The 520,305-nt window shown below is 40.0% G+C and overlaps 6 protein-coding genes, 1 long non-coding RNA gene, 1 other non-coding gene and 1 pseudogene across 35 annotated transcripts; 3 read left to right on the forward strand and 6 right to left on the reverse strand.

The window, feature by feature from the left end:
* Positions 1–6,209: 6,209 nt before the first annotated feature.
* Positions 6,210–19,121, reverse strand: MLANA (melan-A). Of its 5 annotated transcripts, XM_010807841.4 has the most exons (6): positions 18,808–18,868; positions 18,528–18,649; positions 17,461–17,562; positions 14,070–14,166; positions 7,868–7,981; positions 6,210–6,543 (listed from the first exon to the last, which is right to left on the reverse strand). In XM_010807841.4, the coding sequence occupies exons 3-6, from the start codon at positions 17,535–17,537 to the stop codon at positions 6,475–6,477; spliced, it is 357 nt and encodes a 118-aa protein (XP_010806143.1). In that variant the 5' UTR covers positions 17,538–17,562; positions 18,528–18,649; positions 18,808–18,868; the 3' UTR covers positions 6,210–6,474. The 5 variants fall into 5 exon arrangements, with proteins under 5 accessions (XP_010806143.1, XP_010806144.1, XP_010806142.1 ...); XM_010807842.3 differs by lacking the exon at positions 18,528–18,649 and having other exon boundaries at positions 14,070–14,112; positions 18,808–18,915; XM_010807840.3 differs by lacking the exon at positions 18,528–18,649 and having other exon boundaries at positions 18,808–18,914.
* Positions 19,122–45,009: 25,888 nt separating this feature from the next.
* Positions 45,010–45,850, reverse strand: LOC782565 (ubiquitin-like FUBI-ribosomal protein eS30 fusion protein; annotated as a pseudogene).
* Positions 45,851–90,245: 44,395 nt separating this feature from the next.
* On the forward strand, positions 90,246–148,529 carry ERMP1 (endoplasmic reticulum metallopeptidase 1). Of its 3 annotated transcripts, XM_024996124.2 has the most exons (15): positions 90,246–90,639; positions 91,966–92,267; positions 95,976–96,103; positions 96,733–96,838; positions 116,625–116,771; positions 117,447–117,539; positions 119,912–120,124; positions 122,605–122,825; positions 125,614–125,788; positions 126,160–126,350; positions 130,301–130,453; positions 132,518–132,720; positions 133,302–133,417; positions 145,036–145,199; positions 145,325–148,529. In XM_024996124.2, exons 1-15 carry the CDS (start codon positions 90,290–90,292, stop codon positions 145,487–145,489), a joined length of 2,727 nt encoding a protein of 908 aa, XP_024851892.1. In that variant the 5' UTR covers positions 90,246–90,289; the 3' UTR covers positions 145,490–148,529. The 3 variants fall into 3 exon arrangements, with proteins under 3 accessions (XP_024851892.1, XP_024851893.1, XP_024851894.1); XM_024996125.2 differs by lacking the exon at positions 119,912–120,124; XM_024996126.2 differs by lacking the exons at positions 125,614–125,788; positions 126,160–126,350.
* Positions 148,530–150,578: 2,049 nt separating this feature from the next.
* On the reverse strand, positions 150,579–294,739 carry RIC1 (RIC1 homolog, RAB6A GEF complex partner 1). 9 transcript variants are annotated; one of them, XM_005209978.5, is made up of 26 exons: positions 294,377–294,739; positions 253,418–253,525; positions 231,679–231,758; positions 216,555–216,662; positions 208,416–208,558; positions 207,981–208,114; positions 201,412–201,503; positions 194,543–194,631; positions 188,112–188,256; positions 187,386–187,434; positions 184,261–184,413; positions 182,292–182,495; positions 177,709–177,747; positions 177,292–177,402; positions 175,979–176,068; positions 175,020–175,180; positions 173,369–173,504; positions 168,167–168,283; positions 166,951–167,679; positions 160,290–160,448; positions 160,062–160,201; positions 158,210–158,496; positions 157,016–157,207; positions 154,326–154,503; positions 153,984–154,172; positions 150,579–153,160 (listed from the first exon to the last, which is right to left on the reverse strand). In XM_005209978.5, the coding sequence occupies exons 1-26, from the start codon at positions 294,518–294,520 to the stop codon at positions 152,872–152,874; spliced, it is 4,266 nt and encodes a 1,421-aa protein (XP_005210035.1). In that variant the 5' UTR covers positions 294,521–294,739; the 3' UTR covers positions 150,579–152,871. The 9 variants fall into 9 exon arrangements, with proteins under 9 accessions (XP_005210035.1, XP_015327960.1, XP_002689647.3 ...); XM_015472474.3 differs by having other exon boundaries at positions 201,412–201,500; positions 207,981–208,117; XM_002689601.6 differs by having other exon boundaries at positions 207,981–208,117.
* A 16,611-nt stretch (positions 294,740–311,350) lies between these two features.
* PDCD1LG2 (programmed cell death 1 ligand 2) lies at positions 311,351–414,338 on the reverse strand. Of its 5 annotated transcripts, none has more exons than XM_059889187.1 (7): positions 412,957–414,306; positions 400,660–400,725; positions 392,127–392,432; positions 378,066–378,332; positions 369,441–369,578; positions 366,169–366,218; positions 311,351–320,079 (listed from the first exon to the last, which is right to left on the reverse strand). In XM_059889187.1, exons 1-7 carry the CDS (start codon positions 412,979–412,981, stop codon positions 320,068–320,070), a joined length of 864 nt encoding a protein of 287 aa, XP_059745170.1. In that variant the 5' UTR covers positions 412,982–414,306; the 3' UTR covers positions 311,351–320,067. The 5 variants fall into 5 exon arrangements, with proteins under 5 accessions (XP_059745170.1, XP_059745169.1, XP_059745168.1 ...); NM_001292036.1 differs by lacking the exon at positions 311,351–320,079 and adding an exon at positions 352,355–352,501 and having other exon boundaries at positions 413,998–414,143; XM_059889186.1 differs by lacking the exon at positions 311,351–320,079 and having other exon boundaries at positions 351,185–366,218; positions 413,998–414,338.
* LOC104969334 (uncharacterized) lies at positions 320,459–424,162 on the forward strand. Of its 6 annotated transcripts, none has more exons than XR_009495739.1 (4): positions 320,464–320,910; positions 323,645–349,192; positions 350,847–361,745; positions 368,968–369,456. It is a non-coding gene; the product is annotated as an uncharacterized lncRNA (long non-coding RNA). The 6 variants fall into 6 exon arrangements; XR_009495734.1 differs by having other exon boundaries at positions 323,645–347,379; positions 348,841–361,745; XR_009495736.1 differs by having other exon boundaries at positions 323,645–342,223; positions 347,218–361,745.
* LOC112447901 (U6 spliceosomal RNA) lies at positions 333,680–333,782 on the reverse strand. The gene has a single exon (XR_003036172.1). It is a non-coding gene; the product is annotated as a U6 spliceosomal RNA (small nuclear RNA).
* Positions 424,163–446,124: 21,962 nt separating the features above from the next.
* CD274 (CD274 molecule) lies at positions 446,125–466,579 on the reverse strand. Of its 4 annotated transcripts, XR_009495474.1 has the most exons (8): positions 466,530–466,579; positions 462,162–462,227; positions 460,720–461,061; positions 454,776–455,060; positions 452,480–452,587; positions 451,002–451,061; positions 449,178–449,608; positions 446,125–446,793 (listed from the first exon to the last, which is right to left on the reverse strand). XR_009495474.1 is itself a non-coding variant. In NM_001163412.1 (7 exons), exons 2-7 carry the CDS (start codon positions 462,211–462,213, stop codon positions 449,586–449,588), a joined length of 870 nt encoding a protein of 289 aa, NP_001156884.1. In that variant the 5' UTR covers positions 462,214–462,227; positions 466,530–466,575; the 3' UTR covers positions 449,182–449,585. The 4 variants fall into 4 exon arrangements, 3 of the variants coding, with proteins under 3 accessions (NP_001156884.1, XP_059745143.1, XP_059745144.1); NM_001163412.1 differs by lacking the exon at positions 446,125–446,793 and having other exon boundaries at positions 449,182–449,608; positions 466,530–466,575; XM_059889160.1 differs by lacking the exons at positions 446,125–446,793; positions 449,178–449,608 and having other exon boundaries at positions 449,615–451,061.
* A 17,397-nt stretch (positions 466,580–483,976) lies between these two features.
* Positions 483,977–519,996, forward strand: PLGRKT (plasminogen receptor with a C-terminal lysine). Of its 2 annotated transcripts, none has more exon segments than NM_001034426.2 (6): positions 483,977–484,087; positions 489,125–489,252; positions 491,190–491,276; positions 514,397–514,527; positions 515,103–515,212; positions 519,594–519,990. In NM_001034426.2, coding segments are annotated over 4 exon segments (444 nt in total). In that variant the 5' UTR covers positions 483,977–484,087; positions 489,125–489,252; positions 491,190–491,195; the 3' UTR covers positions 519,716–519,990.
* Positions 519,997–520,305: the final 309 nt, after the last annotated feature.

Raw genomic sequence — 520,305 nt, forward strand, 5'->3', positions numbered from 1 at the left:
TTTCTTGGGCTCCAAAATCACTGCAGATGATGACTGCAGCCATGAAATTAAAAGACACTTGCTCCTTGGAAGAAAAGCTATGACCAACCTAGACAGCATATTAAAAGGCAGAGATGTTACTTTGCCAACAAAAGTCCATATAGTCAAAGCTGTGATTTTTCTAGTAGTCGTGTGGATGTGAGAGTTGGACTCAAAAGAAAGCTGAGTGCCGAAGAATTCATGCTTTTTTTTTTTTTTTTTTTAGAATTTTATTTTATTTTTAAACTTTACATAATTGTATTAATTTTGCCAAATATCAAAATGAATCCGCCACAGGTATACATGTGTTCCCCATCCTGAACCCTCCTCCCCCCTCCCTCCCCACACCATCCCTCTGGGTTGTCCCAGTGCGCTAGCCCCAAGCATCCAGTATCGTGCATTGAACCTGGACTGGCAACTCGTTTCTTACATGATATTTTACATGTTTCAATGTCGTTCTCCCAAATCTTCCCACCCTCTCCCTCTCCCACAGAGTCCATAAGACTATTCTGTACATCAGTGTCTCTTTTGCTGTCTCGTACACCGGGTTATTGTTACCATCTTTCTAAATTCCATATATATGAGTTAGTATACTGTATTGATGTTTTTCCTTCTGGTTTACTTCACTCTGTATAAAGTGTGGTGTTGAAGAAGACTTGAGAGTCCTTTGGACTGCAAGAAGATCAAGCCAGTCAGTCCTAAAGGAAATCAGTCCTAAATATTCATTGAAAGGACTGATGCTGAAGCTGAAACTCCAATACTTTGGCCACCTGATGCAAAGAACTGACTCATTGGAAAAGACCCTGCTGCTTGGAAAGATTGAAGGCAGGAGAAGGAGATGGCAGAGGAGGAGATGGTTGGATGGCATCATGGACTCTACAGACATAAGTTTGAGCAAGCTCCAGGAGTTGGTGATAGACAGGGAAGCCTGGCATGCTGCAGTCCATGGGGTCGCAAAGAGTCAGACACGGCTGAGGGACAGCTGAGACACAGGAAGACCAATTGACTACTAGGTGAGTTGACCAGATGATGTGAGGACCTGATACCTCCCAGTAATGGTATCAAAAGAGAGGTGAGGTTAAAAAGACATGGGAACTGTTCAGGGTGAGAGCTTAACCCTCCATCTTCCTTGGGGACCTGATGATTCAGAATCTCCTGATACTCTTCTACCTCTGTCCAGGGATACATGTGGAACAGTGTGGGAAACTTAGGAAAAGCTGGATTTAAACTGCTCCAGCCAATTTTTTGTTTTGATTATTTTATCTTCTTAGCTCAGTAACTGCCAGACAACTTTCTTTCTTTTTTTTTTTTTTTAACTTTTTATTTTGTATTGAGTTATAACCGATTAACAATGTCGTAATAGTTTCAGGTGAACAGCAAAGCCATACAGAGCCGTATGTATCCATTCTCCCCCAACACCCTCCCATCCAGGCCCCACATAACAGTGAGCAGAGTTCCATTATATGTGGAATCTAAAATGATACAAATGAACTTACAAAATAGGAAGAGACTCACAGACTTAGAGAACGAACTTATGGTTGCTGGTGGGAGGGTTGGAGAGGGAAGGATAGTTGGGGAGTTTTGGATGGACTTGTACCTTCAGCTGCTAAACAACTTTTTTGAGCTTTTTTTCTCATGGAAGACAATCCAGCTTTGATAAAAGGAAGTGCTTTCCAGCTCATTCTCAAGGCCATACTTTCTAGGGATCATCCTTCTGATGTATATGACTAATATTTTTGTGCACTTTGGGACATTTCTCAATTTATATGCAGTAAATTCTCTCCTTGATTATTTTCTGCAAATTTGTGTCACACGTTCTTAATTCTTAACATAGTTCAGACACTATTTGAAGTTTTAGCTAAAGTTTTTGGACCTCACTTTCAAACTGTTTTCAGACTGCAAAGACTTTGTCTACTTTGGAGAGCATTCATTTGAACTGTAAGTGATTTGTTCATTTAATTTTCTTCACTTTTTAAATAGTCATCGGTTTTTCTCCTTCAAACCTTTTTAAGGATACATTTGTCAGGGTCAGTGGATTCCTTCAAACTGACTTCTGATTGACAGTCCAGAGAGTTCTCAAGTTTCTGCCTTGCTCTTTATCTAATTTCAAGTTGCCATCAACCATGTAATCTCTAGAGAAATCAGGCAAACTTATTGTCTTTGGTGCAGTTTCAGAGATTTTAATGGGCCCTCTTTACCATGGAAAGCCTCTTTCCTTTGTGTTTTCAAGTTGCCAAGCATTTTTTCCTGTTCTTTTATTTTCCACTCTTTTCCCCCATCTTGGGATAGCAGTTTTAGGCTTTCTTTAAAATAAGTATTTTCAAACCATCCATGATTTCCTTTTGAAGTTGTTCTGTATCCTTCTGAAATGCTTTTAATATGTTCTGGGACAGTCACTTGAGATTAAGGGATTTTGATGCAACTTTTAAGTGACCTGGGTCTCCTGCATTGCAGGCAGATTCTTTACCACCTCAGCTACCAGGGAAGCCCTTAAGTGTCCTTAAAATCAAGCCATGGAATGAGAGTTTAGGGGGCTCACTTTTGTTCTTTTGGGAGAAGATCTACAATGTTCTCAAATGACAAGTGGACCTGTCCAGATATTTATAAGTACTACCAAACTCAGTGTTTGTAACTTCAGAGAACTGGTCTCTACTGGAGGTGACTTGAGCACTTCATTGGTTTGTGTAATCAGTCTGGTCTTCTCACTGACTAACTTGAGCTAAAAATCTTTTGGCTAGCTTTTTTTCATCTTTACAGTATCATCTCCTCAGGAAACCCATGGAGACTTGCACCTTATCTCAAAAATGAGAACAGCTTCTGAGGGCTGGTGCAGGGTGAGTGGATGAGGGAAGACCAGAACTGTCTAACTTTGCTCTGCTTACTGCACAAATAGTGATATTATCTGTCCAGTGCATTTGGATAAGTGGAAAACACTGATTGCAGCCAGAGGAGATCACCCATGAGCTCTGACTACTCTAATCTTAACCCAATTCTGCAGGAAGCCTCTGAGATCAAAGCAGCTCCATGCCATTGTGTATTCTCTGCCCATGAGCTGGACAGGCATAATGGTAGGGCACACTGCAGTAGAGGACTCATGCCCACAGCCCAGGGTGAGGCTCATTCTCTTGAATTATAATTGCGTTCAACAGGGTGGAAGCCTAATCCTGGCTGCAGAGGTCACAGAGACCTCTCTCCCCTGGAGGCTTCTGGTTTGTGTTTGGTCAGTTCACATGGGCAGGGACAGAGCCCTGAAGGTCCTCAAAAAGGTATTAAGTAACAGCCTTGGGTTTCAGTATCAAATTTGGCAATGTGTTAACAGTTCATGGATTTTCTTTGGGGCCAATTTACCCCCATTTAATCAAAGCATTCCTAGATGGGGGAACCTTTCCTCCAGTAGTGACTCAGTGACCCAGGCTCCTCCCATGTGACTCTGCTATCTTCAACTCATGGCTCCCAGAGTTGTCAGCTGATCTCCAGTCCAGAGATTCATTTTCAAAAGTGTAGCTGCCTCTGTGAAGGAAGCAGTTTCTTCTTTTGTCTGGCATTTTCTATTCCTTTAAATGGAATTTCACTCTTCTAGCTTCTTTCTGGCAAACTCAGTGAAGCCTTGTCCATCGCCTGGAACACTACCTTGAAAAATGCTGTAAACAGAGCCTTTGTCCATGAGGAAAAGAGAGAACTCTCAGCAAATGATGGTCTGGGGATCTTGAAGGCGTCCAGGGCTCAAGCCATAGGTTCTTTATTATTATTATTATTCTTTGCCAAGTTGTGCAGGGTGTAGGTAATAGTAGTGGCCAATGAGTGGCAATGAAGTCTCTGCAGAAGATAGAACATCTGTGGGAAGGTGAGGGCAAGGGTGACTTTGGCCCAGAGTAGGGAGTGAGCAGCCAAAGAAGTTTGAGGAGGTCATGTGCACAGTGGGTAGGGGGATGGGGTTGGTGATCACTGAGCTAAGGTTTTCAGAGCCCAGTTGTGATAAAGAGGACATTTGAATAATAGGTTCCATAGGAGTTCTATGTCAGGGGTAGGCAGACCGTTAGAAGCTTGGGCACAGGGTTTGGACACCTGAGCAGGATAAGGAGGGTTCCAGTTAGGGAGCTTGTTGGTGGTAGTCCACAGCAAGATGTCAGGATCTGAGCATCTCCTGAGGGGGCGTGGAATGGCATGGCAGACTGATGGTAAAATGCTTACATACTAAGGTGATTAATGCAGTAAGTTGGTAATTTGAGATTAACAGAAGTCATTTTCCAACTAGCAGGAAAAATGGATTTGAAAACATGAAAAGAGTTTAGAATGAAAAAGGTTACAACTAAACCTTTGTAGTTGATTTAGAATTGGAGTTATCAGTATGAACCCATGATTTTATATATATATATATATATATATATATATATAATATATGTAGTGTTGTAAATGTGCTCACTTTTTAATTGTTTGTTGTTGTTGTAAGAGTTCTTTATATAAACTACGTACAAGTCCCTTATCAGTTGTATCATTTGTAGATATTTTCTCCCAGTGCTGTGTGTCTTCTCTTTCTTGATTGTTTTCATCATTTGAAGCACGATGCTTTTCATTTTGATGAGTTCCATTTACCAACATCACTTGTGGCTTTCTGTCATATCTAAGAAACCATTACCAAATCTAACTTTGCAAAAATTTATTCTTCTTTTTCTCCTAAGAAAAATAAGAAGTCTTAACTAAAAAGTAGTCTCAACTCCTATACTTAGCTCTATGAATTTTTTTTAGCTAATATTTATAATGATATGAGATAGGGCTCCAACTTTATTTTTTTGTCAAAAAAATTTTTTTGACATTCCTACTGGGACTTTATTAATAGCAGGAAGATTGTTTATAGCAGGGGTGGAAGTAAGTCTCAGACCCCTACCCCTACCCTCAGTGACACACAATGATAAATAAGCAGTTGTGGTTGGGCACAGGGATACAAGTTCTTCTGTAGAAGTGGAGGACTGAGGCTCAAGACAGATGAGGATAGGAGCTAGCCAAATCCTAGTTAAGTTTTCTTTCTCAGAATATATTTGTTTGAAAAGGGGAGAGAGGGTTTAAGTAGTTAGACTGGACAGAATCGGGAAAGATGGGATGTCTTTTAGCACTTTGAGGAATGATGTGTTTTTTTCAATGTGTGTACTAAATATCTTTACTCAGTGTCCCCCCACCCCATGCAAGCTTGTCTTCAGTGAAAATGATGCAGTTTTGCCACACTGGCATTTCCACTGACACAAGAGGATGGTAGGTGGTTTACTGACTCAGCATTAGATACATAGTCACAGAATGAGAAAGTCATCTCTTTCTCTTACAAGCCTTCTAATTATGTCAGAAGATTTTCTCTGATTCTTGCTAATCTTCCTATTTAATAATGAGGGCAGGTCTCAAGTTGATGGCCTGCTGTGATCATCAGTATCTTTCTAGGTTCCAATGAAAGTAATTTGCTTTCATTATCTTCTTTTTTATCTTTATTCCCTACTTAGAAAAAGTGATACTGGTTTTCCATTTAGAGTGGTGATATAAGTTAAGCCAAAAAACTTTAAATGAGGTTGATCAGAAGAAAAACATTAGACAGATAATAATATGTAGATGTCACATAAATTGCAATGTTGCTATACAAATAAAGACACCATTCCAGAATTTCTGATCCTTTATGATTTCTTCTGTATGTTCTTTTGAGAGGAATTTGGGAGCCCAAAGGAGGTAAATTGCCTTTGGGACATTGAAACCAAGGTGTCAGCCAAACTAGAGTAGCTTTTATTTGTTTAAGTCCTTACACCACCTTTTGATTTAACAGGAAATCCTTGTCATTAATTATCATAGCATTGAGCATTGAAGTGAAATGTAATTAGAACTGCATGAACTGTATTACTGAAAATACAGTATCTCTGCAGTGTGTTGTTATTGCACCATGGAACTGTAGAACACAAAGAGACATGACTGATTCCTGATCAGATGGATCTGACTGTAATTTGTTCGGTCATTCAGCTCTTGATCTTAAACCTGTAAAGGTATCATTTTGAGTACTCCATAACACAGACTAACCTGCACCTGTTCTGTTAGAGTTCATGTTGGTCAAGAGGCTGCTTCTTCAAAAATCAGAATAGTGGTTAGTTTTTAGCCACATTTTAACTTAAAAAGAAATCCATTGGTCCCAGAACAGCACTTGAATGCTCTCCCTCAGAAAATAACATTGTAGATTTATTATTACTGGCACAGATAGTATCAATCCATTACAATGTTTATTGACAAAGTTTTTCCCATTTTAATGTTTCTTATCATTTCCTCAATCAGTTGCCCTACAAAGAATTTGACACTTAGCTTATTATTATTAGTAGAGCTCATATACATTGTTTCTACAGCATTCTGAAGCATAACATTGCATATCCACATCAATTTTAAGCAAAAGCATGAGGGAAATCATTTCAGCACCTCTCAAGGCCTCGCTGGCTCTCATGGAGAATAAGGTGGTGGTGACTGTTCTGCAGACAGTTTCTCATAAGCGGGTGGAGCATTGGGAATCTGTGAGGATGAGAAAGGAGAGCATGGGCTTAACAACAACACACATGGTTCTCGAAGAGGGATTAAGTCAAAATAGTTAGCATCATGTTTATACTTTCGCTCTGGATTGAAACTTGTTCGCTTAACTGTCCATATCTAATTTCCACCCAGTGAGGTAATTAATGTTAAATTACGCAAGTGTGTATGTTGAAGCATTTGGGCAGTGGTGGGGGGAGGAAAAAGGCTAAGTGGCTTCCCCAAAATCTCCTTGGATTATCTTTATCAGTAGAAGCCCCAAGCCCTAACTTACAAATTTTTCAGTCCTGTTACAGACACTGATCACACAATATCTTTACCACAAGCATAAATCCTGATAGCTGTGTCTAAAGGCTGTTGCTTCTATCAACAGAGCACAAATGTATCAGGCCCTCATTTAATTCCAACAACCTTAGGAATATTTCCATTGCTTTTATGTTACAGGTCAGGCAACTGGGGCACAAGGAGGTTAAATCACTTGATGAATGTCTTACAACTGGCCAGTCATGGAGCTAAGAGTCAAATATAGGAATTTGGCTCTGGAGCCAGTGCTCTCAAAAGCTATAATTACTGCATCTATACCAGGACTGTCCAGTAGAAATAGAGTGTACCACATATGTGGTTTTAAAATTCCTAGTAGCTGCATGTTTAAAAATTAAGAGAAACAAGTAAAATTAATTTCACTAATATATTTTATTTAACCCCACTTTCATGTTGAAGTGAGATATTATCACTTCAACCTGTAGTCAGTATAAAACTCATTAGTGGATTTTTATGTTATTTTCTTTGTACTAAGTTGTTGAAATCTAGTACGTATTCCAGGATGTCTTAATTCAAAGTACTGCGTTTCAGGTTTTCAATAACCGCATGTGACTAGTGGCTACAGTGCAACTGTTGGACAGTGCAACTCTAAACAATTAATAATAGGTACTTTTTCCCTCTGTTAGTTATGTCTATGTTCAGGACCAAAGCAATTATACTAAAAAGCATGAGACAAAAGGACATTGTATCCAGAACCAAGTTCTTCCTTTGGGCCTTACATGTAGATGTTTCTTTATTGACCCAGGAAACTCTGGATATGAGAGGACACAATTTAAGAAAACCTCTGTGAATTCCCTTGTTCTTAATCTTACTATTTACTTTTTATTATGGTAAAATATACCATATAAAATTTAACATTTTAACCATTTTTTAGTCAGTAGCATTAAATATATTCACATTGCCCTTGTTTTTTAAATGGCAATATTTTATTCATTAGAGTTAAAAGTAGGCATATACAGAAACACCAGGATGCAAGATCTCAACCTACCACAGGTTCACAATTGTTCTCTTGAAAAGGCAATTTGCTGTCCTGTTGACCAAGCCCCTCATGTGAACATCTTCCTGTTAGGGTACTTTGAGTACCAGCATGAATGTTTTTGTCCTGAAATGTGAATTCATGAAGGTCAATGGGTGAGAAAAAAATAATTGAGTCCATTAAAGAAAAAGAGAAGGAAGCTGACGTTTTAAGAATGAGTTTTAATCTTGGCCCTGCCACTTATCTTCAGTGTATCCTCAGGTAGGCACTTAATCGCTCTGAATTCCAGTGTTTTAATCAGTAATATGAAGATAATGTCACCTACCTCTCAGAACTAGGCTTCCCCAGTGGCTCAGTGGTAAAGAACCCACCTGCCAATGCAGGAGATGTGGAGTCGAGAAGATCCCTTGGAGGAGGAAATGACAACCCACTCCAGTATTCTTCCCTGGAAAAATCCCATGGACAGAGGAGCCTGGCAGGCTACAGTCTATGGGGTCACAAAGAATAGGACATGACTGAGCACAACAAAACACCTAATACAGTGCCTGACATCTATTAGTTAGTCAATGAATATTTTTGAAAGGAAGGAGAAGAAGAGTGAAATATAAAACTGGATCTCAGAGAATGATTACAAGAGCAGTAGATCAGAGCTAGGGAGGCAGGAGGTGGTTTCACAGTGAGGAGAAACATAGGAACAGCTTGATAGCAGGGACACTATTTCTGCCTTCCCCATAATGACACGGAGAAGGCAATGGCAACCCACTCCAGTACTCTTGCCTGGAGAGTCCCATGGACAGAGGAGCCTCGTAGGCTGCAGTCCATGGGGTCGTGGGGAGTCAGACACAACTGAGCAACTTCACTTTCACTTTTCACTTTCATGCATTGGAGAAGGCAATGGCAACCCACTCCAGTACTCTACCCTGGAGAATCCCAGGGATGGCAGAGCCTCTCCACAGTAGTCATTCTCAAACTTTAGAATGCAGCAGTGTCACTTGGGGGACTTGTTAAACACAGATTGCTGGGCTCACACCCAGAATTTCTGACATAGTAGGTATAGGGTAAAGCCCTATAAATTTGCATTTCTGGCAAGTTCCCAAGTAATACTGATACTGCTGGTCCCGGGCTCTCTAGGCAATGCACTTCCTTATTGCCTGTGCCTGGCATGATCCTGCTACGATATGACCCTTAGAGGAAGGAGGAGGTCAGGTGGGGGCCATAGAAAAGGAGGGAGTATGTGTCCCTTCTAAAGGGACAAACCACTGCATAGCTGCCAAGTTTTGCCAGATCTTTTTATTTTTTTCAAAAAATAAACAAGAAATTAAGATTTTTATATAAAATGTTACTTTCAAATGTTTGCACCTAATTCCGTTTTTTTAAGTTACAGACCCAAACATTATCTGTGAACCAAATCCACCAGTAGGACATGAGCAGCTCTCTGGGGTCCTGGCTGAGGGGAACTGGAACAGGAAGGCCATGCCTGTTCAGTGCCTCCTCCACAGTCTTGTCTGTAGACTGTGGTTGATTATTGGCGTTACTGGGTTGAAAGAGAATGGCATCCATATGGGTCTCCCAGGAAGGAGAAGTGTTTGGATCATCAGTTGGATGAGACCAGACATGGTTGGGGCTGGTACCTATAGAGTCTGCCGGCTGTAAAGAAGTTTTCCTAAACTCTACTCTGAAATCATTATTGACACTACCTTTTGGAAGTATATAAGCACAGAGACCCCAATCTTGACGAGAGGATCCAAGGAGGTTCTGCTCCCCTCCACAGCTACCAGTGATATACCTCCAGTAAGGTGCTTAATGGGCTTCCTGCGTAGCTCAGCTGGTAAAGAATCCGCCTGCTATGCAGGAGACCCTGGATCGATCCCTGGGTTGGAAAGTTCCCATGGGGAAGGGATAGGCTACCCACTCCAGTATTCTTGGGCTTCCCTGGTGGCTCAGAGAGTAAAGAATCTGCCTGCAATGCAGGAGACCTGGGTTCCGTTCCAGGTTGGGAAGATCCCCTGGAGGAGGGCATGGCAACCCATCCCAGTATTCTTGCCTGGAGAATCCCCATGGACAGAGGAGCCTGGCGGGCTACAGTCTTTGAGGCTGCAAAGACTCAGACATGATTGAGCAACTAAACACAGCATAGCACAGCACAAGGTGTGTTAATGTTAATGCATTCTCCCTTTACCTCGATTATTGGTTTTATTCCTTATTTTTTTAATTCTCACCTACCATAGGTTAGGAGCTTGATTCACTTCCCCAGTTCACTGCCAATTCTGTGTATTTGCATCAAACTTCAGTGTGTGTGTTCAAACAGGGTCCTGGGTCCCACCACCAGAGATGGTCCCAGACTCTACATTTTAGCAAGAACCCTAGGTTATTTGAGTGCAGGGGCCCCTGAGTGTACACTGAGAAACATGACACTGAAAGATGTGAGTGGAAACTGAGCTGTCAGGAGAGCTTTTGAATTTTTCCCCAAGAATAAGAAGTGTTATGTCCTAAACTTAGAAGTGAAAGAATAAAATTCATATATATGAAAGCCAACTTCCAATGCCTTATAAATCATTTTTCTGCAGAAACGCATTTCTGCAAAAAGCAGTCTTTCCTTTCAAAAGATGTTTTTCAGGTCTAAGAGGAATTGTTGGGCAAGGAAGAAATTTTAGGAGGCCTTACTTCCAACCAACCTTTCTACCATTCTGTGGTCAATGAAAGTGTAAAAATAAACATATTTCAAAGCTTAATAAAGGTTGCTTAAAAGTGGTACCTGAAGCTTGCATTAATCGTCATTTATCTTCTTCTGTTATATAATGAAAACAGAATCACCAAAGAGAGACAGGGAGGTAATTATGTAATTAAATACAGTACTTAATGCACTACTTTACATAATTTTACCTACATTTCTTAGACTGCTGGTCCCCAACCTGGCTTTTCAGGAGATACGAAAGCTCAAAACAAGATTTTAATATTAATTTTAAAAATAAATGACTCCATTTTAAAACATTAGAAGGAATCAGAGAATTTAAACACAGTTTTTAAATCTCATAAAAATTCCAGAAACTCTGCAAGAGGACTGGAGGATGGCAGGTTGAACAGCCAGGCAAATGTTCAGTGTCGGAGGCCATGGCTCAGACTATCATTCTTCCATTGAACGCATTTAAGATAAGAGAGTGTTGAAGCAGAATAAGGGGGGAAAGGTTGCTTTTTTGTCTGGGTAGCATCAAGCTAGAAATTATGGACAGTCTTCCTTGCAGTCTAAGGGGCTCTCAAGAGTCTTCTCCAGCACCACAGTTCAAAACCATCAATTCTTCGGTGCTCAGCTTTCTTCACAGTCCAACTCTCACATCCATACATGACCACTGGAAAAACCATAGCCTTGACTAGATGGACCTTTGTTGGCAAAGTAATGTCTCTGCTTTTTAACATGCTGTCTAGGTTGGTCATAACTTTCCTTCCAAGGAGTAAGTGTCTTTTGATTTCATGGCTGCAGTCACCATCTGCAGTGATTTTGGAGCCCCCCAAAATAAAGTCTGACACTGTTTCCACTGTTTCCCCATCTATTTGCCATGAAGTGATGGGACCAGATGCCATGATCTTAGTTTTCTGAATGTTGAGCTTTAAGCCAACTTTTTCACTCTCCAGTCCATCCTAAAGGAGATCAGTCCTGGGTGTTCATTGGAAGGACTGATGGTGAGGCTGAAACTCCAATACTTTGGCCGCCTCATGAGAAGAATTGACTCACTGTAAAGACCCCGATGCTGGGAGGGATTGGGAGCAGGGGGAGACGGGGACGACAGAGTATGAGATGGCTGGATGGCATCACCGACTTGATGGACATGAGTTTGAGTGAACTCCGGGAGTTGGTGATGGACAGGGAGGCCTGGCCTGCTGTGATTCATGGGGTTGCAAAGAGTCAGACGTGACTAAGCAACTGAACTGAAGGAATGGACACGACTAAGCAACTGAACTGAAGGAATGGATACCAACATACTGAGTTTGTAGAGCTTTTATTCCTTGAATGACTAATCATTTTTTTTTAATATGTAAACATAGAATTAATTTTTTTAATTATAGAAGAAAGCATATATTACATAAAAAGTGATATGCATCATGTATGTCATCTGTGTCCAGGTGTATAATAGAGCAAATGAGGCTCAGAGAAATGAAAATCTAAGGCCACCAGTAAGTCAACAGCAGAGTGAGACCAAATCCTTATGCCATACAATTGGCTGACTGCCATGTGCCAGGCATTGTGCTAGGCTCTGGAAGTAAAAGGGGAATAAAAATACTCTCTGCATCAGCTCCAAATGGGATGAAGAGAAGGTGTGGAAGAAGCAAAAAGTAACAAATTACAAGGCAATGTCATAACCCTGTTCTAGAGGTACACATGAAGTGTATCAGTTCAGTTCAGTCGCTCAGTCGTGTCCGACTCTTTGCGACCCCATGAATTGCAGCACGCCAGGCCTCCCTGTCCATCACCAACTCCCAGAGTTCACTCAGACTCACATCCATCAAGTCAGTGATGCCATCCAGCCATCTCATCCTCTGTTGTCCCCTTCTCCTCCTGCCGCCAATCCCTCCCAGCATCAGGGTCTTTTCCAATGAGTCAACTCTTCACGGAGGTGGCCAAAGTACTGGAGTTTCAGCTTTAGCATCATTCTCTCCAAAGAAATCCCAGGGCTGATCTCCTTCAGAGTGGACTGGTTGGATCTCTTTGCAGTCCAAGGGACTCTCAAGAGTCTTCTCCAACACCACAGTTCAAAAGCATCAATTCTTCGGCACTCAGCTTTCTTCACGGTCCAACTCTCACATCCATACATGACTACTGGAAAAACCATAGCCTTGACTAGACGGACCTTTGTTGGTAAAGTAATGTCTCTGCTTTTGAATATGCTATCTAGGTTGGTCATAACTTTCCTTCCAAGGAGTAAGCGTATAGCAGAGAGCAAAGAGTTCTTTCCCTAACCTCTCAACCCAAGGCTTTGCTATGGTTGGAGTCTTATTCAGACTCAAGAACTTCTCCTTCCCATTAATGCCACCACACTGGAGGGCTGCTGCTTGGTGACTGTGTCTCCCCACGTTCACCCTTTCATGATTTATATCTGGGACACTATGGCAAGATGGCCATTAGGAAAAGGGTCATATGGGACTTCCCAAGCTTTCCAGCAAGGAGAAGAATTTGAAGCTACCATTTTCACTTTCTCCTTCTCCTTCTCAGGAACTGCCAGGCTCTAGACTTCCACCCAGACCAGCCCTCCTCTCCATCACAGAACCACTTTCTCTGAATGAAGTGTTGCTAAATGAGGAAGGGGACTTTCCAACATCTTTTGTAAAGATAAAATTTTTCCCATTATGTATCAACCTCAGAAGCTTTCAGATCTGTAATAAAGAGAGAGGAGAAAGAAAAATTGCAACTCTCCTTCTATCCTGTTGCTCACTGTGGAGAATGCCTTTGGATGCTTAAGTTCCAAACTGCCACCTGTCTTTGAAGCAAGGTTTCTGAAACCTGTAGTCTTCACAGGTTAGTGACTTTGTTGATGTTGCTTGTTTCTGAAGGATCCTGCTACCCCAAGACTGGACATTGTCATTTGTTAACTTCCTGCTTATATGGGTAAAGGAGCAAAAATCCTAATAAAACCACATCGAGCATCAGAGGAGGGAGGAGCCTGTTAAAAACCTGGTGGTGCTTTGTGCTGCTGAGGGGTGGACAGTTTCCTCACTGCACTGATGGCTACATGGGTCCTGGCTATGCTGGACTGCTTGCTAATAGAGTTAGAAGAACTTGGAATTCCCAGGAAACCTGGAAAGAAAGGGGTGAAGAGGTAGGATAAGAAGAATGGGCCACTAAGGGGAGTAACAGAGCCAGTGGGAATCCCCAGAAGGATTGGTAAGACCTGGAGTGTCTCGTGTATTTCTGTTCAACTGTGCAAGAGGACCACGAAGCCTTCCTCCTTGCCCCACAAACCATCAGCTACATAGGCAGGCCCTCGAGTTTGCTGTGAGTGGAATCAGAAAGATGGACCAAGTTCCTGGTTGGGATTCATGCCTGAGCAGAGGCAAAGGAAGAGTTATAAGACATGAAGTGTAGAGAAAGATGCATCAGAACCATGAATCAGTGCTGGAGGTGATCGTGAGACTGTCACTACACTCCCCAGAATTTCAGAGAAAGAAGGAGAAGAGAGGTCCTGGAACTGGAGAGACTCAGCAGTGGGAACACTTTACTGACCTTCAAGCTTCGGTATCCACTTCGTCGTCTGCAGTACCAGCAGCTGAGAAGTAGTAGAATTCCCAGAATCACTATCAGGATGCCAATCCCTGCAGCCCTGGCCCGAGAGACAGACAAGTCCACCTTGGTATGGAAACCTTGCTCCAGATTATGATGAAACCTGCGTCAGTCTTCTCTCTTCACAGGGGCTTTGTGATCAGAGCAGTATCTCCCAGTCCCCAAGGAGTATTCCACCCCACCCTACACCAGGCACCCGTGGGCGTCCAGCATGCATATACAGAGACAGAACCATCTCTAGGAGCCTCTCAGGTGTGTGTCCACGCAGCAGTGCTAAGTGCCATGGGCCCTGGCACCCAGGCTCCAAGTGCAACAGGTGCAGTGGCAGCTGACCCTTCTGTGGACTGAGTTATCTTTCCATTAGGGCTAGTTTAAAACATTTTCCCCAACTGTCAGTCCACAAAAAAGAAACAGAAATTAACTTTGACTTAATGTCTGCTGTAAGCTGGGTACCATGATAACCATTCTGTATTCATTAGATTATTTAATTCTCACAACAACCCTGCCAAGCACTATGGCGAGCACCCTGCTATTGGCTCTGTCACAACAATCCTCAGGGGTAGGTATGACATTCATTTCACATCTGACATCCCCAAGACTTCAGGCTGGTAATATGCCCAAGGTTGCACAACCAGAGAGAGACAGAACCAGCATTCATAGCGACTGGCCTGAGGTACCCAGCCAGTGCCCTTTTGACCGCATCACCCCTTCCTGAAATGGAGCTGTTACAAGGGCATTCAGTGGGTTCTCGTGACTGAAGGCAGATGATTCCATTCCCAGCATGCCTGTGCTCTCATTCTACCTCCTAGGTCTGTGGTCACCCCCTCGGGCATCTCGACACACACAGAGCTCTGTTTGAACTCCTCACACCACAGTCACATTGCGCTCACACACAGGAAGTGAGAGCCAAAAATGCTGGGATGTGCCAGACACACCATAAGAACCCATTGCCCAGCAGGGCAGGGCTCCTCAGATGTCACCCAAATACCTCCTGCAAGGGAGTTGCCTGAGATGCGTGTTAAAGTACAGATCCGGGGCCCCTGACCTCAAGACCTACTGAGTCAGCCTCTTGGGCAGCAGTGCCCAGGAAGCTGCATTTTCACGAGCTCCATAGGTGGCTTGTGCCACCTCAACTGAGAACTTCTCAACTGTGGTTTCACAGAGGTAGAGTCTGTTGAGTCATCATGTAAATCCTGAAAAGTATACTACCTAATACCACGTGCAGTTGCACCCCTCAAGAGTATTTTTTTGCTGTTGGGACTTTTTTCCAGAAGATCTCACCACCACATCCCATTTGACCATGCGGGGATATTAGGGAATCCCACTAGGGTCTTCTGAAGAAATACTCCAGCCTGAATTCCTCTTCAGTGCCTTTGACAGGTTCTCCATCTCTCTTGCCCCTGCTAGTTCACTCCAGTAAAGTAATTCAACAGTTCTCTCCCAAGACAGCAGGTTTGCAGGAGGTTCTGAGCAGATCACTTAAGAGACCGTCCAAACGATGCGGGGAGCGAGCTCCGCCCCTGGCAAAGGTCGTGAGGAAGGAGGCTCGGCATACGCAAAGGCGGGATCAAGCCTCAGGAGTCTCCCTGGAAATTCTCGAGCATCTACCCCTAAAACCAGAGTCTGCCTACTTTCTGCTTTGTGCTTTCACCTACACCTCTGACTTTACGGGGGGCTGTCCCCCACTACCTCTCTCTGAAAAAAGAGTTAGCTTACAGCTCCAGTTAATAATTCCTGGGTGTGACAGTGTTTCAACCTACAAACTCCTTTGGAAGTCCTCTAGCCTGCCTGAATAGGTTTTTCCGGCCACATGTGATTGCTTAGAGCCTCCCAACTGTGAGAGGCATGAGATGTTCTAAACTGTCTAAATACAGATTCCGTTTAGCAGTTAAAAGATTGATTAGAAATTGTATTGGTGAAGGGATTTTCACTTGTCAGGCCAATGTTTGCTGCTAAGTTTCCATATCCCTTACCTGCTGTGTCCCTGGCAGTGTATTGATTAATATAATTGGTGTAAGTAGTAGCTTTAATGTTTGTAACCTGGGGCCCTTGAGTTAATTCTTTTTCTTGTTATAGCCCACCACACCTTTGCTCTGTAGGAATGCAACTTTATCTAATGCTTTTTGGAGGCTGGCGCCTGACTTTAGAATAATCACCTTTAGAGAAAAATAAGTTTCTTAAAATGTTAACAGGCCTCCGGGCCAGAAGATGATGCAAATCACCTAAACTTTTGCATATGGTAAGTTCGCAGGAAGAAAGCGTGGCTTACTGCATGACTCTACCCCTTCCCCCATTATCCTCTATGCATAACTTAAGGTATAAAAACTACTTTGGAAAATAAAGTGCGGGCCTTGTTCACCGAAACTTGGTCTCACCATGTCGTTCTTTCTCTTACCTTCTGGCTGAATTATTCAGCCTCTTTTCTCCACTGAATTTCCTCACTGAGCTATCCTTATTCTATTACTCCTTATATCCTTAATTAAAGTTTAAATAAGCAGTTGTTTCCTGATCCTCGCCAACGCCGTCCCCGCTTCGAATTCCCTGGATCCACCGGGGCTGGACCCCGGCAATTCCTCATTTGTCCTATTGGAGTCTCCACTCAGAGAGGGGCCCCTCCACCACCACCACCCCTTGCTCACTCTCATCCTTGCAGAGTATGTCCTGTGGCTTAGGTCCCCATCACAGCACTTATACCTGATGAAATTACTCCCATGCCTAACTGTCCCAGTAGGTTGTAAGATTTTTTTCAAAGGAGAGAATAGCATCTTGAGCTGGTGTATATTGCTTAGCACTTAGAAATGTTTAATCATGCAAATACTTATTTTAAAATAATTCATAATACAAAACACCTTTCTTTAGGGTAAAGCATTGATGCAAAGGTTATGACCACCCTCTTCACCTTGGACTCAGTCAACAGGTGGAGGGATGCACCTGCCCTTCAACCTCACTGTCCTTTGGCAACTTGCCTCTGTTCTATCTGCAAACCACCTCTGGGAGCCCAAGTGGAGTAGATAGGCAAGGCTTGAGGACAGAGGCATCATGCTCTCGGACAGAGGTTTTTCAGCCCGGGAACCCACAGCGAAGGCCTCATAGCCAAGAATGCAAACAAAAATGGCAAGATCTGGGTTTTTGCCTTCCCTCCCTCTTTGCCTCTTTGGTCTCAGAGAAACCTGAGACCTTTTGTAGGACCTCAGGGTCTCCTTCCCTCTTTGCCAGGTTTATTTCTGGAGAAATAAACACTAGAGAGATTTACGGACAGACGTGCTGGTGGAAGCCAGAGGCTGTGTCAGCAAACAGCAAACTGTAACCCCGCTGGGTCTGGATTTGAACTTACTCTTCAGCCGTGACATAAGAGTGGCTGTGCCCTTTCCTGGGGGAACCATAGAAGAAGTGAGCCTCTTCTCTTGGCATCTTGTAGGGTCAGGCCACGGGACACCTAGCAGCAGGGGCACAGAGGTGTCATTTCATGCATCCAGAGTGTTCTTACCATCTCAAAAACACCCACAAAGACATTCTCGCTAGGTGACCAAAATTGACATCCAAACCCTCTGTTTTCTGTCTCTGCAAGGACTCGTACTTGTTTCTTTCCCAGATATCAAGTGGGAATTGCTCAGGTTTTTAACCCCTTTCTACCAACTGAAATTTAAGTTCAAAGAAGAAACTATAAACAAAAGGAAAAAACTTTCAAACTGAGTTGTGATTTGAGAGTTAATATGACTCTATACCATAAACTTGTAGAGAAACAAACAAGCATTTTAATTCATTGCTTACTTTCCCTGGCTCAAGACAGATTAATAAGAGGAGTTATTTCTCTCCAGAGGTATTATTTTATATCAATCCTTGGACAAATAAAAGGCTCTGATGATATAATGGGCATGTGCCTTAGCACAGCATCCTTCAAGCCCATTTTCCAACAAAGGAAACTGTCCCCCAAATATGAAATTTTAAACTATGATACAAACAAATAAAAAGCTCGTGAACTTCAGTGGTCATTATTAGAGTGTGCTTATTAAAAACCAACAATGATTTCTCTTCTCTCCTTGCTATTGTGTGTTTTTCATCCCTTTTACTGTTCTCGTGAATTGCATAGGTCTGATCCCCATGGAGTTATATTAATGAGCCCGTTTAAAACAGCTGAAGAGAAGTGGGAAAGGGGAGTGTAGAGTTCACCCCATGAACTCTTTCCTTGGGGAATTTCATGTGCCATTTGCACTTCCCAGTTGTAAAGAAGAAGTCACACTTGACCTTACTGATCATCTCAGGTGAATAATGTGGGGATGAACTCTGTTCAAAATGACAGACACACAACGAATTCTGCATTCAGTTGTTTTCTGTAAATCTATACCTCCAGTTTCAAGCCTTGGCAAACAGTGGCAGGACAGCAAATGTACTTCATCCTACCTGAGCCAAGAAAAGTGGTTCTTCAGAAGACTAGACACAGCTGTTCACGAGCCAGTTACAGCCTACGAATAACTGCTTTTCCTGGTTCTCTGCTTTGCTTCCGGGCAGTCTAGAGGTAGGACCTAGGAGGAGACTTTGTGAACCCTCAAAAGTCGGAGAATTGTGAATATTGAGGAGAATTCTGCCGACATCCAGGTATCAGGGAGGCTGGAGGAGTCCACTGGAATCTCCCAAACCCTGTTCTGTTCTGAAAGAGTGGGTGAAAAGGCATTGCTCTTACCTGCCTGCCTGGGACCAACTCCGTCTGCTGGCTGCCGTTTGTGTGAAGATTGCTTCTCTGGCTCTTAACCTTTTTAATTTTCTTTCCCCCCTGGTCTCGAGTCCCATGTTAATCACGAGTTTGGATTTCTGATGGGGTCATTTGTGATTGCTTAATTAGCGTGAAAGAAACCAACTTCATTCCTCTCCTCAAAAAGTCATGGCTCACTGTGACCAGGTTTCATCTTAGGGGAGTCATTAGTTTTAATGCTGATCCCTCATCTGTAGGATTGCCAGATAAAATATAGGCTTTCCAGTTACATTTGAATTTCAGACAAGCAATGAATAGATTTTAGTATAACTGTGTCCCATGACATTTTTAGTGCAAAAAATTATTTGCCATTTAATTGAAATTCAGTCGTAACGGGGCACCCTCTACCCACCCTCATCTTCACCTCAAAGTGTGGGTGAGCCTTTGGTCTCAGGCATGAGGGTCATCTAGGAGCATGACCTCCTGATCAAGAAGAGGAATTGGAGGATCCCTGAAACTTCCTGAGCTAAGCTCCCAGGTTTTTTGTGACACCCTCAGAGATGACTGTCCCCTGGGAAGAATGGGTTTCTTGCATTGGCAAGGAGCAGAGAAAACTTCCTCTTTGAAGGTGGATATGACCTACCTAGAATTTAATTGAAACCAGGGCTAATTCAACCTACATAGCCTGCTCTGAGAGTCAAATGTGTACAGCCGAGAACTATTTCAGTGGGACAGAATTATCATTGCTCACAAGCTGTCTGTAACCATTGTAAACAAGCAAAAACTAAACAAAACACCCACCAGAATTAAGGAATGTGAAAGTTCTCATCAGCCAAGGACTTAGATTAAATGACCACTAAGGTTCCCCTTTACGGCTTCCCTGGTAGTTCAGACGGTAAAGAATTTGCCTGCAATGCAGGGGACCTGGGTTCCATCTCTGGGTTGGGAAGATCTCTTGGAGAATGGAATGGCAACCCACTCTAGTATTCTTGCCTGGAGAATTTCCATGGACAGAAGAGCCTGATGGGCTGCAGTCCATGGGGTTGCAAAGAGTTGGACATGACTGATCGACTAACATGACTACAACACGAGGTCCCCTTCCCCAGCTTGCAGATCTTATGGTTCTTTCCAGTTCCCATTGGACTGTCTTGTGTGAGGGCATTATCAGCACTGGATAATCATCAGTGGAAATGGCATGGGAGAAATGAAACAGCATGAGTGAGGTTGGTCTTCATTAGGTGAGATCCTTGTTCTCTCCTTTCTGAAAAGGAGAGAATATGCAAACAGATCTGAGTGACAAGAAGGAGTCAGCCATTCACAGATGGATGGAGAGTGTTTCATAGAGAAGAATCAGTGCAAAGGCCCCACAGCAGAGAAAGAATCAGACTTGGTCTGGACTCCCAGAACTGAGGCTGATTTAGGAGATTTCATAAGAAAATCAGGAAGGATACAAGCCTTTGGTGTCAAGGGATTTGAGGAGAGCAACTTTAACCTGAGGCTCAGGTTTATGCCCAATAACTCCCAGGAAGGCCTAGTGGTGGGTGCTAGTCTAGAAAGAAGGATACAGTTCTTTTATTTACTTTATTTTTAAAAAATTTTAATGTATACTTTATTTTTTAGAACAGCTTTAGATTTATAGAAGAATATGAAGATAATACATAGATATCCCATACCCAGTTCCCCTATTATTAATATCTTAAATTAGTTACAATAATGAACCAGTAACTAAAGCCATATCTCACTCAGATACCCTTAGTTTTTTACCTATGCCATTTTTCTGTTCTAGAATCCTACAAGACATGTTAACTAAAGGATGCAGTTCTGAGCCTAGAGACTGAAATGTGCTAAGTTGGACTCAACTAACGTGGCCCCCTGGATGATGAGCAGCCAGACCAGAAAGGAGGAAGGTACTAACCTGTATCTCTGGGCAAAGGGAAGCTCCTGGGTCTTGCTCAAGTCCCTCAGTGATGTGAGCTAATCCAGGGGCCCTGAGTGTGCCCGGGCACCGTTCCAGGGTGGAAAATGCAAGGCAGCTGGCATTGTCCGCTCCCCCAGAAGAGGCTCTGGGACCAGGCCCAGCTCACTGTGGATACTGTGACCTGTCTTGGCACTTCCCTTCCAGCTACTCTGCTTTTTGGAGCTCAGCAAGGGAGCCCTGATCAGATCTTACAGGGGCATATCTTTAGGTTTTTGAGTGGTTTTGCAGCCTCTGGAGTACCCAGTCCTGTTAGAGTGAAGCACCCAGGAAGAGCTAGGGTGGCTTCTTTAAATAAGTCACCAGGGACCCTCAGCCTCAAAATCCTACACATCCCGTTTCCTGAAAGTGCCCCCAGCAGTTCCCTTTGCCTCAGGCTCCTAGTCACTGTCCTTGGACTGGCCTAGGCCCCAGGATCTGCCCCAGAGCCAGTCCAGCCCAGCCCAGGCTCCACCTGCCCTCACCCTACCCCCACCCCCACTAGTGATTTCTCTTCTTCCCTGGTGTAACATCTACCCACCACCACCACCATCACAACCAACAGGCTCACAGTTGGGGCTCTAAAGTCCAAACTGCCTGCACTTCCTCTCTTCGGTCTGTGTGACCTTGGATAAATCATAAATCTCTTAGAACGTCATTGCATGCATCTAAAAAAAGAGAGTTATTAATAGTATCTACTCCCTAGATTGGTTGTAAAAGTTAAAGGAGATAGGCTTACCACCTGGTTGGCACAGACTGAGTTTAACGACTGTGTAAGCTGTTACTACAAGGTTGCCATACCCACCACCCCTTTGGCCCAGTTCAGACCTGCCTTGAGTGTGGGCCTGACACTGCACTTCCTGTGCCCCAGACTCAGGATTAGAGTTTAGCACCTGGCCGGCCACTGACCTGTTCTCTGCTGCCACCTGGTGGGCCTTGGTCCCCTTGCACAGCAGGCCCCCACATGATGAAGCAGCTGGGAGACCGATTGCAGAGATGCTTCTTTGATCTTTTCAAAACCCTCTCATTCACAGTGCTCAGGAACCAGAGTCCTCTTCACTTTTCCTTCTTGGGGATTAGAACTTTCTTCAGTGCCCCACAAGACTGTGAGCTCTTGCTCTCTTACCACAGAAATGCTAGAATATTATGAAAGGCATTGTTGTAAATGGGAGTTGTTTGTGCTGCCCTTTTGTAGGAGAAGCTAAACAAACAGAACTTGCTTATCAGAAAGTGGAGAAGACAGGTAGACATCTCTGCGGTTATTGAAGCAGGCCACAGACAGTACTCTCTCCCTACCCCCGGTGGAGTCCTGGGACCCAGTCAGAATGGCCTTGAATCCCAGCTCCCATTATTACCTGTGTGACCTTCGGCAAGTTTCTTAAGCTCTCTGAGCTTCAGCAACCCCATCTACAAGATGGGAATTAATAATTATTACAGAATTGCTGTGAGATTTAAATGAGATAAAATACATAAAATCATCCAGTGCAATGCCTGGCAAATTATTAAAACTTGAGAAAGGCTGATGCCTCCAGGAATCTCCTGTGGATGTGCAAATAGCCTTAAGAGGGTGGGATAGCAGCATAAGCCTGTGAACTAATAATGCTCAGCTGTGGTCTGATAATTGCTCAGTGCTAATCAGTGAACAAGTTATACTGCCTGTGGTATAAAGGGCCATTGGTCGGAAGGGTGGAAGTGGCGGTGATGAGGTCCAGATGGGAGCAGAACGAAGGTGTATCTACACGGGGGCGCCTAACAGGACACCCACCCCCTCCCCACCCCGGCCCTTCTCCCTCGGGCACTCTAGAGCAAGAGTCAGCTTCTGCGGGTCTCAGGCTGGACTTTCACGAGGCTCCGTCAGTTCCTCAATCCAACAGGTAAGTTGTTCTGGGGAGAACTAGCGTCAGTCTGGAGGCTTGCACAGAAGCTGGTTGTGTGTGAGAACAAAGGCCCAGTTCCTGAGTCTGTTCAGGTGCAGAGAAAAGAGCATTAATAGATCAGAAATGGGATTTAATAATCCCATGGCCACTTGTGACCAGTCAGTATCAAGAGGGATGGGCTTGCAGGACTGATTGGAATGATCTTTGGGGTGGAATGCTATGTTTACCACCATGTCAGATAATATTGGAGCCACCCCAGATTCCTGCCCAGGAAATAGCAGGGGTATGGGTTATTCTTGGGGACAGGAGGCACATGAGAAGTTTGTTAAAGGAAGGTGAGTTTCCTCTGAGTCTGGAAAGGTGAGCAGGGGGTCGCCAGATGTGAGATGGGGAGGGCGTTCTCAGTGCAGAGGATAAGTAAACGTTTTGCAAGTCACGACTTGGGAGCCAGGTTGGGAAGGTGACATCCACATGGAGGGAGGGCACACAGGTGTGGGACGGCCTGGCGGGTTTGGGGGACTGCTCGAAGTTCTGTACGGTTGGAGTTCAAAGTACAGAAAAGGAATGTAGTCCTGAGGTTCTGAAGCTCAAAGCGTGTGAACGCCATGCCAAAGCTTTTGACCCTCGTTTGCTGGTTACATTGAGTCATAGAAAGGTTGTAAGCAGGGGAAAAAACACTGAGGCTGACCAGGCTCAGGGTCAGTCTGTTTTCCAGTGTCATGGTATTTAATCTACCTCCTAGGTGACTGCGAGGATTACATGTGCTGTCGTTGTGTGTAGAAACATTTTGTGAACCGTAAATCATATTGACGTGAAACCTAGAAGCAGCAGTCTGCCCTTAAATGTTGGGGCAATGTATTGGTGACATGGAGAGATGAATAGGAGAAAGCCTGGGTTTTGGTTTTGGATTCTGGTTCTGAGTCAAATGCTGGCTCCGGCATGGACTGACTGTGGTCCTCAGGTATGCAAGGTTCTTGGCACTAGTCTGCTCATCTACAGAATACGAACAGAGTGTCTGTCTCTCTGAGGGGGCTGTCAGGCTCGTGTGCCTGGTGTGCAGTGAACTCTTGCATTAGTCAGGGTTCTTTGCTTGCTGGCAACACAAACTTGACTCTGGCTACTTAAGGATATAAGAAAATTAATGGAAGGTTATAGAAGTGACCCACATAATTTAAAAAAACAAACAAACAACAAAAAAAAACTAAGCATACCAGATCTTAAGAAGGAATACAGCTGAGTTCTACCTGGACACAGGTGGTAGGAATTAATTAATAGATGACCCTTCAGGTTATTTTTATGAGGAAGAAATCAGCTCTGACTAGTTCCTCCTTGTTTAAATATGAGATTTAAATTGATTGGAGGATCTTGCTTGGGGTCTCAAATCAAAAAGCAAGAGAGTTCCAGAAAAACATCTATTTCTGCTTTATTGACTATGCCAAAACCTTTGACTGTGTGGATCACAATAAACTGTGGAAAATTCTTCAAGAGATGGGAATACAAGACCGCCTGATCTGCCTCTTGAGAAATTTGTATGCAGGTCAGGAAGCAACACTTAGAACTGGACATGGAACAACAGACTGGTTCCAAATAGGAAAAGGAGTTCATCAAGGCTGTATATTGTCACCCTGTTTATTTAACTTCTATGCAGAGTACATCATGAGAAACGCTGGACTGGAAGAAACACAAGCTGGAATCAAGATTGCCGGGAGAAATATCAATAACCTCAGATATGCAAATGACACCACCCTTATGGCAGAAAGTGAAGAGGAACTCAAAAGCCTCTTGATGAAGGTGAAAATGGAGAGTGAAAAAGTTGACTTAAAGCTCAACATTCAGAAAACGAAGATCATGGCATCCAGTCCCATCACTTCATGGCAAATAGATGGGGAAACAGTGGAAACAGTGGCAGACTTTATTTTTCTGGGCTCCAAAATCACTACAGATGGTGACTGCAGCCATGAAATTAAAAGACGCTTACTCCTTGGAAGGAAAGTTATGACCAACCTAGATAGCATATTGAAAAGCAGAGACATTACTTTGCCAACAAAGGTTCATCTAGTCAAGGCTATGGTTTTTCCTGTGGTCATGTATGGATGTGAGAGTTGGACTGTGAAGAAGGCTGAGTGCCGAAGAATTGATGCTTTTGAACTGTGGTGTTGGAGAAGACTCTTGAGAGTCCCTTGGACTGCAAGGAGATCCAACCAGGACATTCTGAAGGAGATCAGCCCTGGGATTTCTTTGGAAGGAATGATGCTAAAGCTGAAACTCCAGTACTTTGGCCACCTCATGCAAAGAGTTGACTCATTGGAAAAGACTCTGATGCTGGGAGGGACTGGGGGCAAGAGGAGAAGGGGACGATAGAGGATGAGATCGCTGGATGGCATCACTGACTCGATGGACATGAGTCTGAGTGAACTCCGGGAGTTGGTGATGGACAGGGAGGCCTAGCGTGCTGCAATTCATGGGGTCGCAAAGAGTTGGACACGACTGAGCGACTGATCCGATCTGATATGATCAAATCCTTGTTCAGGCATGGACTAATGGTAGGGGCAGGGATGCTTAATACCCCATCAAGGCTGATAAATTAGAGAAGGAGAAATTTTCAGAGGTCATCTGGTTTTTTGTTACCAATATAAGAAGGAAGGGATGCAGGAAAGACAGAGAGAGACCTTGACAACATTTGGCAAATGATGGCTGTCACAAGGCTCCCCAAGTGAGGATTTATCTCTGAGAAGTCTCCCTAGATTTTCTGTTTCCTAATTGGCACTGTGAGAGGAAATCCTGTGAGCAGAGACTGTGGAAGGCTGCCAGATGTTCCCTGTTTGTACTCCCTTCCTACTGCTTACTCTGTGGTGTTGACACGTCTGTTCATCTGATGTGTCCATGGATTCCTGAGCCCCCTGAGGGTAGGAATCATGTATCTCCATATCTCTAGTGCCTGCTACAGAGCCTGGCCCATGATGGAACCTCAGTGAACTGAACTCTTGCCCCATCTCATCCCCAGTGAAGTTTTTAGGAGGTACGGTCGTCAGAGGAAAATGGGATAATATTTCAACATTAAGGACAACACAGCTGTCTGCTTCAGCATATTTTTATCTTTTAAATTTTGAAAGAAATCCTCCTTTCCCTGCACAATTACCATCTCCTAGAGCCTGGTATCTCTCTCGGCAGGTATTGCCCTGAAGAGTTGGTGGAGGTTTAGTGATGGGAAAGGGTCTTAATCACTGTTCACAGCTCTTCAGCAGTGCCTGCCACATACAGAGGAGTGCTCAGAGGAGAAAAGGGCTCTAGAATGTAGCCTTGAGGGTCCCTGGGTGCTGGCACATTGAGGAAGGATAGCCATGATCTCCAAGCCTCCCTCTTCCCTTTTAGTATCAAAGAGCTAAAAGGGTTAAGAAAGTTTTTGCAAATAATAAACATTTGAAGTATTAGCTGCCACCTTCCTCTGTCTCTGGAAGCACTTTTTCCAGATTTCCTTCCATGGCCACAAAATCTACAATCCCACGAGAAATTCTGGCTTCTAAGGGCTGACATTTTGATGTTCCCATAGTTTTTTGTTTTAAGATATATTTATTATTCATGACTGTTCTGATTCTTCATTGCTGTGCATAGGCTTTCTCTAGTTGCAGCAAATGGGGGCTGCTCTTCACTGCAGTGTGTGGGCTTCTCATTGGTGTCTTCTCTTGTTGCAGAGCATGGGCACTGGGCTCAAAGGCTCAGTAGTTGTGGTTCCCCGGCTCGAGCACAGGCTCAATGTTTGTGGTGCACAGGCTTAGCTGTCTCAAGGCATGTGGGATCAGAACCCACGTCTCCTGCATTGCTAAGTGGATTCTTAACCACTGGACCCACCAGGGAAGCCCCATAGTTTTTATATTTTGAGAGAGTGACCATTTATAATGAACTTTTGGCTGTGTTTCAGTAAGTGAAGGTCATTTGGCTCACCCATAAGACGTGCTCCGTTCTGCCTTCCTGCTGGTCTCCCAGAATGCCTGGAAATAACTCCAGACCTTAGACAGATAAAAACACGAACTGTCTCTGTGTAAAAGGAGTATTTTCTGTGTGTGAAGCAGAAAAGAATAAACTCAATGGGGAGTTAAGCAATTTCATTTCATCCATCGGGGTTGAGATCCTGGGACTTCAAGAACAATGTTGGGATAATAGGGAAGAGGTGGAACTTGAAATTGCTGAAGGTCAGAGTTGTGCTTTATACCTTCTTTCTAACAGTTTCTGTGGAGATGATGGGTGGATATGCTGTCTATCTCAGATTTTTTAATTGTTAAAGAATTCAATGCTGATTTTCTTTTACAAAGAAGTTTCTACATAGCATTTTAATTTTAATTGTTATGTTAAAAATAATCTGGTTAACTTGAGTTATCATCTGAAGGGGAGGTCCCAGCTCTGGGCTTTTTTTTTTTTTAGCATACTCATGGATTGGATAAATCCATCATTTCTAACATTCTGCTGGTATTCAAGCCAAAACCTCAATAGACCGACCTTGTGACTCAAATCATCCAGTTGCCTTATCTCTGCATCACCTTCCTATGTGTTATACCTAAGCTTATTTGTCTGGACCAGCGCAGGGTCCATTTGTCAGTTAGTTTAGGGGAGCTTCAGGGGCCCAAGTTAGGCACTCTTTTAAAGAGGCAGTGCTTGCTAAGTTGGTTCCGTCATGTCTGACTCTCTGCGAATCTATGGACTGCAGCCCACCAGGCTCCTCTGTTCATGGGATTCTCCAGGCAAGAATACTGGAGTGGGTTGCCATGCCCTCCTCCAGGGGATCTTCCCAGCCCAGGAATCAAACTATCATCTTCTGCATTGGCAGGCGTGTTCTTTACCACTAGCGCCACCTGAGAATCCCCAAAAGAGGCAGTAGTGGCCCCCCAAGACCAATGTGGGACCAGTGTCAGGTGCTGCTGGCTTTCAAGATTAGGGTTGAATTTGACCAAGAGAATACAGATTTCATATTGCCAATTAGTGTGCATGCAGGTTTAGGCAGCTCTTTGGGGACCAAAAGAAGATAGCTCATCCAGGGTTTTAAGGAGACTGCCTGAGAGCATTAGGCTGTGGTGGGATCAGGGGCTTGCACCCCAGAAACTGGGTTTCTTGCTGTTTCTTTGTATTTTTCTAGAGGTATTTAGTAAAATTTTTGTAATATTTCAGCCAGTATCAGCTCTACCAGGAGAAACCAAAGAATTTTAATGAAGTATCAGAATAGCCCTTGCAATCAGTAGGATAACAACACATAGTAAAGTCAGAGGACCCCAGGGGGAAGGAAAAGTCCCAGAGGAGAGGCTGGCACTCAGGGCCCAAGCAGCTCTCTCTGCCCAGAGTTTCCTTCCAAGTCTAAATTCATGAGTTCAGGTTTTTCCAGTGTATCTTATTGGCCTGAAAGATTGGAAAACACTGGTCTAAACAAACTTAAACAGATTGATTTTGTTTAACTATAACTCTCTGGACATCCTTAGTTTTCTTATGCACATTATGAGTCTTCAGGGAAAGCCATTGTCCAGTGGAGTTTCTCAAGGCATCTTGTCACAAAGTTGGATCTCCATGGTGCTCCAAGAACACCTTTGGGCTGTGTCACCACGAAGGGTCATTATCAGTCCAACTTCTCATGTGATTGGCCTTTCCCTTCAGGTAGTTAACAAAGAGCCTAAATGAGTCCCTTTCCATGAAGAGTTCAGCCCATACATGTATATTAAATGTATTTTTACTGTGTGTCAGAAACTGAGTGAAGTGATTAATGTAGGTTGTCTCATTTTCTCCTTGAAGCCCCACAGCACGGCTATCAGGTGGGTGTTATTATTACTTCCACTTAACAGAGGAGACTGAGGCCTGTGGAGGTTGGGTAACTAGAGGTCACTAGATAGTAATTGGCAGAGTGGAGATGGCCGAACTCCCATACTTAAATATGGGGCTTCCCTCAGAGGAAAACTGCCCAGTAATTAAACAGAGTCCACCATAGGAAACGTTAAGACTGATTACCCTTCCCCAGAGTCATTTATTTAGAACATGTGTCCAGGAACTGTCTATGTGGATTATTCTTTGACTTTCTCAAGGGCAGAGACTTTTGCATTATCAGTTGCTGGCACAAAGCAAGGGCTCACAGATATTTCTTTCTTTCTTTTTTTAATTGATGTGTAGTTGGTACACCACAGCTATTTCTTGGGTGAGTGAATGAAATAATGAAGAGATGACTTTACAACAGATTTTGATCTGTTATTTCCTAATTGAAAATTGCCCAAATTCTTTCATCTAATCAATAAATATTTGTTGAGCACCTATGCTAGGCCAAGGACTCATTAGTCACCAGAAAATTTGAGTTACTTTTTCCCTTGCTGAATCTGATATGTCATACAAGAGCTATGTGAGGAGTATGCCCTTCTCAAACTATACGTGGACAAGTGAGATAGACACCCCTTTCTTTTCTTTTTTTAATTGGAGGATAATTGCTTTATAGCATTCTGTTGGCCTGCTGCCATATATCAACATGAATCAGCCATAGGTATACATATGCACCCTCCCTCCTGAAACCCCCTCTCATCTCCCACTCCATCCTACCCTCTAGGTTGTCACAGAGCACTGGGTTGAGCTCCCTGAGACATCCCTTTCTTGTATGAATTCCTCAATATGATAAGTCACATTGGTTGCTTGAGGAGATGGATTCTGTGCTAGTGGTGAAGAGTTGGAAAGATAATGCCTCAAAAGAAAGAATTGCATGGACCATTAACATTCACAGGCTGGGAAACACAGAAGGTATTTAATAAATGCTTATTAGAGAAATGCATGCAGACATTCAGGATTGAGTCCTGTTCTGGGCCTCAAAGCCAGAGAGGGAATGATCACCTTTAAGTAGCTTGTCAAGGTCACTGCCTGCTAGATAACCTTCGCTGGGGCCCATGGTGTGGCCATTTTGTGCTCTTTAGAGGGCATTGATCGAAATGTGAAAAGTTAACATGAGAATCTACCCATGCCAAGAAATCCTACTTGGGCCTTTCCCATGAGGGATGAATGAATTGTTGTCATTCAGTTGCTAAGTCATGTCCGAGTCTATGACCCCATGGACTGCAGCATGCCAGGCTTCCCTGTCCTTTACTAAATCCCAGAGTTTGTTCAAACTCCATCCAGTGAATTAATTATGCCATCCAACATCTCATGCCTGGTCGCCCCCTTCTCCTCCTCCATTCAATTTTTCTCAGCATCAGGGTCTTTTCCAATGAGTTGGCTCTTCACATCAGGTGGCCAAAGTATTGGAGCTTCAGCTTCAGCATTATTTCTTCCAATGAATATTCAGGGTTGATTTCCTTTAAGATTGGCAGGTTTGATCTTCTTACTGTCCAAGGGACTCTCAAGAGTCTTCTGCAGCACCACAGTTTGAAAGCATCAATTCTTCAGCACTCAGCCTTTTTTAATGGTCCAACTCTCACATCCAACATGACTACTGGAAAAACCATAGTTTTGACTAGATAGACTTTTGTCGGCAAAATGATGTCTCTGCTTTTTAATGTTGTCTAGATTTGTCATAGTTTTTCTTTCAAGGAGCAAGCATCTTTTAATTGCTGCAGTCACTTTAATCATAGCTGCAGTCACTGTTCTGCAGTAATTTTGGAGCCCAAGAAAATAAAATCTGTCACTGCTTCCACTTTTTCCCATTCTATTTGCCATGAAGTGATGGGACTGGATGCCATGATCTTAGTTTTTTGAATGTTGGGTTTTAAGCCAGCTTCCTCACTCTCCTCCTTAACCTTCATCAAGAATTCCTCTTCCTTTTCTGCCATTAGGGTGGTATCATCTGCACATCTGAGGTTGTTGATACTTCTTGATTCCAGCTTGTGATTCATCCAGGCTGACATTTCACATGATGTAATGTGAAATGTATTAACTGCATACATATAAATGTATTAACTGCATATAAGTTAAATAAGTAGGGTGACAATATACAGCCTTGAGATACTCCTTTCCCAATTTTGAACCAGTCTGTTGTTCCATGCCTGGTTCTAACTTTTGCTTCTTAACCTGCATACAGATTTCTCAGGATATAGGGTTCAAGTTCCATGTTTGCTGTTTATTAGCCATATGACCTTGGATTAGTTATCTGACCTTTCTTAGTCTCAATTTGTTCAACCATAAAGTGGGAACAGTATTTTTTTTTAAGATTATTCTTATTTAAGTTCTGCCAGATTGCAAAGAGAAACCCATAGGGGACCTCAGATGAGGTGGAGAAGTGTGTTGTTAGAAAGGACAGGGTGTCTCCAAGGCTGAGCTGGCAGCTACTTCATGGAGGCTAGGGAAGGCCCCATTTTCATTAAGGAGGTGGCTGTAGCTTCAGTGACTTGTCAGCCAAAGGCCCCCACTGCTCCTTCTGGTACTTCTTGTTATCTCCCTATCATGCTTGCAGTCCTTACCTGAAGGATCTGTCACCTGTCTTCTCTGTGTCTCCTTCTTCACATGGCCTTGTGCCCTCTCTGTGTGTCCAGTCATGTCAGGTTAAAGGCTCACCCTGCTCTGATAGGGCCCCGTCTTAACTAATACATCTGCAACAGCTTCATTTTCAAGTGAGGTCACATTCTGAGATACGAGGAGTCAGGACTTCACTGTATCTTTTCAGGGGACACATTCACTCATAATAGAATTTCACAGACTGCCCGGAATCTACCCAGCAAGTTTGTGGTGAGATGATAACATATAGTTTTCTACCATTATGTCACATAAAATAAAAGTGTTTCCCCAAATTCAGTGATTCTCAAACTCTGTGTCAGCAACAGCCCCTGGGGACAGGTTAGAAAAGTATATTCTCAATGCCCCCTCCAGACATGCTGAATCAGAAACTTGGGTTCCCACCCCAGAAATGTGTGTTCTAACAGGTCCTGCAGGTGATTCTAACACAAGCCAAAGTTTGAGAAAAGTTTTTTTTTTTAACATTCATTTCTCTGGCATGGGCAGAAGTATAGGCTGATAGAGAGAAGGTTGAGCCCACTCACAGCTTCCCAGGAAAGCTTTCTGAACAGCCCCAGGCCCAGTCCTGCCAGTCCTTAGAGGCCTGTTGCTATCCCTCCCTGGCCATGGGCTAGCTCATCCCACCATGGTCTCACATGTTGACACCCTCACATGTTGGGCCACATCTGATCTGTTACAATTATACCTTTGTGGGAATGTTCTCCACCTCATAGTCTGGGGGTAGTAGCTCTAAGGTTAGGGGCACCCCCACCCTCCCACCTGGCATAAGCATGCTCCTCTCTCTCACTGCCCTCTGCAGAGAGTTGGCTGGTCTGAATGATCTGAAGGTAATGAGTGGTCTCTTTTGAGACACAGAGAGATGAGATGACCCACCAGGTCACACAAAGGTGTGTGACAGAACCAGACCCAACACTAGCACTGCCAGTACCAACTCAAAAGTTGTTTCCATTAACGTGGCAAATTCCATCCCTGACATTGGGTTTGCTGGTCCTTGACATCACTCAGGCAAATGCTTAAACCATCATACAGGTTCTGAACTAAGCAATCCTGTCACCTTTGGCAGAAGATGACCAAACAGAGGGAGACTGTGTTTTGGCACCAGAGTCCCTGGCAGGAAGGACCCAAGCTGTCTCTATCACTGTAGACATGTTCAGCTCTGAAGGGAGGCAGGTGAGTCTCTGAAAGATCAACCCAACAGGCCTTTCCCATTGTTTCCCATACCCCGCACCTCTGCCACATAGGTGCCACCGTGCCCTCCTGCTCCATTTCGGTTCTCCTGAGCAGAGACTTTGAGGTTCAAATCTCCAGCCTTGGGATTTCTCTGTTTTGGCTGCTGCTGCTGCTAAGTCATTTCATGTCCGACTCTGTGCGACCCCATAGACGGCAGCCCACCAGACTCCTCTGTCCCTGGGATTCTCAAGGCAAGAACACTGGAGTGGGTTACCATTTCCTTCTCCATTGCATGAAAGTGAAAAGTGAAAGTGAAGTCGCTCAGTCATGTCCAACCATCAGCAACCCCATGGACTGCAGCCTTCCAGGCTCCTCCATCCATGGGATTTTCCAGGCAGGAGTACTGGAGTGGGGTGCCATTGCCTTGTCTGCTGTTTTGGCTAATGAGGCACAAAAAAAGACGGGACAGCCATGAATCATAAACTTCTCCTCCCTCCCCTTCTCTAGGCTGCATCAAGCTAGAGGTGCAGGCAAGACCAAATGGTGGCAAGTTCAGGCAGAGAGCTGGGTCTGCAGTTGCTGCTGGTCCATTGCTCTGAGGCTGAGTCATCCTGCCGTGTCTGAAACCTTCACCATCCCCAGCTCTCACCGGGACTCTGGTGGTCCCTGGTTCATAGCCTCAGTAATGTTGCTGCTTCCTGTGGTCAGAGGTCTCCTTCACATGGCTTCTGATGCTCTTTTCTCTCCTCTGGTCTTGAGTGAGACTGCCACCTGGAAAGCCAAAGGTCCAGCTTCTGGCTGGACAGGATGTCATCTTGTGGGCAGGTTTGGGCCTTCCTCTTTCCTCTCTCCCTACCCAGGAGAGGGCAGGCTCCCAGCCCAGGCAGAAGCAAAAATCCTCATCCATCCCTGGGCCAAGTCTCTATACACCAGCTTCCCTGCTTCCTGGGAGCTCCCTCCTTCCCTTTCCCTCAGAGTTCTGAGTCATCCTTCCTTCCAGGCAAGATATACTGTTAAAAGCACACATTATGTGTGTGTGTGAATGTGCATGAGCATGTTTTATTTCAGGAATGTGAAATAATTTTACCTTTATTCCTTTTCTAACATTCTTCTTTTCCTAGACCTGAATTTGTTTTTTTTTTTTTTTAATAAATTAAAAAAATTATTTGTTTACTTTTGGTCGCTGCCTGCAGGCTTTGTCTAGTTGTAGGGAGTGGGGGCTACTCTTTGTTGTGATGCACAGGCTCCAGGCGTGCAGGCTTCAATGGTTGCAGCACACGGACTCAGTTACTCTGAGGTATGTGGAATCTTCCTGGATCGGAATCAAATCCACATCCCTTCATTGGCAGGCGGATTCTTATCTACCACCAGAGAAATCCTAGACGAATTTCTTCCCTGGACGATTCCTTCTCTCTAAAGAACTTCTGTTAACCTTTCTTTAAGGCAGCTCTCCTAGCAACAGATTCAATCTTTGTTTGCCTTAGACAAAGTTTTTACTTCTCCTTCACCTTTGAAGAATAATTTCACAGGATACAGAACTCTAAGTTGGTGTTTTTTCCTCTTAACACTCTGAATATTTCACACCACTCTTGCTTGCATGATTTCTGAGGATATAATTCTTGACTGCTCTATAGGTAAGGTGTTTTTTTCCCTCTGACTTTTTTGGGAGATTTTTTCCTTCATCTTTTCTTTTCTGTAGTTTGAATATGATATGCTTAGGTGTAGTTTTTTTTGACATTTATCTTGCTTGGTATTCTCTGTACTTCCTGTATCTGTGGTTTGGTGTCTTGACATTAATTTGAGGAAATTCTCTGTCATTAGTTCTTCAAATATTTATTTCCTCCTCTTTCTTCTCCTTCCGGTGATACTTTTAAAAATAAAAGATCTTTTTCCTTTAAACTTTTGCACTGATGAGGTTCCTACATGTCCAACCTGGAAAAGATTGTGGGGCTTATAAGTACGGTTTCAGCCTCATCTGCCCATACACATAGTGTAACCACTGGACCTTCGCCTGTATGAACACATTTTGGACAGCAGATGGAATATGGTTAAGCTGCTCTTCTAATCCAACTCCTGATCTCACAGGAAACCAGCCCCCTCCCCACATTTCATCGCCCTCCCTGGCTTTACGTCTTTACACTTCTTCCTCTTAGATTTGTGTCCAGTCTGCTGGCCTGTTTCTTCCCCATGTCAGTTCAGAAGCAAACTCAAGCTCTCTTTCTGTGGTTTGCACCAAAAAATCCACTGAAACCACCCTAGCTAATGGTGGAGATGCATAACTGAGATGTTTAGCACTGTACTGAGGCCTGAAGCATGTTAAAAAATAAGATGGACTGATGTGGATAGAAGAATGCACAGATGAGTAGATGTGATAAGATGTTAGTTGGAAAATCTAGGTATATGGCTGGTTGCTTTCAATTTTTTTTTTTTTTTTTTTAGCTTTTCTATATATTTGAAATTTTCCACAATAAAATTTGGAGGGACAGATTCATTACACCCATGATTCTGTGATTTTTTTGTAACTTGAATGAAGAAGGAAGGGGTTGAAAGAAATGACCTGTGTGTGCGTGCTGAGTTGCTTTGGTGGTATCCAAATTTTTACAACCCTAGGACCATAGCCCACCAGACTCCTCAGTCCATGGGATTCTCCAGGCAAGAATACTGGAGTGGGTTGCCATTCGCTTCTCCAGGGAATCTTCTGGACCCAAGGATCGAACTCAAGTCTCCTACCTCTCCTGCCTTGCAGGTGGATTCTTTACTGATGAGCCACCAACAGGCATTCAGCCCTCTGCAACTTGCTCATTTTGTCCCCTCACTCTCTTCAAAACTAACAGAATTCTGCCCTTCTTCCAGGCAGAGAAGTCCCATCCACCCCTTAAAGCCCTCTGGAACCCCACTCTCAAGCTATGTAGAGTCACTGAAGAAGCAATGCTTTGCCTGAAAGGCATCTACAAACATCTCTGTTTCCTGTGAAGAATTCTCAAGCCCACAAGAGGCCACCTCAGCCCAAAGTTAGAGGCCTCAGGGCCTCTCAGATCAGATCATTTGCTCAGTTGTTTCTGACTCTTTGCAACCCCATGAATCACAGCACGCCAGGCCTCCCTGTCCATCACCAACTCCCGGAGTTCACTCAGACTCACGTCCATCGAGTCAGTGATGCCATCCAGCCATCTCATCCTCTGTCGTGCCCTTCTCCTCCTGTCCACAATCCCTCCCAGCATCAGAGTATTTTCCAATGAGTCAACTCTTTGCATGAGGTGACGAAAGTACTGGAGTTTCAGCTTTAGCATCATTCCTTCCAAAGAAATCCCAGGGCTGATCTCCTTCAGAATGGACTGGTTGGCTCTCCTTGCAGTCCAAGGGACTCTCAAGAGTCTTCTCCAACACCACAGTTCAAAAGCATCAATTCTTCAGCACTCAGCCTTCTTCACAGTCCAACTCTCATATCCATACATGACCACAGGAAAAACCATAGCCTTGACTAGATGAACCTTTGTTGGCAAAGTAATGTCTCTGCTTTTGAATATGCTATCTAGGTTGGTCATAACTTTCCTTCCAAGGAGTAAGCGTCTTTTGATTTCATGGCTGCGGTCACCATCTGTAGTGATTTTGGAGCCCAGAAAAATAAAGTCTGCCACTGTTTCCACTGTTTCCCCATCTATTTCCCATGAAGTGATGAGACTGGATGCCATGGTCTTCGTTTTCTGAATGTTGAGCTTTAAGCCAACTTTTTCACTTTCCACTTTCACTTTCATCAAGAGGCTTTTGAGTTCCTCTTCACTTTCTGCCATAAGGGTGGTGTCATCTGCATATCTGAGGTTATTGATATTTCTCCCGGCAATCTTGATTCCAGCTTGTGTTTCTTCCAGTCCAGCGTTTCTCGTGATGTACTCTGCATATAAGTTAAATAAGCAGGGTGACATATAGCCTTGATGAACTCCTTTTCCTATTTGGAACCAGTCTGTTGTTTCATGTCCAGTTCTAAGTGTTGCTTCCTGACCTGCATACAAATTTCTCAAGAGGCAGATCAGGCGGTCTTGTATTCCCATCTCTTGAAGAATTTTCCACAGTTTATTGTGATCCACACAGTCAGAGGCTTTGGCATAGTCAATAAAGCAGAAATAGATGCTTTTCTGGAACTCTCTTGCTTTTTCCATGATCCAGCAGATGTTGCCAATTTGATCTCTGGTTCCTCTGCCTTTTCTAAAACCAGCTTGAACATCAGGAAGTTCATGGTTCACATATTGCTGAAGCCTGGCTTGGAGAATTTTGAGCGTTACTTTACTAGCGTGTGAGATGAGTGCAATTGTGCAGTAGTTTGAGCATTCTTTGGCATTGCCTTTCTTTGGGGTTGGATTGAAAACTGACCTTTTCCAGTCCTGTGGCCACTGCTGAGTTTTCCAAATTTGCTGGCATATTGAGTGCAGCACTTTCACAGCATCATCTTTCAGGATTTAGAATAGCCCAACTGGAATTCCATCACCTCCACTAGCTTTGTTCGTAGTGATGCTTTCTAAGGCCCACTTGACTTCACATTCCAAGATGTCTGGCTCTAGGTCAGTGATCACACCATCATGATTATCTGGGTCGTGAAGATCTTTTTTGTACAGTTCTTCTGTGTATTCTTTCCATCTCTTCTTAATATTTTCTGCTTCTGTTAGGTCCATACTATTTCTGTCCTTTATCGAGCCCATCTTTGCATGAAATGTTCCTTTGATATCTCTGATTTTCTTGAAGAGATCCCTAGTCTTTCCCATTCTGTTGTTTTCTATATCTTTGCATTGATCGCTGAAGAAGGCTTTCTTATCTCTTCTTGCTATTCTTTGGAACTCTGCATTCAGATGTTTATATCTTTCCTTTTCTCCTTTGCTTTTGGCTTCTCTTCTTTTCACAGCTATTTGTAAGGCCTCCCCAGACAGCCATTTTGCTTTTTTGCATTTCTTTTCCATGGGGATGGTCTTGATCCCTGTCTCCTGTACAATGTGATGAACCTCATTCCACAGTTCATCAGGCACTCTGTCTATCAGATCTAGTCCCTTAAATCTGTTTCTCACTTCCACTGTATAATCATAAGGGATTTGATTTAGGTCATACCTGAATGGTCTAGTGGTTTTCCCTACTTTCCTCAATTTCAGTCTGAATTTGGCAATAAGGAGTTCATGGTCTGAGCCACAGTCAGCTCCTGGTCTTGTTTTTGCTGACAGGGCCTCTGACTTCTCCTAAATCTTACTCTTCTTCTCTGGATCATATCAGCCTGGAATTTACAGTTTTGTCACTTTCATGTAACTGTCAGGCTTTGGAGGAAGTCTAAGACACCATAGAGCTGTAACTCCAACAATCTCTTTATTTCAGTGGAATCTATATTACCTTCCTGTGGCTGTTGTAACAAATTACCACAGACTCAGTGGCTTAAAACAACAGAAACTTATTCTCTCACAGGTCTGGAGGCCTAAAGTTCAGGGTCCATTTCACCGAGTCAAAGTCAAGGTGTTGGCCAGGTCACGCTCCCCCTTGGAAGCCCCAGAGGAGAATGTTTGCCTTATTGCTTCCAGCCTCAGGTGACTGCTGGCTTTCCGTGACTTGTGGCTTCATCACTCTCATGTCAGCTTCTTTGGTCACACTGCCTTCTGTCTTCCATCTGTAGTCAAATCTCCCTTTGCTCTCCTCTTGTAAGGATATTTGTGATTGTATTAATGTTTAGGGCTTTCCTCATTAATCCAGGATAATCTGCTCATCTCAAATTCCTTAATCTAATAATATCTACAAATACCCTTTTTTCCATAGAAGGTAGCATTCACAGGTTCCAGGGATTAGAAACAGGATTTCTTTGGCAGAGGTGGGGCGGTCACAAGACTATATACTTTTTTTTTTTTTTCATTCTATTTAATTGACTGCTACGGGTCTTAGTTGCAGCATGTAGGATCTAATTCCCTGACCAGGCCCCCTGCTTTGGGAGGGAGGAATCTTAGCCTCTGGACCACCAGGAAAGTCCCGTGACTATATACATTTAAACCCACTATCTTCTGACCTATAAGGCCAGTATTATTATCCCAACTTTAAAGATGAGAAAACTGAGATTCAGGAGGTCGTTATCAAAGATCACAGTTAGCAAAGAAGTAGAGCATTGCATTGAACTCAGTTTTGTGACCTTGAATTTAGCAGCCTTACCTGCTACAGGATGAATCTGAGCCAAAAGCCACTAACAAAGAATAATCATTAACAAATACCATAGTCGGAGCTGTGTTTATTTATTTATTTATTTTATCTTAATTTTATTTTAAACTTTACATAATTGTATTAGTTTTGCCAAATATCAAAATGAATCCATCACAGGTATACATGTGCTCTCCATCCTGAACCCTCCTCCCTCCTCCCTCCCCATACCATCCCTCTGGGTCGTCGCAGTGCACTAGCCCCAAGCATCCAGTATAGTGCATTGAACCTGGACTGGCATCTCGTTTCATACATGATATTTTACATGTTTCAGTGCCATTCTTCCAAATCTTCCCACCCTCTCCCTTTCCCACAGAGTCCATAAGACTGTTCCATACATCAGCGTCTCTTTTGCTGTCTCGTACACAGGGTTATTGTTATCATCTTTCTAAATTCCATATATATGCGTTAGTATACTGTATTGGTGTTTTTCCTTCTGGCTTACTTCACTCTGTATAATAGGCTCCAGTTTCATCCACCTCATTAGAACTGATTCAAATGAATTCTTTTTAATGGCTGAGTAATACTCCATTGTGTATATGTCTGTGGAGCTGTGTTTACACTTGTAACCACTGGTTAACCACTGGTCTGTAGTGAGATCTCCTTCAAGCTTAACTTCTCCTCACTAAGAGGTGGAGTCCTGAAACTGCAAAATACTTGCACACAGGTCTTTCCTGGCTGTATTGTGCTTGACTTACTGATCATTCTCTATGTGTATTAAAATATTTGGACATAAGAAAGACAAAACTTAAATTCTTACTTAAATGCATGTTTACCTTTCACTCAAACCCTGGTTTGGGGATGAGGAGGTGGAGTCCTAACCACTAGACTGCCAGGAATTTCCCCACATCTTATTTTTGATCAATTATTCTGCATGTATAACCACAGACAAGCCACTTTTAGCCCCTCCCTCCATCTGTAAGTATGGGTAGATTAGGTGGAGAAGCTTGGAATAGATGGTCTCCGAAGGTCCTTCCAACTCTATCATGCTTTGATCCAATTGTGAAACTACAAACAGGGCCAGGTATGTCAGATAATATCAATGTTTGTGTATTGGTGTGTGCTCTTCATGTCCTATGACCCGTTGCCCAACACATCATGTTTGTTTAGAGAAGCCCTGGCAGGCAAGCGTTCATCCATGTTTGTCCAGTCTTGAAAAAATGGACCCCAATGCTTGAAAAAAACAGAAAGGCTACACCCAAACTCTAATGCCTGTGATCAAGACAAAACCTTCAGCATGAGAAAAAAGCACAGCAAAACAAAAGTTTCCCAAGAAATACTTCTGATTTTTAAAAAAAAAATTTAAATTTTATTATTTAGTTTTGGCTGTGTTGGGTCTTCATTACTGCATGGGCTTTGCTCTAGTTGTGGTGAGTGGGGCTGCTCTCTAGTTGGTGGCTTCTCTTGTTGCGGTGCACGGGCTTCATTAATTGTGGCTCCTTGGTACCAGAGACCAGGCTCAGTAGTTGTGTGCACAGGCTTATTTGCTCTGTGGCATATGGGTTCTTCCTGGATCAGGGATCAAACCCACATTGGTTGCACTGGCAGACAGATTCTTTACTACTGAGACACCAGGGAAGCCCTCTGAATTCTATATCATTTGAAAATAGTCCCCAAGCAATTTCTTATCTAAAAAAAAAAAAAAAAAAACTATAGCAAAATTATGTAAAAACTTTGCCTAGAAGGAACCAGTACAATGTTTTATCCAGTGGCATTATATGATGGTGATTATTATACTTGATTGATTGGGTCTCTGGAAAACTCTATCCTATGCAGAACATTGGGTGCTCATTGTAGTTGATTGAGGTGGTGCTGTGTCCAGGATTGGCAAGAACCCCCTGTGGTTGGACTCTTGGGCTGCTTCCAGGCAGGGTGTGAACTGGTGTGATTTCCAGGACAGTAATTTCATAATATGTCTCAAAATCCCTAAAAATGTGCTTCCCTTTTTGTTGTTCATAAAGAAATGGACAGATATTTGGCCAGGACTGCTCGCCCCCACATCCTCAGTCTTCTGCTGCTACAGGTGCAGAAGGAAGGTGTGCTCTGGGAACACTCCACACAAGCCTTGGCCTTTGTACTGGTTTTTGGTCCCAGATCACTGCACGGACTCTCCAGGCCTACTAAGCTGGGCTGGAGCTTATGGGAGCCACAGTGCTCATTTTGTACGTTTGCGCTAACACTTATCCCTATACTGACCACCTCCACCTTTGTCCCCAAGGCCCATCTCCTAATTTTGGTCCTAAAGGATTCACCACCTAAGAGCAGGAAGAAACAAGGAAAGACAAGCCCAAAAGAAAGGATATTCCTTCCTAAATTCTTGAGAAAAACTAAAGATAGCCCACTCCTAGACTTTTCCAGGGCCTGTGACAGTGACAGGTCCCAGTAATAGGCAGTCCCACGTCCATTATGTTATCTCAACTTGAAAAAAGACCCCAAAGGCCTCTCCCTTCACTTTCTTCATGGAGTAGCATCCTTATTTCTGAGAAGCCCATATGTGGGAGTTTTCATGTTCTTACAGAGCCTGTCCTCCTGGCTTGGCTGGTTGGTCAGGTAGTAAGGTACCTGATGGAGAAGTGCTGATATACTTGACTCCCTGGGCCCTGTTTCCTCTAAGGCTCAGCAGTGTCTCTGCCCTTCCCATGGTTGGGTTACATGCCCTTCTTTTGATTACCTGAGATATACTCCAGTGTTCTTCTAATTGACTCCCTTTTTGCTTAAAGTAATCTTAAATGCATTTCTAATACAGCAGCCTGGGGCCTAAAGAACAGAGGCCCCTAAAGTAGAGCCTATACGGAGCAGCCCTACATGGGCACCAGAGGGTTACACCTGTCATCACCCAGAGCCTTACCTCTTAGCACCATGTCCTGATAGGATTTTTCTGGATCTGTGTCAGCCATCCCCCTCCTGCTCTTCCTTTCCAAGGGGCCTTGCAGGGGAAGCTTTGCATTCTCCCTGATAGTAGGAGAGTGTAGAACCTTAGCAAGTCCATGTTCTAGGATTTTAACCTCAGGATATAATTGAAAATACACACACATATTTAACTATGAAAGCTTAGGGTTGCATTGTTCATAACTGGGGTAAAAAAAAAAAATTGGAAATAGTCTAAATGTCTAATAATGGTTAAAAGAATTATGGTCCATCCTTGTACTAGAATACTTTGCAGGTATTAAAAATGTTATCTTGAAGAACATACTTAATGACATGGAAAAGTGCTAATAATATGTGAAAATCAAGATATAAAATTTAATATACTTTATAATCTCAATCATATCAAATACTACTATGGATTCATAGTCAAAGGCCAAGAAGAACCACACAAATGCCATTAACTACTTTTTTCTAGTAATGTATACATTCTTTGCTGTCTTTTCATGTGTAGGCTTAAATATTTTTATTTTGTTCATGATATATCTTAGGTGTATCTATGTTGATAATGCATTTCTTTCTTTAAAAAATTATTTATTTTTGGCTGTGCTGGGTCTTCGTTGCCACTCTCAGGCTTTCTCTGGTTGCAATGGTGGCTTCTTGTTGTGGGGCATATGGGCTCTGGGCACACGGGCTTCGGTAGCTGTGCCATATGGACCCCATGCTCCACGGCATGTGGGCGCTTCCTGGAGCAGGGATTAAACCCACGTCCCCTGCATTGGTGGGCAGACTCTTAGCCACTAGACCACCAGGGAAGTCCTGGTAACGCATTTCTGTAGTGTGAGTCAGGGTGTTATGTTTAAACGCTTTTTATAACATTTAGCATAGCTTTGAGTTAATAAAAAAATAACTTTCAGAATGGTTAGGATGATGACAGCTTCAAAGCTGTACTACAAATATAATTTTCTTTAAAAAAATATAAAGAACCAAAAAAGGAAACACACAAAAATAACTTTATATCTTCATTATGTTTTCTCTCTTTTCTGAATTGTCTATGGTGAACATGTTTTACTTTTTAAATATAGTGTTAGGTTGGTGAAAAAGTAATTGTGGTTTCAAGCTGTGAATTTTAAATCATTATAACTAAGCTCAAACACATCTTTAATCAAAATAGGGCCCACTACAATCAACACATTTTTGCCAACAAGAAATAATCTCGTTTATTCCTATAGCATAAAAATCCATGCTTCAGAATTTAGTGAACTTCTGGAAAGAATTTTCTGCCTCCTGCTAATTGTGGAAACATTTTCCTGCAAAAAGTTGTCAAGATGCTTGAAGAACTGGCAGTCAGTTGGTGAGAAGTCAAGAGACTATGGCAGATGAGGCAAAACTTTGTAGCCCAGTTCGTTCAACTTTTCAAGTGTTGGTTGTGTACTGAGTGGTTAGGTGTCATGGTGAAGAATTGGGCCTATTCTATTGGCCAATGCCAGCTGCAGGCGTTGCAGTTTTCAGGGTATCTCGTCAATTTGCTAAGCATACTTCTCAGATGTGATGGCTTCGCTGGGATTCAGAAAACTGTAGTGGATCAGACGGGCTGCAGACCACCAAACAGTGACCATGACCTTTTTCTGATGCAAGTTTGGCTTTGGGAAGTGCTTTGGAACTTCTTCTTTGTCCAACCACTGAGCCAGTCATCACTAGTTATCCTATATAATCCACTTTTTGTCACACGTCATAGTCTGATTGAGATATGGTTTGTTGTTGTTGCATTGAATAAGAGAAGATGACACTTCAAAATGACAATTTTTAAAAATTTGAAATCAGCTCATGAGGCACTCACTTACTGAGCTTCCTCACCTTTCTAACTTGCTTCAAATGCCAAACAGCCGTAGAATGATTGATGTTGAGTTCTTTGGCAACTTCTCAAGTGGTTTTAAGAGGATCAGCTTCAATGATCCTCTCAGTTGGTTGTTGTTACTTTCTGATGGCCAGCCACTGTTCATCTTCAAGGCTCTTGTCTCCTTTGCAAAAGTTCTTGAACCACCACTGCACTGTATGTTCATTAGCAGTTCCTGGGCCAAATGCGTTGTTGATCTTGCAAGTTGTCTATGCTGTTTTATGACCCATTTTGAACTCAAATAAGAAAATCACTCTAATTTGCTTTTTGTCTAACATCATTTCTGTAGTCTAAAATAAATATAATAAAATACATAGCAAGTAATAAGGCAAAGCAAAAGACATAAAGTGAAAAACACACATTAAAATGATGTATAAAATAACCATATTTAAGAATGTATTCCAATATCAAACAGCAAAGTTCAACAATGTAAAACCACAATTACTTTTGCACTAACCTAATATTATACTTTAGTATATTATATTTCATTAAATTAGAATATCTTTTCCTATAGAAAAATTTTATTTTTCTCTCTGGTGTTTGCTGTAAGCCTTTAGCAGACAGATATGTAGCCACCAGGAACTAGCCATAGAATTCTCCCCAAAGCACCTGTTCTCAGGTCACTTGTGTCCCTGAAATGCTGCACCTGGCTGGCTCAGGGGGCTGCCACTCCACCCCCAAAGCAGGATTATTTCTTTAGTAGCTGGTGGTTTTTAATACCAAACTAGTAACCAGTCTTTCCCATGATCTTTCTGCAATCCCAAAACTATCGCAGGTAATTTGGTAATTCAACAGATCCTGTTAGCTGCCTTTTTCCAGCTCTTGTTCAGTCAAGGTAGGGAGCCTACAGACTCTTGGGTTCCACAGTTGCTAAGTCACTTCAGTCGTGTCCGACTCTGTGTGACCCCGTAGACGGCAGCCCACCAGGCTCCCCGGTCCCTGGGATTCTCCAAGCAAGAACACTGGAGTGGGTTGCCATTTCCTTCTCCAATGCATGAAAGTGAGAAGTGAAAGTGAAGTCGCTCAGTCGTGTCTGACTCTTAGCGACCCCATGGACTGCAGCCTACCAGGCTCCTCCATCCATGGGATTTTCCAGGCAAGAGTACTGGAGTGGGTGCCATTGCCTTCTCCATGGGTTCCACAGAGGGGACAGCAATTAAGGAGCCCAAGTCCGAGATTCAGGACAGACTTTTGCTTGTAGTTACAAACGTGCGGTTATAACAAGAAACACAAAGGTTAAGGATCAAAGTTTCCTGGCCTCCCTGTGCTGACTCTGTGGGCTTAGACAAGCCTCTATTCGAAGCTCTTGGCCACCTGTCCACAGGCACAGACGATGATGCAGGGGAAACACAATCTCAGACACCTTTCCTGACCTAGACTGTCTGTTCTATTCATTCCATACAGTGTGACTAATAAGAGTGAACCCTTGTCATGTACCAGACACAGTTCTAAATGTTTTATATATGTTAACTCAGTTCATCTTTAAGGCAACCCTGCATGGTGGATTCTGTCATCATCATTACAGCACCATCATCATCTATTTTTTGTAGATGGGAAGGCTGAGGCACAGGAAGGCCAAATGCACGAACCTGGGGCTTCTAGGGACAGGGATTCCAACCCCACTGAACTGGTCAGAGAATCTGGGCCATTAACTCTCTTCTCTTTTGCCTCTCTTTGACCTGAGTTCTGTCATCCTCTCTTCTGCCTTCCTTCTAAACCTGGCCAGAGGTGGTCAGTCAAACACCGTGACTCACCAGCAAAACAGCAAAGAGAATGAATCACCCCTTCCCGCCCTTTAGCTGCCTCAGGGACCCCTGCCCCACCATTCTCCTTCTTCTTCAATTATGCAAAGAGGGCAGCCGCCAGGACAAGTCAATGGGCCCCCTCTTCTGAAGTGAAAAAGCACTATAATTCTTTACTGGTTTGGGGAAAAAGAAGAAATACAACATCCATCACTTAATGAACACACTCTGCACATACACACATGTTTAAGTTAACTCATTGGTTTTCAACACCCCCTACCTTTTTTTTTTATCATGCTAAGTGGTTTTATTAGAGAAAGCCGAGATTATAGCAGACTCAAGAGTTGGCACTGGGGCCCTTCTTGCCAAAGGTGGGTGCAACATTGGCAAAGCCCTGATTGTACTATGTAACGCCTCTTGGCCCGGCCAGCGTTCTTTTTCTCTTTTGGCCACCTTGGAAGTCTGACCTCTTACTTTACCAGCACAGGCCAGGGAACCATGGACTTTACCTCCAAGCATGTGGCCAGCTACTTCTAGAGTACTCAGAGCTTCTAGACAGGAATCCCTGTCCCTGTCCCTCATTGGCCTAGGGGAGCCTCATCCTCTAGGGATGTGCCTGTCAGGAGCAGGACTTTATCTTCTGGAGCAACACTCTCCAACAAGGCTAAATGAGCCTTGATCTGGGCGAGCGACTCTTGGCCAGTCACCTGGAGAGTGTGTAGCTCCTGGGTGTGGACAAAGAGCTGCATGTTGCTGACTAGATCACAGACACTGCTGCCACTGTCTTGAAGATGGAGTCGAGAAAACATAACCTGTGTTACTAAACTGGGGTAAAATTACTTTACAATCCATATACATATATCCCCTACCTCTTTAGCCACCCTACTCCCCACCATCCCACCCCTCTAGGTCATCACAGACCACCAAGCTGAGCTCCCTGTGTTATATAGCTGCTTCCTGCTAGCTAACTGTTTTACACATGGTGAGTGAAGTGAAGTGAAGGTCACTTAGTCCTATACGACTCTTTGCGACCCCATGGACTATACAGTCCATGGAATTCTGCAGGCCAGAATACTAGAGTGGGTAGCCTTTCCCTTCTCCAGGGGATCTTCCCAACCCAGGGATCAAACCCAGGTCTCCCGCATTGCAGGTGGATTCTTTACCAGCTGAGCCACCAGGGAAGCCCAAGAAGGCTGGAGTGGGTAGCCTATCCCTTCTCCAGCGTATCTTCCTGACCCAGGAATCGAACCGGGGTCTCCTGCATTCCAGGCAGATTCTTTACCAACTGAGCTATCAGGGAAGCCCCCAAAATGATGTAGATTTATGTTAATACACAAAAAAAGTGCCTATACTATATTGTTAAGTGAAATAAGTATGTTATAGAATAATCCCATTTTTGTTAAAAAGCAGCATATATATATGTATTTATATATCTAGAAAGATATAACATGCTAAATTTTGATGATGAATAAGTGTGGCTTCTGTGATAAGAATTTTATATTTTAAATTAGTTTTTGAAGCCTCCAAGAATCTCTGCTTGGCTTCCAAAGGCATGCATGCCCTTGACCTTCCCTTGGTCCTTACAGAACCTGTTAAACAGTAAGATTTATCAGAATGCAGTTACACCCAGCCAGGGAGGGAAACCATGCCAGCCTTCCCTCTCCCAACTCAGCCCAACCTCATTTTTATCACCACTGATAGAGCAGGCTTTGCCCATGGTTCTTAAAACTACATTAGGCTTGGTGCAAGGAGTGGAAATGAGAAATTGGCTTTTCAATGGCTTGGTCCTAAAACAGGTAGCGATGATGGAAAGATATTCCTTGGAATTTTCCAGGTCCCAGGTTGTGGCCCAGTGTACTTTTAAGTCATTGGATGACAGCTTTTATAGAAACTCCTGCTATGAAATACTGCCTTTAAACTCTCCCCTCAGCTGCCCAGTCTCAGAAATGGTACATTTCTAACATTGTGTATTTAATGGGACATTTAAACTGACACTAGTCTAAGAAAACAGCATGGTCTTGGTCCTCTCCCCACAGAGAATGGATGTTTCATTCCCATAATTATGGGATACTACTGGTATTTCCATTGCCCCAGGAACTGGGTTTTCAAACTCATAGCAGAAACTGTCTCAAAAGAGTTTTTCTCCGAAGGTGTGCCACCAGAAACAGACATTTCCATCTCCTCCTCTTGTTTCAGTCTTTCCCTCTGATACTTTTCCTCCCTTAATTCTACCACCTTTAAGAGAGACACTCAGATTCTGGCTTTTCTGTTACATTTCACTGGATTGCCATACACTGTCTTGGTTGGAGTCCCTTGGACAAATCCCTTCCCAGGGCCCAAGACCCACCCCATGACCCCAACAAGTATGTACCCCTTTATAATGAGAATTTGCTTTGATGGTCAGCTGGTGCCCTGAAAGACCGAAAGCTGTAGGCCTTCAGGGTCAAGCTGGGTAATAACCGTTGGTATAAAACAGGAGTTTTGGTTTAGCCATCAGTGAATGCTGTGTGTGTGTGTGTGTGTGTGCACGCGCGTGTGTATATATCTACTTCCCAGGTGGCCCTAGTGGTAAAGAACCCACCTGCCAATGAAGGAGACATAAGAGATGTGGGTTCAGTCCCTGGGTCAGGACGATCCTCTGGAGGAGGGCATGGCAACCCACTCCAGAATTCTTGCCTGGAGAATCCCATGGACAGAGGAGCCTGGTGGGCTACAGTCCATAAGGCTGCAAAGAGTTGGACATGACTGAAATAAACTAGCACAGCATATTTATGTATATAAATGGTTCATCATAGGATATTGAATATACTTCTCTGTGCTATACAGTAGGACCTTGTTTATCCATTCTATATACAAAAGCTTACATCTGCTAACCCTGGCTTCCCACTCTATCCTTCCACCCCCTCCCTCTTGACAGTCTCTTCTCTGTGTTTGTGACTGTGTCTGTTTTGCATTATATTTTAGCTTCCACATATAAGTGATACCCTGTGACATTTGTCTTTCTGACTTCACTTAGTATGACAATCTCTAGTTGCATCCATATTGATGCGTATCTCATTATTTCATTCTTTTTTTAAAAAAATTTATTTTATTTAACTTTACAATATTGTATTGGTTTTGCCATATATCAAAATGAATCTGCCACAGGTATACCTGTGTTCCCCATCCTGAACCCTCCTCCCTCCTCCCTCCCCATACCATCCCTCTGGGTCGTCCCAGTGCACCAGCCCCAAGCATCCAGTATCGTGCATTGAACCTGAACTGGCGACTCGTTTCATATATGATATTATACATATTTCAATGCCATTCTCCCAAATCATCCCACCCTCTCCCTCTCCCACAGAGTCCAAAAGACTGTTCTATACATCAGTGTCTCTTTTGCTGTCTCATATACAGGGTTATTGTTACTATCTTTCTAAATTCCATATATATGCATTAGTATAGTGTATTGGTGTTTTTCTTTCTGGCTTACTTCACTCTGTATAATAGGCTCCGGTTTCATCCACCTGATTAGAACTGATTCAAATGTATTCTTTTTAATGACTGAGTAATACTCCATTGTGTATATGTACCAGTCCACTGTGGGAAAAGGAAATGGCAACCCACTCCAGTGTTCTTGCCTGGAGAATCCCAGGGAGAGAGGAGCCTGGTGGACTGCCATCTGCGGGGTCGCACAGAGTCGGACACGACTGAAGTGACCTAGCAGCAGCAGCGGCAGCAGTCCCTTGTATACACACCACATCTTCTTTATCCATTCCTCTGTTGATGGACATTTAGGTTGCTTCCATGTCTTGGCTATGTGACTAGTGCTGCTGTTAACATAGGGGGTGACTGTCTCTTTTTGAGTTATAGTTTTGTCTGGATATATGCCTAAGAATAGGATTGCTGGATAATGTGATAATTCTATTAACTAATTTTGTTAGTTTTCTGAGGAACCTCCATACTGTTTTCAACAGTGGCTGCGCCACCTTTAGAGCCCCACCAACAGTGTAGGAGGGTTCCCTTTTCTCTACATCCTCTCCAGCATTTGTTATTTGTAGTCTTTTTAATGATGGCCATTCTGACTGGTGTGAGCGATACCTCACTGTAGTTTTGATTTGCATTTCTCTGATTAGTGATGTGGAGCATCTTTTCATGTGCCTCTTGGCTATCTGTTTTTGTTTTTTTTTTAAGGACTTTTTTTTAAAGATGGTTGACTTGTGTTTAGATAGGCAGTCCCTGAACCTCTGGCCACTTTTAATAACAGGAAAAACTACACTCAATTGGCCTCATGAAAAGAGAGGGGCCAGGAGCCATCTCCCCAAGTGGCCTAGGGAAAGGGAATGACTGGTGTCCCACCCCGACACTGCTGTTGCCCCTACTGAGATGCTTGAACTCTCATCTTTTCTTCAGTGTCAACTCTTGTGAGCCCTGTCTGCACTGGGGAGAGAACGTCCCCTTGGCTCTCTCCACTTGCTCAGTACCTCCCTCCACCTTTTATTGCCAGATCTCCAGAGGTCCTACCTTGTGGGTCTGAGTTTCCAGTTAAGTGTCCACTCCTTACAGGCAAATGCACCTGCTTTTAGTGCCATCTCTGAAACAAGACAAATGGGTCCTTTTTTATTGCCATCTCTGGAACTAGACAAATGGTCCTTAATCAAGAATGACACACAAGGCTCCTGCGTCCTCCTTCCTAAGTGCTTCAAAAAGAAGTAAAACCAAGTTATCAAAACTCAGTCATGTACCCTGAGTATAATGTGTTTCCTTAAATCTTCCCTTTTCACTCAAATCCAACACAGCCTCAGGCCAATAATAAAGTCTTGGGCTAATACATTGAGTAAGTAACTGTGTTTTTTTTTTCTCCCTCCCTGGTAGTTCATATTTTTACACACACACACACACACACACACACACTCCACACCTACGCCCCAGGCCATTGTGTCTTCATTGTCTTAGAAAATGCACACATGTCCAGATAGCACAACTTCTTACCAATCCCTTCACTTTCCCATAAATTAGAAAAGATCCCCTGACCTAAAGTGGGGTCAAAATGATGGAAGGGAAGTGATGAAGTTGGTGGGTTTCGGATGGCTCGGGGCTGTGCTTCCCTGGCAAAACCTCTGAGTGAGAAACCACTGCAGAGGTGTCTCTGGCAGGCAAGGACCTTTGATGACTTCCCAAGGGCATGAGAAAGCAGAATGACTCCTTTGCCTTCAACTGGCTGACTGGGAGCAGAAATATCACCCAACTGAAGGTGCCAGAAAGTCAGGAACTCAAATATCTCAGCAAGGGTTGGCAAAGACAAGCCGCGGGGCCCTGACACAGCTCCTGTTAAATGAGCTTTCTTTCCAGTATTCCTGGGAACTGGGCACTTGACACAGAAATTGAGTTGAGATGCAGAAAAATAAGCAATGTCATGTCTTGCTTCCTGGGTCTGGGCTGCTACAGCGTGCACCACACTATGGAGTGTTCTTCCAGGAAAGCAGGTTGTCCCTGTGTCACAGGCAGGGAGCTGAAGAAAGCATGAGGATGGAGAACAAGATGTGGGTTGTCCAAGTTTCTCAAGAGCATGATTTTGGGGTGTCCTCTTCCTGTTGTTCTGGCCAAGCAGGACACGTGCTTTGGAGTCAGCGTCTCAGGGAGCATATTTCTCTCTTGCCCTCAACCTAACACCTTGGCTAGACTTAGAGCCCCACTTTCTCTCCCTCCCTCAGGCAGAGACTGTTTTTCTGTACATAATAATAGTGGGGGTCTGAACACTGGAAGACACCTTGCCTCTGGGGCCTTGCTTGTGGCTGTTTGCTCCTTGGTATTTGTAACCATATTTGCATGCATCCACAACCACATGGGCACACAGATGGCAGTCACCAGTGACATCGTCTTAAATGTCCGAAGCGTCCGTACAAGAGCATTTTGAAAGAAAAGCTGTAGGAGTTGTCCCGGCAACCTTTCATGGCCACTAGAGGGGGGACACGCGACATATCACCAGTTAAAATCAGCAAATGGTCCTCAGCTTCACTCACTCACTCATTTCCTGTTAGTACCCAGGACTGGTCAGACACTGGGGACATGGAAATGAGTAGAATGCTCTTGTGCTCACTGGCAGTAAACTTCATGCCTAAAATACTGATAATCGTATTTATCACATATAAAACTGCTGTCTTAATAAACTTAATGTAAGCTTGTTTTGTGCTAAGAAAGTTATATCAGATTTCCTTTAATCCTGGTACTGACATCTGTGTACAAAGGAGTTTTGTTTTTCCAAGGTATGTCTAAGGCCAACTGTGACAAATAATATATTTGTTTTTTTCCCCCTGGTTCCTGGCACATAGCTCTTTAAAAATGCTTGGAATCTCCACAGCAATAAAAGTCTTCTGTATACTAATGAGATGACTGGCCCCTAAATAACTTCAGGATGGGGATTGGTCTCCCAATGATTATTAGAACTTTCACCCCACCCCCAACCACCAGCAAGGGGAGAGGGGTTGGAGATTGAGTTAACCACCAGTGGGCAACAATTTTTTTTTTAATTGGGATGTAATTGCCTTACAATGTTGTTGGTTTCTACTGTACAATGAAGTGAATCAGCTATAAATATACCTATATCCACTCCCACTTAAACCTCCCTCCTCCCTCCATCCCACCCCTGTGGGTCATCATGGAGCACCGAGCTAAGCTCCTTACACTAAACAGCAGGTTCCCACTAGCTATCTGTTTTACACATGGCAGTACACATGTATCAATCCCAATTTTCCAAATCATCCCACCTTTCCTTTCCCCCACTTGGTGTTCATATGTTTGTTAAAGAAGCTATGTATGTCAAGGAATTTAGCACTTTTCTACCTATGGGAAGATGCAAGAGTCTGGGCTTACTGACATCATTCCTTTGATATGCAATCAGCTATCTGAGACCAGTATCTTGTGTTATATCCTGAGTTTCCTCAGGGCTCCCTACAGAGTGTGGCTGCAGTCTGATGGCTACTACATGGCAGGTATTCTTTGCTTCCTGAGTTCCCTCAAGGCTCACCAGCTCACCATCCATGGTGGCTGCAATCGCTGATGACTGTCACATCCTTTGTTTACTGTTATAACAGGAAATATTCCATTTCTCACTTCACTCTGTATGACAGATTCTAGGTCCATCCACGTCTCTACAGATGACCCAATATTGTTCCTTTTTTACGGCTGAGTGATATTCCACTGTATATATGTACCACATCTTCTTTATCCATTCCTCTGTTGATGGACATTTAGGTTGCTTCCATGTCCTAGCATTTACAGGACACTATGTCCTGTAAATAGTGTTGCAGTGAACACTGAAGTGCATATGTCTTTTTGAATTATGGTTTTCTCAGGGTGTATGTCCAGTAGTCGGACTGCAGGGTCATTGTTGTTGTTCAGTCACTCAGCCCTGTCCGATTCTTTGTGACCCCATGGACTGTAGGACGTGGACTTCCCTGTCCTTCACTACCTCCCAGAGTTTGCTCACACTCAAGCCCACTGAATTGGCGATGCCATCCAACCATCTTGTCCTGTCATCCTCTTCTTTTCCTGCCTTCAGTCTTTCCCAGCCTCAGTGTCTTTTCCAATGAGTTGGCTCTTTGCATCAGGTACCAATATGTTGGAGCTTCAGCATCAGTTCTTCCACTGGATATTCAGGGTTGATTTCTTTTAGGATTGACTGGTTTAATCTCCTTGCTGTTCAAGGGACTCTCAAGAGTCTTCTTTAGCACCACAGTTTGAAGACATCAATTCTTAAGTGCTCAGCCCTCTTTATGGTCCAACTCTCACATCTATATATGACTACTGGAAAAACCATAGCTTTGGCTATAAGGATCTTTGTCAGCAAAGTGATTTCTCTGCTTTTTAATACACTGTCTAGGTTTGTCATAGCTTTTCTTCTAAGGAGCAAGCGTCTTTTAATTCCATGGCTGCAGTCACCATCTGCAGTGATTTGGGAGCCCAAGAAAATCAAGTCTGTCACTGTTTCCATTGTTTCCCCATCTATTTGCCATGAAGTGATAGGACCAAATGCCATGATCTTCGTTTTTTGAATGCTGAGTTTTAAGCCAGCTTTTTCACTCTCCTCTTTCAATTTCATCAAGAGGCTCTTTAGTTCCTCTTTGCTTTCTGTCATTAAATGGTGTCATGTTCACATCTGAGGCTATTGATATTTCTCCTGGAAATCTTGATTCCAACTTGAACTTCATCCAGCCCAGCAAATCACATGATGTACTCTGCATGTTAAATAAGTAGGGTGACAATATACAGTCTTGATGTACTCCTTTCCCAATTTTGAACCAGTTTATTATTCCATGTCTGGTTCTAAGTATTGCTTCTTTACCTACATACAGGTTTCTCAGGAGGCAGGTACTATGGTCAGGTATTCCCATCTCTTTAAGAATTTTTTCACAGTTTGTTGTGATCACACAGTCAAAGGCATTATCATAGTCAATGAAGCAGAAGTAGATGTTTTTCCAGAACTCTCTTGCTTTTTCTATGATCCAGCAGATGTTGGCAATTTGATCTCTGGTTCCTCTGCCTTTTCTAAATCCAGCTTGTGTATCTGGAAATTCTCGGTTCATGTACTGTTGAAGCCTAGCTTCAAAGATTCTGAGCATTACCTTGGTAGCATGTGAGATGAATGCAATTGTGCAATAGTTTGAACATTCTTTGGCATTGTCCTTCTTTGGGATTGGAATAAAAAATTACCTTTTCCAGTCCTGTGGCCACTGCTGAGTTTTCCAAATTTGTTGGCATATTGAGTGCAGCACTTCAGCAGTGTCATCTTTCAGGATTTGAAATAGCTCTGCTGGAATTCCATCACCTCCACTGGCTTTATTTGTAGTAATGCTTCTTAAGACCCACTTGATTTCACACTCCAGGATGTCTGGTACTAGGTAAGTGATCACACCATCATGGTTATCTGGGTCATTAAGACCTTTCTGTACAGTTCTGTATATTCTTGCTATCTTTTCTTATTATCTTCTGCTTCTGTTAGGCCCATACCATTTCTGTCCTTTATTGTGCCCATCTTTGCATGAAATGTTCCCTTGGTATCTCTAATTTTCTTGAAGAGATTTCTAGTCTTTCTCATTCTATTGTTTTCCTCTATTTCTTTGCACTATTCACTTAAGAAGGCTTTCTTATTTCCCCTTGCTATTCTTTGGAACTCTGCAGTCAGATGGGTATATCTTTCCTTTTCTCCTTTGCCTTTGACTTCTCTTCTCTCAGCCTTTTATAAGGCTTCCTCAGACAACCATTTTGCCTTGTTGCATTTCTTTTTCTTGGGGATGGTTTTGGTCACTGCCTCCTGTACAATAAGTAACCTCCATTCTGTTTTCCATACTGGCTGTATTAATTTACATCCCCACCTCATGGGCAATAATTTAATCCAACTTGACTATATAATGAAACCTCCATAAAACTGCTTAATGATGGGGTTTGGGGAGATTCTGGGTTGGTAAACACACTGAAGTGCTGGGAGGGGATGCTCCTAGAGAGAGCAGGAAGCTTCAACCCTTTCCCTATAGCTTGCTTTACGCATCTCTTCCATTTGGCGGCTATTGAGTTGTATCTTTTATTTTAAAAAATCAGTGAATTTAAATAAAGTGTTTTCCTGACTTGTGTAAGCCACTCTAGTGAGTTGCCAAACCTGAAGTGGGGGTCATGAGAATCTCAATTTAGAGCCAGTCAGTCAGAAGTTCAGGTTGCAATCTGGGATCTGTGACCAGTATCTAAAGTGGGGATGGTGTTGTGGGACTGAGCCCTTAACCTGTGGGGTCTCCCCTAACTCTGGGCAGTTAGTGTCAGAGTTGAATGGAATTGTTGGACACCCAGCTGGTGTCCAGAGAATTGCAGAACCGACCACTGTTGGGAAAAACACCACACATTTGGTTAGAAGTCAAGCTGGTTTTAGAAAAGGCAGAGGAATCAGAGATCAAATTGGCAACATCTGCTGGATTATCGAAAAAGCAAGAGAGTTCCAGAAAAACATCTATTTCTGCTTTATTGACTATGCCGAAGCTTTTGACTGTGTGGATCACAATAAATTGTGGAAACTTCTGAAAGAGATGGGAATATCAGACCACCTGACCTGCCTCTTGAGAAATCTGTATGCAGGTCAGGAAGCAACAGTTAGAACTGGACATGGAACAACAGACTGGTTCCAAATAGGAAAAGGAGTACGTCAAGGCTGTATATTGTCACCCTGTTTATTTAACTTCTATGCAGAGTACATCATGAGAAACGCTGGACTGGAAGAAACACAAGCTGGAATCAAGATTGCCAGGAGGAAATATCAGTAACCTCAGATATGCAGATGACACCACCCTTATGGCAGAAAGTGAAGAGGAACTCAAAAGCCTCTTGATGAAGGTAAAAGTGGAGAGTGAAAAAGTTGGCTTAAAGCTCAACATTCAGAAAACGAAGATCATGGCATCCGGTCCCATCACTTCATGGCAAATAGATGGGGAAACAGTGGAAACTGTCAGACTTTATTTTTCTGGGCTCCAAAATCACTGCAGATGGTGACTGCAGCCATGAAATTAAAAGACGCTTACTCCTTGGAAGGAAAGTTATGACCAACCTAGATAGCATATTGAAAAGCAGAGACGTTACTTTGCCAACAAAGGTCCGTCTAGTCAAGGCTATGGTTTTTCCTGTGGTCATGTATGGATGTGAGAGTTGGACTGTGAAGAAGGCTGGGTGCTGAAGAATTGATGCTTTTGAAGTGTGGTGTTGGAGAAGACTCTTGAGAGTCCCTTGGACTGCAAGGAGATCCAACCAGTCCATTCTGAAGGAGATCAGCCCTGGGATTTCTTTGGAAGGAATGATGCTAAAGCTGAAACTCCAGTACTTTGGCCACCTCATGTGAAGAGTTGACTCATTGGAAAAGACTCTGATGCTGGGAGGGATTGGGGGCAGGAGGAGAAGGGGACGACAGAGGATGAGATGGCTGGATGGCATCACTGACTCGATGCATGTGAGTCTGAGTGAACTTCGGGAGTTGGTGGTGGACAGGGAGGCCTGGCGTTCTGCGATTCATGGGGTCGCAAAGAGTTGAACACAACTGAGCGACTGAACTGACCTGAACTGATGGGAAGTAAAAACAGCTCAGGAAATATTGATATTTCAATGTAGCTGAATCAGAATGTTTATTTATGATCAACTTGATGGCTATAAATGTAGCTAAGCAGCCTGTGCCTGATAACCAGTAGTCTACTCAATAAATTGTAGTACCTCTCTGTACTGAGCATTAACTTTGTGCTAGGCTAAGGGAATTAACAAAATTCTTCATTAAAGTAAGAAATAAGATAAGGCTTAGAAATAGTTATGTTAGGTTGGGTTAGCAAAAACGAAGCCCATGTGCCTCCATTTACCTTATTCCCTCTCCGACAGCAGACATTACTAATCAATTAACATATCTTCCCCTTGGAGCCTGAACATAGCCTCAGAAGCCTTCTGTCAGAGATTTAGCCCATTTGCCATTCTAATTCCTCAGTTCAGTTCAGTTTGGTTCACTCAGTCATGTCCGACTCTTTGTGACCCCATGAACCGCAGCACACCAGGCCTCCCTGTCCATCACCAACTCCCCGAGTCCACCCAAATCCATGTCCATCGAGTCGGTGATGCCATCCAACTATCTCATCCTCTGTCATCCCCTTCTCTTCCTACCCTCAGTCTTTCCCAACATCGGGTCTTTTCAAATGAGTCAGCTCTTTGCATCAGGTGGCCAAAGTATTGGAGTTTCGGCTTCAACATCAGTCCTTCCAATGAACACCCAGGACTGATCTCCTTTAGAATGGACTGGTTGGATCTCCTTGCAGTCCAAGGGACTCTCAAGAGTCTTCTCCAACACCACAGTTCAAAAGCATCAATTCTTCGGCGCTCAGCCTTCTTCACAGTCCAACTCTCACATCCATACACGACCACTGGAAAAACGATAGCCTTGACTAGACGGACCTTTGTTGGCAAAGTAATGTCTCTACTTTTTAATAAGCTGTCTAGGTTGGTCATAACTTTCCTTCCAAGGAGTAAGCATCTTTTATTTTTATTTATTTTTTTTTATTCTTCCAATTTTATTTTATTTTTAAACTTTACATAATTGTATTAGTTTTGCCAAATATCAAAATGAATCCACCACAGGTATACATGTGTTCCCCATCCCGAACCCTCCTCCCTCCTCCCTCCCCATACCATCCCTCTGGGCCGTCCCAGTGCACCAGCCCCAAGCATCCAGCATCGTGCATCGAACCTGGACTGGCAACTCGTTTCCTACATGATATTTTACATGTTTCATTGCCATTCTCCCAAATCTTCCCACCCTCTCCCTCTCCCACAGAGTCCATAAGACTGTTCTATACATCAGTGTCTCTTTTGCTGTCTCGTACACCGGGTTATTGTTACCATCTTTCTAAATTCCATATATATGCGTTAGTATACTGTATTTATGTTTTTCCTTCTGGCTTACTTCACTCTGTATAATAGGCTCCAGTTTCATCCACCTCATTAGAACTGATTCAAATGTATTCTTTTTAATGGCTGAGTAATACTCCATTGTGTATACACTAATAATGAGAAAACAGAAAGAGAAATTAAGGAAACAATTCCATTCACCATTGCAACGGAAAGAATAAAATACTTAGGAATATATCTACCTAAAGAAACTAAAGACCTATATATAGAAAACTATAAAACACTGGTGAAAGAAATCAAAGAGGACACTAATAGATGGAGAAATATACCATGTTCATGGATTGGAAGAATCAATATAGTGAAAATGAGTATACTACCCAAAGCAATTTATAGATTCAACGCAATCCCTATCAAGCTACCAACAGTATTCTTCACAGAGCTAGAACAAATAATTTCACAATTTGTATGGAAATACAAAAAACCTCGAATAGCCAAAGCGACCTTGAGAAAGAAGAATGGAACTGGAGGAATCAACCTACCTGACTTCAGGCTCTACTACAAAGCCACAGTTATCAAGACAGTATGGTACTGGCACAAAGACAGAAATATTGATCAATGGAATAAAATAGAAAGCCCAGAGAATAATCCACGCACATATGGACACCTTATCTTCGACAAAGGAGGCAAGAATATACAATGGATTAAAGACAATCTCTTTAACAAGTGGTGCTGGGAAATCTGGTCAACCACTTGTAAAAGAATGAAACTGGACCACTTTCTAACACCATACACAAAAATAAGCATCTTTTAATTTCATGGCTGCAGTCACCATCTGCAGTGATTTTGGAGCCCAGAAAAATAATGTCAGCCACTGTTTCCCCATCTATTTGCCATGAAGTGATGGGACCAGATGCCATGATCTTCGTTTTCTGAATGTTGAGCTTTAAGCCAACTTTTTCACTCTCCTCTTTCACTTTCATCAAGAGGCTCTTTAGTTCTTCTTCACTTTCTGCCATGAGGGTTGTGCCATCTTCATATCTGAGGTTATTGATATTTCTCCCAGCAATCTTGATTTCAGCCTGTGCTTCCTCCAGCCCAGCGTTTCTCATGATGTACTCTGCATAGAAGTTAAATAAACAGGGTGACAATATACAGCCTTGATGTACTCCTTTTCCTATTTGGAACCAGTCTGTTGTTCCATGTCCAGTTCTAACTGTTGCTTCCTGACCTGCATATAGGTTTCTCAAGAGGCAGGTCAGGTGGTCTGATATTCCCATCTCTTTCAGAATTTTCCACAGTTTATTGTGATCCACATAGTCAAAGGCTTTGGCATAGTCAATAAAGCAGAAAAAGATTCTCCTTCCCAGGCTAGAAGAAAGAGACTAAGAGTCCAGAGAGTCTTCCTTTTTTTATCTCAGTGTAGGGATGCATGACTTTGAGGTAAATCATTAAATTCCTCTGAGCATCTATTAATATTTACTCATCTGTAAAATGGAGACCATAACTTCCCTTATAGACCACTGAAGGTTTAAATGGTGTGAGGGGTGGGAAAGTGCTTGAAAGGTTAAAAGAGCAAGGTACTCCCAAGAGGGTAGCAAGAGCACCCAGAATTCACTGAAACAAAAATAGCATCTTTGCCAGGTGATAAAGCTCCATTAAGGCCTATTTAGAACAGAAAAAGATACTGTTTCAAAAGGATTTCCTTCTTATTAATATAGAAGGAAAGGAGAAGAGGAAGCAAAATAGAAATGGAATAAAGAAAGAGGACATGAATTGGAGACAGAGGCTTAGCTTCCGGTCTCAGTTCTGCCTCTGACAGAGCACAGAGTTGGAAAATGTTACTCAGCTTCCTTGGGCCCCTCATTCCTCACTCAGTGAATGGAGGAATCAGTGTCTCCCTCTCACGGATACTGGAATCCTGAAATGAGTCCATTCCTGTGTGAGGGCCTGGCCCTGAGCCAGGCACACAGGACCGGCTTGGTGAACCCCACTACCTGATGAGTAGAAAGAACCACAGCTTGGAGCCAGCTCAGTGCCACAAGCATAGAGAATGTTAGGTTTTACTTGTTACCATTCATCCATCAATTCATCTTCTCTCCCTCCCTTCCTTCCTCCCTACTTCTACAAGTGCACCCACTTGAAGCTGAGCAAGGAGAATCCGTGCAACGTTATTGAACAATTCATGGGGGTAAAGAAGACCCTTTTGCATGATGTGATTTGAACATTTCCCCAGCATCCCAATTGCCCTGCAGTTTTACCCCTGTTAAGTTTTTGAGGCTCTCTTTAAGGAACTTTGCTTACAACTCTGACGTTTGAACTCCAGAGGGGGCAGTGGCCCGCCCTGGGCAATTCCAGGCAGCTGCAGGCTCGGAGAATGAGTGTCATCAGTGCTGCCCTGTGGATGCTGTATGTGGCGGGCACAGGGGACAGGTCCCTGCCTTTAGGAAATTATTACAGTGAGCCAGGAGCTCTAGAATAACTTGTCTGGTGCTTCAGCCTCCTGAGTCCGCCTCATGCTTTCAGGGCCAGTGCAGTGTGACCTTGCCTTCCTGTGAGCTCTGACAGCATTTTAACTCTTGCTCTCATCGGCACTTCTCAGCATTTGGACGCACAACGTAATCACATTTGTGTACAGACATGGCTTCACTTCTCGCCTTTCTTACTTCCTCTGCTCTAGGTTCCTGGCAGTGACTCAGAGTCCGTCAAGCCACTCATTCTTGCCTTTAAAAAGCTCTCCCTGACTATTCCACAGTCATTCTTTCTGCCCTAATTAGATCTGGGGCCCCTCATTGTTCCCTTGACAGTAGAGGCTTCTCTGCTCCACTTAGGATTCCAGAGCAGGGTGCTTCACTCACTGTATTTCCCCTTTCCTGCTCTGTAAGTTCTATCAGGGCAGGGATGTTTCTTGGGTCCTGCTATATCCTGCGCACCTAAAACAGGGTCTGGAATGTAGGAGATGTTTAAATAGCTCAATGGGAACTCTTATCTTTTATTTAGTTATTTATAGTATTGTGTTAGTTCCATACGGGAAACTATCTTCTAACCTTTTCAATCTTCTCCTACACAGATTAGAGTGTATAGCCTAGTGCTCTGTGCTCAAAAACTCCATGATGAATGAATGAGTGAGAGAATGAATGAATGAATGGCTTATAAAATAGCCATATCCCTTAGGGTTTCAGCCAAGGCTATAAATAATAAGGGATGATGCACTAATATTCTCTAGGTCCTTCCCAGAACTGCTCACCACTTTTTCCTCATCCTTCTCAGTATCCTTGAAAATTGACCTTTATAAGACTGTATCAAGGGTCCTTGTGCCCTCTGGTTGGGTTCGGTCAATGGGAGGCACCAATGGATTAGAGGAAGGAGAAGAGTGAAGTGTACGTAAAGTTGATTCTCCTTATTTGTAGATTCTACAGCTGCAGATTTGCCTACTTGCTAAAGTTTATTTATAATCCCCAAATCAATGCTTGTGGTGCCTTTGTGGTCATTTGTAGACACGCTCAGAATGGTTTAAAAAAAAAAAAAAAAAAGGTTTGTTGCCCAATGTGCTCATTCCCAGATGAGGTCAGACAAGGCAACTGCTCTGCCTTTTTGTTTCAGCTCTCATACTGTGAATAAGCATCCATTTCACAGTCTGTTAACACCATGTTTTCTCACGTCTGTGCTTTTTTGCTGGTGATTTCACTGTTTTAAATGGCCCCCAAGCATACTGCTGAAGTGCTGTGTAGTGTTCCTTATGGGAAAAAATATGTATGTGTGTTACATAAGCTGCGTTCAGGTGCTCATGGCTGTGAGTTCAAGGTTAATGAATCAACAATTTATATGCCAGGTAACTCAGTGCTAAAGAATTTGCCTGTCAATGTGGGAGACCTGGGTTTGATCCCTGGGTCGGGGAAGATCCCCTGGAGAAGGAAATGGCAACCCACTCCAGTATTCTTGCCTGGAGAATTCCATGGACAGAGGAGCCTGACGGGCTACAGTCATGGGGTTGCAAAAAGTCAGACAGGACCTAGCAACTAAACAACAACGATTCGAAACAAACATTAAACAAGGATATGTATTGATTGGGTGATGAAAATGTTGTGGCAGGACCCTAGCTCTGGATCTCGCCTGGGAACGAAGTTTCAGTGCTCACTAATTCAGTATTAGCAGCTACTTCGTAGAGCATAACTGCCTGGAATAATGAGAATCAACTACTTATTCTCCGGTCAGTTTCCTGCCTGCTGTGTTGACATGAGGTTGATTCCACCCCTTGTCAAAAGCCACGGCTCCCATCCGGGCACCTTCTTTGGAGCTACACTGATTGTTGTAGACTTGTGGTAGCAGCTGCCTCTCCTTGCCCCTTGAGGTGCCTGGGGTGGAGACATGTCCCCACTGCAGCTAGCCCTAGAGTGCTTCACTGTCCCTTGCTGAATTCCCTGCATCCTGCCCACACCTTTGTAAACAGTCCCTTATTAAACTCCCTTCATATCCCATCTAAGTGTACCATCCTGACCAATACTCAGTTGATGGAAAATCCCAGCTATTTTCTTTTTAGCACCTAGACATCCACAGGGGCGTGGCCCCCTCTCCTACCCCCAGTCTGGAGTGGATCTTCACCCACAACAGCCCCTGTTTCCCCACGTCACCCTGACTGGAAGGTCCTACCTCTCGGGCAGTGCTACCGAGTGGAGTCCCCTGACCAGCATCCCTTGGGAGCTTGCTAGAAATGCAAATTGCTGGCCCTCCTAGATCTATTGGGGAGAGCCCTGGAATCTGATTTTAATAAGACCTCCAGATGATTCTTATGCACACTCAAGTTTGAGACCCATTTCCTGGAGAACTGGGAGTGGGGAGTGCTGCTTCTAGGACCCCTGCCAGAGCTTCTGACTCCCACCTACCTGGCTTTCCGAGGCTTCCCAACCCTTGTTTCTCAAGGTTGAAGCACAGTTAGGAAGACACACAAGCTGGGATGCAGAATCCTTTGAACCCCATGTGGTGGCTGTTTCTTAGCTGGCAGAGCATGATTCCTTACAGGACAAATACAACAATCCTGGGGGCTCAGCCCTGAAACCTCAGGTATCTCTGAGCCACAGCCACAGAGCAAGAGGGAAGACAAGTGGTGTGGCTCCAGATAAGCTATGCCAAGAATGCCATTTTGGCATATTAATTATTTTGAGCTGAAGCAACTGAGAAACAGCGAATGCAAGAGCTCTCTGCCCTACCCTCTTTACAAAGCAGAGCGTAATTTCCCTCTTGAAGGTTGCAATAATTTTTACCACTTCTTGTATAGGATGGGGAGAATGATACTTATCATTGTAGGTGGAAGGCTGTCTGCATAAATAGACCTTACTAAAGTAGCCCTACCTTCTACCTCCTGGTAGTCTCCTCCACGAGTTTCCTAGTCACTTTCCCATAGTTTACTGCCCCTGGAATAGGGGCAAACCCTCTTTCCTTTTTCTAGTTACTTGTCCACTATTATCATTTTGTTAATATATAAGTCTAGCTACTTTTTTGAGTTTTCACTTGTTTTCTGTGAAGCATTTTCTGTGCATATAAAATTTGTATGCCTTTTCTTCTGGCAGGTTTTTTGTTGTTGTTGTTATTGTTTTGGGGGGTGCTTTTGTTTGGCTTTTATATTTTGGCTGGCATGTGGAATAGTTCCCTGATGAGGGATCAAACCCAGGCCTCTGCAGTTAAAGCACCAAATCCGAACCACTAGGCCACCAGGGAACTCCCTCTCCTGTCAGTTTAATTTGCAGGTCCCAGTGACTAAACATGAGAACAGAGGAAAAAGTTTCCCCTCCTGCCTGCTTCAGTGGCAAGAACTGGCAGGTGGCATGGCCCTTTGGTATTGAAAGAGGAAAAGATTTTCATCCCACTTATAAATCACTTCTCTGTGGTGAATGGAATCTCTTCTGTCACTGTTATTTTCTATAATCTCCCTTATTTCAAAATGCAGATTTGAGGCAGCTTAGTAATATATATATTAATAAGGCTAAAAAATAGACATAATTGGGGTTTGCAAATTGTTCACTTAAAACGTCCTTAAAATGGTTGGCTGCTTTGCTGGAATGCTAGTAACCAAAGGTTCCAGTGTTCGAGCGTATGAAAGCCTCTGCTAGTCACCTGTGCTGAAAATGGCATCTAAAGTGAAGACTTTAGAAAAACGTAGTGACTTTGAGATTATCCTTCAGGTTCTGCACGCTCTCTGTTGTTCTTGGCTATTAAAAAAGAAAGCATATTTGTTACTGAAATGTAGTTAACATCTTACCACTGAATTATGTATGTCACTTAGATAAATATAATTGCTGTAAATGTCTATATGGTCTCGGATTCAGTTTTTATTTAGAAATGGGAGCTTTTTTGTTTATAGGATCATCAACAACTAAAAAATGTTTCTAAGGCAATGAGTTTCTTTAAACAATAACAAAAATGCCTTGTTGACTCACCATGTAATCAAAATCTCCCTAATTTGTTGTCTGACTACTTCAGGCCACTTGTAAAGAAAAATTCCTTTGCAAATCATTTTAGATGTAGTGTTATAACTTTTTCTCAATTTTTTGTTTTATTTTTTAAATTTATTTTTTAATTGGAGGACAGTTGCTTTACAATGTTGTGTTAGTTTCTGCTGTACAACAACACAAATCAGCCATAATAATACATCTATCATCTCCCTCTTGAGCTGCCCTCCCCTGCCCCCACCTCACTCTTCTGCTGCTAAGTCACTTCACTCGTGTCCGACTCTGTGCGACGCCATACACGGCAGCCCACCAGGCTCTGCCGTCCCTGGGATTCTCCAGGCAAGAACACTGGAGTGGGTTGCCATTTCCTTCTCCAATGCATGAAAGTGAAAAGTGAAAGTGAAGTCGCTCAGTCGTGTCCAACTCCTAGTGATCCCATGGACTGCAGATCACCAGGCTCCTCCATCCATAGGATTTTCCAGGCAAGAGTACTGGAGTGGGTTGCCATTGCCTTCTCCGCCTCACTCTTCTAGATCATCACAAAGCGCATGGCTGGGCTCCCTGTGTTATGTGGCAACTTCTCACCAGCTATCTATTTTACACATGGTAGTGCCTTTATGTGGAGAAGGCAATGGCACCCGACTCCAGTACTCCTGCCTGGAAAATCCCATGGACGGAGGAGCCTGTTAGGCTGCAGTCCATGGGGTTGCTAAGAGTTGGACACGACTGAAGCGACTTAGCAGCAGCAGTGTCTTTACGTCTATGTTATTTTTCCTTTTGTCCCACTCTCTCCTTCCCCCACTGTGTCCACAAATCCACTCTCTATATATGTGTCTCCATTCTTTCCCTGCAAATAGGTTCAAAAATACCATTTTTTTAAGATTCTATATATATGCATTAATATACAATATTTTTCTGATTTACTTCACTCTGTATAGCAGGCTCTATATTGATCCACCTCATAGAACTGACTCGAATTTGCTCTTTTTTCTATGGCTGAATAGTATCCCACTGTGTGTATGTACCACATCTTCTTTATCATTTGTCAGTGGATGTCTAGGTTGCTTCCCTGTCATAGCTATCAATTTTTCATTTTAAAATAAATTTTCTATGTGTGTATGAATATGTGGAAAGGAAAGACAGTCATTCTTTTCCTTTTTTATATATACTTTTTATTTTTTAATAATTTTTAAAAGTATTTATTTGGGCATTGGGTCTTAGTTGCAGCAAGCAGGATCTTTGTTGCATCATGCAGGATCTTTCCTTGTGGTGCACGGACTCTAGTTGTGGTACGTGGGCTCCAGAACACTCGGGCTCAGTAGCTGTGGTGCATAGGCTTAGCTGCTCTGCATGTGGGACCTCAGTTCCCAGACCAGGGAGTGAACCCCATGTCCTCTGCATTGCAAGGCAGATTCTTAACCACTGGACCAGCAAGGAAATCCACTTCATGTTCTTTTTAAAATGACTCATAGTCACAATGCCTAGTTTCCCAACTGCCAGGCCTTGATATTGTAATTCCTGCCGCCAATGATGCAACAAGTGCACTGATTTTAAATAGAAGGAAAGTGTGAAAGGGTTTGACCACAAAAGTTTTAAAAATCCTTGTTAAGTGGCTCTGAGCAGATTAACTCTCACTGTTGGAGAGCATCACACTGTGCAAGGGTCTCACAGGAGCCTCTCTCCCCACCCACTTCTTTTCTCAGTATTATTTGCATGCTCTTTTATTTTTATATGACCTAAGACATAGAAAAACTATATTGATAATAGCTCTTTAAATAGTGATTTATTCACTTACAGCCTGTCAGAATAAATTAAGAGAACACTTGTCCAAGGGAAAAAACAGTAAATGCAGAAACAAGGGATGAAAAAAACTAAAGGGAAACAAGAAGTGGCTCAGGGCTAAGAAAATACACAGTGCATGCCATAGGTGCTGTATTATTGCTAAAGGTGAGCCTCAGATTTGGCTCTGAGTTTCAGAGGAGAATAAAGGAAAAACAAACCAATTATAAGATTCACTATGTCCACAAAATGGAAACAAACACTCCAGGAGCTTTGCTTGATACCGGCAAAGAAGGAACACTGGGGGAATCTTTGGGAAACATCATTAGGGAAAGACCTAAGGGTTTGAGCAGTTCCTTCTCACTGATTTGGGAATGAGGTGGGCCTCCCTGGTGGCTCAAATGGTAAAGAATCCGCCTGCATGTGGGAGATCTGGGTTCCATCCCTGGGTCAGGAAGATCCCCTAGAGAAGGGAATAGCAACCTACTGTAGTATTCTTGCCTGGAGAATCCCATGGACAGAGGAGCATGGCAGGCTACAGTATAGTGGGAATTCCTAATAATGTCCTTTCACAGCCTTGAGAAATTCCACAGAAATAGCAACTGGCAAAACAGCATATATTAAGAAAATGTATTAATAATTATCTTTCATGTTTTTCTTAAGAATAATCTCCTTGCTACAACCCCCAAGGCCAGACCCAGAAGGGAGTATGACTGGGATCATGAAAGCATGGTCCTTGGAACACCAGGGTCGGCGTCAGGCATGAACGCTGCCTATGCACTTGCTGCTTGTTCCCGCTGCTGCTGCTGCTAAGTCGCTTCAATCGTGTCTGACTCTGTGCGACCCCATAGACGGCAGCCCACCAGGCTTCCCCGTCCCTGGGATTCTCCAGGCAAGAACACTGGAGTGGGTTGCCATTTCCTTCTCCAGTGCATGAAAGTGAAAAGTGAAAGTGAAGTCGCTCAGTCGAGTCCGACTCTTAGCACCCCCATGGACTGCAGCCCACCAGGTTCCTCCATCCATGGGATTTCCCAGGCAAGAGTACTAGAGTGGGGTGCCATTGCCTTCTCCTGAGACTAGCCCAAAAGGAAATGGCCTGGGATAAAAACAAGATCTGGACTATGTCAGTGTAGTGTCTTGGGAAAGCTAAGATCAAAAAGAGTCTTGTAGTCTGCAATTAGGAATAAAAGCTGGACTCAGAGCAGACTCTGCACCTCAGTCCAATAGAGGCTGCAGGTCCCCTGACCCATTGCAACAAGTTTCGTGTTTTGTCTTCATTCTCATTGTTCACTCCCAGACCATTAGGGCAACACTACAGTCCGTGGGGTTGCAAAGAGTCAGACACAACTAGCAACTAGCACTTCTACACTTATTTCTGATCCAAAGCCCTGGTCTTCTCAGGGGACCCAACCTTGTTCCTCATTCCTTCTCTATTCTCTCTAAACCCCATACTTCCTCTCAGGAGCCTGCAAGCTAGAACACAGCCAGAAGGATAGGGTTGACTTACTTGGGGAGTTACCTTGACTTCGGGGTGTAGTCTTTGTTTTCACTGCTCCCAGAGTTGTGGATTTTGAACTCTGCACATTAGAATCCTTCTGGCAACTTTCCAAAGTTGTGTAATTGCCTGGGCACCACTCAGATGAACTGGATATAGGCCTCTAGGATTGAGCCCAGAATTCATATATATTTTAAATGTTCCAGCTAATTCTTATGTATAGCCAGTTGAGTAAAAACACAGACAACTGGATATACTTGGAAGTCTACAAACCTGAGTGTGTATCAGTCCCCTGAGGAGCTTGTTAAACATTAAAATTGCTCAGTCACAGTATGCCTCCTAATCCTCCCAGCCTCTGACTCTGAAGGCTGAGGAATTCTACATTTTTAACAAGAACCCTAGGTAATTATGAGGCAGTCTATTCACAGATTCACACCAGTTTAAAGGAGGAACACCCTGGGGTCTAGTCTGCTCTGACAACAGCAGGCTGTGTGACCTTGGGCCTATTAATAAGTACTCTAGTTTTGGTCCTCATTGGTAAAATGGTTATAGAAATAATCTACTATACCTACATCTATTAATACCTAGCTCCATCAATCAGGGACTGGGGCGTTTTAATTTTTGTATCCACCCCCCCAAGCCCCCCCTGCCCCCCGCCAAACCTACATCAATTCCTGGCACACAGTAGGCACTCAACTAAATTGAAGATGTGCTCCTATGTAGGAAAGCAGATTTTAGAAGGACTAAGTATGTCTGTGGCCACCAGGTATGCATTTTTATTGGGTGGGTAGGTATGTGCACTGGGAGGCTGATATATATACAGAAGACTAGATTGAAATTATGGAAATCTAGGTCTCTAGGTTCATTCATTTAAGCCTGTGTGTGTGAACTTAGGGATGGGTGGAAAGGTGCCCTTTGGCCTGGTTTCACCTATCTTATGTCAAAATTTAGGTGGATTTAAATGTAATCCTACAGCCGATGCTGACATAGGCACTCCTGCAAGAACTGAACTTGCAAAAGACATGTTATAGTTCAATGATTTTGTAACATCTGTGGCTCTGAAATAAACCTGTTAAAAAGCTGCTGCTGCTGCTGCTAAGTCGCTTCAGTCGTGTCCGACTCTGTGCGAGCCCATAGATGGCAGCCCACCAGGCTCCCCCGTCCCTAGGATTCTGCAGGCAAGAACACTGGAGTGGGTTGCCATTTCCTTCTCCGATGCATGAAAGTGAAAAGTGAAAGTGAAGTCGCTCAGTCGTGTCCGACTCTTTGAGACCCCATGGACTGCAGATCACCAGGCTCCTCCGTCCATGGAGTTTTCCAGCAGCATGGGTTTTATTGGACAAGTATAATAGGACAGTTTACTGAAGTATGAAAATTTCTTATTGATTTAAGACAGTGTCTACAAATACCATCCTCTGAACAGTGACCAAACTGTGAATGTTTTTATGTGAAATGCCCAATTAGTGTACAAAAATTACACTATGTGCCAAGTCAGGGGAGTAGGCAGAGCAAGAGACTGGAACCAGGAGCCAGATCTGGGCTCTGGTCCTGCCTGAGGACTCACTGTGTACCTTGGGCAAGTTGGCTGTCCTCCCTGGGATTAAGTTCCTCTTCTGTAAAATGAAGTTTTGGATGATTATCTTGAGGGTCCCTTCTGTCCCCCACAGGATATGGCTATCTGCTTGCAAGACTGAAGCACTGAAAGTCTTCTCCATTCATTCTTTCTGCTCAGAATCACCCCATGTGATCAGAGTACACCAAGTGGGTCCCTCCTTTCCTTTCGGCCATTGACCTGCATTCAAACGGACACCTTTATAAACCAGTCCACACTATTCACTCTTAGAAAGGTGATACTCAAGAAGTCTACCAATAATTTCCAATGTAAATAAACTTGATAGTCTTTATTTCTTTAATACTCCATATTAAACCAGAATTCTAGCTACACACAACCACTTTCAAACAACAGAAGTCTTGTTTGGGGGTGGAGGTGAGGAGAGGCTCTTTCATTCTGTGGTTAATAGTTCAGGCTCTGAGTATTGAAAAATAATTACAGTTCCCTAAATCTGGGTGTAAAACCAGAAATGTCTAACAGCAACATACATATGACTCATTGATAAAACCAGACTTTTCTTTCCGCTCTTCTTCCTATTGGTATAGGCAGACCTTGATTATTGTGCTCCACTTTATTGCACTTCAGAGAGTGCACTTTTTACAGATTGACGGTTTGTGGCAATCCTGTGTCAAAGCAACTGTTTTGACACGATTTTTTCAAAACATTTGTTCACTTCGTGTCTCTCTGTCACATTTTGGTAATTCTTGCAATATTTCAAACTTTTTCATTCTTATTTGTTATGATCTGTGATCAGTGATGTTACTGTTGGAAAAAGAATACCACTCACTGAAGGCTCAGATTGTTTTTAGCAATAAAGTATTTTTAAACATATATGTAATACATGTACATTTTTATATCTAATGCTGTTATTGTTCAGTCGCTAAGTTGTGTCTGATTCTTTGCGACCCCATCAACTTTAGCATGCCAGGCCTCCCTATCCTTCATTAACTCCCTGAGTTTGCTCAAACTCATGTCCATTGAGTCAGTGATGCCACCCAACCATCTCATCCTCTCTCACCCCTTTCTCTTCCTGTCCTCAATCTTTCCCAGCAAAAGGATCTTTTCCAATGAGTCGGCTCTTTGCATCAGGTGGCAAAAGCATTAGAGCTTCAGCATCAGTCTTTCCAGTGATTATTCAGGGTTGATTTCATTTAGGATTGACTGGTTTGATCTCCTTGCTGTCCAAGGACTCTCAAGAGTCTTCTCAACACCACAGTTGGAAAGCATCAATTCTTTGACACTCAGCCTTCTTTATGGTCCAACTCTCACATCCATATATGACTACTGGAAAAACCATAGCTTTGACTACAAGGGCCTTTTGTTGGCAAAGCGATGTCTCTGCTTTTTAATACACTATCTAGGTTTGTCATAGCTTTTCTTCTAAGGAGCAAACATCTTTTAATTTCATGACTACAGTCACTGTCTGCAGTGATTTGGGAGCCCAAGAAAATGAAATCTGACACTGTTTCCACTTTTTCCCCCTCCTATTTTCATGAAGTGATAGGACTAAATGCCATGATCTTAATTTTTTGAATGTTGAGTTTTAAGCCAGCTTTTCACTCTCCTCTTTCTCAAGAGGCTCTTTAGTTCCTCTTCACTTTCTCCTTTAAAGTGGTATCATGTGCATATCTGAGGTTATTTATATTTCTCCTGGCAATCTTGAGTCCAGCTTGTGAGTCATCCAGCCCAGCATTTTGTATGATGCACTCTGCATATAAGTTAAATAGGCAGGGTGACATACTTCTTTCCCGATTTTGAACCAGTCCATTGTTTCATGTCTAGTTCTTACTGTTGCTTCTTGTCCTGCATACAGATTTCTCAGGAGGCAGGTAATGTGGTCTGGTATTCCCATCTCCTTAAGAATATTCTGAAGTTTGTTGTGATCCAGTCAAATGCTTTAGCATAGTCAATAAAGCAGATGTTATTTTTTTTTAATTCCCTTGCTTTTTCTATGATCCAGTGTATATGTATATGTAATGTTACTGTCATCCATTAAGTGCACAGTAATGAAAATGTAAATCTAACTTCTTTATGCATTGGTAAATGAAAAATTCATGTGACTCACTTTATTGCAATATAAATTTTATTGTGGTTTGGAACCAAATCTGCAGTATTTCCACGAAACACCTGTATGTGTGTTAGATTCCTATTGCTGCTATAAGAAATTACTGCAAATGCAGTGGCTTGCTACTGCTAAGTCACTTCAGTCGTGTCCAACTCTGTGCGACCCCATAGATGGCTCCCCTGTCCCTGGGATTCTCCAGGCAAGAACACTGGAGTGGGTTGCCATTTCCTTCTCCAATGCATAAAAGTGAAAGTCAAGGTGCTCAGTCCTGTCCGACCCTCAGTGACCCCATGGACTGCAGCCTTCCAGGCTCCTCCATCCATGGGATTTCCCAGGCAAGAGTACTGAAGTGGGGTGCCATTGCCTTCTCCGATGCAGTGGCTTAAAAGAACCAAATATATTACCTTACAGTTCTGGAGGTCACCTGTAGCTGATTCATGTTCATGTATGGCAAAAACCACCACAATATTGTAAAGTAATTAGCCTCCAATTAAATTAAATAATTTCTTTTTTAAAAAAGAAAAAATAAAGACCAAAATGGCTCAGCTGGGCTGTTCTCCTTCTGGAGGCCATAGGGGAGAATCCATATCCTATCTTTTCTAGCTCCAAGAGGCTGTCTGCATTCCTTGGCTTGTAGCTCTGTGTCACTCCAACCTGTCCTTCTGTCATCACTTCTTTAATTCTCCCACCTCTCACTTTCCCTTATAAGAATCCTCATGTTTACATTAGCCCCATCCAAATAATCCTGGATAATCTCCCATCTTAAAATCCTTATTTTAAGCAATCTGCAAACTCCTTTTTGCCAAGTAAGGTAATATATTCGCAGGTTCTAACATTAGGGTGTGGACATTGTTGGGGGCTATTATTTTGCGTAACATGCACATTTACTTTCAAATCCCACCTTGGCCACTATGTGACCTTTGGTAAATTATATCCTTTCTTTGGGCTTCAGTTTCCTCATCAATTAAAGTGGGTTAATAATCAATCACTGTATGGTTTTTTGTCTTGTTTTAATTGGTTGGTTTTTGAGGATTAAATAAGAAAATGTTTAAGCCCATGGCATACTGTCTACCTGCTATGTGTTATACTTAAGAGGAGAAAATTTGGGGCTTTAGTTTAAAAACCAATCTGGAGCCTGTCTGCAGTCATCTACACCTTAGCATCATGTGTAATCAGTGATGATATTCAGGATGATGACTCAGGTGCTGCAAAATCCTAATCTTCCAAAGCTTTAATTGTTTGAGATATTCTCCTTATTAAGGTGGTAAATTGGAGAGTAGCGTCTCAGAAAAAATTTTAATTATAAGACTTGGGGAAGGGACCTCCCTTTAATGGTGAGTTAAACAGAAAATTCTATTTGCCAGAGTCTCTTCCCTTCTCCCCTTGGTATTTGTGGTCCTTGAGGCCTGCCTGGGTGGGTGCCTGTGCATTGGTGCTGAGGTTATGTAGCAGGAAAGGTACTGAATCTGGTGGGAGGGGCCCTGTCACACTGGAAGGAAAATGAGCCCTGTTTTCAGGAGAAGCATCTGTAACACACCTTTGTGGGCTACTCATTTAGAGTTTCCTAATGAAAGGGCATCTAGTTCCACATCAAACAGGAAAATCAACTATTCTGCCCAAGAGTGTAGGTGAAATGTGAGACAGCCCCAAATAGAAAAGAGAAGTCTCCATCAACACAAACACTTCCTTCATCTTTTCAGAGAGGACTAATCATCCAATAAAACAGATGAAGTGATTAATATTGAACCAGAAGGATAGCAAAGGCCTGGACATGGACCAGTGAACATCACAAAGGCTTAGAAGGATGATGAAACAGATACAAGTTCCTCTTTTCCAGTCTCATGGGAATAAGTGTCCAGTGCTCTGAGAAAGGTAGTTAGAGTTAGTGTTAATCATATGTGGGTGAAAATTTGCAGTGGTATCAGCATAATTATAGGTTACATTTGCAAAGTACTTTGGTATCTATAAAGAGTTTCCTTATGTTTATTTCATGTAATCCTTAGGGTAACCCTGGAAACTGGCCAAAGCAGATTTTACTATCTCTGCTTTTACAGATGCAGAAACAGAGGCACCAAGAGATGAAATGATTTCCTTAAGATCAGACAGCAGAGTAGTGGCAGAGCCAGAATGTCAACCTATATTGATCTCCACTGGCTGTCTTGTTCTCCTCTTGGCTGCCTCACTGGAAGGCTGTCCGTCTGTTCACTTCATAGTGGAGTGGTAGCAGACTTCTTTTCGTTCTCTCTTGCCTCTGCCCCTCACTGCACCTCACCTTTATGCTAGTCCCTAGTTCCCAAAATACTCTTATCATTTTGCTTCTAAAAGGGTAGCAAAGTAGCAACACTGGCATTGTCAGGAAGCCTGTTAGAAACGCAGAATCTCCCCCACCCTAGACCTCCAGACTCCGATCGTAGGTGTTTCCTACAATCAAGTTCAAGAAGCCCTACCCTACCACATCTGTGTACCTGGTAATCCAAAATGATTCCTTCTCTTCCCTTTTTTTTCCTGTCCCTAACACCACGAGGATTGTAACAATGGAATTTCACTGATTTCCTCTTTCCTTCTGGAACTTCCGCCTGTACCAGTTGATGGCTTTATGGTCTCAAAAGAACTTCATAGGCTCGTTCATTCCCCACATTTTGTTCTGTTAAGCCCTTCCACCTTGGAGTCCTGGCTCACTCTAGCAAGAAGTTCATTCAAGGAAGTTTTATCACAGAATGCTCAAAGGGCTCTCAGTAAGATGTACTCCCTAAGAGGTGAGAGTGGACTCCATTATTTGCTTGAAGAGAGATCAAGATAAGGCCTGGGCCCCACAAACCTCTCTTGGGTAATCAAAGAGAACTAATTCTAGTTTTTTCTTTCCTCTTCCTTAGCAGAAACAACAAAGATTCTTGGCAGTAAAGGAAAGGGTGAGGTATTGGTGGCAGGAGGTGGGGAGGGTATGTGTGATTAACCTGCAAGCCGGAAGAGATAATCAGTCAATTAGGGGTTGGTTTTGCCAGACAGAACAGAGAGAAGATAAATAACTTGAACAAATTAGTCTCTTTCACACTTTCTCCTCCCCACTCCTCCAAAGTTTAAGAAACTTCTTTTTTTTTAATTTAAGAGCACAAACAATTGTCAGATCCTCTCAGGGTCACAGGTCAGGGGCATTACAGGTTTAAAAATAAACAATTTTTTTTTTAAGCCAATACAGAAAGGGCACTGAAGTTCATCTGATGAAACAGAAACAAGCGAAATACCAAGATATAGGTTTTAGGCTCAGCAAGTAGAGTTATAAAAGATTCAAAGGGGCCAGATGCTGTTCCTAGGGAGGGTCCTGGCCAGTGGAAGGGGGCGTTTCCCTCTGTTCATGTCAGCAGGAAACCCAGCTAAGCCACCAGTGTGCCCAGGGCACTACTTGCACTCTGGAGAAAACCAGCCATAATTTATGGATAGACCAGTTGGAAAAATGTGATATTTGTTGAATTTTATCTCTATAGTCAGGATGGTGTCTCTGGAAGGAAGAACTGGGGTTGACATAATCAGAATGCATGAGTGTCAACTGGAAGTCTATTTATGGTTTCCTGAAAGGCCGATAAAGCTGAAAAACCCACCCAGTATACACACAATCAGAAGGACGGATGCAGGTAGCTCGCCTAGGTTTCTGCAAGAGGAGCAAGGGCCGTTCAGTCTGACCCAAGTGGCTTTTTGTTAGGTCTCAGCAAGACGGACTGCAGAGGTTTCTCTTTAGTTCTTACAAAAGTTGAATTTAATCTCTCCTGTTGGGTCCACTTATGTCTGAACCTGGACAAAAAGAGCTTGAAGGTGCAGGAAGGAAGGTGCTGGGATGTAGGATGGCAGTGTTTTCTAGAACAGGGATCTAATTTTAAGAAGAAAGTGTTTTTCTGTACATCAGAACCAATTTGTAGGTTTGACTGAGTCTCAACTCCTGGAAATTCCCTCCTACTTTACAGAGGATTCCACTTCAAATTAAGAGTCAGGGACTTTCCTGGCCGTCCAGTGATTAAGACTCTGCCTTCCAACCTAGGGAGTGTGGGTTCAATCCCTGGCCAAGGAACTAAGATCCCACAGCCATGTGGCATGGCCAAAAGATTAAAAAAGAAAAAAAAAAAAGTGTTGCTACTGATATTGACCACTCTGTGGAGGAATGCTCTGTTTCCCACAGCTGTGGGCTTTATCCTAGGCCACTCACTCTCTGCTCTTCCCTCCCTTCCTTCCCATGGGACACTCAGAGAGTAAATACAGTGGCATAGCCCCAGCTTGATCCAAATCTAAGAGGGTGGAACAGGGCTGTAACTGCGGATCAGTTTCATGCTCCCGTGTGTTCAAAGCACACACTGCTTGGGTGTGGTGAGGAGTAGAATGAGGAAGCACTAGACAGGACTCACCTGTCACCTGCAAAGAAAAGAAAGAGGTCCGGCTACACTGGCTACATCTGATCTACTCTAGCGCTGAAAACTTTACCCTCAATTGAGAGCTAAGAATTCAGTGTATAATCTGATTCTCACTCAGGGAAATACTTATCTCTGGCAAGTGTGTCCTTGAAGGCTTAAAGATAAGGGTTTGAAGGTTCTAAACTGGCAGCTGGCAGGCAGGATCGTTTACAGACCTGTTTTGTTTTGGTGTGCACAATGATCTTCTCTTTTTAAAATTAGTTCTTGACATTAGCAGAGCAGAAGCTTTCACATAAATATCTGAATTTCTGCCATTTCTTGAAAGATTAGAAGACCTGGTTATGCTGGGCTTCCCAATTCCACAGAGCAGTAGTCACAGATTTAGGTGGGGCTTGGGGGTCACAGTTCACCCCAGTTCTTACCACTCCCTGCAACCGTAATCTGAACTGTTTTAGCCTTACCTTATCTGCCCATATCAGAAAATAGTTTATAAATGTTCTGTTGCCCCAAATTAGTCAAAACCACCCTATGAGCACAACAGCACAAGACCTTGTGGGTTTTTATCTCTGAATCTCTCAACTTGGCCTCCTGATCTTACAGGAGTCCCTTAAAAATTAGCTTTACCTCTGACCAGGGTATTTGGGTAACTCTTTATGTTAAGTGAAATTAGAACCATGGAGGAATCTTGGAGGAAATGGTTTTAAAAATGAGGCTATGAATTAAGGTCCTTTCTTTGCTTTCTTTGAAGAATGACCATCTCTGCCACAGATCTGTCTGATTATCTTAGAAATAAATTAATAATCCTTGAGTGAGAAATCCTAGTTTGGGTTGCTTGAAAATAAGAGGTTATCTTATTTTATTATTATCATCACAATTTATAACAATAGCATTGGTGTAGAAAATCATTGTACTGTAACTTTGAACTTGGACAGGCATCTGTTTCTGGAGCTAAGAATTCTTTTTAAATTCCACTTACTATCTGGTCAGCTGTGTATAATTTATAGTGAATATAACTTTATTATTACTGAAGTAAAATTCATATTGTATAAAATTAACCATTTTTAAAGTGTACAATTTAATGGCATGTAGTACATTCACATGGAGAAGGCAATGGCACCCCACTCCAGTACTCTTGCCTGGAAAATCCCATGGATGGAGGAGCCTGGTAGGCTGCAGTCCATGGGGTCGCAAAGAGTTGGACACAACTGAGCGACTTCAATTTCACTTTTCACTTTCATGCATCAGAGAAGGAAATGGCACCCCACTCCAGTGTTCTTGCCTGGAGAATCCCAGGGACGGGGGAGCCTGGTGAGCTGCCGTCTATGGTGTCGCACAGAGTCGGACACGACTGAAGTGACTTAGCAGCAGCAGCAGCAACAGTACATTCACAATATTGTACAAGCTGCCACCTCTGTCTGGTTCCAACACATTTTCATCACCCGCAAAGGAAACTTTGTACCCATAAAGCAGTTGATTCCATCCCCCTCTCCCTATCCCTGGAAAGGATCAATCTGCATTCTCTCTGTGTTAGTTTACCTATTCTAGATATTGTATGTGAACAGAATCAGACAATAGGCAACCTTCTGTGTCTGGCTGCTTTCGTGTAGCATAATGCTTTCTTGGTCCATCCGCATTGTAGCATGTATCAGCACTTCATTTCTTTTTATGACTGAATAATATTAATAATAATTTAATGACTGAATACTCTTTATTATTAAAAAAAGAGTACTTATTCTTGGTATTTCTGGTTTTTTTGCTCATTGACTGCTTCGTACCATAGAAGACCAAGACTTGAGATAAGAAAGGGAAATAGTTTTTCCACAAAACCTCTCACCAAGAAGGTGGGGATAAAGAAAAATGTACAATACTTGCAAGGATATGAAAGCCTTGTATTTCAAGGTTAGGCAAGTTTCCCTCAGGCTAAGATTGTAAATTGCCTTTCACAACTTTGTTGTCGTTGTTCAGTGGCTTAAGTTGTGTCTGACTCTGCAACCCCATTGGTTCAGACACCAGTTAGCCCCTTTTAAGGACCTCATCTCTGAGGTTTATGCCAAACTTCCCTGTCCTTCACTATCTCCCGGAGTTTGCTCAAACTGAGTTTGTCCACTGAGTTGATGATGCCATCCAGCCATCTCATCCTGTATCGTCCCTTTTCCCTCCTGCCCTCAATGTTTTCCAGCATCAGGGTCTTTTCCAATGAGTTGGCTCTTCGCATAAGGTGGCCAAATTACTGGAGCTTCAACTTCAGTAGCAGTCCTTCCAATGAATAGTCAGGGTTGATTTCCTTTAGGACTCACTGGTTTGATCTCCTTGCTATCCAAGTGACTCTCAAGAATCTTCTCCAAAACCACAGTTTGAAAGCATCAGTTTTTACTTGGGTGCTCAGCTCAGTCTTCTTTATGGACCAACTCTCATATCCATACATGACTACTGGAAAAAACATAGCTTGGACTATAGAGACCTTTGTCGGCAAAGTGACGTCTCTGCTTTTTAATACACTAAGTTTGCCATAACTTTTCTTCCAAAGAGCAAGCATCTTTTAATTTCATGGCTGCAGTCACTGTCCGCAGTGATCTTAACAACTTTAAGTTTCTGTAAAGGGTCTGTCGAGTTCTCTCATTTCCTTTCACTCACATATAGCCACCAGCAAAAGAGTGACCTGTAGGTTTTGGAAACCAGGTCAGAGACCCAGAGATGTTATCTCTTCATCTTGTGAATGTCCTACAGAATAGGTTCAAACCACAGAAAAGGAGCAACAGCTTTCACACCTTGAGCTCTTGCCAGGTCTCCCATTCAAGGCCCTCAAAATAGCCCTATTAACCTTACTTCTCAGTTGGAGAAACTGAGGCACTGCAAGGGTAAATAATCCACTGGAGGTCACACAGCAAGCTGGTAGTAAAGAGCACAGATGGAAGCAGTTTGAGTGCAGAACCCATGCTCTTAGCCAGAACACCTTCTGGGTCTGACATTCCTAACTGCTAACAAGATGTGCCAAGGTGCTACACAGTCCTTCTGGCCACTGGGGGTGCAGGAGGGCATGGCAGGTTGGGAGACGGTGGCAGCAGCGATGCTGATCCAATCTTCCTTTAGGTGAGAGGAGGGGCATCTGGCCCAGGCTCTGCTCAGTCAGCCTGTGTGCCATCTTGGGCTTGTGGACCAGAGATGGAAGGCCCTTGACTGCACCGTGGTTTACCATTTCAGTGTATGCAGGAATCACAGTTCCAGGGCCCTACCTGCAGGGAGTCAGATGCAATAGGTGGGTAGGACACAGGAAGATGTTTTTTAAGCAGGTGCCCAAGTAATTCTCATACCACATGGTCCTCAGACTACACTGTGGGAGAGATTTGTTATTCTCATCCCAGATCCGTTGTTATCCCTTTTCTCCTTCAGGTGTCTGGGAGAAGCACAGTTGCAGAGGTCCCAGTGGAGGTCACATGAAATGGGCCTGGGTCAGAGCCTGCAAGAGAGGTTCTGGGGGCTGCAGGTGGTCTCTGGGCATGCATTCTTAGATGTGCTGAACACTGGCAACATACATGAACATTAATTTTGTTACACGTCTAAAACAGCTGAACTTTGGCCCAGAGTCAGCTTCTTCCACCCCCTAAACTGCTGAGTCACCCACCTCTGTTCTGGCTCTCCTGCCCCTACAGCCCAGGGAGGAAGGCAAACAAAGCCCTGGGCATGTGGCCCTCAAATAAATTCCTAGAGACTTCCAGCTCTCTGGGTTCTCTTCCTCTAATACAAGGAATGCACTATGGATGAGGGAAGAGAAAATGCAAAATCCAAAGCCATTTAAAAGTCTAAGCATGAATTCTTCTCTATTCATGAAAATTCTCCCCTAATTTTTTTTTAATTGGTTCAGCTATTCATTAATTGTTGAATCTTTACCCTAAAACCTTTTAGTCTACAAATGTACTTGTGCTTAGGCTGGAGATGAGGTTTTGACATTGCATTCCCCTGTTGGATCACATCCATGCTGGAATCAATTTAAAAACTGCCTTCCTAAGGATTAAAATGCAGCAGATTTTAAAGTGTCTTCCTAGGCACAGGGTTGAGGAGCCTGAGGCTCTGAAAGGGAACACTGAGATCATGGTAGGAAAGGTGGAAGAGAGAGAAATGAATGAAGAAGAAAAAAATCACCCACAGAAAACCACTGTCATTGTATCCATGTATTTCCTTCCATGTTTTTAGTATTCTTAAGTATATCCTTTATTCAATTTTGGCTATTTTTTTCCTTTCTGTTAGTATTTACAACATGAGCATTTCTCCCACATTATCGGATAGACTTTGGCAATGTTGTATTTAATACTACATGATGTCCCACACTCTGGATATACTATAATTTATTTGACTGGATTTTTATATGCTGAAGTCATTTCCACATATTTGACTTTAATCGGTGAGCAATCCTTTTGCATTTAAGAAAATTATTTATTATTTGTTTTTGGCTGTGCTGGGTCTTCATTGCTGCGCAGGCTTTTCTCATGTGGTTCATTGCGGTGGCTTCTTTTGCTGTGGAACACAGGATCTAGGACGTGCAGCTTCGTTAGTTGTGGCACCTGGGCTTAGAATTTGTGACGCCAGGCTCTAGAGCACAGGCTCAATATTTGTGGTGCACAGGCTTAGTAGCTCTGTGGCATGTGGGACGTTCCCGGATCAGGGATCAAACCTTTGTTTCCTGCATTGGCAGGTGGATTCTTTACCAGTGAGTCACCAGGGAACCTGCATATTTCTTTTCCTTTTTTTTTTTTAAGTTTATCACATCAACACGTTCCTTCATATGAAAATACTACATCGAAAATTGTGAATTCTTTTAAAGCTCCTGGTACATCTTACCAAATTGCTTTGCAAAAAGGCATTTTGATAGTTATTCCACCTACATCATGTAAGTGCTTATCAATCAAATTTTTGTCAGCATGCATATTGTAATTAAAAATAGAATGCAAGAAGCTTTTTCCATGTGATAAGTTTAAAATGGTCTACATTTTCACATGTGTTCCTTTGATACAAAGGGTGACTGGTTTACATATTTTTCTAATGAGGCATTGATATTTTTCTTGCTGACTTTATATATATTAAGTTAAATATAGCTATTAATTTATAATAAATTACATATAATATATAACAAAATTAGATATATACATTGAATCTCTCAAGACAGAGGGGATGAGAGACAGTGTATAAGATATTAGTCTCTTGTTTTAAAAACTTGTTTAAAATAATGTTTCAGGTTTGTCATTAGACTTTTCATTGTTTTGGTCATTGTTTTTGATACGCAGAAATTTTGAATTTTATTTGCTCAACATGTGACTTTTTTTCACTTTATGATTTCCTCTAAATCTTTTTTGATTAGAGCCCTTGGCCATTTTAAATCTTAATTATAATTTTTAAATTATGATTACCTTATTTTCTATCAGTTAAAAAGTTGTTCATATTCTGATTTCTACTTGATTTTGGGGGAGTGTAATGTGGCACAAGTTTCCAGTTTTATATTTTCCTCCAAAAGAGCCAGTTTTCTTACCCTGTTGGTTTCCAGAAGGTCTTTTTTAAAAAATTATTTTTTATTGAAGCATAGTTGAATTACAATGTTGTTAATTTCTGCTGTACAGCCAAGTGACTCAGTTATACGTAATACACATTTTTTCATATTATCTTCCATTATGGCTTATCACAGAATATCGAATATACTAATAGTTCCCTGTGCTATACAGTAGGACCTTCTTGTTTATCCATTCTCTATACATATCAGTTTGCATGTGCTAATCCCCAGCTCCCACTCTTACACTCTCCTATTTCCCTCCCCATTGGCAATCACCAGTCTATTCTCTATATCCCTTATTCTGTTTCTGTCTCATGCTGCTGCTGCTAAGTTGCTTCGGTCATGTCCAACTCTGTGCGACCCCAGAGATGGCAGCCCACCAGGCTCCCCTGTCCCTGGGATTCTCCAGGCAAGAACACTGGAGTGGGTTGCCATTTCCTTCTCCAATGCATGAAAGTGAAAAGTGAAAGGGAAGTTGCTCAGTCGTGTGTGACTGTTAGTGACCCCATGGACTGCAGCCTACCAGGCTCCTCCGTCCATGGGATTTTCCAGGCAAGAGTTTTACTGGAGTGGGGTGCCATTGCCTTCTCCTTCTGTCTCATAGATAGGTTCATTTGTATCACATTTTAGATTCCATATATAAGTGAAGTCTTTTTCTTTCTGAATTATTCACTTAGTATGACAATCTCTAGTTGCATTCATGTTGCTGTAAATGGCATTATTTTGTTCTTTTTTATGACTGAGTAGTATTCCATTGTATGCATATACCACAGCTTCTTCATCCATTCCTCTTGTTGATGAATGTTCAGGTTGTTTCCATGGCTTGGCTATTGTGAATTGTGCTGTTATGAACATAGCAGTGCATATCTCTTTTTGAGTCATAGTTTTGGGGGCTTCCCTGGTGGATCAGAGGTTAAAGCATCCGCCTGCAATGCAGGAGACCTGGGTTCGATTCCTGGGTCAGGAAGATTCCCTGGAGAAGGAAATGGCAACCCACTCCAGTATTCTTGCCTGGAGAATCCCATGGATAGAGGAGCATGGTGGACTATAGTCCATGGGGTCGCAAAGAGTTGGACATGACTGAGCGACTTCACTTTCACTTTCACTTTCTTTGTCTAGATATATGCCCAGGAGTGGGATTGCTGGATCATATGATAATTCTATTTTTAGTTTTCTGGGGAGCCTCCATACTGTTTTCCACAATGGCTACACCAACTTAGATTCCCATCAGTAGTGTAGGAGGGTTCCCTTTTCTCCTTGCCAGCATTTATTATTTGTAGACTTTTTAAGATGGCCATTCTGATTGGTGTGAGGTGATACCTTATTGTAGTTTTGATTTGCATTTCTCTCATAATTAGTGATGTGGAGCATATTTTCACATGTCTATTGGCCATCTGTATTTCTTCTTTGGAGAAATGTCTCCTTAGGTCTTCTGCCCATTCAAAAGGCCTTTTTAGTCAGATATAAGTTCTTTCAAAATTAGAGCATCTCCTTTCTAATTGGCCATGGAAAAGGGTAATTGGACATGGTGGCTTCAGCTATAACGCAACTGGACTGGTTTTCTACCTCCTGTGTGGCCACCAGTGACAGGACACTAAGGAACAGGAGGGACCAGCCTGGAGTTTGAAGGGGAGGTAAGAGTGGTGTACTATCACCCTCGTCCTAGGCTCCAGGGACAGCTCAGCTCATGGGGGTAGAAAAACTCTAAACAAAAGGGGGATTTGCAGATCTGGCTTCTGTGCCCTTGAGAAAGCTCTTTTCTACCACCACTGTTAGCTCCCAGGCTGCCTGGCTTAATGCAGGTTCTTCTTGTAGCTGATACATTGTCACCAGCTCTCAAATATTCCCTTGCAGTGTGGCATAATTGGGAAGACCAATTGTCCATTAGCACCCTGAGGCCCTCACTTAAGCCTGATGGGACCTGAACCCGCCCTCTGACCCCCAAATAAACAAACCAGAAAACAAACTAATGGTGTCTCCTGAACCTGGGCATAAGCCCTATTCCTGCACATTTAAACATAGTTGACCCATCCTCACACCACCTCAAGTGAGTACATCTAATCCTGTTGCTGTAGCAATAGGACCTGTCTACAGTATTGATCAAAGATCTCTTTTGCCTTTGGAGTCACTGTTCTTGATTTCTCAGTCTTTGATCCTCTGTTAGCCTCTGACATCTGCTCTGTCTTTTGCAAATGGTTTGGATTCTCTTTCCACCTCTTGGCTTGGCACCTCCCTTGATGTTAAAGTCAGTCCTAGAGAACTTCCACCATATCCCCCCACTAGCCCCTCTTCCAAGGAAGAAGGCGCACAGGTCGTGAGATGACCTCTGTGGAAGACAGAGACTGGCAATTCACCTGAAACCTGACAACTGGCATGCCATGCCCTTCCACTCACCTTGGCCAGGTTAATAGGAAATAATGGAGAGATGGCAAACAGGGACTTGGGACTCTCAGTGCCCATGAAGTTGGTTTAACTTATTTGGTCATAAAGGGACACATTAAAAAAAATAACATGTCTGTCAGGCCAGATGAATTGAGTCAGCCTCACTGATCAGTTCTGTTTGACTGACAACCAGGCTTTTTTTCTACTATGGCACATTGCCTCCCATGGAATATTGTCAGAAATGCTTTGCAAACATTATGTGTTCAGAAAAAGAAGGCTCAAATGACTTAAGTTGTAACCTAGCTCCTGAGAGGTAGAACTTATCCCTAGGTTTTCTGACATCCACCCAGCTCAGCAAGTCACAGTGTAAAGTTTAAAAGACCATGAGATGTTTGAGCCCTACCCCTAGGAACTAGAGACATTCACATCTTGTCATTCTGTGTTGGTAGAGGCACTTCTGAGGTTTTACCTTCTAAAGATAAGGGAAGTGCTGACTCTTTAGAAGGAGACAAGACAGCAAGAGAGCTGGTTCTTACAAAGGACAATATATATTCATTTCCTCATTCAGTAATATGTATTGAGCAATGACCATGGGCTGGGCACAGGACTAAGCACTGGGTACACAGTAACAAAGAAATAAGATAGCCATTGTCTTTGGTCTCATGGGTCTTAAAGACTAAAAAGGATTTTATGTATCTAAAATTATGCTTCTGCCATAAAACTGTTATGATTTCATTTATTCACACAACCAAGAAATATTTATTGACAACATAGTACATATCATGTTTTGTGTTAAGAGAAGGAAATAAAATGGTGAGCAAAGCCAGATATGATTCCTGCCTTAATGGAGCTTACAGTCTAATGAGGAAGATACTAAATAATTACATGCATACAGTTGCTCAGTTGTGTCCAACTCTTTGCGACCCCATGAACCGCAGCACACCAGGCCTCCCTGTCCATCACCAACTCCCGGAGTTTACCCAAACTCATGTTCATTGAGTCAGTGATGCCATCCAACCATCTCATCCTCTTTATCCCCTTCTCCTCCTGCCCTCAACCTTTCCCAGCATCAGGGTCTTTTCAAATGAGTCAGCTCTTCGCATCAGGTGGCCAAAGTATTGGAGTTTCAGCTTCAACATCAGTCCTTCCAATAAACACCCAGGACTGATTTCCTTTAGGATGGACTGGTTGGATCTGCTTGCAGTCCAAGGGACTCTCAAGAGTCTTCTCCAACACCACAGTTCAAAAGCATCAATTCTTCAGTGTTCAGCTTTCTTTGTAGTCCAACTCTCACATCCATTAATGACCACTGGAAAAAATATAGCCTTGACTAGACGGACCTTTGTTGACAAAGTAATGTCTCTGCTTTTTAATAATGCTTTCTAGGTTGGTCACAACTTTGCTTCCAAGGAGTAAGCGTCTTTTAATTTCATGGCTGCGGTCACCATCTGCAGTGATTTTGGAGCCCAGAAAAATAAAGTCAGCCACTGTTTCCACTGTTTTCCCATCTATTTGCCATGAAGTGATGGGACCGGATGCCATGATCTTCATTTTCTGAATGTTGAGCTTTAAGCCAACTTTTTCACTCTCCACTTTCACCTCCATCAAGAGGATATTTAGTTCTTCTTCACTTTTTGCCATAAGGGTGGTGTCATCTGCATATCTGAGGTTATTGATATTTCCCCTGGCAATCTTGATTTCAGCTCGTGCTTCCTCCAGCCCAGGGTTTCTTATGATGTACTCTGGATAGAAATTAAATAAGCAGGGTGATAATATACAACCTTGATGTATTTCTTTTCCTATTTGGAACCAGCCTGTTGTTCCATGTCCAGTTCTAACTGTTGCTTCCTGACCTGCATATAGGTTTCTCAAGAGGCAGGTCAGGTGGTCTGATATTCTCATTTCTTTCAGAATTTTCCACAGTGTATTGTGATCCACACAGTCAAAGGCTTTGGCATAGTCAATAAAGCAGAAGTAGATGTGTTTCTGGAACTCTCTTGCTTTTTCCATGATCCAGCAGATGTTGCCAATTTGATCTCTGGTTCCTCTGCCTTTTCTAAAACCAGCTTGAACATCTGAAAGTTCATGTATTGCTAAAACCTGGCTTGGAGAATTTTGAGCATTACTTTACTAGCATGTGAGATGAGTGCAATTGTGCGGTAGTTTGAGCATTCTTTGGCATTGCCTTTCTTTGGGATTGGAATGAAAACTGACCTTTTCCAGTCCTGTGGCCACTGCTGAGTTTTCCAAATTTGTTGGCATGTTGAGTGCAGCACTTTCACAGCATCATCATTTAGGATTTGAGAGAGCTCAACTGGAATTCCATCACCTCCACTACCTTTGTTTGTAGTGATGCTTCCTAAGGCCCACTTGACTTCACATTCCAGGATGTCTGGCTCTAGGTCAGTGATCACACCATTGTGATTATCTGGGTCATGAAGATCTTTTTTGTACAGTTCTTCTGTGTATTCTTGCCATCTCTTCTCAATATCTTCTGCTTCTGTTAGGTCCATACCATTTCTGTCCTTTATCGAGCCCATCTTTGCATGAAATGTTCCCTTGGTATCTCTGATTTCCTTGAAGAGATCTCTAGTCTTTCCCATTCTATTGTTTTCCTCTATTTCTTTGCATTGATTGCTGAGGAAGGCTTTCTTATCTCTCCTTGCTATTCTTTGGAACTCTGTTTTCAGATGCTTATATCTTTCCTTTTCTCTCTTTGCTTTTCGTTTCTCTTCTTTTCACAGCTATTTGTAAGGCCTCCTCAGAGATCCCTTTTGCCTTTTTGCATTTCTTTTCCATGGGAATGGTCTTCATCCCTGTCTCCTGTACAATGTCACAACCTCCATGGGTAGTTATCATGCACTCTATCAGATCTAGTCCCTTAAATCTGTTTCTCACTTCCACTGTATAATCATAAGGGATTTGATTTAGGTCATACATGAATGGTCTAGTGGTTTTCCTCATTTTCTTAAATTTAAGTCTGAATTTGGCAATAAGGAGCTCATGATCTGAGCCGTGAGATCTTACAATTAGGGGAAACTGGATTCATTAGATTAGGAGGTTCTTGCTTGAGGAAGTTCCACTTAAGCTAAGACTTGAAGGATAAACAGGAGTTAAAACTAGGCAATGAGGGGAGGGAAGAACATTCTAGACAACTCAGCATGTGAGAAGATCCTCTTGTGGAAGGAAAGATGGTGAGCAGGAAGGACTTTGAAAAGCCAGTGTGGCTGGAGAATTGGGAATAAGGAGTGCCCTGGTCTCAAGTGGGCCTAAGTGGTAGGCAGGAGCAGACCAGTCGGGTAGTGCACCTTCCCAGTCAGTCTCTAGGTTAACAGGGTACCACAGCAACTCCATGTTGGAGATGCGGAGCTTTGAAGCAGACAGGCTCCTTGCAGCAGCATGCAGGAAGAAGACTAGATGCTCACTAGGATATACTCTAAAACCAAGGCTCATCCCCCCACAGGGCAACATGGAGGGAGGAATACCTTTTCTAAACCTTCCTTTCCAGAGTGCTATAAGCAATAGGCTGTTTTGGGAGCCGACTAAATTAGATCTAAGTCCTTCATCTGTTACCTGTAAGTTCCTCAGCTATTAAGTGGGAATAAAAATACCTTCTTTTCAGGATTCTTGTGAGAACCAAATGAGATAGTGTATTAAAGCACTTAACACGGTGCTTGGCTCATGGCAGGTATTCGAGAAATAATAGCTATTATTTTTCTTAGTCTGTTAAATGGAGTCAGTGTCTACCTCACATGGTTATGATGATCTGTGATTAGATCACAGTACGTGGAAGCACGAGGCTAGGGCTCCTCTGTGCAGTCCTATTTCTAGTCTGAAGGGCTAGGAGCCTACTATTTTTCAGAGCCTGTTCTAATGCTCCCTGCACAAGCTGGGCCATTGCCTTCATGATGCATAAATGATGACCCTCGTGCGGTCTTTTAAAAGCAGTCTCTCTTCTCACGTTTCCAAGTTTATGGAGATCAGTGGACAAATAACTCCAGAAAGAATGAAGAAACAGAGCCAAAGCAAAAAGAATACCCAGCTGTGGATGTGACTGGTGATAGAAGCAAGGTCCGATGCTGTAAAGAGCAATATTGCATAGGAACCTGGAATGTCAGGTCCATGAATCAAGGCAAATTGGAAGTGGTCAAACAAGAGATGGCAAGAGTGAAAGTCGACATTCTAGGAGTCAGCGAACTGAAATGGACTGGAATGGCTGAATTTAACTCAGATGACCATTATATCTATTACTGCAGGCAGGAATCCCTCAGAAGAAATGGAGTGGCCATCATGGTCAACAAAGAGTCCGAAATGCAATACTTGGATGCAATCTCAAAAATGACAGAATGATCTCTGTTCGTTTCCAAGGCAAACCATTCAATATCACAGTAATCCAAGTCTATGCCCCAACCAGTAACACTGAAGAAGCTGAAGTTGAACGGTTCTATGAAGACCTACAAGACCTTTTAGAACTAACACCCAAAAAAGATGTCCTTTTCATTATAGAGGACTGGAATGCAAAAGTAGGAAGTCAAGAAACACCTGGAGTAGCAGGCAAATTTGGTCTTGGAATACGGAATGAAGCAGGGCAAAGACTAATAGAGTTTTGCCAAGAAAATGCACTGGTCATAACAAACACCCTCTTCGAACAACACAAGAGAAGACTCTACACATGGACATCACCAGATGGTCAACACCGAAATCAGATTGATTATATTCTTTGCAGCCAAAGATGGAGAAGCTCTATACAGTCAGCAAAAACAAGACCAGGAGCTGACTGTGGCTCAGACCATGAACTCCTTATTGCCAAATTCAGACTTAAATTGAAGAAAGTAGGGAAAACCACTAGACCATTCAGGTATGACCTAAATCAAATCCCTTATGATTATACAGTGGAAGTGAGAAATAGATTTAAGGGCCTAGATCTGATAGATAGAGTGCCTGATGAACTATGGAATGAGGTTCATGACATTGTATAGGAGACAGGGATCAAGACCATCCCCATGGAAAAGAAATGCAAAAAAGCAAAATGGCTGTCTGGGGAGGCCTTACAAATAGCTGTGAAAAGAAGAGAAGCCAAAAGCAAAGGAGAAAAGGAAAGATATAAGCATCTGAATGCAGAGTTCCAAAGAATAGCAAGAAGAGATAAGAAAGCCTTCTTCAGCGATCAATGCAAAGAAATAGAGGAAAACAACAGAATGGGAAAGACTAGGGATCTCTTCAAGAAAATCAGAGATATCAAAGGAACATTTCATGCAAAGATGGGCTCGATAAAGGACAGAAATGGTATGGACCTAACAGAAGCAGAAGATATTAGGAAGAGATGGCAAGAATACACAGAAGAACTGTACAAAAAAGATCTTCACGACCCAGATAATCACGATGGTGTGATCACTGACCTAGAGCCAGACATCCTGGAATGTGAAGTCAAGTGGGCCTTAGAAAGCATCACTATGAACAAAGCTAGTGGAGGTGATGGAATTCTAGTTGAGCTATTCCAAATCCTGAAAGATGATGCTGTGAAAGTGCTGCACTCAATATGCCAGCACATTTGGAAAACTCAGCAGTGGCCACAGGACTGGAAAAGGTCAGTTTTCATTCCAATCCCAAAGAAAGGCAATGCCAAAGAATGCTCAAACTACCGCACAATTGCACTCATCTCACACGCTAGTAAAGTAATGCTCAAAATTCTCCAAGCCAGGTTTCAGCAATACGTGAACCGTGAACTTCCTGATGTTCAAGCTGGTTTTAGAAAAGGCAGAGGAACCAGAGATCAAATTGGCAACATCTGCTGGATCATGGAAAAAGCAAGAGAGTTCCAGAAACACATCTACTTCTGCTTTATTGACTATGCCAAAGCCTTTGACTGTGTGGATCACAATACACTGTGGAAAATTCTGAAAGAGATGGGAATACCAGACCACCTGATCTGCCTCTTGAGAAATTTGTATGCAGGTCAGGAAGCAACAGTTAGAACTGGACATGGAACAACAGGCTGGTTCCAAATAGGAAAAGGAGTTCGTCAAGGCTGTATATTGTCACCCTGCTTATTTAACTTCTATGCAGAGTACATCATGAGAAACGCTGGACTGGAGGAAGCACAAGCTGGAGTCAAGATTGCCGGGAGAAATATCAATAACCTCAGATATGCAGATGACAGCACTCTTATGGCAGAAAGTAAAGAGGAACTCAAAAGCCTCTTGATGGAGGTGAAAGTGGAGAGTGAAAAAGTTGGCTTAAAGCTCAACATTCAGAAAACGAAGATCATGGCATCTGGGCCCATCACTTCATGGGAAATAGATGGGGAAACAGTGGAAACAGTGTCAGACTTTATTTTTCTGGGCTCCAAAATCACTACAGATGGTGACTGCAGCCGTGAAATTAAAGGACGCTTACTCCTTGGAAGGAAAGCTATGACTAACCTAGATAGCATATTGAAAAGCAGAGACATTACTTTGCCAACAAAGGTTCGTCTAGTCAAGGCTGTGGTTTTTCCTGTGGTCATGTATGGAGGTTTGAGTTGGACTGTGAAGAAGGCTGGGTGCTGAAGAATTGATGCTTTTGAAGTGTGGTGTTGGAGAAGACTCTTGAGAGTCCCTTGGACTGCAAGGAGAGCCAACCAGTCCATTCTAAAGGAGATCAGCCTGGGATTTCTTTGGAAGGAATGCTAAAGCTGAAACTCCAGTACTTTGGCCACCTCATGCGAAGAGTTGACTCATTGGAAAAGACTCTACTGCTGGGAGGGATTGGGGGCAAGAGGAGAAGGGGACGATAGAGGATGAGATGGCTGGATGGCATCACTGACTCGATGGACGTGAGTCTGAGAGAACTCCGGGAGTTGGTGATGGACAGGGAGGCCTAGCGTGCTGCGATTCATGGGGTCGCAAAGAGTCGGACACGACTGAGCGACTGATCTGATCTGATCTTCCATTTATTTTCTGCGTCCCAATGCCAGGCAGGGAACTCCTGCATAAGAAGGGACACCCATCACACTCAGTTGGCTCTGGGCGCTGCCGCTGAGCCTCAGGCAATCTGCCCAAAGAACCTGAGGCGCGGCGCCGCGGGACCGGCCAATCAGAAGAAGTTTGGCCCTCTGCAGTTTCCGTCCGCTCACTAGGAGGCGCTGCGGCCGCCGCGGCGGCTCCCAGAGCTGTAGCGGGCCGGGGCGGTTGGACTGGCTGCTGATTCTCATGGCCATGGAGTGGGCTTCGGAGTCTGGCGCCGTGAGGCGGCACCGCATCGGAGGGGAGCGCCGGGACGGCCCGGCGGCCGCACAGCAACCGGAGAGGGAGGCCCTGGCGCCGGAGCCCCTGGCGGACGCGTGCGGCGGCGGCGCAAGGACGCGGAAGCGGAGCGGGGAGGGGAGCGGTGGCGGCGCGAGACGGGGCACGGGGACCGGACTGTCTGAGGCGCGCGCCGCGCTGGGGCTAGCGCTCTACCTGCTCGCGCTGCGGGCGCTTGTGCAGCTCTCGCTGCGGCAGCTCGTGCTCCGAGGGGCAGCTGTTGGCCACCAGGGAGAGTTCGACGCGCACCAAGCCAGGTACTGCCCCTCCCACCAGGCCGGTGCTTTCCTTTTCGGCCCGGGGCACCTCACCTGGGTGTACCCGCCCCGCGGGACCGCCCGGGCTCGCCGGCCCTGTCCGGCTGCACGTGGGGTGGAGTGAGGGTGGCCTCGCGTGTCCCCCTTCTAGAGGTACAATTTAAGGGACGCGGGGCTCGCATTGTCCCCTCTTTAAGCTCGTGTTGCTGGTGGTCAGGGCAATACGTCGGCTTTTCCAGCCACTTTTTGGTTGTTAGTCGTCCCCTATCTCTCAGAGCAACTTACACTTTTTACTCGCCCTCCTGCTATACAAACGAAAAGCTGTGAAATTTGTGAACCCAGTTAGGTTTTCGGGGAGGGTTCGGAAGGGAATAATGCAGTGATCTAAGTTTTTGAGGGTACAGGTCTCAAATCTGAGCACTCTGGAGGCTTTCTCTGGAACACGGCACATTCACAATTTTACAGGTTTAGAAGTTCTGAGATTCCTGGAGCTTGTTCTTGGCGTGTCAGGTTTTTTTGTTTGTTTTAATTAAAACTTTGCTCATTGGTTTAAGTGTGCCAGAAAACGTGAGTTAAGTCAGAGGTTTTGTAAAAACCTAAGTGTAAAAACCAAAGCTCATAAAATCATATGCTTGCAGAGTTTTCAACAACTACTGTGTTTCAAAAAAAACTTTTAAGTACAAAGCACTGGAATCTTATTTTTTTTTAAAGGCTTCCTGAAACACACCTCCGCCCCCTTTTTTTTACTGATTTGGAATGCAGTGAAAAGACAAAAAAAAATTTTGTTTGTTTTAGGGGTAGAGTTGGTTTAGCCTGAATTGAAGTTACTAGGCCCTATGTGCACACTGGGAGGGCTGAGTCCATTCTTCAAAATAAAAAGTTCTTTGCTTATTTAACCTCTTGTCTAAATTGTCTTTGCTCTTTGGTTTCTGCTGCTTAGAATCAGTAACCCAGAGTCAATAACCCTCCAGAGTATGACAAAATAAAGTTGTATGCTGTCCTATCTAGCCATCAGCAGTTACGCATTTTGAGTAAACTCCCTGGTCCTTGTATCGTTTCTTTGTGGGTGCTGGGAGAAGTTGGGAGTGGTGTGGGTGGAGAAAACTGAAGGGATGAATTCATGAAAGGCAAAAAAAATGATGGAACTCAGCAAGTGATTTTCACATGTTACCTGAAATATTAAAGGCAGCCTTTTTGTGTGAGAAGAACTTGTTTTATGTCAAAGAACTTGTCTTTTGGGGAGGGAGAGTGTGGAGGGAAAGTTGCTCAAAGTGTTAGTTTTCAGCCAGCATGCCTTGTCATCATGCTTCTTTTCGTTGCTTCCAGGGATTATCTTGAACATATAACATCCATTGGCCCCAGGACTACAGGAAGTCCAGAAAATGAAATTCTGACAGTACATTACCTTTTGGAACAGATTAAACTGATTGAAGCTCAAAGCAACAGCCTTCACAAGATTTCAGTAGATGTACAACGGCCCACAGGCTCCTTTAGCATTGACTTCTTGGGAGGGTTTACAAGCTACTATGACAACATTACCAATGTTGTGGTAAAGCTGGAACCCAGAGATGGAGCCCAGCATGCTGTCCTGGCTAACTGTCATTTTGACTCAGTGGCGAACTCACCAGGTATGTGCCTGTTTTTTTGTCATTTTGAGGTCCTCATAGCCTCCAAAGTTTAACTCCAAACTGCTTGAGTAATTGTGGGACACCATTTTTTGAGACAAACCCTTTTTTCATTGTGGTGGAAGACAGGATAATTAGAATAGTATAATTTTGTTTATGATTCTACCTTTTAGTATTCTCTCAAGTGCTTTATTTACTTAATTTTCAAACAGTGCCAGCCGCCCAGCTACAGGGCATCGAGTGTTTCTACCAGACTGAAATAGCCTTATCATTGTTACCAGTGTGTGTTCTTGAGTCCTGGAGTTAGGTTCTGCCCCTTCAAGTGTTTACTCAGCTAGGTGTTGTGCTAGGCTCTGGGAATGTGGGATAAAGGAACAGTCTTGGCCTTTATGGGACGTGTAATTGGAGACTCATTCTCCTAGCAGTTTCTTTCAACCTGTTACGTGAGAATTTTGATCCATCGGGGATGCCATACTCTTAGAGCACGTTAATTATTAATCCATAAATCTTGCCCTGAAAATAGTTTACCAAAATAGAGTACTTGATGTTTAGGACACGGCCTGAAACAATAAATATTTGTTGAATGAATATCTCCTAAATTCAACTTCAGTTTTTTAAAGCAAGATTCCTCAGAGAAAGGTTTTCAGTAGCTAGGGAATGTACATAGGGAAGAATAGAAAATAGCATTTTACAGTGAGATGGCATCTGGTTCAGTCCCCTCATTTGACATAGGAATACACTTAGCTGACTACCACTGATCTGAGACAGGGCCTGGACCTGGGTTTCCTGGCTAGTCGGTTCTTTTAGCTGTATTTGAAAGAAAGGAGAGTATTAGGATGTAGTTAATGTTCCATTTGGCAAACTACTTAACCTCTTCTTTCCTCAGTTTCTGATCAGAAAAATAGAGAGATAATAGTACTTTCTTAATGGCATTGCTTAGAGGATTAAGTGAGGATTAAATATGAGTGAAACAGTAGACTAGCAACTGGCATGAAAAATCCTTTTTTTTGTTATTAGTATTTATTTAATATTAAGTTCTTCCAGAATGCTTAAACTTAAACCAGGCCCAATGTAGACATGCAGAGTTATACAAAGTCTAAAATAAAATTTATCTGCTTGATAAAATTTTTTATACTAGGATATCTTTAGTGGGAAATCTTGCCAATTGCATTTAGAATGTAACATGCTTTTTCAAAAATCAGCATGCACTCATGTTTTTTTTACAAAGTCAAAAATACCTTTTGTGTTGGGGAAATTAGTTGTCTTTTATGTCCAGTTCAAACCGGTAATAAGCATCACCTTTTGCCTACTGTTTTGATGCTTAAAATCTAGGAAGGAACAAATTAACACCATGGTTATTTAAGAGCATTATGTAAGAAAGTTGTGTCTACAAGTGTCAGAAACAGTGCTAAATGTTAGAAATCATATATGGAGTCTGGGCATAAGGATGGGATTATTTGGTTACTGGAACCCATTTTTAACTAAAATTTTATAAGGATACCCATGCCAACAATCTCAGGGAAATTTCTGTCATTAATAAATTGTTAAAGATGGTTTTAAAGACATTTATAAAATAGACTATCACCTAAATTTTTTTAGTGGATGAACAAATTGAAGCATGAGTATTTTTTAAGAGTGCTTCTCAGCAAGAGATCTGAAACTTAGGAACTGATATCAGTTAGGAGTAGTGTTACCCACAGAAAGGCCTTAAATACCTTCTTGGGTTTGCACGGTTCCAGGCTATTATTCTGGAGGTGGCTTCAGTTTCAATGATAATTCTAAATGGAAAGGGATGTTGGTTAAGGATACAGCCCTTTTGACACTGTCCTCTAACTTTCCTTCTCTTTCTTAAAGATGTCTGACCCTTCTCTAGGTTTGTTCTCAGACACCAGAGCTATTAAAATAGATGATAAAAGTACAGTTTAACTTTTAATCCACCCTACAGAGATATATATCTTTCAACTTCCATTTGTCTTCTTTTGAATAAAGAAAAATTTTACTGCTTTTTATTTTAAAGTAACTCAGAGTCTCAAAGTTAAAGACCATTTATTTCATTTGGTTCTTGAAAGATGGCACTTTTTATTGATAGCTACCTGTATTTCCTGCTCGATAGTATTGAGGTAATTATTACTTTGTTTCACTTTGATTAAATTACAGTCCAGTAATCACTACTAAGACAAGTATAGCTAACAGGTAGTTTCTTCTCAAGCAGGAATGAGGTCTTGAATTTAATAGCACCAGAACAAACACTTTAGCTGGCTGCAGAGCAGTCCATAAATGTGTAGAGAAAAGAAGGGAAAACCGACACTGAACGCCTATCACGCATACTAGACACTCTGCGTTACTTTGTCATCCTCACAGCACATCTGTGAGTAGGTGTCGTCAATTTGCCCTTCAGTCCAGGAAGGAGAAAAGGGGCAGAGCTAGAATTGACATCCATGTCTTTCTTACTCCAAAACCTACACTAATCTCTGTAGCACCCTGCCTCCCAGCATGTAAACCCAGAAATGCTGTTGCCTGGGTTATTACTGTGCCTATTTACTTTGATTATTCTTTAAACTTTTCATTATGGAAAATTTCAAGTGTATACACAATGAATAGTTTAATGAACCTGAGTGTACCTATCACCCAGCTTCAACAGTTCAATCTTGTTTTTTCTGTACTCCCCCACCCCCTCCCCTTGACTATTTTGAAGCAGATCTCAGGTATATCAGTTCCTCTGTAGATATTTTGGGCTGTATCATTGAAAGATAAGAACTCTTTTTTTGACATGCTTATAATACCATGAATTACCTCACTAAAGAACTCAGTAGTAATTCCTTGATACCAGCAAATTGGAATAGGAAATGGCAACCGACTCCCATATTCTTGCCTGGAAAATCCCATGGATAGAGGAGCCTGGCAGGCTTACAGTCCATGGGGTCACACAGAGTCAGACATGACTGAGCATGCTAACGACATCAGCTAATATCCAGTTAGTTCCTTTAATTACCTCTTACGGTACTTTTAAAAGTGTCTAAGTACAAAAGTCACCTTTATAGTCATGTTTAATACCTAAAGTTTCTGAATCAAGAGGTTAAGTGATTTGATAAGGTCCTCTGTTTTATCAGTTCTTAGACCTGGGATATTATTAATACTTTGGTCATTAACCCCCTTTCCTGTTTCTTATTAGGTGTCTTCTTTATATTTTTCCATCACACGATCCCCTTGGAGAAACTTTTAATATAATGCTACACTATCCAAACTGACCCCTCTAAATGTGGAATGATCTGCAGCTTTTATGATTTTTGGCAGAAAAACTAGCAGGAAAGGAGTGGGTGGCAGTTGGAGATGACATAGGAAACCAGAAGTGAAGATACTACAGAGGATATGAATAAGGATAAATTAAATTGCTTTTGGTGATGAGAATGCCAGTGTTCAGTATTGCTTTAGGTCCCCTCTAGTTGATTAGTTAACAAATACTAACTGAGCAACCGCTGTGGGACCAGGCGCAGTTGGAGTTACTGAGAGTAAGTCAGTGAGCAAACCAAAGATCCCTGTCCTCCTGGAGGTCACTGCTGGCAGGTGCAGTTATTACCTGATGATGCCAGAGCGGTGCTACTGCAGATGTTCTGATGCTGCCTTGGTAGGAAAACTCCTTTTCTTGCCATGATGGTTTGTGCTATAAAGGTTTTAAAATCTGAGAAGCAAATCTGTTTTTCTGATTTAAAGGTGCCAGCGATGACGCAGTTAGCTGTTCAGTGATGCTGGAAGTCCTTCGTGTCTTGTCGACATCTTCAGAAGCCTTACATCATGCGGTGATATTTCTCTTTAATGGTGCTGAGGAGAACGTCTTGCAAGTGAGCTTTTACTATTTTAAAGACTAGGCTTGAGTAATAGTGACAATGAGAATAATAATAATAGCTAACCCATGGGTTTTGATGGAGTAGTATAAAATGACATGTGAAAGAAATACTGTACTAGGCAGTACTTTAAAAAAAATCGATAGCCACTTATGTATTCATGCTTAATTTTGAAAACTCAGGACAGATCATCTTGTCAGTGTTTAATTCATTAAAGGGCTCTCTGATGGCGTAATTGTTTGCCTCAGGTTTTCTAGAGTTTCAGAGATGCTTTGAGGCAGGCATATGTCATGAGTGCCCAACCATAGGAATAGTGCCTTCTTTTGTTTTGTGCTTTCTTTTGCACAGGCTCACACTTAACTAAAGATGCTATTTGGCTTCACTCGTGGGAATGAGGCCGCCTTCTGTGACGAGTGACTTTCCACTGAGCAAACTGCACACGGCCGTTAGTCAGAGGGACAGAAACAGAGGAAGTCTTTCGATCCTGCCTTTGAAAAAAATGATTGTGCTTTTTTTTTCCTTTTTCTTTGCCTCATCAGCGTAGACGTTCCATCTTTTAAAAAAGCAACATAAAGACTTCAGTGATATTAGATTGTTTACCCAGTATTTGTTTTCTTCTCATTCAGGCCAGTCATGGTTTTATTACCCAGCACCCCTGGGCCAGCCTAGTCCGTGCATTTATTAACTTGGAGGCAGCAGGTGTAGGAGGGAAAGAACTTGTATTCCAAACAGGTACGTGAGGCTATGCATTGTATATTGTAATGCAATTTGTGTTTTTATAGAAGTGGAGAATTTCTGAATGTAAATAATCTAATGAAATGAACCTTCTTTTTAAAGCATGAGATAGTTTTAGCTTGTCTTTTTAAAGTTTTTAACAAAATAATATTTAATGTTGTAAAAATCCGGTAAATCATACTAGAGTTCAGAGCTCAGATTTGTTTAGTTAGGAGATACTGAAATCTGCTGTTGGTAGTTTCATGCTATTATTTTTCTGCTCTGTTAGAAGTGTGTGTAATGCATTTTAGTGAGAGATGTTGCATTTGTTAGAAACTTAATAATGAACACTGTCTTTAGGCATGAGGTGGGCTAAGGGAAGTGAGTAAGGTGATATGGGAACTTTCTAAATATTTTTAGCACTTTTCACAGACATGGTATTGTTTAAGTTATAAAAATATGCTAAGTGTGTCTTCATAACCTAAACAATACACATTTTAATATTCTCCATCCAACTTTAGATTTTTTCCACTCAAATGTATATTTTAACTTCAGTTAAACCTTTGAGAATCTCAAAGTTACGTGGTCAGAAGCAAGGTTCTCCCTTCTTTTCAACTCATAGCTTTCTGCTTACTCTTCATCTGAATAGTGAGAAGAAGCTGCTATGTAATGTCTGTGGGGGTAAGTGGATGACTCACTATTATTCATTTCCCTCTAATTCTTGGATATTGGTCAGGATAGGAGAAACACTTGATATAATAACTACCAGATCAAAAAGCAGCAGGAGAACATTCTGTAAGCAGAGAGGACACTGTGTCTTTCTTTTCTCTGAAAATATCTGGACCACACATGGGCAGGAGTGTGTCTTTTTATAGTTTCTCTCCTGGAAGTATACTATAAGTACCTTCACATCCATGCTTTGTTTGTTTATTTTTGGCTGTGGTGGGCCTTCATGGATGCATGCAGGCGAGCAGGGGCCACTCTTCACTGCTGTGCGCGGGCTTCTCATTGTTTTGGCTTCTCATTGCAGAGCACGGGCCCTAGGTGAACGGGCTTCAGTAGTTGCAGCGTGCGGGCTCCGTAGTTGTAGCTCGTGGGCTTAGTTGCTCCACGGCATGTGAAGTCTTCCAACACCAAGGATCAAACCTGTGTCCCTTGTATTGGCAGGTGGATTCTTATCTACTATTCCAACAGGGAAGTGCCACACGCATTCTTTTTAATTTTTTATCACAGGACCCTGCCCCTGAACTTCTGTAACCCAGAGAAGAACCAGTTTTAAGGTTTAGTCTGTGCCTTTCCTGAATTTTTTCTGTGCATATGTATTAATTCATGCATACATATTCTGTGTGTATATATTAATATATCTTTCATACATATAATCCAGAGAAGTTAAAACACATTTACCTAACTCCTGGGTATATATCCAAAAAAAAAAAACCCCCAAACCCCGTTAATTCAAGCATACATGCAGTGTGATGTTTCTAGCAGCATTATTTACAATTGCCAAGATATGGAGGCAACTTGTGTCATCAACAGATGAATAGATAAGTGTGTGTGTGTGTGTGTGTGTGTGTGTGTGTATGTACAGTGAAATACTATTCGGCCATACAAAAGAATGAAATTTTGCCATTTTCAGCAATGTGGATGGACTTGGAGGATATTGTGCAAAGTGAAATAAGACAAAGACAGATACTGTGTGATATCACTTATATGTGAAATCTAAAAAATACAACAAACTAGTGAATATAACAAAGCAGGAGCAGACTCACAGAGCAAAACTAGCAGTTACCAGTGGTGGGGGGCACTCTACAGAGGTGAGGGAGGAAGAGGTACAAACTGTTGAGGGTAGGACAGGCTCAGGGATGCATTGAACAACATGGGGAATATTGCCCATACTTTGCAGTAACTTAGATGCAGTACCCTTTAAAAATTGTGTTCAAAAATTTTAAAAAAAGAGACACATTAACCTAGGGTTAGTGAGAGCAAGACACAAGTCATTTCATTTATTTCTTTACATTTATTGAGTACTCACTTTACTGGTTTAATTTATAGTCCATGCTCTTTCTACTAAATGCAGACAGTTAAGCTCAAGAATCCTACAGTTTACATTTTAGATATATTGGCATTATTATGTTAATAACAGTCACCACTGGATGGTGGGCATTGCTGATGGAGCTGTGGTGTGAGTGACTAGAGGGGAGGATGGGGCAGACTGTGAAAAGCCAATTTGAATTCTCCATTGCTTCATAAACTTAAAACCAGAGTTGCCATTGCAGCTTTACTTATACTCTTTATAGTTTTCTGTATTGTTTACATTTTTGCATTTCATATGGGCTTCCCTGATAGCCCAGCTGGTAAACAATCCGCTTGCTATGCAGGAAACCCTAGTTCGATTCCTGGGTCAGGAAGTTCTCCTGGAGAAGGGATAGGCTACCCACTCCAGTATTCTTGACTGGGAAATCCCATGGAGGGAGAGGCCTGGTAGGCTACAGTCCATGGGGTCACAAAGAGTTGGACACGACTGAGTGACTTCACTCACTCACTCACCCATTCCAGTATTCTTGGGCTTCCCTGGTGATTCAGATAGTAAAGAATTCACCTGCAATGTGAGAGACCTGGGTTCGTTCCCTGGGTTGGGAAGATCCCCTGGAGAAGGGCATGGCAACCCACTCCAGTATTCTTGCCTGGAGAATCCCCACGGACAGAGGAGCCTAGTGGGATATAGCCCATGGGATCGGGAAGAGTTGGATACAACTGAGTGACTAAGCACAGCACATGATTAGTAATAAAACAAAAAACAGACTTGTTACTAGTTAGCAATATATATGGCTTAGTGAGTAAAGAATCTACCTATAGTGCAGGAGACAGAGGAGTCGTGGGTTCAGTCCCTGGGTCGGGAAGATTCCCTGGAATAGGAAATGGTACCCAGTCCAGTATTCTTGCCTGAAAATCCAGTGGACAGAGGAGCAATATATATACAGCTTAAGTGTTTTACTTACTCTAGAATAAAATTGCCATATTTCAAAATTAATTTTCTTTGTGAAGGGGCATTCTACAAAAGATTTGTAAAGAATGTTTTTCCCTTTTCTTTGAGTCTTTGTATGCTGTTTTCCCTCTAGATTTTGGTAGTTTATCCTTGTGGCTAAATGCTCTACCCCAAAGCTTTCTGGGCATTTTCGGATGGTCTAATACCTTTCTCAGTATATCTCTCACTTCCCAATGTTCTTGCTACAAAACACTAGCTTTCTCATGGGCATTGCTTTCAGAAAGCTAGTTAGTGTTGCTTCCGTGTCTGAAGAGGCAGGAGGAGGCCTCCTGGGTCTGGAGTCCTGGGGATCACTGCCAGACCAGTCCGTCCTCGGCTTCTGCGGCAGGCGCTTTTATCCTGAACGGTAGTGTTTGTCCTGCCTGGGAATGTTTCAGTTAAAACAGTTTGTACTCTGTAGTGTCCTGTTGTCGCTTCAGAGAGACATTCATTTGGGGAGGTTTTAGTGACTAGAATAATCACTACTACTTAATTTTTTTAAAAAGGGCCAGAATGCATGAAAGAATGGCATAATTTATCAGACTGATGATATATATCATGAGTCAAGGCTTAATTTAATAGATTTGAAGGTGTTACAAAATTCATTGTTTAAAATTTTAAAGTGATTAAACCAGTAATATATGTTCCTTGTAAAGAAATTATACGCTACCAACCTTGAGTAGAAGGAAGCCCATAAACAACGGGGTCAATGAAATCTTTTTTTTTCCCTCTTATGAAAAATATCCATGACCCTGTAATGTTAACAACCCAGAGCAAACTATTGCTATAGTTTAGTCCCTATCCTTCTGGGATTTTTTTTTAATTCATCTCTATATAAATATATAAAATATATACTATATGTAATCTTGAATTTGACTTGAACAAGTCTTTATTGAATTTGTTACAATATGGCTTCTGTTTTATGTTTGATATTTTTTGTCTGTGAGGTATGTGGGATCTTAGCACCCTGACCAGGGATCAAACCCAGACCCTCTGCATTGGAAGGTGAAGTCTTCACCACTGGACCATCAGGGAAGTCCCCAGTAGTTTTTAGGTATATTCACAGAGTTGTACAGTCATCACTACAATCAATTTCAGAATCTTTTCATCTCCCACCCTTTGGGGTGATAACCCCAAAGAGAAACCCCATACTCATGAGTGGTCTGGCTTCTTTCACTTCTTACAGTATTCTTTGATGCTCATGCATGTTGTAGTGTGTATCAGTACTTCATCCTCTTTTAAAAATTATTATTACTGTTATTTTTTGGCCACACCACATGGCTTGCAGGGATCTTAGTTCACCAACCAGGGATTGAACCTGCACATTTGGCAATGAAGACGTGGAGTCCTGACCTCTGGACCACAAGGGCATTCTTCATTCTTTTTTATGGCTAGATTATATTCCATGTAGGAATATCCTGCATTTCATTGATCCAGTCATCAGTTGATGGACATTTGGGTTGTTTCCACTTTTATGCCATTATGAATAATGCTGCTGTGAGCATTTGTGTGTAGTTCTCTGTGTGGACATGTATTTTTATTTCTTTTGAGTGGATTCCTAAGAATGGAATTACAGGGTTATATGACAAGTTTATGTTCTAACTTTTTGAGAAACTGTTAAACTAAGTTTTATTTTAGAAGAAATGTAAATTCAAATAACAGTAAGAACTTTTTAATAATTAGTTTTGCAAAAGGTAAGTAGAATGATAATGCCCAATTCTGATGAATAGAGAGTAACAGGCATTTTTATACACTATTGCTAGAAGTATAGATTGGTGCAGTTTTGGGGCAGTTTGGCCATATATATCACTTTAAAAAATGTACAGATCCTTCTTCTAGCAGGTCGCCTTGTAGGAATTTATTCTGTGGAAATAGTTGTACACAGATGCATAGATCTAAGTCCTGCATAGTCTTTTTGATTTTTTTTCTTTTTTTATAAGAATGAAAAATTGAAAACACCTTTCAGGTCCATGCATAAGAGACTGTTTATATTAATGGTGAGTTTATTGACATTGAGATCTGCCTTCCCTTATTATCACACATGTGGATAACTTTTGCTTTAAGAAAGATGGGGCTCATTCTTTAAGAAGAAATTAATGCACAAGAAACTGGGAGCATCGTGGGATTTAGATGATGGTAGGAGAAAGACTATAAGGTGAAAATATTTCTCTATGAGATAATTAAGATAAGAGCTTTCTGGGGGAGGCAGGGTAGGTGGTGATAAAGAGCACAGGCTCTATAGTCTGCTGATCCAAGTTCAAATCTCAGTGCTGTACCATTGTAACCTTGGACAAGTCACTCAACCACTCCATACTTCAGTTCCTTATCTGTAAAATTGGGCTAGTATTGGTGTGTACTTTTAGGATGAATAACTACTTGCTAAAAACCTCAAGTCTGTAATTTCTTGTGGAAGAGCTCCCTTTGCCTTTTTTATATCACAGAAACTATCTTAGCATGGAGCTCATCTGTCTTCCCCATCCCAGTCTCTCCAGTTTTCCCTTTTACACCATCACTGGACCTGTCTGTGGCCTGTAGGCCTCCATGGACAATCAATGAGAGCCTAGGGTAGAGCTGGAGCACTGCTGTACAGCCATGGCATCTGTAAAGGGTCAAAGGCCAGGTAGCAGCTACTCAAAACCTTTTCCTATTGATGGATCTTATGGTTTTCTCAAGTATTTTTTATTGTACAGTGCATAAATTGAACTTTTATCTTTAGGTGTCTATTTCATCATTGATTGGTTGATTGGCTGTATTGGGTCTTAGTTGTGGCAGACAGGATCTTCTGTTACTGTGTGCGGGCTTAGATGCTCCGTGGCATGTGGGATCTTAGTTCCCTGACCAGGGATTGAACCTGAGTCCCCGGAATTGGAAGGTGGATTCTTAACCACTGGACCATTAGGAAAGCCCCTATGTCATGTTTTATTATAAGCTAAGAAAAGTGCACAGCTCTGAATGCTCAGCTTAATGAATTTTTATAGACTGAGTAAGTAATGTAACTAGAACCCAGATCAAGATTGAGAGTATTTTGGTTGCTTCCAGAAGCCTCTGCTGTGGTCCCTTCTCAGTCATTCCTTCCCCAGGATCACCATATTTTAACTTGTTTCTTGGTAGATTTAATCTTGCTTGTGTTTGAACTTTAAATTGACTCATACATAGTGTTTCTTTTGTGTGTGGCTTTTTTTTCTCAGTATTATGTTTGTAAGATTCATCTGTGTTACGTTTAGTTCATTCTTTTTCATTGCCAGATAATACTCCATTCACAAGGATATCCATTGTAGTAGTGATGTTAGATTGTTTCTAGGCTTTGGCTCTTATGAGTGGTCTTATGAACATTCTTAATGAGTGTCTTTCATATACATGTTTGTGTATGCACATTTCTTAGTGAAACTAGAGTCATAAAGTGTGTGTAGTCTCAGCTTTGGTAGATAGTTTTGGTAAATAAATGCCATGCTGAGATGCAAAAATCCTAAAAAAAAAAAATTAGTAAACTGAATCCAGCCATGTATCAATATGTGTATTTATATGTATATGTGTACATACAAAAAAGGTAATGTTTCCAACCAGGTTGAGCTTATTTCAGGAATATAAGATTTTTTCAACTTTCAGGTATACAATATAGTGACCCAGTATTTGCATGTGTTGCAAAATGATCATCAATAAGTCTAGTTAACATCCATTACCATACAGATGCAGATGTTTTTTCCTTACGTTGAGAAGGTTTAAGATGTTTTCTTATCAACTTTGTTAAAATTAAAAAAAATTAACTGGAAGATAATTGCTTGACAGTGTTGTGTTAATTTCTGCTATACAACAACATGAATCAACTGTAAGTGTACATGTACCCCCTCCACGTTGAGCCTGCTTCCCATATTCCGTCCCACCCCTCTCGGTCGTTGTGGGCCGCTGAGCTGAACTCCCGTGTTACACAGCAGCCTCCCGCTAGCTGTTTCACGTATGGCAGTGTATATGTGTTAGTGCTGCTCTCCCTTTATCCTACTCTTTCCTTCCCCTGCTGTGTCCACAAGTCTCTTAGCAGCTTTCAAGTATGCAATACAGTATTATTAAATTTAGTCCCCGTGCTGTACACACATTATGTCCCCGTAACTTACTTATTTTATGACTGGAAGTTTGTGCCTTTTGGCCACCTTCACCTATTTCCCCCACCCCCCTCCCCCCATATTTGACAACCACAGTCTGTCCTCTGTTATCTATGAAGTCCTTTTCTCAGGGGAGGGGTCAGGATTCCATGTGAGATCAAATGGTGTTTATCTTTCTCTTTCTGACTTAACTTCATTTAGGATGGGCTGAATGATATTCCAGTGTGTGTGTGGAAGAAAAAAATTTGCAACTGTATGATAATGAGTGCGTGTGTGTGTATACACATACACACACACTTTCCTTATCCATGCATCTGTTGATGGATGCAGGTTGTTTCCATGTCTTGGCTATTGTAAATAATGCTCCAGTGCATATGGGGGTGCAGATATCTTTTTGAGTTTGTTTTTGTTTTTTTTTTGGATAAACGCCCAGAAGTAGAATCATATAGTTTTTAATTTTTTGAGAAACTTCTATACTGTTTTCCCTAGTGGAAGCACCAATTTACTTTCCCACCAACAATGCACAGGATTCCCATTTCTCCACATCCTTACAAACACTTGTTTCTTATCTTTGTGATAACAGCTGTGCTGACAGGTATGAAGTGATATGTCACTGTGATTTTGATCTGTGTATACCTGATGATTAGAGATGTTGAGCACCATTGAAGTACATCTTAGGCATCTGTTTACCATCGTTAGACAAGTGTCTATTCAAGTCCTGTGCCCATTTTTTAATCAGATTGTTTGGGATTTTTTATTTTGCTCTTAATTTGTATGAATTCTTTATATTTTAGATATTAACCCTTTATCATATATATGGTTTACAAACATTTTCTCTCATTCAGTACACTGCCTTTTCATTTTGTTGATGATTTTCTTTGCTGCGCTGAGGCTTTTTAGTTTGATGTAGCCCTGCTTGTTTATTTTTTGCTTTTGTGGAATCCAAAACAACATCACCAAGACCAATGTCAAGGAGCTCACTACCTATGTTTTCTCCTTAGAATTGTATGATTTCAGTTTTATGTATTCAATCTTTAACCCATTTTGAGTTAACTTTGTGTATAGTATAATACAGTTGTTCATTTCCATTATTCTGTGTGTGGCAGTCCAGTTTTCCCAATACCATTTGTTTCAAACACTGTTCCTTACCCACTGTATATTCTTGGCTCCTTGTTGTAAATTAATTGACCATATATGTATGGAGTTACTTCTGAATTCTCTGTTCTGTTTCACTGATCTGTGTTTCTGTTTTTATGCCAATATCATACTGTTTTCATGACAAGAGCTTTGTCATACAGTTTGCAATCAAGAAGTGTGATGTCTCCAGCTTTATTCTTCTTGCTTAAAGTTGCTTTGGCTATTTGGGGTTTTTTATGGTTCCATACAAATTTTAGGATTGTTCTATTTCTGTGAGAAATGCCATTGGCATTTTGATAGGGATTGCATTGAATCTATGGAGAAGGCAATGGCACCCCACTCCAGTACTCTTGCCTGGAAAATCCCATGGATGGAGGAGCCTGGAAGGCTGCAGTCCATGGAGTCGCTGAGGGTCGGACACGACTGAGCAACTTCACTTTCACTTTCCACTTTCAAGCATTGGAGAAGGAAATGGCAACCCACTCCAGTGTTCTTGCCTGGAGAATCCCAGGGATGGGGGATTCCCTGCCTGGTGGGCTGCCGTCTATGGGGTCGCACAGAGTCGGACATGACTAAAGTGATTTAGCAGCAGCAGCAGCAGCATTGAATCTATAGATTACCTAGTCTAGCATGGATATTTACCAATATTAATACTTCTAATCTGTGTTGTTCAGTTGCAAAGTTGTGTCTGACTCTTTGGGACCCCATGGACTGCAGCACACCAGTCTTCCCTGTCCCTCCTTATCTCCCAGAATTTGCCTAAGTTCATGTCCAGTGAATCAGTGATGGCATCCAACCCATCTCATCTTCTGTTGCCATCTTCTCTTTCTGCTTTCAGTCTTTCCCAGTATCAGGGACTTTTCCAGTGAGTTGGCTGTTTGCATCAGGTGGCCAAAGTATTGGAGCTTCAGCTTTAGCATCAGTCCTTCCAAAGAGTATTCAGGGTTGATTTCCTTTAAGAGTGACTGGTTTGATCTCCTTGCTTTCCAAGGAACTCTCAAGAGTCTTCTCCAGTACCACAGTTCGAAAGCATCTATTTTTCTGTGCTCTGCCTTCTTTATTGTTCGGTTCTCACAGTTGTACTTGACTACTGGAAAGACTGTAGCCTTGCCTATAAGGACCCTGGTTGGTGAAGTGATGTCTTTGCTTTTTAACATATTGTATACGTTTGTCATAGCTTTCCGGCCAAGAAGCAATTTTCTTATAATTTCATTGCTGCAGTCACCATCTGCAGTGATTTTAGATTCCAAGGAGAGGAAATATGTCGCTGCTTCCACCTTTTCCCCTTTATTTGCCATGAAGTGATGGGACCAGATGCCATGATCTTAGTTTTTTTTAATAGAGTTTTAAGTCAGCTTTTTCACTCTCCTCGTTCACCCTCGTTAAGAGACTCTTTTGTTCCTCTTTGCTTTGTGCCATTAAAGTGGTATCATCTACATATCTGAGGTTGTTGATATTTCTCCTGCCAGTCTTGATTCCAGCTTGTAACTCATCCAGCCTGGCATTTTGCATGATGTGCTCTGCATATAACTTAAATAGGGTGACAGTAAACAGCCTTGACATACTCTTTCTCAACCCTGAACCAGTCCATTGTTCGGTATAAGGTTCTAACTTTGATTCTTTTTTTTTTTTGGGCCTCGATCAGAAGGACTTGGGCCCCTAACTTTGATTCTTGACCTGCATACAGGTTTCTCAGGAAACAGGTAAGATGGTCTGGTATTCCTATCTCTTTAAGAATTTTCCAGTTTGTTATGATCCACATGGTCAAAGGTTTTAGTGTAGTCAATAAAGCAGAAGTAGATGGTTTTATTGGAGAAGGCAATGGCACCCCACTCTAGTACTTTAGCCTAGAAAATCCCATGGATGGAGGAGCCTGGTAGGCTGCAGTCCATGGGGTCGCTAGAGTCGGACATGACTGAGCGACATCACTTTCACTTTTCACTTTCATGCATTGGAGAAGGAAATGGCAACCCACTCCAGTGTTCTTGCCTAGAGAATCCCAGGGACGGGGAAGCCTGGTGGGCTGCCGTCTATGGGGTCGCACAGAGTCGGACACGACTGAAGCGACTTAGCAGCAGCAGCAGCAGATGGTTTTAAGGAATTCCCTTGCTTTCTCTATGATCCATCAAATATTGGCAATTTGATCTCTGGTTCCTCTGCCTTTTCTAAACCCAGCTTGAACATCTGGAAGTTCTTGGTTCATGTAATGCTGAAGCCTAGCTTGGAGGATTTTGAGCATAACCTTACTAGCATGGGAGATGAGTGCAGTTGTCCAGTGGTTTGAACATTCTTTAGTGTTGCTTTTCTTGGGAATTGGGATGAGGATCGACCTTTTCTACTCCTGTGGCCACTGCTGTGTTTTCCAGATTTGTTGACATATTGAGTGCAGCACTTTAATAGCATCATCTTTTAGGATTTTAAATATCTCTGCTGGAATTTCGTCTCCTCCAACCTTTATTGACACCAGTGCCTCCTATGTCCCACTTGACTTCACACTCCAGAATGTCTGGCTCTGAATGACAGACTACACCAATGAGGTTATCTGGGTCATTAAGATCTTTTTTGTACAGTTCTGTGTATTCTTTCTGGATATTTTCAATCTCTTCTGCTTCTATTAGGTCTTTACAGTTTCTATCCTTTATTGTGTCCATCTTTGGAAGAAATGTTACTTTGATATTTCCAATTTTCTTGATGAGGTCTCTAGTCTTGCCCTTACTGTTGTTTTCCTCTATTTCTTTGTATTCATTGAAGAAGGCCTTCTTGTCTCTCTTTGCTGTTCTCTGGAACTCTGCATTTAGTTAATTTATGAGCACACAATTTATTCCATTTATTTGTGTTATTTTCAGTTTCTCTCATCAGTGTCTTAAAGTTTTCAGCGTATGTGTCATTCACCTCCTTGGTTAATTTGTTCCTTGGTATTTTATTCTTTTTAATACAATTGGAAATGGGATTGTTCTCTAAATTTCTTTTTCTGATAGCTCACTGGTGTATAGAAATACATCTGGTTTTGTGGAATGATTATATATCCTGAATTTTTACTAATGGTATATGAAGATGGCTTAATATTTAAAAGTCACTCTGTGTAGTTCATCACATTACCACCTCAGCTGAAAATCTCAGTGTAATCATCTCAGTATATAAAGAACAGGGTTTATGTTCCTTCAATAACAGTACATTTATCATATTCAGAAAGTATGATATTAATATAAAACTGTCAGTGAATAAACTGCATATTCAGATTTCTCTTGTTTTGATAACATTTTAGCTGTTTTTAATCTGAGTTCCAATTCAGGATCAAACAGCAGAGATATTTTGATGTATAATAATCATTACATAACATACAAGTAAAAAATATGTGTGAACATAATTATTATAAAGTCAATATACATCTAACTTCAATATGTGAAAGAGGATAGACTCTGGCCACATGCTCCCAGAAGTTTTCCACCTGCCTTTTCTCAAATACTAGGTTGGTGCAGAAGTAACTGTGGCTTCGGACCCTGAATTTTAAATCAGTATAATTAGGCTAAAACACATCTTTATTAATAAAACAGGAACCATCACAGTCAATACATTTTTGCCAACAGGAAATAAAAATAGGAACCATCACAGTACGTTTTTGCCAGTAGGAAATAAGTTTATTCCTATAGCATAAAAATCTGCTCTTTCGAATTCAACAAACTCTTGGAAAGCATTTTCTGTGTCCTCCTGGTTGTGGAAGCATTTTCCCTGCAAAAAGTTGTCGAGATGCTTGAAGAAGTGGTAGTCGGTTGGTAAGAGGTCAGGTGAATATGGCAAATGAGACAAAAGTTCGTAACCCAATTTGTTCAACTTTTGAAGTGTTGGTTGTGCAATGAGTGGACAAGTGATGTGGTGGAGAAGAATTGGGCCTGTTCTGTTGAACAGTGCCAGCTGCAGACATTGCAGTTTTTGGTGTATCTCATCAATTTGCTGAGCATACTTCTCCGAGGTAATGGTTTTGCTAGGATTCAGAAAACTGTAGTAGATCAGAGAGGCAGCAGACCACCAAACAGTGACCATGACCTATTTTTGATGCAACTTTGGCTTTGGGATGTGCTTCAGAGCTTCATTTTGGTCCAGTCACTGAGCTGGTTGTCTCTGGTAGTATAAAATCCACTTTTTGTTGCATGTCACAATCTGATTGAGAAATTGTTCATTGTTGTTGTATAGAATAAGAGAAGACAACATTTCAAAATGATGTTTTTGATTTGTAGTCAACTCAGTTCAGTTCAGAGAAGGCAGTGGCACCCCACTCCAGTACTCTTGCCTGGAAAATCCATGGATGGAGGAGCCTGGTAGGCTGTAGTCCATGGGGTCGCTAGGAGTTGGACACCACTGAGCGACTTCATTTTGACTTTTCACTTTCATGCATTGGAGAAGGAAATGGCAACCCACTCCAGGATTCTTGCCTGGAGAATCCCAGGGACGGGGGAGCCTGGTGGGCTGCCGTCTATGGGGACGCACAGAGTCGGACATGACTGAAGCGACTTAGGAGCAGCAGTAGCAGCAGTTCAGTTCAGTCTCTCAGTCATGTCCGACTCTTTGTGACCCCATGGACTGTAGCATGCCAGGCCTCCCTGTCCAGAACCAACTTCCAGAGTTTACTCAGACTCATGTCCAATGAGTCCGTGATGCCATCCAACCATCTCATCCTCTTTCATCCCCTTCTTTTCCTGCCTTCAATCTTTCCCAACATCAGAGTCTTTTCCAATGAGTCGGGTATTCGCATTAGGTAGCCAAAGTATTGGAGTGTCAGCTTACCATCAGTCCTTCCAATGAATATTCAGGATTGATTTCCTTTAGGATGGACTGGTTGGATCTCCTTGGAGTCCAAGGGACTCTTCAAGAGTCTTCTCCAACACCACAGTTCAAAAGCATCAATTCTTCGGTGCTCAGCTTTCTTTATAGTCCAACTCTCACATCCATACATGACTACTGGAAAAACCATAGCTTTGACTAGATGGACCTTTGTTGGTAAAGTAATGTCTCTGCTTTTTAATATGTCGTCTAGGTTGGTCATAACTTTTCTTCCAAGGAGCAAGCGTCTTTTAATTTCATGGCTGCAGTCACCATCTGCAGTGATTTTGGAGCCCCCCAAAGTAAACTTTCTCACTGTTTCCATCGTTTTCCCATCTATTTGCCATGAAGTGATGGGACCAGATGCATGATCTTAGTTTTCTGAATGTTGAGCTTTAAGCCAACACTTTAAGCTTTTTCACTCTCCTCTTTCACTTTCATCAAGAGGCTTTTTATTTCTTCTTCACTTTCTGCCATAAGGGTGGTGTCATCTGCATATCCGAGGTTATTGATATTTCTCCTGGCAATCCTGATTCTAGATTGTGCTTCATCCAGCCCAGCGTTTCTCATGATATACTCTGGATAGAAATTAAATAAGCAGGGTGACAATATACAACCTTGACATACTCCTTTCCCTGTTTGGAACCAGTCTGTTGTTCCATGTCCAGTTCTAACTGTTGCTTCCTGATCTGCATACAGATTTATCAGAAGGCAGGTCAGGTGGTCTTGTATTCCCATCTCTTTAAGAATTTTCCAGTTTGTGGTGATCCACGCGGTCAAAGGCTTTGGCATAGTCAATAAAGCAGAAATAGATGCGGTCAACTCATGAGGCACCCAATTACTGACATTTTCCACCTTTCCAATTTGCTTCAAATGCCAAATGACTGTAGAATGGTTGACATTGAGTTCTCGGGCAACTTCTTGTATAGTTATAAGAGGATCAGTTTCAATGATCTTCTCAGATGGTTGTTGTCAACTTCTGATGGCCAGCCACTGTGCTTCTTACTTTCAAGGCTCTCATCTCCTTTGCAAAACTTCTTGACTACCACTGTACTGTACGCTCATTGGCAGTTCCTGAGCCAGATGCGTTGTTGATGTTGTGAGTTGTCTCTGCTGCTTTATGACCCATTTGAAGTCGAATAAGAAAACTGCTCAAATTTGCTTTTTTGTCTAACATCATTTCCATAGTCTAAAATACATATAAAATAAATAGCAAATAATAATTTATTAGCAGTTGACTGGCTACAGTCCAGTCCAGTTCAGTCGCTCAGTCATGTCCGACTCTTTGCGACCTCATGGACTGCAGCATGCCAGGCTTCCCTGTCTGTTACCAACTCCCAGAACTTGCTCAAACTCATGTCCATCGAGTCAGTGATGCCATCTAATCATCTCATCCTCTGTCTTCCTCTTCTCCTCCTGCCTTCAATCTTTCCCAACATTAGAGTCTTTTTCAGTGAGTCAGCTTTTTGCATCAGGTGGCCAAAGTATTGGAGCTTCAGCTTCAGCATCAATCCTTCTAGTGAATATTCTGGGTTGATTTCCTTTAGGATTGATTGGTTTGATCTCCATGCTGTCCAAGGGACTCTGAAGAGTCTTCTCTAGCTCCACAGTTGAATGTATCAATTCTTCCGTGCTCAGCCTTCTTTATGGTCCAACTTTCACATCATATATGACTACTGGGGAAAGCATAGCTTTGACTTTATGGACCTTTGTTGGCAAAGTGATGTCCCTTTTTAATACACTGTCTGGGTTTGCCATGGCTCTTCTTCCAAGGAGCAAGCGTCTTTTTAATTTCCTGGCTGCAGTCACTGTCCACACTGATTTTGGGTCCCAAGAAAATAAAATCTGCCACTGTTTTCACTTTGTCCCCCATCTATTTGCCATGAAGTGATAGGACCAGATGCCATGATCTTTGTTGTTTGAATGTTTAGTTTGAAGCCAGCTTTTTCACTCTCCTTTTTCATCCTCATTAAGAGGCTCTTTAGTTTCTTTTTGTTTTCTGCCATTAGAGTGGTATCTTCTGCATATCTGAGGTTGTTAATATTTCTCCCAGAAGTTTTGATTCCAGCTTGTGATTCATCCAGCCCACCATTTCTCATATTCTCTGCATACAAGTTAAATAAACAGGGCGACAGTATATAGCTTTGACATACTCTGTTCTCAAGTTTGAACCAGTCCATTGTTCCATGTCCAGTTCTGACTGTTGCTTCTTGTCCTTCATACAGGTTTCACAGGTGACAGGTAACGTGTTCTGGTATTCCCATCTCTTGAATTTTTCCAGTTTATTGTGATCCACACAGTCAAAGGCTTTGGCGTAGTGAATGAAGTAGAAGTAGATATCTTTTAGTATTCCCTTGCTTTTTCTATGATCCGCTGGATGTTGCAATTTGATCTCTGGCTCCTCAACCTTTTCTAAATCCAGCTTGTATATCTAGAAGTTCTCAGTTCATGTACTGTTGAAACCCAGCTTGAAGGGTTTGAGCATTACTTTGCTAGCATATGAAATGAGTGCAATTGTGTGGTAGTTTGAACATTCTTTGGCATTGCTCTTCTTGGAATTGGAATGAAAACTGACCTTTGCCAGTCCTGTGGCCACTGCTGAGTTTTCCAAATTTGCTAACTTGGTGAGTGCAGCACGTTAACAGCATCATCTTTTAGGATTTTAATTAGCTCAGTTGGAATTCACCACCTCCAGTAGCTTTATTTGTAGTAATGCTTTCTAAGGCCCACTTGACTTCATACTCCAGGATGTTTGGCTCTATGTGAGTAACCACACCACTGTGTTTATCTGTGTCATTAAGACTTTTTTCGTGTAGTTCTTCTGTTTATTCTTGCCACATCTCTGCTTCTGTTAGGTCCTTGCCATTTCTGTCCTTTATCATGCCCATCTTTGCATGAAATGTTCCCTTGGCATCTCCAGTTTTCTTTACGGGATCTGTAGTCTTCCCCGTTCTGTTGTTTTCCTCTATTTCTTTGCACTGTTCACTTAAGAAGGTTTTTTCATTTCTCCTTGCTATTCTCTGGAATTCTGCATTCAGTTGGGTATATCTTTCCTTTTCTTCTTTGCCTTTCACTTCTCTTCTTCTCTCAGCTCCTTGTAAGACTTCTCCCTTGTGTGTGTGTGTTTATTTCAGTGTTTTTCATGTGTTTTATTTTATGGATTTTATATTATGTTATAACCATTTTAATGCATGACTTGATCCAGTTCAGGCCAATGGCAGCCCCTTCAGCTGGTGCCTGTCCTTTTGACACGTCTCTGACGTGTTTGAGCACTTCCTTTCTGGCACAAGATGTTCCCACTTTTGAGTATTTTCCTAGCCTCAGATTTGGAATTGGGCATATCTCTAGGGAGAACTGGTTCTTTTGGTGGATAATGGTATTCAAAAGCAAAGAGCCTGATGCTGAGTATGTTTTTGTTTATGTTTATCTTGTTTCGGCTTTCTAGGGCCTTTTGAATTCATAGCTTGGTGGTGTTTCCTGTAAGTTTTCAGAAGTTATTGGCCTTAACTTCTTTTACACATTGCTTCTGTTCCCATCCTCCCCTTCCTCTGGGATTCCAGTTACTCATGTTAGACCTTTATATCCTATCCCATATGTCTTATAAGCATTTTTGAGTTTTCTATCCCTGTTTCCTTTTGTGCTTTAATTCTCTGGATCTATCATTTTTCTTCTGCTGTTTTTACCTTTCTTTTTTTTTTTCCTGTTATCTCCAACTTTTATTTATTTTTTTTTAATATAAATTTATTTATTTTACTTGGAGGCCAATTACTTTACAATATTGTATTGGTTTTGCCATACATCAACATGAATCCACCACAGGTGTACACGTGTTCCCCATCCTGAACCCCCCTCCCTCCCTCCTCCCCGTACCATCCCTCTGGGTCATCCCAGTGCACCAGCCCTGAGCATCTTGTATCCTGCATCGAACCTGGACTGGCAATTCATTTCACATATGATATTATACATGTTTCAATGCCATTCTCCCAAATCATCCCACCCTCTCCCTCTCCCACAGAGTCCAAAAGACTGTCCTATACATCTGTGTCTCTTTGCTGTCTCACATACAGGGTTATCGTTACCATCTTTCTAAATTCCATATATATGCGTTAGTATACTGTATTGGTGTTTTTCTTTCTGGCTTACTTCACTCTGTATAATAGGCTCCAGTTTCATCCACCTCATTAGAACTGATTCAAATGTATTCTTTTTAATGGCTGAGTAATACTCCATTGTGTATATGTACCACAGCTTTCTTATCCATTCACCTGCTGATGGACATCTAGGTTGCTTCCATGTCCTGGCTTTTATAAACAGTGCTGCGATGAACATTGGGGTACACGTGTCTCTTTCAATTCTGGTTTCCTTGGTGTGTATGCCCAGTAGTGGGATTGCTGGGTCATAAGGCAGTTCTATTTCCAGTTTTTTTAAGGAATCTCCACACTGTTCTCCATAGTGGCTGTACTAGTTTGCATTCCCACCAACAGTGTAAGAGAGTTCCCTTTTCTCCACATCCTCTCCAGCATTTATTGCTTGTAGACTTTTGGATCACAGCCATTCTGACTGGCGTGAAATGGTACCTCATTGTGGTTTTGATTTGCATTTCTCTGATAATGAGTGATGTTGAGCATCTTTTCATGTGTTTGTTAGCCAGCTGTATGTCTTCTTTGGAGAAATGTCTGTTTAGTTCTTTGGCCCATTTTTTGATTGGGTCATTGGAACAAAATAGAAAGCCTAGAGATAAATCCACGCACCTATGGACACCTTATCTTTGACAAAGGAGGCAAGAATATACAATGGAGAAAAGACAATCTCTTTAACAAGTGGTGCTGGGAAAACTGGTCAACCACTTGTAAAAGAATGAAACTAGAACACTTTCTAACTCCATATACAAAAATAAACTCAAAATGGATTAAAAATCTAAACATAAGACCAGAAACTATAAAACTCCTAGAGGAGAACATAGGCAAAGCACTCTCCGACATACATCACAGCAGGATCCTCTATGACCCACCTCCCAGAATATTGGAAATAAAAGCAAAAATAAACAAATGGGACCTAATTAAACTTAAAAGCTTCTGCACAACAAAGGAAACTATAAGCAAGGTGAAAAGACAGCCTTCAGAATGGGAGAAAATAATAGCAAATGAAGCAACTGCCAAAGAACTAATCTCAAAAATATACAAGCAACTCCTGCAGCTCAATTCCAGAAAAATAAACAGCCCAATCAAAAAATGTTTTTACCTTTGTATTAAGCTGTGTATATATTAAAATTCTTAACAGCAGTTATTATTTTCAGTCCGAGGGTTTCTCTTTGACACATTCTCTGTTAATGGTTTGTGCTTGTTTAGTGATACCCTTGCTGTTATCTGTGTTTTTGAATAATTAATATTTATTTTAAAATTCATGCCTGGTAACTCCAGTATCTGGGTCACCTAGGTATCTGATTCTGTAGCGTTTCTTCACCCCTTCTGTCCTCCACCATTTATGTTTTTTTTTTTTCCTGTAGGAAAGCAAATGATTATCTGGTTATAAAGTTATGAAAATGTTAATATTCTTGGATTCTCTGAAATGGAGTTACTTGATCTGTCAACATCAGATAACTTTTTGCTAAATTTAGTTATAATATACAACCCCTGAATCTCAGTGGATTACAACAGCAAAGGTTTATTTGTTGCTCATGTTACATTCTGGTCCCATGGTTATTGTGTTCCATGTGTCTTATTCATCCTGGGATCCAGGCTGAAGAAGCCCCCATCAGGGACATAGCGATCTCAGGGCCAAAGTTAATGGGAGAGGTGGACCATGTGATGGCTCTTCAGGGTCTGTGTCTCTCCCATTCACAGTCAGTTGGCTGAAGCAGTTCATGTATGTGCTGCTTCCACAGGAGGCATTGTAAGTTATGTGAGAGGGAACAGTGAATAATTGGGACAGTAATGTAATTTATCTTGTTATCTGAAAGAAAAAACTCCTTTATTTGAAAACTGTATATGATGGAGATGTTAATGTGGAATTGTTAATAATGATACAAGTTATGTGTAATAATAAGGAACTTTATGATATGTTCAGTAATTACACAGTTATTAAAATGATCATTTAAAAATTATTTGGCTGCTTTGGGTCTCCGTTGTGGCAGGCAGCATCTTTTCACTGCAACGTGCAGGCTCTCTAGTTGTCGTGTGCAAGCTCAGTTGCCCTGCAGCATGTGGGAGCTCAGTTCCTTGACCAGGAATTGAACCTGCATCTCCTGCATTGAAAGGTGGATTCTTAACCACTGGACCATGATCACTGTAATATCTAAAATAATCATTGTAATAACTAGCAACATAGGAATGTGTTTAGTACAACGTTAAGTGAAAGAGAAATGTAAAGATTATACATACCCTATCAGTACATCTGTGTACACACATACATTTATAAGTCATATATAAGTCGAAGACTTAAAAATGATAATAGTTATCTTTGGATGATGGGCTTGTGAGTAGTTTTTCATTTTTAAACTTAAACTTTTTATAGAGCTGTTATATTATTATTAAAAGCAATTTTGTTGTCCACAAGGTTATTTTTCATTTAAAAGAATCATATGCATTTATCAAAGAAATGTTGGAAAATATAGAAGAGGATTAAAAAAACAAAACTCTTGACCTATCTCCCCAAATCACCATAGTAACTACTTTATGTATGTTAAAAAGTTCCAGATTAACCTCATTGTTGTCATATTTTATTTTAGGTCCTGAAAATCCTTGGTTGGTCCAAGCTTATGTCTCAGCAGCTAAACACCCATTTGCTTCGGTGGTGGCTCAGGAGGTTTTCCAGAGTGGAATCATTCCTTCAGATACTGACTTCCGGATCTACAGGGATTTTGGGAACATTCCAGGTATTGTCAATTGTTATGGACTTTTCTGTGACAATGATTAATTAAAAACAAGTCTTACTTTTTGGAAGTTTGTGGGTAAGCAGCATTTTCTGAGAGCAGATTTTTATGTGAGAACTGTATATACTGACTCACTCAAAAAGAGTTCCTGATAGTCTCCTTTTCTTTTAAACTCCAATTTACTTTAAATGCTTCCTTTTTCTAGAACATGTCATCTTGGCCCACAATGTGACAGAAGAACAGGGGAGAACTGTTAGCACTTCATTCGCAAAAGATGGTGATAGATCCTTCAGGGGTCTTTTTCATCGTTACCTTGCTTCGCCAACTGCCCTGGGGACTTGTACAGCTTATTTAAAGTTAAAATTTGGCTCTGGCCAAATTCTACATCTGGCAAGATGTAGATGGTAAAGTTTTGATGACCTCCCATGCCAGTATTCCTACTCCTTGCTGTGTGACTTGTAATGCCCCAGTCATTACATATTGAATTATGTACCATAGCTATAGGTTCTGTGAGAATTTCATCATTCCTTCATGAATGTGACAAAGCAGTCATGCTACTGCTTTGCTGTCTTTTAGGAATTTAATACATTAAATACATTAAACAAAGAGGCCTTAAATTGAGGTTGATCTTTAAAGTAAAATGACTTTTATTTTGTTTTTTTTTTCTGTATGTCTTAGGAATAGACTTAGCTTTTATTGAGAATGGATACATTTATCACACCAAGTATGACACAGCGGACAGAATTCTAACAGATTCCATTCAGAGAGCAGGTTGGTACTCTGATTTAGACTTTTGATATTAAGATGGAATATTATGGATGACCTGTGAGCCTATAGATACTCTGTGTCCTGTGCATTAAGGAGGCAGTGTATGGTGTGAATGAAGTGGGGCTTTGGAGTTAGATGAGGCTTTGAATTTTAGCCTTGAACTCTAGTTTAGCAGTTAGGAACCTAAGACTATTCATTATGAGGAATTTGAAAGGGAGTTGACTTAGGGTTATGGAAACATTGCTGAGTATTGAGAGTGTAGCCAAAATGGAAGCTGTACATTGGAGGTGGCACAAACACATATTTGGGCAACTTGCCCAGGTATGGAAAAGTTGCATTGATCCAAGGTTGGGTGGTGAGGACAGGTGAGCCAGTTATATAGGACAGGTGTCAGGACGGGAGTTAAAATGCTTTCCGGTGACATCAGTAGTAGTCAGGGGAGGTGAGTCTGAGGCTGAGCCTTCCAAAGAGTTGGGATTTGGCACAGTGGGAAAGAGCCTGTTTGAGTAAGAGCTCTGCATGAGTAGGGCTTGTTTGTGCTGAGGACTGTTAGACTACAGTGTGAATGGAGGTTGCATTTTTCAGACATAGAGGGAAATGAGGCAGAGGTGTATGGAGGTAGAGAAAGCTGTAGATGGCTTTAAAAGTCAGCAAGCGGATGCTATAGGAATAAGAGATCATTAAAGGCCTGCATATGTGAATGAATGATGGTTTAAAATGCTGTCAGTCTGGTGATGCAGTATGGAGTGTATGGGAGACAAGGGGAGAGAGCCAAGAGTCAGGGCTGTTCCAACAGTAATTTTAGTGTGGAATACGAAGACCTAGACTGTAGTGCTGGCAAAAGATAGACATGAAAGCAAGGGTGGAAAACTAGGTACATTTTGAATGAAAACTCAGCAAGACTTGATAGGTTACATAGCAGGGATGAATCAGATGGATGGCAGCAAAGAAGACCTCAGAGGGTAAAGCCTGGCTGGCTGGGGAGAGATGACACCACTGACCATAATTGGACATGGGAAGGTGGCTCTCGCCCAGAGCAGTAGTGAGAAGGGGGAGGAGGCTGTGAACTCTGTCAGATACGAGACAGAGGGTGTCTGTGAACTGACCAGATGAAAATGTAGATATGCCATTAGAGACTGTGGCAGAACTGGGTATCTGGGTTTGGAAATTAAAGGCACAGTCAAAACCACAGAAGTCTGGAGAATGGAAATGGTGTTTGGAAGGGTGAAACAAACCTGAGCTTAGGGGAAGATGCATTTGAAGGCGGCAGGAGAGCTGATGAAAGAAATCCCACAGTGAGACAGTGTGGTGTCTTCAGTGAAAAGAAGAGGAAGTCCAGGACGGAATGAGCATCAGGAAGATATGCCAGCCATTCAAAGCTTCTTACAATTCTTCATTATAGTTCAAACTCAGTCATTGATTGATGTAACAGATACTTATGACGGCCTCTGAGGTGCCAGCTTCTGCCTGACAATGACTCAGCCCGCTCTCCAGCTTCATTGCAAAATACTCTCGCTCCTCATTCTGGACATTTTTCCCCTCCTCAGGGCCTTTATCTACACGGGTCTCTAAACAAAATCTCTCCCCTGTCGTAGCTCCTATCCATCCTTTAGCTAGTTGATTTCTCCAACTCCACTAGTCTCCCTGATATGTTCTTAGGGCACTTTCTCCATACTATTTCTTTTTTTAATTGAGATATTATTGACGTTCCTTATTATTATTTTTTAAAATATTTATTCAGCTGTATCAGGTCTTAGTTGCGGCACACAGGGATCTTTCATTGGGGCATGCAGGCTTCTCCAGTTGTGGGCACAGGCTCCAGAGCATGGGCTCAGTAGAGTAGGCATGAGGACTGAGTTGCCCCATGGCATGTGTGACCTTAGTTCCCTGAACAGGGGTTGAACCTGCATGTCCTGCGTTGCAGGGTGGATTATTAACCGCTGGACCAGCAGGGAAGTCCTTATTAATTCTTAATACATGTGTAATAACTTGTTTGGTGTCAGAGAGCTTCTTGAGGTTCTTGGTTCCCCACTGAATTTCTATGTCAGAGCAGTGTCCGCTACATTAAGTATATATTAAATGAATAGAGACTGAGAAATAGCTGTTGGGTTTGTCACCAGCGAGGGTACAGTTGATCAGGGAGTAGCTATAATAACTAGAAGAGAAAGGATGAAGACCAGGTCACGGAGCTTCAAAGCAGAGAAGAAACAGTGTAGAGGGCATGGACCTTATAAGAGAGATTTATCAAGAAAAACTGGGGCGAACAGTAGGACGGTAGAAAGCTGTTTCTGTTCATAGTCTTTCTAGGTACTCCTTGACTCCAGCAGTGGATGGTTTATTCAACGTTGTTACCTTTCATTTCTTTTTACTAATAGGTGACAACATTTTAGCAGTTCTTAAATATCTAGCTACATCTGATATGTTGGCTTCTTCTTCTAAGTATCAACATGGAAACATGGTCTTCTTTGATGTGCTTGGCCTGTTTGTCATTGCCTACCCGTCTCGTGTTGGCTCAATAATTAACTATATGGTGGTAATGGCTGTTGTTTTATACCTGGGAAGGAAATTACTGCATCCCAAATATAAGAGTAAGTATTTTCCTCTAAAACTACAATACTGGATGGGTATAGAGTTTACCTAAAGTTGTTTGGCACTTTTCTTGTATCTTTCCAAGAAGTTACAAATCTTAAGAAAAATAACATTTGATTTACACTATTGTAAGAAATACAATAAAGGACAGAAATGGTATGGACCTAACAAGAGGTGGCAAGAATACACAGAAGAATTATACAAAAAAGATCTTAATGACCTAGATAACCATGATGGTGTGATCACTCACCTAGAGCCAGATATCCTGGAACTGAAGTCAAGTCGGCTTTAGGAAGCATCACTATGAACAAAGCTAGTGTAAGTGATGGAATTCCAGTTGAGCTATTTCAAATCCTAAAAGATGATGCTGCGAAAGTGCTGCACTCAGTATGCCAGGAAATTTGGAAAACTCAGCAATGGCCACAGGACTGGAAAAGGTCAGTTTTCATTCCGATCCCAAAGAAAGGCAATGCCAAAGAATGCTCAAACTGCCACACAATTGTACTCATCTCACACGCTAGCAAAGTAATGCTCAGAATTCTCCAAGTGAGGCTTCAACAGTATATGAACCAAGAACTTCCAGGTGTTCAGGCTGGATTTAGAAAAGGTAGAGGAACCAGAGATCAAATTGCCAATAAGTATCCGTTGGATAGAAAAAGCAAGAGAGTTCCAGAAAAACATCTGCTTCTGCTTTATTGACTTTGTGTGGATCACAACAAATTGTGGAAAAACTCAAGAGATGGGAATACCTCTGCCAACCATACCTGCCTCCTAAGAAATCTGTATGCACATCAAGAAGCAACAGTTAGAACTGGACATGGACCAACAGACTGGTTCCAAATTGGGAAAGGAGTATATCAAGGCTGTATATTGTCACCCTGCTTATTTAACTTATATGAAGAGTATATCATGTGAAATACTGGGCTGGATGAAGCACAAGCTGGAATCAAGACTGCCGGGAGAAATATCAATAACCTCATATATGCAGAGGACACCACCCTTATGGCAGAAAGCGAAGAGGAACTAAAGAGCCTCTTAATGAAAGTGAAAGAGGAGAGTGAAAAAGCTGGCTTAAAACTCAACATTCAAAAAAGATCATGGCATCTGGTCCCATCACTCATGGCAAATAAATGGGGAAATGATGGATCAGTGACAGACTTTATTTTCTTGGGCTCCAAAATCACTCAGATGGTGACTGCAGCCATGAAATTAAAAGACGCTTTTTCCTTGGAAGAAAAGCTATGACAAAGCTAGACATCGTATTAAAAAGAAGAGACATTCCCTTGCTGACAAAGGCCCATCTATTCAAAGCTGTGATTTTTCCAGTAGTCACGTATGAATGTGAGAGTTGGACCATAAAGAAAGCTGAGCAGTGAAGAACTGATGCTTTTGCACTGTGGTATTGGAGAAGATTCTTCTGTTGAGTCCCTTGGACTGTAAGGAGATCAAACTAGAGAATCCTAAAGGAAATGAGTCCTGAATATTCATTGGAAGGACTGACGCTGAAGCTGGAACTTCAATACTTTGACCACCTGATGTGAAGAACTGACTCAGTGGAAAAGGCCTTGATGCTGGGAAAGATTGAAGGCAGGAGAAGGGAACGACATCCAACAGACAGTTGGATGGCATCCCTGACTCAATGGACATGAGTTTGAGCAAGCTCTGGGAGTTGGTGATGGACAGGGAAGTCTGGCATGCTGCAGTTTGCAAAGAGTTGGATACAACTGAGCAACTGAATTGAAGAAATTTCTAAATGAGTATCAGGGTGATATGCTCATTATACTTTTAGTCTTGGTGAAGCATGCAATTTTTATGTACTTACGCACTTCATGGAAGTACTTCAAAAGCTTGTAGAAAATGGTTTGTAAAGATTGACTTTTAGTGAAGAGTCCCTTAAAAAGCGTTGTCCACATTGCAGACCAGTAGCACCCTGTTCTGGAGTATGAATGAACTGTTTCTGGTTAAATTGGTCTGCTTCTGCTTGAACTGTTTTACAGTCTTAAGTTAGTGTGTGCTGTTAGCAGGTCAGATATTTAGCAGCGATTTAAATATTCCTTAATCACTGGTTATTTTCTCATGCTGCTTCTCTTCCTGTGTTAAGTTTCTTTTGGTAAGACTTTATATGTAACTCTGCCTTCCATTTTTGCTGTTATTTCAATACACAAAGCATTCCAGAGGTGGTAAAAATCAAGATGACTCCCTTTCCTAGTCAGGAATATAGCTGAACTTTTCCTGAAGACTTACCTCTTTGGGTCCTTTGTACCCACAGACTCTCAGCAAATGTTCATACTTGAATTTTATTCACTGATACTTTCCTTGTTTGTTGTAATGTTTAACAAACCTTACCCCTAGGAAATTTTAATATTTTCAATTATAGTGGTAAATTTTGTTTTAATGTTTGCTCCTTTAATTCTACTAACTGGTGGTGAAATTGATTTGATAAAGACAGTGATCACTGCTCTTGTTTTCTCTCCGTCAGCTGCTACCTACACAAAGGACTTCTTCTGTGGACTTGGCATCACTCTGATAAGCTGGTTTACCAGCTTGGTTACAGTTCTCATTATAGCAGTGTTCATCTCACTTATTGGACAGTCCCTCTCATGGTATAACCACTTCTATGTCTCCGTTTGTCTGTATGGAACTGCAGCTGTAGCCAAAATAATATTCATACATACCCTTGCAAAAAGATTTTATTATGTGGTAAGTGTTGGGCTTTTTTATTAATTTCTTTCTGCCACCTTCAAGGATTGAAGTCAAACTCAGGTGGGGTTCCTTATGTTTGGCCTTTTGTGACACCAAAAATTGTTTGGCATGGTTATGGAAAATCGACTCCCAGAACCATGTTGACTTTCTGGAAAACTTCTTATTCTGAGGGTTGCAGACTTATTCAGTGAGTTTACACGGCTGGCAAACAGTGTTTGGGGTGTTGGTGACAGCAAGGCGTGTTAGCATAGCCTTCTGCCTCTGCTGACAGTGGCAGTTTTTATGACCATGCTCTTTAATCTGCCAGCCTTCCCTGGGACCACCGGTTATTTTTATTTGAATAGCCCTGTTCTCTGGTGGACTGTCAGCTCCTTGAGGGCAGGGATGATTCTGTTCACTGTCCCCTGTGCTTAGGCAGTCTCTGGCACAGAACTGACACACTGTTTTCTGCCTGGATGAGCACTGTATCTAAAGCTGCACTGAACTTGTTCAGTCTCCTTTACTCTTTTTTTTTAAAGCTGTGTGTTGTTGATACAGATTCTGTCAGCATGCTAGGTGGTCTGGGGGTTAGTGACACATTGCTGAGGAGAGAAAGGGAGGGGAGATAGAGTTCCAAAATAATACATGCTGTCTTAGAGAAATAGCCGTAGTCATGGTTTCAACTGTATACATTTGTTTGGTAAAAACAAAGTTAATATTAGGTTTATGAGAGAGCAGGACTAAAAATTGAATAATTAGTGAGAGAGCAAGCCACAAACATTCTGATTTTCTAAGATAATAAAAGGGAAAATCTTTCTTTCTTCCCTCATTTTCAGTATGGCATGTGCACACCTGTTTATTTCAGTTTGTCCTGCTGGGGATTAGACTGGGGACACGGAAGACTGTAAACAGCATACTTTCACTAGCATGTCTTCAGTACCTGAAGCTTGGTCTCAGTTCAGTTCATGTTGGGATATGGTGTAAGGAGCCCTTCTGTGTGGCAGGCCCTACTGAAGAAAGATTCATTGAGGTTAGCCATCTGTTTATGGTTGAGCCAATACTTATATCTTCATGACTAGAGTTTCCAAAAGAACTACATGATGCGGCTCAATTTCAAGTGTTTATTCTTGCTGCAGTGGGATGTAACCAGAGTGTGGCTGACACTCTGGTTGATATGGCATTGGGGTACAGTAGAGGGTAAGACAGGAATGCTTAGTAAAATTCTAATTTCAGTTGTCCAATTATGAAACTTTGGGCTGAAGGCACAGTAGAAAGAGTAATATTTTCATTTTTGTCTCATATTGTCTTTGAGTACCCAGTGGGTTCCCATCTTCAGGCCTAGTCTTTTCTTTGAGAAGGTCACAGTCTCCCTGGGGGATGCAATGATGGGGAAACCACAGTGACTCCAATGCACTGGGATAAAGTGAAATAGTGATAGCTTCGCAGTGCTGTAGGATTGTAGGGCCAGGAGAGATTAACTTTGTTTGTGGAAGTCAGGAAGACTTCATGAAGGTGGTGACATTTGAACTGCGTTTTTTGTGGCCTGAGTAGAAATGTACCAGGGAACTGGTTGATGGGCAAAGGTCAGAATGTACAAGATGTATTTGGGTCACAGGCAATAAGAAGTTCAGTGTGGTGAAGATAAGGTTGATAGTTAGAGCATAACCCTAAAAATCACTGGGGCCACAGTTTAAACTTTCTAGGCAGGATATTGAATGAGAAGATTTGTAATTCAGCAGGAACACTCTGGTAACAGTATACATTACCAATGGACTGGAAGGGGGAAAGGGTGATAGAGGTGGGGAGAGGGGAGCTAGATTTGAGGGATGTTTGAACTTGGTATAAAGTGGGAACAGTGTAAAACATCTTATTATAGTCTTCATTGTTGATATCTTTGTTTTTAAATATCTGAGTGGAATCTGGCTTCAAATTGAATCCTGAGAACTATTTTATTCTTTTCAGAGACCATGACTCTTGATTAATAGTGTTGAACATCTAACATTTTACCAACAATAGCCTATCTTTCATTGTCCAAGGAAGTTTGTCAAGTGACCTTTAGTTTGTTTTGAAACATGTGTGACTGAAACTCTTTTGCATTTTTGAAGTAGGGGCCCTTTTAACAAACATGCCCTGGACTGTACAGAAATGAGAAGGCAGAGGAGAGAAAAGCTTAAACATACCTATTTCTGTTTTGATGTTTCTGCACTGAAATTATAACTTTCATGTTTACAGTAATAGAATAACTGGTACAGAAGTTAAAATGTATAAAGTTCAAAAGGCAACTTTCTTCTGTAGAACTCAAGGTGCTGTACAGGAATCCTCAGACTTTCAGACTTCAAAGCTCAAAAAGTGTTGATCAAACCCCCCATGGCCCTGTGCTCTAAAGGTCCTGCAGTTCTTGAGGCATGCTGTTGGAGGCACTGCAACAGCTTATACTGTTCTTCATATGGGTTGTTTCTCTGGTTTGCTTGACATTCTTTGAAAATTTCATGAATAAGAGCTTATAGTAGTGAATGTTTTAAGGGAAGTCCTTTCTTCTACTTTAGAACATTTCCAAAGGTCTCTCAGCCCAGTGGAGGGAAAGCTTATATATAAGTAACGATGTTTTTACCCTAACTTGTTAAATTCTCCTTTCTTGTGCAGCAATTTGAACTTATTGCTTCCTGAGAGGAGGTAGCTTTGTCAGTGTTTACTTCATAGTTTAAAGGATAGACCCTGCTCAAGACAAAATGTAGCTTTTCTGAGCAGTGGAAATTATACTGCAGTAGAAGATCTTGATGAGTTGTCTGTATTTTTTTTCTTTCAGAATGCCAGTGGCCAGTATCTGGGAGAAGTATTTTTTGATGTCTCGTTGTTTGTACACTGTGGGTTCCTTACAGCTCTCACTTACCGAGGGCTCTGCTCTGCATTTATTAGTGCTGTCTGGGTGGCATTCCCGTTGCTCACAAAGCTTTGCGTGCAAAAGGACTTGAAGCAGCATGGTAGGGTCTTTTTGGTTGCAATACAAACGGGAAATGCCTTAAAATACATTAAGGCTTCCAGAAACTTGTCTCCTTATTTGATTTTATTGGGTAGGCTTTCAAAATTGTTGCTGTTTTAAGATCACACAGATGTTTATCTTATACCCATCATTCTTACATAAATGAACACATGGTAATATATTACATTTTTTGTTTTCTTATTTGTATTTTACCCTCTCAAAGTGTTTTATCTCTGTTTATAACATGTACCAAAAGGCCAAGTCACTGCTAACCTAATTTTTGTTAGGTGTAAAGATACACTGTTGCTATAAAAAGCTATTATCTCACTGGAGAATTTCAGAGATGTATGTTTTCTTTCTCTTTTTCTCTAGGTGCTGGAGGAAAATATATTGCCTTTTACCTTTTGGGGATGTTTATTCCATATCTGTATGCACTGTACCTCATCTGGGCCGTATTTGAGATGTTTACCCCTATCCTTGGCAGGAGTGGTTCAGAAATTCCACCTGACGTTGTGCTGGCCTCTATTTTGGCTGGTTGTACCATAATTCTCTCATCCTATTTTGTAAGGAAAAAGTTTTTTTTTTTTTTTTTTTAATTTCCTTCTTCATTTTATATATAAATATGTGATGAGTTTAACCATGCTAGATCTTACAAAATAGTATTGAAGAGCTTCCCTGGTTTCTCAGACTGTAAAGAATCCGCCTGAAATGCAAGAGATCTGAGTTCAACCCCTGAGCCGGGAAGATCCCCTGGAGAAGGAAATGGCAACCCACTCCAGTATTCTTGCCTGGAAGATTCCATGGACAAGAGCCTGGCGGTCTACAGTCCATGGGGTCGCAGACTCGGACACGACTGAGTGGCCAACACTTTTTCTACTCTTAAGCCAAAGAAATGGTGCATATTGTAGGTTTGGTGTGGTCAGAAAACGTAGAAGCGGGGGTTTGTTAGTTTTGCTTTCTCATGCTCCCAAATCCTCTGATGATACTTTTCAGATAGCTTTCAAACCACCTGAATGTGAATGTGTGGAATGAATACCAAGTGAGAACTGGTAGAGATTGCTTGGTGGTGAATTTTTAGACTGTGTTTTGAACTTACTGACTAGAGGCAAGTGTTAATAAATACGTGGTAGTTTCACCGTTGCTGGTAGAGCCAGTGAAGGGAGACTCATTCTGATGGGGACTTTTCCACTGTCATTCACCCGCCTCATTGCTGGCACCGCCAAGGTCACTAGTTGAGTCTGTGTCCTTGAGTGACACACTTAAAGCACCCAAGCATGCTCATTTACCAAGTAATAAGAACGTGTCACAGCTCTTGTCATTTTGCTGTCTGTGTTCTGCCCGCAGAGAGAGAGTCCTGCCTTGCCATGCCTGCTTCTCTTCCCTGGGACTCTACAGGGGAGAGGGGGAAGAAATGGTGCAGAGTGGATAACATCCACCCTGCTGGAGCAAGCTCCAGGCAGAGCTCTGCCCTTCGTGTGGTGTCAGCACTCCCCAGTTCTGTGGTTCTTTTCATTGCAGTTCCTAAGAGTAAGACATAGTCATTGAATACCTGGAGTTATACTCTGAGACTTGAGGCTAGGGGACAAAACAGAAAAAATAGTTATGACTCTTACAATTCTTTCCTCCATGGAAATGACAATGAGCTTTTGACACCGATACAGTAAAAGGCATCTCATGTGAAGAGTCAGATCTAGGAACCAGAGATAAGAATACCACATGCATGGTCAGCACTATCCATGGAAGTCCCTTCAATAGACAGGTTGTCCTTGTTTAGTCACTAAGTCATGTCTGACTCTTTTGTGACCCCATGGCCTGTAGCTGGCCAGGTACCTCTACCCATGGGATTTTCCAGGGAAGAATACTGGAATGGGTTGCCATTTCCTTCTCTCAAATCACCAATAAATAGTGTATGTGACTGTGTCTATAGCCCTGTAGAGTAATTCTTATACACAGAACTGGTTTTTTTTTTTTTACCATTAATACTATGGTTAAGTCTTTACTGGTATTTGCAGGGATGGATGGAAAATTCTAAAGTGCTCTTTGTTCAAGGTTTACTTCTCTTGGTTTCAATGTTAAGCCTTTAAATCCTCTGTGTTTCTTGATAGGTTGGCTGTTGTGAGAATTAAAGGAGTTTGTAGTGTCATCATATGTAGATTAGGTTTAATCTAGAGTAAGAGAAGTTATGAACTGGATCCTCTACCCCCCAAATGTATTTAAATCATCTTCCGTGAGTGAAGGCTCTTGATGGCTCATAAAAGATAATCAAAGTGTGGGGCATTTCAGATCAGTTCCATATGAACTGGGGACAAAATGAACCCTGAAAACTGGGAGTGACCCCAAAGCATGGAAATCTTTGAAACCATAAACAACTAGATTAAAGTTATTATCTTCTAAATTATATTTTATTAGGAAAGCTTTTGGAGGTGCCTCTTGGAATATTTTAAGCTCTAATTTGATTGTCATTATAATGTGAGATAACTGCTGCTCCTTGATGCCGTGGGTTACCATTCTCTTCACTCTTATTTGTGTGTACCTATGGTATAGATAGTGGCTTTTTAATAGAGTGAGCCTTTTCCCCTTGGGTAGTGAAGAACTGAACCATAATGCATACTTCTGAAAGCTTTTCTCTAAGTCTATGGGGATTTATTAACTATATTTGCTAGAAAGCAATTAAATTGCTGTCAAATGACTGGTTAACAGGCTTCTGGGAGTTATTCCATGCTGGGGCCGTCATGGTTATATTGATTACATGAGACTCCTGGTAGGAGGGGGATCAGGAGGAAACTGTCAGAGAGAAACAGAAAAAGCCAGTACACAGTGGACATCCCATAGTCCCTTCTCATGCTTCTCTTCATTTTCATTCACACCCATTTCGGAACCATATCAGATATAATATTTAAGACAAAAGATAGTGACAGTTAAGACAGTGGGATCCAGACACATTGTTACTTAGGCCATTCTCTTCTTCCTTCTCTCCCTCTGTGATCACCTTTTCATTTATCACCATTAACCAAACCTCTTCCAGAAGGTGGACAGAAGAGGCAGAAGATGAGCCTCATAACCTGGAGAAGAGAGAATGTGGATGTGGGAACTATAGCCGAACCGGAAGCTGTAGGACAGCTCTAGGTGGAGAATGACAGGAACCACAGGGAGGTTTTATCTGGACCCACATGACTTTGTACCGAAACCTAACCAGCCTTCCACTGGAGGTGAAACTCATTTTGTGGCAGGGTATTCGGTACTGTGCTAAGGAGCCACATTTTAAGTATTGTGATTCCTAGGAGGAAGAGGGACAGAGAGGGTAACAAACTGTGTTCTGCTAACTCACTACCCTAAATCCTTGGGTACTTTTTCTCCTTTCTGGCTCCAGTGTGAAAACATAAGGCCAGTACTCCTTTGCTGGAGATTACTCTGGATGGCGCATGTTACACTGTAGATATAAAATCTATTAGTTTCATATAGTTGAGTACTTGGTATGAATAATTTTTCATTTTCATCTCAAAAAAATATTTTCACCTTTATGTTCTTCACTTTTCTTTTTATTGACCCTGGGAGGGTATCCAATGAGGGGAGCTGGGATTAGGTCATTGTTTTTTGGAGTGGCTCCTTCAGAACCCCTAAGGGATCTGTGAACATATTCTATGAGTTGTGTGTCCCCCAAAACTTTAATTCAGTGATTTATTGCAATTAAGAAACTAATATATTTAGGACTTTCAGGATGCCCATCTTGAGACTGAGCTACTTGTTTTTCCTGCCCAAGTTCAGATTTGTTGTTTTGTGTTGGCTTTGGTTAACTCGGCAATGCAAAGAGCAGAATGACTTTTATTTTCCTAGTTTGTTTCAGTTTTCAGAGTTTTGTTTTTTTTCCAATTGAACTAAAAGTTGATTTATGGTATTGTGTAAGTTTCAAGTGCAGAACTACTTTTATAGCAGTCCTCCCTTACATGCAGCTTCACGGGCAGTCTTGAAGGCGTATCTGAATGCTCATTTGGGTGAATCCGGCAGCAGCAGCAGCACCTGGGCATGTTATGAAAGCATTACAAGTAGAACTTTAGTTTTGTTTTGAAATAGGCCTGCTTACTTGCATAAAGGGTTACTTCTTTAATAAAAACATGTCATGATGTCTAGTACAGTTAAATAGTTGTCTGCTGTACAGTTTTGGCTACAGAGTATTGATAGAATCAGAAATAAAGTAAGGCCATGGTTTGACTGACAGATGTACATGCTCTCATGTCTTGACTGAGCAGAGACCCTGTCTCAGTTTCCCTGATCTCCCTTACTGTCTGGCTGCCTTTCAAGAAGCCATCATCAATGCAGATAGGGGCATCTCTCATTTATTTAGACGCTTGACTTGTGATGGAAATCCCTTATAATTAGTGCCTTTTGTACTGGAAGCTGGAGTTATGTTAGCACATGCTGATACATGTCCTTCATTATCTGCTACAAGGCCTGTTAGAAAGGCACTAAAACCACTTTCCTGCCAATGGTAATTTTTCTGTTTTTGTGTTTTTAGATTAACTTCATCTACCTTGCCAAAAGCACAAAAAGAACAATGCTAAGTTTAACTTTGGTATGTACAGTTACATTCCTCCTTGTTTGCAGTGGAACTTTTTTCCCGTACAGCTCCAGCTCTGCCAGTCCAAAGCCAAAGAGAGTGTTTCTTCAGGTAAGAGTGATTTTGTGTGAGCTATTTGAGATTCTAGACAGGAAAGGCTTATGGTGTTTTGAGCTTCACTGGTCAACAGTAAAGCTCAAAACACATAACTGACTTTTCTACTGTTGACCTGTTAATTGTACCTTGACTATTTTGTGTAAGGCAGTGAGGAAAAGATTGACCATCAAGAGGCATTCTGATCAGCTAGAAACCCTTCTCCCAAGGGACTGAATGGAAACCTCTATTTTTACTACTGTTCAAATTACAAAAATGTACTTAGAAAAACGAGAGCATGTATGTGTCATGGAGTAATGAACTGTTAGAAGTATAGATTGTAAAGCTGTCTGCAGACTGAGTAAAAACTTGAACTCCTATCAACTGGCAAAAGCAAACAGATTCTTTAAAATGCTAGTAAGATTGATCTTAGGTAATATTCAAGGTAATATGGGATAGTGAAAGTATAACAACTTAGATATTAATAGAATGAGATTGACAACTTTCTTAGATTCAGGTTTTTCTGCAAACTTTTTAGAGCTTTTAAAAAAGAGGAAAAAGAACTTAAGTCATCTTACTTTCATTCTTTGTTAGAGGGCATGGAGTGGCCAAACAGAAAAGCCAAGAGTCATAACCTAGATTACTATTCAAAGACTTGAGTAAGTTAATAATAATACGTTTGAACTTAAATATCAGAGAGATTTTGAGGAAGAGTCAACTATTCCTTGTTTACAGACCTGTAGGACACAGTGATCCATTTTATGTGATTGATGTTACATCATTAGTCATTAGGAGAAGCTAGACTTTTATTATTTTTAAAAAACTCCTGTCTTGATTTGTTTTGGGGTTCTCTTCTTCCCCAGTTTCAGAACTTGGCAGATTTTTCCTATAAAGGGCCAGGTAATAAATATTTTAGGCTCTGCCAGCCACGCGGTCTCTGTTTTTACAGAGTGAAAGCTGCCGTGGACAATACCAGCAGATGCATGTGGCCGTGTTCCAGTAAAGCTTTCTTTATAAAAATAGTAGCAGGCCATTTGGCCTGTGGGCTTTGGTTTACCCCTGCCCTTTGTACTGTTTCTTTTCGAATTTGATATTCTTCAGGCTGGTTTCTGCTGTCAATAGAGCTATTCAGGATGGAGCAAGGTGCCTTTTCATTCTGTTAGGCACAAGCCTGTCATCTAGTGGTGAGCTGTGATTTCTGTTTTTCTTTGCACATGAGTTAGCTTCATGTAACAGACTGAAAGGGAAAGGGGTGTGTGTGTGTGTGTGTATTTCTTTTAGAATGTATTTAAGACCTTTAGGAGTTTTAGTGTTCATGTGTTTTAAATCTGAAATAGTTGGTTTTCAAAAAAATTTGTATGAAATACAAATATAGCAGTATATTTGTAAGAAATAGTAAAACAATCATCTTGAATTAAAGGGTCATTAAATGCACCTGAGAAAACCCTTGTGTTCCCTTCTTAACCCCAGCTCTCTTGCTCCTCTCCCTCTTACCACCCTCCAAAGTACTATCTTAAAGGTTGCAGTTAACCATCACTGTACCACATATGTATGAATCTCTAAACAACAACATATAAGTTTTGCCTGTTTTTGAGCTTCTTATAGATAAAGCCAAACCATAAATGCTCTTTGGTGACTTTGCTTCTTATTGCCCAACAGCCTATCAGTGTTCCAGGTTGAATTGTGTCACTGTAGTTCATTATTTTTCATTGCTGGACTTCTGTTCTAGGATGACACCCTAATTTATTTGTCCATTCTACTGTTAATGGACATTTGGGTTGTGTCCAGTTTTTGCTAATACAGACAGTGCAGAACCAACACTCTTGTACCCCGTTTAAGCTTCTCTAAGGCCCACACTCAGGAGTGGAGTTGCGGGCGTGAAGGGTATGTGCACACTAACTTTACGGGGCAATGCTAAGCAGTCTCCTGAAGTGTTGGTGCCACTGGTGCGTGAGGGTTCCTGTTGCTCGGTAGCCTCTGCATTTTTCGGTATTGTCACCTAGTCATTTTTGTTCATGTGGGGCAGGGATGTGGGTGAAGGAGTTCAAACAGTAGTTTCCTCATTAGGCTTGTTCTTCTCAGCATACAACTAGAACATTTCACGATCTGGATGGAAACGTAGCTAAACGGGACTCTGGAGTATGGATCAATGGATTTGATTATACCGGCATGTCTCACATAACACCTCACATTCCCGAGATCAACGATACCGTCCGAGCTGACTGTGAGGAGAACGCCCCGCTCTGCGGTTTCCCTTGGTACCTCCCTGTGCACTTCCTCATCAGGTTGGCTCACTACTTCTCTGCTTTAAGTTAGGGGTTAGTGTGTTCTCAGTTCCTGTCACTATGTCGGTACTCTGTTATTTAAACTGGTTAACATAGAAGTTGAGTGTTGTTTATATTATTTTCTTTTATATCTCTACAAAAGCTCTAATATCACTACAGATAAAGCACTCAGGAGTTTTTTGGGTTTTTTTTTTTCCTTCAAAATTTGCTTTTTCAAATTTAGTACGTCTTTCCTCTAGAAACCTGAACAAAGGGTAGCCCTCTTAACTGGTCTAACAGGTAGCAAGCAGCTAAGCATCAGTTTCTAATTGTTTTATTTCTGGGAAGTTTAATGGTTTGGCACTGAAGGAATGGAGGAGAAGAAATAGTATGGGTAATGGAACTCAGATTACCTGGGATCCTTGTTCTTAACTTCAGGAAGGTTTTACTACATAATAACCTGAGCTTCAGAGAAACTGACATTGTTTATCATCATTTCCATCAGAGTTTATGTGTTTGTTATATTCTGAGTGTGTCCATGAGTTATAGCTAGAAGTTAGTCAATAAAGCAGCTTAAATATTGAAGTTACCTTTCCAAATAGGAAAAACTGGTATCTTCCTGCCCCAGAAGTTTCTCCAAGAGAACCTGCTCATTTCAGACTTGTATCCAAAGAACAGACACCCTGGGATTCCATAAAGCTGACCTTTGAAGCAACAGGTAAGTCAGATAGTTTTTTTTCTTCTATCACTTCTTAAAAGTTTCAATACGCATGTATATTTTTTCCTCAAATTTATAATAGTGACCAGCAACTTAGGAAGAACTTAAGCGTTTTTAAAAGCAATTGAAGCTGGTTATGATTTTTAAAATAAAATATAATACTTTATTTTTTAGAGCAGTTTAGAAAGTTTACAGAAAAATTTGAGCAGAAAGTACAAAGATTTCCCATGTTTGCCCCCCACCCTCCAGCTTACCTTATTATTCTCCTTTTGCATTAAGTATGGAACATATCTTATCATTGATGAGCCAACCTTGATACATTATTAATAACAAAAGTCCTTATTCTTTGTGTTGCTCAGTTCTGTGGGTTGTGACAAATGCGAATTGTCATGTATTCATTATTAAATATGATATAGCAGATTCACTGCCCTCAAGTCCCCTCGGTGATCCTCTCTGCTCACTCCCTCTGGCAACCACTGACCTTTTACCATATCCACTGTTTTGCCTTTTCCAGATTATCATATAGCTTGGAATTTTACTTGGTACCTTTTCTAGATTGGCTTCTTTTATTTAGTAATTTGCATTTAAGGTGCTTTTATGTCTTTTAATGGCTTGATAGCTTATTTCTTTTTATTGCTGTGAATGTACCACAGTTTATCTGCTGATCTGTTGAAGAATATCTTGGTTGTTTACAGTTTTTGGCAATTCTGAATAAAGCTGCTATAAACACTTATGTGCAGATTTTTGTATAGAATAAGTTTTCAACTCATTTGGATAAATATCTAGGAGTGCAATTGCTGGACTGTACAATAAGCCTATATTTACCTTTGTAAGAAGCTGCCGAAGCGTTTTCAAAGTATGAATTCCTACCAGCAAGCAATGTGAGTTCCTGTTGCTCTGCATTCTCACCAGCATTGGTGCTGTTAATGTTTTGGATTTTAGCCATTCTTATAGATGTGTAGTGGAGAAGGCAATGGCACCCCACTCCAGTACTCTTGCCTGGAAAATCCCATGGACAGAGGAGCCTGGTAGGGTGCAGTCCATGGGGTCGCTAAGAGTTGGACACGACTGAGCGACTTCACTTTCACTTTCCACTTTCATGCACTGGAGAAGGAAATGGCAACCCACTCCAGTGTTCTTGCCTGGAGAATCCCAGGGACGGGGGAGCCTGGTGGGCTGCCATCTATCAGGTCGCAGAGAGTTGGACACGACTGATGCGACTTAGCAGTAGAAGCATAGATGTGTAGTGGTATCTCGTTACTACCACCACATTAGGGAATGTAATGACATACGTTGTTAGCATCTTTTCATACTTATTTGCCATGTGTATAACTTCTTTGGTGAGGTGTCTATTCTGATCTTTTGTCCATTTATTAATTTATTGTTGAGATTTAAGAGTTCTTTATATATGGGTATAAGTCCTTTATCATGTATTTTGCAAATATTTTCTCCCACTTTGTATTTTCATATCTCAACAGGGTTTTTCATAGAGCATAAGTGTTTTAAATTATTGAAGTCCAACTTTTTTTTTACTGGAATGCACTTTTGGTGTTGTACCTAAAAATCATTGCCAAACCCAAGGCCTCTAAATTTTCTCTGATGTTACCTTCCAGAAGTTTTAAAATTCTGCTCTTTACACTTATGTCTGTGATACGTTTGGAACTAATTTTTGTGAAAGGTATATGGTCTGTGTCTAGATTGATTTTTTTGCATTTGTTCCAGTACCTTTTGTTGAAAACTATCCTGTCTCCACTGAGTTGCCTTTGTCAAAGATCAGTTGACTATATTTGTGTGGGACTATTTTGGGCTCTATTTTGTTCTACTCATCTGTTTCTCTATTCTTTTTCCATTAACTACACTGTCTTGATTTCTGTAGCTTTATAGTATTTCTTGAAGTTGGGTAATGTCAGTGTCTCGACTTTACTTTTCTTCAGTATACTGCTTATTGCCTGTCTTTTGTCTTTCCATATATCAATTTGGCAATACCCACAAAATAGCTTTTTGTGATTTTGATTGGAATGGCATTGAACCTATGGATCAAGTTTGGGAAAATGACATCATTATTGACTCTTCCGATCCATGACATGGAACCTCTCCATTTATTTGTATCTTATTTTTGCAGTTTCACACTTTTGCTCATATAGATTTTGTACATATCTTGTGAGATTTATACCTCAGTATGTAATTTTTGAGGTGCTAATGTAAATAGTATTGCTATTTACATTATATATAGGTATATAGGAAAGCAACTGACTTCTGTATATTAACCTTGTATCCTGTAACCTATAATTGTTAGTTCCAGGATTTCTTTGGTTGATTCTTTTGGATTTTCTACATAGATGATAATGTCATTTACAAATGCAGTTTTCTTTCTTTCTTCCCAGTCTTTATACTTTTTATTTCCTTATCTCGTGGCATCAGCTAGGACTTCCTAGTTTGATTTTGAAACTGAGTGGTAAGAGGTCATCCTTGCCTTGTTCCTGACCTTAATGAGAAAGCTTTCTTACCAGCTGAGTATGATATTAGCTGAGTAGGATATTTTCTGTGGATGTTCTTTATCAGGTTGAGGAAGTTCCTATCTGTTTTTAGTTTGCTGCTAGTTTCTATTGTAAATGAATGTTGGATTTTATCAAATATTTTTCTGTCTTTTGATACAACCTTGTGGTTTTTCTTTTAGCCTGTTTATGTGATGGATTACATCACTTGATTTTTAAATGTTGAACCAATCTTGTATACCTGGAATAAATTCCACTTGGTTGTAGTGTATAATTCTTATACATTGTTGGATTTGATTTTCTAATATTATGTTGAGGATTTTTACATCTGTTTATGAAGTAATACTGATCTTTAAGTTTTCCTGTAATGTCTTTGTGTGGTTTTGGTATGAGGGTGATGCTGGCCTCAAAATTAGAAATTATTCCTTCTGCTCCTATCTTCTGGAAGAAATGGTAGAGAATTTGTATAATTTCTTCCTTAAATATTTGGTAGATTTCACTAGTGAACTCATCTGGGCCTGGTTCTTTCTGTTTTGGAAGGTTGTTAATCATTCAGTTTCGTTTAAGCAAAGACTTTCCGATCCTCTGTTTTTTCTTGTGTGTGTATTGGCAGATTGTGTCTTTGAAGGAATTGGTCTATTTCATTTGGGTTATCAAATTTATTCTTTCATTATTCTTTTACTGTCCATGGGCTCATCCTGTAGTGTTGTCACCTATTTGATTTCTGAGATTAGTAATCTAGTAATTAGTAATCTATGTCTTCTCTTTTTTTCTTAGCCTAGCTAGAGCTTTATTGGTTTTACTGATCTTTTCAAAGAACCGGTCTTGACTTCCTATTACAATTTTATTTTTTATTTATTTTATTTATTTCTGCTGTTTTTAATTACTTATTTTTTCTACAGTTTAGAAAAAGAAGAGTAAATTAAATCCAGTTTATTAAAATGGAAGCTTTAAGAGTATTGATTTTAGGTCATCTTTTCTAATGTATGCTTTCAATACTGTATTTTTCCCACTAAGCACTATTCATAAATTAAAATTCTGGTTCACTTTACTTTGTTAACATTTGTTTTTCAGTATTGATTTCTAGCATAATTTCACTGGGGTCTAAGAGCATACTTTATACTTCTATTCTAAATGTATTGCAGTGTGTTTTATGGTGCAGGAGATGGTCTCTCGGTCAATGTTTCATGTGAGCTTGAAGGTGTATTCTGGTGTTGAAGTACTATGAATGTTTTTGATGGTAGTGTTTTTCAGCTAGCTCCCAGAGTCTGCTTAAATTCATGTTCATTGAATTGGTGATGCTCTCTAACCATCTCATCCTTTGCCCCCTTCTCTTTTGCCTTCAGTCTTTCCCCGCATCAGGGTTTCTTCCTATGAGTCGGCTCTTCACAACAGGTGGCCAAAGTATTGGAGCTTCAGCATCAGTCCTTCCAATGAATAGTCAGGGTTGATTTCCTTACTGTCCAATGGACTCTCAAGAGTCTTCTCCAGCACAATTCAAAAGAAGCAATTCTTTAGCACTCAGCCTTCTTTATGGTCCAATTTTCACATCCATACATGCTACTAGAAAAACCTCAGCTTTGACTATATGAACTTCTGTCAGCGAAGTGATGTCTTTGTTTTTCAATACACTGTCTAGGTTTGTCTTAGCTTTCCTTCCAATGAGCAAGCATCATTTAGTTTCATAGCTGCAGTCACCGTCCACAGTGATTTTGGAGCCCAAGAGAAGAAAATCTGTCACTGCTTCAATCTTTTCCCTTTCTCTTTGCCATGAAGTGATAGAACTAGATGTCATGATCTTAGTTTTTTGAATGTTGAGTTTCAAGCCAGCTTTTTCACTCATCTTTTACCTTCCTCAAGAGGCTCTTTCGTTCCTCTTTACTTTCTGCCATTAAACTATTAACTATGTACCTTAGGTTGTTAATGTAACTCCCAGCAACCTTGACTCTACCTTGTGATTCACCTACCCTGGAATTTCACATGATATACTCTGCATCTAAGTTAAATAACCAGGATGACAATATACAGCCATGTTGTACTCCTTTCACAATTTTGAACCAGTCAGTTGTTCCATGTCCGGTTCTAACTGTTGGTTCTAAGGTGGTCTGGTACTCCCATCTCTTTAAGAATATTCCAGTTTGTTTCCACAGTTTGTTGTGATCCACACAGTCAAAGGCCTTAGTGTAGTCAATGAAGCAGAAACTTTTCTGGAAATCCCTTGCTTTCTCCACGATCCAATGAATGTTGGCAATTTGATCTCTGGTTCCTCTGCCTTTTCTAAACCCAGCTTGTACATCTGGAAATTCCCAGTTCAAGTACTGCTGAAGCTTAGCTCGAAGGATTCTGAGCATAACCTAGCTACCATGAGAAATGTACACAACTGTGTGATAGTTTAAGCATTCTTTGGCATTTTTTTCTTTAGGATTGGAATGAAAACTGACCTTTTCCAGTCCTGTGGCTGCTGCTGAAAGTGAAAGTGTCACTCAGTTATGTCCAACTCTTTGCAACCCCACGGACTGTAGTCTGCCAGGCTCCTCTGTCCATGGAATTCTCCAGGCAAGAATACTGGAGTGGGTAGCCATTCCCTTCTCCAGGGCATCTTCCTGACCCGGGAATTGAACCCAGGTTTCCTTCATTGCAGGCAGATTCTTTACCGGCCGAGCCACCAGGGAGTTTTCCAAATTTGCTGACATATTGAGTGCAGCATTTTAACAGCATCATTTTTTAGGGTTTTAAATAGCCCAGCTGCAGTTCCATCATTTGCAGTAACTTTGTAGTAATGCTTCCTAAGGCCCACTGACTTTATACTCTAGGATGTCTGGCTCTGTCTGGCTCTAGGTGAGTGACCACACCATTGTGGTTATCTGGGTCATTAAGACCTTTTTTGTACAGTTCATCTGTGTATTCTTGCCCTGTCTTCTTAATCTCTTCTGCATCTGTTAGGTCCTTACCATTTCTGTCCTTTATTGTGCCTATATTTGTCTGAAGTGTTCCCATGATATCTCTAATTTTCTTGAAGAGAGCTCTGATCTTTCCCATTCTATTGTTTTCCTCTATTTCTTTGCATTGTTCATTTTAGAAGGCCTTCTTATCTCTCCTTGCTGTTCTCTGGAACTCTACATTCAGTTGGATGAATCTTTTCCTTTCTGCCTTGCCTTTCATTTCTCTTCTTTCCTCAGCTATTTGTAAAGCATTCTCAGACAACCACTTTGCCTTCTTGCATTTTTCTTGGGGATGGTTTTGGTCACTGCCCCCTGTACAGTGTTACTAATTTCCACTCATAGTTCTTCAGGCACACTCTCTACCAGATCTAACCCCACTGATCTATTCGTCACTTCCACTGTATCATCATAAGTGATTTGATTTAGGTCATACCTGAATGACCTAGTGGTTTTCCCTACTTTCTTTAACCCTAAATTTTGCATTAATGATATATTAGCATTTTAATTATACTTGTTAAACATTATTTTCAGTGGTTTCAAGCTTTCAATAAGTTAACTTTCAAGTTACACTATACTGCTTCATGGGTGGTACAGACATTTTATAACATAGTATCTCCAGTTTTTCCCTCCCTGGAATTCTGTCAAGTTGACCTCTGAAGCAGTGAATAAGTCAGCTACTTTTCTCTCTCTTTCACGTCTTAAGCTTTTTAATGTTACATGTGGGTTTTTTTTCCCCTCCTCAGACTTATTTTTGATCAGCAACTTGAGTGCTTACAGTGTTTCTAAAAGTAACTGAAGCTAATAATTTTTAAGGAGCCTTAGTAAAAAACTTTCATTGTCAGAATTTGTTGTCGGGTAGATCGTAAGGGCATTTGACCTGGCGTTAGTAGATAGTTTGACTTTGTTTACCTTTCTTGGTATATTTATCATGTTTAGAACCAGTAGTCAGGTCCTGGAGTTTTTCAAATGGTGGTCTGAAGTCTTCTAATATTATTTTGCAAAAGTATATTTGATCATGTCACTTCCCTACTTAAAAGAGCTATTCTATGATTTCTTGCCGAATGCACCCCAATTTTTTGGGAGAGAGCATGTTTGGTCTTTGGTAATCTGGCGTATGTACCTGTTTCAGCTTTTTCAGCACTTCCCTTATGCACTCCTTAGCTGCATCCAAGTGCTCATTTCCATCATCACATACTGCCTCTTGGTGAGAGTGATGTTTTCCTGCTTCTCTCTCTCTCTGGCACTGTTCCTTCTCTTGGTAAGATGTCAGTATTATTGAGACCTCTCTTTCATTGTCTCTAACAGACTGAGCAACTGCCATCTATTCTGTGCCTTTTGTACGTATCTCGATTGTAGCACTGACCTCCTTGTGTCATGGTTATTTAGTTCATGTCTGATTTTCCACTAGCATTCAAGGGAGGCAGATAGGGATGTGTTTTTATTTTTCTTTCTAGTCTCTATGCCCAGTAAATATTACTACCGCCTAATGAGCACTCAATTGTGTTGAGTTACATATGGCAATTTTTTTTTTAAGATGGTATCCAGATACAAGGAGGGGAAAAAAAAAACATGTTAGCTATTTCTAGTGAAGGTATTTTTTGGATAGGATTGACGTTTAATTTAAATCAGTAAATTCTGAGTAAAGCAGGTTATTCTCCATAACCATGGTGGGCTTTGTTCAATCAGCCGACAGCCTTTAAAAAAAAAAAAAAAAAAAAAGACTTGCCTCCTTCAAGGAGGGGGAGTTTTGCCAGCAAGTCCTGGGGATTCTAATTCTTCTCTGAGTCTCCAGCCTGCCTGCGCCTCCTGCAGAGTTTGGATTTGCCAGCCTGTACAATCACATGAGCCAGTTCTGTAAAGTAATTCACTTTTTCTGCATATCCTGTTTGTCTAGAAAACCCTAATACAGGAAGTTCACTTTTAACAGTTTCTGCTACTGTTCACTCTGTACGTTAACTATGAAGTTTAAAAAAGACTGACAGAAAGTTGTCTAGGACTTTGAGTGAAAAGTATCTTCAAACATAACTTTCCCTCTTATTTTTATTCATTCATATATAAATATAAAATATAATATATAATGAATATTTCTGTATATAAGGCCTAATTTACATACATTGACATGTCCAGATCTTACACAGTTCCATTAGTTTTGATAAAATCATACATAACCTATCAAAACACAAATATTTCCATCACCCCATAAAGTTCCCTTACACTCTAGTCCTCTGAGCCTGAGTAGCACCTTTCTGTTTTCTGCATTAAGAGATTTGATTAGCCTGTTCTTGAATTTCATATGTACACATGGAATCATCCAGTATGTAATATTCATTGTCTGGTCAGTTAAGCATAATGTATTTCAGATTGAGCTGTGGTGTTGTTAAGTTATCAATATTTTCTTCCTTTTCACTGCTGACTAGTAGTCAGTGTATCAGTCAGTAGTCAGACTGTCTCGTGGCTTATCACTCTCCTACTGATAGATACCTGGGCTCTTTCCAGTTTGGGGCTAAGGTGGATAAAGCTGTTATAACATTCTTAGGAAAAGCTTTTTGGGAATATGTTTTCCACCTCTTATAGTGGAATTGTTTAGTTCATAGGATAGACTTATGTTTAACTTTCTAAAAATTTTGTTTCCATTTTTCTCTCCTACCAGTATCCAAGAATTCCAGTTGCTTTACATTCTTCCTGAATTTGCTGGTTTTTCTTTTGTTTTTTCATTTTATCATTCCTTATAGGTGTTGAGTGGTAGTATCTCTTGCATTCCTCTTGTAATTAAGATGTGGAACACTTTTCGATGTGGAACACATTGGCCATTCATATGCTTTGTTTCCTCATGTCTTTTTCCCTTTTAAAAACTGGGCTTATTGTCTTAGAGGAGTTTATATATTCTAGACAAACTCTTTTATTAGATACAGTGTTACCAGATTTTCTTGCCCATCCATTTTCTTAATGATGTCTTCTGATGAGACTTCTGGATTAATGCTTTATGTGTCTTCCAAAAAAGCTTGTCTACCCAGACATTATGAAGATAGACTTTGTTTTCTTCTAGAAACTTTATAGCTTTAAATTTTTATGTTTAGGCTTAGGATCCACCTTGAATTAATTTTTGTGTATGGCTTGAGGTAGAGGTCAAGGTCCTTTTCCCTTATAGATATTCAGTTCCAGCACCATCTGTTGAAGACTCTGCTTAACTGAGTCAGTCACTTTGGTGCTCTTGTCAAATTTTTGACTCTATATCCCTCAGCTTTGCCCACTTCCTTCTGAACTTTCTCTTCTGCACATAGTCTGTTTGGGTTTTGTATTTTTTGGTGACCAGTGGCCATCATATCAATTGTGAAAAGTAACTGCATTTATTGTGTGAAGGCATAGTTCATTCCGTTTTAACACAGAAGGGACTTGACAATCTAGTGGATAAGGGAAGCTGGAGGACACAAGATGGCAGTAGTGAAATAGTAGGATTTGCTTGTTAAGCAGTGGAGAGCAGCACCTGTAAGAGGTAAGGGCCCTAGCTGACACCTCTTATAGTGAATACTTCCCTTTTCTGGGCTTTAACATTTTAATTAGGAATAAATTCATTTTGTACCAACTGGTTTTCTTGTTCATGCCAATAAATTGGTTTTTATTTAAATGCTAGCCTGTAAAAAGGAAGCACAGAAAAATTTAAATCTCTCTCCTTCCTGCACAGTTTGGAGAATTCCAATAAAAATCAGGTCCCTGACAGGCAGATTGCACATCTATTGACCTGTTTTTTGTGATTACAGAGGTTAAGAAATCATTAAAAAGAAAATTGGTGGTATGTGCGTGGGTCTGTTTGTGCACCAGTTACCACATTTTTTTAATTATAGAAGCTTAATCATTTAATCATTAGGAGAGTGAAGATCCTTTTCACTGTTTTCCTTGCCATTCTTTACATGCTTATTAATTTTAGTATTTAGAACTTTAGTATTCTCTAATATAAAATTATTGTAGTTAGGGTCATTATAAATTTATAAATTAAGAACTGACACTGTAATGTTGAATCACCCTATCCATCTTGCTATCTTACTGAATCTTTAATATTTTTTAGTTTATCATTGATACTAATGTTCTCCAGGTATACCAAGAACCGCTAAAATGTAAAGGGCTAGATAGTAAATATTGTAGACTTTGCTGTATGTCTCTGTTATAGATTCTTTCCTTTTTTGCTAGCCACTCTTTAAAAGCGAAAAAACCATTCTTAGCCCAAGAGCCATACTAACACAGACCTCAGGTATAGTTTGTCAACTACTGTATATCATGTGTAAATACAGTTTTCTTTACCAACTCTTATGCCTCTGGTCTGTCTAAACAGTATATCCTGTACTTCTAATATAGAACAGTTGTGTAAATAAGCATCCTTGCCTTATTCTTGACATTAGAACCAAGTCACAAGTGTTTGTTGTGTTTGACTTGGTTCTTGACACAAGAATCAAGTCACCCCAGTCACAAGTCTCTAGTGTTTTCCTGTTATGTAAGATATTGACTTTAGGACTAAAAGAGTGTATATTTTTTATCATGTTAAATAAGCATTCAGAACTTACCATTCCTTCAATGTTTTTATAAGGAATAGGTTTTAATTTTGTGAAAATCTTTTTTAGCATCTATAAAAATAATCATCGGATTTTTCTCCTGTGGTGTATTAGGTTGTCGTGTATTTTCTTAATGTGATGCATGATGCCGGTCTGTGGTATTTTTGGTACTGTTTTCAACAATTTAGGTATACATTATAAATGTAAACACACCGTGACTGTTACAGATCATAGAAACAGTTGGTAAGTTTTCCTTACTTTTCATGTCTTGCAGCAGTTTATGGGGCATTAGAACTGTTCTGTTGAAAAGTTGGCTGGAATTCCTCTGAGACCCCTTGGGCCAGGTGCTTTTTTTTCTGAGGGTGGTTTCTTTTTCTAGAGAGATTGGCCTGTTTTAGCTTTATTATCTCTGTGTTCAATTTTGATAACCTGTATTTTCCTAGCAACGTACCTATTTCATTCAGGTTTTCAAACTTATGGAGATAATAGTGGTTATGCAGTGATTTTTTAAATTTCTTCTGTTTATTTTTCTTATTTATCTTTTTTGTTGTGTCATTTTTAATTCTATTATTGGTAGTTTTTTAAAAATTTATTGATTTTAATTGGAGGCTAATTACAGTATTGTAGTGGTTTTGTCATACATTGACATGAATCAGCCGTTTGAATCGGTTCTTATTTATCTTTGTGTGTACTAGTGTTTGCTCTGCTCTTTTCCAGTCAGGTTACTGAGTGATTGTCTTGTTAAGTTTAAAAAAACAAAACAGATTTTTGATTATTAGGTCGGTTTGTTCTATTGTCTATTTCATTGATTTCATCTGTAATATTTCCTTATCTTTTAAAGACTCTGTCCACTTGCCTGAAATAACCTTTGTTCTTTATTTTTACCCTTTCTGAATATCTTGGGATACACTATGTGGTTAGGTCTAGTTTTTTAAGCTACATTTTTCTTTTAGTAGCTGGGTTGTGTCTATTCACATTTATTTTTATGAGCAATACTTGCAGTCGCAACTGTCTCATAGTATTTATAATTACTTGAGTTTTACTTGCTGTATTTGTGTTCCTTTTTCTATGATGTATAAGCTGATAAGAATACCACAAAAACTGGCATACAAATAGCAAAAAGTTAAATAGGCGATGAAAACAAAAATATAAATCTTAAGTGCCAGAAACTTTTGAAAAGAGCAAAGCCAACACAACAGTTTTATCTGCTTTCCCCTTTCCCTCTGCGTGTTACAGGCAGCATTTGCACATTAGTCTTCCACCTTTACAGTAATATTTGTCCTAATACAATATATGTGGATACACTAAAATCCTCAGTGCTCTTTTGCTGTAGTTTTTGCAGTTATTCTGTAGATTTCTGAAGAAGGGCTTCTGAGTGGTAGGTAGGTTCTTATATGTTTAAATGCCTGGGCCAAGATGTAAACACAAGTTTTCTTATTATGAACTCTGTGCTTTTTCTGCACCTCACTGCTTACCTTTGTTGATTCATGATGAACATCCAGACTGAAAGCCCTCCACTAGGTTTGCACTGAGTGTCTTTATTGTGGTGAAGCATGAACTTCGTAGTCTGGTTTGGGTTGTTTTTCTTGTTGCTTTTTTAGAAGGTTGTTTTAACTGTTCTTCCTTTTATCCTACAGGACCAAGCCATATGTCATTCTATGTTCGAACCCACAAAGGGGCTACGCTTTCTCAGTGGTCTCTCGGCAACGGCACCCCAGTCACAAGTAAAGGAGGGGACTACTTTGTCTTTTATTCCCATGGACTCCAGGCCTCCACATGGCACTTCTGGATAGAAGTACAGGTGGGAAGCTCCTAGCATCGCTGGTATCCCTGATCAGGTTCCCAGGTCGTATTTGGCAAGACCCTTGAAATCAGTCAGTATTCTGCCTCCTTAGAGCTAGAGAACTAATTAACTTTCTCCTGCAGGTCTTGGAAGAACAGCCTGAAGGAATGGTCACTGTGGCCATTGCTGCCCACTATTTTTCTGGGGAAGACAAGAGATCCTCCCAGCTGGATGCTCTGAGAGAAAAGTTCCCAGATTGGACATTTCCCTCTGCCTGGGTGTGCACCTACAATCTCTTTGTATTTTAATCTTGTGGATGAGCTCTAAGTACATGTCCAGTGGGATACTCCATGTGGCACAGTTTCTCCTTATGTTGCATGGACGGTTGTATGTAAGTCAGTGAATTTTAACGAGCATATGTTCAAAGAGCTTTGTGGGCTAACACTCTTCAGGGCTGAGCATGATCTATAATGGTTATACTGTGGAGTAGAGTACATGGCCCTTTTGACACTTGAAAATACCAGTTTTCTGGCACTTAAGCACACGTGGGTACTACACACACATGTCATTTTATATGACCTTAAGAACAAAAGCCAGCAAACCACTTTTAACAGTTGAACGCTTAGGATCATGAACGATGCAGAAGGTACTGTAAATCCCTTGTTAATGAGACAAATGACATTTCCAGTTAAAGCCCAAGACCATTGTTTTTTGTGTTAGTAGATGGTAGGTAAAGTATCACAGGAGTTAATGATTGGTCACAAGAAATTGAGATGAAGACTGGCTTCTGAGGCCCCAGCCTGTGCTGGGAGCGGTGCTTCTCTGGGCAGTCTTTAGAGTGTGCTTGGAGGCTCTAAGGCCTTAGTACTCTGATGTGGAAACCTGTATTGAAGTGGCGGCTCCTGTCCTTCAGACATGTTCCATCATTGGGATGCTTTTCTGAGGTGGTTTTCAATACCTGTTTCCTTCTGGAATTTCCAGGCTCTTTTGGTTTAGAATACTGTTTGTGGAAGTACAGGACATTCCCTTCTCAGAGTCCTGAGTTGCCATGGTGGCTGTTCTTGGGGTGGGAGGAGAGTGGGAGTAGCTGGGCATTTTATATTGATTCTTAAAGAAATGAACAGAATATTGTTATCCAAGGTTAATCCTTCAGGGCATAATATTATTGATGCACTGGGTCCTTGTTTTCTAGCCAGCTGAACAGGTTAGTTTCTCAGTAACTTACTGTGGCTGGCAGAGCTGGCTTTCCTGAGACTCGAGGCTGTGGCTTGCTCTGGAGTGTCCTTCTAGCTGTTGGTGTTTAGGTCCTGCACAACATTAGCTCTAGGACTTAGAGGTGCTTTTCATGTTGAGGAAGACGGCTGTTGGCTCCAGCAGTGGAAGAGTTTGGTGAGAGCAATGCTCAATTCTGCTAGCTTTCTTTTTTCCCCATTAAAAATGTAAAAAGTTAGACAGTTTTTGTCTTTACCAAGTCTAGGCTAAAAAAACCCCCTTTTTTTTAAGCCATAGTGAAACAAACAAAACAGTGGCACTCGAATCTGCCTGAACAGAGAGCATAGTAGTGTGTGTCTTTGAAATTACTTCTTAAAGCTGCTTGTCCGATATATACAGTGTGCATTCTGAATCATGCTCCTCCTAGTTCCTTAAAAACCGAGCCTACACAGACAGCAGGGTTACAGCCAGAGCTGAACGGTAGGTACCATGCTGTCATATGCACGGACACTGGAACCAGTGCTTCTCCTGGACTTCGTAAGAGCCACAGAGTTGACCCTTGAACAACACAGGGATTAGGAGTGCTGACCTCTGCACCGTTGAAAATGTGCATCGTCACACCCCTGTATACAAGGTTTTGCATCTATCTGTGGATTCAACTATGGATCATGTAGTACTGTGATATCTGTTTAATGAAAAATCCCTGTATAATTGGACCTGTAACAGTTCAAACCATGTTGTCAAGGGTCAGCTGTATCACTAGTCTTAGATGATTCAAGTGACACACAGAGTTTGCACTGTTGATAGCTTTTATAGACTCACAATTGTGGAGAAAAATAGTATCTAAATGAATTTCAAAATACAGGCATATTTTCTGTTTCTGTGGTTAATCTGAAATAGATTACTGGAAATTATTTATAGGGAAAAGAAAAGCAAACTTCCAAATGTGGAGGAAGGGCATTACCTGAGTTCCCTGTGATTCCCATCTGCCTACCCCCTCCTTGGGAAGCATGTTATTAACTCCTTTTTGATAATAATCATGGTTTTCTTTTTGCCTTTTTTTTCCTGTGTGGACTATTTGCTCTTGTTTTGGTTTTCTTTGGCATTATAAAGCTCTAATGATGTAGAAGGTCAGTAACAAGATGCACATTAGACTCAGGGCATGCTTAGTATTCTGGGGCACTGCTTTAATGCCAAAAATGGTTAAATAATTGCACACAATACTTATGGCTCTTAATATGCACACCGTCAGATCAGCAGTCTGAAGAACTTGTTAGTTTTTGCACAGTACTGCACATTTGGGAGAAGTGTGAAGGATTGTGATTTTGAAGAAATTCTTAAAAATTTACCTAAGCATGACGGTTGCATGCAGTATTTGTTTCATACTTTAGCAGATGTACATAGGCCTGATCAGATTTCTAAACCGTCACCACCACTTAAGAAGCCAGTCTGCGGACTCAGGAAGCTGTAGGAAGAATGAATATGTCTGTCTGTTTCTTTTCACTGGTTTGCTAGGGATGAATTGTTGCCTTACAGTAATAAAAATACTAGTCAGTATCATTAACAGAGAAACAGACCATCATTGTTTATATTTTCCTGTAACCTCATCTGAAGAGTTATTTTAAATCCATAAAGCCTTTTAGAGCTTAAAAAAAAAAAAAAAAAACTCCGCTGTTAGAAAGACCTAGTTGGCTCTTGTGGGTATAATTGCTATTTTAAAGGGTCATGTGAGCAAAGAACTCAGCATGGCTTTAACTGGAATCTGTTTTACTGTGGAATGAAATTGTGCATTTGAATTTCACAGAAATTAAATGTTGAGCCTACAGCCTATTTAGCAGTTTTATCATTACTGTTGGCAAAGAAAATCACTGAAGAGCTAATAAAGGATGTTCTTTCATTGGGGGATGGGGTGGGGGGAGAAAATACTATCTTTCAGCCACAGAGTGACCTGCTGCTCACAAGGAAGGCACACCACCAGGCCCCAAAATAGAGAGCCCACTTGTGAGCTCCATGCAAGTTACCTCCCTTTCCAAGTGAGTTCCCTCAGAACAGTTCAGTACAAGGTGAAGCAGCCAAATAACTTATGTTCTTAATAATACCTTGTCTTTTAGGGCCAATAAAGCCAAAATGCATCTATGCCTCCTTATGTCTGTTTTTATTCGAAAAAACATCTTGGGCATTTTTGAAGTACATCAGTACTTTTCTTTTGATACTACCACTTCCTTACTTGATTAGTGAAAATACAAGTGTATTGATAATGTCTTTTCTTCAAGTTTGGCCTATATCATGACCAAACTGAGATTTAGCCCAGGAATGGAATGTGGGGTTTAACACCTAAAAGTCAACATAATAGACCGTATTATTAGAATAAAGGACAACAATATAATCATCTCAACAGAAGTGAAATTTTTTTGACAAAGTTAACACCTCTTTATGATGAAAAATGTAATAGAAGGGAACTTCCTTAACCTGATAAAGGCCATCTATGAAAACTCAATAGTTGACATCTTAATGTATAATGAAAAACTCAGTACTTTCCCCCTAACATCAGAAAGATGAGGGTTATCTACTTACTGCCACTTGAATATTGTATTGGAGGCTCTAGCCCAGGCTCTGATTATAGATGACATCATTTTCTATATAGGAAATGCCCAGGAATCCACACAAAAAAAACCGATTATATAGTTAGTAAGTGAATTGAACAGTGTTGTAGGATGCAATTTCAACATAGAAAAATCAATTATTTCTATATACTAACAATAATCCAAAAATAAAATAGTTCTATTTGCAATAGCATCAAGAATAAAGTACTAATAAGCTTATTAAAAGTACCTATAAAACCCTCCTGAAAGAAACTGAAGCTATGAATAATTGGAAAGACACTCCATGTTCATGGGCTGGAAGGCCTATTATCAAGATGGCAAGATTTTCCAAAAATTGATCTGAATATAATCCTTATCAAACTTCTAGCTGCCTCATATCTGTGTGTGGGTGGGTGCACACAAAAACTGACAGGGTGACTCTAAAATTCAAATGGAAATGCAAGGGGCACAGAAGAGCCAAAACGGTCCTGAAAAAACTCAACGTCTCTCACGTTCAAAACTTCCTCCTCCTAAGTAGCAACAGTACTCAAAACAATGTAGTACTGGCATCAAGGAAAGACCCAGAAACCAATGTAATACAACCGACAGTTCCAGAAAGGAACCCATTCATTTGTAGTCAATTGATTCTCAACAATTCAATAGGAAAAAAATCTTTTCAGTAAATGGTGAGCTTTTCAGTAAATTATAACAACTGAGTAGTCACATACAAAAGAACAAAGTTAGACCTCTTCATACCATATACAAAAATTAACTCAAAATGTATCAAAGACCTAAATGTAGGTGCTAAAATATAAAACAAAAAAACAAGCATAAATCTTCATAACCTAGGATTCGGAAATGGTTTCTTGGATATAACACCCAGAAGCTCAAGGAACCAAAGAAAAAGTTGGGGACTTCACCAAAACGAAAAACTTTATGTCTCAAAAGACAGTATCATGAAAGTGAAAAGCCCTCAGAATGAAAAAATATTTGCAAAACTGTCTAGACTATATAAAGAACTCTTGCAAATCAACAATAAATGAGCCATCTGTGAAGTGGGCAAAGAATGTGAATACTGTTTTCTCCAAAGAGATATGAACAGCTAATAATCATATATGAAAAGATGTCAGTCACCAGGGAAATGTGAACCTAAACCATAAGGTACGACTTCACACGTAACTCAGACGGCTGTAACCAAAAATACAGAAACAAATGTCGACAGCAGAAACTTGAACCCTCATCCACTACTAGTGGAATGCTTTTTTCTTTTAAAGTGGTACAGGCACTTTGTAATACAGTTAAGCATTCCCCGCCACCCCCCAGCCCCCAAAGTAACCAGTTCTCATAACCCAACGTTTCCACTCCTAAAGAGAACTGAAAACTTAGGTCCACACAGAAACCTGCGTATCAGTGTCCGAGTTGAATTCCTCCCAAATGTCCCTCAACTGATGAGTGAAGAAATACATCCATAAAATGGTATACCCATATACATTTTAAATATAAATTTCTAGTTATAAGGAAAATTCTAAAAGGTGGAATTATATAATGAAATGACTTTTAATACATACACTTTTTGCTGTTAACTTGATGAATAAACAAAAAGTTCATGTAATGGTTTTATTGCCCTTTACCAAGTTAAAAAAAAAAATACACATTACAGAAGTAGCAGCAACTTTTAATTACAAGCAAAGGTTGACTCTACCCCCAAATAACTTCTTGTTTTGGTATCAGCAAATAATTTAAACTTCAAATAGTTATATTGAATATTTAAATTCATTGGTTAAATATGGCTTAAACAGTCAAATACGTGATCCAAACAAGGCAAAATTAAAATATGATTTAAAAAATTAAAGTATATAACAAACTACCAAAGAAAAGTTTTTCTGTAAAGCTGCCAATCTTTTTGCCTTGGGGCCACCTATATCTGTTGGTTGCAAAACAAGTATTTTATACAAGAAAGGTTTCCGTCATGGCATTAACCATAGGAATATGGTTAACTTAAGGGTGCCCTGCTTTTAAGAGTGCAAGATGAACCCAGCAGCACATGAGGATATCTGTAAACATGGCTGTTTACAATGGTGAATCGTTTTTATTGACTAAATACACCAAACACAAAAGTAATGCTACTTCTTCTCATAATGGACTAGGACAGGAGAATTGCTTCAGTTTCTTGCTGGGCTGCATGGACTTACATGGGAAACATTTTCTTTCTTAAGATTCAGGGAAAGGTGGTTTAAAACAAAGGCTTAAATAAACATAGCACCAGAAGGGCCAGGTACCAGTAATCACATATTCCACCTATTCAGGAATTTTAGTATGTGAAAGTATTGCACTTGTAATGTGAAAAGTAAGTGATAGTAAATTATCAAAATCAGTAATTTAAAACCATTGATGACTCTTGAACAAAGCATTTTTCAAATTTGAGTTTCCCTTCAAAGGAAACCTGGCTAAGACAACTAAATCTAGCCATTAATTTTAAAAAGCAAGGATAGAGGACCAAGTTTTAGTTCTAAACTGTAATTGCACTATGAGAGGAGAGGCTGTTTTACATAGTGGTATGAATTTGGTCCACATCAAATACGTTGTTACTATAAAAATAAGTTTGTTTTTGTAAAAAATAACATTGCATTCCTTTGTTCAAATTGCACAGTACAAACAAGCTATCTAAATTAATACTGTTATAAGGTAATTGATATACATACAGTGGATATGTGTTTAGTCTGAAGCAACTGAGTCTGCAATTGTGTTTTCATAATGTATGAAAACTAAAATTTAAGTCGTATCTAGAAATACATAAAATATTTAAGAAGTTATGATGAAGAATGCATTCTTTACATACTAATTTTTAGTAGCCGTGATAATACAGGATTCAGCAGTCTATTTACAGAGTTCATTTTTATTCAATTTACAAAAGCAATAAATAAGAAACTACATTAATTTGCACAAAACCTGTTTCATTTCATGATCAGTGTGACCATCTCTGTTACCTTATGACCAAGCCAATAAATGTGTCTTCCTTTATGAAGAGTGCTTATATCTGGAAAGAAGAGCAAGCCCTGTCTTTGTTCTAAGAGTGAGTATCTATAGCCATGCAGAATCCAGCATAAAACCTTACAAATTATAGTACAAGCCCTAAAAATAGGAACAGTGCCTTTGAGTATATGTACACAAAATTATTCACAAAAAGATACGATTCTTTGATACAAAATAGTTTAGTGGTATCTAATAGCATAATTGATAAGAACTCCTCAGGCCTCTGCCTACACTCACCTAGTAGGAACCAAGCTAGACAAAAAGCAGGCACGCTGACACAGGTAAATAGCTTCCATCAATTGAGGACCGGGATTAAGAGGCTAGAAGAGGAGCATCTTACAGGTGCCTGTTCTACCGGGGCAGGCATCTATTCAGAGGCCCAACTAGGGAGTCCAGTGCTCTTGATCCAGGGGGCATACTGGTAGCTCAAGTACTTGATGAGCTACAGCAAGCACCTTAGCATTTATTTTTAAAAAGCAGTCCAGAACACACGCTGAACCAGAAAACATAGGAAGCTTTAAGTAGTGAAAAAGTAAGCTCATCTGGGGCAAAACAATCCCTGTGGTTTAAGAGCTACCAATCTTTAAGAAAACCAAAATGTTCGCATGTACATCTGTACAATATTCTGTACAACTTTCCACTGCAGCTTAAAAAAAAACTTTTATGAAAGATGATCTTTTTTTTGATATCACATTTTTATGGACTCAAGATTTCGTAGAGGAAAAAGTTAAAATTTAATAATACCTTACCAGAGTCTCTGAGCTGTGTTCTCTCCCTGGTTAAATTTTCCAACTAGGTCACAGTGTCCTCAGTTGCACGCTGATGCTAATTAATACTGCCCGTGGTGATGGTACTCACTGTTGTTAGGACACAGAACAGTCGTAAGTCCCATCTTGAAAAGGTTCCTCCTCCTCTGCTCGCGTTGTGTCCTCTTCTTTCCGGCTGACCAAACTGCTACCTCCAACCTCGCCCTGGGGGATGCTTCCATGGCCCAAAGAGCTCCTGTTCTCCTCTGCCCGGGGGCTAGTCTGTTCAGGAGTCTTACCCACAGTCATCGGCTGGAAGGCTTCAGGCTGGACCTGCTCTTCTGTTATCTCACTAAGCTTCTGCAGGTGTGGCTTAATGATGTTTAAAAATGGCTTATATCCAGGACTATGCAGAAAAAAAAAGGCAATTGGCTCTTATCAGCAACATTCAAAAGGCTCCAGAGCATGTTATGGATAGATTCTTACTAAGCACTGATACAGCAGGGTCAGTGATAAAGATTATGGGGTACAGGAGGAGGCACAGAGGTAGGAGGAAGGGAAGGCTTTTAGATGCCTTTCTAAAAGGCCCCCATGGAGGGGGCTACACGTAACCTAAGTGTAAACACAGACAGCAAAGATGGATATTCTTTATCCAGTATTGCAATTAAAAAGCATATTCTATAATCGTAAACACCATTAATAGGATTTTCAGACTTGAAAAACAGGACCTTGAGAGAACATTTAACCTAAATGAATTTGCCAATTAAGACTAGACCCAAGTGAGGGAAATCCCAAAGCCACAAGTAACTGGTGACAAAGGGGGTAGATGACAGGCTCTTCCACTTTCACTCACTATTCTTATTTTGGGCTTGTCAGTAACTGCTATGGAATGTTCAACTCACACAGACCTTAAATTTTTACTTGTTTTTACGTTATCATCTTCAATTCCACAGAACTAGAAACATCAAGTTCCACCCTGGTTCTAAGGTCATCTGTACTGTATTAGTCCTCAGTGACACACATCCACTGACAACAATGAATATGACTCATTTAAAATAACTGGGTCTAAAATGGTAACTAAAGAAAATACTCTTAAAAATGAATATACAAAAGGAGTTTTTATTTCAAGCAACCTATAAATCTCCAAATAAATGAACCAGAAATAAGCCTTAATGTGAAAGAGGAGGAGTCACCAGATGACAGTCAAGGTAACGAGCCTAATAACTTACCAATCTGTGGAGGCCCATCGGTCCACAGCATGCAGCCCTGTCTTTATGTTCTGTAACATCTCTCCATCTACCTCTGAAGACTGTATAATAACCAAAATCTGGTTGATTATTGAGGATTCTCTAAGAATCAGGCCTATAACAATGCACCAGTCCAGACATCCTGCCTCCATGAAGATGTGCAGCAAATACCTATATACAGAAGCAGAAACACAGTGACTGATGCTAGGAAGGATCTACGGATGAAGAGAAGGGCAGTTGTTATTGGGAAAGCAGCCTATATACGCAATTTGCCCAAACACCCTGAGGAGGCATCCTCTGCTTCCAAAATGTTGAGAAACTCACCGAAGCTGGACCTGGGATTTGTGAGGCCCTTTACTCGCCAACTCCATGGAGATATGCTCCAGCTCTGACTGGGTTAGACTGAGTGTGGAGAAATTTTCATCCACCATTGTCCAGTCTCCATCCACCATGGAGCTACTTTCAGTCAAGTCCGTGGCTGAACCAATACTGCATTCATCACCTGATGAAGAATTGTCAAAAGTCACAAACCAGCTTAATGTATGTTTTCCTTCAACTAAAAATATTAGCTGTCTCTCAGATGTTGCTTCCTCTTTAGGATTTTGAGACCAAAACATTAAATTCACTACTAAAATTCCCATGTTACATTAAATAGTAGAAGATGTTAAAAAAAAAAAATCATCAGAGAGGTAACCAGGCATTATGTGCCATGGAAAAGAAAAATACACTACTACCTATTAAGCAGTCTTGCCCACCTCTGGAAACAACAAACCTAGCTACAATTTGTTCAAGTCTTTTTTGGGGGGAGTGAGGTGCCACACAGCTTATGGGATTTTAGTTTAGGTTCTAGGTCCTTGAGGCAGTGAGAATACAGAGTCCTAACCACTGGACCACCAGAGGATTCCCAATCAAGTCTTTAGATTCAGTCACCAATCTACAAGAAATACAGAAACTGTTTAAACCATGAAGATGCAATCAACTAAAATCCAGTCATGAGAAAATCCACAGAAGCAAGTCTCTTCAATGAATAAACTGCAAGAAGAAAAAAAGAGATGGGGAAGGGGAACAAGCACTAAAAGTGGAGTTTAAGAAACATAATCACTGTGTATGTATCTTACTTGGATCTTGATTCAAAGTATTCTTGGGCTTCCCTCGTGGCTCAGCTGGTAAAGAATCCACCTGCAACGCGGGAGACCTGGGGTCGATCCCTGGGGTGGAAAGATCCTCTGGAGAAGGGAATGGCTACCCACTCCAGTATTCTGGCCTGGAGAATTCCATGGACTGTATAGTCCATGGGATTGCAAAGAGTCAGACACGACTGAGTGACTCTCACTTTGTTTTAAACTGCAAAAATATTATGACATTGTAAAACAGCTGGAATTTGAATACTTACTGGATATTTGATCGTATTAAGGAATTACTGTTAAATTTTTAGAGAGATGTGACATTATTTTCAAAAAAAGTTATTTTAGAAATATATACTGAAACATTCACAAATACAACATATCATATCTTAGATTTAGTTCAATTATACAGGAAGGAGAAATTTATTCATGAGTTGGTAATAACTGAAGTGGGGGTTGGAGGGAAGGTGCCCATTATAGTATTATTTCTCCTTTTAACATATGTTTGAAATGATCTCTTTAAAAGGTTTTCTGAAGAAAAGCAATGATGCCACCTCAGGTCCATTAGGATGCTACTATTAACAAAATCATCAAAGAAGTGTTGGCGAGGATGTGGCAAAACTGGAATCCCTGCCAGTGTTGATAAGAAGTAAAGTGGGGCTGCTGGTATGACGAAAAATTTGAAAATAGAAATACCACATGAGCTGACAGTCCCCAGAAGAGTTGAAAACGGTCTCAAAGAGACTTCCCATATTCACAGTAGTCCCCCGTTCTTTGCAGCGTAATTCACAATAACCAAAAGGTGGAAGCAATGCAAGTGGCCACTGATGAATGGACAGACAAAATGTGCTTTGAACACACAACAGAATATTGCCAAACCGCAAAAAGGAAGGAGATTCCCATGCATGCTACAACAAGGATGAACTTTGAGAACATTATCTAAGTGAAATAAGCCAGACACAAAAAGGCAATTACACAGGGACAGAAAATAGAATGTAGTTGCCCAGAGTTGGGGGAGGGAGAGATGGAGAGTTTTCTTTAATGGGTATAAACTTTTGCTTTTGCAACGTAAAAGAGTTTTGCAGGTTGGTTGCCCAAGAATGTAAATGAACTGTACACTTAAAAATCCTTAAAGCAGTAGATTTGACATGTACTCTGCTACAATAACAGCAGCCATGGCTTCTATGCCTCCCTGCACAGAAGCAGCTCAGGCAGCAGTGAGCACACACTGAGAGTCAAGCATCAGGCGGATCTGCCATTGAAGCCGCAGAATCAGACCAACTGCTGCTTCAGCTCTTACATAAACCTAGACAACATAAACCACTTTAGAGCTGCTTCAGTTTGTAATTCACCCATTACTATAACTGCAGAAGATGCACATTTTTTTGGTAAAGGGTCAGACAGTAATCTTAGGTTTGAAGGCTGAGATGCAAAATTAAGGGTATCATGCAGGAATTTACAAGATAAAAAAATTTTTCCCATAATTTTTTACAGCTGAAATAAAAAACAAGATAACTGGTAACAATTTTTTACAATACAGGTCCACCTATGAGAAGAATGGAATTCTTTACACATGGATAAAGTTTTGCTTACTTGAGGTTCAAAGTTCGTGTTTCTGTATCATCAAAATTGATTACAAAGGTTCATTTACTAGTGTTTAGCTGTAGTGAGGTTTTACCTGTTTCATTTATGTAAAATAAACATGGCAAAGTATAACCAAAGTTATTTTGGCCTTGTGCTAGTAACTCTTCACCTGTCCAGCAGATACTAATGCTAATTCTCAAGGACACATCTCGAAATGAGTGAAGCTCTCTCTGAAATGCTACATACGGCATATAAACTTTCCTCCAAAGAAACTAATGAGGAGCTAGGATTTAAAATGATATCTACCTTTATTAGATAAAGGTGACAGGAAGGCATCTTGCATCTGTGGCCCGTGAGATGAGGCTGTGTCTATTTCTTGATGAGCAGGACCAATGTTGCCGAGCCAGCTCTGACTTCGTTGGACATTAGAGACGCCAGCATCTATTTCGAGGTTTAAAAATGGGTCAGTGGACTGTGACTTTAACAGCTGCTCTCCCACTGCAAGTTGGAAACACACACAAAAAAAAGGGAATTAAAGGTGCATATACTGCCATTTCCAATTCAGTTCTTTCAGCTTCTCTTCCCCCACCAACCCCAAATACGAAAAATTCAAAGCCAATTAATGTCCCTACACCACATCACCCAACCATGAACCAGGGAGGTTGGACTGGAACAGAATGCACTGACTAGACAATGCCACCCAGCAGTCATCTTCTATCATCATTTAACTCTAGACAAAACCTTATTCATCCTTAAATGATTTTCCTTGGTTTTAAGACAACATGAAACTTCCAAATGCCATAATAAAAAGGGTTTTGTTTGAATTTTCATAAGTAATGATGATTACAACCTGAACTAAAAAACCTAAAAATTTTTTTTACCAAAATACAGTTCACTTTGCCCTCTCCTAATTTAGAAGATGGCCCAAGCTCTCAAAGACATATTTTTACCATTTCTCTGGAATGAATCCTGTCAGGTAAGTCACAATTTAGCTTATTTTGAGATCTGTGACTAACCAATGCCAAAGTGAAAGTGCAAGTCGCTCAGTTGTGTCCAACTCTTTGTAACCCCATGTACTATACAGTTCATGGAATTCTCCAGGCCACAATACTGGAGTGGGTAGCCATTCCCTTCTCCAGGAGCTTTTCCTGACCCACGAATTGAACCAGGGTCTCCTGCATTGCAGGAAACTTCCTACAAAAAAAAAAAAAAAAAGTGTGGTAGCTTCTATACTCAGTCAATGCTCAACTTGCTGATAATCTGAGAAAACAGTTGGTTGGATTTATAAATTAAACTTCAAAGTCATAAGACCAAGAGACACATGATCTACTTCTATTTACATCCTTAGTCAAATGGTGGATGTTCCAACTGATCTACAAAAAGTCAGCTTTTATCTAAGCTTGGAATGAAAAGACTTCCTTGAATATCAACTAACAGAAAAACGTCTAAACATTTGGAGCAAATACAATTTTTGTATAAGTAACACAAAGCCTATATCACCTGTTCGGTATTTTCCATTTTTGAAAGGAGAACTGACAGAAGAAGCTGGGATGATGGGAAGTGGCCAAAGGAAATCTTTGTGGAGCCTCTTCAGGGCCAACACGAAGTTGTCTACTCGGGCAGCACGGGCACGCTCCTTGCACAGCCAACTAATGAGTTCAAAGCCCAACTGGGCTGCAAAGCAGCCGAGATCCTTTAGCCGAACTTCTTCCAAGAGACGCCGAGCGTGTCTCCAGAGCATCATATCAATATACATGTTCTCAGCACAGTCACTGTCTTTGCTCCATCTGTAAGTGGGAACACAAGTAAGCTACGGAACAAGTTTCACATACTTCTTATGAAGTAGCACTGAAAATGCTGACAAGGAGGTAGGAGATTTGAGGAAAGAGGAAGATCAAGTATCAGAGCCTCTCCCTGCGATAGCACACCTGTTGAACAATAGGTGGAACACAGTAAGTAGCCTCTTACACATGTGTGTAAAATAAAAGTACAGAATAGAAAACAAAAAGGAGACTGACAAAGCCAAATGAGGAAGAGGATAGTGACTGGATGAAGTAAAGAAAGGAAGCAAATAAACGCTGTATTTGAAAAGACCAATGAAAAGAGGAAAGGAGGTCAGATCAAGGAGACTGAAGGGAAGCAAAGTGAAATGTAGTCTCTTAATGTGAGTTATACAGACACATAAGAAAAAAACAGGTTTAAAAAAATGAATGACTAAATATCGTCTGTTCCCCCTTATTCCTATGAACTGGTGTGTCACAACTGGTTTGATACTGGGGTGATGGGGTGCCTTCAGAGAGGGCAGTATTGGAGCAGGACTACCTGCATTCTGAACTTGGCTCTGCCACACAGTTTTGTGAATATAAAGCAAGTTTATTTTTCTGGGCCTTTGTTTTTCACCTGTATAATGTGGATAATAACAGTATATTTACCCATATGGAGCTGTTACTGAAAGACCTATACATGGAAATGTTTGAATTGTGCCTGGCAAGCAGTGCGCACTTAGTATACATTAAACACCACTTACATTCAGGGTATAGCTGAGTAGCTACTGTTTGCCTGGCAATTGTTTTATAGTCTTTCACGGTTGCATTTAACTTGTTTATGGTGTGTGTGTGTGTCTGGGTGTGTGTGTGTCTGAGTGTGTGTTTGTATTAATGGCTCTGATAAGAAAAAGCTGTAAAACATCACAGTAAAAATGTTCAGGAAGCTCTCATTCTGTGTCAGGCGCTGTAGTAAGAGTACACACAGAATATAAAAGAAAGGATTCTCTCGAAAGAAACCAAGAGCCAAGACCACATAACAACAGAGGAAGGAAAGCAAGGACCTCACAAAACAGGAAAATCTATTTTACAATGTTCAGCATGAGTTCAGAGTTTACTGCATATTAACCCATCTACATATAATGCAGCTTTCAGACTCCAGGATACACTTTTTGGCACGAACTGTTTAATGACTTCTCCACTCAAAAGGGTCACAAGAGAGTCCAGTACATGACAAATGTCAAAAGGTACACTGGGAAAGAATGGGAAAACTGTTGACTGTAAGAAGGCTTTTGAATTATTTGCAGATCTATCTTCCTTTTTATTCCGGTCCTCTATTATCAGAGGTAATTTAATGTTAGTCACATTTAGAATGGGCACATTGAGACCTATTCTAGTACAAAGGGCAAAAACACTACAAAGAATAAAGTGAATTTAGAAGAAAGAAAAAAGGGAAGCCTTTTGGGAATGTAAAAAGGAATTGCAATCAGATCAAATAGTTTTTTCCTAAGATCCAATTTTACAAAGACTCTGAAATGCAATGTGTTATAGAATTCCCTAAAAGCAGGAACAGTTCTTCATTCTTTTACCTTTTTCCAGAAGGACCGGATGGCATACTTAGTGTTTTCTGTAAGCTGAATTTACTAGCAGGAACACTGTCAGCTGACTGGGATAAACTGATGCTTCGATTCCTGAAGAACTCAAATCCACCACCACTTGAACTGGGTTCCTGTGATTACACACAAGATGCAGTATGGTCAAAGAAAGATGCCACATGGGTGTGTGGCCTAGCAAAGCCGTGCAGTTCTTCAACTAACCTGAGTTGTAGGTGTGGATGGGGGCGTCTCAGATTCTCCAGAGCCAATGGCTTTCAGAAATCGAATCATGTGTCGACATAGGTCCCACTTGCCTTGTTCCAGGGCTGTGTTGAAAAGAAGGGTGGCATGTTGCCTACTTACTGCTGGGACTTCCATGTTCTAGAAAAACAACCAAGAATTCCTTTTATACTACAAATGATTTGAGAAGACATGAGTAATTCTTTATCTCCACGCTTCCCTAAACCCAAAGAAGTAATGCAGATATAGCACTGTAGGGAATAATTTACTAGTAAAATCAAAAGAAGCATTAAAAAGTACCATACAAGAAGAAGTGAGGCAAATACTCCCCTGGTGTAATACAATTTATGATTTCTTGCACTCCCATTACTGCCATATATCTTCAACTTTACATACACGCTTTCATTTCTCCTAGTGACTCTCAAAAGAGGTATATCATTCTCATTTTACACATGAGAAAACTGAGTTAAACAACTTGTTGAAATTATGCATTTAGAACTTTTTAAAAATTATAATTGCATGGTAATGCAGAGTGTAATGCCCATGTACAAATATAAGCACAGGATAAAAAGTTAAATAGTATCTCAATATTAATATGAAAATTAGTTTGATTCTGAAGTCTTCCTGAATATGTCTCAGAAACCCCCAGAATTCTGTAGACCACACATTGAGAATCCCCTGCCCTCAAGAGTGTCAGAAATCCAAAATGAAAGAAATCAGGTTCCCAAAAACAGGACTGTTAGATAAGAGAAAAATAAAAATATATGTTCTAAACAAAGAAATAAACAACTTGTTGAAGATCAGCAGAAAAGCAAGAGTATAAATTTGTCTTTCTGACTCCAAAAAAGCTCTGGTCTATGTCCTGTGGCAGAGCTTTCTGAGGATGTGATTTAATCAAAAACTTTGCTTTGGGCAACAGTATGTACTACTGCTGCACAATGGGCGCCCACAGTGACCTTTCACAGATTTAATCTTGCTGCTTGCCCTGGCCTTCATGGAGAGGCGCCTAACAGGCAAGTTCAACTATAATCATCATCTGTCAGTCACAACTTAGGAATCCTGATAAAAGTTTCTAATTCCATTGCTTGGGAGATCACTGAAATCTAAGCAGTGACCTAAATTAAACAAACAAACAAAAGACTGCATTTATTGTGTTTCTGTTTTTATGATTCTGAGGCCTTTTAAGAATAGCCAGAATCTTAGGGCCACCCACCTTCTGCCACAGTATCTCCTCTGATATCTCAGTCAACTGCCATGAAGCATATAAACTGACAGGAAAACTGCTTCAGGCAGAATCTCAAACCAGGTTTATGGTTAGCTTCTTTAAACAATAAAAACAATGGTAATTTGGAAGAACTTTTACCTCTCAGCAATTCCATGGCACCAGGAGAGAGATTACTGTGGAGGGCTCAGATAAACCCACTAATATTCAGAAAATTATTTATTAGTATGTTTATTATATAATAATATTATTATATAATATTATATAATTAATTATATTATTAAATATATATTAATTTTTATTATTTATTTTATATATTAATTTTATTATATTATTAAATATTAATATTATTTTATTTTATTATTTTATTAATATTAATATTAATATTATTTATTTTATATATTAATTAATTAATTTTATATATTAATTTTATATATTAATTTTATATATTAATTTTATATATTAATTTTATATATTAATTAATTAATATAATTAAATATTAAATATTAAATATATTATTTTATTTTATTATTTTATTAATATTAATATTATTTATTTTATATATTAATTAATTAATTTTATATATTAATTTTATATATTAATTAATTAATAAATATAATTAAATATAATTAAATATATTAATTTTATATATTATATTATATTATATATATTATATTATATTATATATTATATTATAATTAATTTTATATATTAATTAATTAATAAATATAATTAAATATATTAAATATATTAAATATATTATATATATATAATTATATATAATATATATATATTATATAATTAATTATATTATTATTATATAATAAACATACTGCAACCGGCGCGGTAAGCGTGGCTGAGAGGAGCCACACCACGTCCGAAGTCAGGGGCAGAAGCCGGGAGGACCCCACGCCTGAAGGGTGGCGGCCAAGAGGAGTTACCCCACGACCGAGATCAGGGACAGCAGCTGAGAGTACCAGACTGCGACGGCGCAGGAACGGCGGAGAGGAGATACCCCGCGTCCAGGTCAGGGGTGGCGATGAGAGGAGTTACCCACCCCCTGTCGGAGGTCAGGGGCGGCGGCCGGGAGGAGCCACCCCACGCCCCTACGCCCGAGGCCAGGGGCAGTGGCCGGGAGGAGCAACCCACGCCTGAGGCCAGGGGCGGTGGCCGGGAGGACCAACCCCAGGTCCAAGGAGCCCTGGCTGCACGGGCGCAGGAGGGCCTAGAGGAGCTAGTCCACGTTGAAGGTCAGGAAGGGTGACGGTGAAGAGATACCCTGCATCCAAGGTAAGGAGCAATGGCTGCGCTTTGCTGGAGCAGCCGTGAAGAGATACCCCACGCCCAAGGTAAGAGAAACCCAAGTAAGACGGTAGGTGTTGCAAGAGGGGGCATCAGAGGGCAAACACACTGAAACCATACTCACAGAAAACTAGTCAATCTAATCACACTAGGACCACAGCCTTGTCTACCTCAATGAAACTAAGCCGTGCCCGTGGGGCAACCCAAGATGGGCAGGTCATGGTGGAGAGATCTGACAGAATGTGGTCTACTGGAGAAGGGAATGGCAAACCACTTCAGTATTCTTGCCTTGAGAACCCCATGAACAGTATGAAAAGGCAAAATGATAGGATACTGAAAGAGAAACTCCCCAGGTCAGTAGGTACCCAATATGCTACTGGAGATCAGTGGAGAAATAACTCCAGAAAGAATGAAGGGACGGAGCCAAAGCAAAAAGAATATCCAGCTGTGGATGTGACTGGTGATAGAAGCAAGGTCCGATGCTGTAAAGAGCAATATTGCATAGGAACCTGGAATGTCAGGTCCATGAATCAAGGCAAATTGGAAGTGGTCAAACAAGAGATGGCAAGAATGAATGTCAACATTCTAGGAATCAGTGAACTGAAATGGACTGAAATGGGTGAATTTAACTCAGATGACCATTATACCTACTACTGCGGGCAGGAATCCCTCAAAAGAAATGGAGTAGCCATCATAGTCAACAAAAGAGTCCGAAATGCAGTACTTGGATGCAATCTCAACGACGACAGAATGATCTCTGTTCGTTTCCAAGGCAAACCATTCAATATCTCAGTAATCCAAGTCTATGCCCCAACCAGTAATGCTGAAGAAGCTGAACGGTTCTATGAAGACCTACAGGACCTTTTAGAACTAACACTCAAAAAAGATGTCCTTTTCATTATAGGGGACTGGAATGCAAAAGTAGGAAGTCAAGAAATACCTGGAGTAACAGGCAAATTTGGCCTTGGAATACGGAATGAAAGCAGGGCAAAGACTAATAGAGTTTTGCCAAGAAAATGCACTGGTCATAACAAACACCCTCTTCCAACAACGCAAGAGAAGACTCTACACACGGACATCACCAGAAGGTCAACACCGAAATCAGACTGATTATATTCTTTGCAGCCAAAGATGGAGAAGCTCTATACAGTCAGCAAAAACAAGACCAGGAGCTGACTGTGGCTCAGACCATGAACTCTTTATTGCCAAATTCAGACAGAAATTGAGGAAAGTAGGGAAAACCACTACACCATTCAGGTATAAACTAAATCAAATCCCTTATGATTATACAGTGGAAGTGAGAAATAGATTTAAGGGCCTAGATCTGATAGATAGAGTGCCTGATGAACTATGGAATGAGGTTCGTGACAGTGTACAGGAGACAGTGATCAAGACCATTCCCATGGAAAAGAAATGCAAAAAAGCAAAATGGCTCTCGGGAGGCCTTACAAATAGCTGTGAAAAGAAGAGAAGCCAAAAGCAAAGGAGAAAAGGAAAGATATAAGCATCTGAATGCAGAGTTACAAAGAATAGCATGAAGAGATAAGAAAGCCTCAGCGACCAATGCAAAGAAATAGAGGAAAACAACAGAATGGGAAAGACTAGAGATCTCTTCAAGAAAATCAGAGATACCAAAGGAACATTTCATGCAAAGATGGGCTCGATAAAGGACAGAAATGGTACGGACCTAACAGAAGCAGAAGATATTAAGAAAAGATGGCAAGAATACACAGAAGAACTGTACAAAAAAGATCTTCACGACCCAGATAATCACGATGGTGTGATCACTGACCTAGAGCCAGACATCTTGGAATGTGAAGTCAAGTGGGCCTTAGAAAGCATCACTACAAACAAAGCTAGTAGAGGTGACGGAATTCCAGTTGAGCTATTCCAAATCCTGAAAGACGATGCTGTCAAAGTGCTGCACTCAATATGCCAGCACATTTGGAAAACTCAGCAGTGGCCACAGGACTGGAAAAGGTCCGTTTTCATTCCAATCCCAAACAAAGGCAATGCCAAAGAATGCTCAAACTACTGCACAATTGCACTCATCTCACACGCTAGTAAAGTAATGCTCAAAATTCTCCAAGCCAGGCTTCAGCAATATGTGAACCGTGAACTTCCTGATGTTCAAGCTGGTTTTAGAAAAGGCAGAGGAACCAGAGATCAAATTGCCAACATCCGCTGGATCATGGAAAAAGCAAGAGAGTTCCAGAAACACATCTATTTCTGCTTTATTGACTATGCCAAAGCCTTTGACTGTGTGGATCACAATAAACTGTGGGAAATTCTGAAAGAGATGGGAATACCAGACCACCTGATCTGCCTCTTGAGAAATCTGTATGCAGGTCAGGAAGCAACAGTTAGAACTGGACATGGAACAACAGACTGGTTCCAAATAGGAAAAGGAGTACGTCAAGGCTGTATATTGTCACCCTGTTTATTTAACTTATATGCAGAGTACATCATGAGAAATGCTGGACTGGAAAAACACAAGCTGGAATCAAGATTGCCGGGAGAAATATCAATAACCTCAGATATGCAGATGACACCACCCTTATGGCAGAAAGTGAAGAGGAACTCAAAAGCCTCTTGATGGAGGTGAAAGTGGAGAGTGAAAAAGTTGGCTTAAAGCTCAACATTCAGAAAACGAAGATCATGGCATCCGGTCCCATCCCTTCATGGGAAATAGATGAGGAACAGTGGAAACAGTGTCAGACTATTTTTCTGGGCTCCAAAATCACTCAGATGGTGACTGCAGCCATGAAATTAAAAGACGCTTACTCTTTGGAAGGAAAGTTATGACCAACCTAGATAGCATATTGAAAAACAGAGACATTACTTTGCCAACAAAGGTTCGTCTAGTCAAGGCTATGGTTTTTCCTGTGGTCATGTATAGATGTGAGAGTTGGACTGTGAAGAAGGCTGAGCACCAAAGAATTGATGCTTTTGAACTGTGGTGTTGGAGAAGACTCCTGAGAGTCCCTTGGACTGCAAGGACATCCAACCAGTCCATTCTGAAGGAGATCAGCCCTGGGATTTCTTTGGAAGGGATGATGCTAAAGCTGAAACTCCAGTACTCTGGCCACCTCACACGAAGAGTTGACTCATTGGAAAAGACTCTGATGCTGGGAGGGATTGGGGGCAAGAGGAAAAGGGGACGACAGAGGATGAGATGGCTGGATGGCATCAGTGACTCGATGGACATGAGTCTGAGTGAACTCCGGGAATTGGTGATGGACAGGGAGGCCTGGCGTGCTGCAATTCATGGGGTTGCAAAGAGTCAGACACGACTGAGCGACTGATCTGATCTGATCTTATTATATAATATTTTGATAATCTTATGTAATATGGGCATATTATTGTATGTATTATAATACATTATATGTACATACATACACGGGCTTCCCTGGTGGCTCAGACAGTAAAGAATCCACCTGCAATGCGGGAGACCTGGGTTCGATCCCTGAGTTGGGAAGATCCCCTGGAGGAGGGCGTGGCAACCCACACCAGTATTTCTGCCTGGAGAATTCCCACGGACGGAGGAGCTTGGGCTATAGTCCATGGGGTCACAAAGAGTCCGACACGACTGAGCGACTAGGCACAATGTATATACATATATGTATACATACAAGACATTCCTTTAATATTATTCAAAATAATACTATAAACTCATTAATTTGTTTTAGGCCTATTTATGGGCAAACAGGATAAAAAAAAAAAAAAAACCAACCCTGCAATGCTACTTTCTAACAGTAATTTTCTGCCATCATATAGTAGATTGAGTTCTTCAAAAGTAAAGATAAAAACTGAACAGAAAACTTGACTCTAATAGTTCTTTTTTTTCTTTTTAGTATTTACTTATTTGGCTGCACCGAGTCTCAGTGGCAGCATGTGGACTCTTTAGCTGCAGCATGCAGGATCTAGATCCCTGAGACCAGGGATTGAACCCACGCCCCCTGCATTGGGAGCATGGAGTCTTAACCACTGGACCACCAGGGAAGTCCCTGTACTAGTTCTTTAAGCACGATTACAGTGCCAACCAAGGACATTTGCTTTCTTTTTCCTCTAGGTTTATGCTCACTAATTCTTATACATTTACAAGAAGAGAATTGTTACCTGTAAGATAATAAGGTAAGACGCAGCAGTATCTAAATCCTGAGCCATCAAACATTCCTCAAACAAGTCCTTGGGGTTTCCAACAGCTGCAAAAAGGTAGTTCCACAGGGCATACTCAGTCTTCCTGGCACAGTGAACAACTGTCTGCAGGAAGAGGGGGAACTCGGTGATAAATTTTGCCACTGTGGGAAGCAGAGGGTCGGGAATGGGCTCCCGTGAGGTAGCTTCTTCTTCCAGCACTTCATGGAGCATGAGCTCCAGCACGTGAGGAAAGTAAGGCAGCGTGGCACAGGACTGGGCTAAGAGCAGAGCTTGCTCCCCGAGGTTCCTCACCAGCAGCTGACGCAAAATATGATGGAGGTAGATCTGAGAGGTTCTCTCCACGACACAGAAAGGGAAGAGCACCTCCAGCTGTTCCCTAGCACTGTTCCGAGAATACAGAGAATCGTAGAGCAGAGTGTCGTTGACAGCACCAAGGACTAACGCATCTTCAAACAGAACAGCCAGGGGGTAGATATTTATGTGGAAAGGCAGCATGATCCGCTGGGACAAGAAGGAATGGGGCTTGCGGTGATCCCTGGGGAAAAGAGGGAGCCAGACTTTCATCCCGGCACCTCCACAGCTCAGCCAGAGGGCCTCCAACAGGTGACGCTTCTGTTTATTTGCGCGGCACGTGGTCCAGACATTTTCAACAGACTGGGCTAGTACAACAGGAGGACAGAATGGCAACTGGAGAAGAAGAGACTGAAATCAGTTCTTTTCCCATTAAATTTGTAGGTGAAGTTTTCCTAGGTACTAGTTCCTTAAGTCTTTCAAAATGATAGTATAAATTTTGAGGAAAATTAGAGGAATCTGTTTATAATTAATAATAAAAAGTTAATAATACTGCCCTGCCTTTCAAAGTAAGTGTACTTAAATCTAAAAACAAAACAAACCCCCTCCCCCAAGGAACTTCACCAATTTATCCTGTTTTTCCATTAGAATTATTCCAAGCAATAACACCTAAGCAGTAATGTCTGGCATACAGAACATTTTATTATCATTTTAGGATCTTATCCTCCACTTTTCACAGTCTTGCACCCAAAGGCTTACAACTAATTTTATATACTTTCTCAGTTTCCAAATCATAAGCTAATACTCTGCTATTAAATTCTTTTATCCCCTCATCCTTCTCCCAGACATTCTTTACATTTTAAGTGACTTGCATTTAACTCACAAGTTTCCTTTGGTTAGGGTTGCTGTCCTTCTCTCGGATCTGAGGGCCGGACCTGTCCCTCTGCATCATGATGAGCTGTCCTGCCAGATTTAGCATAATGCTTTCTGCATCACGAGCCTGAAAGGAAAATAAATTGGATTCATATGAATTAACAAGTATATTTTCAGCATTTCCCCTGCCAAGGCATAATGCTTACAGGTTAAACAAACAATACTGAGTGTGTATTATGGTCAGTCATTCTGTTAGACTCTGTTGGAGTCAAGGAGCTGTCTGGCTCCAGTAGTACATGCTTAACACAACACAATTAATAATTAATTAATGAAAAAGTGAATTCAAATTGATGGTAGAGTTGAATTACCCTGAAAAAACTAAGAGACTTCCAGAAGTTCATAAAAGTGAGACACTGCTTCAGTGACCTGGTGGTCATAGCTAGAGAAGGCTTAAGGATGAAGTGGGACTTGAAGGACGAGGATGACATACATGGGTGGGAGAAAAACATTTGGTACTTTACTTGGAGAATGAAATAGAAATGACACAAGAAGATAAAATAGTTCTACTGGGAAAGTGAGAACAATCTGGCTAGATTAGGGATATTACAAGAAAAAATACTGACGGTAACAGACCTTCAAAGAGGGCCTGGAAAGTCAAGTAAAAATATATCAGGAAATAAGCCACTACTTATGGTCCTTGAATAAAAGAGTTATTAAAAATTCATGTTGATGTATGGCAAAACCAATACAATATTGTAAAGTAATTAGCCTCCAATTAAAATAAATAAATTTATATTAAAAATTAAAAAAAAAAATTCTGAGTTATTCAGGATGGATGACTGAGGGGAGGACGACATCATGTGTGGTGACTTCAGGAATGAAGTAAATAGTCTGCGTTTTATTAAGGAAAATTTCAATCAAACCCCAAAGTAGAAAACCTAGGATTCCCATCTTTAAGTTTGAGGAACACTGCTTAAAGCAGTGTTAAAGTATATTTTCAGCTATCAAGTCATTTTCACTTGTAAAGAGGAAGAACATTTTGATTAAAACAAACCAAAAGCTTACTTATATTCTAGACATGAAGGATAAAAAAACAAAGCTGAGTCAAAGATGATCTCAGGGTGCTGAATCTAGGTGAGGTGTTAGAGATGTTGTGGTCTTCATGGACAGAAGTTAGAAGGAGATAATAACTTAGGAAAGGGAATCTGAAGAGTTTCCTTTTACTGCCCATTAAATTAGAAAGAATCTTAAGACTTCCAGATAAAAATGTTGTGAGAGATGACTAAACTGGAGATGAATACCAGAATCATTGAACTATAATGGTAAGGCTGGTAAACTGAAGGTAACAGATGAATTTTCTGAAGCAAAGTATGTGGCAACAACAGAGCAAGGGACCACTGGCTAAGCTTTTGAAGGCAAGAAGAGAAACATAGCATGATGCTGCTAACCAAAGAAGGAAAGAGTTTTAGGAAGGAAAGGATGATAAATAAGATGACATGGATTGTGTCCTAGCTTTGACTCCTGCTGGCTGGATGAATTTAAGCTCCAATATCATTTAGGGTTCGGTCAGGAAAACCACCATCACCCTATGTATTCTCCTTGCAAAAAATAATCAGATACATGAATGCTCATTTGTACTGCTCTAAGACACAAGAGATAGTATGTAAAAAAATGGCAAAGGGTGCTGAATACTCATAGACTTTGTCACTCATTTTTGCTTTATATCATCCGGGTAGGTGATAAGCATGTTAATTTAAAATGCAGGAATTTGAAAAATTATCCCACAAAAATCTGTAAGCAACTGTCAGAAAGCTCAAGAATTTTACTTGGAAAGGAGTCTTCTGTTCCCAATTTAGCACATAAACTAAAAATTTGAACATCTGTCCATAATAATGAGAAACAGCAAATAACTTGGAGTTAGGAGAAGGAAAAATGGAATTGAAAAGCTGTGTGAGAATTATAAGAACTAGAGAGGAGAGGAAACCGAATATGCAATCCCAAGAATCAAACAGTATGACTGGAGACTGGCATAGGGACAAATGGGCTTCCCTGGTAGCCCAGATGGTAAGAATCTGCCTGCAATGCAGGAGACCCAGGTTTGATCCCTGGGTTGGGAAGATTACCTAGAGAAAGGAATAGCAATCCACTCCAGCATTCTTGCCTGGAGAATTCCATGGGCAGAGAAGCCTGATGAGCTATAGTCTGCGGGGTCATGAAGAGTCAGACATGACTGAGTGAATAACACACACACCCCCACAGTGACAAACTCCTCAAACACTTCCAAAGACCTGAAGAACATTCACTGCAGTTTACTAAAATATGTTAATGTTCATAATGACCACTTTTACATTTTCAGATAGTACACTCACCACTGTATTTTATATTATTTCATTAAAAAAAAAAAAAGGGCTTCCCTGGTGACTCAGTGGTAAAGACTTTGCCTGCCAATGCAAGAGACATGGGTTCGATCTCTGGTCTGGGAAGATCCCACATGCCCCAGAGCAACCGAGCCTGTGCTCTAGAACCTTGGAGCTGCACCTACTGAAGCCCACACACCCTAGAGCCAGTGCTCTGCAGCAAGAGAAGCCATCGCACTGAGAAGCCTGTGCACCGCAATTAGAGTAGTCCCCGCCTGCCGCAACTAGAGAGAAGTCTGCTCAGCAATGAACAACCAGCACAGCAAAAAATAAACACACAAAATTCTCTATTTTTCCCTTCAGCTCTATCCACGCAGTCAACATTTTTTACTGATAATATCACAGTACGTAAGAACAGGTGACCATTACAGCCCTCTCAAGCAACTCTGATGAACTTTTCAGAAACTGAATATACACAAAAGCTGGGACCACATGTATCCTCAAGGTCCTAAATCTGAAGGAACCCAACAAACCATCTCTTACCCTAAAAATCCCTGGTAGGTAATTCTCACTGGAACATCAGAAACAAGGAGCTCACCAGTCTCCTGAGGGAGGCCACCTTACTGTTGAACAGTTCTCATTGCTGGATTTTTTGTTGTTAAACCAAGACTTCCTTTGCTTTTTAAACCTTGGCCTTCTCTCTGTGCAAGATGTAATCTATTTCCTCTTACCTTTCAACTTCTTATTCTGCTCTTTACAAAGTTAAGTATCTCCTCTTTGTAAAGGGGCCTCTTAATTAAAATGGGGCACCCAGTGTTATTCATCTTCTGACTGCCTACTCTATCTAGAATATTCAAGAAGCTTTTTTCTTTAATATGACTTCAAACATGATGAAAAGTACATAAAATGTACACCCCCCATCTTATTCTTATTATTCACATTGACAATTACCAAGGTTTGTTTCACCTATCCCTTTTCTCTTTTTATTAATACTTATTTTGCCAAAGTATTTTAAAGGAAGATATCATGCCATTTTACTCCTATACATTTAAATAGGCATCTTGCAAATATAGGGACATTTGATTATATAATTACAACACCAACATCACATCTAAATTAAATTAAAATTTAGAACTATTTCTCAGTGTCATCTCTCAGTCAATATCGCTAACTGTTTTAACAGTCTTTTTGTAGCCTATTTGAATCAAGATACAAATGACCTTATGAATTGCATTTTGTTGTTATAGCTCTAAAGTCTTATTTAAAAGACTCTTTTCTTTTTTCCTCCACATTAATGACCTGCAGTTTTCCTACAGAATGTTATTAAACTAAACCTCTATCCCTGTATTTCTGATGAACAGAAAATGACTCGAGAAGCTTGGTTCAGTTCAGGCTCAATGCTTTTGGCAGTAATTCTTCATGTGATCCTCAGGCTGAATCACCCCAGGAAGCATGCATGGTCCTCCTACTTTTAGTGATGCTAAGATTGACTAGTAAGGCTTAGGCATGACAACTCGATACCTTCATTGTGAAGTTCCCATCAACCTTTCATTGGTTTCAACTGGTGTCACTGAATCCACTCATTTTTTCAAAGGCTGAAAAACTGATTCTTAATTCTCAAATTCCTTCCATATCTTTTAGCTAGAGTTCTTCTGTAAAACATTCCTTTTTTATTAACTAGGACTATCTGGTTACATGAAATACGAGTTTGCAGAGAAAATGGAACCTGTATTTTAAAGGCACTCAGTGGAAGTGCCTTAATCAGTTAAGTTCAGTCCAGTCGCTCAGTCGTGTCCGACTCTTCGCGACTCCATGAATCACAGCATGCCAGGCCTCCCTGTCCATCACCAACTCCCGGAGTTCACTCAGACTCACGTCCATCGAGTCAGTGATGCCATAGGAAGTTTTAAAAGACTATACAGACAGGGATGACAAGTAAATCCACACAGAACTTTTCTTTGAAGATGGGTTCCACATTGACATGAAGTTTGGAAACATAAGTTATGCAACCTGGATCCTGGTGGCAACGCTACCTACACAGTTACTTTAACCAGAAGCTATGGGAGTATCCCTTCTCTTTGCTCATAATTAACTAATCATGGAGTCCTCTATATGTCATATTCCTTCTACTTCTTTCTATCTTCTTTTCACTACCCAAGTTTGGGCCACAGACACCATTCACCTAGATCACTGCAATGGACTCTTAGCTGCTCTCCCTTCATCTAGTTTTGTCCAACTCTGGTTCATTTTCTTCCTTTGTAATGTTTTCTCTAGTATTACAAAGCTTAGATCTAATAATATCTAGCTTAAAACACTTTAGACTTTAAGACAAAGTCCTTAGTATCAATAAGACTGTCATACTCTGTTCCAGTCACTGTGAAATTTCTTCTAATTCCCTGAATGTGTCGTGTTCTCTCTTATCTACAGGCCTTTGAACTGTTCCCTCTGACTGAAATTTCTTTTTACTTAGATAACCACCACTTATTCTTCAGGTTTCAATTTAAATGATAGAGAAACCATCTGTGATTGCTTAGACTACTCTAAGGCTTTTGTTACACAGTATAACTTTTATACACAGTATAATGTTTTAACACTGTATCACTTTTTGGTATACACAGTAACCTGTATTACTTTTTGGTATACACATTACATTTATATTAATTATCTATGTAATTCTTTCTTTCCAGTATTAGCAAAAACCATGTTTGTTTAGTTGGCACTGTAACCCAGCATCTTCACACAAGGCAAATTCTATATATTTAGTATGTATTTTCTGAACAAGCAAATAGTTCCTAATACCAAATTAAAACACAAAGACCCGAAAACTCTAAAGAGCTCTGATAACAGAATGGTACCTGCTGTGGCATTTTCAAGGTGATTCCATTCTCTGTACTCACTGATGTCAGAGTGACAGATACCACTAGGAAAGGGTGAGGAATGTAGCGTGACATGGACACTTCCTGAAGAACCTGAATACCAGCAGCATTTGGACTGTAAGAGAGAAAGAAACCATACATCTCAACAATTCTAATGAGTTTTTTTTTCCCCCATTTCCACTACAAATAGTTTGAGAGTTTATGTTTATAGGGGCCCCAGAAGGCAATGGCACCCCACTCCAGTACTCCTGCCTGGAAAATCCCATGGATGGAGGAGCCTGGTGGGCTGCAGTCCATGGGGTCGCTAAGAGTCAGACACGACTGAGTGACTTCACTTTCACTTCTTACTTTCATGCATTGGAGAAGGAAATGGCAACCCACTCCAGTGTTCTTGCCTGGAGAATCCCAGGGATGGGGGAGCCTGGTGGGCTATCGTCTATGGGGTTGCACAGAGTCGGACACAACTGAAGCGACTTAGCAGCAGCAAATACTTTCTACCTACCATTTCCACCTCTCCAAGTATCCTTTAAACAGCAGAATGACAAGGCTGTGGCACCCAAGAACACAAATGGAGATGAAGGGAGGGAAAGAAGGGAGTAATATATAAAAAGTAAAAAAGAAATTGGGAAGAAGCTTATAGGAATAGCTTAGTCAGCTGAGAAATAGTTGGCTGACGAAGGAAATGGGTTCTATATAACTGCTACTGCTAAGTCACTTCAGTTGTGTCCAACTCTGTGAAACCCATAGAAGGCAGCCCACCAGGCTCCCCCATCCCTGGGATTCTCCAGGCAAGAACACTGGAGTGGGTTGCCATTTCCTTCTCCAATGCATGAAAGTGAAAAGTGAAAGTGAAGTCGCTCAGTAGTGTCCGACCCTCACCGACCCCATGGATGGCAGCCCTCCAGGCTCCTCCATCCATGGGATTTTCCAGGCAAGAGTACTGGAGTGGGTTGCCATTGCCTTCTCCAGGGTTCTAAGGTGATCTGTTAATTTTTATCTTTATAAAAGATATCCTCAATTACTAAGCTACTTCAGCAAACACGCACTTCATAGCTTTTTTATAAAAAGAAACAAAAGCCATCTGAGAACAAAATAAAACTCAAGAAGTGTGGTCTAAATGCTGCAAGTCAGCCAGACACCAAGAAGAATATAGGCAAGAAAACAGCAAGACAACTGTCTGTTTTTCCTTTTCTAGACTACAGCCAGCTAGGCCAGTGAAAATGTGCAAGAGTCTGCTAAGGTCATGCTTCCTAAACCCCTAAAGCTATAGAAATACTATAAATTTCCCCAAGTTTCTAGAACACTAGGAAAATTAGTAACAACTTGTTATCAAGATGTGTAAAAAAAAATTAATATTTAAAATTTTACCCCATCCCAAACCAGCTTGTTTTTTCAAATGAATCCAGTAAGATTAGCTGAAAAAAAATTGGTAAAGCTTTATAGTTTATTTCCTTTGGTAGCTAAAAAATAACTATCATACAAAGATCACTAATTAAAATTCCTTGCTTTACAAAACTCTTAAAACAAAGGAAATCAAATATAAAATTAAAATAACTGTTTTGAGAAATAAAACTACAGAGGAAGCATGATAAATAAGAGCAAAAAATGACTGTATATTTTATACACTTACCCATCAGATTTTCTTTCAATACTATAAAGGCATATTGAACAGTCTGCTCTAAAAACTATTACCATGTCCCGGAAGACACTAAGCAGTAATGTTTCTGCTTGTGTTTTGGTGACATGAGCAAAAGCATTGTCCAGATTTGAGGTTCGCAAATACACTCTGAGCTGTAGAAAATAGAAATAAAGACAACTGTAAAAAGAAGATACCTACCATGGATGACTAAATACTTTAGACATACCATTTTTTCATCTACTTTTTTTTAAATAAGAGGAGCTAAAGACTAATTTGAGCATTAATAATAAGTGGATGTTTCTATTTTGACAAAGTAGGCACATTCTACAAATAACTAAAAGATGAGTGATCAAAACTGTGATGTACTATTATGAGATACTCCTTTTAGACCTGCATATTTAGACATGACATCAGGAAATGTAGTTTCTCAAAAAATAAATATATCAATCAACCAATCAATATATCTCTAAGGACAGACATTCTTATAAACTTTTCAACTTTTAACTATTTTTTATTAGTTACAAATTTTATAACAGAGAATGGCTAAAATCATTAGAAAAAGCAATCACAGAAGTCCTGATTATTCCTTTAATTTTTTTTAAAACAGTAACTTGAAAATCCCATTAGCTAAAAACGTGGAATTTTTGATTAAAAGGAAAATGTCTCATTCATTTTCAGTAGGTTATTTTTATACAGATCAAACAATGCTGTGAAAGTGAAAATTGTTAGTCACTCAGTTGTGTCTAACTCTTTGTGACCCCACGGACTGTAGCCTGCCTCTGTCCATGCGATTTCCAGGTAAGAGTATTGGAGTGGGTTGTCAATTTCTTCTCCAGGGGATCTTTGGCAGGCAGATTATTTACTGTCTGAGCCATCTGCAAAGTCCTTAAATAATGCTTAATATCTTTAAAATATAAAAATTTATTACTTCTGAGAGAACAAAAACATACCTCTTCTTGACGATCACTTATGTTATAACATGCAAGGACAATAAAATCATTCCACCAGGCTAAGCCACCTGTCACAATCATATTCTGCTCCTTAAAAAAAATAAAAAACATTTACATTTATTCCTGACAGTAATACATTTGTAAAATATTCCTAATCAGACAATGAAAGCTCTAATTATTTCTGCTCTACTCTCTATTCCTCCCGCCCCACAACATTAAGTGTTACTTGAGGGCCTTTATTAATAATGATTCAGATCCTATTTTTGAAAAAAAAAATGTGTATTTCTGTAAGGCAGAAAATACATCATTGAAAGTAACTGGGAACCATGTAGCATCATTATTCCACATTCAGTACATCTTGGTTTACATTCTGGCTTTATCATTTATCAGCTGCCTGACTCTGAATCCTATATAAAATGGTAATAGTAGTGCCCTCACTGGGTTGTTATTAAGATCAGTGAGATACATGAAAAGTGCCTGGTACATAGTAGGCACCTGCTGCTGCTGCTAAGTCACTTCAGTCGTGTCCAACTCTGTGTGACCGCATAGACGGCAGCCCACCAGGCTCTCCTGTCCCTGGGATTCTCCAGGCAAGAACACTGGAGTGGGTTGCCATTTCCTTCTCCGATGCATGGAAGTGAGAAGGTAAAGTGAAGTCGCTCAGTCATGTCTGACTCTTAGCAACCCCATGGACTGCATGCAGCCCACCAGGCTCCTCTGTCCGTGGGATTTTCCAGGCAGGAGTACTTGAGTGGGGTGCCATTGCCTTCTCCAGTAGGCACCTCGTAAATGTCAACTTCCTTTTCTTTTCCTCCTATTTGATTCTTGCAAAACCCAAACGCATGTTTGTACGCTACCCAGATGTTTATATTGTACACAGACAAGCAGGGAATGACCTCAAATTTTGTGGAGATTTATTCCAATCATATCTGATGAACTCTACCTGAAATGGAAGAGTAAATTCTCAATTACAGGATTAGCATCTGATTAACAAGAATTAAAAATTAACTATCTCAACAGACATGAACTTGGGCAACTCCAGGTGATGGTAAGGGACAGGGAGGCCTGGCATGCTGCAGTCCAAGGGGTTGCAAAGACTTGGACACAATTTAGTGACTGAACAACTATCTCAATACAAAATCCATTATCAAATACCAAGTACCTTATCAGAACTGACCCTTGGACATAATTTAGTCATTTTGTAATGTTTTGATTTTACTTTTTAGTAAGTAAACAGTGGTTTACTCTATACTTAATTCATATTGTAGTTCTCCCACACTTTGACAAATAGGTTTTTAATCTCAAAGACTAACCTGGGTAATGTTTCCAAAAAGCTTCCATTTTTTGGTGAGTAAAGAGTAATGTGCAAAACCAAACTTGCCAACAACAGCAATATTCTGGCCAAGCTTATCAATAGCTGAAAACTGAATTAAAAAAAATTAAGATCTCTTCCTTGAATTTTTTATTTAGACATAAAGAACTAAGGATTATGTCAGGATGGCAGACTATTAATAAACATTTGCGAAGTGAATTAAATGTAAAATGCTAAATTCAAAAATCATATTTAAATTATATTTAACAAAATTATAGATTTACACTAACAATGTACAAGGAATCAAGTATTGAAACTTTTATCAATGCACCCACTGAAAGGCTCAATCCCCAGAATACCTCTTGCAGCACATGCCATTCAATGAAAGTTAACACCAACCAAGTAACAAATAACTCACCCGTATAGGCCAATTGCTCTCTAGATAGGTGCTGGAAATCTAGGAAATAATATATCAGTTTGTAAGACTTTTGAAATGTTTACTATATTTAAATGTAAAGCATTAGCATCATAATATGAGATTAATTTTCCTGTAATGTTTAAAGTGCTCCCAAATAATTGAGTATTACTAGCAGCCAATATTGCATATCGCCTGTCTTATCCATTTCATTATGTATTTCTAGACATCAGGCTTTCCTCTTTTTTCTCTATACTGTTTTTGTTTGTTTGTTTTAAATATTAAACACTCAATCAATAACAGAATGACAAAAGATATTTAGAGAAGCATCTACAATGGTAGCCAAGAACTGTGTAGATGAACAGTCTGGTTTTGCTGATATGAACCATCCCTAAAATCTTATCTAATAAAATCAGAGCCTCAGCAAGAGTTTGTTTTTTTTTTTTTAAATAGTACTTTCTTATTTTTATATTTTTCTGATTAAAAAAGCAATGCATGCTTATAAATTTTAAACAATATAAAAGTACACAAAGTACAAACTGAAATTCTTCTCTTACATCACTGCTCAGGGGAAACAACTGATTAGTTTTTATTCTGTCTCTAAACAGCCATGTACACATAAAAGTGTGCATAAGTCACGGCTATTTATTCACCTGCAAGACTTTTAATATATTACAGATATGAACTCTTCATCTGCAACATCAGCAATAGATGTATCTTTCCATGCTGTCTGTCTCATTTTTGTACATGGTATCATTTTATTACTCTAATGAGAATTTTAAACTTAAAAAATCCTCTGTGAGATATCAATGCAAATTAAGCCAAGTCTAGCTTTATTGAGACTGTGACCTCTCTCTCAGTCTGCTGATTAAATAGTTTCATGAGCACATGGTGAATGAAGGGTGAAAATTAACAGAACAACAGAACAAAGGAAAAATCTTCTGTTCCTGGAATAACTACTGAACCTTCAATTCATTTATTTTCCTTTTACTCAAAGAAAAATTATTACATATTTAAAAAAGGAGAGCCAAATGAAAAAGCCAAGTAAATGCAATCAAATCCAATAAGCTTCTTTGTGTAATGTGAAGATGAAACCAAAGTCAAGCAAAAAAAAAAAACCTCCAGAAAACCTGCTGAAAACATCTGTATTAATCTTGATAAAATTTATTCATAAAACTATTTTTGTTAGACTTCACTTATTATCCAGTTAGTCAACCTAAAATCTAAATAAATTAATAGCTTTTAGTACATTAGGAAGTTCTTAACCCCAGAACTGCCTATGTGTGGATGCCTACCTTAGAGAATTAAGTGACAGATATACTTGAAGAATGCTTAACTTGTATCTTAACAGATATGCTGTACCATTCAGGCCAACTAGTAAAATTCATTATGATGGGTGAAATTAGTGCAGAATAATGGTAATCTGAGGTAACGATCAGGTGGCAAAGTAAAATCTGAAAGTAGTTTTGTAGGGGGATATAAGTGAAATTCTTTTTTTGAATGAAGAAAATAAAAATAGTCACTTGAAGAAGGATGTTCCTGGAGTATAACTGAGCTAGCACCCAAGACACTGAAAAAAACAAGCAACCAAAAAACCAAAAATGCCCCTACTTCCCCCAAACCTTGGTATTTCTTAGTATTTATGAAATGTGTGAGTGTGTAAAGTGGGAAGTGAAATCTCACAGCCAAAATGGATTCCAACACGAAGAGTTTCCAATCATAGGAACCACGGTTAAATCTTATCATTTGATCACATTCTGATGAATATCTCTAAGAGAAAACAATTTATTCTTCTATCCTCCAAAAGTGTATGAGATGCCACAAATGGTAAATGGTTTGCTTTCAAAACTTACATTGAAGCTTTATTTATACAGTTTTATGTCTTAAAGATGCTATGAAATAAGAACAAAAACTTTTATTTTCCCTAGGAGATCTACATATTACCTGAACTTTGAGTTCCACCCCTAATACTGAGAACAGAAAATGGCAAAACTAAGAAAAGAGGTGGCTAATGGATGATGAAGAAACTCAGGTCAGGACTGCATACTCAGTGCATAAAAAGTCATGTCACACTACTGGGAAACCCAGTGCTAAGCTACAGAATCTCTACTCTTAACATCTTAGGATTTTTCCATCTCTTGTAGAACCTACATCTACCTTTTTCCCTTTAAAGTCATTCTGCTAAAACCCTGTCTCCTCCTCAGATTTACTTCTGTCTGTATCTGGTGAGATTGTGAAAACCATCATCCTAGGAGATCTGATCTGTGCCAAATACCCGGAACATTTGATTCACATTGTAGGAATGAGAGCAAATCATTTATAAATTAAATAGCCTTTACAATCCTCTTTGTTGACTTAACAAAGTGCCTGATACATGACCCTGCTTCTGACAAGTATGCATCTGTGTTATTTTTGTTAAAGGAGAAAACATAATTAACATAGAATCTTCTGACCAGGAAACTAATGAGTATAAGGTAGAAAGCTTAAACAAACAAACAAAAAACCTAGTAGTCTAGATGGGGAACAGACAGAGCAAGCAGGATTAGTTGAGCTCATCTGATGAACTCTAAGCTGTACAAGAAGCATACAAAGTACTAATCACACAAACAAAGCCACTTTGATGGAGGATGCAGGCACTCTCCTGGACAAGAGTATGTGCTGAAGGCGGAATTAAACAGGCACCCATGTTTCTTCAGGGAATACTTACTAAAGGCTAAAATGTCTGGAAGGTAAAGTATTAACATTATATAGACACTGTAAAACCACACTACCAAACACACACCACCAAAACACTGCATTGACTCTTGTGGCTGGATTACCAGCAAACAAAGCTTAGGGCAACTCAAAGTAAAAACAATGCCAAGTAGGCACATGCTAGGTTTTATTAATAGATCTAAGTCAGCAGTATATCATATGCTTCAACATTTAGTACCTAGGTTTTAAGATAGGTTCTATTATTCCCTTAATTTGTATCATGGTAAGGATCAAGTCTGCCACTATTCTGCTGTGTGACCTTGGGCAAGTCACCTAACTTCCCTGAGCTTCAATTTCCTCATGTATAAAATCTAGTTGGACTACATGATTGCTAAGGTCCTTCCAGCTCTAAAAATTCTATGAGTCCATTATAACTTAATTTGGGGGGAATACAACAACTCTAGCATTATTTTTATTAGCTTTAAGGAAATGGAAACCATTAGGTAAAGCTAGAGTTAAGTTTATCTTTCTGAGTACTTTAGATATCTAAAGAACAGAATGACAGAAGAATATTGCTAGTACCTATTTGTCTGAAGTTGTAAAAGCAGTGTTATATGCTTCTAACACAGGATACTTCATAGATGGCTATGAATCACAGAATCACTGAATTTTTGAGCTGGAAGGAAATTCCATTTTTGTTATTGCCTGATGGATTTTTGAGTTCCAGACCTACCTTCTTCGATCCTCTGCTCTACTTGGCTCTCTGGCAACACAGACCTGGCTAGGCAGAACTGGCATTCATGCTAGGTCAGTGTAGAATGAATAGTTCAAAGTATGGGGGAATGAAAATAGCAGAGAAATGGCTATAGGAGAGAAGGGAGCAGTGGAAAATTTTAGTCAAGGAAGTAGCTGATGCAGTTTTATTTAATAACTGTTACTAATTATAAAATGGTATGCACATTGTTTGATTTTATGAATTTATGAATGTAAGTTAAATACATTTTCTTTTAGTGTATACCACATGTCAATGTAGGAGATATTCTTCCTTTAATTTTTCACACAGAGACCATTCTTCTATCTCTCATTATCTTCACTCAAAGTCAACTGAAAATAACATGGGCGGTGAAGTAAGCTAGGTAAAAGTATAGAATGTAGAAGACAAAGAATTGTGAAAATAGACAATGACTAAAAGAAACTAACTCAAGAGTAGACTCTGATGTATCTAAGACATTTTGGTGACAAAACTGGGAAGAAAACACTTAGGACTCAAATATGTATGAAAGTTTCTTTCAAGAAACTTCAGTTTACTAACTTGTCCAAATTAATTTTGTTTTCAAAACTCAGAAGTAATTTCTATATTAAATGTCAATTTATCAGAATTACTAAAAGAAACCACTAATTTGAAAGTTACATCAGAATGAGTAAATAATCTGGAGCAAGACCAAGTAATAATAAAATTATTAACAATAATGTTCTAGACTAATCACAAGTCTTCAACTTGGGTCCAAAGTCAGGCAATTAACCTCAATGTGTACCCATTAGGACTACAAGATCATCTGGACAGGGGACTAATTGACAGTGTCACTTTTCATGAAATTACCACACTTCTGCCTCTGCAAATCTAGAGCTAAATTTATACCAAAAGAAGGCTGACAGTCCTGCACAGTAAAAGGGCAAAGCATAAACTTCTAGTTTTTCAAACTATTCACTTACTAATGGACTGGGGGAAAGAAAGGAGAAGACAAGAGGACAAGAGCACAGAAAAGCAGAAGAGAGACGTGACAGTCAAAAAAGGTTAGAAAGTTCCTCAGCAAATGAATTACTTAAAAATCTGTTTTAGGTGCTATCTTAGCAAGGACTAAGTCACTAGTCAACAGCATCTTAAGACTTACCTGTACTACATGCCAATGCCGATGACCAAGTAAAGTGCTTAAACTCTGAGACTCTAAACCACCACCTGCAAATGGGCTCTTTTCCCGACGGGTTCTGTGATCAGAGTGAGCTGAAGAACTCCTGGGATTCTGGCTCTGTGAGGCCTCTCCACAGTTCAAGTACAATCGATCCTCCCCCTGAAGCAACACTTGCTCTTGGTTACTCTAGATGAGGGAAAAGGAAGCAGAGGGAAGGAAAGCAAATAAAAACAAGTAAGGTGGGGGAAAGTAAGTAAAATGTCAATTTAGTTTTATTGCTGGGAATATACCATACATTTCAGCATTGATTTTCCTCACAGAGGACAAGACTACATAAAAAGTGCTCACCCTGTTACATTTAAGACTAACAGGCAACATTTTAAGGATTTCTTCCCAGTGTAAAATAATCTTTATTAAAGTTTGTTTTATCATATAGATTCCAAAACATGCCCATGCCCAGGGTTACAACTGCTATAGAAGTATCTTTCATAACTACTTCAAAATGGCAATGCTATGAGAGATTTTCCATCTGAAAACTGAATAAAACTACTCAATGTCTACAGTTTACAAAGTAGTTTTATATAAAGTATCTCATGAACGATGATAAGAAAAGATGTCTGGTCACTTTGTGTACATGCTCACCGATGTGCCCACATGGCAAGGAGTGGATTAGACACAGGGATAACTGGATTCTGGAGGATCTTTTAAATCATGGGGAGGAGGAAGAGTAGCCTACAGCCTGGTTCAAACAATTCAATAACTGCTTGGTGAATGCTTGGTTAGTACCAAGGGATGTGCCAGGCTCTGAAGACATTTAGACAAAAAGTTTCTACTTCTGTGAAAGGCCTGTGTTTTCAAATGTAGGCAGATTATTCACTCACTATTTTTTGTAAATTAGATAGATCAGCATCCCGACCCCTCATGTTCCCATTGTAGTCCAAATATCATCTTGACATAAAACTTGGGGTGCTTTTATATTATTATTTTGGATGAGGGACCAGAGGAAGAAATCCTCTACCCTTGTTTTTCTTATTATTCAACTACAGTAATAAGGTCTGAGATCCACAGTACTTTCATTCTTTCTGAGTGTGTTGTAAATTTTAATTAGAAACTGGTTGCACCATATATTTAAAAACCCATTGATGGCAGACACTAAGATATGCATTTCTATCATGTAACACATACTATTCTTATGCATAAATAGCGTATTAATATCTTATTTCAGACTGATAAACATGAATTTATGTTATAATTTGGGGCAGTGTTTCCCAAAGCAGGATTCTAAGGCTTATTTTCTTGCAGGTCTTCCTTAAAAATTCATAGGTAAGTAAGCTTGGGAAATATTGCTTTTTATACACCAACTCCTGGACTTTTACGATGCACATTAGTGTATTAAAGACTAGATTACTATGCTAAAGAAATTTCTACAGCTTTAACTCCTTTATTTCACACAAGACAACAGAACATTTTCTTATTCTATGTAATTACTATTTATATTTCTCACAAATTGTGCCTGGTGGAACACACTTTGGGAAATGTTATTAACACTAAATTTTATTCAAGTAAATCTGTAAACACTGTTTTTTCTCAAGTTGCTTATGATCCTACTTAAAAAAAAAAAAAAGCATGGGACTTCCGTGGTGGTCCAGTGGTTACAACTCAGTGCATCTACTGCAGAGGGCGCAGGTCTGACCCCTGGTCAGGGAACTAAGATCCTGCGGCCTACCCCCTCCAAAAGCTAATCCTGCTCAGAAATAAAATTTGGGGGTATTATTTAATATAAATTAAAAAGAAACCTAATAATCATAGAAAATATACAAAAGAAGATCATATGCCAATTTTAGGAGTACATGCAATATTATCTGTGTCATAAGGACATATCTGTGTCTGATATTCTACATCAAAGCCATTAAAAACAAAACCAAACAGAGTTTTAATTAAATAAACTTACCATACAAGGGTTTACAGTGAGTGCACTCTTGATAAACTGAAACAGTAGAATACCAGGCTGTTTAACTATACTCTTGGAGTCAGACTCATTTTCAGTATTTTGAGAACCAAATCCACTGATTACCCAGAGGTGATAGCCTTCAGCACCCCAGCTCTTAGGGAAAGAGGTCGGGGAGAAAAAGAAGAGGGGGGAAATCAAAGCAATAGAAAATTTGTTATTTTTTCCTGGCTTTAAATATTTAAATTCTTAAATAACCAACAATAAGCATTATTAATTACTTCTGAAGGCTGGAGATACCATGACAAACACCACAGACAAGAATCATATACCTCCATCTACTACATCTTAGATCGCCAGTAGAAACCATCATTGCTCTCCACCTAGAATAGTGAAAACACTACATACTAATCCTAGCTAGAAATCCTAAGAAATGCCTACTGCTATCTGCAACTTCTCTATGAATTTAACTGCCTCTCAAATACAAAGAACTTCCTCAGAAAGACAAGATCCACATTACATAGCTGAAGCTTGACAAACAAGCACCAAAACAGATACAATCTTGTACAGAACAAAGAACAATGGACTGGCGACTATGAGACTAGGGTTTCCACTGCAGCTTGGCTACCATTTTGTTGTACTACCTTGGCCAAACTATTTGGTTTCACAGGGTTTAAGTTTCTTCCTTTATAAAATGAGAGCGCTCAAAGAAATTAACCAGGCCCAGTCAATTTTAATATTCTATAATTAGATTTCATGATTATTAAAATCACTTAAAAAAAAAATCATGGGAAGAGTATTAATTCCTAACCTGCAAGGCCAAGAAAATACTAATGAGGGGAGGAGAGGTCCATGAATTGTTGCAAAATTTCAGAAGTTCTGCTTTCCCATGAGAAGTTTCAGTTGCACAAGTTAACTAAAATGCTAAGATTCTTAGTTTGTGATTAAAATATCAGCTTAGTGAGGCTGGTAACACCAGTTGTTGCACACCATTCAGAAGCACTGATTGGCAGTCACAGAAACGGTGTTTGAAAATTACAAGTATGAAGGTGTATAGAGCCATCAAATGGGATCCTTGGTGATGAAAGGTTGGGAAGCCCATGGTTTCAAGGCAACCATGGTGGTTTAAATTCTTTGAGAAACCCATGATCAGAAAATGCCTTCCTCTGTGGAGCAAGAGAGAAAGGTAGTGATAAGCCTAAGCCTCACAGCCACTAATTTCACAAAGATGGTATGGAGAGGGCTATAGTAAGAAAATGTTTTTATGTAAGGACAAGGGTAGTTATACCTCACTGCTTTCTACAGAAGCTGTTGAAAACTGATGGTAAAAATACTATTACAACAAGGACTACAATTCTTTTAAGTCTACGGAAAAGTTTAAAATATGCTCAAATAATGTACATGTCCTCCAGGAAAAAGACCCAATGAACACTTCACATTAAAAGAAAGGAGGCTATGGGAAGTGGGTGCTGAGTCACATAAGAAATGCAGGTTGTTTTGGAAAAACAAACGCCTGATCTGAACAGTCACTGTGTTCACAGAGACGACAGGGCTTATTGGACACATCAAAACAAAATAAAAATCAAACACTGAAAATTAGATAGCCTGTTAAAAACAGACTGTTAAAGATAACGCTTTTATTAAAGCAAGAACTGTTTAAGAAGAGTCTCATGAGACTAGAAGAGCTTTTTTTTTTTCTTTTCTGAGCATGCAGGCATAGCTTATTACCAGTGTTGTGATAGTTTCAGGTGGACATCAAAGGACTCAGGCACACGTATACATGCATCCATTCTCTCTCAAATTCCCCTTCCATCTAGACTGCCATATAACATTGAGCAGAGTGCTGTACAGTAGGACTTAGGACTTTGTTGGTTATCCATATCAAATATAACAGTGTGTACATGTTGATCTCCAACTCCCTAGCTATCCCTTCTCTCCATCCTTCCCTCCTGGCAACCATAAGTTTCTTCTCAAAGTCTGTAAGTCTGTTTTTATTTTGTAAATAAGTTCATTTGTATCATTTCTTTTTAGATTTCTCATATAAGGGATGGCGTATGATATTTCTCCAAGAAGGTCCAAGTTTTCTTTTGGGGTTTAAGTGAAGACTCATACACATGATGAGGTGCCTGGGGCATAAACTGATTTTGGAGTGGAAGAAGTCGGTGTGGGACTTCCTTTTGAGAACAAGTGCAACTATTCCAGAGTTCTCAGAGCCTTATCAGCATCAGCAGCATCATTACTCCGTTTACCTTGCAACTTCTCATACTCAGATAATAGCATGTCCTCCTGTGCTGTGTGGTTAGTTGTGTCTGACTTTTTGTGACTCTATGAACTGTAGCCAGCCAGGCTCTTCTGTCTATGGAATTCTCCAGGCGAGAATACTGGAGTGGGTTGCCATGCCTTCCTCTAAGGGATCTTCCTGACCTATGGATAGAACCCAGGTCTCCCACTTTGTAGGCGGATTCTTTACCATCTGAGCCACCAGGGAAGCCCGGATAACAGCATAGGTAATAATAATAGCTAATAATACATAATAATGGGAGGGCGATTATCTCAGGCTCCTTAGGCCACTAGCTGAGGGAAAACAAACCCAGGCGCAGGTCTGGTTCATCCGCTCAGGGCATCACACAGGACACCCTTGGGATCTGGCAACCCTGAGGTTTGACACTAAGGATATGTAGGTGGGACTGGCAAAAAGCAGGGAGGTTCAAGATAAAATAATCTGGGCGTTAACCAGTTAAAGTTTCTGCTTTAGTGTAGACGTTAATATCTACACTTAAATTTAACTTAGGACTCCTTCATCACCAAACCTTTGAATAAATAAGGAAAGGGACCAAGAAAATATGCAATGTAAGACTGGCCCCTGAGTGACCAAAAAAAAAAAATTATGCAAAAAGCTACCCTAGTGGGAACCTTGAAAAGATTCAGGTGACTTTTGTTGCTCACACCCTCTTGCAGATTCTCAACAGAGCACTGCTCCAATTCTGCATAAATAAAATACCCCCCTAGACTTTCTTCTCATTTTGGAGAAGAGCTTTTTTAATTTTATTAGGTCAGTATGAGGGAAAAACAGGAAGAAAAAAAACAAGTTTTTCACATTGTATCAATATTTTATAGAAAGAACTTACCATAGAGTTGATTTTAAGGGGATCTTTTTTGGTACCATCTGACCTATAGCTGAAACAGAACAGAAAATTAAAAAGAATCTTCTAATTGCATACAACATTTAGCTTTAATTTTTTTTAAAATGATTTTTTTCCTTTGAAAGAGAAATACCCAATACTGTGTGAAATATGAGACTCCTGGTCAATGTACCTAGGTATGTCACTGAGATACAGTCTTTCAGGTACTAAATAATTTCTTGACAGGGTCATGCAGTTTGGGCAGGTGTGTTCATTACGTCAGAACTAAAGTTCAGCGTAGTATATGAAACGGGCAGAGATATTAACCCACTTCTGTCAACCCACAGAGAACCTATACTAACTCAATGAGATAATGTAATTTTTCACTTCCTACTAGCTACTTATATATATAGTTTACAGCTCTTATTAGATAATAAGCTACTTGAACAGATTCATGTGTGATTTAGCCTTGAATCAAACATTTATCACATATACAACAGGGGTTCGATAAACAAATGCATTTTTATTGAATGAACAATCAACTGAAAGAGGATGGATGTACGAGGAATTGATACATTCTGAATAAATTAATTCTGAACCTTATAAACTGTTTTGGGGTAAGTGTCAAATAAGGCAAACTGTGAGCTGTATGACAAAGTGCATGCATGTGTGTGTGTGTATTGTCTCAGAGAAAATGGAGTTATTTTGTCCAAAATTTCTTTAATGACTCACGCAAAATCTCCTCCAAGTGTACAAATCAGCTGGGCTCCAAATACACTCCATAAAGAAAGGCCTCCATATTCCCAGGTCACTATTACAACACTATTGTCAGGAGACCACCTGACCAACTTAACAGCTCCTGTTTTGTTCCAAATGTCTGTTAAGAAACCACAGAAGAGTTAAGGATAAATGACTGCTTCATACTTAGTACTTTTTACAGCCTCTATCTTCAACTTGAAACAAGCAAAAAGGCATGTCTGCTTCAGTGAGATGAATTCAGTTCATTTAGGGCTATTTAAAATTAGTATGATCATCAGCCTGGGCCTGATTTAAGCAGAACAAACTCTGTACCCAAGTGATTCGTAAGAACCCAGAACCATTTCTTGCTGCTATTAGCTTAAATAACTATTGATACAACTGTGTGGTCTTAAAAACTCTTTGGCTTTGGGAAAATCAGTTTCTCTAAGATGGGAATAATATTTCCCTTGAATAATTCAATACAATATCAAAGTACTCTACAAAGTATGAGGTGTTTCAAAATATAAAATATTTTGCCATGATCTCCATGTTTTTTCAGTAATATCAAAGGGAGTCAAATTAAAGCAAATTGAAGTTTAACCTTATGTTAGGATTAAGTAGGTAAACTCCAGCTTTGGCACTATAGATGCTTACATCTTCTTTTAACTAATAATATGTCTTCTAACCCTATATATAATTACTAAAGCGGAAAATTTCATTGCATAGTAAAATCCAAGTTTCTTTACTGCAGAGTTAAATGAAACATACCAGCATTTCCCATCAGGAATTCAACAAGATCTGTATGACCTTCTTTACAATTACAGTTCTTTACATCTGCAGCATTAATAAATTTTTGTTGTAAATATATCTGCTGCAAAGGGGTGGTATACAGATATTAGCCTACAAAAGACAGGCTTGGTTAACAGAGTAAAACTTTTTCCCTCTGCCTATGTTTGAATCCTCACATTACCATTTCCCACCATAATTCAGGTATATGAGTAACTGGTATTTATGTATATAAAAATGGGAACATGTCTAAGCAACATCATATCTTATTAGTATACTTTATACACTTAGGAGAGAAATTTAAATCCAAACCAAGAAAAAAATACAAACTCAAATCAAGGCTTATAAAACGAAAGCAATTCCATGTGCAAGGAAAAAAAAAAAGGTTTAGATGTGTATTTACTATCACAAAAAGCTGCTAGTGTTTTAGCTTATAAACAGTATTCCTATTATCCCAAGTAAACATATATATCTGTATATATATATCTACATACACACATATGTACGTATTTTCCAAGCATTGTACACATGTTAAAAAAATCTAGGTACATAGATGTACAATAAAATAGTAATGATGGTTAACCTAATTTTCAAGTGGCAGGAATACAAAAAATTTATCTAGCTGGTAACCTACCGTAAACTTAAGATTGTGATAATTTGCATAATGAGAAAAATGTAAAAAATAATCCCCAAACTTGCTGTTACAGTTGAATTTGCAAGACAGAAAGGATGATCTCCAGGAGCCAGAAGAAAAAAACCAAAAGTGAGACTGGTTAGTGCTTGAATTAAGGCAGCCTAGGTGTGAAGAGTCAGAGAAGGCAATGGCACCCCACTCCAGTACTCTTGCCTGGAAAATCCCACGGATGGAGGAGCCTGGTAGGCTGCAGTCCATGGGGTCGCTAAGCGTCAGGTACGACTGAGCGACTTCACTTTCAATATTGACTTTCACTTTTCACTTTTCTGCATTGGAGAAGGAAATGGCAACCCACTCCAGTGTTCTTGCCTGGAGAATCCCAGGGATGGGGGAGCCTGGTGGGCTGCCGTCTATGGGGTTGCACAGAGTCGGACACAACTGAAGGGACTTAGCAGCAGCAGGTGTGAAGAGTGGGAAGTGATGAGGCAAAAATAGTTGGAAATATAGGGACAGAAGGTTGGAATGGGACCTAGGTGTGACTAGGGAGTTGGGGGTCCTTATACAAAGACAAAAAAGGGGTTTCAGGGCAACATGAGTCTGAGAATCAGAATGGAAGCTGATGATCATGTAAGGATTCCTGATGTGCTGCCACCTGTAAAAATCAGCCAGTGAAGCCAGAAGAAACATAGACGCTTATGTCTGTTCAAGAGGCAGGACAACACAAGTCTCCCAACATTTTAAGCAGCTGTATAGCCAAAAGTTACATAATCCAAAAGGGCAGCCCTCTCCCATAACAAAGACCACAAGAGCAGGAATTAGCAGATAACTAAAGGGAGAAATGGCATTCCAAGAACCTGAGAAAAGGAAACAACCTGAAAAATTCAGTACAGTGTTGTCAAACGATCAACAGAAGGGATCAACAGAACTTCCTGAAATGATGTAAATATTCTATATTTGCTTGGTCTAACAGACAGCCACTAAGCTGCATCAGGCTATTTAACATTTAGGTGTAAAGAGGCAACTGAGATTTCATAGTAATCCAAATCTATGCCCCCAAATCACTAATCCCAAAGAAGGTGAAGCTGAATGGTTCTATGATGACCTACAAGAGCTTTTAGAACTAACACCAAAAAAATAAAAGATGTCCTTTTCATCATAGGAGACTGGAGTGCAAAAGTAGGAAGTCAAGAGATAACCTGGAGTAACAGGCAAGTTTGACCTTGGAGTACAGAATGAAGCAGGGCAAAGGCTAACAGAGTTTTGTCAAGAGAACACGCTGGTCACAGCACACACCTTCTTCCAACAACACAAGAGATAACTCTACACATGGACATCACCAGAAGGCCAATACCAAAAACAGACTGATTATATTCTTCGCAGCCAAAGATGGAGAAGCTAAGCAAAAACAAGATGGGGAGCTGACTGTAGCTCAGATCATGAACTCCTTATTGAAGAAAGTAATAAAAACCACTAAGTCATTCAGGTTTAAATGAATCCCTAAATCAAATCCCTTACGATTATACAGTGGCAGTGACAAATAGATTCAAGGGATTAGATCTGACAGACGGAGTGCCTGAAGAACTATGGATGGAGGTTCAAACATTGTACAGGAGGCAGTGATCAAGACCATCCCCAAGAAAAAGAAATGCAAAAAGGCAAAATGGCTCTCTGAGGAGGTCTTACAGATAGCTGTGAAAAGAAGAGAAGCAAAAGGCAAAGGAGAAAAGGACAGATATAACCATCTGAATGCAGAGTTCAAAAAAATAGCAATGAGAGATAAGAAAGCCTTCCTCAGTGATCAATGCAAAGAAAGAGGAAAACAATAGAATGGGAAAGACTAGAGATTTCTTCAAGAAAATTAGAGATACCACAGGAACATTTCATGCAATGATGGGCACAATAAAGGACAGAAATGGTATTGACCTAACAGAAGCAGAAGATACTAAGAAGAGGTGGCAACAATACACAAAAGATCTTCATGACCCAGATAATCAAGATGATGTGATCACTCACCTAGAACCAGACATCCTGGAATGTGAAGTCAAGTAGGCCTTAGGAAGCATCACTATGAACAAAGCTAGTGAAGGTGATGGAATTCCAATTGAGCTAGTTCAAATCCTAAACAGTGATGCTTTTAAAGTGCTGCACTCAACATGCCAGCATATCTGGAAAACTCAGCTGTGGCCACAGGACAGGAAAAGGTCAGTGTTCATTCCAATCCCAAGAAAGGCAATGCCAAACTACTGTATAATTGCACTCATCTCACAGGCTAGCAAAGTAATGCTCAAAATTCGCCCAGTGAGGCTTCAATAGTATGTGAACCAAGAACATCCAGATGTTCAAGCTGGATTTCAAAAAGGCAGAGGAACCAAAAATCAAACTGCCAATATCCATTGATCACAGAAATACAAGAAAGTTCCAGAAAAACATATACTTCTGCTTTACTGACTAAAGCCTTTGTCTGTATGGATCACAACAAACTGTGGAAAATTCTTAGAGATGGGAATACCAGACCACCTTACCTGCCTCCTGAGAAATCTGTATGCAGGTCAAGAAGCAACTGTTAGAACCAGCCATGGAACAATGGACTGGTTCCAAATTGAGAAAGAAGTACATATAGGCTGCATATTGCCACCCTACTTATTTAACTTATATGAAGAAAATCATGCGAGATGCTGGGCTGGATGAGGCACAAGCTGAAATCAACACTGCTGGGAGAAACAGAATAACCTCAGATATGCAGATGACACCATCCTCATGGCAGAAAATGAAGAGGAACTAAAGAGCTTCTTGATGAAAGTGAAAGAGGAGAGTGAAAAAGCTGGCTTAAAACTCAACATTCAAAAAATGAAGATCATGGTATCCAGTCACATCACTTCATGGCAAATAGATGGGAAACTGGAAATAGTGACAGACTTCATTGTCTTGGGCTCCAAAATCTTTGCAGATGGTGACTGCAGCCATGAAATTAAAGGACGATTGCTCCTTGGAAGAAAAGCTATGACCAACCTAGACAGCATATTAAAAAGCAGAAACACTACTTCGATGACAAAGGTCTGTCTAGTCAAAGCTATGGTTATTCCAGTGATCATGTATGGATGTGAGAGTTGGACCATAAAGAAACGTGAGCGCTGAAGAATTGATGTTTTTCTTGAGAGTCCCTTGGACTGCAAGGAGACCAAACCAGTCAATCCTAAAGGAAATCAGTCCTGAATATCATTGGAAGGACTGATGCTGAAGCTCCAATATTTGGGCCACCTGATGTGAAGAAATGATTTATTGGTAAAGACCCTGATGTTGGGAAAGAGTGAAGGCAGGAGGAGAAGGGGAAGATGGAAGATGAGATGGCTGGATGGCACTGCCAACTCAATGGATATGAACTTGAGCAATCTCCGGAAAGTTGTGATGGACTGGGAAGCCTGGCGTGCTGCAGTCCACGGGGTCGCAAAGAGTCAGACGCGACTGAGCGACTAAACTGACTGAGTGACTAAACTGACTGAGGCAACTAAGAAACATTTTGATTTTCTTTTAGTTTCATTTAAATGACCATATGTGGTTATCGCACTGGACATCACATCAACAGTATGGATAAAAAAGAAACAGATAAAAGGGTTAGAAAACACAATCAAAATACACAACACCCTGTTCTTGCCAGCTGCAGCAAAAATTCTTTAGGAAATAAGAAAAAAAAAGCAACCTTTAAAAGCTATGCAATAAGAGTGATAAAAACTTAAGGAACTAATTTCTATTTCTGGCAATATAGCAAATTTGATAGCTGGAATGACTCTCCACACTGCAACAAGTAAAATGTTAAACAGAATACTTAAATATTTCAAAATATTAAAAAACACTGGGAGGTAAGTGAGTGTACAAACTGCTGTTGCCCTGAATTTTTCTGCCAAAACCTAGAGACCTGACTTTCACCTATGATGACTCTCAACATACGAGGAACAGAAGATAAAACTCAGAGCTTGGTCAAGACGGGGAATAGAAGATACCCATGTAATGCTGAGAATACAATGTCATATTCAAGGGAGAGTGAGAAATAAACTCTACCACATAGAAGGTGAAAAAAACAGCAAGAAGTACTTTCCTGTTTTTGCCCATGGTGTTGAATGGAAAATAAAGAAGCTCCCCTGAGAATCTGCAACCACAAGCCAGTCCTCAGGCTCATCTAAAATCTGTATAACTTGTAGGATTCAAAAATGAAAAAAATCTCAAACAGAGAATATAATGCAAAGGCTTCAAGACTAATGTAGTTTTCCCAGATGACTGGAAGAAACAAACAGATATCCTCTCAGCAAAAACTCATTTCAATCTAGTTTCTGCTTTCCTGATCAGAAAACATACATATGCTTTCTTTCCTCCTTTGTTCTTGACTCAAGAAGTAACAGTTGGGCCTTAGAAATTAACCTGTGATCATGAAAGAAAAGGCCAAATGAATGCCAGTAGAAGCTTACCTTTGGATTTCTTGCCATTATAGAGAATAAATACTATTTGTTTAAGGGATAGTAAGTTGGGTTTTCTGTTAGTTTCAGTCAAACATTTCCAATAATAACAGATTTTATACTTACTCCAGTGGACAGAATTCACCTAAGAGTCACAAAGGGAGTTCCAAGAGAGACTTTTTGTTTTGTTCACTACTGTGTACCAGCATTTAGAACAATGTCTGGCCTATAGTAGGTACTCAATAATTACTTGTTGAATGACTAAATGGAAATGAAGGCATAAAATAACAGAGGCAATGAAATTAGGAAAGAGTCTAAAGCAAAGCCCAGACAAGCAACATAGAGGCTACAACTAAGTGAGGATAAAGAAAACTGAATGGAAGATAAAAAAGGTCTCCCAGGAGACTCTAGTAGAAATCCTTGAGTCAGAGAGAATTGTTGTTACATGTTTTAATAATACTTGGCCTTTGGCATCCATCATCTAATTCAAATCAAAACTCACTACACATATTATCTGTAATTAAGAAAGGGGAAAAAAAAAAAAGAAGAGGACTCACCAGGATACTGTTTTGCTGTTAATTCTAGTTTATGAGACAGCTGCATGGCTCCAGTGGTGTTATCTATTGTATAAACCTGTACAGAACCACTGTGAAAATCAAAAAGACTTTCAGTGTAAAAAGACAAATACAAATATAAAAAACATGACTATGGAAATATGTTCTGCTGATAGGAGTATAAACTAGAACACAACCATTTTGTAAATAATTTACAGTCATCTCATAATCTGAAACAAATGCATATTCTACAGTCTAGTGATCTCACCTATAGATATATCCTAGAAATATCCTTGTCTTTGTGACATATACAATGTTCATTATAAGACTTTAAGTGCAAACAAATGCCAACCATTCACATGTCCAGCAACGACAAAGGGAAGAGAAACTGTGGTATATTCATATAATAGTATACCATACAGAACTGAAAATGAATTTTTGTCCTATACCTTAAAATGGACAGCATCTCTCTCTACCCACCCATCTATCTATATATCTATATAAATAGTATAATTTTATTTCTATACTGTGAAAAACATCCAAAACATAGTAGTGAAATACATTTGTGGTAAAAATACACAAAGAACTAGTGCACACAAGTTCCAGATTAGTAACTGCCCTGGTAGAAAGAAGAATGTTTCACAGAAGAGGAGGAAGCAGGGGCTTCATCAGTTCAATACTGGTAATATGCTACTTTTCATTTTATATTATTTTTTGTATGTATACATTATCAGATCAGATCAGTCGCTCAGTCGTGTCTGACTCTTTGCGACCCCATGAATCGCAGCACGCCAGGCCTCCCTGTCCGTGACCAATTCCCAGAGTTCACTCATACTCATGTCCATTGAGTCAGTGATGCCATCCAGCCATCTCATCCTCTGTCGTCCCCTTCTCCTCCTGCCCCCAATCCCTCCCAGCATCAGAGTCTTTTCCAGGGAGTCAACTCTTCGCATGAGGTGGCCAAAGTACTGGAGTTTCAGCTTCAGCATCATTCCTTCCAAGAAATCCCAGGACTGATCTCCTTTAGGATGGACTGGTTGGATCTCCTTGCAGTCCAAGGGACTCTCAAGAGTCTTCTCCAACACCACACTTCAAAAGCATCAATTCTTCGGCGCTCAGCCTTCTTCACAGTCCAACTCTCACATCCATACATGACCACAGGAAAAACCATCTCCTTGACTAGACGAACCTTTGTTGGCAAAGTAATGTCTCTGCTTTTCAATATGCTATCTAGGTTGGTCATAACTTTCCTTCCAAGGAGTAAGCGTCTTTTAATTTCATGGCTGCAGTCACCATCTGCAGTGATTTTGGAGCCCAGAAAAATACAGTCTGACACTGTTTCCCCATCTACTTCCCATGAAGTGATGGGATCGGATGCCATGATCTTCATTTTCTGAATGTTGAGCTTTAAGCCAACTTTTTCACTCTCCACTTTCACCTCCATCAAGAGGCTTTTGAGTTCCTCTTCACTTTCTGCCATAAGGGTGGTGTCATCTGCATATCTGAGGTTATTGATATTTCTCCCGGCAATCTTGATTCCAGCTTGTGTTTTTCCAGTCCAGCATTTCTCATGATGTACTCTGCATATAAGTTAAACAAGCAGGGTGACAATATACAGCCTTGACGAACTCCTTTTCCTATTTGGAACCAGTCTGTTGTTCCATGTCCAGTTCTAACTGTTGCTTCCTGACCTAAATACAAATTTCTCAAGAGGCAGATCAGGTGGTCTGGTATTCCCATCTCTTTCAGAATTTCCCACAGTTTATTGTGATCCACACAATCAAAGGCTTTGGCATAGTCAATAAAGCAGAAACAGAATGTTTTTCTGGAACTCTCTTGCTTTTTCCATGATCCAGTGGATGTTGGCAATTTGATCTCTGGTTCCTCTGCCTTTTCTAAAACCAGCTTGAACATCAGGAAGTTCACGGTTTACATATTGCTGAAGCCTGGCTTGGAGAATTTTGAGCATTACTTTACTAGCGTGTGAGATGAGTGCAATTGTGCAGTAGTTTGAGCATTCTTTGGCATTGCCTTTCTTTGGGACTGGAATGAAAACGGACCTTTTCCAGTCCTGTGGCCACTGCTGAGTTTTCCAAATTTGCTGGCATATTGAGTGCAGCACTTTCACAGCTTCATCTTTCAGGATTTGGAATAGCTCAACTGGAATTCCATCACCTCCACTAGCTTTGTTCGTAGTGATGCTTTCTAAGGCCCACTTGACTTCACATTCCAGGATATCTGGCTCTAGGTTAGTGATCACACCATTGTGATTATCTGGGTCATGAAGATCTTTTTTGTACAGTTCTTCTGGGTATTCTTGCCATCTCTTTTTATTATCTTCTGCTTCTGTTAGGTCCATACCATTTCTGTCCTTTATCGAGCCTATCTTTATACATACTCGTATATCTATGATATGTGTTATGATTCTGTTAAAAAACTTTTTTAGAAGGGTCAAACTGTTACAAAGGGCCAGAAACCAAGAGAGTTTTTCTATTACATCTAAGCTACATTTCAAAATTGAACTACAATAATCATAAAAAACACCATTTCTCCTTACATGGCTATTCTCAGGTCAAAATTTAACATCAATGTTGTTTTTAAAATGATTTAAACCCAAGGCTGCTTCTGCACATACCAGGATGACACCAAGCATATGACTGCCAGAATGTTCTGACCCTAATGTGTAATCCTTCAAGGTAGGAGAAGTCAGACGGTCTCCTCACAGCAGCTCTGATCGGTTTCCAGCCAGGCCTAACTCTTAAGGATCAGAATGGGACTAAATAAAACACCTGCAATAACAGGCTGCTTAAAGCTATCCCATAGCTCCCTGATACTCTGTTTTTAAATTCCTTTTTTTCTGTTTCATTTTGTATCCTTTCTCTTGCTATGTTCTTCAAGTATATTAATCTTTTCTTCTGTAATATTTGATTTGGGTCTTTTATCTTCCACATTTCAATTTAATACTCAAAAGAAGTTCTCTCTTTGTGCCACTCTCTCCTCTCTGGTGTCTGGTCTGTGATCCCCTGCTGCTTTGGTCTCCCAGACTTTCATTTGCACACACTCAGTCCAGGGAATCTGCCAGGCTCTGTCTCCCCATCCACGTGCTGGAAACTCTCTCAAAGAAATTAAAACTGGGACAGTTGAAGAGCTGTTTTTTTTTAAATTTTTTTATTTAGATTCTCATCTCTCAGGGACCACTGTCCTTTGTTGCCTGATGTCCTATGTCTTGAATTTGAAATAGCTGTTTCATCTCTTTGTCCATTTTCTTGACTATTTCAGGTGGGAGAGAAAATCTGATCTGTTATTTCAACCTGTCAGAAGACAAATGCCTGGAACATCTATCCGGACTACCTGCCCAATTAGCTACCTTGCAGAGACACAGCACTAAGTGGCTAGCAGGTATTGTTTTTGCTTTGCATCTAAAATTGTCAAGTGCTAACTCTGGGTTGCTGAGCTCTAATAAGTCAGTGAGGAATCCAGATATCTCTAATATAAGAAGTAGGTGTTAATAATTACAAAAGATTGACAATTTAAGTATTTATAGTGCCTATATTCTTTATTTTTCTTTCCATTTCTCATAAGCCCAAAATTATTTTTTTTATTAAAAAACTACCTACTAATCTCAAAACAAAAAAACTTTTATAATAAAGATATACGTAGCTATTATCACTACAAGTAATCAAATTTAGTTCATCAATATTGAGACAGCTTGATGCTATTGCTACATGATGTCACAGGAAGTACAAAACATCACCTATGACAAAAGTGTCTAACTAGAATCTAATCAAACCTTAAATACAAGGGTAAGAATAAGGTTTTAAACTGGTATCCTAAAAGAAAGTGACTTTCTACAGAACTCTAAGGACACCAGCTACAGACAGATTAATTGTTCAAAGTAAGTACTAAGAGATCAGGGCTAGAAGCCACTAGTAGGATATGTCACGTAGCTATAATCACAAAAATTTCATCCCAACCCACAATCATGCCGTAAGAAGGGCTGATTCTGCCCCAACTCATGAAAACCGAGGTGACTAAAAGACTGAAGGCCAAGATTCCATTTTCATCCTGGAAGAAGGGTTGAAATCCTCGATTCTAATCTGGCCTTGCTATACCCCTGGGTGCTAGCCCTGAATGCAGATGATGTAGAAGTGCACACCCACCACTGTTCCTATCTGTGAGCTTCCTACTAATTTGACTGTAATGGTTCAGTAAGAACCACCTTCAAGGTTCAAACAGGTGTTACAGAAAGTAATTAAATGCCATTATGAGAAAACATAACAAGACACTTTAGAATGTAGGATATTCTATAAACAACTGACCTAGACTCTTAAAAAAAAGTTAATATCATAAAAATAACAAAGGCATTATAGGTTGGCACAAAAGTAACTGCAATTTTGCACTGCTGAACTTTGCTGTTTGACACTGGAATATGTTCTTAAATAAATGTGGTTATGTTATACATCATTTTAATGGGCATTTCTCGCTTTTTTTTTTTTTGCTAATGACTTATTACTTGCTGTTTATATTTATTTTACACTAGGGAAATGATGTTAGACAAAAAGCAAATTTGAGGGATTTTCTTATTTAAGTTCAAAATGGGTTACAAAGCAGCAGAGATAACTAGTAACATCAACAACGCATTTGGCCCGGAAACTGCTAATGAACATACGGGGCAGTGGTGGTTCAATTAGTTTTGCAAACAAGATGAGAGCCCTGAAGAGGAGAAGTGCAGTGGCCAGCCATCAGAATTTGACAACAACCGAGAGGATCATCAAAGCTGATCCTCCTGTAACTAGAAGTTGCCAAAGAATTCAACATTGACTGTTCTACAGTCATTCGGCATTTGAAGCACTTTCTGGAAAGATGAAAAAGTTCGATAAGTGGGTGCCTCATAAGCTGACCACAAATCAAAAGAAGCATCATCTTCTCTTATTCTATGCAACAATGAACTATTTCTAGATCAGACTGTGACATGCGACAAAAAGTGGATTTTACATAGCAACTGGCAATGATCAGCTCAGTGGCTGAACTGAGAAGAAGCTCCAAAGCACTTCCCAAAGCCAAGCTTGTACCAAAAAAAAATAGTCATGGTCAGTGTTTGGTGGTCTGATCCACTACAGCTTTCCAAATCCCAGCGAAACTACTACACCTGAGAAATATGCGCAGCAAATCAATGAGCTGCACTGATGCACTGAAAACTGCAATGCCTGCAGCCAGCACTGGTCAACAGAATGTGCCCAGTTCTTCCACATGTCACACAATCAATGCTTCAAAAGATGAATGAATGGGGCTATAAAGTTTTGCCTCATCCACCATATTCATCTGACCTCTCCCCAGCCAACTACTACTTCTTCAAGCAGCTCAACTTTTTTGCAGGGAAAATGCTTTCACAACCAGCAGGACACAGAAAATGCTTTCCAAGTGTTTATTAAATTCTGAAGCACAGATTTTTACACCACAGAAATAAACTTATTTCTCTCTGGCAAAAATGTGTTGATTGTAATGGTTCCTATTTTTATTAATACAGATGTGTGTGAGCCTAGTTATAATGATTTAAAATTCATCATCTGAAACCACGATTACTTTTGTACTAAGAATTTTTATAGGCAAAAGGTAACTAAAGAGAAATGATAACCAAATATAATTCATGAATTTTGAATGATTCTGACTAAAAAAAGAGAGATATAAAGGAAATTTGGTGGCAATTAGGTTAGTCTGAATATGAATGAGTTTTAGATCTTATTGAGGATTTATCATTAATTTACCCATGCATTTGATTAAAGATTGTGTGTCTATGTAAGAGAAAATGAATTAGGAAGGGACTGGGAGACATGATTAGGAAGTAGGAGTGATAAAATTTATATTGGCTAGCAATGTTCTATTTCTTGACCAAGTTGTGAAAAGATGGATCCTTGTACTATAATTATTTGTAAAACTGTGACTATCTTGATTACACACTTCCCCATTTGTTTTTATTTTATAATATGAAAATTACAAAGGGTATTATAAGTTATATGTCAATAAATTTGACAGTGTATATGAAAGAAACCAATTCCTAGAAAAATATAACTTGCCAAAATGACTGAGGAAGAGATAGAAAAATCTGAATCTTCTGTAAGGCTATTTTAAAAATGAACTGGCATTCAATTTTACTTTGAAAACCTTCATTATTTGAATCAAGTCAAGAAAATGATTTTACAAATGAGCTTTAAATGTGCTTGTTAACTAAGGCACACTCACTAACTCAAAGGCAAGTCAACACTGATGTCTTAAAAAGAAAGGATTAGGGGCTTCCCTGGTGGCTCAGAGGTAAAGAATCCACCTGCAGCAGACATAGGTTTGATCTCTGGTCCAGGAGGCTTCTACACGCTGTGGAGCAACCAAGCCCATGTGCCGTAACTCTAGATCTCAGGAGCCAAGCCCATGTGCCACAACTACTGAAACTTGTGCCCCCTAGAGCCTGTGTTCCACAACAAGAGAAGCCATCTGCAATGAGAAGTCCAGTGGCCCCCACTCACCACAACTAGAGAAAATCCTGCACAGCAACTGAAGACCCAGCACAGCCAAAAATAAACAAAACCTCCTCCTGATGTTATTTAAAACAATAAAGAACCTAAATTTTAACTGATTTAACCTTGTGACTCAATTTCCTACCACTGAAAAAAAGCTCACAAATTAAAACACCTAATCTCCAAAACCCTTTATATTTGCTTGCTTCAATTAAAATACTTTTACATTTTATATTAAGGTTGATTCATAAATTATAAAAGGCACAACAAAATTCCTAAGTGTGTTAATAAGAACATCTTATGTTTTTAAAAAAAATTATTTTTGGCAATAAGTCTTAAAATACAGGCATCTACATTTATTACCTCGCACAACCAAATGCCATCAGTCGATACTTGTTATTTACTGCTACACAAGTTCCATCAACAACATCTTGTGGCCAAACTCCATGAAGCTGCTAAAATTAAGAAAAATAGTTAAGATTTAAAATGTGTTCTCCAAATATACTTCAATTAACATAATTCCCCTTCAGTAAACATAATTTCATAAGGTTTTATATGGTTCTTTATATGGTTTCATCTGGATAGGAAAACATCCCATCAGGACTACCATCTGGATTTTTTCCCTTAAAATCTCAATTTCATTAACTGGTTTAATAAATATTTCCAGATGAGCTCAGTCCAGTGCTAATTCATTTATAAAACACTAAAAGATGGATATCTGATCTCTAAATTCAAATTAATTGAAGACAATTTTCCTATTAAAATGTAAACCTCTTGATGGTAGAAACTGCATCTAACTTACTCACTATTCTTCTTCTTCCCACTTAGCACATAGTGTTTAACTTTCCCAATCAATGGGAATTAGTCAATTTTATTTGGTCTATCTCGTCTCTTGAGAAACCTGTATGGGGGTCAAGAAGTAACAGAACCCTGTATGGAATAATTGAATGGCTCAGGATAGAGAAAGGAGTATGACAAAGCTGTTTATTGTCACCCTGTTTATTTAACTTATACACAGAGCACATCATGCAAAATGCCAGGCTGGATGAATTACAAGCTGGAATCAAGACTGTCGGGAGAAATATCAACAATCTGAGATATGTGGATGACACCACTCTAATGGCAGAAAGCAAAGAGGAACTAAACAGCCTCTTGATGAAGGTGAAGGAGTAGAGTGAAAAAGCCAGCTTAAAACTCAATATTAAAAAAAACTTAAGATCATGGCATCCAGTATCATCACTTCACAGCAAACAGAAGGCGAAAAGGTGGAAGCAGCGACAGATTCCTCTTCTTAGGCTCTAAAATCACTGCAGATGGTGATTGCCGCTATGAAATTAGAAGACGATTGCTTCTTGGTAGGAAAGCCATGACAAACCTAGTCAGTATGTTAAAAAGCAAAGACATCACTTTGCCAACAAAGGTCCCTTATAGTCAAGGCTATGGTCTTTCCAGTAGTCATGTACCAATGTGAGAGCTGGACAATAAAGAAGGCAGAGTGCTGAAGAATTGATGCTTTGAATTGTGGTGCTGGAGAAGACTCTGAGGAGTCCCTTGGAAAGCAAGGAGATCAAACTGGTCAATCTTAAAGGAAATCAACCCTGAATACTCTTTGGAAGGACTGGTGCTGAAACTGAAACTCCAATACTATGGCTACTTGATGCAAACAGCTGACTCAACTGGAAAAGACCCTGATGCTGGCAAAGACTGAAGGCAGAAGGAGAAGAGGGTGACAGAGGATGAGATGGTTGGATGGCATCACTGATTCAATGGACATGATCTTTGGCAAACTCCAGGAGATGGTGAGGGACAAGGAAGCCTGGTGTGCTGTAGTCCTTAGGGTCTTGAAGAGTCGGACATGACTCGGGGCTGAACAACAACGACATTCTTTAGAAGTGATTAATGATTTGTCAATTGCTTACTATTCTCTTTTACTCTTTTGCTTTATAGTATAATAGCATGGTATATGGCAGCCTAACATTACATCTCAGATCTACCACTCACTTGTAAAAATGACTTTGTGACATTTTCAAGCTTCAGTTTTCTTTTCTGTAATTACCTCTTAGAGTGTTTTGAAGTTTAAATGGGAGTAGATATATTCAATACATGTAACCCACTTAATATAATGCCTGGAATTCAACAAGTTAAATAAGCTTCGATGAATAAATGATATTATTATTAAGCTTTATATACTACTTAATTTTGAATACAGACACAGATTCAACTCTACTGTCTGTTTTTATTTGTCAGATCAAGGGCATCTTAGATCATATATTCTAAGGTAAAGGTCACCATGACTGCTAGTTTAGTAAGCACAAAAATTAGCACACTACAATACAGCACTTTATTTTTGGATTCTCACAACAGTAAACATTAGATGATCCGATATAATTAAGCTGTTCAAAACATAATACTATAGATTTTTTAAAATTCCTAAATAAACTATATAATCTACTATCTAAATATGAAATGTTTGCTTCTTTGTAGGAGTTTTATTTATTTTACTTTAATAATAAAACTATACTTCAGATAATGGAAAATGGCAAAAGAGAGCAATGAGCATTATTTCTTTGGACTACTGTCTAGACTGGAATTCATTCATTCATCCCTACCATAAAAGTCTTCCAGGCACCCACTATTCACCAGATGCTGCTCTAGATACTGAGGATACTGCAGATATTCAAACATACTAAAATCCTCAGCTGTATCCCTGCCTTACATTTGTTAAGAGACTGACAAGTTTAAAAAATTGTACAGTATTACACAGAAAGTTGGTAAATGCTACAAAAAAAATAATAAAACAATTATGGAGAAGAGAGTGTATGGGGAAAGGATGTAATATTAAACTATTTTCCCTATGATGAAGGTGCCTCTCAAGGAAAGTACTGAAAGAGATAGAGCAACAGAAAGGCCCTGTCACAGCAGCATTTCTGGCATGTTCAAAGATAAAAGAAACTTGTGTGGCTGGAGTGGAGTGGAATAAGGGAAGAAGTAGTAAAGGAGGTAACGGATGAAATAGCAGGCCAGATTTATAGGGCTTTGAAAGCCACCATGATGAGACCTTTGACTTTTTCTCCATTTCATATATAGGGGGTCATCTGGAGAGTCTTTAATTTTTTTAACCCTTTCTATTATAAATTATGATACATTAAAGAAAAATACCAAAACCAAAAATGTACATCATAATAATATCACAAAGGAAACACTTGTGAAATTACCACTCAGCTAGGAATTACTAGTACCGAAAGTCTCCCAATAGTGTCACTCCTGATCAATATACCCTCACCCCAACCACAAAATTAACCAATATCCAGATTTACATGGTAATCACTTTCTTCTTTTCCTTTAAACTATTAACACTTAAACATGCACATACAAACTCTAATTCAGAGCTGCCTAGGTTTTAAGACTTCCTTCTGCTTTATGTAAAATAGAATCACAGCACATACTTTTTTGTGTCTGGCTGTTTCCACTGAATATTTTTGTGAGATTCATCCATATTGTTGCATACAGTCTTGTTTGCGCATTGCTCATTTTAGCTCACTGGGCCTCTGGCCTCCCCTAGCCTCTGAATTCTTTACTGTTCTGTTAGCTCTCCAAAGCCTTTAAGCACATTAAAAAAATTATTTCTTCTCCAGCTTTTCTAGTTGACCCCAGTAGGTTTTGTCCTGAAACTCTAGTCCTACTAAAGGGTTCTGAGCAGAGGAGTGGCATAGTCTGACATATTTTAATAGATGTGTCTACCGTAGTTTTACAGTGTATACTGTAAGTTATACATAGTGTATATGTGTGTGTGTGTGTATATATATGATGTGTATATAGATGTGTATACTGTATAGTGGCTGTAAATTTGTACAGCCATTATAGAATGCCAAACAGGAGTTTTTATAAGGCACTTAAATAATTTCTAATACAAATACACCATTAGAGTATTTCCCAATTACCAATAATACATATGTAATGTTTTCATGTAACTTATATTTTCTACTTATAACTTCCTTAATAATGTCCATCTACTTTTCATTATTTAAATCCTTAAATTACTAGAAAATTTTCTTTAACCAAATACTAATAAAAGCTGATATTCAGAAATGAGTCAATTACCTTCCAGCTCTAACATGTTTATTTTCAGGAAATAAATTTAAATCCCAAACATACGTCAACAAAATGAAAAGGCAGTCTACTGAATGGGAGAAAATATTTGCAGATCACGTATGTGACAAAAGGTTATATTCAAAATATATAAAGAACTCATGTGTTTAATAACAAAAAAATTGATTAAAAAAGGGGGCAGATGATCTGAACAGACATTTTTCTAAAGAACACATCAGATCAGATCAGTCGCTCAGTTGTGTCCAACTCTTTGCGACCCCATGAATCGCAGCATGCCAGGCCTCCCTGTCCATCACCAACTCCCGGAGTTCACTCAGACTCACGTCCATCGAGTCAGTGAAGCCATCCAGCCATCTCATCCTCTGTCGTCCCCTTCTCCTCCTGTCCACAATCCCTCCCAGCATCAGAGTCTTTTCCAATGAGTCAACTCTTCGCATGAGGTGGCCAAAGTATTGGAGTTTCAGCTTTAGCATCATTCCTTCCAAAGAAATCCCAGGGCTGATCTCCTTCAGAATGGACTGGTTGGATCTCCTTGCAGTCCAAGGGACTCTCAAGAGTCTTCTCCAACACCACAGTTCAAAAGCATCAATTCTTCGGCGCTCAGCTTTCTTCACAGTCCAACTCTCACATCCACACATGACTACTGGAAAAACCATAGCCTTGACTAGATGGACCTTTGCTGGCAAAGTAATGTCTCTGCTTTTCAATATGCTATCTAGGTTAGTCATAACTTTCCTTCCAAGGAGTAAGTGTCTTTTACTTTCATGGCTGTAATCACCATTTGCAGTGATTTTGGAGCCCAAAAAAATAAAGTCTGACACTGTTTCCACTGTTTCTCCATCTATTTCCCATGAAGTGGTGGGACCGTAAGGATACCCAAAAAGTACCTGAAAAGATGCTCAACACCACTAATATAAGAGAAACGCACATCAAAATCACAATGAGATGTTACCTAACACCTGTCAGAATGGCTGTTATCAAAAAGACAAGAAATAATTAAGTGCTGGGACAATGGGAGAAAAAGGAACCCTTATGCATTCCTGATGGCAATGTAAATTTGTACAGCTACTATACATCCATGTTCAATGCAACATTGTTTATAAAAGCCAAAATATGGAAACACTTAAGTGTTCACTGATGGATGAATGGATAGAGAAAATTTGGTATATGTACATACACACACACAAAACGGAATACAGTTGAATCAAACAACATGAGGGTTAGGGGTACCTATCCCCCACAGTAGAAAATACACACACAACTTTACAGCTGGCCCTCCATATCCATGGGTCTGTATCTGTAGATTCAAGCAATTGCAGATTATAGAGTACCACAGTGTGTATTTATTGAAAAAAATCCAGGTGTCAGTGGACCTGTGCAGTTCAAATCTATGTTGTTCAAGGGTCAACTGTGTTTAGCCATAAGGAAGAATGAAATCTTGCCTTTTGCAATATGCTGAGTGAAATAAATTAGGCGAGAAAGCTGATACCATATAGAAAAATACACTTTAAAAACTTAAAATTCTTTCCAGTTAGAGAGAGTAGGCTGAACATGAATATTTAGTTTCTCTGACTCTTAAAACCCCAAATGTGTAAGTTGGCAAGGACAGAATGGGAGAGGAGGTAGTATCAGAAAATTTTGTAAGCTGGGAAGCAAGCGTATGAGTAGAGTCCTTCACTAGCAGTAAGGAACACTTTGAAAAACAGTCAAATTTGCATTATAGGTTACACAAAGGGCTTGGGGAATTAAAATATCTCTTAAAAGCTGAACTAAAAGCAGCAGGACTGGTTCAAAGACTGTTTATTCAATGCCTGGGTCTGCTTAGGTTACCTCCCACTCTGAGCAGCTAAGGAATATTCTACCTCCACTCCAAGAGAAAACTGAAAATTTTCTTTAGAGAAAAACAAGACAAAAATCTCAGTGGTCTCTAAACAACACTGAAAATAGGGATACGTGGGAGTTTAATTCCTGAATTTGGAATCTCTAGTCTAACTCTTTCATAACTCAAAATCCCAAAATACTGGGCCAGCCAGGTACATCGTCTTTGGAGAAGACTGGATAAGGCGTGGGGAGGAAAAAAATAACCCAGTTAGCTCACGTTATGAAGAGCACAGTCAACCAAACCCACCAAATCCCACACAGCCTTCGGGGAATCTAAATTTTTATTTTGGGTCTTTGTCACAACCAAATTCATACACTAACTAATCAAATATTTACCATTAACTCTGAAAGGATCTAAGAGTAAAGGAATATAGGGAATCCTTAGGATGATGATGATGGACAGCCCCCACATGCAGCTGTGTTAAAGGTATGCATAGCAAGCAATCCATCCAGAAGAATCCAAGAGAAATTTCTTCAAGATGACGAAACAAATACTAATACAATCAAAATCACATTATCTATATTGGAATGATGGGAAGAATTTACAGATGTTGTGGGACCAGGGAAGAGGGAAGTAAACAGTCATTTTCCACAACGGCAAGTCAATAACCACAGCCTAAAAACTAAAAACTACAGGAAATACTCAGAGTAGTGGAGATAAACAGCAAAATAACCAATAAAGGAGTAAAAAGTAGTTGCCTCTGAGAATGAACACTGGGCATGAAGAGAGGAAAGGAACGATCACTTTTCATTAACATGTCAAAAGACTTCCTTGTTTATGTATAGTTAAGACTTCTTTGTTTATGTTAGTTGTATGTATAGCTTTGATAAAAAAAAAATTAACCACTCCTAAAATCTTAAATAAGGAAAACTGGAGGGGGATTTAATGAAGATTAAAATTAATAAATGCAAAACTGAAAAACACTGAAAGTAAATCCTACCTCTGCAGTAAATCTACTTGACACTGGTGTAATAAATCCAACTTTACCATCATTAAACACAACAGCAAATCCATCAAGTGTGGCACAGTATTCCATGTCTCTAATGTGCACATCTGCAAAACCCAGGAATGAACCTGCTGATGAAAAAATAAGTATTTGAAATATGAATATAAATATAGTAAATTAATTCTCTTACACTTTTGCTTGCAAACCATGTAAGAACAGTTAAAAGGTCGAAATTTGAAGACCTAACAGCACTGAACAAACTACTCCTTCCTACACACACACGCACACTCACTCAACTCACTCTCCTTTTCTTCCCTTGCATAATTAATTTCAAAGTAGAAAAATCAATGTTCATCCATAGAAAATATCTGTCTATATTATATAAAATATTAAACACCTGGTTCTATCTCATGTAAAAAGTATTACTACCTCTAGATGACTGCAGGTCTACTGAAAAGGGTACTGTACAAAGATTAATAGCTTTCCTCCCATTTGTCATTCCTTCCCAGTGAATAAGATGAAGAAGTCCATCAGAAGTAGCAACCAGGAGATCTTCCAGCACAGACTGCAAACTGTAGGGAAGCAATAAGCAATTTATCAGTTATCTTTTAAGAAAAGCATACTGGGAAAGCAATGAATATAACTGCTCTGGAGAATATTCAAGCAAAGACCATGAAACCACTTATAAAACTGCCATTTATCAACAATTTCACTATACAGTAGTTTATCCATGTATAATTCAATCTAGATCAGAAATTCTGGGGGGGGAAAAAAAGACCATAGTTGCTATTATTACAAACCTGACAGACTGAGTTTAAAAACCAGACACACTGAAATGACAGATTAGAAGATGGAAGGATAAGTGAAGCTGAGAAGAAAGGAAAGAGGCAGAGAAACCATAAAAATGAACTAATGATAGAATGACAGTCTAGAGCTAGGGATCGTAGTGGTTCCCATTCTCTACCCCTGTCCAAGAGAACTTTCACCAGTGATGGAGATATTCCGTAATCCGTACTACTGAACACAGTAGCCATTAGCCATGTGTGGTGACCGCACATTTGAAATACCGAATGAGTGTAACAAAAACACTAAATTTTAAGTTTTATTTTATCTACAATTAACATTTAAGTCACTTCATTTGACTAGTGGCTACTGTCATGGAAAACACAGTTCCAGACCACAGTATTTCTAAGGTATCACAGAATCTCCTGTTAAACGGTCTGGGCTCTGTGACAGGCGCTATGCTTGTCGAAGATTCAAAGGTGAAGAAATATAGTTTCTCCCTCCAGAAGACCTCTCAGGTAACTAAGTACTGAGAATAAATTATGTAGTATGAGCTCAGCATTTATTAATACTTGCAAAGAGCTTTAACAATTACAGTTTCCATGGCAATAAACACCTAATTTGCTTACTCCTATAATGCTAAGCCTGGAGGGCAGTGTTATTTACATCTGGTACCAAATGTTTATGGGAGGAAGGTCAAGAGTGAGGAATAATCCAAAAATGAAGCTACAAAGATACTGGCAGAAAGAAAGAAAGAGAACCAATGGAAACTTGGCATCAAGAAAGCCAAGGGAATCGTGAAAGTCAAAATGTCAGTCGCTCAATTGTGTTTGACTCTTTGCGACCCCATGAACTATATAGCCTGCCAGGGTCCTCTGTCCATAGGATTTCCCAGGCAAGAATACTGGAGTGGGTTGCCATTTCCTTCTCCAGGGAATATTCCTGACCCAGGGATCGGACCCAGGCCTCCTGCATTGCAAGCGGACTCTTTACCATCTGAGCTACCAGGGAAGGTCTCAAGAGTATCAAATGCTATAAAAAAAATTGAGTATAAGAAAGAATGAAAAATGTATGTCTAACATACACTCTATTATATACTATTAAATTAGCTTTCACACTTAAGAGGTTAAAAGTTTACTTCAGAAATATTTTAATTCATAATGGTGAAAAGAATGTTTTTCAGTGTTTTCTTTAACCTTCATTTCTTTGGAGTCCAATGACTTATTCTACTATGTATTTCAGATAATTAACAATTTACCGTATTTTCTTCCCAACTATAAAAATATTTTAAAAGATTATCCCCTTATTGAGCTCCATCTCTGGAACTTCAGAGCATTTGTAATCAATTACAACTTCCAGTTTAAAGAAAATTCATCTTTTATTTTATTTTTATTTTTTTATTTTTTTTAAATTTTATTTTATTTTTAAACTTTACAATATTGTATTGGTTTTGCCAAATATCGAAATGAATCCACCACAGGTATACATGAAAGTTCATCTTTTAAAATATTATATATTCTTTTATTTCAAATTTATATTTTTATGTGTAGCATGTGGTGGCTAGAATATAAAAACTTTATGTTTTAGACCTGCTACTGCAAGATCAAACCAGTCAATCTTAAAGGAAATGAACCCTGAATATTCATTGGAAAGGCTGATGCTGAAGCTCCAATACTTCAAGCACATGAAGTGAAGAGCTGACTCACTGGAAAAGACCCTGATGCTGGGAAAGACTGATGGCAAAAGGAGAAGCAGGTGGCAAAGAATGAGATGGTTAGCGTCACTGACTCTATGGACATGAATTTGAGCAAACTTTGGGAAATGTGACAAACAAGGAAGCCTGCTGGGCTACAGCTCACGGGATCACAAAGAGTCAGACATGACTTAGTGACTGAACAATAACAACTGCATGTCAAAAGAAGTAATTTAGTGGAGCAGTCACTGGACTTCCCTGGTAGCTCAGTGGTAAAGAATCTGCCTGCAATGCAGGTCGGGAAGATAAGCTGGAGACGGGATAGGCTACCCACTCCAGTATTCTTGGGCTTCCCTGGTGGCTCAGCTGGTAAAAAATCCATCTGCAGTGTGAGATACCTGGGTTTGACCCCTGGTTGGGAAGATCCCCTGGAGAAGGCTACCCACTCCAGTATTCTGGCCTGGAGAATTCCATGGACTGTATAGTCCATGGGGTCGCAAACAGTTGGACACAACTGAGCAACTTTCACTTTCAGTCACTGGTTTACCAGTGATCTTCATTCAGTAGGAGTCAGCCTAGGTTTATTTCAAATTGCATTCTTTCTCTTCCTTTCTCATATGTCCCTAGAAAAATCACTGCATATGATGGTTAGGAACAAGATCAAGGTTAACCTCCAGTAATTTAACTGCCTGAGAGACAAAACTCAACACTCCTTTGACAAAGTTAACAGAATTCAGAATCTCTACCATCGTTCACCATGCTGTGACAAAAAATGACCAGGCATCTGAATAAACAAGAAAACAGGATCCAGAGTTATGAGAAAAATCCATCAATGTAAACTGACTCATAAAAAATCCTGATGCTGGAATTAACAATGACTTTACAATAACTGAGACAAATATGATAAACAATCTATATAAAAAGATAGACCCTTCTTGTTTAATTGAAAGTAAACAAACTTTCAGTTAAAGGCTGACTTCAGATGTTAAAGTACTGAATATTTCCATAGTTTAGTAAACAGGTCTTGTTCCAAGTCACCCAAGTGTTTTCCCTCACCACTGATTCCTGTTCTCACAAAGACCTAAAGGATTGATTCTGGGCATCTGGGGGATGTCAAGATCCTATACAAATAATCAGTATCCTTGGGAAGATCCCTTGGAGAAGGGACTGTTTACCCACTCTAGTATTTGGCCCTGGAGAATTTCAAGGACTATATAGTCCATGGGGTCGCAAAGAGTTGGACACGACTGAGCGACTTTTACTTTCACTTTTCTTTCATGTATGTCTTTGTATGTCACACTGATTTTTAAAAATCACCCTGGGTATAAGTAAACACAGAATACATATAAATATACTCTAAGTTATGCCTTTAGAGAGAGGCTCTCCAATCACTAACTTCTATGGGCTTTACTAACAGCTATGTGATATCCCAGGGGTGTCTGTTATTGCTGTTGTTATTCAATTAAGGATCTTAGAAGCAGAATAATAGGATTTTAGAAGGAGAATAACAGGATTTTGGAATCTAATTAGTCAAATATTCTTAATAGGAAATATATAATTAATAATTACCAATTCTCAAATATATAAATATGTTTGTTACCTAATTAATATTAAATACTATATATACTACATGGGGCTTTCTATGTGCCTGGGAAAAAGGAAGATAGAGAATAAACTGTAAAATTTATTAGCATTTATTATTAGTTAGAAACACAGTAAGAGTTTTAATTAAAAATCATATTAGTACTTTTTTTTTTTAATTAAAAAAATTTTTTTGTACTGGGATATAGCCAGCTAACAATGTTGTGACAGTTTTAGATGAACAGAGAAGAGCCTCAGCCATACATACACATGTACCCATTCTCCTGCCAGCCCCACTCCCATCCAGGCTGCCACATAACACTGAGCAGAGTTCCATGTGCTATACAGTAGGTCCTTGCTGGTTATCCATTGTAAGTATCGCAGCGTAGTACTTTTTATTTTCTAAACATACTCTATCCTTAATCAATAACAAGAAAAAGATGTTTAACATTTAATCCTATTCCTTCTTCAATAAAAAATTAAAGATGGCAGTACTCTTGCCATCTTATGCCTATAAGCAGCGGTCTGTCCCTGTCTTTATTTGACTTATTTTCAGCAGTTTTCAGAGAGAAAACAGAAGGCTAAAAGCCCAATTTTCATACCTCCTCACTCAATTGAAAATTATATAGGAATTCTCCAACTAAATTTCCAGGAGGTCCATGTTACAGGTGCTAATAGTAACACTCATCTGAAATACAATCATTTTACTGACGTTTTGAGAGAAACCTTAGAGATTTCCAATCATCTAAATAAGTAGGTTAAAAACGAGCACAAGTTACACTTGTACAAGATAGCAGGAATTCTTTTTTTTAAAGGTTTTTTTCCTATCCTATTTCCATGAACTGTATATTTTTCCCCCCACCAGGTGGAGGCAGAAAGCCATGCTTGTACAGTCCCACATAGCTCGGTTCCTAGACATTCAAAATTCCTCACACAAGTTACATTCTTAAACAGAATCTCTATGCTGAAATAAAATCCGAGATTGAGAGTAACCTTAACGCAATCTTTTGTAGCCCTCATCACATTTGAAAGTGAATAGAAACACCAAAAAGGCATTCTTTTTCTCTGAGAATTGGAGTGAAAAAGGATAGATTAAACAAGGCAAGACAACAGTCAGCCACTTGCACACAATACTATTTAGTATGTTCCACTATCTGTACTGTATTCTAATAAGAGAAACAATAAAAGAAGCCGTTCATTACAACTGTGAATCGGAAGGATTTAAAAAACATAGGTACTGCACTCATATACAATAGCTTAATATATTCACATATTGCATTCATATAAATACTTCTTCCAAAACCTGTCCCCCTGCGCCACTCAGTTCTCATGCCCAGTTTCTTAGGTATTCTTCCAGAACAACACCTAATCTACCACCACCAGCGCTCGTTAAAAACAGGAACAGTAATGCTAGCATTATTACATACAGCATATTTTTCTTTTTTTTTTTAATCCAACAACATATTTGGGAGTTTTTTCAACAAAGAGTGCCCTCAACGTTTGTACAAAAGCAGAAGTATCTTTTTAAGTAATAACACTATGTTATACCATTTGAAACGAAGAAAACAGAGTAGCACTCATAGTCAACAAAAGTCAGAAATGCAGTTCTTGGGTGCAATCTCAAAAACGACAAAATGATCTCTATTCGTTTCCAAGGCAAACCATTTAATATTACAGTAATCCAAGTCTATGCCCCAAGCAGTAATGCTGAAGAAGGTGAAGTTCAATGGTTCTATCAAGACCTATAAGACATCTAGAACTAACACCCAAAAAGATGTTCTTTTCATTATAGAGGACTGGAATGCAAAAGTAGGAAATCAAGAGACACCTGGAATAACAGGCAAATTTGGCCTTGAAGTACAGAATGAAGCAGGGTAAAACCTAACACAGTTTTGCCAAGAGAATGCACTGGTCACAGCAAACACTCTCTTCAACAACACAAGAGACAACTCTACACATGGACATCACCAGATGCTCAAAACTGAAATCAGACTGATTATATTCTTTGCAGTCAAAGATGGAGAAGCTCTATACAGTCAGCAAAAACAAGACCAGGAGCTGACTGTGGCTCAGATCATGAATTCCTTATTTCCAATTCAGACTTAAATTGAAGAAAGTAACACCACCACTAGACCATTCAGGTATGACCTAAATCAAATCCCTTATGATTATCAGTGGGAGTGACAAACAGATTCAAGGGATTAGATCTGATAGAGTGCCTGAAAAGCTATGGACAAAGGTTTGTGACATTATATAGGAGGCAGTGATCAAAACCATCCCCATGAAAAAGAAATGCAAAAAGGCAAAATGGTTGTCTGAGGATGCCGTACAAATAGCTGAAAAAAGAACAGAAGTGAAAGGCAAAGGAGAAATGAAAAGATTTGAATTCAAATTCCACCCATTTGAATGCAGAGTTCCAAAGAACAGCAAGGAGAGATAAGAAAGCCTTCCTCAGCAATCAATGCAAAGAAATAGAGGAAAACAATAGAATGGGAAAGACTAGAGATCTCTTCAAGAAAATTAGAGATATCAAGGGAACATTTCATGCAACGATGGGCTCAATAAAGGACAGAAATGGTATGGAACTAACAGTAGCAGAAGATATCAAGAAGAGGTGGCTAGAATACACACAAGACCTATACAAAGAAGATCTTCATGAGCCAGATAATCATGATGGTGTGGTCACTCACCTAGAGCCAGACATCCTGGAATGTGAAGTCAAGTGGGCCTTAGAAAGCATCACTACGAACAAAGCTAGTGGAGGTGATGGAATTCCAGTTGAGCTATTTCAAGTGCTAAAAGATGATGCTGTGAAAGTCCTGTACTCAATATGCCAGCAAATTTGGAAAACTCAGCAGTGGCCACAGGACTGGAAAAGGTCAGTTTTCATTCCAATCCCAAAGAAAGGCAATGCCAAAGAATGCTCAAACTACTGCACAAGTGCACTGATCTCACACGTTAGCAAAGTAACACTCAAAATTCTCCAAGCCAGGCTTCAACAGTACGTGAACGGTGAACTTCCAGATGTTCAAGCTGGATTCAGAAAAGGCAGAGGAACCAGAGATCAAATTGTCAACATCCGTTGGATCACTGAGAAAGCCAGAGAGTTCCAGAAAAACATCTGCTTTATTGACTACGCTAAAGCCTTTGCCTGTGTTGATCACAGCAAACTGTGGAAAATTCTTAAAGAGATGGGAATACCAGACCACCTTACCTGCACCCTGAGAAATCTGTATGCAGGTCAAGAAGCAACAGTTAGAACTGGACATGGAACAACAGACTGGTTCCAAATTGGGAAACGAGTACATCAAGGCTGTATATTGTCACTCTGCTTATTTAACTTATATGCAGAGTACATCATGTGAAATGCCAGGCTGGGTGAAGCACAAGCTGGAATCAAGATTGCTGGAGAAGTATCAATAACCTCAGATACACAGATGACACCAACCTTATGGCAGAAAGCGAAGAAGAGCTAAAGAGCCTGTTGATGAAACTGAAAGAGTGAAAAAGTTGGCTTAAAACTCAACATTCAGAAAACTAAGATCATGGCATCACTTCATGGCAAATAGATGGGGAAACAATGGAAACAGTGACAGACTTAATGTTGGGGGGGCTCCAAATTCACTGCAGATGGTAACTATAGCCATGAAATTAAAAGACACTTGCTCCCTGAATAAAAGCTATGACAAACTTAGTCAGCATATTAACAAGCAGAGACACTACTTTGCCAACAAAGGTCCATCTAATCAAGGCTATAGTTTTTCCAGTAGTCATGTATGATGTGAGAGTTGTACTATAAGGAAAGCTGAGTGCTGAAGAATTGATGCTTTTGAACTGTGGTGTTGGAGAAGACTCTTGAGAACCCCTTGGACTGCAAGGAGATCAAACCAGTCAATCCTAAATGAAATCAGTCCTGAATACTCATTGGAAGGACTGATGCTGAAGCTGAAGCTCCAATACCTTGGCTATCTGATGTGAAGAACCAGAAAAGACCCTGGTTCAACCCTTTTCTAACCATGGTCCTTGGAAAAGACCCTGATGCTGGCAAAGATTGAAGGCAGGAGGAGAAGGGGACGACAGAGGATGAGATGGTTGGATGGCATCATTGACTCCATGGATGTGAGTTTGAGCAAGCTCCAGGAGTTGATGGGACAGGGAAGCCTGGCATGCTGCAGTCCATGGGATCACAAAGAATCAGACACGACTCAGCAACTGAACTGAACTATATCATTTGAACAATTCTAGATCTTATAAAAAAATAAAAATTTCTAAATAGAATTATAATTGATGTATCCAAACTGTGGGCTTTATTACTATAATTTAAATATAATAATGTACTATTTTGTAAGGTTTTACGTTTTTTATAAGACTAATCAAGAATTTCTAGGACTAAAAAGAAATGATCCTCGATGACAAGAAGTAAAATCAACTTTCTTATTGCTCATGTGATTAACAAACCCCACCCTGTATACTGTCATCACGAAATGCTAAGTTTAACCAAAGTACTGTACCTCATGATGGGTGCTTGCAAATCCAGTATTTTCTTCATCTCTAAATTTAATGCTGGAGCACACTGTTCCTCCTTAAAATGGGGTGTCCCTTTCATTTGTGGGCTTCCTCTAAAAAAAAGAATACACAGGATTAAAGAGAAAGATATTTAATTCAATCATATGTACAAATTAAGTGTTCATCCTTTAGGTTCTCAAGTAAAAAACATATTTAAATTCCATTTTAGCAGACAATATCAATTAGAAATTAATGTGTTTGACCAATGTAACCTGTGTTGGGGGCGGGGGAGGGTTGGTAGTAGAGGGAGAAAAGCAAAGAATCTAAAACACACACACACACACGACAGTCAAGATAAAAGTGAATTCTCAAAGGAACCAAGAGAGAGCTTATTTACAATGACTGGTTGCCTTTTTCTGAGTTGGACAACTATGGAACTTATATACCATTCTATCGTATAGTGCATATCCGAAGTGATCCAAATCGTCACCTCGTCTTACCTTAGTCCACACCTCACTCTTGCTTTCTATCCTTTAGGTGTATATCAGACAGAAGGTCAGATTCAGGGATACAATTAGGAGATGTTTTAAGTAAGTGGTAATAAATGGCAGAATGGCTAAATTTGAAAACTCCTTGGCACTAAATGGCTGCACTAGAGCAGCTAGGTCAATGCCAACATAATTGAGCTGTCACACACACACCCTCAAAAGGACTATAAAGATGTTTTAGGATCTTTATAACCATATGGCATTTGGACCATTCTTTCTCAATGCCTGTGCTAGGATTTAATAGCTATCTGTCTATTCTCTTACTATCAGTTATGATTAACTTAAGGCAACAATTAGTCTGCCTCCATCATCTTTCCATCTTGTTAGCTATAATCCTATAAACCAATTTGTCAATATTACTAAAATTATGTGCAAAGAGTCTAACAAGTTAAACAGCTTTTAAGAGTCCTAGCTTTGAGTAAGAAAATTATTCAGATACTTTTTTAGTTTTAGGTTATTTCCCATACTGAAGCCTGATGGGGCTTTATCATCATCCAGCTACTGCCATGTGCTGGAATATCTGATTCTTTCTACATGTCTGAATGGCTAAACGGGCTAATGTTTAACCAAACATGTTCATATTCAATTAGTATGTCTGAGTGATATGATAGCCCTTAGAAGGCCACTATGAGTTATTATCAATAATTTATAGGAGTCACATCTGACCAATCACACAAAACACTGTGATGAATTTCCTGAGACATTCTCCATGTACATCTAGTTTTAAAGTTATTTTTCAAAGTAATACATACATATACTGATAAAAAGTCAAACAATGCTAGAAGGCTTACAACCAAGAAAACTACAGAAGTAGTCTTTTTTCAGTGACAAAGCAGCCAGCTTGAATTCTTTGAGCTGTTATCTTTTTTTATCTACTTGCATATTTTTAAACCATGTGTTTACACTGCTTTAGCATCATTAATTTTAGACATTATTGACTTTCTATTCTCAGTTACCATTTTCTCCCCATCCTCCCAATATAATTACACCAAATGTTTTCATTATGATGATTATATAAATATGTTTCACTTCTGGGTCAAGTAGTGTTCAGTAATTACATTTCTTTCCTTATATAACTTGATAATTTTCTTGAAGTTAACTTTACCACATGCCTCCATTTGCTTGATTTCCTTTAAACTTATACCTAATTGTCTCATATTCCTTAACAGCTCTGACAAAACAACTCTCAATAAAATCTTCTATTTGGGCAAACCTGTTATAGAACTTATCATTTCCATTCCCCCTGCCCCTGCTTCTGGAGTCACCCTTCTTTATGCCCAATGGCCTACTGCCTAAGTCTAGTGCATAGCTATTGAATATGATATTTACTTCGTCATCATCCTTATGATTTCTTTGCTTCCTTCCTATGTTGAATCCTTTATTTTATAGATCCCGTATCTTCCTTGGTTCACATATTCTTGGGGCTTCCTGGAAAGGTGCATGAGAAGTAAACTTAGAACTCTCAAGTCTGAAATGTCTCTATTTTATTATGACACTTGAATGAATGCTTGTCCCTCCAAAAAAGACTATGATAAAGTTGTCTGAAAAGGCATTTCTTCTGCTACTGTTCTACATCCTAGGAGGGTCCCACAAATGTTTCTTCCAATGCTTTTACTGAATTTTAAATTTCTGCTATCATACTTCTCAATTCCAGGAACTTTCTCACCGATTTCCCCTTTTTTCTTATAGAATCATTTTTTTAAAATTAGGCACTATCTGTTTAAGGTTGTTTATTATTATCTCCCCAAAGTGTTTTTTTTCCCTGCACTATTTCCTTTCCATCATTTGCATTTTTAAAAAAGGTTTATTTATTTATTTGGCTGCACTAGGTCTTCACTGCAATGTGCAGGCTTTCTCTAGCTGTGGCACAAGGGTTCTAGAGGGTGCAGGCTCAGCAGCTGCAGTGAGCCGGCTCTCTAGTCGCAGCACACGGACTTAGCTGCCTCATGGCTCGTGGGATCTTCTTGAGCCAGGGATCGAATCCGCATTCCCTGCACTGGAAAGTAGATTCTCAACCTCTGGACCACCAGGGAAGTCTCATCTATTTCCTGTGAGTTTCCTTTTTTCTGTGTGTGTGTCTATTTTACATTGGAAACTCTCTTAAGATGGCTAACAATCCTTAGCTAACAATATTTCTTCATGTTTAACAGGTTAGTAAGAAAAAACAAATTATAAGCTCTGTGTTAAGTTGGGTTGTCAACTGGTGGCCCTCAGTATACTGGCCAGAAGTCTTCCAATATGATAGCCTGTTGGGTCATTCATCTGGAGTGATTTAATTTCTCCAGGAAGAATCCCTCAATCCTATCTGGGATATTTAAGTACAGAAGCCAGATGTCTGGAGCAGAGCAAGGGAAGAAAGCTTGACATGCTATCATTCAGCACAACTTTCACTTAATCACCATCTTTAGTTTAGCATCTCATCCTTGCCCTATTCTATGCCTGGAATCCCTCTGGTTTAAACAGACAGTGTATTTCCTGCCTCCTGTGAGGTAAGAACATAGAAATTCCATTCCCTGTTCAGATTTTTCAAACAATCCCCATTTATGGCCCTCTATATTCTGTGATATTAGTACCTGAGCCATTCTAGAGTTCTGATCAAACAAGTTGTTGTTCATCAATATCAAATATGCAACCACAGGCTCTCAGGTTTGATATTCTTCTTGAGTCATTTATTCTTATCCAAATTTTTGGTTATTGGTTAGATATTTCCAGCTGTCATTAAAGGTGAAAACAGAATTTCAACTTTTCGTTCTAATTGCTGATTTTCAAGAAAAAAGCAGAGGTCTTCCCTGGTGGTCCAATGGATGGGAATCCGCCTGCTAATGCAGGGTACACAGGTTTGATCCCTGGTCTGGGACGATTCTACATACTGAGGAGCAACTGAGCAGGAGCACCACAACTACTGAGTTCATGTGCTACAACTACTGAAGCCTGGGCGCCTAGAGCCTGTGCACCACAGCAGAGAGGAGCCACTGCTTGCCACGACTAGAGAAAGCCAGCACATAGCAACAAAGATCCAGCGCAACCAAAAAAAGTGGAAACCTCATCACCCATCTTTAAACTGCAAACTATTTTCCTTTATATAAATACTATCATTCAGTAAAGCTAAAGTATTAACCATTTTATAGCAAATTCAAGTAAATTCTGACTTCTCAGTGACTTTCACTGCAAAACTAAGAAATATATTTCACAGTATAGTTTCCATTGCTTCCTCTAAACGTACTAAAATGCAGTCAACTGTTAAAATCACAATAACAAAAAAAATTAACTTTCTGATCAAAAATACTCTTACTTATAATTCAACAATAATTTGAGTACTGCATCAGATTTTTGAAAGGGCAGGTTTCTCTGGTGGCTCAGATGGTAAAGAATCTGCCTGCAATGTGGGAGACCTGGGTTCGATCCCTGGGTTGGGATGATCCCCTGGAGAAGGGAATGGCTACCCACTCCAGTATTCTTGCCTGGAGAATTCCATGGACAGAGGAGTCTGGAGGGCATAAATGATCAGACATAACTGAGCAACTTTCAATCATCCATGGAAGATGAGGTGGGAAGGGTAAATTAAAGTCTAACTATGAAGAGCACTGAATGCCAGAAGGAAAAAAAAAGCAGTAAATTGAGCATTCACTAAATATGAGTACACAATAAATTCTGCAGACATTATCTCAATCGACTGACTACCATCCTTTGAATCAGGCATTATCATCTCTATTTTTCCAGAAAAGAAACTGAAGCTTCAGTTTATTATTAAGAATTCTGTTTACAGTCACACAACTAGTAAGCGCAAGAGTTGACATGTGAGCCAGTGGTTTCAATTCCAGGTGGTAAGAAACTGAAAACTAGTAGAATTAAAGAGGTTAATAATAACCTTTGTGTACACAAAGAAATATTACAATGAATGCCAAAGAAGGGATTAGGGATAGAGTGGGGAGGAACAGTCTGTAGATCACTTAGGAGACTATTAGCAAGAGTACGCAAAGTCATCTGCTGGCAGACAACTTTATCATAACCTTTTCTGAAAGGAGATAATAAAAGCATACTGAGAATTATAACTCTCACTCAGTAACAGAGGCTTCTTAGAGACAGACACAACCACACTGTATGCATACCTGGTTGTCATTTAAGCTACTGAAAAATAATGTATTTCTCATTCTTGGGCACATAAAATTGTGCTTTCCTGACCACTTAAGATGATGCTGTTAAAGTGCTGCACTCAAGATGCCAGCAAACTTGGAAAACTCAGCAGTGGCCACAGGACTGGAAAAGGTCAGTTTTCATTCCAATCCCAAGGAAAGGCAATGCCAAAGAATGCTCAAACTACAACACAATTGTACTCATCTCACACGCTAGTAAAGTAATGCTCAAAATTCTCCAAGCCAGGCTTCAGCAATATGTGAACTGTGAACTTACTGATGTTCAAGCTGCTTTTAGAAAAGGCAGAGGAACCAAAGATCAAACTGCCAACATCCGCTGGATCATGGAAAAAGCAAGAGAGTTCCAGAAAAACATCTATTTCTGCTTTATTGACTATGCCAAAGCCTTTGACTGTGTGGATCACAATAAATTGTGGGAAATTCTGAAAGAGATGGGAATACCAGACCACCTGATCTACCTCTTGAGAAATTTGTATGCAGGTCAGGAAGCAACAGTTAGAACTAGACATGGAACAACAGACTGGTTCCAAATAGGAAAAGGAGTACGTCAAGGCTGCATATTGTCACCCTGCTTATTTAATTTATATGCAGAGTACATCATGAGAAACGCTGGACTGGAAGAAATATGAGCTGGAATCAAGACTGCCAGGAGAAATATCAATAACCTCAGATATGCAGATGACACCACCCTTATGGCAAAAAGTGAAGAGGAACTCAAAAGCCTCTTGATGAAAGTGAAAGAGGAGAGTGAAAAAGTTGGCTTAAAGCTCAACATTCAGAAAACGAAGATCATGGCATCCGGGCCCATCACTTCATGGCAAATAGATGGGGAAACAGTGGAAACAGTGTCAGACTTTATTTTTCTGGGCTCCAAAATCACTACAGATGGTGACTGCAGCCATGAAATTAAAAGATGCTTACTCCTTGGAAGGAGTAAGTAAGGAAGGAAGAAGGAAAGTTATGACCAATCTAGATAGCATATTCAAAAGCAGAGACATTACTTTGCCAACAAAGTTCCGTCTAGTCAAGGCTATGGTTTTTCCTGTGGTCATGTATGGATGTGAGAGTTGGACTATGAAGAAGGCTGAGCGCCGAAGAATTAATGCTTTTGAACTGTGGTGTTGGAGAAGACTCTTGAGAGTCCCTTAGACTGCAAGGAGATCCAACCAGTCCATTCTGAAGGAGATCAGCCCTGGGATTTCTTTGGAGGGAATGATGCTAAAGCTGAAACTCCAGTACTTTGGCCACCTCATGCAAAGAGTTGACTCATTGGAAAAGACTCTGATGCTGGGAGGGATTGGGGGCAGGAGGAGAAGGGGACGACAGAGGATGAGATGGCCGGATGGCCTCACTGACTCGATGAACGTGAGTCTGGGTGAACTCCGGGAGATGGTGATGGACAGGGAGGCCTGATGTGCTGTGATTCATGGGGTCGCAAAGAGTCAGACACAACTGAGCGACTGAACTGACTGACTGACCACTTAAAATGAGGTACGGCCATGTGACTTGTTTTGGCCTACAAAACACAAGGGGAAGTGATTTGTGTTACTTCTGGGCAGAGTATTTAAGAGCCAACACTTAGCACATGATGCTCTGCTTTAATCCTCTATCTCAGGGACTTAGCTGTCATAAGCTTAGCTTATGACATATAATACAGCTGTCCCTTGGTGTCTGGAGAGGACTGATTTCAGGACCCACCATGCATATCAAAATCTACTGATACTTAAGTCCCACAGTTAGTCCTCTTTATCTGTGGTTCTGCATTCACAGATTCCACTAACCATGTGTCATGTTGTACTATATCTTTATTGAAAACAATCCACTCATAAGTGAACCTGTACAGTTCAAACCCATGTTGTTCAAGGGTCATCTATATACTATGTCAAATAACTGTAAGAGTTATTAGACTGTGGTCCAGTAAAACCCAACAGTAGCTTGTGATTATCATTCATAGGTGATTTTATTCAGTATGCAGTCTGAAGAGCAGAAAGAAAGAATGAAGAAAAATGAATGTAGCTTAAGAGACCATGGGGCGCCACCATGCATACCATCACACATATAATGGGAGTACCAAAGGAAAGGCAAGAGAAAGGACACAGGAAGAATAACTGAGGAAATAATGGATAAAAATGTTCCAGATATGATGAAGACATGAAATCTACTATCCAAGGAACATAGCAAACTCCCAAGAAGGATAAATTTAAAAAGATTCACACCAAGATACATAATCTGTAAACTACTGAAAGACAGAATCTTGAAAGCAACAAGGGAAGTGACTTGTCATATGCAAGGGATCCTCAGGACTTCCCTAGTGGTCCAGCGGTAAAGAATCCATTGTGCAGTGCAGGGGATGTGAGCTCAACTGCTGGCTGGGGAACTAAGATCCCACATGCTGCAGAGGAACTAAGCCTGCATGCTCATTCATGAACACCTTATTGACAAATTCAGACTTAACTTGAAGAAAGTAGGGAAAACCACTAGGCCATTCAGGTATAACCTAAACCAAATCCCTTATGATTGATTATACAGTAGAAGTGGCAAATAGATTCAAGGCATTAGATCTGATAGATGGAGTGCCTGAAGAACTATGGATGGAGATTCATATCAAAAAAGATATGACACATGGAAAACAAATAGCAAAATAGCAGAATTCCTTTATCATCAATTACCTTATCTGTAAACAGATTAAACTCTCCAATTAAAAGACACATTGACTGAATATAAAAATAAATAAATAAAAAATAAAAATAAAATAAAAAATAAAAAAATATATGATCCCACCTCTAAGTTTTCTATAAGAAACTCATTTTAGAGCAAAAGAAATAAGTTGAATATGAAAGGATGAAAAAATATTTCATGCAAATAGCAAATAAGACAAAGCTAGGTGGTTGTAGTAATATCTGACAAAATACTTCAAACAAAAAATTGTTACAAGAGATAAAGGACATTGCATATTGATGAAAGAGTCAATCCAGCAAGAAGATATAACTATTATAAACAGATAAAACTTTTAATAACAAGAGTCTGAAAACTTATGAAGCAAATACTGAAGCAACGGAAGGGAGAAATAATTCAAAAGTAACAAATGGACATTTCAATACCCCACTTTCAATAATGCACAGTACAATTAGACAGAAGATTAGTAAGGAAATAGAAAATCTGAACATTATAAACCACTCAGAGCTAAGACACATACCAGACTACCAGGTAACAGCAGAATATACATTCTTTCACAAACATACATGAATAGAACACATTAGGTCACCAAAATGCCTCAATACATTTAAAAAGACTGAAATCAATATCTGATCACCATGGAATGAAACTACATAGCAATAACAGAAGGGAAATTATGAAATATCCAAAAATGTAGAAATTAAGTCTCAGAGACCGCCAACAGGTTAAAGACCAAAAGGAAAATTAAAAATCCTTTGAGACTAATGAAAACAACGTCATAGAGGGCAGTAAATGCAGTCATCAGAGGAAAATATACAGCCAAGATGTTTACACTTAGAAGAAAAATCTCAAATCTATAACCTAACTTCACATCTCCTAAAAGGAACAACAGAAGGAGCAAACTTAAAAGAGTTGGATGTGACTTACCGACTGAACAACAACAAAACTAGCAGAAGGAAGGATATAATGAAGACTGGAATGGATATGAACAACAACAACAAAAGAACCCCAGAGAACTGGAAAATAATAGAGAAAATCAAATAAAGCACAGGTAGTTCTCTGAAAACATCAATAAAACTGAAAAACCTAAGGAAAAAAGATTCAACTTACTAAAATTAGAAATGAAAGAAGGGGCATTACTACTGACCACAGAGAAATAAATGGATTATAAGAGAATTCATATATTTCAGTTCAGTTACTCAGTCGTGTCCGACTCTTCGCGACCCCATGAATCGCAGCACGCCAGGCCTCCCTGTCATCACCATCTCCCAGTGAACTTGAATTTTCTTCTTTTCCGAACACACACACTGTCAAATGTCCAGTGGAAGTAGATTATGTTTAATAATTCAAAAGGCAACCCAGACAGTAACAACTGCAACTTACTAAAGACCTACTAACTCACTATTCTTATCTTACAGATGCATAAAAGCATAGAAAATAACCGAACAAGCAGCTTTTCCAAGTCAATGCCTGCAAAAAGTAGGACACAGATTGAAACCCAGGTGTCTCCAATTTCAAATTCTATTCTCTTCTCCAGATCTCTAAACTGCTATGTATTTATTAGAAGTAATAATACTAAGTCCAATATCATAAGAATGAAAAATGAAATTAAGCCATTTTTAGAGTTTTGTTTTACTGATGTATTTTTCATGAATTAAAAGCAAAGTTTCACTATACAATTAAGTAAGGGCTTCCCCGGTGGCACAGTGGTAAAAATTCCACCTGCCAATATCAGAGACAAGCGTCTGGCAGATTCCCTAGAGAAAGAAATGGCAACCCATTCCAGTATTCTTGCTTGAGAAATTCCATGGACACAGAAGCCTGGCGGGCTACAGACCCATGGGGTTGCAAAGAGTCAGACAAGCTGAGCACATGCGCGTGCACACACACACACGTGCACACACACAATTAAACTCAACAGGCATTTATTTCAACAAAGTCTACTTGTGCAAGAAATCTCAAATACTTTAAATGCCAGCTAAAGAAAACAACGAGGTGGCTCAGGTGGTAAACAATGCGGGAGACCCAGGTTCAACCAGTTGGGAAGATCTTCTGGAGAAGGAAATGGCAACCCACTCCAGTACTCTTGCCTGGAAAATCCCATGGACAGAGAAGCATGGTAGGCTACAGTCAATGGGATCACAAAGAATTGGACATGACTAAGCGACTTCACTTTACTTCACTTCAAAGAAAACAACATGGCAGATGACCTGATAAATCTTGTGGTAGAGGGGCAAGGAGGGGTATGGAGGGCACAGTAACACAGGGACATGGGACAGGAATTTCAAAAGTACAGTGTTTTCCTAGCAACGTAACTTACCCAAGGCCTATCTTTCCTTCTAAGTATAGCTCAAATGTCCCTATCTACAAAACTTTCCCTGACAATTCAAGCATCTTTGCCTGAAATGCTATTAATATTACCACTTTCAGGGATGTTCACTGGGCATTTCTCATTTTTATACTGCTGTTAAATACTTACTTCTTCCTTAGCATCTTATACCTTTCATCATCAGGACAGCTAATGTCTTACAAATGATACCATAGCACACAATAAGTGTTTGATGATGATAATGAAAATGAATCTAACTTCAGATTTTTACATCTTTTCTTTTTCCCCAGTTTACTGAGGTGTAACTGACATAGAACCCTGTATGAGTTTAAGGTGCACAACAAAATGATTTACATATATATTTTAAAATATATATGTATTATATATATATAATATATATACATATATATGTGTAAATATATATACTTATTTCTTCCTTAGCATCTTATACCTTTCATCATCAGGACAGCTAATGTCTTACAAATGATACCATAGCACACAATAAGTGTTTGAAGATGATAATGAAAATGAAAATGTATATATACATATACATACATATACATATATACATGTATATATATTTACATATATATTTTAAAATAATTACATTTTTTTTCCCTTGTGATGAGAACTTTTAAGATCTATTCTCTTACAACTCAGATTATCAAGTTTTAAAATGTCTGGAATGTGTTAGACTTGATCCAGCAAGTTCTGGCAGTCCTAAGTGAATTCTGGACTAAAAGGCTTTGATTCTCCAACCAGAGTTCTGGTAAGGCTCAGGATGTTTTCTTTCCTCAAACTCCATACCTCATATAGCATCATTCTGAGTCAATCTAATTGTTTGCCAGAATGTCAATAATGAAAACATTTTGGGATGAAATAAAATGATGATATCTTAAATGTGCTAAAACATACCCAATGAAAAAAGACCAGAAACTGTTCAAGTTGACGGACAGGGACATAGATGGTTCGTCACTTTATTACTAGAATAACAGAAAACTGGTGCCAAATTAGCCCTCCAGATACAACTGAAAACAAAAAAAAAATGGATAAAATGTAAGAAACAGTTTTCAGACACTGCATAACAGGCAGCACAGGACTGTACTCCTGAGTGAAGGGAGGCAAACAAAGCTTCCTGGTAGAAGTCACTTTTGAGATTACCATGTAAGTTAGGAGAACACAAGCATAATACAGCAGTCTTGTTAAGTTGAGCAGAAGAAGATTAAAGTTTAGGGAAGCAGAAGCAGCTATTTGTGGAACAGAGTACAAGAGAGGCAGGAGATACAGAAAAAGAGCTCTGGAAACCAATATAGGTTCCCCTTAAATGTTGCTAAATACTAAGCTACGACTGTATATAGGGAAACTCCACAAGGTCAGCCAAAGAAAAACTTCCAGAGTTTCAAACTGTATAGCTCATAGAGGGCTTGGGGAAATCCTAGCTCTGACCAGATCAAAGAGACCTGTTTAAAGACCCAGGACGTTAGAATAGAGCTCAGAAGTGCTAATATAGCCTAAAGGTTGAATCCACCCTAAAAATACATAAATAAGCTCCAAAAGGATCAAGAAAATCTCCAACTTAACTGCTCTCCAAGACAAACCTCAACATTCTTTAAAGCAAAAGAATAAAAATCAGACACTCAATACGTAATACAATGTCCATTCTCCAATCTTAAATCACTAGACATGTGATATGCCCCAGCAATTCAACTCCTAGGTATTTATTTACTGAAATATAAAGCTAATTGGAGAGTAAAACGAGACTGGAATCTGAAAAAGCAGACTAGGTTCACAATTTCACTTATTACTGTTTATATGTCTCTATTTGTGCATTTAATGTAATTTTTTAAAGATAACACTCCCTTTATAGTTGTCACAAAATATTGGATAAATTTCCTGTGCTGTTCAACATATTCTTGTAGTCTATCTTACACTCAATGGTTTCTATCTGCTACTCTCTCATGCCTATACTGCCCCTCTCCTCACAGGTAACCAGTCGTTTGTTCTCTGTATCTGTGAGTCTATTTCTTTTTTGTTATGTTCATTAGTTTGTTATATTTTTAAGATTCCACATAGAAGTGATATACAGTATCTGTCTTTCTTTTTCTTTCTCTGTCTGGTTTATTTCACTTAGCACAATGCCCTCTAAGCCCATGCCCTCTAAATCCGTGATCTCTGCATGGAGATCAAACCAGTGAATCCTAAAGGAAATGAATCCTGAATATTCACTGGAAGGACTGAAGCTGAAGCTCCAATTCTTTGGCTACCTGATATGAAGAGCCAATTCATTAGAAAAGACCCTGATGCCGGGAAAGACTGAAGGCAGAAGGAGAAGGGGACAACAGAGGATGAGATGGCTGGATAGCATCACCAACTCAATGGACATGAGTTTTGGCAAACTCTGGGAAGCCTGGCATGCTGCAGTCCATAGGGTCAGAGAGTCAAACATGACTGAGAGACTGAACAACAACCTGTTCTAAGATAGAGCATGGCTCCCCTGGTAGTTCCGTGGTAAAGAATCTGCCTGCAATGCATGAGACATAGTTCGATCCCTGGGTCAGGAAGTTCCCTGGAGAAGGAGATAGCAACCCACTCCTGTATTCTTGCCTGGGAAATCCCATGGACAGAGGAATCTGGGAGGTTGTAGTCCACAGGGTCATAAAAGAGTGAGACATGACTTAGTGACTAAACAACAACAAAGATGGAGTATATGAGAAAAGATAGGCAGTCTGAGAGCTAAGATGCTGTCACATAATTTGACGATGCTGAGATACTCTAGAAAAACTCATATGATAAACTCCTAAGATTCAGAAAAGAGAAGCAAGAGACAATAGTATTTCTAATTGAGAAGATGACTGACTACTGGCCTCAACTATACTGCCTCTAATCTTTAAGGCTACTATAAACCACTCCAGATCTTTCATTCATTTTTTTTTTTTTTTATTAAATTCCTGACTCACCAAATAAATCCAAGAGTAACAGAAGACTAGATGGAAAGAGGGTTGAGGCAGTGTAGTACTGGTGATTAAATACACAGATTCTGAAGTTACAACATTTAGGTCTGATCCTGAGTGTGTCATTTACTAGTGTGTGACTCTCGATGGGTTACTTGGCCTCTCTGCTGCAAGTAACTGTCCATAACTACCTCATCAGGTTGCGACAGGGATTAAATGAGTTTGAAAAGTGCTTAAAACAGTGTCTTGAACTGCATAAGTGTTTACAATGGCACAGATGATAATAATACACTCATTAAAACTAAATTTTTTCATTTAAAAATTTTATACAATTTTTAAAGGTTACTTTCCATTTATAGTTATTACAAAATATTGGCTGTATTCCCTATGTTGTGCAATACCTCCCTGAGCTTATCTTACATCCTATAAAAACTAAGTATTTTTTTTAAACTCTCCTCAAGTCAAATTTTAAAAACCTAAGCCATACAATCCTGCAAAGAACTGAAGAAGAAAATATTTTTATTCCCATTTTATAAACAGGTTCTACTAGGAAAACTAAGAAACTTACTAGACTAAAAAATCCAACTAGAAAGTAGTCTAGCACACAAATATTGGATTGGCCAAAAAGTTTGTTTGGGCTTTACGTCACATATTTTGGCCAGCCTAATATATAATAGACTGACTAATTTGCTCTGCAAAACTGTTCCTATATAAGAGATTTTATTTCATTTTCTAAAGCAGTTACTAGAAGTTAGACTCTAAAAAAAGTATACTATCAACTCAAAAGCAAAAAATGTACAACATACAGTATTCTTGCCTGCGAAATCCCATGGACAGAGGAGCCTGCCAGGCTACAGTCTATGGGATCACAAAGAGTCAGACACGACTGAGCAACCAACACAGGAAAAGCGTACAAATAATAGCAGTTGTCCATATTACTTTTTCCATCTATTAGGTGCTTATCTAAACATTTAATATGCATGATCTCATTTAATCCTTAAAATAATTACAACTGCTATTTCATTCTACAGATGAGGAAACTGAGGTTTTAGAGGGATTAACTTGATAGAAGTCATACAGCTGAAAAACAGCAGAACTGACATTTAATTCCAAGTCTATCTGATATCAAAGGCTATATCCCCTTTCATTACTATTCATGCTGCTCTAAGGCAATACATACTTTATTGAGGCTCACATACTAAAATATCTTCAATACAATGAAGATCATCCAAGTCAAAAAATAATAATAATAATGCTCTTTACTTCTCTAGCTTAACATATGCAGTTAAACAGCAAAATTCATGCATTGTTGGGATACTACTTAGTATTACAAGGTAAGAAACTTTTAAAAACCTCTGGAAAACAAAAAATGAATCTCAAAATACTATTTCAAAACACTGGAAATATATGTAAATCATGTTGGTAAAATGAAGTAAACTGTATCTTTCACTGTTTCCAGAGATGTCATTTACCTCCCCTGCCCATCTAGAAGAGAATAATAATCATCATCATCACCTATAAGGTGACCCTGTTTATTGCTTTTTATTTACAGGACTGTGTCTAAATTGAGAATTAAAATGGATTACATCTCCTCTTATAAGATTGCTCTTACCTATTTATTTTTGAAATCTTTGTGTTTTTTAGCAATTTATATGACTCCTTCATATAAAAAATAGTAAGCCTTGGTCCTATCGACTGCATAACTTTCCCCCAGTGCTACTTTTAATGTTTGTCAGTTTTACCACTGTTAATTTTCAGAAATTTAAACTTACATATAATGAAATCTATTTTCTCTTTCACTTCTTATATAACCAATAATATCTGTCTTCCACCGTCTAGAAATATGATAAATAATTCATTTATATTTTCATCCAGTTTTAATGGCTTGTTTTTTTAAAAAGGTATCACACATGAAAATTATGTTATTTTATTTCTAAAGTTCTTTTGATAAAATGTTCTTATTTCAAAAGGCAAACAACAACAAAAACAATATAAAACATACTGAACAACATAGATTAAAGATCAAAAGTTCAAGTTCCCTCAATTCTTTCGGGGCACGTACTTAGTTTATGCATATACTAAAACATACAGAACAAAGTACCTATAGCTTACTGACATTTTACCTCTTCTCTTCATAATCTGTTAGCTCATACATCCCCAATAGAGACTAAAGAATGCTAAAACTAGAGTATATTAACAGTAATTCTGAATGTCCAATAAGGGAGATAGTATTGGGTTGGCCAAAAAGTTCATTTGGGTTTTCCCATAAAACATTATGGAATATATTAATCCAACATTTCCAGACTTACTATAGAATTTTTTTATTCAAGTGACAGCAGTTTGAAGACCTAGTAATTTCTGAAACAGTGTTTTTGGAAATGCTGGCCCAGCACTTCAGACAACCCTAAAGTGCAACATTTTGTGAATACAAAGTACACAAATATTTAAAAAATAAAAGATAATGAACTTACTTGGGATACACTGGTTCATAAAGGTACTTGTCCCCTCTTGTAGATGTTATGTGAAAAAACAAGATGTAGCCATTTGCCGTCTGAAAGATAAATTTTAATTACCATGAATTAAAGGGTAAAGCTATGATTGTAACCTTAATTTTAATTTTATTTAAAGTATTTATTTCAAAGTATTTCTTTCTTTGAAAATATTTTAAGAATACTCTTTTGAAGACCTACAGCTAAATTATGCAAGAAAATGAATCACTTTGTTTCAGTATAATCTATCTTGTTCATAAAGTAACTCATGAAAGAAATTCATAGGTTTCAAAATATTCCATAGGTAATTGAAATTAATAATTTATAATATGCTGTAGACATTAGTATTCTAAAATAACTATTATTCAGGTAATAGATGGTTATTTTGCAAAATATACAGACTGTTCTGAACTCTGGAATAATATGGTAAAATTTTTCTGAGTTTTTAAAGCAATGACATCACCAAATTGTAATAGTATGATGAAATTCAACATACTTTATACATTTCAAAATCAATAAATTAGCCTGATTTACTACAAAATATACTCTTGAGAAAGAAGAAAAACAGAGAACCTTCAATTTCAAAAGTTTGAACATCAACTAATTTTTCTAAGTTAACAAAATGCTTCAAACTGTATTAAGTAGGTCAGAAAGAAAAATACAGTATCACTTATATATGGAACCTAAAATATGACACAAATGAAACTTATTTACAGGACAGAAACAGACTAACAGACACAGAAAACAGACATGGTTTCCAGGGTTGGGGATGGACAGACTGGGAGTTTAGGATGAGGCAGATACAAATTGTTATATAAGGAATGGACAAATAACAAGGTCCTATTGCACAGGGATCTACATTCAATATTCAATGTCTTGTGATAAACTATAATGGAAAAGAATATTAAAAAGACCATGTGTGTGTATATGTATGTATAACTGAATCACTATGCTGCAGAGCAATTAACACAGCATTGCAAATCAACTACACTTCAATTAAAAAATTATAAATTGTACTAAAACAAAGTGTCATGTGATCATGGCAGATATCTACTTGTGAAGCTCAACCAACCATTTTACATTTATATAAATATATTAAAAAAAACTATAGCTTTTTCTAAACAAGTACTTTCAGACATAACAGAATCAAATGGCAATGTTTTACTCAAACTACTTTATATTCATAGTGAATTCCTGGCATTTTAGTGGCAGGACAGCTTTACCAAAAATAGAAATAAAAAAAATAAATAAAAATTTTTTAAAATTATTCAAGGTTTCAAATTTCTTTCCAGTACAGGTTTTCTGTTTTTCATATAAAGGAATGCAAGAGGAAACACTAAATTTCTTCAGCAAAGCCAGGTGATCTGTTTTTAAGCTAAAAACTTTAATATTTCATAATGTTTTCCAAAACTCTAGTTCAACATATTGGGATACCAAATAAAAAAGGCTAAAATCCTCCAGATAAGATAGTCATTCTAATTCCTCATGTGCAATTTTATATTATTCTAATGTGAAAACTATGTGATCAAAAAGAAAATGGATGCAAATAAAAACCATACTGAAAGTTTCACAGACATCACGACCCCTATATAGATTTACTGACTGTTTAAAACGTGTAAACTCTACTACTACATGGGCTAGAAAAATAACATACATACTTTGTCTGGAATATCAGTCACTCAAAGTCAAAAGTTTAACATTTCAGAATATCAAATGCTAATAATATACTGAGAGTTTTAACAACCACTTAGAAGACTATAATGCCAGGGAAACTATAGCATCACTTTGCCCCAGCATTTAGAAACCTTACATAGACAGTATACTAGATGAAGTTACAAATATGGCTTGATTTACTATTTTGGTATTCTGTATCAATCATCTCTACAAGGTAAAATTGGTTTTGCATGTATATTAAATGTTATACATTTCCAGATATTAATGATATTCATCAGTGATAATTTCATAACCATGCCTGCCTTTGAACAACAAAAGTTTTGGTGGTAAACAATCGTTCTTAAAAAAGAGCATCTTTGTGTATCTATACCAAAACTGTTATTATTATGTAGTGAGACCGTAGTTAGGACGGTCCTTCTCTTCCTATCCCCAAATACTGCAAATTTAAGTATATAACTCAATAAGTATATTGCTCAATCAACAATTTCAAAACCTTCTTCTAGTATATATAATAAACGTAAGTACACACTCTAAGACCAGCTTTTCCAAAAAGTTAATGAAAAGACAAAATAAAGAACTTCAAAGTTCTCTTTCCTGTTATCATTCCTAATCTTAAAATATTTTTTTCTTTCTCCAAGGCATATTACTGGATTATATGGCTTTAACTACAGAGGTCCAGGAAGCAACAGTTAGAACTGGACATGGAACAACAGACTGGTTCCACATTGGGAAAGGAATACGTCAAGGCTGTATATTGTCACCCTGCTTATTTAACTTATATGTAGAGTACATCATGAGAAACGCTGGGCTGGATGAAGCACAAGCTGGAATCAAGACTGCTGGGAGAAATATCAATAACCCCAGATACACAGATGACACAACTTTTTCTAATTTTTTAAAATCAATTTTTAAATTTTAATTGGAGGCTAATTTCTTTATAATATTGTAGTGGTTTTTGCCATACATTGACATGAAATCAGCCACGGTGTACATGTGTTCCCCATTCTGAACCCCGCTCCCACGTTCCTCCCCATCCCTCTGGGTCATTCCAGTGCACCAGCCCTGAGCACCCTGTCTCATGCATCGAACCTGGACTGGCAATCTATTTCACATATGATAATATACATGTTTCAATGCTATTCTCTCAAATCATCCCACCCTCGCCTCCTCCCACAGAGTCCAAAAATCTGTTCTTTACATCTGTGTCTCTTTTGCTGTCTCGCATATAGGGTCATCGTTACCATCTTTCTAAACTCCATATATATGCATCAATATACTGTATTGGTATTTTTCTTTCTGACTTACTTCATTCTGTATAATAGGCTCCAGTTTCATCCACCTCATTAGAATGATTCAAATGTATTCTTTTTAATGGCTGAGTAATATTCCATTGTGTATATGCACCACAGCTTTCTTATCCATTCATCTGCTGATGACATCTAGGTTGCTTCCATGTTCTGGCTATTGTAAACAGTGCTGTGATGAACATTGGGGTACACGTGTTTCTTTCTATTCTGGTGTCCTTGGTGTGTATGCCCAGCAGTGGGATTGCTGGGTCGTACAGCAGTTCTATTTCCAGTTTTTAAAGGAATCTCCGCACTGTTATCCATAATGGCTGTACTAATTTGCATTCCCACAAACAGTGAGAGGGTTCCCTTTTCTCCCCACCTCTCCGGCATTTATTGTTTGGACACTTTGATAGCAGCCATTCTGACCGGTGTGAGATGGTACCTCATTGTGGTTTTGATTTGCATTTCTCTGATAATGAGTGATGTTGAGCATCTTTTCATGCGTTTGTTAGCCATCTTTATGTCTTCTTTGGAGAATGTCTGTAGAGTTCTTTGGCCCATTTTTTGATTGGGTCATTTATTTTTCTGGAATTGAGCTGCAGGAGCTGCTTGCATATTTTTGAGATTCTTTGTCAGTTGCTTCATTTGCTATTAATTTCTCCCATTCTGAAAGCTGTCTTTTCACCCTGCTTATGGTTTCCTTTGTTGTGAAAAAGCTTTTAAGTTTAATTAAATTTAACTTAAATTTAGTTTAAGTTTAATTAGTTAGATTATTTTTGCTTTTATTTCCATTACTCTGGGAGGTGGGTCATAGAGGATCCTGCTGTGATTTACGTCAGAGAGTGTCTTGCCTATGTTTTCCTCTAGGAGTTTTGTAGTTTCTGGTTTCACATTTAGATCTTTAATCCATTTCAAGTTCATTTCTGTGTATGGTGTTAGAAAGTGTTCTAGTTTCATTCTTTTACAAGTGGCTGACCAGTTTTCCCAGCACCACTTGTTAAAGAGATTGTCTTTTCTCCATTGTATATTCTTGCCTCCTTTGTCACAGATAAGGTCTCCATAGATATGTGGATTTATCTCTGGGCTTTCTATTTTGTTCCACTGATCTATATTTCTGTCTTTGTGCCAGTACCATACTGTCTTGATGACTGTAGCTTTGTAGTATAGTCTGAAGTCAGGCAGGTTGATTCCTCCAGTTCCATTCTTCTTTCTCAAGATTGCTTTGCCTATTCGAGGTTTTGGTATTTCCATACAAACTGTGAAATTATTTGTTCTAGGTCCCTGAAAAATACCACTGATGGCTTGAATGGGTTTGCATTGAATCTACAGATTGCTTTGGGTATTATACTCATTTTCACTATATTGATTCTTCCAAACCAGGAACACAGTATATTTCTCATCTATTTGTGTCATCTTTGATTTCTTTCATCAGTGTTTTATAGTTTTCTATATAAAGGTCTTTTGTTTCTTTACGTAGATTTATTCCTAAGTATTTTATTCTTTTTGTTGCAATGGTGAGTGGAATTGTTTTCTTAATTTCTCTTTCTGTTTTCTCATTGTTAGTGTATAGGAATGCAAGGGATTTCTGTGTGTTAATTTTATATCCTACAACTTTACTGTATTCATTGATAGCTCTAGTAATTTTCTGGTGGCATCTTTAGGGTTTTCTAAGTAGAGGATCATGTCATCTGCAAACAGTGAGAGTTTTACTTCTTCTTTTCCATTCTGGGTTCCTTTTATTTATTTTTCTTCTCTGATTACTGTGGCTAAAACTTCCAAAACTATGTTGAATAGTAGTGGTGAGAGTGGGCACCCTTGTCTTGTTCCTGACTTTAGGGGAAATGCTTTCAATTTTTCACCATTGAGGATAATGTTTGCTGTGGGTTTGTCATATATGGCTTTTATTATGTTGAGGTATGTTCCTTCTATGCCTGCTTTCTGGAGGGTTTTTATCATAAATGGATGTTGCATTTTGTCAAAGGCTTTCTCTGTATCTATTGAGATAATCATATGGTTTTTATCTTTCAATTTGTTAATGTGATGTATCACATTGATTTGCAACTACTGAAGAATCCTTGCATCCCTGGGATAAAGCCCACTTGGTCATGATGTATGATTTCTTCAATCTGTGGTTGGATTCTGTTTGCTAGGATTTTGTTAAGGATTTTTGCATCTATGTTCATCAGTGATATTGGCCTGTAGTTTTTTTTGTGGCATCTTTGTCTAGTTTTGATATTAGGGTGACGGCAGCCTCACAGAATGAGTTTGGAAGTTTACCTTCCTCTGCAACTTTCTGGAAGTGTTTGAGTAGGATAGGTGTTAGCTCTTCTCTAAATTTTTGGTAGAATTCAGCTGTGACACTGTCTGGTCCTGGGCTTTTGTTTGTTGGAAGATTTTTGATCTCAGTTTCAATTTCCATGCTTGTGATGGGTCTGTTAAGATTTTCTATTTCTTCCTGGTTTAGTTTTGGAAAGTTATAGTTTTCTAAGAATTTGTCCATTTCTTCCAAGTCCATTTTATCAGCATATAGTTGCTGATTAGTAGTCTCTTATGATCCTTTGTATTTCTGTGTTGTCTGTTGTGATCTCTCCATTTTCATTTCTAATTTTGTTGATTTGATTCTTCTCCCCTTTTTTCTTGATAAGTCTGGCTAATGGCTTGTCTGTTTAGCTTTGTTGATTTTTGCTATAGTCTTCTTTGTTTCTTTTTCATTTATTTCCGCCCTAATTTTTATGACTTCTTTCCTTCTACTAACCTGGAGTTCTTCATTTCTTCTTTTTCTAGTAGCTTTAGATGTAGAGTAAGGTTATTGATTTTTCCCTTGTTTCTTGAGGTAAGCTTGTATTCCTATGAACCCTCCCCTTAGCACTGCTTTTACTGAATCCCATAGGTTTTTGGTTATTGTGTTTTTATTTTCATTTGTTTCTACGGATATTTTGATTTCTTTTTGGATTTCTTCTGTGATTTGTTGGTTATTCAGAAGCGGATGACACCACTCTTATGGCAGAAAGTGAAGAAGAACTGAGTCTCTTGATGAAAGTGAAAGAGGAGAGTGAAAAAGGTGGCTTAAAGCTCAACATTCAAAACACTAAGATCATGGTATCTGGTCCCATCACTTCATGGAAAATAGATGAGGAAACAATGGAAACAGTGACAGACTTTATTTTGGGGGGCTCCAAAATCACTGCAAATGGTGACTACAGCCATGAAATTAAAAGATGCTTGCTCCTTGGAAGAAAAGTTATCATCAACCTGGACAATATATTAAAAAGCAGAGACATTACTTTGCCAACAAAGGTCCATCTAGTCAAAGATATGGTTTTTCCAGTAGTTATGAATGGATGTGAGTTGACCATAAAGAAAGCTGAGCTCCAAAGAACTGATGCCTTTGAACTGTGGTGTTGGAGAAGACTCTTGAGAGTCCTTTGGACTGCAAAGAGATTCAACCAGTCCATCTTAAAGGAAACTGGTCCTGAATATTCACTGGAAGGACTGATGCTGAAGCTGAAACTACAATATTTTGGCCACCTGATACGAATAACTGACTCACTTCAAAAGACCCTGATGCTGGGAAAGACTGAAGACAGGAGGTGAAGGGGACAACAGAGGATGAGATGGTAGGATGGCATCACTGACTCATGAGTTTGAGTAAACTCTAGTAGTTGGTGATGGACAGGGAGGCCTGGCGTGCTGCATTCCATGGGGTCACAAAGAGTTGCATACGACTGAGCTACTGAACTGGACTATACAGAGGTCCAATGACCTGCAGGCAATTTATATGACGTTCTTTATGTTCATGTCTTTTGTATATCCATGCATTAGGGCCATAAGATCATAAGGATAAAGGGTATTAAGGCAATGAAAGAAGGAAATCATTACTTAAATGGAGGATAGAAAAAACACATGTCTCACTTAATGCCACTTAGAAGAAAGAACTACAAACAATAACATAAAAGATACCAACAAGGCAATAAACAGTCAGAGGCATAAATATTAGGCTTCATTTTTTAAAATTGCAAATCTAGTAATAGACATTTAAAAAATCACGCAAATTACCTCACTTAATTCCACATTTTAAAAAGAAGAGACTGAATTCTCTGGTGGTGGTAGGTGATATGGTTATCATTGTTATTAACTGCCTGTTTTTATTCTGCTGTGTTTGGGCATTTGGGACGTTTCACTAGGCACTTCAAATTAAATGTGTTTTAAAATTATTTTATGATTGATGAATGATATATATACCAGAAATAGTAACTTTCTGTAAAGAGGAAGAATTTAAATCTAACTGTGAACAAGTACAACACTGTAAAGCAATTATCCTGTGGCTGAGGTTAAAGCGTCTGCCTCCAATGTGGGAGACTCAGGTTCAATCACTGGGTTGGGAAGATCCCCTGGAGAAGGAAATGGCAACCCACTCCAGTACTCTTGTCTGGAGAATCCCATGGACAGAGGAGCCTGGTAGGCTACACTCCACGGGGTAGCAAAGAGTCAGACACGACTTTACTTTCACTTTCAACTGTGTAATTAGACAAATCAACAGTTACATATAACTAATGCTTAACCTGTAGGCAGCTTCTTTACCAATACTTTCTTCTACCAACCAAATGCTTTTACTGCACATGAATTCACCAGATACTTTAGAATTTCAAGTCACAGGGCATTTCTTCCTTTGCATATACCATTTTTACCATAAGGGACAGAATGGATTTATGCATCTGGCTCCAATGACTTGAATCATGGAATCATAAGGATTTCTATAATAATTTAAGAGATATGGATTTGATGATTTAGATCTTTTATCCCAACACATGGTCATATTAGGTTTCAAATATGGCTGACAGAAGAACATTTTAAAATTCTTTACACTGATTCATAAATGGTGTTTTCTGTTTTTAGCTATATTTCTTTATTATACATGTGAAGTATATAAAATTACTCTAAATCATTCCTCTAAAAAAGTGATTTAACATTTTGAATACTTTCAGACTTTGCACATACATATGTATATATTTAAATGAAAAATAACAAAAAGTTGTAAATAGCACATTCTCTCAAACACAGGTGATGAATATCTTTTGATACAAATAGTCGTCACATTATTATTCCTAGTTCTATAACACTGTTTTATACCAGAGCACTTGAAGACTTCTGGTTCTAACCAAGATGAATTAAGTTGAAGATAGTTTATGCTCCCATCTGAAATAAACAACCCAGAACCAAGCAAAATATATGAAACAATGGTTTCAAAACACTGATATCAGCAGTGAAGGCCAGTGATCCCTGAGAGATGGGAAACTGAGCTGAGTTCTACTGTTTCAGCTTACTCTGTTGAGAGTTCTCAGGTCACAGCACTGATAAGGGAAATGGAGACAAAGCCTAGGAGACTCCCGGTGTTGAGAAGATGATGCTGAAAGTTCAGGAAGAACAGGCATTTACAATTTGTATGACAGAGTACTACCAGAGACAAGAGAGTTCTATGGAGAAAGAATCAAAGAGCACCAATAAGCATATGCATGTGAAGACACTACCAATGTAGAAGAAAACCAAAAGGATTAGAAAAGCGAACAGTGCGTGGTGTTCAAACAGTCCTGAAAACAGTCCCTGTCCCATCAGCAAGACTGAGAAAACTCATAATGCACACAGCTTTGATTAGTTGCTCATAACAGTGTTTTCAGGTATGGCTGTGGTAAACCTTAGAAAGGTGTTGTCTTAGTAGTAGGGAATAATTAGCTCTAGATTGAGTATTATTCCAACACTTGCAATACAAACCCACAAAACAAAATATGAACACACCAAACTGCCTCCAAGTAACATAAGCACTTCCCAGGATAAAGCTAAAGATTTATAGGACCACAAAAAAATCCAGCAAACAACAAAGTAAAACCATAATGTCTGGCATCCAATGAAAGATTACTACATATGTAGACAGGCAGAAGAACACAAGACACACAGTAAGAAGAAAACTCAACCAATCAAAAATGATCCAGAATTCAATCTGATGTTAGAATTAGCGAAAAAGGACACTGAGAACAGTTATAACTGTGTTCAATATGTTCAAAGGCTAGGGAACATAGAAAACCCAAACCAAACTCTAGGGATAAAAAAACTAAACTATCTGAGATAAAAATACACTAAAAGGAATTAATGGCAGATTAGACATTAAAAAGTTTACTGGTCATAAAAGCATAGCAATAAAGATTACCCTTAATGAAACACATGCAAAAAGACTAAAACTCATAAAGTATCAGTAAATTACAGCCCAACATACACATAGACAGAGTTCCCAAAGGAGAGGGGTAAGAGGGGGAAAAAAAAAGCTGCATTAAATTTAATACAAATTTCATTTGTTTCGCTTAAACTTCTTTAAAAGATAACTGACTTTTAAAATAAGAATATTAAAAATAAAATGTATATAATATATGTTTCTTGACCCCAACAGAATTAAACTAGAAACTGATGACAGAAGCTTTCTGGAGAACTCTCAAATATATATATGCTTCTAAGTAATTCACAAAAGAAGAAATCAAGACAGAAATTTAGAAAAACACAGGAATTAGTGGGGTATTATTACAGCAGTGCTTAAGGGAAACTTTATAGCTTCAAATGCCTGTATTAGAAAAAAAGAGTAAGGCCAAATCAGCGACCCTGGGTTCTACTTTAAACTAGAAACAGATGAGCAAATGAAACCAAAAGTAAACAAGTTTTTAAAATAAAGAAAATAATAGAGATCAGCATGGAAATCAGTGAAACAGAAAAGAAAATCAATGAAACTAAAATCTGGGTTTTGTTTTGTTTTTAAAAAAGATCATTAAGATCTTCTATACGTCTAGTCATAGTGTCCAGGAAAAAAAGAAACAGGATAACCACTATCAGAAATGAGAGAGGTGACATCACTACATAGTTTACACATATTTAAAAATAACAAGTGAGTACTGTGAATACCTTTATGACAGTAAATTTACAACTTGGATGAAACGGATAGATTCCGTGAAAGACATAAACTGTCAAACTTGCTTGTATCTACTAAAGAAATTAAATCCTTTCCACGAAACAAAACTCTAGGCCCAGATGCTATCATTGGTGAATTCTACCAAATATTTAGAAAAGAGACAATATCGATTCAACACAAAGTCATCTAAAAAACCAAAAAGGATGGAAAATTTTGATCTCATTTTATGAGGCCAGCATTACCTTCACACCAAAAAATGATAAAGACATTTTGAGGAAAAGAAACTACAAACCAATATCCTTTATTAACACCTATGTAAAATTTCTAAACAAAGTTTTAGCAAATTAAATCTAACAATGTATTGTCCGAATAACAGATCATGTTTATTCAGGAATACAAGGTTGGTTTAACATTCAAAAATCAATAAATGTAATTTACAATATTAACAAACTAAAAAAGGAAAATTTTATGATCATCTCAATAAATACAAAAAAGGCATCAAACAAAATCCAATATAACACTTCTAATTAAAAACTATCAGCAAATTAACGAGAGGGTTAACTTTTACCACGTAATAAAGAGAATTTTAAAAATACCTATGATTCTTAATACCAAAAGATAAATACTTTCCTATTCAAAATTGTACTGGACAGTCTTACCGATAAAATCAATAAAGAAAAAGGAATAAAAAGTATCCAGATTGATATCATAGTCTTTTGAGAAAATATGATGAGATCTACAAAAAAAGTAGTAGAATAAGTGAGTTTAGCATGGTTGTAAGATACAAGATCAACAGAAAAATCAACTGCATTTCTATATATTAGATATGAACAATTAGAAAATTAAGTTTTCAAAAAAATAAAAAAATATAAAATACTTTGAGATAAATCTGGCCAAAGATGTGAAATACTTGTACACTAATAATAAAACACTGATGAAGTTAAAAATATCTAAATAAGAGATATAACTTGTTTATAGGTCAGAAGATTCAATACTGCAAAGATGACAACTCTCCTCAAATGGATCCACAGATCCAACACAATTCCAATCAAAAGTCCAGCAGTCATATTCATAGAAACCAACTAGGTCATTCTATAATTCATATGGAAACAAAAGCTCGTAAAACAGTGAAAGCAACTTTGAAAAGAAAGTTGAAAAAGTAACACTATATGATTTCAAAAATAATTACAGAGCTAGAGTAATCAAAGTAATACTGTATTAACATAAAGACAGACAAACACTTCATGGAACTGAAGAGAATGCAGACCAAACCCCCCCCCACACAAAGACAACTGATTTATGACAAAGATGCAAAAGAAATGCAGTGTAGAAAGGATAACCTTTTCAACAGACTGTGTTGAACAACTGAGAATCAACAGGCAAACAATTAACTTGGAACCATACCCTGCACCATATACAAAAGTTAATTCAACATACAGCACAGACCTAAATATAAAACCTAAATCAGTAAGATTTCTAAAAGAAAGCACAGGAAGAAGATATGACACATTAAAAAAAAAAAAGAAGAATGAACTGGACTTCATCAAAATTAAGTACTTCATTGGAAAACCACTGTTAACAGAATGAAAAGACAAGTAACATACTAGGAGAAATTCTTTGTAAAGCATATGTGTAATAAAGGACTTTTATCCAAAATATACTAAGAAGTCTAAAAAGTCAAAAAGAAAGCAAATAATAAATAAATAAAATGGGTAAATGGCAAATAAACAAATGAAAAGATGTTCAACATCATTAGTCATTATAGAAATGTAAATTATAACTATAATCAGATACCACCACCCATCAGAATAACTAAATTTAAAAAGGCATACCATAAACTGGCAAAGAGGAATGAAAACTCCTGTACATTGCTGGCAAGGATGTACACTGATACAATTACTCTGTAAAAAGTCTAGCATTTCCTTAAAAAGTTAAACATAAGGTACCTACCTTTTGATCTAGCTGTTCCATTCATAGTTATTTACCCAAGAAAAAAGGAGATATATATCCACATCAAGATTTGTACTTGAACGTCCATAATGCTTTACTTGAAATAGACCAAAACTGTAAACAACTCAAATGCCCATCAACAGATAAATGGATAAGCCAATTGTGTTATATCCATAAGATGGAACGCTACTCAGCATGAACTACTGATTCATGACAACATGCTTGAATCTCAAAATAACTGTACTCAAATTATGTCAGTAAAGTAAATTAGAAAAAAAGCATACATTGGATGATTCCATCTATTTAAAACTCTACTCATCTACTGACAGAAAGCAAATCAATTGGTTTTAGAGGAAGGTACATCATGGCAGGAGGGAAGAATTACAAAAGGGTAGAAGGAAACCTCTGCAGCTGCTCATCTGTTCACTAACTTGATTGTAGTTACAGTTTCAAAATTAATCTAATTGTACATTTCAAGTATGTGCAGTTTATTGTATATCAACTGTACTTCAATAAAGCTATTTAGAAAAATGGAATGGAAATGATGGCTGGACTTGGAAACTTTTGCTCTCTTGAAAAGCTTCTACCATCACAGTGAAAAACAAACAAACAAACAAACCTTATCTAGCCTACTGGAAAATAAGAAGTTACAAAGAAAACCAAAGTGGACAGCAACAGTCAACTACCAGACATGTAACTAAAAGACCATCCAGCATCAACAGAGCTGTCAGATGTCTGCAGTCACATCAGTACTACAGGTACTGAGATCAGGAGAACCGCTTGACCAAACCCATAGCAAATCACAGGAGAGCAAACAAATGGTTGTTCTGAGCCACCATTTTGAAGTTAGATATTAAATGTGAAACATAACAACTCTAACAAAAACAGTGTAACTTAAGGACATATAAAATTTAAGGGAATATAAATAGTACAATTAAAGGACACCAAGTTATAGAAATAAGAGCAAAATTCAAAGACATTCAGGAGAAGAGCAATCATTTCCAAAACAGTGTTTGGTCAAACCAAGATGAAAAAGAGAGAGAGATGAATGAGTACTACGTAGAACACTATATTCCTCTACAACTTGTCGTAGTCCACTCTCTTTGCTTTCGGCTGTTACTTGGCGACTCAATACATTACCATGTTAGCAAGAGGGGGGAAAAAACCCGACAACGAAACAACAGGAATTCTAAGTTAAACTGATGTTTTTCCCTTATTCAAAAAAAAAGTTATATTCTAATACATGTTACAGTAACTCTCATGTTGTGGCAGAACAATGTACACTTCCACCTAGCTAAGTGTGAAAGAGAATATCAAGGGTAGCAAGGAGAAACAGAGTTGGAATGGCATGTTGAGGCCAGATCACAAGATGCCCTGAATATTAGACTAAGAAGTTTAGAACACATTTTGAATACAAGAAGAAGCCACCAAAAGGTTTAAAAGTAAGAATAAGGGCTGTGATTTAGAAACAGCTATGTACAATTTAGGCACATTTCAAGTAGACAAAAAAAAAAAATAGCTAAAAGTTTTGAGTTCTAGCCATTCTACAAAATATACTAAAGGCCTGTGCTAAGGTAATGACAATGAGAATAAAGAGGATGCCAATAAATTAGAGTCAGGATTTAGCAAAATACTGGTGATTGGAAGAGAATGCAGAATCAAGAGACTCCAGGTTTTTTCCTATTATAAGCAAAGCCTCAATAAAAATATTTATGCATATGCCTAATACATTGGTGCTACTTGCCACATAGAGTGCTAGGAATGAGACAGCACTTAAAATTCATTTTAATGTTCCTTGTGCACATATATCAGAGAAAGTGATGGCACCCCACTCCAGTACTCTTGCCTGGAAATCCTACGGATGGAGGAGCCTGGTAGGCTGCAGTCCACAGGGTCGAGAAGAGCCAGACACAACTGAGCGACTTCACTTTCCCTTTTCACTTTCATGCATTGGAGAAGGAAATGGCAACCCACCCCAATGTTCTTGCCTGGAGAATCCCAGGGACGGCGGAGCCTGGTGGGCTACCATCTATGGGGTTCACACAGAGTCGGACATGACTGAAGTGACTAAGCAGCAGTGCACATATATATATATATATTAATTGTCTGAAACTGAGGAAAACTGTAGGGATATTTATGGCCTAGTATCATATCTACTAAAATGATATTCTACTTTTGATATTCAGAGAAAACACTCCCAAACACTATGGGCCAATTCTTCAAATGGTAAAGGATTTTCTTTCTCACACTGAAAATATCAAAGCACAATTTGATAAGGAGGTAACTGTGGCTCTGTGGATGATACAGTAATAGAATTTTCATGCCAGAGCACACAATGACTATTCTTGGCAATTGGGGGGAAGGCCGTAAAAATTGCTTTGGTTTTGACTTAAAAGTGCAGACAGAGAATGATGCTGTATTGCTCTACAGGTCATACAACTGTATATGCTTCTCACACAGTCTATTGATGTTTTTGTAAAAGCAAATTGCAAAATATCTCCTAGATTAAGCTTTATTCCATAATAACTAGTAGGATTAAACAACCATGCTAACAGTGAAAGGCAGTAAAGCAAAATTATTAAGACTTTCAAATTCTAGAACCAGGCTTCATGGGTTAGAATTTCATTATCAGTAGTCTGATCTGAGGTACACAGTATCTATGTAATCTGGGGCTGTTGCTAAATCGCTTAAGTCGTGTCCGACTCTGTGCGATCCCATGGATGGCAGCCCACCAGGATCCCCCATCCCTGGGATTCTCCAAGTAAGAATACTGGAGTGGGTTGCCATTTCCTTCTCCAATGCAGGAAAGTGAAAAGTGAAAGTGAAGTCGCTCAGCCGTATCCGACTCTCAGCGACCCCATGGACTGCAGCCTACTAGGCTCCTCCGTCCATGGGATTTTCCAGGCATGAGTACTGGAGTGGGGTGCCATTGCCTTCTCCGGTATGTAATCTGGGGCGGGTGCTTTAACCTATCTACCACAGTCAACTCAACTCTATGATGGAAGTAACAAAATTACCTATCATCAGAGGGTTGTTATGAAAAATAATTTTAATACACATAGGCACTTAAATAGTGCCTAGCACACAGCAGACACCAAAAAAGTTAACCATCATAATAACTCAATTTTTAAGTAGTTAATTCACAATCAATGGATTCATGTATGAGTCTAAGAAAATGTAAAATACATTTGAGACAAAGAACCATCAAAACTACAAAACTCTAGAATCCAATTAAACTTCTAATTATCTAGAAAGTTCACTTATCTAATACACATGGCATGGTAATATACAATTTTTAAGATTATTTTTATGTGTCCCATGATAGATTTTCTTTTAGTACAAATGACTGCAAAGAAGAATGATTGCTTTGTACTGTGTGTGATCAGTCGTGTTCAACTCCTTGTGACCCCATGCAGTCCAGGCCAGGCTACACTGTCCATGGAATTTTCAAGGCAAGAATAATTCCTACTTCAAGTGATTGCCTCACTAAACAGATAATACAAAAATACCAGTGACCTTACTAAACTATTATCAAAAAACTAATAGTTCTCCATCTGTATTATTCTACATTATTGTACTGCTGCTGCTGCTAAGTCGCTTCAGTCGTATCCGACTCTGTGCAACCCCATAGACAGCAGCCCACCAGGCTCCCCTGTCCCTGGGATTCTCCAGGCAAGAACACTGGAGTGGGTTGCCATTTCCTTCTCCAATGCATGAAAGTGAAAAGTGAAAGTGAAGTCGCTCAGTCGTATCCGACTCCTAGCGACCCCATGGACTGCAGCCTACCAGGCCCCTCCATCCATGGGATTTTCCAGGCAAGAGTACTGGAGTGGGTTGCCATTGCCTTCTCCGAAATTATTGTACATTATAATATAAAAAATGAAGATAAAATATAACCTCTCTTGCAGGCAGAGGCAAATGAAAGTTGAACAATGGGATAAAATGGTTTACTTTAAGTTAGCTTCTGCTAAGTCGGAAAGACTGAAACCACATTCCTAACTTTCTTCTTTTCTCAGTTGCTGTTGTTCTTATTCTTTAAATGGTGTCTGACTCTCTTGCCCCCTGATGGACTATAGCCTGCCAGGCTCCTCTGTCCATGCAATTTCCTAGGCAAGAATACTGGAGTGGGTAGCCATTTCCTTCTCCAGAGGATCTTCCCAACCCAGGGACCAAAACCTGCATTTCCTGCATCTCCTGCATTGCAGGCAGACACTTTACCTGCTGAGCCATGTGGGAATACAACACAGTTACCAAAAAGCATGCTGTGACTGCTCCCAGAAGTAAATCCTGACAGGGCTTGCTCCTTGGAAGGAAAGCTATGACAAATCTAGACAGGATAACAAAAGGTAGAAACATTACATTGGTGACAAAGGTCTGTATAGTCAAAGCTATGGTTTTTCCAGTAGTCATGTACAAATGGGAGAGTTGGACCATAAAGAAAGCTGAGTGCCAAAGAATTAATGCTTTCAAACTGGGGTGCTGAAGAAGACTCTTGAGAGTCCCTTGAACAGAAGGGAGATGAAACCAGTCAATCCTAAAGGAAATCAACCCTGAATATTCACTGGGAAGGACAGATGCTGAAGCTAAAGCTCCAATACTCTGGCCACCTGATTTGAAGAGCTTACTGACTGGAAAAGACCCTGATGCTGGAAAAGACTGAGTACAAGAGAAGAGGGTAATAGAGACTGAGATGGTTAGATGGCATCATCGACTCAATGGACACGAGTCTGAGCAAACTCTGGGAGATAGTGTGGCATGCTGCAGTCCATGGGGTTGCAGAGTCAGACTCGACTTAGCAACTGAACAACAACAAAGACAGGAAAGCAACCTAAGTGTCCATCGACAGATGAATGAATAAAAGATGTTGTACATACAGAGGACTTATTACTCAGCAGTAGAAAGAATGAAATAATGCCCATTTGCAGCAACATGGATGGACTCAGAGATTATCATAAGGAAAGTAAGTCAGATACACAAAGACAAATATTATATGATACCACTTACATATGGAATCTAAAATATGATGCAAATGAACTTTTTCACAAAACAGAAACAGACTCACAGACATAGAAAACAAATTTATGGTTACTAAAGGGGGAAGGAGGGGTAGGAAGGATAAATCAGGAATTTGGGATTAGCAGATACAGACAACTAAATATGTAATAAATAACCAAGGTCCTACTATACAGCACAGGGAACTATATTTAATATCCTGTAACAAACCACAAAGGAAAAGGATGTAAATATATATATATAACTGAATCACTTTGCTGTACAACAGAAACTAACACAACACTGTAAATTAACTATATTTCAATTAAAACTAAAGTTAGTATTCCCTATGATCAAAAGGCAATGCCAAAGAATGCTCAAACTACTGCACAATTGCACTCATCTCACACGCTAGTAATGCTCAAAATTCTCCAAGCCAGGCTTCAGCAATATGTGAACCGTGAACTTCCTGATGTTCAAGCTGGTTTTAGAAAAGGCAGAGGAACCAGAGATCAAATTGCCAACATCCACTGGATCATGGAAAAAGCAAGAGAGTTCCAGAAAAACATCTATTTCTGCTTTATTGACTATGCCAAAGCTTTTGTCTGCATGGATCACAATAAACTGGAAAATTCTGAAAGAGATGGGAATAGCAGACCACCTGATCTACCTCTTGAGAAATCTGTATGCAGGTCAGGAAGCAACAGTCAGAACTGGACATGGAACAACAGACTGGTTCCAAATAGGAAAAGGAGTTCGTCAAGGCTGTATATTGTCACCCTGTTTATTTAACTTATATGCAGAGTACATCATGAGAAACACTGGACTGGAAGAAACACAAGCTGGAATCAAGATTGACGGGAGAAATATCAATAACCTCAGATATGCAGATGACACCACCCTTATGGCAAAAAGTGAAGAGGAACTCAAAAGCCTCTTGATGAAAGTGAAGTGGAGAGTGAAAAAGTTGGCTTAAAGCTCAACATTCAGAAAACAAAGATCACGGCATCCGGTCCCATCACTTCATGGAAATAGATGGGGAAACAGTGGAAACAGTGTCAGACTTTATTTTTCTGGGCTCCAAAATCACTGCAGATGGTGACTGCAGCCATGAAATTAAAAGGCGCTTACTCTTTGGAAGGAAAGTTATGACCAACCTAGATAGCATATTGAAAAGCAGAGACATTACTTTGTCAACAGAGGTTCGTCTAGTCAAGGCTACGGTTTTTCCTGTGGTCATGTATGGATGTGAGAGTTGGACTGTGAAGAAGGCTGAGTGCCGAAGAATTGATGCTTTTGAACTGTGGTGTTGGAGAAGACTCTTGAGAGTCCCTTGGACTGCAAGGAGATCCAACCAGTCCATTCTGAAGGAGATCAGCCCTGGAATTTCTTTGGAAAGAATGATGCTAAAGCTGAAACTCCAGTACTTTGGCCACCTCATGTGAAGAGTTGACTCATTGGAAAAGACTCTGATGCTGGGAGGATTGGGGGCAAGAGGAGAAGGGGACGACAGAGGATGAGATGGCTGGATGGCATCACCGACTCGATGGACATGAGTCTGAGTGAACTCCGGGAGTTGGTGATGGACAGGGAGGCCTGGTGTGCTGCGATTCATGGGGTTGCAAAGAGTCGGACATGACTGAGCGACTGATCTGACCTGATCTGATGATCAAAATTGATTCCTCAAAGTTTCCTCAATGCTAATCTGTAATTTTACAAATTTCATGTGAAAATGTCTTTTCAAACCCATACTGCCAAATACTGATATCAATCCATGAGCATGATTTTAATTGAATACATTCATTACTTGATAGGCAATTATAAAGTCTACTAGATTTCTTTTATGTTTGCATGTTAACATGTCATTACATTGTAATCACTTCCAACTGAAGGTCAGGTGGAAGCACTCCTCATTTGTACAATTAATGGGTTCTGAAATATGGAAATTTCTTCCACAACGGCATCAAAGTTCAAAAAAAATATTATCAGAACCATGGTTTTGAGTTCAGAAAAAATATCCATTGCTAAACTGTCTTAGACATCTCACTTCTTGTTAACTTTTGACAGCAATGGAAGTATAAAAAGCAGCCTGACATTACTTGTAATTCAAACAATCAGTTCAGTCGCTCAGTTGTGTAGGACTCTTTGCGACCCCATGAATCACAGCACGCCAGGCCTCCCTGTCCATCACCAACTCCCAGAGTTTACCCAAACTCATGTCCATCGAGTCGGTGATGCCATCCAGCAATTTCGTCCTCTCTCATCCCCTTCTCCTCCTGCCCCCAATCCCTCCCAGCATCAGGGTCTTTTCCAATGAGTCAACTCTTCGCATGAGGTGGCCAAAGTATTGGAGTTTCAGCTTCAGCATCAGTCCTTCCAATGAACACCCTGGACTGATCTCCTTTGGGATGGACTGGTTGGATCTCCTTGCAGTCCAAGGGACTCTCAAGAGTCTTCTCCAACACCACAGTTCAAAAGCATCAATTCTTCGGCACTCAGCCTTCTTCACAGTCCAACTCTCACATCCATACATGACCACAGGAAAAGCCATAGCCTTGACTAGATGGACCTTTGTTGGCAAAGTAATGTCTCTGCTTTTGAATATACTATCTAGGTTGGTCATAACTTTCCTTCCAAGGAGTAAGCGTCTTTGAATTTCATGGCTGCAGTCACCATCTGCAGTGATTTTGGAGCCCAAGAAAATAAAGTCTTTCACTATTTCCACTGTTTCTCCATCAATTTGCCATGAAGTGATGGGACCAGATGCTATGATCTTCGTTTTCTGAATGTTGAGCTTTAAGCCAACTTTTTCACTCTCCACTTCACTTTCATCAAGAGGCTTTTGAGTTCCTCTTCACTTTCTGCCATAAGGGTGGCGTCATCTGCATTAGTTGTCATCAAAATGGCTTAACCACATATAAATTTCTGACTGCTAAGTCATTGAAAGGCTTTGGGCTTGGGTAAGTCAGAATATTCAGCTTCTATGTCTAACAAAAACTTAAAATATAACCATCTGTTTTACAATGTTTACACAAGGATTAGTTTTGTAAATTTGCCAACTAAGCCTTTTTCTGCTCCATGTTTTTACCACCATCAATTAAAACACGTTAGCAGATTCTACTTCAGGTTATACCGAATTAGTGCTTTCTCAACCTTTTTGAAAAATTTTTACCTATTGTTTCACACATGCTATTCATGGGGAATAATTCATAATCATTTCACACTCTGCCTTAACTATTCAAATAACAACTGAGAAGAATTAACATCTGTCAGTTCATCATAAGAACCAAGGAAATGTACTTTGATTGCACTTTCATTTTAATTGTTTATGTTTGTGAAAAAAGTTCTGATGTGATAAGAGTCCATTTTAAATTTTCTAACTTTTCCTGACTACTAATTTCAGTGAGTTGAGAATACTATGATGAGTACTTAGCTGGGTAATGTCAACTTACATTGTATTCTTTTCACATCACTATAGTCATTCTAAAATAAACAATATGTTGCCATCTGATTCAATAGTAAAATAATGCACACTCCCATGTGCTTTAAAAGCATGACATTCAAAATTTATTTTTCACTTCTTTCATTCCGACACGATTTCATTCCTACACGATTTCATTCCTTATGCACTAGTAATAAAAATAATATGAAATGTCACAGTATAGCAATATGCATGGTACTTGAAACACAAAATTTATAAATGTTTCATTATAATTTATAGTACACTGAGCAGAAGAGTGAAGAGATGAAGCACCATATATGGTCACTGTTGGGAGTATTCAACTCAGATGCTGTCACTTGAAAGCAGCCATAAACAACATGTAAATAAATAGGTATTTTCAAGGAAATGTTATTTATGGATAGTAAAATTTAAATTTTAAATAATTTTCAACTGTCAAAAATATTTTTCCTCTTTGATTGTTTTCAATCATTTAAATATGCAAAACTATTCTTATAGTCCACATACCAACAGGAAGCAGAGTAGATATGATACATAGTTGGTAATCTGCTAAACCTTTCTATAGGAAGTGAGTAACTACTCAATATTTTTTATTTTATGGAGGCATTTTTGGATGATTAACCCAGTCAGTATTAAACAGCATGAACTGGAAAAGGATTGAAAGCAGAGAGATAAATTAGTGCAGTAGTTGAAAGGACAGTAAATGGAATCTAAGTACCTCATTTTAAAGCCCTTCTCTCTAATATATACTATCTGTGTAACTGGATAAAACTTAATTTCTCAAACCCTCAATACACTAATCTACTAGAAACGGCAATTGTATTTACTTTGAAGTGTTCATTTAAAGATTAAAAGAGATGATGCACATAATCTAATTATAACAACACTTTCATAGAAGGTGCTCAATAAATGTTAACAATGCTACTTCACAAATTAGGTGATGATGACAATGAAAAAATAGAATTTTAAAAGGTAAGATCAACCAGATCTAAGCACATTAATGGACCAGAGAAGAGATACAGAAATGAATTCAAATGGATATGAGAATGTTGTATGACATAAACACAAAATTTATCATTTTTGTGAAACATCCTTGGGAATAAAGGGAAGGATTCATAGTATAAATTTGAGAATACCATGTGAATATAGACGAAAGCTTAAAAAATCTGGATTAGACTTTAAGGAAAATGAGAGGAATAAAAAGAAAACAAAGTAGGCACCATTTAGGGATGGGAAGAAGTAGAAGAATCAAGAAAGAAGATATAGTAGGAGGAGTAACCTAAATAGAACAACTGCTATCACAGACAGTAAATACTAAAGGGTGTGAAAGAGTAAAAATATCTCACTGAAGAAAATCCAATTTAGATGCAATGTAATGATTTCATAAGAAAAAAAAAATCTACTTACTGACACAGCTATCATGGTACTATCTGGCCTCCATTCAGCTTGCTTGTAGGACCCAAACTGAGAAGATGATTTTGCAGGTTCCTTGTAGGTTACAATTAATACACTGGGCTGGAAGAAAAAAGCTGTACTTTATTCATGTGTCATAATAAGTAAATCTAAGATAACATCATGAAGTACTGACAGTATTTTAATAATTTAAGAAGTATAATAAAAGATAACATAACCTTTTCTAACTCAACATTAAAAAATGAAGATCATGGCATGCAGTCCCATCACTTCATGGCAAACAGAAGGGGAAAAAGCGGAAGCACTGACAGATTTTATTTTCCTGGGCTCCAAAACCACTGCAGATGGGGTCAGCCACAAAATTAAAAGATGCTTCCTCCTTGGAAGGAAAAAGCTATGACAAAACTAGATAGTGTATTAAAAAGCAGAGACATCACTGTGCCAACAAAGGTCCATATAGTCAGAGCTATGTTTTTTCCAGTAGTCATGTACGGATGGGAGAGTTGGACCATAAAGAAGGCTGAGGGCTGAAGAATTGATGCTTTTGAACTGTGGTGCTGGAAAAGACCCTTGAGAGTCACTTGCACTGCAAGTTAATCCTAAAGGAAACCAGTCAATCCTAAAGGAAATCAACCCTTAACATACATTAGAAGGACTGATGCTGAAGCTTCAAAACTTTGGCCACCTGAGTCGACTCACTGGAAAAGACCCTCATGGTGGGAAAGATTGAGGGCAGGGGAAGAAGAGGGTGGCAGAGGATGAGATGGCTGGATGGCATCACCAACTCAATGGACAAGAATCTGAGCAAACTCTGGGAAATAGTAAAGGACAGGGAAGCCTGGAGTGCTGCAGTCCATGGGGCTGCAAAGGGTTAAGACACAACTTAGCAACTGAACAACAACAATATTAATTCCTAAGTTTAAACAGTCAAGCAAATCAGATAAAAAGAACCATCAATAAAAACAATCTAAATAAGCCTATATCTATTAAAGAAATTAACCTGATAATTAATAAGGTTCAAAGACAGAAAGGATCAGCCCAGATGGGTTCACTGGTAGATTCTATAAAACACTTAAGAAAAAAATTATACAAAATTTCTACAATCTCTTTCAGAAGATAAAAGCAGAGAATACTAACTCCTTCCTTGAGGCCAGCATCACCCAATACTAAAACCAGAAAGACAAAAATAAGAAAATGACAAACCAGTATCTGTCATGCACACAGATGCAAAAATTCTGAACACAATAGTAGCAAATCAAATCCAACAACGTAAAAGAGAATTATATACCATAATCAAGTGGGATTTACTACAGGGCTTCAAGATTGGTACATGTGAAAACTAATATAATCAACCATCATATCAACAGGTTAAAGGAATCAACAGATGTAGAAAAAGAATTTGACAAAATTCAACACCATTCAGGACAAAAATTCTCAGCAAACTAGGAACAGAGGGGAACTTCTTCAACCTGACAAAGAAGATCTATAAAAGCCTATAGCTAACAGCATACTGACTGGAAAAAAACAGTTTTACTGATTAGATCAGGTAGGTACCCCCTTCCTTTTCAAACTCATACTGAGCTAATGCAATAACATAAGAAAAGGAAATAAAAGATACACAGATTAAGAAGAAAAATTCAACTTGTTCTTAGATGATATGGCCAAGCATACAGAAAATCAGAAAGAATGAACAAAAAACTTGTGAAAATAAGAAGTGATTACAGCAGGGTTGCAGGATAAAGTGTTAATAAATAAAAATCAATTGATTTTCTATATACTAGTGACAGATAAGTAGAAGTTTCAACATAAAATACTTAGGTACAAATTCAAAGTATGTGTAAGACCTATATGAGGAAATCTACAAAGTTTCAATGAACAAACGAAAAATCTTCATTTCTTCCCAACTTGATCTACAGATTCAACACAATCCCAATCAAAATCACAGCAAGTTATTTTATAGATACTGACCAACTGGTTCTAAAGTTTACACGGAGAGGCAAAAGATCCAGAACACTCAATTCAATATTAAAAGAAACAAACTAAACTGAAAGACTGACACCAAACTTCAAGACTTACTACAAAGACAAAGAAATGAAGACCATGTGGTATTGGCAAAAGAGTAGAAAACAGATCAATGCAACAGAATAGAGAGCCCAGAAACAGACACACACAAATACAGTCAACTAACCTCTGACAAAGGAGCAAAGGCAACAGAATGGAGAAGAGAAGGTCTTCTCAACAAATGATGCTGGAACAACTGGACATCCAATTTCTGGCACTAAAAAAAAGCTCCACAAGGTCATCTGGTACTTTGTCTGCCTTTGCTCTAGAATCAGCAACTTTTTCAGAAATTCCTGACTCTTTTAATTAGAAACAATATTTAGAAAACAAGACCTGAAAACAAGATGCTTACTGCTAGTGGGATGTCATTACCTTTAGGTTTCCTCAGAAAATACAGTAGGAAATATATGAACCTATACTAACCCACATATACACACATATCTATAAATATTTATTTTAATATACTCAAATGTTTATAAACAGAAACATATGTGATGATAATCAAGCACAATGTGCTTCATTCTAGACTTCACCCTTACTTGGAACTTTCTTCTGACAGTGAGTGCTTGGCTATCATTTCATACAATTAATTTAGTTCTCTGTTCTACATATGTGTATAGTATTTTGGAACTGCTAAATATATTCTCATAAAAAACAATTTTACCAAATAGAATACAGTTGTTATGGATAACTTCTTTTAATTTAGCTTGAGAATAACCAGTTACAACACCATTTTCCAAAGCTACCTAAGTTATCCCCTCAGAAGCTTTTTTCAATCTCTAAAAGTGAAATACAGAAGTTTCTAAGACACTGACAAAACTCTGAACACATTAAAACGGCTAGTCATTAGTGTTTGTACTTCAAATATCAATTAAAAGTTAAAAGCAAATACCTTGGTGGGAAATGACATTAGCAAAATGTCAGAATAAGTACTTCTGGGTTCTCTCAACCCCTAACAATTCAGGACAAATCCCCTTTTGTGAGGAATACAGAAACCAATTGAAAAGCACCTGAATGCTGGATGAACAAGTGAGAAGACTCATTAAAAACTGGTAGAGAAATTCAGGACACCTTCTCACCAGAATTCCTACCACTAACACAGTGCCGTACAATCAGGATGAAACCCTCCAGCCCACAGCTAATCCCTACAAAGGAAAAGGAGTGGTCTGTGTGTCCAATGCGCCAACCTTTCCACGGGGGCTCCTCAGAGGAAAGGCTTCTATCTTGTCGGTCTTGCATAAGATACTGTCAGAACTGGCATAATCAAGCTACCTGGGGGAGGACAGAGACCGTGGCTTGGAATAGTAGTCACCATCGCTATTCTCTACAGCTCAGTACAAGATTAGCAGAGAAGAAAATTCTAGCTCTCAGCTTCCCCCTGGACAAAGAAAGAATTGGTCCACATGTCCAAAACCCCAACTTTATGGGGTCTACTCAAACTAATGGGTTCTGTCTTATCTGTCTCAGCGTGCTGACAGGACCTGGAAATGTCTAGCTGTCTGGGGGCTAGCGAACACAGAAACAAGAGGTTTGGGTAGGCAGTTGCCATAGCTGCTCCCCCTGGCTAAGTACAGTCAGTCAGTTCAGTTGCTCAGTCGTGCCCAACTCTTTGCAACTCCATGGGCTGTAGCACGCAGGCTTCCCTATCCATCAACTCCCAGAGCTTGCTCAAACTCACGTTCATTGAGTTGGTGATGCCATCCAACCATCTCATCCTCTGTTATCCCCTTCTCCTCCTGCCTTCAATCTTTCCCAGCATCAGGGTCTTTTCCAATGAGTCAGTTCTTCATATCAGGTGGCCAGAGTATTGGAGCTTCAGCTTCAGTCCTCCAGTTGACTGGTTTGATCTCCTTGCTGTCCAAGGGACTCTCAGGAGTCTTCTCCAACATCACAGTTCAAAAGCATCAATTCTTCAGTGCTCAGCTTTCTTTATGGTCCAACTCTCACAACATGACTACAGGAAAAACCAAAGCTTTGACTAGATGGACCTTTGTTGGTAAAGCAATGTTTCTGCTTTTTAATATGCTGTCTAGGTTTGTCATAGTTTTTCTTCCAAGGAGCAAGCATCTCTTAATTTCATGGCTGCAGTCACCATCTGCAGTGATTCTGGAGCCCAGAAAAATAAAGTCTGTCACTGTTTCCATTGTTTCCCCATCTATTTGCCATGAAGTGATGGGACCCAATGCTATGATCTTCATTTTCTGAATGTTGGGTTTTAAGTCAGCTTTTTCACTCTACTCTTTCACTAAGCATACAGTAAGTGGATAACCACTGCCCCGCCACAACCATAGTTTCTCCCTGTGGAGCTACAGAATTAGTTCACAACTTCAATGCCTTAACTTTTCTGGGGGCTGCCCAGAGTGCAGGGTAGGGGTGGGGTCGGGGTGGGGGTCTCTCTTGCATTCCACTGAGCAGTGATGATACTGACATAATTTATCCACAAAGGAGTTTATGAGAATAGAGACCAAGGTTTGGGCTAGCGTTGCTCCTCCTCCAGCTCAGCACAGAGCAACTGGATTAAAAAGCCCAGCTCTTAGCTTCTCCCTAGGGAGGGAAACAGTTAGATGAAGCATCAAATGATCCAACTTTTTTAGAGGAGGCCTGAAAAATGGCTTCAGTATTACTAGTTTTGATGCTCTGAGGGGATCCAGCATAACCCAGATACTGCTGCTGCTGCTGCTGCTGCTGCTGCTGCTAAGTCACTTCAGTCGTGTCCGACTCTGTGCGACCCCATAGACGGCAGCCCACCAGGCTCCCCTATCCCTGGGATTCTCCAGGCAAGAACACTGGAGTGGGTTGCCATTTCCTTCTCCAATGCATGAAAGTGAAAAGTGAAAGTGAAGTCGCGCAGTAGTGTCCAACTCTTTGAGACCCCATGGACTGCAGCCCACCAGGCTCCTCCGTCCATGGGATTTTCCAGGCAAGAGTAGTGGAGTGGGTGCCACTGCCTTCTCCAAACCCAGATACTAGGGGGCTGCAAAGAACAAAGTAAGCCATGTGGGACTAGCATAAAGTTTTGAGATGCCATCGGAATCTCTGGCTGAGCTGACTGGTAGGGATCTTCTACTATATGAGGCCAATCCATTAAGACTGGAGAGTTGCTTGCTTTGTCTAATGCACAGATACCAACAAAGAGAGTCAAGGAAGATGAAGAAACAGGCAACTATGTTCCAAAGGACACAGGATAAATCTCTAGAAAGAGACCATAGTGAACTAGAGATTTATCATTTACTGGACAGATTCAAAATAACCATCACACATGTATTCACTTAAGTGAGGAAAACAATGCATGAACAAAGTGAGAATTCCAACATAAAATACTAATTATTAAATATATACACACCCACATATGTGTATATACACCCACACACACATATATGCCTGCCAAGCAAAAATCATAGAGCTAAAATATATAATAACTGAAATAAAATTTCACTAGAGGGGTTCAACAGGAAACTATCAAGCAGAAAGGTCTAAGAAAAGTGATCAGGAATCACTTAGTTACAAAAGCAATGGGAATTCTCTGGCAGTCCAGTAGTTAAGACTGCACTTCCAATGCAAGGGGCATAGGTTTGATCCCTGGTTGGGGAACTAATATCCCACATGCTGTGTGGCACAACCATGAAAATTAAAAACAAAAACACAAAAGCATAAGAAAAAAAAGTTAAAAAAAAAAATCTAAGGAACTTGCCAGACACCAACAAGCAGACCAATTTATGTACAGAAGAAAAAATGACCAGAAACTTTATTCAAAGAAATAATGGCTGAAAGCTTCCCAAATCTGAGGAAGGAAATGGATTCCCAGATCCAAGAAGTCCAAAATACCCCAAAGAAAAGGAACTCAAAGAAATCTCCAATGAGACAAATTAAGATTAAACTGTCAAAAGTCAAACCAAAGATGGAATTTTGAAAGCACAAGAAAAAGGCAACTTCTCATGTACAAGGGAATCACGTGACTTTCTCAGCAAAAACTTTGCAGGTCAGAAGGAGGATATATTCAAAGTGCTAAAAGATAAAAGCTGTCAACCAAGAATACTATAATGGCAAGCTGTCTTTCAAAAAGGAAGGAAAACTAAAATATTTCCCAAATAAACAAAAGTTCAGGGAGTTCATCACCACTAGACCTACTCACCAACTCTTCAGGTTGAAATGAAGACTCACTAAACAGCAACATAACAGCATAAGAAAGTATAAAATTGGCTGGCACAGGTACAGTAAGTACATATGAACATTCAAGTTGCAAACTTCCATCAATATGAGGCAAACTGTAGCTTGCCCTCTGTCTCTCATCTCCCACCTTCTCTCCCTCCTCCCATCAGTAACTCTTCTTGCCTGTTCATGCAACGCCAGCCTCTGTATGCCAGCTGTTGTACTGTACTGCTATACTTTTCAAGGTACTGTACTGTAAGATTAAAAATACTTTATTTTTTGTTTTTTACATATCCCTTGTGTGAAAAGTACTATAAACATATAATGAAGTCAGGCAGAAAGAGAAAAACAAATATCATCTATTAACACATATCTATGGACTCTAGAAAAAGAGTACCGATGAACCTATTTGCAGGGCAGAAGTAGAGAATGCAGGAAGGAGAGGGTGGGATAAATTGACAGAGCAGCACTGACTGACACACACCACCATGTGTAGAATGTATAGCTAGTGGGAAGCTCTGTATAACACAGTGAGCCCAGCTCACTGCTCTGTGATGACCTAAAGGGGTGGAATGGAATATATGTATACTTATAGTTGATTCACATTGTTGTTCAGCAAAAACTAACATAGCATTGTAAAATAATTATCCTTCAATTAATTTTTTTAATTAAAAAAAAAAACCTATTATAGTACAGTATCACACAGCCGATTGTGTTAGCTGGGTACCTAGGCTAACTTTGGTGGACTTAGGACAAACTGGACTTATGAACTTGCTTTCAGAACACAACTCATTTGTATGTAGGGGACTTAGGCTACCCACTCCAATATTCTTGCTTGAAGAATTTCATGGACAGAAGAGCCTAGCAGACTACAGTTCATGGGATCATAAAGAATCAGACATGACTAAGTGACTAACACTTCAGTAAGTTCCGTTCAGTCGCTCAGTCATGTCGGACTCTTTGCAACCCCATGAATCTCAGCATGCCAGGCCTCCTGGTCCATCACCAACTTCTGGAGTTCACCCAAACTCATGGGCATCGAGTCAGTGATGCCACCCAGCCATCTCATCCTCTGTCGTCCCCTTCTCCTCTTGCCCCCAATCCCTCCCGGCATCAGGGTCTTTTCCAATGAGTCAACTCTTCGCATGAGGTGGCCAAAGTACTGGAGTTTCAGCCTCAGCATCAGTCCTTCCAATGAACACCCAGGACTGGTCTCCTTTAGGATGGACTGGTTGGATCTCCTTGCAGTCCAAGGGACTCTCAAGAGTCTTCTCCAACACCACAGTTTTCACTACTATAAATATACAAATACAGAATACTGTAATGGTGATAGGTAAATTTCTTTTAATCCTACTATAAAAGTTAAAAGACAAAAATATTAAAATAACTATACCTAAACCAGATCACCTGACCTGCCTCTTGAGAAACCTCTATGCAGTCAGGAAACAACAGTTAGAACAGGACATGGAACAACACACGGGTTCCAAATAGAAAAAGGAGTACGTCAAGGCTGTATATTGTCATCCTGCTTATTTAACTTCTATGCAGAGTACATCAAGAGAAACACTGGGCTGGAAGAAGCACAAGCTGGAATCAAGATTGCTGGGAGAAATATCAATAACCTCAGATATGTAGATGACACCACCCTTATGGCAGAAAGTGAAGAAGAACTAAAGAGTCTCTTGATGAAAGTGAAAGTGGAGAGTGAAAAAGTTGGCTTAAAGCTCAACATTCAGAAAACAAAGGTCATGGCATCCGGTCCCATCACTTCATGGCAAACAGATGGGGAAACAGTGCAAACGGTGGCTGACTTTATTTTTTGGGGCTCCAAAATCACTACAGATGGTGATTGCAGCCATGAAATTAAAAGACGCTTACTCCTTGAAAGGAAAGTTATGACCAACCTAGACAGCATATTAAAAAGCAGAAACATTACTTTGTCAACAAAAGTCTGTCTAGTCAAGACTATGGTTTTTCCAGTAGTCATGTATGAATGTAAGAGTTGGACTATAATGAAAGCTGAGTGCCGAAGAATTGATGCTTTTGAACTGTGGTGTTGGAGAAGACTCTTGAGAGTCCCTTGGACTGCAAAGAGATCCAACCAGTCCATCCTAAAGGAGATCAGTCCTGAGTGTTCATTGGAAGGACTGATGTTGAAGCTGAAACTCCACTACTTTGGCCACCTGATGTGAAGAGCTGACTCATTTGAAAAGACCCTGATGCTGGGAAAGATTGAGGGCAGGAGGGGAAGGGTAGGACAGAGGATGAGATGGTTGGATGGCATCACCGACTCAATGGACATGAGTTTGGGTAAACTCCGGGAGTTGGTGATAGACAGGGAGGCCTGGCGTGCTGCGGTTCATGGGGGTCACAAAGAGTCAGATACTACTGAGCAACTGAACTGAACTGGAAAGATATATTAATACATATACATTAATTAATATAATTAATTCACCTATTATAGACCTATATGTAAGACCTGATCCATCAAAGTTCAGGATACAGGAGGAAAATCTTCTGTGGTCTTGGATTAGGAAAAGATTTCTTAGATAAGATATAAAAATCATGACTCACAAAATAAATATTATTAAAACTGACAAAGTGATCCTTATAAAAATTAAAAAACACTTTAAAACACTTTAGAAAACACTACTAAAAAGAATAAAGACATGCTACAAACAAATTAAAAAAAAAACAACAAGGAAATCATATCTGCATCAGTGACTTGTATCCAAAACAAATGAAAAATTCTTAAGAGTAAAAACAAAATTCAATTTTTTAAATAGTCAAAAATTTAAATAAAATTAGTGTTGTATTTTAACATATATATACAAAAATATACTGATATAAGTTACTGAATAAATGAAAGCAAAAGGACAGCTTTCTTACATTAGAGTTCCAATTAATAAATGTAAAAGGAAACAGGGATGCAAAGAATTAGATAAACACCACATAACAGCATAATAGCTGCAGCCAAGATCCAACAATGGACACTAAAATCAGCAAGCAAAAGTTGCAGGAAAAACAGGATATGCACAATATCTTCTCCAAGTTACAATAACTTTACAGTAGAGAAAACTGGCAGACAAGAAGTGATCAAGGTAAAGGTCAACAATACAAAGACATATGAACATCATGAACTCTGATATAATACTGAGAAGGACATTTTTATGATATTTCTGCCAAAAATACATAAGCACATTCCATTCATGAAGGAAAAAAAACAGAATAAACAAGCTGACTGATGCTATAAATAAACTGAACAATATTCTTCCAGAGGATCATAAAAGACAAGGAAAACTGAACAACTGTACTGAATGGAAGACTAAGGGGAAATAACAACTACATGCAATGTGAAATACAAGTCTAGAACAGAAACAAATCATCTGTAAAAAAAAAAAATTGGGGAAAATTTCAATGAGATTTATACTTACTGTACACATGTTAATTTCCCCTTTACAATGATGCTAAGTGAAAGACACACAACAACCAAAAAACAAGTACATATGTATGATTTCATTTATACAAAATTTTAGAAAATGCAAACTAATCTACAGTGAGAGAAGTAAGCAGATGAATCATTGTCAAGAGATGAAAAGCAGTGGGAAGCAACTATAAAGAGACAGGAGGAAACATATAGTGATAAAAGATGTGTTCATTATCAGGATTACAGTGGTAGTTATATGGGTATATATGTGTCAAAAAATCAAATTTAAACTACAAATATGTACAATTTATACATATGTCAATTATACACTAAAAAAAGTTGTTTGAAAGTTAAAAACAAGTTGGTCTTTTGAAGAACTAAAGGGAAAAAATACTTAGGCCTACTCAGAATGGATTGCAAAAGCCTAAAGAGAAACATGAACTATGGCAAAAGGTAAGAGGGACAGAAAGAAGACAAAAACAACAAAAATTGATTGTAATTTGTTTCGCAACTAAAATGAATACATGTAAGATACAAGTTAGCATAAATTCTACATTTTTGATGATTTATGGATCTTTGACCTATCTGAAAAATTATTTAATATTGATTACCAAGAAGGCATTAACCAATTCAATAAGAGGGCTTTGAAAACAAAAATGTTTCTATTGTTATAATCAGCAATGACAATAATTTGCCTATTGGATTAATAAAGGTAAAAGAGTCAATCAGAGTGACATTTAATCACTAAATTAAAATCATAGCTATGTTTTAGTATTTGCTAATTTTTAATTTCTATTTCAATGTTTAAATATTTCATAAATTTTTCGATTCTCAAAATGAATAATTCTGTAATTTGGAAGTCAGAAAGCACACTAAACCTGATGTTTTTTTTTTTTTACTCTTTTTGGATCCACACTGAAACAAAAGAATAATGTACAATAACATGGGCTTATGAAACTACCAAGTTTTTATGTAAAGCAGACAAGCAGCAGTCTTCAGTCTCACCTCTCTTCTTCTCTTCATTTTGCATAAATGTAAGTAATAAATGTTTTAAATGTTAATAAGTACCACTCTGACTCTGTAGATAGCAGAAATCAACACGTTTAAAGGCCCCCTCAATTAACTGTTGACTCTACTAAAAAAAAAATTCTTTTTCTGGTACTGGAGGTTAGGACATCAACTTATTTTTTGGTGGGAGACATGATTCAATCTATCATAGTCTCCCTTTGTAATGCTCCATAATAACTGAAAAGTAGAATACTAAGAGTAAATTAAAACATCCTATGACTGTATGTCTTATTGTATTACCCATACTAACACTTTCCCATCAAGCTTTCAGCAAGACGAGAAATGCACTGTCCAATATAATACATACTAGTAACACATGACTACTGAGCACTTGAAATGTGGCCAGTTTAAGGAATTTATTTTATTTAATTCTTAATAAACTAAGAATTTTAATAACGTGACCAGCAGTTTCCATGCTGTATATACCTAAGTAGGTTCTGTAGAAACTAGTGATTATTTAAAGGACTAGAGATCCATTCAGCTGCAAAAATCCTGTGTTGAAGTTGAACATGTGTTTTTACCATAGAGCTTTAGCAAATCTTTATTGGGCTGATGTACACTATCAATCTTCAATAGATACAGTATGTATATTTCCTAAGTCTATTTGATTAAACAACTCATCTTTCACAGTATAAAGAGCTCCTTATACCAGCCTTCAGGAAATTCTACTTTTCAAATAGTTATAAATGTATATTATGTCTGATAAACTAAATATTATCAACTTTTAAAGTCTATTTTTTTACTTTTTATAGTGTCTAATTTACCAGGTTTCTGTATATTCAGAGTTGTGCAATCATCCATATAATTCCAGAGTATTTTCAATCACTTCAATAAGACACTCTGTATCTACTAGTAGTCATTCTTCAATCCCTCCCTACCCCCCAGCTCCTAGCAACCAATAATCTACTTTCTGACCTATGGATGTGACTATTCTGGAGATTTCATATAAACAGAATCATATGATTTGTGGCCTTTCATATCTGGTCTCTTTCATTTAGCATAATCTTTTAAAGTTCCTCCATGTTGTAGCATGTATCAATACATTATTATTATATGACTGAATAATATTCCCTTGTATCTATATACCATATTGTGTTTATTCATTCATCTATTGATGGATATGTGGTCTGTTTCCACCTTTTAGCTACTGTGAAAAGCACTACTATCAATGTTCATCCACAAATTCCTGATTGCACACCTGTTACCAATCATTTTGGCTATATACATACGAATGGAATTGCTAGTCATATGATAACTGTGTTAACTTTTTGAGGAACTGTCAAACTGTTTTCCACAGTGACTGCACTATTTCACATTCACACCAGCAGCCCATGAGAGTTCTAATTTTTCCACCTCCTTGCCAACACTTGCTATCTTTTTAATAGTATCCATTCTAGTGAGTATGGTAGTATCTTGTAGTTTATTTACCATTTCCCTAATGAATACATCATTTTGAGCCTCTTTTCATGTGCTTATTGGCTATATTACATCATTTTGATGAAACATCTATCCAAACCCATTGTCTATTTTTTTAACTGCGAACTCCAACTTTCAAGAAGTAATATTCCAGTATCTGTCTTAAATTGATTTTTGGGGTCCTATATGAAAACTCACCATAAATGGTGATTAGATTACTTAATCAGCTCAAAAAGGTCTACTCAGCCCACATATACTAACCAGGAACATAGTATAGTGGTTTAGAATATAGGCTCTGAAGTCTGAACACAAGGTTCAAATATCTGCTCTGCCATTTAATAGCTTTGTGAGCTTAAACAAACTATTTGTCCTATGCTTCAGTTTCTCTATCTTTACAATAAATCCAACAATAGAACCTACCTCATTGGTAGGTTCTGCAGAAATTGAATAAATAATACGCCACTTGGCAGAATGTTTAGTACTCAATAAGCACTGTGTGTATGTTAGTTGCTCAGTTGTGGCCAACTCTTTGCGACCCCATGGACTGCAGCCCACCAGGTTATCTGTTGCTGTTTCATTATTTTAACATCTCAAGATTACATTATTAAACATACTACAGAACAAAACTCCCAACTGCTTCCTTGAAATAGTTTATTTGAAACGCCTACTTAAGACACCAATAACAGCCTAGCTTAATCAAAAAAGACACCTGGAGGAGGGCATGGCAACTCACTCCAGTATTCTTGCCTGGAGAATCCTGGAGACAGAGGAACCCAGTAGGTTACAGTCCATAAGGGTCACAGAATCAGACATGACTAAAGCGACCTCACACGCCCTCGTGCAGTCAACAAAGACAAGATCAGTCCAACTTTCTGGCAATACAGGGCTTGGACCACCAGATACCTGAAAGGGGAAAAGAACCAGACTGACTAGAAGTGGGCACATGAACTTTCTGGAATGATGAAAATATTCTGAATCCTGACTGGAATAATCATTATATCAGTATATACACCTATCAAAATCCACTTAAGATCAACACTTCACTGCGCATCAAAAGAAGTCCAAAAGTAAGTAAATAGGCCACCATTTAAGTATATTTAATGCTATTTACAAAAACAGAGAAAATTACGAATGTGTTTTAGATGATTTTCAAAAAAAAGGTTTTTCTGGTTAACTACTGACATTCCATTAGGGTAGACACAGGGCACTTTTATCAGTAACATGCTGCTTCTTCTACTGATATCATGTCACTGCTGCTGCTGCTAAGTCACTTTAGTCGTGTCCGACTCCGCGTGACCCCATAGACAGCAGCCCACCAGGCTCCCGCGTCCCTGGGATTCTCCAGGCAAGAACACTGGAGTGGGTTGCCATTTCCTTCTCCAATGCATGAAAGTGAAAAGTGAAAGTGAAGTCGCTCAGTAGTGTCCGACCCTCAGCGACCCCATGGACTGCAGCCCACCAGGCTCCTCCATCCATGGGAGTCTCCAGGCAATAGTACTGGAGTGGGGTGCCATTGCCTTCTCCGATCATGTCACTAGTGATGAGTAATGAACTTCACGCTTCGAACATTCCTCAAATTTCAAAGTGCAACTTTCCTTAAGGGCAGTACTGTGACTGATGACCCAATCTCAACATCAATGCTCCTGGCATCCAACTGAGATGCTCACATTCCTGTACAGGAAGAAGATAGCCAATAATCTGACTATTTTCTTTCTTTTCTATACACAGTGAGTAACATTTCAGAAATCCCTGATTCCCACTTTCAAGTTCTTAAAATCAGGGTGTTTCTCTCCTACCTTGTTACTGTTCTTTATCCTGTGCGATATTATTTCAATTCACAAGTATTCTTGAATAGAAACATTTAAAAAATTAATTTGGATTGTCAATCATTAACCAATAAAGTTATATGCAGATTTACAACTACAGAGAAGGTCAGGGCCCCTAACCCCTATTATTCAAGGGTCAACTTAACTATATTTGCAAAGTGATTGATGGCATACACAAATTAAGAACACTTTATGCATGAAAAACTGCTGCATCTCAGGTAAGAACAGTGGCAATAAATGATGTTTTTGCCAGGACTATTCCTATCCCCTCAAGGAAGCTTGGTAGGTAGTAGTGCCACCAAGGTGGGGCTGCCAGTGAAAAACCAGCAGTTTTGTTGCTAAAGGTAGGCTGCCCTGATATGCAGCAGAGTGCAATATACCCTTTAGCATTGTTGATAAAAGTGGCAAGTTCTTAGAAAATAAACAGAAAAGGCTGACAGTGCTGCTAAGCTAGAGTTTGCAGACTTGCTTTGGGCAAGTAGCACATCCCACAACCAGCCAGAAATTTAACAGGAAAATCCTGGAAACCAGGGAGTCAAAGAGGGAACTGATAAGATTGCCACAGATCCTTGGCTCAATGGGAGGCAGAACTTAGCAAGAGGAAAAACTCTTAAGCAACCAAGCTCCCCACTCATCCCTGTCTGTCAGCAAGGCTGTGTACAGGCACAGATAAAAAGAGTACCAATCGGCTAATAAGCTCCCCATACAACACAGACTCACTAAGAGGCTGTTTGCAAAGAAGTTTCCAAAGGGCCAGACAGGAAGTACAAGCTGAGCCAGACATAAAATCGTCCTAAACTTTGCCTACATTCCCTAACTCATATATCAACCAATAATCAACTCAGCTTTACTGGCTCAAGATGTTTGAACATCTAAACACTCACTATGCAGACATGGAGGCAGCTCCTAGAAAGCCATGGTAAAAATGAAACTAAGAAAAATAACCAGGAATGTTAGTCAGTTGCTGCAGTTGCAGGGAACATAAATTTTGCAGATTAAATCCATCCAATTAACTTAATAAAACACAATACTAACACAAAAAATCGGCCACAATGACTCTCGGGAAAAAAAAAGAGAGAGACTTTAGAATTATTATAATAAATTAACCAAAATGGCCAATTATCAACAAAAAATCAGAAGATATACAATCAGTGAGTCAGACAAAAGGAAAAAGAAACTACTGTGAGTGGACCCAGAACACCAGGCAAATAAACCAGTCATGATAATATATTAAAGGAATAAAGCAAAGTATGTTTAAATAATAAAAAGAAAATATGATAATACCCAAACAAGTTGGGAATCTCAAAAGAGTAAAATTAATAAAACAGAACCCACTCTAGAAATTTCAGGTTAAAAGTACATTAACTGAAATGAAAACTTCATTATATAGACTCAGCAGCAGATTTGAGATGGCAGAACAATCAAAAAACATGAAAACAGTTCAATAAAACTAAGCAATCTAAAAAATAAAAAATAAACACTGAACTGAAGAAAGCCTCTGAGATCTGTAAGACATCAAGTGCACCAATATATGTATAGTGGGAAGTTCCATGAGATGACACAAGGGATAAAAAATAAATAATGACTGTTAATGTCCCAAGTCTGGTGATAAACAGTAAACCCCAGATTTGGAATGATTGACAGAACCCCAGTGGGATAAACACTTGTATATATACATCATAAACTACTTACAGTCAACAAGATGATGTTAAAAGAGCATGTGTATAACAGGTAACCACACACAAAAGAACAAAAATACAATTAATGGCTGAGTTCTTGTCAGAAGTAATGGGAGACCAGATGGCATTTAAAGTACATATTTAAATGCTGAAAACAGAAAAACTGTCAGCTATGAATACTATATCCAGCAAAATTAGCCTTTGAAGCTGGAGGCAAAGGAAAGTCATCCCAGATAAAAAAAAAAAGATAAAAATTGTTCTTAGCAAGCCTGCCACCTTATAAGAAATACTAAAAGAAATCCCTCAGAAAAAAAAAATGTCATCAAATAGTATGCAAAAAATAGTTAGCCTAATATGTCTAAGACTGCTGTACCTGGGGGAGGGGAAAAAAAAAAGCTAACACACAATGTTGGTCCTGAGTTGGCATATGGGAACCTGGATTTTGGGAGGGTTCCCACCATTCCTTAACTGATCAGAGTGGCTGACTGTGCCTGCTATTTACACAAACCTGTTTTCTTTCAGAGAATATGAAATTTGGTGTGCACTGGGCAAAAAGCTCCTAATAAAAACCTTGGGAACTAGGTCTATAATGAACTTCCTTGGTGTTTAACACTGCACAAATAGTATCACAAAATGACACTGGAGAAAATAAGCACAACCTACATAACTACACTGAAAGAGGACTAATGGAAGCTTACAGCTAGTTCCTCCAGATTTTGCTCACTAAATCTTCTCCCTTTGGCAAATTTGCTTTGTATACTTTTGTTGTAATAAATGACAGTTATGAGTATGACTTTATGCTATGTACTGTGAGTCTTCAAAACAAATCACTGAACTGGGAGTGGGGATGATCTGGGAGACTACTGACAAAGATGGTAACTCAAATCAAAAGAAGAAACATAGACAATAGGAAATGGTAAATCAGATCAGATCAGATCAGTCGCTCAGTCATGTCCGACACTTTGCGACCCCGTGAATCGCAGCACGCCAGGCCTCCCTGTCCATCACCAACTCCCGGAGTTCACTCAGACTCATGTCCATCGAGTCATGGTGCCATCCAGCCATCTCATCCTCTGTCGTCCCCTTCTCCTCCTGTCCACAATCCCTCCCAGCATCAGAGTCTTTTCCAATGAGTCAACTCTTCCCATGAGGTGGCCAAAGTACTGGAGTTTCAGCTTTAGCATCATTCCTTCCAAAGAAATCCCAGGACTGATCTCCTTCAGAATGGACTGGTTGGATCTCCTTGCAGTCCAAGGGACTCTCAAGAGTCTTCTCCCAACACCACAGTTCAAAACCATCAATTCTTCGACGCTCAGCCTTCTTCACAGTCCAACTCTCACATCCATACATGACCACAGGAAAAACCATAGCCTTGACTAGATGGACCTTTGTTGGCAAAGTAATGTCTCTGCTTTTGAATATGCTATCTAGGTTGGTCATAACTTTCCTTCCAAGGAGTAAGCGTCTTTGAATTTCATGGCTGCAGTCACCATCTGCAGTGATTTTGGAGCCCAGAAAAATACAGTCTGACACTGTTTCCACTGTTTCCCCATCTATTTTCCATGAAGTGATGGGCCCGGATGCCATGATCTTCGTTTTCTGAATGTTGAGCTTTAAGCCAACTTTTTCACTCTCCTCTTTCCCTTTCATCAAGAGGCTTTTGAGTTCCTCTTCACTTTCTGCCATAAGGGTGGTGTCATCTGCATATCTGAGGTTATTGATATCTCTCCCGGCAATCTTGATTCCAGCTTGTGCTTCTTCCAGCGCAGCATTTCTCATGATGTACTCTGCATATAAGTTAAATAAGCAGAGTGACAGTATACAGCCTTGACGTACTCCTTTTCCTATTTGGAACCAGTCTTTTGTTCCATGTCCAGTTCTAACTGTTGCTTCCTAACCTAAATACAAATTTCTCAAGAGGCAGATCAGGTGGTCTGGTATTCCCATCTCTTTCAGAATTTCCCACAGTTTATTGTGATCCACACAGTCAAAGGCTTTGGCATAGTCAATAAAGCAGAAATAGATGCTTTTCTGGAACTCTCTTGCTTTTTCCATGATCCAGCGGATGTTGGCAATTTGATCTCTGGTTCCTCTGCCTTTACTAAAACCAGCTTGAACATCAGGAAGTTCACGGTTCACATATTGCTGAAGCCTGGCTTGGAGAATTTTGAGCATTACTTTACTAGCGTGTGAGATGAGTGCAATTGTGCGGTAGTTTGAGCATTCTCTGGCATTGCCTTTCTTTGGGATTGGAATGAAAACTGACCTCTTCCAGTCCTGTGGCCACTGTGGAGTTTTCCAAATTTGCTGGCATATTGAGTACAACACTTTCACAGAATCATCTTTCAGGATTTGGAATAGCTCAACTGGAATTCTATCACCTCCACTAGCTTTGTTCGTAGTGATGCTTTCTAAGACCCACTTGACTTCACATTCCAGGATGTCTGGCTCTAGGTCAGTGATCACACCATCGTGATTATCTGGGTAATGAAGATATTTTTTGTACAGTTCTTCTGTATATTCTTGCCATCTCTTCTTAATATCTTCTGCTTCTGTTAGGTCCATACCATTTCTGTCCTTTATTGAGCCCATCTTTGCATGAAATGTTCCTTTGGTATCTCTGAGTTTCTTGAAGAGATCTCTAGTCTTTCCCATTCTGTTGTTTTCCTCTATTTCTTTGCATTGATCACTGAAGAAGGCTTTCTTATCTCTTCTTGCTATTCTTTCGAACTCTGCATTCAGATGTTTATATCTTTCCTTTTCTCCTTTGCTCTTCTCTTCTCTTCTTTTCACAGCTATTTGTAAGGCCTCCCCAGACAGCCATTTTGCTTTTTTGCATTTCTTTTCCATGGGGATGGTCTTGATCCCTGTCTCCTGTACAATGTCACGAACCAAGTGCAAAAGACCAAATAAATGTATTTTTATCATTCCTCCTTCTAATTTCTCTAAAATATATCACTCTATAAAATAATAATTTTTAAAATAAAGTATACTGTACTACTATGGGGTTCATAACATACAGACATTACATCAGTTCAGTTCACTTCAGTCACTCCGTCGTATCCGACTCTTTACGACCCCATGGACTGCACCATGACAGGCCTCCCTGTCCATCACCAACTCCCGAAGTTTACCCAAACTCATGTCCACTGAGTGAGTGATGCCATTCAACCATCTCATCCTCTGTCATCCCCTTCTCCTCCCACCTTCAATCTTTCCCAGCATCAGGGTCTTTTCAAATGAGTCAGTTCTTCACAACAGGTGGCCAAAGTATTGGAGCTTCAGATACATCATCAGTCCTTCCAATGAACCCTCAGGACTGATCTCCTTTAGGATGAGGATCTTGCAGTCCAAGGGACTCTCAAGAGTCTTCTCCAGCACCACAGTTCAAAATCATCAATTCTTCAGCGCTCAGCTTTCTTTATAGTCCAACTCTCACATCTATACATAACTACTGGAAAAACCATACCCTTGACTAGACGGACCTTTGTGGACAAAGTAATGTCTCTGCTTTTTAATATGCTATTTAGGTTGGTCATAACTTTCCTTCCAAGGAGTAAGCGTCTTTTAATTTCATGGTTGCAATCACCATCTGCAGTGATTCTGGAGCCCAAGAAAAGAAAGTCTATCACTATTTCCATTGTTTCCCCATTTATTTGCCTTGAAGTGATGGGATCGGATGCCATGATCTTCGTTTTCTGAATGTTGAGTTTTAAGCCAACTTTTCACTCTCCACTTTCACTTTCATCAAGAGGCTCTTTAGTTCTTCTTTGCTTTCTGCCATAAGGGTAGTGTCATCTGCATATCTGAGGTTATTGATATTTCTCCCAGCAATCTTGATTCCAGCTTGTAATTCATCCAGCCCTGTGTTTCTCATGACGTACTCAGCATATAAGTTAAATAAGCAGGGTAACAATATACAGCCTTGATGTACTCTTTTTCCTATTTAGAACCAGTCTGTTGTTCTATGTCCAGTTCTAACTGTTGCTTCCTGACCTGCATACAGATTTCTCAAGAGGCAGGTCAGGTGGTGTGGTATTCCCATCTCTTTCTTACATGACAATAACACCTCAAAAAAACCCACCTGAGAACATAACAACCAGACAAAAAATCAGTAAGAGGTAACTTGAATAACACTATAGTCTAATTACTGAGAAGGCAATGGCAACCCACTCCAGTACTCTTGCCTGGAAAATCCCATGGACAGAGGAGCCTGGTAGGCTGAAGTCCATGGGGTCACCAAGAGTCAGACAAGGCTGAGTGACTTCACTTTCATTTTTCACTTTCATGCATTGGAGAAGGAAATGGCAATCCACTCCAGTGTTCTTGCCTGGAGAATCCCAGGGACGAGGGAGCCTGATGGGCTGCCATCTATGGGGACGCACAGAGTTGGACACGACTAAAGTGACTTAGCAGCAGCATAGACTAATTAATTTCACTTAAAACATTTCACAGATAACTCCATACAACAGAAAAATACACATTTTTGCCAAGTGCACATATAATATCCTCTAAGATAGACTGTAAGTTAGGCACAAAACAAGTCGTCAGTTCAGTTGCTCAGTCATGTTGGACTCTTTGTGACCCCATAGACTGCAGCATGCCAGGCTTCCCTGTCTGCCACCAACTCCCGTAGCCTACTCAAACTCATGTCTATCGAGTCGGTGATGCCATCCAATCATCTGTCATCCCCTTCTCCTCCTGCCTTCAATCTTTCCCAGCATCAGGGTCTTTTCCAATGAGCTGGTTCTTTGCATCAGGTGGACAAAGCACTGCAGTTTCAGCTTCAGCATCAATCTTTCCAATGAACATTTAGGACTAATTTCCCTTAGGATGGACTGGATCTCCTTGCTGTCCAAGGGATCCTCAAGAGTCTTGTCAAACACCACAGTTCAGAAGCATCAATTCTTCGGTGCTTAGCTTTCTTTATAGTCCAACTCTCATATCCATACAAGGCTACTGGAAAAACCATAGCTTTGACTAGACGGACCTTTGTCAGTAAAGTAATGTCTCTGCTTTTTAATATGCTGTCTAGGTTGGTCATAGCTTTTCTTCCAAGGAGCAAGTGTCTTTTAGTTTCATGGCTGCAGTCACCATCTGCAATGATTCTGGAGCCCCCCAAAATAAAGACTCTCACTGTTTCCTTTGTTTCCCCATCTATTTGCCATGAAGTGACAGGATCGGATGCCATGACCTTAGTTTTCTGAATGCTGAGTTTGAAGCGAACTTTTTCACTCTCCTCTTTCACTTTCATCAAGAGGCTCTTTAGTTCTTCTTCACTTTCTCCCATAACGGTGGTGTCATCTGCATATCTGAGGTTATTGATATTTCTCCCAGCAATCTTGATTCCAGCTTGTGCTTCAACCAGTCCAGCACTTCTCATGATGTACTCTGCATATAAGTTAAATAAGCAGGGTAAAAAACTGAAAGCTTTTCTCTAAGATCAGGAAGGGTGCTTTCACTAATTCCATTCAAAACATTACCGGAAATCCTGCCCAGAGAAATCAGTAAGAAAATAAAAAGCACCCAACTGGAAGAGAAGAAGAATTATCTCTCTTCTCTGAAAATATGATCTTCTATGTAGAATACCCTATAGATTTCACACAAAACTGTTAGAAGTGATTAACAATTTAGCACAACTGCAAGGTGCAGTATTAGCACACAAAAATCTGTTAAATTTCTATGTAATAAGGAATGTGTACAAATAAAATTTTTAAAATCACATTTATAGTAGTATTGAAAACAATAAAATATTCAGAATTAAGCTTACACAAGGAAGTGAAAGGCTTGTATGCTAAAAACTACAAAATATTGCTGAAATGAAGATGCATGTAAATGGCAAGACACCTTATGTTCACAGGTTAAAAAACAATGTTAAGATGTCAATAATACCAAAGCAATTTACAGATTCAAAGTAAGCCCTATCAAAATTACACCAGTTTTTTGCAGAATCTCAAGGGACTTCAGTAGCTAAAACAAGCATAAAACAGAAGAAGGTTGGAGGTCTCACACTTTCTGATTTCAAAACTTAATACAAAGCTATGGTAATCAAAATAGTACCACACTGGCATAAAGACTGACATACACAACAATGAAATACAACAGAGAGCCCAAGATTAATAGTAATACATCACATACGTGGCTAAAGGATTTTCAACAAGTGCCAAAACCATTCAATGGGGGGAAAAAGTAGTGTTTTACAAATTGTACCAGGAAAACTGAATATCCACAAGGAAAAAAATAAAATTTGATCCTTATCTTACACCATATACAAAAATCAACTCAAAATGGATCACAAATCTAAACATAAGCTAAAACTATTAAAGTCTTAAAAGAAAAACACAGGACAAAAACTTCATGACTTTGGATTTGGCAATCATTTCTTGCACATGACACCAAAAGCACAGGCAACAAAAGAAAAAATAGTTAAGCTGGAATTCATCAATATTAAAAGCTTTTGGACATCAAAGGACACTATCAACAGAGTACAATGGCAACCCATATAATGGAAGAAAATGTTTGCAAATCATATATATAAGGAATTGATATTCAGAATACAGTTGACCCTTGCAATGCAGGAACTGACCCTCTGTCAAAAACCTCAGTATAACTTACCAGTGGGCCTTTCATCACTGCAGTTCCACATCTGAGAACTCAACCAACCATTGATAATGTAGTACTATAGTATTTTACTAATGAAAAACATTCACATGTTTGGGTCAGGCCAGACCCACGCTGTTCAAGGGCTAACTGTGAATACAGAATGCCAAGAACTCAACAACAAAAAGAAAGTCACATGATTTTAAAATGGGCTAAGAATTTGAAGAGACGTTTCTCCAAAGATGATACAGAAGCAACCAATAAACACATTACAAGGTATTCAATCCAGGTGGCTCACTGGTAAACAATCCACCTTCCAATGAAGGAACTGCAAGAGACTCAGGTTTGATTCCTTGGTCTGGAAGATCCCATGGAGGAGGAAATGGCAACCCTCTCCAATAATCTTGCCAGGATAATCCTATGGACAAAGGAGCCTGGCAGGCTACGCTCCATAGGGCCACAGAGTCAGATATAAACGAGCATACACAATGACAAGTGATGTCATGTGTGTGCATGTGAGCTCAGTCACGTCCAACTCTTTATGACCCTGTGGACTATAGCCCTCCAGGCTCCTCTGTCCGTGGGATTTTCCAGGCAACAATACTGAGTGGGATGCCATTTCCTACTTTAGAGGATCTTCCCGACCAAGGGATTGAACCCACATCTCCACCATCTCCTGCACTGCAGGCCAATTCTTTACCACTGCGTCACCATGGAAGCCTGGGAGATACAAATCAAAACCACAATGAGATACCACTTTGCACTCATTAGGATAGCTATAATTAAAAAAAAAAAAACAAACAAAAAACAGGAAAAAGAAAGTTTTGGCAAAGATGTGGGAAAATATAAACCCCTGTGTATTGCTGGTGGGAATGTAAAATGGTGCAGCCACTGTGAAAAAACAGTATGACAAAACAAAACAAAACCCCAGCAATTTCTCAAAAAATCAGACAGAGAATTACCATATGATCCAGCAATTCCACTTTGGATACATACAAGTGAATTAAAAACAGGGACTGAAACAGATATTTGTGCACTAATGTTCACAGCAGTACTATTCACAAAAAGTGAAAGCAACCCCCAAAATAATGCAATTCAAATGTTCATCAACATATGAATGGATAAACTATAATATACACCTACAGTAAAATATTATTCAGCCTTAAAAAGGTAACATATTCTGGTACATGCTATATAACATGGAAGAACCTTGAATACATTCTAAGTGAATTAAGTCTATCACTAACAAACATTGTGTTTCTACAACAGGCAAATTCATAGGGAAACTAAAATGGTGGTTGCCAGGGACTGGGAAGAGGGGGAAATGGGGAATTACTGTTTATCAGAAATGGAGTTTCAATATGAAAAAGTTCTAGAAATGGATCAAAGTAATGGTTGCACAAATATGAATATACTTAGGGCCACAGAATTATATATTTAAAAATTATTAAAATGGTAAATTTTATATTATGCATATTTTACCATTTTAAAAGCATTAAAGTAAAAAGTGGGATGAAACATTTTCTATACTTTACCGGAGTTAATTCAGAATCAACCTGAAATAATATTGTAATAGATTCATTTTTAATTGCTAGAGCAACCATCAGTAAAATAACTCAAAAAGTATGTTTATGAAATCAAAGCGATTAAAGGCATAACAGATAAACAGAAAACATCTGAAGTACAGAAAAGAAATAGCAAATTATCTAATGTAAACCCAACCACATCAATAATCATACGTGAAATAGACTAAACACTCCAATCAAAAGGCAGGAGCTGCAGCAGACTCAGGTTTGATCCCTTGGTCAGGAAGATCTCCCAGAGGAGGAAACGTCAATTTCCTCTCAATTTTATTATAAACTTGAAAATGTTCAAAAGAAAAAAATTATGGAATACAACTAATACAGTGCTTAGAAGAAAACTTAAGAGCTTAAAATGCCTACATTAAAAAAAGGGTAAAAAAAATGCCTACATTAAAAAAAACGTCTCAATAACCTAAGTTTTCAACCTAGCAAAAGGAAAGCAAGCTAAATCCAAAGCAAGCTGGAGAAAATAATTTAAAAAAAAATCAATGCAGAAATCAATAAAATAGAAAACAGAAACTTAATAGACTAAGGTCAGTAAAAACAAAAGTTGTTTCTCTGTAAAGATCTAAAAAATGGATAAAATTTCAGCTAGACTGAAGAGGGAAGTCCCTTGTGATTCCGTATCAATTTTAGAATGGATTTTCATATTTCTACAAAAAGCACTGGTGGGATTGCACTGAATCTGTAGGCTGCTTTTGGCAGTACAGTCCTGGCATTTCAACAACATTGTCTCCCAATCCATAAAAATGGGATGTCTTTCCATTTATTTGCATCTTCTTTCTTTCAGCAATTTTTGTAGTTCTTAGCATACGTCTTTAGCCTCTTTAATTTTCATTCTAAGTATTTCTTTATTAATATCAATTTTTTAAATTGAAATATAGTTAATTTACAAGCTGTGTATTAGCTTCAGGTATGTAGAAAAGTGACTCAGTTATATCAAGTGTACACATACACACACTCTTTTTCACAGTCTTTTCCATTATAGGTTATTACAAGACATTGAATATAGTTTCCTGTGCTAAAGAGTAGGTTCTTGTTGCTTATCTATTTTATACACAGCAGTGTGTATATGTTAATCCTGAACTCCTAATCCATTTCCCCTCACACTCTGTATTTTATTCTTTTTGATGCTACTGTGGAATGGAACTATTTCCTTAATTTCATTTTTGGATGTTCACTGTTTCTGTATAAAAATGCAACTGAATTTTGCATCTTGATTTTATGTCCTGTAATTTTGCTGAATTCATTTATTAGTTCTCACTACCAAAAAAAAAAATCCTACTGAAGTAAATAAATTTTGGCAAGGCTGCAGAACAATATACAAAAATCAATTTCATATCTATGTCATAATGATCTGAAAATGAAACTGATAATTACATTCACAACACCATCATAGAAGATAAACACAACTTAGAAATAAGCTTAAAAAAAGTAACAGACCTGTACACTGCAAACTAAAAAAATACTGCCAACAGAAACTTTTCAAAATATAAATAAATGAAGAGACACTCATGTTTGTAAGTGTCTGATTTAGTGTCATTTCCTGAAAAATCCCAGCAAGGTTTTTCTTTCTTTCTTTTGTAGAAACTGACAAAGACTCTAAAATCTATATAGAATTGCAAAAGACTTAGAATAGGCAAAATAATTTTGAAAACAAGAAGTAGGACTTTCACCAACGTGCTATAAAAGCTCCAGTGTGATGATGCTTGTACAATGATAGACATACTGATCAACAGAACAGAAAATACAGAAATAAACCCTTACATTTATGGTCAATAGATTTCCGACAAATATTCCAATGCAATTCAATAGTGAAAAGAGTTTTTCTAACAAATAACGCTAAAGCAATTGGATCTATATGTAAAAACAGAAACTGATCTTAGATCTTTACCTGAAACCACTCATGATAATCAACTCAAAACATCTGACAGACCTATGTATAAGAGTTCAGATGATAACACTTATAAAAGAAAATGCAGAACATGTTTGTGATCTTGTACTGGCAAAAGGTTTCTTAGATAGGACACAAAAAGCATGACTCATAAAAGAAATGATAATCCAGACTTCACCAAAACCAAACTTTTTCTCTTCAGAGGGCCCTATTAAGAAACTGAGAAGACAAATACAGACTGTGATAAAATATATGCAAGGCATATCTAATGAAGAATTTGCATCTAGAATATATAAAGAACTCTTACAACTGAATGAGACAAATGATCCAATTTAAAAAAAGGAACGGGCAAAGCATGTGGATGGACATTTCATCAAATGAGGCACACAAATAGCTAATAAGCACATGAAAAGATGCTAAACATTTTTAGTTATCAGGAAGATACAAACTAAAGTCACAATGAGCTATCACTACAAAGCCACTAAATAGCTGTAACAAAAAGACTGACAATAATAAATATTAACAAGAATGTGGAGAAACACAAACCTTGATATACTGCTGTTGGGAACATAAAATTTTATAGCTACATTGGAACATCTTGGCATTTTCCTAAAAAGCTAAACACAAACTTAACAAATGACCTAGCAGGTCCACTCTTAGGTATCTCCCCAAAAGAAATGATAATATATAACTGGGAAAAAAAAAAAGTATACAGAGATGTTTATAGTAGCATTATTCACAATGGTTCCAAATTAGAAACAATCCAAATATCCATCAATTGATGAATGGACTACTGGAAATGGACTACAATGGAATACAATTATTCCATTGTATACCCATACAATGGAATAATATTCAGCAATAAAAAGGTATACCACAAAAGCGTTATACTAAATGAAAGTCAGACACAAGACCAAATATTATATGGTTATGTTTACATGAAATTTACAGGAAAGCGAAATCCAAAGAGACAAAAGGCAGTCAATAATTTTCTGGGGCTGGAGGGGGAGCAGAAACTGAATGCAAATGAGCACAGTACTTTTGAGGTTGCTATCAATGCTCTTAAAGCTAGATAGTAATGATGATTGCACAACTCTACTAATTTACTAAAAATCATGGCACACTTATGGGATGTATTTTATACACCTCAATAAAACTGAAAATTAAGCTACAGTAAATTCTACAGTATAGCTACAATAATATCCAAAATTTTATTTGCAAATTTAGGTATGATTTATGACGGAAATAAGACAAATTACTTAAGGAGACAGGTTTAAGCAAAGCTTAAAAGAAATGTGAGATACCTTGACTTCAACCAATTGATGCTTGCTAGTCAATTAAAAAAAAAAAAACTGTCTCACCCTGTGGCAAGTCTGAATTCTAGAACACTTTAAAAAGATTAAATTATAAATTCATCACTTGCCCCTTGGAAGGAAAGCTACGACAAACCTAAACAGCATATTAAAAAGCAGAGACATCATTTTGCTGATAATGACTATGGCTTTTCCAGTAGTCATGTACGGATCGGAGAGTCGGACCATAAAGAAGGCTGAGTGCCAAAGAATTGATGGTTTTGAACTCCAGTACTGGAGAAGACTTTTGAGAGTCCCTTGATCAGCAAGGAGATCAAACCAGTCAATCCTAAAGGAAATCAGTCCTGAATATTCATTGGAAAGACTGATGCTGAAGCTCCAACACTTTGGCCACCTGATGCGAAGGGCTGATTCACTGGAAAAGACACTGATGCTGGGAAAGATTGAGAGCAGGAGGAGAAGGGGATGACAGAGGATGAGATGGTTTTGACAGCATCACTGACTCAATGGACATGAGTTTGAGCAAACTCTGGGAGACAGTGCAGGACAAGGAAGCCTGGCATGCTACAGTCCACTTAGCAACTGAACAAAAAAATTTATTCTAATTTGATAAACTGCATAATAAATACTTTATCTAGCAGTAAATGGAATGCTATGAATGCAATATTTTCTATACCACCATTTTAGGAGACATATAAACACTGTATTAAATATTTAATCATATGTGAGAAAATAAACTTTTTCAATTACTCAATCCTTTCGACTTTGGTAAGGAGGAAACCTGTATGAGGGGATAGTGTACTTCTAACCATCTCTCATGTAATCTGCAAACTGCCCTTCTCAAGGCAAGGGTAAGAGCCTTTGGCAAGAAACTAGTTTTTCATAACATTCATTTTGCTCCTCACAAGTAACCCTCTATTCACACAAGTGATGCTAACTTTCCATGAATAATGACGATATAAATTATTTTGAAAGAGAACTTTAAGTCTAAAAGTTAGGCTGTACAGGTTACTCTGAGGAAAGGACAAACATCATGAGTTGTTAAGAACCTAAATTCAGCAAACTTTGCTTCCCATGATGTAAATCACACAGTCCATAGTAAACTCAGAATCAACATTCACAAGTAAAATGGGTTGCTTCAATAATTCACAAGCACTGAAGATGAGCAAAATGTCTTTACTTAGATGTTTTTTTTCTGCTTCATTTGTGTGACCTTCTTTTTCCATTGTTGTTTAGTTGCTAAGTTGTCTCCGACTCTTCTGCAATCCCACATACTGTAACCACCAGGCTCCTCTGTCCATGGGATTGCCATTTCCTCCTGCAGGGGATCTTTCTGATCCAGGGATTGAACCTGTGTCTCCTGCATTAGCAGGAGGATTCTTTACCACTGAGCCACCAGGAAAGACGCTATATACCAAATACCCATCCTAAAAGCCTGATTTTTCCTGGACTTCAAATGCCATTATTCGTACTATTTTGCTGTTGCTGCTACTTCTTTACCATGTATATGCTATCCAAACAGCAGCCAGCCACTACTAAAACTTAAGTTGTATCACATCACACTAAAACCCTTCAAATGGCCCCCCATCTTGCTTGTTAAAAGCCAAGTCCTCACAATGGCCTATAACGCCCTGCATCATCAGTGCATGTCCCTATGCCTCACCCCCAACCTTGTCTCTGACATATTTCTTAATATCCTCTTTACTCATTTTACTCCAGCCACACTGACTTTCCACTCTTCTACTATACTGGTGTCACAGCATTCAGTTCCTTCCTCAGAACCTTTGGACTTGGCATCACCCTTACCTGAAAAAAATCCAATCCAAGATGGCGGAGTAAGAACGTGCGCTCATCTTCTGCGAGAACTCCAAAATTACAACTCACTGCTGAACAACCATTGACAGGATAATGCTGGATCCCACCAAAAAAAGATACCCCATGTCCAAGGGCAAAGGCAAAGACCCAGCAAGACGGTAGGACGGGCGAAACTGCATTTAGAATCAAAACCCATACCTACCAGAGACGCTCAGAGGACTCAAACAAAACCTTGTGCGCACCAGAAGATGCCACAGAGACTGAGCCAGATCTGCCTTTGAGTGTCTGAGTGGCTCCTGTGGAAGTATGAGTCAGCAGTGGCCTTCCGCAAGTGCAGGGGCTCTGGGTGCAGCAGACCTGGGTATGGCATAAGCCCTCTTAGAGAAGGACACCATTAACCCCACGGTACAGCCGCCAGAACTTACACAGGACTGGAGAAAAAGACTCGTGGAGGGCACAAACAAAACCTTGTGTGCGCTAGGAGAAAGGAGCATGACGCCACAAGAGATAGACCCAGATGTGCCCGTGAGTGTCCTGGAGTCTCTGGCAGAGGTGTCGGTTGACGGTGGCCTGCTGCAGGGTCGGGGCACTGAGTGCCGCAGTGTGTCGCCATTATCTTCATTTCTTCCACCATAGTTTGGCCTCAGGTCAAACATCAGGGAGGGAACACAGTCCCAAAACAGAAAATTGGAGTAAGGATTTACAGAGCATGACCCTGCACATCAGAACAAGACCCAGTTTCCCCCAGTCAGTCTCTAACATCAGGAAGCTTCCATAAGCCCCTTATCCATCAGAGGGCAGACAGAAGGAAAACCACAATCACAGAAAACTAATCAAACTGATCACATAGCCTTGTCTAACTCAATGAAACTATGAGCCATGCCGTGGAGGGGCACCCAAGACAGACAGGTCATGGTGGAAAGTTCTGAAAAAACATGGTCCAATGGCGAAGGGAATGGTAAACCACTTCAGTATTCTTGCCTTGAGAACCCCATGAACAGTATGAAAAGGCAAAAAGATAGGACACTGAAAGAGGAACTCCCCAAGTCAGCAGGTGCCCAATATGCTACTGGAGAACACTGGAGAAATAACTCCAGAAACAATGAAAAGACAAAGCCAAAGCAAAAACAACACACAGTTACGGATGTGACTGGTGATGGAAGTAAAGTCCAATGCTCTAAAGGACAATATTGCACAGGAACCTAGAATGTTAGGTCCAATCAAGGTAAATTGGAAGTGGTCAAACAGAAGATGGCAGTAGCGAATATCGACATTTTAGGAATCAGTGAACTAAAATGGGACTGGAATGGGTGAATTTAACTCAGATGACCATTAAATCTACTACTGTGGACAAAAATCCCTTAGAAGAAATGCAGTAGCCCTTGTTGTCAACAATAGGGTCTGAAATGCATTTCTTGGGTGAAACCTCAAAAACGACAGAATGATCTCTGTTCGTTTCCAAGGTAAACCATTCAGTATCACAGTAAGCCAAGTCTATGCCCCAACCAGTAATGCTGAAGAAGCTGAACGGTTCTATAAAGTGAAACTGAAAGTCACTCAGTCGTGTCTGACTCTTTGCGACCCCATCAACCATTCATGGAATTCTCCAGACCAGAATACTGGAGTGGGTAGCCTTTCCCTTCTCCAAGGGATCTTTCCAACCCAGGGAGCAAACCCAGGTTCCCCGCATTGCAGGCGGATTCTTTACCAGCTGAGCCACAAGAGAGGCCCAAGAACACTGGAGTGGGTAGCCTAGCCCTTCTCCAGGGGATCTTTTGGACAGGAATCAAACCAGGGTCTCCCACATTGCAGGCAGATTCTTTACCAACTGAGCTATCAGGGAACGGTTCTATGAAAACCTACAAGACCTTCTAGAACTAACACTCCCCAAAAAATGTCCTTTTCATTATAGGGCACTGGAATGCAAAAGTAGGGAGTCAAGAGATTACCTGAAGTAACAGGCAAATTTAGCCCTGGAGAACAAAATGAAGCAGGGCAAAGGCTAAGAGAGTTTTGCCAAGAGAACGCACTGGTCATAGCAAACACCCTCTTCCAACAACACAAGAGAAGACTCTACACATGGACATCACCAGATGGTCAATACTGAAATCAGACTGATTATATTCTTTGCAGCCAAAGATAGAGAAGTTCTATACAGTCAGCAAAACAAGATGGGGAGCTGACTGGCTCAGATCATGAACTTCTTATTGCCAAATTTAGACTTAAATTAAAGGAAGTAGGGAAAACCACTAGACCATTCAGGTATGACCTAAATTAAACCCCTTATAATTATACAGTGGAAGTGACAAATAGGTTCAAGGGATTAGATCTGATATTCAGAGTCCCTGAAGAACTATGGCCGGAGGTTCATGACATTGTACAGGAGGCAGGGATCAAGACCATCCCCAAGAAAAAGAAATGCAAAAAGGCAAAATGGTTGTCTGAGGAGGCCTTACAATAGCTTTGAAAACAAGAGAAGCAAAAGGCAAAGGAGAAAAGGAAAGATATACCCAGTTCCAAAGAATAACAAGGAGAGAAAAGAAAGCCCTCCTCAGTGATCAATGCAAAGAAATAGAGGAAAACAATAGAATGGGAAGGACTAGAGATCTCTTCGAGATCTTTCTCTTTGAGAAAATCAGAGATACCAAGGGAACATTTCATGCAAAGATGGGCACAATAAAGGACAGAAATGGTATGACCCTAACAGAAGCACGAGATATTAACAGGTGGCAACAACACACATAAGAACTCTACAGAAAAGATCTTCATGACCCAGATAACCATGATGGTGTGATCACCCACCTGGAGCCAGACATCCTGGAATGCGAAGTCAAGTGGGCCTGAGAAAGCATCACTGCGAACAAAGCTAGTGGAGGTGATGGAATTCCAGTTGAGCTATTTCAAATCCTGAAAGATGATGCTGTGAAAGTGCTGCACTCAATATGCCAGCAAATTTGGAACTCGACAGTGGCCATAGGACTGGAAAAGGTCACTTTTCATTCAAATCTCAAAGAAAGAAAATGTCAAAGCATGTTCAAACTACCGCACAATTGCACTCATCTCACAGGCTACCAAAGTAATGCTCAAAATTCTCCAAGCCAGGCTTCAACAGTACATGAACTATGGACTTCCAGATGTTCAAGCCGGATTTAGAAAAGGCAGAGGAACCAGAGATTAAATTGCCAACAGCCGCTGGATCATCGAAAAAGCAGAGTTCCAGAAAAACATCTACATCTGCTTTATTGACTATGCCACAGTCATTGACTGTATGAATCACAACAAACTGTGGAAAATTCTTCAAGAGATGGGAATACCAGACCACCTTACCTGCCTCCTGAGAAATCTGTATGCAGATCAAGAAGCAAAAGTTAGAACTGAACATGGGACAACAGTTCAGTTTAGTCGCTCAGTTGTGTCCAACTCTCTGCGACCCCATGGACTACAGCACAACAGGCTTCCCTGACCATCACCAACTCCCAGAGCTTACACAAACTCATGTCCATCGAGTCAGTGATGCCATCCAACCATCTCATCCTCTTGTCATCCCCTTCTCCTCCTGCCTTCATTCTTTCCCAGCCATCAGGGTCTTATCAAGTGAGTCAGATCTTCACATCAGGTTGCCAAAGTATTGCAGTTTCAGCTTCAGCATCAGTCCATCCAATGAATATCAGGACTGATTTCCTTCAGGATGGACTGATTTGATTTCCATACTGTCAAAGGGATTCTCAAGAGTCTTCTCCAACACCACAGTTCAAAAGCATCAATTCTTTGGCGCTTAACTTTCTTTATAGTCCAACTCTCACATCCATACAAGACTACTAGAAAAACCATAGCTTTGACTAGATGGACCTTTGTTGGCAAAGTAATGTTTCTGCTTTTTAATGTTGTCTAAGTTGGTCATAGCTTTTCTTCCAATGAGCAAGCATCTTTTAATTTCATGGCTGCAGTCACCATCTGCAGTGATTTTGGAAACCAAAAAAAAATAAAGTCTTTCACTGTTTTCATTGTTTCCCCATCTATTTGTCATGAAGTGATGGGACCAGATGCCATGATCTGTTTTCTGAATGTTGAGTTTTAAGCCAACTTTTTCACTGTTTTTGGACTGTGTTGGTGGAGAAGGCTCTTGAGAGTCCCTCAGACTGCAAGTAGATCAAACCAGTCAATCCTCAAGGAAATCAGTTGTGAAGATTCATCGAAAGTACTGATGCTGAAGCTGAAGCTCCAATACTTCGGGCACCTGATGCCAAGAGCTGACTCACTGGAAAAGACCCTGATGGCTGGGAAAGATTGAAGGCAGGAGGAGAAAGGGACGACAGAGGATGAGATGGTTGGACGGCATCACCGACTAGATGGACATGAGTTTGAGCAGCCTCCTGAAGTTGGTGAAGGACAGGGAAGCCAATGTATTGCAGTCCATGGGGCTGCAAAGTGTTGGACACGACTGAGCAACAGAACTGAAGTTACCTGAAATGTTCTTCTCTCAGATACCTACGTGGCTTGGTCACTTAGTTCTTTAAGGTCTCTGCTGAAATGCAACCTCCCTAAGGAGGCTTTCTCCAACCATCTTTAGCTAAAATAACAATGCCACACGAACATTCCCTGACAGCCTTACTCTGCTCTTCTCCATGGCACTCATTATATTGACATATGGATATGTTTGCTGCCTGTCTCCCCTCACCAAAGCAGAAGCTTCATGCAGGCAGGAACTGTTTCTGTGTACTGCTGACATCCTGGCACCAATGTCTGGCAGAGTAAGTATTTAAATTTTATTTTACTGTGTTTGCATCAAAACTTTTCAAACTTTGCTTGTAGTGCCTGTATAGTGGGAAGTTAAACAGGGACTCAAGGCTTCTAGAAATGTATATTCTCCAGCTTTCATGGATTGGCACTAGAGACTCCCAACAAGTAGTTCCACTTTAGGTCTACGTTCCATTTCACTAGGATCTGAAGTAAGAGGAGGGGAATCCAGTCACTAAAATCTCTTCCACTACACTGACCATCAGCACTGAACTCCTTCCTCTCCATCTCACCTCAAGGTCCTCTTTTCTCACAGGAAAGTCAGGGGTCCCTGTAATACTGTGCCATAACTTGCACAAAAGGTTTTGGGGTTGTAGTCAACCCAGGCTTACTACATTTCAGTCTTAGAACCAGCCCACACCAAATCTCTTCAGAGTGCAGGTGATAACCAGAAAAGAAAGCCTTCTCAATCACAGACTTGAATCTTATAGAAGCTTTTATTTCAGTGATTAAAAGATGCAGTAAATGGAAACTATACTGATTGACATTAAGCATGCACCTCTACTGATGCTGCTGTTAGTTTCTGACTGGCCCTAATCTTAATTTTTTTCATTTGGGAACATCGTTATTTTGGACCCTGATATACAGGGTAAGTTAATTTCTTCCTTGTGGCAATTTAGTATGAAAATTATGTTCACTGGCTAGATACCTTTAACTAAAGGCTGCTAGACTCTCAGGCAACTTGTACTACTTTGAGACCATACTTTAGATAAATAAGTGAATCACAGACTAAAGGAGGGAGATAATCTAGAAAGCTGAAATGTAGTGTATGAATATTCCATACATTTTTTCCAGCACTGAGAGTCAAACACTAGATAAGGAGGCCTATAGTGAAGAACCAAATTACTCTTCCCCCACCGTTGCCCTTTCTGAGACACGCAAAGATGTATACTGATCTCAAAAATCTGAAATAAATCCACACAAATAACAGATTACCTATCCCTGGTGGCTCAGTCAGTAAAGAATCCGCCTGGAATGTGGAAGACCTGGGTTCGATCCCTGGGTTGGAAAGATCCCCAGGAGAAGCCAATGGCAACCCACTCCAGTATTCTCGCCTGGAGAATCCCCATGGACACAGAAGCCTGGTGGGCTGCAGTCCATGGGGTTGCAAAGAGTCAGACATGACTGAAAAACTAAAAGCACACACACGTGGTCCCACTACCAAATTATAGATCACATCAATATAAATATACATTGGGAACAAGGAGTTCAACTGGCTATATATAATACTGCACAGTAATTTAAGTTCCGGCAAGCTGCAGATTACCCAATAATTAAAGAAAGACCCTTTATAAGGTAGCACTTCCACTACCACCCCTGCCCAGCTTTAATGAGATACAATTCGCATAAACACTGTTTAAGATGTACAACATGTTGATTTGATGCCCTTATACATTGCAAAAAGATTACCACCAGTCTTAGCTAACACATGCATCATGTTACACAATTACCATTTCTTTTTTTGTAGAGAAAAAACTGAAAATCTACTCTCATCTAAGCAACTTTCAAGCATATAATACAGTATTATCAACTATAATCACCATGCTGTACATGAACTTATTCAGTTTACAGCTTGAAGTTTACGCTCTCCTATCAACATCTCCCCTTTTCCACCACTCCCTAGCCCCTCATATCCACCATTCTAGTATGTTTCTATCCATTTCGCTTTTTCAGATCGCATATATGTAAGTGATATATACATAATTTCTCTTTGACTTATTTCACTTAGCATAATGCCTTCTAGGTCCTTCCATATATGCTGCAAATAGTTTAAGATGTCCTTTCTCACGGCTAAACAATATTCCATTATGCATATAAACTACATCTTCTTTATCCATTCATCCATTGACAGATACTTAGGTTACTTCCACATCTTGGCTATTATGAATAACGTACTATTTTTCTAATATAATTTGGGCTGGGTATAATAAAAAAGCATTTAATTAACCTTAACTTTTATAACCCTAACACAATTTTTTCTGATTTTAAGTTGTAATTTAATATCATCACATTTTTAAAGTTACATGTCAACATTTAAAAATCTTCAAATTATTAAAACTTGAAAAAAGTATGTGTTATGCATAGGACAGATATCTTAAATTATTTTTAAAATGCTTACTAAACATCTTTGTGCAAAACATAAATACAAAATAAGATTACTTATAAATTAACATAATATTGTAAATCAATTATACTTCAATTTAAAATAAATTAAGATCACTTGTGCTCTCCAGAAACTTACAATCCAGTTGGAAAAATAAACCAAGTGTGAAAAACTACACTACAAACAGTACTGTTCATAAAAAACAATGAACTCAATGAATAACAGTGTTCATCAAAAACAATTATAGTAAATAAAGAATGACTCAGAGCACGATTTCAACAGAAGCTAAGGTTTGGGTAATATTCTGATAGGCAGAGACAGGGCAAGAGAGCATTCCAAGAGAGGAAAGTCTCTGATACTAAACCAAGGAGTTTTTGAACTTCATCCTTTAACCAACAGTGAACCCTAAATGACTTCCAAGCAGTGGGTTTATAAGGAAGGCTCTTTGGAGGCATTAACAAAATAGGGTTGAAAGCGTGAGAAATGAGAGAGCTGGAAAAAATACAGGTACAAATTGTTGGGTTAACCAAAAAGTTTGTTTGAGTTTTTCCATGACATCTTAACCACACACCTGATTGAATATCTGTCTCATTGTTTTCCATTATTAGTACACAGCAAAAAGAGGATAAGTTTTCACTCAGGGTGCTCAAAGACAATTTATTATATTTCATAAGTCCAGTAATTCTACCTATTTCACCTTTTTATTAGCAGTGATAACTCACAAAATTTTCATTTATATTAACATACTAGCATCTTTGAACATAATGTTTTTCTCTCACATACAATATGTCCCCTTAATCCTTTTCATACGCTGCCTATTGATACTATCTTTTTCACAGAAAGTGTTCATATATTTAAAATAATCAATGACCTGAAAATTAAGATAAGATTAATTTAGAATTACAGCATTCTAAAGTATCATTCTGTGGTTCACAGAGACTTTTATAGTCACAGTTAAGTAGTATATTAAAGGAATAATTCTAGGCTCTCTGATACAGTACAAAACACAATTTATCTCCTACAACCCCCATGTCAATCATAAATCATAATGTGCTTTAAACAGCAGCTTCATCTTCAAAGCTGAAATCAGTCCTTTTACAATACCCTTGGCAGAAATACATCAACTGCTCCATCAAGTAACTCGCATCTCTAGCACCTCAATCTAACAGACATACCAAAACTTTTTGGAGTCCCCTTTTTTGGTTCCAAAATATATGAATGATCTCTGTTGTAAATTCAAGTAGTTTAAAACTCCTAAGTAGAATCACTAAGTAGAGAAAGCAAATTTACACCAACACGTTACAATGAAAATGAGTCACACCCTCACACTAAAAATGAAATCAAAAGCAAAATGACAGAAACTCTTAGTTATCAACACATCTAAAAAGCACTCTACTACACTTCTCAAATTTGAAGTCAGGAAAGAATTTTGAAGAGATATGACTGTAACACTCGGATCCCAAACAGCTACATACGGTATACATCAGTCACTATAAGAGGTACATAAAAGCTCACTAGAAGACCCATAAAATACACACGTTATTCTTAGAGATTTTATTTTACTGTTTTCATAGCCTCATGTCTAATCAACACTTTCCAGGCAGCTATTCTTTTAGACATTAAAATAAATAAATAAATAAACAGCCAGACTATTAAATGCACGTTCCTCCCACAAGGCTAGTTTTCTCTTTTTAAAAATGCATTCCTCCTAAGTGAATTTAACTTACTAAAAGAGCCCTAACAAAATTTTAAGAAAGCAAATTGTATTATATCCTCACATCTTTTTGAGCATGTTTTTCCATGTCTCTAAATGCCCTCAAGCTGCTTTTAAGACCTCAAATTCCATAAAACCCTTCTTCAGATCTTCAAAATTCTCTTTATTCTGTAAAATTACTTGCATATACAATGTCTCCAAAATCAAAGCTTTCATGTTCTCATGCAAACATTTTAAACCCATTCACTCTAAATTACATAGGAACGACTGATAGCTACTCAATTTAGCTAGAGGTATTTTCACTTTAAAAGAAGTTTGTTAACTTACATAGGTTTAACTTACATAGTTTAAGTTTAGAAATTTAAAAAATCAAAACAAACACTGGAGTCTGGCACCTGTTTCCCCATTCACCCAGTTATAAACTTTAAAATCATCTCATCCGATACTTGATTTCTAAAGTGACGGTGATGTCAAGAGTTCAAAGCTAACCATAAGTCAACTTACAGTACCATGGAGCCTCCTCGAACGTATTCCTGAATTTCCTTTCACATACTTCTGAACCCATACACTCTGTACAACCTAAATTTTTGCACAATCTTAATGATAGTGGCCCCGGCAATCTATGAGCACCATTGGAATTTGAAGGAAAGGGGTATGACCAGTTTTACGTTGACCAGGACTTGCCGTAGATTTGTTTAGTATCTAAGTCCAAAAGCAAAACAAAACACACACAAAAAACCCTGATATTCTCAATATTCACAATATCCCTAAGACAGTCAAGGAACATTTTTGTTTCTTTTACAGATAAATAAAGTAGTCTACAGGCTTCTGGTCTATTCTTCCTTCATATTAAGTTTATGCTGTGTACTGCACTTAGTCACTGTCATGTCTGACAGTGACCCCATGGACTGCAGCCCACCAGGCTTTTCTGTCCATGGGGATTCTCCAGGCAAGAATATTAAGAATGGGTTGCCATGCCCTCCTCCAGGGGATTTTCCCAACCTAGGGATCACACCCACATCTCCTGCATTGCAGGTGGATTCTTTACCGACTGAGCCACCTGGGAAGCCCAAGAATACTAATGTGGGTAGCCTTTCCCTTCCCCAGGTGATCTTCCCAACCCAGGAATCGAACCGGGGTCTCCAGCATTGCCAGACGATTCTCTACCAACTGAGCTATGAGGGAAGCCTATATTAAGTTTCAGTTTAGTTCAGCCACTCAGTCGAGTCAGACTCTTAGCGACCCCATGAATTACAGCACGCCAGGCCTCCCTGTCCATCACCAACTCCCGGAGTTCACTGAGACTCACATCCATCGAGTCAGTGATGCCATCCAGCCATCTCATCCTCTGTCATCCCCTTCTCCTCCTACTCCCAATCCTTCCCAGCATCAGAGTCTTTTCCAATGAGTCAACTCTTCACATGAGGTGGCCAAAGTACTGGAGTTTCAGCTTTAGCATCATTCCCTCCAAAGAACACCCAGGACTGATCTCCTTCAGAATGGACTGGTTGGATCTCCTTGCAGTCCAAGGGACTCTCAAGAGTCTTCTCCAACACCACAGTTCAAAACCATCAACTCTTCGGTGCTCAGCTTTCTTCACAGTCCAACTCTCATATCCATACATGACCAAGGGAAAAACCACAGCCTTGACTAGACAGACCTTTGTTAGCAAAGTAATGTCTCTGTTTTTGAATATGCTATCTAAGTTGGTCATAACTTTCCTTCCAAGGAGTAAGCGTCTTTTAATTTCACGGCTGCAATCACCTAAAATTAAGTTGTGTTAGTCGCTCAGTCCTGTCTGACTCTCTCTGACTCAATGAACTACAGTCTGCCAGGCTCTACTGTCCATGAAATCCTCCAGGCAAGAATAGTGGAGTGGGTAGCCATTCCCTCCTCCAGGGGATCTTCCTGACCCAGGGATCGAATCCGAGTCTCCTGCATCGCAGGCAGATTCTTCACCGTCTAAGCCACCAGGCGTTGGGTGATAAAATTAAGTTAGGCCTGTCCTTTATGGAGTTAAGGAAAGTTGTATTTCAGGCTTTACAGTTTGTTACATTAGAGTGAAATTATGAACTAAAATTAAGAAGGCAATTTAAAATTCACCTAATTTTTTTATATGCCTTAAAAATAATATATACAAACAAAAAAAGAAATTACTCAAGTGGTATACATGATGTAAATGAATTAGTATCTCATTTAAGAACCAGATGATATGCAATACATAAAAACATGCAATCAAGCACCAGACAGAAGTGTCACATTGCTGTTTTGTGACAACAAAACAACACAAAGCCCTGTTTTGTTCTGAGACGTATTTAAAAATTAACCAAAACTTAATGGCAAACACTATAATTTAAAACCTAATTATTACAGTCATATAAAAGATACCAGAAATACCTAAATCTCATCATTACTTTTACCAGGGCTGTGTGTGAGGATAGTCAAAGCATAGACAGACATTCAAATAGTCACACAGATTTGACAGTTTTAACTAATTTGATTAAACCCAGTATTTCACATGTATCTAACAAAGCTAAGATCGAAACCTATTTCCACCTGGTAAAAATCAGCTTTCAAGGCATAACAACTTCACTCTGACATACACTAGCACCGCCTTCTCTTGGGAAGGTGGGGGAAAATTTTTATACTCTATTCTGTTGCTTATAAACAGACCTGTAGCAGCGTTCAAGGAAAATAAGGAAACCCACCAGCTATTTTTTAAGTTATTCTTTCAACCACTCACTAATTAGATACAAGAAATAAAAAAGCACGATTCACAGAAAGCAAAAACAGAACACTGGTTCAAGCGCTTCCCAAATCTTATTACTTCCAGGTGCGAATACCAAGAGGCGAGCGGAGAGATTGAGTCCCACTTCCGCTCCTACTAACCCCTCTATAACTCTCTACAGAAGAGTCCAAGAGCTGCAGAGAAAATAACTGACCTAAAAGTGGAGAGATGTTAGGGTAAGGCGAGGAATTGGGTTATCAGACCTTCAGTATTAAAAAAAAAAAAAAAAAACCTCTGGCTGTAGTTGTAGAAATGTTATCACCGCATGTCAAGTCTGGCACTGACTGGGTAAAGCCCAACAGGCTTTCCCCAACTTCAAAACAATGGTCTTTAAAGCAAGGTAGGACTAGGAACACAACAGCGGCCAGATTCCTAGTTGTGGAAAGTTTAACCAAATTTGTTCCTCGGCGAAAGGGGGAAGAGAGAGGAAGGAAAATCTGGGCTCGGCCGAAGGAGCGCGTGGGGTCCGCACTGTGCGCGGCCGCCGGCCCAACGCAGGGAGGTGCAGGGATTTGGGGCAGCAGCGACGGCATCCCCCCCGGAGCCCTGGCCAGAGGACGTGTCCAGATCCGGGGGTTCGCGCAACCAAGGAGGTGGAACAAGGAGGGCGAAGACGAGTGGGTCTGGTGCGAAGGGGCAGGGGTCCCAGACTCTGGGTGGAAGGTGGGGGCGGGATGGTGCCGGGAAGCCGGGAGGAAGAGGCGAGAGGCTCTACTTACCCGACTGTACCAGATGCTGAGGCGAGCTGGGGCCAGTACGGCGAAGAAAGTCCTCTGGGGGTCGGACTGAACGTGGAAAGGCGCCTCGGCCGGGCTCCCCAAAGGGCAGAGCAGCCTCTTGGGCCAGCCGCTCAGGAAATACATGGTCCGCGCGGAGCCTCAGACGCCGCGGCGCCAGGCGGCCCCCGGCCCCGTCCGTCACACTCAGCGGCCCAGGGTCGGACGCCCGTCTCCCACACCGCCACCGGCCGAGTCGGCGGCGGCGCCGGTGGCAGCTCCGGGCATCTGCCCTCTGGCCGGGCCGGGCAAGGCCGACACAACGCTAAGCGACGAAGGCACCCCAGCGCAGACGGGGCCCAGTGTGGGGGTAGGAGGGGGAGGGAGAGTCTGGATGGAGAGGGGGCGGGAGGAGCTGGAAGTCCCGCCCCGGCCCTGGCCTCGCCCCTTCCTCGGGCCGCACTGGCGTCACCACGCAGCGCCGCGTGTGTCTTGCCTGTGAGGGCTGCAGCGCGCGTGCGTACTGGAGATAATTTTCACTCCCCTATGCTGTCTGAAACTCCGCCTTGGGCTTCAGCTCAACACGCATGCGCCTAGCCCTGCTCTGGCTCCTCTGCGCCTCACAGTTGCTAAGTAGGCTGTATAGTCAAGGCTAGCAGGCAGGACTAATGCCTGAGACTCGGCGACAAGTGGGCCGAGCCGGCAAGACGCAGCAACTCGGAGACTAGTAGCTGGGACCGCCCCTTGCCTGGCCAAATTTAACTTTCCTTCCCTGATTGGTGAAGTCTCTGGTGGGGGTGGGTCCGGAGCTGCATCGCCTGGGTCGCGGGGCACGTGCAGGGGAGGGCGACTCACGTGACGTTTGGTGCTCCAATTCCTGTCCTGGCCTGTGGGCCGCGGTCTCTGTGCAGGGTTGTGGGGTCCCTTGTCCAGTGAACCCTTGTTGTATGCCAAGGTCTGCAGTGAAAGCTGGTGGTGAAGTCCCTGCCCTCATGGAGTTTACACGCTAGAGGGGGCCTTTATTTCAATTCATAAATAAACCACTTGCCGTGAAAGTGCCTTAATCCTGTTCTCTATCCTTCAGGAATTCTAAATGTAGTGTATATTTTTTAATTCGGTTTGCAAACTTGTGTGCATTTACCAGCCATAATGTTAGACAAGGCAAGGCTTTCTCTTTTGCACTCTCAGTAGAGTATGTGATTTAATTTTGGAACTGGAACCGACTGTAGCGATTCTGTAGTTCAATGTTTAACTTTTTGAACCCCAGCGATCACCTTAACAATAAGAGTTTATTTAAGCGTTGACCCTGGGATTACCTCTGAAAAGAAGGATGCAGGAGTGGCGAGGGAATGTTGAGTAGGGGAAAGGGGTTCTGGATTAAAAGACTTTTCTCTCATTATCTGTGTCTTTGTACAGTCTGAAATTTTCCCTGTGTTTCAATTAAAAGTTTTTTTTTTAAGAGCCCAAGTTTTTGTTTTGTTTTTTTTAAGTTAACTCACATGAATAAATAAACAGCAAGAAAGGAAACTAACTTAATCCATATCAGATGTAGTATTGTAGCTGGTACTCATAGCAAAATATGTAACTTTCCATAATTTTCCTAAACATTCACTGCATTCCCCAGAAGGTGATCAAAGAATCCAGGATTCCTCAAAGCAAAGTTTAAACTGCCTCACCACTCACCAGCCTCTTGTGGCCAGACTGTGTCTCCTTCCTGGTGTTTTTTTCCCGACAAACAGCATAGCAGTCTGGAACATATTAAATAGTAAGGATAGTAAACTGAAAATATTTGTCAAAGGAAGATTTGGATGAAACCCTGATCCAACTAAACTGCACCATTAGACAAATAAAGAGGCCCAGCGCAGTTTCTTGACTTGCTAATATAAAATTGTAGAAAAATAACACAGTTGCATCATACAGTCATCTAACATTCTCAGATTCAGTTATGCATTTGGCAGAAAGAGAGAGGAAATTAAAGTTAAGTTACAGGGCACCAGTTCCACTTGAAAATTTCCTGAGGGTGTATTTCTCCCAGCTCTCCTTCAGAGGGTCTTTGTTCTCACGTGCCTCCAAAATGTCAGCATTTAACTGCACTCACACACAGTTTAAAGAATTTGTAAGTACTTTTCATTGCACTCAGTTTTAACTTTCCTAGCTGATTTATAATCTAATTTCCCTAACACACTCCTTTGTAGCATTTAAGGTTTGAAAATATTTTCAAATGCATGACTTGATTTGTTCCGTAGCCAATCTTCAAGGTAGGTAATATTGGTGTGATGTTAACAGGACCAGAGTGGTGGACATGCCTAAAGTCACCAGTTCTGAAAAGAACTGGTCTTCCTTCTACAGATCTATTGATTTCTAGATTGAACTGACCTGTGGTAGTTGCTCCAGGCAGTGAGATCCTGTAGGCCTTTCTCCCTGTCCAGGGAGAAGTAAAATATCTGACTCTCTCCACAACCCCTTACTTAAGAGTCCCCCCCTCCATTGTGATAGAAACCCTATGAATGGGATTTTCAAACTTTCAGATATCATAGTCTAACATTAATCTGTAAAATACACTAGCAATTCCTATGCTCTGGATATACCTTCTCTTCCTTTCTGCACATCACCGTCACTTTCAAGTCAAACTTATTGAACTCTATTCTGAGCTAAGACTAAAGTGTAAGGGAAATCTAATAGGTACAAGGTTTCATGTATCAAACTAATGGACTCTTTTTAATTACAAGCAATAGTGTTGGGGCACAGGAACAGAGGTACATTTATAAATTGTTGCTGGAAGAATAGTTCGTGAAATTTTTCTAAAGAGTAGCTGGTGTGCTGTGTGCTTAGTCGCTCAGCTGTGTCCTACTCTGCAACCCCATGGACTGTAGCCTGCCAGGCTTCTCTGTCCATTAAGATTCTCCAGTCAAGAACACTGGAGTGGGTTGTCATACCTTTCTCCAGAGGATCTTCCCAAACCAGGGATAGAGCCCAGGTCTCCCACATAGCAGGCAGATTCTTTACGGTCTGAGCCACCAGGGAAGCTCAAAGAGTAGCTGGTATTACATTTTTAAAAAGAGAGAGAGAGAGCTTAAAGATATGTTACCTTTGGAACCAACAATTTCTTTTCCTTTAGTGATTTTTTTAAGAAATAAACACTAGTATGCACAGAGTTTAGCTTTAAGAATGTACCCCACGAAGATAGCTAAGAGGAAATAATCTAAATGTCCTTCAAAAGACATTAGTTATAGTCCTTCCTTACAATTAAATATTTTGCAAAAATAAAAGTTCTGGGGAAGAAAATTTAATCACATAGAAGTATATTCAGTATATATTATGAAGTAATAAAAGTGAAGAGGAACTAAAAAGCTTCTTGATGAAGGTGAAAGAGGAGAGTGAAAAAGTTGGCTTAAAACTCAACATTCAGAAAACGAAGATCATGGCATCTGGTCCCATCACTTCATGGGAAATAGATGGGGAAACAGTGGAAACAGTGTCAGACTTTATTTTTTTGGGCTCCAAAATCACTACAGGTGGTGACTTGCAGCCGTGAAATTAAAAGATGCTTACTCCTTGGAAGGAAAGTTATGACCAACCTAGATAGCATATTCAAAAGCAGAGACATTACTTTGCCAACAAAGGTCCATCTAGTCAAGGCTATGGTTTTTCCAGTCGTCATGTACAGCTATGAGAGTTGGACTGTGAAGAAAGCTGAGTGCTGAAGAATTGATGCTTTTAAACTGTGGTGTTGGAGAAGACTCTTGAGAGTCCCTTGGACTGCAAGGAGATCCAACCAGTCCATTCTAAAGGAGATCAGTCCTGGCTGTTCTTTGGAAGGAATGATGCTAAAGGTGAAACTCCAGTACTTTGGCCACCTCATGTGAAGAGTTGACTCATTGGAAAAGACTATAATGCTGGGAGGGATTGGGGGCAAGAGGAGAAGGGGACAACAGAGGATGAGATGGCATCACTGACTCGATGGACGTGAGTCTCAGTGAACTCCGGGAGTTGGTGATGGACAGGGAGGCCTGGTGTGCTGCGATTCATGGGGTCGCAAAGAGTCGGACATGACTGAGCGACAGAACTGAACTGAATGAAAGCACAAAAAAGGCGGTATGTAAAATATCCCATGTTCATGAAAAAAAAATGTATAAAAATGCCTAGGAGAAAATGGAAGAAAATTCACTAAAATATTGGTGTTTTAAAGGACAGAAATGAAAAAATAAATAAATAAAGGACAGAAATGGTATGGACCTAACAGAAGCAGAAGATATTAAGAAGAGATGGCAAGAATACACAGAAGAACTGTACAAAAAAGATCTTCATGACCCAAATAATCACGATGGTGTGATCACTGACCTAGAGCCAGACATCCTGGAATGTGAAGTCAAGTAGGCCTTAGAAAGCATCACTAAGAACAAAGCTAGTGGAAGTGATGGAATTCTAGTTGAGCTATTCCAAATCCTGAAAGACAATGCTGTGAAAGTGCTGCACTCAATATGCCAGCAAATTTGGAAAACTCAGCAGTGGCCACAGGACTGGAAAAGGTCAGTGTTCATTCCAATCCCAAAGAAAGGCAATGCCAGAGAATGATCAAACTACTACACAAGTGCACTCATCTCACACGCTAGTAAAGTAATGCTCAAAATTCTCCAAGCCAGGCTTCAGCAATATGTGAACCGTGAACTTCCTGATGTTCAAGCTGGTTTTAGAAAAGGCAGAGGAACCAGAGATCAAATTGCCAACATCTTCTGGATCATGGAAAAAGCAAGAGAGTTCCAGAAAAACATCTATTTCTGCTTTATTGACTATGCCAAAGCCTCTGACTGTGTGGATCACAATAAACTGTGGGAAATTCTGAAAGAGATGGGAATACCAGACCACCTGACCTGCCTCTTGAGAAATCTGTATGCAGGTCAGGAAGCAACAGTTAGAACTGGACATGGAACAACAGACTGGTTCCAAATAGGAAAAGGAGTACGTCAAGGCTGTATATTGTCACCCTGCTTATTTAACTTATATGCAGAGTACATCATGAGAAACACTGGACTGGAAGAAACACAAGCTGGAATCAAGATTGCTGGGAGAAATATCAATAACCTCAGATATGCAGATAACACCACTCTTATGGCAGAAAGTGAAGAGGAACTAAAAAGCTTCTTGATGAAAGTGAAAGAGGAGAGTGAAAAAGTTGGCTTAAAGCTCAACATTCAGAAAACTAAGATCATGGCATCTGGTCCCATCACTTCATGGCAAATAGATGGGGAAACAGTGGAAACAGTGTCAGACTTTATTTTTTCGGGCTCCAAAATCACTACAGGTCGTGACTGCAGCCATGAAATTAAAAGATGCTTACTCCTTGGAAGGAAAGTTATGACCAACCTAGATAGCATATTCAAAAGCAGAGACATTACTTTGCCAACAAAGGTCTGTCTAGTCAAGGCTATGGTTTTTCCAGTGGTCATGTATGGATGTGAGAGTTGGACTGTGAAGAAGGCTGAGCGCTGAAGAATTGATGGTTTTGAACTGTGGTGTTGGAGAAGACTCTTGAGAGTCCCTTGGACTGCAAGGAGATCCAACCAGTCCATTCTGAAGATCAGCCCTGGGATTTCTTTGGAAGAAATGATGCTCCAGTACTTTGGCCACTTCACGCGAAGAGTTGACTCATTGGAAAAGATTCTGATGCTGGGAGGGATTGTGGACAGGAGGAGAAGGGGAAGACAGAGGATGAGATGGCTGGATGGCATCACTGACTCGATGGATGTGAGTCTGAGTGAACTCTAGGAGTTGGTGATGGACAGGGAGGCCTGGCGTGCTGCGATTCATGGGGTTGCAAAGAGTCAGACACGACTGAGCGACTGATCTGATCTGATCTGATCTGATGGGTGCTTTTTTGTGTTCTTTGGGAGGGTTTTTTGTGTTTTCCAAATTGTCTATAATGAATACATGTTACTTTTGTAATGAAAAAAAATTCCATAGGACAAAGTTACTAATGATTGATAATGCCCCACTTTTCTGCTTTAAATGAGGCCTACAGTGCAGGCAAATCAAAGAGAGGAATGTAGTAATGTGGAGCTTCAGGCACTGTCGCAAGACTGGAGAGAGAAGGATTAGGAGGAAAAGCACTCTGAGTCATCAAACTAAAAGTAAGCTCTCTGCCCTTCACACATTCACAGACTTCTTTCTTTCTTTCCTTATTTTGGAGGCTAATTACTTTACAATATTGTATTGGTTTTGTCATACATTGACATGAATCCGCCACGGGTGTACATGTGTTCCCCATCCTGAACCCCCTCCCACCTCCCTTCCCATCCCATCTCTCTGGGTCATCCCAGTTCACCAGCCCCAAGCACCCTGTATCATGCATGGAACCCTGGACTGCAATCCGTTTCAATGCCATTCTCCCAAACCATCCCACTCTCGCCCTCTCCCACAGAGTCCAAAAGACTTCTTATGACGGTACAAACTGACTGGATTCTGATTCTGCACACACCACTCCCAACTTGGGGGGACCTCTATAAGAGCCTATCACAATATTCACTGAATATGATACTGCTTTAGTTTTGGATTGTTTAATATGCTTTAAACGTTCAACTTTATGATATTTTTGTATTGCTTTTTTGTATTTTTTGTATGATGCTTTTGTATTTATATTTGCTAATGTATTTGCTTCTGGGATGGATTCTTGATTAGCATTTATGCCCTCCTGAAGATTGATAATATCTCAGCTGAAATAATACGATGTCTGGGTTGTGCTTCAAGATAATCTAGGGGTGAGTGGAGAAGGTGGAAGTAGGTATGAAACAAAGTTGGCCATGAGTTGATTATATTCGAAGCTAAGTGATGGCTACTAGGGAACTCAACATGTTATTCACTCAACTTTTCCATATGGTTGAAAATTTTATTTAAAAAGTACAAACATTTAAATTTTTTTAAATTTCAGTAAATGAAAATGTGATTAACCAGTCTACCTTGTCCAAAGTCCTCTTCATGGTAAATAGTGCTAAATTTTACTAAGAATCATTTAATTAACCATAAAGCCAGAATGGCTTATTATTAATAACCCTTAATGGATGAAAATGAGACTCTCCAAGCTAGGCTTCAACAATGCATGAACCGAGAATTTCCAGATGTTCAAGCTGGATTTGAAATTGCAGAGGAACCAGAGGTCAAATTGCCATCATCTGTTGGATCATAGAAAAAGCAAGAGATTCCAGAAAAATATCTACTTCTGCATCATTGACAGTGTAGATCACAACAAACTGTGGAAAACTCTTAAAAAGATGGGAATACCAGACCACCTTACCTGCCTCCTGAGAAACCTGTATGCAGGTCAAGAAGCAACAGTTAGAACCAGACATGGAACAACAGACTAGTTCCAAATTGGGAAGGGAGTACATCAAGGCTGTATATTGTCATGCTGCTTACTTAACTTATGTGCAGAGTACATCATGCAAAATGCCGGGCTGGATGAACCACAAGGTGGAATCAAGATTGCCAGGAGAAATATCAATAACCTCAGATATGCAGGTGACACCACTCTTATGGCAGAAAGTGAAGAGGAACTAAAGAGCCTCTTGATGAAAGTGAAAGAGGAGAGTGAAAAAGCTGGCTTAAACTCAACGTTCAAAAAACTAAGATCATGGCATCCAGACCAATCACTTCATGGCAAATAAATTCAGAAACAATGGAAACAGTGACAGACTTTATTTTCTTGGGCTCCAAAATCACTGCAGATGGTGACTGCAGCCATGAAATTAAAAGACACTTGCTCCTTGGAAGAAAAGCTATGACAAATCTAGACAGCATATTAAAAAGCAGAAACATTACTTTGCCAACAAAGATCCATCTAGTCAAAGTTATGGTTTTTCCAGTAGTCATGTATGGGTGTAAGTTGGACCAGAAAGAAGACTGAGTGCCAAAGAACTGATGCTTTTGAACTGTGGTATTGGAAAAGACTCTTGAGTGTACCTTGGACTGCAAGGAGATCCAACCAGTCAATCCTAAAGGAAATCAGTCCTGAACATTCATTGGAAGGACTGATGCTGAAGCTGAAACTCCAATACTTTGGCCACTTGATGTGAAGAATTGACTCATTGGAAAAGACCCTGATGCTGGGAAAGATCGAAGGCAGGAGGATAAGGGGACGAAAGAGGATGAGATGGTTGGATGGCATCACCGACTCGATGGACATGAGTTTGGGTAAGCTCTGGGAGTTCTAAGCTCTGGGAGTTCGTGATGCCAGGGAAGCCTGGAGTGCTGCAGTCTATGGGGTCACAAAGAGTCAGACATGACTGAGCAACTGCACTGAACTATTTTTAGTATATTCACCCTGTCTGAAACAGATCACCAGAACTTTCCATTTTGTAAAACTGAAACTATATATCTTGTCAACAATAGCTTCTTTTTCCCCCTGCCTCCCAGTGCCTAATAACCACCATTCTACTTTCTGTTTCTGTGAGTTTGACTAGTTTAGTTTCCACCTCATATAAGTGGAATCATACAATAATTGTCTTTTTTGCAACTGGCTTGTTTCACTTAGTATAATGTCCTTAAGATTCATCCGTGTTGTATGTAGCATGTGATAGTATGTCATTCTTTTTTAAGGCAAATAGCCCATTGTATAAATATATTACACATTCTGTTTACCCATTCATCCATATGTGGATGCTTGGGTTGTTTCTACACTTTGGCTACTGTGAATAAAGCTGCTGGGAACTTTGGTGCACAAACATCTGTTCAAGTCCCGGCTTTCAATTCCTTTAGAAATACACCCAGAAAGGGGATGACTGGATCATATGGTAGTGCCATTTTTAATTTTTTGAGGAACATCCAATACTGTTTTTCATAGAGGTTGAACCATTTTTCAACCCAGGCAACAGTGCACAGGGTTTTAATTTCTCCACATCCTCACCAACACTTGTTATTTTCTGCTTCTTTAATAGTAGCTGTCTTCATGGATGTGAGATAATATCCATTTTGGGTTTTGATTTTAATTTCTCTGATGATTAGTGATATTGAACAGCTTTTTACATAGTTGTTGGCCAAGTGTATATCATCTTTGAACAAATGTTATTATTACCTTTGATATAATGTCACATCAGCAGATCTGTAGAGAAAGACAAAGCCCAAGAGCAAATCTTTGAGCTTAAGTTTTGGAGAATGTAATTTTAGATTCTGTATCAGGTATCAGGTTTGAATGGGGTTAATTCTTACACTCAAAGAATTACACGAATCTTACAAGTATGAGATCTTAATCAGAATGGGCCTGAAATATTACCTAGTCCAATCTCCAGCCTCGACAAAAATATAAGTAGATTTCATAGAGTAAGTTTACATATATTTAAAACACAAAATTAATTTATAAAACCACTAAAGACTTAATATAAAAGGAACATATCTATGAAACCACATTTAATACGTTTGATTATAAGTACTAAAGGATATGAAAAAGTGGCTACACATTAAAAAATAAAACTAAAGGGAAAGCCATCAAAATATTTGCAGTACTCATCTCTAGAAAATATAATTATGCATAGTTTTCTTTTCTTTTTCATTCCTGGCATTTTCTTTTTTTTTTTTTTTCCTTTTATAAGCAGAAAAATAGTAATATTTTTCTCTTTTAATCAGAAAAAATAGCTATTTTGTATGTTAATTTGTTATTGAAGAGATCAATTTTCCCAAATTGTGGTCCACTTATCACCTGCATCAGAACTGTCTGGAGATACACTTAAAATGCAGATATCTATAAGCTATTGTATATAAAATAAGCCACAAGGATATATTGTATAGCATAAGGAATATAGCCAGTATTTTATGATAACCACAAATGGAGTATAACCTTTAAAATAGTGAATCACTGTATTATACACCTATAACATGTAATATTGTATATAATTATACTTCAATTTAAAAAAGAAAAGAGAATCTGCCACACACAAAACAATATAAAATAAAATGCAGCTTCCATGACCGAATCCCAGGCTTCCTGAGTCAGAATCCCTTCATGGTGTGGCCCAAGAATTAACATTTTAAACAAATACCTACAAGATTCTCATGCATATTAATAAGAGCTAATAAAGAGTTGATTAGGAGTTAAAAGCTAAAGTGCCTTCTGTCTGTACTCTGTATGTAGGCTAGAATCTCTATACAGTTCTCCTATCAGCATACAAACAAGTCAAAATCCTGCTACACTGGATTCTGAGGAAGTGTGGGCATGAATTCTGTTCCAGAAAATCTGAATTTTCTTAATTTCCTGGTGAAAGAGCTATCCAAAGGGTGTAACAACTCCACTGTAGAGACCAGAGGATACCAAGGGGTTGAAGTAACTTTAGGTCATTCAATAGCGGTCCTCATGAGTGAGTGGAGCCCACGCTTATGGACTACTTGGCCTTGTTCATCACCTTTGTGTTGCCTTGTTAGCCCTCTAAACTACCTTTAACTATTCCTTGTCTGTGGAGTGGAGATGCTAATACCTATCTTGTCAGATTCGTTTTTTTTAATGATGCCGGAGACTGAAAGGTCAGAGCAATCTATGCCCTTAGAAGCATATTTTGAATTAGACACAAAGAACTTCCTAATGATGAGTGCTATTACACAAATGATAATAATAATAATAACAAGTATTCAGCTCTCATCATGTGCTAGGTACTGCTCTAAGCACTTTATAACACTTAATGTTTATCATCCTAACAACCATATGCTGCTGCTGCTGCTGCTAAGTCACTTCAGTCGTGTCCGACTCTGTGCAACCCCATAGACGGCAGCCCACCAGGCCCTGCCGTCCCTGGGATTCTCCAGGCAAGAACACTGGAGTGGGTTGCCATTTCCTCCTCCGATACATGAAAGTGAAAAGTGAAAGTGAAGTCACTCAGTCGTGTCCGACTCTTATCGACCCCATGGACTGCAGCCTACCAGGCTCCTCCATCCGTGGGATTTTCCAGGCAAGAGTACTGGAGTGGGGTGCCATTGCCTTCTCCAAACAACCATATGAGGTAGCTATTATTATCCTTACTTTACAGGTGAAGAAACTAAGGCTCAGAGAGGCTCAAGGTTCAGAGTAAAGAAGGAAGTGGTGGAGTCAAAACTTGAACCCAGAACACTAACACTTAACAACTTGAATACAGTCTCTCTCTACAAACTTATTTTCTCACTAATAAAATATACATATTTTGTATCAGGCAGACTTAACTATTTTTTTCAATTCCTAAAAATATTTTTTATGAATCCTTCATGCAGAAAAATTGCTTTGCTAAGAAAATGAATGAAATTGGCATTTTCATATTCACCTAGCAAATAACATCCTTTATATCTTAAACAAAAATGAAATGATAATCTATCCAAAAGGTCATGTGAAAATATTAATAAGCTGTGGAAGGAAGAGAGGGAAGAAGGAATTACATCACTTAAGTAGGATGTTGAATCTATAAAGTGAATCAAGAAATTAGCCTTTTAGCAGTTGGATAGTATTTCAACAACATTAATGCATCACATCATTTAATACATGATTCACCAAGGAAGACTCTCCCCTACTCAGTGGGCATTTTTAGAAAGTGAGCAAATGCAGGCTGTTTCCTGTGAAAGGCCCTTGGGGTTTGATTGTGTGCTGCACTGTCTGTTGCTTCCCATCAGAGAGCAATTTCTGCAGGACCCTGAGGAAGGGAGCATTACAATTTCTCCCCTCAACCTACACTTTCCCAATCCCAAGCAAGATTACAGTTCTCAGAGGTTTTCCCCTCTGTAATAAAGACAAGAAAACTGACAAAGGTGGCAAGAGCTCCCTCCAGGTTTTTACCTTAACCAGGTAGAAGGAAACATCTTCTATCAGCCAGGTGTATTGGAAGAAGCTGGCCACTGCCTGTATATATTTGTTATTAAGCCCATGTCCTTCCATGATCAAGGAAATAAAAAACAGTTTACCTGTTGTGCGTTTGTGCTAAGTCGCTTCAGTTGTGTTCAACTCTGTGACCCCACGGACTGTAGCCCCCAGGCTCCTCTTTCTCCAGGCAAGAATACTGGAGTGGGTTGCCGTTCCCTTCTCCAGGGGATCCTCCCAACCCAGGGATCAAACCCAGGTCTCCTGCATTGCAGGCAGATTCTTTTACTGTCTGAGCCACCAGGGAAGCTTCTCTTACTTCCAACTAAAACGCTAGGCAAAAGTACACTTAAAAACAGTGGAGCAAAAGAGACCTCTGACAAACATTCCACCAAGTGAGCCATAAAAGAGCCATCCAGTGTGTCAATATTCAATAATCCTTTGAAACCTTTCTCTCATGTCTCACAAAGACACTGTCGCCTTCAAGAGTAGGGAACCACCTATGAGGCTACTTTCTACAGAAGCAACCCCGTGCTCCTTCCAGAAATGCAGCAGCTCCTCCACCTGTCTTCTCCTTCTTCACAGACCCTCCTTTCCTTTACTCTTTGTCTTTGTTTTGGTTCTCCTAGAAGCCAACAAGAATACACATGCCAATAGTTCACTTCGGTGCTGTTATCAGGAAATGCCAGCAGGGAAATATGCAAGAATGGGAAGACAACCAATGAGGAGAGTGTTTTCAAGCACGTGAGCACTATGGGTAATGGGTGCTTAGTCCCTCTGGGGAATTCTGGGAACCGGTATAGATCCCATACTTCTGAATTACTGCATCTGAGAAGCAAGGGCACTGGAGATTTATAAACCAGCTCCTACCAATCAGTAGTTAAGGGCTGCTCCTGGGAGGCATTAAATCTCCCCACACCCAACCTCCATACTCACAGCTGGACCTCTAAGCACTAGAGAAAGTCACTGATCGGTGGTGCAGTTGCTGGCAGTTGGTACAGCCTCAAGGAGACATGGGCAGGGCACCAACAAGCATCTGCTACCCTGGTGCCTGAGATTCCAATCTACTACATGGAGACCCATTAATAAATGTCAGGGCTCGCAGAATAGGGAAGAAGATCAAGAGCTCTGGAGACAGGCTGATTGGTTTCAAACTCTGGGTTCTTAAACTTCCCTAAGCATCAAATACCACAAAGGATTGTTGTGGGGATTAAATAAGGTAATTCACATTAAAAAAACAACAACAACAAACACCCAGTATTGCGACTGACACATAGTATATATTCCCCCAAATGCTAGTTATTAATGTTATTCTTAACACTGGATCCCCTTAAACCTGACCAGACCTTAAAATGTTCTGCTTGGCCAGTTTTCCCTGCAGGAACCCAGAAGTTCTAGTCTTGCTACTGGCACAGCATTTACACTGACGTCAGCAAGTAGAACAGTGAGCCAACTGGTCTTGAAGATCAGGCCAGAGGGAGCCCTGAATTCTCATCAGAGGGGGAAAGGGTTATCTGAAGCTGAGTGGGGCTTAGTAGATCCCACAAAATAGATACAGATCTCCCAAGGAAGGCATAGGTTTCAGGACAGAACATGGTCCGACTCATCCCCTCCATATTATTTTTCTGCCCAGCCACTCAGTCTTTAATTTTTTTTTATGTTTATAAGAAAAAGTGGAGGAAAGAACTAGCACTTATCCTTCTCCATAACAAGTTTCAACACAAAAACATAACTGTGTTTTCAATAAGCAAGTATTTTTGGAATTCCTGAGTTCAAATAAAATTACATGGTTCACATGCTGAAGGCATTTTTTTTTTTCCCCCAAGCTGGTTTTCCTCCCCAGTCAGTGAAGACCAGATTTTGGAAAAACTCAAACTTTCATTAAAGTTCAGCCATGCAGGATATAAAAGCTGGGTGGGTCCTGCTTAGATTTTTCTTTGTTGCTAAATTTCTCTACCTGACAGCAAGAACAGATTTTGGAAAGCAATGCACAGGGCATGGAGAGAGCTATGAGGCCACATAAGGCAAAAACAAAAGGAAACTTTGAGAAGAAAATGTATCATATTTTCCAAAAAGCAAAACCACCAGTTTTTCAATTCTTAAGATAGTGTCTGGAAAATATAGTAAATTTGTTTCAGTAACAATGCTATGTTCTAAATTGCTCATTGATAATGAAGATTGTGATTGAATTTCAATTTTTTGAAAATGTTTAGCCACTAATATTTATAGGCCCTTGATTTAAAAAATGTTGCCTTCTTTAATTAAACACATATCCTCCAAAATCAATATTCCAAAGAGAATATCCACATGGAAAGGAACAGCTGGATCTTATATCCCCCTGCGTCTACCACCCATGCTCCGCAGCAAGAGAAGCCACTGCAGTGAAAAGCCCATGTATTGCAACTGGAGAGTAGGCCCCCTCTCAGCGACTAGAGAGAGCCAGCACATAGCAATGAAGACCCAGTGCAGCCAAAAATAAATTAATAAATAAACAAAACAGTAGTATTGGTCTAGTCCAGAGCAATAGATTGGTTTGATTCCAAAAGCACGTCCTAATAAACTTCCTTACCTTAATCTCTGTCTTGAATCTAGTTCTCATGGCAGGTACTCAGAGCCCAGGTACAAATATCTAGATACCTTAACTCCTCAAGTATAGACCCAAAGGAGTAAAGAAAGAAAGTCAAAGCAGCCAGTTATTGCTTGTATGTAGAACTGTCTTATGCTCAGTCGACCGGTGGTTTTAGTGACTGACGGCTCCCTTGCAGGAGGAACTTTGTCTCTGTCTCTCTTTTGATGTTTCTGAATAATAACCATACTAGAATATAACTCAGTAAGTACCATATTTACAAAAAATTATCTTACAGTGAAATAAATTAACAAAAAAGAATAAAGAAAGAGATTTAGAAATGAAAGAAATACTAACATATCTCACTTTGTACAAAAAAATACATCTCTGAAAAACTGGACTATGAATCATATTTTGGTGAGTTAAATTATATTTTAAAGTCAGTAGCAGAACTCACCATGTGAAGACTTTTATGACAAACAGTTCTACAGAGAAAAGAATTGCAAATTAAAATCACTAACTTCCAATTAGTTACTTTACAGAATCAGATTTTCACTCACTGAAATGATTTAAACTAAAGTGTTTGTTATTTAAAATCTAAAGCCACAGCAAAACATCTAATATAAAATTGCTTCACTTCTGATTAATTACCTCTGGCCCAACACTTTTAGATACAGAGGGGAAAAAAGTCACTTCAAGTTACATATTGTGATATTGTTCTTAAGAATATTAGCCAAATTCTTTTCCAGTACTGGAACTTTATTGTATTATTTTTGCTCAAAATAAATGAATTGGCAAAGACTTAGTCTCTCTCTTAAATAATTTTAATTCTATTGTTATGTTTTGGTAATGGATTTAAACTTCATCCCAATGTCTCTGAGAACAGAGAAATGAAGGTTGGGAACTGACTTCCTCTTCTGCCAAAGAGTGTTTCCCCCACTAGATTAGTAGTTGCAGAGTAACCATGGATAATTTGGTACCAAACTTGGACAGAGGTTTGAGAATTTGTCTTTAGCTGAAAGCCAGCAGTTCCCATTTAAATAAAATGTACATTTGGATGCACTGCTCAAATTTAGATAAGATTATGTTATTCGGGAGGAAATCAGTCCTAAGATGACATCTGTTTACAGTGGAATGAGGAACTTCCTTGGCGGCTAATCATGTAAGAAGATCTGTTATTACAAAGCTACCTAAGCCTGCTTATACGGTATCATGAGAGGCAACAGGCACAAGTACCTGTGTCAGGAATGTCCTTTGGAGAGGAGGAATAGCAGATACTCAGATCCAAAATATTGCAATGAGCTCTCTTGAGAAGAAATGCAGAAAGATGCAGAAAGACACTGCTTAAAATAGGGTTCTATAGGTCACAGGTCACTTCACTTCTCTGGGCCTCTCAGGGTTATGTGAAAAGACAAAGAGACATTTTGTGCTCAGTAAAGAAGGCAGCAGTGAAGGAGTGGCCCTATTTCCTTATATGGAGGAAGTCCCTGCAGGCCCATAGCTCCCCAATTCCTTCATATTGTCAGCTTCAGCTTCTCCAACTCTTGGGCCAGGTGTGTGTTTAACTCCACAATGAATGTCACCAGGGGTTTGGGAGGAGTGAAAGACTAGTGCGGATTCCAGTCTACCCTTGTGGGTTCCGGTATGTCCTTGCTCCCCCCACTTCACATCCTGTCTTCCCGTCCTGTGGACTTTAGCTCTAGTATCAGATACAGGAACAACAGCTTCACATAGACAGTGCTGCCAGCTTCTGGAATTGCGTACAGTTAAATCCCCTATAGTAAATCCCTTATTGCATTAATTTCTCACAGCGGTTCTGCTTCTTCGAACAAACCCTGACTGATACATTTGGGCTGAATTTTATTTGTTTGTTTTTTACTATTATAGAAATGCTACCATGAACATTCATGTTTGTGCTTTCTGGTATACTTGTGCTAAAATCCCTCTAAAATAGATACCTAAAGAGTACATATTTCTGGATTGTAGGGTATTCAAATATTCAACTTTTAAGATAATAAAAATTTTAAATTCTTGAGTAGTTGTGCCAGTTTATACTCACAGAAGCATTGTTTAAGAGTTCCTCTTGGACTCACAGACTTGGAGAAAAAACCTGTGGTTGCCAGTAGGAGGTATGCGGGGAAGGGATATTTAGGGAGTTTGGGGTAGACATATACACTCTGCTATATTTAAAATGAATAAACAACAAGGACCTACTGTATAGCACATGGAACTTGGCTCATTGTTATGTGGCAGTCTAGATGGGACAGGAGTCTGGGGGAGAATAGATACATGTATATGTATGGCTGAGTCCCTTCTCTGTTCATCTGAAACTATCACAACATAAATCAGCTATACCCCAATACAAAATAAAAAGTTTTAAGAAAAAGAGTTTCTCTTGATCCAAGTCTTTGCAATTTCTTAGTATTAATATACTTCTTAATTTTAACCCACCTATAGAGTATATATGGTTTCTTATTGTAATCTTAATTATAACATTTGTATGATTATTAATGAAGGTGGAGAATCTTTGTATATTTCTATTCTCCACATTTTCTCTTTTGTAAAATGACTATTTATGTCTTTTACACATTTTTCTATGACATTGCTTGATGTTTAATTATTGATATTCAGAAAGAGTTCTTCGTATATTCTGGAAACAAATCCTTAATGTAATATGCAGTGGTGCACTGGAACTGGCTTGCCTGGTCTCATAAGAGTAATTTTGTGCATCTCTTCCAAACTGTGTGTAAGACATCATTTTGGTAGTTTGAAATAAGCTATGGTGGGATTATTTCCTCCATGGTAAAATCAAACCCTACAAATCATGACAAGCACATCACTAGTTATATATTTTGCAAATATCTATTCTTGGTTTGTGGTTTGTCTACAAATTCTTTTGTGGGGTCTTTTGAAGAACATAAATCTTTTAATTTTAGTAGAGTCAAATTTGTTGATGTTTTCAGTTGTCAGTTTTGGATAAGATTGTGTGTGTGTTTTAAGAAATTCTTCTCTATCCCAAACACATAAAGATACTATTCTTTATTTTCCTCTTAGATGTTTAAAAATCAGCTTTTCCATCCAAGTCTTTAATACAACTAGAATTCATTTCCTATATACCCATGGGGTAGGAATCTGCTTTTTCCCCCTGTATTTCCCTAGCACCACTTATTGACTAATTCTTCCTTTCCATAGTATGTTCCATACCACTTCTCTTTTTATTTATTTATTTTTGGTTGTGCTGGGTCTTTGGTGCTGTGCACAGGCTTTCTCTAGTTGTGGTGTGTGAGCTTCTCATTATGGTAGCTTCTCTTGTTGCAGAGCACTGGCTCTAGGCATGTGGGCGTCAGTAGTTGCAGCATTCAAGATCAGTAGTTGAGACTCGCAAGCTCTAGAGCGCAGGCTCAGTGGTTGTGGTATGCGGACTTCGCTGCTCCACAGCTTATGGAATCTTCCTGGACCAGAGACTGAACCTGTGTCCCCTGCAGTGGCAGGCTGATTCCTATCCATTGCACCACCAGGTAAGTCCACCACTCCTCTTTTATATTATGTCCATAAATACATAAATCTGCCTCTGGAATCTCTACTATTCCATGAATCCACTTGTCTACTGCAGCATCAGTACCACACTGTCTTCATTCTTATGACTTTATAATTAAATTCTTAAAATCTAATACAACAAGTCTTCCTACCTTATTCTCCAAAAGAGTGTTTGTTATATATCAACTTTTGTTTTATCTGTACAAATTTTAGAATCAGCTTATCAGTTTTAGTCGGGGTTGGGGGACGGGAATCCCATGGGATTTGGAATTAGATTACATTGAATCTATAGATCAAATTGGGGAGAACTGGCAACTTCACAAAAGAGTCTTCCTATTGAACATCTTCCACCATGTATTTCTGTGATAGGTCTTTCTTGATGTTCATCAAATAGAGTTTTGGAATTTATTGCATATAGGCCTTATGAAAGAGGTAGCTTATGTTTTTTTAATTGTTATGGTAAACTGCATTTTTTTTTCAAAATTGTATTTTCTAACTCTTTTTTGCCAGTGCTTAGAAGTATATTTGATTTTGTGTATTGGTCTTCTATTCAGCCATGTTACTGAGCTCTGCATTCATTACTAATCATTTGCCTGAAGATTCACTGGAATGTAGACAACTATATTTTTATGAAAAAAGACCACTCCAATACTTTCACCAGCTACCGCTTCTCCTATCTTTGTGCTCTGTTATTTCTTGTCTTACCACACTAGTTAAGAAATACATTATAATACCAAATAGAGGTAAATAGACTTTCCTTGCTCCTGAACTTTTTAGGGTTTGCTTCTCATTTTTCTATCATTAGGGATATTGCTTGTTGCATATTTAGGATGAGCATATGTTTTTTCCTGTTTAATGTTAATGTGGTGAATTATATTTATTTTCTAGTATTTAACTTCAGTTGCATTTCTGGATAAACCCAAAATTGCTCTAGATATTTTATCTTTTTAAAATAAACTCTTAAAATTAGCATTTGGGGTGATATACTGGACAAAGGGATGATTCACTTTCCAGGTGGGATGGAGCGGGTGGTACACGATTTCATCACACTACTCAAAAGGGTGCATAATTTAAAACTTAACAATTGTTTGCTTCTGGATTTTTCCATTAATGTTTTCAGACTGTGGTTGCCTGCAGGTAATTGATAGCATGGGAAGTGAAACCATGGGTAAGAGGGGACTACTGTATCAGATTTTTTGATTGTTGCCAATTTGATAAGTAAAAAGAATACTGTATAAATATATTCATTTTCTACTAAGGAAAAAAATAATAGAAGTTATTTTAAAAATCTTCAAGGATTCAAAGGAGGGAGAGATAGCTGTTTGGAAATGAGGGGCAGGGGAAATCTCGGAGGAGGTAGCCCTTAAGCAGTGTCAGGGATAATAGGTAAAACTGTGGCAGTAGATGCAGGCAGGGGTGGCGAAACATTCAAGGCATGAACAGTGCAGAGTGGGTGACATGAGCAAAACATGGAGAGTGGAAAATTGTCTTACATGTAACCTAGTCTGCCTAAAGTGAAAGGAGCACATTCTGGTTAGTGAGGGAAACACACCTCATAGACAGCAATGAATCCTTAAAGCCGGGACTCCCAGCCTGGTGGCCCATTACACCCACTGTGGATTTTGGAAACAAACAAAAAATCAATGCCTGAGTCTTAGACCTCAAACCAGTTAAATTAGAATTTCCAGTAAGATCTTTCTAAACTCCCTAAGAAATACATTTTTTTTTTTTTTTGTAGCCAGGGTTAAGAATTCCTGCACTAAGGACATTGAACAGAGAAGCGACAAGCTCAGACGTGGGCTTATGGAAGGTTTACTATCTTAGATCGCATGCTGTTTACCTCTAATTTTATTTATCAGTTTGAAATATGAGGGAGGGGAATCTTAACTATTTAGTTTAAAATTGAATTAAAATTCAAGCTTCACTATCTCTTTAAGAGAAATAACAACAAATGTTCTGTGTCTCAAAATAATTACTTTCTACTTTCAGGGGATAATATCATTCACCAAGTGGGTATAACTCACAGTGAAGACTACTTACACACCAGTGACTGGGGGCAGCCAGCGTGTCTGCCCCAGAACCGTCCTAGGGAGACTGTGCTCAGAATGCAGTGAAGCACTGCTCTGACACTAGGTGGAGCCCTGGATTGTCATTAGGTGAAAAACTCACGCATCAAATAAATAGAAGGTGGAGGTGGGGGGAGAGACATTGCAACCATCTACTCTAATCCCTAATCTTATGTTTTATTTTTAATTTATTTTTTAATGTGTGCAAAATTTATTACTTTTCAAACAAGTTATATATTCACTTGGTTCTAAACATACGAGGTCAAAGGCTATACATGCCCTTTCTGTGGTGGATAGGCTCTGCCCTCCAGACCCACTGCCACCTGCCTCCACCCCTGAGAGGCTCTTCTGTGAGGGTGCACTTACAGCATTCTCTTCCCTTGGGTTGCTGGTAGGGTTTGCACTGGCAAGAGATAGGAGGACAGGAGAAGAATGGAGTCAGGGTCTTTATTTAAACCCCAGCACTTTCTCTGCTGGGCTGTGGGTTCGAAGTCTGTGGCTTCTGTGCCCTGGCTTCTTCTATACCTACAGCTCTCTCTCTCTCTCTGGATTCAGGTAAGCATTATCCCCCCTGTCCCTTAGGGCCCAGGCATGGTAATGACTTTTCTTCTGTAGCTAGTCCAAGGGTAGACACACCACCATCCTTTGTTGGGTGCTTATCCCTGTCCACACGTTTGTAACTCATTCTTTCATTAAACTCCCTTTTGAGTGTACTTCTGCTGGTATCCTGATAGGTACAAGCTTCCTCTTCACATCTCTGTCCCCCAGCCACCCAGTTCTCCTGAAGCAATCAATCCTACAGGTTTCCTGTATGTATGGGCTTCCCTGTGGCGCAGCTGGTAAACAATCCACCTGCAATGTGGGAGACCTGGTTTGATCCCTGGGTTGGGAAGATCCCCTGGAGAAGGGAACAGCTACCCACTCCAATAGGTACTTAATCTCTTTCAGTTTCATTCTCCTCACAGGAGAAATGACCTATGTAAAAGATTATTCCTTATAGCAGCATATAGGGATGCTGGAAACAACCTAAATGTCTATTGAGAGGGGACTGGCTTTAAAAAAAAAAAAGGATCGTATATCATTAATGGAATATAATGCAGCCATAACAAAGAGTAAGGTAGAAGTCTATAAGCTTAAATTGTATATTTAAATTGTAGCATACTCCAGGAGTACACGACCTCTGGATCTAATGCCTGATGATCTGAGGTACATAATACATGTAATGCACTTGAATCATCCCCAAACCATCCCATCCACCCATTGGTCATGGAAAAATTGTCTTCCACGAAACCAGTCCCTGGTGCCAAAAAGGTTGGGGACTGCTGGCATACTGTATTGTTCTACAACAATATATTCTAGAAATCACTCTATAACAGCTTATAGACCTCTACCTTACTCTTTTTAATGGCTGCATTATATTCTATTTATAGGTATACAATCCTTTTTTTTTTTTTTTAAGCCTGTCCCCTCTCAATAGATATTTAGGTTGTTTCCAGCATCCCTATATGTTGCTATAAGGAATAACCTTTTACATAGGTCATTTCTCCTGTGAGGAAAACGAAACTGAAAGAGATTAAGTACATTGCCTAACGTTAATTCTCAGCAGAGTCCATGTACATTGCCTAAGGTTAATTCTCAGCAGAGTCCATGTCATCGTGGTCATCCGCTTGAAAGATGAAACTGCAGTGAGCTGCACAACGGGATCTGAATCTTACTAGGGTCCCTCCCCTGAAAAATTTACTGTACATTTCCACTCTTCTTAAACTTCCACCATTATACTTTCATTCCCAGTATACTGGTTACAGGAATGGATTCCAGAGCCCCAACACCAGGGTAGTTTCCTGCTTTATTATTAGTAGGCCATGGGACCTTGGACAAGTCACTTAGCCTCTTGGTGCCTCAGTTTTCTCTGAAATGATTCTTGCCTCTTGGTGTTGCAGAGAGCAGCAGGTGCTTGGTGCAGTGCCTGGGGTACACGAAGAGGTACATGAGCACTGCCTCTTACTGGTGGTGTTACTATCATTTCTTTGGTTTGAGGCTGTGCTCCCATTTGAGCATTCCAGTACAACCCGAGGAACTAACTCATTGTGTTTCATCAACAGTTTGTCTTCTAAACTGAGATCATCGAGATGATCAGATCACTTCTTAAAAACAGATCTAGATGAAGAAAAACAGGCAAAAAATTAGGGAACTTGGGGCCTTGAAATGGGTCCTAAAAGAGAGGGACTTTCTAAAGACAACTCTTCCCACCTCACAATTTGATTTTGGTTTTCCTGTTCACATGTATTTAAAACAGTGAGACCCACAGATATATCTGCCTGCTGGACATGCTCCCCAGATAACTTACAGTTTCCAAACTAGACTCACTGTTCACAAGCCCTTCACCAACCTCCATTCTTTACCAGCAAAACCAACCTAGTTGTTCTCCCACAGTCCCAGAGCACATTTAGGTAAGTCCATTTAAAAAACCCTCAGGATAAGGGCTTCTCTGGTGGTCCATTGGTTAAAAATCTGCCTTTCAATGCAAGGGACATGGGTTCGATCCCTGGTTGGAGACTAAGATCCCATATTTTAATGTGCTACAATGAAGCCCCAGTGCAGCAAAATAAGTAAATAAAATCTCTGAATCACCCATGACTGCTGTATTTCACATATTTCATGGTAAATTTGTTATCAAACCCTGTACATTATTTCTTCCTAATAGTTTTCCACTTCATTCCCACTGTTTTCTCTTTATGTCCTCTAAGACTACCTTAAATCAGACACTTGTTATTTCAGTATTGCTGTTATTTCAATACCACTGTAATAGCTTCCTCCCTTTCTCCTTCCTCCCTTTCTTACCTCTGAAAATATGTATTGAGTGACTATTATTTATCAGGCCCTGAGCTGGCAGAGGGGAGGCAAAAGTGAACAGACAGAAGGATCCTAAATCTCACTCTAACTTTAACCTGATCCTAATCCTCAATTTCATTCTCTCTTCATAATCTGAAGACAGTCAGACATTAAACAGATAAATAATTGGTTCAGGATAACAGGGATCTTGCTTTCTACTCCAGAAGGTCAGGGCTTCCTAGTCTGAGGGTTGCATTATAACCCTTACTTTGGAAAATGTCTGGGATAGTAAGAACTGCAGTTGTGCAAGAGGAGGGGAAAGGAAGTGACCAGACCCTAAGGAGAAGGGAGAAGGCATGAGACTGGCATGGATAGGCTACTGGGAGGAGCAGATGTGCAGGAGGTTCTATCAGAGCTGGGGATCTGATTGCAATTGTGCACAGTACTCCAAAGGGATTGAGACCTCTGGTGGGGGAAGCCTGAATGCATGCCTGTGGGAGCCTGGCCTGAGCCCTTCAGTCTCAAGGGCAGTGGCAGAAATCCCTTGTGGCAGACCTGTGATCAAAAGAGAGGACCGTTGTGGGAGTATCTCTGCAAACTGCCGAGGGCAAAAGAGCCCAACAGAGGCTACAGGACCAGCCAGCAACAGAGAGTAAGAAGCATAGTAGTTATGTGACCAAAGACCAAGACACTTCTCCATTTCATGCCAATACATAGGCCCTAGGGTCTAAAATGACCCATTTGGGGATTGGAGGTAATAACTGTAGTTTCCTCCGTGTAAGGCAATAAAATGCTGACTTCATGTCATGAGCCTTATGCCATAAGCCATTTCTAGAAGGCCAAACAGGCTAATTAATTTGTTCTTTCTTCAAAAGAAAATAATCCAAAAAAGGAATATATATATTTTTTTAAATCACAAATTAGTTGTGTTATCATGAGCAGGCCAGGAGTCCCCTGTGGGTCTCAGTTTCCCTATCTTTAAAATGTGGGGGATGATGCTAAAAGAGTTCCAGCTCTACCATCCCAAGGTTTTTTATGATGTCTCCTCCAAAGAACAGAATTGTTAATACAATAACTTGAGAGTTTCTTTCTTGGCTTTAACCATGTGGGTTGCCCTCCCAGCTGAGAAAATGAAAGCTGATGAGGTTTATTTACGTCATCAACAGAATTTTTATAATTCCTGCTCGTTCCCCTTATACTCTTCCTGTAGGTGAAGTCTGCAGTTAGCAGTAAAGCTGAGGTGAGAAGTTGCTGTCTTCTTTGAGGGCACATGACCCTTCTTTACTTGAGGCAGTAAAGCTGAGGTGAGAAGTTGCTGTCTTCTTTGAGGGCACATGACCTTTCTTTACTTGAGGCAGATCATGTGAAATATACCCAGGAGACCTTCTCACCTGTAGCTGTTGGCAGCAGAGAAGGGGAAAGAAACCAGTCAGTTTAAGAGGTTTTTCACGCTAAATGAACAAGAAAACTCACTTTTCTCTCCCCGGTGACAGAGTTAGTTTCTATTAAAGCCCTTCAGGGGCTTCCCAGGTGGTGCTAGTGCTAAAGAATCCAGCTGCCAGCGCAGGAGACATAAGAGACGAAGGTTTAATCCCTGGGTCAGGAAGGTCGCCTGGAAGAGGGCACAGCAACTCACTCCAGGATTCTTGCCTGGAAAATTCCATGGACAGAGGAGTCTGGCGGACTACAGTCCATGGGGCCGCAAAGAGTCAGACACGACTGAGCAGGCGTGCACACACACAAACCCCTTCAGACAGGCTTCCCCAGGCAAATAGCCAGCTTCTCCCATGGACCTTGGGAAAAGGGGTTGTTAAGAGAATGCAGCTTTACTGAACTTGGCATTCAATTACTCAAGTGGGTTTAATGTTGGAGGAGCGTGGCTAAAAGGAGTCAATGTAATTTTCAACTGGTAGTGGGGTAGATTGCTAGATGAGACTTAGAGACACAGACTCCGAGACAGATGGCCAGTTCCTATCACCGGCTTGGCCACTTAACAGCTCTGTAACTTTGGGCAAATTGCTTTCTGTTCCTCATATATAAAATGGGAACAATAACAGTATCTGATTCATAGGATGATTGTGAGGATTTTATTATGAAGCTTAAGTGTGAGTTAGTTATAGTTGTAAAGCACAAAGAATAGGTCCTGACACACTGTAAGAACTTTGTGCTTGCTACTGTTGTTTTTTACATGCCAAGCAACACAGTTTGCCCAAAACATCTTTGGTGCTTAAATCAGAGTTTGAAGTTTACAGCTTCAAAACTCAGCTTAAAAGCAATTCTGTATCACTGAGTAAGAAATTTAACAGCCTACTGTTTCCAAAGGTGTGGTTTCCAAAGGTGTTAGATCACCTCAGAGTTCCTCTGAGAAGTGGGTGAAAAACAACCCTCGCCCCCCCCCCCCGCCCCCGCCAAAGAGCTATATAAGTAAAAATGTTATGGACACTCAGAAGAACTGTCTTATAGGTGACAGTCTAAGTAATAAAATCTGCAGAGTCAATCTTTTTCAAAAGGATACACCTGAACTGCTTGATAAATAACATTCTGAGATTTCTCTAACTTTCCTGAAAGGAGTGTTTTGGTGTGTGCCAGCCTGGAGAATCCCAGCGACGGAGGGGCCTGGTGGGCTGCAGTCTATGGGGTCACACAGAGTCGGACACGACTGAAGTGACTTAGCAGCAGCAGCAGCAGCCAGTATCTAGGCGAAGGCAATGGGACCCCACTCCAGTACTCTTGCCTGGAGAATCCCATGGGCAGAGGAGCCTGGTGGGCTGTAGTCCATGGGGTCGCGAAGAGTCGGACACGACTGAAGCGACTTAGCAGCAGCAGCAGTAGCAGCCAGTATCTAGAAAGGTGCTTTCAGCTTTTCTTCAAGATGTAGAAACAGCAAACAAGGATGTCAAAACCTTTCCTGTTTGGTTAAAAAGAAAGCTATGTGACAGATCAGGAAATCTGCACAGTCATCCACTGAAAGAAGTGATCAACAGTCACATATTTTCTTAATATTTGCATTTGACATTTAAGATTTCCCGAATATTTTTTACTTGCACAATTTCACTGAACCTCAGAGTGTAAGAGCATAGCGTACATTTGGTTTACCCACTGAGTGTGAGAACAGTTTTCAGGTGCTGATTTTCTCTATGGCTTGAAAAGTTACAGTAAGACATTGATAAAGTTGTGCTGGGCTTCTGTGGTGACTCCGTAAAGAATTCACCTAGTTGGTGACAACAGGTGGATTACCATAACCTCTCTCTCTCTCTTTTTTTTTTTTTTTTGGACTTCTTTAAATTTTAATTTTTTTTCCTAAAATGATAATGAGTTTTTTAAATAACTGAAAGCCTTTTTAAAATGAGTATTTGCTGTTTGGCCGATTTTCTTAAAAAAAAAAAAAAGTTAATTAGTTTGCCTTCCTTTTAGAAATGACCCAGGGAATAAATACATGAAGTTAGCACTTTTTATGCCTTAAAAAGAGGAAACTTTGCAATTGCCCAATTCTCAATTTCAGCAGAGTCTATGGGTCCTGGGCAGTAATCAGCGGTATGTCTCATGATAGTGATGTGTCAGAAAGACCTCATTTCTACTATTTTTGCTAGTGACTCTTTATCACACTGATCACAAGTGCTGGTGCTAGATAACTAGACCAGAAAACCCCTTAGATGAAAAGATAAGGCCCCAGATGCTGTCAAACACCTCCCAATTTGTTTGTTGGAGATCTCGGGTCAAATCTTGGTGAGAGGTAAATGTAAGTTTGATGATCTTATTCTATTTTCCTTTGTGTGTGTGTGTGTTTAATTTAGGTTTTGTTTTGAATAACATTTTATCCTGAAGTCACATGGTAGCATACAGTATTTAAGATTCTCGGTTCCCCTTACTACCAGTTGGGGGAACCAGTTGTATCTTCAGAAACTGGCCTTAATGAGAATAAGACGATGTAAGAAAGCAAAGCCCAGGTTGGGTTTTTGCAAGGTATCAGGATGTTTCTCAGAGGAATCTCTTTCTCAGTGCTGAGGTGAAATTGCGATTTCGGCTGAGGATGACTAGCACTTCAGCACTCCCTTACTTTATGGTCATTGACAGCTGTGAACTCCACGCATATCTGGCACCTACTTCATTTCAGAGTATCACACAGTCTCAGGAAGATAAAAAGTGTCCAAGCCTTGGTCCCAACTTCCAGAAGCTTCCAGTCTTACTGGAGAGACATTCTGTGGAAACACCCAAGGAGCTCATGCAAAGCAGATTGAATGGACCCCATTTAAAAGATCCGTATGAAGATGCTTCTTTATCCGGGTTGTGCCTCTCTCAATAAAGCCCAGGGCTCCTAGCAGTCATGGGAATCTCATTTTCACAATCTAATGCATTCTCTGTTTTGTTTCTGACTTCAGCCTCTCTATATAAATGCATGGTTTTTTGTCATCACTTCTTCTTGTTCTCAGGACCTTCTTGCTGATTTTAGGAGCCTCTAAATCTTATGACCAAATAATATCCTCAGAATCTTCCTCATATTTCCCTAGATCTGAAAAGACATGACCATTTAGCACTGATTCTGGGCGGCCTATTTCTTTACTGGTTCTGATGAGTCTTCTAAAGGTGCTGACTGTAGCCTTTATATCTTTTCACCAATACTTATTACCATCCTTTTTAGCAAAGTGGAGTTTTGAAGTCCTTGCCTTTTTATCAGCAATTAGCAAATTCCAGACCTCTTGCTTACAATTCAGTTAATTTTAGAACTGAGTGAAATTATTGTCTGTGCTTTGCTTTTGTGCTTCATTTCTTTTTCTTATCATTTATCCATTCAACAAACATTTCATTGAACACTGAACTGTGACAGGCACTATACTAGTAAATAAAAACATAAAGGTGAAAGAGACTTGATTCCTTCCTCAAGGACACCACATCTGGTAGAAAAGACAGAAAATCAGCCCATATGGTAACTTTGTGTGAAACAGAAAAAGTCATCTCTGCCTCCTAGCAGAGGCAGCTCTGCACTAGGCCTCCACTGATGCAGCAAGCAGAGAACAGGATGGACTTCAGCCCCTCTTGCTTTCTTGACCAGGGATCCTTGTCCTTGGGCACAAGCTGAGCAATCCTATGCAATAGCCCTGGACATGGAAACAGCACGTTATAGTACAGTGTGATGAGCACAGAGAAGAGAGGGCCTGACCCTCTGGTAGGATGGGAATCTGGGGGAGGTTTCATAGAAGAGATTAAGCATGAGCTGAGACACAAAGAAGCTCATTCAGTGAAGGGGCTGAGGAGCAGAGGGAAGATGTACAAAGCTAGGAGCACAGCATGTTTGAGGCTTTATGAGTCACTGATGATGGCAGAGTGCCAAGTGGGGGGTGAGAGTGGAAGAGATTTGACAAGAATTGAAGCTGGAAGACACTATAGCAATGGTCTAGGTCCTTGCTACTCAAAGTTCTAGACTCCTCCATAGGGCAGCTTTGGCATTACCAGGCAAATGGTAGAAGTGCAGAATCTTGGGCCTCATCAAGACCTATTGAATCTGAACCTACATTCTAACAAGCAGAAGTTAGCACAGTTAAAACTGTCTCCCTCTGGAGAAAAGGATTAAAGCTGAAAGAATAGAGCTTTTCCTTGTAACTGGATTTTCATTGTTAGCTGTTCTGTGTGATCTCGCTTTTTAAACCAATGTACATGAAACATCTGGGGAAAAAATTAAGAGAGTAATTAGGAAATAAGAAAAGCAAAGTGGCATGGCTATTCTTAAGGATGAAGAGCAAAAAAGAAAAAGGGTAACTGCTGTGCTTCCCTGGTGGCCCAATGGATAAGAATCTGCCTTGCAATACAAGGGACACACGTTCAGTCACTGGTCTGGGAAGATTTCACATCCCTCACGGCAGCTAAGTCTGCGAGCCGCAGCTACTGAGCCCACAGGATCCAACTGCTGAAGCCTGCGAGCCTAGAGCCAGTGCTCCCCAACAAGAAAATCCACTGCAATGAGAAGCCCTCGCACTGCAAGTAGAGAGTAGCCCCTCCTCGCCGCAACTAGAGAAAGTGCGCATGCCGCGATGAAGACCCAGCACAGCCAAACAATAAAATAAGTAAATAAAAATCTTAAAAAAAAAAAAAAAAAAAAAAGAGCCCAGGAAGGAAGGCAAATGAAAGTTATCTGTGAAGCTCTGCTTCATCCTGTTCTCTTCTGCTTCTTTTTGCCCATTTATTCATTCAACTATTTACTGTATATATTGAGCACCAACTATTTGTCAGGCACGGATATCTGCATTTTCCTAGTAACTGCAGGGATTTCTACACACTTTCAGATCTCACAAGAGAGCCAAGAGATCCCTTCCCCAAGGGATCTAAAAGCCACTCTCTTCCCTGTGCTAGACCTTCTTCCTCGCTAGCCCTGGGAGGGTCATCAGGACAGTAGGAACAGTTGAAGCTGGGAGGCTCTGGTGGTTTCTGTTCTTTGCTCAATCCTCTGTATGTGGTTTCCCTGATTCTTTTTCTCCAAGGGGAATCCTAAATGGGGGAAAAAAATCCAGGTTCAAGTATGGCTTCAAGGTCTGTGGAAGATCATGATTGGACCTGACTGAGTGAGGGGCCAGTTCTGGTTTTGGTAAGCCACTAAGGTAAGAGCTGGGGTATATTTCTATGAGCCACTGACTAATTTCCCCTCAAAAGGAGACTAGACTGAAACATTTGAGGTACACTTCAGGGACCTTTAGGGTAGGGGAAGCAAAAGAGAAATAATGCTTTTCCCCCAAACGCTGTCTGGGAATTCATCACAGAAACCACTTAAGGCAAGAGTGTGATCATTCTGTGATAGAAAACCATGTTACCACAAAACACGGATGACAAAAGAAAGGTGAAGTGGATGGCATGGTGGTGTCTGGTGTGGCTTTTTAAACAGATTTCACAATATGACTAAAAAAAGACCAGTTCAAATGCTTGCCATGAGTAAGTCGCTCAGCTTATGCGTGCTCTCTGTGTGTGGGTTCAGGATCAGGAGACAGGGAAAACAGGGAAGAAATACGCAAACATCAAGATTCTACCCTCGTGCTGCCTTTGGCAACTTTAATCTTTGAGATGATAAAAATAACAGTCTTGCTCAGATTTATGTGGGAAAAAAATATAATTGAGACCTCCTAATGTCTCTCATTTCCTTCGGGAAGTCTATAGGTACTAAAGACTTCTTTTAAGCAGCCCCAGAGATTGCTTGAGTTTAAAAAAAAGAGAGACAAAAAGAAGAAAGAAAGAATTTGCTGTAATTTGATATGTGGAGACCATGTTGAGGTTTAAATGGCTGGATTTTTCTTAGAATAACCCACGCTAAGAGTGTTGTAATTGAAAGTGTCATTGCTGTCAAAGTGTGGTTCATGCATCTGTGCCAACCCACCAACTGTTACTGGTCTACAAAGCCCCGTGTGGTTGGTGCTTTATAAGAGGACTACAAATGATCAAGCTGTGGACCACAGATGTGTCTTTATATGTCAACATGATTTTGCATGAATGAGGGATTTTTTTTTTAAGCTTTAACTTTTGGGGCTGTATATATAAAACAACCTGTGTTTTAAAAAACAGATTTACCATCCCTCTGGGTCATCCCAGGGAGGAGGGAGGAGGTTTCAGGATGGGGAACACATGTATACCTGCGGTGGATCCATTTTGATATTTGGCAAAACTAATACAATTATGTAAAGTTTAAAAATAAAATAAAATAAAAAAAAAAAAAAACAGATTTACATTAACCTTTGAGGTAACTGTTTGACTCCCCAGGACAGACCAATACGGCTCCTTTACTCCTATCACCCAAGAAAGATTAGTTGACTTTGTCATGATCTACCTGAAACTGCATTTTACTTCTCTTTCCTCTGTGGCAGTTTTCTAGGTGGAGAGGAAATGTCTGAACCTGTGCCCCCTGTGTCTTGGGTTTTAGTTACAATTGGAGGTCAGAGTCTACTGATGGGTAATTACTTATGTTTGCTTGGAAGCAGAAACATATCTCCCAATATGTTTTCCTTTTTAATTATGTTTCTTTCCCAACATACACTTTCCTCTGTGGTTTGGTGTAAAGAACTTTGTTGTTACATAAACCTGTATTTGGACCCCAGGACTGCTACCTTCTTGCTGGTTGTCGTACTTTGGACATAGGACTCTCAGCTTCCATTTCTTATCAGAGAAAGGCGATAACCTTACCTATTTTGCCAAATTGTTGTAAGGGCTTGTGCATGTGTTTGTGCTCAGTAATGTCTGACTCTTTGTGACCTCTTGGAATTTAGCCTGCTACGTTCCTCTGTCTATGGAATTCTCCAGGCAAGAATACTGGGGTGGGTTGCCATGCCCTCCTCCAGGGGATCTTCCTGACCCAGATATTGAACCTGCGTCTCCTGCATTGCAGGCAGATTCTTTATGGCTGAGCCACCGGGGAAAACCCTGTAAAGGATTAAATGATATAATTTATGTGGAACAGCCCACACAGTGTTTAGCATGGCAGATTTCCCTACATGTTAATTTCTTCTTTGCTTTTATTTATGATCAATTCAAAGAAATAGAGGAAAACAACAGAATGGGAAAGACTAGAGATCTCTTCAAGAAAATTGGAGATACCAAGGGAACATTTCATGCAAAGATGGGCTCAATAAAGGACAGAAATGGTATGGACCTAACAGAAGCAGAAGATATTAAGAAGAGGTGGTAAGAATACACAGAAGAACTATACAAAAAAGAGCTTCACGACCCAGATAATCACGACGGTGTGACCACTCACCTAGAGCCAGACATCCTAGAACGTGAAGTCAAGTGGGCCTTAGAAAGCATCACTACAAACAAAGCTAGTGGAGGTGATGGAATTCCAGTTGAGCTATTTCAAATCCTGAAAGATGATTCTGTGAAAGTGCTTCACTCAATATGCCAGCAAATTTGGAAAACTCAGCAGTGGCCACAGGACTGGAAAAGGTCAGTGTTCATTCCAATCCCAAAGAAAGGCAATGCCAGAGAATGATCAAACTACTACACAATTGCACTCATCTCACAGGCTAGTAAAGTAACACTCAACATTCTCCATGCCAGGCTTCAGCAGTACGTGAACCATGAACTTCCAGATGTTCAAGCTGGTTTTAGAAAAGGCAGAGGAACCAGAGATCAAATTGCCAACATCTGCTGGATCATGGAAAGAGCAAGAGAGTTCCAGAAAAACATCTATTTCTGCTTTATTGACTATGCCAAAGCCTCTGACTGTGTAGACCACAATAAACTGTGGAAAATTCTGAAAGATATGGGAATACCAGACCACCTGATCTGCCTCTTGAGAAACCTATATGCAGGTCAGGAAGCAACAGTTAGAACTGGACATGGAACAATAGACTGGTTCCAAATAAGAAAAGGAGTACGTCAAGGCTGTATATTGTCACTCTGCTTATTTAACTTATATGCAAAGTACATCATGAGAAACGCTGGGCTGGAAGAAGCACAAGCTGGAATCCAGATTGCCGGGAGAAATGTCAATAACCTCAGATATGCAGATGACACCACTCTTATGGCAGAAAGTGAAGAGGAACTAAAAAGCTTCTTGATGAAAGTGAAAGAGGAGAGTGAAAAAGTTGGCTTAAAACTCAACATTCAGAAAACAAAGATCATGGCATCTGGTCCCATTACTTCATGGCAAATAGATGGGGAAACAATGGAAACAGTGTCAGACTTTATTTTTTGGGGCTCCAAAATCACTGCAGATGGTGATTGCAGCCATGAAAATAAAAGACACTTACTCTTTGGAAGTAAAGCTATGACCAACCTAGATAGCATATTGAAAAGCAGAGATATTACTTTGCCAACAAAGGTCCGTCTAGTCAAGGCTATGGTTTTTCCAGTGGTCATGTATGGATGTAAGAGTTGGACTGTGAAGAAAGCTGAGTGCTGAAGAATGGATGCTTTTGAACTGTGGTGTTGGAGAAGACTCTTGAGAGTCCCTTGGACTGCAAGGAGATCCAACCAGTCCATCCTAAAGGAGTTCAGTCCTGGGTGTTCATTGGAAAGACTGATGCTGAAGCTGAAACTCCAATACTTTGGCCACCTCATGCAAAGAGTTGACTTATTGGAAAAGACTCTGATGCTGGGAGAGATTAGGGGCAGGAGGAGAAGGGGATGACAGAGGATGAGATGGCTGGATGGCATCAGTGACTCGATGGACATGAGTCTGGGTGAACTCCGGGAATTGGTGATGGACAGGGAGGCCTGGCATGCTGCAATTCATGGGGTCGCAGAGTCCTACACGACTGAGCAACTGAACTGAACTGAGGAAACAGGGCCCAAGAGGGAGCTTGGGAGAAGCATGGATGATAGGTAAGAAAGGAGAAGAGGAATAAAAGGAAATAACCTTGGATTGGCAAGCTCTAGTCCACATGCCCTGGGATTTCTTTGGAGGGAATGATGCTGAAGCTAAAACTCCAGTACTTTGGCCACCTCATGCGAAGAGTTGACTCATTGGAAAAGACTCTGATGCTGGGAGGGATTGGGGGCAGGAGGAGAAGGGGACGACAGAGGATGAGATGGCTGGATGGCATCACTGGCTCGATGGACGTGAGTCTGAGTGAACTCCGGGAGTTGGTGATGGACAGGGAGGCCTGGTGTGCTGCGATTCATGGGGTCGCAAAGAGTCGGACACGACTGAGCGACTGGACTGAACTGAGTCCACATGCTCAGCACATCTGTACCCCAGCATGTAAAATAACTTGCATGTTTCATGTTATTTGAGTTTGTGGAGAGTGAGCTGCTCTGACTTGATACTCTTGGAAACTGTGCCCAGTGGCTTGCTATCATGGGAGTGTGTCTCCAGGCACTTTGTGAGGATTATTCAAACTGCCCACAAGGACAAATGTATAACTGAGGAGTCCTGCCTTCAAAGAATACCAATTCTAGTTAATGCCCAAATAACTCTGAGAGTCACCTCTCACCTGACTGCAGAAGTCAATATCTGACTTCTCCCCCAAACTTCTGGGAATTCCTAGGGAGTGCTTATTTCAGTCAACTACTTGGAACCTCAAGGGTAGCCCTTCTCAACGGGGAACAGACTGCAACATTTAGCCTAACTTTACTTAAGGAGAAAGAAAAAATGATGCATAAAAGTAAAAATATCTGGATCCTCCAAAATATCTCCTGAGTGCTTGCTAAGTTGCTTCAGTCGTGTCTGACTCTTTGTGACCCCATGGACTGTAGGTCACCAGGCTGCTCTGTCCATGGGATTCTCCAGGCAAGAATACTGGAGTGGGTTACCATGCTTTCTTCCAAGGGATCTTTCTGACCCAGGGATTCGAACCCATGTCTCCTGCGGCTCCTTCATTCCAGGCAGATTCTTTACTTCTGAGCCACTGGGGAGGCCCAAACCATTTCCTATTCTCCTCTCCAAGGAAGGGTTTCTCTCCCTCTGTCCCTATCCTGCTGCCATGGTGAAGGGATCAAGTTTCCTATAGACCAGAGTCCATTAACCAAGCTTCTCCTTCCAGACCCCAAGGAAACACAGGTTCAAGACTGTAATTCTACTCACTGCAAAGACAACCTTTTTGCATAATCAGTGCTTTTTATGTTCACTACCTTGTGTAATATATGTAGCAAGTACTCAAATATTTGCTGAGTGAATAAAGCAGGGGTCTCCAACCCCCAGCCCTGTTAGGAACCTGGCTGCACAGCAGGAGGCGAGCAAATGAAGCTTCCTCTGCCACTCCCCACCGTTTGCATTATAGCCTAAACCATTCTGTCCCGCCCCCACCTTTGCCCCCCAGGTCTGGAAAAACTGTCTTCCATGAAGCCAGTCCCTGGTGTCAAAAAGGTTGGGACTGCGGGAATAAAGGAATGAATGGTCTCAAACTTTCTGTTCCAGATTAGGATCTTGGCTTTACCTTTATGTGATTAAAAAAAATTATTAATCTTTTTACCCTGAAATAATCCACCTTAAATGTAAATTTAATATCTTTCTTCTAGAAAAACTAAAAAAAAAAAAAAAAAACCCAGAAAACTAAAAACACAAGTAGCTTCTCCTCATCTCTGCACCTCAACTTCTTATTTCTAGCAATTAAGATTTCATGAAATATTTGCTCCCAGCCTAAGCTGTCATACCTCATAATAGAGGGCATTTATTGTTAAGAGAATATTTTCTGCAAATCCCAGGATTTTCATTTCTGCTTGAAGTCTGGCTGAGCAGACTTTGTTATCCCCAAATCCGGCTTTTAAGACAAATTACTTATACTAGTAGCTAAGGGTTCCTTAAGTTCTGGCTCTATGGTTATATACTAACTGTGATAGGAAATTCAGTGTATTATCTTTAATTCCTTCAAAATACAGCCAGATAAGATTCACTGTTTTACATATAAAGAAACTAAGGCTAAGAGAGCATCAGCTGCCTCTGGTGATGTAGCTGGTTAGTGGCAGAGTTGCCTTCAACCCAGGCCTACACCTTCTCTTCGCCTTAAGGCTGGTTGTAAAGGAACAGACAGACTCAACTAGGCAACTTTATGAAATTACTCCCCGTTTCCTGCTTCTCCACAGTATTCTGCCCGGAGCTTATTGGGCTTCCAGGTAGTGCTAGTGTAAAGAACCTGCCTGACAATGCAGGAGACGTAAGAGATGTGGGTTCGATCCCTGGGTTGGGAAGATCCCCTGGAGGAGGGCACGGCAGAATACCCACTCCAGTATTCTTGCCTGGAGAATCCCATGGACAGAGAAGCCTGGAGGACTATGGTCCATAGTGTTCAAAAGAGTCAGATATGACTGAAGTGACCTAGCACGAACAAGGAGCTTTTTAAAGTCTTAAAAGACTTTGTGGCCTAAATGAAATTATTTCTAAAGATGGAAGGATGGAGCAATGGGTGGGTATACATATAGGGGAAAGGGTAGGGACTTCCCAGAATCCCTCAGAACACATGCAAACACAGCCACCTACTTTTCCTATGGTGACTGATCCTGTCTGGAGGCAAGTCTTTCAAACGATACTCCTAAGACTTCTAGTTACTGCCGTAAGGTCAAGCCCAGAATTTCACATCAGTCCTTCTCTGCTCCTGACAACATCTACCAGTCAAAAGGAAGATATTTGTTACCCTCTACAAGTTTCTCATCCTGTGTCATCAGCCCCACTATATTCTTAGATACAAAGAGTGTTGAAAGCAGGATGTTTGAGTTTAAAAACAGTTTAGGAAAAAAAAAAATAATACTAAAAAAGAAATATGGCAAGGTGACATAGTTATCAAGGAACCAAGCCAATTAAGCTTGAAAAGCTGACTCATTTGATGATTCCTTGACTAGAAGATTTTAAGAACTTATTTCAGTTGGTAGTGGTAAAAGTTCATTTGAGGATAAGATCTTGAGAGTCAAGCTGAAATGAAAGATTCCTGTCTCTGATATTACTGTGAAACACAAGTAAGGCTGAACTTTAGAATGAGATACTTCATAGAAGGAGAGAGCAAGAAGGGAATTTAAGAACTGTTTCATTCTAACTTGACTCCCACAAGAGAAGTAAAGTAGCTAGTTTGAGAAATCATAGGGTTTTAGGGCAAGAAGGAGACCTTATAAATTTACCTCCTAAAAGAAGAGTACCTTCTAGAGCATCATGAAAAATGGCATTTCCAGGCTATGAGACTATTTCCAAGAACTGGGAGGTTAACTTTTGATGAGTATTTCAAGTTGTAAGCAAGTCCTTTTCAGTTCTGGGTGAAACTCTACTTAAATGTAACTTGTACCCATTGAACTTGACTTTCATGTCTTCCCTTAATAAACCTTCTTCAGGAGAAATACACCCAACTTTTAAGGTATTACTAGGTTATGGTGGTTTCTAGCCCCATCACCATCTTCGGTGCTTCCTCCAGATTTATTCCCACATATCAGTGTTCCAGTTAATAGATAGAGCCCAGAATAGACCAAATATTCTAGATGCAGTCTGGTCTAGATATAGTAGGAAGACGGCAAGACTATCTGCTCCCAGCTTTGAACAATATCCTGCTATTGGTGGTTCTGAAGTTCTCCTTAGTTTTTGGCAACTGGATTTCAATTCAGCTTGCATTTGTAGCTGTGGCACAGTTATAATTTACAAGTATGGTATCAGTCATATTTTTTCATATTAAGCCCCCAGAAAGAAGTCAATTTCTTACCAGTTACTTTGTCAGCCTGACTTCTTCTCCAATCATATTAATTTATTCACATGCATGTAAATGTAACACTTTATTATACGCTATGCTATGCTACAAATAAAGATATTCTGTGTCCTTGGCACCTCTCTGAATTACCAAACTGGTAATGTTACTAAAAGTAGAAATGGAGTAAATTAGGCAAGTTATTTAACTTCTCTGAACCAAGTTTCCTTATCTCTGATTTAGGAGTAGTTGCCCTACTCCCTTAGCTGTTAGGAAGGCTGCTTCCCAGGTGGCTTAGTGGTAAAGAACCCACCTGCCAATGCAGGAGACACATGTTTGATCCCTGGGTTGGGAAGATCCCCTGGAGGAGGAAATGGCAACCCACTGCAGTCCTCTTGCCTGGGAAATCCCATGGGCTATAGCCCATGGGGTCACAAAAGAGTCAGACATGACTTAGCAGCTCAACCAGAATATAGACATTTAAAAATGCTTGTCAGGGAGTCCAGTGGTGGTCCAGTGGCTAAGAATCTGCCTGCTAAAGCAGGGGACATGGATTTGATCCCTGGTCTGGGATGATTCCACATGCTGCAGGGCAACTAAGCCTGAATGCCACAACTGCTGAATCAGAGTTCTAGAGCCCACCGTCCGCAACTGCTGAAGCCTGCGCACCCTGGAGCCAGTCCTCTGCAACAAGGGAAGACATGGTGATGAGAAGCCTGAGCACCGCAACTAAAGAAAGCCCATACACAGCAACAAACACCCAGTGTAGCCAAAAATAAATACATTTTTAAAATCCTTTGCAAATTTTAACTTGTCACAGGAATCTAACTTAGAATGATGATGATTGTCACTAATGTTGATAGAATTAGTTTATTTGCTCCCTTCTTACTCCTGTCTGTAATGCCTGGTGATTTTTTTAAATATCAGCCTTGCCCCCATTACTCCCCACTCATCATGGAAAATCCTCCAGGGCCAGTGAATTTCTCATCTTCCCCCAGGTCTCTAGTGTTTCTCCCTCCCATAGAAGCTCCCATCCACTCTGAATTTCTTTGCTTTATGGTCTGTTCCACACATCAGACAATTTTATGTGGCCTTGTTTTTATACAACTTTTCCTATATATGATGTATTCCTCCCACTTCCTATAAATTCCCCAGGGTGAAGCATATCTAATATAGACTTTGTATCTCACACAATGCTGATTGAGGTTCAGACTTTCAAGACAGAACTGGATAGATCCTGGGAACTAAACCTTTCCTCCCAGCAGCTCAGAAAGGGAGGACATGCCGTCCGGGTAGTCTGATGAATTTCCCACCTTGCTGATGAACATTCAGAAAAGTAGGGCCTCTATCAGCCTGAGCTTGAACTTTCATTTTGACTTGGGGGGTTATAGCTGGAGTTGTCAGTCTGGCATTTTTCCTAACACTTTCAAATGTCACATTTTAGCATCTAGTAGTCACTGTTCTTTCCTCCTCTTCATTTTTAGAACACTCAGAAGAGTTTTTGTGTTTTGGAAAGACCCCTCTCGCTCCCCAGCCCCGAGTTTTCTGCCTTTAGGAGGGTGGTTCTTGAGGATGACTCCCCAGAGCACCACTCGGAAAGAACGCGAGACGCTCGTGCTGTCACATGCGTGTCAAGTGCTGAGCTGCAGCCCAGCCGAGCGGTGCGTGCAGCGGCCACTGCGGCGTTCAGCTAAGCAGGCAGGACGCTGGCAACCCCAGAACCTTCTCAAACTTTCACTTAGCAAATTTTCCTTTTAGTTTCTGTTTAGAGTCTCTTCAAAACACAAGTAAAAGTTTGCATCAGAAAGGGAAAAAACACGAGTTGTGCATACAAGAATTTTGCCAAACATATCATTATACTTGGTATGTGTGCCACGTTTTGATTTTCAATAAATACAGAACTTCTAAAATTTCAAAAATACTTTTAAACACTTTCAAATTTAATAATTTAGAATGTTAAATTTAAAGATAATTTTTCAGATTTAAATTGTTAAATGTGTTTTTCAAAACCTTTCAAATACAGGAAGAATATAACGAAAATAAAATTGGCCCTTGTACTTATCACATAAACAGAGAAAGTTACTGTTATCACCATACCACACAAATTGTACAGTTAAAAAAGCAAAGGAAAGGAGAGGAAGGGAGTAAAAAAAAGGAAGGAATATCAGCTTTTAGATTTTCTTCTCAAACCTGTTTTAAAAAATAGGACTCTATGGAAAGTAACCTCAAGAATTTTGAAAGAAATGACAGATATACTGTATTCTTAATAACACTTATATCACCAGGAGTACCATTGCTGTTTCTGAACATCACAGTGTTTCAATGATCAATAAGTTTTATGGAGCTCTGGTTTCTGTATTACAGAGCTCTGGTTTCTGTATCACAGAGGACAGATGTATATGTGTGTGCATGTGTGCGTGTGTGTGTGTATGTGTTTGTGTGTGATGCTTCATGAAATTGTGTGTCATCCCTGTGCAGGGGCCATACTATCTTTCTCAGTATCTTTCCAATTTTAGCATATATGTTGCTGAAGCATTTAAAGTATTTTTCAAAAGTCTTATGTGAAGTGTGAAAGTCACTCAGTCATGTCTGACTCTTTGTGACCCCATGAACTGTAGCCTGCCAGGTTCCTCTGTCCATGGAGTCCAGTGAACTCTACCCATGGAGTGGGTAGCTGTTCCCTTCTCCAGGGGATCTTCCCAACTCAGGGATCGATCCCAGGTCTTAGCCATCACAGGCAGATTCTTTACCATCTGAGCCACCAGGGAAGCCCAAGAATACTGGAATGGGTAACCTATGCCTTCTCCAGGCGATCTTCCCAACCTAGGAATCAAACCTGTGGCTCCTGCATTGCAGGCAGCTTCTTTACCAGTTGAGCTACCAGGGAAGCAATATACGTTATCAAAAAACCTTGTAAAATAGAGAAAAGGAGAAAATTACACTGAACTCTACCACTTTAACAAAACTCTATTAATACTTTAGTATACTTCTTTCCAGACTTTTGTCTGATTCTCACTGTTAACATTTTATTTGCTAGTTTTTTTGTACTCAACATTGTAATAGAAGGGAAACAATTACTATGAGACTATTTATACCATTGCACCTGGGTGTTCATTGGAAGGACTGATGTTGAAGTTGAAACTCCAATACTTTGGCCACCTGGTGTGAAGAGCTGACTCTTTTGAAAAGACCCTGATGGTGGGAAAGATTGAGGGCAGGAGGAGAAGGGGACGACAGAGGATAAGATGGTTGGATGGCATCACCGCCTCAATGGACATAAGTTTGGGTTGGCTCCGTGAGTTGGTGATGGACAGGGAGGCCTGATGTGCTGCAGTTCATGGGGTCGCAAAGAGTCGGACACGGCTGAAGTGCCTGAACTGAACTGAACACCATTGTTCCAGTCCGATTTTCTCTTTTTCTACATATATGTATATTACATTTACCTTTGTTTACTACCTTAGGTGTCTAGGGCTTTTATAGCATTTTAGTTAAGGAGAAATGGCTTTGATATCAGTTAGCTTTGGGTCTCGGAGAAGGCAATGGCACCCCACTCCAGTACTCTTGCCTGGAAAATCCCATGGACGGAGGAACCTGGTAGGCTGCAGTCCATGGGGTCGCTAAGAGTCGGACATGACTGAGCGACTTCACTTTCACTTTTCACTTTCCTGCATTGGAGAAGGAAATGGCAACCCACTCCAGTGTTCTTGCCTGGAGAATCCCAGGGACCGTAGAGCCTGGTGGGCTGCCGTCTATGGGGTCACACAGAGTCGCACACGACTGAAGCGACTTAGCAGCAGCAGTAGCAGGTCTGACTACTAGCTGTGTGAACTCAGGAAAGTTATTAAGCAGCCTTGTTACAATTGTCTTACTGTCACTGAGGATAGCACTCTACCTACTTACCAGGTTCTGCCAGCACAAAAAGCGATAAAGTATATAAATTGAGTAACAGAATGACAGGCTCATGGTAAGCGTTCAATGCCGGGGTCCAGCCCGGGTGGATCCAGGGAATTCGAAGTGGGGACGGCGTCGGCAAGGATCAGGAAACAACTGCTTAATTAAACTTTAATTAAGGATATAAAGAGTAATAGAATAAGGATAGCTCAGTGAGGAAATTCAGTGGAGAAAAGAGGCTGAATAATTCAGCCAGAAGGTAAGAGAAAGAACGACATGGGGAGACCAAGTTTCGGTGAACAAGGCCCGCACTTTATTTTCCAAAGTAGTTTTTATACCTTAAGTTATGCATAGAGGATAATGGGGGAAGGGGTAGAGTCTTGCAGTAAGCCAGGCTTTCTTCCTGCAAACTTATCATATGCAAAAGTTTAGGTGATTTGCATCATCTTCTGGCCCGGAGGCCTTTTTCTCTAAAGGTGATTATTCTAAAGTCAGGTGCCAGCCTCCAAAAAGCATTAGATAAAGTTGCATTCCTACAGAGCAAAGGTGTGGTGGGCTATAACAAGAAAAAGAATTAACTCAAGGGTCCCAGGTTACAAACATTAAAGCTACTATTTACACCAATTACATTAATCAATACACTGCCAGGGACACAGCAGGTAAGGGATATGGAGACTTAGCAGCAAACATTGGCCCAACAAGTGAAAATCCCTTCACCAATACAATTTCTAATCAATCTTTTAACTGCTCAAAGGAATCTGTATTTAGACAGTTTAGAACATCTCATGCCTTTCACAGTTTGGAGGCTCTGAGCAATCACATGTGGCCAGAAAAACCTATTCAGGCAGGCTAGAGGACTTCCAAGGGAGTTTGTAGGTTGAAACACTGTCACACCCAGGAATTATTAACTGGAGCTGTAAGCTAACTCTTTTTTCAGAGAGGTAGTGGGGGACAGCCCCCCGTAAAGTCAGAGGTGTAGGTAAAAGCACAAAGCAGAAAGTAGGCAGATTCTGGTTTTGGGGGTAGATTGCTCAAGAATTTCCAGGGAGACTCCTGAGGCTTGATCCCGCCTTTGCTTATGCCAAGCCTCCTTCCTCATGACCTTTGCCAGGGGCGGAGCTCGCTCCCCGCAGTTCAATATATAGAAACTATTTCTCTACTTAAAATTATATCATAGTTATTTCATATTTCTACATAATCTTTATAACTAGATAGTGATCTGTAATGCAAATATATATCACTATGACTAAATTGCTTCTGTTTTGTTTGACATTATTTCCAGTTTGGGGCCATCTAGATAACACTGTCGGAGAAGGCAATGGCACCCCACTCCAGTACTCTTGCCTGGAAAATCCCATGGACAGAGGAGCCTGGTGCGCTGCAGTCCATGGGGTCGCTAAGAGTCGGACACGACTGAGCGACTTCACTTTCACTTTTCTCTTTCATGCATTGGAGAAGGAAATGGCAACCCACTCCAGTATTCTTACTTGGAGAATCCCAGGGATGGGGGAGCCTGGTGGGCTGCCGTCTCAGGGGTTGCACAGAGTTGGACACGACTGAAGCGACTTAGCGCAGCAGCAGCAAATAACACTGTATGGGCGTTCCTGGTGCTTCAGTGGTAATGAATTTACCAGCCAATGCAGGAGACCCGGGTTTGATACCTGGGTTGGGAAGATCCCCTGGAGGAGGAAATGCCAACCCACTGCAATATTCTTGCCAGGAAAGTCTCATGGACAGAGAAGCCTGGCAGGCTATAGTCCATGGAATCGCAGAGGAGGTGGACACGACTTAGCGACTAAACAACAACAGGTAACACTGTAATGTGTGTTTTAATATAATAATGTATTCCACTTCAGTCTATGGATTTCCTTTTTTAAAAAACCCTTGGAATGGTATTTTTGGATAAAAGTATGAACCTCGACATGATTCTTGCTATTTATTCAATAATTTTTTCTAGTTCATTTTTTAAAAACTTGAGTAATCAAAGTATAGAGTTTTGTACATTTTTTTTTCTTTCAGTGTTATGGCAAAGCTTTTAAAAAATCATATATATATATATATTTACATTTGTAATGAACATCTCCATGTTTATTGCTTTTTCTGTGTTTTTTTTTTTATTATTTCCTCAGATTTAAATATGTAGAATTCCTCAAGCAAATGATAGAAAAACTTTAAGAGCCCTGATCTATAGACAAATCACCTTCCTCCAAATTTGTACTGATTTATATGACCACTAACAACTTAAGACTGTGTGTGTGTCTGTGTTAAGTCACTTCAGTCATGTGCGACTCTTTGTCTATAGACTATACTTATAGACTATATCCTGCCAGACTCAACTTCTATCAATTTAACAACATATTCTGGAGCTGCTGCTGCTAAATCGCTTCAGTCGTGTCTGACTCTGTGCAGACTCTGCGACCTCATAGATGGCAGCCCACTAGGCTCCTCTGTCCCTGGGATTCTCCAGGCAAGAATACTGGAGTGGGTTGCCATTTCCTTCTCCAATGCATGAAAGTGAAAAGTGAAAATGAAGTCGCTCAGTCGTGTCTGACTCTTAGCGACCCTATGGACTGCAGCCTACCAGGCTCCTCTGTCCATGGGATTTTCCAAGCAAGAGTACTGGAGTGGGTTGCCATTGCCTTCACCGTATTTTGAGCATTATGTGTTAAAATTTAAAAAGGTTTTTGCCAATGTAATGATTTAAAAGGCCTACTTAAGTTTTGTTTTGCTTTGAATGTTAAATGACTTATAAAGCCTTTCATTTTTTTGAATTTTAAAGCAAGGGGAACTGAGACACTGGGATGTTGCCTGACTTGACTAGCAGCCTGATTATATTCCTCTTTGATCCATACAACACAAAATTTCAGGCATTGGTTGCTTCCTCTGTACTTCTTGCAGCTGTTCTGTTTTAAAATGGAATTTTGTTTTTATAGAACAAATAGAACTGAGCAGAAACCATGCTGCTCTCTTTGAGTTTGCCTCTCCTAAGTGGAGCCTGCTTTTGAGAATACACAGTTATAGACAACATGTGTTGTAGGAGGCAGATGATGACCACCCTAAGTGTCCTAACAGGAAAGTTGACATCACCAAGGTCTTGCCTTAAAGGTCCAGAAAATTGATTCTGTCAGTACACTCAGAATTAAACTAAAAAATTGGACCATGCTAACCAAATTCCTAGGACTTTAGTATAGTAAGAAATATCATCAATGTGCATATCAGAAATTGGTTCACAATATTCTATTCCCATAGAAAAATCTGTATGAAAAGTCAAATTGTAATCAGTTTGTTCAGGAGCTATAGAATTAGGATGGGGTGGGAAGAGAGGATGGTGGTTGGAATAATGTTAATAATGGCTGGTCATCAAGCTATATGAATCCAATGCATCCATCACCACTGGAGGGACAGACCACACAGGTGGTAGGAATGCATGTGCTGGAGGGACAGGGACCCCTTGCCACCGGATTGCTCAAGATTCATTATTACAATTTTCCTCATTGGTCTCTTTTCCCTAGACTCTCTGCTTTTGTCCTCAATTCAATTCCACAGTATTTTGTTAAGATCTATGAGCCAATATTGGTTTGAGATCTCAGGTTAGTTCAGTTGCTCAGTCATGTCTAACTCTTTGAAACCTCATGGACTCCAGCATGCCAGGCTTCCCTATCCATCACCAACTCCCAGAGTTTACTCAACCTCATGTCCATTGAGTCAGGGATGCCATCCAGCTCTCTCATCCTCTGTCGTCCCCTTCTCCTCCCGCCTTCAATCCTTCCCAGCACCAGGGTCTTTTCCAATGAGTCAGTTCTTCGCCTTAGGTGGCCAAAGTATTGGAGTTTCAGCTTCAGCATCAGTCCTTCCAATGAATATTCAGGACTGATTTCCTTTAGGATGGACTGGCTGGATCTCCTTGTAGTCCAAGGACTCTCAAAATTCTTCTCCAACACCACAGTTCAAAAACATTAATTCTTCAGCACTCAGCTTTTTTATAATCCAACTCTCACATCCATACATGACTACTGGAAAAACCATAGCTTTGACTTGATGGACCTTTGTTGGCAAAGTAATGTCTCTGCTTTTTAATATGCTGTCTAGGTTGGTCATAGCTTTTCTTCCAAGGAGTAAGCGTCTTTTAATTTCATGACTGCAGTCACCACCTGTAGTGATTTTGGAGCCCAGAAAAATAAAGTTTGACACTGTTTCCACTGTTTCCCCATCTATTTCCATGAAGTGGTGGGACCGGATGCCATGACCTTCGTTTTCTGAATGTTGAGCTTTAAGCCAACTTTTTCACTCTCCTCTTTCACTTTCATCAAGAGGCTTTTGAGTTCCTCTTCACTTTCTGTCATAAGGGTGGTGTCATCTGCATGTCTGAGGTTATTGATATTTCTCCTGGCAATCTTGATTCCAGCTTGTGTTTCTTCCAGTACAGCGTTTCTCATGATGTACTCTGCATATAAGTTAAATAAACAGGATGACAATATACAGCCTTGACGAACTCCTTTTCCTATTTGGAACCAGTCTGTTGTTCCATGTCCAGTTCTAACTGTTGCTTCCTGACCTGCATACAAATTTCTCAAGAGGCAGAAAACACTCAAGGAATAGGCAAAACACTCTCTGACATAAATCACAGCAGGATCCTTTATGACCTACCTCCCAGAGTAATGGAAATACAAGCAAAAATAAACTAATTGACCTAATTAAACTTAAAAGCTTTTTCACAACGAGGGAAACTATAAGCAAGGTGAAAAGACAGTCTTCAGAATGGGAAAAACAATAGGAAATAAGCAACTGACAAAGGATTAATCTCAAAAATATACAAGCAGCTCATGCAGCTCAATACCAAAAAAATAAACGATCCAATCAAAAAATGGGCCAAAGAACTATACAGACATTTCTCCAAAGAAGACATACAGATGACTAACAAACACATGAAAATATGCTCAACATCATGCATTATCAGAGAAATGCAAATCAAAACCACAGTGAGGTACCATCTCACGCCAGTCAGAATGGCTGCTATCAAAAAGTCTCCAAACAATAAATTCTGGAGAGGGTGTGGAGAAAAGGGAACGCTCTTACACTGTTGGTGGGAATGCAGACTAGTACAGCCATTATGGAGAACAGTATGGAGATCCCTTAAAAAACTGGAAATAGAACTGCCATATGACTTAGCAATCCCACTGCTGGGCATACACACCAAGGAAACCAGAATGGAAAGAGACACGTGTAGGCCAGTGTTCATCACAGCACTGTTTACAATAGCTAGGACATGGAAACAACCTAGATGTCCATTAGCAGATGAATGGATAAGAAAGCTGTGGTACATAGACACAATGAAATACTACTCAGCTTTTAAAAAGAACACATTTGAACCAGTTCTAATGAGGTGGTTGAAACTGAAGCCTATTATACAGAGTGAAGTAAGTCAGAAAAAAAAAAACACACCAATACAGTATATTATGGCATATATATGCAATTTAGAAAGATGGTAACAATGACCCTATATGCAAGACAGTAAAAGAGACACAGATATAAATAACAGACTTTTGGACTCAGTGGGAGAAGGCGAGGGTGGGATGATTTGAGAGAATACATTGAAACATGTATATTACCATATGTGAAATAGATCACCAGTCCAACTTTGATGCATGAAATAGGGTATTCAAAGCCTGTGCACTGGGATGACGCTGAGGGATGGGATGGGGAAGGAGTTGGTAAGGGGGTTCAGGATGGGGGACACATGTACACCCATGGCTGATTCATGTCAATGTATGGCAAAAACCACTACAATAGTGTAAAGTAATTACCCTCCAATTAAAATAAATAAATAAATTTTAAAAAATAGAAAAGGCAGAGGAACCAGAGATCAAATTGCCAACATCCATTGGATCATCGACAAAGCAAGAGAGTTCCAGAAAAACATCTACTTCTGCTTTATTGACTATGCCAAAGTCTTTGACTGTGTGGATCACAAAAAACTGTGAAAAATTCTTAAAGAGATGGGAATACCAGATCACCTGACCTGCCTCCTGAGAAATCAGTATGCAGGTCAGGAAGCAACAGTTAGAACTGGACATGGAACAACAGACTGATTCCAAATCGGGAAAGGAGTACATCAATGGTGTATATTGTCACCCTGCTTATTTAACTCATATGCAGAGTACATTATGAGAAACGCTGGGATGGATGAAGCAACAGCTGGAATCAAAATTGCTGGAAGAAATATCAATAACCTCATATTCAGATGACACCACACTTATGGGAGAAAGTGAAGAAGAATTAAAGAGCCTCTTGATGAAAGTGAAAGAGGAGAGTGAAAAAGTTGACTTAAAACTCAGCATTCAGAAAACTAAAATCATGGCATCTGGTCCCATTACTTCATGGCAAATAGATGAGGAATCAATGGAAACAGTGACAGACTTTATTTTTGAGGGCTCCAAAGTCACTGCAGATGGTCACTTCAGCCATGAAATTAAAAGATGCTTGCTCCTTGGAAGAAAAGTTATGACCAACCTAGACAGCATATTAGAAAGCAGAGACATTACTTTGCCAAAAAAGGTCCATCTCATCAAAGCTATGGTTTTTCCAATATTCATGTATGGATGTGAGACTTGGACTATAAAGAAAGCTGAGAGCCAAAGAACTGATGCTTTTGAACTGTTGTGTTGGATAAGACTCTTGAGAGTCGCTTGGACTGCAAGGAGATCCAACCAGTCCATCCTAAAGGAAATCAGTCCTGAATATTCATTGGAAGGATTGATGCTGAAGCTGGAGCTCCAATACTTTGGCCACCTGAGGTGAGGAACTGACTCATTTGAAAAGACTCTGATGCTGGGAAGGATTGAAGAAGGGAGGAGAAGTGGAAGACAGAGGATGAGATGGTTGGATGGCATCACCGACTCAATGGACATGAGTTTGAGTAAACTCTGGGAGTTGGTGATGGACAGGGAAGTCTGGTGTGCTGCAGTCCATGGGGTCGCAAAGAGTCGAACATGACTGAGTGATTGAAGTGAAATGAACTGAACTTCATTCTTTCCTCAGTTATTTCTCCACTGTTCTCCAGTAGCATATCGGGCACCTCCAGACCTGGTGAGTTTATCTTTCAGTGTTCTATCCTCTTCTCTTTTCATACTGTTCATGGGATTCTCAAGGCAAGAATACTGAAGTGGTATTGCATTTGGGTTTGGGTTCTAGGACTTTGTAAATGAATAAACATCCAGCTCCTATTCGTGGGTATGATGCAGGCTTTTGGAGAAAACCAAACACATATGTAATTACAAAGTACCATGTGGTATAAGCTTGACTGTATTACATGCCCTAGGACCAAGGGCGACCTGCAGAATCTTGAGGTCTTGTTCTGCTATGTGATGTGAGCTTTTATTGTGGACTTTACTTGGCTTACATGTAAAGTGGAGATAAGAATAGCCTCTGTTTCATTGAACTGTAAAGGCTAAATAATGTGATACATGTAAAGCCATTAGAACTATGTCTGGCACATGGTATGAAAGTTAGCTACAATGATAAACAATTAACCTCATGATGGCTACTGACACTATAACATTGGTTATCTATTGTTTCAAGCTCAACAAAAGGAATAATGTATAGTCCAAATCCAGCACTTTAACACATCTAAATGCCATAGAGGTAAGAAATACATCATCAGAAAAGGCAGGATGATCAACTTTCAAAAATGTGATATTTTAGAAGTATTTTTCCTCAGGGTCTTATGTGAGAGCAATACTTTTCTTAGAATAGGCTTCTGACATCTTGTGCTATATATTCTAGGAGAAGCCCACAGAAACATCTGGGCTCTTCCGACATCTCAGCACAAATGACATCACTAGGATTCTTATCCATCTATCCCAATATCTGGCAGATATCAGGGTTACATTCATCTTTGTCTTCTCAGCCTAGTGGTGAGTGACAAAGACCGTAATTTAGCCATCTTAAATCACCAGAGCCTTGTGGATAGTAAGAGCTCATCAACTGTTGACTGATTAAATAACTGGCTTTGATGGTAAACATTGGTTTTCCTCTCCAGCATCCATTTATAATTTGGGGTCCTACCATATTCTACATTTTAAGTTCACATGTACTAAGTGGAAAAAAAGGGTAATGCCAAAGAATGTTCAAACTACATTATAATTGTGCTCATTTCACATGCCAACAAGGTTATACTCAAGATCCTTCAAGCTAGGCTTTAGCAGTATGTGGACCAAGAATTTCCAGATGTACAAGCAAGGTTTTGAAGAGACAGAGGAACCAGAGATCAAATTGCCAACATTCATTGGATCATGGGGAAAGCAAGGGAGTTCTAGAAAAATATCTACTTCTGCTTCACTGATTACACCAAAACCCTTGACTGTGTGGATCACAACAAACTGTAAAAAGTTCTTAAAGAAATGGGAGTACCAAATCACTTTACTTGTCTCCTGAGAAACTTGTATGTGAGTCAATTGGCAAGAGTTAGGATTGGAGGTGGAACAACTGACTGGTTCAAAACTGGGAAAGGAGTATGTCAAGGCTGAATATTGTCACCTTATTTATTTAACTTATATACAGAGTACATAATGCAAAATGCTGGGCTGAATGAATCACAAGCTGGAATCAAGATTGTTGGGAGAAATATTAACAAACTCAAATACGCAGATGATACCACTCTAATGGCAGAAAGTAAAGAGGAACTAAATATCCTTTTCATGAAAGTGAAAGAGGAGACTGAAGAAGCTGGCTTTACACGCAACATTAAAAAAACTAAGATCATGGCATCCAGTCCTATCACTTCATGCCAGATAGATGGGGAAAACGTGGAAGCAGTGACAGATATTATTTTCTTGGGCTCCCAAATCACTGTGGATGGTGAGTGAAGCCATGAAATGAAAAGATGCTTACTCCTTGGAAGGAAAGCTATGACAAACCCAGATAGCATATTAAAAAGCAGGGACATCATTTTGCTGGCAAATGTCTATATAGTCAAAGCTTTGGTTTTTCCAGTAGTCATGTATAGATGTGAGGGTTGGACCATAAAGAAGGCTGAACTTCAAAAAATTGATACTTTCGAATTATGGTGCTGGAAAAGACTCTTGAGAGTCCCTTGGACTGCAAAGAGATCAAACCAGTCAATCCTAAAGGAAGTTAATCCTGAATATTCATTGAAAGGACTGATGCTGAAGCTCCAATACTTTGGCCACTTGATTCAAAGAGCTGACTCATTGAAAAAGACCCTGATGCTGGGAAAGATCAAAGGCCAAAGGAGAATGGGGTGGCAGAAGATGAGACAGTTAGATAGCATCACTGACTCAATGGACATGAATCTGAGCAAACTCTGGGAGATTGTGGAGAACAGAGGAGTCTGGTGTGCTGCAACAGTCCATGGGATCACAAAGAGTCAGACATGACATAGTGACTCAACAAAAACGACAGCTGAGTGGAGCTCCAAACTTAAGACATAACTCACATATTCTTTTTCTTCTAGTGATAGGTTTAGGAGAGGGCACATGACATAAACTTGTCTAGAGTTAATATATGAATTGCTGCAAATGCTGGCAAAATGGCTTTTTGTGTGTGTGTAGATTTGAACATGGAAGGTTTAATAACTACTGCAACCACCTTGTGATCACAAAGGGAGATGATTTTCAAATGTAGAGTCAACAAAAAGGCAACAGAATGAAGAGATAGTGGAGAGAACTTCGACAGAGATACAGAAAATACTGTTAGACACCTCTGCCCAACTGTACCTTTGGTGGCACCTTTGACTCTTCGGTTAACATAAGCTGACACGTTCTGCTTTTTAATTTAAGCCAGTTTACATCAGATATTCTTTTGCTTGCAACCAAGTGATATAACTTATTCTGCAAAGTGCATGTTAAAATAAGTTAATTTTGTTCTATACTCATGGCCAAAGCCGTTCCTAGTTGTTATTTTTTTTACTCAGTTAATCAAGAAATGGTTTTTCCAGTAGTCATGTATAGATGTGAGAGTTGGACTATAAAGAAAGCTGAGAGCTGAAGAATTGATGCTTTTGAACTGTGGTATTGGAGAAGACTCTTGAGAGTCCCTTGGACTGCAAGGAAATCTAACCAGTCCATCCTAAAGGAAATCAGTCCTGAATATTCACTGGAAGGACTGATGTTGAAGCTGAAACTCCAGTACTTTGGCCACCTGATGCAAAGAGCTGACTCATTGGAAAAGACCCTGATGCTGGGAAAGATTGAAGGCAGGAGGAGAAGGGGACAATAGAGGATAAGATGGTTGGATGGCATCACTGACTCAATGGACATGAGTCTGAGTGAACTCTGGGAGTTGGTGATGGACAGGGAGGCCTGGTGTGCTGCAGTCCATGGGGTTGCAAAGAGTCAGACACGACTGAGCCACTGAATTGAACTGACTGAATCAAGAAATACCTAATAGGCTCTTGTTATGTGGTGAGATGTCACAAAGTTTAAGCAAGTTCCTTGTCCTACAGTTCAATTGGAATTCATCATCTCTGTATTTTTCCTCTCACAAGGAATACATCTCCTTTACTCAGATAAGTTTTGATCCAGCAACGAGATCCTTTGAACTGTTCTTGGTTCTAAGCCTACCTTACTCTACTCTGACCTGCTGGTGGTAGGGCTCTGATTCAGCAAACCTCCTTTACCAGCCTTCTTTGCCTGCTGACTTCCTGTTTAATAAATGGGAAGCCTTAGGGACTGGAATGTGGGAAGGGGAGAATTTCTTCCTATTTCTAGTTCCTGAATGTGTCGTAGCAGTAGACGGCAGAAAGGGAACTGTTCTTTGCAGTTCTAATATCTGGATTTCCTTGGTATCACTTTTTACTCTTTCTGCCTTCTAATATTTTTATAACCAATTCCTTATATTAAATACACTGTTTTTCTGACTGAACCCTGGATGATACAGTATTTGATACTAGGAGTGGTTTCAGGAAACAGACTTTCAAATCAGGAATCTGGATTCATTTGCTTTGCACTCAGAGCTAAGCTCTTCACCAATGGATGATGGCAAGTGGTAATTTATGGAATGTGATGACATCATGATTTATTGATGACAGATGACATCATCATCTGTTCTTCTCAGGTTTAATGCCACTGGTCAGCTGGCTTTTGGAGATCAAGTAACTGCTGTATGTGATCATTATGGTAGAGAAGATGACTATAAGGAAAGTAAGATGAGATGGCTACTTCTGATGGTGATATAGTGCTTGCAGGAAAAAAATTACAAGCTCATATCTTACATAACTCAAATCATCTTCAGGGCATCAGAGGGCTCCTAAGGCTGCTCCTCAGAGTATCTCTTATTCCCTCTACATATAGGAGACATACCTAAAACATTCAGACCCAAACTAAGCATCCACAGACTGGCCAAATCTCAAATGTCAAAGTTTAGGCAGTAATTTGGAAGGCATAGGACTCTGAGGAATGGAAACATTTGAGTGGACTTGGATGAAGCTGAGAATCTTGAATCTCTCAAGTATCCTTGAGCTTCCTTTGAATAAGCCTCTATTTCCTATTTGATGATACTAGCCTTCCTTTGCTTGAAAACCTGTAATGACTCTATATGGAGCAGTTGCCTTGCATGGAGATCCCTATTCATTTTAAACTCTTTTGCTCCCAACTTTCATGGCCTTAAATCTTTTATTTGGAGTCAGATCCCAGCCTACTTAGGGAGAGAAGGGCACAGTCTTGTTCAGGAGGAAGAGGGTTATACTCCAGAAGAATGACAAGATTTGGTTAAGTTTATATTAGAAGAAACATATCTAATATAATAGAGGGTGGATTCTAAGTTATCAGACCAAGGTGAACAGAACATAACATTGGGTTGGGGCTTAATTTAGGTAGCCCTGATATAATACACATTCCATAGATTTTTGGACTTAATGCTATGGTAAACTGTTACAATAATAGGCCCCAGAGAATCATGCCACTCTGTATATTGTGCCCTTATGTAACCCCTTCCACAAAGGGTTTTGGCATAGCTGTCTGACTTGCTTTGGCCAATGAAACTGGAACAAATGTGATGCAAACAGAAACCTGTAAAGCCCTTGCATGTTGGGGTTTGCCTTCTTGTTTCCTGTTCTGGACCAGCTTCCATGTTGATGAAGCCTGACTAACCTGCTGGAGACACATGGCCCACTAGCAATCAGCAGCAACTCCAAGACATGTAAGATCAGCTGAGACCAGCATCTTTCAGCCTATCTGTCAAACTGCCAGACTGACTGCAAACACATGAATGAGCCCAGCTGACATGTAAGGAAGAAATGCCCCAGTTGAGCCCAACCCCAATTGCTAACCTACAAAATCATAAAAACATATGATAAATATAAGCCACTAAGTTTTGTTATACAGCAAAAGCTAGGTAAAACAAATGTAGTTTGAGCAGCTGGGAGTGGCTCAGTTTGCTTGTCTCAGAAACCTATGTTCAACAATACATTCAATGATATTGACTTGATAGAATTTCTCTGGAATAATGTATAGAAAGGAGTTAATGGCTTAGGGAGATAGGAATAATGGAGTAATTTATCATGTAACCTATGTGTCTTTCCTCACTTTGAAAGGGTCCAAGGGATGTTTCCCTCATTAAAGCATTGAGAAATGCATTAGTTAGGGAGCCCCAGCAATCTTGAATACCTCCAGGGAGCTGTTTTCTGTAGGCCAAAGTTGATGCTGGATAATGCTGCCACTGAGATGGGCTTCCTGATTTCAGTGGAGATGACTGGATCCCAGAGTGGGGGTGGGGGACGGGGGGCAGCGGTGGGTGGCTGGCCTACCAAAACACTACTTGACCCATATGACAGAAATTTGACTTATCACAGTTAAGAGTCAGCTTCTTGCCCCGTTCCTAGACCCGACCAGTTCACAGATCTGAAGCTCCTGGTTGAGGAGGAAAATTGGACCCTTAAGAAAGGACTGTGCAACAATGCTGCAAATACTTAGTGGAGGTCTTCCTCCAAGCTATCCCTAAAGGGACATAGTCATTTACTAAGGTGTCTGTGCATTGGGAGAAATGAAAATATCCAAACTTTTCAGGGATTCCAAAATACTGCTCTGAAATCACACTAATCCTGCTGCTGCTGCTAAGTCACTTCAGTCGTGTCCGACTCTGTGTGACCCTATAGACGGCAGCCCAGGCTGTGTGTGACCCTATAGAAGCCCAGGCTCCCTCGTCCCTGGGATTCTCCAGGCAAGAACACTGGAGTGGGTTGCCATTTCCTTCTCCAGTGCATGAAAGTGAAAAGCGAAAGTGAAGTCGCTCAGTCGTGTCCGACCCTCAGCGACCCCATGGACTGCAGCCTACCAGGCTCCTCCGTCCATGGGATTTTCCAGACAAGAGTACTGGAGTGGGGTGCCACTAATCCTTAGGAACCCCAAATAACACTGTGATCTAATGGTCAAAATAGGGGCTTAGAGTGATCAGGTGATAAACAAAGTTTGGGTCCAATTCCAGCTTATCATGGATCTGTGACCCATGCATCCATTAAAAATGAGAATTAGGAAGCCTAGTCAGCAACATATTTGTGGATTTACTCATGTGTGCTCAGTCGCTTCAGTCATGTCTGACTCTCTGAGACCCTATGGGGTATAGCCTGCCAGGTTCCTCTGCTCATGGGATTCTCCAGGCAAAAATACTCGAGAGGGTAGCCATGCCCCCCTCAGGGTAATCTTCTCGACCCAGGGACTGAATATCTCTTATGTCTCCTGCATTTGCAGGCAGGTTCTTTACCACTAGCACCACCTGGGAAGCTCATCTGTGAACTTATGTACAACGACTAACTTGAAAAAAGGACAGAAAATGACATGTTAACAACTATACCAAGATGCTGTACGAGTCTGGACAAAGCAACTGCTAACAGCAAAAATGAAAATACTTGTGTTTGGATGATGGCGTCATAGGTGATTTTTGCTTGTTTGGCTTTCTCAAGTCCTCAAACTCTCCCAAATGCTGTTTTTGCTTTCTTTGTAAAAGGGACTTTTTTTTTTTTTAATACTTGGAACTCATTTAGCTCTTCTTCTTTGAGGATTACCATTGCACAACTTTCTGGCCAATCATATTAAGGTCATGGTAAGTAAGAACATTAAGTGTAGCCACTCTGTCCAGTGCTGTAATGAGTCTCAGAGCCAGTCATGCATGAGGCATCGCTCACATACAAGATACTGCAGGAATGACAAAATCTCACTCTTTTCCCACCCTCTAGGAGCATATAGCTAAGGGGACGATATAAAATGTGCTCAAATCCTCATGATTCAAAACTGAAAATAGATAACTGTTTCAGAGAGGGACAAAGAAAACACTGCTCCACCCAAAGTAAAGAGAGCTCATATTCAGTAGTGGGGGGGAAAAAAAAACAGAAAATATTCACTGGCAGAACTGGCATCTAAAGAAAGCATAGGGTTTTGTGAAGGCAAATTGAGGCCCCAGAAAAGAGGTGTTCTGGGTGCAGGGGACAGCACAAGGCATACTGGAGGACTGAAGAGCCCCTTGACTTAGCTGGGGAATGCGGCATGTATAGGAGAGCCTGGGGACAAAACCCCTTGGCTGGAAATCCTTGGAAGCTCACTTCTCCCCTAGGGTTAGGATTTAGGAGAAATATCCTGCAGACAGACTAGCTTAATAGTGTCCAGACATTGCCCATTTAGCGAACAGTAGTGGCTGGTACATAGGGGGATTACCAGTGGTACTTGTCATTTAACAGGTACTTACCATGTGCTGTACATGCTAAGTGCCTGATAAAGGAAGATGCTAACTGTCTTTTTTATATTACAGCTGGGCCTTCATATTGAGTTTCCACATCCAACTAAGGATTGAAAATATTAGAAAAGAATTGCAGAAAATTCCAAAAAGCAAAACCTAAATATGCTCTTCAACTATTACATAGCATTTATATTGTAGTTACAACTATTTTACTTAAACACTTACACTGATTGGGTCTTATAAGTAATCTGCAGATGATATAAAGTATATGGGAGAACATGAATAGATTACACAAAAATATGGCACCATTTTGTATAAGGGACTTGAGCATCCACAGATTTGGTATCCGAGGGGGTCCTGGAGCCAGTTCCCTGAGATACCAAGGGAGGATTGTATTCATCTTTTAGATAAGGAAACTGATGCTTAGAGATCAGATGATATGTACAAAGTTGTGTAATTCATATACAGTTGAGGTGGGGTTGGAATCTCTGACATCAGAGCCTGTCTTCTACTTCCTGTAGTGCCTCTTTGGAAACAGTAAGAGTGAAATTAATTCTAGACCAGGAAAAAGGACTACAGGGTGTATGTAACCAGTAAAGGACACATGGTGGGGTGTAATGAATATGGTTTCATTGTTCTAGTTCTCTCCTTTCCAAGCTAACCAGGCAGCCTTAACCAAATTTCTTAACCTCTCTGTGCCTCAGTTTCCTTATCTTTAAAATGGAGACATGAATAGTGCCTTTCTTAGAGGGTTTTGAGAGAATTCATTTTAATAATATGTATAAAATGCTAGACAACATCAGGTGGGAAGTACTTGGTAAATGTTAATCATTATGGTTGTTAGGCTGTACTGTAGAACATTTCTCACACTAGGACACAATGCTTAGTGCTCTTCTTCCCCAAAGAACCCTGAATTTTGGGATACTGGAGCTAGGGAGCCCTGTCCCAATTTGGTGTTTAAGAAAATAACCCTGATCTAGGACTAAAGATGGTGGTATTTTGACAGAAGCCATTATTCCACCAGGTTCCTACAGAGTTAAATATTACCACCCAAGGATGCAGCATGCCAATCACGTATCAGTGGAGATGTGCAGCCCACATGGACAGACCTGCTTCCTCGGGGAGAAGGTCCTGTCTGCCTGCTCTGACCTCTGCACGATTAGGAGGTGCTTCCTTCCCCAGCAGGGGCCCCAGACCAACACATGGGACCTGGGAGACAGCTGTGGGACCCTGCCCTTCTAAAGAGGCATTTGAGTGTGCTGCAAAGGCTTTTAAACCTATGGGAGCCAATTGGCCTTATGGAACATTAAACTTACTGATCTGGATGGTCCCTGAGGAAACCACTTAGCCAAAAGCAGAACATCTGGAACATTTTGAAGAACTGAGTTTTATTCTTCAATGGCATTCTTTGATTTTCAACAGAAGAAACTGAGATATTACATAATTGTCTATTATCCACTTTCACCCCCCTTCATTCTCATCAACCTAAAATTATTCTTTGTGCATCAGTTAAAAGAGTTTGCTTGAAGCACATTCATCATCTGTTATACTTGATAATGTTTACATTTGGATAGTTTATAGGTCAGCTAATGCCTTGAATGTACTAGCACAAAGACCAAATTGAACATGATCAGCCTGATGGACCACATCCAGTTACCCTCCTCCTTGACACATGATAATGGAGTCCCACGGGTTTTCTAGTACTGACCATCAGAGGTCATGGCTAGTGACCATCACTCTATCACAGACCTGGAAACTGAGCTACTGAAAGGTTAAGTTTAAAGTCAAAGAGAAGACTAGGAAAGGACCCTTAGTTTGGTGCTTTGACCATTATAGCTACTCATCTGAAATTTTTGCAGAAATAGCATATTAGTATGACAAAACTTAAAATGTGTATGATTGGCTTCTGAGGTTAAGAAGACAGGATTTTTTGAAGGGAAGATGTAGTTTGCTTTTGCTTTTAAAATACCATTCAACACAGTTCCATTACAAGTTAAAATCAATGCTTTGTGATTTAGATCTCAGAAAAATACTCAATGGCTTTTCTCCACAATCTGTAGTTGACCACTCTGTGTACTTCAATGCTTAAACATTTCATTAAAACAACACAGATGTTTTCTAGCTTCCTGTAAACCATAAAACATGTCAATTATGGCTTGATTTTGTATAAAGTCCTGTCTGTGAACTCACAGTCTCAATAGGCTTGTTCAGTATCCAGAGGAAACTACACATAAAAATAACTCCACTGGCAATCTTCTGTCCATTTCTGTAACTGGAAACTTCTACTTGTCTCTGCTTCTGGAAACCACTTTGGAAACTTAAGGAGAAATAATTCCCTCTGTTTCCAGTCTGGAAGAAAAAAGAGCCAGAGGACCCTCAGGGGGGTCCAGGATCCACTGTGGTTGTTTTCTAAAGTGCAGTAGTGTGTGCGTGGAGCCACGGGCTGTGGGGGAGAGAGCCCAGGTCAGTGGAGGGGCAGTCGCCTGACTTTCCGTTACACGGTGGTGGGTGCTGCCTAGTCGTGCTGCAGTCTCCAGAATAAAGTGCTGATTTATACAAAGACAATTGAAAAGTACAAACAACAAGCTCTGCAGGCCAGGGGATTCTTGTTCAGAGTCTAGAAGTTTCTTGAGGATGTCCTATCAGGTCACCCCAGCTCCTGAGACCACAGGTTCAAATCTGGAGAGAAAAGTTCACAAACAGAAAAATCACTTTTCTGACTGGAAAATACACAAACTCTCAAAGTCTGATTGGAGTGAGAAAATTGGAGTTAAAAACAACAAAAAAAAAAGCTCAAAGGCAGCAGGGCTTAAAGCTTTCTTTTCACCCCCTCGACAATTTGCCCTAGTCCAAATCTTTAGTTTCTCTCCCCAGGCTGATGGCAAGAAGCTCTCTCCTCTGTTCTCTGAGCTGCAGGCAGCTGAGAAATACTGGAGCAAAGTTCAAGGGGCTTACCTATTCAGACCTTTCATTGTGTCAGATATTTCTGTTTATTCCTGGAGATGCATTTTCCTCCACCCTGCTCAGCTTGTGCACGTCCTAGGACTGCATCACTAGCCTCTCTTTCCTCTGGTTTCCATTCCATTTTTCCCCTCAAGTATCAGAGAGAGAGGAGATTGCATGGGATAGGAGAGTAAGGTTGGGAGATCTCTTCCTCAGTCACCTACTGGACAGGCTGCAGGTCCGTTTTATCCCTCTCTTAAAGCCTACAGCTCTGTGGTCTGCCCTTTCCTCCTGCAGTTCTCACCAGGCTTCTGAAACTGCTCCCTTCCCTTTCCCCTTCAGTCTGAGGATACTGGGCCCCCTGAGACTAGCAAGAGCAGGGACCAGTGTCCATCTGTATCCTCTATCATATCCTTTTATAATGAATTGATAAAACATGTAAACTATTTTCCTGAGCCCTGTGAACAGCTCTAGCAAATTAGTTGAACCCAAGGACCTCAGATTTATAGCTGATTGGTCAGAAGTACAGGTGACAGCCTGAACATGTGACTGGCATCTGAAGTGGAGGGGGAACACTCTTGGGAACTGAGCCCTTAACCTGTGGAATCTCACACTATCACCAGTTAGTGTCAGAACTGAGTTACATTGTAGGACACTCACCTTGTGATGCAGAGAATGGCTTGATGTGGGGAAAACTTCCACACATCTGGTGTCAGATATGCTTGAGTTTGATAGTAGTATGAGAGTAAAAGAGGAATATAGGAGGACAACTCAAAATTTTTCCTACTCAGAATATATATGTGTATATATATAAAGGGTTATAAGAGAAAAGAAGAAAAAAAATTAGAATCATTGGCATAGGAAAAAGAAAAGGAGACATGTCCATGTTGCTATAATAGAATGCCAAAGCTGTGGTTGGTTCTCTGATGGAAGTTCTTAGAGGAAAGACAAGAGAATCAAGTAAACAAAGCAAAACAAAATGAAGATATTGGACCAACTACTATATAGGTATATATAGAAAGCTGGCCTCATATTTTAATATAAGGTATATAGAAATATAGAGAGGTATACAGAAGTATACAGAAAGAGGTATACAGAGGTATTTAGAAAGCTGGCCTCTTATATTTTAATCTTAACCTAAACTATGGCAATGAGAGCAGTTTTTTGAGTGCCTCATCTCTAATACTTCATTGTAAGACTCTTAGATGACTAATGTGCTTAAGTTATTTTCAAAATTCTCCCATGGCCTACCTGACACAGAGTCTTGCAAATAAAAACACAATACATGTTTGAGAGTGAATGGATAAATAAATAGTGTTATACTGGGGATCACAAGATCTTTCAATTTTTTTGTCATTATTTCATCAATTGTCACTTAACATGCCTTAAACTCAATCTCATGATCTCTAAAGTAGAGAAGTCAGGCTGCTTTATTAGGTCTGGAAGCTCTAATAAAGTATGACTTGGATGACTAGAATAACTTTTTTTTTAAGGAAGCATAACACATATCTGGCCATAGCAAACACCCTCTTCCAACAACACAAGAGAAGACTCTACACATGGACATCACCAGATGGTCAAAACTGAAATCAGATTGATTATATTCTTTGCAGCCAAAGATGGAGACGCTATATACAGTCATCAGAAGAACAAGACTGGGAGCTGACTGTGGCTCAAATCATGAACTCGTTATTGCCAAATTCAGACTTAAATTGAAAAAAGTAGGGAAAACCACTAGACTTTTATGTATGCCATATATCAAACCCCTTATGATTATACAGTGGAAGTGACAGATATATTCAAGGGATTAGATCTGATAGAGTGCCTGAATAACTTTGGATGGAGGTTCATGACATGGTACAGGAGGCAGTTATCAAGACCATCTCCAAGAAAAAGAAATGCAAAAAGACAAAATGACTGTCTGATGAGGCCTTACAAATAGCTGTGAAAAGAAGAGAAGCTAAAGGCAAAGGAGAAAAGGAAAGATATACCCATTTGAATAGAGTTCCAAAGAATAGCAAGGAGAGATAAGCAAGCCTTCCTTAGTGATCAATGCAAAGAAATAGAGGAAAACAACAGAATGGAAAAGACTAGAGATCTTTTCAAGAAAATTAGAGATATCAAGGGAACGTTTCATGCAAAGATGGGCTCAATAAAGGACAGAAATGGTATGGACCTAACAGAAGCACACACTACTAAGAGGAGGTGCAAGAATACACAGAATGACCCAGATAATCACAATGGTGTGATCACTCACCTAGAGCCAGGCATCCTTGAATGTGAAGTCAAGTGGGCCTTAGGAAGCATCACTAAGAACAAAGCTAGTGGAGGTGATGGAATTCCAGTTGAGCAACTTCAAATCCTAAAAGATGATGTTGTGAAAGTGCTGCACTCAATATGCCAGCAAATTTGGAAAACTCAGCAGTGGCCATGGGACTGGAAAAGGTCAATTTTCATTCCAGTCCCAAAGAAAGGCAATGCAAAAAAATGCTCAGACTAATGTACAATTGCACTCATTTCACACACTACCACAGAGAAGGCAATGGCACCCCACTCCAGTACTCTTGCCTGGAAAATCCCATGGATGGAGGAGCCTGGTAGGCTGCAGTCCATGGGGTCGATAAGAGTCAGACACGACTGAGCGACTTCGCTTTCACTTTTCACTTTCATGCATTGGAGAAGGAAATGGCAACCCACTCCAGTGTTCTTGCTTGGAGAATCCCAGGGATGGGGGAGCCTGGTGGGCTGCCTTCTATGGGGTCACACAGAGTTGGACACGAATGAAGTGACTTAGCAGCAGCAGCAGCACACACTACCAAAGTAATGCTCAAAACTCTCCAAGCCAGGCTTCAACAGTACGTGAACCGTGAACTTGCAGATGTTCAAGCTGGATTTACAAAAGGCAGAGGAACCAAAGATCAAATTGCCAAGATGTGTTGGATCATCGAAAAAGGGAGAGAGTTCCAGAAAAACATATACTTCTGCTTTATCAACTATGCCAAAGCCTAATCACAACAAACTGTAGAAAATTCTTCAAGAGATGGGAATACCAGACCACCTTACCTGCCTCCTGAGAAATTTGCATGCAGGTCAAGAAATAACAGTTAGAACTGGACATGGAACAATAGAGTGGTTCCAAATCAGAAAGGAGTACATCAACGGTGTATAATGTTACCCTGCTTATTTAACTTATATGCAGAGTACATTATGAGAAATGCTGGACTGGATGAAGCACAAGCTGGAATCAAGACTGCCAGGAGAAGTATCAATAACCTCAGATTTGGAGATGACACCACACTTATGGCAGAAAGCAAAGAAGAACTAAAGTGCCTCTTGATGAAAGTGAAAGAGTGAAAAAATTGGCTTAAAACTCAACATTCAGAAAACTAAGATCATGGCATCTGATCCCATCACTTCATGGCAAATAGATGAAGAATCAATGGAAACAGTGAGACTCTTTATTTTCTTGGGCTCCAACATTGCTGCAGATGGTGACTGCAATCATGAAATTAAAATACGCTTGCTCCTTGGAAGAGAAGTTATGACCAACCTAGACAGTATATTAAAAAGCAGAGACATTACTTTGCCAACAAAGGTCCATCTAGTCAAAGCTTTGGTTTTTCCAGTAATCATGTATGGAAGTGAGAGTTGAACCAAAAAGAAAGCTGATAGCCGAAGAATTGATGTTTTTGAACTGTGCTGTTGGAGAAGACTCTTGAGAGTCCCTTTGACAGCAAGGAGGTCCAACCAGTCCATCCTAAAGGAAATCAGTCCTAAATATTCATTGGACGGTCTGATGCTGAAGCTGAAGCTCCAATACTTTGGCCACCTGAGGCGAAGAACTGACTCATTGGAAAAGACCCTGATGCTGGGAAAGATGGAAGGCAGGAGGAGAAGGGGAAAACAGAGGATGAGATGGTTGGATGGCATCACTGACTCAATGGACATGATTTTAAGGAAGCTCCAGGAATTGGCGATGGACAGGGAGGCCTGGTGTGCTGCAGTCCATGGGATCGCAGAAGTCGGACGCAACTGAGTGACTGAACTGAACTGAACTGAATTGATACATATCTATGGTATCAGAATTCAGTTCTAGTCGACCAGCCATATCCGATTCTTTGCAAACCCATTGACTGTAGCACGCCAGGCTTCCCTGTGGGTCAACAACTCCCAGAGTTTCCTCAAACTCATGCCCATTGAGTCAGTGATGCCATCCAACCATCTCATTCTGTTTTCCCCTTCTCCTCCTGCCTTCCATCTTTCCCAGCATCAGGGTCTTTTCAAATGAGTCAGTTCTTTGCCTCAGGTGACCAAAGTATTGGAGCTTCAGCTTCAGCATCAGTCCATCCGATGAATATTCAGGACTGATTTTCTTTAGGATGGACTGGTTTGATCTCCTTGCTGTCAAAGGGACTCTCAAGAGTCTTCTCCAACACCACAGTTCAAAAGCATTAATTCTTTGGCACTCAGCTTTCTTTATGGTCCAACTCTGACATTCACACATGACTACTGGAAAAACCATAGCTTTGACTAGATGGACCTTTGTTGGAAAAGTAATGTCTCTGCTTTTTAATACGATGTCTAGGAATCAGAATCCACTCCTAAATTTATACTGGTTGAAAGCTTGTTTGCCTGCATAACAACAAGAAGCCAGGGGCCTGAATAGCCCCACAAGTGAGTCAAGTTAGCTGCAAGGAGAACTTCCACAAATGGAAAGGGTAGTGTACCACAGAAAAGGATTCAGGAATTCTGGACTAGGAGTTCCATCATAAAGTTATAACATAACCTTGTGCAAGTTACCTTGTCTGTTACATCCCTGCAGTATGTGTCCACTCGTTCTCAGTTGCCTGAGCTAGGAATCTGTGAGAGGCAGCTAAGACACTGATACATGTCCTTGAAAGGGAGTAAAAGCGTTTCCCTCCCAAAAGTTGAAGAGGATCCTAGGAAGAACCCTACATAATGCATTTGACTACTGAGATATAGAGAGATGAGTGCGGGATGGTTAACAGGGCTTAAAAAACTCCTTTCTTCATCTAACAGGCACCCCTGGGTACTTAAAACAGTGACACATTGGGGAATTTAAAAATGTACTAAAGTACAAACAGAATTCAGGAAACATGAAGAAAATAATATGAGGTTCCATCACACAATGACAATTATGGACATTTTTTATGATTATGAGCAGTTTAATGTTTTTTATTGGCATTTTAATGTCTTCATTTTGGGGGGAGAAAGCAGGTATGGTGGGTATATTAAATACTTTCTTTAAATAGAGAACTAATTATATGATGAATATATTCTTATGCTTTATCCTTTTTTCTTTTTTATATAGAAAGCATTTTTCCTCAGAAACAGAATGTTAAATGGTAACATACGGTCTATTGTTTCCCTGTTGTATCAGTCAGGATAGCCTAGATTATGCTGCAGTAACAAACAACTCTTAAATCTCAATATAATAAATAAAGGTTTATTCTTGCTCATGCTCCATGCCCACCGACAGTCAGCCAGGCGCCCTGTTATTTGTTGTTACTCAGAAGCCCAGGCTGTTGTAGAAATCACTACCTTGAATGTTGCAGATGAAAACAGAAAATACAGCAAAGCACAGGCTAGCTATTATATATTCTACCCCAAAGTAACAGACATCACTTATGCTTACATTTAGTTGATCACAGCAAGTCATATGACCACACTTATGACCTAATTAATCACAGAGAAGTGCAATCCTATTGTGTACACAAGAGCAAGAGATCTAGAATTGTGTGAAATAACACTAATGACTACCACATTCATCATGGAGAAGGATGGGAAAGAGCCATCTCCTTGGCTACATTTAGTTTTATATGAGTTTTTAATTTTATAATATTAAGGTTAAGGCCTTGAAGGCCCGTCTTGGGTGATTGAGAAGTCTGGATTTTCACAATAACAGGAACAGGCACTACCTTTCCCAGAGCTCCCTAGAAAGTTAGGGGTAGAAACATGGAGTGGAAAACCCAGCCCAGAGCAGCTGTTAATTGAATTACTGAGCCCTTCTGGGCACTCTCACAGTAATCAGGCCTCACTTCAGTCACTGGTCAGTGAGGCAAAACCAGCAAGCTCTTCCTTTCTTAGGTGGGAAGCAAGAGTAGTTATTTGAATAAGAGTCTTGCCAGAAGTATGTGTGACACATATCTCAATGTTCACAGTAGCACTATTTACAACAGCCAAACATGGAAACAACCTAAGTGTCCATTAATAGATGAATGGATTAAGAAGATATAGTGTATGTGAGTGTGTGTATACACACACACAATGGAATATTAGCCATAAAAAGAATGAAATATTGCCATTTGCAGCAACATGGAGGGACCCAGAGAATATTATACTTAACAAAGTAAGTCAAAGAAAGACAAATATCTTATTTGTCTTATTCCACTTACATGTGGAATCCAAAAAAAAAAAAATACAAATGAACTTATTTACAAGACAGACTTACAGACATAGAAAACAAACATGATTACCAAAGGGGCAGGAACGAGGTTTAAGTTAAGAGTATGGGATGAAGAAATACTACCATATATAAAATAAACAACAAGGATTTACTGCACAGCACAGGGAACTATATTCAGTGTCTTATAATAACCTGTAATGGAGAAATATCAATAACCTCAGATATGCAGATGACACCACCCTTATGGCAGAAAGTGAAGAGGAACTAAAAAGTCTCTTGATGAAAGTGAAAGAGGAGAGTGAAAAAGTTGGCTTAAAGCTCAACATTCAGAAAACGAAGATCATGGCATCTGGTCCCATCACTTCATGGCAAATAGATGGGGAAACAGTGGAAACAGTGTCAGACTTTTATTTTTTGGGGCTCCAAAATCACTGCAGATGGTGATTGCAGCCATGGAATTAAAAGACGCTTACTCCTTGGAAGGAAAGTTATGACCAACCTAGATAGCATATTCAAAAGCAGAGATATTACTTTGCCAACAAAGGTCTGTCTAGTCGAGGCTATGGTTTTTCCTGTGGTCAAGTATGGATGTGAGAGTTGGACTGTGAAGAAAGCTGAGCGCCGAAGAATTGATGCTTTTGAACTGTGGTGTTGGAGAAGACTCTTGAGAGTCCCTTGGACGGCAAGGAGATCCAACCAATCCATTCTGAAGGAGATCAGCCCTGGGATTTCTTTGGAAGGAATGATGCTAAAGCTGAAACTCCAGTACTTTGGCCACCTCATGCGAAGAATTGACTCATTGGAAAAGACTCTGATGCTGGGAGGGATTGGGGGCAGGAGGAGAAGGGGATGACAGAGGATGAGATGGCTGGATGATCACCAACTCGATGGACATGAGTTTGGGTAAACTCCGGGAGTTGGTGATGGACAGGGAGGCCTGGCGTGCTGCAATTCATGGGGTTGCAAAGAGTCAGACATGACTGAGCAACTGAACTGAACTGATAATGGAAAAGAATCTAAAAAACTATATATGTATTATTGAATCATTTTGTTGTACAACTGAAACTAGCACAATACTGTAAATCAACTATACTTCAATAAGAATTAAAATTAAAGAAATGAAATGAAATATGTCCAAAGAACATGGTCAGAGCAAGTCCCAAGACTTCATCTTCTGAAATGATAATGAGTAAGAATATGAAGGCCCAGGATTGCTCCTGGAAAGCCGAGAACCTAACACTGTCCCCCAGTGGTGGTTTTTGGGGGTGAGGCAGAGCTAGGGTAGCAGAGACTGTGTCGGAGAGTGAGAGGCTAGCTTGGCCTAAGAACTTCCGGTGGGCTCTGGCCTCAGACTTCATGAAGCTGACATAGGAGTGGGGGTGACATTGTATCACTTAGCTCAGGAAGAAGTATTTGGTTGACCAAGAAGTTCGTTCAGGTTTTTCCATATCTTACAAAAAACCCTGAAGGAACTTTTTGACCAACCCATTACATTTAGTGTGGAAGGAAGTGTAAAGCCTGGGAGTACCTCTAGGTCAGAAGACAGCAAACTTTTTCTGTAAAGGGCCAGATTATAAAAAATTTAGATCTGTATGGGCTATATGGTCTCTGTTGCAATTACTCAACTCTACCATAAGAAGCAGAGGAACGGATGGGAAATTAGGGGGGAGGGACAATATGAAAACGGAAAGCATGATTAAGTTTTAATAAAAATTTTGTTTACAAAAACAGGTGGGGATTTGACCCCCTGACCATGGTTTGCCTACTCTTATTTTTTTATCAATACACACCAGTGGGTAGGAGAGTGTTAACTGTGGTTGATTCTCATTAATAGGTGCCTACTAAAGTATGACAAATGTTCTAGAAATCATTATAAGTTGTTCTTTTTTGAATTGGCAAACTCACCTAAAATTAAACAAGATTTTTTAGTAGCAAGCTTAATTTGGTCAAAATCAGTCACTTTCTTTTAAACTGATCATAGAATAAGCTAAAAGAAGTGTAGAAAAACAGCTAATAAAGCAGACAAAACCAAATACCCAATAGTTTTATTAACAGTAATATCTCACTTCATTTCATTGACTAAGTAGATATAAAACATGTACACTTAGAAGAAGCCAGGAAATAATGCTGTGACCATGCACTTAAGAGAGGTATAGACTGTGTGTACAATGCAGAGGGAAAAACAAAGAGGGCCGAGCTGCAGAGAGTCTTACAGACTAAGAGAGGGAGGACAGTTTAATGTACAGGCATGGGCTCTGTACTGGCATACTTCGGTCTATTTTCTGGCCCATGCATTCACTAGTCATATGACCTTGCACAAGTATCTCCTCATCTCTGAGACTGGAGATGGTGGGAGGAAGTATATAGGGCTACTGTGAAAATTAAATGTACCTCTAGAGTGTTTAGAACAGTGGTCTGGCATTAAAACAATAATAATGCTAACTTATTATTCTATACTAAGGCAGATCCTACAAGAAGTTTGAGTTTGAGTCAGCAAGAAGGAATGAAGAGGGCATTCCAGGCGGGAGACACAACATGAACAAAGGCGCAAAGGTAGGAATGAGCATGACTTGGGGACAGGAAAGGGAGAAGGATGGCCTGAAAAGCCATGCAAAAGAGCTCAAATCTAGTCAAGAGACAGAAGACTGGCCTGATGATGAAAACAGTGTAGGGGTGTGCTGCTCCACTCAAGGGGACTTCCCAAAGCTATCTATACATAGTATACATATCTATCTATAGTTCTCACTGGGTGTTGGCAATGAAACAAGATATTAGTTAAGTCAAGTCCAGCTCTTATAATTTGTCCATTTTACTGAGAAGTAAAAGTTATTTTTTCAAAAAACTTGTTTGATTTTATCAAGTAATTTCTTGGCTACAAGTTTTTTGTTTTTTTTTTTTACCCCCTCTAGATCTACTCAGATATTCATTACTTCAAAATATACAAAGTGGTAGATTCTGAAGTCACAGATGCCCTTTTGTTATTGAATGGTTGACAGGCAGGGAGTTGAGGGAAAAACATCTTGCTGAAATAAACAAAAACCCCTAAATAGTCTACATGCAAATCTGGAGTGCCAGCTGCATGGATGAGCGGGTATTAGACAAAGCCCTGGTCATTTGGAAAACTCGAGTGACCAGAAAATACATGGCCACATACTTGTATTTTCAAAGGCTCTAGGAAGTCTGGCAAACTGACTTACTCCAGGCAAGAATGTCCCCCTCATTTCTTGATGCCTGTGATGGTTTATTTTATGTTAATTTGGCTAGACTGCTGTGCCCAGCTATTTGGTGAAATGTTAGTCTAGATGTTGCTCTGAAGGTATGTTGTATAACAGATGTAATTAACATTTATTTCCATCAGCTGACTTTAAATAAAGTAGATTACCTTCCATAATATGGGTGGGCTTCATTCAATCAGTTGAAGACCTTAACAGCAATCAGAGAAGGAGGAATTCTGCCTCAAGATTGTAATATAAAAAATTCTACCCGAGTTCCCAACCTGCCAGCCCTACAGATTTCATACTTTTCAGGCTAAGAATCTGCCTGTAATGCAGGAATCATGGGTTTGATCTTTGGGTTGGGCAAATTCCCTGGAGAAAGAAATGGCAACTCACTCCAGTATTCTTGCCTGGGAAATCCCATGGACAGAGGAGCCTGGCAGGCTACTTACTGTCCACGGGATCACAGAAGAGTTGGATGTGACTTAGTGACTAAACAACAAGTAGTTCTGTGGTTCTGTTCTTCCGGAGAAGCATGAAGTGCCCCCCTCATCCCCAGAAACACATTTCAAGTTTTCTTGGCTGTCCAAACACTTGGCCCCAGAGCTATTCTCTTTCCATCCCTCAAATCAGTATTTCCATGTCCTGTTCCCTCTTCTTCCCAGGGGATATTATTCCAAATGTTAAATCAGTTCTCAATAAAGAGTTAATAACTGATGAGCAACTTTTTAGGGAAGAACTTAAAAAAAAAGCATCTACTGAAAATCTAACACATTTGTATCTGCTTTGACAAAACCATAATACATTATACTAAATAAAAATAATTTTTCCTTTAGTACTTTGCTAATGATCATCAACCAAGTTCTATATTTTATGCAGCTCTAAACATGATTAGAAAGACTTCAATCAATCTGAAAATAACTTTGAATGCAATCAAAACAAGTACTAATAGACCATAAAATAATGTCATGTACGTATGTACATGATAAAGATGAACAGAAATACAGATAAACACAGTTTTTTTTTAAAAATGAAAAACATCCCCTCCACATTTGTCATTAAATGGCCAAGGCCCTCAACTCTTCCCACCCTGCACCCAAGGCAGACATTATTCATCCTTCTATCACCACAATTTGCATCTTGAAACGGTCTCCCAAACTATCCTCATCTCTGCTCCAGGCATTCCCCGCACCTGACATGAGGCTTGTTTGCCCTCCTGGACTTGATTTAACTTTCTCAATTTACAGATGACAAAACTGAAGCACAGAGAAGAGGCAGATCTTACCTAAGATTATGTAGCTAGATCACAGAAAAATTTAAATCTAAATTGTCTTGAATTTTAATTGTGACCTCTTTAAATAGATATTTCAGGTATAAAATAAAGAGAATAATGTAATGAACATCCATATATCCACTACTCATTCAGGAGGTTAAATTTGATGTTTACCATTTCCATGCTATTTTTGTACTTCTTTTGTACTTTGTACATATGACTGTTTCCCATATACAGTACTTAAGGTTGTTTGCATGTTTCTGAACTTTCTGTCATTGGTAATATGCTATCTATGCCTTTCTGCATCTATCTTTCCTCTCAAAATTATATTGTTCAGATTTATTCATCTCAAAAATACATCTGGTTTTGGTGCTTTCATTTTAATTATTGTCTAGTTTTCTTATTCATCTTTTCTCTTTTTGATTCATATTTGATTATTTCTAATTTGTCGCTGTTATAGGTAATAGTACCAGGCACATTCCTATCTGTATCTTCTATATATATATAGAACTAAGATACCAGTTCTATATATAGAACTGGTCCTGACCTCTTACTACTCTCAGGTAAGTGTCAAGGAGGAGTGAGGGAGGAAGAGGAGAAGCATCACTTTCACCTCCCTGACTCTTCCTTCCTCCAGGTTAAAAGGTAGAGAGTGTGAGTAAATAATTGTGGAGGGGCAGTGGTTTGGGCAGGGGATGGAGAAAATGAATCCCATTTATTTAATTTTCCTTTTGATCAAGATAGTTACTTTATTTTGAATTTCAGACAACCATTAAAAGAGAGTGTGAGATTTCTCTGTTTATAAAGGAGCTCTACTGGTTAAAAATGACTGTGACACCCTCACTGTATAACTGCAATATTCAGACCATGTGGCAGGTCACAGGAGAGACATTTAGGTTGGCAGCAAGCTGTTGAGTAATCAGTTCCTCAAATAGGTGTTTCTGCCTTCATTACTCAGATTCTAAACTCTTCCCTTACAATATTATGTTTCTAGGAAAAGATTTGAAAACTGATCGACAGGCTCAATTAACCTACAGGCATGTTTTGTTTAGTTTGTTTGCTATTTGAAATACTTTCAGCTAGCATTTAATAATTAAGATATTTTATATATAAATCCGGATTTCTTCTCTGGCAATGTAAGGCTAGTGCTAAACTGACAGGGAAAATGCTCTCCAATTTGTCAAAATCCCTCCCCTCCCCCACTCCCTATTTGGTTAGGGACAGTTTTTACTCATTTCATCACTGGCCCAATAGGCATCTGAGTTTATTACTTCTGTGCTCAAGTTTTGCACTATTTCTTCCTTATGCTGAGCAGCTGAAGGAATCACTTATTCAAACATTTTGACCTCATGAAATTCAGCAAATATTGGGCCTCTTTCATGGGAACTCACCTGGAGGCCAAGGAGATCAATTTATAGGAATACAGGATTTTTGTTTCCCAAGAAACAAATGTTTGTATCAGAACTTGCAGTGTTGATCTGAAAGTTGTCTCATGATTCAGAAAAGCTCAGGCAATGGGATATCAAGCACAGCCAGCTTAGGCTGCATTTCTTCTCTGGCACTGGGTCCAGGAATGAGTCTATAGCAAAAGGATATATTTTCAAGAATCTCTTTCAGGGAAGTGGTGGAGACAGGGAGGGTGCAGGAGCCTCTTTTCATTTCATTCTTTTAAGTCATATTTTGTGCTTATGAACTGCCATGTGTGATAGATAAGCCAAATGCAGACCCTGGTATTTGAAGGTTTTCTAGGGTTATTTTCATAATCAGTGTCCCTGGAATCTGGGGAATATATTCAAAAGAATTCAAAAATAAACACTTCTTAATATTCTGAGCAGCTGATAATACATAGTTATTTAGAAATGTCTACGAATTGCCTATCATTATTGTGGTAAACTCATAATGTCATGTGTGATACCATATGATCCCTAGATTTCAGGCAAAGGAAGCTTTCCCAAGAGAGCCAGAAATACCCATTTTACTATGTGACCTAGAGCCGTGGATCTCCAACAGATCACTTCCCCAGTGTCTATGCTTTCCATCCTATGAAGCTAAATGGTTTCAATCTCATGAAGAGACTTCTACATCTCCAGAAATACCCTTAACCCACAACCCACAGTGACTTAATGACTACTGCAAAAATCCCAGCTGCTGACTGTGTCACAGTAAACTATCTTCCTTTTGCTGTTAAATTTAACCATGTTTCTAATTTGAGCCCAGATGTCCCGTGCATTATCTTCTAGGAGTGCTTAGGAATATAAACAGACTAAAGGCTATATAGTTGTTCTCTGGCTATTCAACTGACACCATCTTTATTTTCCGAGAAAGGTATGGAACAATGCAGGATTGCAAGAGAAACTAAATGCCACTTAGCAGGAAGATTCTGCCCAGGCTATTTGCCCTTGGTGCCACAAAGCAGAGGTTTTATTTCTTAATTTAATCTGGGAGAGAAGAGAAGGTGAAAAAGAAAAGAAAAATCATGATTACTCACAGCTCTGTCCACTTCTCTCCTTACCATGGTGGCAGATCTTTTTGTTGAATCTGAAAAAGAAAAATTCCAGGGGTGGGTTAAGATTAACAAGGAAACTGTTCTGTTTATAGGTGAAATAATGGCAGAACAAAAAGTAAATCCAAATAAATCCACATAGAGAAGCATAAATTTCCACCGTGGTTTGAGACCTCAGGCTGGATACAAACTAAAACCATACTCTTAGGAGAAAATTGTGAAGAAAGAAGGCCTCGGCTTACTTCCCATTCCCTTGTCTGCCCAGGCCCCCAGGTCCTCAGAGGCTGAGGGACTGCTAATTTGGGTATTTAGCCCAGGAAATACCTCTGAAATTCTCTCTCCCTGTTCTACTTTAGTCTTGAATACCACTTCTGTCCTGTCTTCCCTACACAGAGCAGAAGGTCTAATCAATAAATCTGTACTAAGGTGTAATTGACTGATACTGGTTCAAAGTAACTTTGGGAGCAGAAACACAAGTTCACAAGACTGGTTGCTGCTCATCATTGTTTCCCTGGCTTTATCTCTTTATCAAGCCCTGATTTCACACATTCCCTCTTATTCTGATTTTCTTACAAGGTTCAATACCCATGTGCTGCAGTTGCTTGGGTTCCTGAACTCAGCCCATCCCTAATCTGCTTTTGTTCTGCATGTCAGCTTCTTAATAACTCCTTTGTATCCATCTTGACCTTGGCCCAGATTTAGAGGGCTTCTATCCAGCATTATAATCTCCTCCAAGAGCATTTGTATTTGAAAGGGGTCAATGGCTAAGCTATAGGAATTGCCCTTGAATGTTGGAGATTCAGTGAAGGACTCTTAACTCCTGGGGTCAGTGCTGTCATTCTCTGTGATTCTCATGCAAACATTAGTCAATATATTTGGGCTTTGGTTTAAATCTCTGCAAAGCTCTGGCTCGGTCTTTTAGGGCAAAATGTGGTGCACAGGCTAGTACTGGTGGGCGAGTTGATTATTAACAGTCCACAATGAGATAGGTATAGAAATAAAGTGCAAACACTAGAAATTTTTATAGTAATTCTTCTAATATGTTAGGTTTTTTATGATCATATTTATTGAAATATCATATTATGTTTATTAAATCCAATAGAAATTAGAAATACTTCTCTATCCCATACAGTAGCTACTAGCCCCATGTGACTGTTGAACACTTACAATATGTGAGCACTTAAAATATGACCCAGAACTTGAATTTTTGTTTAATTTAAATAACCACATATGACCATGTAGTATAGAGCAGGTTAGCATACATATCTGCATATCAGAGGTTCAAAGTCTAAAATTTTATTGAACAATTTTGTTGTATATGCCAGGTAATGTTTTAGACACTGGACATATACTGATGAAAATGAGAAACCATAGTCCTTGAATTCATGTGTACTTGTATACTCCCTTCTAAGAGAGCAGATCCCAAAGCACAAGAGTTACAGAGGGCTATTACGTAGCAATGGTGATTTCACTTTAGTTTATTAAAAAATAAATCACTTGAAAATGTATTCACTTAACTCTTATTAGTAACAAATCTCTCCCACTCTAGTTGGTGCCTGAGACTCACACCCAACTTGGTGCTACTTACATTTGAAATTGGGATGAGGGATGAGGGGAAGACTTCTTTTCTCCATTCTATCTTTAAGAAATGTGGCTCTACTTCATTTTCTCAGAGAGTAAGGATAAAAAATCTGCTGCTCATTTATGAGGTGCCTAATGGGTTCTCAGGCCCCAAGCCTGGAACCTTGGTTATAAAATGCTTCTGAGGGGTATACATGAGGGAAGTACTAGAGGAATGCAGGACTTTGCTGGTGGTTCAGTGGTTAAGAATCTGCCTGCCAGTGCAAGGGACAGGTTTCTGATCCCTGGCCCGGGAAGATCCCACATGCTGCATAGCAACTAAGCCCGCATGCCACAACTATTGAAACCCACACGCTCTAGAGCCTGTGCTCCACAGCAAATGCCACCACAATGAGAAGCCCATGCACTGCAACTAGAGTAGCCCCTGCTTGTCACAACCAGAGAAAGCCCATGCAGCAACGACAACCCAGTGCAGCCAAAAAAAGAAAAAGAATACAGAAAATAAGGTCCTGATGAGGTGCATCTGTCATGACTCTCTGAAGTCACAGATTTTCAGAAGTGATTCTGTTTAGTCCATGATTTTTTGGGCAAGACCCTAAAATTCCTCTACTTCCATTCTTTCTCCCTATCCCATTTTTTCTCCTTTCCTCCCTCCCTTATTCCCTTCCTCCTTCCTCCCCAAACCCCCTCTTTCTTTTGACAACAGTTCGTGGATCTTGGATTCTACAGTAGAGGGTTTGTGGTTACTACCCAAGCTAATGCACACGTAGGTCAACGGACAAATAGATGATGACAATATTTCATGGCAGATGAGAATATAGAAGTTAGATTGTAAATGTAGGATAACAATCACTGAAAAGCCCCCCAGTCCTCAAATAGTGACCACTTCAAATTCTTAGTGAATTATTCCTAGCTGCTATTTCCTTTTCTATAGGCTGTGTATAGATCTTGGGAGGAGGCTCACTGGGTGCTGTGTAGGAAAGGACCTGTTTAGGAAAGCACCAGATGGGCTTGCAGGTATTCTGGCCTGGGTTCAAACACCACAGGCATGCTCTGCCTCACTGTCACAGAGGAATGGGAATAGGCTGGTGAGCCTGTGATGGGCTGAGGAGGGAGCTGCTGGAAGATCTCAGGGTACCACCAGTCAGGTGCTTTCCCTACACCAGATGGCCTCACACTTCTTTCCTTTCCTTACCCAACCAGAAGATTCAGATTCCTGTGGGGAAGAGGACAGCTCAGCCCAGCTCAGACCCAGAATGGGCAAAGGAGGAATGAGAACTAAAGGAGTCCTCATGAAGGATCCTGCCATCCTCCCACCAGTGAACTCTGACTGCACAACCATCCGCATTGCCCAAATAACACTGATCTCATGAGGCTGATGACACTTCTTGGCTCAGAGAACAAAGCAAACCATTTCAGCTACAGGAATGAAGCACTCATTCAAAAATATTCAGTTTTTTAATTTTTACTTTTATCAATATTTTTATTCAAAAAAAAATTGTATCTTACTGAAGACCACAGGCATTTTCTCCTGGGAAATAATCATCAGGACAAGCCCCAAGAAACTCATGAGCCCTGAGTGGACACAGTATGAAGCTACAAGTCAGTGGGGCCAAACAGGGCCTCACACTGCAGACACCCAGTCTACTTGGTCACCATGAATAAAACTCACTTACCTTCTCCAGAATACAACTTCTGGCAGAGTCGTTTTCTTAGGGCTACCACTGTGGCTATGAATATGGGAGCAACGATGAGGGAGAGAATGAAAACATGAAGCAGTGAAGATGAAGGGATCTTGGGGTCTTCCAGAGGACCTGGCAGAAAGAAAAAGCACCAGAATCCCACTGTATGGTAACTCAGAGGCAAACCAACAGTGCAGCCAAGTGAGTTATAACCAACACGGCCAACTTGCATTGAGCGTTTACTCCATGCCAGGTGTTTTTCTATGAATGCTGTGTCTATATGAATGACGTCTGTATCAGCTTCTTTACTCTTCATGACCACTTTATGAGGCAGGCTGTACTATAACTCTCATTTTATTGATGAAGAAAGTGAGGCACAGAGACCTAGCACACCTTCCTAAAATTACACATTAAGTGACATAGCTGAGATATAGTCCAGGCTGCCCGATTCCACATTCCATGTTTTTCACCAGTCTTATATACCTACTGTATTATGTTCTCTTTCTTTCTCTTCTTTCTTCCTCTCTCCCTTCCTTCCTTCTCCTTCCTTTCCTTCTTTTTCTTCCTTCCTTCCTTGCTGTTTCTCCTTCATCATCTCTCTTTTTACAGTAGGATAGTCCCTCAGCCCGAATATGTCTCCCCTTCCACTATCAAGCATTCATGATGCTTAGAATATATCTGATCAGTTATTCAACCTCTAGGATTAAGAGGATCCTTTTGAAAAAACAGAATATCGTATCTTAATGTGAATCATTACAGCTAGCCATTTTCCTTTTCTCAGGGAATCAAGGTCTGGCACTGAGGAAGAGATGAGTTTAGTAGAGAGGTGGATGAGAAGAGTAAGTTTGGAGGCTGGGGAAAGCCTTTTAAAGGAATGCTCTGGTTGGAATGAGGGCTCCAGACTGACCAAGGACAGGCCTGGATGGGGGTTCACTACAGGGAGATGGAAGCATACTCAAGTAAACTGTGCCCTTTCCAACAGGCTGAATTTTGCCTTATGGAGTAACTCATAAAGAATAAACATAACAGGGAATTCCCTGGCTGTTCAGTGGTTGGGTGTCTGCACTCTCACTGCTGACGGCCTGGGCACGGCCAAAAAAAGAATAAGTGTCATAGCCTGGTCCTGGAAAAGTCTGCCAAAACTGCTCTTGAGGAAGGGCTCAGTCCTGCCCTGTCTTCCCCTTCTCCCATCATAGTGCTATCTGAGAACCACAGACAGTTTTAGCTAAGAAGAGACTAGGTGTCATTTAATTTGAGGCACTCATCTTAGAGTTGAGGAAGTAAGGCTCCAAGATCTAAGGTCATCACTGCTAATGGGCTGGTGGCTCAGTGGTAAAGAATCCATTTGCCAAGTAGGAGACGCCGGTTTGATTCCTGGATTGGGAAGATCCCCTGGAGAAGGAAACGGCAACCCATTCCAATATTCTTGCTTGGGAAATCCCTTGGACAGAGGAGCCTGGTGGGTTGAAGTCCACGGGGTCACAAAGGGACGGACAAGACTTAGTGACTGAGCACACATGCACACATCAGTGCTAAGTAAGTGGCCAAACCAGGACTGCAAACACAGATCTGTCTGATCCAAAGCTCAGGCCCCACAGGTATTTGTCTCTAAGTTTAAGATTGTAGTGAACATAAAGATAAAAAGCATTAAGAAGTTTGCTTCATCTAAACGTTGGGTAATCCATATTTAAAATTTTTAATTGAGGTATAATTGTCATATAACATACTAGTTTCAGGCATATACCATAACGATTTAATATTTGTATACACTGTGAGTTATCACCACAATATATCTAGCTAACAGCCCTTATCACGCATAACCCAGAGTAACTAATGTTTTCTTAGAAGTGCTTACTAGGGCTTCCCAGGTGGTGCAGTGGTAAAGAATCTGCAGGTTCAATCCCTGGATTGGGAATATCCCCTGGAATAGGAAATGGCAACCCATTTCAGTATTCTTGCCTGGAAAACTCTGTGGATGGAGGAGCCTGATGGGTTATAGTCCATGGGGTTGCAAAGAGTTGGACACAATTGAGCGACTGAGCACACACACACAGGAAGTGCTTATTAAGTATTTGCTGCATATAGCACCATAAGTCAAGGAGTTCTTACTGTCCCCATAGCAGGAGATGTCCTTACCTCAGTGCCTTTATGCAAACCCTTGTCCTGTAAGGTTCCCTCATAGTTCCTTCCAAACACAAATTCTACTTATTCTTAAAGATTTTCTAATGCTGAACATGCAATAAGACCTCAGTCTGCTTAGAATATAAGTACATGAAATTACAAAGATTTTTGCAAAGTCATCTCTGAATCCCCTAGAGGCAAGCACCAGCTACAAGAAAGGTGTCAATAAGGATTTGCTGGACTGAATTGACTATCTGTCCATCTAGTCTACCTTGCCCAATCTTTCTTATCATTAGTTAAATCTTGTGACAGACTGCTAAATCCATTCTCTGTTTCTTCTCTAGTATTAGCTAGGTGTTAGCTGGACACATGGTTTTGCTGAGACTACATGTCTAAGCCTTCCCTGCAGTTAGGTATGGCCAGCCATGTGAACTAAGTTCAGGACTAGAGAATGGGTTTTTTTTGTGTCTTGGCCTTCAAACACTGGGTATATTTTTTTTCTTTCTGTGGGCTGAAACATGAATGTAGCAGTGACCTAGTTTTGACAGTTCAACAGGGTAACATCCTGGAGAGTGCCAGAGCAATGGAAAGAATCTAGATTACTGAATTACTATATAGAATACAGCAACTTACCTGCTCTGACCCACCTTCTATCTCTGAATGTGACATCAGAGAGAAGTATACTCCTGCTTTAAGCTACTATATTTCGAGTCCTCTTAGCCTAAATCCTAATGCATATTATTCTAGACTGTTTTATAACAATTGCATGCTACTTAACAATGAGATGTCCTGATGTGATGGGAAAAATATTGGATCTGTTCTTATCTACAGTCTCATGCACTTATAAGGAAACCAGGCTTCTTGCTGGACAAACCATGGTTTTTTTTTTTTTTTCCTGTATCTATCCTTTTTAACTGCTAAGGACTTTACATATTTCATTTAATCCTCATGATAACTCTATTAGGTATCTACTATTATTTTTCCCTATTCTACAGATGAGAGGCTGAGTTCTAGGGTGGCTCAGTCATATGTTCATGTTCTCAAAGCTAGGAGGTAGCAGAGAGAGGATTTGAAATTCTAGTCCACCTGACCTCAGAGCCCGTGCTCCTGAGCACTGCCAGAGAGTCACCTCCAAGTCTCCTGGGAGAGCTTCTCTGCCAGCCCTACAAGGGTCTTGTTATAGTTATTTCCTGTGCTCCCATCTCATTATATTTCCTAATGAAAACGCATCACTGGCTGAGTGGAAGGAACCCTGTTTCAAAAGGAAAATGGTGTCACTGCTCCTTAATTTCTGATTGAAAATTAGGATGTTCAGTCATCTATTCTGGAGCTACTGGAGCACCTCCCACCCCAGACTCTCACTGCTCTATGTGTTTTATTCATTGACTTTTAAAGAAGTATGTGTGGGTCACAGAAGTCAGCAGTGAGAAGCCAATTAATGAGAAAGGGCACAGTCATAAGACAACTTAAAAATGTCTTTGAGAAATAGAAGCAAGGAATCCATGGGAGGATGTGTGACTTTGGTCATTTTGTTACCGGTATTTGTATCACAAACTAGGCAACCATTTGTACCATACAGACTGGCAGCTGGGATGATAGGACTGGGGTAGTCCAAGAGTAAGTCTCCAAGTCATTAATCTCACATTTACTGAGCACTTACCATGGGCAGAGCACTCACCATGGGCAGAGCACTCAGGTTTTGCTTTAGTTTGGATATAAAGAAGACTCATGTGAACAATTAAAATGCATTGAAAATAAAAGAGCAATGAAAGAGAAAAGACAAGCACAGTAGCAGGCAAACAAAGAAATAGGTCTTAGGAAGTGAGATGAGGGAAAGATACCTTGTACTCTGGAGTTACCTGAACTACCCTGAGAGCTGGTGAAGACAATGAAGAATGATATTTTGTGTGGAAGAAACTGCCTGAGGAAAGAAGTCATGGTGACCAGAGAGGTGCAAGTAGGTTCAGAGAGTACAGGGTGAGGAAAGGATACTACTTGGAGCGGAGGATCCATGACTGGGGGCAGGATGAATATAGAGCTGAGAGCGACTCTCAACTCAGAGAATCTAACTGCACAAAGATTCCTCCATCTCCCTGCTGGCTGCATTCATGAGCGATATCCTAGGAGCTCCCAAGCTCTGATGCAGACCCCACAGGTACCTCCACAATTATTGACTCTACTATTAGGTCTCTCCCATGGAGAGAAGGGCCAGCTTACTTCATTCTTAACTTCTCACTGCTTTAAGGCTTCTAGACAAATGGTCAGTCTGCCTGTCCACCTCTCTACTATGAAGAGAAAAATACTGATGTAATCAGTGATGACAAGGGTAGGTTGTAGTTATTTCCAAATTCTTCTTATCCAGGCCCTTGTTTCCCAGTGAAGATCCTTATGTAAGTGTCACTCTAGAAAACCACATTTCATCCAATATTGGCCAACATTCAACCAGACAGAAAATTCTACATAACAAAGGAAAGTTGACTAAACAATTCTTGGAAAAAACTAATTCCCCTGGGATTATTAATATTTGAGTCTGTGGAGCTCTGGTACAAATTAGTTATAGCTCAGTTTCTATAAGGTGACAAGTCTGGTGGTCTTAGTTGTGATAAAAGGAGATGTAGAGAATGTTGAAAGGTCAACTTGCCTAATTCATTATTTTCACTTAAAGTTGGTCCTCAAAATGGTACACTTATAATGTCTTCATTTCTGTCCATATCCTTAGCATGAATCCTCTCTTTGCCTTCTCACTTCATCATAATAACTTAGAAAGAAGCTGGGCTAACTTTAGTGTTGGAATTGTGTAGTGAAGTGTGGGGAGATGGGGAAATGGGGATTTGGAATGACAATGGAGCTGGCTGCCTCTAAAACTATATCAGGGAGGATTTTATTTTCTAGAAAAAAAATGCTAGGAAATTAATGATGAGATAGGCACTGAGTCATTTCAAAGTTCTCTGACTGGCCTGTGGATCAGTGCCAGTCCATGACAAAATTTAATTTGAGATAGAGCAGGTATCTCTGGTGCCCCAACTCATATTCTGTCTGTCCCATGTGATTTCAGCCATGGCTCAATGTGGCTGAATGATGGATGGTTCTGTGCAGGTTCTAACTCACTTCTCCCTGACAGCCATGCCTCAACAGTGTGCTGCTTTTGTGCCAGGGCTTCCCCAGTGCTGAGGGTTGTTTCCTCTCATCACTTTTTCCAGTGACCTACTTGTAGAGTCTTTGCTTCTCCTATCCACAAATTTAGGTTGCCCTGGATTAAAATTCCAGTTCCCTAGTGGCCAATACTTCTACCAAGGATGCTGTGTACCAAGGGACATGTTCTACCGCATGTAAAGTTATAGCTACTGCCTAGTCAACTTGAGCTCTATCCACCGTCAGACCAGCGGGCAAAGCAAAGAATAATAATACTGGTAGAGGAACTGATCTTGATTCCCACGTTGTTGCTGTTCAGTCTCAGTTGTATTTGACTCTTTGTAATCCCGTGGACTGCAGCACGTCAGGCTTTCCTGTCCTTCTCCCAGAGCTTACTCAAACTCATGTCCATTAAGTCAGTGATGCCATCCAACCATCTCATCCTGTCATCCCCTTCTCCTCCTGCCTTCAATCTTTCCCAGCATCAGGGCCTTTTCTAATGAGTCAGTTCTTCACATCACGTGGCCAAAGTATTGGAGCTTCAGCATCAGGCCTTCCAATGAATATTCAGGATTGATTTCCTTTAGGATTGACTGGTTTGATCTCCTTGCAGTCCAAGGGACTCTCAAGATCTTTTCCAACACCACAGTTCAAAAGCATCAGTTCTTTAGTGCTCAGCCTTCTTTATAGTCCAACTCCCACATCCATACATAACTGCTGAAAAAACCATAGCTTTGACTCTACGGAACTTTGTTGGCAAAGTAATGGTTCCCATGAAGAATTCCAATGCTGCTACACAATGGAGGCAGGGAAGACTGTCTGGAACTCAGGGATCCACTGATTCTCTGAGTCTTGTAACTTCCATACCCAGTGATAACAATGAAAAGGCAATTGCAACAACTGCAGTCTGCTGAGGATGAGGGGACTAAGGGCTCAGGTTTCCCAGTGTTGAAAGTCTGAGTCACCCCCATACCCCTCCTTCCCTCCACCCTCCAGGCAAACAAACTATTCCATCTGAAATGCTGAGTGAGGGAAAGCTAGAATGTATGCTGATGAGAGAGATGACAAATATCAACTATGGCTTGGGATCAGTTGCAGCAGTAGAAACTGTAACTTGTTTCATGAACTCTGGTATATGTATCTTGTGCAGCGATAGTAGCTACTTCCCTGCCCAAAGGCTCGGAGACAGTAGTTAGAATACAGGGCATGAAGGGACAGACTTGAGCAGTGCAAGGGATTGACTACTGTCATCCTGCCTCACTTTCTCTCAGCCTCTCTTCTGAGTTTAGCCACATATTGGGTAGAATTCTGGGTGGGCCTAAACTCACTTCATGGTCAGTGACTCCCTCAGGTGGACACTTGCTTTCTGCCCTGAAATGACTTTGATGCCATAGATGCTGGGAGAGCTCTCTCAGCCCACATGCATGCATAGCTCACAGCAGAAGGAAATTATACTCCTGGGGACAACTGCTCACCACTGGGGGTGAAAGCAAAAGATTAGTCCTTCAGTCTGAAGCTCTTTGAGTTAACATTTTAGGAGATGATCTATACACTTCTCACGAGGTTCTTGAGTATTTCAGCTTCTACTGTTCATGCCAACTATTGGAATAATGCACCCTTCTATTTTCTCTTCCTTCTTTCCTGTCTTAATTTTTGAACATCTCACTTCTGCCCCTTTGGGTCAATACCTAAATGCCTGCATGCCACACAAGTCCTCATCATAAGCCCTTTTATCTAACTAAGATAGAGAGTAAATAGTGGAATATAATGATAATATATCAAATCTTCTGTAAAGTCAAATTTAATCACTACTAAGGACTGTCTTTGTTCTGAAATTATATCCCTTATTGGTAAGATAGCAGAATAATGGCTCCTCTTAAAGATGTCCATGTTCTGAAACCTATGAATGCATCATCCTACATAACAAAGGATTGTGCAGATGTGGTTATATTAAGGACCTTGAAATGGGAAAACTATCCTGAATTATCAGGTTGAGGTATGTATTGGAGGGGCATCTAATGTAATCACAAGGGTCCTTAAGAGGTAGAAGACAGAGGCAAGAGAGTTAAAGAAAGAGATGTGATGACAGAAGCAGAAATCTAATGCTGGTTTTGGAGGTGGAAAGAAAGGCCATGAGCCAAGGGATGGAGGTAGCCTCCCAAAAGTGGAGAAATCCAGAAAATGAATTCTCTCTTAGAGCCTCTACAATCCCAGGACAACTTGATTTGAGCCCAGTAAAGCTCTTTTCAGAATTTTGACCTCCAGAAGTGTGAGCTAATAAATTTGTGTTGTCTAAAGCCCACAGTGGGGACTTCCCTGGTGTTCCAATGCTAAAAAATCCACCTTGCAATGCAGGGATATGGGTTTGATTCCTGGTCAGGGAACTAAGATTCTACATATCCTGGGGCAACTAAGCCTGTGCGCCACAACTAGAGAGTCCATGCATTGCAAGGAAAGATCTGCATGCCACAACTAAGGCCTGACATGGCTAAATAAATAAATAAAATTCTTAAAAAAAATAAAGCCCATGATGGTTGTGGAACAATAGGAGACTTATGCCTCTGCAAAAAAATGACTTGTCTTATAAAATGATTATGATACTAAATGTTAGCTGATACTAAATGACCTAATACTAAATGTTAGCTGCTCTTATTTGTCAAATGAATGTTCTTAGCAGATAAAAAATTAGCAGACTATGAGAACTGTTATAAATTTTACTGATGCATGAAGTTCTAAAGTATAGGATTCAGCATAGCCAGAGAAGTCTATAAGCGATTTTTTTAAAGAGGTCAGTTTTCCTGGAAAACTCTAAAACCACTTGGCTGGCAGAAAAGCCAGCAAAGTAATATTTATACTGCTGACACATGGCATTATGCCTGAATCAAAGTGATCAGTCTTTATGCTGGGTATTTTCAGTTTCTTCTTTGGGTCCATTCATTGCACTCTAACACTCTATTCTAAGCTCTGAGAGGCTGACCTTATGAACATATCAGAGGACTTCCTTGTTCTCTGACCTCACCTGCGTTCTGGCAGTGGGAGACTCCAGCAGGAGACTGGAGGGTGGGAGAACAAGGTTGGGGCATCTGTTCATCACCTTCTATTCTTGGGAGTGGCCGCAGCTGGCAGTACCCCTGTACTGGAGGCCCCAGGTCCCTCTTCCAGGTTCCAGCAGCCTCTCCTGGAGGCAAGGGCGGTACAGCTCCACGACTTTTGAAGTCCCAGGTGCCCTATCCTACTTTTAGTAGTTTCTCTAAACCTTAATCATTCCCTTTATTACAGTCTTCTCAGGTTATTCATTCTGACTGTGTCATCCATTTCTTGCCTGAACCCTGATTGGTAGAGCTAGGAAGTGTGGGCAGCTCTTACCTTGGACAATGGTGGCTGAAGTGAGTTCCTTCACATTGGCATTCCAGAACACACAGCTGAAATTCCTGCCAGGGTGTGGCTTTAGGCGCAGAACACTGGTAACCTGGTAGAGGCCTTCAGAGGTCTTGGTGTGGCTGGTGTTGGTAGGAATACTGATGTTTGGCCAAGACACTTCTGCCAGGGGATAGCCTTCAGCTTGGCAGGTGAGCTCTACCTCATCTGTCCCTGGGACCTTGAGGTGGCGAGTGTTTATTTTCTTATAGGAAGCTGGGACAAAAAAAAAAAAAATGAAGAAATAAGTCTCTCGTTTCTGACTCCTATAGATCCCTGTACTTAATGTCATATGAAATAAATTATCATTATCAATATTAAATAAAAATGGTTTTAACTTTTAAAACATTTCCTGTGTCCCAGATATCATGCTCTTTTACATCACTGAATAATTTAATTTTTACAACAAAAGAGCATCATCAATATTCCCAATTTTTGTTGAAGGTAACTGAGGCTAGAGAGGTTTATTTCACTCTAAGATACAGAGTTATTAACTGGTGGAGCCAATTATGCACAATCGAGGCTTGATTTCAAATCTCAGTGGTGCTTTATCCTATCACAATCTGTGGCTGTAAATTATCTCACAGTCAGAGATTGGAGGAAAAAAAGACGATGGATAAACAAAATCATTAGATAACCCCTACATCCCACTTTATTTAGTATTTTCTAACATCTTCAGGAGGAAACTTTATTTCCACTTCCCCCTTTCTTCTTTCTTCTTCAAGATTCGGAGGAGAGAAAAATGAAGACCTAGACACCTGTGGGAGGTCAGATTCATTGCCATCTTGGCCCCCGTTGGTTTCATCTGGATTTGGGTTTTTTGTGTTGTTTGTTTGCTTTTGCTTGCAGTTTCCTTTCTTATCTCTGGACCTTTTAATGGAAAGATTTATGTTTACTCCTGCTGAAGGTGGGGGTTGATGAGTTTTGAGCAAAGACCTAGAGCAGCTCTGACAACACTTTGAAGATGAAATGAGTTAATACATGTAAAGTGTTCAGAAAGGGCAAATATGGTAAAATAATGCTCAAAATTCTCCAAGCCAGGCCTCAGCAATATGTGAACTGTGACCTTCCAGATGTTCAAGCTGGTTTTAGAAGAGGAAGAGGAACCAGAGATCAAATTGCCAACACCTGCTGGATCATCAAAAAAGCAAGAGAGTTCCAGAAAAACATCTATTTCTGCTTTATTGACTATGCCAAAGCCTTTGACAGTGTGGATCACAATAAACTGTGGAAAATTCTGAAAGAGATGGGAATACCAGACCACCTGATCTGCCTCTTGAGAAATTTGTATGCAGGTCAGGAAGCAACAGTTAGAACTGGACATGGAACAACAGACTGGTTCCAAATCCTGAAAGAAGTACGCCAAGGCTGTATATTGTCACCCTGCTTATTTAACTTATATGCAGAGTACATCATGAGAAATGCTGGGCTGGAAGAAGCACAAGCTGGAATCAAGGTTGCTGGGAGAAATATCAATCACCTCATATATGCAGATGACACCACCCTTATGGCAGAAAGTGAAGAGGAACTCAAAAGCCTCTTGATGAAAGTGAAGGAGGAGAGTGAAAAAGTAGGCTGAAAGCTCAACATTCAGAAAATGAAGATCATGGCATCCAGTCCCATCACTTCATGGGAAATAGATGGGGAAACAGTGGAAACAGTGTCAGACTTTATTTTTGGGGGCTCCAAAATCACTGCAGATGGTGATTGCGGCCATGAAATTAAAAGACGCTTACTCTTTGGAAGTAAAGTTATGACCAACCTAGATAGCATATTGAAAAGCAGAGACATTACTTTGCCAACAAAGGTCCGTCTAGTGAAGGCTATGGTTTTTCCAGTGGTCATGTATGGATGTGAGAGTTGGACTGTGAAGAAAGCTGAGCACTGAAGAATTGATGCTTTTGAACTGTGGTGTGAAGAAGACTCTTGAGAGTCCCTTGGACTGCAAAGAGATCCAACCAGTCCATCCTAAAGGAGATCAGTCCTGGGTGTTCATTGGAAGAACTGATGCTGAAGCTGAAACTCCAATACTTTGGCTACCTCATGGGAAGAGTTGACTCATTGGAAAAGACCCTGATGCTGGGAGGGATTGAGGGCAGGAGGAGAAGGGGACGACAGAGGATGAGATGGCTGGATGACATCACCAACCTGATTGACATGAGTTTGGGTAAACTCTGGGAGTTGGTGATGGACAGGGAGGCCTGGCGTGCTGTAGTTCATGGGGTTGCAAAGAGTCGGACATGACTGAGCAACTGAACTGAACTGAACAGCAGGTACATGATAAGTGCTATTATTTTTTAAAGACCTAGATTATGTCTATAAATATTCAAGAATACAGTATATTTATTAGTTATTTCTCCTCTCTAACACCCCACACATGCACACACATGCACATATGCACACACACGTGCATGCACACACATACACACACACCATTCTGTGCAGTGGATGCTGAATGAATTAACCAGACATTCTTCCCTGTCCTCTGGAAAACTGAGATCTAAAATAGATACAAGTGACACTGAGAGCACCAGGAAGACACAAGGACAAATTGTCCAACTGTTTCAGACTATAGCTAAAAATAAATGTTAGCCACATATGCAAGCACAAGGGAATGCAAAAAGTAACCTCTTGATTTTTGGTGAAAGGAAGAGAGGGTGGGCACTAGCTTTCAATGGCTAGCCTTTAAGAAATAGAATTTTGATACCATCTTTGAAGTAAAGACATATATACGGCCCACATATGAATAAACATTTTTTTCTTAAATTTTTGGGAGGAGTATAAATGAGTACAAATGGTGAAAAGTGATTTTTCTACTAAAATAATGGTAACAGCCACATGGAAAACATCAAGTATGTATGACTTACTAAGTGTTTTCTAGGTACTGAGTTCATGTTCCACACTTTTACATTCTGTGGAGGTGGAAGGAATATTCAAGCCCCTTTCCACAACTTTTGCCTTTTGAGAGCCTTCCTTGTGTGTCTCTATGTTATGAGTTGCTAATTTGATTGTGTTAGTCACTCAGTCGTCTCTGACTCTTTGCTACCCCATTAACTGTAGCCTGTCACATTCCCCTGTCCCTGGAATTCTTCAGGAAAGAATACTGGAGTGCATAACCCCTTCTCCAGAGAATCTTTCCCACCCAGGGATTGAACCTGGATCTTCTGCTTCACTCACTTGGTCATGGGTCACCAGAGAGCAGGATGACTGTACCTCGAAGAGCTGTTTATAACCTGTGGCCTTTTCTTGAAGTTCTCTGTTCCATGCCACTAAGCATACTTGGTCAGGCCTGCTGGGCTGCCTGCCTCAAAAAGCTCTCACATTTTCCTCACTCACACTAGTCCAGCTTTTGTTTGTGGCTGAGTGGTGGGGCAGATTTTCTTATCTATGAGGCTGGATGGATGAGTGACTTCAGGGTCTGATTGCAAATCTGGACTCAGTTTAAGACCAGGGAACAAGAAACCAGAAGTCCCTATTCTGAGTCATGTTCTCCAGTGCAGATTATAAGAGAAGGCTCAATGTAGGGAGAGGCAAAAGGAAAAAAAATATGTGTTAATCCAGTTATTATTTTAAAAACTGGAGCTCATTTCCCATTTGGCTACTAATTACTCTGGGTATATCTCACTTAGTCAAGAACTTAGAGACAACTGGGGTGAGTAGCTCTAAACCTGACTCCATCACCTTAATATACCTCTTCTCACTTAAACTGTCCTACACTATTGGTGGGAATGTAAATTGCTATAGTCATGATGGAGAACAGGATAGAGGATCCTTAAAGCAGAATTACCATATGATCCAGCAATCCCACCCATGGGCATATATCCAGAAAAGATGAAAACTCTAATTTGAAAAAATATATGCATTGCAATGTTCACTACAGTACTATTTACAATTGCCAAGATATGGAAGGAATATAAATGTTCATTGGCAGATGAATTGGTAAAGAAATAAGATGTGGTGTATGTGTGTGTTCAGTTCAGTTCAGTTGCTCAGTCATGCCTGACTCTTTGTGACCCATGGACTGCGAAGCACACCAGACTTCCCTGTCTATCACCAACTCCTGGAGCTTGCTCAAACCCATGTCCATTGAGTTGGTGATGCCATCCAACCATCTCATCCTCTGTCATCCCCTTCTCCTCCTGCCTTCAATCTTTCCCAGCAGCAGGGTCTTTTCCAATGAGTCAGTTCTTCACATCAGGTGGCCAAAGTACTGGAGTTTCAGCTTCGGCATCAGTCCTTCCAAAGAATACTCAGGACTGCTTTCCTTTAGGATTGACAGGTTGGACCTCCTTGCAGCCCAAGGGATTCTCAAAAATCTTCTCCAACACCAAGTTCAAAAGCATCAATTCTTTGGTGCTCAGCTTTCTTTATAGTCCTCCTCTCACATCCATACATGACTACTGGAAAAACCATAGCTCTGACTAGACGGATCAGTGTTGGCAAAGTAATGTCTCTGCTATTTAATACGCTATCTAGGTTGGTTGTAGCGTTCCTTCCAAGGAACAAGAGTCTTTTAATTTCATGGCTGCAATCACAATCTGTAGTGATTTTGGAGACCAAGAAAATAAAAAGTCTGTCACTGTTTCCACTGTTTCCTCATCTATTTGCCATGAAGTGATGGGACCGGATGCCATGATCTTAGTTTCTTGAATGTTGAGTTTTAAGCCAACCTTTTCACTCTCCTCTTTCACTTTCATCAGAAGTCTCTTCAGTTCCTCTTCATTTTCTGCCATAACGGTGGTCATCTGTATATGTGAGGTTATTGATATTTCTCCCAGCAATCTTGATTCCAGATTGTGCTTCATCCAGCCCAGCATGATGTACTCTGCATATAAGTTAAATAAGCAGGGTGACCATACACAGTCTTGATGTACTCCTTTCCCAATTCGGAACCAGTTGTTCCATGTCTTGTTCTAACTGTTGCTTCTTGATCTGCATATAGATTTCTCAGGAGGCAGGTAAGGTGGTCTGGTATTTCCATCTCTTTAAAACTTTTCCACAGATTGTTGTGATCTACACAGTTAAAGGCTTTGGTGTAATCAATAAAGCAGGAGTAGATGTTTTTCTGAAAAACTCTTGCTTTTTCTATGATCCAATGGATGTTGGCAATTTGATCTTTGTTTTCTCTGCCTTTTCTAAATCCAGCTTGAACATCTGGAAGTTCACAGTTCATGTACTGTTGAAGCCTGGCTTGGAGAATTTTTAGCATTACTTTGCTAGCGTGTGAAAGTGAAAGTGAAGTCGCTCAGTCGTGTCTGACTCTTTGCGACCCCATGGACCGTAACCCACCAGGCTTCTCCATCTATGGGATTTTCCACGCAAGAATACTGGAGTGGGTTGCCATTTCCTTCTCCAGGAGATCTTCCTGACCCAGGGATTGAGCCCGGGTCTCCCGCATTGTAGGCAGACGCTTTACTGTCTGAGCCATGAGTGCAATTGTGCAGTAGTTTGAACATTCTTTAGCATTGCCCTTGTTCAGGATTAGAATGAAAATTGATCTTTTCCAGTCCTGTGGCCATGGCTGAGTTTTCCAAGTTTGCTGGCATATTGAGTTTTCCAAAGTTCTGGCGTACGTAGCACTTTCACAGCATCATCTTTTAGGATTTGAAACAGCTCAACTGCAATTTCATCACCTTCATTAGTTTTGTTCATAGAGATGCTTCCTAAGGCCCAGTTGAATTTACATTCCAGGACGTCTGGCTCTAGGTGAGCGATCATACCATCCTGATTATCTGGGTCATGAAGATCTTTTTTGTATAGTTCTTCTGTGTATTCTTCCCACTTCTTCTCAATATCTTCTGCTTCTGTTAGGTCCATACCATTTCTGTCCTTTATCGAGCCCATCTTTGCATGAAATGTTCCCTTGGTATCTCTAATTTTCTTGAAGAGATCTCTAGTCTTTCCCATTCTGTTGTTTTCCTCTATTTCTTTGCATTGATCACTGAGGAAGGCTTTCTTATCTGTCCTTGCTATTCTTTGGAACTCTGCATTCAAATGGATATACCTTCCCTTTTCTCCTTTGCCTTTCATTTCTCTTCTTATCCCTGCTATTTGTAAGGCATCCTCAGACAACCATTTTGCCTTTTTGCATTTCTTTTTCTTGGGGATGGTCTTGATCAATGCCTCCTGTACCATGTCACAAACCTCCGTCCATAGTTCTTCAGGCACTCTTTCTATCAGATCTAATCCCTTCAATCTATTTATCACTTCCACTGTATGATCATAAGGACTTTGATTTAGGTCATACCTGAATGGTCAAGTGGTTTTCCTTTCTTCAATTTCAGTCTGAATTTGGCAATAAGGAGTTCATGATCTGAGCCACAGTCTGCTCCTGGTCTTGTTTTTGCTGACTGTATAGAGCTTCTCCATCTTTGGCTTCAAAGAATATAGTCAATCTGACTTCACTATTGACCATCTGGTAATGTCCATGTGTAGAGTTTTCTCTTATGTTGTTGGAAGAGGGTGTTTGCTATGACCACTGCGTTCTCTTGGCAAAACTCTGTTAGCTTTTCCCTACTTCATTTTGCACTCCAAGGCCAAAGTGTGTGTGTGTGTATAAAATATAACTCAGCCATAAAAAACAATGAAATAAAATTTAAATTAAAAAAAAACAATGAAATGATGTCATTTGCAGTAACTTGGATGAAACTAGAGATTAGCATACTAATTGAAATAAGTCAAAGACAAATATCATGATATCACTTATATGTGGGATCTAAAAATATGATACAAATGAATTTATTTACAAAACAGAAGTAGATTCATAGACATAGAAAACAAAGTTATGGTTACTATAGGGGGATGGGGCAGAGGGATAATTTAGGAGTTTGGGATTAATAGATACACACTGCTGCTGCTGCTGTTTAGTTGCTAATTCATGTCTGACTCTTTACGACCCCATGGACTATAGCCTTCCAGGCCCCTCTGTCCATGGGATTTCCCAGGCAAGAATACTGGAGTGGGTTGACATGTCCTTCTCCAGGGGCTCTTTCCAACCCAGAGATCAAATTCATGTCTCCTGTATTGGTAAGCGGATTCTTTACCACTGAGCCACTTGGGGAGCCCTAGATATACACTGCTGCTGCTGCTGCTGCTGCTAAGTGGCTTCAGTAGTGTCCGACTCTGTATGACCCCATAGACGGCAGCCCACCAGGCTCCTCCGTCCACAGGACTCCCCAGGCAAGAATACTGGAGTGGGTTGCCGTTTCCTTCTCCGCAGATATACACTACTATATATAAAATAGACGAACTACAAATAGTTACTGTATAGCACAGGAAATTATATTCAAAATATGTAATAACCTATAATGGAAAAGAATTGGGAAAAGAATATATATATATATACACCACATATCTATATATATACATATATACATACACATAAAACTGAATCACACACAAAACTAACATAACATTGTAAATCAACTATTCGTCAATGAAAAAATAAAATACATTTTTTTAAAAAGAACGAGCAAGGTCTGAGGGAGAGGCATGAGCCCACATCCTTCATTTACATAACATTAAAGAAGTCTCCCCATCTTATTTGGGAAGTGGGTAAAAACACATCATTATCAGCAACACACAATGGGGAAGCTGGTCGCAGGGGTGATATTCTTAGGAAAATATGAGTAAATTTTAGAATTTTAGAGGTGGCAGTGATCTTAAAATTCAATTAGTCCAACTTCCTGCTCAACAAAAAGTATCTTCTCCAGCAGCTTTGCTAGATGACTATCTTGAATGTTTCACATGCACTTGGAAACAATGTATATTCTGTAGTTGTTGGGCTTGAGTTTTATATAAGTCAATGAAAATGGCTAATGCTGTTCTACTCTCTTGTTTTCTTTTTGGATATTCTACCAGTTATAATAGAGATGAGTTGAAATCTCCAAATATGATTATGGATCAGTTTATTTCTCCTTTTAGGTCTGTCAAATTTTGTTTTATACACTTTGAAGCTATATGGTTAGATGTATATACATTTAGGATTGTTATATCTTCTTGCTGAATTGATTTTTTTCTATCATTATGAAATGTCCCTTTTTCTCTTTAATAATATTTTTTTTTCCTTGATATTGGTAACCTGCTAGATAACTAACTTTTGGTTAAATACACTTACGTATGGAAGCTCCTACTTCCAGAATTAGTCCTTGCAGTGATTAGACAATAAGAAAGTTAAACTTTCATTGGGAAGATTATCTTGACACCAAGTCAAATTTTGCCTCATGGTAGCTTTAACCCATTGGTACTTACTTGTCTGGTTTAGCAAAACAACACATGGTAAGCATACTAGTTAAGAACATGGGCCTTAGAGTCCAAAAGTTTTGACTAGACTTCAGTGCTGCTTACATAACCTGTCAAGCCTTAAGCCTCATTAGTAAAATAAGCACAGTATTACTTATCCTTAACTGTAGTGTTAGAATGATAAATGAGTTAGGTACCTAGAACGTATTAAATAGTCAATTAGTACTGGTAATTATTATCTCTTCCTGCTTTCACTAATTGCTGACTTGCCTCACTATTCTCTATTTGGCTTCTCAGTTTGTTTCATTAAAAGATTTACTACTTTCTGATTTCAGTTTCCACTGGTTTAAATGCTTTCTATTATTCTGCTATTTCTGACTATATGATTCAAATGTTACTGGCAACTTTAGCATTTCTGAAATAAAGTTGCCAGTAACATTTGAATCATATAGTATATGATATTATTATATTATAGCACTATATTATCTACTGTACATAGTATTATCTGCTTTATCATCATAATGACCATAACTAAGGTGGAAAAAAATGTAGTTTTAAATGCCTTAAATTTAAAGAGTCCTGGCAGGTTTCTAGCAGTCATTAAAAGAAATATTTTAGGACTGCTCTCAATTGGTCTGTTAAATGACCTGGAGAGGAACATCAGGTTAAACAGTCTGTAATTTCCAGGAGCTTTCCCACCCCTCAAAATTCAGGATATTGTTTTCTTAACTCAGGCTTTCCTTATTCCCTTCTGTTTCCCCAGGGAGAAAAGACAGAGCAGAGATTTAGCCTCATTACTAAGTTATTTTAGCAAATGCTTTTTTTTCTGGGTCTAGAAGCTAAATGTACAGACATCATTTCACTACGAAGATGTTTCTCTTGGGCTATCTCCTCCCTATGCTGTTTGTCTTCCCCTTCTTAGGGTGAGGGCTGTTTCTCTCTATGATGCCTTATTCCTCCACTTTTTGATGAAGTTGTACTCTATCCTGGGCCTTTCTGTTGATTTAAAGAAATTCTGCCAAGCCTTAGCCTGCTCAGGCCTTCAGGATGGTTTGGCCCTTCTATTCTTAGCTTCTGCTCTATGTCTGTCTGGGATCCATGCACAGGCCGGTTCTCAGCCACTGTGCTCAATCCCTTGCTTCTCAGGGCTGCTGTGCTCTCCTCTTCCATCATGCTGCTTGGCCTTCCTCTGACAGATATCTAATCTTGGGTTGCAACCTGGCATTTCAAAAACTGCAGCCTTCTGTTACTTTTATAAACTCTTTAGCCATGCTATCTGGTGTTTTTTTTCCTGTCCTTATGAAATCAATCCTCTTTTCACCATACTTATTATGAACTGTTGTCCAGACATCAAAGAAAATATTATAAATCTATTTTCAAGTATATGCCAAAAATTAGGCATTTTAAAGACAAACACATCCTCCCTCTAGTCTTGTTCTATTTAAGTGCACCCTAACTGGGGTCTCAGATCTCCCCTGTTTCTTTCAGAGACCCCCAATTAGGGCAGAATATCCTTAGGTGCTTAACTTCAACCTCCTTTTTTTTTTCCCTTTTTGCTTGCATTCCTCCTAAAACAATTGTGATGTAGTGTGCTCCCTCTCACATATTTATTAAGTTTATTCTTGGAATATTTCATAGGTTTCTATATTGGAAAAATATATAATGTTTAGCATTTTATGAACACATATTTTCATTAAGGCATTTCACTCATTCACAAATGTATCCAACATCACCTTGATATCCAAGAAGGTGTCTTTAATACACACCACCATCCACTGAAAAATACAGGGCTTCCCTGGTGGTCCAGTGGTTAAGAATCCTCCTTGCAATGCAGGGGACACCCGTTTGACCCCTGGTCTGTGAAGATCCCCCATGCGGCAGAGCAACTAAGCCTGTGAGCCACAACTACTGAAGCCCATGTGCCTTGAACCTGTGCTCCACAGTAAGAGAAGCCACTGCAATGAGAAGCCCACACACCACAACTAGAGAAAGTCCACATATGGCAACAAAGATCCAGTGCAGCCAATAAATAATAAATAAATATATTCATAAAAAAATAAAAATAAATGGTCAGAACTTTTCTTTCTATTAATATTCCTTAAATATCAGTTCCCATTCCACTTCTACAGAATTTTATCCTAATGCAACATGTTTGATCACTCCTTTGGTGGTTATCCTTTTGTTTCTTTGCAATAACAAAAATGAATAGCTATTGAAATTAAATTTTTTTCTTGTGACAATGAGGCTTTAAGTGTTCAAATTTTTCTTCAGCATTGAGGTCTAGTTTCCATTATTATCAGCACATGTAAAATCAAAACAAATATTATGAATATTGACAATTATTAAACTTAAGAAAAGTTTACTGGAAAGGTATCTCTTAATGGTATGGATGGGATTCTCATTTTCTATCTGTGCATGAGGACACAAATGACTTAAAAGTTGGAATGAGACAATCTTCAGAATCAATTCTATTTCTGTTTTTCATTTTTTTGTAGCTATAAGTGCTAAGGAATCATGCTCATATGAATAAATAGGTGGGCATGGAAGGAGTTCAGTTATAGTAATATTTCATTCTTTGAAAGCCTTATGATTTATATAACAAAAGTATTTCTTTTTTTATTAGCTATTAACTGTATTAGGGACTCCTTCAATTTTTCTGAAAACAGAGAATTTGATACTTCCTGGTTTGCTGAAGGATTTGTTAGTCATTACAATTTGGTAAGATATCAATATTTCCAGTCATTCTTTTGTTTGGCACTATGGAAGTTTTTACACCTCGGAGCAAAGCACTATATTCATGATGGGTGAGAGGTAGGCTTTATATGAAGTGGGTAAAGCAAAATTAAAAGAGGAAGTGTTTTAGGGGAACCCCAAGAGCCTTGCCTGGAAGACACATTCTCAGGCACAGTCAATTTAGGGAAAGAGTATTTGAGGAAGATGAAAATCTAGAAACTAATTTCCTAAAACTGTCTATGTGTATGCATCCCATAGAAGGTCTTTGTGATCCCATATAGTCTAGCTGGACAATCATTAAAGGTATAAGGGATTAATAATTAATTAATTAAGGTTTGAGTCATCCTGTCAAGTCATCCCTGATCTAGGTGAGGAAGCAGGCAGAGTGCCTTTCCATGGATGAGGGACACCCCTCAGCCAGAGCAAGAAAGACTGGGACTGGTATCAAATTGCCCAAAGACCCTACATGCATTAAAGCATGCCCACAAAGATCAACAAACACGGGGCAGTGATTTTGGGGTGTAGATATCCAAGGACACTAGGAGATCATGAGGATGTTGAGCTCTCTCTCCAACCATTGATTAAACTCAGACTAATGTCAATGTCTGGAGCTCCTCCCAGCTGATTGTAGAAAATGCAGTAAAGGTAGAAGGAGGTTACATCCAGGCTCAGGGCTTTCTTGATGATTCACTGTTAGTTGATGTGTAAGAGGGCACTATCCTTGCGGGAACTGAGGGTCTTTGAACCAAATCTCTGGACACCCACCATATGCCAGGCATCATGCTCAGTTTTTTACGTTATCTCTTTTAATTTTTACAGTAATCTTATGTGGTAGATGCTACTATTGCTGCTGCTACTGCTAAGTCACGTCAGTTGTGTCCGACTCTGTGCGACCCCATAGACAGCAGCCCACCAGGCTCCCCCATCCCTGGGATTCTCCAGGCAAGAACACTGGAGTGGGTTGCCATTTCCTTCTCCAATGCATGAAAGTGAAAATGAAAGTGAAGTCGTTCAGTCATGTCCGACTCTTAGCGACCCCGTGGACTGCAGCCTATCAGGTTTCTCCGTCCATGGGATTTTCCCATGAGGTGGGGTGCCATTGCCTTCTCCAGCTACTATTGCTATTCTTTTATAAATAAGAAAAATTCCGATTATGATAACCTCATATATTCAGATGACACCACCCTTATGGCAGAAAGCAAAGAAGAACTAAACAGCCTCTTGATGAAAGTGAAAGGAGAGTGAGAAAGTTGGCTTAAAAGTCAACATTCAGAAAACGAAGATCATGGCATCCAGTCCAATCATATCATGGCAAATAGGCGGGGAAACAATGGAAACAGTGACAGACTTTATTTTTGGGGGCTCCAAAATCACTGCAGATGGTGACTGCAGCCATGAAATTAAAAGATTCTTGTTCCTTGGAAGGAAAGCTCTGACCAACCTAGACAGCATATTAAAAAGCAGAGACATTATTTTGCCAACAAAGATCCATCCAGTCAAAGCTATGGTTTTTTTAGTAGTCATGTATGGTTGTGAGAGTTGGACTATAAAGAAAGCTGAGCACTGAAGAACTGGTGCTTTTGAAGTGTGGTGTTGGAGAAGACTCTTGAGAGTCCCTTGGACTGCAAGGAGATCCAACCAGTCCATCCTAAAGGAGATCAGTCCTGAATACTCATTGGAGAACTGACGCTGAAGCTGAAACTCCAATACTTTGGCCACCTGATGAGAAGAACTGACCCATTGGAAAAGACCCTGATGCTGGGAAGGAGTGAAGGCAGGACGAGAAGGGGATGACAGAGGATGAGATGGTTGGATGGCATCACCAACTCAATGGACATGAGTTTGCGTGAGCTCTGGGAGTTGGTGATGGACAGGGAAACCTGGAGTGCTGCAGTCCATGGGGTCACAGAGTCGGACAGAACTGAGCGACTGAACTCTGATGAAAATTGAAATAACCCACTCAAGGTCACAGGTGAAAACAACATTCACCCTCATGTCTAATTATACCAGTTTGTCCTTCTTTATTCCAGATTGTAAAATCACACCACAGCTGTCAAGGTCAATGGTCTTTAGGGACCAAAATTCGGAGACTCTCCAGAAGACAGAAGAGATCCTCTGAGGTCTAGTGGCAGAGGAAAACTGACATAGTTTACCTCAGAGCAGTTAGTAAAGGCTGAGACACACAAGCTGATTGACAGAGCCAAATCTACTTTTCTATAGTTGTTATGTCTTTGCTCAAGTGACCTTTTCCAGAAGAAACAGCAACTTGAAGATTCTCTTCTGATTTAGGTTCTTGGCTCATGTTGTAGTGGAGAGAGCCCTCAACTCAGAGGAATGGAGACAGCTACTGAATTGGCTCCCTCAGGCTACCCATTTCAGTTCTCTGAACTTCAGCTGTTTTCTGTGCAATAGATAAGACTGAGGCTAGAGTAGCATTTCCCAAACATTTTAGACTATGACCCAGAGTGAGAAAGAATTTATTATACCACAAGCCAAGATGCACACCCACATGTGTGCGCATGCGTGCACACACACACACACACACATCCCCTCTGAAATAGTTTGTGATGCCCTGATATATTCAATTCTATTCATTTATTAATTTTATTGGTAAAAAGCCCACTTTTGTCACTCTTTAAACTGATATTTTAAACTTTTAATGGGTAGCAAATCATAGTTTAAAAAACTCTGGACTCTGAAAGAGTAGTATAATATCAAGCCAATATCGTTCCTGTGAATTAGGCAAAACTTATCTTTGGTACCCTCCCAACTTACAGAGAGTCATTTTCCTGGCTTTCTCTAGACCCGTTTTATTCCCTCTACCCCTATTTACCCTCACCTCCATTGCTTTATACATAGATATGAAAAACTACTTCTGAGCAGGTGCTTTTGTCTTCTCTGAGGTAGCTTTTTCTCTTTATAATCATCGTCCCAGTTTTTGCTTGGGCTAGCTTCAGTGGACTTGTTACTTGCAGCTAACACAGGTCCTGCACTGGAGAGGTGCCTCTGTGGATTCCAGTCCCTGAAAGTACTCACCTTTGACTTTCAGCGTCAGGTACTTGTAGTCCCAGGCAATCCCATAGATGATCAGGCAGCGGTACTGCCCTGCATCCTTCAGCTGGATTCGGGGGATGAGGAACAAGGCCTTCCCCAGGGGCAGCTGCTCCTCCAGCAAAGTGGCTCTTTCACTGAGCAAGACTGTATCATTTTCCACTTTTTGCAAACTGGCTTTTAAAATCCCGAGTTCCACAGGACCTCCAGTGTCAAAATCACACTCCAAGGTCACATTGCTGCCGTAGTCTACCATGTACATTTCCTTTGGGATGGTCACTGTGAACAAAGCTGAACAGAAAATAAGACATTCTCCCACTGTCTGCCTTCACATTTCAGTTCTGTTCAGAGTGGGGGAGCTGAGGAGACCCATACAACCTCGGTTTCCCAGGAGACATCTATCAGTATCTGGGCATTTGCAGAAGTTCTTTTCTATCCCTTGCCCTATCCACTTTGTGGAAGAGTGTGATTCTTGATCCCTGCTCTTGCCTCTCAACACTCCTCACCTGTACAGCTGACTGGCCTCCTGCTCCCATGATCCAAGCTCATTTTCTTTATATGGATCAAATTACATCATTCCCTGCCAAATTTTACCTCCTCTCAGCAGCTGCTGCTGCTGTTGCTAAGTCGCTTCAGTCGTGGCCGACTCTGTGCAACTCCATGGACGGCAGCCCACCAGGCTCCCCTGTCCCTGGGATTCTCCAGGCAAGAACACTGGAGTGGGTTGCCATTTCCTTCTCCAACGCATCAAAGTGAAAAGTGAAAGTGAAGTCACTCAGTCGTGTGCGACTCTTAGCGACCCCATGGACTGCAGCCTACCAGGCTCCTCCGTCCACGGGATTTTCCAGGCAAGAGTACTGAAGTGGGGTGCCATTGCCTTCTCCGCAAAGATAGTAATAATAACGACTATCAACTGTTGAATTCTTACTAGGTGGTGGGCCTCTGCTAACACATGATCTCTTTTAGTCTCCCAGCAAGACAATGAGGTAGAGCCATCTTCTTTTTAGAAAATGAAACTGACACAGAATGGTTAAACAACTTGCCTAAGATTGCACAGCCAGGATCAGACCTAGGTATTGCTAAGTTCAAGTGCTCTTGACCACTACATCATACAAGCCCACTGTAGAAATGTCTTTTCTACTAATACTAATACTTAATGTATATCTACCATGTGTCGGCCACTGTTCTAGACTCTAAACCATATTATTCAATATTGAAAATGCAACCATAAAATATGCATAATCATTACTGTTTTATAGTTAAAGAAACTGGGTCAAAGAGGTTTGTTTCAGGATGCACAATTAGTAAAGTTAAAATTCAGAGCCAGTCAGATGGTTGACTTCAAAATCTATAGTTTTTGAAACAGTAGTTCCCAAAATGTGAGGCATATACCTCAAGAAGTATGCACAATGATTTTACATATGAAAGAATCAAGGCCCAAAGGGAGTTGGGTTATGCAGAGAAGAATTTATCCCCTCTTCAATTCTATTTCAATCTTTCAAATTACATACAATTTGCAACTAGACTTTCACATTTCTAACAATGGTTATTTTTCCTTTTAATAAAACAAGAAGCGCTCAGACAGATATTATCAGGGTAGACTTTAAAGCACCACTTTACTTTTATTGCATTTATTTTTGCTCATATCTTCTATTTACTAGTATCATTGATACTGGTTTTCCATTTACCACAGGGGTAGATTGTTTTGTTCAAAAAATAAAAGCTCAGTTGATTTAGATAATTCTATAAAAACAATAGTGCAAAGAGTAGTCAAACATGGCAAAACTAATGAAAGTAGTGTATGCATGAATAAATTGTGAGAGACTGTACAAAATTACGCTGTTTCCATCAATAATGAATGGGGAGTCATTAAGACTGCGGGTACGATCTCAAAGTAGCTTCTGAATTATGACAGAAGATTAGATCAAATTATGTTCAGTAGGACTTGCTTCATTAATCCATTCATTTAATTAATTCAAAACTTTCATTTAACAAATATTTGGGGATGGCTTCTAGAATACGCTATTTAAGGGGTTGCTTCCACATAAAACATAGTATGAAAAGAGCTTGGGATTTAGTGACAGATGAACCTGGGTTCAAATTCTGAGTGTATCCAGATTATGAACCCTTTGATCTTGATCAAACCTCTATGAGTCTCAGCCTCTTTATCTGCAAAGGTCCAAGGTTAAATCTACCTGTCAGCAGTGTGGTGAAAACTAGATAAACAGCACAAAATGGCTTATTTTGGCAGGTAGTAGGTAGTCAGCAAACATTGGTTCCTTTCTTTTCTACCATGCTTTAGTTCTTGAGAAAGTGGTGTTCTGACCATCCTGGACAACAGATTTCACAGTAAAAATAGACTGGGGGTTTTCAGTTGCTCGAATGATTCACATTGAAATTCTCTTCTGACTGGAGATTTTCCTCCTACCATCCTGCAAATCTTTGAAGGCAGTGCAGGTTGAATTTGTTTTGGTGTCTCCAGTGCCTAGCACATACTAAATTCTAGTTAGAGGTTTAACATATAAGTGACAAAAGAAGGAGAGGAAGAGAAAAAAAAGGATGAGCCTACCCATATTTGCAAAGAGTAGGACATGATTGAGAGACTGAGTATGCATGCACCCATATTCACTTCTGTTTTCCTCTCATCAAACTTCATTTTGCCCTAAATTGCACAAACCGGCATTCTTAATCACCACCCAATGCACCTGTTAGTGTAGTGCACAATATGAATTTTATTAAAAATAAGTGATGAGTTTATATCTTTCTTCCAAACCCTGTTTTAACCACAGCTAGAACATGAACGTGCCTTTCTAACAGAAAGGAGTTCACATCTGCCTGGTATTTTTTGGTACAGAATGGGGGTCGGGGCAGTGCTTCTGTATAAAACAATGCTAATTAAGCTTGCATTTTCTTGGCCACATTGAGAAGACTCTGGGATGATACATGTGAAAAAAGACACTGTGCTTCTAAATTTCCCATATGATTCCATTTTGTGGAATGCCCTGAACACTTGTAATAACTCTCTCCCAAGTCTCCGTAATAGGATACTCCTAAAAGTAGATTCCTAGAATCATCTCCAAATATTTGTTATTAAGTCCTCTTATACCTAAAACAGAGCTACCTGTTTTATTCACTCATCAAATATGTATTAACTATCTTCTATGTGCCTGGTTTAGAAATTTATACTTTTACTCTCTTCATTCCTCCCAAAGAAATCCCAGGGCTGATCTCCTTCAGAATGGACTGGTTGGCCTGGCGTGCTGCGACTCATGGGGTTGCAAAGAGTCGGACATGACTGAGCGACTGATCTGATCTGATCTGATCTTACTCTCTTCATAGTACTTCCTTCTCTTTTATTATACGATAAAAGAAGAACAAGAAACAAGATGGAACAAGAAACAGGGAAGAGAAATGGGGCTTGCAGGTAAAGTTAGTTGCTGAGTCTGAGATTTAACAAGCATCAGAGGACTTTGGTGTAGTCTGTATTGGATTTATTTAGCAAATTTATTTACCACACTTACACTTCTTCTCGTGAGAGAAGGAACACCTGTAACTTCCTCTGGAACTCCCCACAGCATACGGCAGAACTCCCCTCTTCACTGTTTGGGCCTTTGACAAAAACCCATTTTCTGCTTGCTTTTCCCCTCTGCCTTCTACAGAGTGTAAGAGTATATACACACATGGAACCCTTTATGGAAGCATGAAGTGTGCTATCTCTCAGGCAGGTGACATTTTCTGGCTAACATTCACAAGAGGAAAGGGCAATTGGCAAACATGAGTCATGTATCTGAGTCACTCAGAATAACTAGAAGATTGTTAGTTGGTCTAATTTTCCCACAATTGAAGTTTTTAAAACATGCAAAGCTTTCAGCTTGATTACTTGATATAAAATAAGTTTAGGAAAGCAGTACAGTTTTGCAATCCTAAAGTATTCTTGAAAGTGAAAGTGAAGTCGCTCAGTCTTGTCTGACTCTTTGCGACCCCGTGGACTGTAGCACACCAGGCTTCTCTGTCCGTGGGATTTTCCAGGCAAGAGTACTGGAGTGGGTTGCCATTTCCTTCTCCAGGGGATCTTCCCGACCCAGGGATAGAACCCAAGTCTCCTGCATTGCAGGCAGACGCTTTACCCTCTGAGCCATCTTACTTATTGTAAATTACAGAGGAAATCAAAACACTTTTGCAAACAATTCTGTGAAGAGGTTTTTCTCAAGCTTGGCTGCATATTAGAGTCACTAATGAGAGGGCCTCAACCTTAGCCATAGTTGGTATCAGCTTGGGAAGCTTTTAAAACATGCTCAGACCCCACTTTGTATCCTATAAAATTAAATTCTAATCATTTCGTGAGGCCAGCATCAACTAAAAATAATTTCCTGGGAGTTTCTAATGTGCAAGGAGCATTGAGAAACCATTCAAAGTGTTGTTCTCAGTTTTCTTAGGCAGCTAGTTAGGAATGCAGAATCCCAGTCCCTTCCCAGGACTAAAGAAGCAGAACCTGCATTTTGACAAGGCTGGGGGATTCAAATGCATATTAACATTTAAGAAACAGAGTTATAACACTGGTTTGTATTTGGTCTGTTGTGTAAGATAGAGTAACAGTTAACATTTATTAAACACAATGAACCAGACACTAGGCTAAACTGTACATCTCATTTGATGTCCCCAAAGCTGCAAGACTGGAGTCACTGCACTCATTTCACAGATGGGGAAACTGAGGCTTAAAGAAAAGATGCAACTCGCCCAAAGTAAAAAAGTGGGAGCTCATGGACTTGGAATTCACATTCATATCTCTGTGCCCTGAAAGCATGTACTTCTAACAGATATGACTATATATCTACTGGCCTGTGTATACTACATACATTAATGAAACAGATATACTTTCCAGCTTTATACTAAGTAAAAGACATTTGTGTTCTATTTCATATGTCACATGGTTATAAAACTAAACTTCAATGTAGCACTGAACTCCTGATGTCATCAGACAAAGGAGAACACTGAAAAAGTTTCCACAACTGCAAAACTAGGCAGACGAAATATTCATTTGGTCGTCTTGACTAAATTAAAGGGTGAAGGATGTGGCTACAGCATGAAAAATTAATACATGAAGGTTCTTTAGACAGATGAAAATAGCTGGCTTGAGTAATGCTAGAGCCTTTTTGAAAGTTCTTGGGAGAAGTTTGCATTTTATTTGCAATCAGGAGTCAGCACCTGTCATATCTCCAGGAAACACAAAACAATTTATTTGCATTAACTCCCAAGATAGCGTCCTCTTTAAGCTAATTTTATACTTTTTTTCTGCATTAACAGAAACTTAAATGCTTACAGACTTCCTACCTAAGGGATTTGAAAAGTGAGGATGGGTCTAGGCGGGGAGGTGAGAGGGGATTGCTTTACACAGCCAGTCCTCAGAAAACTCTAGTTCCTGGTTCTGGATAGATGCTGCTCTGGACACCTGACTCATGCACTTCTTTTTGCAAGAATGCTGCATGAGACATCTTGTCTACTTGAAATCCCTTCCCCAACCTGATTTTTCTGCTTTGTATATCTCAGGGGTCAGCAGATGTAGTTTTGAAGGCCGGCTATAACCTAGACAGAATGACCCAGGGTGTGGTCCCTGTCCTAGAGTGACGTCAGCATCACCATGGCCATGTGCCTCTTGAGTTTTATTCTTCTCAGATGGATGAAGAAAGAAGGAAGCATCAATGAGAGACATAAGATTGGGGTTACTTTTTCTTCCAAGACATGATGAAGTACAAAAATAAATATTTTTCTTGAATACGTCTAAGTTACAAGATGCCTTAGGTTTTGAAATGAAAATATAAGAAAAAAAAACTGAACTACAACGCTACAGTAATAAGAGAGTGATATGAGTGAAAGCATATATACATAGATCAATAATACAGACAGAGGGCCCAGAAAAAGACTCACACAAAGAGCCAATTGCCTTTTTTTTTTACAAAGGTGCAAAGGCAATCAATAGAAAAAAGACAGTCTTTTCAATAAGTGAACAAATGGGGCTGGAGCGACTGGATGTCCATATACCAAAAAGAAAAATCCCAATCTACACTTCACAAAAATTTTTGTATACTACACAAAAATCAACTGAAGGTGGATGGCAAACCTAAATGTAAAATGTACAACTATAAAATGTTTAGAAGAAAACATAGGAGAAAATCTTTCAGGTCGTGGGTTAGGCAAAGAATTCTTAGATATGACTAGCCATCAAAGAAAAAATTTGATAAATTGGATAGCTTCAAAATTAAAATCTCTCCTTTGCAAAAGACACTGTTAAGAGAATGAAAAGATGAACCACAGACTAGGAGAAAATATTTGCATATCACATATCTGATGAAGAATTTGTATCCAGAATACATAAAAAACTCTCAAAACTGAAAAATAAGAAAATAACCCAATTAAAAATGGTCAATGATTTGATATGCACTTAAGAAGATATATGGATGGGCAATAGGTACATGAAAATATGCTTATCATTGCCAGATACTAGGGAAAGGCAGATTAAACCTCAATGAGATACTTCTGTACACCTATTAGAATGTCTTTAAAAACAAAAATGACAATGTCAATACCAAGTGATGTCAAGGATGTGGAACAATTGGAACTCTCATACTTTACTGGCAGGAATGCAAAAACAGTATAGATACTAAGAACGGCTTGATGGTTTCTTATAAAGTTAAATATATACTTAATGTATGTCTCAGCAATCCCACTCCTAGGTATTCACCCAAGTGAAATGAAACTATGCTTCCACAAAAACCTATATACAAATGTTTAAAGCAACTATATTTATAATTGCCAAAAACAGGAAACAACCCAAAAGTCCCTCAACTGGAAAATGAATAAACAAAATGTGGTGCATACAGACAGTGTGATACTAATCAGCAACAAAAAGAAATGAACTACTGATTCATATAACAATATGGATAAATCTCAAATGCACTGTGATAAGTGAAAGCCAGACAAAAGGTATGTCTAAAAATGATCCCATTTATATAACATTCTGGACAATTTAAAACTATAGGATAGAGTTGGGAGGCGGTTGAGGGACAGTTTTTGTTTGTTTGGTGACAGAACCGTTCTGGGTCTTGATTGTGGTAGTGGCTATATGACTATGTGTGAGCGTGTGTGCTCAGTCATGTCCAATTCTGCGGCCCCATAGACTGTAGCCCACCAGGCTCCTCTGTCAATGCAATGTCCTGGCAAGCATACTGGAACGGGCTGCCATTTTCTATTCTAGGGCATCTTCCTGACCCAGGGATCAAACCTATGTATCCTGCATTGGCAGGTGAATTCTTTACCACTGAGCCACCTGGCAAGTGGCTATATGATTATGCATATGTCAAAACTCATAGATGCTTTTATTTAAAAAAGTATAAATTTTTATGTCAATTTAAAAATTAGTAATTTTAAAATGAAAATATTTTCTGATAGCTTTTCACTTCACACTTTAAATTATTTTACAGATAACACAGTAGACCATCCACAGAGCATTCATATAAGGAAAGAGTTAATTTCACACCTGTCTCCAAAAATCCCAGCTGGCCAGGATCCCTTAGGAAGGAAATATCAAGTGTTCATTCAGCTGCCACTGCAAGGGCAGGGCTGGAGTAAGCAGAATATTGGGGTGTTCTCCAAAGATGGCCCCAAGTCAATGACTCTAGTGCTAGACCCTGCTGGGCAGGGAGGGGGAGGAATTCTACTGGGATCACCTGGAAGAGAGGGGAAAGCTCCTCAAAAATTTATCAGTGCCAACAAAGGCATTCTTTCTCAGTCAAAGGCAGCATGTTGGATGACTTCCCATGGGATTGGGCCTGCTATTACAGAGGACCTAATTCCCTGTGTCCATCTCTGTCTTCCTCTCTTACGTACTGGTGTTCACCACTATAAAGCACTCATGATCCTGACTGAACACGTGAATGGTCTGAACTGCCTTCCTCAGGAAAGTGAAACTCTGAAACTGCTTTCCTCCTTGCCATCTATACCCTCGAGCAGAGTATCTTTCTTCAAAATCCAAAGGCATAGCTTAAGGTTCATTTTTCATTTAGATGCAAGGAAGACTCTGATTTCCCAATTCAAGTAACCCACATTAATGTGTGAATGACCAATGGCTGCTACTGTTGCTTTTTAATAGAGGAAGTGTCTCTGACAGAAGAGAAAAGAACAGCTGCTTGACATCTCATCTTTCAGGACACTTAACCCGTGTTCTCTTGGGTCATTTCAGCAATGATGGTCTGAATGGTCTTGTCATCTTGTTACTATGTTTACTGGAGAGTGGGGATAGATGGACCAATATTATCAGTCCCTGTTTCTGTAAGATAGGGAAACAGGTGTGCACAAGCCACCCTGGGCACCATTCTTTTGACTGCGCTTGTCATAGCCGGTAATCACCCTTTCTCTTAAAGAAAGCCTTTAGCCCAAGGACCACATTCTCATCCTCATCTTCAGCTAGGGGTCATCATCTGTTCCTTTCTCAGGACCCTCCCCAGCCTTTGACTTTTCTTACCTACTGTCTGTTGAAGCTGCAGTCCCAGGCTCAAAATTAGTAGGAGGAACATGCTCTGTACCGGATCTGAAACAGACAATTGAAAGTCTCAGAGCCTTCAGCAGTTTTACTGGATCTCATGATCTGGTCATTTGCTCACTCCTGAAAACAATGAAATGACTGGTAAACAAATCTTTGGGGAGGCAGCAGACCATAGTAGAGTAGAGCTAGGAAGAAAAGTTAAAGGCTGATTGCCTAGAGGAGATGAGAGATAGGGTAAGAAGAAGTGAGGCACTCTGTCGATCCAAATTAGAAGCCCTTCTTCCTTTTCTTGCAACCTTTTCTGAGTATGAACCAGTCCTCGTGACTGATAACCACAAAAGCTGGTTATCTGCACCTCTTTGTTTCTTCCATAGTTTCAGTGTAGGCCTTTGAAAATCAGTCTTGTTCATCAAATGGATACTGTACACCATCATTTCCAGCTGGACTGCAACTCTGGGAACAGAGCTAGATACTCTATAAATATTTGCTAGTTGACTGAGCAGGTAAAGTTGTCAAAGCTCACAAACTTTCCCACTTAAGGACTTCTCACAGCTAAAGTAAAAGAGACAGGGTATAACACTGTCAACTTCTTTGTCTTCAAAGAGGCTTTTAAATTTTATTGGCCTTGGAAGCATTTCTTCAAGGGGAATTAATCAGACAGCGCCATACATCTGAATCAGGTAAAAGCAGAGCTGCTCCGTGTACAATGGAAAGCCAGTGAAGGATTTGGATCAGGAGAATGACATGACCTCATTTACATTTTTAAAAGAAGACTTAGTTTTGGTGTAGACAATAGACTACTGTTGTAAAGGAGAGTGGGACGGGCAAGATTGGAAGCAGAACGATCAGTAAGGAATTTTTTTGCAGAGATGATGATAGTTTAGACCAGAGTAGTGGGGCCAGTGGAGATGAGAGGTGGTCTGTTGAAGGTTTTTTCCATTTATACATTTAAAACATTTATTGAACTTTAAAAATTTGCCCTTTAAATTATTAAAATTTTAACAGCTTTATTGGAGTATAATTGACATACCATACAATAGAGGATTATGTGTGTGTATACATATATATTTAAGACACAGATGATTCAGTGGTATAGCTCAGTGGTTTTTAGTATATTCTACAGAACTGTGCAACCCATACTACTATCCAATTCTGGATTATTCTCATCACTCCAAAAAGGAACCCCATGCCCATTAGCTGAAACACCCCAATTCTTCTTCCCTCTTCCTCCAGTCCCTGGCAACCACTAACCTTCTTTCTGTCTCTATAAACTTGCTTATTCTGGTTATTTCATATAAATAGAATCATACAATATGTGGTCTTTTGTGTCTAGCTTCTTTCACTGAGCATATTATTTTCAAGACTCCTCTGTGTTGTAATGCATTACCAGTCTTCATTCCTTTTTATGACAAGCTGATGGCATCACCAACTCGATGGATGTGAGTTTGAGTGAACTCCGGGAGTTGGTGATGGACAAGGAGGCCTGGCATGCTGTGATTCATGGGGTCGCAAGGAGTCGGACACGACTGAGTGACTGAACTGAACTGAACTGAGCGCTGAAGAACTGATGTTTTTGAACTGTAGTGCTGGAGAAAACTCTTGAGAGTCCCTTGGACTGCAAGGAGATCCAACCAGTCCATTCTAAAGGAGATCAGTCCTGGGTGTTCATTGGAAGGACTGATGTTGAAGCTGAAACTCCAATACTTTGGCCACCTGATGTGAAGAACTGAGTCATTTGAAAAGACCCTGATGCTGGGAAAGATTGAGGGCAGGAGGAGAAGGAGATGACAGAGGATGAGATGGTTGGGTGGCATCACCGACTCAACGGACATGAACTTGGGTGGGCTCTGGGAGTTGGTGATGGACAGGGAGGCCTGGCGTGCTGCAGTTCATGGGGTTGCAAGGAGTTGGACACGACCAAGTGACTGAACTGAACTGAACTGATTATTCTATCGGTGTGTATTCACACCACATCTTTCTTATCCACTCAACAGTTGATAGATATTTGAGTTGTTTCCATTTGTTGGCTATAATGCTGCTATGAACATTCATTTACAAGTTTTTGTATAGATATGTTTCTGAATCACTTGAGTGTACATATAGGAGTGGAACTGCTTGGTTAAATGGTAACTCTGTATTTAACTTTCCCAGAAACTGTCAAACTGTTTATCAAATATATGATTTGCAATGGCTCTTTCCCATCCTGTGATTGTCTTTTCAGTTTCTTGATGGAGTTCTTCGAAGCACAGATGTTTTAATTTAATTGTAACGTACAAATTAATTTTGATGAAGGCTAGTTTTGTCTAAAACTTTCTCTTTTAATTGCTTGTTCTTTAGGTGTCATCTCTAAGAAATCATTGCCTAACCCAGGGTCACAAAGATTTACATCTATGTTTCCTTCTGAGAATTTTTCACAGCTTTAGTTCTTTTATTTACATCTTTAACCCAGTTTGAGTTAATTTTTGTCAATGGTGTGAGGTAAGATTTCACTCATTCATTTGCACGTAGACATCCAATTATCTCTGCACAATTTGTTTAAAACAGTATTCTTTTTCCATTGAATTGTCATAGCACCCTCACCAAAAATCAACTGACCTTAAATGCATGGGCTTAGCTTGAAATCTCAATTCTATTCCATTGATATAAATGTCTGTCTTATGTTTGTACCACAGATTGCTCATTATGTGGTAGCTTTACAGTAAGTTTTGAAATCGGGAAATGTGAATCTTCAAACTTGCTTTTCTTTTTTTAAGACTTTACTTTTATTATTATTTGATGTGTGGCTATTCTTGCTCTCTTGCATTTCCATGTGAATTTTAGGAAAAACTTGTCCATTTCCACACAAGAAAGCAGCTGGAATTTTGACAGGGATTGCACTAAATCTGTAGGTCTATTGGGGAATACAGCCATTTTTATAACATTAAGTCTTCTAATCCATGAATGCAGCATGTTTTTCCATTTATTTAAGTATTCTATATTTTTAAAGAAGATTTGATGGGAATTGCTGACAGGTTGTAAATATAGTTTAACAAAAGTAAATAAATCTAGGAAAATTTCTAGGTTTGGGGCTTGAGTCATTAGGAATGGAGATACCTATTAAAAAGCAGAAAACTAAGAAAGAAGCAGATTTGAGAGCAGAAATCAAGAACTGTATTTGGAATATCTTTGGTTTGAAATGACTATTAGACTCCAAGTAAAGATGTTTAGTAGGCAGGCGGACAACTGGTGGTCCAAAGTTTAGGACAGAGATACACATTTGGACAGAGATACACATTTGGGAGTCATTAATGCCTAAGTGTTACTTAAAGCCATAGTGCTGCATGGTGTCTCCTAAAGAGAGAGAGAGAGAAGGGACACTGTCAAAGGACTGAGATATGGGGCATTCCAACATTTATGGGTCTTTGAGGGGAATACTAACAAAGCGAACTGGGAGAATGGGTATAAAGGCAAATTAAGCATCTCTTATTTTCTATATTCTGATGCTTTCACATCTGGAGTCTTGTTGACTCTAGAAGGACTGCCTCCTCAGGATTAGCCAATTCCTAGAGAGAGTAAACAACTTACCTATTTCATATGCAAATCAACCTATCCAGAGCCCTACCTCTAATCACCTCCTTTTGGGGCTTTCACACTCTGGGCCACTTTATATGTATCTGCTCTGATCACCCTAGGGCCAAATAACAGATTATTCAAACTAGCCCAATTCCTTCCTATGGAAACCACAGTGAGGGCTCCTGCCCACTTTGCCCCCCTCTCCTTCTACCTCCTGTGCAACACTGGTATTTGCCTGTATGTCCCTCTGTGGTGTGGCATGCCCCTTTTCTCTTGGCATCTGTGACTATAACAAACTATTTTTTCAATTACAGTCACCTGATCTGTTGGCTTCACCACTAGTAAATAATAATAAAATAACAGATAAAATAATGAACAAAAATTAAAAAAATAATAATAATAAAACCTAGAGTTTAAAACATAGAAGGAGGGAGTTATCAGTTGAGCCAAATGCTCCTGAGCACTGGATTTAGTAGTATGAAGGTCACGGATGACCCGGGTAAGCACAGTATCAGTAGACTTCATACAGATAAAAATAGGAAGTAAGGAAGTGGAGGCAACAGAATACGGGCAACTTTTTAGAGAACAGTGCTATAAAAAGGGGAAGAGATATGAGGCAGTAGCTAGAAGGGAATGCAAGGTCCACAGGGGTCTGTATTCTTGTTTTTAATTTAGGGAGGGAGATATTACAGCAGGTAACAACTGGGTATGATAGTCATACCATACGCATATAGTCATACTATAGGAAAGCGGAGCGCTGAAGAATTGATGCTTTTGAACTGTGGTATTAGAGAAGACTCTTGAGAGTCCCTTGGACTGCAAGAAGATCCAACCAGTCCATCCTAAAGAAAATTAGTCCTGAATATTCATTGGAAGGACTGATGCTGAAGCTCCAATACTTTGACCACCTGATGTGAAGAACTGACTCATTGGAAAAGACCCTGATACTGGGAAAGATTGAAGGCTGGAGGAGAAGGGGATGACAGAGGATGAGATGATTGGATGGCATCACCGACTCAATGGACATGAGTTTGAGTAAACTCTGGGAGTTGGGGATGGACAGGGAGGCCTGGCATGGTGCAGTCCATGGGGTCGTAAAGAGTCGGACATGACTGAGCGACTGAACTGAACAACTGGGAACAAAATCTAGTGCTTTCCAGCAAGAAATGCTCAAGACACACCTTTGCTGGACTTGAAAACTCTCTTCCTTATTGTAAATGCAAATATATCCAGAAAAGATATCATTTTAAGCTGCATCTGTAGCCTAGCACTTTCTGAGCATTTTTGTTTCTAGAATACAAAAGGATAGCATGTAGCATATAGTTCTGGCGACAGAAAGGACTCCGGATTCACCCAATACTGGTTCTAACTTCCCCTTCTTCCCTCCCCATCCAAGGGGACTTTCCTTGCACACTGCTTCCTTGAGCCAACTAAGAGAGAGTCACTGTCATAAAGGTACTTTCCAACCAGAAGTCTTTCATCTAAGGATAATGTGCCCCATGCAATGATTAAGAGTTCAGGTTCTAATGTCAGGAACATCCTGAGTTCAAATTCTGAGTCTACCAATTATTAGCCTCTTTCCTGGTGGCTCAGATGGTAAAGAATCTGCCTGCAATGCAGGAGACGCAGGATCAATCCCTGGGTTGGGAAGATCCTCTGGAGAAGGGAATGACTACCCACTTCATTATTCTTGCCTGGAGAATTCCTTGGACAGAGGAGCCTGGCAGGCTATAGTCCATGGGATCACAAAGAGTCAGACATAACTGAGTGACTAACACTTTCACTTTCAAGACCTTAGATAGTTTATAAAAACTTCTGTATTCCATTTCCATAAAGAGTCAGTAATAATAACTCTTACTTCAAGCCAGAACCCTGGGAGGTCATCTTAAACCTACTCATCTCTCATCTTACACATTCAGTCCATCCCTCAGTCCTATTAATTCTACTTCCTGGATACTTCCTGATGATGCCTCTTCTTCCCACAGCCCTACTATCACCTTAATTCAGCTTCACATCATTTTTCCTTACACCACAGCATAGCCTCCTCATGCCATTTTTACCTTCTAGTCTTGCTTCCTTCTGTTCCATCCTTCTCTAGTGGTCACAAATCTTGGAGTCATCCTTGATTCCTATGTTTTCTCACCTACATCTGATTCATGAATAAATGCTATAAGCCGTTATTTAAAATATATCCAGAATCTGACCACATCTCACTGCCTCTATTAATGTATCAATCTCAGCCATCACTGTCTCTCATGGTGATTCTAACTTTGGCTTCCTACAGGTGATTCTCAACACAGGAACCAGAGCGAGTCTTTAAAAATATGAGTTGAATCATGTCTGCTCAAAACATTTTGGTGGCTCAATATTTCACTGAGAATAAAATCATAAGTCCTTCCAATAACCCAAATAAGAGAGGCCTCTGTGTTAAGCCCCTCCTGCCATGCTTTAGAAAACCCTATTGTGGCCATGCCCCTTCTGCAGTGTGGGGTGTTTGCTGGGCTGAGAGGTATTATCTGGAGCCCTTGACCTTACCGCATGACCCATTACAATCTGTGTCTTTGGGATGCTAGACTTCCCTGACCAAATGGCCCTGAGCCCACTTCCAGCCTGTGCAATACCTTCCTCACACCCACCCCTTTAAGAGTGGATCTTGCTGCCAGTGTGCCTATCCCCGCCCTTGGATGTTTTCTTTGCTCTTTCTAGTGAGACTGCCTTATATAAAATTGCAACAGCACCACCTCCCCCCGTCCCCAGCATTTCCAATTTTCCTTGTCTGTCTCTCTTTCCCAAAACTTTTGTTACCATTGAATTTACCATATAATGTACCTGTTTTATTGTATTATTAATATTACCTGCTGTCTTCCATTATAATATAATCACTCAAAGGGCAGGGATCTTTGTCTGTTTGCTTACTGCTATGCCTTCAGCCCTAAGCACAGTCTGGCAATAAGGAGGCACTCAGTTCATATCTATTGGATTAACCATCCCTTTACCTAGCAGGCAGAACAATCTCTTGAAAACTGAATAATCAAACCTAAACCATGTCACTCCTGCTTAAAAGACTTCAACAGCTCCCACTGTTTACAAGGTGATGTCTTCAAGGCTAGAACAGGAGCTCTTTGTACAGTCATCCCCTGGTATCTTGCAGGGTATTGGTTCCAGGATTGTCTGCAGATACCAAAATCCAGGGATACTCAAGTCCATTATGTAAAGTGGCATAGCATAGCTGGCCATATACATAGGGTTGTAGAGCCCTTTGGATGAAAAAGGTGGACTGCACTTGATTTGGTCCTTACAACTGTGTGCTGAACAGACAAGTGAATGAGTGTTTGTATGCACAGCAATTTAGCATCATACTCAGGAATCTTAGTCTCAGTTCAGTTCAGTCGCTCAGTCGTGTCCGACTCTTTGCGACCCCATGAATCGCAGCACGCCAGGCCTCCCTGTCCATCACCATCTCCCGGAGTTCACTCAAATTCACGTCCATCAAGTCGGTGATGCCATCCAGCCATCTCATCCTCTACAGACTCCCAATTGACACAATTCTATCAGAGAAACAGAAACTATATAGCGGCTGTTTATTTTGGCTGCACACAAGAACTTTTTATCAAACAGAGCCACTCATGCATGGGGAGGCCTCATTCCTGGAATTCTTTAAGCACAGGGTACATGCTGAAACAAAGGTTTCCACAAGAGGTAGAAAGTGATCCCTTTTTAACAGTAAGATTATTGACAAGATTATCTCCCAGAAGAATGCTTCCACAGGTATCTCAAGCCCCTCACCAACCTCCCTCAAAACACAGCAATCTGGATAAGACTTCTGCCTCCTGGGCTCCTTAGGAGAACCACATTTTCCGAAAAAAAAAGTGGATTCTTAAAGCATTTAATGTTAGGGAAGTATGAATTCTTTCATACTCAGTCAGGCAGGGCCTGGAAGAATTTATCTGGAGAGTTTATAGGGTGTATTGCCTAAATCAATTAACTTGATGCATCATTTACAGAGTGCCGATGGGTGAGGTACTTCTTCAGCCAAATGAGCGTTGTGATGACTCTTCTCCACAATGCAATGAACATGTTCAAACAACCACAGCCTTCTCTAGCTTTCTCTTTTAAAACTCACCTTTGTTTTGGATTTAACTATTTTCCTATGCCTTGCCTATGCCCGGTCAGTTGTTCATTTCATCTTAATTATATATCCCTTATGGATGGATTTGGTTTTGCTAGTCTTTCCATCAAGCAGAGGAAGATTATAGCTATCCTTGTATCAGGCAGGATGAAGTGAAGTGAAGTGAAGTGAAGTCGCTCAGTTGTGTCAGACTCTTTGCGACCCCATGGACTGTAGCCTATCAGGCTCCTCCGTCCATGGGATTTTCCAGGCAAGAGTACTGGAGTGGATTGCCATTTCCTTCTCCAGGAGATCTTCCCAACCCAGGAATCAAACCTGGGTCTCCAGCATTGCAGGCAGACGCTTTAACGTCTGAGCCACCAGGGAAGCCCTTAATGAAAGAAAGGAATGTCTTAAAACTCAGAATGGCACCAGGCCCCTCACCCATAATAAATACTTTGGAATGTGAGTGGAAAAAATAGTTTTTAATCAAGTAATCAGTTTAGCTGAATTTCTTAATTTCTGGATAATTCTTAATGAAGTTCTGAGTAGTTCTTGATAATTCTGCCTGTGAGCATGTCGTAGTAGTTGAGGGCAAGGCAAGTAGTTGAGGGAAGTATGAACTCTTTCATACTCAGTCAGGCAGGGCCTGAAAGAATGACCTAAAATGGAACAAAATGGCATAGGATAAGCTTTGAGAAATTTTCTTGTGGCTCCAAGAGGAGTCAAGAAAGGCCCTCTTGGTCAGGAGATAATCAAGCTTGAGAGTGAGAAGAAATGAAAGCTACCATTTTTAGATTTGTGAAAGGTCCTGCTCAAATTGCTGTCCTCTTTCTGTTGTCACCCAGGCCACTAGAGAAGCTGCTGCTATTGGTGGCATGGTGGAAGGTTTAGGAGACAGGAGATCCGGTCTTTGTCTCTGCTGCCTTAGGAACTTATTCTCCACTTTCTACAAAAGAAGGGTGAACTAGGTGATTTCCACAGTCCCTTCCATGTGCCATCTATGCAGCTAACAACCAATCTCAACTATTTTGTTTCACCATGTTAGGTAATCCTCAAGTGTGCAACATACCAAGATTTTTGATGAACCATGAAAACTTTAATACTTTTAGGTATTAATGTGTGATTCCATTTCTAACTACCAAAAGTACTATTGGCATATCAGTAACATTTGATCACTAGTGAAAGTTACAATAAGTAAGATTGGCCTTATTCCAGCTAAAGTCTTTCACTCCTTTCCTCTAAAAGGCATTTAAGAAAGAGAGTTAAGATGATATCATAGAGATAATTGATACATTTTAACTTATAAATGTGTATTTATATGAATGTGTGTGAGGGTTCACTCGTGTCTGAGTCTTTCCAACCCCATGGACTATAGTCCACCAGGTTCCTTTGTCTATAAGATTATCCCAGCAAGAATATTGGAGTGAGTTGCCACTTCCTCCTTCAGGGGCTCTTCCCAACTAAGGGATCTAACTCATGTCTCCTGCGGCTCCTGCACTGGCAGGTAGATTCTTTACCACTGAGTCACATGGGAAGCCAATATGAATGTGTTCAGTTCAGTTCAGTCGCTCATTTGTGTCCAACTCTTTGTGACTCCATGAATTGCAGCACGCCAGGCCTCCCTGTCCATCACCAACTCCCGGAGTTCACTCAGACTCACGTCCATCGAGTCAGTGATGCCATCCAGCCATCTCATCCTCTGTCGTCCCCTTCTCCTCCTGCCCCTAATCCCTGCCAGGATCAGAGTCTTTTCCAATGAGTCAACTCTTTGCATGAGGTGGCCAAAGTACTGGAGTTTCAGCTTTAGCATCATTCTTTCCAAAGAACACCCAGGACTGATCTCCTTTAGAATGGACTGGTTGGATCTCCTTGCAGTCCGAGGGACTCTTAAGAATCTTCTCCAACACCATAGTACAAAAGCATCAATTCTTCGGCACTCAGCTTTCTTCACAGTCCAACTCTCACATCCATACACAACTAATGGAAAAACCATAGCCTTGACTAGATGAACTTTTGTTGACAAAGTAATGTCTCTGCTTTTGAATATGCTATCTAGGTTGGTCATAACTTTCCTTCCAAGGATTAAGCGTCTTTTCATTTTATGGTTGCAATCATGATCTGCAGTGATTTTGGAACCCCCCAAAATAAAGTCTGACACTGTTTCCACTCTTTCCCCATCTATTTCCCATGAAGAGATGGAACCAGATGCCATGATCTTAGTTTTCTGAATGTTGAGCTTTAAGCCAACTTTTTCACTCTCCTCTTTCACTTTCATCATATGAATGTGTACATAGACATAAAGTTGAACTTTTGATCTGAGACCCAGGTAGACTATCTGTAGACTTAAGACACAATTCTAATGAATTTAGCTTAGCAGTTCAAATTTAACTTAAATTCAAATTGAATCTCAACTTTTTAATCAATAAATAGTAAGCTCCCATTTTTTCAAGTTTTTATAATAGACTGTGAGAATCAATAGAAGGATTCACCTAAGAAAGCATCCCTACATTTAAAGACATTATAACACAGTCAGAAGGTTAAAACTTGTACACATTAAAAATAATAAGTGGCATAGAATATTTTGCATGAAGATGAAAAAACCCTGGAAGCTGACTGGTAGTGATGGGATTTGAAGTGAGTCTTTGAAGCACTGATAGGAATTGGAGAGCTGAAACAACTCTTAAGGGCACTGCAGACGGCCCAGGAACAAACACGTAGGGCATGTTGAGGAAGACAATGAAGAGCATAACCTGGCTGGAAATATAATTTGAGAATGTTAAGAGCTTAATACCAGGTAGAGCTGCCAAGAAAGACAGTGACAGTCACTCAAACACTGAGTGACAATAACAAAGAAGTTTGGAAAGATTAAATCTAAGTTTTGTTTTTTTTTTCCCTTTAGTATATAATGGTGGAAAAGTGGAATTAGAGGCCAGCTACTTGATTAGGGGTTCACAGTATTCATCCAGAAGTTTGGTAAAGCCCCATATTTAGGGTCAAAAAAAAAAAAAAAAAAAGGAAGAAAGGGAAAGGAAGGAGAAATTTATTATAAGACAACTGATGGGAAAATTGACAAAACAATTGACAAGTGATCAGCCACATGGGAAAGAAAGAGAAGCAACAAGTTGATTGTGATTTTTGAGGCCAGACTGTCAAGACAATATTGATGTTATTGGGGGTGGGGAACAAATATAAGACCAAGAACTGATTTTTAAAGGGAAGATGATGGGTTGAGTTTGAGTCAAGAAGTAATGCAAGGCAGTCAAGAAAACTGTAGGTCTAAAGTTTGGGACACTATTTGAGACTAGAGATAAAAAGTTAATTCTGATAAAAATGTAAGATGATACTAAGGAATAAATTAACTCTCTGAGAGGGAGAGTATAAAAAAAAGAGATTAGAAAGGAAAAGTCTGAACTCTGAGGAACGCTCCAAAATTTGGAGAGTAGGAGTAAGAGACCAGAGAAGAAGGCAGAGAAGAAATGATCTAAGAGTGAGAAGCTTCATTATCACAATATCTCAGAGCCATGGGAGGAAAATCCCAAGAAGCAGAAGGGGCTGATAATAGAAAGATCAGGAGAGTAAGAACTGGGAATCAGTCCCAGGGGTATTGGAAAAGGCTGGAGAGCACCGAGGTGACTGGGGCTGGATAAACTTTCAGATTCCTCCATCTATCCTAGAATTCTGCGAGTTGATTTGAAAATTAGGGGAACACAACCTGAGGAAGCCCCATTGCAGAAGACCCAGGATGGGATATGAGGAGGCCAGGATGCAGTTGCCTCATTACAGGGTAACCCAAGTATGACACGGTTAATGCTGGTGGCATATTTGGATGTTGCCATGTGGAATAAAAATGACACACAACAACCTAAGGATCGCTGTCCAGTGCATCTTAAAGCAAGTCAATCTGAGGTGTAACTCCTAATACTGTCCCTGAGGAATCTGCTTCACTTCCATCAGTCCCGTTGCCTGCTATATTTTATGCAAACATCCCACATCTGATGATTTACCTGCCATTTCATCAAATCAACTAATTCAACAACTGAACAAGCACTCAGTGAGAACCTATGCATATACACTATGATAGGCACTCAGGATTCAGAGGACCTAAAAGGTGTGTCTTACCCTACAAGGAGCTGAAGTTTAATGGAAAGGTTCACAGACAGAAGAAATCTGAAAAGACACCTTGAACAGAAAGCAAGGAAGATATGTTGATAGTGAGAGTTCAGGTAATGAAGGCAAATAGACCAGTTGAGTGGCAACAGATACAGTTCATCTATTCATAAACTCTTAGACTTCAAAGGGAGCTTAAAGAACATCCAGGTCAACTGGCATTTAACTCCTGCTACAACTGTCTGAGGGCTTCCCAGGTGGTGTTAGTGGTAAAGAACCTGCCTGCCAATCCAGGAGACGTAAGAGCCATAGGTTTGATCCCTGGTTCAGAAGCTCCCCTGGAAGAGGGCATAGCAACCTACTCCAGTGTTCTTGCCTGGAGAATCCCATGCATAAGGAAGCCTGGCAGGCCACAGTCCATGCGGTTACAAAGAGTTGGACGTGACTGAAACAACCTGCCACACATGCACAACTATCTGATTACTGCTCACAGTGAATATTCTTACCGTGCATTTTACCAATGTATGTCATTCATTTCCTTCCACAGGACCACAGAATTTCAGGGTTAGAAGACCTTAAAGTGAAAGTGAGAGTGAAGCCGTTCAGTCTTGTCCGACTCTTTGTGACCCCGTGGACTGTAGCCCACCAGGCTCCTCTGTCCATGGGATTCTCCAGGCAAGAATACTGGAGTGGGTTGCCATTTCCTTCTCCAGGGGATCTTCCCAACCCAGGGATCAAACCTGGGTCTCCTGCATTGCAGGCAGATGCTTTACCCTCTGAGCCACCAGGGAAGCCCTTATCTATAGGTAATTTCATTCAAGTTTCACCTCCTCACTTCAACCATTTCTCACATGAGTTCCTTATCATCTCTATTCTATTATGTACACATGGGTAGTGACCAGTAGTGGTTTTCCTTCATTTTGCTAAACTTTCTTTTATCATTTTATGTAGAATAGAAGCCCTTTAGTAGGCCCAAGTCACACTTTTGTTAAATAATGGTTGTTTATAAGTTAATGCGCATGGTTGGTTTTTTTGCCGTGTCCCTCAGCATGTTGGCTCTTACTTCCCTGACCAGGAATCAAACCTGCAACCCCTGCATTGGAAGCTAGGAGTCTTAACCAGTGGATCGCCAGGGAAGTCCTGGTTTGTTTGTTTGTTTTAAACAACTGATTTTTAGAACATATCTTGTAAACACAGGCTACTGTGGAATGTTGACTGCCTGCCAAAGGGTTAATCACAAACAGATGTTGGATGTAAAAAACCAAATTTTTAAGTTCCATTAACTTTCCAAAATTCTAAGTGGAGTGACAATTTCAGGAATATTTCAATTTTTTCCATTCACATTTATTTTGTGCAGAAAACAAAAACAAAAACAACAACTCACCTTTTAAAACTGCTCAGCAAGAATAATAAGCATAGGACCAACAAGAGAAATCCTACTGTTTTGAGGACAGGTGGAAATTAGCTTGTTTATGCCCCTGAACACAATTTCTGAGGCAGTTTCTCACATCTCCAATGGTGTGGAGAGAAAATGTGCCTGCACTTACCCGACTGTGGCAGCCTCATCATGGTCCGCAACACCAACTCACAAAATGAGACAATCACAGCCCATTTGATACTCCCATCAGGCCTTGGTGAGGCTCCTCAGGCAAAGACTCAAAAAGAAAATAAAACAACAAACAGTAGCTGTTTGTCAGTCCTCACAGAAGCCAACAAAACAAACAGCCAAAATGAAAATAAAACCTAGGTTGCTGCCTGGGTTCTTTCTAGCTGGCAGAGGGACAGCTAGAAAGGAGATGGCGGCTGACAGAAAAATATGGAGATAAGGTACATTAAGCAAGAGGAGAAAAGATATCATCCCCATCCAGCTCAGGCTTTCTCTTAACATGAGGACAATTCAAACCAAAACTGATTCTAAGGAACTGATTACAGCCCAGCCTACTGGGAGGTTTTTGTTTCACTTTCAGCGTTGCACATTCTAGCTACGCACCAAGAAGTTTGCATAGATATTATCTGTTTTCTTAGGCTGCTGTAACAAATCACTACAACCTGAGTGGCTTAAAACCACAGACAGTGTATCTACATTTCTCTCACAATTTCTGAGGCTAGAAGTCAGAGGTCAAGGTGTCACATGGCCATACTCCTGCTGAAGGCTCCAGGGAAGAATGCTTCCTTGCCTCTTCCTACCTTCTGGGGACTCCTGTCAAACCTTGGCATTCCTTGGCTGCAGCTGATCATCCCAATCTCTGCCTTCATCTTCACCTTATTTATGACCTTATTCCTTGCTCATATTCTTTGTGTCCTCTCCTCTTCTTATAAGAACACCAGCCATTGTGTTAGTGCCCACCCTACTTCAGTATGACCTCATCTTAACTAATTACATTTGCTAACACCCTAGTTTCAAATAAGGTCACATTCAGAGGCTCCAGTGGGCATGGAATTTTGGGGGAACACTATTCAACCCACTACAGAGCTTCATTTCATTCTTGGAGCAACTTGTGGTCTAGATACTGTTAGACCCATGATACATATGAGGAAACAGTTGACATCAAGCAACCTTTCCTCAGTTGCATGGCTGTATTTGAACTCAGGCCTCCGAGGCCCCACTACACCATGAGGCTTTTCAATAGGGAGACTCAAACCTGGTGGCAAGGAAAGGACAACTTGCATGTAGTCCTAGAAGACCAACTCAATTCCTATGACCCCAATTCACTTGGTTCATAGGAATGAGGTCAGAAGAGACAGGGTAGGTTTTCTTAGTCATATTTCTCTGATGTGTTCTAATCCTCTTAACATGTCGTACCTCTAAATCTCCCCTGCCTAACTGTTTTTCTTTTGAAAAAGCAGCATTTTCCTTTCCTCCTTCTCATTCTTTATATTTCATCTCTTAAAGCAGAAGGGATGAAACTTGTAGTAGCTGCAAATAGGAGTGGCTGCCTAGACCCCGAGAATTGGGCTGTGTGGGGAACTGCTTCTCCACCCATAGCTCTAGCCATATGCTTTTAATGAGAGTTGCCTGCTGTTACTTGACCTTCCTTCGGAGAATGGACGAATATCCCCTGCAAGACTCTAAAAAGTTCAGCATCTGTGAGGTCCACATACCACCCACCAGAGTTCCTGCCTTTCTTCAGAAGGGAGATATACTCTCTACTGTCCCCCTTCCTCTACCTCGCCTGGGCCCCATGGCATTCGTGGGGCTGCCAGGAAAGTGGCAGGCAGGGAGCTTTGGGGCACATGGTGAAGGTGCTTCACAAGCAGGATTCAAAAATGTGAAACAAAGAACGTGGTGATCTGACCATCTCCAAGTCTTCATGGGGAGTGTTCTTGAGGGACAAGGCTCTGCATTTAAAAACTAAACATTCAGCAAGATTATAAGATATTGCTATGAAGGGAAAAGAAGTTTCAAACCTCATAGGAATCTCAGTTCACACAGTGATACCCTGATCATCAGAAGCATCTCTATTCAGCTAAAGAGCAAAGACTCCGGAAGCAACTTAGAAGAGCTGACTGGGGACCTCCCTGGTGGTCCAGTGGTTAAGAATTTGCCTTGCAATGTAAGGAATGCAGGTTTGATCCCTGGTTAGGGAACTAAGATCCTTCATGCTGCAGGGCAAATAAGCCCTCACTCTGCAATTACTGAGCCCGTGCTTTGGAGCCCAATGAAAGATCTTGAGTGCCACAACTAAGACTCAACGAAGCCAAATAAATTAATTAATTTAAAAAAGAAAGAAAAGCTGACTAATCTTTGTTAGAACAAGTTGACCTGCCTTTGTCAGAAAAGCAATGTAGCATTGACCAGGTATTGTCTGAAGAATGTTTGAACACTGAGCAATCTCAGCTAGAAAAAACTCTATTACTATGCCAAATAAAAACAAAAAGAAAACTATCAAATCAAAAAACACATGAAGAGCTAAGCTTGCTCAGTTCAGTTCAGTCGCTCAGTCGTGTCAGACTCTTTGCGACCCCATGAATCCCAGCACGCCAGGCCTCCCTGTCCATCACCAACTCCCGGACTTCACTCAGACTCACATCCATCGAGTCAGTGATGCCATCCAGCCATCTCATCCTCTGTCATCCCCTTCTCCTCCTGCCCCCAATCCCTCCCAGCATCAGAGTCTTTTCCAATGAGTCAACTCTTCGCATGAGGTGGCCCAAGTACTGGAGTTTCAGCTTCAGCATCAGTCCTTCCAAAGAAACCCCAGGGCTGATCTCCTTCAGAATGGACTGGTTGGATCTCCTTGCAGTCCAAGGGACTCTCAAGAGTCTTCTCCAACACCACAGTTCAAAAGCATCAATTCTTCGGCACTCAGCTTTCTTCACAGTCCAACTCTCACATCCATACATGACCACTGGAAAAACCATAGCCTTGACTAGATGGACCTTTGTTGGCAAAGTAATGTCTCTGCTAAGAAGCAAGAATTTGAGAGGAGAAAAGAGAGAGAAACTCAAAGCCTTTACAAAAAGAAGAAAATCAAAGTGTCCAAAATACTGAGCAGAAAATTATAAAGGGAAAACCAAATTTGAATGGAGTTTCTTCTTAAACAAATGGAGTTTCTTCTTAAAAAATACAAGAACATAGGACTTCCTTGGTGGTGCAGCAGATAAGAATCTGCCTGCCAATGCAGGGGTCACGGTTCAATCCCTGGTCTGAGAAGATTCTACATGCTGCGGAACTACTAAGCCCATGTGCCACAACTTCTGAGCCTGTGCTCTAGAGTCCCTAAGCCACAACTACTGAAGCCCATGTGCCCACAGCCTGTGCTGTGTAACAAGAGAAACCACTGTAATGAAAAGCCCACGCACTGCAATGAAGGATAGACCCCACTCGCTGTGACTAGAGAAAGCCCATGTGTGGCCACAAAGACCCAGTGCAACCAAAAAAACAGAATAAAATTTAAAAAATAAGAACAAATTTAAGTCAGACATGTCACCCTTAATGAAGGGTTAAAATATATCTACCATTTACAGAGTTTTTCTTATATATAAACCTCATAACAATTAACTAAATCTATCAACAGAAACTGGGATGCTACGCTGTACTAAATTTAAAATGTCCAAATACTTTTGTTTTTATAAGAGAAAATTTTCTATATATGTTCTACATAATATTATTTTTTTAAAATGTATTTGCCTCTGAAAGAAGGTTGGCCAAGAGAACTGAAAGAACCTCCTATTTGAGTGAAAGGTTCAAACATATAATACTTTTGTACCATATGAAATCACATGAAATAAAATGTTAAAAAAAATTGAGTCATTATGTTGTGTACCAGGAACTAACATAGTGTTATAGGTAAATTATCCTTCAAAAGCAAGCAAACAGACTTTTAGGAAAAGATGAGATTTCTTGAGAAAAGAGGCAAGGGCAGATGGAGGGGGAATTGGATGAAGGTGGTCAAACTATACAAGCTTTCAGTATTATAAGGTAAATAAGTACTAGGGAAAGGATTCACATAACGAGCACTGCTGTATGTTATATATGAAAGTCGTTAAGAGAGTAAATCCTAAGAAAGAGAAAATTTCTTTTCCAATTTTTAAAATTTTGTATTTATATGAGATGATAAATATTCACTAACTTGTTGTGGGCATCATTTCATGATGCATATATGTCAAGTCATAATGCTGCACACATTAAATTTACACAGTGTGGTATGTTAATTATGTCTCAATAAAATTGGAAGTAAACGAAAAAAAAAAGCTCACATAATACACATAATAAAACAGTGCTTGTCACTAGCAGGTGCTAAGTCAATGTTAGCTACTTCAGGTCCAAAAAATAAGTCCAGTAGTTCCCACTTTACTAGGCCTTATTGGGAAGAAAAAATTAAAAAAGAACACAAGTCTAAGTGTGAGAAAGAAATGTTTCCTGGGTTTTGGGGACTTGGACAAAGAGAAAGAGCCCAGAAAGAGCATCTCAGAACTGCAAGAAGCCAGCAATTTAGCTAGAACCAGCCTTAGCAACCTTTCTAAAGTCAGGGGCCAACGTCTTGATATGAGTTTATCTGGAATGTGACAAAAAGGAATGATGGCTAACCTCCTCTCTCAAAAAATGGGGATAGAGGATTCAGAGGTGAGGAAAAAGTCATAGGCAGAGGGAGTCAGATGGGGGGGGGGAGTGGAAATCCACACTGAAAACTAGACTTCTTCAGTTGCAGTCAACCCCGGGGCTGGAGGTTGGTCATTTGCCATCTTATTAGAAGTCACACACATAGCTTGGAATCCCATGTGATCTCTACCTGTGAAGGAAAACTGTTGCTCAAAGTGAGGGAAGGGAAAGTGTGGATGAATATTCTGGCCAGAGCAACTGAGATGGTTGTATTTAGAAGGAACAAGGCCCAGGTTTCCTTCACTTTCTGAAAGAAACTCATCTAAATGGGAGGTTTATTGTAAGTTTAATAGTTTGATTAAGTACATTTCCTGCTCTAGCAATCCCCATGTCACCGAATGGGGAAGAAATAACTGGGGAGATGGCTCCTCATAGAGAAAAAAAGTTACAGAAGTCACAAATGTCAAGTTTCATTAAGGTCAAATTCCCTAGAGAAGTCTCCCAAGTGCAAGGGTGGGGGCAGGAAATGAGGGTGCAGAAGAGGGGACTATGGGAGAAATTGAACAGCTTCACTGGCCTTTAGCCAGAAAAACTAAATGAGAGGGATTCAAGAGACAACGAGGAGGTTGTGGAGGGCCTGGAGGGAATGTTTACTGTCTTCTTCTTCTCTGGTTCTTAGGAGAAAAGGGGGTGCTAGACATACATCCTTGATGCTTGAGAGTGCCTTTATGTAGACATTAATACCTGCTTCTTGCCTGAAATTCCTGAAGTGGGGGTGGGGGTTCACTGGAGTATCCCATACCTTGTGTGTGTGCTAAGTCGTTCAGTTGTGTCTGCCTCTCTGTGACCTCATGGACTGTAGCCTGCCCGGCTCCTCTGTCCATGGGATTCTCCAGGCATGAATACTGGAGTGGGTTGCCACTTCTTTTGCCAGGGGATCTTCTGCACTCAGGGATTGAACTCACGTCTTTTACGTCTCCTGCACTGGCAGGAGGGTTCTTTACCTCTAGGGTCTGAAAAACTGTAGAGTTGTTTTCAAGGATGAAGAAAATGGGGTCACCCCTAATTCCAGGCCCCAGAGCCTTCAGTGGCCTCTGAACACCCCCAGAGTAACTGCGGCTTCAGGTGACACAGAGGGAGGGAAATCAGGGGCACAGGAGTTCTGGGCCCTTATCAGGTCAGACTGAAGCCTGGAAGTATTTCCCTCCCTGACTCCAAGATAACAGAGCCATACTTTAGCCTGTTCTGGGAGAAGGGGGGATATGTGAAAAGGATATATGATTGGAATTTCAAGTGGGACTGGATTCTAGCAGTTCCCCTCAAAATTAAAGATAGATTTACGGTATGACTCAGCATTCTACTCATAGGTATACATACCCAAGAGAAATGAAAATAAATGAGACAAAGGGTCATGCTCTACCCAACAGGCTAGGAGGTTTGATGGGATTCTATTGGCAACACTTTCTAAAAAACCGTTTACTAGCATCTTCGAACATGTAGCCCAGATAAACTCTTCAGAGAGAAACTCTTTAGTTAGTAGATGAGAAACAGAGGGCCCCTGACCAGAATTTTGTTACTTGTTCCAGACCTTTCTACAGTCTGGGTTGTGCTCCCAGCTTCTGATTTGACCAGATACCTGTGTGGAATTATGATTTTTGCTCAAGTGGGTCTCTATTACATCAGACAGTTCTAATAATACAAAAGAGCAAAAATGCCTGAGATTTACCTATTGCTGCAAGCTAACTATGCCTGACCTCATTTTTAGGGTGGTTGGGAGGAGAAGAACAAGGTAAACCTACAAAACCAAATAATCTACATGTGTTCTAAAGTCTCCCTTTCCTTTGTCCTGGCTCATTGCTGGGAGGTTGGAGGGAGGCAAGAATGTTGAACCTACACATCTAGGCTTGCTCTAAGATGAACCCGGTCTGAAGGATCCCCAGAGTTCCAAACTTTTTAGGAACTCTGTGCCAGAAATGGAGACAAAAGACCAAATAGTTATGTCTTATTATAAATCAAATATCACACAGCCATTTCACCCAGGGACTTCCTAACCAGGGCTGATCAAGACTACAATATCTTCCCAGGACTAAACAGTGGAGGGAGTCTATCTCCTGAAGCCTCACCTGGGAAAGCAGATGCAGTGCTTGGACCAAGTGAAGGGGACATTTGAACTTACAGTCAGGTAAAGGAAATCTGAGGTTTGGCTCTTTGGTTTCAATTCAGTTTGGGGAAGAAAAAAAGTGAAATGATGATTCATTGCTTCAAATGCAGTCAAGGGCAGGACGAGACAGCTGACTCATGTTTTGGGGTCAGATCAGTGATTCCCAGATCTGGCTGCACAGCAGAATCCCCTGGGGAACTTCAAAAAACATACAGATGCCGGGGCATTACTCCAGATCTCTTGATTCAAAATCTCCAGAGGTGCGATCCAAAAATATGTATTTTTCAAAACTTCTTTCAGGTGGTTCTGAATTAACCAGTCTGCCCTAATTGGTGACTCAGCATAAGGGAATTCCTAGGTGATGATGTTCACAGCAGTCCTTGTGAAGAAAAGTAAGTGAAAGGGAGAAAAAGTAGGCGAGCACCCAGAGATTAACAGTGGCTGTTTAAATATATCTGTCCATGCCTCTTCGATTTTTTTTTTTTTTTTGGCTAAAAAGAGGTGATATCATGAGCCTTAGTTTACCAGTGGGGAGAAAAACGTAAGTACTCAGATATGAGTTGATCTCTCCTAAGATGCCAGAGTTAGTGGCAGGGTTGCTTTTAGAAACCACAGTAACTGGTTAGAAGGGTGGTGCTATGTAGAAAGTGGAGAGCAGTGACACAGGGACTGAAAAGCTGGATCAGGTTCCACTCCTCACCAGCTGTGTGAGTTAACTGAGCACTGAAGGTAGAATGCCTGAAACAAGAGAAGGAGTTCTGTTCATGATATTTTATAATTTACATAGGATGACTAGAATCTTACATTAGATGATCAATGTAAAATAGAGTCTTCTGGTCCCTTTTGCTTAAATGGCATGTTAAAAATTAGTGACTTCTCTATGGAAGCAATGTAGATGTCCATCAACAGACGAATGGATAAAGAAGCTGTGGGATATATACCTGAATACTACTCAACCATAAAAAGGAATGCATTTGAATCAGTTCTAAAGATGTGGATGAACCTAGAGCGTATTATACAGAGTGAAGTAAGTCAGAAAGAGAAAAACAAATAATGTATATTAACACATATATATGAAATCTAGAAAGATGGTACTGATGAACCTATTTGCAGGGCAGCAATGGGGACGCAGACACAGAGAACAGGCTTATGGACAAGACAAGGGAGGGGAAGGAGAGGGTGAGATGAATGGAGAGAGTAGCATGGAAGCATATACACTACCATACGTGAAACAGATAGCCAATGGAAATTTGCTCTATGACTCAGGGAACTCAAACTGGGCTCTGTAACAACCTAGAGGGGTGGGGAAGGGTGGGAGGTGGGAGGGAGGTTCACGAGGGAGGGGACATATGTACACCTATGGCTAGTTCACGTTGATGTATGGCAGAAATCAAACCAATATTGTAAAGCAGTCATCAACCAATTAAAAATAAATAAATATTTTAAAATAGTGACTTTATTTAATGACCATTCTTACTCTGAACTTGGTGTCAGATGGGGTAGAAAGCAGAAAACAAAAAATAAATTAATATGCAAGTACTGCTTTCCCTATTACTCTGGAATCTTGAGGCCACATGGCTTTGATTTTCAGATATTCAGTCCACAAAGAATGTTCAATAATTGAACAATGTTACGTTCCAGGCATGAAGGATGCAGAAGTATCTAAGACATTGTTTCTGCCTCAAAGGGTTCATGTCCAATGGGGAGAAAGACAAATGAACAGGATTCTCATAGAGGGTGGTAAATGTAGGCACAGAGAGTGTGCAGCTGTTTTCCAGCCTCTGTGACAACTTGTCCACTGGGGAACGCTGGGGCCTGCCTCTCAGCCTGAGATGGGATGTTGGTGGTGACAGTACGGGAGCAATATAAGTGCCACAACAGAAGGAGCTACCAGGTCGGTGCACAGTATAGAGAAGGAACTAATTAATTCTAGGTTGGATGGCTTAAGAAGGCTTCCTTGTTTTACAAAAAAGGAAGCTGAAGCTTAGACGGGTTAAGCAAACAATGGACAGTGGGAGGCTGAGGAGCCTTGGGGAACAGCAGGGAAAGAGGACAGAGTCATGCTCCTGTCACCGGACCGCTCCTCAGACCCGGCACCCCAACTCCTCCTTGCCGAGGAGGAGCAGATGAACCCTACTCTGAGGAGCACAGGGCTCATGACCAGAGATCTCTGTCCAAATCTTTGTTTCACTATGTCCTGGCCCTGAGACCTTAAACAAATGACTTTCTCTCTTGGATTCTGTTTTAGTATTTATTAAATACTGATAATAAAAGGCTTGCCTCATTACATTGTCATATAGATTAAGTGATTTGAGACATGGAAAGTGCTTAGAACAGGGTCTCTGGTGCACAGTATAAATGTTAATTATTATTATTATGTTATTCCCTGATTGGTGTGGCCAACCCAAGATCTCACTCTGAAAACCTAAAACCTAGCTCATTTTCCCCCCTCAGAACTAAAATGTAGCTTTTTTTTTAGATTGTAAAATGATATACTGTATCATTGTAAAATATTTTTAATGAAAAAAAGTAAAGATTACCCATTACCTAATTCCAGAGATAACAGCTTTTATGTTTTGGTGAACATAATTCTCTATAGCTCTCTGGACACATCTATATGAATACAACTTTAATAAGTAGCATTATCTGAGGATACTATTCAGTGAATGGCTATTGTTACTCATCAAAGATATTGTGGGTGTCTTTCCATGTCAATAATTATAGATCCCAAACTTATTTGTAAAGACTGATTAAGTATTTCATTGTATGACTGTGACACAATTAATTTATGCCATCCTCTAGTTCTGGTCAGTTAGGTTATTTCCAATGCTGATATTACAAAACAGTTGGCACCACTGACTGAACCCACACAGTTAGCCAAGGGCACTTCTCTAATTATTTCTTGGGACAACTTGCTGCAAGTGGAATCTCTGGATCAAAAGGGTATTAACCTAAAGACACATGTCCCAGTAAAGTAACTCATATTGCAAGGAAACAGACTGGCCGGTCAGCTGGCTTGACAGAAGTTTTCGTGAATGTGGCTTCTGCAGCGACTAGTTGTGGGAGGACAACTAGGCCAGTGGTCAGTTTGTGGGAGGGTAAAAATGGGGAGGCAGTCCCTGCTGTCAGGTTCCCAACATGTTCCTGTGTGAGCAGGTAATTTTTCAAACTTGTGAAGGAACTCTGTGGAGAATTTACTGACCTCTTCGTTAGAGCAACACTACCCTATAATTTCTCTGAATATCTGGCTTTTCTAGGAAACCCATTAGGGAAGTTTAACTAGCTGGAAAATGTCACTTAACTTTTAAGGAACCTTCTAACGGTATAATGTCTAAGGGTATTTTGTACCCATCAGGCTTGGGAAAGATTCTTCTCAGCCCCAAATTCTCCTCATCACTTGCCCAGTGATCCTGAGCATTTTCCTTAGCAAATGAAGCTGGAATGTGGAATGGGAGTGGTAGCCTTGAGACTCAGCCCCTTCTACTGACCAGGGAGTAATGAAAGATGAAGAGAAGATGGAAAGGAAATGAATACAGACTGAAATGCATCAAGGGATTTGGCTGGATCAGACTTTCACAAGTGGAGGGAGGTGAGAAAAATGCTTGGCCCACCACTGTAACCAGAGGTCTGCCATTGCACACATTTCATTCCAGCCTCCCTGACCACTCAGACAGTATCCTTGGTGGACATTCTGACTCACAGGCTTGGTGTGGGTGAGGACTGATCAGAAGGAGTTAGGGGAATGTGCAGTCTGCTACTACTTTTAGTAATTCTTACCGAAGTGGAATGCAGTAACAGGCTAACATTCATAGAGGCCTAAACATTGCCAGGACAGTTCCAATAACTTTATGTATATTAACCCATTTAACTCTCACAGCAAACCTAGGGGGTAGGTACTCTCGTGGATCCCATTATATAGGGAAACTGAGGCCCAGAGAAGGCAGATAATTTGCTGAAGTTCACATAGGAGTAAATGGGAGAATTGAGGTTTAACCCTCATGTCTAATTCTGGAGTTCCTTTATTTACTCTCATTTTTATTTACTGTGGTAAGAATAGGTGTCTATGATTCCATCTTCAACCAGACACTCTAGAAATAATCAGAAATATATACATACACATACATACATATGTACATACATACCAGGGGTAACCTTAGAGAAGCTAATGGGAGTTCTTGAGCCTGTTGGTCAAAGTGAAACCTCTTAAGATTGATCAAAAGTAAATAAATAAAAGAAGATTGAATGGAGGTCCTCCAGGTCGGGGATTGGGAAACAAAACACCATCTTTAAGGGCAGAACCCTGGGGATTCTAACTGGAGGATGTGTGATATTATCTGACAGCTACATGTTTTGCATTAAAAGCCAGAGATAAGTGGACATCTTTGCTTTTTCTCTTTGTCAACTTTATAGTTTCTTTACTTTTCCTTCCTTGTTCCTTTTGTCCCTTCCTCATAGGCTACAGCTGCTTTGTACCTAACAGACATACACACTATTCATTTCTCATTCAGGCACACAAATTTACAGATGTATATATTTATACACCTTTGTATCCATTTCCATCTATACATATATATATTCCATACATACACATTTGTCTCCATGAATTGTTCATTTTCTAAAAATGTTATTAAGACATCAGGTTTAGGAAATGTTTTACTCCATGTACTGTATTTACAAGGTCATGAAATTATGACTTCACTGCTCAAGAAAACAGGACAAGAGTTGGGTCAAATGAGGTACCTAAGATGCTTAGACACCCAGTCAGAGGCCAGAGCCATGATATGATACTGAGAATGAAGAGACAGAGATGCTGGGAGAAGTGACCAAAGAGCAGACAGAGTCAGCAAGCCATTGAGCAGTGGATGGAAAGGAAGGAGAGTGAGTTGGCTGAGAGGTATGGTCTAAGAGCGGGGGTACTATACTTCCATTATGGGTATAGCAGCCCAGATTTTCACTCCCTGCTGACAGCCACACTGGGCAGTCAACGCCTCTCTCCCCTAGTAGGTGATTTTAAGTATAATCATGCTAGTTTAACTTGCCACAGGCTCACCTGTTACGTCTTTTCAACAGATATGCATGTGTGAGGGCACGTGCATGTGTATGCAGCTATCCATTTCCAGTAACCTCTTAAAGTTCAGACCAGAGCATTCTCATAACCCTCCTGACTTTGAGGAACTAGTCTCCTGTCTTACTTCACCTTTTCTACCTTCACCACTATTTCCCCAGTTGTAACTCCGCTCTTCATAGCTATCAAACTTGAGGTTCCCCGGCTGTCCGCAGAATTTCCAAGTGTTGTCCTTTCACAAAAGCCTAGAAAAATATCAGAAAAGCTTTATTCCAAGGTTTATGACCAACCTTCATAAATTGTGCTTAGTAGCAGTTTAGGTTTTTTGGATCCCCTTTCTCTAAAAGTCCCAACTATCTTCACAGCTGGGACTAAATCAATCTACCCAGAAATGCCAACCCTCTTGAGAAACAATAAGAAGCAGTATTTCTTCTTCTTGAGACATATAATGAAATAATTTTGGTTCAGAGAGAGATCTATATCATAGGATTTGAGGAGTATTTGGGATATTCAGGAAGGATTTAAGGCTGTTTACAAGGGACTGGGATTTCTTTGGAAGGAATGATGCTAAAGCTGAAACTCCAGTACTTTGGCCGTCTCATGCGAAGAGTTGACTCATTGAAAAAGACAATGAGGCACCACCTCAAACCAGTCAGAATGGCTATCATTAAAAAGTCTACAAATAATAATGTTGGAGAGTGTGTAGAGAAAAGGGAACCCTCTTATACTGTTGGTTTAGTTCAGTTCAGTCGCTCAGTCATCGAGTCGGTGATGCCATCCAGCCATCTCATCCTCTGTCGTCCCCTTCTCCTCCTGCCCCCAATCCCTCCCAGCATCAGAGTCTTTTCCAATGAATCAACTCTTCGCATGAGGTGGCCAAAGAACTGGAGTTTCAGCTTTAGCATCAGTCCTTCCAAAGAAATCCCAGGGCTGATCTCCTCCAGACTGGACTGGTTGGATCTCCTTGCAGTCCAAGGGACTCTCAAGAGTCTTCTCCAACACCTAAGTTCAAAAGCATCAACTCTTTGGCACTCAGCTTTCTTCACAGTCCAACTCTCACATCCATACATGACCACAGGAAAAACCATAGCCTTGACTAGATGGACCTTTGTTGGCAAAGTAATGTCTCTACTTTTGAATATGCTATCTAGGTTGGTCATAACTTTCCTTCCAAGGAGTAAGCATCTTTTAATTTCATGGCTGCAATCACCATCTGCAGTGATTTTGGAGCCCCCAAAAATAAAGTCTGACCCTGTTTCCACTGTTTCCCCATCTATTTCCCATGAAGTGATGGGACCAGATGCCATGATCTTCATTTTCTGAATGTTGAGCTTTAAGCCAACTTTTTCACTCTCCTCTTTCACTTTCATCAAGAGGCTTTTGAGTTCTTCTTCACTTTCTGCCATAAGGGTGGTGTCATCTGCATATCTGAGGTTATTGATATTTCTCCCAGCAATCTTGATTCCAGCTTGTGCTTCTTCCAGCCCAGCATTTCTCATGATGTACTCTGCATATAAGTTAAATAAGCAGGGTGACAAGATACAGCCTTGACATACTCCTTTTCCTATTTGGAACCAGTCTGTTGCTCCATGTCCAGTTCTAACTGTTGCTTCCTGACCTGCATATAGGTTTCTCAAGAGGCACGTCAGGTGGTCTCGTATTCCCATCTCACTCAGAATTTTTCCACAGTTTATTGTGATCCACACAGTCAAAGGCTTTGGCGTAGTCAATAAAGCAGAAATAGATGTTTTTCTGGAACTCTCTTGCTTTTTCCATGATCCAGCAGATGTTGGCAATTTGATCTCTGGTTCCTCTGTCTTTTCTAAACCAGCTTGAACATCTGGAAGTTCACGGTTCACGTATTGCTGAAGGCTGGCTTGGAGAATTTTGAGCATTACTTTACTAGTGTGTGAGATGAGTGCAATTGTGTGGTAGTTTGAGCATTCTTTGGCATTGCCTTTCTTTGGGATTGGAATGAAAACTGACCTTTTCCAGTCCTGTGGCCACTGCTGAGTTTTCCAAATTTGCTGGCATATTGAGTGCAGCAGCACTTTCACAGCATCATCTTTCAGGATTTGAAATAGCTCAACTGGAATTCCATCACCTCCACTAGCTTTGTTCATAGTGATGCTTTAGGGATGTAAATTGGGACAGCCACTATGGAGAATAGTACAGAGGTTTCTCAAAAAACTAAAGATATTGTTGCCATATGATCCAGCAATCCCACTCCTGGGCATATATCTGGACAAAACTATAATTCAAAAAGATACATGCACCCCAATGTTCATAGCAGCACTATTTATGGCCAAGACACGGAGACAACCTAAACATTCATTGACAGATGAATGGATTAGGAAAATGTGGTGTGTGTGTGTGTGTTCGTGTGTGTGTACATACATACAGTGGACTATTACTCAGCCACAAAAAGAATGAAATATTGCCATTTGCAGCAACATGGATGGACCTAGACATTATCATACTAAGTGGAGTAAGTCAGAGAAAGGCAAATACCATATCACTCATCCATGGAATCTAAAATACAACCCAAATGAACATATTTACAAAACAGAAACAGACTCACAGACACAAAAATTAGGCTGGTGGTGACCAAAGGGAAGCAGGTAGGAGAGAGACATATTGGGAGTTTGGGATTAACAGATGCAAAGCATTATATATAGGACGGATAAATTATAAGGTCCTATTGTATAACACTGGGAAATATATTCAACATCCTGTGATAAATACCGTAATGGGAAAAAATACATATGTATATGTTTATACAACAGAATCACTTTGCTGTATAGCAAAAAGTAACACAGCATTGTAAATCAACTATACTTCAGTAAAATTTTGGGGGGGAAAAAAAAGAAGACAAAAACAGGCATAGGGTAGAGGCTGATTATGGGGATCTTGAATGGAGAGGCCAGGTGTTTGGACTTTATCCTTCAGTTAGAAGGGAGACACTTAGGCCACCGACCAAGAGCGTCTGCCTATGGTGACAGAATTGTGTTTAAAGAGGACTGCACTGGCTTCTCAGCATTATAAATGTTGAGAGAATGGGGGCTAAAAACAAAAGGCAGGGAGCACAGTTAGGAGGCGGCTGCAATTATTTAAAGCGAGGCAGATACTGTTGGTTATATCTATCAGCATTCAAATGCTATCTTCCATGGTACAAGACCCTGATTTTATTCAGGTATCTTACCTCATGTGACCCAGAAGAAGATGATTTCATCCCTGGTTACTGGGTAAATCCTTGCCAACAACTGGTTTGAGAGTAGATATGTAGGCTGGAAGGCCAATGAGACATGAGATATGATTGGTTGGGTGTGGAACCTAGAACTGCCTCAAGCTTGGGTACAGAGTCAGGTCACCCGTTTGGTGGGGCCAAGAAAATTGCAGAGAAACAGAGACAGTGTCATTCTCTCTGTGTATTTCTTGTTACATGGTATAATAAACTTCCTTTTTATTTAAGCCAATATGAACATCCTGATATAAAGGCTAAGAGAAGACCGTAACAGTGAATTCACAAAAGAAGTAACTGGAACAAGAGATTCTGTGCAAGGGAATTAGGTCAATATTGAAGCTGAGACACGAGGAAGAGGGAGGAGTACACTGATGGTCCTGAGGTTTACTTCTGGAAACTTGATAAACCATAAGCAGAAGTGAGGAATTGCTGGACATGGCCCACAATCTCTGTTTTAGTCAAGTCTTCACCCTGAAAGTGAGCCAGTGAGGTCAATAGATATCAACAGGGGATCTACTTCACATATTACTAACATGAATCTACTCTAAATCAAGGAATATGAGATAAAATTTATTTGATCCTACAATATTGTAGCTGTGAGCAAACATTCTAGGAAGCCACAGTTATCACAATATTCATTTTTTATTAAAGATTTTAAACTTATAATAGAAAGGACATATTTTGTAATTGTTGTTAGATTAGAACAAAATCATTTCTTTGTAGAATTCAGATAAACTTGTTGTTTTAGGGTGAGTGGAAAATATTCTTCTAGAACAAAAAAAACATTGAATTTATAGTAGAAAACACTTTTATAGTAGAAAACACTTTATTGAAGCCTATATAGATAAGTGTAATTTGATACCTGTTTTATTTTAAAAATACATTTAAATCCCTTATTTGTCTACTTTTGAAATAATGCACAAGGAAGAGAAGACATTCAATAAGTAAAATAAATGATGAGAGTATGATTTTATACTTATGGAGAGACAAACACATTCAGAGAGAAAGATAATAGAGTGAATACAGACCTAGGGCGAATGTGGGACAGATGAACAGTGCGGGAAAAAAAAATGTCTTTTGCACAGCATTATCCCTATGGTTTTTCCTGTGGTCATGTATGGATGTGAGAGTTGGACTGTGAAGAAGGCTGAGCGCCAAAGAATTGATGCTTTTGAACTGTGGTGTTGGAGAAGACTCTTGAGAGTCCCTTGGTCTACAAGGAGATCTAACCAGTCCATTCTGAAGGACATCAGCCCTGGGATTTCTTTGGAAGGACTGATGCTAAAGCTGAAACTCCAGTACTTTGGCCACCTCATGCGAAGAGTTGACTCATTGGAAAAGACTCTGATGCTGGGAGGGATTGGGGGCAGGAGGAGAAGGGGACGACAGAGGATGAGATGGCTGGATGGCACCACTGGCTCGATGGACGTGAGTCTGAGTGAACTCCGGGAGTTGGTGATGGACAGGGAGGCCTGGCGTGCTGCGATTCATGGGGTTGCAAAGAGTCGGACACGACTGAGCGACTGAACTGAACTGAACTGATCCCTAGGATGGAAGTCTCAGGTGAGACTTTACACTGCAGGTGAAAAATCACAAATTCAAGTACTATCCTAGCCACAAGAGGAAAAATTAAAACTCATTAATATAGCTTTAATAAAATCATCTAGATATAAAAACAAATGAGGGGATCAATATAATAGAAAATAATTCAGAGACAGGGAGAGAGAGATAGAGATTCTAGTGAGATAGAGATATAGATACAGTTACCTGGATTATGATAAAGCTAAGACTGCAGTATAGGGAGGGAAAGTATGGTCTTTTCAATAAATAATGTAGGGACAATTAGATATTCATATAAAAAATGTACTTTGATCCCTATCTTGCATGATATGCAAAAAAAATTAATTCCAGAAGGATTGCAGATCTAATGTGAAAGACAAAACAAAGATATTTTGGAAGAAAACATGGAGGGAGTTTCATGACCTGGGAGTAAGCAAAGTTTGCTTAAATGGGACACAGAGGGACTTCCTTGGTGGCGCAATGAATGAAGAATCTGCCTGCCAATGCAGGAGACAGGTTCCTTCCCTGGTCCAGGAAGATTTCACATGCAGTGGAGCAACTAAGCCCGTGTGCCACAACTACTGAAGCCCGCACATTCTAGGGCAGTGAGCCACAACTCCTGAGCCCATGAGCCACAACTACTGAAGCCCATGTACCCTAGAGTCCACATGCTGCGACTACTGAGCCTGCGTGCTGTAGTTACTAAAGCGTGCGTGCCTATAGCCCACGCACCACAAGGGAAACCACTGCGAGAAGAAGCCCAGGCACAGCTACGAAGAGAAGTTCTCCCCTACTCCAACCCCACCTAGCTGCTGGCTGCAACTAGGGAAAGCCCATGCAAAGCAGCCATGACTCAGCACAGGCATAAATAAATAAAATGTAACAAATGTGATAGAGAAGTAGAAAAATAGAGAAAAGAATAAAGAATACAGACTTTAGCTTATCATTCACTATTAAAACACACATAGACACAAAAGATTATAAAGAATGCTAACAAATGGATAATAAATATAAAAAGATTCTCTAATTCAATAACATTCCAGGAGCATGGCAAGATGAGAAAAGAGACACAGCTAAAGACTGCTTAGAACGAAAAGAAATTTGGCTGTTTTAGAAAATGATATAAAAAATACAATCAACCCTGAGGCTCTAAAACCGAGATGTTGAAATATCAGTCCATTTCTTGTCATGGCATCAAAACTTAAGAGGAATTTGAATCAAAGCATAGTGCCGATATGTTATATCAGAAGAATAGAGCAAAGATGTTAGCCATGCCAGAATAGGAAGAGTCTATACCCTACTCCACTGCAAGCCTCAAAAATTCAGTTTGAAGATAGGAATGAATAGCAAAATCTCCTGGAAATTGTCTGGTAGGGTAATAGAGATATAAACCTGTGGTTAACTCCCAAAGGACAAAACAGAAGTTTTTAGCATCTGAGGACAATAAAAGCCCTAGCCCTAGGCAGTAAAAAAAGTATTTAGTGACACAGGAAGGCACGCGATCTTACAAGGAGTTACAAGGACACTTTTCAAAAGTGGCTGTTTTCCATGCTGTTATAGTTCCTTGAAAAGTCAAATGTACCCCTAACCAAAATTTGGTTCACATTGAGACATGAAAATGGTATGAAAAAGTTTCTTACATAATTGAGGCCTCTAGGGAGTACAGGACAGTCAGTCTCTCGTGCAGGTCTGAAACGGCTTGAAAAAGCAAAGAAGGGAGATGAGTTGTTGTTTTTTCAGTAATCTTTACAGGATAGAGCTGGAGTGGGGGGTTCATATGCAAGATGAGGTTTGCGTGGTTTGGATCATCCCCTGTGCCAAAGGAGGGCAGCCAGGCCTCCTTATCAGCTTGGCCAAATATGGGACACCAGAGGAAAAGGGAGAGACGCAGCTTAAACCTGTCAACAGTCAGACATTAAAAAAAAAAATGGTGTTAGACTTCTCATCACACATACAAGCACACCCCGTACCATTATCACCATTTAAACGATGCATCAATTAAAACTGAAAACACATATAAAGAACGCATGCATACTGAGTCACTTCAGTCATGTCCGACTCTTTGCAACCCTATGGGCTGTAGCCTGCTAGGCTCCTCTGTCCCTGAGATTCTTCAGGCAAGAATACTGGAGTGGGTTGCTGTGCTTTCTTCCAGGGAATCTTTCCGACCCACGGATCAAACCCTCATCGCTTAAATTTCCTGCATTGTTAAGTGGGTTCTTTACCACCAGCATCACCTGGGAAGCGAGAAACTATGTAATAATGCTATCCCACAAAGACATTCATAGCTAACAACTTAGCAGATGATTCTGCATCCATAATTCTCAAACCTGGGTTCATATTGGAATCACCTTAGAAGCATAAAAATATTATCGATACTTTTATCTCACCTCTAGAAAGTCTGACTGAATTGGTCTGAATTAAGTATTGGTAACTGAACTGGACATGGAACAATAGACTGGTTCCAAATAGGAAAAGGAGTATGTCAAGGCTGTATTGTCACCCTGCTTATTTAACTTATATGCAGAGTACATCATGAGAAACGCTGGGCTGGAAGAAGCACAAGCTGGAATCAAGATTGCTGGGAGAAATATCAATAACCTCAGATATGCAGATGACACCACCCTTATGGCAGAAAGTGAAGAGGAACTCAAAAGCCTCTTGATGAAAGTGAAAGAGGAGAGTGAAAAAGTTGGCTTAAAGCTCAACATTCAGAAAACTAAGATCATGGCATCTGGTCCCATCAATTCATGGGAAATAGATGGGGAAACAGTGGAAACAGGGTCAGACTTTATCTTTTTGGGCTCCAAAATCACTGCAGATGGTGACTGCAGCCATGAAATGAAAAGACGCTTACTCCTTGGAAGGAAAGTTATGACCAACCTAGATAGCATATTCAAAAGCAGAGACATTACTTTGCCAACAAAGGTCCGTCTAGTCAAGGCTGTGGATTTTCCAGTGGTCATGTATGGATGTGAAAGTTGGACTGTGAAGAAAGCTGAGTGCCGAAGAATTGATGCTTTTGAACTGTGGTGTTGGAGAAGACTCTTGAGACTCCCTTGGACTGCAAGGAGATCCAACCAGTCCATTCTAAAGGAGATCAGTCCTGGGTGTTCTTTGGAAGGAATGATGCTAAAGCTTAAACTCCAGTTCTTTGGCCACCTCATGTGAAGAGTTGATTCATTGGAAAAGACTCTGATGCTGGGAGGGATTGGGGGCAGGAGGAGAAGGGGACGACAGAGGATGAGATGGCTGGATGGCATCACTGACTCGATGGACATGAGTTTGAGTGAACTCCGGAATATGGTGATGGACCAGGAGGCCTGGCATGCTGCAATTCATGGGGTTGCAAAGAGTCGGACATGACTGAGCGACTGAACTGAACTGAACTGAATTGAATTTTTATGATCTAAAAAATAGTACTAGGCATAAAGCAAAAAAATTGATGATTTGCACTATGTAAAATTAAGAATGTTTGTTCATCCAAAGGACCCACTAAGAGAGGGAATAGAAAACCCACAGAATGGAAGAAGATATATTTAATTCATATGTCTGACATATCTAGAATGTGTTAAGAATTCCTACAATATCAGTAAGATAGACAACCTAACAGAAAAGTAGACAAAAACACTGGAAAAGACACTTCATAGAAGTTTACTGCCAGGTGGCCAACAGACATATGAAAAGGAGGTCAACTCTATCAGTCAGCAAAGCAATGTGAATTAAAACCATAAAGTAATACCTCTACGAATCCATTTCTTTTAAGAATGTTTAAAAGAAACAGAAAATATCGAATGTTGCTGAGAATGTGGAGCAACTGGAATTCCCATACATTGATGTTTAGGAATGCAAATTGGTACACTTTCCAGTAATTTCTACACTCTGCCCCAGAAATTCTACTCTTAGGTATATATCAATGATTCAGCAATTGTACGATTGGGTATATGCTGAACAGATATGTGTTTAAAGATTCAGTGAAAGACCCATACTAGAATATCTATAGTAGTGCTAGTCAGATTAGCCCCCATTGCCTGGAGAAACAAAAACACGTGGGCTAACAAACCTCAGGCTGCTTCTGAAATTGTTCAACCCAGCAGGTATCACTATAGTGTACTGCTCCAACAGCATTAAACTTTGAAACCACAATTAACATGACTCAGTCACTCATTTGGGTGTAACATATTGCAGAGTTTAAGAGCACAGGCTCTGAAGGCAAACTTTTTACATTCTAGCAGCATGACTTTGGCTAAATTACCTAAACTTGCTGTTCCTCAATCTCTTCATCTGTAAAGAGAAGATAACAGTACTTTCTTCACAGGGTTTTTAGGAAGATTAAATGAATTAACACACATAAAACACTCACAACATTGCCCTGCTGCTGTTACTGCTGCTAAGTCGCTTCAGTCGTGTCTGATTCTGTGCGACCCCATAGATGGCAGCCCACCAGGCTCCCCCGTCCCTGGGATTCTCCAGGCAAGAACAATGGAGTGGGTTGCCATTTCCTTTTCCAATGCATGAAAGTGAAAAGTGAAAGTGAAGTCACTCAGTCGTGTCCAACTCTTAGCGACCCCATGGACTGCAGCCTACCAGGCTCCTCTGTCCGTGGGATTTTCCAGGCAAGAGTACTGGAGTGGGGTGCCATTGCCTTCTCCGCAACATTGCCCAGTGTGTAGTAAATACTAAAAAACAAAACAACAGCAAAACATCTCCCAAACCAAAAAACTTAATACCAGTTATTGACTCTCTTCCATGTGTTTTCCAGTGCTGTGATAATGTACTAGAACACATGGAACTATCAATACAAAAATACCATATTTGGATTACAGTCACTGAGGTACCAAAATACATGAATTAACAGTAGTTTGATAAAATATAACTCAAGTGGTAGAGGGTATAAAGGTTGAGTTCAAAGCACTTTAATAATTTTCTGGTGATTCAGTGGTTTGTGTTCTTATTTCTAACAAATTCTTACTTGTGTCTTTTGGTTTGTTTTGTTTTTGGAAGAACAGGAGCTATGCCCATAACTAATGATAGTATGTTTCAATCTTCATGTTCTTAAGGCAGCTGGGATATCTGGGTCATAGCTGTATTCTCCACAATGTCTAGAGGATACAGTAGGTGCACAGCCAGTGTTCAATGAAGAGGAAACATTGTTAACGGTGTATTCATTTCTGTGTAGTTAGAAACAAGCTGGGTCATTGTTTTGTTATGTTTTCAGTTTGACTGAAAAATAGACAAATATTTAACCTGAGGTGTAAAAAGAGGAATTGCTTTCCACTATAAAGCTGTTTGTTCTGAAACTAGCAAAGAATGAAGCATCCTTCTTTAAAAACAAACAAAACATGGTTTATTAAAATAAACATTTACTAAATTTCCCCTAAATAAGTTTTAAGTTATCCTATGTAACTAACTTCTGCTTTATAGTAGCTCATCATTTGTCAACATGAAGCGCCTAGATGAACCAAAAAGGAATGCCAGAATTTTAAATGTGCAAACTAAAAAAGAAAAGGAATTCTAGTTAATTTTGACATTATGAAAAATTCAAAAATGATAGTCTAATGATAGTCCTTTAACTTGACCTAATTTAAATTCAGTTGTTTAGACTTTTAAGATAGAAAAATTAAACACTTCAGTTTTCAATTTTTTATTTTTAAAAATAAATAATTTTAACAGTAAATTCTTTCAATTAAAAAAAAATAGTTTAAGTCATCCATAACAGTAACAGTTTGACTGATTATTAGCTCTTGAACCTGTAAATAATAAACCATTTCTTGGCATCAATAATATCAACACACAAACTGTAGACTTTCTAAGCACCAGGCATAGTACTAAGTACTCTAGGTATGCTGCCTCATTTAGTCCTTACCCCATTTTAGTCAAAGGGAAATAGGTTCAGTGAAGTTAAAAAACATTGCCATGGTCATAGAGTTAAAAAGACTGGAACTCGGGTCTAGATGACTCCAGGTGTTTAAAAGCATTCTCTCACTCTTCCCAAATACACTTTCGTCTCTCAATACAGCTTTGTTTTTTTTTTTCATTCAGTCACTTGGAGTGAAGCAACTTCAATAGAGCTTGTGGTAAGTATAAACATGTGTTTGTTGCTTTTGTCTTTTGCAGGTTTTTGTATTTTTTCTCCTAGATACCCAAATAATTTTAAAGTTTTTAAGTCTCCAAACACCTTCATGTCCTAGGAAGGAACCGTTCTATGCTTGCTAAATCATCTGTGTCCAGAAAGGAAGACAGACGGTTGACAGATGAAGGCTGCTCTCAGTCACTTGCTGAGACTAGTATTAGTTTTTCTATTACTCGGTCCTGACACAGCATTTTCTTTAGTTCTCACAACAAAAAAGTTCTTCTAATCAGTTTCAGTTATGTAAATTTTGTTGTCTATCGAGTAACTTCTCCATGATCTCTCTCTTGATTTTTCACCACTGCAGAGCACTTAGGCAAAAACAGCTTTTTGTGCCTTGTCAAAGGCTGGATGCTTGATGTCCGGGCAGACAGCCAAAGTTTCTCAGGCAGAAGCCAAGATGCTGAAAGGGGAAGCCTAGGCCTGGGAATTTTGATAGTCACCAATAGCCCCCAAAATGCTGATCAAAGCTACACTTTGCAGTTTGCAAAAACTTCACTAGTGCTAACCTCAGTTTTCCAACTGGATAAATGTAAGTTGGGATCATTCTTGCAAGCTTTCCCAAAGTACAGATATTTTATTTATTTATTTATTTTTTTTTGCGCTTCTTGAGCCAGGAAGGGGTCCTTGTTAAGTCTGGGGTGCTGGGAGAAGCATTTTATTTATTTTTTTTTTTGTTTTTGCTTTTTTAAAATTTTATTTTATTTTTAAACTTTATATAATTGTATTAGTTTTGCCAAATATCAAAATGAATCCACCACAGGTATACATGTGTTCCCCATCCTAGACCCTCCTCCCTCCTCCCTCCCCCCTCCCCATACCATCCCTCTGGGTCGTCCCAGTGCACTAGCCCCAAGCATCCAGTATTGTGCATCGAACCTGGACTGGCATCTCGTTTCTTACATGATATTTTACATGTTTCAATGCCATTCTCCCAAATCTCCCCACCCTCTCCCTCTCCCACAGAGTCCATAAGACTGTTCTATACATCAGTGTCTCTTTTGCTGTCTCATACACAGGGTTATTGTTACCATCTTTCTAAATTCCATATATATGCGTTAGTATACTGTACTGATGTTTTTCCTTCTGGCTTACTTCACTCTGTATAATAGGCTCCAGTTTCATCCACCTCATTAGAACTGATTCAAATGTATTCTTTTTAATGGCTGAGTAATACTCCATTGTGTATATGTACCACTGCTTTCTTATCCATTCATCTGCTGATGGACATCTAGGTTGCTTCCATGTCCTGGCTATTATAAACAGTGCTGCGATGAACATTGGGGTACACGTGTCTCTTTCCCTTCTGGTTTCCTCAGTGTGTATGCCCAGCAGTGGGATTGCTGGATCATAAGGCAGTTCTATTTCCAGTTTTTTAAGGAATTTCCACACTGTTCTCCATAGTGGCTGTACTAGTTTGCATTCCCACCAACAGTATAAGAGGGTTCCCTTTTCTCCACACCCTCTCCAGCATTTATTATTTGTAGACTTTTGGATCGCAGCCATTCTGACTGGTGTGAAATGGTACCTCATAGTGGTTTTGATTTGCATTTCTCTGATAATGAGTGATGTTGAGCATCTTCTCATGTGTTTGTTAGCCATCTGTATGTCTTCTTTGGAGAAATGTCTATTTAGTTCTTTGGCCCATTTTTTGATTCTGTCATTTATTTTTCTGGAGTTGAGCTGTAGGAGTTGCTTGTATATTTTTGAGATTAGTTGTTTGTCAGTTGCTTCATTTGCTATTATTTTCTCCCATTCTGAAGGCTGTCTTTTCCCCTTGCTAATAGTGAGGTGATATTAGTACAGATATTTTAGTTCATACCTATGGAAGCATATTACATGTCTGCTGCTTCTGCTGCTGCTGCTGCTGCTAAGTCACTTCGGTCGTGTCCGACTCTGTGCGACCCCATAGACGGCAGCCCACCAGGATCCTCCGTCCCTGGGATTCTCCAGGCAAGAACACTGGAGTGGGTTGCCATTTCCTTTTCCAATGCATGAAAGTGAAAGTGAAGTCACTCAGTGGTGTCTGACTCTTTGAGACCCCATGGACTGCAGCCTACTAGGCTCCTCCATCCATGGGAATTTCCAGGCAAGAGTACTGGAGTGGGTTGCCATTGCCTTCTCCATTACATGTCTATGGCTCTATAAACAATGGGTTTATTTGGCCTACTCATTATTTATAAAGTGTCCTTTATTACCATAAGGATCCAGACCCACAGCTACTTAATGAGAGCCCATAAATAAACTGATCAGTCTTCCACATACTAGAGGCTGTGCTGGCAGTGAGGCTAGGGAAAAACAGGGAAAATTACATGAAAGAAAGTAATTCAGTACAATTGGATGTGAGAGTTGGACTATAAAGAAAGCTGAATGCCGAAGAATTGATGCTTTTGAAATGTGGTTTTGGAGAAGACTCTTGAGAGTCCCTGGACTGCAAGGAGATCCAACCAGTCCATCCTAAAGGAGATCAGTCCTGGGTGTTCACTGGAAAGACTGATGTTGAAGCTGAAACTCCAATACTTTGGCCACCTGATGCAAAGAGCTGACTCATTTGAAAAGACCCTGATGCTGGGAAAGATTGAGGTCAGGAGGAGAAGGGGACGACAGAGGATGAGATGGTTGGATGGCATCACCAACTCGATGGACATGGGTTTGGGTAGACTCCGGGAGTTGGTGATGGACAGGGAGACCTGGCATGCTGCAGTTCATGCGGTCATAAAGAGTCGGACACGACTGAGCAACTGAACTGAACTGAACTGATGGATTGAAATCCTGTGGTTGTTGAATTCAGTTGTTCAAACTGCCTTACCTCTGATGCTTATATTTGGCCTTATACATTAATGAGAGTTATCATTTCTTAAAAGTACATGAAAGTCCCTGAAAGGCAAATAATAGAGCTCAGACTTTTAAAATTATAATTATTTGGAATAAGTAATCATTTAATTCAAAAGGTTATGCCATAAAATTCTCTCCACTATAAACCCAATATGCCCCTTCAAAAGCAACCAATTTTGGATGCATCCTTTCAGATATGCATTTTTGCATATACAAGGAAATATGTATCTATATTTTTTCCTTCCAAAAATGCAAAAATTTTATCTGAAAAGATGCATAGTGTACATAATATACAAATTAAGTATACACAGTATACATAGGGTACCAAGTACTTATTGTGAAAAGTGCTCATAGTATACATGCTGTATACATAATTAATATAATGTACTGCTGCTGCTGCTGCTAAATCACTTCAATCGTGTCCGACTCTGCGATTCCAGAGATGGCAGCCCACCAGGCTCCCCCGTCCCTGGGATTCTCCAGGCAAGAACACTGGAGTGGGTTGCCATTTCCTTCTCCAATGCATAAAAGTGAAAAGTGAAAGTGAAGTCGCTCAGTCGTGTCCGACTCTTAGGGACCCCATGGACTGCAGCCCACCAGGCTCCTCCGTCCATGGGATTTTCCAGGCAAGAGTACTGGAGTGGGTTGCCAATGTACAAAGTGCAGCATATCGTACTCTTTTATACCTTTTTTACTTAATAAATGTATCTTGGAGATCTGTTTCATGCCAGTGCAGAAAGAACTTCCTTATTTGTTGATGTGGCTGTCTAATATAGTATTCTGTTGTTTGGATGTGCCACCACACTTATTTAACAAGTTCCCTATTGGTGGGCAGTTGGGTTGTTTCCAGTGTTTTGCTATTAGAAAGAAAGCTGCAATAAATAGCCTTATGCATATGTCATTTTGCACATATGAGCATATAACTGTAGGGTAAATTTCCGCAAGCAGAATTTCTGGGTCATTTATAATTTGATAGATATTGCCAAATTATGTTTTTCAGGGGTTGTATCATGTAAGGGATTGCAGATTTTCTTTGTTAGATTTCTCCTGTATGAAAAGAAACTGCTTTCCACACTGCTACTCTCTGTTAAGTTTGTACCCCCCACCATTGATACATGTTAAAATTCTAACCCTGAAAGATGATGATATTAGGATGATGGGGCCATTGGGAGGTGCTTAGGTTATGAGGGTAGAGCTCTCATGAATGGGATCTAGTGTTTTTACAAAAGAGATCTCACAGAGATCCCTTGGCCCTTCCATCATGTGAAAACACAGAGAGAAAAGTGCCATCTATGAACTAGGAAGAGGGTCTTGGCCAGAATACAACCAGGCTGGTACCTTAATCTTGGATTTCCCAGTCTCCAAATGATGAGAAATAAACTCTGCTAATAAGCCGCCAAATCTGTGGTATTTTGTTATAGCAGCTCAAGTGGACTAAGACACACATCATCAGAATTAGGCATCTGGGAGGTTCAAGAGGGAGTGGGGATATGTATATTTATGGCCGATTCACATTGTTGTATGGCAGAAACCAACACAACATTGCAAAGTAATTATCCTCCAGTTAAAACAAATAAAGAAGTCGGCATCTTCTCCATTCTCCAGGGTCCGAGTTGAATCTGGCTTACTTGGTGAAGGTTTCCTAGCCCTTACTATTTGTTCCCTCCTTTACTTCACAGCATTTGCTGTCCTCTCTTCTGTCTTGAGACATTTTTTAAAGTCTCATCTTCTCTCTTGTTTAATTATTCCTAAATTTATATACTGTCTCCTCAGACTGTAAGCTTCATGAGAGCATGAGTCACGTTAAATATCTTTGATTCCCCCACAATACCATGTAAATGCTTGGCATGTAGAAGAAGTCTGAAGAGTTTGTCACCCACTGAGATACTTATAGTAGAACTGTGGGAAATGGGAGTGGAATTTATGTATCAAAGTGGTACCTTCTAGGTCTCAGCTTTGGCATGGGCTTGGGAAGGAAAACTGACCCTCAGATGCCCAAGAGGGAGGCAGGAAATACACAGAGAAAAATAAGATTATTATGTTGAGATATAACACAATCCTGCCAGAAGAACTTATTCTGGTAAACCATTTATTTCTTATGTTGAGAATTTTCCTGTCCCAAAATGTAGGCATTGGAACGCTGTCCTCATTCAGTTCTGTCACCACTGTAGTCATCCTCAGGGCTCTCAAAGTGTGAATGTGAGAGTGTGTGATTCTTTGACAGATCTCCAGCCAAGAGACACTGCAAGTATAGAAAATGGATGCATCTTCACCTCCTTCTACCTCCCCTTCAACCAGGATGATGATGATGCTCAGGCCCCATCCTTGCAGTGGGAGTCTCTACTTACCATTTTTGACCTCCTTTCCCTCTCTGGGTCATCCCTTGGTTTCCCACCTGGACTGAAAACCTCTGATGAGGAACTGAATCCTGGGGTTGTGGGTGAGATTTCACTCCACACCCTAGGCTGCTGCCGATCTCCCCAGCCTGTCTCCCTTCTTGGTGAGATAGTATAAGCCACTCTCATTTCTATAAAAAGAGATATCCTAGAGAGGGCACATTGACTGGAAAGTGGAGATCAGTGATCTGTTTACTGATCATATTTACTTGAGTGCAAATATATATTCAGAATTTTCTGTCCATCCAACTTCATTCTTATACTATAGAATCAGCACTCACATCACAAATTGGTGGAAAACAGTCAAAATACAATAGTTTCACAACAGTAAGAAACTGAGAAGTGTATATATTAGCCAGTGTTCCACAACTTACTCTCCATTAAAAATTAATGTTACAGTTTTATATATATACATATAACATTTGAATGACCATTGTATTTTTCTCTCAAGGGAAAATAAGTAAACAATCAGCAAGAATTATAATACAAACTCTTTAAAAAAAAAAAAACAAACACCTTCCCATAATATCACTGCAATTATGAAGTTATTTATTTTTGCCTTAAAAAATTATTTTTGTCTGTGCTGGATCTTCATTGCTGCATGTGGGTTTTCTCTAGTTGTAGCAACCTGGGGCTACTTTTTGTTGAGGTGCTCAGGCTTCTCACTGCAGTGACCTCTCTTGTTGAGAAGCACAGGCTCTAGATGCATGGGCTTCGGGAGTTGCAGCATGCAGTCTCAGCAGTTGTGGCACACGGGCTTAGCTGCTCCACAGCACATGGAATCTCCCTGGAGCAGGGATCAAACTCATGTCCCCTGCATTGGCAGGCAGATTCTTATCCACTGGAGCACCAAGGAATTCCAATTTTGCCTTATGAACGCTCAAGTTTTTCTTAACTTTACTGATTTGGTAGCTTTCCAGGTAAATGTGGTGAACTTTTGTGGCACACCTCATCACCAGGCCATGACATTAAATGAGATAATGTGTGTAATCCTAGTGCCTGACACAGAGTACATGATCAATAAATAGTAATTATCATAATTATTTTATTTTCTTGGGCTCCAAAAACACTGTGGATGGTGACTGCAACCATGAAATTAAGACACCTGCTCCTTGCAAGAAAAGCTATGACAAATGTTCAGTTCAGTCGCTCAGTCGTGTCTGACTCTTTGCGACCCCATGAATCGCAGCACACCAGGCCTCCCTGTCCATCACCAACTCCCAGAGTTCACTCAGACTCATGTCCATCGAGTTAGTGATGCCATCCAGCCATCTCATCCTCTGTCGTCCTCTTGTCCTCCTGCTCCCAATCCCTCCCAGCATCAGAGTCTTTTCCAATGAGTCAACTCTTCGCATGAGGTGGTAACAAATGTAGACAGTGTATTAAAAAGCAGAGCTATCACTTTGCTGAGAAAGGTCCATATAGTCAAAGCTACGGTTTTTCCAGTAGTCATGTACAGACGTGAGAGTTGGACCATAAAGAAGGCACCAAAGAATTGATGCTTTTGAACTGCGGTGTTGGAGAAGACTCTTGAGAGTCCCTTGGACTGCAAGGAGATCCAACCAGTGAATCCTAAAGGAAATCAGTCCTGAATATTCATTGGAAGGACTGATGCTAAAGCTGAAACTCCACTACTTTGGCCACCTGATGCGAACAGTCAACTCATTTGCCATTTCATGGCATCTGGTCCCATCACTTCATGGCAAATAGATGGGGAAACAGTAGAAACAGTGTCAGACTTCATCTTTTTGGGCTCCAAAATCACTGAAGATGGTGATTGCAGTCATGAAATGAAAAGACACTTACTCCTTGGAAGGAAAGTTATGACCAGCCTAAAAGCGACCGATGCTGGGAAAGATGGAGGGTAGGAGGAGAAGGGGGAAACAAAGGATGAGATGGTTGGATGGCATCATCGACTCAATGGACATGAGTCTCAAAAAACTCTGGGAGACAGTGAAGGATAGGGAGGTCCAGCATGCTGCAGTCCATGGGGTTGCAAAGAATCCGACACAACTGAGCAACTGAATGATAACTGCTTCAATTTGGTTAAAATTTAACTTCTTAAAAATATTTATTTATTTATCTGGTTGCACCAAGTCTTAGTTGCGGCATATAGGATCTCCCATCTTTGTTGCAGCATGCAGGATCTTTGGTGGCAGCATGCAAACCCTTAATTGTGGCATATGGGATCTAGCTTCCTGATCAGGGATTAAACCCAGACCCCCTACATTGAAAGTACAGAGTCTCAGCCAGTAGATCACCAGGAAAGGCCCTAATCTCTTTTAAAATACAGATAATTCTGAAAATATTTAAATTATAATAGGAAAAATTTGGCTTATAATATTAATTTCCTTGAAACTCAGGGGGCCTGGAAGAGGGAAAAATTATAAAAATGAAATGTATTTATCTTCACAAATTTGGTTTTGTATATATACAGTGAAAAAGTTAATTCTGAATTCTAAGTTTTAAAATAGTAATAACCTATAGATGACACCACCCTTATGACAGAAAGTGAAGAGGAACTAAAGAGCCTCTTGATGAAAGTGAAAGAGGAGAGTGAAAAAGTTGGCTTAAAGCTCAACATTCAGAAAACTAAGATCATGGCATCTGGTCCCATCACTTCATGGGAAATAGATGGGGAAACAGTGGAAACAGTGTCAGACTTTATCTTTTGGGGCTCCAAAATCACTGCAGGTGGTGATTGCAGCCAGGAAATGAAAAGACACTTACTCCTTGGAAGGAAAGTTATGACCAACCTAGATAGCATATTCAAAAGCAGAGACATTACTTTGCCAACAAAGGTCTGTCTCTAGTCAAGGCTATGGTTTTTCCAGTGGTCATGTATGGATGTGAAAGTTGGACTGTGAAGAAAGCTGAGCGCTGAAGAATTGATGCTTTTGAACTGTGGTATTGGAGGAGACTCTTGAGACTCCCTTGGACTGCAAGGAGATCCAACCAGTCCATTCTAAAGGAGATGACTCCTGGGTGTTCATTGGAAGGACTGATGCTAAAGCTGAAACTCCAATACATTGGCCACCTCATGCGAAGAGTTGACTCATTGGAAAAGACTCTGATGCTGAGAGAGATTGGGGGCAGGAGGAGAAGGGGACGACAGAGGATGAGATGGCTGGATGGCATCACCGACTCGCTGGACATGAGTTTGAGTAAACTCTGGGAGTTGGTGATGGACAGGGAGGCCTGGCGTGCTGCGATTCATGGGGTCGCAAAGGGTCGGACACGACTGAGCAACTGAACTGAACTGAACTGATATGTTTCTAAAATATTTAGATAAAAATACATTAGGTCCACTTGTGGCAGACAGTCATATCCTTATAAATGGGATTGGAGTAAAACCTTAATGAAAGCTCATGGTCCATTTTCAGGCTAACTTTCCTACAATATAGACCCTTCCAATGTCACAAAATTTCATCCAGAACCATGACCACCAAAGCCAGCCAGGAAGTCTAGTCAGAAAGGTGAAATATTCTGATGTTAGCTAAAGATTTTTATTGCTTTCATTGCCCAGCAGTAGCTTAAACATTATATCATCATTCTACAAAGATACTGATGCTTTTTCTTTAGAATCATCTATAATCTGTCATATATTCTTAGAAATAGTCATCATTATCTTTTAAGAGTGTCTGATTTACAGAAATGATTAAAAGTCTCTTTAAAGTTAAGATTGATGACTATGTAAGTTAGTTGACACATTAAATCTCACTGTCCCACCCTGTGCCAGGCCTTAATCCTCAACTTTGTTCTAGGTTTCTCACTTCCTTTTCAGAACTTGATGACTGAATAAATCCAGCTTCACATGCATGGGCTTGCATATCCATGTCTACTGATCTGAGAAGAGTACTCTTGTAAAGGAAAGTCCCTTCATTTCCTTATAGTTCTCTCGAAGATCACTTTTCTCTCATCTCCCTTCCCTCAGATCTTCACAATAGTGATCTGAACGTCACAATTTTGACTCTCTTCTTGGTACTATCCTAAAGGAAGCTATCTAGTGAGAGAGGATGAAAATTTTCAATACCGTCTTTAAAACATCTTTTGATATTTTTCATCATATGGGTTGCAAGAGTATACTGTGTAAACATAGAAGCTATGCTTACATAGCTATGAAAAACAGAACTAAGAACATAGCTGAAGATATTCCAAGTAATTGTCTCCATCACGATGTTAAACTCAGAATGTTTTTATAAAACATGTAGGAAACAAGAAAATCGATATGCAGATGAACTGAGAAAGAAAATAAATAAGAATATTTTATTAAATTAATGCATGTGTAAACAATGACAAATGCATAATTAGATATCATCTCTGCCTATATCATTTACAATGAAACACAAGACAAAGGAATAAAGTGCCTTAGAAATCCAACACCACAAAAAGGCATTAAAATTTAGGAATGAACAGATTTCACCACTTGCTGAACCAAATTCTTGCTTGTACTTCACACAAAACAAAGGATACTGTCACTCAAACAAGGGATATTGTGCAAATGAACATGTACAAAAAGATAAGAGGAAAATTTCTGTTGGAAATTCTGTTTCTTCAGCCTTCAGTTCAGTTCAGTTCAGTTGCTCAGTCGTGTCCGACTCTTTGCGACCCCATGAATCACAGCACGCCAGGCCTCCCTGTCCATCACCAACTCCCGGAGTTCACTCAGACTCACGTCCATCGAGTCAGTGTGGCAAAGCAAAGAATATTTTCCTTGTCACTGATCCAGGTGAGTGAGGAGGGAAGAAATATTCTGGGATCTCCTTAGAGGGCATCTGAACCTTTGGAAAGCAGTATCTTAGGAGACCTGTGTAGTGGTAAGAACTGGTTGGACTCAAGGGTTCAGGTAGCTCACAGGCCTCACAAGCCTTTTCTTACACAAATGAGGATCTAGGGTCAAGGTTCTTGACTGGAATTTCCAAAAAGAACACATATTTTAAAAGTGCAACATCAAAGTCAAGTTTATACTCAAGAGAAAACAGAAAAAAAAAAAAATGTTCCAGACATGATTCTGTCATACAGACTTAGCAATAAAGTCATCCTTTAAGGCCAGGTTGACATGGTACATTTTGGAAAATCCATTGTGAGAAACACATTATCTCTTTGAGAAACATAAAATAAACCAAATCCAAACACAGTCATAGAGCAAGTACTCGACAAAGGCTGGTTGTCTAAATGTAGTAACTATTTGGTGTGTATCACCCTGGGACTGTAGCCTGCCAGGCTTCTCTGTCCATGGAATTCTCCAGGCAAGAATACTGGAATGGGTTGCCCTGCCCTCTTCCAGGTGATCTTCCCAACCTAGGGATCGAACCCACTTCTTTTATGTCTCCCATAAGGTCAAACGTGGGTTTGATCCTTGGGATGAGGAGATCCCTTGGAGAAAAGCAGGGCAACTCATTCCAGTATTCTTGCCTGGAGCATTCCATGGACAGAGAAGCCTGGCAGGCTACAGTCCATAGGGTCACACAGGGACATGACTGGTGACTTAGCATGCACACATATCTTCTGAAAGACACTAAGAGGCTATGGAAAAGATGACCTAGAACAAACAAGACAGTGCCCAGCCTCTAGGAACTTCACATTTGTTCTATCTAGTACATAAGAAATAGTATATTAAATAAGATAGCAAAGTGCACAGCAGATGCATAATGCATTACCACTTATGTGGAAAAAAGCAAAAATCAAAAATATATACATTTTATAAGTATTTCCACATATATTCACAGAATATCTTTAGAAGACAAATGAACAAAAGATAAGAGTGGTTGCTTCTGTAAAGGGAAACTAGATGAGTAGGAGGATGGAATGGAGACTTTTTAATGTCTCCTATAGGACTTCTTGAATTTCAAATCATGAAAAAGTACAAATTCAAAATTCAGTTGCATTTAAATAAAAAATAAAACTCCTATTAACAATACCAGGCCCTATATACATAAGCATCAAATTTCATGGCAAAGGCAAACACATCAGGGGTAAATACAGTGATAGAAAAGGATTTGCCAGTCCAGGTTCGATGCACGATACTGGATGCTTGGGGCTAGTGCACTGGGATGACCCAGAGGGATGGTATGGGGAGGGAGGAGGGAGGAGGGTTCAGGATGGGGAACACATGTATACCTGTGGCGGATTCATTTTGATATTTGGCAAAACTAATACAATTATGTAAAGTTTAAAAATAAAATAAAATTAGAAAAAAAAAGAAAAGGATTTCAGGAGCCATTTTCCATGGTTTTAAAGAATACTGATATCTCATAAACTGAAATCGCTTTGATTTTTAAAATATTTACGCTTTTCAACTGTCCAGGAACACACTGACTGGCTACCCAGAGAATCCCCTCCTTTGGAAGCTTTCTAAACTTTCCTCCTCACAACATTTTTCTCCTCTTATACCTAGTGCCATAAGTGCATTATAGCATATTATAGCAATACATTTTCTTATTGATGTCCTTATTATATTATGAGGTCCTAGAGGGAAGTTTCCTTATCTTGCTCACATCTGTAGACTCTGCCTGGCACAGTGATTGACATGCTAGGGCACTTCCTAAATGTTTGCTGAATGAACATGTCTTAAAGTAAAGCATAGCTGTAAATTATATTCTAAAAGGACAGAAGGTAACAAAGTGCTTTTATTAATTCTTTAATAATTAAAAAAGAACATATATATATATATATATATATATATATATAAAACTGAGTTATTTTGCTTAAGAGCAGAGATTGGCACGACGCTGTAAATCAACCAGACCTCAATTTAAATAAATAAATAAATAAAAGGATGAAGGGTGACACCTTTGGAAATCTGAAGTCTGCTATATATTGCCTTGGTCATGTTTCTGTACCTCTGCTCCCTCAGCTGTGAAACAGGTAGAATAATAGTGCTTACCACAACACAGGGATGAAATGAGATTATGTGCACACATAGTTGTAAAGCTGCTATTTAAATATAAGAGATATTTTGGTAACATATCTTATTTTGAGGTCTGAGAATAAGATTATCTGAGTCAATTGAAGTATCAGTGGGTTAAATAAGGCATTAAAAATATCTTATACAAACTAATGGTTTGTTCTCTATGATTCGTAAGTACTGACAGTTATAGAGGATATCAAATACTTTAAAAATACTACATTTCACTCGACACATACAAGTCATCGAGCAGTAAATTTGGTCTGGTGACATTAAAGTGTTACTTTCTACTACAGCATATCTTTAGAAGAAATTACTCACAACCACACTTATATGACAAGACCCCACAGACTAAAAATAAATAAAAATAAATCATACTCACACACCTGGCAACACTAGGATGTTCAATCAACCAGAAGACAAATCAAGACACTGAATAAAGGCAAAGGGCACTTCTGTAGGAACTGACCATTAAATCAGGGAATCTCAACCTGTTTTCTAAGATGAGTGATGGATAATGTGCATGGAAGTTCATCATTTAGAAGTGTCCTTTCTCCTTTTCACATGTATTGATGAGTCTTCCACCATTCGGAAGTACCAATGTTTCCTTCCAGGGTACCTTTATTCCTTCTTCCTTTGTCCTCCTCTTCTTTCTGAGCTTCTGTTTTCGGAGCTTGGGCTTTTTAAGTTCTCCATCATCTGCAGCCCCCTGGCCCACTGCATACCTCTGGTCTGATAAACCCAAACCACAGGCTGAGAATCCCTGTTTTAAGAGCAGAAGTTTCAACACTGGATTACGTCTCCTCAAACTGTGTAGCTGGAGAGTAAAAATGAGAAACATAAGATATATTTGCTAGAGGATATAATAAGCTTTCAACAAGACAAAGAAACATTATTTTTATGCCCAATTCCCTTTACATGATAGACTGTAACCATCTACTATGGTTTGCCAGGAACTGTCCTGGTTATGAAACTGAAAGACTCATGCTCTGAGAAAACCCTTAATTCTTGGCAAACTGGGATGGTCTGTCACCCCAAGAAGCTCCAAACAACACTCACTAATTAGCTTTACAACACAAATGAGTGTTATGGACTACATAATGAAATATGCCTGAGCTTGTCCAGGGTAATTAGACTAACTTTAAACCTGGGCTTATTGTGAAGTTTGGTTTCAAATTATGTAAGAAGAATCAGAAACCTTAATATAGTTTTCTTCTTAGTTCAATGATCTTGATTGGGTGAGGTCTTTCTGGACTTCTACAAACGTAGACATTTGTGGTGAAATAGATTTAAGTGAACAGGTTAAGAGTTAGGTTCCATGGTCAGATTAGCAGGCTCCAAAGGAGATCCAACCAGTCCATTCTAAAGGAGATCAGCCCTGGGTGTTCTTTGGAAGGAATGATGCTAAAGCTGAAACTCCAATACCTTGGCCACCTCATGCGAAGAGTTGACTCATTGGAAAAGACTCTGATGCTGGGAGGGATTGGGGGCAGGAGGAAAAGGGGATGACAGAGGATGAGATGGCTGGATGGCATCACCGACTCCATGGACGTGAGTTTGAGTAAACTCTGGGAATTGGTGATGGACAGGGAGGCCTGGCATGCTGTGATTCATGGGGTTGCAAAGAGTCAGACACGACTGAGCGACTGAACTGAACTGAACTGAACTGAAAGCCTGATTTTTGTCAAGACTTGTGTTCTTGAGCAATTCATATTACCTTCTTGACTCTTAGCTTTCTCCATTATAAAACAGGATAATCTAGTATTATCCTGGGATAATAAAAAAATAAATCTTCTTTGATATTGTGGAGGGAGAAGATTGAGGTATTGTACATGAAGCAGTACACACAGTGCCCGATATAAAAGTTTCATCTATCTATCTACCCATCCATTCATCTATCACCCATCCACATAAATCAACTTGGTCCCCTAATGCAGGGAGATGTTAGCATGCAAAGCAAAGGACCTAGCAGAGAGAAGTTGCCTCCTTCTCCCACCTCCCCAAAGGGCATCCCTCTACTCCCCTCTGCTATCCCTAAATCTCAGACTGTGGGAACCGTTCTTATATCAGAGTCTTGAGACAAATAAGAGCTGGTAGTTCCAACACTCAGCATTCAGTAAAATAAGGGGAGATTATAATGATAGCTTTCCCCTTGTTCTTTAACTTTTTGTTTCCTTTCTTCAACTTCCAATCCCTGCTAAAATTCTTACCATTTTGTTGCTTTGAATTCATATCTCGGGTGTCACATTTTTCTACATCCATCATTCTCACTTGAAGAAAAAAGTTATTTTTATTTTCATGTAATACAACTATACATCCCACACAGTGACTCAAGTTTAAATCCTAGGTTCCTATGAAATATTTCTAATCCCTTAGGAAATCTGGTAGACTTCCTTTTTCCAGGGGTCCCAACAGTTTAGAACACATATCTTGTTCCTAAATTTTCTTCAGGGTTATATACTTTTATTTTTTATTCTTCCCCCACAGATGTACCATATCCTGAGACACTTTATTATACTTTAGTTTTCTAGCCTTTTCTAATGTCAGTTAATGATTTTTCACATGGAAATGCAAGTTGTGGTCACAGCCACTTCCTTGGACAAATCAACACCACCTCAGGATCTTCCTATCACTGAAACTTGATCCATATAGTCTGGCTGTTTCAGTTCTCTGTTTGTTAAAAGAAGCTGACCTCCACTCCCTCAATTACACCCCTTTCCCAGATCCACCCACCTCTTAAGGGGTTGTAGGGAATTTCTCAACAACTATTGGAATTCCCTTCCATTTTCCACTTCCCTATTTGCCATTAAATAACTCTATACACAGATCATCATCGGATCCTTTGGTATACTTCTCAAAGTATTGGGGAAATGTTTACTCTGAATCATCTTAAAATGAAAGGAAATTATTTGAATAGACACATTTTCCTGAATTTTAATTGTCCCCTTGGGTAAATAGAGAAATATACACATTAAAATTATTTTGAAAACTATATAATACCTTCAGCAAACTGCTCTGTGGTAAAAGTATCACTGTTCTACATAAGGAACTATTTTTATTATTTAAAGCTCCCAGAACCCAGTTCAATATAACAGTGTAACTAACTCAAGACAAATTCAACTGAAACCAACAGGCATGTTAACTTTTTCTTTCCTGTAAGTCTGTGATTATTTGCATGATAGAAAGAAACTGTTTAACACTTGGTCTTCTTCAACCTCCATGCACACCCTTTTTCTCATGATCTTCACCCTGCAATCCTGCACAGTTTCACTATAACTGCTGTGGAACAGTGGAGTATCTTTGTGCTACCTTGCAGAGGCAGGCCAGGTTTACCTGCAGCCATGATCCAACTCTCACCCCCTTAGAAATGTTACTACAAGTGTTTACTGCCACCCTCCAATTCAAATGATGCTACAGAATGGTAGCTAAAAATATACTTTGCATGACTGAAAGTTGGCCCTGTAAGGGAAAGCTAATAGAAAGGCATTTTATAAATCACTGTTTCCTGTTAGGGGCACCCCTAGCATTTGAATAGGGTAGAATAGTTTTCCGATACATGGGACTGTCCTGCATATTACAGGAGATGTAGCATCCCTGGCTCTGCCCAGCAAGTGCCACTGTGACAACAGTAGCACTCTCATACATTTTTCCACAACCCCACCAGAGACTGTCACAATAAAGGAAATACCATCTCTTTTCAGACAGAAGATGACTGCCAGGGTTACACTCAGGCATAAGAAGAGAGCTCCCAGAGTCACCAAGTGATTCCTCTTTTTTGCTGGATCTAGATATGGTTCTGAAAAACAAAATAAAGTGAAACTGACTAAAGATAAAATTTTCTTTGGGAGGGACCAAGAGAATAATCATCTTTGAAGTTTAATTTAGGTTAGCATTTTCTTAAGTACCAAAAGTTCCTTTCCAATGAGTGGCTGGAATGGTGAAATACCTGATACGGAAATGGGGGCAACATGGAAAACTGGAAGCAGCCCAGGTGTTGGACAGGTGGACCTGGGGTTAAGTTCTGCAGCTACTCATTAGCTTTGAGTTCTCTGGCAAATCATTTAACCAGTCTACAAAATGGAAATGATACTGGAATTTTTGTCAGGCTAAATGTTAATAAAATGCTTTTCACAGGGAGTGGCAGCTCAGTATTATATGATAGCCTTGATTATTTCTCTTCTTGCATTCCTTAATATAAAAGCTAGCAGCCTACTGCACATGGCAAAGATGCAGTATGATGGCTAATTGGCACTCCCAAAAGAGCTCCTTCTTCCCCACATCTGTGGCCATGATTGTAGATCACAGTTTGCTTTTTTTCTCTCTCCATCATTTGAACACCTTGGGACATCTAATCATTGGCACTTTTCACCATTCTATCTCCAGCCCCCTGCAGGAGGAAAAGCGGTCTTACGGCACATGATGCTCAGAGACTAACTCCCACCTCCCACCATTAGCCATGATTCGTGATTACTTAGTTCAAGTTTTAAAGCCACAATCATAGTCAGTCTTTCTCTAGTAGCTGGCAGTTTACAAAGTCTGTCAATAACTCTATGAGTTAGGTGTGCAAAGTATTAAAGAAAAAAACGCGAGGTGACAGATGAGAACACATATTTCAAACAGTTAGGTGAGTTAACCCGAGGTCTTCCCACAAGTAAGTTGTTATAAAACAGCTTTTAAATGGCAGGGAAATACTAATGCAACTCCTCCCAAAGTGACTCTTTAATTTTTCTAAACTGCTTTTGTTCTTTTTGTTCTTCGGGCTACCCTGGATTGTCTTTTCCTATTGTTTGCCTTTTCTATTCAATTTTTGGTTTGTTTTCTCTGAGGTATCAGAGCTTTACTGTCAACATCTAGTGGGGGGTGAGGAGAGTGTGGTGAGAAGTGCCTCTGAGAAGACCTCTGGGTTTATATTAGCATCACGCTCTCAAGGCTCACCTTCTCTAAAGGTCTGAGCCTCTCACCAGATTATATCCTGCCTTATCCACTTCTGTAGGAAAGTGAGATAAAAATATAGCTGATTCTGTGCAAACAAGAGTCTCAAATCATTTTCACGCATTGTAGCCCATGTATTTCCAGGATACTGTTGCCCAATAGGTTATAACTATGTAAGAAAAGTGAAAAGCACAGGAGAAATCAAGTCACTTGCCCAGGGGAACACTGATTTATGCACTAAGAAGACTTCCTTGGAGGAGACAGAACGGGCAGGAAGGCACTCTCCCATCTGGAATAAGATAGAAAAGTGCATCCTATGTGTTTCCTGCCACAGAAACTCTGGAAAGAAGGAAACAGCTGTGACGTACTCAGATCTGCATTCCTGAAACATGGCCTGAGTTGAGTCTTCCTCTCAGGTGCTCCCCCAGATCCCCCCAGCCACAAGAACATTTCTAACATGAAACGAGATTGCCTGTTTTATTATCCATTTCCTGCAGAGTGTTAACTGTTTTTTACTTTTCTATGAGCCTCCAATGCCTGGAACGTACAGCATATTGAATAAATACTTGCTTAATGTTTCAGTTCAGTTCAATTCAGTTGATCAGTCGTGTCCAACTCTTTGCAACCCCATGAATCGCAGCACGCCAGGCCTCCCTGTCCATCACCAACTCCCGGAGTTTACTCAAACTCATGTCCATCAAGTTGGTGATGCCATCCAGCCATCTCATCCTCTGTCATCCCATTCTTCTCCTGCCCCCAATCCTTCCCAGCATCAGAGTCTTTTCCAATGAGTCAACTCTTCACATGAGGTGGCCAAAGTATTGGAGTTTCAGCTTTAGCATCAGTCCTTAATGTTTACTAAGTAGAAATATGACTTGGATGAATGGAGGTGAGGAAGCAGAATGCATTTTGTAAATGTAGTTCATTCATATAAATATAATTTATTCATTCATTCATTCAACAAACAATGAAAGTTTATGATGAGCAGGCATCAGGCTATGTACCAAGAGACAATACTAGGCACATTTTAATTGAGATGTTCAAAATATTACCTGGGATGACCAACTCAGCTGTGTTGTTTTCCTCATGACCTAATCTCCGAAAAGTGCAGTAGAAAATTTTGTCAGCTGTTGTGTTGATTCTCAGTGTGCTGGTCACATTGAAAAGCTTTTCCTCCCTCTTTGAACTGGTGATGCTGGTTTTGCCACTCAGGACTTGGTGATCGCTACTTGTCCAGATGACATCAGCTTCAGGGTAACCCTCAGCCTGACACGTTAGTTCATGTTCAGAGGTGACTGGATCCACAGAAATTGTATGGTAGATTTTGCGGTATGGAGCTAGGTCATGAACAAAAAGAAGGCATGGTTTTCATTTAACCAGAACTAGACATGTGGCTTTTTGGTCTTGTCAACCTTAGATAGAATACCAATCCAGGCTGTTCTCAGAGAAATAATCTTAAAGCTCAGATGTCTCAGCAGTGGGGAATGTCTGGTAGTTCTGCCTCAACTCTTCCACTCATACTTGGGCCAAGTTTGGGCTTAAAGGAATACCTATCTTGCTAGAAAAAGTATATTGCTATTTTTATTGAGGTCAAAGTAAATGTACAGATTGTTTGAAAAGAGAACTTTCAACTTTAAACCAGTAGTCTTTTTATCCAAATATAAAACATGTCTGTTTATTTATTCAAGTCTTTATACGTTTCTCAGTAAAGTTTTATAGTTTTTATAAAGGACCAAATTCTTAAATTTATTCCTGGACATTTTCCCCTTGTTGTTGTAAAGCTGTCTTCATAAATACAAACCTCTCCAGCTGTTCAGCATTGTTTTCTTACATTTTATTTAATAAACAGAAAATTTCATTTTGATATGCCATTTACTTTTTCAACATTATGTGAATGATCAGAAATTAGGAATGCAAATAGTATTATGTCATTGTAAAAGTTGATACATGTTCCTGAATGGTACTTTTTAAAGTTTAAGTGCATTTATAGGATTTTAAAATAGTTTTAGATTTACAGAAAAGTTCCAAAGATAGTATAGGGTACCCGTGTACCTCTCCTCCAGTTTCCCCTACTGTTACCATTACCATGGTACTTTCATCCTAACTAAGGAGCCAACACTAGAACACTACTGTTAACTAAATCTTATACTTGGTTCCATTTCACTAGATTTTCCCTACTGCCCTTTTGCTGTTCTTGGATTTCATCTAGAATACTGTATTATGATACTTATTTTTTTAACCTTTTAGCTGGTTATTTTAATAAATCATTTAACTTCAATTAAATTTTAGATCATTAATTTGGGATGCTTTTAGGATTAAGATATCCAATGTACTGAATATTTTAGTAGATTAGTGCACTTATATTGCTTAAGAGCTTTATTTCATTTTTATTCATTACAACTATGTTAACATGTTATTATTCTGTTGGCATAATTTTTACTCCTAATAGTTTAGTGTTACCACTAATGGTATAAGAAGAAAATATTAGAACTTATACACTCATATGTATTTTTATCATAACAATTAAGAAATAATCTAAGCTTAACAAATTTTACTGACTGACACTGCCCCTCACTTCATGTGCCTCATGAGAGTCTTAAAGGAATAGAGGAATTTTATAACACCAAAGGGAAGACAGTGACTTGTTTGAGATTATTATAGATATTCAGGTTCTCTTATCTAATTTTAACGGAACTAACCTGCTTACAAAATGAACAACTAATAAAAAGGTTTCCCACAAAGAAGATGAGCATTGAAGATATTACCAATAATTTAAGCAAAAACCAAAAGGAAATGTCAGGAGTGACACTTTTTACCACAACTTTATGAAGTAAAACAAGTACCTAACTCTACAGGACAAGGCATTGGTTAAAAAAAAACTTCAAGATTGTCAAGACCATCCAGTTTGGGTATCAATGAATTTCACCTGAGATATACTCTGCTTTGAAATATTAGCTGATGATAGTGAAGCATCATAATTAGTAAGACATTGAAAATACTGTTTATTAAATTCTCATGTCATCTTTTTAAAATTTGTATTTTTTATATTTATAGATTGTCCAATGTATTTTCATATGAACCATATGAAATTGGTGGTGTTCAATTTCTTTTGCCTTTAAAACTGTCAATTTCTTATGACATAAGCTATATACTAGCACAAATATATTCTTTATAAACACACATGCACATAAATATATTTAACATGCTTTCCTGATGGGATAGATAATCAAAAACATTTGCAGATGACTGGTTTACTAGATCTGGAGTACACATGTGCTAATCCAGACCATGAAAAGTTAACAGTAGTTTTAAGTCAATATATTAATATAGCTCAATACACAATTTGGAGGTAGAAACACAGAAAATAAAACCTGGCTGTTAAGGGCAGACCTCAGAGCCAAATTGCTTGAGTTTAGAACCTGGCTTCATCACTTAATAGTTGAATGAAGTTGGCAAATTACTTAAATTTCTTTGGATCTCAGTTTCCTCATCAATGAAATGAGGAGAGTAACACCACATGTCACTGACTCTAAGATGTTACCTACTGAAGATACACTCAGATTTCAGAGCTAGTAAATGTGAAAAATATGCATTTTTAACATGATAAGCTCTGACTCCATGCAGTCACTTAAGGATTAAATGCGGTAATACAGGCAAAGTGCTTAGGGTGGGGCCTGGCCCTTAAGTACTACAGAATTACTGCTAGAGTTGCTCTTCCTCTTCTTACTGCTACCAAAGTGCACTCACGTGGTATTCTTTAGAAAGTACTGACAGCTCCTGACGAACAGCCTTGGAAATAAATTTTCATATATCCAAACTTGTTCAAGTTTCAAAAATTTTAGATTTATCCTATTTGAGGAAATACATCATTCATTCATTCAAAAAGTTTTTTTTTTATGTGTTCCTGTCTTACTACTACTCGTATATGCCAAGTCCTAGGAAAACAGCAATAAATATAACAGACCAAAGTCTCTGTCTTTGTGGACTGTATGTTCTAGAAGAAGAAGAGAGATAATAACAAAATACATAGGTACATTTATATGATATGGGGTCAAATGCTACAGAAAAAACTTAAACAAGACTGGTTGGTGAATTTGGGGGAGAGATGGGGGTGGTAAAGCAGTTAATCCTTGGTCCATACAAACAAATTAGCTTTATCAGGATAACTACACATACTTTGTTCTTTAAGTTGCCTAATCCTATTTAAGCTTCCCTGGTGGCTCACAGGTTAAAGCATCTGCCTGCAACCCAGGAGACCTGGGTTCAATCCCTGAGTCGGGAAGATCCCCTGGAGAAGGAAATGGCAACCCACTCCAGTATTCTTGCCTGGAGAATCCCATGGATGGAGGAGCCTGGTGGACTACAGTCCATGGGGTTGCAAAGAGTAGAACATGACTGAGCGACTTCACTTTTTAATCCTATTTAAGTTCTTGAAAGTATAAATGGGCACTTCATTTTCCTGGCTATAGGGTTCAGTGTTTAAGGAAAAAATAACATTTTCAACTGAAAAGTCAAATGTCTGAGAATCTGGTATTTAAACAAAAATGAAAGGTGCAATAACACCAAAGTGATAATAATAATTGAGTTAATCTAAAACTAAACTCAAATTTTAGTTTTGAAATGTTTCACCTTTAAAATCCCATGGTGACTGAACTCCCTGTGGGGAAGCTGTGAGACTACATGTTTACAGTGATGGGAAGAGAAGCTCAACAGCTTTACTCGTGAAATTATTTGCATATGGAGATGACTCAGGAGTTATACTTCCCTGAGTTGTAAAGCTCATGTAAGCCAGCATGGCTTCAGTGCAATGAAAGCTTGGTGTCTGGCTTGCTTTCAGTGCAGCACAATGTAACCTCCAAGACCACTGTGTGCAAATGACAATGAGATGTTCTGGGACTAGGATGCCAATTTAGTAATTTACAGTATGAAATGGAATGGTCAAACAAATCACATCCTCAAGTCTGGCTGGTCATCTGTTTTGCTCCATCAAGGACCCCACCTTGGAAAAACCATCAGTGCTGAAAGGTTTTCTACTGTGTTACACTACAGCAAAGAAAATCACAATCCACAAGGGACATTACAGAGCCCAGAAAAACTGGAAGAACAACTTTACAACAGGGACAGCTTTCCCACTCTCTGCATACTCCCTACAGGCTGATGAGAGACTCTTCTTATGGAAGCAGAAGATTATACCCTGTACTTCCTTCTAATTCATTTATGCCAGGCTGATGCTCTTCCTACCCACCCAAGATCTAACAATGCTGGCTGTTCATGGAGCTAAGTCTTGACCATTTCTTTAATACCTTGAAATATAGTATGCCTGATAACTGCTGATAGACTGAAGAAAAGTTAAAAATCTCAACCTGGGATCCCATCAGCTTGTTTTTATAAATATCGCTCTGGAGAAACATATGGTAAGATACAATTAAATTAAATCTATTTCATAAGACAAGTGAGATTTTAACAACAGTAGCATTAACTGAGCCAAATTCAGAGGCCCAGTGATACACCATGAAATAAGACACATTCCTATATAAATTTTATTTTGAGTGTATAATGATTAGTTACTTTTATGATAAATGTAAACTTTTCTTATTCATATTACAGATCTTCAGATTGATGCTTAGGTCAGGAATAGAAACACCAAGGAACACTATTTAACTCTAGTCACATATTAAAAGGTCACCATGTGAAAAAAAGAAGCAAGCAGATACCCTCAAAACTGTGACTATAGATGGCAGATTCCAACTCAATATCTGAAAGAAATTACAAAAGGCTATGGAAAAGAGGTCCAAATGACAAAAGTATCATCGCAGTAAGTATGTGAATAGAAGATCCTTTGTGGAGATTTCTTTGGGTGTTTGGACTAGCTGCTCTCATCTGGGATTCTTTCAGCTCTCAATTTTGTGGATCTTAAGAGTGAAAGCAGGGGTGGTCAGCTAAGGTGTTTTCCTTTATTTAGCTAGCTGCTGCTGCTAAGTCACTTCAGTCATGTCCGACTCTGTGCGACCCCATAGATGGCAGCCCACCAGGCTCCGCCGTCCCTGGGATTCTCCAGGCAAGAACACTGAAGTGGGTTGCCATTTCCTTCTCCAATGCATGAAAGTGAAAAATGAAAGTGAAGTCTCTCAGTCATGTCTGACCCTTAGTGACCCCATGGACTGCAGCCTACCAGGCTCCTCCGTCCATAGGATTTTCCAGGCAAGAGTACTGGAGTGGGTTGCCATTTAACTTCTCTGTATTTAGCTAGAAGCAACCCCAAATTTTGAACCCAGGTGACCATATATCATATTTATAGGTCAGTACCTAGGAATTGGACATTCACAGTTCCTCTTCAAGGCTCCAACATAATATTGGCACAGATGTTTAAGATGAAAGTGTGCTCAGTGAGCACAGTTCACACACTCTTCATTTATTCAATACTTGATATGATTATTTTTTGCCTTCATAGATTGACTTCAAGTCTTTTTGAATGTGAATTTTACAATGGGATTTGTTTTTAATATATGTATTTACATTTGACATAGAGAGTTTCCAAGGAAGGAAAATGCTGGCAGACCTCATAAAACTGAGAAACAGGTACTAAATTTAAAAATTCTTGGAGGAACATACAAATAATGATATTACCTTTGCATGCCATGAAAGTGGCAAAGGGAGGAGAGACATTTTTGTAGTTCATTGTATCCTCTTCCATAGTATGTGAATTATTTGCAAGTATGTGTATACATATTACTTTTTTAATAATAAAAAAGTGAAGCTTGGGAATTTTTAGGAAAACTGAATGTACTGTGAAACATGACTGTCATGTTTGGCTCTAGATCTCTGGGGACTATCAAACAGGATGTACTCAAGCAAGGCTCATTGGATGAGTATGCAAATGAATGAATAACAGACTGCTGCTGTGGAAAGTGAAGCTGGACTTCCAAGAACAAAAAGTTCAACACTGAGATATGGTTTTAACAAAGGTTGTGCCTTATTATCTATAATAAATCTTACCGTTGACTTTCAAAGTAATCCGCTTGTAGTCGGCACCGCCATAGCTGATCAAGCAACAGTAAACCCCCGCATCCTGCAATTTCACATCTGTTATCTGAAGTGCAGCCTTTCCCAAGAAGAGCTGGTCCTTCAACAGTTGGGCCCTCCCATGGTAGCTACTGTGCTGAACGTTTGGGTCTTCCTTCCCATTCACAAACTGAATAATTTTCTTATCCTCCATTTCCCAGTAAACAACTAACACAAGCAGGTTTAATTGTTTGTCTACTGGAAATCTGCATTCCAACGTCACATTGCTGCCATATTCTACCACATACAGGTCCTTGGAAACTGTGATAGTAAATGCTGAAAAGAAAGATGACCAATCTTTAGAAGATGGAAAATTCCTCAAAAAATTTATAGAATGAGTCCAGGATTTACAGAAGCTTTATCTGGTCGCTTACATGATAATTACACTTACGGACTTACTTCCCTGAAATATTTATTTTATCCAGTGAGCCTGAGACATATCTCACCCCCAAGTTAGAATAATAAAATTAGCTAAACAAGTTGTCCCAAAATTCATAAACATACACTACTGTAGAACTAGTACATGGTAAAGGGGTACTTATAACCAGGAAGACTTTGTTTCATGTGGACATCCCCAGAGTGTCCTTTGACTGGACACTTATTTGCCTTTTACATAGTCTAAATCATACATTCCAATGGATCTCTCTACTTATTGCCCCAAACTCTTAATCAGTTGTCTGGCCAGATGAGTATAGAGATTTAGGGAGCATCTCAGGTTGATGCAGGTACTGTGTTACCCTGACATTCCATGTACGCTACAATTCTTCCTTAGGATATACTTATTGGATAAAACAGGTCATAGAGCAAGGTGGACAGAATGATCCTGTCCTTATTTAAAACAAATATGTAAAAGTATACACATAGGCCATTTCCCCAGATATTTTCAGTAATTATTCTTGGGAAATAGATAATGGATAATGAGTAATAGATGGGCTTCCCAGGTGGCACTAGTAGTAAAGAACCTGCCTGCAAATGCAGGAGATGTAAGAGACGCAAGTTCAATTCCTGGGTTGGGAAAATCCCCTGGAGGAGGATCTGGAAATCCACTCCATTATTCTTGCCTGGAGAATCCCCATGGACAGAGGAACTTGGCCGGCTATAGTCCGTAGTGTTGCAAAGAATCAGACATGACTGAAGCGACTTAGCATGCACACAACAAGTAATGGATATGGGTTAATTTTGTTTCTTTCAGTGTGTCCATACTCCTTATATCTTTGTCCAGTGAAATAGGTTTATGAAATATGTTTATCAATTATAATGAAGGAAGAATAGAAAGTCCTCTATATAAAAATTATATCCGTTTTATTATTTCACTTTTGATCTTATAGTTAAAATATTTAAAATATAGAACCTAATGAAAGGATTTTGTGTCTTACCTTTCAGCAAACAACAGTAAGCCATGAATGTTAAGACACTATATATCCTCATCTTTCTGGAATGACCTAATTATGGAAAACAGAAAAAAGGAAACTCCTTTACTCAATAATTGAATACCCAGACAGTATGGGACTTGGCAGTTCTAATTCAAACTGTCTACTGATAACCAGACAGTAACTGATTTGTAAGTGTTACAACGCAGCAGGGAATTTAGAAGTTCAATACCTTCACATAATATCCCATAGTCATATGAATCTAAGTGAAAAAAAAAAAAGATACTATGATGAGACTTTAAAAATTTAATTGCAAGTCCTGGAAAAAACTTGTACACACAAAAGAAACCAAGATGAAAATATTGCACCAAAATCCTCTCAAATATCTTATGGGTTTTTTTTTCTACAGTGTAACATCTCTAGAAATCCAAGCCCGCCCTATACAAAATTTCAAAGCAAGCAGAATCTGACTTCCATGTTTCCCACCCTTCAGTGCCTTTTCCCCTCAGCAGCTGAATACCTTCATCCTACTCTTTAACTATTCAACTCTTTCAGATTATCATCCAAACCATGCCAGTTCTCGTCCAGGTGCCATCTTTCCAAAATCTCCTCTTTTGTCCTTTGCTTATTCCAAATTATAAATTATATTATATTCCCTCAATAAACTGATTCCACTAGTAGCAGGGGGAGTGAGAAGGAGAAACAGTTGGCTTCAACCACTTCATACTAAGATGTGACTCACTCACAGCCTCCTTTCAGTGGTATCTGCCTCGATTCTACTCTTCATCGTGTCATCCTGCTTGAAATTCTACCAATTCTTTAATTTAGCAAACATTAACTGAATACCTTTCCTGTGCTAGGCACTATTTTTGGCATTAGAGATATAGCAGTGAACAGGAAAGAAAAATCACTCTCCTCTAGGAGCATATATTCAGTAAAGGAGTAAATAGAGAAGATTTGGGCTATAGTTCAGCAAATCTGTTTACTTATTAACATTTTCTCATGCTATACATATATTTACACACTTTGAAGAGAAAGCCAGTTTTCCCCCTTAAGAGTCTCTGCGACCTTTGTATACACACAAAAACTCACAATTGATCAATTAATCAATGCTACACATATGTAAGGCAAAAGATTTATGCCATATGTATATAAATAGCTCTAAAAATCAGTAAGAAAACTACATACAACCCAACAGGAAAATGAGCCAAAGGTTCTACTATACAGTTCAGAGAATAAGAAATACAAATGACATCTAAACAAAGGGAAGGATTCTCTATCTTACCAATGAAGAAAAGATAATAGTTTAAGACACGAGACATAATTTTTCACTTATTTGCTTGATTAAGAGTATAAGTATTCCTAATATTTAGTGTTTATGAGGATATGAACAAATGGGTTTCCTTACCAACCACTGATAGGAATGTGAAGTTATATAACCTTTTTTTTTGGAGGGCAATTTGGTAATCTCCATTAAAATTTTAAATGTATATGCCATTTAGCTTTCACTTCCTCTCTAAGAAATATACCTTACAAAAACAAAAACACAAGCATATGACAACAGACATCAAAAGATTTTAGAGGCACTATCTGCTACTATCTAGTAGTAAAGTAGTAAAGGCCAGGGATGCTGCTAAACATCCTCGAGTGCCCATGACAACCCCTGCAGCAAAGATACATCTGGTCCCAAATGTCAACAATGACACGGTTGAGAAACCTTGCAACCACTGTGAGTATTTCAGTATATATTTTCCTTCTAGATTTTCTCCTATGAAGCTTTTAAAAACAATTAGACACATAACACCCACTTTTTAAATTTAATATTTTGATGATTATTTTCCATTTTGCCACACATTATTTATAAGTATCTTATTTAGTGGCCCCATAATGTTTAGTTTCCCTGCTGTTAGGTATAGTATTGTGTTCAGTTTTTAAAATAACCTAAGTATTTGTGTATTCAGCAAATATTTGTTAAGTGCCTACTGTGTACCAGGTCCCAGGCTAGGCCCTGAGGATAGATTTTCCCCAAGTAGAACTGCTGATCAAGGAGAAAGAACATTTTCCTAATTCTTGACACATGTGGATAACTGGTGCCAGTTACACTGTGTCTTCACCTAGCACTTATTTTATATATATATATACACACACATATGCATATATATATTCTCATTTAACTACAAAAAACAAGCAAAGAACTATTGCATAAAACAGAGGCACATTAAATCCACTCACAGATTTCAACTAGTTTTTCCAGTGTTTATGACATGCCTTGATGGAGTTCCTATCTCTTGACAAATCTGGTTGAAAATTTTAGAGGTAATGAAAGTTTACTGGAAGGTGAGGGATTAGATCTGATATTTACCTAAGTCCTCATTATACCTCCTCTTCCAGGGCTCCATTCCTTTGGAGTACAGCTATTGTTAGTGAGGGAATAGTAGGGGGAAGGTAAGAGACCATGTAAGTAAACATGGTCTTTGACCTCTAACAGTTACCTGGTGGCTCAGAAGGTAAAGTGTTTGCATGCAATGCGGGAGACTTGAGTTTGATCCCTGGGTCTGGAAGATCCCCTGGAGTATGAAATGGCAACCCACTACAGTATTCTTGCCTGGAAAATCCCATGGATGGAGGAGCCTGGCAGGCTACATACAGTCCATTGGGTTGCAAGGAGTCGGACACGACTGAGAAACTTGTTTCTTTCTTTCTTGACCTCTAAACCCCACATCAGGCAGTTGGGCTAAGATAAGAACACTAGCATCTTCCTCAGATAAGAAACTCAGTATAACTAAATCCCCAGACAAGAACTGAGACATTCAAAGAGTAAGAAAATGTGAAGTAGGAAAGAAGTGATGGTTCATTCAGGATGGGGAAGCAGGTTTGTCCCTGGGGGAACCCAGTATACCAATATGGAACTGATACTACTTCTCTATCTCACCAAGGTAGGGCAGACAAGACAGAAAGTCAGGGAAAAGAACTCAAGTTTTCTTAAAAGCAAGGACTGCCGTGTTACCTGTCAGTTCAGGGTTTCCTTTGATTTTTATCTGATGTATATGAACTACAATTTGATTTTTAAAAATTCCTAGAGTTTGAAAATGTCTCCAAGCAAGGGGAAAATCTGCTCAATTAACAGATCAAAATCGTTGATCTATTAAACCTCTGTGCTCATATTCACTCTCTTTAGTTGTGTGCGACTCTTTGCGAGCCTATGTTGTCAAACTCTATTAAACCCGACTAAATCCTGTGCCCTAACTCCCTCCCTTTAGTCACACTGAGCTATTCTACATTTCCCAGGTGTGGCTTCAGTTCCACAGTATTTCTGTGGCTTCCTTTAAGAACACACTCTAACTATTGTCCTGTAACCTCTGTCTACTCTATTCTACTGGGGGGAAAAAAAAGTTGATTATTAATTTTTTTAAAGAGTATCACAGTTCTAATAAACTGCTGGGCAACTGTCAATATGAACTGGCACAACCTTTCTGGAAGGCAATTTTCAATCTGTATCAAAGGCTCTTAAATCATTCAGACTTTGATTAGTAGTTATACTTGTAAGAGTTCATTTGAAGGAAATAATCACCAAAGTTTCAGCTTTTATAAGCAATGAAGCTGGGTGAATGGCTAAAATAGTGAACCTCTAAATAATCTTGATGTCCAGCATGAGGGGATTAATTTTGTTTGGTTATCCAGCACCATGGAATGTAGCCATTAAAAAAAAAAATCACATATTTAGAAAGCAATTTTAGAAAGCGTAGAAACTCATGCACATTAAGCCCAAAAACACAAGGTGTAATAATGATATGACATCCCTGTGAGACAAATCCAAACTCAACTTTGATATAGGCTAGGCTCAAAGTGTTAAAAAAATGCTTTAACATTTTCCCCCTCAGGCTCCTCATTCCCTCCTTCAGGACTCCTTTAGTCCTCAGAGCAGACAGAGCAAAGAACTCCGGTTTGGTATCCTGGCTCTTACAGCAGGAAGGGGCCTCAGGAGATGCTGCGGCTGTGAGCACTTACCCAGCTCAGACTGCTAGTGAGCGGCTGAAAGTGTACTGGGACTCAGGTGTCCTGACCTCCAGTCCAGAAATTTCCCTCTAGACCCGTTTACCCACCTTAGGACCACAGTCATGAACGCGCAGAAACATGTATGTACTTACAAGACAAGCAAAACTAAATTCCGCCTAACGAAAAGCTGAATTTGTTACTTGTTCTTACTAATTTTGGCAAGTAATCGGCTTCACATCACCGAAACCATCACATGCTCTCCCTTTCCCTTCTCCTCTCTCCATCCCAAAGAAAGGGTCTCTGTGGCAGTCCCGTTTTAAAGTGCCAAGCGAGTGAGGCAGCCAAAGACACTGGCCAGTGAGCGAGAACGCTCCCTACCTGCCGGCGGGAGAGTCGCGGCTGGCGTTGAGACTTCGGCGCTGTGCCCCGGACTGCCAGGGCCACCCGCAGCTATGAGCTCGCGTGGGTGTTTCTCCGCCCACTTTCTGACCCGCCCCGTAAGCGCTCAGGGGACTGGATTTTCCTTACCCTGACCCAAGCATGTGAGTTGGGAAATAAACGCATTATCCATTCTTGGAATAAAAAGATAGATAAACCAAAAGTGAAACTTAAATCTGGCTTCCCGTAAATCAGCTTTTTAAAAGAAAAGTTTCAAAAATGAAAACAAATCATTATCTGACGTTTTAAACAGTATTTAGAAACAAAGCAACCTCGGAAATCATCACAGATGTCCGACCTTGGTTTTGCCTTAAGAATCCACACTAAATTCTGCGATGAGGTTTCCCTTTTCTGATAAAAGCTCTTTTACAAGATGTCGGATCATCCTGACATAACTCGATCTACAACATATAGAAAGTAAAACGATATTTCCCTAATTACTCATTATACCTCCTCTTCCAGGCCCAGATGACGTTGATTTTTTTAGAAAGTAAGTGTATGTGTATGATAGGAAATGTATTTTTAAAACGTGGATTTTGTTACTTCCTTAAAGTTCCTCGACATTGTGAAACCATTAACTGCCTTGTCATTAAAATAACTTCCCATCAGGACTGACACCTTTTAAGAATGCTCTGGGGATCCTGCTATTTTGCCTCTTTGAGATCCTGGTTAGGGTAGCACATTCTAGGTATGGGTTGAGAAAATCCTCTGGTAACTCCGGATCCCTGGCTGAGGGCAAGCGGAAACCACGTGACTCACACTGAGGAGGCCAGGATGGTTTTAAGCACCACCGAACTTCTAGGTGCATCTCTCTTGCTCTTTCCTTCTGGCGCTCTAGGGCGGTCTCACTGTCCGTCCCTCCCTCCCGTCTTTCTTTTTATAATAATTTTACATTGATAAATTGGACTCTTCATTGCTTGCTTTTCCTGTTTATTCATCTCATTGGGCAATTCAAAATAGGGATAATGAATGAATATTGAGATGTTCATTGTCATGGTTAGGCACCTGCTTCCCAAGTAAGGCCTTTCACATTCTTAGAATATCACATATTGTTTTATTATTATTATTTTTTAACTTGGAAAAATATACAAGATGATGCTACCTTTAAAATCTGGTGAGGGGTATGAAATTCTCTTTAGCCTTAATAAAACTAATAGACTTGGAGATTTAGCTCAAATCTCTTTGAGACCACATGGTGGAATAGAATCATGTTTTTTCAACTTAATCCCCTGTGATATTTTCTATTTAACCAGTTTCATTTTTCTAAAAATGACAGTCAAGACCCAGGATTTTCAAGACCTGCTATTGGGGTCATGATTGTCACACAGGAAAAAGCTGGCTCTAGAGCCACCTACCACTAACTCACTGAGTCTTCTGGAGCAAATAATTTACTGAGTAGGCAGATAAGTAATATCCTCTTAGACAGCCTCTATGATGCATGCATAATTTTTTAAAACTGAGGACCAGGGGGATTGTTTATTTGTTTTACCAAAGAAGTGTTCAGGGTCTACATAATGATCAGCAGGGAAGGCAGGAGGTGAGTGGAATTTGCCTTTCTCTGAAGCTGTTGATGGTGTCACGTGAGTGTATGTTCCTCGGTTCTTTGTCTCATCACAACAAAGATTTGGAGCGACGGACATTAAAGCCCTCAGTGCGTCACAGCTCTCGGGTCTTGGACAAACCGTGCTACAGCTCTTAGGCAAATCAGTGTTACATCTCCATTTTATTTAGAAGATAGCAGGAGAGAGAGAGAGAGAGAGAGAGAGAGAGAGAGAGGGAGAGAGCGCATGCATGCACGCGGGAGAGAGTCCGTGAGAAAGCGCTTTGGCTCCTCCTTTTATATGTTTTTTCCTCCACCTGGGCCTGCCCTATGCAAATTGGGCTTAGCCAGGAGTGCTGTTTGTTCTGCCTGAAGTCTTCACTCTGGTCCTCGGACCTTCCTTTGACCTTCCTTGTCTTTTAGCCACTGCCATTTTGGACTCCTTTTCCCTATTCTACCTACCTAACAATGGGAATGGAAGGTATTTGCTCAGCTTTCTGCTCGATGACTTACATATTAGTAATCTGAGCGTTTGTGATTTTGTTCATCTCACCCACCTGTTTCCACCCTTCAACCATTCATATCCCATTACCATTTAATGGAGTTTGTATATCTTCTGGAGTTAGAAAAACAGGATGAGTTAAGAAAAAAATAGATTTTTATCACCTCAAAGAAGCATATGAAAATTTAACAATCAGGGAGGCATTACTCCCAAATACTTGTTCAGGTTTTGTGATTTGGGGCAAGTAGGTGGAGGAGTGCTGAGACAGGAGATGAGCAGTGGGAAGCCAGTGGGAAGCTGTAGAACTACTCACCTACCTGATTGTCTCTAGAATCACCATGTCCTGTTCACATCCCCCTCACTCTGTTCATCTTTAGAGGTGAAAAACTCATCATTGTCAATGTCCTGTTTCTCAGAGCATTTCTGAGAGTCACTTGCATCACAGTTGACTTGGGATAGTCATTTAAACACAGATTCCAGGTCTCTGCCACAGGCCTGTTAAATCTGGGGGTGGTCCTGATAGTCTACATTTCAACACCATCCCCACATGATCCCCACATCCCCACATTCGCACACTGAAGTTTTTAAAACTGATAGCATAATGTTTAAAGAAAAAAACTGAATGAAGAATTCTTTGCAATTACAGTATAAACCCCCTTCCTTCATTTAGTTTGGTTAACTTGGTATCAACACTACTCTTCACTCTACCTCTGCCCTTTCTACTTTCACTCTTGCCCCTGAAACAAGCAACATGATTTATGCTTGTCCTATCCTTAGAGAGGGTTATCTATCCTTAGATAGATTAAGGTTATCCATCCTTAGAAAGATTAATCTATCTTAGGTTATCTATCCTTAGATAGATTTCAGGATCTTACAAGTGGGCCTGAAGTGATGCTAGCAATTTCCTGGTGAAGGAGCAATTTTCAGTAAACTTTCTTGATTATCAATAACAGGACATAATAAAGATACTTAAAAAAAATTGACAAACTGCTTTGTTTTCACTAACAATGTAGATAATGAATTTTATTATAATATATAAAGACAACATCCAGATTTTGCCCCATGTTCTATTTTTTGATTACCTAGATTTATAAACCACAGTTGTATGCTATGCCCATTTCTCTCTCTGTCCCCATTCACCAACTCTCACCAACTATTGCTTCCACCTTTGACAGCTATTCATACTCCCATAGTGAAAGTCAAAGTGAAGTTGCTCAGTCGTGTCTGACTCTTTGCGACCCCATGGACTGTAGCCCAGCAGGCTTCCCCATCCGTGGAATTTTCCAGGCAAGAGTACTGGAGTGGGTTGCCGTTTCCTTCTTCAGGGGATCTTTCTGACCCAGGGATCGAACCCGGGTCTCCTGCATTGCAGGCAGACACTTTACCATCTGAGCCACCAGGGAAGCCCGATAGGCTGGTGCCAAACAGATCTCATGGAGCAGAACACTTTACCCTGGTTATATGATTTGTTGTTGAGTGGCTAAGTAGTGTTCAACCCTCTTGCGACCCCATGGCTGTAGCCTGCCAGGCTCCTCTGTCCATGGACTTTTCCAGGTAATTTTATGAAGCTGTTGCCATTTCCTACTCCAGGGGACTCTTCCTGATCCAGGCATTGAACCTGCATCTCTGGCATCTCCTGCATTGGGAGGCAGATTCTTTACTACTGCACATGACCTGGGAAGCCCTGGTTATATAACTGTTTAAAATACAGGGGCAATTAACATGTGTGGATGCCCTAGGGGTAGCAGCTGTCATCACCTGACACCCATACTCAAATGCTTCTCTTACTTAACAATGACTGTTTTTGTCTCCTCCCTTCCTGTCCTGAACTGGAGACGAGCTGGTCAGGTGAAGAGCTCTTGGCTCCAAGATGCAGTTCCCAGATCGTGGATACTTTAAAAGAAAGACAAGGCCTCCAACAATGTCCCTTATCCTCAAGGAATTCACAAACACAGATACAGATAATTATGACTCAGATAAGTGTGGTGGAAAGTTGGGAACACTCAATGGTAAATAATTCCAAAGAATCTTGATAAATGAACAGAAGACTGCTAAAAACAGAATCTACAATAGGGAAATACCCTTTCAGAGGATACTGGGAAATATTTTATAGATTTAATATCTTTAGAACTAAGTAGCCTAAGTGAATATTGAACAAGTGAAAAAGTCCCCTAGTGAGTCATTTCACTTGGTTTGAGGACATGATTTAGTTCAAACATCTCTGTGGAATTGCCTCTATATTATTTTATACTCATTCTTGATTTTAAACTAAGAACAATATGAGTTCTAAAAGTCTAAAAATCTTCAAAATCTCTATTTGAAAGGGAAAAAATGACTTTTGTTTTCTGGTATGAGTAAATGGTTGTTATTCAAAGGCCAGTTATAGTCACATCCTGGTTACTGGATCTAGAACATAATTAATCTGCCATTCATGATTATAGACTCAACATAAAAGAATGGGAAGTAGTCTTTTTTCTTTCCCCCTACCCTATCCTGAAAGGATAGCAAGACCTTTCTATTCTTGGAGACAGAGACAGAGAGAGATGGGGGGTGGGGGCAGGGGTGGCAGTTCCAAACATAAACTAATAAACAGAAATTTCAGATACTGGAAAGTACTATGAAAAACAAAAAAAGAAAATGAGGGGACAGTATGCTAGAATGCCTTGATGTGAGTCTCCTTTAGTGTAGTGGCCAGGGAAGACTCCTCTAAGAGGTGATATTTGAGAAATGAATTATGAAGACCAACATGAAATGACTTGCGGGAAGAACATTCCTGGTAGAATGGTCAAGAGATGGAAAAACTGAAAACCAAGGTTTTTCCATCTGTAGCAAAAAAACTTGGCAAGTTCTTGGAATGAAGGTCACTGTGGCTGGAGTACAGAGTGAAGTGGGGCTGGTGATCAGATCATGAAGGGTTCTGAACACCAAAGGAAGAAGGTTGGATTCTAATTGCAATGGAAAGCCACTGGATAATTTAAAGCAGGAGGGTTACCTGATGGATATTACAAAAACCCATGCTGTGGTCTGAAGTATGGAGTACTGAGGGGCTAGCATGGAAGCTGGGAGACCTTAGGAGCTACTGCCATAGACTACATTCTAAATATAATTTGGAAGTAAAATTAATAGAACTTGTTGATGGATATTAGTGGTAAGAAAGAAAAGGGAACCAGGGATGGTAAATATGATGTAATATGCTGTTCCAGAGTAGGATATTATACCCAAAGCTACAGGTTTTCAAATTTTTGTGAGCTCTTTAAGGAAGTCTAAAAATGAAACACAAACTCTCCCATTAAATTATCACTGGAAACTGGTCATAACCTATCGAGAGACCAATAATTTTTTAAGAAGAAATTACAATCCCTTCCAGAAATGGAAAGTTGGTGGCAGTATGCTGAACTGGCCCAAGGCCTTGGTCTTGCTCATGGGACTTAATCAGAGTACAACATGACTGGTCTAGATCATTTTCTATCATAAGCTGAAGAAATTAACTAGGAACACTGCCAGAGATGAGAGGAAAAATTCTGAATTATAGGTAGAGCATTCCTTTGACAAGTATGCAGAGGAAAAGTCTCAGAGGTTGAGAAAGACCATCAGCTAAGGCATTAGCATTAAGGTGTGCATGCATGTCTGTGTGTGCATGCATGTGTGCTCTTTAGGGATGAACTGCTTTGCTTCCTACAGAATATGGCAGTGTGGAAAGTAAGGGGAAAGCATAGGTTTCATTCATGCTTGTGCAAGAACAAGCCAATTAGAAATATGTGAAATATGTTAGACAGCATATTCAAAAGCAGAGACATTACTTTGCCAACAAAGGTCCGTCTAGTTAAGGCTATGGTTTTTCCAGTGGTCATGTATGGCTGTGAGTTGGACTGTGAAGAAAGCTGAGCGCCAAAGAATTGATGGTTTTGAACTGTGGTGTTGGGGAAGACTCTTGAGAGTCCCTTGGACTGCAAGGAGATCTAACCAGTCCATCCTAAAGGAGATCAGTCCTGGGTATTCTTTGGAAGGACTGATGCTAAAGCTGAAACTCCAATACTTTGGCCACTTCATGTGAAGAGTTGATTCACTGGAAAAGACTCTGATGCTGGGAAGGATTAGGGGCAGGAGGAGAAGGGGACAACAGAGGATGAGATGGCTGGATGGCATCATCAACTCGATGGACATGAGTTTGGGTGAACTCCAGGAGTTGGTGATGGACAGGGAGTAATTCACGGGGTCACAAAGAGTCGGACACGACTGAGCGACTGAACTGAACTGAACAGACATTTTACAACCCCAAGCAGAGGTCCCTGACCCAGAAACTCTTGCTAATTTTGTGTTCATCAGAGTTGACAAAGCCAAAAGAGAAGACCATAGCAGCATTTTAAGAGTAAGATAGGATAGCGACACTCTAATCTCAAACACTGAGGTAGACTTGGAAAGTCAGAAGCAACATGGGCATACTTCTACCCCTTGAAGTCCAACTCTTTCAAAGCAAGGCCCCAGCGGGTGAAGATAAGCAGTTTCCACAAACCCAGTGAGACCTAGTGAGGTGTGAGTTGGAAAAAGTGGTTCTAGTTTGCAGCTGGTATAGTAGGGTTGCTGCTGCTAAGTCACTTTAGTCGTGTCCGACTCTGTGCGACGACCCCATAGATGGCAGCCCACCATGCTCCTCCGTCCCTGGGATTCTCCAGGCAAGAAAACTGGAGTGGGTTGCCATTTCCTTCTCCAATGTATGAAAGTGAAAAGTGAAAGTGAAGTTGCTCAGTCACGTCCAACTCTTCGAGACCCCATGTACTGCAGCCTACCAGGCTCCTCCATCCATGGGATTTTCCAGGCAAGAGTACTGGAGTGGGGTGCCATTGCCTTCTCCATAGTATGGTTGATATCAAGCAAAATTTTTGGGTATCCTTACTTTATATGTCACAGATTCCAACAGTTACGAAGATAACCCTCATTTTCTATGTTTTGATAGATCAGATCAGTCGCTCAGTCGTGTCCGACTCTTTGCGACCCCATGAATCGCAGCACGCCAGGCCTCCCTGTCCATCACCAACTCCTGGAGTTCACTCAGACTCATGTCCATTGAGTCAGTGATGCCATCCAGCCATCTCATCCTCTGTCATCCCCTTCTCCTTCTGCCCCCAATCCCTCCCAGCATCAGAGTCTTTTCCAATGAGTCAACTCTTCGCATGAGGTGGCCAAAGTACTGGAGTTTCAGCTTTAGCATCATTCCTTCCAAAGAAATCCCAGGGCTGATCTCCTTTAGAATGGACTGGTTGGATCTCCTTGTCTGCTGTAACCACAAAAAAAATTAACCCAGTGAACTCATGAGTTTTCATATGTTCTTGGAGGTCCTAAGAAGAAGATGAGGGAGTTGGCATGAGGAAGAATAAAGTCTAATATTGACATGCTGCTCCCAGGTCTGCTTGGAAGAAGTTTAATAGACACTGTTAGGCCAGGCTGTATAGCATTTCCAGGGATCCTTGCCACAGAAAAAAAGAATAAAGAATGAAACCTGGGAATGGTTTTTTGATGTCTCTGGATGGCCCAAACAGATGTTGTGTCCCTCTTGTGAAGAGCTGCAAAAGAGAGGAAATATATAATAAGGTAGACCATTTTATTCATCAAATTTCAAGGAATGTTTTCAATTTTTAAAAAAAAGGGGGTGGGGGTGGGAGAAATTCCAGGTAGGAGACCAGGCTGAATTTCTCAGAGGTACAGGAGCTGAGAGTCAATGGCAAGGAACAGGGTTATGTGAGTGGCATAGGCTGTAGGGGAAGGAAGTTATCAGGGATTTAACTACTTCCATAACAGTGATATGGGAACCCCATGTTTGAGAAGTAGGAAAAATATAAGCAGCTACTGTTAGTGGAAAAATACTTGGAAAGAAAGCAATATGTAGAGAAGATTTAGAAATTCCCTGTTAAATATGCTGTGCAGATCATTTCCAGGGGCTGCTTAAGAAAGTTTATGTACTATTCTTAAATGCTTTAGCAGTCTGTTGATGTTTTCTTAGAATGCTATTACATGCTTGGAGTGAACCATGTGAAGCCTCAGTTTTATTCAGGTTACATTCTAGAATATAACTCCTCACTGCTCGAAAAAGCTTTACTTGACTTGGCTGCCTCCATGAATTACTGTCATCTCTGATTATCCCATTTCAATGGCAACCCTCAACAAATGATTTCTTCATCACTTTTTCAACTATCAAGTTAACAAAACAAAATGCAATGATTATAATAAATATTAAAAGTAACAGTAATGGTAAAACATGTATCATTTTTTAATATGTCAGACACCATATCTTGGTGATTCACTGCACGGCTGTTGCTGTTTAGTCGCTCAGTCATCTTCGACTCTTTGTGACTCCATGGACTGCAGTCTGCCAGGTTCCTCTGTCCTTGGGATTTCTCAGGCAAGAATACTGGAGTGAGTTGCCACTTCCTTCTCCAGGGGAATTTTCCCAAGCTAGGGATCAAACCCGTGTTTCCTGCTTGGCAGGCAGATTTTTTACCATTTAGTCACCTGGGAAGCCCTCACCATTAGCTAGCTTTAATTTTACAACAATCCTATAAAAAAGATAGTAATATTGCCACTATTTTAGAGATGTGGATACTGAGGCCCAAAACATGTAACTTATCTAATCTTACATAACTAGGAAGTGGTACAAATGAGATTCAAACCCAGGTACTCTGGTTTCAGTGTTCAGCTCAGTTTAGTCACTCAGTTGTGTCCGACTCTTTGTGACCCCATGAACCGCAACACACCAGGCCTCCTTATCCATCACCAACTCCCAGAGTTTACCCAAACTCATGTCTGTTGAGTCGGTGATGCCATCCAACCATCTCATCCTCTGTCGTCCCCTTCTCCTCCTGCCCTCAATCTTTCCCAGCATTAGGGTCTTTTCAAATGAGTCAGCTCTTCACATCAGGTGGCCAAAGTATTGGAGTTTCAGCTTCAACATCAGTCCTTCCAATCAACACCCAGGAGTGATCTCCTTTAGGATGGACTGGTTGGGTCTCCTTGCAGTCCAAGAGACTCAACAGTCTTCTCCAACACCACAGTTCAAAAGCATCAATTTTTCGGTGCTTAGCTTTCTTTATAGTCCAACTCTCACATCCATACATGACCACTGGAAAAACCATAGCCTTGACTAGATGGACCCTTGTTGGCAAAGTAATGTCTCTGCTTTTTAATATGCTGTCTACGTTGGTCATAACTTTCCTTCCAAGGAGTAAGCGTCTTTTAATTCCATGGCTGCAGTCACCATCTGCAGTGATTTTGGAGCCCAAAAAAATAAAGTCTGACACTGTTTCCACTGTTTCCCCATCTATTTGCTATGAAGTGATTGGCCCGGATGCCATGATCTTAGTTTTCTGAATGTTGAGCTTTAAGCCAGCTTTTTCACTCTCCTCTTTCACTTTCATCAAGAGGCTCTTCAGTTCTTCTTCACTTTCCGCCATAAGGGTGGTGTTACCTGCATATATGAGGTTATTGATATTTCTCCTGGCAATCTTGATTCCAGCTTGTGCTTCTTCCAGCTCAGCGTTTCTCATGATGTACTCTGCATATAAGTTAAATAAGCAGGGTGACAATATACAGCCTTGACGTACTCCTTTCCTGATTTGGAACCAGTCTGTTGTTCCATGTCCAGTTCTAACTGTTGCTTCCTGACCTGCATACAGGTTTCTCAAAAGGTAGATCAGGTGGTATGGTATTCCCATCTCTTTCAGAATTTTCCACAGTTTATTGTGATCCACATAGTCAAAGGCTTTGGCATAGTCAATAAAGCAGAAATAGATGTTTTTCTGGAACTCTCTTGCTATTTCCATGATCTAACAGATGTTGGCAATTTGATGTCTGGTTCCTCTGCCTTTTCTAAACCAGCTTGAACATCTGGAAGTTCATGGTTCACGTATTGCTGAAGCCTGGCTTGGAGAATTTTGAGTATTACTTTACTAGTGTGTGAGATGAGTGCAATTGTGCAGTAGTTTGAGCATTCTTTGGCGCTGCCTTTCTTTGGGATTGGAATGAAAACTGACCTTTTCCAGTCCCATGTCCACTGCTGAGTTTTCCAAATTTGCTGGCATACTGAGTGCAGCACTTTCACAGCATCATCTTTTAGGATTTGAAATAGCTCAACTGGAATTCCATCAGCTCCACTAGCTTTGTTCATAGCGATGCTTCCTAATGACTTCACATTCCAGGATGTCTGGCTCTAGGTGAGTGATCACACTACCGTGATTATCTGGGTCATGAAGATCTTTTTTTGTACAGTTCTTCTGTGTATTCTTGCCACCTCTTCTTACTATCTTATGCTTCTGTTGGGTCCGTACCATTTCTGTCCTTTATTGTGCCCATCTTTGCATGAACTGTTCCCTTGGTATCTTTAATTTCCTTGAAGAGATCTCTAGTCTTTCCCATTCTATTGTTTTCCTCTACTTCTTTGCATTGATCACTGAGGAAGCCTTTCTTATCTCTCCTTGCTATTCTTTGGAACTCTGCATTCAAATGGGTATATCTTTTCCTTTTCGCCTTTGCTTTTCACTTCTCTTCTTTTCACAGCTATTTATAAGGCCTCCTCAGACAGCCATTTTGCTTTTATTGCATTTCTTCTTCTTGGGGATGGTCTTCATCATCGCCTCCTGTACAATGTCACTAACCTCTATCCATAGTTCATAGGCATTCTGTCTATCAGATCTAGGCTCTTAAATCTATTTCTCACTTCCATTGTATAATCATTAGGGATTTGATTTAGGTCATACCTGAATGGTCTAGTGGTTTTTCCTACTTTCTTCAATTTCAGTCTGAATTTGGCTATAAGGAGTTCATGATCTGAGCTGCAGTCAGCTCCCATTCTTATTTCTGCTGACTGTATAGAGCTTCTCCATCTTTGGCTGCAAAGAATATAATCAATCTGATTTCAGTATTGACCATCTGGTGGTGTCCATGTGTAGAGTCTTCTCTTGTGTTGTTGGAAGAGGGTGTTTGCTATGACCAGTGTGTTCTCTTGGCAAAACTCTTATTAGCTTTTACCCTGATTCATTCCGTACTCCAAGGCCAAATTTGCCTGTTACTCCAGGTGTTTCTTGACTTCCTGCTTTTGCATTCCAGTCCCCTATAATGAAAAAGACATCTTTTTTGGGTGTTAGTTCTAAAAGGTATTGTAGGTCTTCATAGAACCGTTCAACTTCAGCTTCTTCAGCATTACTGATCAGGGCATAGACTTGGATTACCGTAATATTGAATGGTTTGCCTTGGAAATGAAGAGAGATCATTCTGTCGTTTTTGAGATTGCACCCAAGTACTGCATTCCGAACTCTTTTGTTGACCATGATGGCTACTCCATTTCTTCTAAGGGATTCCTACCTGCAGTAGTAGATATAATGGTCATCTGAGTTAAATTCACCCATTCCAGTCCATTTTAGTTTGCTGATTCTTAGAATGTAGACCTTCACTCTTGCCATCTCCTGTTTGGCCACTTCCAATTTGCCTTGATACATGGATCTAACATTCCAGGTTCCTATTCAATATTGCTCTTTACAGCATCAGACCTTGCTTCTATCACCCATCACATTTCAGTGTCTACGTCCATACAAGTATGCTGTGAAATTAGTATTTTTATTCACTGCTGATGAAAACACAGGTACAAAAACTTGTATGAAATGTTCATCTCAGCACTGTTCATAATAGCAAAAGCACAGGAACAATCCAAATGTTCATCAGTTTTGAATTGACAAACAAAATTTGGTACATCCATACAATGAAATATTATTCCACCATTAAAAGGCACGAAGTGCTGATAGATGTTACAACTTGGATGTACCCTGAAAACAGTATGCTATTAAAAAAAAAGACTTATGCTATGTGAAAGAAGTCATATACAAAAGGCCATATATTGTATGATTCTATTCATGTAAAATGTCTAGAATAGGCAAATCTATTGAGACAGACAGGAGGAGAAGGGGATTAACAGAAGGGGGCAACAGAAGATGAGATGGTTGGATGGCATCATTGACTCAATAGACATGAGTTTGAGCAAACTCCAGGAGACAGTGAAGGAAAGAGAAGCCTGGGATGCTGGAGCCCATGGGGTTGCAAAGAGTTGGACATGACTGAGTAACTGAACGACAGCACTGAGACTGAAAGAGATTAAGATATGCCAGGGGCTAGAGGGGAAGTGACACTATGAGGAGTGACTGCTAATGGGTATGGGGTTTCTTTTGGGGGTGATGAAAATGTTATAGAATTAGAAAGAGGTAATAGTTGAACAACATTTTGAATAAACTAAAAGCTACTACACTGTATAATCTTAAATGGTGAACTTTATGATATGTGGATTATATCTCAATCTAAAGTTTTCCAGGCAGGGAGAGAATAAGTCCACTGTTGCCATTATATTACAGGGCCACATGATGTCACTAGAAGAATGGACAAAGTCTAAAGTAGGCTGGACAAAGTCTAAAGTAGGCTGGACAAAGTCTAAAGTAGGCTGCACAAAGCTCAGTGATGCTCTGCTGGTTCAGATTGTGCCCAGGCTACATTTGAATCAACAGGGTGCCCCATGAATGAAGTCTAAGGTTAAAATTCAGACTGTGTTCCAGAATACAGACAACACAATGCCAGAATAGCTTAATACTGAAGAGTTTCTATCCTTAGCCCCATGTTCTCCTTCACAGATTGAAGTTCTTGGCTAAACTTGGTTCCCATTGTAATGGAGAAAGAAATTCATACTCCTTTAGAAAGCATCTCTTTAAAAGGAAATACATCTGAGTACACCGTGAACTTTCAAAAACTTTGTTTGATCTACAATTCTGTGCCAGCTTCAGGTGCACAGCAAAGTGAATCAGCTACATACACACACATGCCCAATCTCCCTTAGATTTCCCTCCCACGTAAGCCACCATGGAACGCTGAGTAGAGTTCCCTGTGCCACACAGTAGGTCCTTGTCAGTTGGTCCTCATTCCATATGTAGTAGTGTTGAATATGTCAACCCCAGTTCTCCAATTAAAAACTTAAAAAAACTAATTTATGGATATACAGGGAAATATTGAGTAATTTTATTGTCCTGAGGTAGGGGGTTTTTCAGTGAGTTATGGATTTTATGCATTTTACATCAATTCTTTCTAAAATATGTATACTATTTAATTCAGTCAGATCAGATCAGTCGCTCAGTCATGTCCGACTCTTTGCGACCCCATGAATCGCAGCACGCCAGGCCTCCCTGTCCATCACCAATTCCCAGAGTTCACTGAGACTCACGTCCATCGAGTCAGTGATGCCATCCAGCCATCTCATCCTCTGGCATCCCCTTCTCTTCCTGCCCCCAATCCCTCCCAGCATCAGAGTCTTTTCCAATGAGTCAACTCTTCACATGAGGTGGCCAAAGTACTGGAGTTTCAGCTTTAGCATCATTCCTTCCAAAGAACACCCAGGGCTGATTTCCTTCAGAATGGACTGGTTGGATCTCCTTGTAGTCCAAGGGATTCTCAAGAGTCTTCTCCAACACCACAGTTCAAAAGCATCAATTCTTCAGCGCTCAGCCTTCTTCACAGTCCAACTCTTCCAGTCAAAATATTAAAAAGCTATATATATATATATATATATACACACACACACATATATATATGAAGGTGATTATCATGATGTTATTTTTTAAGGCTCTGGGAAGTCACTTAATTCTATTTTATAAATTTTTACATTGGAGCATAGTTGATTAACAATGATGTTATTGACAGAAGAAAAAAAATCAGAAATATCCAATGATGAAAATTGTATACATACTTGCTGAAAATCTTATATATGTTAAAAATGGTATATATGAATGCCATTTAATAACATGAAAATTCTTATGCTATAATGCAAACTGATTTTTAAAAGTACCTGTCTGTAGTGTGCATAGAGCATATACACATACTTTCACAAATTCATAAAATTGGAAATAATGCACACAATAGTTAACGTTATATGTCATTTGGTATTGAAATAATTTTCCTTTAATCTTTTCATCCCACATTCTATGTCTTCAATATCTATGCCAATATTTCTCTGAATTCCCAGAGTATTATATTTCACTTATATTTTAAAATACATACAACGATGGTAACGATAACCCTGTATGTGAGACAGCAAAAGAGACACAGATGTATAGAACAGTCTTTTGGACTCTGTGGGAGAGGGAGAGGGTGGGATGATTTGGGAGAATGGCATTGAAACATGTATAATATCATATATGAAACGAATTGCCAGTCCAGGTTCGATGCATGATACTGGATGCTTGGGGCTGGTGCACTGGGATGACCCAGAGGGATGGGATTGGGAGGGAGGTGGTAGGGGGGTTCAGGATGGGGAGCACATGTATACCTAAAAAAAAAGAAAAAAATAAAATACATACATGAATATTTATAATATATGTCTATAAAGTGTATCCATTGGGTTTCCATCAGGAATTGGAATTCTACTGTTTGACTAAAGAGATCTTAAATGGTAGTTAGAAGGCAATTAAGGGAGTAGGATTAAGAGAACCATCCAGTTGAGGCATCTCAACTACCAATTTGGGGTGAAGAACCATTAAGTTGAGAGTAATAGCAATGGCAAGAAACCCATACCATCTCTAGGCCGAAAAGTAAGGGAAGAGAGCATTCCCAGAGCTCTGTGACCTGAAGCCACAGAGGAGGGGCTGCTGATCGAGAGCTTCAGTGGTGAAAAGACACTACCACTGCCAGATCCTAAAACAGAGAAAGAATGGATAAAATGTACCCTATTTCTCTTTCCTCCTGCCTCCTGTGGATGCCTCCATAGTCCAAAACCAAATATAAATCAGCTGAGAAGAGCCCAGGTGATGTTTTCCAAAGAGGTCAGCTTCTGGGGTATAGAATGAGGCAGGCAAGAGAGGACAATAAGTATGAAGGGAGGCAAACAGAAGACCCAGATAGTTTACCTATTTGCCACCCAGGATTTATTTTCCCTCCTTGTTCAGATGGAGAGAAACTCATCCCCTAAACATGAGAATCAGAGAGTCCTATCAACTACTATGTTGCTTTGAAGTGATGTCAATACTCTGGCCTAGAAACTAAATTATGATGTTTGTCTCCACCACTACTGTTCATACAAGGAAACAGAGAAAGCAAGGGCATGGAATAAATAATCAATTAACATTTTATATACAAAGCTGAGCCTCCCAGGAGGCTCAGATGGTAAAGAATCTTCCTGCAATGCAGGAGACTGGGGTTTGGTCCAATAATCCCTGCCTCTGTAGCTTATTGCTAGGTTAAAGAAGATAAATTGATAATCATAATTTCCTACTTCATTCACTTATGTTTTTCCTGCCCTATGCAGTATCTTAGTAGATTGTGATTTTTTTTTTTAACCTGGTGCAGTGATACAACACTTCAATTCCTGCATGGTCTGAAACTGAAGTGCTCCCAACGTTATCAGGTTACTATAGTTATCTTATGATCATCATCATTGCACATGGGAGTATTAAGATGTGCCCAGTTAATCTTTGGGTGTCATGCACATTTCTCCTTGCTCTCATTGTTTAGCTGTAACCCAGTTTCCAAAATGAACAGAGGACAATTTCAGCTTCCAATTCAGTGGCATCACGGCTGGGTCCTCTAGTGGAAACATTTCTTCCTTTTGAACTTGGACTTCAAAATATGATAAACCCAAGATTGTAGAAATGGTATGCTGGATATTTTCATTTGTCAGAGGTCTTCATGCCTAGCAAGCTGACCTCTATAGACTACATATACCTGCCTTCATCTTCAGGCTTTCTAGTGGATCCAGAAATCCACCAGATTTTTCCAATGAAAGATTTCAGCAGGATATCAGAACATGGAAGGACAGGGGGATGTGTCTTTCTTTTCCACTCTGTCCTCATTTGGAGTTGAGGTGCTAGCAGTGGCTGCAGCTATAGGATCTTACCCTGTTGGGCCAAAGGTCAGCATCTACTGCTTTCCTCTACTGAACAACATAGCTCCTGTCGGGTAGCCCTCTCAATCAGGTATACCTATGGCTCTCGCCTGGTTTTAATAACTGCTCCCTTCCATTTGTCTCTTCTGTGGAGGTTCTGCGGGGCAAGGCCCAGTCCTTGTTGGCATCTCGGGGGACTTTAGAGTTAGTAACAGGTTCCCACTGTTGTTGTTTACTACTGTTAACTTAATGCTGTGTGCTAGACATGGTGCTAAGTGCCTGAATAAAGAATTATCTCATTTAGTCTTCATAATCCAAATAAATTAGATGGCTTTAGACCTATTGCAGAGATGATAAAAGTAAGTTTTGCAGAGGATGAAGAGCGACAGTGATGGACTTGGAGATCAAATCAAATGTAGGTGTGCTTATGGCAGAATCTGTGCACTCAGATGCTATGGTTATCAGTTATCCTGTCTTAAAGGGCCAAAATTCCAAATGGCTTTGCTCTTGTGGTTCCCAGGTCACTCTGGCAGGAAGTCAGTGAGGTGTGCACTCACATACAGAGCCTGGGAAGGTTAGATGCCTTCTCCACTGATGTGATGGCAGCCAGGACTAAGGGCAGGAACTTTTCTCATAGACCTTCTTAAAGGCCAGAGCCTGGTGAAGTCCATGCTATTTTTCCAAATTATTTAATAACAAAGAACAGAATGCCAACAGCTCCTCAAGTATTCTCTCAATAAAGCTGGGAAAGAGGGTGGCTTACTCAAGACAGAAATCAATGGTGGGGGTGAGAAGAAATGAATATCTCTCAGAGCATAAGTTGAGAGGGATGGCTGTTAAATTTTTTTTTTTTTGGTTTGGTAACTCTGGTCAAGCCTTCTCTGTTTCTTTTCATGTCCTAACCTTTCCCCTACTTTGATGGTGGGCAGTTTAACAGCCAGAGGAGGCTGAGGCTCTAACGAATTAAATAAACTATGTCAGTGTTGAGATTCAAACAGGAGTGGGGGGAGAGTCCATCCTCAACATAAATCTATTCTATAAGGAGAAAAGCCCTTACAAATGTTTATAACTATGGATTATATGTTCAAGTGACAACTTCTCGAAAGATACATTTTCTTCTAGAAACAGACTCTACAAACGGTGGTTGACATCATATGTGGAGCACTGTGAGATGGCTCATTAAGCTGTATGGAGCTTTTAGCTCTACAAGGGAGCATGACTGCTCAGATTCCTCATGGGTAACTGACAAACCTCAGTGAGCCCTTTAAGTGAGATTTCCATTCTGCTTCCTCTGCCCACTTCCCTCAAAATTTGAGTCGCTGGATTTTGAATTTGCCTCTTTGACCTGCCCCTCCCATGGCCTGTAGGAAAGAAAACACCAGGCTGCTTTGGTCAGGGGCGCGGGCCCTTTAAGGAAGCAAGAGCTACGCTGTTTGGCCGCCGTGGCCAGCCAGTCCGGAGGTTCTGCGGGGCGAGGCCCGGTCCTTGTCACCGTCTCGGGGAGCTTCAGGCCTGGAGGCCTTCGCTGTGATCAGTGTCTCCCGCACCTCCACTGTCCAGTGAGTGAGCGCCAGCTGGGTGGGCCAGGCCGGCCGCAGGCTGTTGGGGGAAGGGCGGGTCCTCGCGGCAGCGTCTGCCGGCGCCGAGCTCCGGGTCTTCGGGCTTGCTGGGCCGCTTTGGGTACCCTTTCCTTGTTAGCGTCCTTGGCTCTCCGGCTTCTAGTGCTAACCAGTATCGCCAACCTTGTTTCGGAGGAGCCGGTTCTCCCCTCAAAGACTCCAGGCCGCTCCCATATCGTAATTAAATAGGGGGAAGTAGGCAAAGCGTTGTCAGCGGAAATCAGCATAACCTTGCAGGAATTCCCAACTACCGCTTCAAGGTGAGCGGGTGGAGTTTTAAATTAGGGAAACATCTCCCGGAAGCTGTAGGTTCCGGGCTGGAATTTTCAGGGGAAATGGGCTAGTTTGAATGGAACTCAGAGGTAGAATTTGCTGGGGAAGTGGCCTAATTTGAATGAAACCCAAAGACGTATTGAAATGATTGTAATCATGCAACCAGTCATATACATAGGTAGTTGATGTGTCATTCGATCAGGAAATGAGTCACTGCAGAAACTTGGATAACAGAAGTTACAGGTCATGGAATTATTCTTTTTTTCTTTTTTTTTTTTTTAAGTAAAATCAAATACCAGTTCTTAGATGTGACCTGAGGAGGACAGCCCCAACACTTCCTCCTCAGAAATACCCCTACCTGTTGCAACGTGTAGCACAGCTGAGGCAAGGCTGGCACAAAGAGCCCTTTATAAGATCTCAGGAGTAAAAAAGGGAAAAATGAAGGCAGAAGGGACCCAAATCAGGATTCTTAGCCTTCTGAAACACAGTGGTGTCAGTTGTAAGTAGCAAGGTATTTGTCACCAATGACAAAGTGTTGGCATTTTTTAAAGACTTGCCTTATACAATTGAATGAATTCAAAATTATTCCTATTGCAAGGTCACTCTTAATTATTTTCTGATACAATGAGTGAGTGAGTCAAAGTCACTCAGTAGTGTCCGACTCTTTGCGACTTCATGAACTATACAGTCTATGGAATTCTCCAGGCCAGAATACTGGAGTGGGTAGCCTTTCCCTTCTCCAGGGGATCTTCCCAACACAGGGATCAAACCCAGGTCTCCCACATTGCAAGCAGATTCTTTACCACAGCTGAGCCACAAGGGAAGCCCTCTGATATAATAAGTCCCCTACATATGAACCTTCAAGTTGGCAACTTTCAAAGATGTGAATGGTATGCTTGCATCTTCAATCATGTAAGTTAGTTCATGTATCTGGCATACATTGTCACATGCGTACATCCTCTACAAGTAGTTGTGCTTTTGTGTACTTTACTGTACAGTACTTCATAGTGTACAGGAGTATAGTATCTTTTTTCAAACCCCAGATGTCCGGAAGCAAGCATTAAAGAAGGAGTAATATAGCTAGCTGGTACTGTTACCAGCCTCTGTATGTCAGCGGCTGTACTATACTACTATCCTTTTCAAGGTACTGTACTATAAGATTAAAAAAGGTTTATTTTTGGTTTGTTTTTCATGTATTTTATTTAAACCTGGAATCAGTTCAGTTCAGTCGCTCTGTCGTGCCCAACTCTTTGTGACCCCATGGACTGCAGCACGCCAGGCTTCCTGTCCATCGCCAACTCCCAGAGCTTACTCAAACTCATGTCCATTGACATGATGATGTCATCCAACCATCTCATCCTCTATTGTCCCCTTCTCCTCCCGCCTTCAATCTTTCCCAGCATCAGGGTCTTTTCAAGTGAGTCACTTCTCATTAGATAGCGAAAGTATTGCAGTTTCAGCTTCAGCATCAGTCTTTCCAATGAATATTCAGGACTGGTTTCCTTTAGGATGGACTGGTTGGATCTCCTTGCAGTCCAAGGGACTCTCAAGAGTCTTCTCCAACACCACAGTTCAAAAGCATCAATTCTTCGGCGCTCAGCCTTCTTCACAGTCCAACTCTCGCATCCATACATGACTACTAGAAAAACCATAGCTTTGACTGGACGGACCTTTGTTGGCAAAGTAACGTCTCTGCTTTTGAATATGCTATCTATGTTGGTCATAACTTTCCTTCCAAGGAGTAAGTGTCTTTTAATTTCATGGCTGCAATCACCATCTGCAGTGATTTTGGAGCCCCCAAAAATAAAGTCTGACATTGTTTCCACTGTTTCCCCATCTATTTCCCATGAAGTGATGGGACCAGATGCCATAATCTTCGTTTTCTGAATGTTGAGCTTTAAGCCAACTTTTTCACTCTCCTCTTTCACTAAGAGGCTTTTTAGTTCCTCTTCACTTTCTGCCATAAGGGTGGTGTCATCTGCATATCTGAGGTTATTGATATTTCTCCTGGCAATCTTGACTCCAGCTTGTGTTTCTTCCAGCCCAGCGTTTCTCATGATGTACTCTGCATATAAGTTAAATAAGCAGGGTGACAATATACAGCCTTGAAGTACTCCTTTCCCGATTTGGAACCAGTCTGTTGTTTCATGTCCGATTCGAACTGTTGATTCTTAACCTGCATACAGATTTCTCAGGAGGCAGGTCAGGTACTCTGGTATTCCCATCTCTTGAAGAATTTTCCAGTTTGTTGTGATCCACAGAGTCAAAGGCTTTGGCATAGTCAATAAGGAAGAAATAGATGTTTTTCTGGAACTCTCTTGCCTTTTTGATGATCCAGTGGATATTGGCAATTTGATCTCTGGTTCCTCTGCCTTTTCTAAATCTGTCTTGAACATCTGGAAGTTCATGCTTCATGTACTGTTGAAGCATGGCTTGGAGTTTTGAGCATTACTTTGCTAGCATGTGAGATGAGTGCAATTGTGCGGTAGTTTGAGCATTCTTTGGCATTGCCTTTCTTTGGGGATTGGAATGAAAACTGACCTTTTCCAGTCCTGTGGCCACTGCTGAGTTTTTCAAATTTGCTGGCATATTGAGTGCAGCACTTTAACAGCATCATCTTTTAGGATTTGAAATGGCTCAACTGGAATTCCATCACCTCCACTAGCTTTGTTCGTAGTGATGCTTTCTAAGGCCCACTTGACTTCACATTCCATGATGTCTGGCTCTAGATGAGTGATCACACTATCATGGTTATCTGGGTCATGAACATCATTTTTGTATAGTTCAGAAGAACTATAATATTGGTGGTATTGTTGCCACCCCTTCTTAACACCTTCTGCTTCTGTTAGGTCTATACCATTTCTGTCCCTTATTGTGCCCATCTTTGCATGAAATATTCCCTTGGTATCTCTAATTTTCTTGAAGAGAGTTCTAGTCTTTCCCATTCTATTATTTTCCTTTATTTCTTCGCATTGATCACTGAGGAAGGCTTTCTTATCTCTCCTTGCTATTCTTTGGAACTCTGCATTCAAATGGGTATATCTTTCCTTTCCTCCTTTGCCTTTTGCTTCTCGTCTTTCCTCAGCTATTTCTAAGACCTCCTCAGACAACCATTTTGCCTTTTTGCATTTCTTTTTCTTGGGGATGGTCTTCATCACTGCCTCCTGTACAATGTCACAAACCTCCATCCACAGTTCTTTAGGCACTCGATCAGATCTAATCCCTTGAATCTATTTTTCACTTCCACTGTATAATCTTAAGGGTTTTGATTTCAGTCATACCTGAATGGTCATAGTGGTTTTCCCTACTTTCTTCAATTTAAGTCTGAATTTGGCAATAAGGAGTTCATGATCTGAGCCATAGTCAGTTCCCAATCTTGTTTCTGCTGACTGTATAGAATTTCTCCATCTTTGGCTGCAAAGAATATAATCAGTCTGATTTCGGTATTGACCATCTGGTGATGTCCATGTGTAGAGTCTTCTCTTGTGTTGTTGGAAGAGGGTGTTTGCTATGACCAGTGCGCTTTGCTGGCAAAACTCTATTAGCCTTTGCCCTGCTTCATTCCATACTCCAAGGCCAAATTTGCCTGTTACTCCAGGTATCTCTTGACTTCCTACTTTCACATTCCAGTCCCCTATAATGAAAAGGACATCAGTTTTGCACGTTAATTCTAGAAGGTCTTGTAGATCTTCATAGAACCGTTCAACTTCAGCTTCTTCAGTATGACTTGGATTACTGTGATACTGAATGGTTTGCCTTGGAAATGAACAGAGATTATTCTGTTGTTTTTGAGATTGCATCCAAGTACTACTGCATTTCAGACTCTCTTGTTTACTATGATAGCTACTCCATTTCTTCTAAGGGATTCTTGCCCACAGTAGTAGATATAATGGTCATCTGAGTTAAATTCACCCATTCCAGTCCATTTTAGTTCACTGATTCCTAAAATGTTGATGTTCACTCTTGCCATCTCCTGTTTGACCCCTTCCAATTTGCCTTGATTCATGGACCTAACGTCCCAGGGTCCTATGCAATATTGCTCTTTATACCATCGGACTTACTTCCATCACCAGTCACATCCACAGCTGGCTGTTATTTTTGCTGTGGCTCCGTCTCTTCATTCTTTCTGGAGTCATTTCTCTGCTGATCTCCCGTAACATATTGGGTACCTACTGACCTGGGGAGTTCATCTTTCAGTCCTATCTTTTTGGCTTTTCATGCTATTCGTGGGGTTCTCAAGGCAAGAATACTGAAGTGGTTTGCCATTCCCTTTTCCAGTGGACCACCTTTGTCAGAACTCTCCACCATGACCCGTCCATCTTGGGTGGCTCTACACAGCCTGGCTCGTAGTTTCATTGAGTTAGAGAAGGCTGTGTCCATGAGATCATCACATCAGTCCATGTCTACCTAGTATAGTACAGTACTATATACCTGATCATGTTAGTTGGATACCTAGGCTAACTCTGTTGGACTTACAAACAAATTGGACTTACAAACGTCCTCTTGGAATGGAGTCTGTTTGTATGTAGGGGACATACTGTATATATTTTGTGAGTTGGAGAATGAAAGTGGAGAGTATTGTGGACACCTTAAGGAACCTGCCAGACTTTGGAAAATGGCTTTGTTAGGACTGGAAAAGAGGGGAAGGTTGAGAATACTGAACTCCAGTGCACAGTTCACAAGGTGTGGTGTACTCGTTTTCAGGTGTGGTCTCCTTTGGGAACTACAGGGAAGCTATTCTTCCTGCTTAGCTTCTACCTGTAACCTGTGGGAATATCCCCTGATATATCCAAACTACAATCCAGACTGAAGAAGGCAAGGCCAAGAAAGAGGTAAGCCTAAGTCTTAACTTTCCAGATAGTTTCTCTTCCCTAGATGAGGACTGTAACTCCACTTCAGAGGAGAGTCCACCCCCTTATAAATAGAAGCACTCTATGGGACCCAACTCTGACATACAGGGTGTGTGTGGGTGTGGGTGTGTGTGCGTATGTGTGTGTGTGTAAATAGGAATAGAGGACAGCTATTTTCTTGATAAATGTTTGCTGCATATGTAAAAATTCAATTATCTACTCCTACGTGCAAAAGAAAAATAAGAAATGGCAACTGTTTGAGCTACACTTTCTCTTGTATCATGCTTTCTACAACATTTGTGGGAAAGAGACACCCTGGGGACTGCCAAAATGGGTAATATATTGCTTCTGCCTTCAGGCAAGTTCTGCTCTGCTGTTGGAGACAATGGACATGGGGCTGTGAAAGTGGAGAAAGGAGAGGACTTCTGCTAGATCTCTCCACCTTACTGGGTGGCTGTGCCTCTGGTCAAAGGATGGAGTAGAACAGCAGCTGAGGGATAGGGTGGGTAGGGAAATCTCATGACTTCCCAGGCCTGTTCAGGATTGTGCCTCTCCTCTTCTGGCTCAGCTTATTATGCCTAACATTGAAGCTGATTGTGGCTTGGAGCCTCCTATAAATCCATGGTGTGTCTCTGGCCAAAATACAGGGAAGCTACTGATGTCTGGCATGTAATATCCACTCACTTGGAGCCCCATTAGCAGGGATAACCCATTATGTCTGGCCTGAAATGCCCTCCCTCTTTCTTCATCTTCTTACCAGTTAAGCTAAAACCCATGGTTTTGTGGGTTTTTTTTTTTTTTTTTTGCTGAGGATATGGAAAATAGGAGCTTTGCCCAGGGTTCCCACAGAATATTGTGAATCCTGGGTAGAAAGCATTAAGAATGACCACTCTGAGCTGAGGTTCACAAAGTGCTCAATGGCTTACCAAAGAGAATCAGCAACATTGTTGAGGAGGGTAGAGGAGTCATAACCTTCCTGAGCTTTGTAGTGTTCTGAAGGCAGAATCAACAACTAACTGAGGTCTTCTGTAACTACCCGGTTGACTTAAGAACAAAATACTGAGTTCTGGACCATTTAGAATTGCCAGCCCACTTAAGAACTTCTTAAGTAAGATAAATAGGATAGACGATACCAAGTATTCATTTAAAATTTGTGTTTCCCAAGACATTTAAGTATCCTTCGGTTTTCCTCATTTTGAGAACTTTAATAGTAACTTAATAAGAAAAAAATGAGGCTAGAGGACAATGGCCAATGGATGTTAGCAATGGGTGAATGGAAATAGAAAGTGGGTAAGAGAGGGAAAAGGACTGTAGGAAGAGTATTGATATAGTAACCTTGATACACTTAAAGCATAAATGCAAAGAGCACAGAGAAATCAGTGTTCTAGGTGTGCAATGCATTTTCTAAGTCACCCCTCACCAGAAGCAAAAGTTCTGTCATCCAACTATACAGAATGTAAGAGAGTAGATGGTATTCACCCTGCCCCTCATTAAAAAGGAGAGAGTTTGTTTGTTTTTGTGTGTTTAGTTCTTCCAGATATACAGTGGGAAGAAAAATCAGGAAATATGAACCTATAGAACAGGAAAGGATTTTGGAAATCACCTGGTTGTTAGCTGTGCCTGTGTAAGTAAACGATGGCCAGGGGCATTATTCTGTCACTCTAAGGCACTGCTGTGCACTCTAAGCAGGTATCTTTTCCTGCTTTATGAAAACTAAAAGCAAGAAAAGACTGTTGGTTAAGTCTGTCCAAGATCAGACAGCTAGTTAGGAGCCACGACTAGAATCCATAATGTGTTCCAGGTCAGAAAATTTTCTTTTTTTTTAAATTTTGTCTTAAGCTCATGATAGCCTGAAAAATAGAGCATGTGAGGATGCATGTAGAATACACTGCTTTAAACTTTGCTGTTTTACATTTTAGGTCAAGATGGGGTTTATATTTTCAAAGTCTATGAATGAGAACCTGAAAAGCCAACAGGAGTTCATGCTTATGAATTCCCGACTTCAGGTACATTAAAAAAAAGTTTACGTTGTTACAGTGCTTAAAGTTTCTGTCACGTGTGTTTCGGTGCTATGTTCTCCTTAACCTCCCCAAAGGTAAAATGCTCTTGGTGCTCTACCCTCAAAGACAAGATGAAATGGACTACTAATTATCTGGTGAAGGGACTTCTTTAAATCTTTAATCTAGATACCTAATGTAAAAATTTCCATAAAGAAGGAACAGATAACTGCTTACAGAGTGTATGGCAAACAGAATAATGCACCTCCTCCCCACCAAATGATGTCTGCATCCTAACCCCCTGTCAGTATGTTATGGCGAAACGGACTTTACAGTGTGAGTAAGCTAATGAGTTTGTAGGGGCAGATCCTGGATTATCCTGGTTTTTCTAGATGGGTCCAATGTAATCATAAAGGTCCTTTTAAGGGGAAGAGGGAGGCAGGAGGATCAGAGTCAGAGAGAGAAATTTGCAGATGCTATGCTGCTGAGTTTGAAGATGGAGTAAAAAGTTCAGGCAGCCTCTAGAAACTGGAAAAGTTAAGGATATAGATTCTCTCCTAGAACCTCCAGAGGGAATGCCATCCCTCCAGTCCATTCTGAACTTCTGACCTCCAGAACTAGAAGGCAATAAATTTGTGTTGTTCCCGAGTTGGGAAGATCCCCTAGAGAGGGGAATGTCTGCCCACTCCAGTATTCTGGCCTGGAGAATTCCATGGACAGAGGAGCCTGGCAGGCTACAGTCCACGGGGCTGCAAAGAATCAGACATGACTGAGATACTTTCACTTTTCAAGCCACTATTTGATAATTTTTTATAGCAACAATAAATTATAATAGAGTATGAACACTTGACACTGGATTTATACAATGGCTGCTGCTAAGTCACTTCAGTCATGTCCGACTCTGTGCGACCCCATAGACGGCAGCCCACCAGGCTCCCCCGTCCTTGGGATTCTCCAGGCAAGAACACTGGAGTGGGTTGCCATTTCGTTCTCCAATGCATGAAAGTGAAAAGTGAAAGTGAAGTTGCTCAGTTGTGTCTGACTGTTAGCAACCCCTTGGACTGCAGCCTGCCAGTCTCCTCTGCCCAAGGGATTTTCCAGGCAAGAGTACTGGAGTGGGTTGCCATTGCCTTTTCCGATACAATGGCTAGATAAAAAGATCAAAGCAAAGTAGAAGATTGTCTAGTTGCCTAATATACGTTATTAAAAAGTATTTTAAAATGTACATCAGATACATGTATATGTACAGCTGAGTCCCTTTGCTGTTCACCTGGAACTACTACAACATTGTTAATCAGCTAAACCCCAATACAAAATAAAACATTTAAAGTTTGAAAAAAAATGTTATATGTCAAAATCAAGTATTAAAAGTTTGACTGAAGTTATTTTCCTAAGATTTCTAACAAAGATCTCTAGGCCTCTGCGGTTCATTATAGCCCTAGGAGCAGATGGTCCTATTGTGAGACATATAGTGACTGGTTAAAAGTGAGGACTAAAGCAAGGCCGCCTGGGTTTGAATCCCACTTCTACCTCCTGACTCACTGTGTGGCTTGTGCTTCAGTCTCCTAACCTGTAAACTGGAGGTGATAATCTAGCCATTGCTGTTGCCATTATTATTATGATAAGAGTGTTTTCTATGAGATAAAGATTTCTCTGGGGAGAATGGAACTGTTGCAAAGAATGGGCAACTGAACTATTTAACAGAGTAAAGTGACTGAGAGGTGACCAAACATTAGGTTTATGAACCAACAGAGTATGTTACATACTCAGAGAGTCCTTGTCCAAGACCTCTGGAAATTATAGGGCCTTTTACAGAAGTCAGGGTTTGTGAAGGTAAGCTAAGGGGTTAGCCTATTACTATTCCATGGATGCTGGCAGAACACAGGAGACACCTATGTGTAACAGAGGCCTTTTTTTTACTCACAGCACAGTAAGAGGATAAGCATGAGGTTCATGTCAATTCCTCATGCTTCTCAAGTCTGATGGAGGTGACAATGATGGGTTCACATGGGTGCTGTGCACTCAGTGGGTTGTGCCACCCTTGAGGAACACTGGGCTTGGGGAATCTACTGCTTTTCTAGTGAGTGGGGAGCTGGTGGAGTTGAGGTGGGGAGAACTTCATAACTCCTTCCTCAAGGAACACCTCAAGAGATGGCCTGAACAAACAGTAGTCTGGGCCTTGCATTCTTGGCCTATCCAGGCCCATGGTAGATTGCCTCTCAGTGTGACTGACCAGAGCATTGAGAACAGCCTTGACTTCTGCCCACTATAGTTGGCACTGAGGTCAAACTGGCAGGAGTACTGTTGGCACCATTAGTTTTCAGCTTAGCCGAACCAAAGGTGAACCAGGCCCGGACATTTAGGACAAACTGTGAATCCGAAGGGCCTGTTGAGCCAGTAGCTTTGCTCCAGGTGTCAGAGTAGGGGATAAAGTTTTCCCCAAAGTAGTAGTTTCTACTACTTTATGCAAAACCGAGATGACACTAGGGCCAGGCTAGCCACATCCTCAAATTTATTATTTTCATTTGATCAGCAAATGGGTACTTTCCTTGTATTTTCATGTCCTAGTTGATCCACTCAAAAATGGGGATGTCAGACCTGAGAGTTACAAATTCTCTAGGGGTTTAGGTTTTTAACAGGAGCTCAGTAATAGGCCAGTTAACTGCCTCCCTGGTTTTTTTTTGAAAGTAGTTCAGTTCAGTCGCTCAGTCGTGTCTGACTCTTTGTGACCCCATGAATCACAGCACGCCAGGCCTCCCTGTCCATCACCAATTCCCGGAATTCACTCAGACTCATGTCCATCGAGTCAGTGATGCCATCCAGCCATCTCATCCTCTGTTGTCCCCTTCTCCTCCTGCCCCCAATCCCTCCCAGCATCAGAGTCTTTTCCAATGAGTCAACTAGAGAATTGTTTTATTTGGTGGGAGTGTTTAGGACTCTAAGTCCGGGAGACAGCATCTTACAGCTCTGAGAAAACTGCTCCAAGGAAGCAGGGGGGAACTCAGGCTATATACAAATTTGCAACAAAGGGAGCTAAAGTGCCTCCCTTTATGAAAGGGGTATGTTATGGGTTTGGATCTCATCCCACTCCCAAATTCTTATGTTAAAATCCAAACCCCTATTACCTCAGAATGTAATCTTATTTGGAGATAAGAGTCTCTACAGAGGTAATCTAGTTAAAATGAAGTCATTAGGGTGGTGGCTCTAATCCAGTATGACAGCTATAAAATTTGGACACAAAGACATGCATACAGGGAGAATGTCATGTGACTAGGAAGAGCGTCCTGAAACAGAGGCTTCTTTCACAGCCCTTACAAGGTACCAACCCTGCTAACACCCTAACTTTGGACTTCTAGCCTCCAAAGCTGAGACAGTTTATTTCTGTTGCTGAAGCCACCCAGTTTGTGGTACTTTGCCATGGCAGCCCAGAAAACTAACATAGGATGCATTTTGGTGCCTGTGTCCAGTATGTGGCACTGCTTGTATTGGGCAGTGGCTTCTGGAGATGGCTGGGATTTTCTATTTTTGTCTCTATTGAATATATTGCTTCTATTGGACCTCTTGGGAGGGATCAGAGAATTCCTCAATGGGAGAATGTCCTCTCGTCACTATGAACATTTACAATAAAAGCAAGTAAAACAAAGTACATTGTACATTTATATTCAGGGGACACAACTGCAGTTATGTTGAATCAGTCCAGTGTATTTTAATTTCCTTTTCTCACTGCAAACTGCTCAAACCCTATCAGCTGTACTTTGCTCTATGGGAACAAAGACCAAAGATTTTAACATAGGTACTTCAGGGGTTATCATGATAGTTTCAGGAAATTAGGCTATTAGGAAATACAAATGTATTTTTTCCCTTTGGTTTCTCATTCTGGAATTGGTACTGTTTCCTCCCCTGTGCTCTCCTGACCCCTAGAGAGCTCAGGGGCATCGTTCTTTTAGCCAACACTGGTGCCACTGCTCCACCCTGCATCCTTAGCACTTTGGACCACCTTGGCACTTAGCACACCCTCCCTGCATGGGACCAAGTAGACATGGTGCCCATATCCAGCAGAGCCATAAACATTCAGTCCCCCCTCTCCCCTCCCTGAAGTTCCCTGGCACACTCAGCCATCTTCCCTGAAGCAGCTCAAGTTGGAGGAGAGGAGAAGGGAAAGAGCAGCTCAGAGCCAGTCAGCAAGGGTTTGACTTTACTCTCAATTTCAAAGGGCTTCCCACCACTGGACTCCACAAACAAATATCTGATGTATTTAGTCTATGCAGAGTTCTATATCCTAAAGGCTGACACCACTATTTCAGCTTTATGGAACCCCTGACCCAACAGCCGCAGCTACATTGCATGCCTTTTGGCTGGGGAGGGGGGCTTGCTGCCCCACTGATGTCATGATAACATCCTTTCTTTCTCCTACTCCAGAGAAGAATGTGCCACAACCAAAGCACCATCTGGGAGTCTTGTTTGGACCCTACATTTTGCTTCTCAGGCTCACTTAACACACAAGACAATGAGAGATCTTTATTCTACCCTCCTACTCCCACCACCACTTGTGCAAAAGCATTTGCTTCCAGATCTCAGGGAGCTTTCTGATACCCTCTAACCCAACCAACAAGGGCCCTTCTCCTGTGTCTTCCAGAAAGTGAAAGTGAAAGTGAAGTCGCTCAGTCATGTCCGACTCTTTGCGACCCCATGGACTGTAGCCTACCAGGCTCCTCTGTCCATGGGATTTTCCAGGCAATAGTACTGGAGTGGATTGCCATTTCCTTCTCCAAGAAGGAAGTTGGTGTCTTCCAGAACACCATATCTATCATCACCTTATCTTTGTCCCCAAACTGGCAGCCTCCATGAAATTCAGGTCTGGAATTTTACTCTACTTGCAAGTTAACAAGTTAGCCTGCTATTGTTTCACAGATGCTGGCAGAAGCCTTGGTCCCAGCACAGCAAGCAGCATGAGCATAGTGTTGCTGCTAGTTTTCTCTGTGCTCCATGTAAGCCCCATGAAGGTGGGCCTGGTTGGATGTTGAGGTGGATGCGTGGGTTTGTGACATAGGTGAAGAACAGTGAGCTTGTAGAATCTATCACTTTTATCATGAATGGTGAGCAAGGCTGCTCTCTGACTGGGAAGAGATGTTGCTTCATCCCTCAGAGTTGCTCACTGCAAACACAACCCTGACAAATGGCTTGGTCGAAGAGCAGGGCCTCTATCCTTGACCTACTCAGCAAGAATGCTCAGGTCAATGGCAGACTGATTTCTTCCAACACATGTGTTGGTTAGGATGATAGTTTTTCCTTGTTGACCAGGATATACTTTACTATTTTACTTTTAATTTTATGGAGAATAACAAAAAATAGTATAGATCAACACAGTTGAAGCAGCCTTCCAACACTAAAGCTGCCCGAGTTTTCATCCTAACTGGGGCAGCCAAGGGAGAGGCATACTCATCTCTGGCAGTTTGGGAAGATCGTCTTGGTCCTTAAATGCTTCACATTTAAAGGAATTACACATTTAGCATCATTTTAAGACTTTGAGCTATTTCTTTTTAAAGAAACATAATGGCATATTTTATATATATGAGAATATATTTGTAAATTATGAAGCATAATAAAATGAACATGGATGAGTCTATGACTAAATTGAATAATTATATTATCACAATACCCCTGAAGCTACCTATGGGTTCTTCCCTACATGCTGAATGAACCCAGACAGCTAAAGCTAGACTGGAATGTCCCAGAGTCCATAAAACTAAGCATGGCTCTGAAAAATGGAAGAAATGGGTCCCTAGGGTGGGAGATGACATGAAAATTCTTCAAAGAGGAGGTTTAAGAAACCCCAATTAAAACACTTGGCCTACTAATATCTCTAGTCTGTGATGGCATGTCTCTTGGCTCTTTTCCTATTTAATGGCACTTCAATTAAAAAGGATAAATAGAAGAAATAAAGCAACACATTTATTTAAAAGAAGCCTAATAACTAGAATTGTTTTCCCAGTGGGTTTTTTTTTAAGTTCTACTTTTTTGGTTAAAAAAAAAGATAAATCATAACTTGATAATTCCACATTATTGGTGTTTTTCTTTCAGAAGAAAGGACCAGAATTAGAGATTCAGCTACATCTTATACCACTGTCGAGGTTCCCAACTCTGGCTGTATTCAGATTCAGATTCGATTCAGGGGGTCTTTTGAATGTACAAGTCCCACCCCAGACCAATCAGATTTCTTCATGGCCAGGCATGTAATTGTATTAAGCTCTTCAAGGGACTATAATCCACAAACTGGGTTGAGAACCTTTGCTCTTTCCTTTTGCTACATAACTGTAATTGGTGATTGGCAGTGACAATATAGCATACATTGGCGATAAAGCCAAATATGTTTTCAGTTTAAGTAAGTTAATCATTAAGTTAAATCAATCACTGGAGTCTGGTTAATAAAAATTTATAAGAGGCTTCAGATCAAAAAGATTTCTTTTTTGTTTACAAATTGGTTGCAGTTGAGCTGAGGAGAATTCACATTACTCAATTTAATGTTTTCAGATCATCAGCAAAAGTCAGTTTCTCACTCCTTTTCTAGCCTCTGTTACTGCAGATAGTGAATGGATGGCTGTACTCAGCCAAGTATCTCGGGTAAAAATGAATATGTTCTTAAAAATGCCAATAGATGGCACACCTAAATCAATTATATATGACCTAGTGTTAGTTGCTTAGTCATGTCCAACTCTTTGTGACCCCGTGGACCATAGCCCACCAGGCTCCTCCATCTATGGATTCTCCAGGCAAGAATACTGGAGTGGGTTGCCATTTCCTTTTCCAGGGGATCTTCCCAATGCAGGGATCGAACCTGGGCCTCCCACATTGCAGGCAGGCTCTTTACCATCTGAGCTGCCAGGGAAGCCCATGATATATGATCTAAATGGCCAGAAAAGCATTTTGGTATTTTTAAAATAGGATACAAACTACAAGGACAAAGCAGAAAAAAAGGAGGGAAAAGATTCCATGGGTCCTTGCTGTTCTGTAGTGTTTTTGTAGGCAAAGCAGTCACGGTCCATGTAAAGATTAGAGGGCAGTTTATTAATTGTTCACTAAGAGCAGGCAACAAACTAATGACAAAAAAATTACACAAGAGCCAGCCTTTGACCTGTAAGTCTGTATAGCATTTGGTGTGAAGAAAATGAGGTATAGATACAAAGCAAAAATATAGTTATTTAATATATATGAAATTATGTATTACATGCTAAGCAGGATTCAGACATGTAAAAGGTACAGGCTCTATATTCAAGGAACTTCTCATCTTATTTGGTGGGAAGATGGTGAGGTATGCTGCAAATAACCAGATCTTTGTGGTATGAATGTGGCAGGCAGAATAAAGACCCTGTAAAGATGTCTACACCCTAATCCCTGAAACTTATGAATATATTACTTTATATGGCAAATGGACTATTGCAGATGTGACTCAGGGAATAGACTTTGAGGTGAGAAAATTATCCTGGATTATCAATATGGACCCAATCTAAACACACAAATTCTTAGAAGTAGAGAGTTAAAGACCAAAGAGTCAGAGAGATGTGATGTTTCTGGCTTTGAAGATGGAGGAAGGCACCCCAGACAAGGAATGCAGGTTGCCTCTAGAAGCTGAGAAATGCTAGCGACAGATTCTCCTCTACACTCTCCAGAAAGGAACACAGCCCTGCAGACATTATGATTTTAGCCCATTCAGACCTGTGTTGGACTGCCAATGTTCACAAGAAAAGATAATAATCTGTATTGTTTTAAGCCATGGTTGTAATTTGTCTATACAATGGTATATGCTAGAGTTATTTTTACAATGTGAAATACAGTGTAGACTCAACAAATGCTTCTTCAAATATATAAAAATTAAAACAGCAAATAAGAGCAAATAGCTTACGAAAAACTGAAATTGCTTAAATCCTTATAACTCCAATATCTATAATTCTTATGTCCTCCATCTGCTTTTTTTTTTTTTTTTTTGGAGGTGAAAGCTATACCAACATCTTAGAATAAGAAGGGCTTGATGTTCTAAGGAAAGCTAGGAAGTACAGTGTTTCCTTTGTAGAGAGTCCTGTGGTGACAAGGAACCCAAAATGTAGAGCAGGTACTGAAGAGGACAGGAAAGCAGCCAACTCCATCTACAGCAAAAGGATAACCAAGTGGAAACTGGCTCAAGACATAGAAGTGTCAGGGGACTTAACCAAGAAGTACCTTGGAATAAGAGAAGTGTGATTAACACAAGTTCACCCACAGTGGGCGCTATAAGGAAGGATACAGCAGCTTGATTCTACTGTCTTCATTCACAACTGTCTTCAACTTATTCCTCTGAAACTCATTTCTGGCATGTCCCCATCCTGGTTACCTGCTCTTAACCTCCCTCTTCTGAGATTCTTTTTTTTTTTAATTGCAGTAAAACACACACAATATAAATTCACCATTTTAAAGTGTGCAGTTCAGTGATGTTTAGTACATTCACAGTGTTGTACAACTATCACTACTACTTGTTTCCATTACATTTCCCTCACCCCAAAAGGAAGCCCCATACCCATTAAGCATTCACTCCTCATTCTCCCACCCTTTCAGACCCTGGCAACCACTAATAGCAGATTAGAGCACTCTGGCAACCACTAATAGCAGATTAGAGCACTCTGTCCTGATGGATTTGCCTGTTCTGGGCATTTCATGTATGGAATTATATAATATGTGGTCTTTTGTGTCAGGCTTATTTCAATTAGTGTAATCTTTTCAAGGTTCATCTGTGTTGTGTAATGAATCAGTACTTCACTCCTATTCATTCCATTGTATAAATATACAACATTTTGTTTATCCATTCACTGGTTTAAAGACAGTAATATTGTTTCCCCTTTGGCTATTGTGAATAGTGCTGCTTATAGAAATACTTGTACACATTTTTGTTTGGATACCTGCTTTTCAATTCCTCTGAGTATATATATCAGGAGTAGAACTGCTCAATCATGTATCAATTTTATGTTTAATTTATCCCAGAACCACACAGTGGCTTTACTATTTCACATTCCTATAACAATATATCATGATTACCATTTCTCCACATCCTCACCAATACATATTATTTTCCTTTAAAAAAAAATTCTAGCCATTCTGCATGGGTTTACAGAGGTATCTTATTGTACTTTTGAATTTCCACAAGTAATAATACCATTAAATATTATTCATGTGCTTATTGGCCATTTGTTTATCATGTCTGGGGAAATATCTCTTTTAGTTCTTTGCTCATGTCCAAATTGGATTGTTTGTCTTTTTCTTGTTGAGTTGTATGAGTTTCTTATTTAGTTGGATACTCAATCCTTATCAGATATAAGATTTGCAAGTATTTTCTCCCATTCTGTGGGTTCTTTCTATTCTTGACAGTGTTCTTTGATACATACAAATTTTAAATTTCAGTGAAGTCCAATTTATTTTTTCTCTTATTGCTTATGATTTTGGTATCATAGTCTGAGAAAGTATTGCCAAATCCAAGATCATTAAGATCTGCACCTGTGTTTTCTTCTAAGAGTTTTATAGTTTCAGCTTTTATATTTATGTTTGTGTTCCATTTTGAGTTCATTTTTTGTATATGGTATAAAGTAAGAGTCCATTTTCATTCTTTTGAATGTGAATATCCAGTTATTTGAGTATAAGGTTTATTCTTTATAAACATGAAGTTAGATACTGCGCAGTAAAGATTAGGAATCTCATAGTTAAGGCTGTTACTGGCTCAGATGAAGATGCTGTTCACCTGGGTCCAGGCCCTCTGAAATGAACATCTTGACCTGTTAGTGATCTTCAAGTTCCTGAACTTCAAGACAGTGTGGTAAGATGCTAGTGTCTTTTTTACTAAAGGTGGAATGAAGGGAAATAAGTTAACTATACTATGAAGGACTGGGTATAAATGCAAAGAATATACCTAAGGAATTTCCTAACTTTTAAAGAAACTTCTAAAAATGTTCAGCAAGTCTTCAAGTGTGGGACAAGATATTAATTTGTCTGAAATCCCTTAGAGGAGTTAATAAAAACACTAAGAATTCCTGTATATTGTCTATGTTGAGAAATGAAAGAAAAATAATTAATGAAAGTCATTGGTACCATAGACATTACCTTCTACAAAGACAAATAACAAAGAAGGGTCAAACCACCAAGTTGATCCTTTGCTGCCTAGCTCTTCCATGCTGACAGGTGGGTCCAAGACCCTTCCTACACTCAAATTCTCGAAGGGGAACACTGGTTTTAGGTTTGTTCACAATCTTAAATGAGACCAATGAATCCAGTTATAGAGGATCATGAAGATTTTCCTTTTAGTTTCCTCCCTCATCTAGAATTCTAGTTTCATAAATCTAATCAGAGTGAATTTTATTTTTAGTTCTTCATTGCTTGAGCAAGTAGGGAGTATTTATTAACTCTTATTTATCTAATTTATTAACTCAATTCATTAAGTATATTCTTACTTAATAACTCATTTACTGAATGTCCAGTATATGCAGAGTTTTGGGCCCAAAACTATTAATTAAAAAATGATCCTATGGCTTTAATAATTATTTTTGCTTTCCTCTAAAATCTTCATTATACATACAATGTATACACACCCAGACTTACCCCATTTATCTCAGAAATAATGTAAGGTAGGCTTGCTGTTAAAATCTTTAGACTTCTCATATGTGTCTTGTTTCTATACCATTTTCCTCCTTAAGACAACTGAAAATATGGGGCAACAGGGGGAGAAGGATTTTAGAGAGAAAAAATAACCCTATAAACATCCTTAATACTTAATATAAGAGGGAAAGCTAAAATATCATTATTCTTGAATAAAGTTACTAAAATGCAGAGTAAGAGTGAATCCAGATTTTAAGAAATGTTTTAGCTTGAGATAATATTATATTTGCAGAAAAGTTGGTAAACCATCAATAGGAGAGAGTTTACGTATACCCTTTGTTCAGCTTTCTTCAATACCAACAATTTGTAAAATCATAGTACAGTGACCAAAACCAGCAAATTAACATCAGTACAGTACTGTTGACTAAATTACTGATCTTTCTGAAATTGACCAGGTTTTCTCCTAATATTCCTTTTGTGTTTCAGGGATCCAAGATCTCATATTGCATTTAACTGTTGTTTCTTCTTAGACTCCTTTGGTCTGTGACAGTTTCTCATTCTTTCCTTTGCTTCCATGATAAGTACTTTTTGTATAAGTACTGGTTATTTCATATAATTTCTCTCACTTTGGGTTTTTCCAACTTTTTCTCATGACTAGACTGAGTTTGTGCACTTTTTACACCTTATTCTTAAACCACAGAATGCTGTTATGTCTTTCTCATTGCATCGTATCAGAGAATACTGTTGGTAGGTCTTGTTACTAGTAATGTTAAACTTTGGTCACTTGGTTAAAGGAAAGTTACTATTTTTTTCTTATTGATAAATATCTTTGAAGAGATATGTTGAGAGTCTGTTACTGTCTTGCTTTTCCTCAAACTTTTGCCTACTGCTTTTAGCATCCATTGGTGGGATCTTACATGAAAAACTGATTACTGTAGTGTTTGCCTAATGGTAACTTTTTATTTCCTTCATTCCATTTCTATTTGCTCACTGGAAAAGCTATCCCATCTCCATGTATTTATTTATTCAGTTATTTATACCAATATGGTTGTATGGACATATTATTCTATGGGTTATAATTTAGTACCATGATTATTTATTTTATGGCTGAAGTTATTTTGACTATTGGGAATTCCTTCCAGTTGATTCCTATGTCCCTTTGGCATATCCCTTCATTTTTGCTCATTTTCTGTGATCATAAGTTAGTTCATATATATCGCTCCTGTCCCAGGCCTGGAACTAATCACTCATTCAAAGAGTCCTGGTTTTTAGAAAATGGTGTTTAGAAACCAAGATCTGGGCTCTAAGTGTACTTACTGCTGTGGTCATTATTCCCAGATCCTTTCAGCAAAGACATGTATTTATATATTAACCCATGGATAGACACAGACTTATACATAGAAGTATTTCATATTCTAAACCATGAGTTCATACTGATACATCTAATTCCAGTGCATTATGATGTTTCAGTCTGGCCTTTCCTTTTTCTTTATATTTAAGTTTTTTTCTCAAACAGTGAAAAACCTGGCTCTCATTTTCTATAGTATATTCACTTCAATCCTAGTGGAAACATGAAATAGTTACAGGATTGCCAATACATATCCTGATGAGAAACAGGTTCACTAACCAGAGAACATTATTTGCATGTTCTTTTCCCTTTCACACTGTCAAGTCAAGCTACTGTTTTTCTGTAAATTAGATTAGTTCTTCCTAGGCTCCATCAGGGTGATTATGTCATTTGCAGTACAGTTATACTTTGGTGGGCTGCAGTCCATGGGGTCGCACAGAGTCGGACACGACTGAAGCGACTTAGCAGTAGCAGTAGCGGTAGCAGTATACTTGGTATTCTCTCCATATCCAAGTTGAGTTTAGTTACAGGGTAGGGGAGTATATGAAACAAAACAATGTTCTAATAATTAAAGCTATACAAAATGATACACTCAAAGGAGCATCCCTCCGTCCTCATCCTTGCTAACCTATTCCTAATCTCCTCTTTATACATCCTTTCCCATGCTGTCTCTGTAGGTGTCTGATCTCCTGGTCTTCAGTTTACCCTTCCTGCATCTTTTGCACAATAGACTGACAGACGTGTATTTTCCTAATTCCCCTTCTTTTTTACGTGAAGGGTAGCATACTATTGATACCCTTTAGTACCTTGCTTTTTTCATTTAACAGTTTATCATGGGAATCATTCCAGTCAGTTCATAGAGCTGTTTCTCATTTCTAACAGTTGCATAATGCTCCCTTGTGTGGATATATTATAATTTATTCATATTATGTTTGGACACTGTATTAGTTTCCTATTAGTATGACAGATTTTCAAGACACAAAATAATCTTACAGTTCTGGAAGCCAGAAGTTTGAAATGGGTCTCATTGGAAGAAAATCAAGCTGTTAGCAGAGCTGCATTCCTTCTGGAAGGTTTAGGGGAGAATCCCTTTCCTTGCTTTTTGTAGTTTCTAGAGGCTGCCCAAATTCCTTGGCTAATGTCACCTTCCTCCCTCTTTGAGCCAGAAGTGTAGCATCTTTCTCTCTAACTCTGACTCTCTTGCCTCTGTCTTTCACCAATGACACTTGCGATTACATTGGGCCAACCTGGATAATTCAGGATAATCTCCCCATCTCAAGTTCCTTAATTAATTACATCTCCCCATGGATTCTGAGCATTAGGACATGAACTTATTTTGGGTAGAGGCAGTATTCTGCCTACCAGAAGTACTTAGATTATTTCCAATATTTTGCTGTTATAAATAGTGCTTCAGTGAATAACCTTGTGCTTTTTACATTTTTGTTGTGTTGGAGGTATACCATCAGACTAGAATTCCAGAAGTGGGATGACTGGGTCAAAGGCAGGTGCCTTATAGTTTTGTACCCATTTTCCCATAGTCTCTGCAACAGAATGTGTAGTCTTGCTTTTTAATTTTTGCCAATCTGATAAGCAAGAAATGGTACCTCAGTCTTGTTTTAACTTGCATTTCTTTAATTATGAGTAAACTTGAACATTTTCTCACATCTGAGGGCCATTTATATGTCTTGTTTTTGTGAATTATCTGTTCATGGGTTTTTTCCCTTGTCTCTCAGTTCTTTATACATTAGCAATATTGATCTCTTGTTTGTGGAATATATTGCAAATATTTTCTCCCAGATTGTCATTTATCTTTTACTTTATCATGGGGTTTTTATGCCGTGAAAAAAATTTAAAAACTTTCATGTATTCAAATGAATAATCCTTTATTGCCTCTGCATTTTGAGTCTTTATTTTGAAAGCCTTTTCTTGTATTAAAGTTGAAGAGGCAGTCACCCTCTGCCTCTATGATATTTGTACAGCTTTATATATTTTTAAAAACATTTAGATCCCTAATCTATTCATATTATCTTTGGAACCTACTCAGGAAGGATTAATTTTACTTTAAATCAACAAATGATTAAATATTATTATAAGGAAATTACTTGATTCCTTGAGTTAGCTGGTCTTTATTATCAACTTATTAAAGAAGTGTGTGTTTAATCCGAGTCGTGTCTGACTCTTTTGAGACCTTGTGGATTGTAGCCCTCCAGGCTGCTCTGTTCATGGGATTTCCCAGGCAAGAATACTTGGGGGGGTTGCCATTTCCTTCTCCATGGGATCTTCCCAACCCAGGGATTGCACCAATGTCTCCTGCATTATAGGCAGATTCTTTACCACCTGAGCTACCAGGAAAGCCCTTATTAAAGCAATGAAAACCTGAATATAAACTACAAACTAGTAACAGAATATCTGGAACCAAAATAAAATAATAGATGAGAGAAAATGAAAAATTGTTAATCTAAATTTCCCTTGGAGAAAGCACATATCTGCTGCTGCTAAGTAAAAAGATTAATGTTGAAAGACCATATTAAAGTATAGAAGAAACTGCTTTGAGAAAGCAGTTTCATAAGTATGGTTATGAAAAAGTATTCATAATTATTTACACTTGCCTTAATGAGATTTTACAGCAAACATTATTTAACTGCTTAGAGCTAATTAAAAAAAAAATCTATACCTTTCACAGTAAGTATGCTGAAAATCAACAGGAGGTATAAGAAATACACAGAAGCCTTTTAAAATTTATTTCATATTATTATGAGATTTTCATTGTTCAAACCAGCTACTTATTATTATTAAGTAGATGGAAGGAGAAAAATAAATACTATTCATCAACCTGGGCTTCCTAGGTGGTTCAGTGGTAAAGAATATGTCTGCCCAGTAAGAGACACGGGTTCAATCCTTGGGTTGGGAAGATCCCATTGAGAAGGAAATGGCAATACACTCCAGTATTCTTGACTGGGAAATCCCATGGACATAGGAGCCTGGTGGGCCCCTATGGGGTTGCAGAAGAGTTGGACACAACTTAGCGACTAAAAAACAAAAGCAGCAACAATTCTTCAACCCCTGCCCCAACTTCTATCAACTGAGAGGGAAAATGAAAATGACAGAGTGTCTCTTTATTGTAACACCGCAAATAATTTTTCAAATCCATCAACTATTTTAATAAAGAAATATGTCACTAATATTAGTAACTAATTTTTACTGAGTGCATACTAAATGCCAGCCACTATTCTGAGAATTTTATGTATTCTCATATTTTATTTCATGATAACTTAATAAGGCGATCCAATTATTATTCCCATTTTATAGATGAGGAACCTGAAGCACAGAGAGGTTAAGTAGCTTGCCTAGAGTCACGCTGTCAGTATACAGTGGAGCCAAGATTCAAACCAGCATTTGTACTATTACATAATTAACTGTAGCATTTGCATAGTGTTCAGCCTTTTTAAGTCCCATTTTGATTAAATCCTAGTCGGAAATGGCAACCCACTCCAGTGTTCTTGCCTGGAGAATCCCAGGGATGGGGGAGCCTCATGGGTTTCCGTCTATGGGGTCGCACAGAGTCGCACACGACTGAAGCGACTTAGCAGCAGGAGCTAGTTCCCCAGAACTGTTGTTCTAAGAGATTTGCTGCCTTTCCCCTGTCCGGATCTCACAGTACAGATGTCAGATTGCTAAGAAATCAGTTCAGTTCTGCCCAGGCCAGGCCAGCTTCTCACCTCTGTGCATTTTTGCAGCCAAGGAGGTTGGCCTAGGATTGCCCAGTTGAGGAGAAGATGCCCAAAACCTTTAGCATGCTAGCAGTGGGTAAGGGGGAGGTACATCCAAATTACTTGAGGCTTTCCAGCCAAACTTTCTTTCCTTTTAAATTTCAGTTCAAATTTTATACTTTCCCTTTGAATTTCAGTTCAAATTTTAATACCGAACCCAGTTAACTCACCAGCTTCAGTGTGTCTTGGCTAGCTAAAAAAATTGAGGATAGCGGAGATGGACAAAGCACAAAAATCAGTGCACATACCAGGACACCTATGAGGCTACCTGCTTCGTTTCATGGTTTGACAGTTAAGGGCCAAACTTACTCTTGCTTTGAAGCCACAGACCCTACCTTTGATTCTGGAGGACAGTCTCAAAAATCTGTGCCGCTGATGACAGGTGATGCATGGAAGGCAGAGCTCCATCAACACCAGTTTCTCACTGCTTCTCACCAAAGCCTCTAAGAACTGGTCAATGTGACATCACCTTTGTTTCCTACACATGACAAACTACTGTGGAGTTTTCAAACACAAAACCAAAGTATGCTACCCTCATGAGAAATATGATGTTGTAGATAAAATTGGTATTGCAGTAGGTTATGACTTCCTTCTATTATCTTACACCCCACCACCACCCCCAACAATGTTTTAGGACATCTTGGCTATTTCCTATTATACCCTAAATAAACAAATGTCATCAATTGCAATTTTGTAGAAAGAAATCTTATTTTGATTTAGCACAAAATCAATATCATATTGCTTTATCCAGAGTTTACTCAAACCAATGATTTTAGGTAAACTTAGCATATTCAAAAGCAGAGACATTACTTTGCCAACTAAGGTCCATCTAGTCAAGGCTATGGTTTTTCCTGTGGTCATGTATGGATGTGAGAGTTGGACTGTGAAGAAGGCTGAGCGCTAAAGAATTGATGCTTTTGAACTGTGGTGTTGGAGAAGACTCTTGAGAGTCCCTTGGACTGCAAGGAGATCCAACCAGTCCATTCTGAAGGAGATCAGCCCTGGGTGTTCTTTGGAAGGAATGATGCTGAAACTGAAACTCCAGTACTTTGGCCACCTCATGTGAAGAGCCGACTCATTGGGAAAGACTCTGATGCTGGGAGGGGTTGGGGGCAGAAGGAAAAGGGGACGACAGAAGATGAGATGGCTAGATGGCATCACTGACTCGATGGATGTGAGTCTGAGTAAACTCCGGGAGTTGGTGATGGACAGGGAGGCCTGGCGTGCTGTGATTCATGGGGTCGCAAAGAGTCGGACATGACTGAGCGACTGAACTGAACTGAACTGATCTTTACATACACAGAAACATTTAACCATCAGAGACAAATTTTAACGTCTTTCGTGGTCAACGTCTGTTCAGCAATTATTTTTCAGGCTATTAGGATATGCTATATATCCTTCGATTGCTATTCTTAGAACATCTTGCTACTTTGATATTTAGGGTAGGGAGACTTAATAGTGTAAAAGAACAAATGTCCCTTTGTTACAATTTTCTGACAGTTGAGCATTATGTTAGTCAATAGATTTTTTTTAAGTCATTTTATATTTTGAAGACATTTAAAAATTCCTCTCCCAAAATATTCCCACTTGACATGAGATGTGGAAAGCATCACAGTAGATTCGATTGCATGGAATACCTCTTTCCATTCTCTCACTTTCAGTGAGATAGTTTTAAGTTGTTGGTCTTTTAATTTCAAATGCATTTCCAATATCCTGCATTTGGACTCTCTTCTCACAATTTTTCATATTGATATCATATTTGTGTGTGGATTATTTCCTGCTTTTACTTTATGTTTATCTCTGTGTATGTACTCGGTTGATCAGTCATGTCCAACTCTTTGTGACCCCATGAACTGTAGCCTGCCAGGCTCCTTTGCCCATGGAATTTTCCAGGCAAGAATACTCGAGTGGAGTGCCATTTCCTACTCCAGGGCATCTTCCCGGCCCAGGGGTTGAACCCATGTCTCTTGTGTCTCCTGCATTGGCAGGTGGATTCTTTACTACTAGCACCACTTGGAAAGCCCCGGGTTTATCTTTACTGGTGAGCTCTCCCATTCATAAGTTTCTTGTTTTTAGTTGTAGCTTTTTCTTTTTCCTCTGGAGAAGTTCTTTTAGCATTTACTGTAAATGCTGGCTTGGTGGTGCTGAATTTTCTTTGCTTTGTCTGTAAAGCTTTTGATTTCTCTGTTGAATGTGAATGAAATCCTTGTTGGGTAGAATATTCTGGGTAAAGTATCCTTTTCCCTTTCTTCACCTTAAATGTTTCATGCTACTTCGTTCTGGCCTGCAGAGTTTCTGCTAAAAAATCATCTGGTAATCTCATGGGGGCTCCCTTGTATGTTATTTGTTGTTTTTCTCCTGTGGCTTTTAATATTTTCTCTTTGTTTATGATTTTTTCAATTTAATTAATATGTGTCTTAGAAATATGGATCAATGGAACAGGAGAGAAAGCCCATAAATGAACTAACTAAATGGTCAATTAATGTACAACACAGGAGACAAGAATATACAATGGAGAAAAGACAGTATCTTCAATAAATAGTGCTGGGAAAACTGGACAGCTACATATAAAAGAATGAAATTAGAACATTCTCTAACATCATACACAAAAATAAACTCAAAATGTAAGAACGATACTATAAAACTCTTAAAGGAAAATGTAGCCAGAACATTCTTTGACATAAATTACAGCAATATCTTTTCTGACTTGATCCACCTCCTACAGCAATGAATATTAGAAACAAAAACAAACAAATGGAATCTAAGTAAACCTAAAAAGTTTTGCACAGCAAAGGAAACCGTAAACAAAATGAAAGACAACCCACTGAATGGGAGAAAATATTTGCAAACGATGTGACTGACAGGGATTAATCTCTAAAATTACAAATAGCTTATGCATCTTAATATCAAAAAGCAAACAACCTAATCAAAAAATTGGTAGAAGAGCTAAATAGACGTTTCTCGAAAGAAAACATACAGATGGACAAAAAGCACATGAAGAGATGCTCAATGAAGCTAATCAGAGAAATGCAAATCAAAACAACAAGGAGGTATATCACCTCACACCAGTCAGAATGACCATCATCAAAAAGTCTACAAGAAATAAATGCTGGGGAGGGTGTAGAGAAAAGAGAACCCCTCTACATTGGTGGTAGGACTGTAACTTGGTATAGCCACTATGAGAATAGTATGGAGGTTCCTTAAAAAACTAAAAATAGAACTATCATATGAGCCAGGAATCCCACTCATGGGCAAATAACTATCCAGAGAAAACCATAATTCAAAAAGATACATTCATCCTAATGTACATTGCAGCAGCAGCTGCTGGTGCTGGTGCTGCTGCTAAGTCGCTTCCGTCGTGTCTGACTCTGTGCGATCCCATAGACGGAAGCCCACCAGGTTCCCCCATCCCTGGGATTCTCCAGGCAAGAACACTGGAGTGGGTTGCCATTTCCTTCTCCAATGCAGGAAAGTGAAAAGTGAAAGTGAAGTCACTCAGTCATGTCCGACTCTTAGCGACCCCATGGACTGTAGCCCATCAGGCTCCTCCATCCATGAGATTTTCCAGGCAAGAGTACTGGAGTGGGTTGCCATTGCCTTCTCCGTACATTGAAGCACTATTTATTAATACAATAGCCAAGACATGGAAAGAACCTAAATGTCCAATGAGAGAAGAATGGATAAAGATGTGGTGCTATATATAATGGAATATTACTTAGCCACACTAAAGAATGAAATAATGCCATTCACAGCAACATGGATGGACACAGAAAAGTAAGTCACACAGAGAAAAATAAATATCATGATGTCAATTATATGTGGGATCTAAAAAAAAAAAATGAGACAAATTCATTTACAAAACAGAAACAGACCCACAGACTAAGAAAATAAACTTATGGTTACCACAGGGGAAAGTAGAGGGGAGGGATAAATTAGGAGTTTGAGATTACCCTATATACACTACTATATATAAAACAGATAATCAACAAGGACCTATTCTATAGTACAGGAAACTTAATAGTCTGTAATAATCTAAATGGGAAAAGAATCTGATAAAGAATGTATGTGTATATATACATATATATAACTGAATCACTTTGAATCACTTTGCTGTACATCTGAAACTAATACAACATTGTAAATCAACTATAAAATTTTTTTAAAGAAATAACAAAAAAAAATTATGTTTACAAAAAGCCTGTGTGAAAACGCTTACAGCATAAAAAAATCTTGTAACATAAAACTCTAATTACACTTATGTTTGTTTCTCAGTTTGACCTTTCTCTCCCTATCTGTAGCTATTCAGTTTAGGTTTTTATTTAGCATTGTCTTTGCAAAGAAATGACTGCTCACTAGAGGGATTAAACAGCAGCAAATCTAAGATTTATTAGTCATGACTGGGTCAGGCTCACTTTTCTGCAGAGCTCTTAGATCCATACAAATCAGGACAGGAAAACATGCAAAAATAATATTTTTTTCAATTTCAGGAATTAACCATTATTTTCTTGTAATAGTGAAATATTTTATTTTTAAATTGCATGGGAGGTACCATTTCACGCCAGTCAGAATGGCTGCAATCCAAAAGCTACAAGCAATAAATGCTGAAGAGGGTGTGGAGAAAAGGGAACGCTCTTACACTGTTGGTGGGAATGCAAACTAGTACAGCCACTATGGAGAACAGTGTGGAGATTCCTTAAAAAACTGGAAATAGAACTGCCTTATGATCCAGCAATCCCACTGCTGGGCATACACACTGAGGAAACCAGAAGGGAAAGAGACACATATACCCCAATGTTCATCACAGCACTGTTTATAATAGCCAGGACATGGAAGCAACCTAGATGTCCATCAGCAGATGAATGGCTAAGAAAGCTATGGTACATATACACAATGGAGTATTACTCAGCCATTAAAAAGAATTCATTTGAATCAGTTCTAATGAGATGGATGAAACTGGAGCCTATTATACAGAGTGAAGTAAGCCAGAAAGAAAAACACCAATACAGTATACTAGCACATATATATGGATTTTAGAAAGATGGTAACAATAACCCTGTATACGAGACAGCAAAACAAACACTGATGTATAGAACAGTCTTATGGACTCTGTGGGAGAGGGAGAGGGTGGGAAGATTTGGGAGAATGGCATTGAAACATGTATAATATCATGTATGAAACGAGTCACCAGTCCAGGTTCGATGCACGATACTGGATGCTTGGGGCTGGTGCACTGGGACGACCCAGAGGGATGGTATGGGGAGGGAGGAGGGAGGAGGGTTCAGGATGGGGAACACATGTATACCTGTGGCGGATTCATTTCGATATTTGGCAAGACCAATACAATATTGTAAAGTTTAAAAATAAAATTTAAAAAAATTGCATGTGTACACAAATATCAGAAGTATCTTTTCCAAGAAATGGATAACTACATAATGAATTCTTCCTACAATCTGCTTTTGTTTTAATTTTTAAATCAAGCTTAAAGAACCAATTTCTAATTTAAATGCTTGTCTAAAATTTCAGTTCCCTGGAGAAGGAAATGGCAACCCACTCCAGTATTCATGCCTGGAAAATCTCATGGACTGAGGAGCCTGGTGGGCTACAGTCCATGGGGTCGCAAAGAGTCGGACATGACTGAGCGACTTCATTTCACTTCACTTCAAAATTTCAGTTAGAATTGGAAATGATTGTACCATGAATTCTTCCCATTAACAATTTTTATACACCAGATTAACCTTCCAATGTTAACTGGATTCTGATTTTAGCTGCTGTAAAATGTATTTTTTTTCTTAATGAGAGAATCTCCAGATTAACAGCTATCCAAGCTGAGCTCCCAAAATACTCTGAAAAACTGATGAGCTAACATTTGAGCATTGTTTTAAAGTAAAGCAGATCAGCTCAACCCACCCTTTTAACAAAAAATCTTCTGTGGTATATACTGCACCTCTTTAGGGCAAATAAGGTCTAATACACAAGGAGGGTGATATGAGTATTAGGGATAGGAATGCTTGAGGAGAAATTGGAAAAATTTAAAGAGAAAAAAGCAGTTATCTTCCTCACTTCCTGACGCTGCAAGGAAAATTTTCATGGTGTGTTTTAGTAAGAAAATAGAAAATGTATGGAATATAAAGCTTAAAAGTAATTATTTATGATAAGGGATATATAAGTAATTGTGGTTATCTGAATACCAGACCACCTTACCTGCCTCCAGAGAAATCTGTATGCAGGTCAAGAAGCAACAGTTAGAACAAGATACGGAGCAACAGATTGGTTCCACATTGGGAAAGGAGTACGTCAAGGCTGTATCTTGTCACCCTGCTTATTTAACTTATATGCAGAGTACATCATGCGACATGCTGGGCTGGATGAAGCACAAGCTGGAATCAAGATTGCCGGGAGAAATATTAACCTCAGATATGCAGATGACACCACACATGGCAGAAAGCAAAGAACTAAAGAGCCTCTTGATCAAAGTGAAAGAGGAGAGTGAAAAAGTTGGCTTAAAATTCAATGTTCAGAAAACCAAGATCATGGCATCTGGCCCCATCACTTCATGGCAAATAGATGGCAAAACAATGAAAACAGTGAGAGATTTTATTTTCTTGGGCTCCAAAATCACTGCAGATGGTGACTGCAGCCATGAAATTAAAAGATGCTTGCTCCTTGGAAGAAAAGCTATGACCAACCTAGACAGTATATTAACAAGCAGAGACATTACTTTGCCAACAAAGGTCCGTCTAGTCAAAGCTATGGTTTTTCCAGTAGTCATGTATGGATGTGAGAGTTGGACTATAAAGAAAGCTGAGCACCGAAGAATTGATGCTTTTGAACTGTGGTGTTGGAGAAGACTCTTTGAGAGTCCCTTGGACTGCAAGGAGATCCAACCAGTCCATCCTAAAGGAAATCAGTCCTGAATATTCATTGGAAAGACTGATGCTGAAGCTGAAACTGCAATACTTTGGCCACCTGATTCGAAGAACTGACTCATTGGAAAAGACTCTGATGCTGGGAAAGACTGAAGGCAGGAGGAGAAGGGGATGACAGAGGATGAGATGTTTGGATGGCATCACCAACTCGATGGACGTGAGTTTCAGCAAGCTCAGGGAGTTGGTGATGAACAGGGAAGCCTGGCATGCTGCAGTCTGTGGGGTTGCAAAGAGTTGGACACAGCTGAGAGACTGAACTGAATTGATATAAATAATGCCAAACCGTTTTTTTTCTTCCCTCTTTGATAAATACAAAAATGGAATATGTTATTATAAAATTATTTATAATTATAAATTATATAAATATAAATAATATAAATTTTAAGAAAGAAAATGCACTGGAAGAGCAGATTACTAACTCCGTGCTCAGATTCAAATATGTGTAACCATACTTTTGTCTTTTATTTTGTTCAGCTGGAAAGGCAGCTAATAATGCAGAATGAAATGAGAGAAAGACAAATGGCTATGCAGATTGCTTGGTCTCGGGAATTCCTCAAATATTTTGGAACTTTTTTTGGCATTACAGCCGTCTCTTTAACAGCTGGGTATGTTTGCTATTTATTTTAAAATTTTCTTCCATTTCTTTTTGTCTTTGCCATGATCATATTATTAAGTTGGCCAAATAGGACTTTGACCTAAATAGTATACATATATGTCAACAAAGTAACTCTTATAGCTTAGTGCTTGGGGGTAACTGTAGAACAAGGATAGTAATAGTTAATTCTGCCTTTAGTTTCTTAGATTTCTCCTGTACCTTTCTCCATTTTACAATATAAGTAAGGGAGAGGACTGACTTTATGCTAAGCTAGAAGGTCTCTACAAATTCATTTCCACAATCCCTAAGGGATAAATATCAATACTTACATATTTTTAAAATGAGTAATCTGAGCCTCAACATCAAATAAAGATGAACAATCATAGGCCCATACACCCTACCAGAGAACTACAGAATCTGCTGAGGAATTATGAATAAGGAAATCCTATCTCCATAGAAAATTAAGTACCTTCTAAAATGTAGGATATTCTTCCAAAAAGCAGGTAACTTTTTTTTTCATTGAGTACAGAGATATGTATTTACAGGTTTTTCTTTTATATTAATTATTTCTTGTTATTGAATTAGAGCAATTAAAGGGAAGAAACCCGTCCTCATCTTTCCTATAGTTCCACTAGGCTTTGTCCTTGCCTACCAGTATGACATGGGCTATGGAACCCTTATACACAGAATGAAAGGTAAGTCTTTGATAAACCGGAATCTCAATTTCTGATTCACTTTTCGGTTCAAGGATCCAGTCCTCCCAACTCTCCCTGAGCTACCATTGACCAATATTTCTGTCCCCTCTTATATAATGATATGCTGAAGTCACCTCAAACAGCTCACAGGCGCCAACTGTCAAATGTTTAGGAATTTTGTAAGGTGTTTGTTAAATACAGTCATTATTAAAAATTAAATGATATAAACTAACACAACATTGTCAATCAACTATACTCAAATTAAAAAAAAAATTGAAGTACGTAAACTTACAATTCAATAAATTACAGAAAATAAATAGTTTGAATTATATAAGAAACATTAATACATACTCAGAGCTTATCAGCCTCTAATTTTATTATTATCTATACTCTTATGTATATCTCTTCAAGTTATGTATATCTACTGTATCTGTATGGTGGAAATGCATATACAATATATAGACACAATAAAATACAGATGCAACTCTGACTTCCACGCCATCCCACTGGCATGTCAGCTTAAAGTTGGTCATGGTGGGAGTATTTACACCATGGAAATCTGCAAATCCCAAATTAAGGCTTGACTTACTATTTTGCTGATTGTCTAGATCAGGGGTTGATAAACTGTGGTCTATAGGCTGGCCACCTATTTTTGAAAATAAAGTTTTATTGGAACACAGATGTGCCCATTCATTTCTACTTTCCCATTTCCATGTCAGAGACGACTTACTGAAACAGATATGAACATGCCCACAAGCCTAAAATGTTTCCTATCTGGCCTTTTAAGAAAGTTTGCCAACCCATGGTCTAGACTTAAAAAAAAATGATGAAGAAAATGTTAATAATGTGTATTAGTCTTAAAAGTGTACTGTAAAGCCATCATATTGTGAATAACATTAAAAAATTTAGGAAGTGTTCTAATATTTTAAAACTATTATCTGACTCAACAAAGTTCACAGCATTCTCAAACAAATAAATTTCAACATTTGTCCTTGTTTCACTTTTGTCCTACTTATTAACATAAATAAAAATAGCAAACATCATTCATGTTGAATTATACTATCTCATCAACTGTTATAGGTGAGCTATGGGTAAAAGAGTTCAGCAAAAATCAATAAAAACATTCTTTAAGGATCAATTTCCTATATGGAATTCATGATAAAGAGTATTGTGTTATTATTTATAAATTATGTGCTAAACATATTTCATATAAGCAAAATTTATAATAAGCTATGTACATAATAAGCTTATACACATTTTTTGTTGTTTTGGGAAGCGTGCTGTTAAATATTCACCAGTACCATGCTGCTTTCACACTGAACTCTGGCTTTCACTGCCCTAGAAAATAGCACGGCTGACACAGATGCCGTTCCTGACCCAGAAAGACAGGATTTCCCATCAGTTCAGGATATCTATGTCTTGATTCCCACCACCACATACCACTCAGAAGGATAACTATTTTCCTACTCCTGAAGCCTTCAGCCCAGAGCATATTGGAAACAGTATTTCCCAAGTCTTCATTTTTGACATCCTGTTCTGTCCTGAGCTGTAGGCTCATGACTATCCCTGAGGCTCTGTAGGGACTGATATTGTTTGGGAAAGGAGAAGGTGCACATTCCTCTGTAGGTATTGGAAGTAGGGAGTAAAACATTTCATTCACAGACTTAGGGAGATAGAGGGATTATATGTTCTTTAAAATTCCCATTTGACAGAGACAATAACTGCAAAAGAAACAACTGATAAAGGATTAATCTCCAAAATATATAAGCAGCTCGTGCAGCTCAATACCATAAAGACAAACAACCCAATCAAAAACTGGTAGGAAGAACTAAATAGACATTTATCCAAAGAAGACATACAGATAGCCAACAAACTCATGAAAAGATGCTCAACAATGCTCATTATTAGAGAAATGCAAATCAAAACTATAATGAAGTATCACCTCACACCAGTCAGAATGGCCATTACCAAAAAATATACAAACAATAAATGCTGGAAAGGGTGTGGAGAAAGGGGGACCCTCTTGCTCTGTTGGTGGGAATGTAAATTGATACAACCAGTATGGAGAACAGTATGTAGATTCCTTAAGAAAAAAAAAATAGGAATAAAACTACCATATGACCCAGCAATCCCACCACTGGGCATATAACCCTGAGAAAACCATAACTGAAAAAGACATATGGACCCCAATGTTCATTGCAGCATTATTTACAATAGCTGGACATGGAAGCAACCTAGATATACATCAACAGATTAATGGATAAAGAAGTTGTGGTACATATATACAATGCAATACTCCTCAGCCATAAAAAGGAACACATTTGAGTGAGGTGAATGAACCTAGAGCCCGCTATACAGACTGAAGTCAGTCAGAAAGAAAAACAAGTGTCATATATTAATGCATATATATGGAATCTAGAAAAATGATACTAATGAACCTATTTGCAGGGCAGGAATAGAGATACAGACATAGGGAAAAGACTCTGGACATAGCAGGGGACGGAGAGAGTGGGATGTACTGAGAGAGTAGCACTGAAACATATATACATTACCATATGTAAATGAGATAGCTAATGAGAAGTTGTATAACACAGGGAGCTAAATGTGGTACTCTGTGTCAACCTAGAGGGGTGGGATGAAGTGGAGGGTTGAGGGGGGAGGTTCAAGAGGGAGAGGACATGTACACTTAGGGCTGATTCATGTTGCTCTATGGCAGAACCCAAAACTATACTGTAAAGCAGTTATCCTCCAATTAAAAATAAATTTTTTAAAATCCCCATTTGAAAACAGAAGTATATTTTTCACAAAAATACTAGGTTAAAATGTCTTCTGGGGTCAGACGTTATTAGTATCACAGTTCAGCTATATAGTGGGCTAAGTGTCTTGTGGGTTGCCTAGAAATTTATAGCATATATCACTGTGGAAAATGTATTCTGAGTTCTAAAACACTGATATACAAATTAACTTTTGGAGTACAATTCTATTTTAAGCTGAAAACTAACTGTACAAATTGATTTACTTATGTTAAAATTCATTTCAGTAACCTGTTCAGTTTCATGTTAGTCATCTGCTTAAGAATTTTTTAGTCTGAGCTCAACTGTGTCTCATTGTTTATATATACATTAGATTCTCAGTGCCTCATACAAATTAATACGTAGTATTAAGAAATCTCAACTCTGTTATAGAGCATTCACTTGAAGATATTACTAATGAAGGGCAAATTTATTTTCTAGGAACATTTTGCTTATGCATTTTGGAAATACTTTTATTACAGGCCCATTAGAATCTATAGAGTACAAAAATTTAACTTCCAAGATATGTTGTGGAAATGGAAATTTCTTGTTTTAAAAAAAAATTTAGAACCCACTAAGAAGTTTGCCATTAAAAAGAATATATAGACTATAACATATAGCCCTGTTAACTAGTGATCACTCTAAGATATACACTTCCTATTTAATTGAATTTATTATCAGCCATTCTGTTAACACATACTAAGAATCTGTCATGTGGAAGGTACTCTTAAATGGAAACATCTAGTCTGTCATCAATAGCCTGCAGAATTACATACAATTTTATTATTATTTTTATTTACTATTTTAGACTGAGGGGGGAAAAAACTTATTTGCAGATAGTTGGAATGCTGTGATAATTTACAAATTGTAGCCTGCCCTGTTGGGTTTGGAATATAAATTAATTGTGTGTTAAAAGAGGAATACTTAAAGAAAACAATTGCCTTTATTCTCAAGGAAAGTATATGGAATATCAACAATATATAACTTTTCAAATATTGCTAATTAGTCTTAAAGAATAAAAGTTGGCAAAAGTCACTGGGCCCAAGAAATTACGAGCTATTATTTAAAAGAGGACTTGTTTATAGAAATGTATATATATGTGTGTGTGTGCATTTATTTGGGATATTTATAAGTAGTTTCAAGTCAAAGATTAGCTTTCTTGAAAAATTAGACATTTTAGTAAACTTTGTTTTTTCTCATGTCACTTATAAGAAGGGACAATAAGAACTATACGTGATTTCTCCACCCTAATCCCCTCCTAACACAACTCAAACTTATCATCCTAACTTTCCTTCAAGGAACAAACAATATTACTTGGTATTGTTTCTCTTCTATATTTAAAAATGCTGTCCTCTGTCAAATAAAATCTCTGGAATCTGATGTATCTTATGTATCTTATGTATTCATTATTGTATTTCCTTTGGGAGGTCAGTTCTCCCGGGAACAGTAGGTAAGATATTTAACAGTGAGATCTGGGGGCATGCCTCCATACAGTGCTACAGCATGTCACTGGAATACAGCAAGTAGGTCTTCTCACAAAATGCTAATTACCCCTTTGTCACTTTGTACATTTCTGTACTTTATTTAAGGTGAAGCCGAGAACATACTGGAAACAGAAAAGAGTAAGCTGCAGCTGCCAAAAGGAATGATCACTTTTGAAAGCCTTGAAAAAGCAAGAAAGGAACAGAGTAAATTTTTCATAGACAAATGAAATCACGTTTACCCACCAGATCTCAAAACACAGAATTGTTGACTTGAATCATGACCTTTATAACTTTTTAAATGCTTGCGATTTTGATATAATGGATTTCGTTTTAAAATAATAATCAAGATGAATTTTGTTAAACTATTTTAAAATAAAATTTATACCATTCAACACAAAATCATGGAAGTACTCTAAATAACTTTCAGATTTCCTATATATGTGTATGTATCACAAACATCTAAATGTAATGTTATAAAATATATTGTTCTGAATTTCTGAAAGCAAAAGTTCTGCTCTCATTTCTCTGTCACACACACTTTCACCATCACATTAATCTCCCACAGATACTACTTTTATTTGGATTTTTAAATTGTGTCCTGTCTCCACATGATAGAAAAATACTAATATTAACGATTAACATGTATATTGCACTTGCTATGGCCATACACTCTCTGTTTTGCATAAATTCTTGTAATCATCCAAACAACCTCATGAGGCAGGCATCATTTCATAGATGTGAAAACTAAGGCATAAAAAAACTGGAGAAGGAAATGGCAACCCTCTCCAGTACTCTTGCCTGGAGAATCCCTTGGACA

Source organism: Bos taurus, chromosome 8 (genome assembly GCF_002263795.3).
Source record: "Bos taurus isolate L1 Dominette 01449 registration number 42190680 breed Hereford chromosome 8, ARS-UCD2.0, whole genome shotgun sequence".
Lineage (NCBI taxonomy): Eukaryota > Metazoa > Chordata > Mammalia > Artiodactyla > Bovidae > Bos > Bos taurus.

What these genes read in the sequence shown, in the direction of transcription:
- MLANA (XM_010807840.3), bottom strand. Translation starts at nt 17,537, where the DNA reads ATGCCAAGAGAAGAGGCTCACTTCTTCTATGGTTCCCCCAGGAAAGGG. An exon ending in GTGGATACCGAAGCTTGAAG is followed by an intron (nt 7,982 to 14,069) that starts GTCAGTAAAGTG and finishes TTCACATTTCAG; the next exon opens with GACAAAAACATTCATGCTGG. An exon ending in AGAACAATTGTGAACCTGTG is followed by an intron (nt 6,544 to 7,867) that starts GTAGGTTGAGAT and finishes TCATCCTCACAG; the next exon opens with ATTCCCAATGCTCCACCCGC.
- ERMP1 (XM_024996124.2), top strand. Translation starts at nt 90,290, where the DNA reads ATGGCCATGGAGTGGGCTTCGGAGTCTGGCGCCGTGAGGCGGCACCGC. An exon ending in CTGAGGAGAACGTCTTGCAA is followed by an intron (nt 96,104 to 96,732) that starts GTGAGCTTTTAC and finishes CTTCTCATTCAG; the next exon opens with GCCAGTCATGGTTTTATTAC. An exon ending in AAAGGACTTGAAGCAGCATG is followed by an intron (nt 125,789 to 126,159) that starts GTAGGGTCTTTT and finishes CTTTTTCTCTAG; the next exon opens with GTGCTGGAGGAAAATATATT.
- RIC1 (XM_002689601.6), bottom strand. Translation starts at nt 294,520, where the DNA reads ATGTATTTCCTGAGCGGCTGGCCCAAGAGGCTGCTCTGCCCTTTGGGG. An exon ending in CAAGTAGATTTACTGCAGAG is followed by an intron (nt 201,504 to 207,980) that starts GTAGGATTTACT and finishes TCTTAATTTTAG; the next exon opens with CAGCTTCATGGAGTTTGGCC. An exon ending in AGAGCAATTGGCCTATACGG is followed by an intron (nt 177,403 to 177,708) that starts GTGAGTTATTTG and finishes TTTTTAATTCAG; the next exon opens with TTTTCAGCTATTGATAAGCT.
- PDCD1LG2 (XM_059889185.1), bottom strand. Translation starts at nt 412,981, where the DNA reads ATGACATACATTGGTAAAATGCACG. An exon ending in CCTGACGCTGAAAGTCAAAG is followed by an intron (nt 378,333 to 392,126) that starts GTGAGTACTTTC and finishes TTTTTGTCCCAG; the next exon opens with CTTCCTATAAGAAAATAAAC. An exon ending in TTCAGCCACCATTGTCCAAG is followed by an intron (nt 369,579 to 378,065) that starts GTAAGAGCTGCC and finishes TCTTTCTGCCAG; the next exon opens with GTCCTCTGGAAGACCCCAAG.
- CD274 (XM_059889160.1), bottom strand. Translation starts at nt 462,213, where the DNA reads ATGAGGATATATAGTGTCTTAACATTCATGGCTTACTGTTGTTTGCTG. An exon ending in GATTACTTTGAAAGTCAACG is followed by an intron (nt 455,061 to 460,719) that starts GTAAGATTTATT and finishes TTCATGACCTAG; the next exon opens with CTCCATACCGCAAAATCTAC. An exon ending in CTTCTGTCTGAAAAGAGATG is followed by an intron (nt 451,062 to 452,479) that starts GTATTTCCTTTA and finishes TTTTTCTTCAAG; the next exon opens with TGAGAATGATGGATGTAGAA.
- PLGRKT (XM_059889035.1), top strand. Translation starts at nt 491,196, where the DNA reads ATGGGGTTTATATTTTCAAAGTCTATGAATGAGAACCTGAAAAGCCAA. An exon ending in GCCGTCTCTTTAACAGCTGG is followed by an intron (nt 514,528 to 515,102) that starts GTATGTTTGCTA and finishes TTATTGAATTAG; the next exon opens with AGCAATTAAAGGGAAGAAAC. An exon ending in CCTTATACACAGAATGAAAG is followed by an intron (nt 515,213 to 519,593) that starts GTAAGTCTTTGA and finishes ACTTTATTTAAG; the next exon opens with GTGAAGCCGAGAACATACTG.